This window comes from Labrus mixtus, chromosome 2 (genome assembly GCF_963584025.1).
Source record: "Labrus mixtus chromosome 2, fLabMix1.1, whole genome shotgun sequence".
Taxonomy (NCBI): Eukaryota; Metazoa; Chordata; class Actinopteri; order Labriformes; family Labridae; genus Labrus; species Labrus mixtus.
The window spans coordinates 16,831,643-17,304,498 of NC_083613.1; the positions used below are offsets into that span (position 1 = coordinate 16,831,643).

At 39.9% G+C, this 472,856-nt stretch overlaps 15 protein-coding genes and 1 pseudogene across 18 annotated transcripts; 8 read left to right on the forward strand and 8 right to left on the reverse strand.

Annotated features, from left to right (window-relative positions):
- Positions 1 to 4,100: 4,100 nt before the first annotated feature.
- Positions 4,101 to 37,581, reverse strand: LOC132986914 (complement C3-like). Its single transcript, XM_061053615.1, has 39 exons — positions 37,438 to 37,581; positions 35,680 to 35,875; positions 35,389 to 35,551; positions 34,499 to 34,593; positions 34,010 to 34,098; positions 32,496 to 32,578; positions 32,270 to 32,357; positions 32,003 to 32,105; positions 30,422 to 30,542; positions 30,065 to 30,180; positions 28,642 to 28,788; positions 27,873 to 27,972; positions 25,168 to 25,262; positions 24,889 to 25,080; positions 24,584 to 24,739; positions 24,298 to 24,427; positions 23,748 to 23,816; positions 16,375 to 16,572; positions 16,158 to 16,278; positions 15,955 to 16,043; positions 15,703 to 15,842; positions 15,091 to 15,303; positions 14,440 to 14,503; positions 14,255 to 14,344; positions 13,929 to 14,135; positions 11,570 to 11,645; positions 11,311 to 11,470; positions 11,083 to 11,178; positions 8,594 to 8,744; positions 8,218 to 8,303; positions 7,717 to 7,794; positions 7,451 to 7,606; positions 7,263 to 7,325; positions 6,831 to 6,912; positions 6,673 to 6,721; positions 6,456 to 6,546; positions 6,232 to 6,321; positions 6,039 to 6,141; positions 4,101 to 4,463 (listed from the first exon to the last, which is right to left on the reverse strand). The coding sequence occupies exons 1-39, from the start codon at positions 37,512 to 37,514 to the stop codon at positions 4,351 to 4,353; spliced, it is 4,536 nt and encodes a 1,511-aa protein (XP_060909598.1). The 5' UTR covers positions 37,515 to 37,581; the 3' UTR covers positions 4,101 to 4,350.
- A 4,522-nt stretch (positions 37,582 to 42,103) lies between these two features.
- LOC132954303 (complement C3-like) lies at positions 42,104 to 46,040 on the reverse strand (annotated as a pseudogene).
- Positions 46,041 to 50,401: 4,361 nt separating this feature from the next.
- yju2b (YJU2 splicing factor homolog B) lies at positions 50,402 to 56,349 on the reverse strand. 2 transcript variants are annotated; one of them, XM_061053641.1, is made up of 10 exons: positions 56,279 to 56,349; positions 55,657 to 55,700; positions 55,485 to 55,538; positions 55,309 to 55,391; positions 54,146 to 54,201; positions 53,995 to 54,055; positions 53,478 to 53,620; positions 53,205 to 53,377; positions 52,631 to 52,769; positions 50,402 to 51,734 (listed from the first exon to the last, which is right to left on the reverse strand). In XM_061053641.1, exons 2-10 carry the CDS (start codon positions 55,657 to 55,659, stop codon positions 51,244 to 51,246), a joined length of 1,203 nt encoding a protein of 400 aa, XP_060909624.1. In that variant the 5' UTR covers positions 55,660 to 55,700; positions 56,279 to 56,349; the 3' UTR covers positions 50,402 to 51,243. The 2 variants fall into 2 exon arrangements, with proteins under 2 accessions (XP_060909624.1, XP_060909632.1); XM_061053649.1 differs by lacking the exon at positions 56,279 to 56,349 and adding an exon at positions 55,914 to 55,932.
- Positions 56,350 to 56,748: 399 nt separating this feature from the next.
- On the forward strand, positions 56,749 to 58,689 carry LOC132986934 (transcription factor IIIA-like). The gene has a single exon (XM_061053662.1). The coding sequence runs from the start codon at positions 56,865 to 56,867 to the stop codon at positions 57,936 to 57,938; it is 1,074 nt and encodes a 357-aa protein (XP_060909645.1). The 5' UTR covers positions 56,749 to 56,864; the 3' UTR covers positions 57,939 to 58,689.
- Positions 58,690 to 77,000: 18,311 nt separating this feature from the next.
- On the forward strand, positions 77,001 to 78,376 carry LOC132954314 (persephin). The gene is made up of 2 exons (XM_061026852.1): positions 77,001 to 77,079; positions 77,791 to 78,376. Exons 1-2 carry the CDS (start codon positions 77,001 to 77,003, stop codon positions 78,243 to 78,245), a joined length of 534 nt encoding a protein of 177 aa, XP_060882835.1. The 3' UTR covers positions 78,246 to 78,376.
- Positions 78,377 to 79,093: 717 nt separating this feature from the next.
- On the reverse strand, positions 79,094 to 84,167 carry wdr83 (WD repeat domain containing 83). The gene is made up of 10 exons (XM_061053673.1): positions 84,017 to 84,167; positions 83,566 to 83,676; positions 82,638 to 82,758; positions 82,424 to 82,529; positions 82,245 to 82,293; positions 81,955 to 82,081; positions 81,620 to 81,687; positions 81,294 to 81,402; positions 80,163 to 80,277; positions 79,094 to 79,818 (listed from the first exon to the last, which is right to left on the reverse strand). Exons 2-10 carry the CDS (start codon positions 83,666 to 83,668, stop codon positions 79,654 to 79,656), a joined length of 963 nt encoding a protein of 320 aa, XP_060909656.1. The 5' UTR covers positions 83,669 to 83,676; positions 84,017 to 84,167; the 3' UTR covers positions 79,094 to 79,653.
- A 109-nt stretch (positions 84,168 to 84,276) lies between these two features.
- Positions 84,277 to 89,473, forward strand: wdr83os (WD repeat domain 83 opposite strand). The gene is made up of 4 exons (XM_061053685.1): positions 84,277 to 84,435; positions 84,870 to 84,975; positions 86,114 to 86,211; positions 89,089 to 89,473. The coding sequence occupies exons 1-4, from the start codon at positions 84,386 to 84,388 to the stop codon at positions 89,153 to 89,155; spliced, it is 321 nt and encodes a 106-aa protein (XP_060909668.1). The 5' UTR covers positions 84,277 to 84,385; the 3' UTR covers positions 89,156 to 89,473.
- Positions 89,474 to 142,082: 52,609 nt separating this feature from the next.
- On the forward strand, positions 142,083 to 145,296 carry LOC132987037 (voltage-dependent P/Q-type calcium channel subunit alpha-1A-like). The gene has a single exon (XM_061053812.1). It carries the CDS (start codon positions 144,920 to 144,922, stop codon positions 145,250 to 145,252), a length of 333 nt encoding a protein of 110 aa, XP_060909795.1. The 5' UTR covers positions 142,083 to 144,919; the 3' UTR covers positions 145,253 to 145,296.
- A 31,005-nt stretch (positions 145,297 to 176,301) lies between these two features.
- On the forward strand, positions 176,302 to 276,330 carry cacna1ab (calcium channel, voltage-dependent, P/Q type, alpha 1A subunit, b). The gene is made up of 46 exons (XM_061053765.1): positions 176,302 to 176,402; positions 176,685 to 176,824; positions 199,272 to 199,363; positions 200,102 to 200,254; positions 201,094 to 201,281; positions 204,259 to 204,362; positions 204,961 to 205,076; positions 205,210 to 205,254; positions 205,542 to 205,634; positions 205,978 to 206,175; positions 207,395 to 207,507; positions 208,418 to 208,530; positions 209,126 to 209,257; positions 209,350 to 209,422; positions 211,268 to 211,388; positions 211,681 to 211,748; positions 212,021 to 212,127; positions 213,816 to 213,969; positions 215,503 to 216,098; positions 217,362 to 217,669; positions 218,727 to 218,859; positions 219,040 to 219,169; positions 219,780 to 219,839; positions 220,605 to 220,711; positions 228,852 to 228,951; positions 229,539 to 229,699; positions 230,554 to 230,691; positions 230,824 to 231,025; positions 231,143 to 231,307; positions 231,729 to 231,839; positions 232,129 to 232,212; positions 236,368 to 236,484; positions 237,215 to 237,280; positions 238,198 to 238,295; positions 238,661 to 238,811; positions 239,073 to 239,200; positions 239,828 to 239,924; positions 249,125 to 249,230; positions 249,629 to 249,736; positions 252,283 to 252,386; positions 255,769 to 255,866; positions 256,109 to 256,244; positions 257,821 to 257,934; positions 265,643 to 265,841; positions 267,300 to 267,538; positions 269,302 to 276,330. Exons 1-46 carry the CDS (start codon positions 176,310 to 176,312, stop codon positions 270,019 to 270,021), a joined length of 6,879 nt encoding a protein of 2,292 aa, XP_060909748.1. The 5' UTR covers positions 176,302 to 176,309; the 3' UTR covers positions 270,022 to 276,330.
- Positions 272,061 to 389,098, reverse strand: man2b1 (mannosidase, alpha, class 2B, member 1). The gene is made up of 26 exons (XM_061026873.1): positions 389,067 to 389,098; positions 386,079 to 386,084; positions 382,555 to 382,651; positions 381,851 to 381,953; positions 380,547 to 380,720; positions 380,262 to 380,455; positions 379,782 to 379,914; positions 379,527 to 379,672; positions 378,869 to 379,068; positions 378,649 to 378,769; positions 378,157 to 378,235; positions 377,885 to 377,994; positions 377,470 to 377,577; positions 377,217 to 377,333; positions 375,927 to 376,109; positions 375,362 to 375,459; positions 375,159 to 375,279; positions 374,334 to 374,452; positions 374,037 to 374,138; positions 373,726 to 373,813; positions 373,393 to 373,473; positions 373,078 to 373,302; positions 371,736 to 371,885; positions 371,375 to 371,477; positions 369,799 to 369,963; positions 272,061 to 272,071 (listed from the first exon to the last, which is right to left on the reverse strand). The coding sequence occupies exons 1-25, from the start codon at positions 389,096 to 389,098 to the stop codon at positions 369,860 to 369,862; spliced, it is 2,994 nt and encodes a 997-aa protein (XP_060882856.1). The 3' UTR covers positions 272,061 to 272,071; positions 369,799 to 369,859.
- ier2b (immediate early response 2b) lies at positions 291,717 to 293,229 on the reverse strand. The gene has a single exon (XM_061053697.1). It carries the CDS (start codon positions 293,047 to 293,049, stop codon positions 292,516 to 292,518), a length of 534 nt encoding a protein of 177 aa, XP_060909680.1. The 5' UTR covers positions 293,050 to 293,229; the 3' UTR covers positions 291,717 to 292,515.
- Positions 303,034 to 313,429, forward strand: LOC132986968 (syntaxin-10). The gene is made up of 9 exons (XM_061053711.1): positions 303,034 to 303,163; positions 303,628 to 303,703; positions 304,937 to 305,030; positions 305,449 to 305,543; positions 306,794 to 306,856; positions 308,021 to 308,122; positions 309,996 to 310,102; positions 311,179 to 311,273; positions 311,928 to 313,429. Exons 1-9 carry the CDS (start codon positions 303,129 to 303,131, stop codon positions 312,002 to 312,004), a joined length of 744 nt encoding a protein of 247 aa, XP_060909694.1. The 5' UTR covers positions 303,034 to 303,128; the 3' UTR covers positions 312,005 to 313,429.
- Positions 316,331 to 349,618, reverse strand: nacc1b (nucleus accumbens associated 1, BEN and BTB (POZ) domain containing b). Of its 2 annotated transcripts, none has more exons than XM_061053723.1 (8): positions 349,484 to 349,618; positions 339,199 to 339,349; positions 336,575 to 336,817; positions 334,863 to 335,087; positions 331,070 to 331,541; positions 329,949 to 330,246; positions 329,715 to 329,812; positions 316,331 to 328,566 (listed from the first exon to the last, which is right to left on the reverse strand). In XM_061053723.1, the coding sequence occupies exons 1-8, from the start codon at positions 349,576 to 349,578 to the stop codon at positions 328,229 to 328,231; spliced, it is 1,920 nt and encodes a 639-aa protein (XP_060909706.1). In that variant the 5' UTR covers positions 349,579 to 349,618; the 3' UTR covers positions 316,331 to 328,228. The 2 variants fall into 2 exon arrangements, with proteins under 2 accessions (XP_060909706.1, XP_060909713.1); XM_061053730.1 differs by lacking the exon at positions 349,484 to 349,618 and adding an exon at positions 348,072 to 348,208.
- On the forward strand, positions 353,723 to 369,149 carry trmt1 (tRNA methyltransferase 1). The gene is made up of 15 exons (XM_061053778.1): positions 353,723 to 354,131; positions 354,973 to 355,162; positions 357,654 to 357,841; positions 358,235 to 358,350; positions 358,871 to 358,983; positions 359,854 to 360,002; positions 361,360 to 361,443; positions 361,745 to 361,814; positions 362,418 to 362,552; positions 362,920 to 363,005; positions 363,712 to 363,820; positions 364,719 to 364,795; positions 366,783 to 366,902; positions 367,596 to 367,710; positions 368,804 to 369,149. The coding sequence occupies exons 1-15, from the start codon at positions 353,731 to 353,733 to the stop codon at positions 368,876 to 368,878; spliced, it is 2,028 nt and encodes a 675-aa protein (XP_060909761.1). The 5' UTR covers positions 353,723 to 353,730; the 3' UTR covers positions 368,879 to 369,149.
- On the reverse strand, positions 388,110 to 398,941 carry LOC132986994 (E3 ubiquitin/ISG15 ligase TRIM25-like). Of its 2 annotated transcripts, XM_061053744.1 has the most exons (9): positions 398,187 to 398,941; positions 397,234 to 397,329; positions 395,456 to 395,536; positions 395,210 to 395,362; positions 394,652 to 394,811; positions 393,659 to 393,697; positions 392,444 to 392,512; positions 391,897 to 391,974; positions 388,110 to 390,635 (listed from the first exon to the last, which is right to left on the reverse strand). In XM_061053744.1, the coding sequence occupies exons 1-9, from the start codon at positions 398,787 to 398,789 to the stop codon at positions 390,082 to 390,084; spliced, it is 1,833 nt and encodes a 610-aa protein (XP_060909727.1). In that variant the 5' UTR covers positions 398,790 to 398,941; the 3' UTR covers positions 388,110 to 390,081. The 2 variants fall into 2 exon arrangements, with proteins under 2 accessions (XP_060909727.1, XP_060909736.1); XM_061053753.1 differs by lacking the exon at positions 392,444 to 392,512.
- Positions 398,942 to 403,068: 4,127 nt separating this feature from the next.
- mfng (MFNG O-fucosylpeptide 3-beta-N-acetylglucosaminyltransferase) lies at positions 403,069 to 426,759 on the forward strand. Its single transcript, XM_061053789.1, has 8 exons — positions 403,069 to 403,769; positions 409,253 to 409,298; positions 410,732 to 410,834; positions 415,254 to 415,407; positions 419,367 to 419,452; positions 420,327 to 420,492; positions 420,588 to 420,673; positions 424,042 to 426,759. The coding sequence occupies exons 1-8, from the start codon at positions 403,404 to 403,406 to the stop codon at positions 424,091 to 424,093; spliced, it is 1,059 nt and encodes a 352-aa protein (XP_060909772.1). The 5' UTR covers positions 403,069 to 403,403; the 3' UTR covers positions 424,094 to 426,759.
- The last annotated feature ends 46,097 nt before the right edge of the window (positions 426,760 to 472,856 follow it).

Below are 472,856 nucleotides of genomic sequence, written 5' to 3' on the forward strand. Positions count from 1 at the left end.
GGCCCTAACTGCATGGAAACCCATCAGCTCTCGTATCATCTCAGCAACCTTCAATACCAGCAGCAGGAGAGTGAAAGCCCATATAATCCAGTGCTACGCACCCACCAACGCTGCAGATGAGGAGGTCAAGGACAGGTTTTATGACAGCTTAAACCACCTACTCAGTAGTATTGGAGACAGGGACATCATTATCCTGATGGGGGACTTTAATGCCAAGATTGGAGGCCAAAACGAGGGATATGAGTGACGAAACAGTTCAAGGATATTCTCTCAAGGTCCTGAACAGACAATCACCAACAGAGAGGCCACACATTCCTCAGACCAGGACACCGCTAAACATCAAATGTGACAGACCAACAAAGACTGAAATAAAAGCTGCAATCAAACATCTGAAAACCGGCAAGGCTGCTGGCCCTGACAATATTCCACCTGAAGCCCTTAAAGCTGATATAAACACATCTACAGACATGCTCTACAGCTTCTTTGGGAGAATTTGGGAGGACGAAGAGACACCCAAAGAAGGGTGACCTAAGGAAGTTTAACAACTACCGAGGGATTACCCTACTTTCAGTGCCCAGTAAGGTCTTTAATCGGGTCATTCTCAACCGTCTCCAGGAAGCTGTGGACAAGAGGCTCCGGGACCAGCAAGCAGGATTCAGGAAAGATCGTTCATGCACAGACCACATAGCAACACTAAGCATCATCATTGAACAGTCTATTGAATGGAACACATCCCTGCACATGAACTTCATTGATTTTGAAAAAGCTTTTGACAGCTTAGACCGGACAACACTGTGGCAATTAATGGAACACTATGGAATCCCCACAAAGATCATAAACCTTATCAAGAACTCTTATGAGGTCACCTTGGGTAAAGTCATGCATGCAGGCCAGCTTTCCCAGAGCTTTGAAGTCAAGACAGGCGTTAAACAGGGATGTCTTCTGTCACCATTCCTCTTCCTTCTTGCTATTGACTGGGTCATGAGGGGAAGAGAAATGGAATTCAGTGGACAATGTGGGAGCAGCTGGATGATCTTGAATTTGCGGATGATATAGTTCTCCTTTCCCATACACAGACACAAATGCAAGAGAACACAGACAGACTTTCAGAAACTGCAATAAAACTTGGTCTCACTCCCAATATAACAAAAACTCAAGTGATGAAGATCCAATCCAAAACCAGAAACCCCATCTTCTTGAACAGCACTGCCCTAGAGGAGGTAGAAGCTTTCACCTACCTAGGCAGTGTTGTGGACACCACTGGAGGGACAGAGGCCGACATTAGAAGCAGAATTAACAAGGCTAGAGTGGTGTTTCACATGCTCAGAAAGATCTGGAGCTCAAAAAACATCTCCACAAACACTAAGATACGCATCTTCAACTCCAACGTTAAACAAGTGATGCTGTATGGATCCGAAACATGGAGAACAACAAAACACACAACACACAGGCTGCAAACATCCATCAATTCATCAACACCTGCCTCAGAAGGATATTAAACATCTGGTGGAAAGACAAAGTCAACAATGTGGACCTGTGGACCTGTGGAAAAGAACAAGCCAAGACCCCATAGACTTACAAATCCGAAAGAGAAAGTGGAGTTGGATTGGCCACACCCTCAGAAAACCTGCCACAAACATCACCCGACAAGCCCTGAAATGGAACCCCCAGGGGAAAAGGAAAAGAGGTCGCACCAGGAACAGCTGGAGAAGAAGTGTAGAGGCAGAAATGTCAGAGAGTGGGCTCAACTGGGGAGAGCTTGAGCGAAAAGCCAAAAACAGTGAAATGGAGGATATTCGTCAGCGGCCTATGCACCCAAGAGGAGCAAAAGGCTTAAGTAAGTAAGTAAGCACTTTCTTGGTTTTTGTATAGCACCAACAGAGTTTTTCTGCAGAGTCATATGGGTTTTTTCTTCTTCTTGGTTTATCTTTACCTGACTGAGACTGGCCACATGTGTGGTGAGGTTCTGGAGAGCTTCACAAATGACTTCATTTCCAGCACCAAGCTTCTCAAGTATCGGGTTGGGTTTAGGTGTAGCGCTTCTGTTTTTCTTTAAACCACTAACCTGCTCAACTTCACTATTCTCTTCTTCATGAATCATAGCCACTTTCACTCCTTTTTGATTGGTCATAGATGACAGTTTACTTCTCCTCTCCACTTCCAGACTGTAGGCGGTGCTCAAGCAACACTTCATCTGGTACAGATGGATCCTGCAGGAAAGGCTTGATGTCTACACATACTGCATCATCTTGTAAACCTGTCAACAATGTTTGCAAGAACAGGGTCTGTATGAGTTCTGTGTAATACTTCAGCCCTGCCTTGGCTCTCTCAGATGCGAAGAGCACTTTCTGTCTGAGGTCCATGGTGCGGATGAGAAACTGAACAGGAGTTTCTTTTGGCTCTTGGATAGCACGGGTCAATGAGTGATATAGCTCTGTGGCATCTTTTTCCATGAAGTGCGTCCTAAGGACCTGTCTTAAAGAGTTCAGTGACAGTTGTTGTCTGCTTTCAAGATAGCTTTTTAATTTAACTTCAGGTGCAATGGACGGAATAACTGCTTCAACAATCTCACCTTCCTCATAGCCCTTTTGCAGTCCACGTTCAATTTGTCTTTCAAGGCTGGTGAAATTCAGTTTGTCTGTTTGTCCCACTTCACCAATTTGTCCAGTGATCCTAAAATCTTTCCTGTACATCGGATGCAGCACGGTTCTGACTTGCTCCGACTCCTTTTCTGAACTTAGCAAGCTGCTCAGTCTCTGTGGTGATAAAACAGGTGGAGGTGCAGGATCATGTTGTGCCAGCAGAGGGCGCCCCACAACTGTCTCTGGCTGCCCACTCACCTCCTGAGCTGTCGATCCATCAGCTCCAGTGACATCAGTCTCTTTTGTTAAGTTGTCAATAAAATCATTGGTGGCTAATAGCAGACAATCCATCATCTTCCAAACCAGTTATCTCCTCACCCTCCAGGTAACCCAGGATCAGCCTCCTCAGTAACCGACATGATGAGTCCGCCTCATCACTGGGCTGAAGTCCTAGTTTATCGCATACTGCACTGACTTCAGTGAGTGTTAAAGTTAGAAGCTTCTTCTCAATATCATTCAGTAGCGATTCCCACTCATTATCCATGTCTTTTCAGTCTTTGAGATACTCACAGCTTCTTGAAAAAAATGTTTGTTTTCCATTCCTTTACTGCATTGACAAGCACGTTGTTGTTGCTAGGTCTCGTGACGACAATGCTATGCTAACTGTCGTTGTTCACAGCGGTGCCGTCTTCTCACCTTTTACACTTTTTTTCGGCTGAAAACTTGCTTGAACCAGGTGGAAACACCAAAATTATGTTGCACCCTTGAAATGAACCGGTCAGAACTCGTCCATCTTCCCTTTTAGCAACTTTTATTAAGGAAAAATGCCTACAGCTTCAGACAAGCTTCGTTTTCAGCCTACACACACCTCTGTCTTCTTCACTGCGCCTCTCTTAAAGGGCCAGTGTCTTAATCTTAATCTAAAACACACAGTATTTACTGTTTACTCTTAGAAATTTTAATTAACTTAAATACTTCTGGAAATTAAATTAGTTTAACTAGACACACTGATATAACTAAATGACAGAAAAACATGTGAAAATATGAATAAGCATTTTTAGCGTGTTACACCAGCAATATAGCAATATAGCCGCGAGACGGTTGCTGCCGACAGGCCGGTCTTGAAATACAAAGATTTCCCAACTCAGGGGAAAATGAGGGAGGGATGCACGACCATTCAAAAATACTACCAGGTTTCTAATGATACACAGCTTAATGCAAATGGGTGAAGTATCCCTTTAAGCTTTCCAAGAGGGCAGGAAGTCAGACCGAAGGCAACTTTTACCTCCTGGGTGCGTATCCACTGAAAGTGAATGCCTAGAGCTGCATCGCCCAGCTCCACTGGTCACTAGTTTAATTTAGTTTTCTTCTCAAACTAACCAGCACTCCACAAGGTTTATTCTCTGAGCAGTATATCACTTTTGTCTTTTGTATATATAATTTTGAAATAATGAAGGAGACAAGCTGATATAAATTGGTGCCACCAGCTTTGTTCTTGCTTGTAACAACGTTTAAGCTACTAGCCAATTACAGAATAGGGCGGGTCATGCCTTTACCATCCTAGGGAAAAAAATGGCAACATACCACTAAATGATGTGCAACAGAGGGAGTTTAAGAAATGGTATACACAATGGAGACTGAAATCAATATTCTTGAATTTATCTTTATTTGAATTGACTGGACCTAAATGTTTGTTTACTGCTACATGTTTTAATCTTATTCACAGACTTGTCTTATTTACAAATTTGTCTAATTCAAATATTCCCAATCAGATCATTGTGTTTTGTTTACCTTCAGCACATGTGCATTCATCATTTCTGCAGAGCTGCAGCAGATGTCCAGCTCTCCTCTCTGGGTGGTAAAACTTCACACAACTTGTTTCTGCAGCCAGAGAGACACATTTTTTAGAACATACATTAAATGGCAATTGCATTATGTAAATATGTACAGTAAATACTTGAAAAAAATCCAATAATGCATAATTATTCACTCTGAAATCTTTTGAAAACAAATAAAAGAGGTCCAAGTCCTGGAGGCAGCAGATGTTTCTATCATTGCCTTTTTCACACGTGCTCCTGAAAATGTCAGGACAGACTGTTCCTAAAACTGTACTGATTTGCCTGTAGACAAATGCACCTCACAGTGGGGGACTTTTACTGTCAGATGGGAGGAAGGCGGGTGGTGGGGTCTCATGAGACAAGAAATTACAAAAAAAGGATAGTGTGGAAATGGCAGACTAAACAGAGTCCTTGCTATGATGAAAGTTTTCGCTTTTGTATCAATGCTGTGGGTTCTTCATGTAATCACAGAATTTATACAAGCAAGCAGAAAAGATAATGAAGCTACTATATAACAGTCCCACAGATGGCACCGGTCTCCCACTGGTCATGTGCAATGGGGTGAAAAATGTTGACATTTGGGTTCGCACATGCACCTCAAGTTTTGTCCATGTGTTTAAACAGCTTGTCTTTAAGTGTTAGGGATGATAGGGAACATTAGGTTTCTTCTTCTTAGTCCTTATCTCAGTTTTTAGTTTAGTAAATTCATTTGGAGTGGTTTTCATGGGGGATCTATAGAATGGGTTTGTTGATAATAAGACTCAGGTAAAGTGGCAGCTCAGAGGATCCGTATGGATGCCGACTTGGAAGCTACCGGACTAGACAGCCGACCCACACCCATGAACTTGTTAGAGAGCAGCCCTGTTTCTTCTTTTTGTGATCCAACTACAACAAAAACTGAACTAATAGACAAAGCCTGGGCTCGTCGCTCCAAAGTGGCAACCTCCGGTCTTGGTAAATGAAGCCATTGCGGAAGTACAAAATCCTGCAGTTCGTCGAGTGTCCACTTGAGGCTGGCTCAAGGAACACCAGAAGTTACATACACATACACAGGCAAAAAAGCTGTTTGTACAGCATAAATAAACATGTTTACAGCCTGGTACAAAAAACTAAATTGGTCTGATTAGTTATTGTCCTCATGGGCACACACGGTACAGTGACTTTTTTTTTTTTAAACAACTCCATTTTCATTTTATTCACAATAAGTGTTATTCATAGTTAGGCACGTAGCTGACATGATTGACAGGTGGGCGCGATGTACTGTAGCGGTTTGTCAAGAGGCTTAAAACCTGCCTCAGCTCCAGCTCTCAGTCTGTTAGGTTGATTGAAAGTTAGGCTGAGGCAGCATTTCCAGCATGGCAGCTGCTGCCGATGAGCCTCCCAAGCCCACTGTCGTAACAGATAGCTCACGTCAGTCAGGCTTTGTCTATTTATATTTACAGTCTATGGTCACTCCCCACAACGCCGTCCAGTGCGAGCAAGGCTGACCCAGCCTTATGTTTTCCCTATCGTCAGAACCCGTCCTTTCTGTCACTGTCCCTTCATACTTCAGGTTAGGGATAGCTTTTTGTTTTATGTATATGTCTAGGCAGTGCTATCTCGTAACACTAAGACTTACGGTCGTAGTATTCATAGACAGACACAGCAGCTGGTTGCATGACTCCAACTTTCATCTTCTGATGAACCCTAAATGAAATCTCTTCTGGCCGAGTGTGAGAAACCTGTGGGGAGATTCAGAAGGCAAAGATGAGATCATTAAGAAGAAAGGAAAAAAAGACGAAATAGGACTAAATGCCACAATGATCTCTTGCCTTGTCCAGGTAGATGATGAGAGAGCCTCTTTCCGACAGGACTGTGTTCATCTCATATTTGGCTATTGTGCGGGCACGTCCTTTGGACAACTACACACGCAGACACACACACAGATACATGGTTAGATGATTATTTTTACATTTAAACAAGTTTGTTTCCTCTAGCCATAAACTCTGATATTCTCTTTGCTGCTTTGTATGTGTGTATCTGAAACAGTTCTTACTAAGTCCAAGTCTTGTGTGTTTACAGTGAAGCCAGTTAGCAAGCTAATATCCAGGATTGTCATGGTCGCATCACGCTCTGTGTCTTTGTACCTGTACAAAAAAAGAACAGAACAGGTCAAATATCAACTTAAGGAAGACAGAGATCAGGAAAGAAGAGCCTTTTATGCAGGAAATGGAGGACAGGATAATTTAAAAATGCCTCGTGTTTGTACTTACAAGACCTCTATTATCAGCCTGTATATCTTCTCATCTTCACCCATATCCTCTGCAAGCAGCAAACATGATTGTTTTTGTTTCATGCTGTAACTCAGGTAAGAGAGACAAAATAGACACAAAACAAATAACAAAGCAGTTAAAAAGTAGAGCCAAATTACCTGGGAGGAGCTGCACTGACATGTTATACCTCTGACAGTCACTCGCCTTCTCTGTCGGCAGAGCGTAGTACAGCGACACCATCTGGCGCAAAGAGAAAAGAGCATCTTTGTACAAGAGAAACTAACAGGCATCCATTTAAAGAAAATACAATTCACACAAGTTAGAAAGGAATGTTCTTTGATTCAATAACCAACAAATACAAAAATGGTGACGTTAAATTTAACTTGGAAAAAAAAGAGCCAAAAGTGACCGCTTACCTCCGTGTAGTAGTGGTGTGGTCTCTGAAGCAGTAACAGGCACTTTTGTGTGGGAGAGGTTACTACACGGAGGTAAGCTGCTTGTCCCAGTTACAGCGCACTGTTTACCGAATATGACCTGACTCAAAGTGAGCAGGCCAGCTTCCATTCATTGTTTTCATATATTTTAAATACCTTAACTGTCGCCTCTCCTGTGCCTGTGGCGGACACAGTCACGTTCTGATTGATATCGCTGAACTGCAGGAATTCAAACGTGCACAAACACATTTATTAGGATGAGCAGAAGAAACAAACACACAGAAAATGACAGGAATGATGAAATGAATGAGCCCCTCAGAGCTTGTGTCAGAAAGTATCCTCACTTTGGACGTTCTCGTGGCGTAGCTGTTGTCCCTGTTAAAGTTGTATTTGTCAGGCATTGATCTGCCCGGCAACAAGATGTCCACATTCAGATCATATTCTGGTTCTTTAGCACTGGCCCAGTACTCAGATACAGCCTGGTACACCATAATGGTAGCCTGGTGAGGGGGGAAAAAGGGGGGAGGGTAAAAAAGGAGGACATATTTTATGAGGATCTGGATGATTAAAAAAAGTGAGGTATCAAGATTGAGAGAAGAGTCTGTGTTACCTGAGTTGATCCATAACCTCCGCCCACCTTCTGCTGTTCGTTGAACCATCTGACAACAGGTCTGGCATCTTCAAAGGCCTTTATGAACAAAAGGAACGTGTAAGGGTGAAAAGATCTGCGTTTGACTTTAGGGTGGTATTTATTTTTATTTTTGTTGCTTCTGCTGCCACATCCTTTAACATCTGGTCTTGCCTCATAGAAAGACCCCCCATTCCCTCATCCGACAGTGAAAATCTCTTACCTGTGTGAAAGGGCAACTCTTTGAAACTTTCAGGAGTGCAGTTGTGAAAGAGGCTTACAATTACAATCGATTAATCATTAAAAATGCAAACGTTAAAATGAAGCATACCTTGCCCACCTCTGTTGTGTTTTTTTTCTAAAACAATATTTATGTTATTCCCTCCTTTGTGTTGTACTTTCAGATTCAGAATTCCTGGATTGTCTTTTTTGTGTTTTTCTCTGTAGCATTACTATGTGCTGGAACACTAAAAAAGTGCTCACCTTGATCTTCACAAGCGCGAGGAGAGCGTAAGCTGTGGCCTCCAGTGTGTTTATGTGTCCCTTTGCAGATGGCCAGTGGGACAACTCTGAGGAAGACACAGATACATTTTTGTGAGTCTGCTGTAACAGCAGGATGCTTGATCTTAGTCTTAGTCTTTCTAAATCACTAGTATCAAAAATATGAACTTACAAAAGGGATATGAAAAGATATAACAGATAAGGTACTGACATCGGAGTTAAACATCTATGTTAATGAGTCTCTGATGTAAAATTCAGCATTTAGCGAAAATCTACCCCCCAAAGCTAAGACACTAATGCGTTATTTTATTTTTACAAAATTACTAAAGTGACTTTTTATTGATTTGTGTGACAGCACCTGGGGAAGCAAAGTTGTAAAGGATCTCTTTGTTCAGTTTGTTAGCATTGGCCAGGGCGTATGATGTCATGGCAACTGCATATAGGTTGGTAAGTCTGGGCAGACGATTCTCCAGGTAGGTCAATGCTTTGTCTATGCTGTTTGGCAGACTCTGGATAGAACAAAAAAAAAAGTTAGGATGAAGGGGAATAAAGCGAAGACAGATGAAACGCAGAGATTTCAAACATTCAACATTAAAGAACATTTTTTTGAAAGGAAAATACACAAACAAAAAGTGTGATGAATATTGTGAGAGATTAAAAAGCTTTTGAATACAGTACAATACCATTTGCTGTAGTACTAGATGCAGTTGTAGCTACAACAAGCAATAATCCAAGGCATCAAAGATTAATTAAAGAGTAATGATAAGAAAAGGAATGTGGATGACTTGTTTATTGTGTCAACAATACACAGTAAAATGATCAGTTATAGTTCTTTAAAGAAAGAAAATCTGAAACAACAAAAACAAGAATCAGCAGGTCAGACCTTGAAAAAATCGGGAATCAGAATTAGCCAAAAAAATTGGAATCAATGCTCCTCTAATAGGAGTATTAATAGTTTAAAATGGGGGAGGCTTAGCAAATGGTCATGTTGGTTCAGTTCTACAGAAAGCTGTGTTCTATGAAGTAGTATAAGGGGAAAAAATCTGAGATTTCGTGATTAAAGTCATACATTTACAAGATAAAAGTCGTTATTTTAGTCTATAGTTATATCAGTAGCAGCAGCCGCCTGTATGAAAATGAGGAAAGTGGAGCATCTTGTAAAGTTACACTTCAGTAAAAGTTTCACAAATAAGGAGATACTTCCTTGTGTAGTCTGTAACGAGACTGATTACCTCTGTGGAATGAGCTGCTTTCTGCTTTCTCTTTCTCTCTCTCTCTCTCTCTCTCTCTGTGCATATACAGTACATCATATTACTGCATGTATCTATCTATAAATCTCAGTCACTAACCACTTATTTTCCTAGGAGCTCTTGAGCTGTCTTAGGCTCCTCGAGATCGTTGGTTGACGGCCTGACTGAACAACACCCCAACAACCCCCCTTGCTCCCTATCCCTCTTCCTGCATTTTATCCCATCTCTCCCCCTATCCCTTTCCAAGCCCGGCGCAGTCTAGACCTGTGAAGGTTGTTTCATCATGAGCCGGGGATCTGGCCGAAGATTTCTGCCTTTTAATAAGACAGTTTTTTCTTACCACTGTAACTTTTGCTGCTTTGCTAAAGTGCTCATGATGGATAGGCCGGATCTTTGTAACATAGCAATAAGTAAGGTCTTTTACCTGCTTTTTGTAACATAACGATGAGTATGTTTTTTTTTACCTGCTCTTTTGTAATGTTAAAAAACAAAGAGTAAGATTTTACTTTTATTGATCCGCGTAAGGGGAAATTCTGTTTTTACACTCTGTTAATAATGCAACACACACATAGGCTGAAATATACATATGCACAAACAGGATCCTACGGACATGCACTAAAGGAGAGATGTCAGAGTGAGGGAGCTGCCCACAGCGGGCACTCGTGAGCTGGTGGTGGGGAGGGGGTTTTGGTGCCTTGCTCAAGGGCACCCCATCAGTGCTCAGGAAGCAACTTCCATTTTTGATCCACACCGGGACTTGAACCGGCTACCCTCCGGTTCCCAATAACACAAAACCCAGAATGCACAGCACCGCAGGCCACGCCCACTAAGGTCTGAATCAGAAATACTTTATTAATCCCAGAGGGAAATTCGATCGTTGCAATTTCTCCAAAATATACAATATAGCAGTATAAATATAGTAATAAAAACATTTACAGACATATTTACTTCAACACTTAAGGCCATTTCCTCAACTGATTCCGACCGCAGCAGCCAAAACACAAGACCGGCCTGTCGGCAGCAGCCGTCTCGCCGCTATATTTATATTTTTTTCGCCATTCTCAGCTTTCTCCATAGAGCCGCTTAGCATAGCTTCCAAGCAATATGGCGGACGTTAAGTTTCGATTCAGGGAGTGAGTTCCCACCCACTGATCTGTGATTGGTCTGTAGCTTCAGTGGTCGAAAATATGAGGAACTAGCGTTGTAGTTTCACCCCGCTAACCGCAACAGCTTCCAGCGGGCACTCCTGAGCTGGTGGTGGGGAGGGGGTTTTGGTGCCTTGCTCCAGGGCACCCCATCAGTGCTCAGGAAGCAACTTCCATTTTTGACGCAAAAATCGTCATTTTGCGTCACTGGAAGCTCCTTTTCAGACTTAGAAATACAAAGATTACCCATCTCAGGGGAAAATGAGGGCGGGATGCACGACCATGAAAAAATACTACCAGGTTTCCAATGATACAAAGCCTAATGCAAATGGGTGAAGTATCCCTTTAATACTCTGTCGTGTTCTGCCCATCTCTCCTGAGAAGATAGTAAATGAAGAAATAAAAGGATTCAAAGAAAATTAGAAAACAATGTATGGCTGTGCTGTACTCACTTTAACAGTGTCAGAACACAGTGAACGGGACTCCTGCATGGCGATGAGGCAGAAGGCCGTCATGGAGGCGTCAGAATCCGTGCCACGCACGTCACCCTATATGTGCATACATTCACAAAAACATTTTTAATTCATGTTCAATATCAGTCAGTGACATAAATCCTGATTTTTGTAACTCAGTTTTTTTAGCATCAAGATTAAATAAGGTAAGTTTGTGAATTCACGCACAATCATCTCTACATGGGACACCCTTCCAACTTCTTTAAACATGCCGTCTGGCTGCTGTGCGTTGAGAATCAGAAACTTGATAGCGCCACAGATCGCATAGTTTTCCACCGCCACCAGATTGTTTGCCATGGCAAACACCTTGGCAACATAGGCTGTCAACCTTTCGAAAGGGCAGAAGAGCAACATATTAGTCAGAAGTCGTTCAGAAGAAGTCAGAAGTTAGAGGATGTACAAGTTCATGGATGTTTGAATGCCTCACCAGGTGCTGCTTTGGTGACTGGCCCACACAGCAAAAGAGCCATCAGGTTTACGGTAGGTCAGTTGTTTCTGATAGCCTACACACACGCACACAAAAAAAACCTTCTTGTTCAATGGCTGCTGGTTGGAGAAGTCCTAAAACATGTTTTCCTTTGTAGCATTATATCATTTTTCATATTGCACTGATGGCATAAGTTATTGTAAAGAATCCTGGTTAAAACTGTAAAAAATGGACAGTGAAATATCTGGCCTCAAGTGAAGCTAAAACATGTTAGAGGCCTTATCTATTTAATGTTCTTTCCAAAGTCGACCTGGAAGATAACTTTATTAAATGGATTTGTCTTTGATATGATTCCCCTCAAGCATCAGTTCTTACAAATGGCTGGAAGTCCCCTACATTTCAGGTTGGGCGTGGCACCCGCCAGGGGTGTCCTATCTCCCCGCTTTTGTTTACTCTCGCAATAGAGAGTAGACCATTGGCAGAGGTGATGCGGAGCGATCCTCTGATGACAGGTATTCATATAGGTCCCCATAAGCACAAAATCTCTCTCTACGCCGACAACATTTTGTTATTCTTAAGCAACCCAGAAGTCTCCATTTCTAGAGTTATTGAGATCTCCAAAAATTTCGGGAGGTTCTCAGGCTAATTAATTACGCTATATCAGATGCTATGCCCCTAACTTTTAATACCCTTTGGACATCAGATAACTCTGCCCCTTTCCGATGGTCCCCTTCTGGGTTTGTTTATCTGGGTATATATATATTACTCCAGCCCTATCTGGTCTTTATAAAGCCAACTTTGTGCCTTTAATCCACAGAATTAAAGACGATCTGGCACGCTGGACTTCCCTCCCATTATTTCTTTTGGGTAGAGTAAATCTTTTTTAAATTAACATACTCCCCCGCTGCTTTATGTTTTTCAAATGATCCCAGTTCTATTGACCAGAAAAATCTATCTCTATTCTAAACAGCTCATTATCATCCTTTTTATGGAAAAATAAGCGAGCTAGATTAAAACTACAGAAGCTGCAGCCCCGACTAGAAGAGGGTGGACTGGCTTTGCCCAATATTAGATACTACCAACTGGCTTGCCTTGGCAGGTATCTGTGGGAATGGGTTAGAAATTACCCTAAATCTACATGGCTCAACTTAGAGGCTGCCCATCTGGACAAAATTCCTCTTGTAATATTATGTATATTTAAAAAAAAATGGGTTTCAGAGAAAGTAAGGGGTAATTTCCTCCTCCTGAACACTTTAAAAGTATGGAGAACTATTAGGAAGATAGAGGCTCTGGAAGACTGTCTTTCTACTCTTACCCCCATCGATCTGAATCCAGATTTTCCCCCTCGCCTTGTAGATTGTGCATTCACATTTTGGTCACAAGGGTATTTGCACCATAGCAGATTTAGTGGCTAATGGTATTATTACATCTTTTAACCAGCTCAAGGATCAGTTTAGCCTTACCACTACACACATTTTTAGGTATCTGCAGGTTAGGAGCTTTGTCTCCTCAAAAATAAGGTTACACCCAGGGGGTTCTCTCAATCTTCTGTAAAAAAAAAGTGCAGCAGTATCCCACCCATCGAAAATTAATAACCAGGTTTTATAATGCTCTGTTTCCCCCAGTAGAGGGCGTGAGTCACTTTGGGAGACTGATCTATCTCAGATGATGAATGGGGAAATGTCTGGTCTTGTTCATAGGGGTGTTTGTCCACTAACAAAGTCAAGGTAATGCAATTCAAAATTATTTATAGGCTTCAAATTACACCACTGCTACGGAATAGATTCAACCCTTCTCTTTCAAAGTATTGTAATAAATGTAAGGTTATCGAAGGGACATACTTCCATTGTATTTTTGATTGTCCTTTCATCAAAATGTTTTGGGTACATGTTTGTAAGGAAATTTCTGTAGTGTTTGGTAAAAACTTAGATCTTAAGCGTGTTTCTTGTATTCTCGGTTTATATTCTGCAATTAATCTTAAACCCAACATGCTGAATCTCCTTGATGTTCTTTTGTTTGGTGTTAGAAGGTGCATCTTACTTCAGTGGATCTCTGACAAACCTCCTCAGCTCTCAATGTGGTTACGAAGTATAATAGAACTCATACCCCTGGAGGCCATGACCTACTGGCTCAAGGAGAAACCCTCTTCATTTTATAAAATATGGGACCCCTTCTTAACCTATATTGGAGTAGAGAAAGCACAGACTTTGCAAAGATGGACTATATGGACTTATCTGGACAGATATTCTAAAAGAGGCCCGTAGTCAGAGTTCTTTACTAAAACCCTTCTGCCTAGTCAGGAACTTGCATCTTTTGAATTTCTAGTCTCTGAGCTCATAAAAACATCCGTTCTGCCTACCAAACTTGATGTGTTGGAGAGCTTCGTTGCGTTTCTGAAAACCCACAGTTTCCCACTGGTTGGTTTTGTCCAGGTATGTGGTGGCTATGACGGGCAGGGTCATGTGGATCATGTTCTCTTCTCCGTTGCCCGAGGGCTGGTAGATGAGAGTCCCCATTGAGTTCCCACTAATGGCGTTCTCCACCAGTGCAGCAACTTCTTCTCTTCCTGTTTGCACACACACACACACACACACACACACAGACAAAAACACATAATAATTTAATTTCACAAAAACGCAGATACAGGCACTGTATCACATGTCCAAATACAAGCCTGTACCTTACCTGTCACAGAGATCTGAGAGCTAGTCGGTGCGTTTGGAACCAAATCCTTCTTAGGAATCCCACTGTTCAATATTACTTCCTGTTTGCCATCTAAAGATCAAACAGTGTTGGGTGATCAGTAATCATTTTAAGAAGGCACAGCAGTAAATAACTGCATTATGTAGCTATTCAAATGGTCAACTCACCTACACCTTTAGTAGTTGGATCTAGAGTTACAGTCTGAGGAGATTTGACTAGTACACCTTCAGGCTGGAAAGACAATAATAAGGTCACACATTATACATCATACTGAGTATTTGTAATATACTGTAAGTGACGAACAGCAATGCTGCTCGCCTTTTCAATTATCTCTGGTGGTCTGATTCTCTTTTGTATTTACATTGTTACAATAACAGACACAGATTCTAATGATTTGAATGAGATTGGGCAGATTTTGTTTTCTTATACGTATACCACTGCAGTAAGATAACCAACCTGGATACGGTTCTCTTACCGCCATTTGAGAGTCAGACACTTAGATGGAACATTACTGGACCATTAACCTGGACTTATTTATTTAAACTGGAAACTGTGTGAGTTTGTATAGTGTTTAGTGTTTATATCTTTAAGTCACTGAACTTTGTATACAGCTTATTATTGTAGTCTCACTTGGTTGCTTATTTTATTGCTTATTTTATTATCTCGTTTCTATTTTATTTTTACATTCTTAAATTATTTCTATATTTCCTACCGCTATATTGTGTTTAAGAGCAAAGGTAACAACCAAATTTCCCCCTGGGATTAATAAACTGTTTCTGATTCTGAAAGAGACGCATGGGATGTGATGTGTTTCTTACCACGACACGTAAGTTCTTTATGATTCCATCATTGAGGGACGAGTCTTTCACAGCTGCTTTGACCTCGATCCCGTACAATCCTTCCTTCATGGGAATAATGATGAAGGGTACTGATCGTGTACTCTGAGGATAAACTGTGACCTCCTGACGATACCGTCCGTGTTTGGAGGCTGAACTGCACACATTCTCCTCCTCAATCAGATCCACACGCACCTTTAAAAAAATAATAGACAAAACAGACACAAGACAGAGGTATGAGGGGATTAGAAAAGATCAAGAATCATGTTCTCAGCAATCGTATGGAGACGGTAAATCAAAAGTTTTGCACAAGGTGATTTTAATGAACACGTTTCTGTTCTGACTTGAAGTGTGATTTGATGGACGACATTGCTGATTTACATTAAGTTTAATGTAAAATCCTTGGCCGAAAGAAACCAACAACTTGACGGGTTCTGGGTCAAAGTTGTGCTTTGCTGCACTTTTAGTTCTAATCACTCTGAGGAACATTTTGATCAACATGTGTGCAGCTTTTGTTTTGCATGCTTCTTATAAAAACGTCACAATCTCCTCGGCTCTGTCCTGGATAATTGGAGCTGAGTAACACAGACTTACTGTGGCGATATCTGGGCTGTAGTTGTGGAGTATTGCTTTGACCTCGAGCTGCTCTCCTCGGACGGCAGAATAGGGCAGCCTGAGGTCAATGAAGAAATCTTTCCGTACAATTACTTCCAAAGGCTCGCCGACGCAGATTCCTTAAATATGAGGAGAGGATAAAAGAACATGATGAAAGAGAGACAAAAAGGTGGGTTAGTTTTTGGTCAAAGAGGCACACATAGAAATAAAGACGAGTCACTTAATCCTCACCGTGAGTTCTGGACAGACTGATGCCGGTGAACTGCCAGGTTGTGATTGAATCTCGCAAAGGAAAATTTTTCACAGATGATGTGGTGTCACTGAAAAGAGGAAACATTTTCATACTTTTAAGAGATACGAGGTCACTTCAAAAACTTGGTGATGTTATTAATGACTTCAAGTGTGATTATTGTGTGTAGAGATGTCTGACTCACCAGTTAGGGTTTTGGCTTGGGCAAGCAGGAAGATTGATATCCAACCAAAGCCAACTCTCAGGGAACTTAGTGCGAGACACAATTTCATTGCTATCCATGTAGCTGTTGTCATCCTCCTCACCTATAGAGTGATTAAAGAGTTCAATGAGCGCGATGTTCAGCATGATTATGGTATAAAACACCCCAGGGTGTCCCGTCTATTATCCCTGTCTCTTACTTCGAGCCAGTTGGAGATTTTCTTCCTTCTTCTCTGTCCGCTGGTTTTCCATCTCCCTGCAGCAGTGCAGGAAGGTGTCAACACACGTTTGACCGTCCACAATGTACTCACTGCGCCTCTCACAACTGCATGAAACAGGGAAGTCCGTCAAGCCATCCCGACAACATTGGCTTTGTAGTTCGTCTTTGTATTGGCTCACTGGATAAAAAGGGGAGTAGAGTAGAGTCATGGGTTGAAAGGTCTGGAATACATTGTTAATTTGGCAGCTATAATAGATTCAGTCATAGTCAAGATTAAAATGTTCATCAGTTTTACTCATATTTTAGTCATTTTTTACGGGGGGCTGGTAGCCTGGTGGTTAGTGAGTGCGCCCCATGTAGGGAGGCCATGGACCTCTAAGCAGGCGGCCCGGGGCCAAATCCAACCTGTGGCTACTTTCCCGATGTTATTCCCCACTCTATCTCTATCTCTCCCTATCTCTGACTCTATCCACTGTACTGTCTGTAAATAAAAGCATAAAAATCCCCCAAAAATAAACCATTAAAATTACCCTTAAAGGTTTGAGTCCAGTGTCAGTCGACAAAAACCAAAACATTTGAGCCCAGTTTTAGTCGATAAAATTTACATTTTAAATATTTCTTTTAATCCAAACATTTTCTCTTTTTAAACTTTACAGATTTCAAAAATTGGTATCAGGACGACAGGTCGTATTAGCTGTTTTTCTCTAAACTCGTAAAAAAAACATGAAAAACCTTACACAACTCAAGCAAAAAAAGAAACGCAACTTGCAAAACAAAAGAGCTGTTAGACTAATGTAATCGTTAAACACTAACAGAAAACATAATACTGCACTACTAAAACAATACTTAAACAACTTAAACATTATGGTGATAATATTTATCCACTTTGAATTAACCTATAGTGGAGAACTATCACCGTGTAGTAAGAGTACTTTTAGTACTGCCACTGTTATACATTTGAGTAGAGAAGAGCTTCAGGTTTCAAACAGCTTCTGTGTACATCTCCTTAGAGGTTTGAAAAATATCCTAGGATGCACTGGGACACATCATCAGTGATGTATTCTGAGTTCATCGGTGTTTCGGGTCCCACAACATCAGACACACTCCCTCAGGCGACCCAGCCAGGGTTGATCAGGCCCTGGCTGATGGTGTTGTCTTTGGCTGCGGTTGCTCTCCAGCTTTTACAAAGGTGATGTATCTCTTTGTTCAGACATGCTTGTTATTAGCAACTGCTCTGGAAATGGCTTCTGCCACTGCTTTGAGCACCTGGTCATGCCTCCAGCGGTAGCGACCATCTCCAAGAGCTCTTGGATGTGCGCCAGTGAACCATTGCCAGGGCAAAGAGGACATGCAGGACACTCACTCTTGCCCCAGATATAGAGACTCACTGGGCTAGGCAACACGTCAAACACCGCTTGGGCCATATACTTGATACGCTGTGGTTCAGCCTGCCAGTTGTCATTACAGGTTACCTTCCTCTCCACTCCACTGCAGAGGCCAGAGAACACGTGATAGGATACCACGTTGATAGATCCAAGCCTTGAAACTGCCAGGTAAGCCAGACTTGTCAACTGTGGTGAACCGAGTTTCAAGCTTCTTGCTGGTTGCTTGGACTGAAGATGCATCCCTGAGGCTGCAGTCAAAGACCTTACCAAGGCTTGTGACTGGTTTCTCAGTGATAGATGGTATTGCAACGCCATCCACAAGGAATTTAAACTTGTCCACCACCTTCCCCCTCTTCAACACCATGGATCTGGACTTGGCTGGTCTGAAGCTCATCCTTGCCCATGCTATGATCCTTTTCCAGACCTTGGAGGATCCACCTTCCCCCAGGGACTGATGTAGTGGTGTAGTGATGTCAGGTCATCCATAAAGGCTCTGGTGGGGGGCTGCCAGGTTGCCAGACTTGGACAGTGGGCCTCTGCATTCAGTCTCAGCTGCCTTGACCAACATGTTCATAGCTAGGGCAAAAAGAATAACTGAGATGGTGCACCCAGTTATAATCCCTCTTTCAAGCCTGTGCCAGTCAGATGTTGAGCTCCCAGCAGACAGTCTTAGCCTGAAGTTCCCATAGTAGCCCAGGATGAGGGCCTTGATCCTGCTGGGCGCATGGTGACTCTCCAGGGTGGTCTCAACCAGCTTGTGAGGTATTTAGCCGTACGCATTGGCTAGCTCGAGTCAAAGCACAACCAGGTCCCCCTTCCCTTCACGGGCCTCCCTGATCAACTGAGTGACAACTTCGGTGTGTTCCAGACACCCGGGATCTCCTGGAATGCCACCTTTCTGAACTGAGGTGTCAATGTACTTGTTCTTTATGTAGCAGGATGATGCGTCTCCTCCCTGCTTAATGTGTGAGTTTGTGTTGCCTTTCTTTCAATGGGGTCCTCATTAGCCTATCACCTCCTGGGGGCACTCTATAAAGGGAAGTCATTTCCAACTCCTCTACCCACCTCCGGGTTCCCTCACTTCCTTCCCCTCGCTGCCACCGGTTCAGGTATGTTAGCAGAAGCTGTTTTGGCTGAAAACGTTTATCCTATGCGCTGTTTCATCATACGTTCTAGCTTATATTTAGATGCATTACTTGTGGACCCTCCGCAGGCATGAATGATGCTGCTGGTCTCTACCATTGCATCGCGAGAATTACGTGCTCCTCTCCGTCTTGTTTGTAGCCGGACATGGCCTGATTGGTATGTACGCCTCACGGCAAGTCTTGTAACTCCTTGTGGTTATTTGTTAGTATTAATGGCGTATTTATGTGTGACAGGGACTGCTTGCTGGGCTCGTAACTGCTAACTCTGGTGTGCTGTGACGTTACTGGATTAATTAAGGAATAACTGCTGCAATGCTGGATTGTGCTTTGTGATTTTGATGCTTACAGCAACGGCTGTGGGGCGGATTCTGCTGTATCGCTGGCAGGGCGGATTCTAAGTCCTTAAGTGTGCGGACATAGCTAACAGCTTTTTTGGGACAATTTAAAGGGTACCTGTATTAAATGGGGCATTTAGTACTTTGTTTTTTTTCCTCTTGATTTGCTATTCGTCTTGCATTTTCATTTTGTTTCCTTTAGTTCTATCTAGTAGTGTTGCAAATTAGTTATAGTTTCAGTTTTTTGTTAATTCATTGAGTTAATTAACAGGTGACATTGACATTTGTGTTAGTGCATTTTCATTCTTTTTGTTATTTTTGTTTGATATTTGAGCACATTACAACATAATTTGGCTTAATTAAGTTTGTTTTCTCTGTATGTGTTTCTGGGTTTTGTTTCTCAATTAGCATTCACAAGTTGTTTTGGCAGTATTTATTTAAACTGAGTAACCTGTTAATTGGTGGCTTCCAACCCTATAAACTAAATTGTGTTTTGTTATATTTTTTATTTTTTGCAACCTCACTGTTAGAGCCAGTTGTGTGTTCAGTATGTATGTGTGCTCTGTGGTAGTTCCTCGTGGTCACAGTAGGGGGCATATTCACTTTAGTGTTGGGAAGGTTACAAGTAGAGGAAGTAGAGGAAGGGTTAATCACGGAGGTGAGCAGCCTACCGTGAGAGGCACACAGTTTTTGACTGCTGTTGGAAATGTATCGGGAATGGAACATTTATCCTGGCTTTTGTTTTACATTCAAGTTATAGTGGAATAAGTGTATGTAGACGACCAGAATATGTATTGTAAATGAATGATTCAGATAAACCCGTTTGAGTGTGACAGCACAGAGTTGATTGATTCCGAACACGGAAACAACGTGTCAATTAAGTACGGTAGGCTATCAGCCCCTCAGTGGCTCAAACTTTTGATAGGCAAGATCAAGCCACTACACTCACTAATTCCTCTTCCCTGTCCTTACAGTTGCTGAGAACCAAAGGTGGTGGTACTGGTGTCCTGGGTGGTGGTTCTCCTCTTCTCGTTTGCTGTGTATCCCTGGTCTTGATTTGGTTTCACAAGACGGTGTGTGAGTGACTGCCACGTGTGATTGGGGTGCTTTTTACTTTTAGTTTTCTGGAATCCCTCTCACCCCTCATTGACCCATCTCACCATTGGTAAGCCACAGCACCTGTCAAGGTCTCCCTTTTCTCCTTCCACGTCACTGTGTGTTTGATGTTTTAAACTGCATTTTAATACATTTTGTAACAAAACTTTAAATATTTTTGATGAATTGAACCATGTCTCCTGCCTCTAAGTGAAACGAACCTGAGTGCTTTATAAATTGATACTGTAAAGTTAAAATAATTCCTTGGGTGCAATTCCCAAGGTGGCGTTGTCGTTCATCCATTTTCCTTGGTTGTGTTAAGGTTACCTTAACTAAAAACAAGAGTCAAGATACTTTACAACCACATCTGGATACTGCTCCAGCTTGGTTGAATTTTCTTCCTTAGGAATCCAGACTCCCTCCGCCTGTCTCCACTGTTCTGCCACCATCCCCTTATGCCAAACCACCCGCAACATCTTCCAAAGGATTCTGAGGAGCTCTGGGCAGCACTTGTACACCTTGTAGGGTACCCCACTAGGTCCTGGAGCAGAACTTGCCCTGGCTGCTTTGACCACCTCTTGCACTTCCTTCCAGGTGGGTTCTCTAGTGTTGAACTCTACCAACGGGGTTGGTATTTCCAAAAGGGCTTGCTGGGGTCCAAGCTCTTGCTCTCTGTCTGGGTCGCTCAGAGGAGTGTGTAGGAAGTGATCTACTTCTTCCTTGGAGCAGTCAAGACTGCTACGCTTCTCTCCTAGTAGCTGCTTTGTGAAGCCAAATGGGTCAGTTGTGAATGCAGCTCACTTTCTGGCTCGCTCAAGCCTCCCTCTCCTGTGTCATTCAGCTCTACGCAGGGACATGAGGTTTTTCCTGATGCTGTGAGGGAAGTCTTAGCATTATAAAGTCACTCAGAATAATATATAATATGAATTTGTAAAATGTATTGTCACAATATAAACTGCGGACCCCTGCTATGCTGAAGCTAATGGGGATCCAGATAAAAAAACAAAACAAACTCATTTTATGATGTCATAACTCACTCACTGATTGGGTAGGTTGTCATTAGTTCTCGTTAGCTCTCGTTATTGCATAAGCTCGTGCTCTCTCTGTCGCTCTGCTTCACACACACACACATCTAACATCTCCTCTCTACTGCTTGTATTTTGACGATGCATTCGACGCACAGTGGGGAAAAATATATTGGATTTGCAAAGTTCCTTAGCCCACTGCTTAAATTTTATTAGTTTTGTTTCGTCTCATTAACATAAACAAAAACACATGTCGTCAGTGTTTTTATGATCAAAGATCTATTGCTAGCTTGTAAACATCTCCTATTTATAGAAAAACAGTCATTGACAAAAGTTTGTTGTTTTATATTCAGTTAATGAAATGAACACTGTTGGAATACAGTGCCCCATGATTTTAAACAATATAGAAAGTTAAAACAAAGTCAACTGTGCTCACTTATGTACAGGTACAACATTAAATATCAACAATAAACATAATAAGCAAACACTAATATGTACAAGACTAAATAAGAAACAGTGCAGTGTTGAATATACATTAACAGTGTTGGTTTGTTTCAGAGTTATTGCACAGTGACAGGTGGGGGGGGGAGGGGGGGGGAAGAGGGGCTTCATCAGGGCGACGGGCCTGTAGTCACAGTGTCTACTGTGGACTCTCCCCCCCCCCCCCCCACCATTCTGAACAGCACAGTATCAGTAACTGAGCTCTTTCAGAGATAAAATAAGATCCAGAAGACTCCAGAACCAGACGGTGTGTGTCCCTCCTGCCTGAGAGCCTGTGCTGAGCAGCTGGCCCCCATCTTCATGCTGATCTTCAACACGTCACTGGAGCTGTGTGAAATGCCCTTGTGCTTCAAAAGCTCCAAATATATGGAGCTTTTGCTCCATATATATCTTAACTACATATATGAGTAATATCAGTATGCAGTATATACTGTATACTGCATACTGAGTTCAACAGTAGTATGTAGTATGACTGCCAGTCGTCGGTTATTTTGCAGTATGCTTGGCCCCGGTTAAACTGGTTTTACTCAGCTGTGAATAATTTGTAGTAATAGAGCGAGCGAAGCACCCTGTAATTGCAGCTGCTTGTCCAGCTGTGGCACATGCACTGTACAGTCTACAAATTAGGAAAATCCGAGGTGGTAAGACTTAAATATGAAAAAGTCATATTTGTTATTGGTTCATAATGTGGCAAGATATTCAGTCACCGCCAGCGACGAGTTCAAACAGCTGCGCTCCGGCATTTTGATCTCTGACCTGGCACTTTGCATTGTGGGAAACAGTACGCGAGGTAGACTGGTCCGATGCTGTACAATTTTCCCAAATCAGTATGACATCCTGGTATTTTTGGCACACTGCAGATCTCGCAGTTGTTCACATACTGCATACTGCATTTTGGCCAAATCAGTATGTACTAGTAGTATAGTATGTGGTTTCGAAAACAGCCATAGTCTGGGTGTCGGGGTGGTGTTGATGGGGTGAGTGTGAAAACCTGCAATAGAAGCTGTTCAGGTCTTCAGACATTGTTACCTGCAGGGGGGTGGGTGGGTCTCCTGTAGCTTGTGACCTCTCGCAGGCCTCTCCAAACTGACAAAGTTATTTTTCAGCTTCTCAGCGTAGCTCTTCTTAGCTACCCTGATCTCCCTCGTCAGCTTGTTCCTGGCCTGCTTGAACAGGTCCAGGTCCCCACTCTTGTAGGCTTCCTCCTTGGCCTGACCCGTCCGGGATGTGTTCACTGAGCGAGGTTTCAGTGAAACACAGGGCGGCGGATCTTCAAAAGTACAAGTTTCTTGTGTTTAGGAGCAGCAGCTCATCTATCTTGTTAGCCAGAGAGCGGACATTTACCAGGGGATTTGACGGGAGCACAGTGCGTAATCCCCGCTGCCTCAGTTTAACGAGCGCTCCTGCTCGCCTTCCCCGTCTGCGGCAAAGTGCATAGAGAGATTCAGCTCCTCTGGCAAGAATCTCCGCGAAACTTTCTGGTTCAGTGGAAACCGGTGAAAAAGTTTGGCAGAGGACAGTCTAATGCTAAGTAGTTCTTCTCTGGTATATGAGACCAGAGAAGGGGAGCAGAAAACTATTAAATAAAATAAAAACACGACAAGTACTAGAGAGCACAGAAACCATCCGCGGCGCCATCTCGGCACTTCAGACTATCTGAACAAGCATAGAAACAAACTGTTTTTTAAAAGCCTGTCCCACATGGATATAATACAATGTATCATAGAAATACATTTTAAAAGTAAAAATAGGGTTAGCTCACTTTTGTATAGTATACTAGTATATTTATCACCACAAGATGTTAGAACGGTTTGCTGAGTGTGACTGAATATGGGGCTATGTAGTACTTAAAGGTGTTGATTCTTACCTAAGCTGGTTGTGACATCCGTTATAGAAGTGGCTCTCCTCCTCCTGCTGGGGACGGGACATTTTAATTCTGGAAACACAGCATAGACAATTTCTTAAAAAGGTGCACTATGCATCATTTCAAACATGAATAATAATACTTATATATTATACTTTCAAACAGAAGAAAAGACTCTGTTTGGACTAAAATACTAGAAATAAGAACTGAATTGACTTCGTGCTGCATGTCAGAAGTGAGATATGGACGGGAGGTGGTGCAGTTTTGTTCTGACAGACTGGTGCTGAAGTGAGACTTCTACTGGATCGAAAGTTGCATATTATACTCTAAAACCCAATAAGGTTTTGCCAACTTATTCTTGCATGTTATTAAGGACGTAATACTCTTAAAATCAAATTAAGGTCACTCAGCAAAGTTGGACGCATTGCCCTTCTTGTGCACTTATTGATGATTTCACAACCACTTGTCCTGAGTGGTTTTTCATATGTTCACTTATGTACATAAAATACCAAAGAAGGTACATTGAGTGAAGGGTAGAGCAGAGTCTTGGTACCTTGTCTGTAGGGAGTCCCAGAAGCAGCATTGGACTCAAACAACAGCCCTGCATCAAAGAACACACCCATACCGTCTTTTCCTCCACCTGGTGTGCAGCCTGTGTCAGATTTCTCTACAATGTCCCACACCTGCAGGAGAAGGTGATTCACACACAGCAAAACAAACAGCAAAGGCTCAGATATGTGTCACATGTCTGGCTTACAAAATGAATACTTTCTATGTGTGTAATTTGTATTAACAATTTAACCCCAAACAAACATTTTAAAAGACAAAAGTAAAATTGCCTTCTTCTGGGTGAGGCGGTGCTTGTTGTTCAGGACATAGACGCCTTTGTCCACTGCCACCAGTCCCACTGTGGCCCCTGGGTCTCCTGTTACCTTCAGACCAAACATCCTGCGAGGCTCAAAGGATGGAGCGGGTCTCGATGATTCCAGCCTCAGCTAAACGTGAAGGAGATGTCAGTGAGATCTGAAGTTTCTTATCAGTTTAATGAGTGTCATTCATTTAGAAAATTCCCTAGAAATATGCATTCATGTTAATCAGTTTGTGTGTGGGTTTGCTGTGGCACATTGCTACATGTGGGTCTCACCGAGCCCATGCAGGAGTCCTTGACGTCCACCCAAACAGAGTCGGACACCACTTCATTATCATTTGTGTGGTAGTAGGCTATGATGCGGAACGATGGCAGCATTTCTTTGGTGATAGGGATTATCAGGGAAATCAGCACCTGACCTATTGAATGGAATCGGCCATTTTTCACCAGCTGACCTCTGCTGAGGACCTATTGATTCAAACATAAACAATCAGAATGTGGAAATCAAAAACAACAATAAAACTATCACATGTGCAGGTGTAAAACATCTCTTACCAGGTATGTGATATCACTTTGTGCGTTTTCCTGCCTGTTCAGGTTAAGATTAATTTTCAGATTTTCTCCTACTTCCAGCTCAGCTGCATCCACACCTATAAAAGTGACACACTGATATGACCGACTGTTATGAGTGCCTGACACTGCAAAGATCTGGAGCATTGCTAATGCTTTGTTACTTTCAACACTATCACTAACTGTGCTTAAAGAGCCCATATTATGCCCTTTTTGGGGTTCGTATATTTAATCTATGTACCTACTAAAGTATGTTCTCAATAGCTAAAGTTCGAAAAAAGTGTCTGTTTTCATGTACTGCCGCTCCATGCACCGACTCACTTCTGACTCTCTCTCTAAGGCTCTGAAGTGCCCACGTTCAGAGTCCCCACGTGTGCCAAGTCTGATCTGAGTGGTCGGCCTGTCGGCTCTGCCGTAATTGGTAAGTCGCTCAATGTCCCGCCCCTTTTACCATATTGGGAATGCAGCCACTGGCTCCGTCCGAGGGGAGCAAAAACATTAGCACCTTAGCACTACTGTGCTACCGCAGGCTACAGCATATCGTGGGCGTGCTACAGAAGTTAATGGGCGTGCAACATGAGCTGCTGGGCTTGCCACAACGAGCCAATGGGCTTAGATCAGTGATATCACACTGACAAGATGTCACACTTGCAAATATTTTTCGAGGCGGGCTAGAACCGAGCCTTATATGCAGCTAATGCTGCAGCTAACTGGAGGACGTAGGAGAAGCTGCGTTTACGCAGACTTTGAATTTTTGCAAATAGATGTGCCTAAACATGCACAGGACAACAAAAAAAAAAACACACTAAAAAGCATATAAAACCAGAAAAAGCATAATATGGGCCCTTTAAGTATCTGGGCCCGGTTGTTCAAATGGTTCAATTTGGATATAAATCTGGATCCTTTATTACAGTCTGGATCTCTGTTGGAGGGATGATCCAAAGCGGCAACCTCCGGTTTCAAAAAATGACGCCAATGCAAAAGTAAAAAAACTGCAGTTCGTCGAGTGTCCGCTTGAGGCTGGCTCCAGAAGCACCGGAAGTGCTAGAAGCCCACAGCCAAAAAAGCCAGTTTCACAACAGAAATTAACATGTTTACAGCCTGGTACAAAAAACGAAATATATCTGATAAGTTGATGGCCTCATGTGCTCCAACTGTGTGTGTGTGTGTGGGGGGGGAGTTTGAAAACTCATCGGATTATTTTATTACGTAAAACGGCTATGCCCATATACGGGTTGTGGAGGCCAGGAGGCTAGGTAGCAGCTTGGTCCGTCGGCTTTCTCGTCTTTTTTTCTTCGTTTGGAGAGTTTGTTTAACACATATCTGACAACATATATGGCTTGCTTTGCGGTTAACAGACCATCCAAGAAGTTGAAACAGAGTTTGTGTGATGTCAAAAACTAAAGGTCCACCTCGGTGGTTAACCACAGACTGTAAATATGGTTATCCGACGTTATGATGAATGTTATACTCCACGTAAATGTCGACATTAAAAGACAAACTTTGTGTATAAAGTTCAACATGAATCAGATAATACCCGATGGTTAAACAGGTTATAGACAGGGTTCGTCCAGTAATATTTACAATCTATGGTTGATCCGGGTACTTTATGTCAAAGCTACCCAACTCTCAAAAGTTTTCAAAAATATATGTAGCCCTGGGCAATTTAAAGGCTTTATATGCATGTTTTTGTACCTGGCTAACATGTGATGATTACAGGGTACAACCTACGTTGTTGCATTTTAATGTATGTGATTCATTGTCAATAAGTCATGTCATTTTTTTCTGTTTGGTGATTGGTGGTGGGGCGGGAGTTACCGGTAAGAGTAAATGATGAAGAAAAGAGACGAGAGAGAGAAGTCCGCGGCAGCAGCAGCAGCGTGAAGCAGAATTAAAAGACTGAAAAGTGAGTTTTTACTGTCCAGCTCGGTCAGTTAACAGTTTCCCCGGAGTGTTTCACCTCGAGTGGAGGTGAAATAAGGACTTTGGTAGTGGACTAGGTTAATGTGAGTGTGAGCTGCAGCGGCTAGCTGAGCTCCGACACGACGAGGGAAGAAGAGGATTTTACCTATTCCGATGGTCCTCCGCAGTCAGCCATTAGTTCGCTAGCTTTGTCTTCACCTCCGAGTTGTGTAAGAGACTGTTGCTGTTTGAAGTTTGTAAGACTTTTGTTGATTGTGAGAGCAGCGGCTAGCTGTATACCACTGAGTGAGGAATAAGATTTCTGCCGCTGAGGGTCCGCCACGTTCAGCCTGCCCGCCACCCGCTCGTCATCAGCCCTTCCGCAGTTCGCCATCAGCCCGCCAGTGTATCCTATTAGCTTGATGCTAGTGACTTGAATTCTGTTACTGTGAGTATTCACCTGCTATTACTGCCTGGTCAACGTGAACCAGCTTCAACTGTATTCGGCCGCAACTCTACACCTTCAACCAGGCCTGCAACGGGGGTTTGTTTTATTTTATTTTTTGCCGGTTTGTGAGAGAGTGTGTGTGTGGGCCCACAAGTTTATTTCTAGTTCTTCATAAAAGTGTAGATGCAGGTGCGCTGCCTATTGTAAAGGGTACAGAAAGTGCTACATATATTTTATCCAAATGAAATCCAGGATTGGATTATCTGATATTATTCGTCAAGGTAATCTTTTTCTTCTTTTGAACAACCATGCACTGGTGTTACTTAAGTTTTTTCCTCACCTATGTGGATGTAGTTGTTGCTTTTGGTGGTATACGGTGCAGCCGTCATGGTGGCTGTTGCCTGTCTGTCAGGGGAGATACGTGGATTATTGGTTCTTGCCTGCAATTAAAGACAGAGACAGGTTAGTCTACTTAAATAGTTGAATAAACCTTTATCTTAGGCTAATATTGCCTGAACTGAAACAGTTTAGCCTAGCAATGTAGTGTGCCCTCATGATGAATAAAGAACATAAATCTAAACAATCCAAAGTATTTTCATACAATAAACCACAAAGCACAACTTGGTGTTCACCGCTAAATGCAAAGTCTTTAAGTCTGCATATGATACAATACATTGTCTGTTACCAACACTGCATACAATAATATTGTTTAATTTAGTGAGGTAAAAAGTGAATGTTTGATTTTTATTTATTTGTAGGAGTAATCTGCTTTAAGTTACATCCAATAAACATCAAGTCAAACTAAAACTTAACTGAAATTATGAATGATTTCAGATATGTGCCTGCTGTTTTGGTCTGCTTTATGCCTTTCTATTCATATTATTTAACGCTGTATTATTCTGTATTTGGCCACCAGGGGCAGAAAACTGTCAACACTGCGTTACACACCTGTAAATAGCTATGAAAAATGCATATTATTCGGATAAACTGGCTTTATATTGTTTGTTGTGTGTATGACCAGGTGACAAATGAGTTTCCCCCCTGGGGATCAATAACGTTTTCTAATCTAATCTAATCTAAATTAAGAAGGGGTTTATAAAAACACTTACAGTAATTGACAGTCTGCTGGTCCTGGCCTCTGTATTGATGGTTAGCCGTGCCATGCCATTAGCTACGGTGAAGCCCTGCACCTGACCTGGATTGACCACCACTGAAACACCTCTTGCTGGAGTGCCATCAGGATTCACAACTTCAACCTGGCATTTGAAACACAAACAGTTAAATTATCAGAAAACATTTAAATCCCTGTACACATATATTTGCAGCTGAATGCTCAATCTTAAGGTCAGGTACAAGGCAAGTGTTTCTCTTTGCAGTCCCAGCAGTCCCAAATTTAAAAAAATAACCCAATTAATCAGAATTATTTTTTATTGAAGAAGAACTTGTGCTTTCAGATTGTTTTTCTGCAAACTGTTCATCCCACAGTCTCCTTTCTTTTGACCAAATATTACTGAGTCTAAAAATTGAACTGAGCTCATTTCTATTTCCTTCCACTTGGGGTTTTTGGTTTCACTCATCCATGTCATTATGTGTTTTATCTGAGCAGCATAGAAATACTTACTGAGATCTGGTAATGCCAACCCCCCCAGTGGATTTCAGTTTCTTTAAGTTTTTTTATTTCACTCTCGGTTTTTTGTCATCCCATATGAATTTTCTTAGGGTTTTATCCCATTCCTTAAAGGTTATTGGTGTTATATAAGTTGGTAAGTTTTGAAATAGGAACAAGAATTTTGGAAGTATTGTCATTTTAATTGATTTAATTCTTTCAAAGATAGATAGATTCAATATTTTCCATCTATTCAGATGTTCTTTCACTTGGTCTATCAATTCTGTGTAATTTATTGAAAACCATTCCTCCAGTTTTTTGGGGATTTTAACCCCCAGGTATTATAATTCTTTGCATTCCCATTTAAATTTGTATTCTCTCTTAAGATCATTTTCTATTTCCTCACCTACTGTCATTGCTTCTGTTTTATTAATATTTAATTTATATCCAGAGGCTAAACTATATATATTTATTTCCTCAGGAGGGATGTATTTATATTTGTTACGTAAACTATCACATCATCGGCATAAAGTGCTAATTTATGTTCATTTTCTCCAATTTTAATGCCAGTTATTGTTTTATTTATTGTTATACTTTCAGCTAGTGGTTCCATGCATAAAGCAAATATTTGTGGTGACAGACGATCACCTTGTCTTGTACATCTTTTGAGTAGAAACGTGTCAGACAGTGTCCCATTGACCCTAATTCTTGCATTTTGTTGGTTGTATATTATTTTAAAAATTTGTATGAATTTATGGTCAAATCCAAAAGCTTCAAAAGTATCAAATATAAAATGCCATGACAGTCGGTCAAATGCCTTTTCAGCATCCAGAGTTAACATTAACAGTTGCTTACATGATTTTTCTGAGTAATCTAACACATTCAGGGTACCATCCTTAAGCTGTCAAAAACATTAAAAACTTTACCGAAACATCAAAGGACATCCCTGGTTTGTAAAACTTTGGCATTTTCTTGAAGGTGATGGTGTAAGGTGATGTGACAATCTGGATACTTCTCAGCTCTGCCTCCACCATTTCAACACCTGTGAGTTCATCCAGAATCACATGATCACACAAATTGATAACAAAACTTGCTTTGAACATCCCATTGCTTGCTGCTTGATAAACCGATACAGAAAAATGCATCCTTTACATCTACTGCATCTTAATTAGGAAAATGTAGACATAAATAAAACTTTTTTAGAAACTTAAGAGGCTGAATTAGTAAGAATATCAAATGATCAATCATACAGCACAGGAACAAATACCGTCTCTCTGTCTCACCGCTCTCTGTAAGCACGCTGACTGCTACAAATATGGAGCTTCCCACAAGTTCCATGATGTTGTTGAAGGTCTGTGTGATGTGCTCCCTCCTCAGAGTAACCAATCCATTACCTCTCTGGATCTAATGTGACAAAATACAGGAATGCATCTTTAAATGTAGTACAGTAATGTAGTGAATACTTGGCGGTACTTCACTAAACTTGAAAATGTAATCCATCAGCATGGCTGTTATGATCACGGTGGCTATAGCTCAGTCATTAGGGACTTGGATAAGAACCGGATGGGTCACCAGTTCAAATCCTGTTGCGGACCAAAGTATGGAAGTTGGTGTAGTTGCTTGAGAGATGCCAAGTCACTTCCCGAGTACTGCCGGGGTTTTTTATGATTTCAAGTACTGCATATAACTTTTCAACCAGTTTAAATAAGTCGCAGAGGTCCCCAAAACATGTCTGTGAAGTTTCTTGTTCAAAATGTTTTCTTCCTGTGTTCCGTGTATATGTGTATACCTGTGTACCAACTGTGCAAGGCTGTGACATCAAATTCCCCCCTGAGGGACAATAAAGTATTACATTATATTATAAAATCCACTCTGATCCTGTATTTTATCATGCTTATAAACCCCTCTATTTCAGCCCTGCTCAGAACAGGCTGTTTCTGTGTCTGTAGTTTTAAATGCAAATGAGCTGTGTCTGATCACGCCCCTCTGGAAGTGGATGTGGGACGGCCTTATAGGGCTCAACAGTGTGGTTCCGGATGTAAAATTGCCATTTATTTTCTCCATAGCAGATTTGATTATTAGCCATAATGTCATAACCATCCAAGGTAGACTTACAATGAGCTACCTGAGTGTAGAACGATGGTATATGCTCCTGTAGGAGACACAAGTTTGTATGATATCAACCTCAATTTAAAAAACAAGATTTTTTCGCAACATCGGGGCAAAGAACTACACTACCCACGATCATAGAGTGTTTCTGATTCTTTGAGCCTACTGTTAGAAACCATAGAAATTTTTCCTACCTTTTGCCTTTTTTTCCTTTTTTAATGCCGTTTTGGTGCCGAATTAAATGTACTATAGTCACGAGTATTGGGGTAGCGGGCTGTCTTGGTTCCATGTGCCAATCTCATGATAAAAGGATTTTGTGAAAAATCAAGGGAGGATTTGAAATGTATTTCCGGAACCAGAGGTGCCGAAAAGGTGGGCGGTCACTGTTGAGCTCTATTGTTCACAGTGAGATGGCAGACTCAGAGGACAGAACAAACACCCAGCTGTGGGAGTGTCCTCCACCTGGGGGGGGTTACTTCCCTTTGTGATGTCATGAAGGGAAAATCTCCAGACCGCCTGTTTGAGCACACATTTTCTGAAACGTGGAGCAGTCAAAAGATGTAGAGGACAGACTTTCCTCATAATTGGGGGGTTTGTAGACAGACTAGGGACAACTATCAGTGTTCAAAAAACATGGTAAAGTGTATTTTGTATAATATGTGACCTTTAAAGCCAAGCAGTAAGACCTACAATGAGTGATCAACTATCAAGCTAAAAAAGAGAAATAAAGCAGAGAAGTAAAGCTGTGTGCTCACCGGCACTCTCTGAAGAGAACTTGGAAAGCTCTTCTTTTGACCATCTTGCATAACACCAAACACCACGTAGGCTGTCCCATCCACGTCTTGACCAAACAGGTACCTAAAACAGAGGGGGAAATAGAAAATGTAGTTGACATGCAGACAGGCTAAATCAACAACACAACCTTTAATCTTTGAATTTCCCTCGGGATCAATAAAGTATCTATCTATCTATCTATGTTTTTTTTATTCTCCTCAAATAAATGTACCAAATCTTTTACATACGTAGCTTTGATGTCGACAGTGAAATCTTGGTTGTCCACGTAAAAAAAGGGCCTCACAGGAATCAGTTTGACCTCGAAACTGGGCAGCACTGAAAATGTTTTAACATTTTAACCCTATTTATTAATTTAATTTAATAATTGACAGTATAACTTATACTATAAATAGTGTTAAAAAGTATGTAAAGTTGTATGTTTAACATAACAGAGGAGGTAATTGAAGGGCTCACCATATTCTTTGACCTCAAACTCAGCGGAGTAGCTCTGCTGTGGGTTGTTGTGAAACTTTGCAACCACCTTCCACAGTCCTGGACTACAGCCACCCAAACACAAGAACAAACAGTATATGTCGGTAATCAAGCAAAAACATTCATAACGTGGAGACTAAAGATAAAACCTAGAGTATAATTAGTTGGGTCTACTCTGTTTATTTCAACATTAGGATTTAAGATATAATTAGTTAAAGCACTATTTAAAGGAATAATTAAACCTTAATCACTTTCTGAATAAAAAAAAGGTTAATAGCTTGGATCTGTGGGTTAGCCGTTAAATATATTAAGCCATAAAAAGTTGAACTTGCTACAAATTCTAGAAACAGGAAAATAATTATTAGCCTAAACAAACGACTCCCGAAGCACCTCTCAAATCTACTTGTTAAGGGTTTCCTAATTTTTGTTTAATCTGTTACAACAAAAAGAAAAAAACTATCCAATAGGTGTTAAACTGGGCATTCAATGGGATGACGGCATTTCCCTAAGTCATCAATGGCTGCCAGTCAATGTGTTACTTTCAGAAGAAGCTAGGCTAGCTGTTGCTTCTTTTATGCTAACTGTCCCCTGATGCTATACTTAATGGACAGATATGACTGAAGTAAAAATCTGACCTGCCTTAACTTTTAACAAAGACAACAAGTTACTTAAAAAATATGGCTTTAAATATAAATGAAACCTAAAGGTGGAATTACTAACTAGATTGCTTGTTTCCACATGAGTCAAAAGTGACGCTCTAGCTAAGCTAGTTAGCTACCTTTTAGCAAGCCTTCTTCAACAGCTGTTTTTTGCTAGCTTAGTTTTGGTCTCACAGTGATGTGATGTACAACCCCATTTCATAAAAATGTGGGAAGTGGTGTAAAATATAAATAAAAATAGAGTGTGTTTTACAAAATATTAAAACCCCATGAATAAATGTAACATAGCACAAATACAACATAACAAATGATAAAACTAATATATGTCATTGTTTTTGGAAATGACCTGTCCATTTTTATTTTGATGCTAGCAACAAATCTCAAACAGGTTGGGACATTGTCATGTCACTGTTGCATTAACTTGATTTTATTATCAACACTGTTAGTGTTTTTTTAAACTGAAGAGATACATTTCAGTCATTTTAAAAGTGGAGTATTTTACCTTTCAAATCTAGTAACTCATATTTCATAATTTAGTTGACTTAAATCTGTTTCACAAGTTGAAACTCCAGTCGGCTCAATTCAAAATGTTTCTCCTAATGTAGCCTGCAGTAGCCTACTTGAATATAGATATTTATAGAGGTTTTAGAAACACTGAGTAAGAAACAGAATTTTTTGCACTAACAAAATAAAATGTATTATATTCGGAATTAGTCCAGGTAAGCCTGATTTGTTGTTGTTATTAGTCATAATGAAATGTAGGATAACCACTTCACAACTAAATGTACGACAGTAAAACGTGGGAATTTATCGTATTAATTTAGATATAATACATACCTGACAATTTCTGCCAGCTGGTAATCTCCGGAGTGGATCCCTGATTTCAGAGAGACTGGATCAAGTGGTAAAATGATGCCTTCAGGGGTCTAAAAAATAAACAACATTTGGTAATCATTCATTTGAGACATTTAAATGTACAGATTAATAAATACATCCATGATGTAACATGAAATAATTATTTTGATTTCGATACATTAGCCTGGTTATTAAGGAGATGGCTTCTTTTTCTTTTTTTTAATAATTGCTTAAATTTCTTCCACTGAATGGAGAGGCTGAATGAAGGACAAAACCCCAACCACTAGAGGGGGACATGCAATTATGTTTTACCGTATTTGATTGGTTAAATGTTAAAGTGAGATAGACCCCAAACCTGACAAAGACACAAGGCTGGTTGTTTAGCGTCAGTAACAAAGCTGCCATTTACTGATGATATGATAGGCTACTATTGAATTCAAGTTTATGTTGCCCAAAAATAAAATACCATACCACAAACTCAATGGCAATCGAAGCATCAGTTGCGGTATCTTCATCCCTCTCTAACGGCTCCATTTTGGGCGTCACTGCAAACAGTCTGTAATGAACTAAAAGAGATAGGAAATAAGAGGGTGGGGCGCTGGTGGTGCAGTGGTGCAGTGGTTAGTGCGCACGCCCCATTTATGGAAGCTGTATTCTTCCAAGCGGGCGGCCCAGGTTTGAATCTGACCTGTGGCTCCTTTCTCGCATGTCATTCCCCACTTTTCTCTCCCTGATTTCCAACTCTATCCGCTGTCCTATCTCAGATAAAGGCACATAAAGCCAAAAAATGTATCTAGCATGATTTGAAACTAGAATTCCTTCAGTGCTCCATATGCACTTACCCCCTCCGATCTGTGCTCCCTCAAAAGAAGACCTCAACTCATCGGTTGCATTGTGTACAAACTACGTTGTCTAATTCATTGGTAACTAAACACTACACTTATATACTTATATATCATAATAGATGTTGAAAAAACGTGACTATTTTACTCAGAAGGGCCAACGACAAACTCGTCTAAAAGTATAAACTTCGTCATCGGTGACACGCTTTTAGTGTGGGCTTGGGTAGAGAACTAGCGGGGAGACGGGGAGGCGTGATTGGTTCATCAGATTGGTACCTCGTGGCAGACATTGGTCAAAGTTTTTACAGGCTTACAACTTCTACAGATGACAGATTTTCTTTTCAGAGCACAAGTTATTAATTTCTGTCAGGATCTAAGGACAATTCCAACCAACATCTTAAAAAGTGGATCTGGAGAAAATTACCAAACCTGCCTTTAAGTGACTTATTTTCAGAAAATGATATCTTGTCTTGTTAAAAAAAAAAAAACACTTTCCACAGTGTTTCTAGCAGTGTGTACCTTTACTGTCGGGGGTGTAGAGCGTCTTGTCAGTCTGGATGAAGATGTACCCAGACTGGAATGAAACTAGGACGACTTTCTCCAGCAGGCGGTCAGGGAACTGAGCCTGCAGGTACACATACTGCTTCATGTTTGGATCCCGACTGAAGTCTCCAACAGGGACCTGAAACCAGCAAGAAGACAAACACAATGAATAACCATTATGATGGAATATGTATAGTTGGCTTTCATGGATTCTAGACGTCTTATTTGTTGTCTTGGCAGAAAATTAAGTAATAACATTTAATTTACCGTAATTTGTACAAGCGCCTGAAAGTTATTTCCAGTGTTAAGGATTACAGGTTTGTATGCAAGCATTTTGATTTTAGTCGGATGGTTCATAACGCTGATTTCCACACGAATGTCTGCTCCTGTGCAGTCCTGACACTCCACAAAGATGTTTTCTGCTGTTCCTACACGCAACAGGTTGGGGGCAGACATCACCTGCCTGCAGAGAAGAAGGAAAGATAGACTGTTATGTAGGCCTGGTGCAAAAAGCGCTTCATGCTATGTAATAATAATATTAATGACTTTATCTAATTTGCATGATTATGGAATCATTTTTTATTTATTTATGAAATTTGACTGCTGAAACATACAAGGCCCATGGCAGTGTTTCCAAACCCTTTTTTCCTCTGTGTGTTATCTAGATTATTAGTGAATATGTGCAGGTCTAATATTGACGACCTAAGAGCAAACAGCTTTTAGCAGCTCCCAGGGGGCCCGGACCACAGGTTGGGAATCAATTCCAAAATTTAAAGAATAAAGATTGCAAAAGACAAGTTGACTTAAAAAGGCATTTCTAATATATTTGTGTGTGTGTGTGTGTGTGTGTGTGTGTGTGTGTGCGCGTGTGCGTGTGCGCGTGCGTTCGTGCGTGCGTGTGTGTGTGTGTGTGTGTGTGTGCGCGTGTGCGTGCCTGCGTGTGTGTGTGTGCGTGCGTGTGTGTGTTAGAAATTCCCCTCAGAAGAAGATCAGGCAGGGGTGTTGTTTTCAGGCATCAATTTCAAGGCGTTAGAATCAATGGTTGTATGACTTATATTTTAATATATTTAGTATTTTATTGTAATTCTTTCTGCTTAATGGTGTTTTTAATCTTCTGTTTGGTAACTGTGTAAAGAACTTTGGGTTGCTCTTTATATGAATGGTGCTCTTTAATTAAAATTGCCTTGCGTTGCCAATGCATGTGGCACTTTTGAGTTACAAAGTGCTTCACAATTAAAACTTAGGCAAATAACAAATAAAGATTCATTCATCGTCAGTAAAACAAGGTTAAAAAAGTGCATAAGAGCAAAGGTTTGAGAAAAAGCAGGACTTTAAAAGTGAGTTTTAGGAATAGATTTCAAAGAGGACACTGAGTCTGCCTCCCTGAGATCTTCATGAAGACATGGAGTTCCTTAGCGCAAAGACTGGGTCACCTTTTGTGACCAGTCAAGGTGTAGGATGAACAGATATCTGACAATGCGTGTCATGGTGTTATAAATCCTAACAATAAAGGGACAAAAATCAAACATGAAAGAAGACATGGTCAGACAAGGGTGAGAGCCTCTATCTTGGAGTCTATTAGTTAAAGTTTCGATTCAGCCAAACTGCAGAAAAAATAAATCAAACAAAAGTGGAAGAGCTCCTGCATGGACTTCACAAATAATGAGTAATGTATTAATTATCTTGCTTCAGATCCAACATTGGATCAATACAACATTTCATAAAGTCTGGTGCAATACATCTCTGTGCAAACTCAGACCACAGTTTAACCTTTGTGACACAAAATGCAAACTGGACCATTGCCTCTCATTATGTAAGACATTAGCTTTATGAAATAGACTTTTTAAATTGAATATGGATGAAGCCCCATATAGTGTTAGCTGCTTCCAAACATTTTCATTAAGAGCAAGTTGAACACAAGGAGCAGCGTAAACTAACATACACAACATATACTAGTGCATATCTCATTTCTTCTTCAGTAAGCATTGAGCCCAGGTGGAATTACAAAGGTAAGGTGGTACATACAGTGGAGCTCCATCAGCGAGAGAAGAGAGCGATCCAAAGGCCAGAGAGGCCAGCAGCCACAACATCGTCCTCCTCATCCTCTTACCAGATCCTGATCCCCTGACAAAGTAGAGTGTCACCCTGCAGCACCCTCCTTTTATCCACTCTCTACCCTCTTTCTGCACCCCCACATCACCTCAGTCTCCCCCCAGAGCGTCTCCCTGTACACAAACACACACGATTTCCCAGCAGCAGTTGAGTAATGTTATTTCTGCTCTGATAAAAAAAGATAAACAGAAGAAAATCAATGATGCTTTATAGACTAAGTGACTCCATATGGAAGCGATAAGTGATCAGAATTCAAATGATAAAGCTAATTTGAAAATTCAAATGCATTAACAGAAATGCTTTTTAACTCTCAGAATATGAGTGTATTATTTGACTCAAAAATCAAATGATGATTCATTTATCTAATTTGAATTTTAGTTTTCAGCTTTAAAAATGCACATTCTTTGACTAAATTAAAATGAAGAAAATGACATTTGCTTTATCATTTTCAAAAAATGCCACGCTAAATCTGTATCATAATTCAAATGAAAAAGCTAATTTTAAAATGAAAATACTGTAACAGAAACACGTTTTAATTTTCAGATTATAGGTGCATTATTTGACCTATATTTAAAATAAATATTCAGTCATCCAGTTTGCATTATACTTTTACTCTCTATGTATGTATATTGTATGACATCATTCAAATGAAAACTAAAAGGTCTTTGGCTTTTCGTTTTCAAACTTGCCGTGCTAAAAAGTGATCATAATTCAAACTCGAAAACGAAATGGCAAAGTGGACGACGCAGGAAAGTGACGTCAGACTCCAGCTCCCAGGCAGGTGAACGTAATATTTACAGTCTATGAGGCGAGCGGGCAGAACGCGCAATATGATGGGTGGCGGGGTGAATCTTTAACACTAGGGTTAATTACTCTTCATAGTGGCCATTAAGATATCCCTTATTAGTGCAACAATATGACAAAGTCTGAAGTGATTATGGGATTTAAACTGTCTAAGCCAGACAAACTGCATTATGTAGCAAAAGTGTCGGTCCAGTTACTTTCCCTTTGATGCAGTAAACAAAAGTTGTCAGGAAAAGACAGAGGGCCTTACTCTGAAGTGCAACTCAATATTATTTAATATGGAAACAAAACAAATCCAGGAAAATCCCACAGTTTAAATATTGTTGTAGAAAGATGGACAGAAAGATGGAGGTAATGATAAAGTGTACTTCTTAAATCTATCTTAACTGTTACTTTGTTAGTTGTGATGTTAAAGTGGGGGAAAGCTGAATATTTTTGGAGTCCTCTTAAGTTTCACACATGCTTCAGTCTTGTTTCTATCGCCCTCGGTTACTTTATGATATGAAATGTTATAAGTTACGGTCTGAGAACATCCAGTGTGATGTTTCCTGGTCCAAAATGCTGCAGCTCGTGTACTGACTAGAACTAGAAAAAGAGATTGCATCACTCCTGTATTGGCTTCTCTGCACTGGCTCCCATAAAACCTAGAATATAATTTAAAATCATTCTTCTCACTTACAAAGCTCTTAAAGGAAGAATGTGTTCCATTTTATACATAAATATAGCAGAAATCCAGTATATCCTTTGTAAAGAACAGACCAGCCTTCCCTCCGCATGCAGTATTTATGTGTTAACATGCTTACAAAACTGGGAGTTGCATTTTCTTCTTCCAGTGTAGCCATTTTAGGACATCATTGTATTTGCAGTTGATTGATAAGGATATGATATACAAAGCACCTTGAGCCAAATATGGTTATTTATTTATTTTATTTAACAAGGAAGAAAAATCATCGACAATAACATTTCAATTTCTGCATGCGCTCAGAGCTCATACTGTTGAACCAGCTCCTCAATGCCCAAACAGGTACGTCTGTGTACCTCAGTCTGACACTCTGCTGCTGTGGGCCAGTACTCAATCCAGTGTTCTCCCCAAGTACATACTGATACCTGCAGAGAGCAAAGTGAAAAATACTTGGTCGTTATAGGACACAATCGTGAACTGTTTGATAAAGGGAAAATCATGAGATATATCATGTAAGTAAATTATATCTCTCTGCCTCTACCTATAGCTTCATTGATTTCATAGAAGTTTTTGTGTGCACTTTCTTTGTGACGCTATTGGCAACCATGTGGACAAAGTGGTGTGTGATATCCCTTTATTAACCCGTCCTGCACATGTGTAAGAAGAATGAAGTAAAAAAAAGTCCTCCTGTTCTCTTTTAACTATCAAATGTGTCACTTTCAGGGCTTTCACACTTGCAGAAAACTCCTGATATTAATAATAATAATAATAGTTGTACATGTGAACACAAACAGCCAAATTTTTCGCTCAGACTTCACTCAGAGTTTCTCCGGCCAGACTCCTATTTTTTTTTCCACAGCAAGTCCTAGTGGGCTGATGTGAGACCTCAGCCGGATATTATCCGGAGAAATTTTCTCGAGCCAATGGAAGGGGGGAGTGACGTTTATATATTTGTGTAGACGTTATCAGCAGCCACGTTTTACAACCTCTCTTCCTGCAGGACTCAGGACTGTGGATTAACATCTGGGTTACTTTTTACCAAGAAACAAAGGAACTGATTTAAGTCTCCCTCTCAGACAGGCTCTGGAGGACAGGATATTATAAAGTTTTACAACACCTTGAATAAACAATCTAATGGAAACAGAACACTCTGCTATCTACGAATTGACCCCAAAGACATGAACTATGATCGAAACCAGTCTCTGCAAAGTCGTAAAATTGACCATCTGTTTTAAGGACTGCTGGAAAGCTGATTAAACCACAGCGTTCAATTCTGCATCAAATTAACATTTATGTCTTTCTTCATCTAGATATTTGTAATTGTCACATTGAATGTATTATAATCATCTTTTTAAACTCAAAATCTGATTTTCAGAATAAAACAACTTTTCACGTAATTTGGGGGTTTGTAGACTGTCTATGACACATGAATGTTTGAAAAACAAGTGTATTTTGCATAATATGTGACCTTTAAAACTACAACCTTTTGCCATTACCCCGATCATAGCAGCATAGGAACAGACATGTATTAACTGAAAAGGTACAATATTATTATTATTATTAGTAATATAATTTATTTACAATATTATTTACTTTTCAAAAACTCATACATCAATCTATTTCTCTGATGATTTAAAACCTGATTTTAAAACCAAAAGATGCCAAAAAAACACTGTGTGTTAGGTCTGTCTGTTTACAATCCTGTTTTTAATTATATTTATATTAGACTATTGTTTTTATTAGTGCCATCAAATGTATTACATTACCTTTCTCCTCTCTTTTAAATTTGTCTTTGTGTTTTGTCGTACACTTTGGTCCATCGTTTCTGTGAAAATGTTCTTCAAAAGTACATTTGGATTACCTCTCAAGTAAATGTTGGTGCTGTAACTTCAGGTACAGTCAGGTTTAGATAGATGTGTGTTACAAGAGGCTGCTTTGTCTAATATACCTCTGCTAAGTTCTCTGTCACACCTGTGCAATTCGATCGTTACAGTTTCTCCAAAATATACAATATAGCAGTAGAAATATAGTAATAAAAACATTTACAGACATATTTATTTCAACACATACGGCCATTTCCCCAACTGATTCATAGATTTCTTCCAGAAGGAATTGGTATCTTGGAAATTCCTGGCAGAAAACAGACTCTATGTCTGTGTCCATAGGCAAACAGTGAGAGCACCGACACTACCAGTCCGCCCCAGCTCGAGCCGGCTCAGGCTCCTCGTCCTCACGGCGGCCAGTGTTGCACCCTTGAAATGAACCGGTCAGAACTCGTCCATCTTCACTTTTAGCAACTTTTATTAAAGAATGCCCACAGCTTTACACAAGCTTCGTTTTCAGCCTACACACACCTCTGTCCTCTTCACTGCGCCTCTCTTAAAGGGCCAGTGTCTTAATCTTAAAAGGTAAAACACACAGTATTTACTGTTTACTCTTAGAAATTTAAATTAACTTAAATACTTCTGGAAATTAAATTAGTTTAACTAGACACACTGATATAACAAAATGACAGAAAAACACGTGAAAATATGAATAAGCATTTTCAGTGTGTTACACCAGCAATATAGCAATATAGCCGCGAGACGGTTGCTGCCGACAGGCCGGTCTTGTGTCCCGGCGAGCGGCCAACAGCAGTCCCGGCGAGCGGCCAGCAGCTGCCCCGGCGGTCGGCCAGCAGCTGCCCTTTTCAGACTCAGAAATACAAAGATTTCCCAACTCAGGGGAAAATGAGGGAGGGATGCACGACCATTCAAAAATACTACCAGGTTTCTAATGATACAAAGCTTAATGCAAATGGATGAAGTATCCCTTTAAGCTTTCCAACAGGGCAGGAAGTCAGACCGAAGGCAACTTTTACCTCCTGGGTGCGTATCCACTGAAAGTGAATGCCTAGAGCTGCATCGCCCAGCTCCACTGGTCACTAGTTTAATTTAGTTTTCTTCTCAAACTAACCAGCACTCCACAAGGTTTATTCTCTGAGCAGTATATCACTTTTGTCTTTTGTATATATAATTTTGAAATAATGAAGGAGACAAGCTGATATAAATTGGTGCCACCAGCTTTGTTCTTGCTTGTAACAACGTTTAAGCTACTAGCCAATTACAGAATAGGGCGGGTCATGCCTTTACCATCCTAGGGAAAAAAATGGCAACATACCACTAAATGATGTGCAACAGAGGGAGTTTAAGAAATGGTATACACAATGGAGACTGAAATCAATATTCTTGAATTTATCTTTATTTGAATTGACTGGACCTAAATGTTTGTTTACTGCTACATGTTTTAATCTTATTCACAGACTTGTCTTATTTACAAATTTGTCTAATTCAAATATTCCCAATCAGATCATTGTGTTTTGTTTACCTTCAGCACATGTGCATTCATCATTTCTGCAGAGCCGCAGCAGATGTCCAGCTCTCTTCTCTGGGTGGTAAAACTTCACACAACTTGTTTCTGCAGCCAGAGAGAGACATTTTTTAGAACATACATTAAATGGCAATTGCATTACATTATAATATGTACAGTAAATACTTGAAAAAAATCCAATAATGCATAATTATTCACTCTGAAATCTTTTGAAAACAAATAAAAGAGGTCAAAGTCCTGGAGGCAGCAGATGTTTCTATCATTGCCTTTTTCACACGTGCTCCTGAAAATGTCAGGACAGACTGTTCCTAAAACTGTACTGATTTGCCTGTAGACAAATGCACCTCACAGTGGGGGACTTTTACTGTCAGATGGGAGGAAGGCGGGTGGTGGGGTCTCATGAGACAAGAAATTACAAAAAAGTATAGTGTGGAAATGGCAGACTAAACAGAGTCCTTGCTATGATGAAAGTTTTCGCTTTTGTATCAATGCTGTGGGTTCTTCATGTAATCACAGAATTTATACAAGCAAGCAGAAAAGATAATGAAGCTACTATATAACAGTCCCACAGATGGCACTGGTCTCCCACTGGTCATGTGCAATGGGGTGAAAAATGTTGACATTTGGGTTCGCACATGCACCTCAAGTTTTGTCCATGTGTTTAAACAGCTTGTCTTTAAGTGTTAGGGATGATAGGGAACATTAGGTTTCTTCTTCTTAGTCCTTATCTCAGTTTTTAGTTTAGTAAATTCATTTGGAGTGGTTTTCATGGGGGATCTATAGAATGGGTTTGTTGATAATAAGACTCAGGTAAAGTGGCAGCTTAGAGGATCCGTATGGATGCCGACTTGGAAGCTACCGGACTAGACAGCCGACCCACACCCATGAACTTGTTAGAGAGCAGCCCTGTTTCTTCTTTTTGTGATCCAACTACAACAAAAACTGAACTAATAGACAAAGCCTGGGCTCGTCGCTCCAAAGTGGCCAAGACCTCTGGTCTTGAAAAATGAAGCCATTGCGGAAGTACAAAATCCTGCAGTTCGTCGAGTGTCCGCTTGAGGCTGGCTCAAGGAACACCAGAAGTTACATACACATAACAGGCAAAAAAGCTGTTTTAACAGCATAAATAAACATGTTTACAGCCTGGTACAAAAAACTAAATTGGTCTGATTAGTTATTGTCCTCATGGGCACACACGGTACAGTGATTTTTTTATTTTTTTAAAAATTTTATTCACGATAAGTGTTATTCATAGTTAGGCACGTAGCTGACATGATTGACAGGTGGGCGCGATGTACTGTAGCGGTTGACCCAGCCTTATGTTTTCCCTATTGTCAGAACCCGTCCTTTCTGTCACTGTCCCTTCACACTTCAGGTTAGGGATAGCTTTTTGTTTTATGTGTTACAGGTTTAAGAATGAAGCAATGCTCACTCTCGGTGCAACACATTTATTTCCTGTAAGAAATATGAAAAATACAGTTTTGATCAGAAGCTCTCTCTCTGTATCACATTGAAACTCATTCATCACGTACTGACTACTACTTCTGCTCTATCGGCGTCAGCTACTGTATACTGCTACCTTGCTATTACTTTAATACTTCATAAACAAGGGCTAAACCATACTACATCTTATAATACACATGAACACTTACACACACTGAACATCTACTGTACCATACTCGCTCCTCATTTCACAGGTTACCTAGTCAAAATACCCAGGCTAATTACTCAAATACATATATTAACCATACCTTTACTGGGCATACAGGTAAGTAAGACTAGCTATGGCTACATTGTCAAATTGAATTGTCAAATTACTCCTTCAGTATATTACAGGTAAGTACTGCATGAACATAAATGCTATGAAAACCATGAAAATAAGTGGTTAGTCCACATTAATTCAGAATCAAATGTATGACTGTCTTGTTACTCTCTCTTTTACCTCTGTTTATACTGTTTTTTTAACCTCTATGAATTATGCTTATGAACTAATTCAATGTAACATAACTTGTTTTTAATGCACATATTTCAATACTGAGTCTTGAACACTCTTTTTATCAAACTACACAGAAATGCTCCTTTAAACTTGACCGGGATGAAATAACACTGACTGAGACGACATAACACATGCTGCGGCGCTAGCATATTAGCGGGAATTAGCATGTACATATTAGCTTAGCCTGCTCGACATTACTAACAGCTAATTCACATTCTCAAACCAATTGCTCAGTTTATCATGCTTCACACAGTTTGTTCTCCCTTTTAATGTCTTACCCATATGGCTCTAAACAGTTATTTCATGCTTGTAAAGTTACTAGCTTTGTATTTAGCAACTGGAGTTGTTTCTATCGGCTGCCGCCATCTTAGACACACATTCGTGGCAACACACACTCTTAACCTCGGTCAAATTCCATGTCTCTTAATGTCACAATGACGAACTAAAGCTCTGCTAAAACATACTACTGTTGTCGATCACCAGAGTACTGACTACTACTTCTGCTCTATCGGTGTCAGATACTGATGCTCAATCAAGTATACAGCTTAGAGCGCCCTCTGCTGACGAAGCTGAGTTTAGCAGGAATACCATCACCCATTCAAAGCACATTCACTTAAAATACTCTGTGATAAAATAATAATACAGGTAAGTGGAACAGTAGTTTGCTTAAATGTTTTCAGAGATTAGATTTCAATCAGTTCAAAATTTAAAGGGGGGCAACTATTTAGTCTTTTCAAACACACCGTGCCACATATGTATTTGTGTAGGCAGTGCTATCTCGTAACACTAAGACTTACGGTCGTAGTATTCATAGACAGACACAGCAGCTGGTTGCATGACTCCAACTTTCAACTTCTGATGAATGATGAAATGAAATCTCTTCTGGCCGAGTGTGAGAAACCTGTGGGGAGATTCAGAAGGCAAAGATGAGATCATTAAGAAGAAAGAAAAAAAGACGAAATAGGACTAAATGCCACAATGATCTCTTGCCTTGTCCAGGTAGATGATGAGAGAGCCTCTTTCCGACAGGACTGTGTTCATCTCATATTTGGCTATGGTGCGGGCACGTACTTTGGACAACTACACACGCAGACACACACACCGATACATGGTTAGATGATTATTTTTACATTTAAACAAGTTTGTTTCCTCTAGCCATAAACTCTGATATTCTGTTTGTATGTGTGTATCTGAAACAGTTCTTACTAAGTCCAAGTCTTGTGTGTTTACAGTGAAGCCAGTTAGCAAGCTAATATCCAGGATTGTCATGGTCGCATCACGCTCTGTGTCTTTGTACCTGTACAAAAAAAGAACAGAACAGGTCAAATATCAACTTAAGGAAGACAGAGATCAGGAAAGAAGAGCCTTTTATGCAGGAAATGGAGGACAGGATAATTTTAAAAAGCCTTGTGTTTGTACTTACAAACAACTACTATTATCAGCCTGTATATCTTCTCATCTTCACCCATATCCTCTGCAAGCAGCAAACATGATTGCTTTTGTTTCATGCTGTAACTCAGGTAAGAGAGACAAAATAGACACAAAACAAATAACAAAGCAGTTAAAAAGTAGAGCCAAATTACCTGGGAGGAGCTGCACTGACATGTTATACCTCTGACAGTCACTCGCCTTCTCTGTCGGCAGAGCGTAGTACAGCGACACCATCTGGCACAAAGAGAAAAGAGCATCTTTGTACAAGAGAAACTAACAGGCATCCATTTAAAGAAAATACAATTCACACAAGTTAGAAAGGAATGTTCTTTGATTCAATAACCAATAAATACAAAAATGGTGACGTTAAATTTAACTTGGAAAAAAAAGAGCCAAAAGTGACCGCTTACCTCCGTGTAGTAGTGGTGTGGTCTCTGAAGCAGTAACAGGCACTTTTGTGTGGGAGAGGTTACTACACGGAGGTAAGCTGCTTGTCCCAGTTACAGCGCACTGTTTACCGAATATTACCTGAGCAGTGGCAGTTGGCGTCCGCCTGAGAATAGTGGGCAACCACACAGACAGGTTCTCCTTTCTCTGGGGAGATTATTTGTCATTATTGACGAAAATCTGGTCACATAAAGTCTCGCTGTCCGGCCCTACAAAGAAAGGGGCCCTCCAGAGCAGAAGCCGGTCGTTCTGCTGCGTGCAACGTAATAGGTTCAAACTCAGTTGGAGATCAGGCAGAAACTGTTGATAAAGCAGATATGAAAATGTTTGATGGTTTCATCTCTGATGATACGGTCGCTGTAGATGAGGGCGTAGCTGAGGCTTCTGTTATGGTCCTCAGTCTCTAGTGGTAGAGGGTGCTGTAGATCTACCTGAAACAGCGGCTTTAGGGGTTTATGATCCTGTGAAAGGTTTTGGAGGTGGTTACAGTGCTGTTCCCCTTTACAGGATGTTTGTTCGGACGAACGTTTTGTTGGATATGCTAAGGTGGGAGTGACACCTGAGCTGCCAGTGGAAGGTGTTACTTTTCTGTTGGGAAATGACTTGGCAGGTGATAAGGTGGTATCAACCCCCATCCTGTCTCCAACTCCTTGTTAAGTTGCTGAGACAATGGTTTTAGAGGAGTAGTATCCGGAAGCTTTCCCAGTTTGTGTTGTCACCCGATCACAAATTAAAGTCCTTAGAGATATGACTGCTAAGGTTAAGGAGGACACGGTAGACAAAGCTTTCCCCGTTGACAGATACAGTCTTTGCTAAAAGGTGTGGCGTGGATCAGCTGCCTGTGTTGAACAGAGTGACGTTGGTTACAGAGCAGAAACAGGACCCCACTCTGCCCTCTCTCAGGGAGACAGCTGTATCTTTGGAGGAGAGTGCAAACATGGCGGAGGGATTTTATTTACAAGATGATGTGCTGGTTGCTGAAGATGTCAGTGAGGAAGTGGAAACACAGCCAACACAGTGGAAACAAGTGTTGGGTTCCGTCTGAGAAACTCCTGAGGCTCTTAGGTCGCTTGATGACCAACTTGGGCATCTACCTGCAGAGTGTCAGAGTCAGATGAAAGCTCTGTTGGCCGAGTTCTCCACCCTGTTCCAGGATGTCCCAGGGTGCACGTCTCTAGCGGTGCACGATGTGGATCTGGGCAGTGCGGCTCCAATCAAACAACATCCGTACAGGTTAGCACCATCTAAATTGGAGTGTTTGAGGGAAGAGTTGTCTTATATGTTGAGCATTGGGGTGGTAGAGCATGGGCAGAGTGAGTGGAGTTCTACAGTGGTACTTGTTCCACAATCTGATAATACATCAAGACCTTATATTGACTACAGGAAAGCGAACCAGCAGACTAAAGCTGATGCCTTCCCAATTCCCAGACTTGAAGACTGCATAGACAGGATCGCAGGAGCAGAGGTTGTTTCTAAGTTAGACCTACTGAAAGGCTATTGGCAGATGCCTCTGACTCCACAGGCTAGGGAGATTTCAGCCTTTGTGACACCGGATGTTCTGTATATTTGCAATGTTCTTCTGTTTGGCATGAAAAATGCTCCCGCTACTTTTCAGCAGATGATGAATACCATTACTCAGGGGTTGAGCTCTGTGGTTACTTATATTGATGATGTGGTCGTGTACAGTAGCTTATTTCTCTCGAAAGCTAAACAAACATCAGAAAGCTTATTCAACCATTGAGAAGAAGAAATATTTTGTTTTTCTGAAGGTTGGTTTTTAGAGGGATTGTTTTCAACAATTAATGGCACCTGATTTTAAAATTTCACAAGTGTTTGACATAATTCTGAACTAAAGATCAAGACAGATGACACATTCGAGACATTCACCTTAATCTTTGTTTTTCAGGAAAGCCTTACATTTTCCAAATGTCACATTGGGCAATTTTTTGTCATTTCATAATGACAATCAACAAGGGGGACAAAGCTTGACACAAAATAACTATTTCTAGCATGTTACAATGTTCATTTTTAAGCTTTCTTGTCCATTATTTTATCAGTTTTAGTTGAAATTCATATTAAAAAGGCATATTTTTTACAGTAATGGATAGTTGGAAAGTTGGAAAGTCATAAGATAGAAACATTTAACTTGGATAACATATCGCCTACGTAGAATAAATATTACGCTCATCAGCCTGTTATCATACTTAGCTGTTACTGCTAATACTACACTTACTTTTACCATTATTAGGTGTTTTCAAACCAAAAAGTTCTGGGGACTTTTTAAGAAGAACTATCCACTATGGAGTTCCCTGAGAACTACACATCATGGGGGCTTTTTTTCCTGTCTGCATTCACACTGCCATGGTACCTACTCTGAAGCAGGAGATAAAAATGTTCCTCTAAATGGGGTTCTAGGAACCACAAATAGTTCAGAGTTCCTGTGGTGTAGAATGAATAAAAACAGAGCAGCGTTCCAACGGTTCCTAGAATTATGATAAAGTTCCCATGGTCCGAAAACTCCTATTGACATTGTAGCTATAGATCTATCTCGTACATTGTTGCTGTTGTTGCTCTGTTTGTCTCCATCAATCTCCCTCTATCCCACTTTCCAAGCCCAACACACTTTGGGCAGATGGCTGTCCTTCATGAATTTGCTTCTGCTCGAGGTTTCTGCTTCTCCTTACCTCTGTGACTTTGCTAAATGATGCTTAGTGCTCATGGTGGATTAGTGTTGGGTCTTTGTAGATAATATAACAAAGAGTAAAGTCTTTTACCTGCTCTTTTGTAAAGTGTCTTGAGATATATTTGTCCTGAATTGGCAATATACAATTAAGATTGATTGATGGTTGATAATTTTTGTAGTTGTTAATATTTCACTGTCAAACAAATCGGATCCTGTCATTTATCTTAAAGCTGAAAAGGCTAAACCGAAACAAATTATTTCAATATTCTGAGTTGGGAGCATCTAATTATGTCTCCCTCCTTGGTGGTAGGGATTTTTCTGTCAAGAAACATTAAATAGATATTAGAAGATAGAGAAAAAATAAACACAAAGTTATGGTTTATCAACTACCACTAAGCTCAGTCTAAACATTTCAGAATCAATAGTCAAATGACTTTTCCATCACGGTTAAAGGTGAATTAAACCGTCTGAAGACTTATTTTAAAGTTCCATTGATCTCATGTTGTCTGTTTTCTTTGACTACTTACTGGCGCGCCCAGAATTGGTCAACTGGTTCAAATCTGGGGAGCAGATTCAGAGAAAACAAACACTTACAAGTACAAGAACAATAAAGATATTAACCGTGCATACATACTTTGTGCACAAATACACACAAATACGTCACGCCAAGGCGGTCTGTGAAGAACACACAGAACAGACACAGTACACATAGTAAAAAGTATTTAAGAAAAGATAGAAATTGTCCAAACAATCAGAAATAAAATACCTTCTTATTTGGTCGAATAACTGTCCATTGGCCTTGCAGAGAAGCATGAGGAATAAAATATTATGCAGCTTCCAGCGATCCATGTTGACTGACTGGAAGCCTCAGTGGACTGTGGCCAGATACTATAACAGACCCCCCCCCCCCCCCCCCTTTATCACACAATGTCTAGTCACAGGAGGAGGAGGAGGTGTTTCTGATCAATAATGGTGACTTGATTTAAAAACATGCACAGAGTCCTTGTTGATTAGAAAACTCACACACCTTCTGCCTTCTGGGTTGATGGACGGAGCCTGTTCATGTGTACTTTCAAGTAGTATCTCATTCTTCAGCAGGTCCCATTTTTCTGGAGATTAAAAGAAGGGAGCTACTCAACCAACATACTGGTAGCTTACGCCTCAGCTGTTTAAGTGTGGTTTATGTTGTTTTACACCAATAAGTTTTAAAGCTACTTGAAAAATCTACAACATTTTTACATTTGGTGCTACAAAGTTGGGAAAGCATGGAGTAAATCTAGACTATGTTTCCTAAGACACAGAAGAACAATCGCAGTCACTTCCACACGGAGAGGCAGACACACTCCTAAAGCAGATAAACATGGAGAAACCAGCAAGAGTAAGCTAGATTTTTATGTTTACACCTTATTTAGATGGTCTTGATAATTTGAAACATTTAGGTAAAAACTCAAACAGTGAACATTGCTTAATTCAGAATTCACATTTAATTTAACAAGGAAAAAGAAAATCTAAATCAAAATAACACATTTAAACTCAAAGTGTTTGCAGGAGCGCCTTATTAAAGAGAACTGATGATCAAATTAATTTTTTTTGATGTATTCTGCAGGCCACCAACAGGAAACCCACTTCTTATTTCACACTTCGTTTATGGAAAAAGTACATTTCCTCTGTGAGCACACAAACTGGGTTCTATTAGAAATATAATGATCCCAGCACCACACCAGAACTTTTTTAAAGTGTAAAGATACTAATAGAAGTACTTCATTTGATTCCAATTATGTACGGGGGAAACATTCAACTGTGTAAAATACCCCTACCACTCCCCTTATCCAGATGTTTGTTACATTTACACATTTTGAGTGTATAAACTTTATATTAATTAACCTACACTTCAGTATTTTTTGGTGGCATCTCACCCCACTGAACCATCACATGCACATCACATCACAGACTGTATGAGCTGTAGCTGCTGGCTAGTATGCAAGTCACACATTGCATTAAATCAAAGAACGCTTGCTCTGATTGGCTGCAAGAAGACTTTCTAAATTTGGGGACAAAAAGGTTTAAATGCAGCTAATAAAGATTGACCAAAGATTTGATACATTATATTTGGTCAATATTTAAAGGGATTAGACTATTAATACCCAGCCCAAGTGGGTTTACCGCATCTGTTATTTCAACAACTGGAAAGCAGCAAAAATGATCTCAGATGTTTCACGGTCGATACAAACACCAGGTTGTCTTTAACTCCCACGAAATGAAACTCCAACATCCATTCACTAAAACACAGAAACTGTCCATTCAGCCTCATGGTCCAGGGTCTGAGTCTGAATCGCTGTAGTCTGCAACCAGAGATGTGACTGCTCCTAAATGTGTGTCCCTCTCCTTCTCCTTCCCAGAATCCTTCATGATTATCAGTCCTTTGTCTGCTTCCTGTTTGATATGCGTCTCCCTGGAGCTACAGCCGTTTGTCTCCGTAACCTCCCGTCCCAGGTGTGTGGTTACTGTACCCGGGCCTTCCTTTGAAATCTCTCCATCACATGTGATGATTTGAGGTTGTGACAGTCTGCTGGTGATGGTGGCACAGGGTTCAGATTTGACTACTGGTGCCCCAGAACGTTTGAGGATCAGGGGGCTGGGTGAGGAGCTCAGAGCTTTGGCCACAGAGGCTTCTTTCCCCTGCAGGCCGAGCTTATGGAGCAGACTACCAGCTGCACTTCCAGGTGCAGCCGAGGACGAGTTGAACCACGACCGAGAGGAGATCTCTTTCCGCTTGCTGTGCTGCTTGTCCTCGTAGGCTGATGGAAGAGGGGAGAGTGGAGAAATTAGGAATGAACTAGTATGTGTATCCATGTGATCATAACAGAGTTATATCACAATTATTTCATGTAATTTAATGCATAGCTAGCAAAACAGGTTTTTGATACGCCTGCATTTTTTAAACTGTTTCAGAAAGATGCTTATTTTAATTTATGATACATTTTTAAGCTTTAATTTGATTGTGTTCATTTTACCTCAGCTTTTTAAAGAGTGTATCTTGTGTTTGTACAGCCTGATGGCATCAATGTGTTTGGACTGATTACACTAAATACTGAAGTGTAATGTTGAATGAGAAAACAGGAATAGCATAGACCATGAAGTTGATTACAACGTAATTTCAGGTCCAAAGAGATAGTAGTGTGTTCTCTCTAGTCAGTTTAATTGATCAATTCAATTTGAAAGCTGCTGAGGCCAGCCCGGCCGAATCCAGGTTCATGTGAGTTCAGTAGTTCTTCGTTTAATCATTCAGAGAATTCCCTTTAAAACTCCTGTGAGGTACTTTTCATCTTGTGTTGATTTTTGGCACCCCCCTGTGGACCAAGCAGTGTGTCTTATCCCTTTTCTGATCCTGTACTGTACATGTAGTAGTGGTGTCGTCTGATGAAAATCTCCTCCTGCTGTCTTTCATCAGTCATAGATATCACTCAGTGTGGATCTTTGCTGTGGAAAATGTTCACAAAGGCTGTTTCTTGCTCCTTGTCTGACACCTACCCGGTCACAGCGCTCACACACATTGAAAATAACTTAACAGAAATAATCAATCTTCTTTCTGATGGTCTGGTAAATTTTCGTGGCTAATATAGAGACATCGGAGATCTCTTATAATCTTAATTGATCTGTATGTGTGAAATAAAACACTGTATGTGTTATTTACAGTCAGGTGCCTGGTATGTGAGCAGTGATGCCAGTTTCTTGTCCTCCTCCTTCTCTGGCAGCAGCGGGATGGACAGGTTGGTCCTCATCCTCACTGTGTTGTCCTTCTCCTCCTGCTCAGCCAGAACCTTCTTCTGTGTCTGCATACACAAAGTCAAATAGAGCTTTCAGTCCACAGAAACAATTAAACGTGATCTCAAAGTGTACCAACATTTTAAAACTCAAGAAATGTGAGGATGGCAAAACTGCTTGTTATGTGAAAAGAGGGGATTTACTTGTGACTATAAAGTGTTTTGGAGCTGTTTTTGATTCTCTTTTATGTGTAATGACATTCAGGAATACAATGTTGTTTTTGCATTTTTTCTGCTTACTCCTAGTATACACAGGAAGAGTGAGAAACAGAGCAGTGGATTGTACAGAATTATACACATGCAAAAATATTGTGTTTCTTTTCTTGTTAACACTTGTATTACTTTAGATTGCAGTGATGGTTAAAGAAAGACTAAACACACAAATAGTAAAAAAAATACACTCATAAATGTTGATTAAAAAAACCCAAGGGTTTGACCTCCTACCCTGAACTTCCTGCGGAGGGTACTGTTGAGCTGGAAGTCATTCTTCCAGCCGGCCTGGTAGTCTTGAATCTCGGACAGAGAAGGCAAAGCCTTTTTGAGCTTCTCCTTGTCTTTCCCACCGTGGTCAAGTTTGAACATGGCATCCGTCTCCAGTTTCTCTTTTTCCATCCGCTCTGCACAGGGAGACAGAGGAGAGAGATGATTATGAGGGGGCAAACACAGAAGGATAGTGTATCTTTGTGAGAAATATTATGCCTAAAATGATTGCTATACCTGTGGTGAGGATCTGCTCATTTTCCTCCATGTCCCAGCGTTCCTCCTTCCTGCTTGCGCCGCTGACTATTAAGTAGTCGCAAGTCGCCGGGTCCGTCTGCATCTCAATGTAGTTGACACACAGGTGACACTTCATCTTAAACCTGGAGGAGACACAAACGATGCAAGTTCTCAAGTTGTTCGTTGTGATTTAAGTATTCGGTAGGGCTAAACGACATATCATTTTACTATCGCAACTGCGATGTGCACATATGTAACACAGGACACATCAAAGGACGTGCGTTCTGTCAGTCAAGTGAAAACGCGTTTGGTGCCACTTTTCTGTTGTTTGATGCAAACAAAAATGGACGGTTTTCTCATTTCCCAGTACCAGTAATTTACGATACTAGTCTGTTATCGAACCTGTCTGTTCAGCCAGAGTCTTAAGTTACTTTAAGAAAGAATCACAAGGATATTCTGATGTTTTCTTGTTAAGTGTCACTTGCACCACAGGGGTCAGAGGGTCAAAAGTGTTTACCTGTAGATTGGCGTGGTGTAGTAGGTCCCCACTTTCTTCTTCTCAGCGTTGTAACGGACCCCTGTACCACAGCAGTGTTAGTGCACAGAAAAACACACACAGTGGGAAACTGTTTACCTGACTAAATGGATTATGTTTTTTTCAGACCTACCCATGCCAATGTGATTTTTGCAGCCATCACACCAGATGTTGTAGGGCATCTCAAACCTTGACAGACAAAACCAGTGAATTAGTCCATACACTTAACTTAAATGTCAAAGAACACCAGCAGGATTGTCATTGTTTTTATTTGAAGGGTGAAAACACTCCAAGGCAACTCACAGTAGCTTACAGGATATCTAAACTTAACAGGCTGTTTAACGTTCAGCTGTATTGTTGTCCATATCTCTCAGCCTAAAGAACTTAACAGGCTTTCATTTACTGGAATTATCATTGGTACTTGTTTGTTGATTTTACATCTGTAGTTTCGTAACAAATAGTCTTTGGGTTCAATTTTGGCTAATTAGCAATATTAGAACTGTTTAAAATGTGCACCGTGTCTGAGGGAAAACATAGAGACAGATATAGACTACTTTATGAAGACTGTCACATTCATTCAAACAGTTAATGTGGAAACGAGTTCCCAATTTATCAGAATATTCACTGATAACTGTTCAATATTACTTGTGCAATAACTTTGTAATTCACTGCTTTATAATTGTCTATTTATTTACTCAGTCACTGCACTTTAACTGTCTATTTATTTATTTATTCACTGCACTAAAACTGTTTATTTACTCATCCAGTCACTGCACAATAATAACTGTATATACTCTTTCACTGCACTATAACTTCACTTATTTGCACTATCTCTCTATATATATTTGTTTAATTAATCAGTCACTGCAAAATAACAACTGTATATATTCTTTCAGTCACCACAACTGTCTATTTATTTATTATTATTATCATTCATTCACTGAACAGCAATTGCTCTGGCCACTTTTTGCATATTTCTCTTTCATGTCACCACAAATACATTTTTGTTTTTGTAAATGCTGCTGTTTAGGATGGCTGCTAATGAAGTTTCGTTGTGTCCTTGTATACAATGATAATAAAGCTTCTATCTATCTATCGGTTTGCCATTCTTTGTATTCCCACAACAATAAATAAACAGTTGTAAAATTGTATCACAGTATTTTATTTGCTTGTTTAAATGTGTATTTTGGAGATGGTAACATTTAAAACCCAATGAATTCAACCTTCAATCTGATAACAAGTCAGCAACATGGATTTGAAATAATGATTGTTTGTCATTTCTCTTTGTGTCCTCACCTGATGATGAGGATGCCCTGGGACAGTTTCCTGGCCCTCTCACGCAGAGCATGGGTCTTGTGGTAGCCATTGAGGGATCCATGCTGAAGACACAGAATGTTATAGAAACATATCTTAGCCTTAAAGCACTTAGATTTAAACTAAATCAAGAACACACCCTGTCACCAAATACACACCTTAGCAGGATCAAAATCTGGAGGGTAGTATTTGTTCGTTCCTTTTCTTTCACCCTGTAGAGGAGAACATTGCAGGGCGCTTGGTCAGTACAGAATAGAAAAGTTAAACATGTAATCTTGAGATAATTTGCATGCAGACAGACACAGTTGAATGATAAAGGTCAAAGCTTACCATACTGACGACTGGATCTCCACACTAGTAATGATCGTACGACCCTGTTTTCAAAATGACAAACAATAAACAAAAGCAATGTCACTGACCCCAGGTAGTTTAAATGTTTGTACAGTATATAAACCCCCAAAGAGCCAGTCTAGGTCGAAGTAGGTGGGAGGGCTGAAGGGGTAAAGGATAGGGGTGATTTTATATTTGAGGTGTTTCTGTTGAGTCACTGGAACAGAGGTAAAACTTTGCAATGAACTTCAACATACAATTCAGATTCAAGCAGTTTCCGCATCTCTGGAAAAAAAAATACATCTAAATTAATAAAGCGTCCGACAGATATTTTCTTTTATGTGCTCGTAAAATATGCACTTCTATGTACCTACGTACAACTTAAATCTTAAAGTTAAATGCCTTCATGTGAACTATCTCAGTTTGTCTTTATAAAGCTTCGAGGATAACACCAAGCCAACATTAGCAATAGTTTGCTCGCTGTTTGACGCTTTATGCCGTTTAAATACGAGCAACACGTAGCTACATGACGACAACAACTAAACCCATATTCTAATGTCGGTTCTGAAAAGCTTACTCTTGTTTAAAAGCAAAAAAACCAACAACAACAACAACAACCTACAACGTAATTCTCTTGTAGCTGCTCAGCTGCTCAACCGAACACAAGAGGCTCATGGGTAATTAGACGTATCTGTTGACTTCACGCGCTGTAAGAATAATCGGAAATAAAAGTTCTCAACTGTGATGATGTACTTGAATGACCTGTGAAGTCGAACCAACAACCGGGAACGCCGGAGAAGAAAAACTAGTGTCCTACGGATCACGTTTATTATAAGTAAATGATGGCCAGATTGTCAATAATTCTTTTAAATCGCGTACTGTATATCAGTTTTTGGCACATTTGTAATTTCCGTATAAAAGTCGTGATATTTAGTTTGAATACTCTAGTAAGCTGTTACTAAGTCCTGAAATAAAACACGTATTCTATATGTTGATCATTTTATCACACTGAACCTCGACGAGAGACTTCTTTACCTGGGAACTTCGAGGATCCGAGTGGCATCTAAATGCAGACTGATTTCAGGAGCTAGCGTCACGTTGCAAAGCATTGTGGGTAGTGCCGGTGTCAAGAAGACGGAAAACGTGGCCAGGGCCGGGCAAACATATTTAGAAACTGGTGTTACCTGTCACTCATCAATGCCTCCGAGATGGAAATCAAAACGGAGCCACTTAAACGTTTCATTTGCTCGTTTTCTGACTGCTCGGCCGCTTACAACAAACAGTGGAAACTGGACGCCCACTTGTGTAAGCACACGGGACTCAAACCTTACGCCTGTGTGCACGAAGGCTGCGGTAAGTCGTTCTGTAGCCCGTATCACTTGGCACGGCATGATCTCAGTCACAGCGGCGTGAAACCCTTTCAGTGTGTCGTGGACGGCTGCAGAGAGGCCTTCACCACCAACACAAACCTGACCAGACACATGAACCGCGCTCACACTCAGGAGCAGAAGAAGTACGTTTGCAAATTTGAGGGCTGCGGGCTCGAGTTCAAGAAGAACAAGCAGCTCAAGTCCCACGTGTGTGAGCAGCATACCCAGCTGCCTCCTTACCAGTGCACTCACGAAGGATGCCAAATGCGATTCACCTTCCCCAGCAAGCTGAAGCGACATGAAAAGGTGCACAGAGGCTACCCCTGCCAGGAGGAGGGCTGCAGCTACGCGGGGAAGACGTGGACGGATTACTTGAAGCACAGAAAGGAGCAGCACAGGCTCACTGTGAGGTGCGACCAGTGCAGCAAGGAGTTTAGAGACTCCTGGTTCTTGCAGCAGCATCAGCACGTCCACTCTGATGTCCGGGTGGTCCTCAAGTGCCCCAGAGATGGATGTGGGAGGTCTTTCACCACAGCCTTCAACCTGCAGAGCCACATCACCTCCTTCCACGAGGAGATGCGGCCCTTCGTCTGCACCCAAGCAGGCTGTGGGAAGACCTTCGCTATGAGGCAGTCTCTCCAGCGTCACAGAATCGCTCACGACCCGCTAAGGAAGAAGACTAAAAAGCCCAGACCGAATAGATCTCTTGCATCCAGGTTAAGTGGTTACAGTGAAACAAAGAGAGTGGTGCTCAAAAAGCGTAGGGTGCATCATCATGGGTCTGACACCTTTTCCACACAAAACAAGACTGGTTCTTTTGAGTTGGTGTCTCTCCTGCAGGACACGTCCCTGCTCTGCAGCCCTGCTGTGGACACACTCACTAATCCTCTGACTCCACCTCTGACCGTGTAGAGTCAAATGAAGGCATTCACACCAGACTGAGGATGGATGGCACTTAATAGAGCTTTTCTGATGTCATATAACTTTTTCTAGCAATGTGATGTCATCATCTTAAAGCCTAAAAAGCTCCTTCTTTGGACAAAGGGGTGATTGGTTGTTTTGGGCTGGGACTTGTATATTAATCCATATATCATCGCCAGTTCTGTAGATGAAAACCTGAACGAAGAAATCCCAAGATACAAGAAATCAGCTCAGCTGAAAGATATTTTTCTAAATCCTGTTTTTCCGTCCTCTTGGGTCTTCTCAATATTTTTTTCTTTTTGAAATTATAATTTGTTAATTGGAGAGTATTTTTCTGGAGCCACACAATCCACTGTATTTGTGGTATTTGTATATAAGAAAATATATATATTTTTAAGTTCAATATGAAAATCTTGTCCAACAAAAATGTGCAAAAAAATATATAATTCTGCAGAAAAGTGTTTAAATAAACATATGGATGCCTTGAAATAATTTTGTTGTCTGAATAGTATTAATCACTTGTTGAAATCAGTTCAGCCCAGTATAAAAATGTCATGTAATCACTTTCAAGTGATTTTATGAAAAAAAAAAAAAGTATGTTTTTATAGGATGTGCTCAGCTGTCTAGGAGGTCTGAAGGTTGGGGGTTTGATCCCCAGCTCCTGCAGCCACATGTTGAAGTGTCCTTGGGCGAGACACTGAACCCCAAATTGCCTCCACTGCTGCGCTAGCGTCAGGTGAATGCATGTGAATGAAGTAACTGTTGGACATTTAACAAGTATCTGCTGCCATCAGTGTGTAAATTGATGAATGTGACACATATTTTGAAAGATAGAAATACAAATTTACAAGTCCAAGTGTATCTGTATAAACAAGACACTTTCTCTATTCCCACAACTGAGACATACACTTTCACTGCAAATACTCAAATCCTACCGAGTGGATTTGCCTAATTCTAGTGACAAATATCTCATTACACTTAATACAGTATAGCTCCCAACCTTTTTTGACTCAAGACCCCACTTTGACTTCACAAAACTCTGGCGACCCCAGGCATCCAAAACACACACAACCTTTTGCTTAAATGAATTTGTTCTCAATCATGTTATAGAATTGTCTACTGTGTTGAAAGTAAACATTTATTTTAGACAACATTTAGGCATTTTTCATGTGTGTTATTGTTGAAAGAGGTGAGATATCTGCACAATGCATGGCAGACAGCCAGAGACTCTGCAAGTTTCTTGTTTTGGCATCAGCTATGGCCCAAAGTATAGCCTGTGTTCAATATATTTTAATATAAAATATATTTCTTATTGATCAATAAATGAACATGTCAGGCAACCCCATTTTAATTCCATGGGACAATGTGGGGTCATTACCCCAAGGTTGGCAAAGCCTGACTTAATATATGTTACATTCTCCGAACAAGTCCAGATAAATGTATTTTTTTCAAGAAATTACTTTCAAAATAAAAATCAGTCTGAATTGCTCATGAGGTAAAATAGTTGGTTATATTAACGTTAGGTTCTAAAAATGAGATCTCAAAGAACTTGACAACTAAATTGGATTTGGTGCATTGGCAGCTATTTGTAATCAATACAAGCAGGTCAGGCCTCATTTTTTGCATTTATCATCTTGAAATAAGATGTTAACCTGGACTTGTCAGGTCTCCATCGCCAACTGCACACAGCTATACTGTTTCTGAGACATTCTTTCTGCTATTCTAATAATAGTCTAAAAACACATTTTCATTTGTAGCATGCTGTTGATATGAACAAAATGCAATAGGGGAACAAAATGTTGCTATTGTCAATACTAAATTGAAGATGACATGAACATGAAACACACCATAGCATGTACTATTTTTCATGCTTAAAGACTCTTAAAAAATAAGCAGTTATTAAAACTTAATGGGTGGGATAAAATAAGTGTATTGCTGAAAACGTTAGCTGAAATTGTTGTTTAGGTTCATTTTAGTATTTGTTACTACTTTAGTAATTTATTTAAATACGTTTTATTTTTTTGACGTTTGAGATAAAGATATCAATCAAACAAAACTTGACGCACAAGGAGCAAAACATCAGCCCAGACTAGCACAACTTTAGGAAGTGCTGGATACGCCACTCAAGACGATACTTCCTCTGAAGACTTGCCAGAGAGGGTCCACTTGAGGCTCGCTCCAAAAGACCTGGAAGTCCCATACACACACCACATTAAAATGTAAATTTTGACTGCAGAAATGTAACATTTTTACAGCCTTGTACAAAAAATAATTTAGGTCTGATTAGTAAATGTCTGTATCAGCACACACTGTGTGGGTTGAGACTTAAAAAAAAAAAAATCACTTTCTGATTTAACGAAGGATATGATTTATGCAAAATTAGCAGTGTGACCGATCTAACCGCAAGTGGGCGTGTTGCAGCAGTTTGTCACTTTACCACGCATCCTGGTAGCCCACTGGGGTGACAACACTTTGGTCAAGGTTCATTTCCAACCCTGGTCCTTTGCCAGATGTCATACCATCTCTCTGTACCCCATTTTTTTCTGTCGCTCTTAAGCCTTTACTGCAAAATCTAATATTGTCACAAAAGCGATCAGAAAAAGAAGAAAGAGTGTGTCCCTCTCCGTCTTTTTTTGGGATTTGAGCAAGAATCCCCTTTTTCCAATTAAAAGGGAATCTTTCGCCTACAGCACACAATAATTTGTCATTTTTGGACTAGATCTGTTGTTCTTTCAACGTGATTATGCCACTCTGCACAAAGCCAGGTCCTTAAAGAAATTATTCTCCAAGTTTGCTCTTGAAAAACTTCAACCTTAACCCAATCAAGCAACTTTTGGATGAGCTGGAATGACAACTCTGGCTTCTGAATGACAGCAAATCCCAGCAGATGTTACCAAAATCTGATTTAAGTGTATATCAGGAGAATGAAGGCTGATATATTTTAGTGCCCATGGTTTCAGAATAGAAGTTTAATAATTACATATGGGTCGAATGGTCTTGTCCATAACACTCTTTAGAGTCTGAAGCTGATGTCACTGACCTGCATGTCATTAACCAAAGGATGGATGTGTGTGGAGTAAAATCAAGGAGATACTTGATGACACACAGTGTCTCATCTCTGACCAACAGATTTATGGCATGAACAGAAGCAGCTCTTTGCAAGCTTGAGATTCCTTGTCTAAATCCTCTCTGAATATTTCCCATAACAGGAAGACTGCTCCCTACATTCCTGCCCCGCTCGGCTCAGACGAGCCCTACATGGACTGACTGTCTGACCAGCTCATCCAGAAATTCACAACAGGACTCATCCCATTAGTTTTCACACAAATTGCAACATGTAGTATTTGGTAGTTGTTTCCTCTTTTAAACCTGCCTACATAGTTGGGGCAATAAGACCTAGATGTATCATGTGGAAAAAAAAAAAAAATTCTTCTGAGACACCAACAGCCAACTATGCAATCAAAAATACATAGAAATACATAATAATTACTGTGTTCTTATGCATCTTTTCCATCAACATATCAGTTCAAGGCCTAACTTTGAGATTTTGCCAAAAGTCAACACGTTTTTTTAATACATTTTGGTTAATTTGCCAAATGTAATGGAATATAATATATAACGTATGTTTGTCGCATACAATGCTAACTGTATTTATTTCATCCCAGTTTCTCCAGGCTGTGAACCTCTCCATGTAAATATTTTTTTTTCTATGCTACTCCATAACATTTTTGGCCTGAACTCAGGCTTCATTTAGACCGGTCTGGATTCATGCCCACATCACCAGTCTGGCTGCCTTTGAACGGAAACACTAAGTGTGGGTGCGGTCACACTGGCCATCTGTACCGTGCCCAACCACGCTTCAACGCTAAAGTCAAGTTCGTTTGGCCAGTGTGACCGCTCCGTGCCATGCTCAGGCACTGTATACTTCCTTGGCTTTGGCACACTTCGGAGAGGTGTGCTTCGGCACGGTACACTTCATGCACGAGCACAAGCACGCAGGTACACAACGCTGACAGCCTTCATTATGGAGAAATCCAGAGTTTCATGTCTGTATCTGACTAAAATGACACAATATAAGCCACAAAGTAGCTGTCATGTTCTCTGTGTTGTTCTCAGATGTGCGGCCGCGGACTCACCTGCGGACTCGGCCGCTCGTCTCTTTTATTTTTAAATTAATTTATGGAGGTGTCTGATACAAATAGCTTAAAATAAGCTGCAAAGTCAGTAAAGTAGCTGTCATGCTCTCTGTGTTGTTCTCCGACGTGCAGACGCGGACTCGACTGCGCGTCCCTTTTTTGTTCTCTCTCTCTCTCTCTCTCTCTCTCTCTCGTCCACCTGTTTGTCAACTGAGCACGCTTCATAATAACATAAAGCATGCATGCGTTGTATTACGACGTTATGTACAAGAGGTAATCGTGCTTTTAGGCACGGTTAGTCCTGGCCAGTGTGACCGCGGGCCGTGCCGGCCAGCATGAGAATGGCGCAGCGGGGGGCCAATCGTGCTTGAGTGCGTTACGGATGGCCAGTGTGACCACGCCCTAAGTAAATGGACTTGAGCTTGTATAGCGCTTTTACACTGCAGGTCACACCTACCCATTCACACACTGATGGCAGAGGTTGCTATGTAAAGTGATCATCAGAAGTATCTAATCCCATTCACTCATTCATGCGTTGCCGACAAAGCAATTTACCAACTGAGCCACATCCGGTGCTGAGATTAAAATAGATACTGGTAAAACTTTAAAGGGGACATATTATGAAAAATCGCCTTTTATAGTGTACATATATTTGGGGAACCTGAGTGTCTACTGAGCTACAAAATGTGAAATAAATCCATGCAGTCCTTTGTTTGTAGTATGTATAAGTCTTACAACACAAAGAAAAATGCTCTGTTTCAAATTTGTTCTCCTTGTGATGTCACATTGAGATTCTGGTAACAAAAGTCTGTCTGTTTACACTCAACAAGCTATCAGTAGATATTCAGTTGCATGTCAACAGTGTATCAGTTGATATTCAACAAGACTTGTCAACAGACAAGTTATATACATTCAACTTACTGCCAGTAGACTATAAGGTGCATTTCAAGTTGTTACAACATTTTACAAAAAGTGTCTTCCAACTCTCTTATTTTTTTTAAACAGGTTATTGATTGACATTCAACTAACTATCTGTAGATTGTCAACGTCTTGTAAGTTGACACTCAACTACTCTGAATCAATCTGTCAGGTGAAAGTCAACAGTATGATGTCAACATATTCCCAATGTTTCTCACTCATCAAATGACTGACTCTGTTGATACTCTGTTGGTTGTCAACTACAGATTAGATTAATTGACTATCAATAGATAAGCTATGTTGACTATCTGTTGATTGTCAACATATATAAAGATGACTATCAACAGACTATCAGTTGGCATTCTCGACTAAGCATTTGTAGACCTGTGTTAGGACTATCCAATTAAAGTGAAAAACAGAGACACGTTTGCACAACTGCATATCAGAGAAGGAAAGCTCATTAATTTGAGTTGGTTTTAAACAAAACGAACTCAGTAGGCACACAAAATGACGAATTGTTTTCTGAAAAAGGTTCCATGAGGGAAACCAGAGGCAGCTTGACTTTGTCTTATCTGTGGTAAGCATTTCTTATATCCTTTAGAAGTCTTCCAAGTACACCATGTTTATGTTTTCTTGCTAACCAGTAGGTCCACTCTATGAAGCAGAGCTGTTCTTTTAAGGTCTTCAAACCAATCCGGTTAAAATGAGTGATTGGTCAGGTCTTGAATACACAGACGGATGAATGCACAAAAATGATGAAATGTAGCTCAGCTTGTAGCTGTCTGGCAAGGAGGAAGAGGGAGAGCCGCGATCACTGAAACGGTGTACATCCTCGCTAATCCCCGGGGAAGTTGCACGACAGCAAATCCACCACACGGACGACTCCCAGGTCTTCCCCCACAAGGCTCAAAGAATCTCATCGTCAAGGGTGATCATTGCCCAGTCCCCAGGCAGCACACAACCAGTCGATGTCAAACCAACAAACTCCATTCTTCCTGTCAACACTCTCTACGGTGGTCCAGGTAAGCGTGGGCCAATCAAAAATCATCTTAGAACAGGAGTCAGCGCCACTCAAATCCAGCAATTAAATAATTGCGAAAATTCAACCTTTTTCAAAAAGTGAACAATGCCAAAGTGCTGTGGGACCCTCAAGCAAAACCCAGTGGTCTGCTGGGGGGGTCACTTGAATATCCACAGTTTTGTTCCTAAAAGTGATGAGATAAAACATATTCTAACGGACTCTAACTTGGACTTTTTATGTTTGTCAGAAACTTGGCTGAATAAAAACTCCCCATCCTCAGCCCTACATATTCCTGGCTATAATGCTTTTAGGAAAGATAGAGCTGTTGGCAGAAGTGGGGGGTTACTGTTATACATCAAAGACCATATCATGTAAAGAGGTTCATTGCTCAGTTGAGAATGAGCTTGAGCATATTTGTCTTAATATTAGCCTATCACCACAGATGTCTTTCATTCTCATTGGAGTGTATAGACCTCCATCTGCAAAAGCTATTTTATTTGACAAATTTGAAACTGTGCTAAGGGAATGCAGCTCAGGGCAGGAAATACTAATAATGGGTGACTTCGATGTTAATTGGGAGGACAAAGGCACTAATAAGGCACTGCAACGGGTCTCAAATAAGTTTGATCTCACACAACTAATTAAAGGGCCCACTAGAATAACCTCATCCTCAAAAACTCAAATTGACTTGATATTCACCAACAAACCTGAAAGGGTGACAAAATCCTTCAATATAGTCACTAGTCTGTCTGACCATAACCTTACTCTTATAGCCAGAAAGCTCACTAAATCTCGCTTCCACTTGAAATCCAACACCAAATCTAGCCAATTAAGAATACCTAAGCATGATATTGATGAATTTGACAGCGAAATTAAAAACATTAACTGGAACCAAATCATAGTTGGTGTAGATGTTGATACTGACACAAATGTCCTCGTGTCCACAATCCAAAACATAACAAAACGATTCCTTAGAAAGAAAGGCAAATCTAAAGGGAATAATAGATACACCCTCCCCTGGATTTCTAGTGATATAAGGAAAGTAATGAAGGAGAGAGATAATGCTCTGAAGCACTCTCATAAGTCCAAGTCACTGACTGAAAGGCATATATTTGTGTCCTTAAGAAACAGAGTAACAAAGGAAATCAGAGCAGCTAAATCTAACTTCTTTGTTAATCTCGTACATGACGCTAAGGGAAATCATAAACAAATCTGGGACTGTCTGCAGAAACTAACAGGGAAAGGACATAATAAAGTAACAAAGCAGCTGGAGATCAAAGACAATGGAACCCTGTATAAGGGACCAGCAGAAATAGTGACTGTTTTTAATAGCCATTTTGTCAATTCTGTGAGGCTGACTGTACATAGTCCCCAAAGTGGTCAACTATACTCATCACCGATTGATATTACAAAGCCAGTTTTCGCTCTGACAGAGATTTCTGAATCCAAAGTTCGGCCTATAATTACTTCTATTAACAATTCCAAATCAAAAGACATATTTGGATTGGATTCTATGTTTTTAAAGAAACATGTTGCCTCTTTCACATGGCCAGTAACTAAAATCATTAACACCTCTTTTAAGGAGGGAAAATTCCCAAAGGACTGGAAGTCAGACATTGTTGTTCCAGTCTATAAATCAGGGGACACAACTGATATGAATAACTATAGGCCGATTAGTATTTTACCTGTCATGTCTAAGATCTCTGAAAAATGTGTGGCTGAGCAGTTGACTGAGCGTCTTAACAGTAGTCCTTTTACATTACACCCCATGCAATTTGGCTTTAGAGCCAATCACTCCACTGAGACAGCAAATTGTTTTTTTGTGGAAAACATCAAATCAAAAATGGACAAAGGAGGCATAGTTGGAGCAATTTTCTTAGATCTTAAAGGTCCCATATTATGCTTTTTCTGGTTTTATATGCCCTTTAGTGTGTTTTCCAAGTGTCCTGTGCATGTTTAGGCACATCTATTTGCAAAAATTAAAAGTCTGCGGAAACGCAGCTTCTCTTATGTCCTCCTGTTAGCTGTAGCATTAGCTGCATGTAACGCTGTTCAAACATTTGTCAGTCCGACGTCATTGTCAGTGTGAGATCACTGATCTAGGCCCATTGGCTCGTTGTGGCAAGCCCAGCAGCTCATGTTGCACGCCCGTTAACTTCTGTAGCACGCCCACGATATGCCGTAGCCTGCGGTAGCACAGTAGTGCTAAGATGCTAATGTTTATGCTCCCCTCGGACGGAGCCAGTGGCTGCATTCCCAATATGGTAAAAGAGGCAGGACATTTCCGAGAACCGTGCTGAGCAACTGACCAATAACGACAGAGCGGATCGGCAGACCAATCAGAGCAGACTTGGCCCCGTGGGGCTCTGCACTGGGGGCTCAGCAGAGCGTAGCTGACAGACTCAGAGCGGAGAGGGAGCAAGGAGGAGCAGTACATGAAAACAGACACTTTTTTCAGACTTTAGCTATTGTGAACATACAAAAGTAGGTACATAGATTAAATATACGAACCCCAAAAAGGGCATAATATGGGCTCTTTAAAAAAGCTTTCGACACTGTCAATCATCAAATACTCATTCACAAAATGTCTTATTTTAATTTCTCAATGTAATTGACTGGATGAGATCATATCTGTCAAATAGAGTTCAGTGTGTAAGGGGAAGTGGTGAGACATCACCGCCCCTGAGGAATGAACTGGGTGTACCCCAGGGATCTATAGGGCCCTATTCTGTTCAGCCTTTATATAAATGACCTGCCATCAGTCTGCACTGGATGTGAGGTTCAGATGTATGCTGATGATACAGTAATTTATGTTCATGCAAAAACCAAAGCCCAAGCTGCTGCCAAACTCAGTGATACAATGGTACATGTACATTAATGGCTTGCTCACTCACAGTTGTATCTCAATGTAAAGAAGACAGTCTGTATGTTTTTTAGCAAGGCTAACACTGTCACATCCTTGACACTACTCTATCCTTCAAAAACCAAGTGAGCAAGGTAATGCAAATAACCAAATACAATCTAGCCAACTTTAGATATATAAGGAACTGTTTGACAACACCTGTAGCAAAGCTCTACATGAATGCTATGATCATTCCCCACTTAACATATTGTATGACGAGCTGGACCCAGGTGAATAGCACAACATTAAGGCCTATCTTATCACTTCACAAACAAGCGCTTAAAGTTTTGGACAGAAAACCCAAGCTTTACCACCACTGTTACATCCTTGACAAATATAACTTGCTCAGCTGGGAAAATATTTTAAAACACACTGACGCATGCCTAATTTTCAAGATTATCAATGGCAAGGCTCCCCCACCACTCTGCACTTTTATACAGCAGAACCACAAGGTCTGCCGTAAGAGGGGAATGTGTAGTCCCTCTTAGGTCCAGCTCCTTTGGTCAATTATGTTTCTCTGTGAGAGCCTCTAAATTATGGAACCAATTGCCAGTGGAGATTAGAAATTGCACCTCCCACCATACATTCACCCACTGTCTTAAGGACTGGCTTTTAAGCAATCAAAAATGTGAACACCTTTGATAGTATTTAATCTGAGTGCATGTTTGTCTGTTGCTATGTATTGTTGAAGCTGTGCTGTCTAACCCATGGTGGTTTGTATGAATGGTTGTATGGTTATATGTTTTAATGGAGCCAGTATATTGGCATCATGTTATACTGTTGTTATCTGTTGCTGTGTGTATTCTGTAACATGTTTTTATTTTTTAGCCACCCGGTGCCTAGCTTAACATCCGTCCCGGTCGGTCTTTGAACTAGAGCTCAGTAAAGTGAAGACGCCATTTATTGTGAACTGAGCTACCCTCCTATTGGACGTACAGAGGTGACGTCAGGGAGCACTGCGCTCAAGCAGAAAATGTTTTAACTTCTGCGCAGTGCTCAAGAACGACAAGACCCTTTGCTGCACTCAACTCGGCGGCGAGGAGATACACAACACACAATGAATGGGCTTGACAGCGGTGCAGTGCCCATCGCGTCCTATCTGAAAGGGCCTTTACAGAAGTTGGCAATTTGTAGCACAGACCATAAAAATGTAGCAGGGGCATTAAGTGTTACCGTCTTTAAAATACACCATAATTTTCAAGAGGCATTTGAGCAACAAAACAAAATACATCAATGTTACATATAGGGAACATAAATCTGATGAATATTATCTTTATTAGCTCATAATGATAAAGCAAAGGGATGAAAAACCTCTTGGCGTATTGAGCAGTCCAGAACACCTCAGTACATTTATGTAATCATATTTACAAGGTTAATTATATTAAATTCTCATTGATCATTGTAAAGCTTTTTTGTAACCTGATTAGTCATTGACACTAACAAACATGGACAGGTTGTGTAACATCTAAGAACTAGAATCTAAAAGATTTGTTTTTTATGCAAAAGATTTATAAAACATTTGAAATAATACATTAGCATATTTCTTGTAGGTAATTTGTTGTTTCACCATTTAAATACTTAACCTTATAACCTTACCTTATGCTTGTGTTTACACACATACTTTATCTAGAGATACACGTTTTGCAATTTCTTTGGCCGATTTCAGATTTTTACCTTGTCTGACCTGCCGATACTGATTTTAGTCCGATACCAATTTTCTTTCTTTCACGCCCTATAATTAACAGCAAAAAAAAACGAGTTTTGGAACTTTTCTGTAATAGAAGCACATTTTATGTTCATAAAAACCTTTACTGCTAAGTAATTGTTTGTTATAAACAAATATTTAAAACTGCAGCAGGTTACATGACCATCTCTCATTCTCACTCAAACTAACCTCCACTAGACAGTTTCAGTGTCAAACCTTTTATTGCCTGTATTCTCCTTTATTTTATATGCAATTGTTTATAGTGGAAGTGTCTTCATATATGTAAAGTGAAACAAAAAAGGTATTACATTTTCTCTGAAAATAATACAGGAACCACATTCTCTGCATAAAATGTTCACATTCTAGAAGGATTCAAACAGCCATTATTAACACTCACGGACAGAGTCTTATCTGTCTGCAACTACAAATACCTTTCACCAAGGCAGAGAGAAACTGTCATGATTCAACCTTATTTAGTTTGTGTATTGTCTTTTTCTAAGTTTAAGTTTCCTTGTGGTTATTCATCCTAGTGTTGCTTGTTTCCCTTGTGTGTTTTTGTCTTAATGTTTAGTCTTTAGTGTTTCCTGTTTTATTTTGGAGTTTCTTATCCTTGTGTTTCTTTTTTCTAGTGGTTATGTTATATTCTTGAGTTCTCTATGTATCTTAGTGTTTCTTGATTTATGTTGTAGTTCTAGTCATGGAGCTATTATTGTGGCAAAACTATTTGAATATTTGTACACAGATCCACAAATGCGGAAATAGATCCAGAAATGCGGAAATAGATCCACAAATGCACACAAAGATCCACAAATGTACACACAGATCCACAAATGCGGAAATAGATCCACAAATGCGGAAATAGATCCACAAATGTACACACAGATCCACAAATGCGGAAATAGATCCACAAATGCGGAAATATATCCACAAATGTACACACAGATCCACAAATGTACACACAGATCCACAAATGTACACACAGATCCACAAATGCGTAAAAAGATCCACAAATGCGTAAAAAGATCCACAAATACACACACAGATCCACAAATACGTAAAAAGATCCACAAATGCACACACTAATCCACAAATGCATGTACTTATCTGCAAATATGTAGACCAAATTACGAAATCTTTACTTATTTATTAATGGCAGTGAACTTTTTCAGCTGTAAATCCTGAAAATACACACAAATGATCGCTTACAACTGAGGCAGGCCTCACCATTGGCTGTCATTTTACATGTGACTTTTGCAACACTCCTGCCGTGCAAGATCCACAAATGTGTACACATTCAAATGTGTGTCTGACGATCTGCAAACACATTAGTGGGGTTTGTTGCCCTGAGCACAGGCTCACAGGCTAGGCTGCCAGGCGGCTAAACTTGCCAGGCTGCGTACTGCTTTGCCCACACTGTACAGGAAACAAATTTCAAAAACACAAACTATATTGGACCCTCCATCGTAGCCTCCTAAGTAAAACTGCACCCACGACAGCTATCCAGCTCAGTAATGTCCGTCTTGAAGTCACTGGGTGCTACTGCGGACAGTCAGCCTAGCCTGTTTTGTGTACTGAACCCCCCTCCTGAAAAGTCTGCACTCCATACTGAACTGTTGCTTTTAGGAAAGGGCCCAAATCTACATTCTCTCTTCCTCTTCGACCAAAAAAAAGATCCAATCAAATTCATCCCAAACGTCATATCCTGCCTTCTATCATGTAGTTAGATACTAGTTCGCTATCTTAGGTTATATTTTAGTATAAGGTCTGACATACACTTGGGGGGCCAAAATTATACCTGAGTGGCCTGCCGGTATAATTAAACATAATAGTGTTTTTTTATATGATATAAATATAATATAATTATATAATATAGAAATCAATATTGGGTGGCTGTGATCTTCAGGCCCTCAAATTACAGTTAAAAGCCTAATGCACAGACAAAAATATATATAAACCAAAACCAGTGGTTAACAAGTTTTTTTTTGTTTCTTTTAACCAAAATTTCACAAATGAACTAAAGCTGCCATTCCATCTCTTCAAAGTGTACCAAAGTTGAACTTTGGGCCATTACCCTGCAACTAATATACACCACAACAATCTTTAGGGAGCAATAACCTTTTTTCAAATGAATGTTTTACAGTTGTAATTTGTTTTGTTTTTTTCAGCGTCAACCATCGCCGATGTTTTGAGGCGATATCGGCGTGTCCTCAAACTCATCAAAGGAGGCCTCAAGATGACAAAAGCTTTTGAGAAGGCACGTGTATCTAGAAATGCTGTCAAGGACACAGCAGCAATTGCTGAGATATACATGGTAGACAAAAGTGTACTTGAGCAGTTTAAGGAACAAAAACATACACTTTGTGATACAACTAGCAAAACTTTGTGAAAAAAAGATTGTTGGTGACCTGGCAGAGAAAATAATTGAAATGAAAAGAAAAAAGCAGCTAATCCCCTTTTCTGTCAAAAATGACTGAATGAGTGCACAATTTTTTTTTGTTATTAGCATCAGAGAGTTATATTATTTGTAGATCCATAAGATCCATATTGTGACTTGTCCCTCTGTTGGTGTAGAGTTTGTTTTAGTTTATAGTTCTCCCTACACTGTATCTAAAGAAGTTAGAGAATAACTTAAATTGATTTGTAAAATACCTATGCGCTGCTAGTGCATTTTTTTTGTGCCAGATATTGTGTGCCTGTAGTGGTGGTCCAGCTTTGTGTTGCTTTAACTTGAATTATATTTATAATTATTATATAATTTATATTTTGTATCAACAGAGTCAGTCATTTGATGAGTGAGAAACCTTGGGGATATGGTAAATGGACTTGAGCTTATATAGCGCTTTTCTAGTCTTCCGACTACTCAAAGTGCTTTTACACCACATGTCACACCCTTTCACACACGGATGGTAGTGATCGCTATGTAGTATCATCCATCAGAAGTAACTAATCCCATTCATACACCGCCACTGAAGCAGCGGGAGCAATTCAGGGTTAAGTGTCTTGCCCAAGGACACATTTTGCCCATCTGGGGATGGAGCCCTCGACCTTCCGGTTGAGAGGCGACGACGACTCAATAACCTGTTTAAAAAAATAAGAGAGTTGGAAGACACTTTTTGTAAAATGTTGTAACAACTTGAAATGCACCTTATAGTCTACTGGCAGTAAGTTGAATGTATATAACTTGTCTGTTGACAAGTCTTGTTGAATATCAACTGATACACTGTTGACATGCAACTGAATATCTACTGATAATGCACCTTATAGTCTACTAGTAGTTAATTGAATGTCTGTTACTTGTCAGTTGAAATACTTATGTTGAATATCAACTGATACACTGTTGACAACTCCTCTTGTGGTGCTCGATTCACATTACATTTTGACAAAAGCACAGCACAGATGTTTCATTTAGACCACAGAGGACTGTGGAAAGGTGGAAAAGGGGTTTAATATGTCCTCTTTAAACCTCAACATTAAGAAAAAATGCTAAATTAAGGCTACTGGTAAATAAAATGATTTTATAATGGTTATTTTATTATTAGGTACACCTGGTCTTAAATTGTGTCTTAAAAAGGAAACAGGTTAGTCCTAGTGGGTTAAAGTTGATACTGGAAGGTGGTTTATTTAAATTGCCAAAATCTAAATTTTTCTGTGTATTATAAATATCTCAAAGTAGCGTATCTATTTTCCTTTGCAAATATAATAGGTAGACATGGAGGAAGCAGTGCATCATAACACCATTTTTTTTTTTTTATATGTCGGCTTCATCGGACAATAAAATGAGCGTGCAGGAATGTGTCAAAAGAGACAGAGCACTGGCAGGAGGGAGTCTCCCTTTTAGAGATATATGATTCCACAAAGATTTTAAAGAAGATGAGAAACCAGACAATTGTGACATTTATAGAGACAGCTGAAAGCAGGCCAAAGGTTAGAAAAGTTGCAACGTCACTGCTAGGAAAGCTCAGCAATTGGGGAGAAAGGGGGTTCTCATTTAAGTGAAACTGGCTTAGATAGAGAACAAAAATCTTAGCTGCAACAGTAGATGACTTGTCATTATTGGTTGTAATAATGAATTCAACTGAAAATTATATTATTATTATATTATATTATATTACACTCAATATTCTAAACTTGATTAAAAAAAACAAGGCCATGGTCAACAGTTGAAAACATGCCAGCATGGCAGGTAGGCTGCACACTCATGCAACGCAATGCTAACACCATTGTTACGCCGCTACACAAACCCACAGCTAAATGCTATCCTTGAACCTGACTCTAAGGCCAGTGAGCCCGTTACTTAATGCCTCTCCTTACGTGTTGCGTAAACGTGAAGGTGTATCCTGCCTTACCTGAATGTGTGTGCACCTGTCCTGTCTGTTTGAGGGGTGCACGTAGGTGACTCACCCCATCATGCAAATGTTTTGATGTTTAGCTGTCAAGTTTTAATTCCAAAAAAAGTTCCATCCAATCCCTCTCTCCTGCGCCACAGTTGTTTGACTTTAGGGCTTTCTATCTAGAATTACCTGACTAATTAGTGACTGCTGTTTGTGTCCTCTGGTTAAGTCCAGACTCAGTGGAAGCTGAAACTTTTATCTTTTCCTAAAGCTAACAAACTAGCCTTTTCATCTTAACCTAACCAAACAGCCACTGTTTCATAGCATTTATCTTGTAGCTGATTCAACTTCTAAAACTATTTAATTCTGTTCAGGATACTTTTTTTTTGGGGGGGGGGGGGGGGGGGGGGGGGGGGGTTAAGTAATAAATAGACAATGACATTTGTTTTCATATGAGACACAAACAGCGTTGTTCTGTTTAAATGTCCTGAGATTTAGCTTTTCTAGCCACTCCAGCACAAAACGCCCAAACTAGTCAGAAAGTGACTAGGGAATTTAAAACGTCATTAGCAGGTATAATGTTTTCCATGATCACTTGTTTCTGATCTGAGCATACCATTATCAAACTTGCAAATACACCTTAAAAACAACATATTTCTAAGGCTAATGGAAATCCTTATGAACCAAAGTTATTGCAAATCATCCTGTGGGCCATATAAGTCAACATCATGGTTGTGCTTGAGGATGAGTAAGAGGATAACCTTTATAATTAGGGTTTATCATCTGGGAGCCATTCTAAACTATATATAATGTACAATATATATAGTTTAGAATAGGTAAAGGTGCCACTTTTACCAGACAGGTATCTATTTTTGGAACATCATCTGGCTAGGTTACCACTGTATAAAAATGATCTGTTGAGTTTCCCTTTTAACAGATACTGATTCAACGTTCCTTCCATTCCTGGCTTCTGACAACAGTGAATACCAGACTGCTCCTGCAGGCTGTAATCCAAAGGGATTGCTCTATCTCCACTGTATTTCTCCCACCACCTCCTTCTCTGTCCTCTCGTCTTCTCATCTCCTGCTTGGCCTTCATTACTCCTGTCTCTCTGAGAGGTGGAAGGAATTTTGCGTCAGGCCCCGTGCCCTTTGCTGTTTTCTGTACAAATTACCTGGAGATGGATGCTTTCTGTGAGAATTATTTCTCTTGCTTGAGGACAAGAGAAAGTATTCTCAGACAAACAAGCTCTGATTTTTTTTCAATTTGTGCAGGTTAGCACTATAATGCCATCCAAATGAGACATTTAAGGTCCTAGTCTATAGCTACTGGGTGCAGCTAGGTGTCTTTCTTGATGGCACTTTAAATCTCTTAAAGATTTCTTTATGAGACACTGTCAGTGAACAGACAAACACAGATGATGAGAACAGTGATACAGATGGTTATGACATGTAACATATGCAGCATACAGAGGCACTCTGGTCTCACAATTATGTATGACTATCACCAGAAGGTCTATTGATAGTCCTAAAACCCACCTTGGTTAGTGGTTAAGCCTTTTATATTTTATTCCGCAAGACAAAATACATCTGCTGATGAAGGTATTGACATCCAGCTGATGAAGGTAATGACCGTTTTTAAGGGTATTGCATGTTTTTTCTCTAGAATAAAAATAACTTATGTGAAGTTTTTACAAAGAAGCCTACTGAAATAAAGCGCAGAGAAACACAAGTATTCTGGGTGAAATTTGCCTTAAGTAAGACCCAGACATATTTTATAGACTGTTTTATAACTGAGGAAGAGCACACTGCCATTCTTCATTTTAAACGTCTAATTTAGTGCAGACGGGGAAACCGCATCCCAGAAAGAATTGTTAAAATTCCTGGCAGTAAATTTCATGAACAATCATTAGTTCAAGATTTAGGGAGGGTTCCTTTGTAATTCATATCAGTAGACACATAATACAAGAGAAATAGGTCTGTTAAAGTACAATAAATAAACTAAGAGAGCTCATTGGACACTCACACGTCGTGAAGCCAAGAGTCAGACTTAATTCAACAGAGGTCACGTTCTTGTTGATTTCTGAATTTATCTCTGGCATTGCAGAGAATATTTCACAAAACATGTACAGCTTGACTTTCTCTGTTTTATTTATCTTTAATCTTATTCTTAAGTTTTTCTACCTCTGATTATCCTCTTTATGTAACAACAGTTTTTTCTTGTTTGAATTATATATATGGTTTCTTATATTATGAAAACACACTGGGGTTGTTAGAGTCTGACAGAATTACAGAAAGTATCCAGAAAAAGAAAGACCAATCTGTGAAGGTAAAACTAACATTCTGCATTGACAACACAGAATACCTTCATTGCATGGGAGTTGAAATACTATTGAAAATCGATCCAAATATAGACAATTTGAATCAATGAAACACATCATTTATTGTGTTATTCTTTTTTTAACCAGTAGAGGGCTCTTTTGATTTGGCTCCTCTTGACATAGGCATGAAGCGGTTTGCAACCCAGTTTACCCAAATGAGCATGTTCACAGATCTGAGCTGATGATTAACACAAGAGTTAGTTGTAATGACCCAACTTATCAAAAACCTGAATGAAAACTTGTGTTAGGTGACACAAAGTCAACTGTTGAGAAAATCCAGCGTTGTTGAAAAGGTTTCTGTGCTTCAATGCCAAGAACACAGGCTGCACCTCTGCTTATTTAAGGACATTTTCACTATTTGTGCTTTACATGTTTTCATTTGATTTTGGATTTGTTTAAAATAAAAATTCCAAAGAGGTCTTTGTTAGAAATTATCAGTCACTTTTTATAAGAAAAATTCATTTTTACAAGTAAATATTAACCCTCAAAATTATTCAATAGAAAAACAAGAAGGGCATTTTGCAGTTTTATTGTCAATTAGCTGAAATAAAAGAATTATCAAATTTATACACTGACTCAATCTCATTTCTTTATAAAAGGTGTAAAATAGCAGAAAATTGTGATCAAATAATATCGTGATCCCAGTTTTGTGATACATATCATATTGTAAGTTAACTGTATTGTTACATCCCTAAGGTGTTTAACCTGCACGTGGATAACAGCAGAAAAAGAGTCCACATGTGCACTTTGTAGGAAACTCCAAATTCCATTCACCGCCTGTATGGGCCCTATAACTGTTACATAATGCACATTCTACATATTCTACATGTCAGACACACATTGCTGAAGAAATCCCTCAATTTATGGACCAGCTCAAGGAGATGAGTCGGCCATTGGGGAATGTCTGCTGAAACTGGGCCTGTTGTGTTCTAATAATAACCTGACTTCCCTTCCTTTCTTCTTTGGCGTTTAACCTTTTAAAGTTTCTTTTTCTGCTTTACTGTGTTGATACTCAGGCGTAACGTTAACGATAAAAGAAGGGACGAAAGCAGTGTACAAGAGAGGCCTGTTTTAAGACAGTTATTGATGACTCATCCTGCATTTTTTAACCTTTCAATTTACATTTAACTTTACATTACTTCAAATTTCTTTTGCTTTTTTTGTATTGATAAGAGTACAAATGTATCTCTTTGCCATATCATTGGCTGCCTTTCCACTTCAGTATTCATCTAGCTTCCTGTCTACTTATTCATGTATTACACGTATACTTCTCAGCATAATCATCGTGACACTGCCCATTTTTGAGAAATCCCCCCCCAAAAAAATCAAGAAATCATTTTATAAGGAGCCAACATCCTCTGGAAAACATCTGGGGGAAACGGAACAATAATCCTGTGATTTACACCAATTAGATAATCCCAACAGGACAAATTCTGGGTCAAGTGCCCGTCTGCCCTCCTATGCTCCCAGTCAGGCTCAGGTGAGCGGGATGGTCTGCTGGCGAGTAACGGGTTAGTGTGTGTCTGTCTCATCTCATCCTTTCAACCCCCCTTTATCTCCGGGGGCTATATATTAGGGGTGGTGACTCGGCTACATCTTAAGCATCACTCGCACCCGCAGACACTCGAGCGACATCTTGGTTGAAGAGCAGACTGTAACAATGTGGTTCTTGCTGAAGCTGGTTGTGATTCTTTTCTGCATCAAGAGAGGAGAGGGTCACTGGCTGAGGTCACTAATCGGTAAGTTCTGCCTAAAAGGAGGGCCATGACCTTTGACCTCCAAGATCAAATCTTATTTTGCCCGCTTTGTCATATTGACATATTGAATATTGCTAATAGACATGGATTCTAGGAATGGAATTCACCATTGACAAGACATTAACAAGACTTGAGTCCAATAGGGCATTATTTGAATTTCAACATACAGCATTAGGCTGAGTATTGAGAGAACATATTAAAATGAGTTTTACAACTAATCTTCAACTGCAGATTTTGTTCCTAAAAGGAAAACTTGCTTAATTGGGTTTTATCTAATAAGATACGTTTTTAAGTTGTTTCATCAGAAATAAAACGGTGTCAAATATTGTTTTAAAATTCTTACATCAAAATGAGCTTAGTGATTCAAAGGTTTGTGAACTGGTGTGAGGGCAACCATGTCGTCCTAAATGTCAGTAAGACAGAGTGTGCCATCACTCCTACAATTTCTAGAATAAAAGATTGATACTTGGTTTCCGTGTATCCATACAACACTATTCAGAATGTGTCAGTACAATTGGGATACTATGATGTCTGGTTTTTGGACCCACCCTTATGTGTACCTCTATAACTTTAATTTTTTGGCTCTTTGCATGTTATACATTTTCTCTTCTGACCATTTAAACTGGTGAAGAAACGGGGAAAACATTTTTTTTTTATAAGAAATACACTGATAACTCTTTCTGCTTTTTCCAGATCAGAAACAAGGAACAACCTCTCCACACTTTGTAGTGAATGTGGACAGAAGAAACAGAGATCCAGCTGCAGAAGATGGTCAAACAGAAGCTTCTGGAGTCGGTCCATCCCCTGTTCCCATGGTCCGGTCTCGTCGCTCCACTCTAGACTCGCAGTGCAGCCTGCGCTCCATCCTGCTGCAGGTCCGAGACCTCGGGCTGGGCTACGACTCAGACGAGACCGTCCTCTTCAAGTACTGCAGCGGGATGTGTCCACACGCTCGCTCCAACCACGACCTCACCCTCACCAACCTGCTGATGAGCGGGTTGCTCCCTCAACCGGCACCAGGGGAGCTGTGGCACAACACGCCCTGCTGCAGGCCCACCCACCATGAGGACATGGCCTTCCTGGACAACTCCCACCGCTGGCATAAGGTGGAGAAGCTGTCAGCTGCGGACTGCAGCTGTGTGGGATAGACAGCAGGGTGTAGAGGAGAGGAACTAAGAGGGTGTATGATGGTTTTTGAGGATGATTTTACCGGCAAGTTCTCTTATTATACGCTTAAATTAAGATTTGTATTCTATTCCATTCATTAAGCTAAAATCTATTCTTATCAAGCTATTGATGCCAAGAATGAATAAGCACAAACTAAGAGTTTCTCTCAAACATTTTTGGTGAAAAGTCAATGTGTGCTAATTTAAATGTTTTGACTTTGGTAATCTTAAAGACATCATTAAGTTAGAATTTTAACACCTTTCACATTTGTGAGCTTTAAAAACCTTCACTAAGAGAATTCAGGCTAAAAAAAAACTTTGAGGTGATTGTGGTCGTTTATGAAAAGTTTGCTTAATGGAAATGGGATTTGTTTTTCCTTCTTAAATTGGCCATCGATACATATAGGGCTTAGAAATTACTTCTTTAAATGAAAATATATATTTTTTAAATGAAAGCGTTGCTCAGCTGATTCTGCCCTTAGAATCCAAGAGAGTAAAAGTGAACAGACATACTACAAACCACTTTACCATTTCTGTAAACAAGCTGACATGTATTTATTTTAATTCTTAAGTGCAATTTTGGGGTTAAGTAATAGAAAGAAATATGCGTACGAAGCTGCGTATATATTTATAAACACAGCTGAGTAAGTTCTTCACTATTCAGACAGCAGTTCAGCTTCAGTTCAAACTGTATTTATGTAAGATAAGTTATTTATTTATTTGTTGCCATTATTTTGTCATGTGGATTAACTTATTTTGTACTTTGCCTATCTCTAATTGTTTTGCAAACACAGTTCCTAATAAAGATAAACTTGTACAGGACTCAGCAGTGTTGTGAAGTGTGATTTTATTCCAAAGCAGTTGACCTCAAAAAATGTTTAACACCAAGGACCCTGAAAGTGCCAACAAGGAGACCACAGACTCCCTTTTATCCCAGGCTTTTAAACATGTTAGCACAGTATTGTATGAAACCCCTGCCTAAAATATTTACACATTTTTTATTGGGTTACTTATGAAAGGAATTCAAGTGGGAAAAAATGCTCTCAGGAACCCTCTCAGGGACAACTGGCCCCACATAGCCGCTATTTAAAGAGAGAAATCACATGTGGTCTGTTACTAATAACAGGAATTGTATTCAAGTTTTCTTGTAAAAAGAATCATATGGACAACTATTTGTTTCAGTTATGGACTAAAATAACATTCACCTGCAGATTGTGAACATCTGTCGATCAGATATTTGTTTCTTAATATTTATGTCGGTCCTTATGTTAAGCATTCGCTCCTTTCTACTCTGATAAATCTTTGCTAAGCTAACCGCTATAAAGACCTGAATGGCTGCTTTGCCAACCTCCTAGCATGCCAATATAGCTTCTGACTACATTCACCATCTTTAAGAAGCCATCGTGTCCTCCTCTGTCTTCACCGTCTCCTCTGGCTCCAACCCCCACAACTGAACACGCCCCTCCATGGCTGTGAGGAGGCAGGTCTCTGTTGGGTGGAAGGACAACGACTGGACGACAGCTTTCCCCACCGGCAGTTTCAAGGACAGAGATCCCTGGAGAAAAACAAGAAATGGAAAATATATGGGAAGTTTCCTAATTAAGGATGACCTATTGATTATCAGACATGATTATCCAGGGGAAACAAGAGGTTACAGACTGTTGCTAAGCATAACAGCGAGCAGTTGGAGTGCCAACTGGCTTCCTCTTCAGTTTTGTATAGTGCTTAGAGTAAGACTATAAAGCTTTAAGCATTATTAGTTAGATTTCCAAATACAAAAAAACAAAAACTGAAGGGAAGACGGACCAACTTTAAAAGGTGTGCCCACAAATAATTAGATAAATCATTCTCATTCTGCCACTGACTGAACAATGAACATAAATATAACCTGACACGTACTTCCACCAGGTCCCAGCAGTAGACATGTCCGTCTTCTGAGCAGCTCAGGACATGAGTATCTTTACTGGACAGGCAGCAGTCCAGCTTGTAGCCCTTCATTTTATGTCCTTTATACCTTAGTGAATCAAAGAGACAAAACGTGGCATCAAAAATCCATCATGTCAACATGCTGAGCTGCTTGAAATAGAAATATAGCTCAAACTTCTTTAAACATGTGTCAATGTTGAACATAGATTTTTTTTTTTCAAATGTTGCAATTAAGACCGATACGTGTATAAGGGAAGACATGTCAAAACACTGCTTTAACTCGATTCTTAAAATATTTATGAAGTTCTCAGCAGTGACGATGCATTTCCCAAACAGCTCATACTGTACATGCATCAACACTTTAGTTTTCAAGCAAAAGGCTACAACTCATTCAAGAATAAGAGTATTTAAGTTTACACCATCTGTTATACTGTTTATATATTTTTTTTTTAAGCACCAATTTTTGTCTATTTTGCACAATTATGGTTTATCTTCTCTTTGCTGTTTTTTCCAAGTGTCTTTAAATTGTCGCTTTTATGTGGAACTTTCTTATACAGTATCATTGACAGAAACATTCATTTGAATACATTTACAAATGTGGAATTTATGTCAGCCATGCAGAATTTCTAAATCTGTAGCTGTATACAAGTAGCCTATGTAGAGTTCATACTTCACTTTGTATGACATTACTGGATTTATTTCATTTCTTTTTGATGCATTTTTAATGATAGCAGACAACATGAAAACATCAACATGATCCAGTATGGGATTTAGGTTCAGGTTGAGGTTCAGGTTACTTTATTTGTACCCGTAGGTAGATTTGTTTGCAGCCAGCAAGATCGCCATGCATCATGACACACAGATTACAGGACAAATGCAACAATGAACAACACATAAGAGAGAAGGAGATCTAAACAACTCAAACATGTAACTAAAAAAGTTTACTTCTGTGACTTTATGGTTATGCAGGGAAAAGGTGACCTTATTCTTTTTACTAAAATTTTGATTTTCATTAAAAGATGTCAATTATCATCAGTTAATTATCATCATCATCATCATCATCATCAATATGAACAGCACAGTGTAAAACTGAGCAGTACTCACTCTCCGAGCATTTCCCCTGTGCTCTTGTCCAGTAGTCTGACTGTTGAATCCAGGCTGGAGCTCAGAGTGCACTGACCGTCCTGACTGAAACACACACACGTGATGGGACCTGGAACACAAACGATATACACGTGTTACAAGATAGAGCATTTTCAGTGTTATTTAAGTGTCAATGTTGCATTTCCATAATCCTACATGAAGAAAGAATCACCATCATTACTATAACTACCACTACAACAATCTCTTTATTACTATTTAAACAACTTCAACCCCTTATAGGTAAAGTACATTTTATACTGGTGTTTGTCTGAAAAAAGATTCATTACTGCTGATGAAGTCAACATGCAGCTGTCCCATTCTCAGGTCGTAGCGCCTCACTCTGCCATCCACTGATCTGAAAAGAAGATTTTCTTTTTTAATATGCATCTGTGAAATCTCAACCTTTGATCTTATTCTAACTGGTACAAAGGTATGTGCAGTAATGACAAAACTAGGAGTACATAGTCTTCTCATTTTCTTCAGCTTCAAGAATTCTATTGCAGTTTGAATGGACAGGAGATATCAGACGTTTGCTTTTAATAAAATGTCTAAATCAACTCTAACGTGCAGCTGATCAGCTTTCATGGTATTTAAAACATGTATCGGGGTTGACAGTGCTGACCCTGTAAGAAGCTCATGTTGTACAACTTTCAAGCTGCTGATGCCATCCCGAGCCTCGTCTAAGATCTGAATTGGCTCAAATCTTCTGGACCTCGTGTCCCAGCACCGAACTGTTCCATCTATGGAGCCTGGATGAAAACAAAACGAGAAGGTTACAATCACACATAACTATGAATCCAAAAAAAAACCCAAACCCTAAGAACCTCTGTGCTCAAGTCAAAAAATGATTCCCTTAATACGCCTCAATAATGTAGAAATGCCTTTAAGTATTTCATCTTAATGTAAACTCACCAGACAAGATGACTGTTGCCTCCTCATTGAACTGGACACAGTTGACTTTCTTTGAGTAGAAAAATTGGGTAGGATATAAGATTAAAACAAAGATAGCAATTAAAGTGTCAAGAAGCGTAAAAAAATGACATAGCAAAGTTCTTAACCTCAGAATCAGAGATAGAAACACAAGAACATACCCCAGCATGACCCCTGAGTTTCCGCGTGACTTGGCCTGTGGCGACGTCCCACAGGATCACCGTCTTATCGGAGCTGCAGGAGCAAAGCTGGCTGTTGTCGTAAGAGCTATTGAAAAGCAAAATAGTTTTTTTTTTCTCTTTATTCATTCATATGGATATTTTATTGTAGTTTCCCTCCCTGAGACTCTCTGGGAGACTGTGACAATTCTCTCACCCATCAGCATCCAGGACCTCGTATCCGTGGCCGCTGTATGTCTTCAGCAGAGTCCCCCGGCTCACACTCCACAGCTTTAGAGATTTGTCACTGCCACAGGACAGCGCGTAGTTCCCATCAGCTGAATAAGAAGGGAGACATGAGACAGAGGGAGGAACACACAAATTTTTATTTAATTTATAACTCATAACTATGCCCCCACATAGATCGAAATTTGAGAGCTATACTGATATTGATTTTGCAGAGGACAAAATAACCAATTACAGATACAGCAGCTGATACAGAGCATGTTTTATTTCACACGGATTATTCATCAATGTTGCACAATTATGACTATGAAAAGGTACTTAGAAGGCTGCATTCTCAGATAGCTGTAGGTTGTGTGCTTTGACAAAATATTAAGAACAGTGCATTAACTTGCGCTGTTCACTTAGTTGGAGTACTGTCAGGATATTATATTATTATACTAGTCTATATTATATAACATTTCATTATATTACACTATATTGTTCATATTGCACTATATTATATTATATTATATAACTGCACTCTGCATTACTGTGGTACAACACTGCCTCTCTTCACTGCTGTTTACATTACTTACTGCTATTTATCATACCAAGTCACTTTAATCACTTGTCATTCTCTGCAAATACTGTCTCAATTCTCAATTCCCCCCAGTCTCATTTTGTACTGCATAAACCCCCTGTTTTTATTTTTATTTATCTTATCTATTCTGTTTAATGTGTCTTCTTGAGCTTTCTTGTCTGTGCTGCTGTAACGCCCAAATTTCCCCCCTGGGGATCAATAAAGTATTATCCTATCCTATCCTATATTCTGCTTTAACCAGTTGTTTGCCCTGACAAACAGGCTGGAGGTGTTCCCAAACAAAGGCTCAACAGTATGATAAATGTTTTCAATCTTTTACCATTGAACCGGACAGCCCTGACAGCTCCTTGTTGACAGTCTATGGTGGTGAGAAGATGTTGGGGAAGCTGAGGAGCCTGAGGTCTGGGCTGGGGGAACGCCATCACAAAAACTATGGGGAAAAAAAACACACGTGAGCTACTCTAACAGCCTACCTTGCATTTATTCAGGTTAAGTATGCTGTACTACCCTTTTACATATTCGTTTAGCGAAATACAGCTGCACAAACAAAAAAGACTAAAAGATAGGTTAGCATTGTTTACGACTTCATTAAATCACACGTACCTCATTAGCTTTCAAAAAAGCAACAAATGGTTAGTAAGATGTTTTACACTACATGTGCAGCACTGTATGTAACCATAGTTACTAACAATGATGCAGGTTTTGGGTTTTAAATAGCAAAACTTTCCTACACACAGCGGCCTCTTACAAAGATTATCGTACATACTTACTTATGACACGAACTGTTCAGTCTGTGTTTATATTCAGGGGAGTAAAATGTCATATTCGTGCCGCGACTCGTAGAAATTATATATTTGTTAGTGGCAACATCCTCTCCCATTCACTGTACCCGCCATGTTTGCAAGTACGCGCAATGCACACTGGGATAAAAATACATCTGTCAAAATAAGATTTCAGACCTCTTTCTCCCGGTTTCATCTTCTGCTGCGGATTACTTTATGCTCTTATTTTGAAATCACCGGATGTGACGACACCTCCCCCCTCCCCGACTCATTTAATTCATGACGAGGCCGATCAGCTGTCCTTCTGTCATCGGAGTTTACATTTCTAAGTAATTGTTGACCTTTTTACAATAAAGTATGTCTTCCAACAACATGTCAGACCCGAAGAGGCAAAATAAGATTCTAAGGTGAGCATTTTGTGACCGAAAATAGACGTTTTTTTGACGGAGTCAGGTGACGTATTAGCGTGGTTAACGGTAGCTAGCAGCTAACTAGCTCATCTTTAACACATTTCACGAGTAGAGTTTAAAGGGATTAGGAGTGTAGCTGAGAGGTGTATTAACCACTGAATTAATTACAGATAACTTTAATGCAATATTGTTTTTAGTTGGCAGTGTTTTAAATAGTCAAAAGTTAAGGTTTGTGGCTGATTATCCCTATAAGTGTATCACAGCCAATTGCCCTTCTTTCAATAATTAGTCGGATTAGTCGTCCGTAGAAACTTAAAATAAGACTGCAAAGATCACTGAATTAAACCCTGTTCAATACCCTTAGGATAAACTGGAACACTGTCTATGAATCAGGACAGTTTTCTGATTATTACATGATTGTTTTGTTGCAGGTACAAGCCCCCTAGCACAGAGTCCAATCCCACACTGGAGGATCCCACGCCTGACTATATGAACCTGCTTGGCATGATCTTCAGCATGTGTGGGCTGATGCTCAAGGTGACCCCCACACGCTCACCCTAACCGTTCACTGTCACCTCTACCTCTTTGTGGTTTTGTGTGTGTTCACAATAAAGAAATGAGTGGTAGACCTTGGTCTTTCCCCAGTCGTTCCATTTAGAAGATTAAAGGTAAACTCACCTTTGGATGAAAGGATGAAGGGCAGTTTTTGACCTTGGGGCGTTATGGATACAATAGATGAAACAAAGAGGGGACATCAGCAGGCTCAAGTTGCATCCAAGTGCAATAGCAGATAAAATGTTAAGTTGACTGTCTTTGACTGAAAACAAATCAGAACTTATTCAATCGAATATAAGAGGTTATCAGTGTGGAAACATTCATTCAAATTTCCTTGAAGAATATTATTTGCAGATTGTGTGCAATAAATGACAACAACTACAGACTTCTGTATAAATTCTAAGGCATGCATCTTCTTCAGGGTGTAGTGACAGACTAAGACAAATAGAGTCATTGTGAGTTATTGACTGATCATTACTCTCTTTGTCTCAGAGTGTGTCGATTCACCCTGAAGAAGCAGATACCCGCTGGTGTATTTTAAGTGTTTTAGCCCTATGAATTAAATGCCTTTAATACTTTTCAAACCATCCTGAGTGCCTGGACCTGGATCATTTATATCAATGTTTTTTGGATTTAAGTGTTGTCCTCCACCCTTTTTCCTTTTTTTTAAAGTATTCCCTTTATGTGTATATATATATATATATATATACCATTGGTGCTCCCATGAGTACTGGTTTGAGGGATACCGGAAGTGCTTCTGTTGTCTCTCTTTTTCACCTTCAAAAAAAGTATTAGGGCTGCCATGTTATGCATCAATTTTTGCCTGGGAGCTAAGTTATAAAGAAAACACAAAATTAATGTATATAATATTGTATTTGTGGAATCAGTGCCAATCTGGACACTATCGTGTTGTCAAACTATCTCCTAAGTGGACATCTTTCTTCAGCGTGAACTTCAAATGCTCAGCCTTTTTTTTTTTTTTTTTTCTATGTTCCCAGCACTTGCCTGAGAACTAGCAGAGCATTTGTTGTTCTATTGTACATACTGTATCAGTTTCAGTGTATGGGATTTTTTCAAGCTTCTCCTTATAACGTTGTAACCCTTTGTTTGTTTGTTTCAGCTGAAGTGGTGTGCTTGGATAGCAGTCTACTGCTCTTTCATCAGCTTTGCAAACTCCAGAAGCTCAGAGGACACCAAACAGATGATGAGCAGCTTTATGTGAGTTTACAGCACCTTGTGTTCATACAGAATTTATTCTACTAATGCCTTACCTGAGCATGCTTGGGATATTATTATCCTTCTTAAATCAAAGGGGAATGTAGATATTCTTAAATCTTGGACCACTGAAAGGCACAGGTTGTTATTCATTAATACAGAAAAAGTTAACCTTTTTGTTAAGGTAAAAACATTTTGTCAATTAACGGCCATAACATCTCTCTCTTCAAAGCCACAGAAACTGTAATTTGACCTTGTAAAACACTGTTGCTTGTAAACAGCGCCTGGACTTGGTTGTTTGTTTTGGATTTGGGTTTTGTGTCATTTTCAGAGCATACCCTTAAACACAACAGTGCCATAACAATACAAACTAATGCCGTTTTCACATATGCACTCCGGATAATATCTAGATATTTTCAGGGGGACTTCTCTGGAGATTCTCCCGAACTAACCGTTCACATATGCTCCTCACAGCGGGGGACTTTCCCTGTCAGAGGGGAGGGGGATCGGGGGATTTCCCGACGTAAGACGTGACGTAAATAAACAATGCGGAAGTAGCGGCCGTAGCAACAGAGTCCCCTACACGACGTTATAATGAGAATATTTGCCTTTATATCAATGCTATGTGTAGTCCAATGGAATGACAACATCCACAAAAGAATGGAGAACAACATACTGACGAACAGAAAACATAATGCAGCCGTTTAATTACGTGCACGGAGATCGTAGTGGTCGTGTGCAGACACTTTAGCTGGTCACTGTATATAAACGTCATTCTCTTTTCATTGGCTGAAATTTAAAATCTCTGGAGTATATTCGGCCGCGTTCAGACATCAGCTCTTCCGAATTATCTGCGGAAAAAATACTAGGGGTCTGGCCAGATAAACTCTGGGTAATATCGTAGTAAAAAATTTGGCTGTTGCGTTCACACATACAGCTCCTCCTGGAAATCTCCGGAGTTTTTCAGGAGATTTCCGTATGTGTGAAAAGGGTTTCACTAACCAGCTGAGGTAGCTTAATCCAAAGAGAGATTAGAGAGATTAATCCAAAACTGCCTGTGGCAAAAACAAACCATTTTATAGGGTGTATTTACCAGCCGCTGCTAGAACAAGCAATCTACAGATGCAAATCTAAAACTTTTAGTACCTGTCATCTTGAACAATCTATTAATATTGAAATGTTATTAAATGAATAGCCTTTAAAATACCATACATACACCTACATCTCAGTGTCATTGAAAGGGGACCAGAACAAACAATCTGAAAGGAGTGCTGCTGTCTACTGCTGAAGAGACACTTTAAATATTTGTTTTAGTTTTATTTCAAACCTACAGGTTTGAGACAACACATTATTTTAGATAACTGACTTTCAGTGTGGACTATGAAGGCCCCTTCTATATTTAGCAGAAGAGTATGCTCTCTCTAAAACCTAGATTTAGAGGTTTGAGAATCTAATTGTCTGTTATTACACAAGGGCCCTATTTTCCTTGGCAGCTCTTAAAATGGCCAATGTAGTTACTGTGTTTTTATTTAAGGTCTTATATCATGCAGATTTAAATCTGGAGGTTAGACTCACGTCTATCTGCCACTGAGACTTGAGATTAGCCAACTCTAACGTCCAAAAGCTTTTACCTGTCTGACCCCCAGAGGTGGGACATTTCCATTTGCTTATAAAAGACTCCTACAACAGGGCACTGGTCCAGGCCTCACAGACAGACTCACAATAAGGAGAAACCTTCTGCTCCATCGTCTAGATGAGGTTGCATGACGACAAGCTTGATGCACTTATCGTTTCGTAACGCAAAATGTTTGGCTCAGCATATAATGTTAGACAATAAACTAAATGCTTGAGCCTGGATGCTAGTTCAAGGCCAGTTTTAGGACATTTGTCAACAGCCAAGATATGATGCAAGTATCTCTGTGGTATTCAACAAAGGTGAGTGCTAATGCAGGATAGGGCGACACGATTCTTGCTGAAATGGGTATCACAGTTTTCTCCCTGAGAATTGAGATCATGATTCTCTCACGTACGGTCATTTGTAATATTTTCACTTATAAATGAAAACTCTGGCTCCAACTCCACCACGTAGTGTCTGCCTCCTTCCTGTTCGTCTACATGTGCCATTGTCTACCCCGTTTGTGGTTACTATAGTAACGGTGACTGACAGCGGAGTGCCATAAATGAGGAAGAGAGATGAGAGAGGTGAATGAGTTGTAAGGCTGTGGTTGTCTGTGGCCTAAACAATGACTAAAATGTGTGTATTGCTTAACGCTGTGTGAGAGTGACTGATATAGCAACAGGGATCGTTGTAAATCAAATTAGGCCAATCATACCTGCTGCACAGAATGACGGGGGGTCAAAACCTTTTTATTAGCTTAAGTCATATTTTAATATTAGTTTTATTTATTAACTGTGCTTCATTCTAAAACTTTTTTGTTTGTTTGTGTAACTAAAAATGTGCTCATCTTACTTCCATTCAGCTTCTATTCTGTTCTACACACATACACACCTGCACCTCTTACACACAGCTGCTCAAAGACGCTAAAATAAGATTACTCGTGTTTTTAAAAGTTCTACTCGATATACCATGATCACATCAGGTGGTCAGTGTATGAGGAGGCTTATTGATTACATTCACACCTGTAAATTGTACTTAACTTTTTCTCTTAAATTTGCCCTTTGTCCAGTCATCACAAAATCTACTTTCACACGTCCATATAGGCAACTCCTACAAGTGTCTCTCATTTACAAAACTACACTACGTTTTGAGAGCCACAGTATTGGGATCCGTTGCTTCTTCAGACTGCATAAACCATCAACACTGTATGGACATTCATATAAAACATGGCAAACATTGATGTTAACTCCTGTTCTCTGCAGGCTCTCCATCTCAGCAGTCGTGATGTCCTACCTCCAGAACCCACAGCCAATGTCGCCGCCATGGTAACCAAGGGCCAATCACAGAACAGCAAGGAAGTAAATTTGCGGATGTTAGATTTGATGACGAAACAACTGATAGGCTCCCCCCCGGCCATCATGGAGGGAGCCAGAGACAAACAGAGACACGGAAGCAGATAAAAAGACAGAAAGAGAGGAAACAGACGGACAGTAAGGAGAACACAACGGCAAGACAAAGAGATCGAATGTTCTTAGACTGCACTCTCGTGTTTTCCCTTTTTTAACCTTTTCTATGTTGCTTTGTTGATGAAAATGTGTTTTGCTGATCAGTTGAAGGAGAACGTAAATAAAGTTATACAATTTTAAACTTTTAAAATTTTCTCCTTTTTTTACGGAAGAAAATATTGACACCTGACATTTAAACTTACATTCTTAAAGTTGTTACCTTGAAAATACTGTTTACATCAACCTGGGTAAGCTTCAGTCTTAAAAGCACAAACTGATGCTTTTTCAAGTCAAATCTCACTCAGTTCCCATTTTATTTAATTTTGTTCATGACACAAGCATCATTTATGAAGTTTTGGAATTGCTGCCCTGGGAGTCTACGATACGTAGTTAAAAATGAACAAGAGAGAAAGGCAAAAACAAAGCAGATGGTGTTACAAAATGACAATAATTAAACTTCAGTTGTTTTCCCCTTTTATATTTCAATAAATAAAAGCAGTGGTTTTAGGGAAAAGGTTTTAAGGAAAAGGCTCTTTTGAAGAGGAATGTTTTCAGGTCCTTGTATTTCTTGAATTTGGGGAATAAATATGATCAGGAAATCCTAAGAGGAACATGTTTAACATTAAATTTGAAAGATTTTTGAGAACAAAGTCAGAACCTGGAATTTCAAGTTTAAATCCTGAGTTTCAAGTTGGACTTCTGAGGAGAAAAACAGTCAGATTTCTGAGATTAAAGTAGAAATCATAATTTCAGAATTCTGAGTATAAAATTCAAATACATTCAGTGTGGGATTCACAATGCACAATTTAAGTAATCAGCAAGATTGTCTCTATCTTCATTTGTCAGAATGTGCAAAAACACTTGAGACTAATCTTTGCCTACCTTTTATTTATAATGTGAATGCAGCACGACTTATCTCACCCACTAATAGTAATGACTTTTAAAAGAGATAGTTGTACTCCTGAATAGCAGATATAAAAGAAATATTAGCTCACATGTCATCCACATAGAACTGAAGAAGAATCAGTAGAACTCAGAACATCTGTGAGATGTGTAAACTCAGGTTTTATGTGATTCACATATATATAGCAGTCGACCTTATCCTCTGTTCAGGAGCCGTTAGTACACATACACAGATAAACACACAGACACACACACACACACACACACACACACACACACACACACACACTCAGGTCTATCCCCCTCCGGCCACTCATCTGCTCTTTCTCCTCCACCACACACGCAGACACACACAGCATTAACTACTGGTGTGAGTGCTGATGACAGACAAGAAGCTGGGGAGTCAGCTGCATGTGACACTGATTTAGTGACATGTATAACTCACGTCCCCTCCGGCTCTGCTCTGCTGCAGACACACAGAGCTGCTACTCTGCACTCTGAAGCCACATTTTCAGCAAACTGCTCTGGATTTTCTCCTGATTTTGTACTGACTCACACTGCTTACTCACTCATTTTTTCCTTCCCATTGTTGTTGTTTCTAATCCAAGTTGCCCCGGTTATAATGCAGCATTTGTTGTTGATTGCTATCAGAGGAGAGGATATTGAATTTGTCCTAGTCAGCAGATATCGTGTGAATTGATCAGTGGGCTGCGTAATTTGGATATTACAAACTGTCACAGTTTGTTGAATGTAGATGTGAAGTTCAGTGGTTGACGTGCTGGAGGCGATTTTTTAATTAAATTGAATCACCATATTCTGCTCTGCTGGCTCTTAGTGTACAGAGAGTGATGGGAAACAGGCCTCCTTCTCACTCTGTGACACTAGAGGGCACAGTGGTTTTACAAATGAGTGAGTTCATAATGAATCGTAAGGAAATAATACAAGGCAAGTATCTGTGTTCTCCACTTGGTTTCCTCCTTGATGGTCAGGTGGACAAGCTAAACTGGTACTATCAATATCATATAACTGTTCTTTTGAATGTGTCTTTGCTTTTATAAGTTATGGAGATCCATTGTTTTTGACTTGGATGGTTAGTTTAATATCAATAAGTGATTGTCTTGTGAAAACCAAAAAGTGAAACAAGACTTGACATAAACATTATTTGTTTGAATACTGTCTCTCTTTTTATTAAACCAGGCTTCTTTTTGCCTTCCAAGCTGGCCATAAAAGACATTAATACATGTGTATGAGCTGAGGAGACGGGGAACTTGGGATTGGCTTTGAAAAACTGCTTCTGTGCTTCTTGCTTGAGTCTGACCCTCAAAGACTGTTATCATTATGAAGAACTATTTCATGCAAGTCTTGAATTTTCTGTAAACTTCTATAAATCATAATAATATAATCTTTTAATACTATCATTAAAAGTATGAAGATAGATCTTACGTTCAGGAGTACGTTTCAGGGACAGTAAACATTTTATTAAAACTCTGAACGTGTCAGACATTCAGATTCAGTATGGAGCAGTTATCGAGCTGAAGTGAGTGAAATCTGCTGTGTTTTAAGTGTTTTACCATCTTTGTTTTAGGACAGCTGTTCTTTAGACTGTTGGGACTTACACAATAAGAGACACTGGTTTAAGTCCAGTACAGACCAGTCAGTACAGAGTTTACTCTGGTATAGTTGGCGAGCTTCCTTTAGGACTCCGGGGTCTTGCTGTGGTGTCCTTGAACAGGTCACCTGCCCGGGTAATGATTTTGGCATCTGACTTTGTAGCAGCCAAACGGCAGCTCCACAGCGGAAAATAAAGCCAACGCGTAAGGGCAAAAAAACTGCAGTTCACCGAGTGCCCACCCCATATTACAATGTCCATTTTGAATGCAGACAAAAAGAAAACATCCTGGTACAAAAAGCGATTTTGGGCGGGATAGCTTGCGTCAGGGGGTGACCTTTTTTTTTTTTATAACTCATCTGTTTTGATTTTATGAAGGATAAGAGTAATGTATAGTAAGGAGGTGTGACTGATCTGACTGCAACCGGCCACGCCTCACAAACCAATGATGGCCCTGAACATAACGTGTCACCTTTGTCACCGTGTCTTAAAGAGTTCAGTTTTAAGGCCCCTTTCATTTTTGTTTTAGCATTTGTATCATTATTAGCCGCTTGAAACTCTTGTATTGTTTGAATTGGCGCGTAATTAATTAAGCGATATGTTTGTCTAATAAGGATGCACCAGATGAATTCTTCGTGGCACAGGAAAAGTAGGACACGTTTTTCGGCCGCTGCTGTGAAGCAATCAGTCTTCAAATGCACTCTCACAGCTAGGGTTAGCAAAGGGCTCCTTCAAATCTACATCATCAGCCAGGTCAGCTCAGGTTCAGGGATTTGAACCAGTAACCTTTTATACCTTAAATGCTAGTTTAACCTTACGGCCATGTCCAACCCTGCCTGTTTAAATTATGAGTGTTCACTGTATTAGATTGGATGTGCAGCGTGGCCTTCACACTGCAGCCTCTGTTATTTGTGAGTTTGTGTGTACTTGCGCCGTGTGTGGGGACGTTTTTTTTTTTTGTGTGCATATTTACTGAACTCCATTGAGTCCCTGCAGGAAAACAGCAGGGTCGCTTTCTGTGTCCTCAAATGAGGTTAAACTGAACCTCTGCAATATTTCAATACCCTGTGTGAGTGAGTGTGTGAGAGGTAGAGAGAGTGTATGTTCAGCCAAAGGCTTTCATTTTCAGGTGCAAGGTGTTATTGGGTGTGAACAACGGCACTGTTGGTGGGAAGATGCTGTGTTGGGGATCCTTCTCACTCACACACACACACACACACACACACACACACACACACACGCGCACACACACACACACGCACACACACACACACACTTTTGGTTTACAACACAATACACAATGACTTTGGAGGAGCCATACAGAAATGCCAACACATGCATGCATGCAAATGGAAGTGTGCACACCAGCTCACAGGTAATTTGAGGCAAGTTCAAGCTGCATCACACCTTGATGTTGAATTTTGAAAACAAAAAAGAAAGACGGAATCAAAGTCAGACCACTGTGACATTGGTCCTGCTGCTTTAGACTATATCTTTGAAAATGATCTCAATATTTCTCTTTTCGCAGCTTAATCTTCTTTCTTTCTCTCTTTAAGACAGATTCCTGTGAACAGACAGGTAACACCAGAGAGAGCGAGAGAGAGAGAGAGAGAGAGAGAAAGCTGCATTAAATTGAGAGACAAGGAGAAATCTTAACTACGATACTTTCTATTGTTAACTGCTGATAGCCAAGTTTATTTTCTGATTTTCTGCTGTGGTTTTTATTCCTCTACATATTCTACTTTTATTTACACTAATTATATAGTAAACATGGGAAATAAAGATGATTTTTTAAAATAGGCTACATCTATTACCTCTATTTTGGTAGAATATTATTTCTTTGATTGATTTGTAATTTAATGCTTGTCATCCCTGCCACAGAAGAAGATTTTATGATGGCACGCAGTCCAGATGTGTTTGACTATGATTTCCACGTAAAAGATTAAGAGTGAACCATATGATTGATTATTAACAGTCAGCAGGATGTTTTTTTTAATTTCAGTCCTTCTTATGCATGCACAGCCGTGACGGGGCGGCTGTGGCTCAGTTGGCAGAGTCATCGTCTCTCAACAGGAAGGGGTTCGATCCCCAGCTCCTGCACATGTCTGATGTGTCCTTGGGCAAGACACTTAACCCTGAATTGCTCCCGCTGCTTTGTCGGCGATGTATGAATGCGTATGAATGGATTACTTTTGATGGTGTCACTACATAGCAGCCTCTGCCATCAGTGTGTGAATGGGTTGGTGTGACCTGCAGTGTAAAAGCGCTTTATAAGCTCAAGTCCATGTACCATTTACAGTGCATAAGTCTACAGTACAAGACTATTAAAAATATTATTTAAATATAATATTTAAAAATATTGAAGTTTATTACTCAAGCTTTAACTTTGAAATGGTGCTTCACTTTGCTTCTTATTTTTGGGTTTGTTCATAGACGAGCTTTATCTGCTCACCTTGCTTCCCTTCAATTTCTATGAGCCACACACAAACATGCATCTCTCCCTCTTCACACACAGCTTGTCCCGTTTCACCTCCTCCCTTGTCTCTACTTGTGTACTTGTACGTGTGTGTGTGTGTGTGTGTGTGTGTGCGCGCGTGTGTGTGTGTGTGCGTGTGTGTTTGTGTGTGTGTGAGAGAGAGAGAGAGACAATACTCAGCAGCAATATGATTTATAAAGTTGCCTAAAAAATACAACTTGGGAAATTTACTTGCGAATCCGTTGTGATTTGCACATGATTCTTTCATTCACATACACACAAAACCCCCTGAAATTTTTCGGAGTGAACTGCATGTGTAAACACAAACAGCTTTACCAGGAATTTTTCATCCAGCCCCCTAAATTTTCTGTGTGAAGTAAAGGGTAGCTAATGTGAGAATGTAGTAGTAAATATTCAGTCTGCTAAGTGAATTGTAGAATATTCAAGATAATTCAAAGCAAGGGAGTGAACGGGCAGGGGTGATGACGATATGAGATGAGATGAGATGAGAGTCAACTTTATTGTCATTACACATATACAAGTATAGAGTAACGAAATGAGGTTTGGCATCTCACCAGAAGTGCAATAAGCAGAAAGTGCAAGAATCTGTGCTATGTACAAGTCATTACAAAATTTACAGATGTAGACTAAAAAAAGTGAATTATTGGGTATATATGGATGGCTGGATTAATGGGATGCTATAAATATAAATGAATGCTATAAATATATAGTATTTTCTTAGGATTATAATATACAGATTAAGGTGCAGTGAGCATGCTATACTAGATTACAGATAATATACAGAATATACAGAATATGGACATATTGTACAGGTCGATAACTTATTGAGGTGATATTAACATACTATAATACAATATAATATGACGAACTGGCATGTGACCGGTGCCAACTCTGTGCAAGTAACTTCTTCATTGTTTGCCAGCATGTTCTTCTTTGCTCTCTTGCTGATACTGTGCATACGATGAACAGAGCATTGAAAATGTAAAGGTAAAAATTGCCCTCGTAGGGTCTGACCCTTTTGCTTAGTCTGCCATTTTTGCATCGTTCTTTTTACCTCATGTCCTGCCTCCTAAGAACCCCCGTCCTCCTGTCATACTGGGATAAACTCCCAGCTGTAAGGTGCATATTTGAACAGGCAACTCAAGAAGATTTCAGGGACAGCCGGTCTTACATTTTCAAGTAAATTTCTGGAGAAATGTCCTTGTTTGGATAAAAAATAAAAAATGAAAAAAATTACAGAAACAAGCATATGGCAGTTACATCAACACTGAATGGACAGCTATGGATTTTTAACATCATTTAAAAAATAATGTTTGTAAATTTGTATGAGATGAAACAACATTTTGCACATGTGAACCAGTAACTTTAGAAATGCCCTTCTTTTGTTACTGTTTTTGTCATACCTTTGCATTAATAACCTGCTTGGATCTGAGGTTATGCATGTGCATGTGGGATCATAAGTGTGTAAAATGTTTTTAAGGAGATGTACAGCGTATACTGTTGTTTAATGCAATGATCGTAGATGCACACTGTTCTATCCATAGACAGAATATCAGTAGGAGGACAGTTTATGATATGTAGGGTTATATTAAGCTAAGTAGAACTAAGAAGCAATCAAAAAAGTGCAAATCATGCCAGACCATTCAGAAAGCAGGATTGTGAGGGTGACACTTTCAGAGAGAGCGGAGGGAGGAAAGGGAGACTTAAAGAGGGAGAAAAGGAGAGGGAGGGAGCTCATAGAGAGTCTGATAAGGAGAGTGAGAAAGAGAGAGAGCGAGCGAGAGAGCGAGCAGGTTCAATGAAGAGTGGGGAACAGTCAGCTCACAGTGCCAAACGTCCTTGGATCGGAACATACCTTTTCTCCCCGTTTCTCAGTTTACATCTCGGTGTTCCCAAATATTTTCGGATACTCTCCTCAGCTGACGTCACGTTGACATTCATTGACCGGCGGACCTCACTTTATTCGGGATGTTCTGGGTGTGAACATGGAGTTTTCCTCCCCTCCGGTGGTGGATACGTTACTGTTCCCTCTCCAGGCGCCCATTCATCCCATAACCGCTGACTGGTTTCTAGCCGACACCGCCCAGGTGAGCAGGTCGGGGCAGCCTGAGAGCCGGTGGGCGGGTCTGGAGTCCCAGGTGCCCGCAGGCTTAGTACCCGCTGTACAGCAGAGCACCTGACAGACAGGTAAGGCGTGAGGATGGAGCCTATTGTAGGCACTGTGGATGGTTTATGGAAAAACCTCAAACTAATCAATACATTTTTGTTTTCACAAAAAATAAGCATCCATTTGGTATTCTGTAATTGTGACCAAATAATCAATTATTACAGGCTAATTTTGTTTTTGGGTAATTGCCCAATTCATTAATTGGGTAATTTTACATTTTCAATATGAATAGTCACGGCAATGTATACATTGCTCATCACAAATTTAACATTTTGAATGCGGATGCCTTCTTATGACCCACAAAAAAACAAAAGGATCAGACAAACTGTAGTTTAATTCTATGTAGTTCTTTTATATTCATCAGCCCTGCCATAGGTGTCAGACAAGACACCCTGCAAAAAAGGCTTTTGTTAAATATTTCCAAAACTAATGGAGTGAGTTGCATGTAAGACACCTAATATAAATGAGGATTCTTTTTTGTTGTTGTCAGAAAACACTACCTACACATGTACAGGACAACATCAGAAAGAGAAGATCATCCTGCTTGATCTGCAGGGTGCACCAAAATCAACACAACCTGAAAGTACCTCACAGGACCTTGAAGGTTGAATAAAATGTGTTAAAAGATTTGTGATCGTTCTATATCGGAATTTTGTCCTCCATATCTTATCAATGCCTATAATGATTGGCAGCTCTTACCATAAGTACATAAGCAAACTAATGTTAGACAGTAAAAGGTTCAGAAATCCAGAAATATTTGGTCATATTGCACATTTGATGGCCCTTCCGGTGTAGATGTTTTATATCTTTCAATCGGTGTATTTTCTGAATGGCAGAACATTAAAATAAAGATTTTCAAAAAAAATAAAAATACAACAATACAGCTGCAGTGGTTCAGAGGAAGTCATGACCATGCCTCCAATAAGTCGTGATTTGAAAGGAGGTCATTTGACTTGTGACTGGACATCTGACTGACTGACAAGACTCACACAAACAGAAACGAAGCCTCCGGGCCTTGGAGCATCTTCATCTCAGTGTAATAAGATCTCTGTTTGTCTTTGCTCTGTTACTATAGATAAAGGACCTACAGAGACGCAGCAGCAGGTTATTTGCTGTACACTACAGAGACCTTTGCTTTCCTTATTGGTGCCATGCTCAGTGAATTAACAGAAATTAAGTTACTTCTACCTTTTAAAGTTTATATACAGTCGTTGCTTGAAGTTGTTGCAGAAAGTACCAAAATGTGGATTGCAAATATAAGGGCAGAGATACATCCTGACAGTGATGTTTCAATAGACCAAAAAAAGTGTGATTTTCAAATACTAATTGGCATCTAATACTAATACTAATTAAATGAAAACCTCTGGCTGCTACTTTAGGATGAAATGTTGATAGGGACCAAAGAAGTGGAACTATAAAAAGTAATGATTCCTGACTCAAAACAAAAACAGTTCACAGTCAAATGTTTCTCTAAACCTTGGGGAAATGTTGCATAGCAAATCTCTCTGAATCTGTCATTTTGAGTAACTGTTTGGCATTATACATGTTTGTTTGACACATTTTCATGTTATTTTCTAAAAGTGAAACTTTAGCCTTGAAAAACCCCCAAATGTAAACCTTTTTCTTGTGTGTCTTGAAATGACAGTGAGAGCATTTTAGCGGCCTCATTAAAACAGTACTGTGTCTCAGCCAATCAAATTTAGCCGATACAGTAGTGCAAGAAAACAAAATGCAGTTCCTTGAGTTAACACTTGAGGCTGGCTGAAAAAGCCCAGGAAGCCCCATTAACACCCATATCGAAGTTATAGTTTTAAAGGTAGAAATAAACATGTTTACAGTGTGGTTCAAATAAATCTATTTAGCCTACTAGCTCATGACTTTAGTGGTAGAACTGGCTGGGGGGAGGGGGGTTATAACTCAGGCTATGAATTTGGCTATGACTTAATCATATTAAGTCAAAGACTTATGTATACATACACCTGCATAATTAGGGGCGTGGCTTAGTTGACTGACAGTTATAAACATTGTAGCTGTTTGCCAGGAGGCATAAGGCCCGCCTCAACTCAACTCTTACCTGTTACTTGATTGATTGAAGGTTAGGCGGAAATGGCATTTCTAATATGGCAACTGCATCTTTGGCTTCAAGACATCAATTGGTGACATCGCTGAGCCTAAGTCCATGTTTCATACAATCTATAGTTTTCACAGGCAAAACTTCATTCTGCCTAAAGCATGATGTCCCTACCAAGTCACCAAAACTTCACATCAATCCAAAACCAAAATGACTTCAGACATAAAAAAAAAAAAAAAAGTCTTCTCCTCCCTTCAGATGCAGCTAGAGGAGATAGTTTGCTAAAAAAATGATGTATTGATTTCCAGTAGACTTAAACTTTGGATTAATAGAACAAAAAGGGAAACTTGAACTTGAAAACTCAGTGAACATGCTTGAAGAGTTGTTGGTTTTGTACCTTCAGCTAAAATTAAATACATGTATTTGGATGTAAGAGCTACAAGGTGGGGTCAGGCCAGCACAATGCACTGCAACTTATCACAAACGGCTCTCCTTGCTGAAGAATACAAGGCCCTTATAGATCCCTCCATATCTCCCTCTGAAGATGTGAAGCTCATGATAGACATTCAGGTTTTTCTTTCTTAGGTTATTTTTGTAAATGTTCAGCAGAGTGGCAGAGTGTTGAATGTGCTATTGGATGAGTGAGTTATATAAATTCTCTATGTTAAGGTCTCTCGACTGTACTGCTGTAGCTCTCAGCCAAAAATATTCCCAATACTCTCTGTTGCTTCACTTGTTTGGCCCAAACCTGACATCAATGTAACATCATGGGATCTATTGAATCTTTACGGCGAGCAGATTTCCTCCTGCTTCCACCCCCTCAGAATCATTGCTGTAGAAAGATTTTGAGTTGTTCTGTCAGATGTGTGATTGTGTGTTTGTATTCTTTTTGACTTAAATACTCTCTCACACCTGCACTCTTTTGTTTTCGGGTCATCACTCTTCTGACCCTCGCTCTCTCAGACCTGTGTTTTTCCATCCCTCCTTCTTTTATCCATCAATCCATCTCACTGTTTGTCAGCTACTTGACTTTATAGATTTTTATTGGCCTGAGAGAATGAAGAAAACAAATAGACTGATTGAGAGCGGATATTGTGCAGGAGAACCAACACTGACATGTTGGCCTTTGAAATTAGATAAGCGATGCTCAAATTAATAGTTTAGCAAAGATCGTCTCTTCATACGTCTTAAGTGGCATCAGTGCATATTTTGGATCTGCAAACATCTTCTGACTTATGACATATAAAGCTATTTGTCAGTGAAACATTTAGATGGATTGGTTTTAATCCCATGTTTATAATTTCTTCATTTGAATAGTGGAAATGTGGAGGCTGTGGTTCTCCAGGCGGGCGGCCCGGGCTCGGGTCTGACCTGTGGCCCCTTTCCCGCATGTTGTTCCCCACTCTCTCTCTCCCTGATTTGCAACTCTATCCACTGTCCTATCTCTCCAATAAAGGTATAACAAAAAGCCAAAAATAAATCTTTAAAAAGAAACAAAGAAACATCATAGTTGTAAATGTTTCATGTTCAGCATTATCTTAAAGGCAAATTTTCTTAAAACAATGCTTTTGTCTTTTGTTATACACATCCTAGAATAGAAAAATAATACAATTCAAATTAAAAAGTAAAGTTTGTACGACATTAGAGTTAAGTAAAAGCCTTTATACACAGGGGTGTTATAAAGTTCAGAGTCACATGCACCTTGTATGGATTGAAGTAAATGAGAGTAGTTATTAGGTTTCATACAATAAAGCTGCTTTAATTAAGCTTCTGTTACATATATGTTTATTATATTTGTATAGTAAGTATAGAGTGTACTCAAGCACCTTCTCATTAAATAGCATTAAGTAACCTAACAAAAGTGAAACCATCACCTTCCTGTCCGCTCATAAATCAACATAAAAAAAACATGATTGTATGAAATTAATTGTTACATTTCTGTAAGATATAACCTACACATAATATTTTAAGCATACAAATGTACAACTGCACAAAACATTCTTAAGTGAATGAAATATGTTGAATAAAACATCATCTGTGTCACTTTATGGTCATCGTTCATTTCCGTGAACGGTCGGAATGCGCGACTCGCTTTAAATGTTGCGGCCGCAAGGAATTGTGGGACGTCATATCTCATCTCCTTTGGTAAAGGATGGTCCAGTGTATCCTATGCTAAAGGAGGTCATAAAGGAAGCATTGACCCACCTTTCCTTAACTTTTAGAGAATTCGAACGGCTCTTATCATGGCCGCCACTTAAATACTTCTGGGGTTAAGGTAAAGTGGATAGTGAAAGGAGATAGGAGGGACAATTCGAACGCACCCTGACACACACAAACAACTGCTTCTTCTTCTTTTTTTATTGGCGGTTGGCACCTAGTTTTAAAGGTGTATTATTGCCACCTACTATACTGGAGTGTGGGCCAGAATACCTATGACTCTTTAGAAAAAAAATACAAAATACAAACAAAAAATATGTAATAATAATAATAATAATTAATAAATAAAAATGTACACCCAAAAAATTACAACAACAACAAACAAAAATAAATAAACAAAAGTAAATTAAATAAATTAAATTATCTTAACTAGTCCAGTCTCTTTTAAAAATATAAACAAGGCTTTATGTTTTCCTTCCTCATTATTCAACACATTTTTAAGACTCATTATTTCAACCCCACCTTTTCTCATCTCCCAAAAACAACTCCCAACAATCTTATTGGTATTCCATTTAAGAGGACTGAACCACCAGTGGGGTTTTCTTTGTTCTAACTACATATAATAAGACATAAAAAACAAAAAAATATATATGTATAAATGTCCAGAAGTCCTAATTAAATAATGAGTAAATAAAACATCCGTAGATCAAGCAGCTTTACTTAAACATGAAACATGACAAACTGAAGACATGCCAAGCTCCCCCTCTCCTCAGACATGGTAGAACCAGGAAGTATAAAGACAATTGAAACCCTGGTCACACTCTTTTGCATGTGGACCAGAAAACAGGTGAGTAGCCGTGTAAAATATGTAAAATAATGTTTGAAAGTGTGTTAAATGAAATAGACATTAGGCTATCCCCTTTACAAATACATTCAGTTTTAAGAAGGTGCCAATGTAGTTTCATGTGGGATAAGTAGAGTCTGGTTTACCTGTTGGAAAAAAAAAAGAGCTACTTGCTCATTTACTTCAGGTAAAAGCCAAGCTGGTGTGATTCTTACTTTGTGTAGGACTGACCTTCATTAAGGCCAAAACAACTGCACAATCAAATCTTCCTATGTTGCACAAACTGCATCATTCACAGAGGAAGGAGGATCTTAATTCATCTCTATAAATTGGAGGGAATTTCAGGTCTTCCTGGGATTGTAATCGGTGCTCCAGTTTAGGCTTTGAACACCAATTGTCCATCCATACATGTGCGATTCAATCTCTCCAGGGCTGATTGTTAGCTTTTAATAACTCTGCATTATTTTTTTTACGCATTTGTCTGTTTGTTTGTTATTGCTACGTAGAAGCCAAAGTTCTGTTGATTAATGAGTCAGGATTTTTTTTTTGGTAACTAGAAATATATCTGAAGCCACTGCCAACCTGAGAGGTTTAATCACCAACCACTTATTACATTTCTCTTACAAGTCCTAGCAAAATACCTTTAAGAATATTACATCTTCTTCATTAAAAACTCAACAGTCAGGCTGCTTTCACACATGCACTGGAACTCTAAAATTCCTCAACTTTAGGAGGAATCAACTCACTCTGCAGACTTTTTCCTTCCAGCTCCCTAGTGAGAAGTCTGTGTAAAGCCAGGGTGAGCTCATGTGTGATCGCAGCAGTTAATAACCTGGAAAATTCACTGAGAGTGAGCAGAGGGACTACATCATTCAAGTTGAGGGAGTTTATCTGCTTTATTATCTCTACTGCCTTTCCTAAATGCCAATATTCTCTGTTTTTGTGTTTTTTGATGGAAATTTCCTTTTTACATGTTGTAGTTATATTGACCGGAAAAAACGTCTTAACACTTGAACCAGTTATCCCCCCTCAACCAAACCATACTTAGTTTAGTCAGCAAAGCTTCTTGGAAAATGGCAATTTCCCTCTTTATGGGGCATGTGAAAAGGACAGTCTGGAAAATGTCAAAGCCTGAATGACAGGAAATCGCCAGGAGCTCATGTTTAAGAGAAGCAATAGCATATAACACTGTTTGAACAAAGGACACTTGAATATTAAAATAGTCATTCTTGTCACTAATGGTGTAAAAACTCCCAAATCCTGAGTCCACTTTGTCCAAAAAGGTCATTGTGAACATCTTGCTCATGTCTTTCCTGAGCAGAGTTGAATGCCTGGAGTAGGCTTACTCAAGCCTCTACACCCTGGATGACACATACCTTGGCAAAGATTGTTCCCAACAGCTGGAACTTGTGCTCCACACTCAGCGTGCTTGGCATAGTTATTATATAATCCTATCGAAGGCTGTAAGCAATGGTGTGTCATCTTTATCTGTAGGAATTGATAGAGGCTCTGAATTTACGTACACCTCGAACTGGCGCCCTTGGCCACTGTGCAACATTTCAGGGAAGGGATGCAAGAGCAAAAAACAGTTAGCAAGCCTGAGTCTTAACTGCTCAAATGACATTTTCCATTAATATCCATTTCATCTCTGTCCAATCATTTATCATCATCTCTCTGTAGGCCATCAGCAAACGGCAGATCCTCTTGAAGTCAGCAGGGTTCTTGTGTAGCTACTCTGTCTCTTTTCAAAGCCTCTTTTTCAAATCTGAACTGTTTCATAATAGTTAAAGTATGCTCCTCTTTAAGGAACACTTGGATTTAAAGACCAGTAGTATGTATAATTTTTGCACGCACCTTTCCTAAGTCCCAGTGGGAAGGGGGACAAACCATGGGCAAATACCTAAAAGTGGATCAAGGACATCTGTAATGTAGTGAAGATTTAGCTTTATTGAAAATAAAGTAAAAAGTAAAGTTTAAAATGAATATGAAATAGTCAAATTCTTTGGTTAGGTTTTGGAAAATACAGGTTTATATCCCACGGTTCAAACTTCTCAGTTAATACAATGATAAATAATAAAAGCTGATATTATTGGTGTAAACTGGAATAATAACAGAGTCAAGATTAATAAAAGATGCATTAATCAATAATTGGCTAACACTTTTTATACAAGAAAAGATTTGTGTATGTTGAATACTAAGTCCAACATTTGAGTATAGTGTTAAATTTCATATTCAACTTTAAGCTACCTTTATTTCTTAATTTAAGTGTCTTCCAACAAAGGACTTTTACACTGTAGTGTTTCTACCTTTACCAAAATTGATTATTGGAAAATGCCTTCCATCACTGCTCTTGATTTGGATTTAATTATGTTTTGCCTTTAAACCTTAACTGTCCTCCTCTGTTTACTCCAGACTCCCTGTGATGCATGTTGGTCCTCCCTCTCAGTCTATGACGTAAATGAAAAGTGGTTGTCATGGATGTACCAGGCACGGCCGAGTGAACAACATCCTGTGTTCTGGCTTTTCTGCAGCATAGTTTGAATGAAAGCAGGAGTGAGTCAGTCGGTGTGTCCTTGCACCCTTAGGTGAAACCAAAGGTAAATATGTCCACTGTGAAACCCTGGCAGGGTTCAGAAGAGCAATGATGCCGAGAGAAGTTGTGTGTCTGTTTGTGTTTTTGGTAAAAAGAGATTCCTTGCCATTACATCTAGTTAGTCCGTCTTCGTCATGGCTGTCTGTCTCTGTGTGTCCATCTGTGACTCAGATTTATAACCTCCAGCAATATCTCTGTCTCCTCTGCTGCTCCATAATTTTGACTAACTCTCTCTGAATAATGGTTCTCAGCATGGTGCCAGCTGATTTTATTCATGTCCCCAGCTAGTGCGGTGACTCACTGAGACAGTATACCATTTAAATAAGTTTCCCAAAGCCAAAACCGCTTGATCTCCATTTGCTAATTGGATACTGCTGTTGTTTTTTAAGCAGCACTGTGGTGAGGTTATCTTACATCCTGCTATCATGTACTTGCTTCAAAAATGGGTTGTCACATCACAGGGTCCGACCTCTGGATTTGGCTGTTTGTGGTGGGCGGTTTGTTGGTCTTCCTCATGGTCGTTTAAGTACTTCACCTTTAGGCGAGTAACATACACATAAACACACACACTATAAATGGGCAGTGCTCTTTTCACAGTTCAACGATCCAGGAAAGACACTCTCACACTTCATTTACCTCTGGAGTCCTCAATGTTCCCACCAAGGATGTTTCAGCAGACATGAGATGTGCATTTTGTGGCCTGAATTACATAATCTACCCGCCTGCTGAGGCTCAAATACAGATGTTATATTTAAACACTATTAGGAGGCTATTTCAGGTGTGTGTAAACTGTATGTTAGGTGTGATGATACAGGAAATAAAATGAATCTTAAAGCTGACTTATACAACTCTACAGAAGCTGTAGGATCAAAAGAACGAAGAACGATGGCAAGAATCCAGAGTCGTGCTTCTGAAATAATTTCATTTGGCTCACTTCTTACAACAGAATACTACAGAATGGCATTTTCCAGTATAGCATTCACTGTTTGATAAAGTTGTTTAGCTCTTGTAACTTTGTTTAACTTTAACGAATATCAGCTTGATAGAGGCACATTTTTGCAGGTCCAAAAGATTTTTTTTGTTGGTTCCTAATAGTTTTCTTGTGTTTCAAAAACCCACTGGGGGGAAGGGAAGGGTTACAGGAATGGATGCTGTCATGATGCATGAGAAGCACTATTCCATTGTGTTTGCTATCTGCTCTGGTTTTTAATTTAGCCGAGTCAGCCAATACTTCTAGACCAGGTGCTGAACCTATACCTCCTCTCCTGCCGCCCTGTGTGATTGACTAGAGTTACAGCTGACGGCACAGTCAGCTCTGATCAGGAGAGAATGTATGTTGCTGTATTTCTTCAAATAACCTGGATGCCAACTATATCATGTTTATTTGATCGGTGGAAATCTGAAGTATTAAAATGTGTACTAAAATTTAAAAAAAAATTAAAAAGACTCAGAGGACTGTTCCAACAGTTTTATGTGGGGTTGCTGCCGAAGGTGCGCTCAGCTGAACTATTATGTGACAGAGCAAAGGGTATATGAATATGAGTTTTGTAGTTCAGTCATTTTGAGTTGCTCTGTGCACTGAGTGAAACATTACACCAGAGCAGCATGAAAAGAGTTGGACTTAACCTTTCTACTTGACATCCTAACTGAGCTTGTGGTGTCTGATTGCCCTGACCTCTTTCTGCCTGTTAACCCCCCTGAAACACTCTGACCTCTCAGGTCAGAAGTTTCTGACTACTGCATCCATCACAGAGCAGGTGTATGCTAACATGCCACACTGTTCTGTCCTTTGACATTGGTTACAAAATGAAGCTGACCAGTGCCTTTAAACTTCTCAAATAAAAACTATTGTCAGAATTTTTCACTTTAATGCAGGTGGAGTTCAATATTTTAAATTACTGAGATGAAGCACTAATCACAAGAATTACTTCTGTGTAGGTCACTGGTGGACACAACCATGTATTTACAGGATCGATCACAATGTAGGCTACAACATGCTCTGCTAACATCCTGGATGGTCCAAATCTATCCAACAGAAGCATCTCCCTGTTGGTTGTACTTATTTAAACAAAATCCTCTGTATAAACAAACAATATCAATTGAACTAAATGACCAATATGCTGTAAGTATTTTAAACCACTGACCCTGAATATAAAATCATAGTGCCTCTTTCATCTAGGAAAAACAATAATTTCCAAACAGAGCATTGGCTCGCTCACCTGCCTCAGTGCTAAGTAGCTTTAGCCTAGCTGACTCCTTCCATTTCAGATGCAGAATACAATCTATTGCTTATTTTATCTCACTTCAGATTGAAATTTCTCCACTTTCTATTTTGATGCTCCATCCCTGTTCTCAATATGACCTCTCATATTTCCCTTACCTGTATCATTAGGTTCTTTTGTTTTGTTCACTTTTTCCAGTCAGAAGGCAGGAATTATTTCATATTGGGCTGTTGGATCAGTATTTTAATCGCTGTATATGACATTTTTATGTGCATGTTTAAAATCCCAGTATTTAGCATTTCAAAACATTTTTTTCCCCCACATTAACAATGTAATGTAATTCTTAGGCTGGGTCTTGATTTAGGGTTTGTATTATTTCAATAAGTGCTGCACTGCTACACCAGTGTGTTCTGAAGGTAGGAGAAGGCTTCAAAGTCCTTATTTTGTGAAATAAAGTGTTTTTTTTTCTTACACATTAAGTATGAAATAACTGGCTGACGTCCAATGATGCCCGGTTATTGCAACAGCACTTTCACTTCTCAGGAGTTCCAGTTTAGTGCATAAAGGTCCTGTATGCATTAAAGTGTTATTCCCTGCGACGGTAAGGCTTAGAACTAATAACAACATGGCAACCTGTGGACCTCCCTTAGCGTCTTCCACAAAGTTGACAGACCTGCAGTAAGCTGTCACCAAGTTAGAAAGTGCTGTAGTTAGTTTCTTGGTTTTAGTTTCATCCACAGGTCTGTGGGGATTTGCACACCACAAATGTTTCTCCGCTTGCATAAGTCTGAGAAGCTGCACCCGCATACTTAGCTCGTAGGCGGTAGCTCAAACTTGGAAGTACTAATTTGATATTTTAATTTCTTTTAACACAGGGTGCATAATACTTTTTACTTGTCAACAAGAAGTTTTTGTTAAATAAGCCACTTGAAAGCCTTGTTGATTTATTGCAACACTGCAGCAGCTTATCTATTGTGGGCCGAAATGGACAAAAAAGGAGCGCCTATAGTGTGCAGAAGATGGACAAAATAGCTTGTCATTAATCCAATTTGCAAGATAAATGCGTTAATTTAAACTTAATCACATCCCGATGAAGCGTTATTGTGTCAGCCCTCATTTCATACCATCAATGTGGCTTCGGATTTGTCTTCTTTGTAACAGAAAAAGGGTCTCAACGCTTCAGCTTAGAGTAAGACTTAATGTCAATGTCATTCTCGTTTCGGTGTTTCCACATAAAGAAATGTCATTATGTAATAATGTGAGGAAATATTGTTGCTTAGGAGCTGTACAGTGATATATACAGAAGTGTATTAAGTCTTTTGCAAGATCACTGGAGTCCACCTGAAAGACCTGAGCTTCTAATGGAAGAAATGTGCATTTGAGAAAGCCAAAGGGATTATGATTCAGTTATCTCATGAATATTCTTTAATGCCCTTAGGGTGGCCCTATCCTGCCCCGTCTTCCCCTATTTCTCTCTCTGTCTGCCATTTATTTACTTATCTTTATTTAGTCATCTGTAGTTGTGTTTTTAAATTCTTCGACCTGTCCTATTGCTCCGATTCACGTCCATGTATATGTTGAGGGTGTTTGTCTTGAAGAGACCCCCCCCCCCTTTTTTTATTCATTATGGAACTTGGTAGGCAGAAAAACTGAATTGCCATTCTGGGATCAATAAAGATTGTAGGATCGGAGCCTTAAAATCTGTGGATGCTTGACTGCATGTCATCAGTTAACAAAGCTAATCAGCTAACATATTAAGCTAGCAAACTCACTATCTCACTAATAAATAAACCATAAACTCATCCTTTTTTTAGAAAAAACTGAGATTATGTGTCTGTCAAGAGCCCCATGGGTAAGTTTGAAACCACAATCATCCCTCACTGTTGTTACCAGTTAGTCCTTTACGGTTTGCTGTGATGTTAACTCAACATTTTAAATCGTCTTTAGTTGCTCTTGTACTGTGATTAACTTGAATTTGTACCTTTTTTGTCAAAGAAATCGACTGAATCCATAGTAACTGTATATCCATTATTTTGTTTCAATTAGCACAAAAACATGACTTTTTATGGTGGTCAATTAGTTTTGTCTCTTTGAGTTTTTGGTTTTGAATGCTTTTTTAAAATAGTTTAACATATCTGAGTATCAGTTTTTTTTTGTTATTATTAACGTGTTCCTTTTGAATGTATAAATGGGATGATATGGCCCACTTTTCGTTGTAAATGCACTGTTATGCACTTTGATTTTAAACATCCTCTTTTGCTCCCTGTAAAATAACTTCACCCGTCAGCTACTTCCCTGCTGAATCCCCACTCTGCGCTGTATTGATGAAAAGGTGTTTTTCACAGTAACTTCAGAGAAATGATGGGCCAGGTAGTTGCTTAGAACTGCCTAAAGGGTAGGAAAAGGTTTTACTCCACCACTTTTCCTGGCTATTTATTTTCTCTCAGAGTACTACCCAGGGATTCAGTTCAGTGACCTTTCAATCAAAATCCTGCTTCTGTGACTTTGAGGGTTTTCTCCCTTTTTTTTCCTCATTGTGCCTCTGAAATGCACCAAACCTTTCCTCACTCTGTACTGTTTGTCCAATCTGAAAGCACGGTCTGTTTTTCACACTTACCTTTATGAATGCCTTACGCCATTGTAGTTGCTATCTGTTCCTCAGTCCCACAGTCTAAAAGATGTGATTAGCTTTGGTTGTGGACTATCACTGTCGCTCTGGACTGTTTATTAACGCTATTTACAGTTATAGTAGTTCCCTCTTTGTCCTCTCTGTTGTCAATCCAAGGATAAGAGGCCCTCGTTTTCACGGGAGAAGTCTTCAGTAATGATGACTGTTTCTGGCTTGATATCACTACATGTATAAAGACGCTTCCACAATATAAACACAATAGTAGAAAACTGCGGTGGGCAGTAACAAGAAACTCTGCTCAACGTGAATTACAACGGCGCTCCACCCTCTCGCTCTCCTTGAATGTTCCAGACTATTACTTTCCACGTTCACACATCGACTCACCCTGACTTCAAATGGTCTTTTTACTAGTGGGCTGGCAGGAAAAAGTCGACATAAAATCAGGGTGAATGGATTTGGCCATTTGCATTTTAGGCGTCTGGATAATTTTGGGAATTTCTCTATCTCAGCATTTAATCATTCATCACTCATCTGTCATGTCCCCTAATCTCCCTCATGTTCCCCTCTCATCCCGATGCCTTTTTACTTTTTATTAAAGTGATTTCCCTATAACAACAATCAAGCTCTTGGGTAAATGCTGCATGCATATTGTTTTATTTTCTCAAAAAGTCTTGCTTTTTCTCCCCTCCAGTCCTCTATCTACTCTCTGTAACCCTACTCACCCTCTTCTCCCTTTTCATCTGTCTGTGCACCTCTCTTTTCCCCTTTTTAATCTCTCCCCTCCTCTGAGAGTCCTCTTTGTCCGTGTCACTTCTGTACTTTGCCCTTGCTCTGTTATGTTCATGTCCTGAGTTAGTGTTCTCTGCCACTACCACTAATACAACTAGACCAGTGTTATTCAAGCCCTGCGGCATACACACATACACACACACGCACACGCCTCACACCCTAAATCAACCGACAAAGTCCTTACCATAGCAGTATGTCCCATCATTGTACCTGCATTGAGTGAGCGTAAATCTGTGTGTGTGTGTGTGCCTGTCTCTGTGAATTAGTTTTCGCTTCACACCATGTCAGGGAGAAATAATGTGTAATGCACGCTCAGCAGATAACCGGAGAAGAAAAATGCTGTTTCCCGTAAACGTTTAAGCATGCACACACAGTGCACAAACACACATAAAGATGCACACGTAATGCACCTTTTGGCAATTTCGTGGTAAAAAATTAGAATGCAAGGTTACTCTTTTCTGGTGTTTAATTAAGATAGTTCCACTTTATCTTCATGTCCACACTCTTTTCTCTCCGTACCTTTCATTGTTGTTTGTCCTCTGCACTTTCACTTGAATGTCTGGTTTATTAATGTGCCCCGTCTTCAAGTGGATTATAGTCTAAATCGTTTTCAGACTCTTTTTTTGTTTTTTCTGTGTCAAGGGCAAAAACATTCTCTGTACCCTTTGACTCACACTTGCTTCAAAATGAACAGTTAAGAGTGAAAAGTTGACTCTAAAAAAAAAAAAGGACATTCAAATAACTGCAAACCTATATGACATGCATGAACGCCAACTTGTAAAGTTTTTGGTGTTTGGAATGTTCAGCTTCTCCCCTCACTGAACAGCCTTATCACAAAGCACCTTTTGCTTTGGATGATATTAGTATTCAAATGATTGAAATGTGAATTTCTTCTGATTCCTCCTGTAAATCATTCATGACTTTCTTTGGCTCTTTCTGCCTTTTTTATTCTCCAAATCCTTCACTCAATTGCTCCTCTTCTCTGCTTTTCCCCGGAGCAGTCCCTCCGCGTCCTGTTTCTTTTTTTTTTTCCATTTTAAATTTCTGAACGTATTCCTTCCTGACCAAACTAATCTTTATGACTCTCTCTATCTCAGCCTCCCTCTGATTTTGACTGTCTTTAGTCAACAAAGAAATTCATGTTCATGCAACGTGCAACAGAGCTGTGGCAGGCCCTTCATCACACCACAAAGTCTGCCATTAATGCAACAATAAGTTAACGACTTCACTTTTACGTATAAATGCAACTGGAGGGCTGCAGCTGATTTAATGAAATACTGACTTATTGGTAATGTACACTCTGTCAAACCACATTTCATTTGAGATTGGTTTGACAATAACCATGCCTTGGAGTGGATAAAGGACAGTATATCTACACTTCACAGTTCCAGTCTGTTCATTTTCAAATACCATAAAATCTGATCCAAAATGTTAAATTAATGTAAGTGGTCCCCCCTGTTCCAAATGGCCAAAACCATGGACAGTCGGTAGTGATTTGATCAAACCACTGAGGCCAACCACTGGTTTGTTTACAACAGATTGATGCCTTTAGATTTACACTTCAGAAAATAGCCATCTTCTTTATTTTTAGAGCCACATGTTGTAGAGTGGAGCTTGAGTGGAGCTACATGTTAGCAAATGCTAAGTTATAAGAAAAAGCTATAGTAATAGATTAATATAAGCAAATTTCAGCAGTAATTCACATGAACTGAAAATAAGATGATAATTTTAGCTAGAAAGATATGAAATAAAGGTACTAGTGAATAAAAAATAGCGGACTTCTCATGGTGTCTATTAGTACAAAAAAAAAAAAACTAAATGAGAGAGTTTGTTGCCATAGCAACTTTAATATCACAAGTGTCCTATGCTAGAGCACTGCCTAATTCAGACTGCCAGTTCAAGGCGCTATAATTACGCCCCTGATGTCCTGACTTCAGAAAGTCCCTGGCCCTAAAGACTTAACAGAGTATTAACCTTGTTTTTTACTTTAAGAAACAAAGAAGAATATGAATTATGACAGCTCAGAGTTACTTTATTACCCCTAAAGAGGACAAGAGCACGCAATTGAACTCCAGACGAATTCTTGTGATTCTGGAAACGTTTCTGCTACAGAGAAATAACATGAAAAGTATTTTGGTGGAGTTCTGAAATTGATTTCTGTTGTTGAATCTTTTTCTGCTTCCATGCCCCCCCCCCCCCCCCCCCCCCCCCCCCCCCCCCCCCTTCTTCATCTCCAGCTCCATGCTGTATCAGGACCATGGCGGCTCGGTGGTTTGGCCCCAGACTACCTCCTGCTCCTCCTCTCAGGGCATCCACCGGACGCTACGCTGCCATCCTCCCCCGATCAGCGGGAGCAGCGTGGGCCCCAACCCCACCTACTATCACACTGTGTATGACGTCAGGGTGGAGCAGTACAATGAAGTGCCCTTTATTGGGAACGGGGGTGGATATGGGTTACGCTCAGGCCGGGGGTCTGTGTCCCTGGTGACCAGCAACTCTGACCCCACTGTCCCATTGATCCGACGGAGGGGGGGACTGGTGGACCACCGTGATGTCATCCTGGCTCATCAGGCACACAAGCGACATAACACACCTCAGGCCAAGAGGAAACAATGGGAGTGAGTACACTTCACTTTTCACAGTTAAGATTATGATACAGATATTATGGGAGGAGCTGCATCATCATTTTTTTTTTTATAACTTTCTCCAAATAACAACCATCAGCCATTGATCAAAGTATGTGGCTACTGCTCACTGTAAGTGGTAATCATTACAAATATTCCAAGATTCTGATGATATGTGGAGGGGGTTTCTAATAGAATATTCTTTGGGAGACATTTCTCAGGCTTGAGTTCCAAAGAAAAAGTTATGAAAGATATTTTACAACCCAATTTCCCCAAAAAAGTTGGGAAGTTGTTTCAAATGCAAGTACAAGGCTAATGTGATGATTCTTAAACATTGAATCCCCATATTAACTTTAAAAATGCACAAAATTTAACATATCAAATAGTGAAATTTGGAAATGGTATGCCCATTTAGTATTTGATGCCAGCATCATATTTAAAAAAAAAAAAAAAAAAAAAAAAAAAAAAGACTGGAAAAGTTGTGAATGCTAAAGGAAATGAACTGGTGGAACTCACAAATAATTAGATTAATTAGCAACAGGTAAGTAATATGATTGGATTTTAAAACGGCATATTTGAAACACCTTTGGTATTTTATGCTTTTTTTTCAAGGCCCACATGGAAATGTTTTCTCTACTTTGGCCAGAATTGCTGCATGACATCAAAATACTCATTTCAGTTTCAAGAGTTCAACGAATGTCACTTCTGAAAACACAGACACCTAAATAATTGTTTCACTTCATGCGGTGAAGTGGATTTGGGAAAAGTTGTTTCTTTGGTAAGATAGCACACGGTACACTACTCAGAGAATGTTAGAGATTTCAGTTTAGATGATGAGAGACTGAACCAACACAAAAATACTCTGCTTTTTACATGATATTTTGAAGTGGTTGTTTTGATTTAAGCGTCCTCTTTCCTGTTACGTTAAGTAATTTTACACAGTGTTAATATAAAGATAAAAAGTCATGGGGTGCCATAACCAAATAGTAAACGTTGCTGCTATGGGTCTCAAAATCAAGACAAAAAATATTCCCTGAAGTAGCATGGGATCACATTGTCTTTAATGGTAAACAATCACAATTGCAGATGAAAATCGAAGTCACTGGCTAGGTCTCATAATAATGTTGTAGTTGACATCATGTTTAAGTCTGATAGTTCATGTTAACAAAATAGAAACATGTAACATATTGTAAGTTTGAAAAACTTCGCTGACATATTTCCTCACTCTCTGACATATCTTCTGGTGTTTGCCTTTCTCTCCTGAAAGACTGCCAAAGAAATTAAATGCAAACTTTTTTTTGAATAAAATTACTCTTTCCTCTAGGTTTAAAGATCATAGTGAATACTTTAGATTTAGATTTATGGGTACATATCGTAAAAAAAGAAGTGACGTTATTACAAAAAGTAAATGTAATCCCTTAAACTGCAGTTAAAGTTGTAAACTGGATCTGAAAACAATGTGTTGGAAACACTGATTGGAAACACTGATTGGTATCAGCTAATCAGGTTGTGTCTAAACATCAGGGAGTCTCTATCTGTATTTCCATCCCTCTATCTTCCTCCTCCTCCTCCTGTTCCCCATGGAGACTTAATTCATTATCCTGCATGCCTCATATCTCATATGTACATACTCCTTCAGCTTATCTGTTACCTCCCTCACATACGGCTTTGTGCAGGTTACCTAGAGACAGGGGAAGGGGCCATAAAACATAATTACTATTGTTCAACACTAATAATGCTAATCATACCTGGGATCTATCAGTGCTAACAAGGCCCCAGTTCGCCCCAAACATAATTATCAAAAACAGGGCAACCTCTCGCACAGGAAAAAAACCTTTAAATTAAAAGTGCTGCACAGTAAGGTCACATGAGGTTTCATGGGAGTAGAAGAAAAGCCATTTGATATTCAACAATTAGAGATTTTACACACGCTCCAAACTAACGAAAATGCAGTTACATTGATCAAACCTTGTAATAAGTTAAAAAGAAACTTTCTCTAAAGACTCTGAAAGTGTAGGCCTGTATCAAACAGAAATAGACTATCACAGTTTGAAACCAGCCAAAAAGTATTTCAGTAGATCAACACTGCGAATTAAAATACATGAATATCTTGTGATCAACATTGTGTTTAAGGCTCATACCAGCAGATGTAGACAAGAAATGCAGCTCAATTCAGATGCTACATGGGTGCTTTTTCTCAAGTAAAAGGCCTTTTAAGTAAAGTAAAAAAAAAACAAATAAAACTTGTCAACTAGCTGTTTTGTTGGCCTTCAATTTTGCTTATTTGAGTAACATCTTCCTTCTCTATGGAAACGCTGTTTTTTTCTGAATGAATGATATTCAGGCCAGAGGGCACCTCAGTTGCACTCCATGGGGATCCACTATTATCAGCAATTGTCTGATTGTCTCTTGAGTCACCACGTTGCCGGCCTGAATGCATTTCGGCTGAGTCGGATGCCATATCTGCTCGGCTGATCCTGAACACACACTGCAATGTGAAGCAGATCAGAAAGGTGCCTATGAGCAACGTTGACAAACTAATAACATAATACTATCTATGTTACTTAAAGGCCAGAATGTCTCCCAATTTCCAGTCTGAGCATGTTTGCTTCCTTGAGAGGCCTACAAGAGAGCGTCTGTCGGGAATCTGAGGTACTGGTATCTTGTTCATTCAGAAGAACTGGGAAGATTATTTTTTTTCATAGAAACTTAACTCATAATTCTCTAGTTAATTCAGGCAAAAAGGGGCAGGTTTGTATTTTCTCATGTCAGTGCCTGACACTTCTTTATTTTCCCTTTTAATGCCTCTTTCTTCTTTGACAGCTGATAGTTTGTAGTGTATCCCATATTAAGGTTTGAGATCAGAGTTGAACTTCCCATCAGGGCTTACAGCAGATGGCAGTAAGAATTTAAAGCTGTTAAAGATTGTTGTCAATCAATCTTTATTTGTATAGCGCCAATTAACAACAAGTGTTATCTGCAGACATTTAACAAAGAGCAGGTAAAAGACCTTACTCTTTGTGAGATCAATAAACTATTTCTGTACAGTTTTTTTGGCTTTTACTCCAAATAGATTCAAACCAGTGATACAATCAATAGCTTTGTGTCTTCATTGATTGTACGTCTCTTAAAGAAGTCTTAGTAGGAAAGGGTTTTTTAACACCGCTTTGATAATCACTCAGAGACAGCTGCCGGCTAATAAAGTCAAGTCTAAGAGAAGTGTAAGAATTCAATTCAGTTTCAAATGTCTTTTTTTTATTTTTATGTCTTAGCCCTGTCTTGCAACCTTAATACCCTGAAACCTTTTTTTATTATTGTTTTATGTTTGTTGTAATCTAACCCATTTGTGCTCAATTTTCTTAATGTTTTTATGTACATGATCCTGTTGAGTCCAACATGAACATTTTCTGCATTTATTTACCTGACATATATTTCTCCATTTTGAGCTCTCTTTACAATAAATTTGTATTTGAATGAGGACAACTATTGTTGGTGATGGGCACATGCCATGTATCTATACCACTATTATCATGAATTAGCGACCCCTGTAAAAAAAAAAAGATGACTTTTGTACTGTAGCCTTTTTATGACTGTTAATAATCATTGCTATTGTTCACTCAGAAGCTTTGACTTTTAACATTGTAGTCAAACACGTTTGGTCTGCGTGCTGTAAAATCTTTGTCTGTCACTGATCCTGGGCAGTGATGACAAGCATTAAAATAAAAAAATGTGCATTCACAAAAGAATACGGTTTTTGCTGTTGAGAGGGCTCATGTTTAACACTAACAGAAAAAGTATCCCAACAGAAATAGGCCTACATATAAAAAAACTGCTTTATTTCTCCTGCAAAGCCAGCAGAGTCCATTGACCAAAACAGTCATTGTACCTCCCAGGACTCAGGACTTGCTTATCTGCAGCTTTAAAGATCCATTTGTTCTTTTTTCTTTGTTTTTTTATGTGCATTAGAAAGACTGTGTTGCATCCCAACTAGCATTTTAAATCCCCAAAATCACACAATAATACAAACAAGCTGCTGAAGGCACCAGTAATTCACCAGTTCTTCAATAGAAAAATGAGTTTGTAATCAAAGTCATGCAGTTTTAAAGACTCTGATCTAACTGCTCCTCTGGTTCAAATAAAATGATTGACAGTAACATAGAGGTCTTTATGTTGCGGGTGTGGGAAAACAAGGAGGTGGACCCAAGTGCAGAATAAACTAATAAAACTATTCATTTAAACAAAAAGGCAAAAACTAAAACTTTCTCAGAATGTCCAAACTGAGAAAATCCAAAAATTGACAAGCACTGAGAAACACTAGGAAACACTGACACTCCAACATCTGACAAACAACACTGGCAACTTACAACAATGAACTGACACAGAAGGGATAAAAACACAGAGACTAAATAGACATAGGGTAATCAGACACAGGTGAGGACAATCAGGGCACTCACACTGGGAAACACACAGAGGCAGGAATACAAGAAACACTGAGGACAACTACAAACTAAATCATGAAACACTAAAGACACCCAGAACTCAAGAAGGCAACAAAACACACTAGAACACAGAGATACACGAGGATAATAAATGACAAAATAAAACAGAAAACACTGAAAACAAAACTAGGAAACACACAAGGGAAACAAGCAACACTGAGATAAAACAGGGAAACTCAAATACAAAATCAAATCATGACACTTTATCTTGAGGGTTATTGCTATAAATTTGTCAGACACTTGATGACTCTTCTGCCTTTACAGCCCGTTTCACTGCTGCTGACGGATTCAATCTATTGGAGCAGTTTCAAAACAATTTGTACTTTCATGTCTTTAAAACAGGCAAAGCTTTATAAAAACAGTTATCATTCTTTACCAAGGCACCACCGGAGGAAGTCTATTGCTTTATAGTTTCTGTATGTATTGTTTAGAAGTGGGAAAAAGGTCTTCATGGAAGTTTTGGAATATGCAGGTATTCTCTTGCAATCAAACTCTGCAGCAGCTGATTTGAGCGAGTCACACACCTTCACATAGAGAAGGGGAAGTAATCAGGGGAAGGAAAGTGAGTTTTACTACAAAGATATGGAGACTACTCACTCACTCACTCACTCACTCACTCACAGGCTCCATGATCCCACACGGCTCATGACGCGTCCTTGAGCCTGACGAGTCCTGAGCTGTGTAACAGAGGCAGTGTTGGAGGTGACAGACTTTATATTGCCCTGTTTTATTTTGACAGACAAACAAGCAAGACAGACAGACATGCAAGCATGTAGCCAGCTGCTGACCCAGCTGCAGATCAGACCAGGTGTGTCAGCTATGCCCGGGGGGTAAAAGGTGGTGGGGGGCCTTCATCTCTTTATATATTCTGTAGGGACTTAAACCCTTGCATTTACACTTTCTTATCACCTTTGAATCATTGAATGCAAACAACTCACCTGCTTAGGACTCAGTCTTTTTCTCCTCAGGTTGCTTTCTGAAACAAAATAACAAAAAAGGTATCCGTTAAAGGTGAGTGAAAGGTGATGAGACGGACCTACAGAAGGGAAATTAAGATTTCAACAGTATCAGAAACTGAACAAATCAAATCAAGGTAATAAGAAACTATATTAAGAGGAAAAATATGAATGCAAAAATTAACACTTTCAATTCCAATATCATTAAAGTGCAGATTACCAAAGCCTTTAACGGTCAGTAGATCACCAACACCAACACCCTCTGGGCAGCATGAACATCGTTGAGACATTTTGGTCTCTACAGCTGAGATTCCACCAACAGACTGAAGTTTAAATGTATAAAGCCATCTAGCGCTAAATAACTCTGCTTTAATAAATAGTGTTATGGATCTGTTTAGAATAAAAACAAACAATTGAGGTTAAAAGAAGAAAGAGATAATATTCACTGCTGCATCTCTTTTTTCACTTGTCTGATAGCTTTTTTCTTCTTCTTGTCAGTTTTAGAATGAAAAAGGAGAACAAAAAGGCGACAGGAAAAATAAACGGACCTTTAAATAAGATCAAACTTTTGAACTGAGCCATTCCTATAGTTGCAGGTTGATGTTGGAAGAGAAACCATAACATACGACTTCCTCCCCCTGTCTTTTTACGTATTAGATCCATCCCTGAAAGTCAAAGTGGACACTGTCCTGGTCATGTTTCTTTAACCTCTTAGCTGCCAGCAGCACTGTGTGTGCAGAAGTGTTTTAAGGCTGTGACATTCCTAAAGGTCAGAGTAAGCTGAGAGAGCCTGTGGTTTGGGAAACACGAGGCAGAAATAGGCAAAGGTCGGGTCAGAGGGAAGATTTGACCTCCTCTAGTGTTCACCTGCTGAGACTGAAAGCATGTTAAATCACGGGATTCATTTGTTCTGCACAACAATAACCTCATCTTAAATGAGTGAAACACTGCAATGTTTATTCGGAAAAAAATAAATCAAGCAAATATGCAATTTCATTGTTGATTTCAAAGTAAAAGAACTGAGTCCTTTTTTTAAGGGGGATCATGTGATGTCATCGGAGTGAGACGGACTTCATTTAAAATGTAAAAACTGTTCAGCTAGGATAAACAGGTCCATTTTGGGTTATTATTATTATTAGTATTATATGTGACACAAATATTGCACATACTACCAAAGATTGCCTCCATTTCTTAGTAATGCTAAAGCGTGGCCATTTTGTTTGGGAAACATACAATAATTTTCTGACATTATGGGCAAAAATTTGTCCAATGAAATCATTTCTGATTGGATGTCCATCCTGCATGAAATACAGACCCTGGAAGCCACCAGTTATGGGTTGCCACTGTTTGTGATTTTTGTCTACTGTAGATACCAGTTAGAATTCGCTACAAGTCCCTACCTAACGTCCTGCTTTTTAAGAGGAAAGGGCAATAAGCTAGCTATTTCATTGTAACTTTTATAAATCAGACGGACTTCTCCTTGCCAAGAAGCTTTTAAAGATCCATATTTACATTAATAGTTCAGTTCTCTAGTGTCTGTAGAATTTATAACAGGAGTTAAGGAGGAAGTAGGTTAATAAAGTATAAATACAATGACTTGTGCCCTTTAAGATGTGTTCATAGAAGCCAAAAGGCAACATGAAGTATTTACTTAACATACTCTAGGTATGTACATGACCTCCATTGCTGGCACTCTCTAACAATCACAACACAATGTGTCACAGCACAAAAGCAAAACCTTGTTTTTTCTCCTTTGGTTCTCTTTAACGTTCTTCCACTCCTTCAGTTTCTCATCTTGTGACTTATTTACACTTCTCTTCTTCACTTTCTCCTTCAGGGGATAAAAAAGCCATTTGCAGTGCCCTCACGCCAAAGCTAGAGCTTCTTGCCAAAACCTGTCACCCCAAGGCCACCAATTCTCACCCACAAATCACTTGAGTATGTGTCTTTATACATTTGTGTAATGGGTTCATCAGTTAGAACACTCTTTCTATACACACTTTTTTATTCTTTGGTGATGGACAAAAAGATCCCTAAAAAAACAACAAAGATCCATTTGGTAGAAACGCCCACAGCACAACATATAATTGTGTCTGTTTGAAGCCAACACTCACAGTGATGGTAAGTTCAGTGACTCTTGTGTTTCTTCTTACTGTTCCTACTCCACTCTGCTAATCCAGTGCACAAAGTTCTACAGGAGCAGCATTATGTGAACATAGCTGTCAATCACAATGTTATACACCTAGCATCAAATGAATAATGAACACTAAACTTATCAGATAAAGACTTGGGTATAAATCAGCATTATAAGAAATAACTCTAATGACAGAAAGCATTTTGAGATAAATTATTTGACCTGACCGATGTCCCATCTGTTAACATGGAGGAGGCACATCTTATAAGCTATACTACAAGAAGTCAGTAGGGGGAGCTCCTAATGTTTTAGCTTCACTTTTGGGAGCTGTCTTGTCGTCCATCTGTTTACAGTACACAGTGTGGTTACTGCCATAACAGCCCATTTCTTTGCAACTTGCTGAATTGGTCTAGAGGAGCGATTCCATATATTTTGTACACATTAGTAAATCAGACACCAACATAATTAAAGGGGGCCCAATTTTTAAAACTGCAATAAAAAATGTTGACACTTACACTGCCAAGAGACTACAGATGGAGATTAGCCTATGGCTACAATCTGGCATATTTACACATTTATGTTCATTAATTTGCACTGCCCCTATTCTAAATAAATAAATACACTTTTCCTTCCAGTCCACCGTTCTCTTCTCAGGATATTTTATTTGCATTTTTTTTTTAAACCTTTGTAAAAACTTGGTATAAATGTCATCCTCCACCAATGAATTTCTCTTATCTGATATGTAACAAAAAACAACAATTTACCACTGAGAGACTTTATCTTTCCACAGCCTAATCAGTTGAGGTCCTCCAGGTTTACACCAACAGTCCAGCATGATTACCTCCTCATTTTCTGTAAAAATGTGTCAGTACTGGAGTTGCCATGTTGCCTTTGAATGTTACCCAGGCAGCAACTACTCCACGTTTCCTCTGAAATGTATTTGACAAAACCTTAAAAGTGTTGGTTTTGGTGACAGCATTGTGTGAGTGTCAGTAAGAGACACGTTTAAACACAGGAGGGGAAAGTAAAGCGTCCCTCCTCCTGTCATTCCGCGTCTCTGTCCCTCTGACTGTAGCTGTCTTTCTGTTGGGTTGTATTAGTGCCAGCATCAGTCAGTTTGTTTTGCTGGCTCTGCGACGTCACTCTGCTGCCAGCTGCACTTCTGACTGGAGAGTGCACATCATTCATTTTAATATTTATGCTCCTTCTCCCTCTCTCCCCTCCTCCTCTCCTATCCATTTAACCATGCGTCCTCACCTCCTCTCTCCTCTTTTTTATTTCCCTTCCTTTTTATCTTTTATTCTCTGATCTTTCTTTTTACCTCCAATTCGTCCCTCATTTGTCCTTTCCTTTTTCTGTCTTTTCTCCATAATATTATCTTTGTTACCCCGGCCGTCTCCTTCAACCTCTTCTTTCACATCAGCCTGGGCATTAGCTGGCATTATTACTGATTCACTGACGTACCTGTATGCCTGTCAAGCACAGTGATTCTCCCCAGGGTTATATGGTTTTATGGATAGGAATTTTGTTTTCAAGGCTTAAAAACTCTGGCTCTTCTCACTAAACATGACTTGGTTTAAACAAGGAAAGAACATCCATGTAATCATATCCTGTTTCTTCAACCATTCTGTTCCTATTGACATTTTACACAGGATGCCAACTTTTTGGGAAATTGTTAAAACACCTCAAATGAGAGATTCTCTGCCGTCTGCACTTGTGGCTATCAGTCAAATTCTACCTTATGCTAATTCAGTACAGAAGTTCAAAGTATTACTGGGCCTATATCCTCCTGCATTTTACCACCTGCTATTTCACCTCCGCTCACCTTCTCCAAAAGATGCAAGCCAAAGCTGACGTTTTCTTTTTCAAAAATAAATTGGTCTTCCCACTCCCAACATGCCGGCCTTCACTGACATTGCCCCCACTGGCAGAGCGCTGACCATAAGCACGCGGCCTCTGACATCCCCTCAAAACAGGTTTGACACTATCCTCCTCCAGCTGCATATACAGACAAATAATCAGCAAAACAACAACAACAAAACCATTTTGGAAAAATGTTGTGCCCCATGCTAAAAATGTGTTCCCTAAAGTCTTTTGTAGCTTGTATTTAATGTTTTTCTTTGGTTGAAGTCAATAAGAACCTTTATTTAGGACAAACTCAGATAACATTTTTGAATTGATGTCAGAGAACACAATCCAAGCTGAGTCACTTTTCATAAAAGGTGTCATTTAATGGCACATTTTGTACACTTTACACTATAGAGTTCAAACCAGAAGTGGAAACTAAGATATGATATTAGTAAAACTCAAATGACACTGACACCTTAAAAACTCAAACAATGCCATTAAAATAGAGGAAAAAACCTTGCCATTTCAGTTGTTAAAAGTGTCTTGTAGTTATGTTATTTATGATTGATACCTGTGTCAGTACCAGGGTAGAAAAAAATGAAGTCCTCTAGGCACCCAATTTTTGGTTATTTTTTATTTTTGATGACCAAAAACTGGAGAAAAGTGGAAAACAAGAAAAACAGTCTAAAAAGTTCATCAGGTTAATGATGGTAGGTAATGACCAAAGCTACAACAAGATCAACAATTAATTAAACAAAACAAAGAAGGGGAGTGGTTAAAGCTAAGTTAATAATAAAATTAAAATAAATACTTCAGTTATCAACGGAAAAAGTGAGGTGGTTTTTAAGTGTCTGTTAAAATGAATGTCTTTAATGATCGGCTTCATCTCTCCGTCATTTATCCTTTTCATCCAAATCACCTTCCAAATACACACACGCTCACACATGCACGCTTACACACACACTACCCAGCAGTCAGTTTGATCAAGAGTCTGATGCTTCTTTGACTGACAAACACTAAGAACAACACGCCACACGCACAGATGGTTCAAAAAGAAGTGTGGCAGACAGACTGTGTAAAACTGCTGCCCTCTTGTGGTGATGCCGATAAGTGGCCGTGTTACCTGTGTGTGTTTTATTTTATGAGCCAAAGAGAATAAATCAGATTCTCTCCTTTTCCATTTTGAGTGTGTGTGATTTTTATAACAGCAAGGTTAAACAGGACCAAATGCGTCATGCAGACAGACACTGTGACGCAGGAGGGCTTCATGCTGACACACAGAAACACACACAGGAACACACACACTGCACATGATTTAATGATAAGGAGACCAGTTTCAAGGCTTTGAGGCGTCATCAAAGTGTATTGTCTGTGATGTTGTGAATGTGCTGCTGGGGTTGGGACTCGGTCTGCAGTCAACCTCAAGTCAGCATAATCAGAAGAAAAGGAAAAAATCCCATTATTCCAACTTGAAAATGGTATTCCAAGATGTTTAACTCCACGTTCGACCTTGTCATCGGGCCTACAGGAAGTGTGCCAGGATGTGTAGCTAATTTTAACACTGTGACCACACCCTGTTATCAATTCAGGGCCTGTCACAAGTTGCACATTGGCGTTAATATACTCTTTTTCCTAACTGCTTACACTTTGGAAGACAGGTCCGTAAATCAGAGAACAGTTTTTTAGGTACATTAACTTTTCAGTAGAAACACTTTAGCAGCCTTTTACATTAAGTTTTAGGGATGGCTGTGGCTCAGAGGTAGAGTCGGTGACCCTCCAATTTAGAAGGATGTTGGTTTGACTCCCAGCTCCTCCAGTCAAAGTGTCCCTTGGAAATATCCTGAACCCCATATTTCACCCTGAAGGCATTTACTATGGTGTGTAAATGTGAGTGAATGATAAGCTGATATGTGACCTTGCACTGGACTACATTATTGTTTGAAAGTGTGTGTTAAAAAGTTGACTGTTTTCCCATTGCATTGTTTAGAAGTTCCTTTTGTGAAGTGATTTTTTTTTAGTGTGAAATTCAAAAGGGAGTCTGATGTGAAAATGTTTTTCCAACTATGCTCGTTGTATTCAGTTTGACATTGTTGTGTTGTAAGATTTACAAGTTTTCTACATTTTCTCCTAAACTCTGGTTGTATCTTTATAAGAGCATCTTAATTCATCTTTTAAAACTCTTAAACTCTTACCTAGCTTTTCTCTCTGACACGTACTTGCAGATTTTCAAAGAAACTCAATTTGAAAGAGGATGAATACTTAGAACTTGACCTTCTCTATCTGATACATCTATTATCACATCTGTCACAGGTTACATGTTGGAAGATCACCTTGCCTTTCTCAGAGAGTCTCAGTGAGAGATCAGTTCGTACTCAAGTCTGAACCGCTAGAACCAAATTATTTCTGTAACCAACCCTTTGATTTACATTTTGTACCCGATGTTCACCTCTAAATAAGCCAGTCAAGTCCATCCACACTAAAACAAGGTCTCCTGTTGAATGATATCATGATGCATCACAGTGATTAGAGAAACTCTACAAAAAACTCATCATCAGAAGAGGAACATGAGAGAGAGCAGGGGGTGCAGGACAGGAAAGCGAGGACAGAAAATATAAAGATGAAGCAGTAAAGGACTGGAAAAGGTTTGCTGATAGGGAATTTACATTTAAATAAACAATGAATCACTGCAGGAGTTTACATTTACGCTAGGTGTCAGCAGACACAAACAGATGCAGGTTGGAACTAACCCAGAATAGACTTTAAGGACCAACTGAGTTCAGTTTCAGTATTTTGCATTACAGTTCAACTCATGGTTACTTTGTGTTCATGCAACAAAGAGAGAGGGTTTTTTTGTTAGGTTAGGTTGTTCTTTTTTTTTTTTTTTAAATACAGATTTACAAATCCACATGCAGTTGTAAAAGAAGCACTCAGAAATTGTACTTTTATAAAAGTAGCAGTACTTGAGGAAATATTTTAGTTTTAAACAAATGCTCCAAATCTTTTAGTTTTGGTTTCAGATCATTTCATCATGATGTTTTTGGAAAATGCGATTGTTTACGCAGCATATCATGAGTAAAAGGACTCATTACGCAGAGTGGTCCATTAAAAAATAAAGTATACAATATTGTGGAATTAATATTAGTGTAGTAATGTGTAAGCAAACGTACTGTAATGTTGCAACTGTTGAAGGCAGGTCTTAATTCAATCACTTTTAGGGAGCTGAATTTCCACTCCAGGGATTTATGAAGCCTCATTATGACACATGCTAGTGCATCATATTTATCTGCAATGTTACTAGTTGGTTAGTAAATATGTGAAGTTGAGAAAAAAACTGTAAAATGTGGCACCTTGACTGTCAGTGGAATAGCAGTGAAGACTAACAGAGGTGAAAATAATCAAGTCAAGTAAAATACTTATCTGCAGTACTCAGAGATGACCACAGAGTGTCAGTAGAGGACTGTCTGGATAGCCCTGTCGAACACTATCACATAGACCTCGCCATATGACCACTATAATTATATTCTATAACTATTGTTTTGCATCATGTTATTTGTTTAAATTTAAACTCTGTATTTGCTGGAAGTTAAGATACAATTTGCAAAGCATTTTAGTTTAACAAAATTTTACATTTGACCAAAATACAAAAACACCTTTGTTAGCAGTACCACAACAATAAGAAAAATAGAAATAGAATAGAAAAACAAGGAAATAAAAAGCCAGCATTAAAACCATAAAAATATATAATATAACTTAATTATTTCATTTTCATACAGCACTTTTCTGGACATGGTTTGAAGTCAAAAAGTGCCAAGTCAATCTTTTGTGTAGACCTAAGCTTCCCCTTTTTAGTATTTTCTTTCTAGCAGTTTACCCCTCAACATTTATTAACTGGTAAGATCGCATTATATTTTAAATGTTACAAAGTCATCTAAAAATAAACCTTAATGTTATTTTCAGTGTTTCATCAGTCCAAAGTAAAACAATTAAAAGAGAACCTGTTTTAGAGTAGATTTAAGTGGCAGAGATTTCAGATGTTAATGAATGTGTGTGTTTCAACCTGCAGGAGAGTCTGTACATCAGAAAATGCACGACTGCTCAGCAAGTCTCCTCTTTTTGCTGGATAAATAGGAGAGGTAGAAATCATTGATTCGTGCTTTATTTTTAAGGAGGAGAAATCTGCAGGGATGGTGTCTGTTCTCTCTGAGGAGTGAAGAGTGCTTGAGGCAGCACTATAAACAAATCTCCTTCTCCTAAAGCACGCACAGGGACAGACACGTACTTCATGCACTAATGCACACTTCACAGTCTTATCATATCAAAACACTGAACCTGTACTTTTTCCATTATAGTCTGCATTTACAGTAAATGATGAGACAAACACAGATTATCAAAGGTGGCAAAGATATCCGTACTCTGCTAGTAATACAGATAACGGTGCAGTTAAAACAGAAATGAGAAGAATTGATGGACTTCTTTTCTAAAGTCAAAGACAAAAAAGGACGGGCTTTGATACTTTCTCATGTAAGCAGATGGTCTCCTTCTCGTACATTTTACTGAAAGTTTTTGGGCAAAGCTGCCTCAACCTCATGTCATATTTGGGAAACTATAAAACATAAATAGTTTGAATTAAGTTTCAGAATTGCATGATACATTAAAATAAGGAGCCTGCTCTTTTGTATAAATCAGTTGGATGGATAAATCATCACTGCCAAGTCCGTTTTAAAGAGGTACGAAGGAGAAAGTACAGATTTTTGTCTAAACTATAGGTGATAAAATAACTTATCATAACTAAAGTTATGTAAGTGACAAAGTATTTGTACTTTTAATACTTGCATTTCTGTATATGTACTGTTTGTCTGCAGATAACCCCTACGGTTTATACTTCATTTGTGTCTAAAAGAATAGGTCTGTTTTTTTTTTTTACGTGTCACTGCCTGCTTCATACCTTATAGGTATCTGGTAAAAACTACAGTATGTTTAAAGTGGTGTATAAAAAGCTTTGATCTTCAATTAAATTGGATGGTTTTAAGCAGGGGCCTCAAGGTGGAGGATTTTGTGTTGTAGAGCAGCAGAGGTTGGTGAAAAGAGGTGTTCGACAGCTTTTCTATTAGACCCCATTCACACGTTGTTTTGCAAGATTTGCCAGGTTTGCACTTTCAGCAACTTTTTGTCCTCTGTGCTGGGAGTTTGGATGTTCTTTAACAAAAGTGCAGTACACATTTTTTTTTGTGAGTATATGTGTTTTTCTGCAGAGGGAAATAATTCAATCCTCTTCTTCAAACGGAAACTTAACAAGTTATTTTGTAGGCATCTCTTGGAGACAGACACGAATACTGCAAGAGCAGGCTTCGTTTGTTTTGTTGTGTCAGCCTGGACGGGCGGCCAACACAGCCAGCCTCTCAATTAGCTAATAGTCTTAGTCGCAGTCATCTTCCTGAGATGATGCAGCCATTTCTCTGCTCAGGGAGAAGGTCCTGTTGGATGGTGATTTAGGGTAAGACACAGCATGACACTCCAGTGATGCTGCTTAAATATGATAAATCTTAGAAGTCTGACATCTACTTTCACTGACTCTTATGGAACCAGTAAGAGTTTATTGAAGGGAACAATGAATGAGTGAATCAGGGAGTACTCCTTCCTGATTGGTTCAACGTTGACTGCATCATTTGTGGTAGATGACATCCTGTTTTATTTTTTTTCACCAGCTCTTTGCACTGCTTCTCTCTCTCTCTCTCTCTCTCTCTCTCTCTCTCTCTCCGGCTGTCACTCAGAGTTGCCCCTCTTTGTGATTGGCTGGCTGCCAGCCTTTCCCCATTTAGTGAGGACACTGCCTTACCCTTCACGCCTCTGCTTTTTCTCAATGAAACCTTTACACCAGGGACATTTACAGCACACACATTGGCATTGTTCTTTTGAGATTTATTGACTTGTTAAATGAGTTTAAACTTTCAGTGCCTTTTAAACGCATTAAAGCTGCTCTCAGCAAGATGTTTATGTAGAAATCCACCTGTCCTATTACTTAAAACAAGTTATGGCTGCAGCACAGATTCTGGGGTTGAGGCTCTGTTGGATCAAAAATGTCTGCCAAATAATTCAGCATCACCAGCACGGGGTCAGCATCTTCAACAACTTGAATGGAAAAAAAACAACAAAAAACTGGTGCCTCACAATATGACAAGACCAAGGCCCATAAGGGGGGGAGGGGGAAAGTGTGCAGGTGGCCAGCAGCATCAGGAAGAAACCGTAAACCATCCTAAAATGATCCACCCTAAATTAAAGGAGATAAGGGCATGTGAAGCCAACAATAACTTGTTAAAAAACTTTTTTTCAGTCAGCACCAAAAGGCGATCTGATCACGGCAGAGGAGGAAAATAATAGCCAATAGGCTAGTGCTATAGCTACTGATCCAACACGCACTCTTTCATATTATCAGATGACATCTGCAGAGGGCCCATTCACTCAGACTTTGACAAGAGCTGCAGAGCTTTGTGTAAAAAAACAAGTCCTGAAGTGTGATGGCTTTAAATTTCATTTTTCCTTGTCATGGTTTTTACAATTTACAAGCAATCATGTGGTTTGAGCACAATTAACAGACCAAGTTCCTGGTTCAACTTCATTTTACATTCAGTGTTTAAGAAGGTGCTTTGAAAGCTTAAAAAGTCGGACACTTGTACAGTATCTTAGTACTGCATCCAGCAAGATTACTCAATTAGCCAGAGTTACAAAAAAATGCCACAACTTCTGGTGCCAAAGAGCGCTAAAAATATGTTCATGTTTGTCCCATAGCTTTCTGCATACTATCCTTATGTCTATAACTAGCCAGTCACATTGGCTAATGTAAATGAGGCAGGGGAAAAGTCAGAAGTCATGTGATATGGTATGAAGAGATATAAAGTCAATTTGAATGGTAAAACAAATAAAGGAGTTTTGACAAAGTCCTGTTTGAAACCAAAAGTCAAGGATGACTTATTTTAAGATGTCACATACATAACGTTACAAATGTAATTAGTTAACAAATAAACTGTTATTTTAACCCAACCATCAATTATTCCAAGTTCTACCTTTTGTACATTGCGACGTGCACAGAATCTGAGGACATGTGATGTTGTGCAAAGAAGCGAATGCGTCCTCCATGGCCCGGGATTCTTCTTGGTCTGGGAAAAGTAGAGCGCATTAGTCAGCCAAATCTGAAGAAGCCATTGAAATGAGACAGCCTTTGACGCGCTGCTCTGACGCCATCGGTCTTGGAAAAAGTACCCTTCAAAGGATGCGGTCCCTGATTTGGGACACGGCTATCGTCTTTAGCCATGTTACATAAAGTGTTCTAAGTTTTGAATGTTTTCTAACAGAAAATGTTGGCTAGTTGATTAGTATAAATTTAGATTTCTATCTTATTATCAGGGAACATCCCGTAATGTGTCTTCATCAATTTCACAATTTGAACCCACTGATAGACAGTTTAGTTTGAAACTAGGAGGAATAAGTATAAACCCAGAATAAGGCTGTTAATGCATACCTGTGTATACTTTGATGTGTGTTTTCAGCGTTCTTAGCAAAAAACAAGGATAACAAGCTGTTCTGCCACCCTTCCTCTATGTCTCCTCCTCCTCCTTTTCCCGCTATCTCCCTCACTGTCCCTGCTCTCCTCCTTTTCACCTTCCTCTACCTCCTTATCTCCACCATTCAATCGCACACTCGCTCACTTCTCCTCGCATCGCCTCGCCTCTTTATGTCATTTCACTATCTCTCTTCTCTCACTTCCTATCTGACCTTAATTCCTGCCTCCTCTGAATCTCTCCTCCTCCTCCACCTTACCTTCTCCTCACCTTCCCGTCAGCTGCTTTTCAGCACATTTTTCCCTCCTCACTTTTTTGTTTTGTCCTTTATTGTTCACTTCTCTCCCGAACCCACATTCTTCTCTTATTTCTGTTATGTCTTTTAATTCTTTATTTTCCTCTCTTCTTCTGTTTCTTTCTGTACACTGTCCACTTTCATTTCCTATTTTTTCATTCTCTCTACTTTAACTGAGATTTCCACCTGTTTTTAATTCCTCATCTTCACTTTTTCGTCCTTCTGTCTCTGCGTTTTCAACTTTGAACTCAGTCAGAGGGATTCATAGAAATGTTCGGTTTGGCTGAGAGTTTTATTTATTTCTAGTTTAATTCTCATCCGGGCTTTGCTAAAAAATGCTTGCAACAACTATTAATCAAATTTTCCCCCATTTTTCCCCCTTTTACCGCTCCCTCTGTGCATTCGGTGGAAGGCAGGGAAACCACCTGGTGAGATGAATGTTCAGTCCAACACACAGTTCCAAAAATAGCCAAATGCTCTCCACTCTTCTCTCCAGTCCACCTGGTCTGGTTTTATCTGAACAGACCCAGACTGGGAATTAAACTTCACTTCCTTTTTTTCTGCTACTTGCTTCATGTATCTAACTACCTCTCTAGCATACATCGCTTAACACACAATTCCAATATGGACCGGTGCCAAATATTTAGAAGTCAGATGATTTTCTGCATTTTTGGTATTTCACTTTGTAACCTTTGTCTCAAGAAAGAAGGCAAAAGGTACTATTTATTTAGCATATTATTATTTATCGTCAATGATTTTTGAATTAAGTGATAAATAATAAAAGACGATTCAACTGAGAAAGTTTATTGTGTGATACAATTATTGTATACCTTTCTTGCATCTCAAAAACATATTGTCATATATATTGCCTCTTAAATGTGTACAGAACTAATGGTGCACTGTTATGTCACGATAAGAGAAATGACACAAAAGACTACAGGGATTAACACTGCTTTGCCCTACTTTATGAACAGAACGCTGCAGCTATAGCTAGGAATAAGATGATGTTTACATCGTTATTGGTTAATCACATTTATAGCATAAAGGGTTACTCAGTTACTCTGTGACAGAGTATCAGAATTGTATGAAAATTGATAATTAACTCTTTAGAAAACATTGTATACACATATGTATACATATCTTACATCTATAATATGGGTAGAATACAACTATAAATGATTTATTTCAGAATAGAAAACTTCAACTTCAAGAAGGCCTCATTGAAAAAACAATTCTTTAAGTTATACTCAGATGTTTAGCCTTTGCAACTTCATGTTTTCTAGCTGAGCAGATGTCTCCTGCAGAGCTCATGCTTTGTTAGGCACATGTTTACCTTTGTCAAATGTAATTGTGTAGTTATCGTCTTTTGTACAAACATGTCCTTGGGTCCTGTGGGTAACTCTGAGATGTCAGCAGGAACTTAGGCAGTAACTTAAAATGAGTCTGCTAGCCAGCCTGGTAAGAAGTTGGTGCTGGCTCCGAACAACAAGATGAGTACAACATAAGTTTGTAAACAACTTTATATAATCTCACTGGCCTGATCCAAGAACATTCAACTCACATTGGGGAGGCAAAACCTCGTATTTGGGCCACAGAAGATGAAGTGCCCTCACTAAAAAGTAACATGTCTTCCCTTAAGTAGTCAGTGAAAGTAATTGAGGAACGCATTAAAGACAGACTACCAGCCATAACTTCCTTTAACATGTAAATGGACCTGGACTTGTAAAGTGCTTTTCCAGCTTTCTAACCACTCAAAGTGCTTTTTAGACTGCATGTCACATTCACCCATTCACATACCAGAGGATACCATGATATACCCAACTGCCCATACTTTTGAGACAGTTCCATTCACACACATTCACATGTCGCTGGTGTAGCAGTGGGAACAATTTTGGGTTGAGTGTCTTGCCCAAGGACACTTTGACATCAACCCCTAACCTTCTGGTCAAGAGACGGCAGATTCTACCACTGAGCCACAGCCACAACGTATGTTAGCATTGTTTACAATCCGACTACCAGCCTTTGAACAGTTATTTTGTAGATATTAGATAAAGCTTCATCATTGTTAGGTAACCGCCAACGGTGAGGGAACTGAAATATGGCATGTGCCCCTTTGCTCCCCACAAGGACTGTTTCCCTTCATTCATTAAATGCCTCCCGAAAAGCTTGTATACAATGTTAATCAGACTTATACCAAATAAATTGTTTCTTTCAGAATGTAACAGTCTATTCCATCAAAATGAATCTCCAGGGAGTGGCCTCTTGGATAGAGAGACATAGAGAGGTACACACAGACAGACAACCGTTAGTGTAAATGCTGGCAAAATATCAAAACAGTATTAAGCACACTTGCCCTAAAACCATGAGTAAATTTAAACTAAAAACCCTGACAGGCCGATTCCACATCAGAAATCTTTCAGGAAAAACCCAGAATGCTTGTTTCAATGCGGTATTTGGAAAGCAGCCAGAGTCTGAGGGATGGCCAACGGAAAAGCAAATGAAGCACGTCGAGCCCATATGTCTAAGGATGTATAATACCCACCGAGGGGCTGTGATAACCATCCAGCTGGATAAATGTTAAATTTACAGAAGAATCAACCCGAAGAAGACTGGTTAATGCGCTCTGTTTGGATAGACTTTTACTCTGGGCATGATTTAGCTTATTAGAGATATTACAAACAGGCTAAAACGGATTGACCTTAAATTGAGAGAGGAGTAAAAATCATTTTTAATTAAAAAAAACCTAGTTGAGATCCATCAGTAAGGAGATTTCAGTAAACAGTTCTATATAATTTAAGTATTTTCCTGAAATATCCTCATGTTAAGACTCGCAGTCAGTCAGGAGTTTTCCTACACTTTCTTATACTTATATTAGGGTTACTTTAGATGACGTGTAATATGAGAAACATTATGATTAGTCATTTCAAAGAGGATGTAGAGTGGGAACTGCTGCTCCTGACAGTGAGTGAGTGAGTGAATTATGACTCCTACCTACTCTCGCTGATTAAAGAGCACAGTCAGGATGAGGCTTATCCACAGTTTTTTTTACCCCCCTGGTGCATCTTTTTCTCACTCAAAATCATTTATGTCGATTGGGAGAGATGGAAGGTTGAAAAGGTTAATTTTTTAAAGAAAGTGCTTTATTGGAGATGGGAGGAGAGGAGAGCGTGGCTGCAAAGAAAGAAGGGCATGAGGGAGTCAGTCCAGCTGGACGCTCTGTAGATGTTCTGTAAGAGAAAAAGGTGATGAAGAGAGCAGGAGTCAGGAGAGAGTAGGAAGCAGGAGTGATGAAAAGGTGCATGGCTGTTAGGTAACTAAAGTGGGTCAGCCCAGCGTCCAGCAGCTTTGATAAGCAACTTAACAGAGAATTATCCAACATGTTTGTACAGCCCAGTTTGAGAAGAGACAGAGAGGTTCTACTTTTCTTAACGTCACTATACCAAAAGAAAACTGAAGTTTCTCTTCTATAACACGGACAATGAGGACAGGTTCATTTTTTTTCTTCTTCACAAGACTTGAACTTACACACAGACAGTCAAAAAAGACATCTGAAACAATCGTGACTCTGTTTTTATGCATTGTGGTTTCAGAATTGTGCAGAATTACCACCAGTTCCTGACCCTGCATTACAAAGTGGTGACATGTGAAGTGTGAACAGAAAGTCCATAAGGGTCTGTTTGCCTGGTGGATACATTAACCTTCTTTACATTTAGGTGAAGTATTTTAAAGAGAGACGGGAAAATAGTTTTGGTGTCATCTCAAGTCGAAGTTTATGTTTCATCACATGTTACATAACAAAACTCCAGTCATGCACCAGACAAACTTTTATTTTAGGTTATGATCACGTTTTGACCCTAACCCAAACAATGATCTCCTGCATGTGTAAACGCAAGCTCTATTGCAGCTGCCTCAACTCATTTTTAGATAATTCTTTCAAAAATGTTTGACATCCCAGAGTTTTTTGGTTTTATATTGGTGTGAAGGACCCAGAGTCTCGTTCTGGCCCTCATCCGGATCGCTGAAAATCCAACATGCTTTGTACCTAAGCTTAGTTTTTCATCTGTGCTTGATGTAAAAATTGTGACCAACTTACATCATCATCATCATCATCATGTTCTTTTCAGCCTGGACAGCCAAAGGCTTTCATCTCCTTGTCTCTTTCTAAAAGTGGATCTTGCTCAAGATATTTTAGTTGTCACAAAGTGCTAAACTAAGACCCACTTTGTCAATGTCCGGTGGTTCAAGGTTGTTGTCTTTTGCTGAGCATGAATGACTTTCCGAAAAAAACTTCTTGGCAATTCACTGAATCCTCGTCACCACTTCCTGCTGCTTTGCACAGACAGCTGATGTTTTTATGTTGTTTCATTCAGCTTTTGGCCAGGGTTGTTGGCCTTTCACTCAAGTAGTGACTTTACTCCCTGGTAAAGTGATAGTGATATAATGAAGGTTAACAGCATTTATTATCTTACTACGTTCATGGCTGTAGATTTTCATTTTTATTTAATGTATTTATGTTCCATGATAGATGATCAACCAACCAGCCTCCTTCTTCTTTCGTCTCTTCGTCTCTTCATCTCTGATCTCAGTCCTCATTTTCTTCTTCTGCTGTTCACTCTGTTCTCCCTCCCTCTCTTTCTCCTTCTTTCTATCTGCCCCACAGTGCTGATTCTTTGACTAGAATGCTTACTCCACACACCAGAGCCGGGCCCATTAGCTGAGACCAGCAACACTCCTCCCCCTCCTCCTCCTTCTGCCCTCCTGCATTCCTCCGCTCCACTTCCATTAACCAGCCAATCAATTAATACAGGTTTGAGTCGTTGGAGAAGGAGCCAAAAAAGAGCAATCCTCTAATTAGCTTGGACGCTAGATCAGCTCGCTATATCTTTCTGCCTGTCTGCATAAAACACCCGGTACACCGACACTGCTATTCTCTCTCTCTCTCTCTTACTCACACCACACACCCTACATGCACACACACACACACTCTTTTTACATAATGTTTATGAGCAATGAAAGCAGCCTTTTCCGAGTATAATCAGCACGCATAGGCTCTTATATTTACGGAAACATCAGGTGACCAAATATTAAATTATTGTTCTTTTCTAACATGAATGTGGTATTTGTGTGTGTATGTTTTTGGGTCCAGTACTGGCAGTCTTTTCCGTTGAAAAATAGTTTAATTTAATGTGTCTTTAAATGGGAAAATGGCAGGTCTGCAGTTGCAACCCAAACACGAGATAATGTTCTGTCAAAACGGCTATAGAATCTTTTTAGAAAACTTGATCCTATCCGTTAACGGTATGTAACCGTTTGTAACAACTTAGTCTTTTCTTATCTCTTTTCTTACACACCTACCTCCTGTCAAAATATGATTTCTAGCTAACCATCAAAAATAATAAGACTATTATAGAATCCCTCACTGTACAATGAAGCATCTCTAAAAAAAAAAAAAGGATTGTAAGGATGTATTCTTCACATCACATGTTCATCTATAAAAGCTATAAAATTGGTACAGTAGATTCCAAACATATTTAAGAAAAAAAAAGTACATACAATGTAGCCTTCCGTGTTGTTGAACCTGGACCTTGGACATTATTGCACCCTATGAGAATATTAAAGTAGTATTACAGATCCTGTGAGGAACTTTCAGATAGCCTTCATTTTGGCAACCCTGTGGACAAAGCTATGCGTGTCATGGCTTTGCTCATTTTGTCCTCATCGTCCTGCTTTCTTTTTACATTGAAATGTATCACTCATGGAGAATCTTTGCTCTGGGAAAAAAAAGGCTGTCTCTGCAGCATGCAGTTAATCACTTCATCTGGCACTTACCCAACAACTGCAGATTCTGGCAATAAAAATTACTATATAGAAATAATCAATCTTTATGCTGATGGTCCTGTCTGCTGAATGTCATAAAGAAGCATCCATATTAATTTCAGTCTGTTTCGTATCCAGCCAATAACTCCAAAGGACCTTTAAATATAATACTAAATTAGACTTACTAACTGACAAGGTGTCGGTGACCAAAATGGCATACTCCAGGTATCAAAACAGTATTCCACAAACCAATGGTTGAATTCACTTTTGTGTTACCCATACTTGTATAATCTGTTTCATCATCAGCTTTATTGTATATAAATATATCTTTTATATTACCTTCACACAACTATCCATGTCTAACAATGTACGTTTTAAATGAAGCATTTCATGTAACATCAACTGAGCAGAGCTTGCACTAAAAAGTAGGATACGAAAGCTCCCCAAAAGTGAGGTCATAAGCTTCACAGATTGGATATGGGTCAAACTAGAAAATCAAAATACAAGTCAAACAAATGACAAAACTTGGTTTCTGTTCAAGAGCTATTTCATACCATGCTGATTTATGTCCAAGATTTAATTTTTTAGTAAACTGTAGTCTGAATTGTTGATTTGCTGCCATTAAAATGGGTATAATGCCATGACTGACAGTTCACAAATGCGGCTTCTGCAGTGCTGTGAACATTGGTTTAGCAGAGTAGAACAGAAATGGTGAGAAAAAAACTATTCTGCTGTGGGCTGTACTGACCTGAGAGATCTGTTTTATCAGTACGTTAAATTGGTTGTTTTGGTTTGCTGAAGAGGTGGGATGTCAATACCACAGCTCCACTAGTCAATCTCTTCTGCGCTGTCTCTGGCTCTAAATTATTTTACCAGTGCAATATATCAGCATCTGTTGAAGGGAATTTTTTTTTGGAGGAGGTGGAGAAATGTTGTCTATATCTTAAAATACAGTTCAGAGCTTTCTTTGAAACTGTTTGGGTGTTAGTGTAAATTTTCCCTATACTGAAAAATCCTGAATTTAAGTCACACTAACTAAGTGTTTTTAAGGTTCACTCTGGACATTTTTTGTTTTTGCTTAAATTAGCAGAATCCAACAAAATAAACTCTGCGTTGTAAAAACGGCCAGCCTCAGCGCTGTAACAGTTACAAAAGCGAACTAGCAAACAGATAATCCAGTTCTAGTTAGCATCAGGTGAGAGTTACAGGTCACTTAAAAGGAAGAAAAACTAGATTAGTCACAGTTGTATTTTTGTTCTTCTGTATGGAAATTCAACAGATTACAACATCATCATCAAACAGTTCATTTTATCTAATCCAGATTCATAATCTGTATAAAATGAAAGAGGGTATTTAGTGCTCCACTTGTCTTCTACTCCTCGAGTGGTGTGTATCAGCCTCTTTGTGCTGACTTTGTGTTAAGGCGCCCAGTTGGTTCAGTTGTGTCACTTTAGTTTCCCAGAAAAGGTTCCTTCATTTTCAAACTTTTCTGTATCCAGGGCAGAGTTTTGCTGATCATGCAGACTGTGTTTGTTTTATTTGAGCCTATCTTTTGTTCCCACACGGATTCACACCTGCATGTTTCCAGGCGGAACAACCATAATATTCTCCAACGTTCATTACAGATTACTTATTAATTCAGACATTGGTAGGATGCCTGGAAAGTATAGTCATTTAAAACTATGCAGAACCCCAAAATGACATTACAAATCATCTCTCCATGATGACAAAACAAAATGTTTAAAACATATAATTCTAGCTCTAAACAGTCATGGTTTGATAACTTCTCACAACACTAACTCATCTGTTTAGAAGATATTAATGCTAAGAGTTAAACTTACTGAGAAATGAGGCTGATCTGACTGAGAGGTGGATGTATTTTCACTGTTTGCCAGGAGGCTAAAAGCCCGCCTCAGCTCTACCTCTTGGCTTTTTTCTAGGTTGACCGATAGTTAGCTTGAAACTGCTTTTCGAATATGGTGACTGCCATTGTTGGGCTTCAAAATTCTCTTTCAAAAACCAATGGGTGACATCACTGAGACCACATCCATGTTTTATACATGTTCTCATCCTATCGTGATTCCATTAAGATATAACAACCCGCTCACTATACATTATCCCTTACTGTCTTTTATTACACATGATGTACATGTGCCAGTTTATCTGTACAAAATACAACTGTATAGCTTGTCCCGACAAATGCCCATTATGACCCGTAGTTGGGGCAGGGACTTCTTGCATGTAAGTCAGGTAATATTGTGAGCAATAATGAGTCTCTTTAGAGTAATGGTTAGAGAGGATTTATTTGTGAAACAGACACAAGACGTTTACCTCGTCAACCAGAGTTTAAAAGTGAAACCAAAACCCTTAGTTGCCTTCTTATGAGTTATGAGTGTAACATAACCTACATCACATTATGTAACATATCCCAACAATTATTAAAACTATTCTAAATATTGTGCGTGTTTCTAACTTCTTTATACTGAACTTACACACCTAGATTCAGTGCTTAAATTTAAAACAAACAATGACAGTTTAAAAATCTTAACCAGATGTTATGGCCTATATAGTGTATATTTTTTTACTGACTTAGGACAGTAGCTCAAATTCATTGGTAGCTTAAAGGCAGATGCTTACTGTTATGTTTCTTCACTTACATAAACGTCAATAAATGATGAGTTGAACAACGAGATGCTGTTTCCACATCTTTTACTGTTCAAATGCATATTCAATCACAAAGGTATCACTCCGTTAAGATACACATAACTTATCTTGATGGTATAATGACACATGCGTCATTAACATAAAGTAGTGCCACTTGCCTATGAAATATGAAATATGGCATTATTTTTAAATATAAATGTATTCTTTATCCAAATACATAACACTTACAAAGCCTACAACATATTTTACAATCACACAACACCTCACAGGACTGTCCAGCAGACAGCACACACATGAGTTCTCTAAGAGGCAATAACAAAGTGTGGAAACACAACCTGTGTGGTCATATGGGTTGGAGGTTGTGTTGCTTTATACCCATCAGCCCCCTTGCTGCATAAGCATTATTACCTGTAGAATTTGAAAGTAAAGTTAGTGCTGCTGGGGCTCAGTTAAGCTCAGCAGACAATCTTTTTAAAACTTGGGTGTTGATTTTCAGAGGAATAAACAGTTCTAAGTCTACAGCTCTGTTTTCCTGTTGGATTATTGTGTAATGTGCATCTGAATGTATTTTAAAGCTGGAAATCCATTCCAAAAAGCTTTTTAAGTGTTTTTATTGCATTGTTTTGCTTTTTAAAAATTCCCTTATAATTATGTGTAACATCAGCCATTAGAGAGCCATTTCACAAACTGCAGCTGAAGTAGTCAATGAAGAAAAAAAGCATGTTCTGGAAACGGCACCCTAAAATAAACTCCACTCAGAATTAAGCAGAGAAGACTTTTTCTCCAGACCTAATCATTATGATTCTTCATATCAGTTGGAAGTAATTCCCAGTTACTCTTAGTGTCTGATCATTTAGTAAAGCACACTCTATTTCTGAGGCATGTAGAGACATTTTTCACTACTATTTTTTTTACTCAAAAGTGAATATGACTTTGTAATAAATTCAAAGTTTTGACTCAGTGAGCCATAATGTTCATTAAAAAATGTTTTAGTCAAATTTGAATTTGCCCTTATCCTGCTGTGTTTTCTCTCTGTCTATCCTCTCATCCTCCACCTCTCAGACACACTTTAGCTTCGGCCTGCTGAGTGAGATCAGAGAACAGAAAGGGAGGGGGAAGGAGGAGGAGGAGGGGATGAGGGGAGGGGAGGGGGACAAGGGGGGACTTCGTTTCAAAGGGGAGGTGCCAGGGCTTCCTGCGGGGGTTGCCTGTGTGAACGCTCCCTGAATGACAATGCTGCGCATCAGGGCCTCAGCACGACTCCCCTCAGCAGCAGCACACATACACACATTCACACTCACACACCCACCCACCCACTCACAGTCGCAGGGAAAGAGCCTGAGAAAGCTGCATGAGCATGCAGCACCAGTAGAGACGCTTACAGAGGTATGCAGTGTGTTAAAAAAAAACAAATAGGAAAAGGAGGGAGAGAGCGCAAATGTCACCATCTTTTAGCCACGGCCCGACCATCCTAATGATCTTTTAGTGATTGGGGTGGGGGGCAGCTTGTCATCCTTAGCATCCCACCACACCGCATTTCCCCTCAATAGTGCAAATCACAGGCAGGCTTGTCCACCAGCGTCAGGACCACCCCCTCCCAACCATCTCTTCACCACCCACCCACCTTTTCCCGACACTAACTCTCTCTCTCTCTCTCTCTCTCTGTTGTCAGAGGGGCTTTTATCATGCCTGTTAGTAGCCACTAGTCCACAGAATCAGATGACGAGCAAATCCAATGACGCTCACAAGTTCTGACTTTTAGAACAAATACATTTTAGAAAACAAATGACTTTTTAGTGACAAATACATGAAAATGTTCAAATGCATGTGAATGTCAATCATTTCTGTACCGGGAAAAGTGATCTTCACACTATTTCAGTTCATAAACCAAGACCTTGGCTAGGTTATTATTTTTTGCCTTCCATTAGCAGTAAGACTTCTACATAGGTTCTTCAAGAAGAATTTATACTTTATTGATCCCGCGAGGGGAAATTCGTTTTTTACACTCTGTCTAGTAAACATGCTACACAAACATGAACTGAAATACACACACAGGATCCTGTGGACATGCACTGATGGGGGGGTCTCAGGGTGGGGGGGCTGCCCATGGTGGGTGCTCCTGGGCTTGTGGGGGGGGGGTTGGGTGCCTTGCTCAGGGGCACCTTGGCAGTGCTCAGGAGGTGGCCTGGCACCTCTCCAGCTACCAGACCAATTTCCGGACTTGGTCCGTGCCGGGACTTGAACCGGCGACCTTCCGATTCCCAACCCAAGTCCCTACAGACTGAGTTACTGCCGCCCACAAGGTGGGCTATTTAAGCTATGCATGGTCATGCACCTGATCAATTTAAATGGTACCTCCTATACACTTTGCTGTCTAGACACTATGTATCTCAGTGCTTTAGGTTTTATTCACAATTCATGGCCCCATACAAGTCAATGTGTACTTTCTAAACGGGTTCCCAGGCCTTCATTATGCCTAAGGAGGAGGGGCTTGAACAGATCAATCAAAACTAGATTATGTCTGCTGTTAAATGAAAAAACATTAAATCAGGCCTCTGCTAATTTTACAGTTTTTTTTTAACACAATTTGATCCAGAGTTTAATGAGCAGGAAACATCAGGAGAGTAAAAACGAGTCCATGTTAAGCCACATTAGTGCTGTTGCAACACACATTGGACACAGACAGGTTAACCCCCCTCTTATGAAGTTTTATGCAAGTTTATTGAGTTCTACATAGTCTACCACAGTTTGCATACGGATCCCACCCAAAGCCCACCATATGGCCACATTAAGTATTCCCCCAACTGATTTTTTTTAGAACAGAAATCAGACCTCCAAAAGACGAGCAGTTGTTCCAAAGTAGTTGGTAGGAGAGACAAACAGCGAGCGTAACTCGCAAACACTTCTCAGCGTTTGACAGATGGCTGGAGGTACAGTCACTAACCCACCCTGATGCACGACGAAGGCAGTCGCTTCCAAAGACATGCAGGTGGTGTTCAGAGCTTTCTACTCTTGTTTCAGCACTTTGGACAGCGCCACAAGGCCTTGGAACGAGGTAGGTAGCTGTTTCAGGACCAAGGACAGCTCCAAAATGACCAAACATTCTGCTTTTAATGTACTTTGAATCAATTGTTCTTCTTTTCACAATGTACGGTAAACAAAAATACCTCAGAGACTCAGCTTTTAAAGAGATTATTTGGCTGCTGTAGAATTTTTATTAAGGGTTTCACTAGCCCCCACCCCCGAACCCCCACCCCTTCACGTCTCCACCCAAACCTTCATTTCCCTGCGCTGGAGAGGTGACAGCTTGCTCGGTTTAGCCCAGGCAAACAGCTTGCTGAATTGCATCAAAGACGACTCAGATGCCAGAGCCAGACTGACAGACTGCTTGGAGGAGAACGAAGGGAATGAAGGGAGATAAAACCCTTGTTCAAAGTGTCCTCAAAATAACAGTACGTCCTCAAAAAAACAAACAAACAAACAAACAAACACAAAACTCCAAACTCTTCAAACTCTCCTCCTGGCTGCACACATGGAACTTCATTTATTGGCAGTATCTTTCCTTTCATGCAGTTATCAGTAGATGATATTCCACAAAATACATTACCTTATAAAACACTCCTTGGAGTCCTTAAAATTAAATGACATGGTCAAGCTAAACACAAGGCAGATTTTTCATGTGTGTCCTAGTAAGGGATCCTATTCAAGCTAAATGTCATTGTCTCTCGAGGATTACATAACAGTCTTTACTGGCAGAATGTGGATCAAAGTAGGGACACTGGAACTATTGATCAGAAATGAATCATGTGTATACATTTATTTCACCAACATGTACTTATAAAACATAGATGTCAATTTTGTGGATATGATCCTGAAATCTCCTGCAGACAAAAAATGTACACCCTTATCACATTTTGGACCATTTCACCAGCCTTTTCTCATTTCTTCCCATTATATGGAACCTTCAGTGACCACATCAATCTCACCACACATTCAACAAAATGTTGCTGAAACAAACAAAACAATTGACCGTCAATCAGGAAGATGTACATGTCCCGTGTTAAAGCATTTTGTTAGGCATTTGAATCAATCCCATAGTGTTTTCCCCCCTTTCCCTTTAATGCTACACCCAACCGAACAGTCCGTTTTACTTGAAGCACGTGTTAAGCAGAAAGAAACCAGAAGCTCACTTGTGTATTTTTTTTAAAAACTCTATCCTTGTTGTGGTTCTGTATGGCGTATAACAGACTCTAGCTTTCCCGCCCATGTGAGACACAACAAGGACACTGTGTGCGTCTGTGTATGACACCGTGACAAACTGTTGGTATTAACGACCTGGGAAAAGTACACGTTGCCTCACCATACTGCAGGAGCCTATACCCCCCCCCCCCTCAAAAATACACAGACCGACACACACACACACGCGCGCGCGCACACGCACACACACACACACACACACACACGCACACACACACACACACGCACACACACCAATGTACCACCAACTTCTTCCACCCAAGGCTTCTGTTTGGCTTGGTAGGTTTGAGTAAATTACAGTCTTCGGAGCATTTTTAGATTTCGCTGTTTGTGATTTTGACTCTTGGGAAAATGCCATGATCTGCATCTCCTCATCTCCTGCAAGGGGCCTCAATCCATCAAACCCCTTCAGTTTTTGGAATCTCTTTTATGCATCTATCGTTTCTGGTGACCATGTGAATATAAACCTTATGATAAAAGTAAAGTACTGTCAAAACTATATTATGCTTAATCCCACGATTACTTTCTTACAGGTTACGTTTTGAGACATCAGCCTAGCCTTCAGTTTTGATGTTTTTTCTTTTAACAATAGAAAGTTTAAATGTAGCCGCTGAGCTGCTGCACCGTGCCGTAAACCCATACTGGTACCCATACATCTCCGTCGTGCGCTATGAGGAGTGGGTTGGGAGTGGGGGAGGCACCGGGGAGGCGCCGTGCGTCGTGCGCTGCAAGGCTTGGCCACGGATCTGCGCGCGGCGCTCGGTTCCCGTCAGACTGATCAGATGCTCAGTGCGCGGCTCAACCCCGACGGCTGACTTAACGCAGATGAGCCAGAAAAAGCGCTCCACTCGTCGGGTGTTCTTCGTTTCTAAGGCTGAGCTCCACGGGAATACACAGCCTCAGGACTGTGTTGGCTTACGTCCCCCTGGGGGGTCGAGGGAGAAAAAAACAGTGAGCGGGAGGGAAAGGGAGAGCTAGTAAAATAGAGAGAGAGAGAGCGAGAGAGAAGAGACGCTGGACTTGCTGTAGCTCTGCGGGGCTGGAAGCCTCTCTCTAATTTGGGGAGCCTCGGGGGCGATGCTGCTGGGCGGGGATGGCGCACGGTTTGAAGATGCGAGCCGCTGCTCCAACACACCAGCACCGCCGTCGTCCTATTTTCCCAACAAGTGTTGATGATGGTGATGATGCTGCCTCCCCCAGTGGTCTTTTTCTGCTCCTCCGGATCCTACTCGCCCGGGATTCTTGGTCTTCAAACGCTGGATTATAGATGATTGTTGTGGACATATTTTTTTAATTTAACTTCATCAACTCATCTATTTTATTCCCTGGGGAAGTAGGGAATACATAAATTGTTAGATTGAGGACCGGTGTGTTTTTTCGTCTCCAAGTGCGCGCAATCACGCCCAAAATCAGTGAGCGACGCCTTAGTGAGGAGGTGGGGGAGGAGGAGGAAGAGGAGGGGGGATGCCGCACCGTCCATCACCAAATATCAACAAATGTCACCAGGCTCGGATTTTGGGGAAGCCCCCCCTCGGTTGGCGTTTGCATGTAACCTGAGTTGCGTAGTGGCAGTGAGAGGTGGCAGCAGCTTCAGCAGCAGGGATTTCTGCCGTGCCACAGCAAACATTGCGGATATATGGCACAGGGAAAAATGAATTATTAAAGATTTTACTCTTATCTATTTCTATTCTTATCTCGCAGAAGAAAAGGGACCTGGAGAGGGTGGGGAAAAAAAAGACAACTGCGGATCAAGATGCACTAGGCTGTTGAGAGGGAAAAAAGACGCAGTCTCCAGCCAGGGTAGCCTACTTATAGTGGAGATGTTTGCAATACATCTGTAAACGCACAGCTATGCATTCTTTTTGCGTGTATTTAAGGTGATCGATCGGTTTTCTTATTCAGATGCGAGAACAAGAGAGGTTTTTCCCACAAACAAACAAAAAACAGGATGCCTTGCCTTTTTTCGACCGATAGAAACGCTAAGGCTATGAGATATTCACATGTTTGAGAGTTTTCTCACCTTCCAATAAACCCAATCCTGTTTTTTTTTTATCTTGTCAGCGAACTGACTTGCAAGAAATTACATAAACACATCGCTTCATTTCCCATTCAAATTCCAAACACACGATCAGAGACACCGTGCGCTTTCCTTCTCCCCTCCCCTCCTCTCCCTCTCTTCCCCTCCCCTCTCTCTTCTCTTCATTTTCACCTCCTCCTACTCCCCTCCCTCCCCCTCCACACACAAATGGAGGTATCTTCTTGGCGCTGAAGACCTAGGAAGGAGACACAGATAGATAGCAGGGGGAAGGAGAAAGAGACAGAGCGAGAGACTGAGCAACCATCTCCATTCTGCATGTGTGTTTGGAGCCGAGGCTGATGGAGTGGTGGCATGTGGAGGTGTCACTCTGAAGTCCCCCCAAGGCTCCTTCCTAACCTCTGGCGTTTGGTGTCTGCAGAATGGCGCGTTTTGGAGACGAGGTACCCAACAGGTATGGAGGAGGAGGAGGAGGTGGTGGTGGCGGTGGTGGCGGGGGTGCCGGCGGACAAGGGGGGCCCGGCCGCGGTGGCAGTAGGCAAGGGGGGCCCCCCGGAGCGCAGCGGATGTACAAGCAGTCGATGGCCCAGAGAGCCCGGACCATGGCCCTGTACAACCCCATACCCGTCCGGCAGAGCTGCCTAACGGTCAACCGCTCCCTCTTCCTCTTCAGTGAAGACAACGTGGTGAGGAAGTACGCCAAAAAGATCACAGAATGGCCATATCCTTTCATAAACGGCGAACGAGCAGACTGAGAGGTTTGTACCGAGAGGTGGTGGAGTGTTTGCAGGAGTGCTTGGTGAGGTGTGGCCATGTGAGGTGTGGAGGGTTCGCTTTGGAACCAGCCAACACCTGCAGAATGAAAGTTGTGTTGGATGTGGCAATTAGCAGAGTGGTGTGTTTGTCATTTATTTTCTGTCAGTGTGTGCTACTTTTACTTTCAATGTTTGCAGTGTTGTCAAATGTTACATGCTGTGTTTCAGAGTGTTGGTGTAACATGTATGGCTCTTTGAAGTGTGTTGATGAGTGCCTTGCATATCCATTTGACTTGTCATCATTTTAAAGTGTGTCTAAACTGGAATTCAAATGTCACGTTTCAACCAAAAGCACCCCAACTTTGAGTCCTTTGAATTTCCTTCCTAAGAACTTAAATGCCCCTGCCAATCCATCTAATCTATGTTTTTGTGCGCCTAGTGATTTACATGGACCTTGAGTACAGCTTCCACTAGAACCTGCTAGTGACCAGAGAGAGAGAGAGAGAGAGAGAGAGAGAAAGAGAGAGTGAGCGAGGTTGTGTGTGTGTGTGTGTTGGGGCTCCAGTTGTAGTCAGAACTGAGTGCTGATGTCAGCAATATAAAGGCTTAAGCACCATGCAACCAGAAGGGAGAGGAAATGGCTCTCCCGCTCTAATTACTACTGACCATATATGGGAGTCCTGTGGCTGGCAAACAGGAAAGCAGTGGAAAAAGCTGTAATTGTCAGGACAGGTCGGTCTGATGCTGTTAGAACCTGGACTACTTTGATCTTTGGCCTCAAGTCAGTTTATTTTGGTTAGAAAGGAACAGCTTAACCTTGTGAACACATATGTTTTTAGGCTCCTTTGTATCTTTGGCCTTTGGACATATTTTCACTTTGTTATATTAACAGTTTGAGTGATCAATTAACAGTGTCAGAGATGAACCAGGAGCTTTACATTTGGTGAGGGCCTTACACCTGTGTAGTTCAACTGCTGCGCTCAGCGATGTCACTTCTCGCTTACAGACCATTGCCATGCCAGGACAGCTTTCCTTTCCTTTGTTTTTACTTTTTCTTTTTTCAAATCTCCTTGACTGAAAGCAAATATTTAGCATACAGAGCTATTCAAGTGTGACAATCATGAGGGAAGCGGAAGTGCTTTTGTTACCTAGCAACAGTCATTTTAGCCCTCTAAAATTCAGGTCATGGGTGCTGCCAGCACAAGAAAACGCCATTAGTGGACACAAGGTCTAATGCAGTTAGTCCAACTCGCTTTGAAATTCTTATGTCTGCTGCACAGCATCACATCTGTGTCAACTGTGTAATGTACAATCATTTGTCTACTGGTGTAGAAATACAGATATCATTACTATCCTTTAATACGGATATGTGTTAACGAAAGCAGCCTGAGTACCTTAACGTATTCATGTCGGTGAACAATCCACTCAGAAAAGTCTTTTTAGTATCCAAGCACCAAAACCTCTGTGTATTGGCTCCTGTATCAGGTCATTTGTAATTTTTTACACTTAAATTGGCATTATTCTTAATAACACCATATTGTTTGTCCTTTCTTTTAGTTTACAATTAAATTTATAATTTTATTCTTGCACATGTGACTGCATCTTGATTTTTTAAAAAGACATTATTAATGGAATTAATAATCATTTGTTTGTGCACATTGAAGATTGATGGAAATACAAGCAGTGCGCCATGCCTCACTGAATAATGCTCCTTCAGATTTTGCAAAGTACGTTTGTAAACTATTGTTTACCAGTCAGTCTGTGGTCATTTAAATAAAAGTATCCAATAGCTTTATGTCGTTTCTATGTTGAAACTGCATTTTCCCGCACACACTAGGCCCCTTTCGAAGATCGGGATTCAGAGCTTTTGCATTTAGTAACAAAAAAATAATTTGTGCTGAAAAACTTTATATTCATGAACACATGTCCAATTCACTAAACTGTTTCAAACCAAATGCGGCTTGAACAGGGACAGTTGCTCACTTTTGTTGGCACCTGCTATGTTCTGACATTTGGCAGAATTTGTCACAATGGGAGCTATCTTTGAAGAGGCAGAGTGAGATTTTTTTCTTCACCAATTGTTGCTCCATGAATCTAAAAATCTGGAGCCAGAGGACAAATTGTGCTTTTAGAAAGAACGAGTAACCCTTTTATTCTTGACTAGAAAAACAATTTGACTGATTTCTTGTTCACTGTCTCTGCCTGCATTGCAAACAAATCAATGCAACATCATACTACCAAAAAGTACATGTATGTTTCTTATTGATTTGAATTTGCTGTTAACTCAGTTAGTTGTGAGGTCTGTGTTGCGTGTTAGTGTAAGTTCAGAGAGGGAGAGAAACAGAAGTTTCTGTGTTTGAGTCTTTTAAGGTTATTTGACAGTACTTAAGAGCTCCGGAGTATTCACAATTAAACACAGGCTGACCATACAGTACAGGCACTTTAGTGTAGATGTTACATACCTTTAAAAGTAAAAAAAAAAAAAAAAAAAAAAAAAGATTAAAGTAATGATGAACCAGTTGTTACTTCATAAAAAGGTGGTTTGAGCTGTATAGATGGAGTCGTTGTGAATTAAAAAAAATAGATTTGAAATGGAAGCAAAACAATTAAGCATCATATTCAAACATTTACTCTCAAAAATGAAAAAAAAAACAAATGGTCCTGCTAATGTGCACTTCTTTGTGGCGCATTGAGGAATGTGGGACTGTCTGGGTACTCCCAGCTGCCCTGGGTAGAGTTTTGGTATCCTGGCACTCATCAAGATTTTGCAATTTGAGATGACTTCCTGTAACTTAAACTAATCACAAAGATTGAATCTGCGTTCATGTTTGCAATTTATTCCTATAATTGTTTTAAGCAAATTGATTTGGAGACATAATTCCTTCTTGCATTAAGGTCACTGTCAGGGATGTCCTGCTTTTTTCTTTCATTTCACATTTCATTCAAACTTGCATTTAACAAACTGCATTACAGATCTCTTATATAACTGTGGTTGTAATTGTGAAAACACACCAGGCTGTTATTTGATTCCATCTGAGTTGAAAATATCTCCACCTGGTCGAACAAAACAATGTAGCTCTTCTGTTGTAAAAACAAAACAAAAAACACATCAGCTTTACAGAGTCTGTGCAGTTTTTGTTGAGATGTTTTTTTTTTTTTCAAATGGCAAAAACATTTCCAAATTGAAAGAACATCCACTTCCTGATTTGAAAGCGAGCTGAGCGTATCCCAGCATGCAGCCATCTGTACAGAGCCAGGCTCTGCTGGCTGGCAGGTGCTGTGGCTTCTTCCACCAGAGACCCAGAGGACTTCATTATACCTCCCTCCGTCCTGCACTTCCACATTCTTTCTTCCTCCCTCTCTCTCTCTCTCGCTCTCTCTCTGCTCCTTTCATCTCCTTTCATCCACTCCACATCTCTTCTTCAGTAACTCTGCTCATGTCCTCCTTCCCCCTCTCTCTCTCTCTCTGTCGTCTTCTTTCCTGTTTTGTTTTTAATCTTCTGTTTCTCTTCATCATATAGTGAGTAAATATAAACATATTGTCCATAGTACTTGGAGATGGTAAAACTTAGGAAAAAACACAACATGTTATAAACCCAAAGTTTTAATCCAAATGTGGAACTTCTTTTTAACATAATTTCTCCAAAATCAGCTAAAGTGTTTTCATCCACTACTGTTATCTGAATTTTATATGTTGGGCATACAAAGATGCCAACAGTTGATGGTGCAAATACATAACCAAAGAACGGTGTGTACTCATAAAGGTGCAGTTCAAACCCTTAAATGGCGGAAAACATCTTTAGAAAACAAGCTCAATTCATCAAGTATGTTTGTTTCATAATGTAGAATTAATTCTTAAAAGTTACAGACTTTCATACAAGCCAGCACCAGTCTGTTATCAGAGGCTCCAGTATGCAATGTTGTTCACAAACTTCACTGACTTATTTGTTTCTTGTCCCTTCACTTTTCTGTGTACACGCTGATCACTCACTCGTCCATGCTTGTCCATACTCTCTCTCGCTTAGAAGTTGTTTTAATGTCATTTAAACAATAATGAACTAAACCTCCAAATTCTAGAGAAACAACTCGTAATGTTGCACTGTTTGACAGGATGAACAGACATCTTCAATTTCTTTGATTATGTTGAAAACTTCTCTGAAACACTCGATGGGCACGCAGCGATGGAAAGCTCTGCTCTGCTGTATCACTCTGTAGGATTAATTAAAAACAAGTCAGAGTAAAAAACTAAATGGTATAAAAACCAAACTATCACACATACCAGTGTCCTACAGCTAATATAAATCCAATAAAACCCAGACTTACAACACAAGTTTAAACACTTTTAGAAGCTTATTGTTTTAATTGTGTCTGATTTTAGCTTCAGCACCCTTAATTCCCACACCTATGGTAATAGTATTAAAATGCTTTTTGAATTAAATACTAGAGATGACCACCACATAATTATGAGCTTTTTGCACTAATAAAGCAGGAGGAACTTCATGTAATTTCTTGAATTAGAGCTTTAGTTAAAAATGCACGATTAAGGTAAACTCTAAAATACATTTGAGTTCCTTTCCCTTTCGTCTCTTTACTGAAATCTGTATCTCTTTCCTAATAGCTGAATACTACCTAATAAAGTGACAGTATATATACCATCTCTCTCTCTTTCTCTCCCTCTCTCTCTGACCATCTGTCCACGGCGATTTTTGTCAGTATGGGTTTCACACTCTCCTGGTTGGGTTCTGGACATGCTGCCTGCTATCATGCGAGTAAAAGACAAATGGGGAGATAGAGACGGCATTTGGCAGGAAGAAAAAGAGATAACAGATTAATGACAGACCCCTCCCCAAACCCCTATTTTTAAAACCCCTTTGGGACAATCATAATGTCACCTTGTCTTGGGAACCTACCTGAGTTCAGCCCCCTTTTGGGTTAGTCTGTGGTTAAAATGGAATTTACAGAATTTGGTCAAAATCTTAACCTGAGTTAACTACTAAAAGCTAATGAAGAGAATTTCACTGTCACTGTTGTACGTACACATTCATCAGCTGAGTTGGAGGTCTTACATGAGGCATAAAGATGTTGTTTTCAAGTTTTATTTTGACGTTATGTTGGACCTTTGCACATGCAACATTTGAAGCTGTGGTCCACAGACCAAGCTGCCATATTTGTCAAGCTGGAAGTAACAACAACTTGGTTTGACCCAGCAGTAGAATCTGTCTTCTTTGTCTGCATGAGATGCAAAGTAGAGGAAGAAAACCCTTGAGCAAATTCTAGGATTACCCATAAAAAACTATGTAGGACTTATCGTATGCTGTCATCATAAAAGCCTTTGAATGGCGTCGCTTCCACAGACCTCCTCTAGCCCTCTAGACCTCCTCTCCTCTAGCTATATATAACAATTAGACCTCGTCCGTTGACATGGTTCTTTGGCCTCTCACAGCGTCTTTGCCGGTGTTGTGTGAAGATGTGCTACCTTGTTGTAAAATGCTATAAAAGCGCGATACCATAGCAAACTACTAGGCTGGTAGTTGTAAGTAATCATGTACAAACATGTATGTGGCAATCAAAGCCATATGCATTTACACTTACAGGCATGTGCAAACAAACATATAAAAGATGCACAAAAACACACACGCATCATTCACTGATCAGCTGGTGGCTTGGATTCATCCGTCTGGTGTGGAACAAGCAGATCCGTTCAGATCAGTCACGGCTGACAGCAGCTCTGAAGTGTGTGTGTGTGTGTGTGTGTCTGTGTGGGTAGGTGGGTTGGGACAGGTGATACTGTAACACCTGTTTAGCAGGATCACTTACCTCAGGGGGCTCGGCTGCATCCCAGCACACACACAAACACGTGTACACACAAATGCACAAACACGCACACACAGCCCAGTGGTTGGCAGAAAAAGCACCATTTGGGACCTTAACGCTCCAATGTGCAATCTCTCTTTCTCTCTCTCTCTCTCTCTCTTTCTCTTTCTCTCTCTCTTTCTCTCTCTTTGTCTCTCTCTCTCTATCTCTTTCTCCCTCTCTCTCTCTCTCCCTCTCTCTTTCTCTCTCTATGTCTCTTTCTCTTTGTCTCTCTCTTTCTCTCTCTATGTCTCTCTCTCCCTCTCTCTCTTTCTCTCTCTTTCTCTCTCTCTTTCTCTCTCTATGTCTCTCTCTCCCTCTCTCCCTTTCTCTCTCTCTCCCTCTCTCCCTCTCTATCTCTCTCTCTCTCTCTCTTTCGTTCTCTCTCATTTTCTACAATGAAATCTGGTGACATAATGACACGTTTGGTAATGATGATGCCATGATATAACAGTATCACAATAATGTAACCAGTTAAACACAACAAGCCTTCAAAGTAATTATATGACTTATACAAATCGAATCAATTCTTTGTTTCACATCTCTCACAATTTGAACTATAGATTTTTTGTCTTACTGCTCTCCATCTTTTCAGCAGCTTTACAATTCACCTTTGAAAACAATTCATTATTAATGACTTACTGTTTGTAATTTACTTTAGGACTCACTGTTGTTTTGGGGCTTAATAGCTACAGTAAGAACTGAGACCTTGCAACAATAAATTGACCAACTTTTGCTTCATAGCTGTTTTTACACTTACATTAAAGACATAATCACACACGGATGGACGACAAGTTAAAGGAAATGGCTCAATGTTTGACCTCCACAGTGAGGGGGTACACTGGCATTGTTTTTTGGCACGATTTGCGACCACTTGTTTGCTTTTGTTTTGTTTATTTGGATCTTCATTAGCTTCAGCATAGATGCCAATCTTCCTTGGGGTTGCAATATACATTAAGACAAACATAGTAACACTTGCATTATTAATTATCACAATATGCAAACGTTGCTCAACATACAGCACATCTGCAGTAAATTAAAAATAACAATCGACACAAATTAATTATCAAAAACTAGAAGAAAAAGATACAAAAAAAACCTGTTGACTTAACCTCTAAAAAACTTTAAGATAAACATCATGTTAGCTTAACCCATTGGAACCATCAAACCACAACAAAATTAGTATTTACATTTGGAGGTTCCTCCAAGGTAATGCAGGAGGAAACGTCCCCCTGGTACTCAGAGGCCATAGGAACTGCCTCAGAACTTTCTGACAAATGTTCCTTGTAGGGCTGTCACTGTAAACACGTGAGATTAAGGTCAGAAATGAATGCCTTCATTATGTGACTCTCATTGATAAGTGCTATTCTGCGTTTAGGCACAGATTTCCCAAATTTTAACTCAGTTAAATAGTCTGCAATATTGTTGTATTGTTTTTTTTTTTTCGTTTTTTTTTCTCAAGAACAAAAAGCATAAAAAGCTTAATAATGGAATATCTAAGAAAGGTGCTATTTTTCAATAAAGTTGAGATATTTTTTTTTACAATAAATGGAAAAGAGCATTGAAGCTGTTTTAGCAATTTGGCTCAACACCTTACCAGCATTCTGTATCTTCTTTTTTACCCTTACTAAGTTACCCAACTTCCCATACAAACATTCGGTTTTTGTATACATCTAGGCTATACAAGTTTGCTTCGATACAACATCCTGACAGACGGACGAGTACCACAGTGGTTGTTTTGACAGAACTCTACTTCAGAGTCTACTCTACACAGTCTATTCCCTGTGTGTGTGTGTGTGTGTGTGTGTGTGTGTGTGTGTGTGTGTGTGTGTGTGTGTGTGTGTGTGTGTGTGTGTGTGTGTGTGTGTGTGTGTGTGTGTGTGTGTGTGTGTGTGTGTGTGTGTGTGTGTGTGTGTGCATGTGTGTGTTTTAAGTGTGTTTTAAGTGTGTTTTTGTCTGGATCTCACTGTGGTTGAAATGTGATGCCCCTGCTGTCAGCTCCTCAACTCTGTGTGTGTGGACTGCCACTGCTCTGTGTGTGTGTGTGTGTGTGTGTGTGTTTGTTGTTTGTTTGTGTGTGTGTGTGTGTGTGTGTCTGTTGCACATAATAATAACTAGTTTTTTTTTTAAGAGGTTAAGACAGGTGAAATCATCAGAAAAATGTATGGTGATGTTGCAATCACTTTAACTAGAAATCCTGCACATTTCATTTTGGCATCTTATTCTAATGATTTAACACAGTCTAATGACGCAACCCATTATATAGAGGAGAGTGTCCGAAAGACATCTTCAACTTACGAAGATTTTACCAAGATAACAAAACTGGTTACAGGATCGCCAACGTGGAGGCAGCATCAGAAAGGAGACAAAAACAAGTGGAAGAAAATCAGGTTTAGACAGGAATATAGAGAAATGGACTTAGAAATTATGTAAAACGCAGAGAGAAAAAAAAACAGGAAAAAAAGGGGTTGTGAAAAGATGGAGAAAAGATAGATGGAGCAGACGGGAGATAAAAAGAGATAGAAAGGAGGGGAATCAGAGAGCGATAGAGGTGGAGAACCATAGTGTTTCCCCCCCGTGTTGAGTCACTGATCTACATTCAATCTGCACTATGTGAATTATTGATTGGCCTTTAGACAGCCTGTGTGTGTATGTAAGTGTGTTTTGTGCGTGCGAGTTGGTGCTGAGATGCTTTCGCTGAAAAGCACAGTGGTGGCGTTTTCTCTTTTCTTATTCTATTGATAGAGAGAGATAGAGAGATGGAGAAAATGGAGAATGGTAAAGATTGATGCTTAAACACAAAAAATCACACACGCACACACACACACATATGCAAGTGCACACCCCGTACACACTGTGATTCATGTGCACGTTCATGCACATGCATTCTAGGCTTGCAGATGTCCATAAAACAAACACACATACACACAGAAAAATGCATGCATTAATTTAGCCACAAGCACATTAACATTTTTCCTCTCACAGCATGCGTGCACACTAAAACGCACATAGAATACACACACAAGAATACATGCATGATCTCACACAGACATAAGATGTTTAAAAGGCATGCAGGATTCATTACTAAATGACAAAGAGGAGGGCTTGTACAAACACACTCTCACACACACACACACACACACACACACACACACACACACACACACACAGATTGAGCATATCTCTAAAGCAACACCCCTGTTTTACCAACCTAGATGGTTTCTTCCACCAGGTGTCCTCTCATTATGAACTCACACATTCCCAAAACGGGTAACACTAGATTTGTGATTTTTGGATATCCTGGATGTTCGGATTCAGCGTTTCTTCAGAACACCTGCACAATATCTGTATTTGCACATCAGAAAATAGTTTTCAGTAGGCATTTTTTCTGTATGTGGGTGGCTTTCTATATTCGAACACCGTCTCTCCTCTTGCTCACTTGGCTGCATCTCTGGTGTCCTGAAAATGTCTCAGTCATCTTGGACTGACTCAGAGTGCATTAATATTCATTTTTTATATTTATACTTGAATCTGTGATGGGCAGTTAGACGGGATGGTCATGGTATTGGTTTGGGTAGATCAGCATTTAGAACATGCAAAGCTTTGAGTTATATTCATGTCCTGGATGTTCTGTTCTGGAGGGCGACGAGGAACATGGGAAGAAGGGAGTGTTATTCAAGTTAAGGCAAAAGAACATGATGTCCTTAAATGTTCATTTATGTGCTCCTTGCAAAGGACGAGATCCATTTCTTAAGGATCAGATTGAGTCCATACAAACACAAACTGAAAGTAGCAGTTGTAGAAAAAAATGGATTGGTTAAGGTATTCTTCTTTTAAGAATTTGAGAAAGAATTCTATGAAAAACTAAACAAACTAGTTTCTATATTTAACACTCTAGTATATTGATTGGGATTTGAACCAACGACCTTTATAACCCTGATGGGATGTAAGACATGGGGAAGGGTAATACATTTTGAATGCAAGGGGATGGGGGGGAGGGGTCGTCCTCCCCTCCATCCCTGCCTGTCTGCTCCTAATAGTTATTTTGCCAGATTAATGAACGCTGATGTCGGGGAAATGATCACCTTAATGATCGTAATTATTGTAATTGAGCTGCAATAGAAGATTATTGGAGGTTTCAGACAGATAAGGAGAGGGGTGTTTGTGATGTGAGGGGTTTATGGGGTTGTGTGAGGACACGAGGAGACCACGTAGAGAGCAGGAATGTGACTAAAAATAAATTTAAAAAAAGGCGACTATCAATGCTCACAGCTGCTCATCTTCCTCTCACTTCTTTTTCTCTCCTGCTCTTCCTGACTGAGCCTTTCCACCCTCCCTCGTCTTCCTCTTCACGCACCCCCTCTCAGCTCTCTTCAGTCCCCCCACAAGCACCACCAATTTACTCCGACTGCAGTGTTTGGAGAGCAGATCGAGCAGAGGGAGAGAGATGTATATGCAAAATGGAGTGGGAAGGAGGAGAAATAGGAGAAAGAAAGAGGAGTGAAAGAAAAGTGACAGGCTCAGTGTGTGTTTGATCTGAGCTGGTTTCCTCCCCCCTGCAGCCCTGAGCGCCTCTCCCCACAAACAGGGCCAAGTGCAGGCATCTGAGTGAGTGTGTGTTTGTGTGTATGCTACAATGTGTGTGGGCAACTGTGTGTGTGGTGTGCGTAGGTGTGTTTGCTGCTCCCCCGTGTTCTTCGCATTTGTGTCTGTGTGTGAGTGTAATATATGCGTTTTTGTTCAAGTGTGTTTGTGTGCGTGTGTGAGTATCAAAGCTAATTTGAAGCGTGGTTTTGTTTTGCAGTTGTGTCTCCAGCTGCTATAGGCTATTCTTTCCATTACCCAACATTCATTGCTGCAGCAAAGTAGTAGAAGATCAGTGTGATTGTGTCATCACTAAACCTCCCTTCCTGTCTGTCCGTCTGTAATATATGTAATAGATTAGAAGAAACAAGGGTTAGTCATAATGAGTATATGACCCACATAATTGTGAACCAGTTTGAAGAAGTATTTGGATATTATACTTTACCATCTGAAAGAGGTTTAATCGAGTCGAACAGAACATCAACTATAGTTACAGTTTGTCTCATTTAGCTCAATTTTCAAATGACATTACGCTTAGATCTCTGATTTGATCTCTGTTGTTCACAGCAGACTATAATTTCTCCCTTATTTAAGGAAATGTAATTGTTTTTTTGTGTGCAAAAGACACATGTGTCCCTTGTTTATGGCTAATGGCTTTTTGTATGGCTCACTGATCGAAACTGATCAGTGGATTCTAAGTGAAACGCTTTAAAACTTCTAAACTTACTTTCACTTTCTATCATTTGAGCCATCACGTGCAAAATGATCAATTCCTTTTTCAAAATGGGTCAATGCTACATTGAAATGTAAAGAACTCTCAGCTATTAGCTGAGAAGAGCTATCAGCATGTTGCGACACAATCCCAAATAGCTGACCTTAACCGTAAAACAGAAATTAACCAATCATAGTTTAACTCTTTGGGGTTGCACCAGTCATGGCCAATCAGATTTATAGAGGGGGCTTATACCAATTGAATTGGTTCCTGCCTATGAAGACAAACATTTTCATCCACTCTTATTTGGGGAAGTCAGACTGACACAAATAGCTTTTTGTAGTTTTGGAGGGAGTAGTGCACATGTTTATCTGCACAGGTAGTGAAACTGAGAAAATATCTTGCTTCCTGTGAACCTTAAATCTCGGGAATTTGCAGAGAAAAAAAAAACATGTTTAGCTCTTTGGTCGGGAGTGGGTGTTTGGTCAGCGTTGTTCAGGTGCCAGCTGAGAGGAGAGTCAAGCTGACGGAGGCGCTGCAGATTCAGCAGCCTGCCAATCAGCCTGACAACCAGTCTGCCACCATACTGTGTCACTTGGCCAAGCCAAGGGATTGGCCCTGTCACTCTGAAAAGGCGGGCCCTGAGGTCACTCATGGCTGTCAATCAAGGCGGCCTGGAGGCAGAGATGCTGAGGAGGATGAGTAGATAAGTGAACAGAGGGAGAGTCCTGCTGTGACGGGAGAGGAGAGGAGCAGGCAAGGGGGACAGATGGATAAGTGATATGATGCTTTAATGAGATAAATGCTGTGGAGGCTTTAGAGGGGAAGTTTATGGTGTGTGAGCAGGTTACTTCCAAAAGTGTGTGTGGGGGGAGTGGGACATGCTATAAAGGGTCTTAAATAAAATGTTTTTGTTTGGATGTGTTTCTCTATAAGTCATAGCTGTTGTAGGAAAGGTAAAATAGACATGATTTTAACTCCTTGTTAACTCTGAAACCAAAGAAATATCAAAACATTTAAGATGCTTAAAAGCTATTTAAATGCCAAAAAAGGTGCATTTAGTTTATTTAATTTTTAGTTTAAGATAAAATAGAATGTTTATGGGTATGACACAAAGTTATAGTTAAAGTAATACAAACCAGAACTGCAAGCTTTGACATGATATTAGTACAAATCCAACAATATTGGTACCTTCAGTATCGCTCCCACAACAGCAAACTTCAGGTGTGCTGATTCACAGAAAATGCCTTTAAGTGGATACTGAGTCAAAAGTTAATTTAAATATTTTCATCTTTGTGGTTCCAAAGCTTGAATAGAATAGAAAGTTTATTATAAAGCACATTTCATTCGTAAGCCCAATGTGCTTTACATTGAAGATAAAAAAACAACAACATAGGAATACAAGAGACAACATAGCTGTCTCAACAATCATGAATATGATACAGATATCAAATTAGGAACTAAACAAAACAAAAAACTTACACATACACAAAGAGTAATTATTTGTATGCTTGAGAGAAAAGACAGGTTTTGAGTTTAGCTTTAAAAGTAGAGACAGTTGTGATGGACCTGATTACAAGAATTTCCTTCTTCAGTTATGACATATTTTGTTTTGTTGCTTCTATGCTCAACATGTGTTTTTTCTTGCGGCTATAGCTTTTGTAAACGAATAAAGATTTATCAAGTGTGTAATGGAGATACTGACCCTAAGAAAGATAAATTAAGATTTCAATGTGTAGTTCGAGTGTCCTTTGATGGAGAAACCGCTGTCTTAACACCTGTTCTCAGATAGTGAAATCACTAATAATGAGTATGTCTTTATATGTGACATTTGGGCCCTAGATGTGAATGCAATTGAATCTTTATTTGTCGGGTCGAGATGTAAGAATCAACTTGACACACAAAAAAAGGAGAAGGAGGAGTTGGGGAAATGAGGGTGTTAGTTCAGCACCAGCAGCTGTTTGTCAGCTCCTCCCTCCCTTACCCCCAGTCTGACCTCTGCTGTTGTCCAGTGGGGGAGAGAGAGAGGTCAAACAAATGTCTGTCTGACCTCACCCTCTTCAGCCACAACACAAAACCAGATCTGATTTTCATGCAGGAAAAGATCCATTCTTACTTGTCAGCTCCAAAGAAGACAGATTTGTAGATGTATCAGTATGTTCATTTTATTATACTACCAGTTTTTGAAAACAGTCATTCTTACTCCATGTAAATTTAACTCTTTGTTTCTTTCACACTTAGGATGTGACAAGTCAAAACTGCACAAGATTGCACAAAGTTGTTTGTCAGAATTCTGGGTAAACAAAAAAAGGTCTGGGTGACTAAGAATTGTATTTTTGTTGCCTTGGTATCAAACAGGTATGGATATGATTAGATTTCTATTAGAATCATAGGAAGTTTAAAAATCTGATATTGGACTAGTCTTTTTCACACAATTTCTTATTTTATTTTTCCAGAATATTCCAAGACGATTAGGCCAAAACCTGAAATCATCAGGTGAACATTTCTTAAGAACATTTGGTGAATGAGGCCTATTGACTTTGTCTCACATGGGAATAAAATCTGAGGTTTCAGAGGTGAAGTCCCAATATGTGTTCTATCGCCCCCCAACCGCCAAAACAGCGACCTTTATTGCTATTTATACTACATTGCCTGACCTTCTTGAGGATGTTTGTGTCCACCATCAACGGGTTCTTCTGTGTCTTAGCATTGGCGTTGTTTCGGAGGTGCTTTAAAATCATGTAATTTATTATTATTTATTATCTTTACGTCTCAAAATGCTTAAAATAACCAACAAACTAACACAACCTGCATCGTGAGAAGGACAATTAAGTCTGTTCTAAACCTAAAGGGTTGCTTTTAATGTATCTTTAAAGCAAATACCTGAACATGTTCCATATGGATAAAAGATGTGCGAAGTATTTGTTGTGCGTCTTAATTAAGCTCGTCAGCATCAGTCAGGTGGACGGTAATGACTCCGAGTCTTATCTGAGTCTATCAGCCGGCCTTTTACATTAGCAGAGGTCACAACATCAATACTGCCTCAGATCTCAGGGTCAAAGGTCGAATGTTTGATCTGGGGAGTGCGAGACGTCGAATGTCATTAAGTCTCCAAAGGACTTGTCCAATCACAGAGTTGTTGTGTGTTCTGTGAGTTAGGGTAGAGAGGACAGATATGACAAATACATTTAAAAAAAGTTAGAAGCATACATGATAAAATAATGATAATGATTTCTTAAAATGTATTAGTGGGTTTTCTTTTAAAATTCAACCATAGCCCTTCTGTTACTAGGGATGTTTATATCAAGTTAAATTACTATTCAAATGTCAAAGGCAATTAGCCTATTTTTAATATTCAGGCTAATTATCTCACAGATGACACTCAAACATTTTCTTTTGTTATTTAATGGCAGCTAGCAAACAGCTTTCAAATGTGGTACAGCCACCATCTGACGGTTGTACTACAATAATAGTCATCATAGCGTCTGTTGCTTCGTGCGCCATGTCTTCATTGTTTCTTTGTACGTCATGTGCTGCCCCATGAGACCCGCCATCTCCCGTCCTACAGGAGGGACAGTCTCCCGCTGGGAGGTGCATGTGTGAACAGGCAAGTCAGGACGATTACAGGGGCAGCCTGCCAAAAATAAAACCCGAAATTTCCCAGTGTGCTTGATGTATAAATCAAGTTTTCTCCAAACTTTTTTGTCTTTAATTGTACTGAGGACAACTTTTGAATCTTGCAGACAGCCAACTCTGAAGATGAGCAGTGAAAGCTGCTGAAAGTTGACTCATCACAGTAACACTGAGACCTCGCCTTCTGTTGTGATGTGACTACTTAGAAATCTGGCATCAAGAACTGGAAGAAAACCACAGCTGATATTGACCATGGTGGTCCACTGTGTGTGTGTAGAGGAAATGTGTGTGTATGTAAAAAAAAAAAAATACCATTGGGGGAGTGTGCCGAAAAGGTGGAAAAAGACAGAGGAGAGGACATAATTATAATTACAGTCTTGAATTCTCTGGACACAATCACACTCTTGCACAAACCAAGCAAGTTTTTAATTAACTATTTGGCGACAGGGGATTCTGGTATTGGGCTAATTTGAACTGCACATCCCTGCACTCCTCTTTTCCTTGGAAACACTTCCAGAGAGGGAGACAGGTAGCCTCTCTCTGAGCTCACCTGGTAATTAAAGGTTTTTGCATGTAGATCAGTTCAGACTGAAATCCCTTGAAGCTGAATTCAAAACCATGGGGGACGACAGGCGAGCTAAAGTTAGGCTTCTTTTCTGCTGCAGACTTATCCTCAGTGTAATGCGGATTTAGTGTTAAAGGAGGACAAGGAGGCAGAAAAAACGCCCGTTGTCTCCTTATTAAAGGTTTTTAAGGCTCCCAGACTTTCTCTGCAGACACAGTTTGAACATGGTCAAATCCTGAGAGGGATTCTGTTTGCAGGACGGGCTCACAATAGCAGTACAATTAAAAAAAGAGCACTTCATTATTTATGGTTTGCTGGAGTGTTTGACCTCCCTGAGCTTTTTTTTAAAATTGGAAGCTTAATTAAAAAATAAGACATTGAATACAAATTTGCTTTGAATGGCCTTGAAAATATTATTGAAGACATTGAGTATAAGCTGTAGTCTAAACACATTATCACTGTGTCTGTTTAAGTGTCTGTGGATGATTTTTGACACGTCTGATTGTGGGTTTGCATAAATGTGTGTGAGTGTGTTTGTGTGTGAACATGTGTGTGTGTGTGTCTGTTTGCCGGTGGAAGCAGCAGTCAGGTGCAGTCTGTTTCTAAATCAGATCCTTGTGTGATTCACCGTACTGATGAGTCACCACAGCAGCACGAGCACAACCATCCTTGTCTTCGGTACACCCCCTTAACACGTGAACACACACACACACACACACACGCAGTATGGCAGTGTCTTCCTGTGTTTCAGTTGTACATGTATGTGATGCTTGTTTTCATTCTGTGCATGGAGTGGCTCTCATTTGCAGGTGTGTGTGTGTGTGTGTGTGTGTGTGTGTGTGTGTGTGTGTGTGTGTGTGTGTGTGTGTGTGTGTGTGTGTGTGTGTGTGTGTGTGTGTGTGTGTGTGTGTGTGTGTGTGTGTGTGTGTGTGTGTGTGTGTGTGTGTGTGTGTGTGTACTAAATAATGGGATAGCGCTCTTTCTGCAGAAGTGATTTGGTGACTAATGTAGAAGCTGCTGATGTCATGTGTTTGCTTCTCCTGCTGCTGAACTCCTTATTTCCTGGGCATTCATCATTTATCAGCTAATCACACACGCACGCACACACACACACACACACACACATACACACGTGTACACTCAACACAAGCTTATTTGCAGGCAGTACAATATACAGGATATAAACTTTAGATAATTTGCTCTTATCCAAGGGATGATGAGGAAGGAAGCAGAATACATGGAAAAGATGTGTCATTCAACAAAGCAGCAAACAGGGATGTGACTGTGAATGTGTGAAATTTAACTAGTAACAGTAGAACTACTAGTAACATGTCCTTATGTTTTGAAACCTCCATCTGCCTCAGATAGCTGAGTGTAAGGAATTTGTATTAATAAGATCATCAGACACACGTGGATCTTAAAACAACTGCAACACATGTAGCTGGATTGTATTTTGGATCAAGTCAAGGTGCTTACAGGCAGAATTAGTTTAGAGAAATACAGTACTGTATAAAAGCCAATGCTGCAAAGCAAAGGACCGTCTCATCCCCAAAACTCGCTATTATTGTACTACTACTTCTGTTTACTTGGACTACACCTCATATTCAATATTCAAGTCGTTTTTTCGGACCACTGTCTGTTCAGCTGGGATGTTCTGCATAAAGTGCTTGAAAGACAAGGTGTTGATAACATTTTTAGTTTTTATGTAAGCATTGTTTTCTGCACAATTTCTAGTTAAGTTCCATTCACATTCTCCTGATATGTGCAATATATTACAGCTTGTGTAAATGTCTGAAGCTGACTCATACAAAAAATTTGGTCCAATATCTCCTAGAAGAGTTCAAACCTTTGTCTCAATAGTAAAGCAAACGTTTTACATTATTCTAGATTCTACAAATTACATATATGACCCTTGTGAGATTAAAATAAGGTTCTAAAAAGACATTTAATCCAATGAGTTACAAAACAAAACATTGATATTTGACAATTGTGCAAAACCCAGTTTACAACCACTGACAAAGTTTGTGAATGTTCAGTATTAATCATTAAAGAAGAAGGTTAGGTTACGTTTAAAGCAGGGGTAAAAAAATAAAAATAAAAAAAGAACAAGAACAGCTGTTGTGAGAGGGGATACAAACCTGAGGCAACAGAGGAAAATGTGTTACGCACCCATTCACCATCCAAGCTTTCACACCTCTTTTTTTAACAGATGTTGGCATTGGATGCAAGGTGTGTGGACTGCATTCCTCATGTCTGAAGGGAACATTGTTCTGAATGAGAGTTGTTTTAATGGTAATCTTGTAGTGAGCCTTGGTTAGACTGAGGGGGTAAGACAAGTGAAAGCATCTATGCGTTAGTGTGATGGGCATTACTTTTCTCTGACCTGAAAATGAAACATCTCCTTCTCGTTTCCGTTGAAGCTGCAAAGGACGCTGCATTAAATAACAGCTTAAAACTAAAGCTCTTTGATGTCATCAGCATGAAAATAACTTACTATGTTGACAAAAAGCCTTTTTAAAAGAGTTTTATTGGACGTGTCGTAAAGTTTCCCCCATTTCATCTGTTAACATGGAGGAGGCGGGTTTTATGACCTATCCTGCAGCCAGTCAGCAGGAGAAGCATTAATACTTTTGGCTTCACTTCACTTTTGTGCTCTCCATTTCTTTACACAGTGTATGGTTTCACATGCAAAACAACAATGTAGATGTTGTGTTCTTTGAATCTCTGGAAGTTATTGGCTTAAGTCCTATAGCTACCTCCAATCCCAACAGCCTGATGTACTTTAAGTCAAAGGGAATCGTTTGCATAATGATATGCTTAATATAGCCAGTTTTGCTAACTTGTGTTGTAAAACATTGGTCACTGTCCCTCACAATCAGATTGCGAACAAACGTATAATTGAAGAAAACTCAGATACAATAAATCCACAGTCACAGCTGTGGTTGCAACGTGCAGAGTTTGAATCATTATTAAATCTTAAAGTAAGCATTCCTTAATATTAATGGAGATGGTGGCAGCTACTGTAATTTTTGTCTGAAATCACCTCAAATGGAAGAATTGACCAAAGACCTTTTGCTCATTTTGCAAAAGCATTTGAACACCTTTACATTTGATAAATATTGTTTTCACTACAAATAAGCATCCCTTATCAGTATTTGCAATACCTCTTAATCTGAGACCACTGTTAAAGTGTGTGTGTGTGTGCGTGTGCGTGTGCGTGCATGAAGGCTTTTTGTTCTTTGAGTTGAATATTGGTTGTAAATGAGTCCCGGAGCTTCTCTGTTCTCAGAGTGTATCATCCTCTGCAGCGTTAATGCAAAACATGTGTTTATATGTCAGTGCATTTTTGAGTGTGTACATGAGTGTGTTTAGCTTGAGACAAGCAGGGAGAAGGAGATGTTCAGAGATTTGTGGCTAAAGTGAACGTTGTGTGTGTGCAGGTTTTGTGTGTGTGTGTGTGTGTGTGTGTGTGTGTGTGTGTGTGTGCGCACGTGCGTTTGTGTGTGTGTGTGTGTGTGTGTGTGTGTAAGAAGACAGAATACTCGGTCATCAGTTCTCCTGACAGTTTTACGGCTGCTGAGCTAGCAGGCTGCTGTGGGATGTTAGTTAGCCCACCTCACACATCAGACCTGTGTGTGTGTGTGTTCATGGTGGTTTGTGTGTGTGTGGCTGAGTGTGTAGACTCCACCATGTTGGATGCTGACCTCCGTGGAGCTCCATTGATGTTCCATCGGAACTCATTGACTTTGACTCAGCCTGGGCAACCTGTAGCCTTGAGCATGTTCTATTGTACACTGTGTGTTAGCTGGTGCATCAATAGTGTTTGTTTATGAGGTCATAAAGTGGATTTGACCAGCATCTTAGATTTTTCTTTCAATTTTGACGGAGATGCAAAAGCTACTTCTACCTGTAAGGCTGAAAATGTTATTCTTAATCTATCCCCATCTATATTTAGCCATTATCAATTTGAACTGGGAGGATGTATTTGTCTTTGCTATTGCTGATTTTGATTCTGCATAAACATAAGTGTTGGGCCTAATTCTTTGTTGTTTAATCCCTTTCATGATTATATTTAATGCCTGATTGTAACACAAGCACAACCTGTTATCTCAGGACATTATTTAACATAGAATTTGGATCCCATGAAATTCATACATTCTAAAAAGTACCAATCGTATCCATTAAGGCTAATCAACATTATACTGGTTTTGTTGAAAATGTGTCCTGGCCATAAATAAGCCTCATGAGGCAGACTATTAATGTTTCAGGGCTAACAGTTTATTTGTTATTTAGTTTCCCCTTTTCACTTTAAGTTACTATCTGATAACGGATATGCACTCAAATGATGGAATCTGTTTGTATAAAAAGGAATTGAAGGGCGCTTGGACCAATGTTGCTCTAAATGTGGACTGTTTACCCTCCAACAAAAAAAGCACACTCAAACTGTATTGTTCAATACCGCCACACAACAAAGTGAAACCCGAACCCTTCTTATGTGTCAATTTTCAAGATCATTTTTTGGGGGCTTTTGCCTCTATTTGGATACTTGTTGGCCAATGTATTTTTAATATCTAAACATCCTTTTTGTCTCTTTCTTCTAAAAGACAACTGAATACCTTTTGGAGGGATCCCAATGTAGAATTGAATCGCAGCGACATAGAAGCAGCATTCATCATTCAGCATTCATGTCTGCTCTACATTAAACCTGACCTGTTTTCACAGTGCATTTGATGTGAGCTTCACCAGAGGCTTTGAGGGCAGAAATGTTCAGCTCCTTCAGTTTCTCATGTTGCCATTTAGACAATCCACTTGGTATTTTCATGTTGGAACCAACACTTTAGCTGGTGGCTCACTGAGCATGCTCCAGGCTCTCTCTTATACACACAAACACAGACAGACGCACACACACACACGCAAACACACACACACACACACACACACACACACACACGCACACACACACACACACTGCAGCTGCTTCAGCAGAACTAAAATGGAGATGGTACGTGTAGCTGTGTGTGTTGTAGCCTCTCCTTGTCTGCTGACAGTAACCTACTTTTATGGAGCCCACTCACTCAGAATGATAAAAATACTGCATTCCTCCCTCCTCTTCTTCCTTCTTTCTCTCTGTTTGTCTTCACTTACAACTCCCCTGCTACCAATCTCCTCCTCCCCATATCCTTTCCTTCTCTCCTTTCTTTTCCCCCATCCCTCCCTTCTTCTTTTCCTTTTTAAATCCAATTTTTTTGTCAGACTTTTTCTGCATATTTTCCCCACTCATTCAACCCTCCATCCTGCTTTTTCAGCTTCTTCTATTTCTCCTTTATTTTCTCCTTACATTCACAACTCTCTCCTTCTTCCACTTTCCTTTCAGTTTTCATCTCTATTCTTTTGACATATTCCCTTCATTCTTTTAACTGCCTCTTTTCCCTCATGATACACTCTCCCCTTTTCTTTAAGTGCTCTTCTCAACTTTCCTTACTCCTCTGAGTTTTCTGTATCTTGTTTTCCTCTTGATTTTTTTCAACATTTCCTTCTCTTTCCATGTTTTCACTCCCTTATTCCTCCCCTCTACTTGCTTTTTCTGTTTTCCCTTTCACTTTGCCTCATTTATACCATCCTTTACCCCTTTTGTCTGATCACTTTCATCCATCCTTATTCTTCATCTTGTACCTCTTGAATTCCTATTCCCTGTATTTTTACATCGTTTAACTTCTTTTTTTCTTTTTCTCCTTTGATCCCATCTCTAATCTTCATAACTTCATTTTATACCCCATCTCAATGTCTTTTATTCTTGTTCTTCCCCCTTTTCATTTTTACCTTTTCTAAAATTTGGTAAAATGTATTTTACCCCTTTTTTCGTTTATTCCTTTCAATCCTTTTCTGACTTTCTATCCTGTTGAGGAGATACTGATGCAGCCGTTGGCCACATATTATAAACAGGTTGTATAATGGAAGGAGTGAGCAAAAAGGAAAGGAAAGGGAAGGGAACAGGGGTTGGAAAAAGTATGGTGATAGGGATGGAAAAGAACAGTAGACAAGTATCTCCCGGCACAAGTGGTCCAGATTAAGATGAAAGAGAGAGATGACTTAACTCAGGATAGCATGAGAAAGAGAGGGAGGGCAGATTAAAACAGAAAGAGGACGGACAGAAACAATGCCTTTGGCCTGATAAAAAACATATACATATAGGCTGAAATAAACGGTTACAAACACAGGTTGCTCTCTGTTAGTATAAAAACTGATCCCTGTGTACAGGTGCTACATAAAAATGTAGAATCTGTACTCAGGTGTGTTGATGTTCTGGTTTTTATTTGTTGTCCGTTCATAGTCCAAGTAGTATTGACCAATCATGTACGGCAGGCTTTTGTATATGCAGAAATATCAGTCTGCAAAGACTACAAAAGCAGACACTGTGGGGCGAAAGCTGATTAACCTTAAGATTTCTCCGACTCAGAATGCATCAGAAATGATCGACCTTCATTCAACAAACGAGCACTTTTAAAAATGATTTCCTTCTCCCCTTGAGGACAAACTTGACAAAGCGTGCACTTTTATTTTTAACAAAGCTGCATCATGATGTTATTTTGGCAAACTAAAGACCTGAATTTAAGGTTAATCACAAGAAAATCAAAAAGAATGTCGGGTTCACGCTGTTGAAGTAAGTCCGAGAGAAGCCGCTGTGTAACTTACTATTTACAGTTCAACTGAGACTCACCAGAAACAGCTGAAGCTCCTGATGGGGGTTACAAATACTCTATACTTTTAATAGTACTCTCTAAATAAAATGGGTGTTCAGGTTTATCTAACACTAACTTGTTATTATTATTTTTGATACTTGATTCATGGAGAAGCATTTTGATTTGTAGTGCTGTTAAAATGAAGTTTGCTTCATGGCTAGCTAAAGAGGATAAAAAGTTATGTTTATATGTTTTCCTTTTCGCTGATCCAAAAAAAGATCCAATCTGATCCTTGAGAATTTTGAATCGTTGCACCACTGGCCCAGAGCAGCTAGATTTAAATTCACCAGATTACGTGTAAACAAAGAGAACAACATACAAACGAGCTATTACATTTCCTTTACAAAGTTAATTTGCTGTTAATGATTGGAAGATGGTATATGGTGTTTTATGGTGCCTTTAATGGAGAGATAGGACAGTGGATAGAGTTGGAAATCAGGGAGAGAGAGTAGTGAATGACATGCTAGAAAGGAGCAACAGGCGGGACTCGTACCTGGGCCGCCTGCTTGGAGGACCACCGCCTCCATACATGGGGCGCACGCACTAACCACTGCGCCACCAGCGCCCCGGAGTCGTGCTTCGACCTAACGGGAGCTTGCATTTGAAATGCAAGCATTGACAAGCGAGTGCACGTTCAGCTTCGGAGTGTGTGGTGCTGATGGAACATAGCGCACACGTATCCCGTGGGGTTTGGCAGTAGAGATAGCTTCACACAGATGCTAAAGAGATGCTCCTTTGTGCGTCAGTTAAGACAAACTGAGGCTCTGACAATGTGTTCATATATGACAACCTTAGATGAGAATAAAAATAAATATATTTAAAATATAAATTTATAAAAATATAAACGCATAACGTTTCATTAGATATTATAAGAACTGATGTTTGAGAATACATTGAACCATTACATATTTAAAAGAGAAGGTAATCATAATAGCAAATAATAGTAATGAGTTTTCTTCTTTTTCTTTGTAGGATATCTGGGTGCTGATTAGCCATTTTCCAATGCTTTTTACTCTTAAACAGAGTTTTTGTTACCCATAGCGTTGCCTTTTGTTGGATCTCTTATAGCTCCTTTTTGAATGCGAGATATTTTTGGTGAGTTTCCATCAAACACCAAAACTAAGATCTCAGATAAGTCAAATATGAGAGAAAAAAAAAACACTTCAACTAAAGAGAAAGTCATGATAAGAAAGTAAACTTTTTGTCCTCTGTAGTCAGTTAACTCAGCAACCACCACATTTAATAATTCAGAAGAAGACTAGATTGTTAAAATAGAACAGGACTCCAGATGATGTCTGACCTACAAAGAAGCTGCTCCAGCAGAGTTACCTGCCAGAGACAGAATCAGAAGAACTCTGGTGACTGGTGGTAGATACATCTGTAAATTCAGTACAAAAACTTGCTAATGATTTGATTGCTAACACAGACTTTTTGTCTAGATACCTGCTGTGAATTAAAACTTAAATCCTGAGTTCATTTTATATAAAAAGTTGTATTCTTTAATTTTCTTTACATATTGCATTATTCTTTCTAAACAATGACTTCAGTTATTTGTAGCCATATTTAAGTATTTTAGTCACATTTAAAAGGTTTTTCTAGTTAATCTTTTTTCTACTATATTCTACAAATGACCCCGTTCCAACTGGCCATATAAAATCTAATTTCCACCTTATAAAGCAATAATAAGATCTGATGTGATTTTTGTCCTTGTCCTTGTAATAAGCTGATTAAATTTAGTTAACATGAAGAGAACATTGTTCAAATATATGACTAGAGTGTGTGGAGAATTTAAAGAAAATGCTGCTGAATATCAGTTTTTGATTATTTTAAATACATGAAGCTCAGCTGAATGATGATGATGATGATAGGAGCTGCTTCAGCATGACTGTAGTGTGCGTGTGCGTGCGTGCGTGCGCGTGTGTGTGTATGTGCAGATGTCATCCTCTAGAGATGAGCATCTTACCATGAGTTGCATCATGGAAGATGCTGCAAGATGTTATTACTGTGTGTATGTGTGTTTTCTGTTTGACACATTTGTTTGTGTGCTTATCCATGCATGCATTTATATGTATGTGTGAGAGAGAATTCAAATGGTGTGTCAACAGACATGTATTAGTGTGTGTGGTCCATTAAGTGAAATGGATACAATTGCTCTGCTAAGCCCAGTAAGGAAGGACCAAGTGATGGACTACTTGTGTGTGTGTGTGTGTGTGTGTTTGTGTGTGTGTGCTTTAGCGGCAGAGGGGAAACTATGAATTTCTCATTATCAGCTTGCAAAGTGGTACAGCAGATATTTGAAAAAATAAAAATAAAAAAGCTTCTTCCACAAATCAAAAAGCGCTGGGGTCAGGGGAAAGCAAACAGAGATGCGCCCTTTTATCTTTCTCTATATATAGAGATTCATGGAGGAGAAGAGTGGAGCAGGATAGGAGGGAGGAGGGGGATTTCAAGGTAGAGGAGGCGAGGATGGGAGGAAAGACAAGATGGCTGAATCAGAAGAGGAAAGAGAGAGATGAAAACGAGATTTTGAAGAGGGTCGAATATGCTGAAAGTGAATCTGCAGCTGAATTGGGAGGAAAAAGGGGATGGTCGGATAAAAAAGTGTGGAGATACGAAAAGTGAGAACAGTAAGGAGAGGAGCAGGAAAATACCAAATAGAAATAAATACAAACAGATTACAAAAATACACAAGGAGTATACACTCTATACAAAACACACTTCATAAGAAAGAAAATTAGACACTGTATAGAACAATAAAAAAAAACACTCTTGTCCATATCATTTTGCACATCTATAATGCACTTGAAGAAATGTTTATATTATTTCACGTGAGAAATGTTACACATATAGAATGTGAGAAATTTTGCACACCTATTGCACATGGTAAATTTTGCATGTCAGTAATGGCACTTCATGTTATTCTAGACTACTATTTGTTGCTCATTGTTATTGCTCATCAGTATATTGCACTGTGAGCTAGTTAAAAATACGCTCATGTAATTACTCTTCCCAACTGTGTTCTTTTTTTTGGTGCTTTATGATGTAGATTTAAGTCAAATTATTGTTCTTGTAAGTTTGTAAAGGAGGATTTGTTGAGGGAGACCGTAAGCTTAATGCCTGCTGCTAATGTGCCATGGGCGCTTTGTATTTAAATACCTACAGCGCCTTGCATACTGAAGAGATAGCTTTGTAAAAACTTGAATTTAAAACCAAACAAAACCCAATGTACATTTTCCATCAAGTGAAAAATAACATACTACAGAACAAGAGAGCTGATCCAAATATAAATAAAACAATCACACATTACAATGTAATACAATACAGTTCAAGATTATTTTGAAAAATATGAAGAAAAACTAAGTAAATATCTTGTTGTACTATATGGGTCGCTGTTGGCTTGGTGGCTTGGTCAGTTCAGATAGAGACTGTATGCTCTCTCTCTCTCCTCTTGCTGCTCAATTTCCAACTCTGTCTCTACAATGAAGGCAAAAAAAAAGACCCAAAATGAAAATATTAGATACATGCCTTCATTAAAGAAATATGTTGCCCTTGTCAAAACAAAAAATGTTTTTTAGAATATGACAGATATTATACAAATAGTGCTATTCACAGAAATGAAATAAAATAAAAAGAAGTCTAATTCAAAAAGATTAAATCATAAATCAGACATATTTTACTCCTGTTGTCATAAAGCTCCTGAAGTCATTTGTGTTTTTATCTTGTTGTCCAATCAGATTTTTTAAAAAGATCTGCCCGTTACTGCACAGCAAAATCTGGGTTGAGCTTAGGACAAGTGTGGCTGTCGTTGCCTAGCAACAATGAAAGAATTGGTGAGAGCTGCTCTTTTTTTTTTTTAATATTATGGGCTTCAACAAAAAAAGGCAGCGATGTGCACCTCAGGTTCTGCAGGTTCAATTCTTTGATGAAAGTGTCTTATGGCTTAATGATATAGAATGACTTTTATTATTTAATCAAGACTGTTTTTTTCATATGAATGTAAATCCTGTGTAGATCTGTAACTGAAAATCCAAAATACCTCTACAAAGGTGCTATAAATAACCCTAAGTAGTATCACATGTTGTCACTTACAGATTCACTTATCTGTGTTTTTTCCTGTCCCGTTTGTTTAATTTGTTTAAAGATGTCTACATTTAGTAAGGGGGCTGGACAGTTTCTTACTTGTAAGTACACGAAGAGGGTTCATTGGGTAAGTCCCACAGAAAAGTCTGCAGTAGAGCAAACTCACAGAAAGGGCATAGTTTGGTGTCGTAAAATCCTCATCAGAGTCACCGCTTGATGGTTTGACAGTAGGACAGCACTAAGCAAACAGGAATGTACCTCTAAGTCCTCAAGTCTGGGAGCGTAGAGGTTGGGATCCGGCCGATCTGTCTGACTCAGGTCCTGGTTTAGGTTTTTGAATAAGGTGTGAATCAAGTAAGACCCCTTCTAGTCGCTGCTCGTTTACATTCTGCCATGACTTCTGCCTCTTGTGGTTCTTTGCAATGTTCTCGTTACAGCGAGAAATCAAAAAGCTCAATTTAAATGTTGTCCCCTTTTTTGCTTGTTGTCTCAACAACCAACAGCCATGATGCACCTGACATCAGCTCAAACGTTCATACAGGAAACACAGGAACAGAGACCAGTATGGGTCTGTAGTAAATGTTACCACACACTGACCTTCTTTGCAAACGCGAGAAAGCCCTTTGTCTAGAATGTAAAAAGAAAAAAAAATAAGGATGTTTTGTTGCATATTTACTTGTGTTCTGCACACTCTCATCTCTCTGCATGTTTGTGAGGATGGAGAGAGAGAGAGAGAGAGAGAGAAAGAAAGAGTGAGTGCGCAAGCGAGTTCTTGCGTCACTGCCATAAAGGACCTGACTCTTGCTGAGTCGAGTGCTACACAGTTTCATTTATTTGATAAAGCTTCATTTGGTGTGATTTAAAATCTCCCCCTCATCAGGCTCGGCTCCCCTAAAGCACAGCCTCAGCGCCACGCCAAACTGCCTCATCAGCTCAAACACACAGACACACACACACACACAGACACACACACACACACACACACACACACACACACAAGCTGGCGAACAAGGACATTTTTCACAGGATGACTGAGACGGAGGCATATTTAAAAAGGTGTGGGTAGATTTGTGGAAGCTTGGGCTTGTAGTGTGTAGACAGTGGATGATTTCTAACAGGTACAGTATTTTATTGTCTCCATGAAGGAAATACTTCACCACAGTGGGTAAACTTGTAACATTAAGCTGGGAATGCTGGGCCGGGTTGTCTTGTAAGGGTGCTAGAGAACAGGTTGCATTATGGTAATGAGACAGTTTTGTATCTTGGGAATTAGTTGACGTCATTTTCTTTTTTTGGTACACCAGTAACCAAATGAAGCTGCAATACTGGAAGGACAATTAAAGTATATTAAGGTGAATTCATTCAAATAAATGTAATGACCTTTATGACTCGGAAAATCACAGCAGACAAAGCCAACCCATTTCACTCCCAATTTGTCAGATACGGGACTAACCAAGAAAGCTGGGTGCAATTTGCCTTAAAAAAAAAAAAATATATATATATATATATAGCCTATAGATTATTTGAAAGAGTTACCCAATAATAAGTGAATGTAACATGCATTCATTACATCATTAAAGTTATGAAAATACCCTCTTTAGTGTGCAATATTAGTTTGAAATCCAATACTTCTAATTACGAAATGTTTGAAGTCTGTCCGGATGAAGGGGATTATTTATTGTTGACATGCTTGACCATGTACAGTGCATGCCAAACCGATGCTACAGAAATTCCCAGCATGTGTTATTCTGAAGCAAATAGGCCTGCTGACCAAGCTGATTTATTTAATGAGTTGGGAGTGAGAACACGTCGACTAATCATGAACGCTAACAACACAGTGGCAAGATATCTGGACCTTTCTAAACTCCAACAACTAACTCATCAAACAAGCATGTCTTTGGACTGTGGCATGAAGCCGGAGTTAAGTGTGAACCCATGAATATCGTACACAGAGAAAAACATGCAAACTCCAGACAGAAAGGCCCGTGTCTAGCCAGGGATTTGAACAAGGAACCTTCTTGCTGTGAGCTAACAGTGCTAGCCACTGCACCACTTTGCAGACCCAATCACAATTTATGAAAAGGACCCAACGCTAATTTTCAAAAGTGGTTGCCTGGCTTGCCACCAGACATGAGCTTTGGTTGCGGCAAAAAAAAAAAAAAAAGAAGATCGTTACAATTCTTACTCACCTTATATTCTAAGTAATAAAGTTACTCTGCAGTTAAAGGTCAGTTACACAGACAGTTTCAAAGACAGTCTGTGTAACTGAGATAGTGTAGCTTAGAGAGAGGCTTAGTCTTCAAAAGGATCAGTCCAAAATAAAAACTCTTATTTGCTCACTTTGTCCTTGCTGTTTGCAGCCATTTTGATATTTTGCCTGAAAGATTTTTCTTAAACTTCCACGTCTCTCTCCCTCTGTAGTAAGTTAATACATTTGCTGGCAATATCAGTATGTGTTTGTGTTTGTGTGTGTGTGTGTGTGTGTGTGTGTGTGTGTGTATACACAATATGCAGTAGAGCAACAAAATATTGCTGATGCTGGTTTTCCCTTTCTCCCTGAGTGTGTGTGTATTTGTGTACCATAGTATTACCTGTGCCTATAAATGTGTAAGTCTGTGTCTGCTTCATTGTGTGTGGTTGTGTTCATTCAGTTTGCCTAATGTGTGTGCTTGTGTTTCTGTGTGTGTTCATTTGAGTAATTGTTAGCTTTGTGTAGCCGCCTGCAGTCGAAAGAAGAGATAAAGAGTGAAAGGAGGAGGAGAGACTGTGTGTGTGTGTGTGTGTGTGCGTGTGCGTGTGCGTGTGCGTGAGGTCACTGTATTTGGCAGAGCAGGGCTTGTTTGTGGCCATCAGAAAGCCATTTTAATTAACGGGAGAGGAACACACACTTTTTGCAGTTCTCAACAATATTTCTCTTGCCAAAAATGTTTGCTCTCCAATTGCTTCTGATTCACCCTAATCATTCTTTCTCTTTTAAAACGGAAGCAGAGTTGAAGTGAGAGACTAAAAGAAAGAGCGGAAGATACACTTTGGAGGAGGACAGGAAGAAGGAAGGGGTTAACTGCTACTGAAAGAAGGGATGAAAGGAGTAAAGTAAAAAATTTAAAAAGTATATTGCAACAGAAAAAGAGAGAGAAAGACAAATCCACAAAGCCAGATAGAAAAAAGCAAATAAAGAGTAAGAGATAAAACAGAGAAAGAGCTAAAGATCTGAGACGATATAGAGACTGAAGAGAGGTTAAGAAACGACAGGAAACAAGATGGAAGGACACACACACACACACACACACAGGGAGTGTTACCTCCTGCTTTCAGCACGTTGTTAGGCCGGCAGAGCGTGTGTCTGCTGAATAATAGATAGTGTAGCTAGCATGTAGTCTGAAGACATACACAAACAACATTTGAGGGCTGCTTAAGGTTTGTGTAAAACTGATTTAAAACAAAACGCAGCAAATTGTTCACACTATCAAGACTTAATAACGATAACTTAACATGTTACATGATAAATGTACACGAGACATTCATACTATTGCATATACAGTAAGAAGCACTGTCGATGAACCAAGGATAGCAGCACCTTAGCTTTATGCTAGCAGTGCAGCTGTAGGAGGAATAATACAGTGACAAAAGTGTTGCCTATTATTGTGCATCTTCTCTAACTTCAAGTTAGGGTCTTAAACTGTTTTTTTCTAGAACGAGAGGTACGAGAAAAAAGGGGAGAGAGAGCTATAGACTTTACCATACATTTTCAGCTGCCCTCACCGCGCCATAGTTCTGGGTTTGCAGGCTCCAACTCACTCTTGACAGGTACTCAGATATGTTCTTTTTTTCTTTGCTCTGGCAGCAAGTGTGTGTGTTTTGTAAAAGTGTGTGTGTGTGTGTGTGTGTGTGTGTGTGTGTGTGTGTGTGTGTGTGTGTGTGTGTGTGTGTGTGTGTGTGTGTGTGTGTGTGTGTTGTGTCTGTCAGCCGGCATGTGCAACGTACTTCAGCTTTGTCTTGTTATTGTGAACTCCTCAGACTGACCTGTCTGCTCCCCTCACATCAACCAGCTTCTCATCCAGAACACAGACACACACACACACACACACACACACACACACACACACACACCCATTGCACACACAAACAGTGGCTGTCCTCTGGCCAAAGTGTCAATGTCAATATTGCATTTGGTAAACATGACAACAGACACGTATCCCAACACACACATACACACACACACACACACACACACACACACACACACACACACACTCAAACGGACACACACACATACAGACTAACAGGATAATGACTGGCCAATTAGGCACAGGCTTGATCTGTCTGGATGTATCCAGTCATCTTTGCCCCTGCAGCACACATTACTCAGGCATGGACACACACATACACACACACACACACACACACACCACAACGCATACAAACGCTGGATTGAGTGCTGTGAAAAGCTGGTTGCTCCACCAGGCGACCTCTGAGTCAGCTGTGTGTGTGTGTGTGAATACATGGTAAAGTATTGTAATCACATAGTAGAGTTAAATGGTTTTAATACAGTTTAAACTCGAAGTTAAGGGGTGTGAACGGTATGAGTATTTCCAAATATGTTAAAATAAACAGAGAAGTCACACTGTTCTTTGCGGGATACCTAGAGCTTCAAAATGCATAAACAAATAGTTGAGGATTCCAACTGTGTTCTGTCCTTAAGTGTCATAACAGAGTGTTCAGGGCAATGCCAACGAAAGTTAGAAAGGGGACTGCTCATACTGCAGCAGACTAGTGGCTAGTTTGCAATTTCCCTCTGTTGATGATAGTAGTGTTGATGTTTGTTTGAGCTGTGTGTGCATTTATGATCTTGATGTTGGCCTTAACTCCATCTGTACTCCGTTTGAATGGATGATCCTCACCACCATCATTGCAAACTGCATCGTCTTGGCTTTGGAGCAGCATCTTCCAGATGGAGACAAGACGCCTCTGTCTGAAAGACTGGTAACCACACACACACGCACACGCACACACACACACACACACACACACACACACACACACACACACACACACACATACACACAAACAAATACACACACCAACAAGTCTTTCCAAACATGCACACAAAAAAATGCAATGACAAAAATATTCATAAATGGGGTGCTATCACACATTTATAAATACAATATATAGTCAAACAGGCAAATGAGGATGATTTATCTTGAAAAACCTGCAAATGATGTATCATATCTCCCCCCCCCTCCTCTTTTTCCCACCCTGCAGGAGGACACAGAGCCCTACTTCATAGCCATCTTCTGTTTCGAGTCAGGGATAAAGATCCTTGCTCTGGGTTTTGCGTTACATAAGGGCTCCTACCTCAGGAATGGCTGGAACGTCATGGACTTTGTGGTAGTACTCACAGGGTGAGTCCACAGGAAAACCTTTTTCCCTTACGTTTGTGGGTTTACTGATTTATTTTTGTTATTCAGTTTGACATTTTATTTTTGTGTCTATGTGTTACCGTTGTCCTTCTACATTGCTACTTTCTATGTGACACAAACACAGCAGAAGGTTTGCAACCAGGTGTCTCCTAAAGATTTTAAGTGATGGAGGATCTCATGTTTCTGTGGACATTTCTGGCTTCATGTTTTTGCTAAAGAAAACTTTTATCAAGTTATTTATGTGCATTTAAGCCCCCTGTGTTAAAGGATTACTTATACATTCATTCAACGTTGCAACCTAACAAACCTGCAAGACCAACGCTGGTATGTCTGCTTGATATAGCATGGGCAGTGTGTGTGCGCGCATCTGTCAGAACATTAAGATGCAAAGTTTAAAGCTAAGTTTCTAGCAGGATTAGACAATTTAATTGTAAAACGGACTACTGAGAATCAATTTTTGATGAAAGTATGAATGATGCCCCTATGGTATGGTGGGAAAATGACCCCTTTCAGCTAGTTGCCAATTGTTCTTCTGGTTTGGTATGTCCTTTTCCTATTACATCACATATAAAACAAACAAGTGAGCAAGCTGCAGGCTAGTTGTATGTTGAACGATTTAAACATGGACTAGCCAATCCATGTGGCTACCTATCTAGTTTTCTTCCTGGCTCTCGTCTACACGTTCATGCTGTTTGACTTTGGGGTTAAAGCCCGGCATGGGAACTGTGGAGCGTGCACATAATGTCTAGGCCATGCTTGGGTCTGATTGAGCTGAATGCATGCAAGAGTAAATCTAAAGTAAATCGACTCCCATCCACATTATCTAGGTGTTCTATGTGACTAGGTGTACTGTCTGACATCATTTCAGAAAGATTTCATATAGATCTAAAGACTCCATTGACTAAAACAGTCATTTTAACTTTAACATGTGAGTTTTGGGTGTACAGATTTAAAAATACATGGATTAGCCTTTAATTGTATTTTCAGGTATTAAAATTTGACAGAAATATTTATCTTTCTTTTAAAGAGCTGTACAGATTTCAAATTTTTCCCCTTCTTCCCAGATTTCAAAAATAGTGCACTTGATGCCTTGTTTTACTAAACAAGTGTAAATCAGGTTAGAAAATAAACTATAATGCAAGACAAACAAAGTCACCTTCAGTAAAGGCATTGAGATTGATCTTTTACTTTTCTTTCCATTTTTCCTCATATGCTTTGGCCTTTATACGTTTATTGTCACCTAGGTAAGATTTGGTGGTAAGCGTAAGGTTGATTGTGTATTCTAAGCATGCTCCATAGTGAGAGAGGGGGGATGGGCAGAGATGGTAACAAGACATAGTGTTTGCCAATGGGGAATACATATACATGGAAAACATACGTGCACATACACACACCCACTCACTCAACACACCCACACTCACACACATATGCGGAAACACACACACACACACACACACACACACACACACACACACACACACACACACACACACACACACACACACACACACACACACACACACACACACACACACACACACACAGAGAGAGCCATTAAATTACTTTAAATCCTTTAGATTCTGAAAGTGTTTTATTTTCGATATTGTTGCTTTAAAGCTTGAAGATAACAGATCTTTTTTTACAATTAATCCTCTGAATGTGTATACTCTGTAAGTGTATACATATAGAGTAGCATGACTCCTCCTCCTCTCTCCTGAACTCAAACACACTCACACAGACACAGCAGACTCACAGCAGAGGTCTGTTTTGACAAGGTGTATGTGTGTGATCAGGACCACTCCCCTCCTCAGCCGCCCCCTTCCTTTAATGAGGACACACACACACACACACACACACACACACACACACTCACACACACACACACTCACATACAGAGGCTGGATCAGAGCAGCGCTGCAGGGAGCAGCAACCAGGGCAAAGTGAAATGTCACTTCTGCAAGAGACAGGAAGCCGGTCTGTTATATGGCGAGAGCAGAGAGGTAGAATCCCTATGTTTCTCTCTACATTACATCTCTTTCTCTACCTCTTTCTTTTGTTTTGTCTTTGTCTCAAAATATTGTTTTTAACTCATCTCTTATGAGAAAATCACAGATTTTGCCCCCCTATTTCGTTCCTAACAAAGCTTAAAATCTGTTTTAGGCTTTGTTTCTATTGGGGCAGGAAATTAATTCTTCTTCCTGTTTTACACAAACATCTTTGCTAGATGCTAACTCTTGCAAAAATGAAGTTTAACAACACTGTGAGGCCTTGGGTTTAGTAGATATAATCATATCCTTGACTAAACCAGAGCAAAATAGCAAATTATTCTCAATAAAATACAAGTGCTTATGTCAGCTATTTACCACGGACCGTTAAAACATCACAACGGTCACTCTTTAATCTAACCTTTCAAACCAGTGATAGTCCGGACATTGTCTGGTTGTCTGTGAGTTTTTGCCCATAAATGTGGCAGCTGCTGCCAAGTGCGTGCTGCCAAGTGCGTGCTCATTGGTGGATTAGTGCTGAGTCTCTGTAAATAAAAATTATGGAGAGCGCAGATTAGACCTGCTCTAAAGGTGTAATGAGATTACTTTCTTATTATTTGGCACTCTGTAAATAAACTGGATTGTCTGTCAAGATTATCCTCAGCCTTAGATCGAAGAGGATTCGCACCGAAGAATATGAACTTCAAAATAAAGCGCTAATGTTGCATATAGAGCCCATCATAATTCCAAACCGGACAATTCACTTATTAAGGACTGGGCTATTATTGGGCGGGTATTGTATCGTTCAACCAAGGTATTAGGATATGACTTTTTAGCTGGAACAAGGACCTTTATATCATAACCAGTAATTAAACTAAAAAGAGATAAAAGATGGTAAAAAGATAAAGGATAAAATAAGTTTATTTGCCAATTAGTTCCCACAAAATAAGGTTAAAAACAAACAAAAGCCCCCAGCAACATTGAGGGCCACGAACACGTTGCATCTTTGTGAGTCCCAGATTGCATTAGTTTTCAAAAATAAATCCAAATATTATTTCCAATTGTTACTACTCCGCCTTTTTTTCTGTTAAGAAAGTGTCAATAAAACTCCCTGCATGTACCAATGCCATTCATCAAATCATTTTTTATATTTTTATGTTATAATTTGTGTCATTGTTGTGCTTCTGTGTCGCTGATTTTCAGGCTGCAGGAGTTCTGTGTTTGAGGTAGATTATGAATATCGTAGAGCACCCGATGAATTTATAGCTATATACTCTACATATATGAGTCACACTAATATTTTCTCCCAGGAATATCAAGGATTGAAAAACATTAGATAGATAGAGCGATAGATGAAGAGATATGGTTGCACAGATAAATGTCAAAGAGAGCTCCGTGAGCAAGCAGCAGATTGGAGCTGTACTACTGCAGCCATAGGAGGAAAAGGAGGAGGTGGAAGAAGAGAAGGACACGTGACCATGTCTCTCTGTTCCCCTGGGCTGTGGATAACAGGACAGAGAGAGAGAGAGAGAGAATCCAGGATGGGTTCGGCTGTTAAAGAAGGCATGACAGGGATTGAGAGGAGGAAGACCACAGGAAGAAGGGTGGAGTGATTGGTGGGGTTGGGGGTGTTGAGGTGAGAGTGATGTATATGTGAGAGTGAAAGAGAGAGACGGGAGGGAGGTTTGGAGAAATGGAGAGGAAGAAGGGAAGATGGAGACTGAAAAAGGAGGGAGGAGAAAGAGAGAGAGGAAACACAGAAATGAGCATGCTCGGAGAGAGAATCCTGCATGTGTGTGTGTGTGTGTGTGTGTGTGTGAGTGAGAGAGAGAGAGAGAGAGAGAGCGCTGCAGTAACCTGCTTTTTCCCTGCTCCCTATGATCAATCACTCAGCACAGCCCATATAACACACGCTCTGCTCCTACCTCATACTGCATACGAACTCATACTAACACACTTATGCTGTAACATAGCACACACACACACACACACACACACACACACACACACACACACACACACACACACATAATTAGTATGCATGGCCTATATTGCTGATTACAGTCATATTTCAAATGTTCATTTATATTCATATAAAACATTTTAAATTGAGTGCGAGGTCCTGGTATGAACACATGCTGCAAGAAGCTAGCATATGTTTACCATGTTTCCTCACTGTGTTTGCATAAGAGAGTGATCTTTTATTCCTATCTTTGTGAGGACCACTTTTTGAAATAGAGCATTGTTTCCCAAACTGGGCTCTGCAATGACAGCAACGTATAACTTTTTTTTTCCCGTGTGGTTAATGAGGCCACTCAGCTTTTCATTGCAACAAGTAGGGCAGCTGTGGCTCAGTGGTAGAGTCAGTTGCCACTCTACCAAAAGGTTGCAACAACATGTCCGGTGTATCCTTGGGCAAGACATTTTAAATTGCTCCCGCTGCTTCGTCGGCGGCGTATGAATGTGAATGAAATGGATTAGTTAATACTGATGGTCACTTTACATAGTAGCCTCTAGCATCAGTGTGTGAATGGGTGAGAATGTGTAGGTGTGACCTGTGGTGTAAAAGCGCTTTGAGTAGTCAAAAGACGTCGAGTCCATTTACCATTTACCAGATTGCAGGGGATCCAAGGAAAGAAGGTGGGGAACCACTGACATGGAGGGAAGAATTGTTGACAAACTTCTCCAAAGGATAATTACAGACCTGGGTTTAGTCTCTATCTCTTTTGAATATCAGAAAAACTATTTTTTTTACTATCAATCAATCAATCAATCAATTTCTATTTGCATAGCGTCAACTCATAACAAGTGTTATCTCGAGACACTTTACAAGAAGCAGGTAAAATACCTTAGTCTTTGTCTGTTAACATTACAAAAGAGCAGGTAAAAAGACCTTACTCATTCTTATGTTACAAAAAGCAGGTAAAAGACCTTACTTATTGTTATGTTACAAAGATCCGGCCTATCCATCATGAGCACTTTAGCAAAGCAGCAAAAGTTAGGCAGAAATCTTCGGCTGGATCACTGGCTTATGACGAAACAGCTAGAATTCTAGAATACTAGAATTCATGAATGTTTAGAAATCCCTTTCCATACAGACACTCAGACACTTACAGTAGGTATGTTTTCACAGTGTGCAATAAAAGCTGCATCTTGAACTTCAAGAAGGCACTTATTCATTTCAATTAACCAAAGCATAAACAAATGTTGTAAATGGAAGAAGGAAAAACCAAAGGCACACCTCTTTATGCTGATGGATTTTTCATGGTGCAATGCTAAATGCAAATAAAATGCATGTAAAAACCATGATGAGTATCCCTTCCGGTAAATATAATAGGTTACAAAACATAGAATATACAACATTTGGGTGGTTTGGTTGCCCATTCCGAGCTCAAATTGAAACAATGTCAGACACAATAAAATAGAAGAAAATGTCTCAAATATCTTTTTCTAGTACTACTATTGTCAGCAACTGGGAGCAATGTCAACTTTCCCACCATCATCAAATCTATTAATGCAATTGATGTGCTCCATGTTACATGGACATAATAGTCGCAGAGTTGTTTCCATTTAGTTTTGTAGGTTTCCACTTTGACTTCTGAAATGGAGCTGATCTGTTGCCAGCTATTTTGATGGTCCTGTTTGGAGCTGTAAAGTGGCAATGACACATTGTGCGATGTGGATAATTGCAGCCTTGTTTTTCTCATCTTGTCTTCACAACATTCTTAAATTGCTGTCCCTGCTGCTGTGTTGACCCTGTCATAGCCCCTTAAGTCTCTCTCTACAGCCCCTACCATTCATGTGCATACTGTATCTTTATCCATGTGGCATTGAAAAGACACCAGCTAGCCATCATGCAAACTAATGGTTGAACACAAAGTTTGGACCTGCTCTCCTGCATGATACTTCTGTATTTGGTTGACCTACAGTATTTATCTCTCAGATTTCCGTTGTTGTCTTCATACTTTGTCCATTGCTGCATCAGATTATCAAAACAGTGAGTTGGAGGACAATGTCTCGAAACGAAGCCAGACATGTACCCAAGGTGTCATATTTTACCAAGCGTTGTTAAACTTTAGATTTGGAATTGAGAGCAGGCTGGATCACCTCAAAACTTGAAGGGCTTCAAGAAAGTCTTTATTTTGATTGTTTTGTCCAACATGCAAAAAAGCAGCCTCTCGGAGCAGCTAACAAAGGCTTCAGACTTTTAGCTAAGTTTGATTATTAGTGTGAATAGCGTCAGTCTCTCCCTTTCTCGTCCTTTTTCTTTCCTCTTGCGGTCTCTGGGAGCGTGTGCGTGCCTGTGCAGTGCGAGTCGTGACTGAGAAGTCTTCTGCTACTGGGTCGTGAAGTGTGCGTGCACGTGTCCTGACTTCATTCTTGGCAAACATACTGGAGAGAGAGGGGGAGATACTTGATGAGGATAAGAATAAATGAGAGGGAGAGGACACACACACACACACACACACACACACACACACACACACACATACAGAGTGACTAGTGTATTTAGTATTCAGGGATGACAGTTCATTGATTTTGAGTGCCGTGCTGTGACGTCACACAGCAATCTAATCGTTTACGGTAGACTCTGGGCCAGGCAGTCAATGAGAGGACACCATAGACGTCCCTACGACTCTTTTAATGGATGTTCACGGAGACAGTGTTCCAAAATAAGCCTTCCTCATTTTACATGTACAAAATATTTATTTTTAAACTGCAAAAAGTATTCTGTAATGTATATTTCACAGGACGAGTGTTACTGTAGAATGCACATATGTAGTGTGTAGGAAACAATAAGAAAAGAAAACTTTATGTAGTCCAGAGGACTCTGTTTGGAGCATGGACTGTATAAAGCATGGCCATTGTCTATGTGAGGTCACCCATTGGCTTCTGAAGAGCAGTTTTGAAGCCAAGCAAATGATGGCAGTCGCCATATTGGAAATGCTGCCTCAGGTTAACTGTCTATCAACTTAGTGACAGGCAAAGGACTGCAATGAGGAGGGTCTTAAACCTCCTGGCAAACAGTTACACATGGAGTCAGATCAGCCAGGCTAAAAAATCTTAAAGTCAAAACGGATGAAAATTCAACCCCCATAAAGTCTGTGCCGATGCAGACAATTAACTAATCAGACAAATCATTGTTCTACCAGGCTGAAAACAAGTTAAGGAATCTTAACAGAGGTTTTTATTGGACTTCTTGGGCTTTTGGAGCAAGCCTCAGGAGGACACTCAAGGCGGCTTTGTTTTTTCAGCACCGGATGCTGCTTGGTTTAGACGTATTTGCTTAATTCTCAGAAGTGAATGTGGCAAAAGGGCCTCGAAGGGATCTGCCATGCATTCAACCTTTACAGGCTATTTTGATAATGTCATTGCGCTCAATAAGGTTTTAATGAAGTTAAGGTATACTTTAGTTAGATGGATATGACACTGCAAAAACTAAACAAGTGATGTCTAGCTGAGGGCACATGGATGGACAGAAACAGGCGTACTGCCATCAAACTGTACATCTCACTCTGTTCAGGGTATAAACATGCCGAAGACTGAAACTGTCTTTAATATCCCTTCAAGGAGAGAAGGAACAAACTGTGCAGGTGAGACAGAGAAAAACCCTAAGGGCCAAGAAAAACATTTTGCCTCCTGTCGGGTAAAAAAAGATGTCATACTGAGTCACTCGTGTTTCTGGCAAAGGTTCCAAATGACACCAGAATCCAACACAAGGGGAAACAGGGACCTCTGACTCACTTTGGGGACAAACTGCGGCTGAATTTGCGTCACAAGCCAGACTCACAAGATGAAACAGGTCTTCATAGATATTTATCGAGGTACTTCGTCCAAGACTTTTAGGGTTAAAAGTACTTCACTGTGCATGAATCATCAGCTAACTTTAGTTTGAATCAGGTCTCTATTCAACACTCATTCAAAATTAATACAAAATTGGTATACAGGTGTTATAGTAAGTACAGTACCCCTGTGAGATAATACGAGCACTGAGCGAGTAAATGAAGTCCAGCAGGGAGAGAAAAATGAGGTCACAAAGAGAGTGAGAGGGAGAGCGAGAAGGAGAGTACCTGGCTAAAAATTGTCCCTTTGCCATCACTTCCATTATCATTATTGCTCTGCAGTCATTTACAGGCTCATCACTCTCCTATATGTTCTCCTATACCCTCAAACTCTGTGCCCTGCAGCCTGTCAGCTGCTCTGCTCTAACATAAGGGGTGTAACGTTGCAGCTTTGTAATGTTTGATCATGCTCAATGAGCTGTTCTGATATACCAAAGTATTGGTCAAGGTGGAGGTGAAGATCATGAGAATGTGAAGAGGGCTATTATATATACAGTGTGACGTCAAGCTCACAAAGTGGTCGTTTATGAAAGGAATAAAAGTGGAGAACATGTTTTAGTATTCACCCATTTCATAGTTTAGTTTGTGTTCAGTTAAGTCAAGTTTAGGTGAGGTGTAGGGAGATGGCCGATAGTTAGTGATACAGACTGCAGGCATGCGTGGGCTGCTGGTATCCTCTGATTACCAGAAGTCCTTAAATACTTTTTTAACCAAGTCCCACTTGTAGTTCTGAGATCATAGACATGGCCCCACAGTTTCCACACATGCTGACTGATATCTCCTGTGGCTAATACACTTACTATTGACAAGTACCTCGTACAACCCCTCCTCAAAAAATATGAACTTTAGTTTAAAACAGATGGGAAACATACGCTGCCCTGTATGAGACAAACTGTGACGATGCTTCGGTACATATCCATAGAATTGTTGAAAACGTACAAATTGCACCAGGTTCTTTAAAACAACCTAAGTGGAAGTGTGTAATGCTGATGGATGGGTCGAATTGTACTAAAAACACTGTTTATTTCTGTTTTCCCACTAACAGTCAAAGTCTCTTTAAACATTTATCCCTAAAGTTAACAAGTAGGTTTTAAAACACAACTCGCAAACTTTTCTCTGACACTACAAGTAATTTCTTTATCTCAATCTAAACTTAACTTACCACTGAAACTTTAAGAAACTTGTAAAAATTACAGTCAAAATAGCATATTTTGACAAGAACTTCTGAGTGCTTGTCCAGTGATAGTTATGTGGGGGAAAAAAGGGCACAGCACCAGATTGTTTACCAGCATCTAAATACACCTCAAGCACTTAGAAAAGTGCTTCTATTGGTACAACATGGTATGTTTATTGATAAACTATTTTAACAGCGATGAAGTTCAAACATATCATTGTTGAAAAAATAAATCAAGGGCTCTTTTCACTTATGAATCTAAAGAGTGTATTTATATTTCAGTGACATTTAGATGATGGATAATTGGCTACATATGAAGATTATTATCATACTCAAGAGGCTTTGTTTTCCTGCCAGTGGCTGCTCATCAACTGGACATTTAAATAACAAATTTGAATAGGTAACATAAGATAAGATTAAGATAAGATATACTTTATTCATCCCAGCAGGGAAATGTAGGTGTTCCAGCAGCCAGCATACATACAAACACACAACACAACACATATATACATACATATCCCACCCATACAAAAAAAACATGAGCCCACAATACAGTTTGATATATGATATATGCAGCTCAGGCTAAAGTTTAAAAGTTTAAATGTCTTCTGTCCTTACTTAAACGGGAGTCGTTATAAAGTGCAATTGCAGTAGGTAAAAAAGTATTTTTAAATCTGTCCTTTTTGCAGCTTAGCTGCCGTAGCCTCCCATTAAAAACACTCTTTTGTTCACACACGAGATTGTGTAAGGGATGCATGTTATTGTCCATAATGTTCAACATGTCCCTTTACACAAATATTTTTTGCTGAAAGCCTGCTTCTGTATGTGGCGCTTTGTGAACACCCACACACCCTTGTGAACAGAAATAGAGCCACAGACACAAACACACACCTACAGACACAAACACACACCTACAGACACACTGTGTGAGTGCAGCACAGTGCTAATGCATCTGTTGTGCTGAAGTGTTCTTTAGCAAGACATCTTAACTCCGCTAACATCGCTGGTCTACAGTACCTGAGTCTGACCTCTGGCAGGGAAGACAGAAAAGTCAAACCATGAAAAGGTTTCCTTCTTAAAAGGGAGAATGATGGCCACATGCTGAATGTAACAGAACTAAACATTAAAATTCTCTGCTACTCTGTTTTGGTCTGCATAACCTCACCAAATGTTTGTTTTTTTTTGTAGTAAGGGCGGTGAAATAATAATATCAGACTTTTCACACCATACCTAAATTACAACTAGATATTGGTTATGTTAGCTGCTCTTTAGCGAATGTTTTTGGTAGAGATGCACCTATTGTAAAATCTCTGGCCAACTCTTATTTCATGGTCTGACAAGCCAATTCCTATTTTGGCTGATTCCGATATTCTTTCTTAAAGGAACAAAAATTGAAAGTAAAAAAAAATACAAAATGTTTATTAATTTCATAATAAAGCAGTGACTATTTATTAAAGTTTATTTAAAAAGAAGAACTTCAAAACAGCACCAAGTAGCATGAGCATCTCTCATCCTCATGTAAAGCTAAACCAGTTCAGCTGTATTCTCCCAGACTCCTGAAGGAATTATCAATGACCCATCACATAACTAATTTGTGACTGTCTCATTAGGCTAGCAGACATGCAGACTCCTACCTGCCTGCCTCTGACTGTGCCACTGCCTCGGGGAACAGAATAGTATTTGAAAATGCAAAGAGTTTGAATCTTGTTTATGTGTTTATTATCAATGTGCATTTGTCTACCCTGCAAAGTGATACGTCTCAGGTCAAACTTTTAAATCAGACATTCACGCTGAGGTGTTGTCATTCAAGTGCCCCACTGTGACCTAATACTATTTAGGATATATTAATTAAATAATAGCAAAGGAAAAGCAAACTCTTGTGCTTCAGCCCCTCTACGGGTGTAGGTCGGTGCTCTCAGAAAAGGACCTTAGAAGTTCAAAATATAATCCAATGAACTCCAGGGTTTGACTCTGAGGAAGTCTCAGTGCGCATTGAGATGTTGCACCTTAATAAATTACTATTAGATGATTTCCGTTGCTCCAGTATTTTTCTTGGATTCTGCCTGTGTGAAGGAGTCCATTGGATTAGTTACATAATATCTTAATATTCTAGCGAACTGTACTCAAGCAGAGATATAAAGAGAGAGTGAGCACACACAATGCATGGACAACAAGGATGTTGAACAAAACCTGTAGAGGTACTATCGGGCAAGTAAGATGTCCGTTTATCCTCCAGTAGGTCAACACTTTTTTCCCCTCATCTGATTGGCACCACACCTCCACTCTGCCAATATATAGAGTTTGTATTTTTGTCACTGAGTGCATGGCAGGAAAAGTGCGGCTCATGTTTGTAAATCTGACATTGGCACAGTCTGAGAAATATTTTAGAGGAGCCATTCTAAAAATATAGACTGAAAAATAAAAATAAATCACAGGCCTCACAAATGAGGTCAAACACAATAAACAAAATAATTGAATAACTTAGAATTATTAAAATACAAAATACTGTGGAATATGCAGCCCATAATAAGTGCATAGACATACAAGAAAAATAAAACAATTTACACTCAAACATCAAATTATATGACATGTTGCATGCTTGGAAATACACTTAGAGAGGAAAAACATGCACAAGAAGGACACAAAGTCCATGCGTTTTGTCCTCGTGGGGTCCATGATTCATGCTGGCAGGAGACAGGGGACAGGTGGGACAATGAGCTTGCCCACTCAGAGGGAGAGAGAGAGAACGATAGAGAACGATCTAGGTGCATGGAAAAACTGGGGGAGAATTAAAGAGATGGGAGAGAATGACGTGTGAGAACAGGAAAGGAAAAAGATGAGTGTCCTTATAATTAATAGATCTGGATAGAGAACAGGGCGCAGCATACCTGACAAAATGTACCTTATAATTGTGTTACTGGATTCAAGTTTGACATTAATATGGAAAATCTAGCTTTCTATTACTGCTACTGAGCAACGCAGCTGTTGATGGAGTTGGAACAGTTTGGGGGAAAACATTTAAAGGAGTAAACATCCTCAATAATGTTTTATCTGAATAACCCTGTGAAAGCAGAGGTGTGGTTCGATAATGCCCTTACTTTTCCTAAAGGTGATTTAACGACACAAGGGCTGTTGCAAAATACAGAGGGAGGAGGAGAACATTTTAAAGTGATTGGAAATACAAAATGTACAATTAATAGAGCCTTTGTTCTTTTTGAAACAGAAAGCTAAGCATTCGCTCTTTTGTATCATCAAATTGTACACGTGGAGATGACACCATTATACTGAGTCATACGCAATGTAACATGATGAAAAGGCATAGGAAGCAGGGGCAGCCACCATATGCTGAGACTAAGCGTCCTGATCTGCCACCTCGGCACTCCCTCCACCTGATCATACATGAAGCTCAATTATAATAAGGAGGACAAAGATAAGAGGGGAGAGAGAAAGGCATGAAGGAGAAATAAGGTAGTCTGGTTTGGGGTGGAGGTATAGAGAGAGATAGTCCATCAGCTGAGTGTTAGCACTCTGCTGAGATCAGCAATTATGTGTTCGCGAGAAAATGAAGGGGGGGGGGGGATGAGGATTGAGAATGTGGTCAGAATGAGAGTGCTTCTGCCAATGAAAGCTTCAGCAATCGGGAGACGGAAAGGGAACTAAAAACAGAGGAATGAAAGGAGAGACAAAAGGAGATGTTTGGATGGAAAGAAAACGGTGTCTTTGATGATATAAGCTTGTTTAAGGATTCCTGAAGCCTAGGTTGATGGAGTAAAAAAAACATAGCACAGATTTCCTTTCCTGACAATCCCTCTTTACCAAGAAAATGGACTCTCCCAATAAGCAAAAGTGTTGTACCAGCTTGGTAGCAGGGGTCGGGGCGAGTAGTGACATAACAGTCGTAAAATGCTGCTTAATGCCCCGTGTAGAGAAAAGAGCATGGCTGATGTGAGAGGTTTGGAGAGCAGAATGATTATTTAAGTCTTACCATGATTCTACCATAGAAAGGTTTACTACCCTTACTATGTCCATGCTGCTCTGCACACATTTGTACATAACAGACAAACATGTAGACGTACAGTACAGTACAATGCTGTAATATATCCAGAAAGGCAAGAGAGCCCACCAAATTAACAGTTTTTGGCTTTTTCCCTGAAAAGTGCTGAATGGAAATGAGGGGAAGTAATTCATGACCCTGACATACCATTTGGCTATTAAAGAAAACAAATCTTAAGGAACTGCCTGAGCATAGTTACCTGTCAATGACAGACAGCCAATGCCTGAAGTAAATCCTGACAAGATGACCCTGAAATATTAAAAGAAGTCTTGCAGGGTCATCTTTTGTAACTTTATGCCGGTCGAGGTTATCTCCATCAAGCTCCTGCAGTAAAAATAAACCCCAAAAAAAGAATAACTTTCTCTTGTGTTTGCATTGGTTAGACCTCCTGTCAACATAAGCTAGGCTAGAATTATGACCTCACCACAGCAGGGCACTTTATGTACCAGAGCTAGAAGCTGCTGTCTTAACACTGTCCTTCACGCAAGTGTCTAAATGTGTACTATGAACCCTTTTGCTGCCTCCTGTTTACAATTGTTGAAAGATCACCAATTGATTGCTGGTGGAACACTTATCAGGATGCAACACTAAATAAATGTTACATCTTTAAGCATTAATCAGGTCATAAAGACATTAACTTGAATAGCAGTTATCAGTTAATTCTGTTGATAATTAACTGAAGTTGACGTTAATGTTAACTTATTGCTATTATCAAAAAACAACAAAAACATCAGCTTTTTTCACTGCTAATAGATTTGAGTTCATAAGAGGCCATGATGACTTGGAAAACTCAAAACTAAACAGGCTTTAAACTGTCACTGAATTGTTTTTAGATGTTGACATTTATTTAAAAATAATTTGATTCAAGGCTGGCAAAAGAGAACTTGTGATATACATTTATTTATTTCCCAAACCCTTTACTGGCAGAAACCCCTTCAAAACCAGTTAATATTAGTGAGTCCAATTTCCTTAAGTTATCAACATGCATGATACCATTTGATTATTCCTTTCCCTATGTTCGATTATTGTACAAATTCCTTTACTGTGCACCAGCGTGTCACGCAGGAACACTGTCAGTCACGTCTGTGATTGCGTGTGTGTGTGTGTGTGTGTGTGTGTGTGTGTGTGTGTGTGTGTGTGTGTGTGTGTGTGTGTGTGTGTGTGTGTGTGTGTGTGTGTGTGTGTGTGTGTGTGTGTGTGTGTGCGTGTGTGTGTGTGTGTGTGTGTGTGTGTGTGTGTGTGTGTACATGTGCAAGGAGGATGAGGGCTCAGTGGGAGCCGCTGAGGGGACAGGAGCACACACTGTGATGACACATGGCACTCCCACTCTATTTCCACACAAAACACTCCTAATCCATGCGCATATACGCACACACACACACACACACACACACACACACACACACACACATGAACAGCTCATGTCAGTGTCTGGAACTCATCCCAGTCTTTGCATGATGTGAGTCTGTTACTATTTTAGAGAAAGAAGCCACACTGTGATGGCATGTATTACATATAAACACACTCATAAATATGGGTAACATATTTTGATTTAACTCTATCAATACCTTATTTATAAAAATATGCAAAGATTTAGTTTAGTTAAGGAAAGTTCTGGTATGGGTAAGAAACACACTTGAATTAGCAGCCTATCAGAAAAAAGACTGTTTTGTCCCTAAACCTAATTAAACTCAAACGTTAATGGTGTCACATTGAATAACAGATACTTTCCATTAGTTTTCATGTCTGTACTTGCGAAAGTGTATTATCGTTGGTATAAGGACTTCAACATTTCTTTATAAGAGCAACTACACCAGTGATCAGACAGGTTGAAAAAGTGATTTCTCAGCCTCCATAAGATTTAAAATTGTATTGATATGGGCAATTTTTTATCATCAACCTAAGACTGTCAATGAAATAGTGTTTGGATGTTTGATGTAACAGTGATGGTAGTGTCAAAAGTATTTTGTTTTTGTAGTCTGACTATTTACCAATCACGCTTGAGAAGGATTCTGTTCTAATCAGAAAAGAGTTTCCATTTTGCAGCAAGAGAGGTGGAACACATTGGCTGGAATATAATCCCTGAACCCACTGACTATTGTCCGACAGCACTAATACTTTGTTATTTACATCTATGAACAACTATCTGCATATATGGGAATACAACGAGCCAATCATAAAAGGGACGTATTGCATCTCTTCATTGCTAGTTTAACTGTAAACGAGATCATGAGATTAAAACAAGATTTCTCAGCATATCTTCTTAACTACACTGGTAGCATTGAAAATATAAGATGTTGCCCCAACAAATTTCCCTTAAATCTGACTTTAAAACCCCCCACAAAATATTTTCTTGTTTACAGCATCTAAATACCTTCATTTGTAACTGTTGTATTGTGGTTCATATCATCTTGCTACATTACTGCCAATAAACAGCCCCTATTTTGCAACTACATATATTACATTTTCATTATACAATGGGGTATATAATCCTTATTGTTACCCAGCTACTGTTGCTTTTTGGCAACAGTTGTCCTGAGCTGGCATCATATAGCACTGCACTCCATTTTATACAACCTGAGTCTTATTTTTGTAGTTTTGCCCATCAGGCAGATTGTTCCAAATCCTCTGAGGCCTGATGAATAAAGTAAACTTATTTTAGTCTTCAATCTGAACCTCTGTAAAAACAATTCAGAAATGCAGAAATACTGATGGCCCTTCAGGGGATGAGCAAACCTTGAAATCATCAAAACACACAAGTAACCAGAATAGATCATTCTTAATAGAATGCACAAATACTAACTAATGTATCTGATCTCCGTGTGTCTGTGTGAGGTGAAGTGTCTTTGAACATGTTGTAAAACACAACAATTAATGATGCATATGTATCCCTATTTGTGTTCGCTAAATAATGCAAATCTATTTGATTTGTCTGTGAGTGTGTGTGCACTATTTTTGGTGCAAGTTTATTCATGCTTGTTTACGGTAAAATACTGCACTTTCATTTGTTTGTTGTGTATGTGCACAATATTTTTTGATGTGAGTGTATTCATGTTTGTATGCAGTAAAATGATGTCTCATTTTAATTGTGTGTGCGTGTGTGCATGTGTGCATTTTTGTGTGTGTGTACTGTATGTCTGCACCATGGACAGGAGCTGGTGTAAGAGGAGGGTTTGAGGGGGTAGGTGAGGATAATGTGTATGTGTGGGGGAAGGGCTTAGTTGGTTGTGGGGGGCGGGGGGGTTTGCGGGGGTTAAAAATCAATCGTTAGGAGACACACTTCCCTTTACTTCCCTACTGCTGCAGCAGTGCTAAGATTCCATCAATGAGTGAGGGCTGTGTTGCCTTGGTAACGCTTGCTTATGAATGAGAGCGGGTCGGTAACCGTGGAGACTCGGCGAAGAGAGGAAATGCCGGTTGTCATGGCGACTGCATGGACTGGGGAGAGACTGGGCCAAGGGAAGGTGCGGAGTGGCCCGCTTGGTTTTCATGAGCAGGGCAATCAATCATCAACTTCATTGTCATCGTTATTATCATCATGTGTAGGTTTCCTTATGAAGAGACAGAGATGACAGAACAACATAAACCGCAGTCTTCATCGACATCATACTTTTTCAATTTCTTAGTTTCAGGTTTTAAAATTTGTCTCTATTAATATTTTAAGATTTACAGTTTAGTTTCATATATTACCTTTACATTTTGAGTGATTTGGAGATTTAATGAGAATACTGGGGGCTCTTTTTATAAACATTTGAGTCTATATTTAAAACACAAAGTCTTACTAGGCCAAATTGTTTAAATATAATCATATCTCATTCAAGCTAGATGAATTGGACCAATCATGAAAAGTAACTAGATCCAATCAGGTGATCCAATCGTGGTTTAAAGTCTGGATAAAGTCTCCAGTTTACTTTGTGTTGTTTAAAACTTGTGATTGTCGTGCTCCCAGCAGAGGGCTTCATTAGAAGAACAACATTTTATATAACTTTTAAATGAGTCAAACAAAACAATTTAATATATTTTCCATGCTAACAGCTACATATCTGGAGGGACAAAGACACGTCTAACATTAGGGTTGTGGGGAAAAAAAAGAAAAGGTTTTGTCCCTTTTAAAACCATTCCAACAACCGGGCCCAGAAGAGTTCTAAAGCCCACAGCTGTGATATTGGAAAAAATATTAAAGTAAGCCGCGAACTAATGAATCACAACATCATTACAATACCTACATTTTTCATAATGTCTTAAATAGTACCTATTCAAACTTCACAAGGTCGTGCCTTATCTCTTTAAGTAGTCTTTTTTGTTTTGTTCAGTCAAGTTTTCATTCAAATCCAATGCTATGAATAAATTATTATCATTGCCATCTTTTTAGTTTGTGAGATGCCAAATTATTAAGACTTCATATAATAGTCTGAGAATGGAGTGTTGATAAATATCACTTGACAAAATGTGAAGTGTTTTTCTTTCAGTTCACAAATCAATGTTCTATTCATATCCCTTTTCATATAATTATTACCACAGTGTTAAGTTACACATGGTATAAGCGCTAGATAAGGGTACTTAAGTGTCTTGTCTATTCATTTAGTGTATTAAGAAACCTTGTTGTGCTTTACCTTTAATTCTTAGTTATTATTTTATCAGGAAAATGCACAACATAGTGCTAGAGCTGTAATGTGACTAAGGAAAAGTGAATACCCTGTTTGGATAATGTAACTGTGTGTGTCTCTCTGTTCATATGCACTCTGCAGGTTTGATTGTTAGGTGTTTCCCTATAGTGCAAGCCTCTGTCATCACTATCTAAACACCTCCTCCCTCAGCTGATAAAGCTATCTCTCTTTCTCTCTCTTTCTCCCTAGAGGCTCTCTGTCAGTCTGCCCTCTCTCTCTCTCTCTCTCTCTCCCCCCCTCTCTCTCTCCCTCGCTCCCCCCTCTCTCTCTGTTGCTCTCTCTCTCGCAGTTGAATCTAACACTTTTGACACACAGGACTATCACTCTCTTTCAATCTGCTCGCTCTCTGTCACTTGAGGGATTTTCCGTCTTCTCCCAGTTTGTATGTCTTAAGGGAAATCTAGACTGATAGTGTAATAAGCAGAAACCTCCCTTATGTGTTTGTAAAATTTCAGTCATTTAAAGAAATAGTTTTGTATGTTTTTCTCATACAGTCTGACTTGAGCCATCGTTAATGACAAAGAAAAGAAAGAAGGAAAATCATTGGAAGCGATTTAAGAGAAGGATTAGTATCTAATCTTCAAATATAAGGGAAAAACTCTGAGATAAGTACACAGGACTTTACACACCTGGACTAGTTTAACATTCTCTTACTACATTAGGGTCACATATTATGCAACATACACTTTACTATCTTTTTCTAACACTAGTATGTGTCCCTAGCCTGTCCACAAACCTGCCAATTATGAGAAAAGTCCATCCTCTCCATATACTATCTGCTGCACTTTTCAGAAAATGTGTGCTCAAACAGGCTGTTTGGAGATTTTCCCTTTGTGACATCACAAAGGGTAATAGTCCCTCTCCCAGGTGGGTGACACACCCATAGGTGTTTGTTGAGCCCTCTCTCACTGTAAACAATCCAGCATGTTGCTCGAAAGCTCAAGCCAGCCAAGCCCTTCCAGAGGGGCGTGGTCAGACGCAGCTCATTTGCATCAAGAGCCAAAGCCCACAAAAACAGCCTGTTCTGAGCAAGTGTGAAACAAAGGCGTTTATAAGTATGATCAAATACAGGATCAGAGTGGATTTTTGGCAAGAAACTTCAAAGACATGTTTTGAGCACCTCTGGGAAGTATTTAAACTTTTTGAAAAGGAGTATAATATGTGACCTTTAAAATGACTCCCAACTTGACAGATATTGATGTTGGAGAGTACCAGTGCATAGCACAGAATATCTATCAACCCGAGTTTGGGCACCAAACTAAGTGGGTAGGTTTTATTCATTGGACTTTTTGAGCAAATAACCATATATGTTAACTTAAGCAAATTAAATAAATCTCTAACTTCTATTGAAGGAAACAATCATATAAGAGGAATGCTAACATCAACAAAGCTTAATAAGTTGTTAAGAAATCCCCAGTATTCTAGTTTTTTAATTATATCATCATTTTTTTTTCGAACATTAACATGTCTGCCATAAAGTTTTTCTTTATATTGAAGTGGCATCATTACCTTTAAGAGACAGCATTTCTAGGTTTGCTATAGAAGTGGATTAATACACATTTTGTCACTTTTTACACCTAAAACCATTTTTTAAACCTGATGATTTTTACAACACACAGTTTAACTGTAACTGTACCTTTCAAACAATTTGTTTGTAAAAGCATAAGCTTTGATTAACACTTTAATTTTGTCATTAATTGAAAACTGGTTGGTATCCAAATACTCTTTTTAGATATATGAACAAGTTGTGATTGAATTGAATCAGATTTATAAAATTGAATGATAATAGTCTGAATACTAGTGCCATTTCATTTCCTCTTTTAATCTCTCTTCTGACACTAATTCCTTTTCGTGATTACTCAGTTCAATGTCCCTCTCTTTCAATTAAACTCTTAACTATTCCTCCTTTTACACTCTCGTTGTTTCCTTAATCCGAACAGCCTTCCATGCCCCTCCTTCTCCATTCTATCCCTCCATTTATACTGCTCCCTCTACTGGCCGCCTCTGTGTACTGTGGTTCAGGTTCAGCCGTTGCCAGGGGTGACTGCATCCTGGAGGTTTGGGTTGTCTGGCAGAAACTGCTGGTTTCTGTCTCGCATGGTTGAATACTGAAGCTCTGCATTCACCCTGAAAAAAGGAGCAGTACAATCTGAAAGAAATACATCTAGAGGGAAAAAAGAGAGCGTATGAATTACAGAAAGACAGAAAAAGTGACACTTCAGCTTTTTTTGCATTGTCCATCAATTCATGTGTGCATATGCCTAACTCTTTGACAGTTTACATGTTTCTGATGCTTAGGGATAGTCAATCTTTCGGCTGAATAATATGATCAGAACATTTATAAAAATTAAAAAAGATTTCATGTGACGTTGGCTTAAATTGAAGGGGAAATGCAGTAAATATGTATGTAAACATCAATGTGGGCATATCTGTTATTGTGACATACCAAGGGACTTCAGAAAATAAAATCAAAAGTCACATACAGATTATGATATTTGCCATTATTCACACAGAGACCTTGTCAGATCTCTGCTGGACCTGAGGCAGATTGAGACCCGTTCTGCTGAGGTCCAGTGTTTTGTAGCGCTGCATCATGGTCTTAAGCCGGGGCAGTTAAAAAGCCATTGAGGTAATGAGGAGCTTGGCTGCCTGTATAGTGTCTGCTAATAAATGACCTCTTACTGGAATTAGCAACCAACTTGGAGAGGGTCGAGGCGGAAGGGTGAAAACGAGGGATTATAGAAAAGAGAGAAAGTTTAGGTTCAGTTTAGCCTCACTCACTTTTCTGTTTCCCCACTTGCAATTTTTCCAAGTCTTATGGATCTCTGTCTATTGTTGATTTTCTCAGTTTTTGCAGAATTAATCGATATCAGGAACTATACTGTCACATCAGGCGTACTCGATTTAAGGAGCAGTATTTATTTTTGTTTATTTTTTAGAGGAATGGTGGGGGGGAAGTGTATACGCCCCTGATCAGCCCCTCAGAGATAGATAGGGGGGGACTGTGGCCAAGTGTACCGTTAGAGCTGGTGAGGCAGAAATGCAATATGTGTGTCTAGTGCTCACACGCTGTGCCTCTTGCGCTTCAACAGTGCCTAAATGCAATGTGAATTCACACACTGGGACGCCAATAATACGGCATCACTGTTGCAATGTTTGAGTACAAGGGCGTCACGGCTGCAGAACTTTGTTACGGTTCAGTTCTGGAACCACAATCTCTCATAACTTTCTCAAACTCAACAGCAACAAAACTGAAGTTCTCCTTGTTGGCTCCAAATCCGTTCTGACATTTTTTTCAATAACAATCAACAACTCCACAGTCCCTCCCCCCCGCCCCCAAGTAAAGAGCTTTGGTGTCATCCTCAACAGCACTCTATTCTTTGAAGCTCACATCAATAATATCACTCGGTCAGCATATTTCCACCTGCGCAACATCAACCGTCTCCACCCGTCTCTCACACCTAACAGCACCGCCATCCTTGTCAATGCCCTGGTGACCTCCCTTATCACAACTCTGTCCTCTCTCTGGTCTACCTCTCAAGCTTCTCCATAAACTCCAACTGGTCCAGAACTCAGCTGCCCAAATGATCACTAGAACCCATCAATCCTGTCCTTCAACAACTCCACTGGCTCCCAGTCAATCTCGCATTGACTATAAGATTCTCCTTCTCACTTTCAAGACAAACATCACGTTGAAGTCTGAGTAGTAGAGACAAATCATTTTCTTCAGTTTACTGATTCTAACTGAGAACATTTGGCTGCAACTAAAGTAAAGAAAAAAAAACTTCTGGCAAACCAAGGGCAGCTTTAAAAGAGTAGAAATAATAAAGCCTGCAGAAAATATACATTTTATTTTTATCATCAAAGGCTGTTTAATCTTTAATGGTGTCTGAGTTGAGGTCAGTTCCTCCCCTCTCTCTCTTTCTCTCTCTCCTCCTCCTCAGAGCATCCCCTCTCTTTACGCCCCCACACTCTCCCCACACCCTCCTGTTGGACAGGCCTGTCTTCCGCCCCCGTACAAAACAGAGCATGGAATTTTCCAGCCTGTCTGTGGCTGGCTTTACACCAGGGCTTCACACACTCTATAAGAGAATCAAGGACACGATTCAGTTCTTCCTCTTGAAATTGTCCATTTAACAACAGTTAAAGGCTATACACTGCTTTTTTAGCATTTAAAAATGTCCATTTGAACCCTTTAGGGGGTTGTATTTTCTCATCTGTAAATCTTGTGAACCACTTTCTTTCTGCAAAATATTTTAGATTTGAATTCAAATATATTTACAAATGTCAGTAAAAGTGTATGATTTTTTTGAGGTTTTTAGTGCTGCTGTAGTGTGTAACACCGTAATGTTGCAGCCATAAATTGACCAGTCAGAATGTTTTCGATATATTATGATCTGGTCAAAGACAACCAGGAACACTTGTAGTATGAAGATCATCATCAAGAAACACATCATTTACAAAGGTAAATTATTTTTGCGAGGCCACTAGCCGAAACGTGTCAGTCTAATAACATTAATAAAGTTGTTATTTATTCCACTACTAAGTGTTGCTGGAGCTTTTTGACCTCTTCCAGCCCTTCATTCTCCATGTACCTTGGTAATTGGTGAAGTTATGCCAGACATCTCTACTCTGCTTCTACAGATACATGATGATTTGAAAGACACAGCTCAATAAATTCATCTCTTTTTTTTTTCTCCCTTCAGTATCCTGTCGTCACTTGGGTCTCAGTTTGACCTGAAGACACTACGAGCTGTCAGAGTGCTGCGACCACTGAAACTGGTGTCTGGGATTCCCAGTAAGTGCTGGGCTGTGTGTTTCTTCATGTGTGCACAGTACTCTGTTTACCAATAAGTGCAGTCTCTCAGTGCAGTCCCTCTTTGTCCTCTTCTCTTTATTGAAGTCAAAGAAGGAAGGTACACTTTCTCTGCCTTTTTGCAGCACTTATTTTTCATTTGCAGCACATTTCCGTCAATGAATTTGTTGCCTTTGTCGGCCACGACACTTATTAACCATTTTTAAAAGATTTTAAACCTCAGTTGCAACGTTATAGATGTTTTCAGACCATTTGGTGACCAAAGAGAAGTTTTAGTTATCTATTTAAATAATTATAGATGCTTTATAGATGTTTAACAATGTGTTTAACCTTTACATCATTTGGTAATCATTAATACATATTTAATACTATTTAAAGTTGTTATAATGTGTGAAACAATAACCTGTCAATAAATAGCTGACAAAAGTAAGAAGGTAGCAGCTATAATGCATTACATCATTTATACACTAATCATTTTCTATGACACAAACAAAAAACAACAACATGACTTATAAGTCAACATTTTAAATTTTGCCTTTATTGTTTGTATACAGTAAAACAGCTCTTAACTCAGATTATGGTTTATTGATGATGGTAATATAAAGTGTTACCAAAATGAGAGTGTTCTTTGTTAATGCAGACAAAATCTAACATTCAGATGCAATATTGATCCTTTTTTATTAAATGTTCCTTCTCTGATTGTCTTTCTTTGTCCTCCAGGCCTGCAGGTGGTGCTCAAGTCCATCATGAAGGCTATGATCCCTCTGCTGCAGATTGGCCTACTGTTGTTTGTGGCCATCCTCATGTTTGCCATCATCGGCCTTGAGTTCTACATGGGAGAGTTCCACACAACTTGCTACGATGAATTCACACGTGAGGAAACAATGACAGAATTTACTATTGACATGAACCATTTATCCATGTACTAAATCATATACCAGTATTCTATTACTTGATGCCAGTGTCCAAAAGTCAATCTTTCCACGAGAGGAACACAGGTTTGGTTTTCAACATTGTTGGTAGCTTCATCCTATTTAGGTTTAAAATTAACCATTGAGCCACACCTGTTGGACAGGTGTGCAGGTGCCCACACCCCCTCCCCACCGGATTGTTGATGGACGGTTTGCCTCCCCCCACCCCCTTGCTCTCTATCCCTCTTCCTGCATCTTATCCCATCTCTCCCCCTATCCCTTTCCAAGCCCGGCGCAGTCTAGGCCTGTTTCATCATGAGCCGGGGATCCGGCCGAAGATTTCTGCCTTTTAATAAGACAGTTTTTTCTTACCACTGTAACTTTTGCTGCTTTGCTAAAGTGCTCATGATGGATAGGCCGGATCTTTGTAACATAGCAATAAGTAAGGTCTTTTACCTGCTTTTTGTAACATAACAATGAGTAAGGTCTTTTTACCTGCTCTTTTGTAATGTTAACAGACAAAGAGTAAGGTTTACTTTTTGTAAAGTGTCTCGAGATAACACTTGTTATGAGTTGACGCTATACAAATAAAAATTGATTGATTGATTGACTCCTACTGTATGCCAAACGTATATCTGCACGTGTTGTTAAACAAGTCAAAATACTTGCTGTTTCTTACACTATAAATGTTTTGCATAAGAAAAACCGTATTGTTTTCTTTTTGATCCTAGGTTAACTCGGGTGATATAACTTCAATGTACTCTCTCCTCTCTCTCTCTCTCTCTCTCTCTCTCTGAACAGATGACATTGTGGACGAGATACCGTGTGGAATAGCAGAACCTTCTCGGTTGTGTCCGAACGGCACGGTGTGTAGGGGCGGCTGGCTTGGGCCAAACAACGGCATCACCCAGTTCGACAACATCCTGTTCGCCGTGCTCACCGTCTTCCAGTGCATCACCATGGAGGGATGGACAGATATGCTCTACCATGTATGTTATTCTGTCCCTTTAACTCTGTTTGTAATATTGAATAGTTTCCAGTGACAATTGTTTTCTTTCAACTATTACCACCATTGAAAAGGTGAATGATTTTTAAACGAAGACTTGATAAAACAGCCCTTTTGTGGCCTGGTTTCCAAATCTGCTTCTGTTAAAAAGATTAATCACACATTGACACGAAGGGATTTTCAAGATTCATCTCATATTTACAGGGACTACAATTGTTTTATAAGGGATCAGTGCATCACAGTAACCAATGAAAAACATGCATGCAGGCGTAGACCTTGACCCAAGACCCGAGGTTCCACCCCAAAATCCTGATTGGCTATTTGCCTTGTCAGGCCGGGACATAAATTAAAATCAAATAGAGAGAACATTTTCCATCATAAGCCTCAAAATCTTGTCATACCTCGCACAGTTGTATGTCTGTCTAGTCGTGATAGCAGCAGAGTTCTTTCTGTTCAGCTAATGTGTATCAGGTTTGTACAGTATGTTTTTATAGCACAATGAAGAGCTCTATGGGATGTGTGGGTGCTGATGGTGATTTGCTTGAATTCCATTCAGCTAAATGAGGCATAAAATAGTTTTATAGTTGATTCAAAACACCATTCATTCATCCAAAGGCCATTCTTCATCCTCCCCTTCTCTCTTTTTATCATCCTCTGTTTTACTTTCTTTAGCTCCTCATCTGTCTTTTTCTCGCCGCTCCTTCTCTCTCCGCCTCCTTCTCTCCCCCTCTCTATTCTCGTCCGTCTCGCTCTATATTTAACATCTTTTCTGATGGATAGAGGCTGACTTCCACTCTCACACAGGTTGTCAGGAGGAAACCAATGAAAGTTTAATAGAGAACGGGTTGCTCGCACTCTACCATGCGGTATAAAAACTTAACAAACTCGCTAAGCACTTCAGCAGCAGATAATCATCAGCTGATAGTTCCATTTAGATCTTACAAGGGTCACAGACTCACAATCTCTTCCAGTAACCTGATTTCTCTGATTGTCAGCTGGGTCTGTGGAGTGTGTGTCACTTGCTTTTGACGTCACCGAGTGCAGCGATGTGTTTAGGAAAGCAGAAGATGTTGTCACGTCTCACAGCGCATGCCGTGTGTCTCTGCACGCAAATGCAATGTCGCCGCTTTGAGGTCAGGCTTTTAGATAGAAAATGGGACACTCCTGAGCCTGCATAAAATACTTCAGGTCTCCGTGGTCCTTGAACAGTACGGAGAAAGGTGCCAACTTCTATCAGGCCATCTTTGTGTCTTCAGGTAGTAACAGCTTCTGTTCTCTGGAAGACTTTAAAAAGTCTTTGAAAGGACTTTTGTTCTGCACTCTAACATCCAAGAGATTAAAGTCTGCATACATTGCAGGGTAACTATTTAGACTATCCCGAAACCCATTGTTTAACAACTGACATCAAACATCAATGGCCGACTTCGCAGTCATTTTGGGGTGTCCAGTGGTTAGCTAAAAATGACTTCCATCCAAGACTTCCTTTAGCATGTTCTGCATTATTTACTGTCAAATTAGCTATTGGAGAAGCGTCCATGTATTCAGATAAAAAGAGAAGCAAAAATTAGCCCCTCTGGTTATGTCTGTTCACTCAACTTCAGCAGTATGAGCCGTAAAAAAGAAACATATATTCTCGTGATACATCTGCAATCAACGAGTCTGAGGTTTACTAAAATGACAACATCACGATGCAGATTTGTAAAAAATAAATAAAAATGCAAGCTTCTTCAGGACAGACCTGACAAAGCTGTAGAAGGAAATTACTTGTTTCCAGGAAATGTAAACTCTGATTGGAGTTGGATCTCCCGGCAAGAGCTGAGACAGAATCAAAAGTGAACCACAAAATACACTAAAGCTTAAAGGGGTTGTATGTAACTTTCAAAAACACTGCGTTTGTAGCGACACCGCATGGCCGTTAGGCGAACTGCACAACCTGTTGCTCGATCTCCCTCGCGTGCTCGTCGTACGTGCTCGTATGTACACAAACGAGCATCATCATCGGCCGCGAAACACTCGATATTTACTGACATAATGTTTACAGAGGAGGTAAGTGGTCATACACATGTGAAAGTCTGTGAAGGAGTCTGTGTGTCTGTATTCATTCTCCATCCTACAAACTGAGAGCGGGAGTGTGTGATGAGTTTGTACTGTTGATCTCTGTCAGCAGAGTGAGGAGGACGTTGAGAACATGCATAAAATGTCACTTCCTGGAGCTTTCGCGGAAAATACGACCCGGGGAAACTTGTGTGACCACTAGTAGGGCTGTAGAGCTGTGTTTGTTTTTTGGTGTCGGTCTCTGATATGTTTCAGTTGTTCACCCACAAGGACACATAGACTTAGACAGGAACATAGGTATTGCATTTTATGTCATGCTGATGGTGTCACACTATTCCTTGTGATGGTAATATGCACACACACACACACACACACACACACACACGCACACACACACACACACACACACACACCAAAAAAAACAGTGTAGAAGAAGAAGACTGCCAGTAAACAAACAAGGATTTCAATAATGTATGATTTTAAATATTCAAAGAGTCGTATTTGGAAATGTTTTGACAGGAAGAAAATGCACTCAACACCTTTTTAAGAGCACAAGGATACCCTCGAAGTGTTCAGAAAAACTAGGTAACCATAACCTTACTGTGCACAAGAAAACTTTACATGCCACCATCATAAAAAAAATATATATTTTTTATAATATTAGTAATGACTTTGGTGTTGGAATATGTCTTGGTAAAACAATTCAGAATCAACCCTGGACGAGGCTGTATTTAAGACAGAAATGTACACTATAGTTTTGAAGATCAAACATTGGAATGAAATTGTTGAGGAGCAAATGTGCATTTCAAGTGAAACATGTATTACCTTTCAGGTCATTCATCTGAATCAGAGTAACAGGACATTTTGAAGTTTTTGATTGTAACACATGTGTCTGTCTCTCGCAGAGCAACGATGTGGAGGGCAGCGCCTGGAACTGGATGTACTACATCCCCCTCATCATCATCGGCTCCTTCTTCATGCTCAACCTGGTGCTGGGTGTACTCTCAGGGTAAGTTTCTGTGTGCCTGGGAACACTTTCAGTCATTTCTTCATGGTAAAAATGTTCCATTTCTCTTAATATACATAATATTGTTTTGTAGAAGGTTTTCGGTTTTCATTTCCAATTAGAGAAAATAAAAAAGAGAAACGGTTCTTTTTGTTTGTTTTTTGCATATTGGGAATAAATATTGCAATAGTTGCACCCAGAGCCAAAATAAAGTAAAAAAAATGCAAAGAAAAGCCAAATTGTCACAAAAAAGTCAAACATTAATATAGTTCCAGATTTTAGAAAAATTAAACAAAGGAGGACAATTTATGTGTTTGCATCATGAATTTCAAGTTTGAGAAGCAGGTAGAAATCTTGAGGATTAAGTCAAAATATCAGGAATGCAGTAAAATGTAAACAAAACAAAAAAATATGTTTTATTATTTGTTTTACATTTCCATTAACCCTTGAAACGTACAAAAATAAAATATTTCTCCTTTCCTTTTTGCGTTATGCAATACTTTGCCATACGGTATACTTCTATATTCGTTGTGTGATTAATATTATGTTTGATGGTAAATGAGAAAAACAATTTAAAAATACACATCCAATGTGACCACAGTGAATTTGCCAAAGAGAGGGAGCGAGTGGAGAACAGGAGTGAGTTCCTCAAGCTGAGGCGACAGCAGCAGATTGAGAGAGAGCTCAACGGATACCTGGAGTGGATCTGCAAAGCAGGTCAGCGCACACGGACCTCTCATTACAGATAAACACTGACACACACTGCTTGTTCACATGTATAAACATGTAGAGTGAGGAAACTGAAACAATCCTCATGCAGTGTGCTAACAATGTGTCTTTTTTTGCACAGAAGAAGTGATTTTGGCTGAGGATGACACCACAGGGAACTTTGATGGTAACTTTTTCTCTCTTCTAATATATTTTTTTATTGAACTGTATACATGTTTAATACATTTCTTTGGGGATAAATAATGATACATGACACATTTTTGATACCTAAAATACATGGGCTGGTTTGGTAGTTTGTTTCATCTATGTATCTACAGCATCACTCAGCTTTATGTGTGAATGTGAGGTTGAGCACAATACACCTGCAAGTGACAAACTGTGAGAGAGAGAGAGAGAAAATAAAGTTATCAAGACAGACAGACAGAGGTGTAATCCTTTTTTTCTTCACCTAAGGTACAAGGCGAAGGCCAACCCTCAAAACCAAAAACAACAAGACGGAGCTGCTGAACCCTGAGGAGGGAGAGGACAACATGGGGGATGCAATAGGTAAGAAAACAGAGGGATCCCTGTGATTTCAACGTTGTAATTTGGTTTTCAGGAAGGTTCTGAGCATTTCAGAGGCATTGTAAAGAGGGCAGTGGAAATAAGAAATAAGCATGTGCGGCTCTCGCTACAAGGCAGGAAGTCCCATGGGTGCTTATTTAATTCATGGTTACCAGAAAGAAGAAAGGTAGCCATAGAGATTTTTTAAAATGTATTTTGTGTTATTTTGGCTAATTTAAGGTTCAGCCTCATATTTGATTGGTTAGTTTGGGTAATAATGTTAAAAAAGAAAAAAAAAAGATAAGGAAACCCAAAAATCGTTCCTTTCATTTCGTTTTCCTTGCAGGTTTTGCACGTTCCAGCATAAAGAGTGGTAAGGACGGATCCCATTGCAGTAAAAAGGAGCGGCGGATGCGATTCCTCATCCGGAAAATAGTGAAGACGCAGGCTTTCTATTGGACGGTGCTCTGCCTGGTGGGCCTTAACACCATGTGTGTGGCTGTGGTGCACTATGACCAGCCAGAGCTGCTCTCTGATTTCCTCTGTGAGTAAAAAAACATGAAGCATGAAACATGCAGTCTACCAGTATGCATGATATGAAGTATATGGAAAAACTGTATATCACCAATTAAAGGAACTTATCCAGGAAAACCGAGGACCTTTTAATTGTATGACGTGTTGAAATGCTGTAGTTAAAGATGGAGTCAGTAGCTTATTCCCTAAAAAATCACAGTAAATAAGACTCCACCTACAGTCCCCACTTATCTCTAGTATCGAGAATATGTATATATTTTTCCCTGCTCCCATTGAACAGCTCCTGCCTTACCACAACAGGTCCTGTACATGCAATGTCTATAACTCTGCGAAAAAAACTGTTTTTTTAACCAATGTTTTAGTTTTGGTATTAAGATAAAGAAGCATAATTGAAAACATCACCTCTTGGTGTACCACAAATAGAATATTCTGGCCTATGTCCAGTGTCATTAGCATATGAAGATGTAGCTGCCAATGGAGTCCATTCATCACCACACTGTCATACACCGCTGGGCTCGCACTACTTGACTTCCACTCATCTAACTCTCTCTCTCTCTCTCTCTCTCCCTTCTCTCTCCTCTTCTCTTTTGTTATTCCTTCACTTCACTTGTTCTCCCTCATTTTTTTTCTTTTCACCCACCTTCTCTGTTTCTCTCTTATGCTCTGTATTTACTGCATGTTTCTCTTCCTCTTTCTTTATCTCTCTCTGACCTCACTCACCATCACTTTTAACACACGACCCACTCTACCCACCCCTGCCTTGTCCTTTCTTTTATCCTTCTCACCTTCATCTCCTCCACTCCTTCCTCGCTTTCTGCCTCCTCTCTTTCCTTTCTCCTTTTCATCTCTCTCTCTCCCTTTCTTTCTTCTTTCCTTGCTCACTCCATCCCTTGCTAACTTGGTTCCATCTTTTCTTCCCTGTCTCCTACTCCCACTTGTTTCCTTCTCTTTTCCTCCTACCTTACTCCATTACTTCCTTCTCTCTCTTTCTTTCTCTCTCTGTCCTTTCTCACTCTTCTCATTTTCTCTTTACTTCCTCCCATGTTTCCTTCTCTCATTCATTCTAACCCCTTCCCTTTCACCCTACTTCCCTCCTCCTGTTTCCCCCTTTATCTCCTTGATCAACTTTTCCTCTCGCTCTTTTAACTGTCTTTCTTTTTTCTCCTTCTTTTCTTTCTTTCATTCCTCCTTTGTCCCTCCATTTCTTCTCTCACTCTCCTCCCTCCCAGTCTATGCAGAGTTTATCTTCCTTGGTTTGTTCATGTCTGAGATGCTGATCAAGATGTATGGTCTGGGCGTCCAGCCCTACTTCCACTCTTCATTCAACCGCTTCGACTGTGTGGTGAGCACACACACACACACACACACACACACACACACACACACACACACGCACTCACAATCTCGAATCTGATTTTGGATGACAAACACAACACTCAATTTAATCAACTGATGTGAGAAATACACTTTTCTCATGTTGCTCTGCGACAAATGAACAACAGGCAGATTCAGACTCATCAATACGTCTGCAATAACTGCATTCATTTGCCGTGCTCACATTGTGGCCGAGAGTTATTGGCAGTTTCTCTCGTGTTATATGCTGACATACAGAACATGGGAAAGTGACACCATGTAATGCTGTGTTCAGGTAAATGGAAGCAGATTGCGTTTGAGACTCTAAACTGCTTTGGCCGAGGTGCGTTATCTAGTTTCTTGTTTGTTTGATGGATTCAAACTAATTATCATTCATCAAAAATGTACAAGGTCATATTAACCAGTCCCTCCATATTGTTGCAATCAAGCGGTAACCTCTGTTGAAAATTGAAGCCAATGCATGAGTGCAAAAACCTGCAGTTCGTCAAGAGTCAGCTTGAGGCTTGCTGATGTTTAAGCCAGTAGGGCTCCTTTTAATAAACACCTCTGCTGGTAGTCAAGCATATAAACAAATCACACTGGAAATAAGTTGAGAGATATATAAACTGCTTGACTGCTGTCTCTAACCTACACGATGTTAATATGTAGGGAGGTATGCTGGAAGCTCAACTGGATGTATTTCTGTATGATAAGCAATCATGTAATTTATATACCAGAAATGTTCTTTCAAGGTCAAAAATCCATAAACAGCTTAATTAACACATTGTTTTAAATACAATATTGAAACCAATCTGTCCATTGTTAGTGTTCTTTTTTGTTGTTTGTTGTTGTGAACTAAAACCAGGACTTGTTGATAATTTGATTGTGTGCTCGTGCAGGTCATCGTGGGCAGTATCTTCGAGGTGGTGTGGGCCCTCATCAAACCAGGAACATCATTTGGGATCAGTGTGTTACGAGCTCTGAGACTGCTCCGCATCTTCAAAGTTACCAAGTAAGTCAAACTCATCGGCTCACTCATGCACAACTGAGACAATAGGAAAAATGAGAAGCATGGTAAAAAACTTCTATTGTGGTACAAACATTCCACAGACTGATCAGTTGTCTTTTGTAACACCTAAACAGTTTTGTTTTTTAGATACACTTCTTTAAAGCGCCCTTTAAGAAATCAATTCTAATTGGATTTGGCTTCAATGTTTGTCACAATGCTGCTTATTTGAACAAATATCTGGGGAGTCTTCTGATGAAATGCATGACCTGTTTTCCTGGGATAATAGCCCTCAGGGGTTAACTATGAAAAAAGTTAGAGCTGCTCAGAAAAGTAAGTATTTTTGTTAAATTGCCAATTTCCATGTAACAGTTTTTTTTGTTTTAAGCCACACACGTGAAATTAAAATAACGTCTACTGATTTATAATTGTGGGATTTAATTATACATTTTTTACCTTTTACTGAACATATGCAGATCAAATCTCTTCTATGTTATTTTCCATTTGTCGCCTGTTTCTTCTCTCCGTGTTTCTTTCATCTTTTATTTGTTTTTACTTGCTTTTGGCGCGTCCTTTATCTAACCCCCCTCTTCCTCCTCAGATACTGGGCTCCTCTTCGAAACCTGGTAGTTTCTCTGCTGAACTCCATGAAGTCCATCGTCAGTTTGCTCTTCCTCCTCTTCCTCTTCATCGTGGTCTTTGCCTTGTTGGGGATGCAGCTGTTTGGAGGACAGTCAGTATCAACACACTTTTCTCTATTAACTCTTTATTTGTTGTTTCTGGTTGTGTATGTGATTGTTCACTTCTTCTCTCTCTTCCTCTCAGATTCAACTTTGAGGACGGGACACCGTCGACTAATTTTGACACTTTTGCAGCAGCTATCATGACAGTGTTCCAGGTAAGAAAGAAACACATGAAACTATTTTTACATTAAAGGTAATTAGCCTTCACCTTTTCAACAAATAGCTATAGCTTCTTCTAAATGCACACATTTATAGTATTAAAATCTACTATGACCTCTTTTTACAAACCTAACTAGCACAGCAATATTTTTGACATCAGGCATCAAGACTTGGATCTGATTCTTTGAGTTTCTTTGGGAATTTGTGCTGTTTCAGACAAGAGGGCATTTGTAAGGTCAGGCGTCGATGTTAGACGAGAGGGCCTCTCTCCCTATCTGCCTTCTAAATCCTCCCAAAAGTGTTCAGAGAGTTCGAGGTCAGGCCCCAGTTCACTGTGATCTGTGTTATGTCTTGTTGGCCCCACTTTGTGAGGTCAAAAGGTCTACAACTTTTTGGCTAGGCTGTTTTTGTTCTTATGCGCCTTCACTTGACACTTACAGTTCAGGCAGATCTAGAAAGGCAGACATTTCAAGAACTACATTGTGGTAAAGGCCATTCTTCTTCTGTGTTTTGAAAAAGCATTTTAAATGTTCTTCAGTGGAAGTTTCAAAGATATGTGCAGGATTGTATACGGTTGATCGAAACTGGTGTTGATGAAAGGTTGTCAAAAATGTTGATGTTTGAAACTATAGAATCTCTGTTGATCAAAAGTATTAAAAAGCACAGAAGCTTCAAGAAACGGAACATTTTCAGTATATTATTAACCAAAAGCAAAAAGAGAGACAGAGAGCCCTGTCTACTGTAAATTGCATAAATACGTACAGTATCAAAACATTGCCAAATCATTTGTGCAATATAGACAGTGTGCTTGCAATTTTTGTTAATTAAAAACAAGATATTATCTAATATTTAGTTGCAGTGTATCGAAACATGTATCAACATTGTTAAATTTTAACTAGAATCATATCTAAGTTTAGTATTCTGTTATCGTGAAAATGTGAAACACATGTTCTGAATAACTATTGAGGATGTCCACATTGTTCCTGGGGCGTTGTGTGTGCAAATAAATCTCATTAAAAACAGAAGGTAATACATTCATGGTTATACATAAATAGTGTATATTAATTGATTAACTACCAGGACAAATTATAGTTAATAAACTCTACTTTATTCATTGAAAAACATCAGCATTTTAAACCAGATTGTAATTGGGAATGTAGATAAAACAATCCAAACATATTTAGTTAACATATTTAGCAGTAGGGTTGTCAAATCTGACCTTTTGTAAATGAATTATCTTATTTTCAAACTGTACGTATCCTTGTTCACAGTCATACATGTTCAGAACAGATAAAGCCCTTTTTTTAACATTAACTGATGCAGATGTTTTCATGTCATCAGGCTGTCAGAGCACTTATTCAGATCTAAATGTGTCTGTATTCTGTCCCCTCGGATGGGGACGGCTTTGTAAAGGAATGTTCGTGTTGACATATATTGTGTCTGGCCTGCCGTTACTTGTGATTCTCATGCGTAGTTTTACCTTTGACATTTAAAATTAAATGTGCCTCGTTTTTTACACATAAGAGACATCTGGAGAATCATTTTTTGAAGTTCTTGAAGTAAAAAAAAGTTGCAGAATGAAGCAGTGTTGTCCAACAGTCCACAGATGGTAAAGAAAAAACGAGGGAAATTGCAAACATAATGCTCATTTCTGAATTAATGAATAAAACTAAGAGTTTAAATTACTGCAGACTGAAGACACAAGTTCTAGCTTTCACAGGATGAATACCAATAAATGTCTTATTCTTTATATCTTCACACGTTCTAAATACATCATAGCAGTGCGCTGTTACCCTTGACCTCCTGGACCTGTGTAATAAAATCTCCTTCACCTCCTTTAGATCCTGACAGGAGAGGACTGGAACGCGGTGATGTATGACGGCATCAAGTCCCAGGGAGGAGTCAATGACAAAGGGATGATCTTCTCCATCTTCTTCATCGTCCTCACACTATTTGGCAACTGTATCCTACCCCCAACATTTACAAAATATCAACACAAACATACAATATACATGCATGTGAGTATAAAATATAACACAAGCTCATATACCTATACGCATGGGCCTAACGTTGAACCGTGTCAGATATAGATAATGTCCTTCTAGTTTCCTTTCAGTTATTAAAGTCTCTCTTTTCTTCAATTTTCCTGTACCTGAAACTCAACACCTCTCTTCTTCTCCGCTCTGTTCTCTTGAGAGACCGTCCTTTCTTTTTGTCTTTGCATCAATTTTTCTTCTTAACTTTTGACACCAAGACACACTGCTGAACGTCTTCTTGGCCATCGCTGTCGACAATCTGGCAAACGCTCAGGAGCTCACAAAGGTACCGGATAAAACCAGAAGACATTCGTTCAATAAGCTTTTTTAAGTGACTAACATGAGAACTGTAATGGTAGATTCTGAAATAATCCACAAAACACTGAAATTCCACAAAGGTCAACTTTGATTGTCTTACAGTTTTGTCAACATTTAAGTAGCAGTTTTTGATTTGAAAACTGATAAACACATTTAATATTATGTACTTTTAATATATTAAGTGTGTTGAAATCTTAAACTGAATCATCCAAATGAAATGATTTTCTGCACCTGCAATAGGACGAGGAAGAACAAGAGGAAGCAGCCAATCAGAAAACAGCTATGCAGAAGGCTAAAGAAGTGGCAGAAGTCAGCCCGCTCTCCGCAGCAAACCTGTCTATTGCAGCGTGAGTACACACAATCAGAATTTACACAGGGTACACGGCAAACATACAAAAACATGCAAACACACTCATCTCAAGCATAACTCTATCTAAATGTTGTCTTCTTAGTTTCTTTTATGCTCTCAAAATAATGTTTTAATGTTTTTTGTAAACATCTGTTTTTAAAGGTGCTTTAACAATAAAGTTATTGAACACAGTTAGAAAAAATAAGAACATGTTAACACTGATGTGCAAAATGACATCTTACACACAAACACCTCTTGTTCTTATTCTTTGGTAGAATTCCACACACGGACAATAAACTGTTTCTTTCTCTAATCTGTCTCTGTGAACACTTTTGATTGGCAGGCATTCATATACACGTGACTCACACTCACACACACACACACACACACACACACACACCATCACACTCTCCCTCTTCTCATCCTCTATAGTCTAAACATGATTAAGTGATTGTTCTGAGAGTGAAAGGAACAGATTCAGGGCTTTGTGAAGTGAAAAAGAGCGAGAGGCGGACAGTCTGTAAAATCTGCTCTTGGCAGCAGAAATTCTAACAATAGAACACATCAAAAATGATTCTCTGTTTGAAGTCACTGGACTCTTCCGTCACTGTGCTGAAGTGTTTGGCTAGATTAGAAGTCACTGGTGGGTCTTTTGTGATACTCTAGTTACTTACAGTACAGTTTGATATTATCTTGACAGACATGTACAGTAACAGTGATATGCAACTTTTGTGGTTAAGATATCCTTTATTACTAAAGTGTTCTAGCAAACATTCTTCTATTCAAATGATACCTTAACAGTTGTATTATGTACTAATGAGATTAAAATGGTGATACTCACGAGCCGTGTGGGGGGGCTGTGGCTCAGTTGGTAGAGTTGTAAGGTTGGGGGCTCGATCCCCAGCTCCTGCAGCCACTATATTGTAATATTGCCGGTTATATTTTTAGAAATATTTGCGAGTGCAATGTTGAAATTTTAGTTAAAAAAGGCTAGATTTTGATTAAATAAAACTGAACTTTGAGATAGCTCTATTAACGTGTACACTTGCACTAAACTGTCCACAGACTCAGAAAGCTCAATCAGCTGCTGCCCAACATGTTCACTTTGTCTCACTTCAGTATCAGTGGAAATGATCCCCTCATATGTAGCCTGTATTAAGCGAGATACTGTTGTAAGCTGGTTAATTATAAGAACATAAAATTATTTTTTTAATCATACAATGATGTTCTAGTGACAAGAGTGATGATGACTGTTGCTGCTCGTTATCAGTTTTATTAGAGGGCTCATTCACTTGGAAATCAGAGTGTAAGTGCTGGTCAACTTAAACATACATTAAGTATGTTTATAGTTTAAAAGTGTTGTAATATTAATGTATCAATTTCATAAGGTCATCTGTCATTCTCCTTTAGTTTTTCCCTGACGAGGTAAACAGTGACTTGACACATTGGCTATTGATTGCCATTTTTTACTGTAACCTGTCGGAGCTATACCTGCCCCCTATACCTAGACAAACAGCCATAATGATTATGAAAAACTGTCATCTCTAACAGCTTCTTCCTTCCTCTACATTTCCCCTTTTCTTTCCTCTCTTTGCTTTTTAAAACCTCCTCAATCTCCTTTCTCCACTTGTTGTATTTATGAATCCCCCATTCTCCACCTTCTTATTACAACTCCTCCTGTAACAGTAAGGAGCAGCAGAAGAACCACATCAAGGGCAACATGTCGGTGTGGGAGCAGAGAACGAGTGAGATCCGGCGGCAGAACCTGATGACGAGCCGAGAGGCTCTCTACAACGAGCTGGAGCAGGAAGACTGGAAGGTCGAAGGGGAAGGAGACGAGGTGAGAATTCCTTCCCCCAAAAATGTCACTAATATACACATATATGCAGTTTACTCCTGATAAATATAATGAATGTAACTTATTTTGATTTTCATAATTGTGAGTCTGGTCATCATGACACTTTGAACAAAATAAGAGGAACCTGGTCTGAGATCTTTTCAATGTTTACATTTGACTTTTCCCTCAGGGCCAATGGTTTTTCAAGATCACTGGCCCCACCAGCGTATTTAAAAAAATTGATATATTATACCTGGCACTGAGCCAGTGAAAACACTGCCGGGCCAGCGGAAGTTGCATTCAGCTGGGCTGAGGTCTTTCAACAGTGCGTCCGGGCCAGTTATAATGTCGATCCCTGCTTGTACAAAATATTTATACCTCGCTAGTCCTTCTTCACACACTGTCTCCATTGGTTAGTTTACACACACTTCAACACACATATTTAAAAGAGAAACTTGAAATCAGGTTTCCTGACCTAAAACTTCTCACATTGCTGCAGTAATGCATGAGTGCATTCAAAGTGGTGTAAGAGCACTGCAATGAAGTTTAAACTAGTGGGTCAGTTGAAGTCCGCGTTTCAATGTTGTGTAAAGTAACTTTTTAATGAAATGATATGTATATAGAGTGCAGTGATCGACAGAGGAAACCCTGAACTAACACAAAGGCATAATGTGCTTTTTATCACTGTGTATTCTGGGTCATCCTGCACTTTACTAAGGTTTGTTTTCAGGGTGTAATGTCCCTTTAAGGAAGTGAAAAAGTGATGTTATTGCGCTAGCCACTGCTATATGGGACGGCTTGAAGCTGCGTGCTTGGAGGCAATGCATTATTAAAGTGGGGCATGCAGAGAAATTCAGAGCTGTGTACCCAAAGAAAGCAGTGGACTAAAAACTGGAGCGGGACGAAGTGTAGCACACTTCAAAAACAAGAAGATGATTAAGAGTTGACTGGATATGGCTTGGCAAACTGCAAAAGCACAGCTGGAGACTTTTTGGGGGGATAGAGTCATGGCAATTGTATATAAAATTGCTCACACAGAGTTAAAAAGATGGAATGTTTGCCCAGCTGTGATATCTGTGGCTCAGGGGAGGGGATCTCTTTGGGGAGGTTATGCAAGAATAACAAATTCTGGGTTTATTTTGGGTGAAGTTTGGCATAAACTACCTCAATGAAGGTCAAAGTTGGCCTATAATGTGTTCTTTTTGCCGACTTTGACGCAAACTTCTACTGCAGCAAAAACTGCAGCTTTTAAAATGTCATTTTCTTTAATAAAGGGGTATAAACTAGTTTGATATGCAAAACCAAACAAATGATGTCATATTCAATGTATTGTCCAGTTCTACACCAGTGCTTCTTAAAAACATGTTCCTTTAAAGGCAAACCATTAACATCTCATTTAGGAAATAAAAACAATGTCATATCTTCAAGATATATACAGTACACATGTGGCCTTTTGTGTGTGAAGTCTTTTTTTTGTATCTGAATTCTGAAGCAGCTCGGACTTATCCATTGTGCCCTACTATGATCCGACCCCAGGTACCATATCCACGGAAAGGACGTGGTGATATGAAGACCCACCTGGACAGGCCACTGGTGGTCAACCCGCAGGACAACCGCAACAACAACACCAACAAAACACAGCCAGGTGAGCTGCCTCTGGACCTGGAGTACCAGCGACAGGACATTGACCACGACCGTCGAGCAGCCCACCACTACCACCACCACCGTCATCACCACCAGAGAGCTGCTGGGACGGACGTTGGTGAAGGAGTCCAGGCGGAGACCCACATGGAGCATGGTTTAAGCTGCACGTCTTTAGGTAATGTTGAGAGCCAGCAGGGGGAGGAGAGGCACAGCCATAAGAGCCATCGGGGCCACCGGCACAGAAACCGGGAAGGCCGGGAGACTCGCAGCGTGTCTCCTCACCATCAGAGTGCAGAGGGAGAGTGGAAGCATGAACACAGAAGGTCCAGGCAGCACCGCAGGGCAGCCAGGGAAGGGGAGGAGGGCAGGAGGCACAGATCTAAGGGAACAGAGGGAGAAGGGGAGAAAGGCGAGGAAGGAGAAGGACGGAAGATGAGACGGCATCACCAAAGCAGCCATGACAAGAGCAGAGGGCATCGCAGCAGAAAGTAAGTGAAGGAAGGGTTTATTTTCTGTGTGTGTGTGTGTGTGTGTGTGTGTGTGTCTCAAACTACAACCTTAGTCTCTGTGAATGAATTAGGGAAGAAAAGTAACACTCAGGCAAGGAACTTTCACAGAACATTTGTGCGCAGTCTAGGGCTGTAGTCAAAACCCTTTTAACCAAAGTAAAGACATCAAGACAACGGTGTATCTAGACTGAACCAAGGCAGAGACCAGACCAATCAGACACTACAGGACACTCCTTAGCTCGTAGTTATCCAAGTCAGACTCTGTATCCTCAAATATTGTGCCGGTAACGCAGCCTATTTTAGAAAAAAAGCTAATGATGATGTAACTAATATATATCTTACCTCTATGTGACCTGTCTCATCACTGTGTATTGATTTAAATAAAGATACCAATCAATGCGCAATGATGAGGCAGGCCGCATGGAGGTTATGTATATTCAGCTACATTATCATTAGCTATTGCGGCTCACATTTAAATACTCCTGCTACAGAGGGAGAAGTGTATCACGTCATAGTAATGAAGCTATAACTTAGATAATGCACAGGCAATTTAGGGATATCCCCTCAATGTGGCCTTGACCAGTTTTTGAAATATAATCCTGAGTGCTCATTTACTGAGACTGTCTGAGTAGAAACGGAGAGTTTGAAAAGTTTAAAGACTGCTTCTGAGATGGAGAATGATCTTAAGTACTACAAAACTGGTGCCAACCGAGGGCTCTTTAGCTGCCTTTGGGATTGACTGCTTGGTTGCTCATCAGAAATTGGTTGCACCTAATTCTGGCTGGGATTAGACCACATGGATGGTGCATTCAAATGTTTTCAATAATTTGAGATGCTTACAACCAGATTTTGTTTTTCTATGTGTTATTCATGACGAAATTGCAACACTTCTGTGAACCACAATGCTTAATTGACTTTCATAATCTTTTAGTTTTTGCCGTACAGATTTTACTGATATGAAAGAAATTACATCCTTTTGGCCAAAAATACCAATACAGCCACTCAGACTTATTTCGAAGAGTTCAAAGGGTTCATAATGTAATTCTGTTTGTGTTGGTACCAATGGTAGAGAAAACTGTGCACATCTTGTGACATATGGTGCCACATCTGGTGTTTTTTGAAAGCTAATTCCCTCTATTACTTAACCCATTTCATCCTTATCCATGTGCCATTCCCTCTGCCGCTGATTTCTCCTTTTTCTTTCTGGCCTCTGTTCCTCCTTTGCTTCCCCTCCACCATCAGGGAGCACCGCAGCACCTGTCCCAGCCTCTCCACCACGAGGCCCATACAGCAGTACAATGAGGACCTGGACAACTTCCGCAACAACAGCAAGCTGGCCATCGCCTACGAGCACCCATACACCCTCCCACCGGATCACCCTGACCATCCCGACCACGTCAACAACCTGCTTAACTGTCGTGACGCTGACACCCACACCCTGCTCCACAGCATGGACAGCCTGATCCTGACCAGCATGGCCAAACCCGAGTACACTAAGATAGACATGCCGCCCGTCTACCCATACCCCTCCACCAACGCCATCCTGCAAGGTGAGGGTGTATTGTGTATTGAGACTGTATTTAAGAAGGTGATGCAGTGGATCGGCCATCCACCATTCTTTTTCAGTTTCATGTTTAAAAGATTAAAATGCAAAACAACAAATCCCAGTACTGCTGTATCTAACATGGACATTTTGACCTATAATTTAGCATGAACCTGAAACCAATATTCCTTTGTTCCTAACGGCATTAAAGAGTGGCACCTTACTCCCTTCTTTTGGTAAAAAAGCTAATTAATAAGGTTAGTGAATCACTAAAATATGAAATGTTTGACTGATAAAATGTGATAGCTGAGGAACAACGCCTTCAAAGTAATGTTGACAGCAACGCATTCATTGTTTTTTTTTAAAAATGTTTATTCCCAATGAATCATCTGACTTTCTCACATTATCACAGAGCCTCATTATCCTTAAAAAGATCATTAATGGTGAGAACAGACTGTGATGCAGACTCATTTGACACCTGCACTTATGTTACTGAGTAGCTGAAAACGACCAAGCGGGTCATCAAGGACCAAAGTGATGACATAAAGCCTAATCTTCCTCTGCAGTTCTGTGGACTATCATTGACATGTATGGACTGCTCTTCTGCTATTTTTACAGTAAAAAAAACACACAAATTCCCTTTGCATTATCAAAAACTCGCCGCTCACATCTCCTGACCGAGTTCAAAACATGTGGAGATGTAGTTTAACGGTATAATGAAATCAAACTTGAACTAGCAAAGACCAAGATATCACAACTTATGGTTCCAGGTAATGTCCAAGCTACTGTATGACAAACTGTTACCGTAGACCTTTTACGGCTGTTTTGCACAGTAAGCAGTAATCTCCATGATGAGTTAATTAGCTTATTGACAAAATAGAACATGCAGAACATGGTCTACTGTATTGTCCCCTTGACCACTTATCTTACTCTATGACGTGAATCCGGTTTTATTCAGTTTGCCTGATGAATACATTCAATGTTTTCTTTCTGTCTAGCTTTGCTAATGCTGACCTCTTTCTGTCTGTCTGTTCCTCTTCCTTTGTCATCTTCGTTTTACTCAGTAAACAAGAACGCCAACACTGACCAGAAGAAGAGCGAGGAGAAGAAAGAGGAGGAGGACGAGGGTGGAGATGAAGACGGTCCCAAACCCATGCCTCCTTACAGCTCCTGCTTTATAATGTCTACCACAAACCCGTAAGTATTTATATGTGTGTAAACCTTAACCTTAGTCAAACACTGCTGTTAAACACTTTATTTCTTATTTAGGACTAGTCTATGAATATTTTCTCTTTAGGTCTGAAAAATGCTGAAACAGTTTGGTTTGTCTGCCTTTCTCTGTCAACATTTGTGTGTGTGTCTGTGTGTTTGCGACAGGTTTCGAAAGTGCTGTCACTACATCCTGACTCTGAAGTATTTTGAGTTCAGCATCTTGTCCGTCATCGCTATGAGCAGCATAGCTCTCGCTGCAGAGGACCCTGTCTGGCCTGAATCACCTCGAAACAATGTAAGACATGGCTCTGCATGTACACGTGTGTTTTATGTGTTATCTTCACCTGCAAATGTGTTTGGGTCGACATCTTTTTAAAAAGAAATGACTCCTAAAGATATACAATTAGTTAAATCTTACTGAGTGAAAAGGCCTTGGCTGATTTTCACTAGTATATAAGTATGTGTTAAAGGTTGGTATTAATGATGTATTTGTACTACATGTAAATGCATCATTTAAGTGCTTCCCAATTGATTTTTAGTTAAAACAATATATAAGGCAGTAATGTGTGCTGTCACCTTTTGTCAATGGTGACCATCACATGTATACTGACTCACCAAATGTATCTGTGTAAAATCAAAAGAAACCAGAAACACTTGTGTGTTATAGCACCAGAGTAAGAATCATTTTTTTTATTTTTGTCAAAGAAAACACTGTAGAAGGAAACTGGATTCAGCAACTTAGGATCTGCTCTGGTCTTCTGTGTGCTTGATTATTTTTTTATTTGTCTTTGTTAACCTCTACTGCTGTGTTTCGTAGTTCTTTCTCAATGATTCATCTATCTACTACTCTCTCTCCTACTCTCTATTATAATACCTACATCTCACACTGTCGTGTTGCTCTGCAGGTGCTGCGGTATTTTGACTACGTTTTCACAGGCGTCTTCACATTTGAAATGTTGATCAAGGTAACAAAGTATCACTGTGTGTTTGTGTATGCATACTGACACATGTTTTAGTACCTTTGATTTGCATACTGTACATGTATGACTCTTGTTTAGGTTTTTAAAGCAAATCTAGTATGCTAATAATGTTTGTGTTGGTGTGCCTACTCGTGTATTTTGTGTTTGTCCTGAATGTCTGTTCCCATATCAATGACATCTGTATTGTTAAAGCTTTGATGTGTGTAAGTATGTAAATATATCTCTACCTCAGGATTGCCAACGATCAAAGATTATCCTCATGGAATTTTAGCCCTTAGTTTAAGCAATGAGCAGACAAGTCAATGCACATTTGTTAAATCACTTTATTTAATCAAGTTAATTTGGGGTGTGGGAACATCAGACAGGGATGCATTGGTTTAACAGTACTCGCAGATATTGGGACTGTTGACAAATACCGGTCCATATGCAAATAATGTGGTATGTCAGTAGCTGATCTTTATCTGCTAGTATTCCCATTGGCCCTGATTTTCAGATGTAGAAGATGTAGGAAACTGTTAGAATTGTCCTTTGAGATATGAATTTTACAAATTCACTCACAAAGAGGGGCTACCTGTCAATGTGACTGCTATTGGAAACCCACACACACACCAACAGAGATGTATTTTTTCTGCGACAAACAAACCAATAAGTCTCTTCTTATCTACTAAAAGTTTTGTCTACTACTTGGGCAGCCCTAGACTATTGCATGAATGTATGTTTTTTGTTCTAAAAGTGCTCCATGTCTTCCAGATGGTGGTGCTTGGCTTGTTCCTCCACCAGGGCTCCTACTTTCGCGACTTGTGGAACATTCTGGACTTTATAGTGGTTAGTGGTGCTCTGGTGGCCTTCGCCTTCACGTAAGTGTACCCCCACCCTCTCTCTCTCATCATTTCCATCAACCCACCCACAAACACGAAACACACATTCTTCCATCGGCAGAAAGACCCTCGTCGCCCAGCCTTGTGCGTTGGACACAACAGGCAAAGCTAATCCTTCTCCCCTATTTTCTCAACCTGCTGTACTTCAGAAATCATCACCTCATGTCCTTGTCTTTTTCTACTATTTTCTCTTCCTAGCTTCCTCCTGCTCTGCCCTCTCTTTATCTCCTTTATGTCTTTAAACCTTGTATTCTCTTTAAATGCTTTTTACCTTTCCCTTGCTCTTCTTTGCACTGTTCTTCTTTCTCTCTGCACTCTACTCCTGCCTTGTTCTTCTTGTAGCTATAGTTCTTTTCTGTCCCTCATTTTATTTCCCAAAACTTTCTTCTGTGATCTTGTCATTGTCACTTTCCATCCTCCTGTCGTCTACCCTTTCTCCATTTCAATCTTTGTTCCCACGTTGTTCATCATGACATCAGGCATCGTATCAGCAGGTCTTTCTCTGTTTCATTTGCATCTTCAACTGACATCCTTAACCAAACCATTTTCCCTAATGTTTTTAATGATCATCAACCTCTGACCTACACTCTGAAAAGAAAACAGGCCTTTTGTTGCTTTAATTTCCTAATGATGCAATCTGAAGGGTACCTAAAGGGGTACCAGAGGTACTCCTTCAAAACATTTTTAACAGTACTTTGACTGATGTCCCCGCCTTTTATATGGTGCTTTCACAGTTCCAAGTGTAGGACCCTTGAGGGCTGAAAGTATTTTTTTAGAGTGTAGTTAGTCTCACCCTACTGACCCCACAAATCTCATCCCTTTCCTGAAACAATCACCTCAAACCAGTCCCTCCCCTCATTTCCCTTTATTGTCTGACCGTGTACATGATAAACCCCCACCTGTTACCTTCTCAACATTTTCTTTTCCCAATCTTCCTTGCTCCTGTTTCCCTGTACATCCTACTTACCTATCCATGCCGCTCTGATATTTCCACCAAACAGGCCGTGAGTTATCCCTTCCTCTTTTCTTGATTTAAAAAACTTTGATCCTCCCCAACCCTTTCCCTAACAAAACTCCCCAAGACCTTTCCTGAAACAATTTCCCTTTACTCTCTGACCGTATACATTATAAAGCACCACCAACTTCCTCTCAACATTTTCTTTTCCCAATCTTCCTTGCTTCTGTTTCCCTATGTCCCCTACTTACCAATCCATGCCGCTCTGTTTCCACCAAACAGGCAGTAAGTCATCCTTTCCTATTTTCTTGATTTTAAAGCTCTGACCCCACCTGAAAGCAACTTTGTTGTAAACACTTCGCCAAATCTAGTCTGAGACAGTTTTCTTAAAGCAATATCAACCCTTATTTCCCACTTTTGTCTGACCTTTAACAATAAAAAGCACCACCTGCTTCTTCTCAAACATTTTCTTTTCCCAATCCTCCTTGCTCCTGTTTCCTTATGTGCATTACTTACAATCCATGCCGCTCTGATATTTCCACCAAACAGGCAGTGAGTTACCCCTTCCTCTTTTCTTGCATCTCAAATCCTGATCCCCCCTTAATCTGTGCCTACCGACCCTCCCCACTCTTAAGCTTTGGTTCCAGGAAGCTTTCAACACCCTCATTCATAAGATTCTCTCCTCCTATGTATCATTACTATGTGATACCTGATTTCTGAACTCATCCCTCTTACCCCTCACCTCTTATTCCTAACAAACAGCAAATAGAGAACAAGTGTCTTTCAGTACCTTCAGAGGTCTTAGTCAACTTTTTCCGACCACCTTTTTTCCCCAACCGAAAATGGGCACTGCCAGCACAAAAAAGGGCGGTATTGGAGACAGTCCCCTTATACTCCAACTTGCTTCAGAAAATAAAATTGCAAACTGTGCATGAAAAACCAAACATCATGTTCAGTCCAATTCTTCCTGCCATCTCACAACGCTTCATAAACCCAGAGTATACTTTAGAAAATTAAAACAAATTAATTCAGATCAAAAGAGAAGCCAATGTTGTGTGTTGTTGAATTTTATAGAAAATCCAAAGCAAGACACAAATTAAGACAGAAATTCACAAAACCCAAAGACTTATTAGTCTTGAGATGCTACTGACATTCTTTGATACATCAAAAAGGCACAAACCGAACTTCTTTTTAAAACCAGGAAAAGTTTTGCTAGTCTTGTCCTCCATTGAAATTGACATTCTCACAAGACATACAGGTGCTTTGCTGCTGAAAAATTAAGGGCAAAAGTAAGTTTCCAACTGAGTAATGCTGGCATAATGCCTTGCTAAGTCTGAACTACCGAACAGATCATCAAATAGGGAACTAGTGAACTTCAATTGGCTAGAAGTGGTAGTAAATTAAATACAAACTGTCTGAACACATCTTAAGCAGTCAACAGCCATGCTAGCACTAATATGAGGCTGTACCTACTGTAGGTAAACTAGTATTTTAATATTACTACTAGCTCTAGTATTCTAACTTCTTCACACAAACACAATGTACTATAAAGATAAAATATTCCTAATCCATCATCTTGGTTTAGCTTGTTAGCATGCATTAATTGAATTTACATGCTGTATGTTGGGAACAAGTGTGGCCCATTGCTTCCTAGCTCGCTGTTTCCCCCACCCAACCCCAGCTTCCTTCCTTGTCCAAAATAAACCCCCATATTTTTTTTAGTAATCCCACTGATCCTTCAAAGTCAATCACACACACCTTTCCACCCAATCTCTCCAACAACCATTAAAGCCAACATTCTGCTGTCCAACCTAGCCACACCACTCTCTCCTGCCTCTTCATCTTTTCTCGTCCTTTCTGCTGGAAGTCCCTGCCAGTCAGTCTGTGGGGGTGAGGGCGCCCCAGACACCTTTAACCCTTTAAGTGCCCAGGCTATCAGTTCAACACAGGGAGGAACACCCCCAAGGGTCATCGCCTTGCCCTCCCCTTCCCTCTCCCCTCTCTTTTTTATCCACATACACTCAAACATCTGCACTCACCCATCCTTCCGACTATGTATACGTACCCGGAGGCTCAGGTATTTAACTCTCCTTCCTCTGCACGACCCGGGGAAATCATACTGAGCAAGGGAGGGAAGGAGGGAGGCATGTTGGGGCAGGATGTGGCAGGTGGAGTTATTTGTCTTTATGCTAAGGTAGTATATAGTAAATACATAGTATGTATTCAAAATGTAAGATAAATGATACTGGAAGGACTTATTGTGTGTTTGTAAATGAAAACTGAGAGTGATTGAGAGAGAATTAGAGACACTTGTGTGTGCATCCTCCTTACCTCTGTTGATGTCCAGTTAGGGCTGGGCAATATGAACCAGAACTACTTGTTAATGTTAAGGCAACAAAACGTTGTTACGTTCTGAAAAATATACAGTAGTTAAGATGAAATATGTATACGTTTGTTACTGTGAGTATTTACATAGTTTGTCTTAATTGACCAATCCCTCTTTGAGGATTCTTATGTCCACCACATTAGTCATCCACGTATTGACTTTCAATTGGCATAATTTCATTTGTGCTGACATGTTATTTTAACACATTACATGTACCGACCCCTAAATGTGGTTTCAAGATGTCTTTTGTATTTTTTTTTTAAATACAACAAAATTTCAAATGAAAAGCCTCAAATTATCACCAGTCACAGGTTCTCAAAATGAAAATCATTATTATCCAGCAAAGAAGGACATGTTCAATCAAAGTTAAATATTACTCAACAACTAGTTGTGAATTGATAATCACTCCGCTGCATCCTCCACAGCATGACTCCTCGCCAAAGTAAAGATGCCTCCTCTCCCTCCTCTGCTGGTCTCTTCTCGTCTCTCCTCCTTTCCCTTGCCGTACCTTTGTTTTCTTCTGTTCCCTCCATAACCTGTCTCCCTCTCCTCATCCTATTTCCTCCTTTACCTTTTGGCTCACACCACCTGCTCCGAGGCTGAGCTTTAGTACACATTATGCTCCACAGACTAGTATTTCACTGTGACGCATGATATTGTTCCAAAGCAGGTACATGACGGAACCATTGTCGACAAGGAGTATTAGCATGATCAGAGTGCAATGGCTTCACATTTAAATGGGTTTTAAACACAACAAATAGTGCTTCTTGCTCCCTTTCATCCTCCAGAAAAAAAAAACTCTGAATGAAAAATTGAGAGCTGCATGCCGTTGCAGGACTCTGTGAGAATGCATTTTCATTCTGTCAATGGTGTGTGTGTATGGGATAATACACACAAATCCTGGTTTCTTGAGTCTCCACTCACTATGAATTTCCTGAGTTTATGTCATGTGCTTGAACATGTCAAGAGAACCTGGAACCAGCCTTTTTTTTCCTGCCACTGTGCAGATGTGCATGCAGAAGAGCTTTGATAAAATCCCACTAGATGATTGCACATCTAATGAGGGCAATTTGTGCTGTAGGCCTGTTCTAATTGATCATTATGGTGTGATAAAATATAATCGGTGTAAATGGATGCAGCAATCGAGATTCCTCTTCCAACTGTGAAGGTAATTCTTCATATAGCTGGTATAGCACTGCAGAAGGCTGCCAGGAGGGAAGGAGGGTTTGTACATGCAAAGGAAATGTGGAAGGAAATATTGTAATCAAAGAGTAATGAGTGTACTACAGCAATGTTTAGATTAAATGATGAATTATTTCTACTTTTAATATTATTATGTCTCAGGTTATTGACTTATTTGATCATAGCCCTTTTCAGATTATATATATAATCTTACCATAATATTTAATTCATGTTAAATTGAAGTGACATTTCTTCCATAAATGTACACACATTCACTAGAAAGCTGCTTGCTATGACATTATAATCTACTGTATATGTGAGCCTATACTGGTGAGAAAAACATGTGAAGAACCGAAAGCTTTGTAAATCTGAATAAGCATTTTTATTATTAAAATGCAGCATAAAGGAAATGCAGTTGAAACTTACCTCTTATTCCAACAATTTGGCCTACATAATTCATTTTTTAAAACAATTTTACAGCGTAGAACACAGTTGCTGTTTTTTTCTTTTAGAATATTTGCAACCTGTTCATTAGCATAAAGTATTTATTACAGCTAACATTCTTGAATTAAGTGACAGTGTAGTCTATCCAACCAAAATGATAATACTCAACATTTTTTAATCCATGCAGTTGGACAACCACAAGCCATTATTATGTTATAAAATCAATCCATACAACATTTATAAATAAAGATTGATACACCGTGTAATGTGAAATATGCAATGTGAAGGAAAAAGGCTATATATTATACATAGGTCATAGTATGCAGAACACATATCATTGACTCTAAGTAGACTGGTATGTAGACTTTCCATAAACTGATAATTGAGATGATAGATGGGTGTGGGTGTGGGAGGAGGAAGTAGAATAAGAGGGAGAGATGTGTGTACCAGAATGGGTGTTGGGGATTTCTTAGCAGGTATTTCCATCTTGCTGTCCTTCCTTCTTTGTCTGTCTCTTATATGGATGTACTTTTTCTTTCCTGTTTCTGCCAAACCCCCTCTCTCTCTCTCTTGTGTCTGTCTTTGTGTGTTTCTCTCTCTATCGATGTGTGTCTCTATTTATGTGTGTGTGTGTGTGTGTGTGTGTGTCTGTCTTTCTATCTATGTGTTTTCCCTCCCCTTCCCTCCTTTTTTTCCCCTTCCTCCTCCTTCTCCTTCACTTCCTCTTTGGTCTCTGTCACTGTCTTTCTTTCTGTCGCTGTCACTGACTCTTGCTGTGTCCACCTTCGGTGAAACTCGACAGGAGCAGCACCCGGTAAAGTTCTTCCTCATCCCTCCTCCTACTCCTCCTTCCTCTGCTCTGCCCCCTGCTCTCCACCAACCGGATCAAATTGGCTTCTCTCTCTTTCTTTCTTTGTTCTTCTGATCGTTCGTACTCATTGTCACCACATTGTACCGTCAATCAATCAGCCTATTGTACCGTTCCTTGTACTTTCTGTGCCACAGAAAACCATCCAATTTGATGCCCTACATTTAGTGCTAGAGGTGTCGATTGTTTGATGTTCATTTAAAGAACATTTTAATTTTAAGCTGCAGTGAAGAATGTTTAACAGTAAAAAAAAAACACATCAAACGTGAGACTCAAAGTGTGTGTGGGAGCGTGCATGTGTGAGTTTTTGTGTTTGTGTGTATGCATGTGTAGGGATACTTTGAATTCTTACTGGGCTTTACTCTAATACTCTGCTGCTGCTCCGATAGAGAGACCTCAGTCCTACTCCACTTCTTAGGGGGAAGGCCTATTGATAATCGATCAAGTCTCACTCACACAGACACACACACATACACAAATACACACATACACATAGTACTTCCAAGGCTCAGACTCAATCAATCAGCCTGGAATTGAATTGTCTTACGTTTTCTGCCACGGGAACTGCGTTCATAGTTAAAGAGTGAGCCTTGATGGACAATCTGTGTTCTGCCTAGGTTTGGCAGGCATCAAGGCGCCCCCTTCCTATTTTTAAACAATGCCCATAAACTCACTGTAAAGATCAACTCGACTTTTAACTCCCTTGACACCTCAATTTTTCAATATTGTTCAATGGGCACACAAATCATTAGCACACAAATCATGAGCAGAATGTTCAGTTACGGGTTTGGGTTATGAAACATGGGCATTAAAATTCACTATTGAGGGAGTTTGTCTTTTGGGCCATAATCAATTCCTGCGTTGCTCTCATGGCTCATTTGATGCTATTGGTGCAACTTGTTTGTCGGTGTTGTTTGACATGCGATATCGTGTTCAGAAAACGACATCCCATGTGCCAAGAGTCTCACATAGCCTCTGTTTTCCGTACTTGCCCCGTGCAATTAGGTTTCAGTAGCTGAAAACAGAATCCCTAAAACCCTTTTCTGAAATGAAAGGAAGCTATGTGAAACATTTACTGTTCACCAGATCAACATAATCCTGTCCATGTAATACGTAAAACTTCATGTGATCACATCTAAAACTCTCATTTCTTCCGAAGAACCGATAACAGCGCTACACTGAAAAAGAAAGAAAGAGGTTTGGCTGGGCACTCTGCCGGGAGATGCCTGTCAATATGGAATGAGCAAATGTCTATTGTTTGATGGTGAATGTTATAATTTCAATGCTGCTTGTTGGTGTCCATGAAACCAAACAGTCAGGCTACTGTTCAGTGCTTTACCTCCCACCGGTTTCATGTTTGACGTGCATTCAAATGTTCATTTTCTCTCCAGCATAAGTGACTAAGATTTTTGATGGACCATGTAAATGCAATGTACAATTTCTACAACTCTGACATCTTGTGTTGCTTTAATGACTGTCACTGGAGGGGTTGTTTTTAATTTAACTTACTTGTCTTAACCCTTAAGACAAAACAGTTGATATTAGCAAATAGTTTGGAAGTAGTCCTTTATATTTGTGCCATCTCTTTATTCACCATTTTCCGCAACAGCCATCTTCCACTAATGTCTTGTTAAGGGTGGGAGGCTCAAGTACTGTAATTATGTTGTACTTTCAGGAAAGCAAACTGTAAAAGATTTCTTTTTTTGTTGCTTTTTTTTTTTTAGCTTGTGAAAACATGTTTTTTAAATGGATGGTAGAAATTAAGTGAAAACAACATTTTTATAACCGAGATAGTACAAACAGCTTCCTAGCTAACTTTGTTCTGAGTATGTAGGCCTATATAAAAATGTTATGCACGGTTCAACAAAATCAGTTGTTAGCCTAATGATAGCTGGGAAGTGGTTGAATGCTAACCAACTTTATTTGGTAACACTTATAAAGTCCTGACAGCTCAGTCACAACCGCTAATATTAGAAGAACACTTTCCAGCTAAGCTAGCTGGCTTGACTGTTAGCTAACATAAGCCTTATATCATGAAACCCTTTAGCAGGCTGTTGTCTAGCAGTAGCAATTAAAACTTGAAATATGACTCCATGTCGGGAAGTTGTGACATAATAACAAGACCATTTTAACAACAGAGCAGTAGCCTACAACATTAAAACAGCATCTGAGCTTCCCAGTTGTAACATGACATCAGAAGGAAATGGCTGTCGCGTGAACAAGGTGAATTCCACCATACTGCCCTCTAATTGAATGTTGTTGTTGTGCTTTTGCTGACCTCCAGGGGGAGCAGCAAGGGAAAAGACATTAGTACGATCAAGTCCCTTCGTGTGCTGAGGGTGCTACGTCCTCTTAAGACCATCAAACGACTCCCCAAATTAAAGGTAAGGCTCCTCTGAATTCAGCAAAGACGGATGTGTGTAAACACTTATTAAAGTGTTTTTAACAATTACACTTTGAAATTTTAGTTTTCAATTAAAAAAAAAAGTTATTGGCTCAAAGGATTGAGGTATTTTGGAAAGAAGAATTAGCTGCTCAAATATTTGGACAACAATTTGTCTCTTTGTCTTCAAAGCACTCATTTATTTTTAAGGCTTTTAACATTGATTTTTTTTTACAATTAAAATGGAAAAACAGGCCTGTCATTAACAGATAGTTTAGGGACCAACTTCTTGGTCTTGCTTTTATTGTTTTCTCTTCAACACTGACACCAGCATTTCTCCGTATGTATTTAAAAAGCTTCCATTTATCTTAAATTGCTACATTGACAGGGCACAGTTGGAAACACATAATTCAACATTTTAAATTCATAACATGTTTTGTGCCTGTAAGGGTGGCATGGCCCTTGAAATATGTAAAGGATTATTTTAAGGCTGTATACTGTTCTGAGTCTTCAAAATCAGCTGTGTACATTTCCCAAACAACAGCTAGCCAACAGCTAACATATGTTTTAATTGTCTTCTGCTTGTAGGCTGTGTTTGACTGTGTGGTCAACTCTCTGAAGAATGTGCTGAACATCTTGATCGTGTACATGCTCTTCATGTTCATCTTCGCTGTGGTGGCCGTGCAGCTCTTTAAGGGCAGATTCTTCTACTGCACGGACGAATCCAAAGAGTTTGAGCGCGACTGCAGGTTGGTTTATCCATATTTGGTTTAGTACTGTTAGCGCACTATAAATTCAGAACAATAGTTGTTTTCTTCATATTTAATATGAAGTGACACCCATAACTAAAAGCTTACCAGATCGATCAAAGATTGACCCACAGTTATAAATATTTCACATGAAATTGACATGAAAAGACGTGTGGTACTTTTCATAGTAGTGCTGTAAAAATGTTACTCAAAGATGGTTGAAGATCAAATTGTATTTATACATATATATATATATATATATATATATATATCCATTTAGCAGATGTAGGTCATGTTGTAGCTCCACACTATATTAGTCAACTTTAACAAACTTTATCACAGTGGCTTTAAAATGTGTCCTGACAATTATGCATAATGTTTGTCTTATAATCCATTTTATTTGAATCTACCAGACTGATTGTTTGAAGGAACTGGACTTTTTGAGGGGCTTCAGAAAAAGGGAATAACATTGTTTAATTTAAATGAATAGAAAACTATGTGTCACCAAGGCGTTTACACTCATAGAACTATCCTGTGTAATACTTACAAAGAGCGGTTCTCATTCATTGCAACAGATACTTTGCAAAAGTATTTGTGTGAAAATATAGCAATGTGGGTGTTAACTCCTGTTAAGAGGGAGACATAAATCAAATGGTGTCAGCTGTGCAGATGCTGCCATCTTGAGGAGTTTCTGGAAATTGTATTAAGTCTGTTTTCACTGGAAAAACTGTAGCAAACCGTAAAATCTCATCATGTTCAGCGATAACCAAAATGTTCTGCACATCAATTTCGGAATGTTTTAACCATTTGATACAAATGTGTTTTTCTTCTGAAACTTTGTGTGTTCACTTCAGGGGCGAGTATTTGGATTATGAAAAGGATGAGGTCAAAGCTCTGAAGCGGGAGTGGAAGAAGTACGATTTTCACTACGACAACGTGGCTTGGGCCCTGCTCACCCTCTTCACTGTCTCCACTGGAGAGGGGTGGCCGCAGTGAGTGGATTAACACACACACTATTTCAAACAATTGCTATAATACTTACCAATTCTTGTTCTTATTATAACCATTCCTTAACCATCAACTTTGTTCATTTTTTCAATCATATTTATCTTCTCCTCTTGCAGGGTGTTAAAACACTCAGTGGACTCCACCTATGAGAATCAGGGCCCTAGCCCAGGTTACCGGATGGAAATGTCCATCTTTTACGTGGTGTACTTCGTTGTCTTTCCCTTCTTCTTCGTAAACATCTTTGTGGCGCTCATCATCATCACCTTCCAGGAACAGGGGGATAAAATGATGGAGGACTACAGCTTAGAAAAGAATGAGGTGAAGGAGGAATCAGGGGTCAAATGTTAGAATTGGCAACATTTTCAAAAAGCAAAAGGGAATGAAAATTCAAAAGTAAATATTTTCTCTCTCCTCTCCAATTCTTTCCTCCTACAGAGGGCGTGTATAGATTTCGCCATTAACGCCAGGCCTCTGACTCGCCATATGCCGAAGAATAAACTTAGCTTCCAGTATCGCATGTGGCAGTTTGTGGTGTCCCCCCCCTTTGAGTACAGCATCATGGCTTTAATCGCGCTCAACACCATTGTCCTCATGATGAAGGTACAAGCCTGCTTCCCATCCGTTATTATTGATTAACAGTACATATCTCATGTTTTGAATTATATCTATGAAAAGTGTATTTAGTTTTTGTAATTGCCATTTCCAGAACACATTTTTCCCATTTGATTTTCTACTTTGCTGCTTTGTTTGATTTTTTGACAAGCAAGTTGCTTGTACAACACTCTACGCTAACAGTGCATCACCAAAAGGCAGACAGACAAAATTAGTAAACTACTTGTTAACAGAGAAGAGCCCCAAAAAGCTAATGAGATTGTAAGTTCCCTCCGAACTTAATGTAAACAAAAGAATGAAAAGAAGGTCCATTTTCTTCATCACCATGGATCATCAGATTACCTTTTCCTTCATACCATATCAACATATTTCAACTTTTTTAAAGCAACGCTTGTCCTTGTGCTTCTAGTTTAACGGTGCATCAGATACCTATGATGAAGTCTTGAAGAACCTTAACATCGTGTTTACCACATTCTTCCTCATGGAATCAATCCTGAAGATCATCGCTTTCGGCCCTCTGGTAAGGCTGTAAACGTCATCCCATTATTAATTTATAAAGAGGGTTATTTCAGTAGACAGATCCAGAGCATGTTCTTCCTGTCCCTGAACAACCCTGAGCATATCGTGCCGAATGGCAGACACGCTATCAGCCTCTATCCAGTCTGTCACCACGGTAACCCCACCACCAGTGGCCAGGGGTGTGTAATTGACTGCCCTCCACAGGCTTCAGCTCCACAAGGTTGGGATTGGTTACCTGAACCAGCTCTCTGTCTTTTTTTAATGTATCTTTTTTTTTTCTTTTCCAACAGAATTACTTCAGAGATGCCTGGAACATTTTTGATTTTGTGTCCGTCCTTGGAAGTATCACTGACATTTTAGTGACAGAACTAGGGGTAAGTGCCGAGGAGATTTTGAAAACTGTACTATTTGGTTGCAGCAGAGAGAAGTTTGTGGTTTGTCACATACAACTGGTTCCAAAAATTAAGTCTGTCTTCGATTTAATATCTGTTAACTGACTTTTGATAGATCTTTGTTTTCATCATCGGTTATAACATTTCCTGTTTACTCTTGGTGATAATATGGTAACACAATCATATACATTTTCTGTAGGAGCCTGTTGGACAGTAGATTGACATATATTATAATACATATATCTGATGGATAGAGCACAATATATCTTAAGCATAACTTATCATAGAGCCCAGTTGTTCAAGATTCAAAAAACTTTACTGTATCACATAGTGACAGAAAATTGTTTTGTTCAGTCTTGGACTGGTATTAAGCAATCCTTCAACACTAAACTCCAAATGATTATGAAGTCCAAAGGGTCTACTTGTATCTTTCAATCACTGAAGTGAAGTACAGCTCCAGAAAAGACCTGTAAAGTTTAATGTTGAGGGTAATGTAGGGATTTGTATGAATGACAGATTGTGCCGTTAATGTGATGTTACACAAATTCATATTAACCTTATTTTTGACTGTGATTTATTTGTATGTCAGCATGTTTGTGTATTTTATTGTTATAAATATATAAGTGACCATTTGTGAAATTGAATAGAAAATTTCAGCCCCTCTCTGAAGGCCAGATACGTTAAATAAATGGGCCTTTATGTTTTGCATTAACTTCTACGCCTATTATTTAAGTCTCTCTTTCAGCAGGACGTTGGTGACCTATTGGTTAGATTGCACATGCCATGTAAGGAGGTCATAGACTTTCAAGTGGGCAGGTTTGGAATCTGACCTGTAGTTTCTCCGCATTTGATTCCCTACTCTCTCTATCCCAGATTTCCAACTCTATCCATTGTCCTGTCTCTTAAACAAAGGTTAATAAGCCTGAAAATATATCTTCAAAAAAAGTCTTTCTCTAAGCCACACTGACTCAATTGGAAGTTGTTGAGCTGATTACTGCCCAACAAAACTTTGTTTTCAGATTATTAAAGACACCTTTAATTTACTTCCTCTCTGTCTGAGCAGACTTTAATCGCTGTCTGTCTCTGATCCTGAACTGATCATTTCAGACATCTTATTGATTCCATGCCAGCTTGAAGCATCTAACCCACTGGTTGAGCGGAGCTCTTCTTTCCACAAGCTAGCTAATTAGGTAGAAGCTTCAAGTGATCACAAAGTGATATTGACATGTTGCTTGGTCCAATAGTTCTCTTGTTTGAGCTCTTGAGACTATTTTCTCCCAAAAATTCTTGGACCATATTGTTTGTAAAAAGCCAGTCCCTTTTATTTTATGCTACTGACAGACAAGACAGCCAACAAATCATAGAAGCCCTGCATACAATAAAACAAGGCAAAACTGTTAGGCTCACTTGCTAAAGAACCCCAATAGCTTATAAAGACATACAGATTTATCTTCCAAACTTGGAGAAGTCAATTTACTCAATGCAACTTATTTTGTCTGTTCCAAAATGGAATGAGTTCCTGCTTTGTCCCTTATTCACTCGTCCACCCAGTTTCATTTAGTAGTTTTTATGTAATGCTGCTGAGAAAAAGCCATTACATCATTAGCCATAATTTCCATGGTGAGAATAAGAAGTATGAGTCAGTGAGAGGAATCATTCACTTAAATACATTCATGGTTTAAATTAAAATACATTAACAAAGCAACATGAGATACCTTCATAATTTGGAAGGGGAACAGATCCCTGTCTTTGACCACTTTGAAATAAGTTTATTTCTTATCATTAGTTACATTATGCATTTCCTGTAAATCTGGCATCAAAGAGGGGCTGATCTATTGCATCTGTTGTTGTTTGACTTGAAGTTCACTGCCTTTTTAATGACACCCATAATGATTCCGTCTTCCTCTTCTATCTCTTTACATGCTTTCTTTAAACTTCTCTACTTTGTTGGCGCCCTACACCCACTCCCCTCCTCCTCTGATAAAATCCATCCAATCAAAATGCACTATGAAATCCTTCATTGTGTTCTCCATCCGTGCTGCGCCATGACATGTGGTGGTGGTGCTGTTATGATGATGATGATGATGATTATGGTGGTGGTGGTGATGGTGTGCTTTTGGCCCCATGCCCCTGACCAATAAAACACACGATGACACCCCCCCCCCCCCCCCCTCCCCCTTTCACTCACAACCAAAATATATTTAAAACAACAACACAAAAACCTCCCTCCCCATTCATCTTTCTACATCTTCAAACATGTAGAATCTGGTTGGTTTGTAATATATCTCTCAAAGCTCTCGGCTGCATCCTCATTGGTCATGTGTATCCCAGACCCATTCCTTACCCCCAATCATCCCCTTCCCCACGACCACTTTAAACCTCTGATCTCAGTGCATGCGCTCACTGGATGTTAATCTTTTAAGTTTTGTACCTGTTGACATAGAACAGTGCATTGTTAATGTAATACACTGCTACAGCATAAAAACACTACATAACCTTAGATAACAGTTGTAACGTTTTGTACATTAATTAAGCAATATCAAATGACAGGAAGTGATGTTGTACTTAATGTCAGTGCTGTTGTGTTTCATTCAAAGGCTTGAGGCTTGTTGGGTGATTCTGAAGATCATCACAGCAGTGCTGATGATCAGTACGAGATCACAACCTTGAATGTGATATGACAAATAGTCAAATAGTAGTAAATAGTAGTTCCATAACCTACATGTACCTTGTGGTTAACTTTTGCCAAGCAATTTCCTTTGTTGTTTGTGTCCATGGTAACCACATACCAGCTACTTAGGGTTACATATATTTATTTGTTTCAGTTATTCATAAAACTAATCAAGCAATTAATCCATTTAAAGATGTTTTCTTTTTTCATTGATAGAATGAAATCAAACTATCCTAGTGCAGCTAATTAAATTAAGTACAATTAGTTTATTATTTGCTTGGCGACACTGGCGCAGACTGGTCTGCATGTGGGCCAGATCTTTTTTTCTCAAGTTTGCTGCCGTGCCAAACCATGCCTGCACTGAGGCTGTATGCTAGATCGTCGTCCCTCCTCCTCCCACCTCTCCCACCTCATGCTTCTTTCTTGCCTTGCCTGTTAACCACACAGTGCAAGGATATCACCAGAGAGTCTGGCTGCTGAAATTTACATTATTCTCTCTGTGACTATGTTAAAAACATTTTTAAAAAAATGCAATAAAATCCAGCAATTCATTGGACTGAATCCTTAGAAGTTCCACAGTGAGTGCCAAACCATTAACTAGTTCATGCTGGAACAAAACCATGAAAAAACTATTATCAACAAACCAGTCATGCCTGGTTGTGGAAAGTACACTTTGTGTATTTTTAAAGATAAAGATTTTCAATGCAAAAAGCATGCATTAAGCGAAGACAGTTTGTGATGGACGTAAGACCAGTTTTCTGGGCAGAATGCCCAGAAAACTGGTCTTACAGCCCATACAGTAAAAAAAAGTACGGCCCATACAGTAAAAAAACTGTTTATAGTAAAATAAAAAAATCAAGTGTGAAAATACAAGGTTATCCAAGTCACATATGTGCTGTTAGAGAAGTTAGATGTCACAGCCCCAAGCCACGCTCTTCAGCGTGTGTGTGTGTGTGTGTGTGTGTGTGTGTGTGTGTGTGTGTGTGTGTGTGTGTGTGTGTGTGTGTGTGTGTGTGTGTGTGTGTGTGTGTGTGTGTGTGTGTGTGTGTGTGTGTGTGTGGTTGACAGGCAAAGTGCATCGTGCTTCATCTTATGTGGCCTGCTTGCCCCCCAGAGATCAGTGCATTTGGTTCTCTAAAAAAAAAGCGTTCTGCTGTACCAGATTGGATGATGACCTTTAAACTCTTTGCTCTTTAAAATATTTTCTCTTCCTTATTTCAACTTTCTTTCCTTCTTTTCTTTGACTTTTGACCTTTTATCTATCCTTCTCTCATTTATACTTGTACCTGATACAAGCAATTTTGTTTGCAGTTGGTTATGTTTTGTTGGTTTTGAACACCTTCCCCCAGTTCTCTTTCTTCTGCTGCTAAGTTGTTTTTGTTTTTGTGTTTGGTAGAGGGATGTTGTGCAGGTGTTGTATATTCACGTGCAGTGAAACTGACTGTGTTCTCTCTTCTGTGCTGTAGAATAACTTCATCAACTTGAGCTTCCTGAGGCTGTTCAGAGCAGCTCGCCTCATCAAGCTCCTGAGACAGGGAGAAACCATCCGCATCTTACTGTGGACCTTTGTCCAGTCCTTCAAGGTATTCAGTTATCAAAACCCACATACACAATTTAAATATAGATCAGATAGAATCACAGTGAAGCATGCAAAGGTTAGGGCGCTGTGTAAAATGTAAATAAAAACAGAATGTAATGGTTTTTTAAAACATTGAAACCCATATTTAATTGAAATAATCACAAAGACATAATATTAAATGGTGATACGGAGAAATGTCATTGTTTTTGGAGAATAATATACAAATGTTTAAGTTGTTTTGTGTTATTTTCAATGTTTTGCATTTCATCACATTCCGACTTGGGTTGTTATTAAGCAATAAAAGAAGGCCTTGTATGGAGCCATGTGGAACACCACATTTCATGTGGCTCTGAGATAAGGCAGCTCTATTCCAAATGCCAGCTGAGGAAGATCTCTGATACAGTTTTCAAATTATTATACAGTTTATTCATTTAGATCCTAAAAATATGTAAATGTAGGACCGAGATTTAAAAGGTTTTCTCTTCTTTAAATAAAGCAATGCACTAATACTAATGTTGACTGTTATAAAGACGTCTGTTTTCTCTGAAGTAGCATTCCTATTGATGATTTATTTGGCCTGTTTAATGATTTATATGATTTACACTTGACCTTTAGTGTACTTTAACTTTTAAATTGAATTGAAGAGAGCCCTTACTGTTTAAAAAAAACATTATAAAAGCATTTAAAAAATGGGTAACAGCTAAGTTTTTTCCTCTCTGTATCGTTTTGTGTAGGCCCTGCCATACGTGTGCCTGCTCATTGCCATGCTCTTTTTCATCTATGCCATCATCGGCATGCAGGTGAGTACAAATGAAGCCCATTTCAACTTTTAATTGGACATGTTGTATTCGATTTACAGGTAAAGGGTTAATTGTAGGCTGGGGGTCAGAACATTTTCCTCATGTCATACCATCATGTAAAATCACACACAGTGCTTAATGTCGATGTATGATGTAAAGTCAATAAAAGGAGCCTATAACGGTATGATGAGGATATGATGCTAAAGATTCACACAAAGCTGGTTATTAACCTGATAAGTCAAACCAGGGTTTGTTTTGGCATGTTCGCATGAAAAGGCCAGCATGTGACTAATCACAGACATGTGATAGCAAATATGAAGGGGTAAAACACATAGGCTACTCAGACTAAAATCAAAGGCTTTTTTAATATGTCTCTGCCATCGTTAGTGCACCTCAGATTTGACTATCATAAATCCTATTTGTTCACTTAAATTAATTCCTTGCTTGGATTAATTCTCGGGGTGTGTATGACAGTTTTAGACGTAATATTTCAGCTGCAGCCTTGAGGGTCACAAGCAGAATGGTTCTGCGTTTATAGCCTATAAATATTTACTCAAAAATATAAATCAAAGTCATAAGTACATGTCATTTTACATCTTATAAACACAACTAGGCTCCTGTGCTTTCTCAATTTCTGTTGAAGGATGAATATACTGCCAATGAAAACCAATAAGGGAAAGACAAAATGTAAGCTATTCTTGGTGTCTCTCCCTCCTCCCCTCTCTCGATCAGCTCACTGAGCTCCATAATATTGTCTGATTGGTTGGTGTCTTTGACCAATTGGGCCGTGTTTTTTATAGGATGATCTCTTATCCTAAAAATAACCTGCTCTGGAGTAGGTTAGGTGTTATACGCACAGGTTACAGGGTTGATGGTGGTGGCATTTGCTTTCTTTGTCCCGTTGTTTCTGTCTGTAGTTGTTTGGGAATCTGGCACTGGATGAGGAGAGAAAGACTGCAATCAACGATCTCAACAACTTCAGAACCTTCATCATGGCCCTCATGCTGCTGTTCAGGTGAGTCTTTCAGCTTTCCTTTCATAGTTAAAGAAATAATGTTCACAAAGGCTTCCTTTCTATAATGTCCGTCCGGATTTTTACTTTTCATCGGGTTTTTCCACTCTCATATCAATCATAAAGCAGTGAAAATCATTCAGATTTGTCAGATTTTTTATATTTATATCATTTTTATCACAGCTTTTAAGCATTCCACTAGAGCAGGAATCAAGATGAAAATGGCTGCTATCTGAATTTATTTATTAGAATTTGTTGCTATTTGTTGGATGTGATGTAGAAAATTGACATCTTTAAGTGCCAAATAAATGCTCCAAGATGTGTCCTCACTTTTTCTTGTCACTCTTTGTGTGTTTTCCCTCGTGCAGGAGCGCTACTGGTGAGGCATGGCATGATATCATGTTGGCCTGCCTGGGAGGTAAAAAATGCGACCCAATTACAGGAAACACGGAACCTGAATGTGGCAGCACCTTCGCCTACACCTACTTTGTCTCCTTCATCTTCCTCTGCTCTTTCCTGGTAAGACAGAAAAAAACACAGAATGCCACCTCAATCAGTTCAGAATGGGCATTTGTTAATTTTTAACATAAATCTGGTAATCCCTTTATAATAAAACTACAGTATATATTTTCCTGATATTACTCTATAATGTTTGAAGTGTGGATTTATTACCTTTATAATGAATGCCATGTTACAAGATGGCTAAGACAGTTTGTTACAGTTTAGTCTAATCAATCGCCCAGGCCTGCTATGAGAGTATTTACCTCGTCCTTATTCCAGATGCTGAATCTGTTCGTGGCTGTCATCATGGACAACTTTGAGTACCTGACCAGAGACTCGTCGATCCTGGGGCCGCATCACCTGGATGAGTATGTAAGGATATGGGCCGAGTACGACCCTGCAGCCTGGTAAGTGGTGCACAAATGCTCACACACACAAGGCAATGAAATAACAGAAATATACACTGGGAATAGTGAACACATAGACAGACAAACAGTTTCAAGCAAGATTACACGTTCATTTTTTTTCAATTTAGTACAATTCTAGATAACTCTTAACACAGTAGGGCAGTCTTATCATCATTGTAACACATCTGTTAACCCCTGACTTTCTCTCCCAGCCCTAAATGGGGCAAAGGCTCAGCAGAAGTGTAATAATTAATCAAGATCGACATCAAGCGATGATCGACATCATAGATTAAGTTAAAAGTTGGCCAGTAAAAAGCCAGCCTGTTTAAGCAGAGCTTTTTCTCTTTACTTATTTCTGATATGTTCTGCCTTCTTCTAAAATTGCAGAACTTGTGCACAGTTATGATGAATGTATCCCTCTCTTCTTCCTCTTCTCTCCTCTGTTTGAGTTTGTGTATTCTCAGTGTCAACTTCTTCTTTTCCTTACTCTCCTCTTATTTCATTTTATCTCCTCTTTTTTTCTCGATCCACTTTCTTTATTTCTCTCTCTCTCTCTCTCTCTCTCTCTCTCTCTCTCTGTATTCTGTGTTCCTCACCTAACCTCCCCTCCTTGTATTTTTCTTGCAGTGGGCGCATACATTATAAGGATATGTACAGTTTATTACGAGTTATCTCCCCTCCCCTGGGCCTTGGCAAGAAATGCCCACATAGGGTGGCCTGCAAGGTTTGGACTAAACCCCTAAAGCACAAACTTAAAACGCAACCTGCTCGCCTTAGAGACTGGAATGAATGTCGCTCTTTATTACTTTTAAAACAAATAATTTCCTACTTCAACTTTTTATTTAGTTTGGTTTGATTTTTTTCTTTTTTGGATTGCATTATTCACTTGTTTTATACTCATTCCACCATTGAATCATATTTTGGGGTATGGGTTTCTGTTTTATATGCATTCTGACATGACAATGAGAATGTTTGGGACAATGCAGAAATGCACACACACTCACACACACTCTAGTATGCACTCACACAAACGAACACACGCACCAATAGCGGTGTGTGAAGCATGAAGTGGTGCACTGCACTTGCTATTGTCTTCTGACTGAACGCTGGGAAAATGACACTGATGTTTTCACTTTCAATTCAGTATTATATGTAAACACTAGAGTCTAGACTCCAGTCAGCCATTGTCTTTTATTTCTGCTTGCTGTCTACTTTTTGCCTGGGCAGAAAATGGTTGAGCAATGTGCATTGTTCATGTTTGAGTTAGTGTTGTTTTTTTTATGGTGAGGGGGGGTGGGCTTACTTTAGTACAGAGACATTTGCAGAGAGGGCTTGGTCTGAATACTGTAACCATGCTTCACTACAAAGATGTAAGATAAAGGCCAGTGTTTTCCAGCCACGTGACATCAAGGCTCAATGGTCTGCTATATTTGATAAGGTAACACTTCATAATAACTTAAGGCTAATAAGATAACTCACGAAAGTCTCAGAAATCAGAACAAGGAAACAGACACCACACAGACATAATGTTTTTCTCTTTCTCAGTCGAAACAATATACACTTAAAAAATCAACAGAAACAACCACATCAAAGACCCACACAATCTATCATAAAAAGACAGTTAAAAACTTCTTTTTTTTAATTTCAAAATTCAATGTTCTTTCAACATAGAAAGACACAAACACTGTTTATAGAGCCCCTGGGCTGAATGATGGTCTTACTCTCCAATTGATGGTTTGCTAAGTTCCATTGAAAGTAGCTTCTTTAATATTCTGTGAACAAAGTGAACACACCATAAGGGCAAACACATTATTTATGTATTTATTAATGCTTTATAGCGTGTAGTTATTATGAACTGTTACCTCTGAGTATAGCCCTTCACAGGGTAAATCTCCTGTTAAACACACCCTTCATTATTTTGCCTCCTTTACACATGATTGTAAAACACTGCTAAGCAGTCTGCAATAATTAATTTTACATTTTAAAGCCCCTATGTGTAGATTTTTAAAGGGGTTTTATAATAATAATAATAATAATATGGTATTACAATCGCAGTTAAACAATTAAACACATTGGAAACCCAAATCTACTACTACGACTAGCTTTCTAAGTACTGATTTGGGGCCTCAAGTACATAAAAGTAAGCATTTATACTATAATATGTATAAGTCGTTTTTTTCAATCCAAATTCACAATGATGTTAATTAAATTGATGTAAACTCTCTGTATATGGGTTTTAAATTGGGCGAGGTTATACTCGGATATTAATGCAAAAATTATGCATTTAACAGAGCAAACAAACTATAGTAAATGTCAAACTGCAGTTATTTAGCTGTTTACAGTGCTAGTGTCCTCCACAGGCCAAACATTGATGAAAATTGTTGTTATCGGCCGTTCCTCCAAAGTCTTCAGAGATGGCCTAGGAAAGACGATTTTCTAGTAATAACTGTAATGTTCACTCAAATTTTTGCGAATATTATATGAGACTGAAAACTTTGGTATCATATAGCCTTTTTATATTTACATGGCAAACGTCAAGAGGCTTCCAATATTACCTTTGGTAGACCAAATGTTTTAATTCTACACATGGTGGCCTTAAATATTTCAGGTATCAATACTTTGTCAGGCCTGTTACAAGCTCCACTTAAAAATGCTTACAACAAATTTCTAGGCATCTACACAATAACTAAATATGTTAAAAACTTGTCCAACTTTTGCTTAAATTTGCCACAAAGTCACGCTTCTTAAACTAGCAATAGTAAGCAGCTCTTGTGGCAAAACAAATCGAATAGAAATTATTTTGATTTCCCATGAGGATCTTCTGTTGCTATATTGTCCTAATAATGTCAAACTGAACCTCCCATTCTTCTTTTTGGCCATTTGTATGGTCAACTCTATATTATTAATTTACTCCTATGTGTATGCTGGAAGTTTTGATGACCATGTTTGGATAAGAAGACCTTCAGTGGAGAGTGTAACAGGCCTTATGGTAACACTTTATATTCTCTATTACCTTAAATACTGTATTAAAGAGGCCAAACCTGCTCTGTTTGTGTCTTTGACATATGGGGAAAAAAAGGAAATAGGCAGGGTGTGTGTGTGGTTAGGGTCAGGGACTTTGGAAATAAAAAGCTCTTGTGTCCACCAAGTACCTCTTCATCACTTTCTGTGTCATCAGATGCTCATGGGAATAATCTGTCAACAGTTGATTTACAACTGTCAAGATTATTTAAAAGGTGCTGCTTTGCTTTGACTTCAACTTCCTTCAAATGCTAAAAGCCGTATCACAATACAATTTCTAGGTGCCAAGCTTGTTCTAGATTAGGATCCCTCAGTGTTTATCATCACAGGGTTTTTACCTGTATCTGCAGAAGTCTCTTCCACTTCAAACAAACCGCCCTGGACAAAAAAGTTGAATCACTTAAAAGCAGTTTTAGTTAATAGCCCCTCTTCAGAAACCAATGGGCAGCATCACTACAACTACATTCAGGCTTTTAATAGACTATCACTAAAGGCCTGAACCGTCCAACATGCAGCAGAGTTGCCTCCGCGAAGTCCATTAATTCCTGATTATGGACACCTCAAAGGGCATTAGCCTACCCCGCTTATACTATGGTCACTTGCTAAAGAAAAAAATAAAAGATCATCAATCCATATCCTTGAGATTTGCTGTCAAAATATAACAAACAACTGGTCCTCTCAGCTGATTGAACCCTTCGGCTCAGCTGTTAGCCGTACAGCTAATGTTATGCCAGCAAGATTCTCAATAACATACGTACGGTACGGTGGACAAAGAGTAAATGTTATCGTCCAGTATGTTTAACAACAAGTCTAGCTGGCCAGCCAGCCATGTCATTGTCCCCAAATATATGAAAAAAATGTCACTGAGACAATGACTGATGCTATGTACTATCAGGTGCAGTCTGTAGACGGCCAAAAAGTGAGACAGTCGCTTTATATCAGTCAATGTCACTAACCTTTTTCAAATAAAACTTAGGGCTTTCTCACCTTTTCGTGAGATAACCATCACTGAACATCGGATAGTTTAACCAGCGGACACTTAGTTTGACCACTTTTACTAACATTCCAGCCCTTAGTAAAGGCTACCTCCTGCAGCTTGTGTGTATGAGCGTCATCTGGTGGTGCTCAGAGGAAGACGCATAGAAGGACCACACTCATTGTTGGGATAAGATTTACATGTTTTTTTTATTCAATTATTTCTAAAGTTGCAGAATTTGCGTGCAGCCAGCTGAAGCAAATGCCAGCACAATTTTTAAGGCTAGAAAAGACTTAGGCTAGGTCACCCACGTGCCATCCTTCAGCCAATCAGAATCGGATATTCAACCAGACCATGGTATAAGATTAAATACTGCCCTAGTCCCATTCTGTTTAATGAATGTATGGATAACCATCATTAACTTGGAACTGCTTAAATGCCTTGACTGTATTTGTAAAAGAGTTGTAAATCTATGACCCTGTGCTCATAAAACTTGAAAGTACCAGCAGAGCAGGATAACCCGATAGGCAAGCTACAAGAAGTATTTTTGTGATGAGGTTGAGCAGATCTTCCAACGGCCAAGGCTTTGCTGTTAGCACTGTTGGGATATCACAACTCTTCCAATGAACACCTCGAGGTACAGATGTGAGCAGAGGTTCCTGGTGGACAGGCAGCCTCAGTTAGCGACTGCATTGACTTGCCATTGTGACTCACTTCAATCTCTGCAGCGGTGCTTTTCTTTGCCTGCTAGAAGCCCCGCTGCCAGTTCTATTCGAGCGGCGAAAAATCTCCAATCCCCTTTTCACCTCGCATAGAACGGTATCTCAACGACAACTAACTGAACTAAATAACACCTCCTTCAACCCTCCTCTCCTTCCTCAACCTTTCTCCTTTCTTCCCTTCCTTCCTCTCCTTCCCCTTACTTTATGAAAAACCAGACTAGAATCCATGTAAAACACACTTTCTCTCTCTCTCTCTCTCCCTCACTCTCTCTCTATCTATCTCTTTCTCTAATTTTCTCTCTTTCTTTCACCAAAACAACCACAGATCCAAAGCGATCAAAACAATAACCTCTGTGTATTTGTTTCCCCCCCTCTTCCTTTCCTTTGTTGGTTTCTTTATTTCTTTTTTCTCCTCATGTCTCCTCTTCCTCACACACCTCTGTGCGTCCTCCCTCTCCCTGCCCCTCATTGTTTTTCTTTTGTTCGTTTTCACATTGTCTGTCTTCGTTTGTTCTGTCGTACGTGTGTGCGCGTATGGGTCCAATGTGTGAATGCATGTGTGCATGTGATGTCTGTGTGGTTGTGTTTGTGTGGCCACTCCAGCGGCCGGATCAGTTACACAGACATGTATCAGATGCTAAGACACATGTGTCCGCCGCTAGGCCTCGGGAAGAGGTGTCCTGCCCGGGTCGCCTATAAGGTAGACTCGCCCCCCACCTTACTCCTCCAACTCCCACCCCAAACCACCACCGTCACCTCCTTCTGTACCTCCTTCTCCCACCTTCCACTCCTTCCCTTCTATTTCCCCTCCAGTCTCCGTCCTAAGACCTCCCCATCGCTGGGGGAAGAACCTCTCCTCTGCCATCTCCCTCCACCCCCCGTGTCTTTTCTCCTCCTCCTCCATATCCCTCCTCTTTCCCTCCTCCTAGCGGTGTTCCCCTCATTGTCTGTAAGTGGTGGTTATGGTGGTGGTGAGCGCTGTCCTCTCTTCTTTCTCTCCGACCGCGGGGATGGAGGGATGGGCTTTTGTCGTGAAGTGAAGTGAAGTGATAGTGGAGTGGAAGTCAATTCTCTTTCTTTTATTTCCTCCCGTCAGGCCGCAGGAGTAAGAGAACGGAGGAGGCTTTGCCCGTCCTTCTGCAACCTGCACGGACGCATGCTCGTGCAATACACAGACAGGCTAATAATCCAGTCAGAAAACACTCACAGAGTAGATCTGACAAAGAATTTACATTTTCCAAAACATATCAAGAAATACTGAAAACGTCTTTATGGATTTTAAAAATTGTTATCTCCATTATAATGCTTCCTTTCATCTATAATCAAATATCTGTGTTACTGTATACGTTTTCTCGGAGGCAAAGTTATGAAAGCTTAAGTACAAAATCAATGTGTAAAACATAATCAGGCCTCATTTTCACATTATGTAGATATTATTATTTGGACAATACTTAAAAATAAATCGTCCTGGTAATGCCAAAGGACAAACACTCACTTGTGGTCATTACTGATACTAATTTTTAACTGATAAGTGGAACGGCAAATGCTGAGTAAATCATTTGAGTGCTGTGGAAATCTGTTGTGTAAAGGCCAAGTTATGGACTTAAATGGGATTATATTAACCAGGTATTATCCACATAGTGCAAGTATTTGCTTACGATGCGGGTACAGAAGGACCGGAAAGGTTGTCTGTCTTCTGTCCTCTGCGTCTCTTATTCCTGTGGATGGCACTTCAGTGCTCACATACACATGCCAACATTGCCATACACAACCAAGCTGTGAAGATACAAATGATAAGAATGCATAAAATATTTTCTAGAAAAGTTACGGCCCCTTTTTTTCAAGATACCTTTTTTTTTTTCTTTCTGACACCCAAGGATTCTTCCATTTCTTTGGGTTCTTTTTGTGCCTCAGACCACCAGGGTAAAGATTTGGTCTGAGTTTTTCAGCATCAGCTGTCGTTTTGTCTTGTCCACTCTTTCTCTCCATCACTTTCAACCTCTTTCTTATTAACATCCAGATTCAGCAGTATTGAAAACTTTGTTTCAGCAAAGAGTTAAAACAAATTACCTATTATGTTTAAAGTGCAAATAAGCCGTGCAAAGTTGCACATCAAAGGTAAGTGGCCTGTAAGTTACTGCTAAAAAACGAAGACAACATCTTTGCAGCGTTAAAGCTTCTACAGTATAAATAGAGCTGTCCTTTCCATTTAAGTTTAAATAATAATCAGGTTTTAATCACTGCCTGTGGTCAATATATATTAACAATTGTTTCCCCTTGCTGCAAGCCTTTGCAATAAACCATTACAGCTCCACAAACATCCTGGATTCTCAAGCTCTTAAACTGCTCCAGCAGCTAATGAGACCAATAGACAATTAATTATGAAAAAAAGTATACTGGCATAGTAATATTAACTTTTCTCACTATGACCAAATTTGAGGCTTAAATAAGGACAGAATTGGGGACAAGTAGAAGTTTTCTTGGAACGACATCAATATATATCAAAAGCCTCACAATCAGTCTTCGTGTTTGTTGACTGAACATAACTACTTTGATTAAATTTTGAAATTGTCCACGAAGCAAAACTTTGAATCTGAATGTCACTTTTTCTATCTTCCCTCTCTGTCTTTTTCTTATCACTTTTGTCTTTCTTCAAAATGTTCTTCTTTGTCCTCCTTTTCCTCCCCATTTCTTTCTTCTTTCTTTCTTTTCCCAAGCCTCTTCCCTTTTTGTTCTATCCTATTTCCTACCTGTAAACTTTCTCTCAATCCATCACTCCTCTGTTGTTCAACTTCTGTCCACTCGTCTGTCAGCCATCAGCCGCCATCTTCATTCCTTCATTATCATCCCTCTGTCCATCCCAGCCAGCTCTGTCTCTACCTTTGCCCTTTAGTTCTTTTTTTCTACTTTTTTTCAAGATTGTTTCAAGAAGAATTGGTAATGGCCCCCATCACATACTTCAGTCATCAGAGCCTTTCAGTATTCACTGATACAATTTAACAGAAAACTCAATTTAAGGGCCTTCTGAGATCCGAAGGTCCTTGTGTTTTTTGTCTGAATGGAAAATAGGAATGTTAGTCCCTTTAACCGTTTTATCACTGAGTACCCCAAATGCATAGGAACAGTTTTGGACCTTCCCTTTGATGGACACTATGCCTCATACTCAAGAAATAGTATTTTGATAATTGTGTATTGATACACAACCGTGTTTTATAAACTGAACTCATCTCAGTAAAGTTATGTCTGTTGTTTTTAGTCCTTGTCTTTATCTCGTCTTGTTCTGTAATTTTCGGTCCCTGTCCTCTCTTTCCTTTCTATCCACAAAGAAACAAAGTTTCTTCTCTTAATTAGTTGACCTACAATCTCTTGATGCTTCTTTACTCTTTCAGTGTTTCACCACCCTTCTCTCCCTCCTCATTCTCAGCCCTCCCCTTTTTATCTGTAACTACATCTCATAACCAAGCCTAGAGTTGCCTACTTTAAGTCAACTAACTGATGTCCCTACCATATGCCCCCTTGATAGACACCCCTTCCCTTACCCCCCAGTATTATAAAGTCTGGTTGGTTCAAAACAAAAGAAAGAAACGTCAATCATCTCTTTTTGATCTTCTTTATGATTTTTTTCTTCTTTCAGGGAATGTCACAACTCTAATCCTCTCTAACTCTGATAACCCCTTAAGACACTGCACCCGTTTGGCATTGAGAGAGATCTTGACTTGATATGAATTCTATTATCGCTTAAGAATTTGAGTTGATTAAGGGAACCTTAACGTGAATAGCAAAAAAATATAAGACGTTAATATTAGGATCAATCCAGTTGGATTGAGGATACTCTCTTTGCGCGGATGCACGGCTGCTTGTATTGTGAAAGTGGATTTTAAGGGAAATCCAGGGGTAGTGGGTTGGGTGGATGGGAAAAATTTCGGGTTTAAATGGCAGTGAAGTTAAGGCATGTTGCATGCTCTGTGTGTCCGGGTTTGTGGGTTTTTCTAGGCGGTGTTGTGTGATTTTGCGTCCTTGTACTCTGTCGCATGGCGATGGGCGACCTCGAGCCTACCTGCCTGCCTGTTGCCTGTCGAGCGCTGTGGATGTTGGCCGATGCCCTCCGCCTCTTGCACATCTGGCTTAGGGCATGCCCGACACTCTCACACACTCAGAAACACACAAGCAACCTCACTATCATTGTTATGCTGTGCTTGCCATTGTTAGTGCCCAACGCTCATGTTCGTCGGTAAACTCGATGGATTCAAACTGGTTGGAATAGGAACATCAAGCGGCGCCCGATGGCCCATCTTGTTTCGTTCTATCCAAAGGTTTCTCCATTGGTTTTACCTGGTATAGACATGTTAAGACAGGGAACCTCCTTATGGGTAGGGGGAGCTCTATAGCAGATGCCACAGTAACTTTAAACAACTGCAATCTCCTGAGAAATGGCACAAGTACTCCAGTGATACTGTTATTGTTCTCCAGTGGACCTATTTTGTCTTTCTAATGACTCCAATTAAGCGCCCTTAATTGCAGTCTGCAAATAAATCTGTGTAAGTGGGGACAGGGAGGGATGTGGAGATGGGATTGGGGCGGGTGGTTGGTGTATGTGTACTGTTATTTTTACATCTATATGTGTGTAACAAGAAAGATGTGTAAATGCGCCAATGCATTCACACATTTAGGGAACATGGGCACAGGTTGGGTCGGAGGTCAATCTGGCTCCGATTGTTCTTCCTTGTGGTTCTCAGCTCTCACAGTTGCTTAGCAGCAGATGGCCATCATTGGATAGTTGTGCTGTCTCGTAGAGTATCAGTGGAAAAACAGGAGATGCAGCGACTCGCCTATTCAAGTTTCTATCCCCAAGCAAATGTTCTTGCATGTGTAAATACATGGATAATAGAATTAACTAGCATTGTAAAAATGTAAGTATCTCAAGCTGAAGTTCACTGACTTGACTGATTAGATCTCAGTGACTCAAACATGAAAGAATCATAGAGACACTTCACGTCATTCTTGATTCAACTGTAGTTTGTCTCGGGGAACCTTAAATAAAAACTGAAGAAATACAATCCAACTCTAATTGGCTGTTGTCTATGGAGCTCTCTCAACTCTGTCCACAACCCCTTACCCCAACCCCATTCCTGGAGGTTCAGGCATGCCAGACTTAGCAAGGACATGTACCTTTCTCATCCTCTCATCCTGACTGGCTCTCCACAGAGGCTGCTGCGCATGGATCTACCGGTTGCCGAAGATAACACGGTGCATTTTAACTCTACCCTCATGGCTCTGATCAGGACAGCACTGGATATAAAGATTGCCAAGGGTACGCCCAAAAAGTATTATCATGCTTTACTCCTTCTATTCATCTGAGTTCCTGTGCTGTCTTACATTCTTGGGTATTCCTGGGCATTTCATGGGTTTAACTTTCTCCTCTAAATTGCTCTAGATTTTAATAGAATATGTGACAGAACTCTGTCTCTAATTCTGACGCTAACATATTTCTTTTTTGTTTTGGATGAATGTGTGCATGCTTGAATGGCTAAATCTGTTTCCTCTGGCCTACCTACTGGTCTGTAACTTCTATGCCCTGTGTTAACTCATGTTGGGTGTTTGCATATGTGTGGATGTATGAATTTGGGCTGTCCCAAATGTTTTGTGTGTGTGTGTGTGTGTGTGTGTGTGTGTGTGTGTTCGGGCACTCTGGGTCGCTGGGCTACCCAGGCGGTGCAGACAAGCACCAGATGGATGCAGAGCTCAGAAAGGAGATGATGGCTATTTGGCCGAACTTATCGCAGAAGACACTGGACCTGCTGGTTACACCACACAAGGGTAAGTTGCAGGAAAAATGGGGCATAGTGGTGTTTCTGTGTCCGATCACCAACTCACCAAGAGGACAGCTTCCACCAACCAGTGTCATTCACTGCTTAGCATCTCCTGATCAGGTCACTGCAGCAGAAACACATACAGTACAAACATACAGAAACAAACGCTAATATAGACCTTGCACCTCAAACATCCTTCAACTTCAGTTGTGTAGAACTACTTCCTTGATTCTCATTAATTTGGGCATCAAGATTCTTAGTCTGCCGGAGAGTTTTAACAGATATTGGTGACATCCTTGCCTATCATATTTAATTGTGCCACCGTAGTGATTCATTGTTCACTGACTGACCAATCTGTAGAATTCATCACTGAGACATGATTCCTCACTGGCTTCCCAATCTTAAACAAAATACTGTGCGTGTTTTTGGAAGGCCTCCCAAGTCATGGGTACTAGTACAGCACAGGTTAATTGGTGGATCTACAGAATTAAAATGTCACCAGCCAAGAACAGGCAGTGTAATTACCTTTAGACTCTGTTACACATTAGATTAGTTATTTTATATTTAATTCTCACTTGACACCATTTACAATGGTCAAACGGCATAGCCTGGCAATGTCAGACTAGAACCTTAATGTCAACTTTTGTAACATTATCAATATGCACAAAATCGAAATCGCTCTGGATAGTACAACCAATTTGAGCAATAAAATGTTTGATGGAGCTTCGAGTTGCCTTGATAGGTAGCTAACTCCAACATCCAATTTATATATTATATGTTTATGAGTTCAACATAGCATGCAGCTGACATGACGTAATAAGAGTCCAACCGTTACCACTTGCATTATATGTGAACATCTGTTGTTGAGAACCACACAACAGTGGGTATTTTCCACATAAGCATTATCTGTCTTTGTTGTTTACAAAAAAATGCATCCACAGCACATACAACTTTGCCTGCTCTTAAATGCTTGTGATTAGCCTGATAAAATGATGATGATTGCATTTTGGTACTTGTTGCCTAAAGTAGTCCCTGCATTATTCCATACACTGCATTATTCAACACCACGCATACACTCTAGCTACTACAACACATGTTTACAGGTGCATCAGAATGGGCTTTGTAGCACACACGCATGCAAGGCTGATCGGTCCACCACTTCAGTTAGTCCTGATATCAGGGGATGCCTGCTATAGAAGATCCTCTATAGAAGTCTTTTCACTACAGGAAGAATTGAGCAAATCAACTTGTATCATAGATTTAGGCTTTTGCATTCACATAGGATGATTTTCTGATAAATCTGTGAAGAAAGAAAGTTTTTCAATCATTTTGAGAGTGAACCAGCATTGTGATGCATGTGTATGCAATACTGCCAAGTTGTTTGGCTAAACGCATGGCATCTAGTAAGGTATAAGACATGCATTGACATGTCTTATTCCCCAATGATAAAATAAGACAATAAGATATGTTTTGACATATCTTATCACATGTTGGTATCGGTTTAAATATGCTGAAAAACTTGTTGCCATGCCACTTTGAAAAGGACGCCTCAAATGTAAGAATGCTAAATACGTAGTCAATCAAAACAAAGCTCAGTATTTTTCTGATTTTAAATGTTTAATGTTTTCCATCCAAACTCTGGGGATATATCCAGAGTTTTTAGAAAAAAATTGAGCTCCTGTTTTACTAGAGATCATTTAGTTGAGGTGTCAAATGGTTTCTCAGTGGTGTGGCTACCTCATCCTCTGACGTTTTGATATGGTTAGTTTATAATGAATAGGAGAATGATTTTCTTGATCATGTACAGAAAAAGCATCTGCCTGTGAAAAGACTAATGGCTTTGTTGTGTTAATAGTCTTGTTATATTGTATTTGACTATTGTACACCAGCAAGTGAGCTCAGCACTGTTTCAGTGAGGCTTCATAGGGAATGCTTGGACAGTGGTTACTAATGTTCCTTCAAGACATGAGAGATGAGCATTTGAGTTTATATTAGGCAAGGTACTTCCCAAAAATGTTACTTGTCCTTTAACATTTCAAAGTATGAATGCTTCATTGCAGCTCCCAAATTTGGCCATTCCTACATTTCCTTGGATGCAATCCATCCATACATAGTCAGCAAGCCAACAGACCATTTACACTTATGTATATTATCATTAGTGTATTTAGCTGGTCTTAAAAATTATTTTGTCATATAAGCATATTAGATCTGGTGCCTAGGCATCTTAATGGAATATGTTATACACTGAAAACATGAATTAGTAAATAGAAATAGAGTTTGTGTCTCCAGTTGATCACCTTATTTCAAAGTAAGAATGTTTGCAACCATTGTAATCGACATTGAACATAAAAAGTCCAATGGGGAAGGTTGCTTTAAATTCCAGGTCTTGACTGATGGACATCTGCTGGTGTACTCTGCATGCAAGTTTGAATTTCTCTGTATCAGTGGTTTGTTTTTCAATCTTAGTCTTGTCCCCCACTCCCATCCCCCCCACGGCTCAGGGTCCCATCCCACCCGGGTCTAATCTTGCAGGGTAACTTGTCATTTTTTCAGCAGCCACAGACTTGACAGTGGGCAAAATCTACGCTGCCATGATGATCATGGAATACTACCGCCAGAGCAAGACGAAAAAGATGCAGGCCCTTCGAGAGGAACAGGTAGACTCCATCGCAAAGAAATGTCCTGAATGCCAAAAAGAAATTCTTGTTTCTATTTCCTCTTTCTTCCTCTTCTAGGCCCTCTTTTTTATGTCACACTCTCTTGCGCTTGGACTGAATTTTGCATTTCTTCTGGATTTAAAAGCATAAGAATCATTTCTTATACGATTAAATCCAATATAGACTCCCAGCTACACTTCCAAAAAACGTCCTTCCTCTATCTCAGCCTGCACTGCTCCCTTAATAGCATGCTACGGGAAAATCGTGGTCCTTTCTCTTGTACCTTGTTGCTCCCTCAGCCAGCCTTATACTTTTAACTATGCTTGCCAACAGAGGTGTGTAGCTATCTTTTTTCTCTGGCTAGTTAGCAACCTTTCCTTTTCCTGCATTGGACTTTGCTTTTCCTTTTCACCACGGGCTGTTTGAACGCAGTGATGAGGAGTAATATCACAAAGGTTTACCCGATTGACAGCTTTGATTTTTTGTTCTTGGTATTATTCTGAAAAATTATGATGTTGATGATACCACATGGCCTTACCTTTTGTTCCCCATCAGTGCTCTTTCCCTTCTGTCAGTGAATGCCTTTGAGATGCACTTGCTCCCGCTGTATCTGTATTTTCAGTCCACATGAAGAAACATCTCTCCACTCGTGCAGTACCTCCTTTTCACTCCAGCAGTTGACATCAAATTTAACAAGCTACAAAAAAGTCAAAATTTGCTACCCATTTTTATTGAGACATACTTGCTGTGATTGGATTGTCACATTGCAGAACAAAGGAGTGTATTGATAGATGGAGAGTATGCTAAAAACGTTTTCCATTTAAACAATACACCCTTGCATATACAATATGTGTTGGTATGTTCCTGAATGCAGTCATCCCATTGGAATGAATGGAAAGGTCCATACAGGCTCTCTCAACATCAGCAGTACACAAGGACTTGAACAAGTTCTTTGCCCCGTTTGTTCGTCCCACCATCTCTACTGTGTAATTTCAGAATTCCTCTCCTCCATTTTGACCTTGTTTTTTACATTAAGCCTTCATTTTAAAGGAAGAATCCACCCAAAAATGTCTTACACAAATGATAGTCAATGTCTTTAATTATTTACATTACTGCTACAGATAAGTATCAGAATGTTTCTTGGTTTCTAAAACATCAGACAAGTCTAAATGGTTTACAGCTGGACTTCAATTATAAAGAGAAAAAAAGAAGAAAATAAATATTCTTTTCATTCAAAAATTCCCTCAACAGATTAATATAAACTGCAACAATTACTCACTTCATTTTGCTTTAAGATCGCATAATGGACACACCCTGGTATTCAGGAATTAGAAAGCATTTTTTGCACACATGTCGTTCTTTAAATACACAAATATTTATCATAACTAATGTAACTGTCAACTACATGTAGATGGGACATGGCAGCATTTTTGAAACAGTCAATGAAATGGAGAAAGCAACAGGTTGGCAGGAAAGAAATGCAACAGAATTTTAGCCATTGCCGTAAAGTTTTTGGTTTCAGTAATGGTGATTCATGGACTGTAGTTGGCCAAGAATTGGCAAAGAGTGTGGCAAAGGTTAGCAGGGAATCTACAAATAAATACAAAAATGAATGCAAAACCTTCGCCATGCACACGCAATTGAAGCCTATAAATAAGGCTGATTTTTTTTGTCTTTTTAATTTAAATTTTTAATTCCTAATGGCACGTTCCAAACTGAAGACATAAATGCCAATTTAAGAAAAAATGTGCATAAGGACTGGATCACAAAAAAAGTAAAGAAAATCACAATATAACACGTGACGGGCTAAGGCACCCAGGACTGGATTTTTCTTCTAACTCCTCACATTTGGTGTCTTCTCTTTCTTCTTTGTTTGTTATCCTTCTGTGTGTTCCTCAAGTCTTGTTTTTTGTCCATTGTTCTCCTCAGTGTTTGTTTGATGTGGCTCAGATATTTTTCTGTTGTCTGTCATTCTTTTGTCTCTTCAGTCTGTTGTCTGTATTCCTGTGTTCCTGTCTTATCATGCCGTCTTTTGTCCTTTTGATGATTTCCCTTTTATCCTTCCAGGAAGCGATGAGACCCTGACTCATCAAGCTCTCACTATTTGGTCAATCCAGGTTGATTGTCACCAAGTTGCTCTAACCAAACATCATTCTCTCCCATCTCTGTTCTCAAATCTGTCTGTTTGTCTATCTGCTGTTTGGTTGGCTGTTGGGATGTTGAGTGGAGATTCCTGTGACCAGTGACTTTGTATGTAATCAGTAAATCACAGGACCATTCGTTTGGACATAAGCCACAGCTGAAACATATAAAGCCGCCATCTTTGTTCAATGTTTGGTGTTCACGTTTTCACCGATCTAAACGGTTTTAGTTTCTCAGGAGGCATCACTTAAGCTAGCCAGTGCCAACTGGAGCCATTTACCTAGACAAGGTTTGACAAACTTCCCACAGGCTTTAAAAGGCAGCATTTGTTTACACCTCCTTCTGAAACCAGATAAACTCATGCATAAAGATAAATCTGTCATGTAAGATTTAAAGACTTCAACTTCAAGTGCAACTTCAACATTTCTATTCCCAACTTGCCCAGGTATATAAGCAGTCCTTCTAATGATCAGCTTTTAATTATCCTTGTAGCCAGTCAAGCTTACTGTCCAAAAGTTCATTCTGATGTGTCAGAGGAGATGTGGATGTGTATCTGTTTCTGAACAGGCCTCCATCCATCTGCACTCACTCAGTATTCAGCATTTAGCTTCTAGTCTATGGAGGGACTAAACACCGGCTGTTGCTGTCATGAACCAACCCCTTTTACACAACCCTCGAGAGGACTCCATTACCCAGGATTCCGGGGGGAGAAGCTGTCTGACCTCTGACCCCTTTACTCTACTGGTTCAGGATTAGATGTCTTATTCTCACAAAATGACATATCACTCAAACAATATTCCTACATGAAGATTGTTTGATGATTATTTTGAGTAGAATAATTTTTTGATTATGTGTTTCATGGGTGTGGTAGTTTGGTCTAATACCTGTGATTTAAGACCTAATGCCAAAGGTAGAAGTTCCTCTTTGACACTGATCTGAGATCATCGTTACCTCCCTGAACGTTAACCCAAAAAGATGCCGTGGTCAAATAATTTAAGAGTTCTCTTAAACATGGTCACACCTGTTCAGTGCGGTAAGCCCATCTCAGATCAGTGCTCTAGCAGGGAACCTTACCTTGGATACCCACAGCCATGTGCTTGCCGATGGTGCCCCCGTGTGGGTGCATGCTGCGAGTGCATCCTGTGTTTGTGTCCTGTGTCTGCCCCCTGAGTGTGCCTGATACCAGCCTGCAGGCCATGTCGTGTATCTCACACAGAACCGAACGCCATTAATGTTTCAGCGCATGAAGCCATCCTCTGAGGAAGGGGGCATGGACGGCCAGGGGGGGCAAGGACTGAACGGCCTCCCCAGCACCCAGCCAGACAACCTCAACAGCATGTGAGTAGTCTGCAGCAGTGGACCAGGCACCTACATGAAATGGATTGAAAGATCTGCATTTAGGATGGAAAATCTAAGAACCCATCATTATTACATTAGGATTATTTTGACATTTTCGTTCCAATAAAATCAGGTAGCCTACTTGTTTGTTAAAAGATTTCCAATGCCTATTAGTCAACTAAGAATTTCTTAAGTAGCAGGCCTTGCTTATCTTTGTCCTGACTTGTGTGTTTGTGTGCCAGACCTCCTGAGGGGGGCATGACTGAGAGCCAGTCGTGGGTGACGGCAAAAGCCCAGGAAATGTTCCAAAAGACGGGTAACTGGAGCCCAGATAGACCCTACCCCGAAGATCTCCATGACAACCGTCACAATCCGCAGGTAGTATGAGCACAAACATATATGCTGTCACCTTTGTTACACACAAAAGTCCAGAAGTGGCTGAGCGTAATCCCTAGTCAATGAGGCCAATATGTTGAATCAGCTTGAATTATTAAATACACTGTGAGGAACAGTCCTCGTGATTCCTGCTGTAGCACTGGGGGGGCAAAAAAAAAAAGGTTGAAATTAAGAACTGGGTATTTAAAGTGACGGGGGAAAGGAGAACTCAAATATTCCTTCTCCTTCAGGTAAGTCTTTTGTTTCAAATAATCTTCTCTCATTCACATCTAACCTCAGAAGTGGTTGGATGGGAATCTCAGGTGTAAAAGATGATGACTGGATTCTTTTATCATAAAACACATACGAAATTGGCAGAACTTAATCCACTTTCTTATCACTGATATGAAGTGAAGGGATTGAGAGCTTCGCCTGAATGATCTGTTTGAGTGTCCTTGTTGTGAACAACTTTTACTCCATCGTCGCTCTTACCAAGGTTGTAGCAATCTCCAAAAAAGTAGTTGTGAGGTCCAAATGTGAATCGCTGGATGTTGGTGCTGTTACTTCAGATTTACAAGACTGTAGTATCTCTCTGTCCTATGAGCTCTTTTCTTTTCAAACCCGCTTCTCTGTCCCTTTCACCATCTTCCTGCTTGAAGTCCACATCTCTCGTACTCTTGTGGTCCTTACATCCTCCTCTCTGGTCAAAGGCTTGGATTTGGGAGAAATTGTGTCTCCTACTCACTGCCCCTTCCTTTTCACTTGTCTGTCTGGATACCCCTAGCCCCTCATCTCTCTCTTCAATCCCATGACTAATTATTGAAATTGAACCATGTACTGATAAAAAATAAAAAAGTCAGAGTGAGAAGTCAAATTCGAAGCTGCATTTTACATTAGAGCCTGACCTCCTCTTTTAGTATGGACATGTTTTGCCCCAATATGACTCAGAAAAGTTAACCCAAAGGCTGGTTTCTAATAAAGAACATTTTTATAGAGTGTGTTATAAAATTAAACATTGTAAATTTTAGTGCAGACCTTCTGTGATGCTCCGTTACATTTGCAGTAGACAGTGCAGAGAGGATGGAGTCGGAGCACCCTCTGCTGGACAAGCTACTAGTTCACACAATTTGTAAATCATCCAGATGTTTTCCACCAACAGAACTCATGGAAATTTCCAACTTGACACTGATATGTCTTTGATATGCCCATATCGGCTATACTTTCTAAAGACATATTGGTCTGGCTCCATTATGAACAGTTGAAGTGATAATAGACTATCACACTATGATTTTAAAGATTTAAAACTACTGAACTACTCTTATAAATACGAGTCTCAGAGACTCAAAGGCAATATTTAAACAGAGAAAGGTTGCAACAGTTTATTTAAACATGTTGCTTTTAGGATGAAGGAATTTTAGTCTTATGTGCATGAAAGTAACAAAAACATGATCAGCTTCTTGGAGAGTTTATTTAACCTCACACCTCAGTCAATGCTTCCCATTACTAGTCAACGCCTCCCCCTGTCAGAGCCCCATTCTCAGCTGGCAGTGGTCACGCCCCCTCTCGTTGTGTTTTACAGACGGTAGAGATGAGGGAGATGGGGCGGGACGGGTACTCCGACACTGAGCCCTATCACCCTATGGATGGGCATGGGCGGACCCTCTCCATGCCCCGCCTCTCGGCAGACAACCAAGTGAGCACCTTCATACCACACTCACCATCATCACTATGCCTGTTAGCAAGGACAGCAGAAGCCAATTTGAAAAGTCTCTATTTGCATCCCAAACAGAGAAGTCTGAAATATTTAAATACGCTTCTTGTTTGATACCAAGCAACAATGTAAAAGATATGTTTAAACAAAAACATATCTATTGGTTTTTAGGGGGGGGGGGCATTTCTAGCTGGCTTTTTTGTTGTTTTCTTTTGCATGAGAAACACGTTTGACCTTCTACAAAATGTTTGACAGGATGCAAAGAGGCTGTGAGACTTTTTTTTAGATTCAGCTTCTTCTGTCTGGACTTCCCAGTTTGTCTCCCTTCCTCTCCCTTCCGCCACCATCCCTCCACCTCCTTCACTCTCACCCTGCAGAGCTCCAAGAAAAACTGCATGCCAGCGCTGGAGCAGAGCTGAATAAGTGCACTAGATATGCTTAAAAATTCATATCTAGAAGAACTTGCAGAGTACCTTGTAGCTTTCCACCTTCACCACTCTTTTCCATTTCCATTCAATCCTTGGTGTGTCTGTCCTGTGCTAACTGTGGCCAGAGGTAATATTTGCTTGGATGGAGAATATCCAAAATATTCATATTGTGATGCAAAAAAAAAACATTCTGGATTGATTATTTTCTAAAAATAAAAATACAACCAAATTCCAGTAAAAGGTACAGAAACTGCAGTTTACACATTCATTGTATTTAGTAAGTTTATTTGATAGTATGTTGTGCCCAGCAGCTGCTGTGACATATGTGTTTTTGTGGGTGAGTTAGCAATGAAAAGTTGAATAGCTAATAACGGCACTGGAACTAGCTAACATATCTAGCGTCACGTAATTTATCCTATTATTTTAAAGGACGTTCAGTCATTGAGTCGAGTAAATGAAAAGTCCCTTGTTCCCCATTACTTGTCAAAGTATGATCACTTCTGGCTTCAAAAAACACAATGGCAATGAAGCGCCACTTCAGAATTTGCAACTGATTTATTGGTTCTAAAATTTGCTCCCCATATGATTAAAGAAACCTGGTTTGATTTCAGATTTGTAGCCACTCAAAGTGCTTTCTGTATGTCTCAGTAATACACTCGCACAATTCTTTTGAAAAAACCTGAAAATAGAAAATGTTGAAATTTACAACTAAAATGTTCAAAAACTAATAAGTATGACATGTGAACGTTCCCATGAAGCCCCTGGATACAGTTACACACACATTCACAAACACACACCTCTGCATTAAGTCATACTCAAACATGTCACTGCATTGTGTCATGTGGCTCTCACTTTGGTATGTTGGTAACTCCATGGAGTGTATGAACATTAAGAAGACGAGGTAGAAAGAGTGTGAGACGAGTATAGCAGGTATTAGGACAATAAACGATAGTTTTTTAGTCCTTTAGGTTTCACGTTTATGCAGCAGGTGCTGTTGATAATTGAACATATGGAATATAGTAAACACTATATTGTAAACCAAAGTGGGTTTTTTTTTAAGAGTGGGTAGTTAATGATTTGAAACTTTATTCATTCTCTGATGTTATTTTGACTCATCCACTTAGTTTCATAATCTAAACTCTTAATATACCGTACTATAGGGCTAAAGTTCCATGCCTGTGCTGCTGATTGAAATGCGTTCATGTTCAGGCTAATAGTTATCATTTTACATGAATACTGAAGTGATTGTAGTATTTTAAATTCAATAATCTGTACAATAGAGTCAAATGCTTAACTCTCCACAACTCACATTAGGCTAATATTTACTTTACCCGGTTTGTATGCCTGTCTTTTTAAATGTACAAGGGAACAATCAGTTTTCCCTTTTAATACATGTTGGGAAGGGCTCTGCTTATATTTTTACAAAGTGCTACAGAGAGTTACATAATGTATTAGGCCAACCTGGTGTTTAGAATCACCGTGTCAAGAGAAAGTGGCCTGTGTCCTCTAATGTCGTTTTTTGCGCTGGCGGCACCTACAACCCCAATTTCAGAGCGTTCCTCGCCGGCTTACGTTTACTATATCTTAAAGTTGTCTTGCAGCACTTCTGTTTGCTCACCAGTGACAGTGAGGTCTGTTTTGAATGTTCCAAATGCTTAGTATCGGCTTTCTGTCGAGGAAATGTTAGACAGAAGATGTAAAAGGGAAGGTGTTCTGGCATTGACTCTAGACCTGGAAATTGTACCCTCTAAAAAAATGGGCTGTGTGCAAGAGATAAACCGTGCAAGGTAAAGGATAAGTTTCTAGATATAGCCTAGTTTCTTTGATATTAGTTGATATCTGGAGTCCCACCTCTTCTGGATTTTGATTGGCCGCTGAGGGAGAGGCGACATTGACAAGTGGCAGTGTTCCAAATGTTTTTTTGTTTTTTTGTGAGTGCTGCAAGCGCAGGGACAAAAAAAGGCCATGGGAGTTTTTGCACTTAGGGCACTGAAGATTCTAAAGTTTATTGGTTTTTGTTTAGAAAAGAGTCACTGCCAGCGCAAAAACTGCAGTTTGGTAACACAGACCCTAATCAAGTTTTTTCCATAGGATCTTGGTTAATTGCAGAAAATAATCTATGCGGCATAGAGAAATGTATGTTACTAAAACGTTTTCTTCAGAGGTATAATTTTAACAAATAATGACCACTTTATGGCAGAAGTAAAAAGCAAACTAACATCCATGAGTAAAATTCACATAATAGTGTTTGAGCCTCCCACTGTCAGAGGAAAAGGGCCTACATGAGAACATGTTAAATTGTGTTCAAGAGAAAGGAACACCTATTGCCTGGTGATAAGTGCTAGCTTATCACAAACCGAAGGAAATTAGTCTTTGTTGATTTAAACAAACTATCTGAGCCCCGTTAGGTGCCTGTAGATTTCTCTCTGACTTTTAGGTAAAAGTCTTAGTGTTTATAGAATCAATATAGTTATCTGATACTAAAAACAAGATTTGTTAATGTAGTTAGATAATAACTCCAAATGAGTTTAGAGAATGATCTGGGTGCCTGTGTGTGTGTGTGTGTACGTGTATTTATGTTTTGGGTGTACACTTTATATGTGTGTCGGTACACTGTTACTTACTGCCTTCTAACACTGCTCTGCCTTACAGAGAGCTCATGCTGTTTCGGTAAGTGTGTGTATGAGTGTGTATGGATGCACATGTATCTTAAATTGTCCTCTGTCCTCTCTTGCTCACTGGCACACCCACCTCACTCTTCTGTGTGTGCATTGGCCTCTGAATTAACTCGGTTCTCCCTCTTTCTCCTCTCTCTGTCCTTTTACTACCTCCTTTTCCACCCTGTTCTCCTATGTTTATCCTTCTCTTCATCTTCACTTCCCCTTTTTTTTAATATGTGTCCTTCCTCTATTTCATCTCTGTACTTCTAATCATCTTTTTCTTCTCCTTATTCCTCCTCCTGTCCTCATATCTTCATTCTTTTATTCCCTGGCTCTCTTCCTCTGTCCTCTTCTTGTCCTGGCGGCTATGCTATGTCGGGCCTATGCTCTATGCGTGTGTGTGTGCTACACTGCTCTGCTCTACGTATCATCTCTGTGTTTGCCTGCTCTGCAGCGGAGGAGACACAGGCCTCGCGGAAATAACCTCAGTGTATGTACCTCTCTCTCCCTAGATCTCCTTTCTCTTCCCCTCTTCTATAGATTCCTCTATCACTCTTTCAACTATCTTCAAACTCTGCACCAAAATGTAGTTGACGGTTCTTTCTAACTCGTGTAAGATGCCATGTGGGTGGGTTTGAACATCCATAATACAGCAAGGCAGGTGACAGTTGCTATCTCAGTAGTCATCTTAATTTCTCACGCTCTAAATGCATGGGCGCCACCAGGGAGGTACTAGGGGGCGCTGCAGTAGAAATTAAACCGTTAACTGGCATTAGGAACCCTAAATCTCAGAGCACCCTCTCTGAAAAGTTGAGCAACCCCATAGCACCAGCAAAAAAAAAAAATCTCTGGCACTGCCACTGTCTAAGGGACTATTCAGAATTACCAACACTACTTATTTGGCTTTTAGCACTGATTTTCCAGTTACACCAGCTATGTGTAGGCTCAAACATTAACTAGTTTGAATGTAATTTCTAATTACGTTCAAATTATTAAACTACATTTAAGGTGTTACACAAGCTCAGATAAGAGGTATACGTTGTTATCCTATTGGTTACACCTCAAATCTCCCCCCTAGTAGGTGTAATGTCCTCAGTAAGTTTCTGGTTGTCATGTGACATCAATTTGAAAGGTGAGATCATTTAGGTGGATTAGGAGGAGTTGTTTCTTAACTGACAGCAGTGTTAACGGATGTACCTTATGTAGTGCAACCAAACAATGACACAACTTTAGTGACAAAAGTACTTATTTCAAAGTAAGGTTTAGAGAGGACAATGCACCCTATCGAGAAAGAAGTTATAAATAGCTTCAGGCATCAAATCTTGATTTTATTCTGGGATTCCTCTGAAGCACTTTCTTGATTCAAAACTCAGCCATCCTTTATTCATCTTAAACTGGCCCAATTTGTAATCAATGTAACCTCTGTCCGAAAGAAGCTGTTCTCATTAATGTACCTTTTTGGCCATTCTCCAATTGAGCCTACACTCTTCTAATTGGCTGGCTTTAAGAAGCCTACTGACAGGCAACGGAGCAACTCCCCGCAACAATGGCATCCACAACAACAAGTAAAAGGAAGCTGTTTAGAAGAGTTTAAAAAAATCTTGGTTACCTAGTATTCAGAGCAGGCTTACAGAAAGTTGGATAATCATAAATGATCCTTGTTATAAGATTGAGCTTCAAAGTTTGTGTATGTCATTATATTATCAGTAGGCAATCAATAAATTTCCATCAATTGGGTTAATGGATGTGACAGAACCATTGGGCTCAGGCTTATTGAAAAAAAAGTCAATATAATTCCTGACAAACCTCCCCCATTGCACTTTCTTGAGACACATAATCAGAGTTAGATACATAGATCTTTATTCAACTAAATTCATTTTTGAAACACAAAGGAAACTGGAAATCCAGTGTGTTGACAGTCCTCAAACTAAATATGTAAATACACTGAAAGTAACAAATGCAAAGACATGCTTGGCTAATACAATTTATTCTGATTTCCAAAGAAGAAAGTGAACATGTTTCATTGTTGCAATATTTAAAGCGGGCACATGTCATGTCAATGTTCTCTTTTTTTATATGTGGACATTTGTTTTGAAAGACACGTGAGGCCGATAAATGAAATTCATTTTCTGCAAATCAAAAGAGTAACCATCTGAGAAGAGTTGATGCAGTAAAGCCCACCCACGTGGTACTCCAAGCTCTTCAAAACCAACTGTGACCTAAATTTCACAATTTAAATATACTTTGGTTCCCCTTTTTTCTATCTATCCTATGAGCTCTTTCTCTTTTCCCCCTCTCTATCTGTCTTTCCCTCCCATGTCTGCTCGTGTTGAGGTCCCCTCTGCTTTTCATCGTTTGTTCTTTGTTACGACTTTCCCTTGGAGTTCAGCTGTTTTGCAGCGTGTGTGGAAGTGTGTTTCTATGTTTGTGTTTTAATGTGCATTTCAGTCTGCTGCATTGCCGCAGACCGAGTCAACAGTTTGTGACGAAAAGCATGGACTGGCCTGATGTGCATCTTTTGGCCCGTATGCAGGGTATTGGGCAGCTTCGGCATGTCAATAGTCATGCATGACATGGCAGAGCTGAGTCTTGCCATTGATGTGATCAACAGGAAAGAAACCAAGGGAAACAAGGAAGAGTGCTGCCTTAACAGTGACTTGTGAAATGGGTTGTAAAGTTGGACTGTATGTGTGTGAGTGTGTAACTATAATAAGTGTATGCTTCATGGTAAAATGCTGCCGGCTACCCAGAGGGCATGCATGGCTTGTCTTAAACATTAAAGAGTGTACAGACAGCCGTCTGTGTGTTGTGCAGCTCCTCTCTGGTGAGTGATGTTGTCCAGCCTGCTACTTACAGACAGTAGCGTGCTTTCTCATCAGGGTGATGAGGCCTTTTGTTCTGGGTTTAGACTGTCAGCAGGATCCTATCCTGGTCAGAAGAGCCAAATTATGAACCCAGCAAGAAAATCCAGATCAAATCCAGACTTCCAGTTTCCTTTTCCCCCCTGATTTGCATCTGAACAAATGTCAATGTGTTTGAGATCATCTCAATGATCCTGACTTGAATTTCAAAAGATTTTATCATGAGAACCCCTATGTTTAAACCCTGCATTGAAGGATTGAAGGAGTTTCAAATAATATTCTGCAAGATTTTTCAATTGGGTTCTTGTAGAGCATTTTGACCAGGCTCTTAATTCATGGAACGTAAGTTTACATCATCCACATGGCAGTCATGTTTGATTACTCTACATTCACATGCGTCTTGGATGGTCCAATTTCCTAGTTGGGAGGTCATTATTTGGGCATGATCAAGAGGTTATAAGTCACAAAGAAACAACATGGAAGGTACAAAGTAGCTTTAATGTAGTAGGGCACTCTAAGTGAACAGAAACCCAATAGTTACAACTTAATACCAGATTATAAATGATTGAGAAAAATGATGTATTCAATATGTGAGCAAATAAAAGTTTGTTCAATCTAGCAAGCATTTACTTAGATATGCCATGTATCTGCGTAATATGACATCAAGTCTGTCAATCGGCAACATTTACTCTGGCTCTTAAAGCTGTTGTGTTAGCTTTATGCCGCTTTTTGTGAATTTTCAAACTGTTGTTTGACCAAGACAAGCATTCTTTGGACAAGAATATATGATTATGACATTTTTGTGATTGACAAGATAAGAGATTAAAAAACTTCATTCAAATTCTTAGGAAAAGTCTTTACTGCTATATATTTTTTTTTTTTATCTGTTCAAACTAGCAATTTTTTTTTATCAAACCTTAAATATGAGGGGGGGGGGATAACAGTACTAATGACAGTGTGTTAAACACTCCCTGTTCCAGCTTCACAATGGAAAGAAAATGGCTTTCTGCCCTGAGTGTCACTTAAATTAAATATGGCTGCCATCTGGAAAAGTCAAGTCAACTATTGTGCCTTGTGCATGTGAGGCATGGTTTTTTATAACCGTCCATGCTTGCTCTCTGTCCCTCTGCCTCTTTTCTCCCTCTTTCTGTCGGCTCCCTGTTTACATTTCTCTATCTGCTTTACTCCACCATGTTTTGGTAAAGCAGCATGATATTCAAGCTCTTGTCAACAGCTTAGTAGTTTGGGATTTAAGGTGCTATGGTTCAAGCTACTTGAATTCAAAGACTATAAGTTAAAACACAATTTAAGATGGGTCAAATAGTGCTTAGAAGTCATATAAATGATTTGTTTCAGATCTGATGGGTAAAGGTCACAGGACAAAAGAAGAGCCAAAGTGTTCATTTAAAAAAATAAAAAAGAATTTTCCTAAACAAGAGTTTTCTTTGGTTCTGCTATTTGACCCAAGTCAGATATTGTCATTTAGTCGGCACATATACTCATTGAATACATAATCTGAACCAATATTTGCAGCGTGAACTGAACATGGAACTGAACATAGACTCCAGAAGTCAGGATGCATTCAATCTCACGTTTTTTCTCCTCTGTCTTTCTTTCTCCCTTTCTTTCTTTCTTTCTTTATTTTTCTTTCTTTCTTTACCTCTATTTTTTTCTCTTATCTCCTTTCTCCTCATTTCCCCTTCTGTACTTTCTCTCTTGCTCTTCCCTTCTGTCCTCGCAGACCATTACTGACACAAGTCCAATGCATCGCTCCACCTCCAGCCTGGTCCATGGGCGCACAGGCCGGGGCGTGAGGCTGGACGACTACTCCCTGGAGAGAGTGGTGTCTGAAGAGGGTCGTCACGGAGGACGCAGGCACAGAGATAGGAGTCATCGTGCCTCGCAGCGCTCCCTGACCCGATACACCGATGCAGACACGGGTGAGCCACTTGTGTCATAGTGAACTTATACCACATTTAATGTATATGTAAGTTTTGACATTTAACAGCTGTAGATATCATGATGTGTCACAGATGTTGAACTGTATTATATAATTGTGAGCTCAGCAGCTTCTGGTAGCTTTTTCATAGAAAGTGCATATTTAGCACCATTCAATGGCAAGATTCCATACAACCTAATGGCGGAAACCACCTTTCACTTGCACTTTTTATGTTTCAATTAGCATGTAGAATTACATTATGCAACACTCAAATTTAGTTATATTACTGATCCTGGATAACATGTGCTTTAAACCCCCTGGACTGTGCCCTTAATTGTCTCATGGGTTAATCAATTTGCACAAGTATCAATCAGTCTCTATTGTATAGCACCAACTCCTGACTGGTAGATGATTCCAAAGGACATGGGCCTGATAACTCATGGCTCTACCTCCCATAATACATAGAGACTGTAGGTACCAAAAGCATTCTGGGAGCAGAATGTTCTAGAGGGGTAGTACGGCACTAATAGCTCTTTAAGATAAGATGGTGTCTGACCATTATGAGCTTTGTAAGTGTAATGCCAATTCTTACTTGGCATTACAGGAAGTGCTTTAAGTTAATTTAAGTCCAATTTATCAGATTGTTCTCAGTTAAACATGTGCATGATAAGTTCTCTCTGCACACTAGTTAGCCATGGAGTTCCACCAGGTTCGGTGCTTGGACCAATTCTCTTCACCTTATATATGCTTCCCTTGGGTAATACTATGAGGAAACACTCCATAATTTGTTTTTACATATCCATATCAAGGAAGCCTGATGACACCTTTAAACACCACATAGGCTTTTCCTCATGAGTGGATGGTAATGTTGTATTGTATTTTATGTAAGCCTAAAATGAACATCAATGCAAACTCAAAAACAATTGCTGAGGCATTTATGAATAATCTGTTCACTTATAAAGCTAAGAGAGCATCACAGTATTCAACACATTTTATGTAACTCAAGTCTTGGCACAAAGAAGTCCTTGAAAGGAACATTCTGCCAACAGATAGCCCTCTCCATAACTAATTGTGATTGCAAATTGCATGATTGAGCTGTGTAACTAATGCAACTAAGCTGCCACTGTTAAACTCTAAATCCCCTTTATTATTTGAGAGCCCTCTTATTTGGTTGAGAAGATGCTTGTCTGCCTCCTGGACTCTGAAGTAATGATGGTGTTTTCAATACATTTTCTTTTCTCTATGTTTGACTGCACATATGTAGTAGATTATTTTGTAGATATTTTAATCTAAATCCTTTTTAAATTAACTTTCCCATGTAGAAGAATGGTTTATCCACTACAGAAATCTGTTGGTGATGTTGTAAAGAAGTATGTCTTTAACTCGGGGAGCACACATCCTAACAAAGTAACAAGATGTATTGTGTCTACAAATGTAAACTGAGACATCTCCTTGCTAGGCCTGGGCACAGACCTCAGCACTACTACGCAGTCAGGCGACCTTCCACCTAAGGAGCGCGAGCGGGACCGTGGCCGGACCAAGGATCGTCATCATCACCATCACCACCACCACCATCACAGCTCTGTTGACAAGGAACGCTATGGCCCAGACCGCCACGACTACTCCCATAGGCATCCCCATGATCGCCACTGGTCCAGGTCACCTAGTGAGGGGCCCGATGGACGAGGACACAGACAGGTGGGCTTCAAACTCCACTGAGTTTAAAAAAACATAAAATAGGGGACAGCTTCCTAGGAATGTCCAGTATGCTATTTTCTGTTATTTTCTTGCTATTTCCATAGATGTAGCATTCCTTTTTTACAAAACGTTTCACTTAATTTACCGTATGCACAAAATGGCCTTATTTTGCTGCCATGTCATGCGCAGACTGAGAATATCAAATACTATTATTATATTATTATAATGTCAATGGTCAACAGAGTACCCTGTGCACAATGTCATTCTACTGTGTTGTCTGTGAAGGTTCTCGATCTTCTAAGTCATGGTAACTTCAAAGTTATATTCATAGAGGACTTTTGAAGATGTTTGCCTACAATCCAAAAGGCTTTATCAGTTCTAAAGTGACTGGTAAATGGAGCTGTGTTCCAATTGTATCAGCAATGGGAATCTGGAAAATCTTTGAAGACCCTTTCACACATGAATTCCAGACATTTAGATCCTGAAAGGAAAAAAGTATTAATACGATAAACTCGTCCTTCCTCATATCTGTCACTTCACGTTAAAATGTGGCCAAATAAATTAAAATTTGACAGATTCCCTATAGATTTAAAGACATTAATTCAGCAGTACACAATTTCATCAATATTTGGGTTTTAAAAACCTGAGCATAACTAAGAGGAATGGCCACCATGTGGATACGACGAATAATGCCTCAATAAAAGCTCTATTATCCCAGACCATGTTCTGTACTATCGTTGTGGGTACTTCAGTGCTGGCAATGATAAATTATATCAAAGGTTTTCATATTGTTGGAAAAACACAGGTCCCCCTCCCCCAAAAACTTCTTAGACTCACCTCTTAAACATCTTTTAACATCTATTCTTCATTTTTATCTTTTTAAAACATCTTTGTCTTTTAATAATTATTTTATATCTCAGAGATCTTTCTTTTTTTAAAGTTGTTTGAATGTTGTTTGTCTCTTTTTACTATCTTTATCACCCTCAGTGTAACATTCTCTCACATCAACAATTCAACTGTGGGCTACTTTTACCTTCAATTATTTAACAATTAATGATCCATAGTCCACATTAAAATAAAAATGATGGGCCTTAGTCTACACAGACAGCCAAAAGTGGACAAGTGACACTTCGCTCAAGTCCATAATACTGCTCTACAAGTACAATTTTGTTCCTGTAGCGTTCTATCAAAAAACTCCCATGGCTTGGTCACCAATCTTGGATGATTAATGTCCCCCCCAGGGGAGGTGTGTCTCACCATTTGAAAACTGCTGCTTGATCTCATACCTAGTTCAACAATTCTTAGTATATGAAACACAGTAGAGTAGGTTGTAAACACTCTTATCCAAAATAGTTCTAAGAAACTGGTCAGTTTTCAAAAAGGTGACAACTAATTGATTTTGTGAAGTGAGCCATAACCCTTGACATTTCCATCCTCTAGAGCAACTGTTCCACTGTACCAAGTACAAAATCATACAAATCTAAGCACCAACTTATGGATTTCGATTTCTTTTTTTTCCCTTTTTTTCTTTTATCCTTTTTCCTTTTTTCACTGTTTTTCTCTCTTTTCATTATTCTTCAATGTGACATTTGGCTTCTTGGTGTAAATTTTTTGCCCCATCACTGTCATTTTAAATGATTTTAAATGGTGTTTATCGCTTCTCTATCTTTCTGTCTCTGTCTCTTCACCACCTCTTTACTGTATTCTGGTCTCTGGTGTCGTTGTGGTGCATTTTGATTTTCCTTGTTTACATTTTGCTGTAGGGCAGTAGTTCGGTCAGCGGCAGCCCAGTCCCTTCGACCTCGGGGACCAGCACTCCGAGAAGAGGCCGTCGCCAGCTTCCCCAGACCCCTGCTGTCCCCCGTCCACATGTCACCTACTCCCCTGCCGTCCGCAAACCAAGCTATGGCCCCCCAGGGCCTGGTCGACTGCGCTCTCCCTCCCCCCGACACTTCTCCCCACCAGACCACGACATAGGCTACCACCACAGACCTGCGTCGAGACAGGCTTCTCCACACCACGGGGGTTCCTCATCCCGGCACGGTTCACCACGCTCTCCGAGGCACCAGTCACCCCTCCATGGCTCGCCCAGATCCCCCCACAGAGGCCGGTGGAGTGGGCCTCTGCCAGGAGACAGTATGGAGGGTGATGGGCCCTTCTATGAACGCGACTATGAGTATGAGCGGCACCATGAGCCCCCTGCCTATGAGCAAAGCCTATCCCATGGGAACCCTCACTCACATGGAGGAAATCCTCACCCACACCCACGCTCGCCTAGGACTGCCCGCCACGGGCCCCCTCCACCCCCTCACCCACATTCACGTAGGGTGCCTAATGGCTACCGTTCATCGTCACCTTCCCCACATCGTAGGGGGCCACCTGGGGTGCCTCCCCATCCGCACCACCGCCCTCCCCATGCCCGAGGGCCCCGCAAGGGTCCGCATGAACCTTACAGTGAGACAGACGAGGATGACTGGTGCTAGCAACCACAGGGAGTAAGGGATACGGGCAGGAGAAAAAGAGAAGAATAGCAGCCTCTGGTGCTCTGGCCTTGGTCATGTAGTCTTTAGTAAAGTGAAGTAGGGGGACATTTTTTGGGGGGTAGAACACCCCTCTGACCCTCCAACTTCCCCCTTAAGACTCTTAAACAGAGGAGGGGCAAAGGGGATGGGGGTGACGGTGCTGCAGATTTTGCAGTTTGTGTGTAGGACTCAAATTAGTGACGGAGCAGCACACGGATAAAATGACAAAAGACAAATCCAAGACAACTAAAAGGCGCGGGCTGGGCCCAGTTTGACGCTCCCTCTCCAGGTCTCAAAACTACACGTCGCAGAATACAATGCTTGACCAGCAAGGACGGGCTGCAAGAGGAGGAAGAGAGAGGCGTGGGAACAGCAAAGCGAGGGAGTAGCATGTAAATGCCTAGGGATTATCACAGTTTACGAGGCCTAAAAGCACTTCTCCCAGACTGTTGTGTTGTGGGTTAGTATTTTCAGATGTTTACTGTCTGTAGCTGGCAAGTCTGCAAATTTAAAAGCCTAAAAATGAGCTGGAACATGGAGTCCACTACTTTGACTCTGCTTGTTTGACTGATGTGTTTAAAGAAAAATATAACAAAAGCCAGGAGCCCCCTACCCATACATGCCAAGCTATGCCTCCAGAAAATCAAACTTGAACAGTTAAGAACAACAATGAAACTTTACATGACAAACTATGAAAAGAAAAAAAGGGAGAACAACCACTTTATCTCTAACCTTTTTCCTTTCCAAGGGACAGAACCAGGAAGCTCCGCCTATACTGCAAAAACCAGCCATTCACAGCGCTGGCTGATATTTGATGAGTTTTATCATCTCTGTTTACTGTTAAAGACTCACTCAATGCTGACGGAACTGGTGTGACATCACTTCCTGTCCGGTGTTGGTCGTGGTTGTAGTGGAATGGGGCAGGGCACAGTGTTGTTTCACTTCCTGCTGATTGCGCTATGAACAGGGTGGGCTCAGGTAACTTGAGAAGGGAGTTGGGCACTTTGTCAAACTCCTTCCTTCTCTGTTTCTCCACTCGTCGCAAAACAAGGGATGACCTGACAGGAAATGACATCACACAGGTTGAATGTGGCGGAGGAGAGGAAAGGAGGGATGGGGAAAAGACTAATTTCTTCAGTATTTCTTCTATTGATTACTTCTCCTTCTTGTTCTTCTTGGACATTGGAGCTTGGTTCTTCTGTTGCATTTGCTCAGCCTCCTTTGATCTTTTTGATCTTTGAGTCCAAAATTTGATGGAAACCTGCATGATTGATTAAATACATACTAGAGAGGAAATCTAACCAGTGTGGGTGGGACCTGGGGGCTTTATAGAAAACTTTGAATTTAGGTTTACAAAAGAAGTTCTCTTCTTTCAGACTCTCTCTCTCTCTTACATCTCAAATGGAATTTTGGTTAACTTTTTACCTAAAAGAAGTTCTAACTTTCGGCTATTTTGTCTGTTTTCTGCCAACACGGTTCAAAAGTTTCTATAACTTGTTTAAAAAAAAAAAACCGAAGAACAGTGCAGGACCACATTTAAGTTTCCTGTTGTTCTTGAGAAACACGAGGGAGAATGAGTAAGGAGAGAGACAGACTTCTACCACACTTGATTTATTATTTTTGATGATGATAGTCTTATGAATAATGATATCAATGTCAATGCAAAATGACAATGACAATGATGATGATGAAAATGATGATTGATGATATGTTGCTGTAGATTTGTAGTCATGTTATTTGGGGTTTAAGTATGCTATGTCCATTTTGTTTACATGCATTATATTTTGATCTCCCTCCGTTCAATGACGTTTACCGGGTTCCTGATGCTTTCTTGCAACATTTGGTGCAATTGTGGCATAGGAACAATCGTTAGGGTTGCGTGTTGTAACGCAACTCTTAAGATACACTCTCTATTCAGAAGGTTGGAGGGCAGGGGAGCTTTGGTACTTGACTTGCAAGGATTTATGGGGTCAGTACTCTTGTCAGACCAACCCAAAGATCAAGAATTTAGGCTCAGAGGCAAGGGTAAACCAGAACATTGAGAAGTGGAAGAGTTTTATACTGCAGAGATTTAAATCAAGCCTGTTTTACAAAGGATGAATTCTTCCACTGGCAGCCAAAAAATAACAAATCTCAATGTTTCCCTCTGTCAGGTTCTGTAGCTTTGTAGTGAGATTGATTCCTGACAGCACAGTATTGGTGGTATCGTGTTGGTGTCAGTATTATGTGGTGGTGTTCTCCTATTTAACCCCTGGGGGGCAGTTATCAACACACATTATTCTGCCTGCCTTTCCCCCTCGACAGGACAGCCTCGTGGCCACATCCTGGTTTCTAGACCTGGAGTGAGATCCCTGCTTATAACTATCTCTTACATCATTGGAAGATACATGAAGTCCAGTCCTAGTCAGGAAACTTGGATGTAGCCTTGGAGATGCCATATCTGTCCGATTGTCAGTCCGTCCTTTGTTTGCCTGTCTGTGCCAATGCTGACCCCAAGGCCCCCTCCAGCCCCCTCTCTCAGGTCTGGATAACCAGAGAACAGTCACCAAATCACCAATCCAATCATTCAAGGTTGTAGCCAAACTGAAATCTCCTCTGCCAACAGCCACTTCAGTATCCACAGACCTCTCTTTCCTCATCGATCTTAATTATTTTCTGTCCATTTGCTTTGACATCTGTTATTTCAGCTTGCAAGAGAGTAACACTAAAGGCATTACAGGACAGAAACACTGAGGAATAATTATTTCATCCTTCTTTTTCTGAGGGACAATTATAGAATATTCAATAACTCTAGGACATGAAGATAAAGTATAGATAAATATAGATGATAAACTACATATAAATCTAGGTATAATACAGTAGATTTAGTTATAGATAACAAAGTTTTTAATAATAAGAATTTCAAAGATTTATTTATTTATTTTGCATACCGCTCATGACACAGTAGATACTCTTGGAAACCTTGCACTGTTTTCTTCACAGTCGATCAAGCCAGAAAATGAACCCTTGCCCACGTGTTCTGACTATGCAGACCTCATAAGCGTCCTCATAGTATTCTTTCAGAGGATTAACTGCAACGCTGTAAAAGGGAATAATAATATAGAAGCACTCTGATTTATGAAAATGTGAAGATTGGCACCACGTTTGCACACGTCTCATGACATCACACCCACGACAAAACCTTTTTCATTCAAGTACTTCCAGCTGATCCCCCCCCCCCCCTACACACACACACACACACACATCTTTCTGTCCTGTCCTGAAATGTTTTCCCTCCAGTCCTGCTGTTAAGCATAGTGTAGTAAAGATTTGGAAAGCAGGGGGGTTGTTTTGTTGGTTGTTAATTTGTTCAACAGAAGTCGAGGGGCGCACACCCAAAACCCTTCTGCTCTCCCCTCCCCTCCCCTCAAGAGAGGCTAGGCAGGAACCCCTACAGAGCCACAGTGCCTTCTGTATCAGTCATAGTCATCAGTACGCAAATCTCCTCGCCTCTAGCCGCTCCCGCCTATCGCCCCCCCCCCCCCATGTACACTCTGTAGTTGTTGTGATCAACCAAACTACGCCTTAAAAGTCAAGTCTAACTGCCTCTCATGTTAACATAGAAATATTGCGAGCAGTAATTTGAGGACTGGGCCCTGTGAGGCAACAGCAATGAGGCTAGCCTTGATGTACAAGATTCCTTATCAAATCTGGGCTTAGATTATTCAAAATCCCTTTCAAACAAAAAGATTGTTGTGTTAACCAAAAATAAAGAACCAAGTCAGAGAGAATATTAATTGTTGATACTATTGATGTTGCTAACAAGCTAGGCCTCTTGGCTTTCCCCCCTGTTATACCAATTCTTCACAAAAAGCGATGCGAAAGAGCTAGCAAAAAACCTGATGATTTCAGGTCTTCTCAATGAGAATGTCCTTGACTGCACCACTTGTCAGTGAACAGTCCAGCTGAAGTTTTGCCTGTTTGGCACTCCATCCACCAAAGTTTGAGCACTCGCTGTATGTTATTAAGTAGTGTTAGCTTTTGCATATTGTGTCCATCCAAGACATGTCGTGGGTAACGTTTCAGAAGGTGTAGTATGAGGTTTACAGAGGTGCAAAGCAGTTTGCTTACTTCTCAGGTCCAACTAGAGTTAGGTAGCTAGCTAGTTAGCAAATGTAGAAAAGAATCAGCTATAAAAAAAAAAGCAGGTCACACATTGAGTTATTGTATGGTTTTACCTGGCATGGGGTCAGACAATATGTTGACCCCACCCAGACTCCCTCCTGTCACTAACTCATATTACACACTCTGACCCCTCCACTTCCCCATCAGCAGCCTGCAGACACACCAGCACTTGACGAGGTCAAGTGTGTTGACTGGCAGGAAAAACCCACCTCCATTTTGGCTCCACAACACCACTTGCTTGTCCAGAATTGTAACAGCAGATCCAAACAATGCACAACAATGCCCTTGTGTGAAATCAAGTTGTGTTTTTCGCTTTTCCGAGAACACTACCATTGGGGAGTAGGAGTGGATACAATTCTTTCTTTATCTTAATATTTGTTTGGCAGGGTTTTTTTAATGGGGTTTAGGGGTGTTGCAAGATTTATTCTGTCATGGCTTCTCTCCAAATCTGCTTTCTGTATGTTTACCCATCAGTCTAAACCTCTAACTAATCTGGGTTTCTTTGAATTTCCCTCTATGTTATGGGGTAAAAGAAAAATTAACAAGACAAACCAACCCATCCACTCAGTCGGCTGTGAAATTGTGTCAGTGGGTCAGTCTTGAGGCAATGTGTCGACAAAAACACTATTAAGGGCTCTCTTTAAAAAAAAAAGTACACAGTGGGTTTTAATGTACAGTTGTGCTGCCAAAAGTTGTGCTTATGTAGCTGAAGCCACGCCGTGGTCTCCCCTTTGTACAGCACTAGATGTGTGCATGCGTGTGTGTAGGGAGTTGAGAGCAAGGCAGGGATGGAGGGAGGGAAAGGCGGGTGGGTCAAAAAGCAATGAGAGAGGTTTTGATAATTAGAATGTTCGTTTATGGGATGGACGGGGGGGGGGGGGGGGGGAGGGGGATTGTGGGAGGGAGTGCAGCAGCAGAGGTTGTAGTGATTTAAACACACAATTTCACAATGGCACTGGACCACTTTTCAGGCTCATCCTCATGCTCAGAAGACATTTCATCATTGTCACTCGATCCACACATCACATGGTCACACTTTGAGGGGGGCTGCAACAGGAGAACACTACTGCTTATGTTGTGTGTTTGTGTGTGTCTGGTAGTTTGTCAGTGTACATGTTTGCAAGTGTTCTGAGGTCTGAATGAGCATATTTAGGGCTATAGCTGAATATTTTAACCATTGATTAATCTGGCAAATTATTTTTTTATGTTTAAACACTTAGTCATGTTGTTAATAAAATATCCAAATAGTTTTTAATAAAAGCCAATATTTGTACACTTCATACATTTCCAGTTGTTTTTGGACTTCGCTGGAATACACCCATTTATAATTTAAAAATAAGGCTTTCTCTTAATTCTAAATCCTTTTCTTTTTTTACCAAAAGGGGATTTAAGTTCCCGAAAGGCTCAATATACATTGTACATCTTGTAGTTTGAAATAAGAAAAATAGCAAACCTGACAAATAACCAATTATATCAAGTTGTAAATTATAAATTACAATGGAGGGAGAAGTTACTGTTAGTACCAATTGCAAATTATACAGAGAAAGGTCACAAAATAGATAGTAAACAATTAAAGAGTTTTGTTTTTTAGCACATAATCAAACAGACAAAGACATCATCCTAGAACCAACAAATTATTATTTTAATCAATACATTAAAAAGGATTTGTTTTAAATATTTATTTACAATCCCATTTATAAACATTTTGGTTTGTGTGTGTGTGTGTGTGTGTGTGTGTGTGTCTGTGTTCTTTATATGCGTCTGTGTTCGTATGTGCAAGTGTCCTGACACCATCAGCTACAGTAGGTAACCCGCAGTGCCTTAAACTGTACAGGACACAACAATTTCTCCCTCTGAGATGGTCCCAGTGCACGTAATCAAGATTTTCATGTCCTCATCCCCATCTTCATCCCCTTCCCTCCCTCACTCACTCACTCCTTATCTCCTTCTGGGATCATTCAAAAAAGCCTGGATGGGTGAGGTATTTTTTTAGAGGGTGGGATAGAAAATTCTCTCATTTCTCACACCCATTATCTTCCTTGCGTCTGTTGTATATTTTGACTGTAATTCCTGTGTATATAATCCATAAACTTTCTGAAAAACTCACGGGTTCATCTTCATTAATTCTGTCTCCTCTGGCTGTGTTTTATTTTTTATTTTCAGCATGGTCACATTATGTTCTTTCTGCTCATATTCTTCATGTAATACCATTCATAAACACAAGGTGGTGGGATTTAGCTTTCACCATTATCACTCTTTATGCAAGGTGTACAGCATGTCTCTGTACGCAGCGTAGGTTTAATGAGTCCATGCCAGTATGTGTGGGTGTGTTTTGTCTGAGAACGTCAGTCTGAAATGATGTGGATTTGTCTTTGTCTGCACATTCAGTTCTTTATGAATTCAGCAAATACTAGGGATGATATTTTTGATCATTTCTGCACTTAAATCAGTCTTTCCTCCACCTGATAATATGCTCTCTCAAATAACAGAATGTATTCACAAGACAAAGAAAGCTTGTGTACAAATAGAGAAGGAAAAATACCTAATTCATTATATTTAAAAATAACTAATGGCTAAAGCTACTGCTGGCTGTTAACTAGTCACAAATAATTGCCAAAAACCAGACACAAAAAAAAATAGACATTGACATGGACTTGTGTCTGTCTGTGTCCATGTGACAAATTTATGTCAATTGTTTATGCTACTTTGTTATTTTCGTCTCCAAAGTTGGTACTGTATAGTCTACCTGTTTCATGGGCAGCTAGTTGCTATCTACACTTTCTGCCATTTATGAGTCAATCAATCAATCAATCAATCAATCAATCAATCATTCTTCATTTGCATAGAGCCAATTTATAACAAATGTTATCTCAAGACACGTACAGGTGCTGTTGCTAACTGCACAAAATGTTAACTATAATTTAGTTGCTTAAAATGATAAGTTTTCTCAAATAACCAAAGAAAGCCTGTTTACAAACTAACAATAGAGAAACAAGTAGGTATTGAGACGTGATGGATTAAAGTTTTACCCTGCTAATGGTTAGATACCAATGCTTGACGGCCAAAGTGCTGTTATCTTCTGATGCGTTCAGCAGACACGGAGCAACATGAGCATTCATAGAGGCTTTTAAATAATGTCAAATGCTGATGCTCTCTTCAGCTCTTTTGGTCTACACCTGTTCCCAACAAAAAGTAGCCTACATCTGGTCCCTCTAGTTTCTAACTTCCAAATCGCAAAGAGTTCCACTTTCATGAATTTGTTTGAAGAAGCATCAACTGAGCTAAGCACTAATGTGAGCTAATATGAACTTATTTGATAAACGCACTACCAACTGCAAGGGCTCAGAATATTTTTAAAAAGAAATACAAATATAGTATTGCCTTAAACACTGCTGATTAAGGGGTGCTGGCTTTGCCCTGTTGGTGGAACGAGGTTTGCCTTGTTGCGCTGGATTGGGGTTCAGCCCCCAATCCAGATGCTATTAGGTGCAAGTCATCCACGCTCTCTCCCCACATTTCCTATCACTCTATGCCTTTCCAATCTAAAAATAAAGGCAGAGCACTGAAAAACAATCTTTAAAAAAAAGTGCTGATTACTTGTGCTAGCTAGCTAGCTAACCTAAAGCATAAACTTGCAATGAATTGCTTTCAAGGCATGATAGTTCAAGTGTTTCCAGCTTAAAATTAGCCACTGATGCATGATAGTTAAAGAGTTAAGCAGCTAACTGTTAGCTACTGAGGCATGATAGGGTTATCCAGTTTACTGTTAGCAAACTGACACATGCAGCAGTCATAGAGCACTTGTAGGATTGCTTTGAAGCAGAGCTTGTGTTTGCCTGATGAAATTAAGATCAGGCTCCTAAGCTGCTTTAAATGGTAGCTAGATGATAACTTTGTTCGTCTAGTGCTGGATAGGCAGATACAGAGTGTTTAAACAACTCCTGATGTACATTTTAGAGACGATAAATATGATATATGCACTAATTAAAATTAATTATACCATAAAATAATAGCCTAATTTAGTAATTTTTTGAAACACAGCTGCTAGCTTAAAGCTAACACTCCTTGCTCAGTGATAATGCCATTCATATGGATGCATGACTACAGATTTGGTGCATGTTATCAAAACTTTTATCCCTGATACTTGTTGTGCTCATTACTTCTCTGTGCTGACTTAAAGTAAAACTGATTCCTTAGAGACAAAGGTGATTGTCTCCTGGTGTCGCCACAGCAAACCTCAAGGCCCCTCTCTCCGTTTCCATCAGTCACTGCAATTATTTCTTACTCCTTGACTCAACACTCTGGGTTATATTTCATCACCGTCAACCCAGTAGAAACAAGTTGCTCTCAGAAGTTTTGTCCTTATGTCTTTCTGGTGAACTCACGTCAAAACAACTCAATGTGAAACAAAATCAGGAAATAAGTACGATTTCGATTGTCTTTTTTTGTAACCCTTTGTAGCACTGATTTTACATTTATCTGATCCTAAATACTTTTTTTTTCTTTCACAGTGAAATCAATTGATTCATTAATGTTGCCTGTGATTGGACTGGGTTGGGTTTTGCTAAAGCCACATTTTCTCTAAAACGTCAGCAAGGGGTTAAATATTTCATAAGATCCCCACACGAGGCATCACATTGTTGTCGGTGAAGAAATGCATTTGGGATTACCGCTGAAGCAACTACCAGCCATCCATTCCATCACCAAGCAAATCATCATAAACTCGACCCAGTAGAAACCGAACCAGTGCCACAGTAGAAAAACATACAGGATTCACTCAGCAAGTGAGGGGGGAGAAAAAAATAAAACATACATGGCAATTTAAGATAAAAGAGAAGTATTTAATTACAGATTTGCATGTGCAATGTGCATGCCACTATGTGGGGTAACAAGTCGACTTCAGGAATAAAAAAAATAAATATAAAGAAAAAAGTATATATAGGCTATGTAAAAAATATATATAGATAGATGTTTTTAAGAGCAATGTGTTTCTTTTTTTTCTTCTATTTTTAAAAACAAAAAATGCCAAAAAACTTGACCAAAAAAATATAATAAAAACTTTTAAAAAAAATCATCCTGATAAAAAAATGGAAATGACTTTGGTGATGAATCAAAGAATGTTTGTTTGTTATATTTGCCAGTTATTTCACAGGGGGTAAACTGTGGGGGGACAAGGATAGATAACACTTTAACTAACATTACAAAAGGAAGAAAAAATATTTAAAAAAAGGGGGAGAAGGAATACAAAACTTTTTCCTTGATGAAAAACAATCCCTTTGAGAGTAAAGAGATGCCTGAAACTGAATCTGGTGATGTTATTCCCGTTTATTCCAGCTATGAAATCCCTTCTTTCTCTCTCCCTCTCTCCTTCCCGGACCATCTCTTTCTCCCACTCTGTTTCTTTCTCTATCTTTCTCTGCAGTTTCTACCAGTGCATTTTGTAATTTCAAACAGAACTCTTCCTAAAGAACCAGAATAAACCAGAGGAATGCATTCTACCTGTTTTCCTGTCTGCTTATTATTTGCACCCATTGACACACAGAAACAGTAACACACTGGATTAAACAAATACAAGAAGATCATAATTATTACATTTTTAAATATGTTTAAATCGATCAATCAATATTTATTTGTAAAGTGCCAATTTATTACACATGCAATCTCAAGACACTTTACAAATACAGTAGGTCCAGACACTTCTCTTTGTTATATTATTTACAACGACCCAACATTAACCTATCATGAGCCAAGCACTTGGCACCATTAAGCAAAGTAACAGTGGTGAGGAAAAAATGTTGTTGTTGGAGATTAAGAGCAACAACAACAAATGAAACTGATTTATAGGTCTACAGTATACTCTATTTAGCTAAGATGCCTGAATCAAGATGTGTTTTTTTAAGAAAAGGTTTAATTACAGCTACTTCAAATGACTGTGAATAAAGAAGTGCTAACTAAGGGAAAGACTTCCTGAATCAGCTTAGTTGGAATGGGGTCTAGGAGACAGGTTAGAAGAAAGAATGATTTAGTTCAGCAAAGTAAATTTGTAAAAATAATAGTCAAGGTCAATATGAGGTTTCAGAGCTGTTTGTGCTGTTCAATAATTTGACAATCAAATCAACTTCCATTTTATTTGTCCCTGACGGGCAATTGGTTTTACAGCAAGGCATTAAAGGACAGAAAAATACAAAAGACAAAAAAAAAAGCTAATGAGGAAAAAAAAGGTAAGAGGCACTGAATATAGCAGCCTTAGAGAAACTACAGGGACCCTTGACTGATGCTCTTAGCAGCTTCCATTCATACAGACTAAAGTGCTGAGTCAATATGAAATATTAGTAGCTCACTGATATTTATTACAAGTTAAGATTTGAACAAAGTGATATACAGTACATACTGTACAAAACCACAACCATACCAGCCTACATAAGTGAGCGACTGATGACAATGTTTTCAACACAAACAGACCAAAGTGACACAGCCAAGGTCAGATACAAAGAATCAAAAGTAATTATGTCAAGCAACTGGAATGGCTTCCTTGATTGAAGCTATAGCATTATTAGACTAACCTCTAGTGAATGGGCTGTTGAGTCCAATAATGACAAGAAACCTGTGCTATTCCTATCATTGTCAACGTCCATATAAAAGTTTAAGTCACTTACGATTATTTTATCAGCGCTAAGGACTACATTTTATAAGAACTCAGGACATTATGGAGTCTGACATCGTTAAAGCGAAGAAACATACAAACTCCGCATTAACCTAGAGTAATTTACGGCTGCCATAATTTAGGGTCATTAGTGCATGAATTACAGTCTTGTCAAATTAATGTGTAATATTTGCCAGAAGCTTCAAATTTGACTCAATATCGCCCCCTCTGGCCCAAGGTATACTAAATTATGCCCGCTGACTTCTCTGACTTCACATTTCTGACTATGTAGTCACCAATAATGTGAGTTTTTCTCTCAGCGGGTGTGTCGCTGAGCGAGGGAAATTTATCAACAAAATCAAGTGGTTGATGGGGAACCGTGCTTCTTCGACTTACGGCTATGCTTCCATCAGAGAGTAACCCGTCCACCCTGCCATGGGATAAGCTAAGCTACATGACCCGCACTGGTTGCCTGGGACTGGCTGACTACAGCTGCAAGCTATTGTTTGGTTTCTGTGGTGTGGAGCCACGTCATCAATTGAAGGACCCTGGCCTCAAGCGCTAGAATGAAACTACATTTAATACGAGTACCATTACACGTAAAGGAGGACCAGGGGGAACTTAACATCTGACACACCGGTGCACTCTGAGAACAAGTGTGCCTAATAAATAAACTTTCTACTGTATTCCAATACAGTAGAAAGTTTATTTATTAGGCACACTTCCTCACAGGTGAGCTCAATGTGCTTTAGAGGGAAAAAAAACTGGAAAACAGGAAACAACAGTTATTTCAACAACCATGGAAAACATACAAAAATCAAATCATTAAAACATGCACCCGATGTACATCAGACTCACCACATAGCAATCAAACACCAAAAAGCATACAATAAAATAAAAACCAGAGTAGAAGAGAACAGGAGAGGGAGGTCAGAAAAAGAAGCCATCGCAATATTATATTTTTTACAATATAGAAGATGGGTCACTACAGTACAGAAGAGGATTAGGGCCACTGAAACAAAAATGTTTTGGTTCTGTCTTTTTTTTTTTTTTTTAGAATTCTGAGATTAAATTAAGAATTCTGACTTTTCTCAGAATTCAGACTTTTTTTCAGAGCCAGAATTGAAATCAGAATTCTGAAATTAAAGTCAGAATCCTAAAAAAAAAAGTCAGAACCAAAACAAATGTTTTCAGTAGGCCTAATTCTCTTCCGTGCTATAGGCTACAGTTAGAGAGACAGTTCTTGATGGTCATATGTGTACAACTAAGAGTAGATAAATAACAGCATGTTTAGCATTAAAACAAATGAATTGGGGCGCTGGTGGCGCAGTGGTTTTAAATGAATAACTACTCAATCCTTCCAGCAGGCAAGAACACACGGATCGGAGAGTTAAATGCTCTGAAGCAGCCCAGAGATCAGACTATTCTCAATTCAATACACACAATCTGTGAGAATTTAAAAACTGTTGGAATGAAATGCCTCCTCGTTGAACATCCTCAAACTGCCCCCTCCCCCCCCCCAATCCTCCTCTCTTCTCTTCTCTGTCTACGTCTACCACTACGTCACTGCTGTAGACTATGATACACACACGCAGCAATTTGCTGTTCTCTCCTCATCCCCCTCCCCATGTGGTCATGTTTTATTGACATTCCTCCTTTTTTTCTTTACTCCTTCCGCTCCTCCTGCAGCCCTCCCTCTCCTCACATCTGTCCTTCCTCTTCCTCTCCGTTTGTCGGTCTGTATCCCACCTACTCAAACACACACTGGGTGGCCTTTGTCTGAGCCATAAGGAAGATAAAAACACAATTTAAAAAATCTGTTCTAATTTGATTTTTCTGGGAAAATGCAATTATATGTTGGCTTTAAGGACATTTAAAAGACATAAAGCATCCTTTCCTGTCATACAACTGCATTGTTAACAGTACACACACACACACACACACACACACACAAGGCCAGATGTATCAGAGAGCTCTGTCCTCTTGCAGCTGAGTCTTAAAATAGACTCCACCTACACATTCTGTCGCCCGCCAGAATTGACGCATCACTTCCTGTCTCTGCCAGCTCTGCTGCTGGTGCCAGACACACAGACACACAGACACACATAAACACACACACACACACACACACACACACGCACACACACACACACACACACACACACACACACACACTGAAAATTGCAGGAATTCTCACTATTGGCCAGTCCTTTGCTGCAATCAAACATCTCAGTCAGTCACACCGCCAGCGTTATGAGATGAATTAGATCATGTGTTCGCAGCTTCTTGACATGTGATCATCAAGTGATTACAAATACACACACACACACACACACACACACACACACACACACACACACACACACACACACACACACTCACAAATCACATGATATAAAGCAAATAATAACTTCCTCTTTTCATTTCTAGAGAAACAAATGAGACAGTTTCTCAGCAAATTGCCTTGCAGCATTACTTCCTGTTCACAGAAACAAACGTGCCAGTTTGATCAATATGTTGGAGGCTATATAACTAATAAGAGACACAGCATTACTACAAAGAGATACAGGTTTACTACAAAGTAAGATTGTCAGATGTCTCCCTACCCGTGTTCTTGTGTGGATTTCCCTGTGTTTCTGGAAGAGACTTTTTGTGTTCTTCTCAGGTTGGACTGTTGATTGACTTTTATTTAAACAAAAAGGCAAACAAAAACTTACTAGATGGAAAATCCAAAAAGTGAAAACAAGCAACAGCAGGAAAGAGTGAGAAACACTGAATCAAGAAAAATAAATCTCAACTCTGAAAATACAAAATACACAACTAAACAAGACACATAGTGTTGTCATGACGTAGATTTACACCATGAGATGAATGATCTGAGACCATATTCCCCCCCCCCCCCCCCCCCCCCCCCCCCCCCCCCGCACATCTAAGAATCCCTCCATCTTAATGGACACATTGTGATATCCTCCACCATCACAGCTCTGGTCGATGCTTTACATGCATCCTGTGTGAAGATGTTTCCCCGCGCTGTTCTTTTTTTAGCTGCGAGCTGTTCAGCCGTACGTCATCTGTAACTGTCTGCCCTCTGCTCTCTGCATCTTAATCAGGATAACAACACATTCAATGTGCAGCCATCACACTGCAGGAATCAGCCAGGGAATCCATTACTGAAAACACATCACCTTTTTGTTCAGCTGCTGTAGCAACATTGCATTTGTTTGAATTGGAATATATTTGTTTAGCAGGTCATGTTAGAGATATTTAATTTCACACCGCTCCTCTTAAGGGTTAAGATTTAGATTGGTTTTGTTGTCAGAAATATCGCATTAAAAGACCAAAACCATTGATGAACAAGCATCATAGATATATCTTACTCCTCTGTGCCAAAGAGCCCCATAGTTGTCCATCTTGTGACATGATGTAACAAAGATTATGCAACAGAGCACAACACTTTACAGGGTTTTTTAAAATTTCACTGCTACTTGTTGTTGAATGTATTCACAATTCATGAGTGCTAAAGAACATACTTGCAAGCAGAAAAGAGTATGAAGCACCGTCACTGCATGCATGACAAGTGCACCGGCCTCTCACCAGTAGAGTGATAAACTTCATCGCCCCCACCCACTTGCTCGCATGCTCTGAATATTATCTCCTGCTTTCACACATCAACTCATCCCAACTACACACGGAAATCTTACTAAGTGGCTGGCAGGAAATATTCTGGTTAAAGTCAGTGTGAAAACCTCACTTTAACCCCAAAAATTCCATGGAAGTTTTCAGAAGTGTGCGTGAAACACAACAATATGACTTTATAGCTCTTTATACCTGATTACCTGAGTTCTGCCTTTTCTTCCATAATTACTGTAGCCACAAGAGGATGGCACCTATAGGTGTTAATATGCGTAGTAATATGCTATTGAATTAAGATCTTAAAGGTTTTTAAGTGGACCCAAAAGCAAGACCGGAAAACAGGGTGGTGGGTAAAAGGGGTATTTATTGAGGTGAGGCTGGTGAGGCTTGAATGAGAGGCTGGGTGGTGAGGCGCTGGGGAAAAAAGACGACAAGGGAATAATTAGTGACAGGTATCCAAAGCACAAAAAAGTCTACTGATACTGAAAAGCCGATCTACCACGGTGTAGGCGGAAATAATCTGGCAGTCTGGGAGGGTTGAACCAGGGTATAAATGCTGCAGCCGGTGATTACAGATGACTAACAGGTGAGTGATTGCAGAGAGCTCCAACAGCCAATAAGCCACACCCAGCCTCTGAAAGAAAAAAAACACAAGCACCACACAAGGAAAAATACACAGAAATGTCCAATCACCACAGTACCCCCCCTTCAACGGACGCCTCCTGGCGGCCCACCGGGCTTGTGCAGATGTTCACGACAGAAGTCCTGAATCAGGGAGTGGTCCAGAATGAGTTTTTGTGAGGTCCATGACCGTTCCTCCGGGCCATAACCCTCCCAGTCCACTAAAAAATGGTACCCCCGCCCTCTACCCCGAACATCCAGGATCTTACTCACTGTGAAGCCTGGGTGGTTGTCAGTGGGGGGAGGAGGGGCAATGGTCGGAGGGCTAAGATCACGGGAAGAGACGGGCTTAAGCAGAGACACATGGAAGGTGGGATGTATTTTCAGGGAAGCAGGGAGCTTTAACCTGACAGATACAGGATTGATGATCCTCTCAATCTCAAAAGGTCCAATGTAACGGGGAGCTAGCTTACGTGACTCGATCTGAAGGGGAAGGTCTCGGGAGGAGAGCCACACTCGCTGACCAGGGCGATACTCTGGAGCAGCTGAACGATGCATATCCGCCAGACGTTGGTTTCATTGCGAAGAGCGGTTAAGAGCGGCCCTGACATGTCTCCATATGTCTCTGATTCGCCTCAAATGTTCTTGCACAGAAGGGACTGCCACCTCCTCCTCCTGGGTAGGGAATAAAGGGGGTTGGAAGCCATAGGTGCCATGAAAGGTGACATACCTGTGGCCGAGCAGGTGAGGGAGTTGTGGGCGTATTCAATCCAGGGCAGATGTAAACTCCAGGAGACAGGGTGATGTGCCGTGACACAGCGGAGGGCTGCCTCCAGGTCCTGGTTTGCCCTCTCTGTCTGGCCATTGGTCTGGGGATGAAACCCTGAGGAGAGACTGACTGCTGCACCCAGAGAGTTGCAAAATGCCTTCCAGGAGGAGAACTGGGGGCCACGGTCTGAGACAATGTCAACTGGGATTCCATGGTGTTTGAAAACATGGTTAACAAGAATATTAGCAGCCTTGAGGGCTGAGGGCAACTTGGGTAAAGGCACAAAATGAACACTCTTCGAAAAACGGTCAACAATAGTAAGAATTACCGTTTTACCATCAGAAGAAGGCAATCCGGTCACAAAGTCCACAGCAATGTGAGATCAGGGACGACTGGGGATGGGCAAAGGGTGCAGCAGGCCAGCAGGGGGACGGTGTGAGGCTTTACCCCGGGCACAGACAGAGCAGGCGGCCACAAACTCCCGGGTGTCCTTAGCCATGCTCGGCCACCAGAAGTGTTGTCGCAGGAAGAGGAGTGTTCTGCTAGAACCTGGATGACATGTGAGTTTAGAGGAATGTCCCCACTGGAGGACTTGCGACAGAGCAGCTTCGGGAATAAAAAGGCAATTGGGGGGTCCTGTTCCAGGGTCCGGCTGGGTCCTTTGAGCCTCTCTCACAACAGCCTCAATATCCCAAGTGGCTGCTCCAACAATGCAGGGAGCAGGTATGATGGGTTCCAGTTCTTTAGAGCTTGTGTCGGATGAGTGAAGTCGTGAGAGGGCATCCGGCTTCACATTCAGAGAATCTGGCCGGTAGGAGAGGGTGTAGTTGAACCTACTGAGGAATAGGGACCAGTGGGCTTGACGGGAGTTAAGACGTTTGGCTGAACGCAGGTACGAGAGGTTTTTGTGGTCCGTCCAGATCAAAAAAGGGTCAACGGGGCTCACAGAGATGTCCGGAGTCCATATCCTCAAGCTCACTTGTGGCCTTTCTTCTGGACCTTGCCTCTGGACCTTGCCGTGTCTGCTCCCTATTCCTGTTCTGGCAGAGTGCCGTCTGCCCCCTGTTCCTGTATCAGCAGAGCACCGTCTGCCCCCTGTTCCTGTATCAGCAGAGTGCCGTCTGCCCCCCATTCCGGCCGAGTGCAGTCTGCCCCCTGTTCCGGCAGAGCGCCGTCTGACTCCCGTATCTGCATGGAAGGGTGCTGCCCACTCCCCTGTCTCTGTGGGTGGCCCTGCCCACTCGTATGACTCCTGTGTCTCCGTGGGAGGTTCTGCCCACTCCTGTTTCCTCGTTGGAGGTCCTGCCCACTCCTGCGCCCTCGTCAAAGGCCCTGCTGACTCCTGTGCCCTCGTCTGAGGCCCTGACGACTCCTGCACTCTTGTTTGAAGTCCTGGCGACTCCTGCTCCCTCGTCGGAGGTTCTGGCGACTCCAGTGCCGTCGTCAGAGGATCTGCTGACTCCTGCGTCCTCGTCGGAGATCCTGCTGACTCTGCCCACTCCTGTGTCCTCGTTGGAGGCTAGAACAAAACCTCCTGGCCTCCCCCCTGAACTAGTCTGCCTGTTCGGTCGGCCTCCCGGCCATCCACCAGAACTGTTCCCTGTGTTTGGTCGACCTCCAGGCCGTCCGCCTGACGGTCCGTATGTCAGTCATCAGTGTCAGATGTCAGTTTTCCTCATGCTCTAGTGTTACTTGTGGTTTCCTCGTGGCTAGTTTTCTACTTTAGAAAGTTGTGTGTTTGCCTTTGGCCTTTTTGTTTAAATAAATATTTTTTGTTAAATCTGCATCTGGGTCCTCCTCTTTTTTCTTTGTTTTTCTCGAACCTTGACAGGACAGTTTGTATGATTTACATTTTTGCTCTGGACAGTCACGTTGTGGACCTGTTCAGATTTGTGGTGGTTTGAAGTGAAATGTTTTAACAAGTATTACATAGCGCCATCAACTTCAGGGTAAATTGTAAAAATGTGTTTGGTTCTTTTATTTGAGATAAAGGGCTGTTAATGGGTCATGATGTAGACTAGGAGGGAACTTTGGATGTTACCAAATAGCTAAACTATTGACCATCCATCCGGCCCTAGGTATACAATTTGATTAACATTCAAAGAATACTGCAAGCTTGATTACAATACATGCTTAACATCAGTATGGTAGCTCTAACAATGAAGCCAAAATAAACTATTTTAAAAAACCTTATCCCATAAATATATGCTTAATAGATCAAGGACAGTAACGGTGTAATGCAGCAGAAACAATAAATATGCTTTATTTTCATTTCTGGTAAAGCTATGATATACTGAAAGAAAAGAAATGAAACCAGCAGCTCCCTAGAACAAAAAATCTGCACCTTTCATTCCATTATGGCACCTTTTGTTGACAGTAAGAGCACAAACCCATAAATTGAAACACAAAATAAAAGAACCAAAAGACCAAGTCTGTGTTTTGCAATATCCTCTTAGTATGTAGAAAACATTAGCGAGTAAAAACTATTTTTAATACACTCTGTTTGTTGAACCTACTGTTAGATATGAACATGGATATTTTCTGCACACGGACATGTTGTTCTCTTATTGAAGCAACTGGAACATTATGTACCACTGCTGCTAACAGCGTATGGATCATTTGCAGCTTTCAGACAAACAAGACACTGACGCTCTATGATTTCTACTGAGCCGTGTAGTCGACATGTTATCTTTCCTTATCCTGTGATGCACTTATGTGACACGTCTGAGGCTCACTTGATGTCCTTCAAATTAAAATGTGGCATACTTTAAGGCAATACTTGGAGCACCATTGCTGTGTATTTACAGTGTTTCTTTAGTTTTCTAAAATGCTGTTGCTAAAATGTTATCATGATTTAGATTTGACAAAGACACGGGGCGTTCAGGCAGGGACAAATGAGGCATGATGCAGGAGTGAGAAGAGGGTTGGGCATCAGAAGCTCCAAAGGACATATTTACTAGTTTAACCATTGTGTTTAAAATCTTTTAAAATATGTACAAAATGTATATTTCACATTATTATTCAAATTTAGTGGGGGGTGTTTAATTTACTAAAAAATGAAATGATTTAATTAGTAATATTTGTTTAAAAGGAAAACCATCTTACCTTATTTAACTAAAAACGAAGTAGAACACAAATTTCTTGTAATTGAAGCTCCTCATAGATTATTAATGACTTTATTTCAGTGACTGCAATACCATTGATGCCACTAGGGCACATCCATCCATAGTCTGTTTTTTACCGTCTATCACACGTACAATATCTGAGTTAGATGACATGACGGTTAGCTATACATTATCGCTAGCTATTATGCCATATCATATTGATGAACACTATCAAATGGTTTCAAAAGTGTAAGTGGATGTCTACCAGAAGTCCCAAAAATCAGTTGCATTGTCTGAAAATGTGGTTCGTTTACTAAAACAACAATTGTATTATTCATATTCTACCTATATATAATAATTATATATATATAATATATATAAAAATATATAAATGTTTTTTTAGCAACTGATCAACTGGAATACACTTTTTCTGGCTTTGTCATATCCCCCAGGCGTAGTCTATAGGAGTTCAAATCTCGAAAAATAGGCAGTAAAATATAGGAACATGAGCCCAGCCAGTGGATGAATGGCTGTAATGTTGAATGATATTGATGATTCATATGAAATAGATTTTCTTTAAAACATTACTCACATCCTACTACAAAAATACAATTCTGCTCCTCTGCTTTTATCTCAGGATTCACAGGGGGCCAAGGAAGCTGAGATATCTCAGAGAAATCGCCCCCATCCTGGGTTTCACTTTCTGAGTCTTCTTCACAATTTATTAAAGCTTATAACGATCATCAATTCTTCCAGCACCTAATACACAAATAATTTTACTGAGGTAGTTTGCATATATGTTATACTGTCTGGCATCGTCGTAAACTGAAACTATTGTGCTGTAAAGACACTGCTTGACTAAAGTCCTTGGTTTTAATGGCCATAAAAATAAAAATAAAAACATCCTTGAATCCTCTCCAGTTGAATAATTATTTCTGCTAAAAGACGGATTTATATTTGTTTTTTAAAAATGAAAGAGCCCATATGACCCATATTTTCAAGTTAAGCTTGTGATGTGTCGGGCAGATCAGGGTCACTGTGATAACTCAAATCCTCATCTGTGGGGTTTATGCAGACATTCATATGCTGTGTGGATATTAGGAGGCTTTGCTGCTCTCAGTGTGATAATACAGCTGCTGAGCCTCTGATGGATGAAAACAACATGTGGACCAAAACAAGGAACATCCTAACAACGTTATCAACAGACAGTGGACAGTCAGCTGCCATGAAGACAATATGTTGACGAAGAAAGCTTACTATACAGGCTTCACATCACTTATTCCTACAATCAAATAATTTACCATCACATTTTTTTATATTCTCTGTGTCATCAGCACCCTTTTCTGAGTTCTCTTTCTCAGAGAGAGAAAATGATGATGTTTTCTTCCCTGTGTAGGCTACTCACTTTGATTTGTCATGGAACATTCTGGTGTGATGGGGATTCTTTGCTCAGTGTTGTGTTTGGATTGTCACCCTGTACATCTTTAAATGTGACCATCAGAAGAAAAAAAAACATCAGACATAAAAACTGATGCTTAATAGATGCCAAGTCCAGTTCAAAGTCCCATAAGAAAGATGAGCAATGGTTCAGGTCTACTTTGGGTCTAGGCAAATCGATATTTGTGTCACCCGACCCAAGCCTCCCATACACCCAACAGGTGAACAATGTTTGTTTAAAAGATACCATGACATGGTTCCTTGAACTTCCTGATAAACTGTTTACCTTAAGAGGTGACCTCAGGAAACCGTCTGAGTGAAACTCAAATGTCACACAAGTGAAGTCATCACAGCCTGTTTCAACAACGCTGACTTTCCCGCCTGTCTAACTAACTTTATGCCCAGATCTCATTTTTCAGGAATGCATCAGAATAGTGGATTAAATCGATTGTATTTCACAGAAAATATTGCCGAAACTACACAAATAAGACTCAGGTTTTATAAAACTTAAACTATCCTTTAAGAGGACGGAATCTACAGTACTACTATTATCATGGCAGAAACGATTTAATTTGACCTTTGAGGCATGACATCACCTTCATTCTTCAGATCTTTATCTTACTCTCAGCATTAATAATAATTTTCCCAAAATTCTTCGTCATCACTATTCATAAGTTGATTCAATATTCAGGATACAAGAATAAATAGGGTTGATGATGATCTTACAAGTAAACATTATTGTATTGTCATATGAAAACCGGAGCAACCAGAACTACCTGATCAACATCAATGCTTGTTGAGTTTCAGGGTGTTGTTTTTGCTTCAGGTGATCTGGCTCGAAGTCAGTACTGATGCTTCAGATGATGATGATGATGATAACTATTATGATGAAGAGGCCCTCAGGCTATAAACACCTGCTGCTGTCTATTATTCAGAAGCCCCAGCTGTGTTGCGTAACTCTTTTATTAAAACCCTCTCTGGATTGGTGTCAGGTCATGTTGGGAAGGAAGGATGTGATTCAGAATTCTGTCATAATCCACAGGAAGCGGTCCGACCCTGGAAGCTGCTCCTGTGTGTGTGTGTGTGTGTGTGTGTGTGTGTGTGTGTGTGTGTGTGTTTTTGAATGTGTGTGTTATAAGCTTGAGATTAGCGTTGCAGGCCAGACTGGCGCTGGCTTGTACCAACCTCCTCCCTCTTATAAAAGGATTGACCCTTTGATCTATGGCCTAATAGACCAGTGTGTATACAGGTTTTAACACAATATAGAGAGAACATGACCACAAAGCACTTTCTAAAGTGTTTATTACAAATATGTACACCTTTAATTCCAATATACAAGTGAAAAAGCAGCTTGGAATATGAGGTAATCTTATTTTTCACAGGTAAAACATAAAACAACATAAAAGTGACATAAAAATAGCATACTGTGCCATATGGATAGCCTGTTTTTCATGGCACCATGAACTCAGTATTTAGGACAGTCCACAAGCAGTAGTATTGATCACTCAAAGTCCACAGCAGCAGATGAATGTTTGTAAATGTGTGTGCACTTGTGTGGCTGCCACAATTGTCCTTCCTCTTTCAGTGTTTGAGTCTGATATCCCGGAATACAAAGGCAGGAAATTCCCTGAAGCCTCAGTTTCGGTGTGTATGTGTTTAATGCCTGTGTTCGTGTCTGAGGTCTTCTTTTGACTCACACCATTCTCTGCTGATTCACACATACACACACTTTGAGTCAGCAGCAGTCACTTGTTTGGACTCATTTTAGCTGAAGGTGAATCACAGGGTAACAAAAAAGCAACCCAGTTAGTTCCCCCTCCGGTTCTTCCTCAAAGTTTCCGGCCACCTTTAGCTCTCTTTGGCCCGGTTACTTCTTCTCCTTCTTTATCAGGGCTTTAACATCCCATGCAGGCCGACCGGAGAGGTCGCACCATGGCTCCAGTAATCCCTTTGTCCCGGGACTGGCCGAAATAGGTCAGCACCTCGGTGCGTAAAGGGATCACATCGCCCTCATAGGTTATCGAGGAGTCGAGAATCACTCCGATGTGAAGTTCGATTGGAGGCTATTTCCCCCCTCCATCTGTTCAGAAGGCAGGTATAACCCGATTTAGAGACAAAGCGATCAGGGAGTCCCCGGCCCCGGAGCGACAGCAGCCCGGTGGGGCCGCATACCTCTCCTCCCCGGGCTCCAGCCTCGCCCTCTTGATCGGGAGGAAGTCAGGCGCAGCCGACGCCTTGCCCCGGCGCTTCCTGGACTGTCTCGTCGGGCTCAGGTTCTCTTTGTCCTCTGTAATTTCACACTCTTCATCCGCGCTGTCCGGCTCCTCTTGGGCCGGCTCAGATGAGATTAGTGTGGTCTGGGGCTCGGGCATGCCGGGTTGTTGTTGTCCCTCCTCCGGGTCGGAGCTGGTGTCCATCCGCTCCTCCGATGATTGACACTCGCTCTCCCGAGAGGAGTGGTAGATGTCCCGGGCAGACCTCATGACCAGGGAGAGCAGGAGGCTCCGGTGGAGTCTCAGTCCGCCTCTCTGGGTCCTGGAAGCGTACAGCTTACTTATCGACACGGCCAGGATCCGTCTGGCTTCGGCATTCACTTCCATAGCGGCTATGGCACTCATGTTTTTTTTTTATGCGTAATAGTTATAGCACCCGGTTATTTTGGCACTTTTGGCACCAAAGACAAGCTGTTTCTGTCCCGAGGTAGACTTTACTTTTCACTTTGTATTCTTTCTCAGCTCGGATTTCAGCTGTTCACCAGTTGTTGTGCTCTGAGAAATGACAGAGCGTTAGTGGAAGGGTGGCGTTTTATTTCCCCTTTGACGTAACGTAGACTTCATTCCCCAGTAAGTGAAAAACAGGCGCCGCCCACACCTGCTGTAGCTACACACACACATGCATACACACACACACACACACACATGCATACACACACACACACGCACACGCACACACACACACATGCATATACACGCACACACACACACACACACACACACACACAATGTGTTCCGTCTACATGTCTACCTTTTTTCTCACGGTTGATATGTTTTCTCATTTTTGTCTTTGATATTGCCTAGACTTTCTGCTGCACGTTATTTCACCCGCTGCTCATAATAGCATATAATTAGGCTACAGCATGTTCATAAGTAAAAAAAAGTATTTCTGTCTCTTCCAAAATTTCAGCATTTTTCTTTGGTTAGGTCCTTAAAACTGGTAGACTGCAGGTTTCGAGTTCCCGATCAATGGGTTACATTTGCTTAAACACACTTTTTCACATATGCATACACACTTTTAAATGCATTGTTGCCTTTCTTACTATTATCATTAAAAACGTAATCCATGAATTTAACAAGCAAGTAAGCAGGGAATAAATGTTTTTTTTTTTTTTTTTTGCACACTTTATGTACAGGAGAAAAAGCTGTTGCACAGATGTATAAAAAGAAGCCTAATACAAAACACACAAGTATTATGTTAAGACGACAAATGCAAAGATCCCTAACAACCTTTATGGCTATATGCCTTCATAACATTTCTGCAACAATTCAACCCTATTTTAGGCTCTATCATTTAATATCATTGTGTGTTAATAGAAGAGGAAGTGTTGGAAGTTTTTTGTGAAATGTACAAGGAAGTGTTAGAGTGCGGTATTAAATATTTAAGAAAGGAAACAAACTCAGGAAAAGTAAGATCGAGATGACGTCAGTCACTGTTTACATTCAGGTAAATTCTGGTATCGAAAAAATCACGTGGGAGAAGGAAACGTGTCTACCATTTCTCAGGAGTTTTCTTCTCTCACCCACAGATACATACGCACTACGTCACTCACTCGCATTCTCAGCATCCATATATGGCTTTTCCGGTTGTAAAGCCCAGTGGGGACGAGCAAAGTGGAAAAGCCGTGACGCGAACGCGCAGCCGCAGTTCCCCCCTCCCCCTTCCTCTTTCTCTCAACTCGTCCTCGCTCTGTACTGTGTACCCGCACAGCGGCCATGACGTCACCTCTGCACCATATAAGGAGTTGTCACCGGTGTGAATTAGGTTACTAAGCAGCAGCAGGACTAGGGTCAAACGGCTGGGTGCTGTCAGTATGATCTTATAATAGACAGCCAAACCAAGGTGGATATTCTCCGTTCAGCAAGTGTTTTTTATCAGTCTGAAATTTAAATCGGCCTCCCACATTGACAACAAAGGATTGGTCAGTTGTCAAATTTAAAAAAATAAAATTAAAAAAATCACAGCATACAATAGAATTCTTGGCATTATTTTTTTATTAACAGGAACACGTTTCCTCGGTTTTTATGTTTTTGTATTTTGCTGCTGTATTGCATTTTTCTCTCTTTTTATAAGTAAGCAACAGCACAGAATGCAAAGTGATTGGCAGTTTCAACCCTTAGCTGTCTTTGTTATAAGTGCATGAAAAAAATAGGAAATATACAATCACAATGAACAAAAATCAGATAAATTCCATAATGAAAGGACACACCAATTGTACAAAGCCCTTTAAACCCACATGACTAACTCTGGCTGTCGTCAAGTGTCACTCAGTGTTGGATAGCTGCTCATTCAGAGTGCAAATTACACTCGTTATCAGCAACATTGGCAGTCCTCTCCCCGAGTTGTCAGATGCTGTAAAAACATGCAAGCTGTAACCATGGCAGCCTGTTCCATCACTATTTTTTCTTCCTGCATGACGTGTACTTTGCACTTCAGATACTAACACTATAATGGATACCAAATGTGTTAACACTAAGTTTACCCAGATGTTACAGGCCACAGTGGTGTTTAAAAGTGGAGAAACACAACTTTGACTTAGGACAACTGTTTTGAAAAGCAATCTACTGGTAGTTTAAAATGTCGCTATCTTACATATTTAAATGTTGTAACATATTTCAGCTAAAAAAATCAGATTAGAACCAAGTCGTCCTACCTGTAATTGCACGCTTAAGGCAAAGCAAGCATGTTTTTGAATATATCACAATTCAAATACAGAGGAAATTGCGATGTGTTTGCAAAGACAAGCAGTGAGATAACAATTAAAATCAGTGAAATCCAAACCTTCAATAATATAGAATAATATTATTGTTAAAAATCAGACAAAGTTTGCATATTTCAATGCAGTAGATTTTTTTGTTGACCTCAAAGCAATAAGGAAATAACAATGCTGTGAGGAAAACCATAAAATACAGAACGATATAGCAACAATAGCACTTTCTACTAAAAATGATATTCTCCAAAAAGGACTTTGATCTTAAACCGGACTGTTTTTGCTGTCTTCTGTCCGTCTTGTCTCTTTTGTTATAAGTGTTTCTATTCTGAAGAGAATGTGTGTATAATGGAAGTCACAAATGCAACCTTAAATCTTTTACATAAAGGAACATTTCTGCTCAACCATTATTTTCACATTCACTGCCTGCACCAACTAACCCTATTTTGCATTAAATAAAAATGATGAGATTAAAGCTAATGTATTGTTTCTGACACGTGTTGCAAGTGCTAATCAAACTTTTTTCAAACAACCCAGCGTGCACAGAAAATGCACATTTGGTTCGTAATTCTCTGAGCCGAGTGGTTCTTAAGCAAAGAAAACAACCAAACATGACTACACTTCAGGTCTGTACCCGACTCGTCCCCATGGTGACTGTGTTATGAGTGATTATGCTTACACTGCCTCCACCTCAGGCCAAATGGGCGGTGGAGTAAAGGACTGTGTGTGTGTGTGTGTGTGTGTGTGTGTGTGTGTGTGTGTGTGAGGGTGGGGCCTGTTTCTCCAAAGACCTTCAGTATTTCTAAACACTGGTTGGTAGGACGGGGAAATGACCCAGTTGCCAAGATATGACATGTGTGGTTAGTAAGCATGGAAACTGTTGCCATGAAAAGCATTGCATAATGGTTAATATGATCTCTTTTATTATAAACTTCTGCTGCTGTTACAACCATAATGTTTGGTACTTTATTAAATGTCCTTTAAAGAAGACGAAGAGACAAAGACAAGAAACAAAGTGTATTTAATCTTTTGCTTCTTGAATCAATTAGTTTTCTAGATTTGAAGTAAAGCATTTTTTGAAAGCTCCTGAAATTGAACTGCAGACTCATACATGACTCATCAATCGATCTGTCAATTAATCAATGAATCAATAAACCAATCAAACCAAATCATACACTTGACACAGGAGCAGGTAAAAGACCGTACTCTTTGTGATATGAAATTAAAGTTGAATATAAAATAAAGTTAAAGCTCCTGTGAGGAACTTTTGATTTGTGTTGATTTGTGCGCCCCCTGTGGACATAAGAGTAAGGCTCTTTGTCCACCTAGCGTTTTTTCCAGGCAGAAATGCACTGGCTGTGCGCTGAGGAGTACATGCATGAAGCGCTTGTGCTCTGAAAAGAAGAGCGCTGCACGTCCGTCCTGTCTCTATGACAACAGTCTGTTGACAATGGCCGCTGTATGACAGACACGGCCTTGTTACATGCATGTTTTTTTTAGTTTAGATCATTTATTTCCCGATCAGGCACGGCGCAAAGGGGATGTGGCAAGACATGACCCAAAGGCGGCAAAACTATACAGGGAACATCATACATTTTGAAAAGGGCGCCGGTGACGTCAACAGCGCCTTTCTGAAAAGTTGAAAGATTTTCAACTTCAGCATTCGGAGTGGCCACACAAAATGGGCGGGCCTCTTTTTTGTGCTTTCTGCTGATAACGCTCTCTCCTCAGAATAAAAAACGCTAGGTGGACACGGGGCCTAAGGCTTAGCACTTTGCTGATCCCGCCCTGTATTTGCAAAGTAGTGTTTTCTGATTGTATGACATCGTGCTTTCTTTAGCAGTCAGTCATATCACACACTCTCTTTGTGTAAGTCTTTGTCTTGGAGATGCAAACAAAAGGCTGTATTGGCAGTCGCCTTATCTAACACCTACCCGATGGCAACAGTTACAAGCATTCAAATAACGTCTTAGGAATGATCAATCTTGTTGCTGTTGGTCTCGTTAGCTTTCTTAATTCACATAGAGGTCTCAGTATCAGCTTTGTGCTGTTTCATAACCAGCTACAAACTCCTCAATGCAGCTTTAAGTTCCTAAAGACAAGCTGTTTTGCAGATTAAAGCTTCTCTAATTAATATCTTACTGTTAATAATGAATCACGTGTGATGTGAAAAAAGTATCGCATACTGATGAATCCAAAAGGCGCTATCGCACCTGTGAATATATTTATCATCTTTCAGCTCATGGCTTTGGTTCTAAGCGCCACAGAAAGAAAAAAAGAAGTTGTTTCCAGCTTCATCGAGCAGCTGTTTTAATGGAAAAGCTTTTATGAGTCATCATATTTAATCATGCAACGTCACTGCTTTTGACTTCAAACAGTTTAATGCATCAAGGCTTTTTTTTTAATATGTCTCAAATTTCAAAGTACGGCCAAATTGGAAAAAAAAATAATATAATTTAACACCAGTTTTTATTGGCTTTCAGGTTTAATAATAAAAAAATAATTTAAACCATTAAAAGGTTTTTATATGATATCAAACAACTCCTCAGAAGTAGGTTATTCAGAAGAATTGACAGTTCCTTCTGTTGAAAATGTAGGCTGCTGGATAAAGTGGATGAGCTGGTTCCATCGCTGTTCAGATGCGTGACGCACATCTTGATCTTTGTTGTTGTTTTCAGAAGCATCCTGACATCATTTACAATCAATTATATGTAATGCTTGGAATTTTCTTTTCTTACTTCCTTGTAACTTTGGCATCAACATAACACAACAAAAGAACTGCTGCGTTAAAAACCTCCAAGATTAAAACAAACAAAAAAAGATCATCATCAACTGAATGCACATAGCAGCAGCTGCAGCAAGTTTGTGATTCCAAAGCTGAAAATAGGTCACCCTTACAAGGAGCACTTGAAAGCATTATGAGGGAATGGGTCAGGGAGGGTGTCTATTTTTGGACTTCTCTGAGTGTTTCCTTCAGCTTGTTGACTCTCAGCCAGCTTCTTTTGTTATTCTAGAGCGCTACTGTTCATTTCTGACTTTGTTTTGTTCCAACAGAGATTTTCCTGCTTCATCACCGAGTTTTTTAAAATGAGTCACACTTTCCACTCGTGCAGATCTGCAGTCAGCTGAGCTGGACAGCAAATAAGCTGTACAGATCAATGTTAGTGATGCAACTAATGGAAATGAATAACCCACTATTCTGATTTAGAGAATAACACCTCATTTGTTTTTAGGTTAAACATGTTTCTACAGATCTGGTGAGCCAGTGGCCTAGTGGTTAGTTTGCATGCTCCGTGTAAGGAGGCTGTTGTCCTCGAAGCAGGTGGCACGGGTTCTGTCCCTCCTTTCCTGCATCATGTCATTACTAACTCTCTCTCTCTCTCTCTCTCTCTCTCTCTCTCCCTGATTTCCAACTCTATCCACTTTCCTATTAGAGGCAGAAAAAGCCCAAAAATACCTAATAAAAATAAATGTTGCTAGAGTTTGTTTTATTTCGGGAGATTTTTCTTATCTGAACGGTCATATGATTGACAGATTTAAATGCTTTGATGGAGTATTTGAAATATTAGTAGCTTTATCAATTAAACTGACCATTGGGTTATCATATACTATAGGTTTACTTTTATGCCTTAGGTTATAATAAAGGTTGATACTAAGGTTGATACTAAACTCTTTATGTCTTTCCTAAATTTAATGAAGGGCATCAGTTGGTGATCCTGCAAAAATGTTCTAGCATCTGTATCAACATTTGAATGCTGTTAATATTCTGTATCTTCAAAGTATGCCTGGACTAAAACATCCAAAAGAATAAGAATACGAAAATGAATATATTTAGAATGTATAAATAATTCATGCAAGACTTGAAAATGGGAGTTTAATCCTTAGTTTATGTTTCAGAGAGCATGGAGAGTTATACACTTTTCATTTGTGGAGGAAAACAACACTTTCTATCACTGAATTTCACAATAATTAGAATATATTTTATTACAACTGAAAGTAGCAATTGCATTAATCAACTAAAGGCTGTATTATATAATGGCTAGAATCATCATGCACTGATGTCACTGGTGTGTCATTAAGAAAATTCCCCATAGTAAGTGCCTACGTTATGATGGTGACTGTTCTGTTTTATTTGTTTATTGTTTGGGGAATCACACATGGCAATTCAAAGAGTTCCTGCATCACAAGTAACCTGGATTTAATGCGATGGGAGACCAGGCAATTCTGTAAAGAGCTCCTTTGAAAATAGGTAAAGAAGGTACAGCTTCATGGTTTCAAGACCAACTTTATCCAACATTTTCATTGACTTGACCCTTAATCCATCTCGATAAAAACAGGTTAAATTTGATCAAAATGACGCTGAATGTCGTTCCCTAAACCTGGATAGTATGACTTTTCGTGACTCATTCTGTGCATAGACAATATTTAAACATATTTTAGTTTGGAACAGGTGCTTTAAACATTTGTATACAGAAGCAGTCAAAACTAATGAATGTGACCTTATTGAATTTGTTTATATCCTGTGTCTGGAGTCGGTGCATAAAGTGAATGCACGCGACCACTACGATTTCTGTGCACGTAATTAAACGGCTGCATTATGGTTTCCGTTTGTCTGTAAATTGTTTTCCACTCTTTTGTTGATAGTGTGATTCAGTTGAACTACACATAACAATGATATAAAGGCAATTAAAAAAAAATCCTAGTATCATATTGCAGCCTTTGCTGCTTCCACTACGTCGGCGTCCTTTTTTTTTTTTTACGTCTTTTTACCTCCCGCCCCCCCCCCCCCCCCCCCCATCTGACCGGGTTTGTCTACCGCTGTGAGGCACATACGTGAACAGGCAGGTCAGGAGAATATCCGGAGCAGTCCTCCTGAAATGATCTAGAGATTTTCCAGAGTGCAAACAGCTTAAGACATGTATGGGATAAGATCAGCAAAAAGATAAGAGGCACCACTTTGTCCACAGGGCGCGTCAAAATGCCACCAACCAATAGTTGCTCACAGGAGCTTTAAATGTGTCATCTTCTTATTTGAGATCAATGAGAAAGAAAAAAATGTACTAAAGAAGAAGTACCAAAACTTTTATTTTTTTCAAAAGATGAATAACTTTTTTTTGTAGTTTAGTAATGCACTGTACCAGGCTTTAATCGTCATGCTCCGACTTTAATAATTTCACAAAAAAATACAAGATCAAACAAACTATATCACTGACAAGGGACAGAAGCAAAATTGGTCAAGAGAAAATAGTTATGAGTAAACTTTAAATTCATGTTAAGAGAAATTGTTGATCACACATCTGTCCTGAAAAGGACTGTTAACTTGACCACAGCTATTTTTCAAATAATAAAAACTGTGCAAGCAGTATACCGACCAGAGAGAGAGGATAAAAGCTCTTTTAGTAGAACATTTCTGAGTCTTAGTCTGTGTTTAAGAGTGACATTTATAACGGTGGCTGTGAATTTTCACAGGACAGGGAGAGAGGAAGAGGAGGGCAGGGGGAGCAGAGGAAACAGGATGAGGACAGGAAGGAAGGAGCTGAACAGGACAGGGTGGGATCGTGAGTGAAACCCCCACAGGAACAGAGGCAGATGGGAGGGACAGGAAGCCTAGCTGTAAAAAGAGAACATGCACGTAATACTGAGGTTTTTGCTGAGCCAGCAACACTCTGAATTGATCGACACCTATGTGTATCCTTTACTACTCATCCATTTTTAATCACAGATCCTGGTTGTGCAGAGGATTTTCATTGAATACACTGATAGATGGCTAAAATTGAATTGTGGAGGAGTTCCATGGTCTATTTAGAGAAAGGTTGAAAAAATGTAAATTATTTTTGGAATACGCAAAACTGTCATGAGTTGGATTTCAGGTTTACAGTATTGCCTTTATATTTTCGTAGTGCGTGTCATAAAAAAGTCAGCGCATGTGTGTTTAAGATTTTATTCTTCCTAAAATATAAATTATGTGTTTAGGTTTGAATGCCTAGTTCTAATGTTGCTTATATCTCAAAGCTCTTTGTAAACCCATGTTTTTAAAGGTGCTTTATAAATGACTAACAACAGACCAATGTAGTCTAACTTAGAGCAAAAAAAGACCTGCTGTAATTTAGCTCATCTGTAAAATATGGACAATTTCATCATTTTGATTTTGAAATACAGTTTATAGTAATACTTTTTAGAATCTTTACTAAAAAGGAATACACAAAACCTGTTGTGTTTATTTTTTTCCCTCAAACAAAAAGGCTTACATCTGGCTGAAATTTGGTTGAAATGTGAAGTTCTGCGGTTTCTGACCGCAAATGACCAAGGGGCTGAATTAAATATGTCCTGATAGGCAGTTATGGTTCCTTTTTTTTAAGTAGGGAACATCAACACTATTTTACACGGTATAATTTGTGGGTTAGTCTCCTGATCAGCATAGGCTATTGTAAACAACACATAGCCCATTATTATCATAAAGAACTTTACAATAACAGTGAGGTAATAGAATATTTAGTTTGTAAGGAAAACCCATTGTCAACAATTAGAGGCAAATTAAAAAAATAACATGAAATAGAAAATATATTATTGTACATAAGAGCCTATATGCAAAAGTAATAGGCAAATATGTAAAAAAAAAGAAAAAGAAAAAGAAAAGATGAACAAATAAAGAACTGAAAAAGAAGTAGCCCTAGCCTTTTGGGACACAACTTTATAAACTGATGGCCTGGTGTCCATAATAAAGTTTACCATACCATGGTGTACCATAGTACACACCATATAGTACATACCATGGTGTACCATAGTACATAGTGTACCATAGTAGCCTACATACCATGGTATATAGTATATACCGGTAGTACATACCATGGTATGTAGTATATGCCATGGTACGTACCATGGTATCATAGTAATATGGGATAATATGTACCATTTTACGGTACATGGTATTATGGTATGTACCGTGGTACATACCATAGCACCTCCCATATTACTATGATACCATGGTACGTACCATGGCATATAGCCTAGTACATACCATGGTATGTACTAGGCTATGTACTATATACCTTGGTACATACCATAGTACCATGTAGACCTACCGTAAAATGGTACGTAGGCTACCATGGTACCATACCATAGTACCTTACAAAATATTATGGTATACCATGGTACATACCATAGTACTAGAAAAAAGGGTTGTGTCAATGTTTGGACAACGTGTTCACAAAGAGTTAAAATGAGTCAATTGCTTTTGTCTACAACACTATCCAGCTTAATAACAAACCCAGGCAGTGCTTGCATAGACGTCACCATGGCAACTAATCTAACACAGATGTGGACAGTACTAGTAGCCTATTCTGTTTCAATAAGCCCACTTCTCCAGATGTCAAGACAGTTTCCTCTAGCCATTGTTGCTGAAAGTCTTGCACTAACCATCTACAGCCCACAATTGAAACATAACGAATTTTAGCTTTGCAGGCCTTTCTATGTACATGGCCTTTTTTTTATACACTATCTTAATGGGTTGCATTGGACAGGATGTCATCAGACATCAGATATAGTTAGTGTTAAAACAGTGTGGCCCTTATAAATGACAAGTTGATAATGTGCGTTAGAAAAGCTCAATATGTGTTTTCAACGAAGTGGGAGAAACCGCAGAGTGTCATTGAACACCCTTTGATTATTCCTTCTAAGGGCGCATGCGCTGTGCCTAAAGCGGAAGTAACCATCATGTCGTTAGAAGACCCATTTTTCGTTGTGAAGGGGTAAGAAATTTACGAATATAAGACCTAAAACTTACCCTTTCCTTTAGATAATTTCGGAGGTTAAGTGTTTGAAACCCAATTCGATATATAGTTGTTTCGTTTCCATTAAATAAAAAGTTATATTGCCAAAGTTAGCTCTACGGCTAGCTGCAGCTAACTAGCATCAGCGCTTCCAGCTGCGCCGGGGTAGCCAGGTTGTTGATGTTTGTTTAGGCTTACAAAAGAAAGTCCCTCACTGAGTAATCACTCAGATTTGATTTAGTTCCCTCGGTAGAAACACCTGCTCGGCTTTGGGACTGTCATGTTAGGTAGTTTTGTAGACGCTGGGAAGTTAGAGAAGGATGTGAAATGTAACTTGTGTGTTTGTTTTGGTTATACGGGGAGGGTCGCAGCAGAGTATAGCATGACTAGGTTACACTTTATGTGTTGCTAATGATTTGTGTGCTTCTATGTGTAAATAAAAGGGAGGTGCAGAAGGCCTTGTCTCGTGCTCGGGTCCTTTTTGATAGATGGGAGGAACTGTTGCAGGATGGGACACAGGTGAGAACACCACATGTCATTGCCCCCTACCCCCTGAAATAATGCACCACTGATGGTAGGTGATTATTTAGTCCAAACACACTGTCCTGACTGACTTAACTCTCTAATACAGAACGTTTATTATGATCATAATGAGCAGAGGATCTTAAGTCAACATATACAGTATGGTGGGAAAGGAAGTTCAACACATGTGATTTATCATTAGAAGAAAGCAAAGCAAATGTTTTAAATGGTGTTCAATAAGGAGACACACTCACCAGTTTGACAACATCAATCAATCAAACTTTATTTATATAGCACCTTTCAGACAAATGAAATTGCAGTTCAAAGTGCTTAACAAGAGTGCAGAAAAGTTATTGACGAAAAGTAGTTTATAAACTCATTGAGAGACCAATGCACACCAATAAGAATTAAAAATAAAATATATGTATAAAAATAAAATACAATAAAATACGACACATAAAAGCAACAAGATATTAAAATAAATACATAAGAGGAAGATATTTAAAATTGTAGTAGGATAAAAAGACAATACAGTAATGTTAAGATTTGAATTGATATAAAACACTATATAAAAGCCAGACTGAATAAATGAGTTTTATGTGTCACACACTGCTGAAGTTACATGTGCGGAGCAAAACCAGTGTCTTGGGGACATAATAAACTGGCGAACATCATGAATTCTGATAATAAAATGACTAGTTTGAGTATTTGTTAAGGAAACATTAAACCTTCCATGATTCCAACTTCTTGCGTATTCATATTTTCTGTGTTTGTGACATTTTCACCGTTTCCTGACGTTTGTCAAACCACGCAGCTATTGCATCATCAACAGATTAACAGATTATAAATTCATGTTCTAAACAAAAATTGAAGTTCTGCTCATACAATATTGACATTATACTTTTTGATAAGATACTATTATATGGTAGATTATATGACTCACCTGTTAGCTATTTAAAACACACCAGTCCTGTAGTACAGTGTTACATGCATTCCCAACAAATCCCCTTTCATGTTTTTGTTTTTGCAACACTGTCTTTAAATCTATATATAGTACAAACGTAGTCTTTTTTCTGTCATTGTTGAGTTGAGTCCTGATGACTCACACGTCCCATTACATACCACCATAGCTCCTTCATGTGAAGCAGTTCTGTACACATCAGCAGCTCATTACAATAATCTTAGTAAAGTATATTTAGTAACAGTGTTTTTTGGTTTCTGTGGTCTCAGGTGAGTCGTGATGAACTGGATTGGAGCACCAATGAACTGAGGAACTGTCTGAGGGCCATAGATTGGGACCTGGAGGACCTCAGTGAAACCATCAGTATCCTTTTAACAGAAAAAAAAACCTCTTTCCACTATGGTCATCATGAGAGAGTCCAATAATGTTGACAATCCTGATAATATGAAACAGTTCAGCAGGACTGAAAATATATTTTTTTCAGTTAAATTGAGATTGAAATAGAATATTATTTTTTCTTGCTCCCCTTGACACCCAGTTCTAACTGGATGTGGGTAAAATTGAATAAGAAGACAACAATAAAATACTTTTTAAATAACCATAAGTCAGCTAACATTGTTGAGGTACACATGTTTGTTTCCAGAGTCAACATTAAATTGGTCCTGATGAACTTTCTAACCTGTTAGTCTACTAAAATGTGTGTAAACGATCTCAAATGAAGGCCTTCAAAGTGTTTTGGAAAAGAGGAGGGGGACGAGTTGGTGTCTTTAACCCTGCTCAGATATCGTGGAGTCGAACCCGGGGAAGTTTAAACTGGGAGAAGATGAACTTAAGGAGAGGAGAGACTTTGTGGAGAGAACCAGGTCAGCCGTCCAGGTAAAGCAGAACTACTCTAATGTTTCCTCCTGCGTGGTGTTGTTGTTTCCTGTCATATCACAAATCTTCTTCTGGTCTTTTCATGTGAAAATACTTTGATCACGACTAGTAGAGATACAAGAAATGATTACACTGAAAAATGTTGTATCTTTGCAATTTAAAAAAAACGATACATTTCCAAACACATGAAAAATAAAACCTAATTCAAATGCTCATAATAATTATAGAATCTTATCTCTTAATAAGACCAAATCATACATTTTCTATTTTATTTCTTTATATTTGCACTCAATTATATTTACTAATTTAATCTTACATTTATTTATTTTATTATTTCTCGTGTGTTTTCTTATTCTTTTCATTATTTATCACTTTTAAACACACTCCTATGACTCTGCACAGTACATGTGTTCAAACTGAATTAAAAAAAAAAAAAAGAATACAAACGTCAGCTAATCCGTGGCGTCTAATCATCAGATTTCTAAACATAAGAGCGTTAGTTTTTCACAGGAGCATTTCTACCTTTTATTGTGAAGGAGTTTCTTGTGGTGGCAAGCGGCCACGTTGGAAGAGAGACACAAACATTACCAGGAAGGGCTCTGTTTTGTTTTGGCAACTCGAGTGTTTCTAATAAAGACAAAGTCAAACACTAGTCGAAGCAGCAATTGAAGCTCAGAGGATTTGATTTCTCTGTTTTCACTGTTTGTGTTGTGAGGAGACTTGTTATTGATTATTCATCAGTACCTATCCGTCTGTTTACCTGCCGTCAAGCTGAACTGAAGAAACGGCCACGTTGAAGGCACGGCGGTAAAAATGAGTCAGTTTATAACACACCAGTCAAAGGTAAAATCCTTAAAATAGACCTGAGGAAGATTGATTCATTTGAGCCAAAAGAAGAGCTTCACTGAGACGGAACAAACGACTTTCTGACGTTTCAAAGTCACCCGCCAGCTTTTTTGGAGCAGAAGAAGAGTTTACTTAACAAAGCTGCTCTGAGCCGGGCTGGCACAGAGATCTTCACTGAGATTGAAAAATATCATTTATCTATTTATTTAGCTGAAAAGGGACAGTATACATTAATCAACATTCAGACGGATATAAATGTACCTGAGTTAACCGGAAGGCTAATTTTAATCAACAGTCCCTTTGCCAGATGTTCTTTGGCATCATAGAATGAAATATAAACAATTTACCTGTGTTCATTTGTCATGTCAAGTGAGAATTCTAATTGTGTGTGTCTGTGTGTACAGGAGATGAAGGATCAGTTGTCCAGCCCCTCTGCTGTGGCTCAGGCAGAGAAGAAGAACAGACAGGTCGGTGGAGGTTTAAACAATATCACACATGAAATGATTACAAAGATGAGGTACAAAATACACACACTTTCATTATATAACATCTTGTGTTTTAAAGAGCCCATATTATGCCCTTTTTGGGGTTCGTATATTTAATCTATGTACCTACTTTTGTACGTTCACAATAGCTAAAGTCTGAAAAAAAGTGTCTGTTTTCATGTACTGCTCCTCCTTGCTCCCTCTCCGCTCTGAGTGCGTCAGCTGCACTCTGCTGAGACCCCACTGTTAGACGCCACGTGGGCCAAGTCTGCTCTGATTGGTCTGCCGAGTACGCTTCTCGGAAATTTCAACATGAGCTGCTGGGCTTGCCACAACGGGCCAATGGGCTTAGATCAGTGCTCTCACACTGACAATGACGCCGGACTGACATTTTTTTTTCGAGGGGGGGCTAGAACCGAGCGTTACCTGAAGCTAATGCTACAGCTAACAGAAGGACGTAGGAGAAGCCGTGTTTCCGTGGACTTTGAATTTTTGCACATAGATGTGCCTAAACATGCACAGGACACTTGGAAAACACACTAAAGGGCATATAAAACCAGAAAAAGCATAATATGGGACCTTTAAATAATTTGGTTTGCTTCCACTGTTCAATATTTTTGGAGAGGCTTTGAAAGTGTTTCATAAAAAAAGATGAACTAGTTTTCATTTGAGACTTCTTCAGAGTGTGACAATATGAAATCAGCTCGTAGTTTGTAACAGCTCCACTGATTCAGTCACTGCTCATTTAAACTTCTGTTTCACACTCCTAGCTGCTGTGTTGGCAGCTCGCTCTGACACATTTCTGTCTGATTCACCAAACTATTGATTTCGTCATACTGTGATTTGGAGAGTGTGGTCAGAAGCAGCTGTAAAAGAAACCGTCACACCCACATTGTTCCACTACTTGGTCTACTTTTGTAACATCAAATGTAAACACACACTTTTATTTTCCTCGTGCTAACCTAATGCTCTGTGTGTGTGTGTGTGTGTGTGTGTGTGTGTGTGTGTGTGTGTGTGTGTGTGTGTGTGTGTGTGTGTGTGTGTGTGTGTGTGTGTGTGTGTGTGTGTGTGTGTGTGTGTGTGTGTGTGTGTGTGTGTGTGTGTGTGTGTGTGTGTGTGTGTGTGTGTGTGTGTGTGTGTGTCCAGGCTCTGCTGACCTCAACAGGTCAGGACAGGTCATCGGGACTGGACGCTCATATGGTGTCTGCAAACTCCAGATACATCGAGGAGCAACAAGAGCAACAGCAGGTAAGGGGGGGGGGGGGGGGACTTAAAGCGAGGGGAATTGTGCAGAAGACATAAATATAAAAATAAATGTTATATAAATATCCAAAAGAAGGACAGAGGGACGGATACATATGTTCTCATTTAAATGCAATACCTTGCCGATTAAATCACGAATAGAAGCTTCATCTGCAAAATGAGCAGTAAGGGCTTCAACGTGATTCTTGTGATCAAATGTGCTTCTTCTTTTTGTTGCTGCCGACAGCCTTAAAGTATGAGACTGGTAAAATGATAATGATAATAATAATAAAAATCCCTGTAAAGAGAGACACAAGAAGAAGGAGAAATAAAGAAGGCTTTATTAATCATTTCAGATTAGGTTGTGTGACGTATTATTCAAGAGAGTACTCTCACTATCAGCCGGATGCTCTTTTTAAGGCTTATTCTATTAAGTAATGTCAAAGATTTAGAAACAGATTCAACCTAAAGGTTCACATTGAAGGAATAGAATTGGAGCACAGTGAGAGTTTAGGCTCCCTGCTGTGCTGCAGTGCTTTAATAAAAACAAGTTCTCCATCAACAAGCAGAGAGTCACGCTGTGAACAAAGTGACAGGAGGTTAAACGTAGGTGGAGAGTTGATTTTTGTTCGATGTCAAAGCAAGAACAAGCCGTCCTTGTTTCCTGTGGTTTGAAATGATGAAACCTTGTCTTCACACTTCCTGTGTGAGCTGGCTTTTAGTTCTAATCAAATGGAAACATTTTTCTCGTCTTTGATAGAGAGATGAAAGTGAATATTTCTGGCCCAGGGGGGTTTCAACTCCTCTGTCAAATGAAAATGTGTGTCAGTCTTTTTTTCAAGCAGATAACAAAGTGCCTCGTAATACAATCAGTCTCAGTATTACCAATGTCAAATGTGACCCGTGTTAACACAACGCCTGGACAAATCAGTACACGAGATTTACACTTGAGGACGGTGTTGTGATTTTATTCCAGAACATTTTTTTTATTGAATTCATTAAATATGTCCTCTTCACTTCCTGTCCTTTCCGTTAAAAAAACAAACAGTGTTTGTTCACAGTCCTCGATCTGTAAGTGTGAAGTAACAGTGTGGATCAGACCAAACCACACGGCACAATCTCAGCCAATCACCTCTTCATCACTGCCTACAACCACTAACTCCCCCCCCACACACACACACATTACTTCTTCATTGTACTGTCCTCGTCGTTTTTTGATTTGTTTTATGTTTTTGTCAAAGCAACTTTGAGTTTTTAGAAAAGCGCTACATAAACCCAATGTATTATTATTATTAAGAACTCATAAGCAGCTGAGACATGACATCATTGTGATAAACATGTATCCTGAATTTCAGAACTCTATACTCGACCTGGTCTTGAGCAGACTTGAGCATTGACTGCATTCAGACCTGGAAGACGGAGAGGGGGACTCTAACTTATTATTGTTTATTATTAATGGTAAAGACAGTTTTATTGTATTTGTTGGTATGAGGTCCTAATAGTACATTCAGTTTTGAGCAAAGAGCTGTCAGGCGTGTCCATGTGCCGTGTTGTTCAGTAACAGCTCCTGTCATGATGCCTGAAGAGGCGCCACAAGGTGTGTGTTTTACTTTTCAAAGAGTTAAAGGAAATGCAAGCACGAGCATTGCAACATATCATCGACATGAGAATGAACCTTTGAGGAGAATACGGGGACAAATTCAAATTCTAACAGACAGATCTGTCCAGCATGCACCCAGAAACATTAAGTGAGATGGGACTGGACTCAAGACACAGAAGATTTGGTGACCTGACTACAACTCTGTTACCAGATACATCACCCAGCCAGCCCCAGTTCAAATAAATCTCAACAAACTGTGTGTGTGTGTGTGTATTTCAGCTGATCATGGAGGAGCAGGATGAGCAGCTGGAGTTGGTGTCAGGCAGCATCAGAGTCCTCAAAGACATGTCAGGACGCATAGGGGACGAGCTGGACGAGCAGGCTGTGTGAGTGAACAGACACGCAACATACTGCACACGCATACACCGTGCCACACAAACAGTTCATTTAACATTTTAATGTAAACAGATAATGACAACTGTCCTCTGTTGTTGGTTAGCCTGTTCATTGTTTATCAGCTTTATCTGTCATTTCTGACAGTAAACTGAATATCTTTGGAGTTTGGAGCTAATAAAATAAATATGCCTACATTTAGGCTTCAGGCAGTTATGATTCATTTGAAGGGGGTTAGGGTGGCAATTATTGATTATAAAAACTGTTGATTATGTTTGTAGCAATCCTAGACCCATGTGCATGACTTCATGTTTACCTTTCATTGCCACTCTGAGGTCACCGGAGGTCATCTGAAGGTTATAACCAAAGTCAGTCAGAGTATTAGTCTTTTTACAGCTGACAGATAAGATATTTAATGGCACACACAGTAAGAGACGCCATTGTCCTCTTAAATTATTAATAATAATAGAAAGAGAGAAAAAAGTATAAATATCTATTTATTATAATTTCCTGATAGCTTGTTATGTGGACAGAAGGCTGAGTGTTTGATCAGGTACATGTGTTCAGGAAGTAGGATAAAGAAATATTACTTTGGAATCAGGAAACACTGACTCACCTTAAAGTCACCAACGAGGCACCATAACCCTTGAACTCTCCTCTAGCACCACCTTCAGGACAAACATTGTCACCCTCAGACAGACATGCATCAATAGAAAACATGCCTGTTCATACTTTTCATCCAAAACTCAAATATTGTGGGATGTTGTAAAACACGGTTGCCTTCGATGAAAAGAGAAGTTAGTTTAGACTTTTTGTACGACACTTCTCGGACAACGTTATGTTCTCTCCTCCCTCGATTCCCTGAAGAGTTGTAAATGTCCGCACCTTCTCGGTGTATACTAACACTTGAATCATTTGTGCATTTATTTGATGAATAAATGTTTTAAGTGTGTACATTTTGAGTTGATGTTGAGCGTCGTTAATGAGCATCCACGCCTTTTTATTCTGAGTGTTTTTTCTTGCTGTTAGACTGTTTCAGTGATGGTGTGCTCCTCTTGTTGTTGCTCAGCATGTTGGGGGATTTTGGAGACGAGATGGACCAGACATCATCCCGGATGGATTCAGTACTAAAGAAGCTGGAGAAGGTGTCACACATGACCAGCAGTAAGATAATACACACACGCTTACTTTTTAAACTCCTGAGTACTGAGCCCAAACAGTTTGGAAAAATCTCTTGAGAGTGTGGGTTCACATTTTCTACTAAACTCGCTTTAAAATCTCGAGGCTATATTTGTCGGGGGGGCTGTGAAACATTCAATTTATTTTACCTGTTCGTCTCTAAAATGATCCAACGCAAGGAAAGCACAATATTTATAGATTTGTCCAGATCAAGAAACCAATTATTTCTACATCCACTTGTAGTGGAACAATCGTTTTTTTTTTTTCTTATAACCTGTGGATTATTGTCATGATGGAGCAATGAAATGTTTGAACTATAAAATGTTAAAAATGTGCTGAAATAGTTCACCACTATCTCCCTGAATATGAAGTGATGCCTTCAAATAGCTGGGAATCTTGACAGTTAAGAAGTTAGAAGATGCTGATGTTTAGCTCGGAGAGATCAGTTATTGAAGTTGGTTTCACATTTCTGTGTCGCTGATTGTTGTCAGTGTGAAGACTAGAAAAGAAGAGTTGTTCCTTTAAGATTAGAATTCTTGTCATCCATCTACCTCGTGGAATACATCAGGTTAATACTACTGAATGTTGATTTTAAATGAATAACTCGATGTTTTCTGTCTCCCTTGTTTTGTTGCTCAGGTCGGAGACAGTGGTGCGCTATCGCTGTGCTTGTCGCCGTACTGATTGTTGTCCTCATCCTCTTCTTTGCCCTCTGATACTGGTGACCTCTGACCTCTCGACTACGTTAAGTGTCTCCTCTCTGATGAAGGACGGACAAACGGATGAAAAGAAACAGTATCAAGGGACGTGTCCTCTCCTCTCCCCCCCCCTCCAATCCCTCCCTCCCTTCATCACTCCGAGGAGGAAGAGGTGGCCTGCAGAGATATGAATCCTCCTCCCCTCTGCTTTTAATGATTGTTGTGAACGAAGCTGCTTTTAGTAGAAGGGAAACCCCATGTGGTATTTTCATACTGGTGCATTTCGTAAAAAAAAAAAAAAAAAAGAATGGTACTGAACGAGGGGTGGGCGAGAGCAGGAGTCTGCTGCCGTCAGCTTTAAAACGCAAATCTGCAAATCAAGGCGTATCCAGGATATTTCTTGACCTGTCATTACTAACATGGAAGTTTGAAACTCACATGAATCAAGCGTTTATTGACGGTTAACTTTGTTTTGTTGTTGAAACTGAACAATATTGTAAAACAATGGTTGGTGACCTTAGGAGTTGACTTGTTTTTATAATCTGTACTAACTTTTGAATGATGCTGACGTAAAACTATATTTTAAAAGTGCTTTAAAGGAGTGAAAGTATTTGTTGATATAAAGTTGTTGATATTGAAGAATCACTTTCAGTCACGCTGATCGATATTTTGCAAGAAAATGCAGTTTTTGTGTTTAAGGCCGACAGAAGCAGCAGCGTGGGAGAGAGAAGATTAAGGGAGGGACTGGGTTTTTCAGTGTTGCCTTAAATATATTTTTATAATGTGACTGTGCAGTATGTTAATGTGCCTATATGTCAAAAACGAGAGGGAATGTATCAGCAAGTACTAGAAGAGAGCAGTGATAATTACACAAACATGGCAGCAGCTGATCTCACTAATCAACAGATTGATTTATGGAAGGGTGAAATCAGCTGCTGTGGTCAAATCTAAAGAATAGAAGGCTCTAAAGGAAGATGACACCACGTGCTGATTTTTCCATACCACGCACAGATCAGCGATCTTCTTGCCAGTGGACAGCAGCGGTTCCTTTCATCCCCCCTCTGATCCATCTCTTTGACAGGTGATGTGAGGTCTGCAGCGTGCCGCCTTGGCGCCCTGCAGGCGGGAGAAGCACACGATTGGCTGCAGTTTTGTTCCTCTCACTGGAGCGATGAGAGACAACCTTGGCTCGGAGCGAATGGGTTCGCCTGTTTTATTGAGAAGCTTTTGCTAATGAGAGGACGAACAGTTGCTGGGCAGGATGCCTCTGACAGCAGCCTTCATTTAGACTCACAGCGCCCTCTGCTGGACTCTGCAGGTCATGTATTCTCTTTGTGTCATGTCAGGTAACGCTGCCCACGCTAGGGTGTGTGCAGCACTGTGTAATAGATAAAGGATGATGCTTTGAAGTTGTGTGAATTACATGTTTCCTCTACAGTCGTATGTTTAATCCTGTCTGATTTGTTTCACTTTTGTCCCCAAGTTTCATAAAAAGGTTGTTCATTTAGAAGAAAAATTAAATTTCTACTCGATCTGCACCAAAAAAGTCAGAAGTCAGGCATTGCAGGGTTGCATTCAGATGGCTTTCAGGGATGTTTTTTTTTTCTTCCATAGAGCTCTTGTGTTTAATCTTTCTCCCCCCCCTGTGGTTCGTGTGTGCTTTTAATGTTCTCTTACATATTCAGGGCCTCGTCCCTTAAACGCTTCAGTGAGGAAAATTAACTGGAAAGTGCTGCGAGCATAAATGAAGCACTCGAGTGATTTTGAACTCCAGTCATGAGTCACACCGCAAGACCTCACGCACAGCAGAGGTCTGTGGAGGTAAAGGCATCTGCAGCCACACAAAGCTTTCTCAAACTCTGCTTTAATTCTCCCATAAAGTTAAAGGCTGTCGAGTGCTTTCTGTTGGGATTGAACTTTATAGGACAATCCTGAACTGTCACGTCTGTATCAGTTGTTTCAGCTTGTGTCTTGATCTGGGTCAAAGGACCACCACAGATTTATTTATACAGCATATTCTAAATGAACACTGTGTGAAGGGCTGTGCACAGTCTAAGAAAAGCATCACACTGAGCATCTTAGTCTGTGGCAATTTGGCCTTCGATTCAAAATAAAATGAACTCTATTCTTCCAAAGAAGGGGAAACTGTAAGAAAAGTCACACTGTAATATTTGAGTGCTCACATGATTTTCTTTTTTAACACATTTATAAAATCTTAACTGAACACAGTTTTGACACATCTGAAATAATCTTTCACCTGCCGTCCTTCCTGTGAGATCACGTTCCAGTTAGGTGACTGTCTAGAACATGAAGCAGTACCTTGTTGGTATTGAAGGTGAATTTTGGGACCTTCCTCCTGACGTTACAATTACTGTATTGACTAAAGATATCAGCCCTTTGCTACTCAACCGCTGAAACATGACCCAATTATGTAACAAGTATTTGTACACTTCAAGGTACTTGGAGATATACTCTGCATGATATGAGGGGAATACACTCTTCATTTATTATTTTATAAACATAACAGTACGTCTGTCTGAGTCATCAGATGGGTTTTCCTCAACTCTGTGGTAGGGCTGGGAAATATATTGAGTTTTTAAGATATATCGATATATTTTCAAACAAGATAGAGAGTAAGACAATATCGTTAATATCGATATAGTTTATGTTGCAGTAAAATAACATTATAGAGGTGCCAGTTCACCTTTTTCTCATCTCAATGATGATGACTGTCTGTCCCTCTTAACCCTGCTCCTCCTCTCTCTCTCTTTTATTGTATTTAAGGAACATTTTTATTTTATAATATTACTTTTTAAATTCACAAACAGGTAGTTTATTTTTCCATGTGTTTTCACTGTTAATAAAATACATATCGATATATATCGAGTATCGCCATTCAGCTAAACAATATCGAGATATGAGTTTTGGTCCATATCACCCAGCCCTACTCTGAGTACTTATGCACAATAATGACACTAAACATCGCTGTCAGTGAAAGTGCAGATAACTCTTTAACTGGTCAGGCATCAAACACAAAAAATATTTTTCTTTCTCGAGTGTAACTCAACTTAAACTTTAGTTTATTTTTGCAGATGAAACAGTGAAGTCAATGTCAGAGTATAGAAATGTACAATTTCCCTCCAAAAATGACCTGCATTGGATGTTCTTCAAAGCCACACATTTCTGGAGATGCAATTTGCTGCTCTGCTTTATGAGTTTGTTTTTCCTTTCTCTCTGACCAGAAAGATTCTCGTTAGAGGGAACAGACTGAAGACACAAAAAACGTGCAAAAGTCTCAAACAACTACAGAAACGTGCAGAAACTGGTAGAACTTGTGTGAAACCCACAGACCTTTTTGATAGTGCACCATTTATTGGTTACTTACTTTTCTTGCAGCTTGTCTGCCATCTGCTTTTCGCAGCATGTTCTGTCATTTGCAGCTCTTTTCCGATGTGCATTGGTTTGGGACTTTTTGCCGGTGTTTTTAAGTTTGCATTGTTGTCTGCTGCTGTCTGTTTCTCCTTAAAGAAATCGTGTCAGTCATTGCAGTGCGACTGCCCTTTGCGGCCTGCGTGCTCCCTTCTTTTCTTAAAGTGCTCAGTTGAGTTTTAACGTTCATTAAACTTCAACATGAAGCTACAGAAACTTCAGAGTGTTCCTCTGATTTTCACTCATGTCCCCCCTCTGATTTGTACTTCAGGTGAAAAAGCTTTCATCAAATTGTAGATGTTACCGGAGTGAGCTGTCATTGCTCTTCATATGGAAACATCATCACACATTTTTCTGGCAGCAGACCCATCATGTGACGTTGTGTTTACTTGAGCTGTAAGAGCGGAGCGTGTCCCCGGTGGCTTTATGACTGCAGGGTGAGCTGAGGACGAGCAGGCAGTGGGAAGGAGTCCAACACATGCAGACCTGCCTGGGAATGTGTGCAGCATCAGGGAGATACATCCATCAGTGGTAAAACAAACATTATTTTTTTTAAATAATCTACAAATCCATCTTGTATGAAATGTTACAAACTCTGCAAGATTTATTTGTCTTAATTGTGGGGTGCTGATGGTCAAGCTCATTCAGTCAGGACGACAATATGTTACCTTATCATTTTTTTCCCACCCCTAATGGATACAGTTGTAGTATCGACAATATTTAAGGACCAAGGAAAAAACTTATGGACGATCCAACATGTCATTAATTATTATTTTGGCCAGTGTTCAGAAATAAAAGTGTTGTATTTCATCTTTATAGATGTTTAAAGACACACACACAAAAGAAATGCTGACATATCATCGACTCAAACTGGAACACAACAAGGTAAAATAAAGACGCATTACAGCCAAAGGGTCAGACCTGTTTGTTAAAAACATTTTAATTCAGATATTCAGATTTTTCCTCACTTTGAATCAGTCTGGTTTCTTTTTCTCTTTACAGTAGTTAATGTGCAATTATCTTTATTACTGGGTCACAGTTAGGAATTCACAAAGTTATTGGCACTTGGAACACATGGGGGAAACACTGGCATGTACACAGGGGCGGGGAAGGGGGCGGAGTCAGGGCGATCAGTTGGATGGGCAGGGCTGTGTCACATGGCAGGGTTAAGGTAAAGATCTGGGGGTGTGGGGGGGGCGTATGAATTTTTTGTGTGTGTTTGGCGGGTGAGGTCGGTATCTTCTTTGACATCAGTAGACGCTACTGCATTATTTGTTTTTGTTCATTTTTATAGACTTTTTTTTTCTCAAAAAGCTCTTCTTATCTTACGTCACTTTTTTTCTGGGTTATGAAGAATAATAAAGAATAATACCTCATGCTGCGAGTGCACATCTAACAATCAAACTTTGATAGTGCTTCTATGTCATAATGTACAGTTTATATATTTATATATTTATACTGGAAAAAACGAGTAAAAGAAAAGAGTTCTGCAGAGTTACTTTTCACCCGACTACACCAGAGACAAGGAAGAGAGGGAATAAAAAATAGTCATTCTCGGTTGCTATGATCATATATACGGTATGTAAGCCCCGCCCCCTTCCTGTTCTGTAGCATGATGCTGAGGTAAGACTGTGTTGACATGGAGTCCTGTTTCCTGTAAAAACCCTGCGTTGAATGCATTCAAAATGGTCCGAGACTGCTCTGCTGAGGCTTCCCGGTTTGTTCCTGAAAAACAAACAAAAAAAATGTACCTGCTTTGTAACGGCAGCCACAGCAGTTCAGAAGCTGCTCGCAGCGCTGACATATCTGAGGGGATTAAGGTCTGCTATGGCTGAGAGCTCCCGAGGTAAACTGGTACTTTTTTATTTTAACTGCATCAGTGACACGAAGCCAGGCACACACACGACCTGCAACACGTCCTGAGTGTGCAGGCGTGCCTGCGTGCGAGTTTCTGTATCTCAGAGGTTTGCCTGTTTTGTATTCATTTATACATTTACAGTATATTTACTATTTGTGAGTGTATGAGTTGTCTCTGGTGTGTGGGGATTTTGAGGAAAAAGCGGAATAAATGTCTCTGGATAGAAGACTACAGACCTGCGGAAAGCAGGAAAAAGAGGAGATGAGGGAGAAGGGGGCAAAGGTCAGGGCGTTTGAGGTTGATGAGGTCCAGCCTATGATTTCAAAGATCCACTTCCCTCGCTCCTCTGTTCTCAAGTTTAGCCAGTTTTTTACACACTTAAATTACACCACTTCTTACATTCCTTCAGTCTCTCGGCAGGGTTCCTACTCAAGAAAAATTCACCCTTTGCTTTCACTCTGGTGTAGTTGTTGCATTCAATAAGCCACTTTTTGTTTTTTTAGATTTAACAGAATGCATTTGCTTTGTCTTCTTGCTGCACTGCCTTCTGCTCCACATTACATTTGGGCTTATTGTTTTGTTTTTACAGCCATGCAATCTGACTGTTTTGACCTTTAGTTCCAGTGCTCTATACAGCAAAAAGACAACGTCTGGCACTAGATGGTTAAGGTTTAGAACTATCAATTTTCTTTTGGGAGATGGTGGAGACCAAATCAGAGCTACAAGGACAGTTTTAAACTTTATTTTTGTGGATTTTTTTGTCTTTGCTGGATTTGCATCCAAAGTGTTCAGAACAGTTTGGTGATACAGTTGAGAGTGAGAAATACTACAGCTCTGTGTTCCCTTTGAACCAAAACTTGTGATTTATGACACCAGATTGAGTGTTGGAGGGTGAATGTTTCCTTTAACAGTTTGATAGGGTTCCGAAATGTGTTAAAAAGTGTTAAACAAACAACAACCTGCTCATATATTTTGTAATTCAATGCTGTAAATATTACAGCACAAGTCAAACCCAACAAGCGTTTTGACGAAATCAAGATCTGAAAGGAGATTCAAGTCGTCCATCCAGGCTGCTTTTCATTGATTTTAAAATGAAGGTCTCTTTTTTTAAAGGGACAGTAGTGTGAGGCAGCTGTCAGTAGTAAGATTATTAGTCACAGGAAACGCTAGAGGCTATCTGTACCGCTAACTTGAAGAAAATGCCACCTAAAAATGAATGACATTGTAAGTGTACACTATATTTAGACAATTGTCAGCGCTGAACTTTATTCAGCAAACCAATTTGTTTTAGTCCTCCTCCCACACACCACACAGGTGTGCATCAGCCTGCAGTGCACTACTAGTGACATGTACCTCATACAGCCTGACTTCAAAAACACCAAACTTTCCCTTTAAATGTCAAATGCTTGCTGGGTTCTTGCTGTTATGGTGATTTTTGTTGGATTGTTTTTTTTAAAAAGGGATCAGAATCCCCTTCACATCAGTGCCTGGATCTGTGTAGGAACCCTGTCAGAATCATCTCCAATCTCCATCCTCCACTGGTACCCGTCACCCACCTAAACTCTCCCCGCTTTAACGCCTCCCTCAACCCCATGCAGAGGAGAGTATGCACAGTCTTTGCTCCCACTTCCCACCTGGGGGGGAGACAGGTCGATGGGCACATCATCATCATCATCATCATCATCATCATCATCATTGTCTTTACAGTAAACAACCAAATGTCATTAAAAAAAGAGAAGATAAAACATACAAATTAAAAAAGGGAATAAAAGTACAAAAAGATCAAAACAACAAAAATAAGGAACTTACAAAAAGAACCCTCACATTGAAACTCCATTCCCGTCCCCCTTTAAAATAAAAAAGTAAAGTATCGCTGTTTACACCAGCATCCAAACCACAGACAGGGAGTGACAGAGTGAGCGTGCTCACAAAGGTGCAGAGGGCTTTGGCTCTACTGGACAGTCGAGCACTCGCCCAAAGGTGCTTCTTTTTTTTTTTTTTAAAGATTATTTCACTCTCTCTTTGTCACTTGTGTTCCCCTCTGTGGATCGGCAGCGGAGACGGAGATAAGAAGCAGAAAAACAGACGGATAAAGTCGTGGATGGACGAGTCTTTAGCAAAAAAAAAAAATAAGAAATTGGCTGTGGTGCTCTCTCTTTTTGTTTTCAGGAAGTCATGTCAGCAACTTTCAATCTGCCAACAACTTGATTTTTTGGCATCTTGTCCCACATTTTGGTGGACGTTTCTGCTGGTTATCGTCTTGTGTCGGATTATGTAAAAATGAGCAGCAGAAGCCTCCGGCGGTCTGCTGTTAAGGTGCTCAGGTGAATACAGTGATCAAGACTCTTTAGTTACAATCTTAGCTTGTGTAGGATCACTGCTTCGTGAGATATATCGCCCTCTGGTGAAGCTGGTAGGTACTGCAGTGGATGAGCCCCCCCTCTCTCTCTACGCTGCATTAGCCACTGGGCCACCAGGAGGACATTAAAGAAAAGAAAACATTCAAGCAGCAGTAGCTTATTCTTTGATAAAAGCTGGCATGAGTACCAGGTCAAGTAAGGTTAATTTTGGTCGATTTTTTTTTTTTTTTTGATGGAAGTTCATGCAAACTTTGAGAAGAAATGTGTTGGCATCGTCAAGACAACACGTTTTTCCATGGAGAGATTATTACCAGAGCAGACATTCAGACTTGTAGTCTTAAAATGATGTGAGCCCAACAGTGTTTTAATTTTGTCTTAACCGTCCATCCATCAGTCGATCCATCCATCGAGTTCCCGCAGATCTCGCCTCGACAACAGTAATAACCAAACATGTGGTCCAGCATTAAAAACCCCCTCCTCCCTCCCCCACCTCCCCGCAGCACCTCAGTCATACAATAATGCAAAAATATGTGGTTCTCTTTCTCTAAACTATTTTACAGCTAAACATGTCTCCACCTTCTCTTTTTGTCTTTTTCTCTTTAAACAAACTTGGCAAACTCTACGTACGGGTGTTAATGTTCAAATTGTTAGTACCATCTGTCTTGAAAAATAACTCTCAAAGGGCTACAGTACACTAGCTTCAAATGTAGAAAACAAAAACATAACAGCAACAGAAAAATAAATGTAAAAGGACATCGGAAAAAAAGAAAGTGAAATGTGTACAAAGCTCTTCTAAAAGCACGGCCGAACTCGTCGCTTTATTTTTTATTTTTTTTAAAGAGACACCTGCTCTGGCCCCGCTCAACATTTAAAAAACAAACTGTGCTCAGACGATAGCTGCCCTACAAAGGTAAAGGTCACATGAAGATTCTGTCTCTCTTTTTTGTCATCTCTTTTGCTCTTTGCAGGGCAGTGGAGTGTTCAAGAACTTCTTCATTCTCTTTTCCTCTCAGCAGCATCGGCTCCTAACTGCTAACACTTCCTCCAAATCAAGGAGGAAATAAGACGACAAACAGGCACAGGCCGATATTAAAGATAAATATCAGCGTTCCTGTGCTTTAAAGTACGCCACATTTCTCTAAAAAACAAAACAATTTAAAAACGCCTGTGCAACCTAGTCGACAAGCCGAGGCCCCCGGGAGAACACGGCACGCGTCGACATCCAGCTGAAGACGTGGATTCAGAGCTTGCCGAGTCCTCCTCAAACCTTTCTAATCACAGCGCTGACAATCTTTGCCTTTAAAGTCCACCACAGTGATCAAAGTTACTGATTTATGATTACAAAACTGTTTACCATACTTGAACTACATTCCTATAGCGTGAACGTGTTTTTGTTGACTGGGAACTAAACAGTCATTTAACTCTTTAAGCCTCGCTCGGTGACGGAGCGTGTAGCTTGTGATGGATCGCCTTTAGTCCAGATTTTGTATCGAGCACGTTAGGAAAGGATCCACCGTACTGCTAACAGTTTATCCACGCTACGTCTCATGACCATTTCCTGTTCCATGTTCTGCTTCATTTCTTGACCTTTCTATCCGCTGACGTGAGATGGAGGTGTGCATTTAATATCACACAAACTAACAAAAGAGGCCAAAGAATTCTCGTCGACATTTGAAGAAAACTTCACATTATCGCATTGGCAGTGCTCAAACAGGACAACGGGCTAAAACATCCAGCTAGATGAGCGTCAGAGTATCAGGCCAGGACTTGAGAAGAAGAAACTGGTGGAGAGTTTTTCTTTTGTTTTGCATTCTGATTACGAACTACGAATGTCGAAAGAAAAAAGTCAAAATGTTGAGGATAAAATTAAAGTGATAAAAAAGTCACAGTGTCTCATCAAAGTAGAAGAGTGGATATGTGATGTTTAAGCTGGAAATAAGAATAATTTAGCGAACAATTGTCAACAGTAAAATTCAAAATAAGTTGGAAAAATTCTATATTGCGACAAACAATGCAGTAAAAACTTTTAGTCAAATGATTCAGCATTAGAGCAACGTGAAGACAAACTACGCCAGAAGAGGAGGATATCTTCTTAAACATTTTCAAGAATATAAAATAAACTTGACTTACTCTGGAAGTCCTAATTGACTCTCAACATTTTGACTTTTGTCTTGACATATCTCAAAAGAAAATGTTTCCTCTTAATTTAATTTCTGCTGGTAGGGACCTCATATTCTTCTGCCTAAATGGGTTACTTTACACTTAAGACAATTTTTATATCTTACAGATATTTAGTGCAAATTTTCCTCCCTCAAAAGAGGGACATTAGCTCCTTTTTCTTGATTGTTTGACAAATCTTAATGGAACTTGTCTTGCTCGAGTCAATTTAAGACAAATCTATAGTGGATTCACTTCAGCCCACAACCCCACCCCACTGCGAAAATGCACCCAGGTATTTATTCTGGTGGCACGGGGGCAGAGAGAGTCCATCACCTCCTCCTCCTCCTCCTCCTCCTCCTCCCCTCTCTCCTCTCACTCTTGTCTCTTTGTCTGGATTGTGGCTTCGCTCGTGTGACGGCAGACTGCCGCAATGCCTCATCTGTCCTGGGAGATTCTTAACAAACGTCTCCTCCTTAGGAAGAATGACACCCCTACTCCCTCCTCTTCCTCTCTCTCCTCACTGCTCAAGTCTGGGATGATTGTAATTATTTTTTAACCCCGCTTGGAGCCTTGGTTCAAACAGTCTGGTCATTTATCACGTCATGATTGGCTGCATGTGTGGATGCTCTGATTCGTCGACAGCAGCAGTCTGGGGGAATATAGGGACAGATAGACCTTTCTCTACCGATATTATGATTATTTAAAGGTGCATTACACACAAAAATCACAACACTTTGTCCCGTGAGAGGGGGCTGGGCAGCACGCACACACACACACACACACACACACACACATACACACACACACAGAGACGTACCTACACCCACTTATTTGCATATTTGCATTCAAATATCTCACATGCACACAAACAGACACCAGCAGCGACACATTTGGAAGCTCCGTCTGTTGTTGCACACACTGAACACACACAGACACACACACACACAGACACACACACACACAGACACACACACACACACACACACACACACACACACACACAGAGACTCTCACACACAGAGGGATGCAGATATACGGCTGAGAGTTTGGCGGGGATTTGCATCCCATGAAGAAAATGGAGTCGACACAAACGAAGAAGTGGTGGATGAAAAAAAGAAAAAGATGGTTTACGTAATGAAGTGACGAGGGACCGACACTATTAAGCCCCTTCCTATGTGTATGTGTGCGATTGAGAGAGAGAGAGAGAGAGAGAGAGAGAGAGAGAAGAGAGCGAGAGACAGGGGTGAAGCAAGGGGAAGATATAGTAATGTATACATAGAAAGGAGACGAGGGGGCAGAGAGGTGTAAACAAAATAATAACAAACAGAGAAAGACAAAGAGGAAAGGCAGAGAAGGAAAAATTAGATTTGGGAAAAGGTGGAGGGGGAACATTTCAGTGTCCTGGTCTAAGTTGTGCAGCTGTCCCGAGTAAAACTACGTAGATGGGATGTTTGAGGAGGTAAAAAAAATAAAGAAGGAAAGAAGACATGATTTTGGATTTGTACGATTAAAAAAAAGTAAGTTGCTCATCCAGGAAACAGCTGAGCCATTACAAGAAACATGGCCGACATACGTCTGCAGCTCTGATACAGTACAGATGTATAGACTCTGTGCTGGGGATATATGTCGCTCTGCAGATGTGTGTGTGTGTGTGTGTATAAGGCAGAGGAGGCAGACAAAAACAAACAGCCACTCATCTCAACCTCTGCGCACAAACCACCCACTCACTCACACACACAGACACACAGACACACAGACACACACACACACACACAGACCTTGCAGAGCTGAGCACCCAAACCACCCACACACACAGTGACAGACATGCGCAGTCACAGCATGGAGCCAGACACACACGTATGCAGCACATAGATCGAGACGAAACAGCAGCGGCAGCAGACCCAGCCTGGCATAGGCATGCGCATTACACACACACACACACAAACACACACACACACACACACACACACACACACAGTTGTGCCTCTGTGTGAAGCTCTTTGGAGCGAGGAGGCAGACATTAACATGCCATAAATGGAGATGCAGGGAAGGAAACGGGGCTGCAAACATACATTAATATGCACATACGCAGCACACAGACATTAAAAACACACCCACGTATTATGTACGCCCACACACACACAAAGCCTCTACAAACAGCTCTCAAATAACCCACTCTGCAACAAAAAAGCCACACACAAAACACACACCAGTATGCACGCATGCATTCACACCAAATCATCCAAGCGTCCCAGCCACCCCCCCCCCCTCCTCCCCTACTCATTCATCCCTCCTCTCTAGGGAGGTTCACACTGTCCTCTTCTTCCCTCTATCTTTCCCCGTTTTTTTTTTTATATCTCATTTAAGGCGACGTTTTTTTTTTTAAACAAAGAGTTGGAATAAAAAAGATTGTAAAAAAAAGACAGAAATGTGCAAACTGTCTAAACACTCCTCCTCCCTAATCCCCCCCCCCCACGATCATTTTTAAAAGTCTTTCTTTCTGTATCTCTCTTTCTTCTTGTCTCTGTCCGCAGTTATTGAACTCAGTTAAGTCTCCGCAGACCGTACCATGTGCTTCAGAAAAGAGGGTGGGGAAAAAAAGGGCATTTAAAACAAACACCCCCACATCATCTTACACCCCCCCCCCCAACAGGGCTTCTTTGACTCATAGCCTAAGAATAAAAAAACACGATATAAGATATCATGTAAATATATAAAAAACGTAAACATCTTTCCTCAAAGCCAGGCTGTAAAAATCAGACATTATTTTAATAACACTGTTTTACAAAACTTGAACACTTAAACTTTTGGTTTTTCTACTGGTTCATTTCAATGATTCGATTTTTGTGCCGCGACGATTCTATATCTTGCTTAAGAGACAGTTTGACAACAGGCCCTTCACCTTGACAGTCTGTGTGTGTGTGTGTGTGTGTGTGTGTGTGTGTGTGTGTGTCTACACATCAACAGTTTACAAACAGTGATTCACACTTCATTACAGCAGCTTCTGCCAGGTTCTGATGCCACAGTGGCAATAAGGTGCTTCAAGGTTCTTGTCATTTAAAAGTAAAAACACCCAAACAGGCCAAATATTCTCAAAACGAACATATCGATCAGTGTCAGGAAAACGTTTAGTCTACCATTAAGTCAATTTGTCAAGTGTTGGTCCTCCAGATTATCATAATTTACAAAAAAAACACTCATACTGGGAATACTGTATCCAATTCCAATTTCACAAGACCTTACAGCTATGAAGAGTCAACACACAGGACAGGTACCACTAAAACAGAGCCCTGACCTTATGTGATTTTTGAGACCATAACGAACTAGAGGGTGAAATATTAACGATGACGTGAATGAAATGTTTCAGCTGTGATGCTCCACCGAACGTGAGGTTATGGATAAAGTATGTGACACCGTTACCGAGTGACCTCAACCTTTGTCTTCGGCATTCTTTGTTCTGATTAAAACATTTCATATCAGCACATAATATGAAAGCACAAAAATCGTAAACACCAATAGTCATATATCAGCGGTAAGCCAGTATCAGCCTATAATTTCTTTCAAATGGTATATATGTAGCACTCCACATAAAAACTGGGTTGTATATTGTTGATGAGAACATAACTCCTGGATTCTCTTCAAATCAAACACCGTATACATTCCCCTCTTCAGGAAGGTGAAACCTTTGACTCTTCAGTCAAAAATGCTGCCCTCTACAGATTCTGGTGCATTGCTTTCCAAAAATACCAAATCTGATCCCCAGTGAGCAGAAGTTCTGGCAAATGCAAGGTCAGCCTTAAGGCTGTGGAAATACATCCTTACTCAGGATATGGGTCTGCTGTGTTTTTTCTAAATCCCAAATTTTCACAGGGACAACGTCGGATTCCAATCTCATCATTTTTTGCTGTCACACAGAGAAACTCAACATGTAGGGCTCCAGAGTGAAACTCACCAGATCATCTACCGCCACCAAGAGAAAGCTGTGAGTAGTTGGTCAACTTCCTTATAACTGGTATATTGTGTTGACGGCATCAGAAAACTAATACAGCCTTGGTCTTTAAACATGTGTCGGATTGTATCGTTTTTTACAATTCTGAGACAAAGTGATGGGTAGCATATTAGTTTGAGCTAAAAACCTTTTAAACACATTAGCGGTTGGCAAATTGCTCTTTGCCTTTTCACTCTGATGGCAGAACAAAGATTGACTCTATTGTCTACCTGGGATTGATTCAATAGTTTTAAACCCACAGAGAGAAAGAGATTTTGATAAAAGATTGGAGAATCCATTAGAAGTAGCAAAAAACCATTGAATATCACAAAGTCGCTGTCACTAGATGAAAAAGTTCGCCTGGAGCCCTAATACCGCAGTTCACACCGAACAAAAGAAAGTCGCCCTCTCACGGGTTTAAGTGATCATCGTGTTCAGATGTATTGTGAATTCTGGAGGTCACATTTTCTAGAGGAAGCAGGTTCTGCACTCCAGCTAATTTTCAGCCACACAAGTAAAGTATGAGAGGGGAATATGACTGCAATCTGACATTCAGGGTTGTTTCTATGCCAACATTCTTCTGCGGTTTCCATTATTTAGCAGCTTTCTTTTTTTTTTAATTGCCTCACATAAAGCAAAGAACTTCACTGTCAGAACAGCAAAGACAATTTTCATCCAGTGCAGTAGATGGATTGGAAACTTTTATTTTTGTAATTCATCTACTTTAGCCTCAGAAAACACAAACTGCCATAAGGTGAGTGTTCACGTGTGAGCAGCAGCCTCTCTGCTCTGCTTTGGTGTGATTCCCCTTTAAGTCCCACATCGCTTTAGCGTACTGTAGCTGATGCGTCTGACAGCGCCCAAATGCATATTAGCGTGTATGTGTGCTCACCGCAGTGATGGGTGAATGAATCCACTGAGCATGTGAAAAAAAAAGAACACAGTCTGGCCTCCCCACTCTCCCCCTCTCTCTATCTCTCCCTCTCTCTCTGCTGCGGCACACCATTCAAACACACACCACACCTACACATATACACACAGTGCTGTGCTCCTTTTGCAATGTAGCAATGCCTGAATTAGCACCTTTGTCCATGCCAGGCGAGCATGCAGCCAAGCGGCAGAGCCTGAGGAAACTTGTGCCACTAACTGGCGTTGCTGCTAGTATTCTTAGGGGAAACATTTCAAACATGAGCCGAAAAACAAATGAACACGACCGCCCGACTTCACACACGAACAAACACACACAACTAGTTTCTCACTTTTGGATTATTCATACATTTCTTCAGATTTATAAAAAAAAAAAAATAATAAAAAAAAAACGGGAGATAAACTTGGATATAAATTTGATTTTAGCTTCTATTTTGTCTCTTTTTGTGCATTTTTTCTTTAAATAAAAAACCCTCTCTTCTCTTTCTGATAAAAACGTAGTTCGATTGTACTCATACCGCAGGAAGTAACAGTGCATTACGCGCAAACTCTTTGACAATCATCAGTAACACGTTGGCCTTTGCAAAAATCACACACGAAAAAAGTAAGAATCTTAACACAACTAGTACAACAAAAATGTTCTTTTTAGGATTAAAAAAAGTGGGAGGGAAAGTTTTTAGTCCAGCAACAAATCTTAGTTTTTCCCATCGGTCAATATACTGTCAGTCAAAGACTCACAAACGATTCTTAAAGGGCTGTTAGGTCCATGTCCCAGCATGCCCGGCACTGGGTCAAAGAGCGGAGGTTGGGGAGATCGTCAACCATGCCAATATACATATTTATATTAATTTCAACCCCTCACCTCTTCAACCCCACGCTCTCCAAGATGAAATACAGTGAACTAACAAATAAAAAGGGGCTTCTGTACAAGCTCGCTCGCGGACGCTGCGGTCCAGATGCTTCACCACGCATACATTCAATATAAAAAACAACAGTGTTATCGGAGTTTGAGGAAGGAAATATCACTTTCTCCAAACAGATTCACCCCCCACCCCTCCCCAGGGAATATCTGTGATTGATTATAGTAAGAAAAAGGGCCTTAGTGATAGTACACACTCTTAAAAAAACATAACAAATAAAGGCTGAACAATCAGGTTTTAAAAGGTTGCAGAGGAATGAAGAGATCGGGGGGGGGGGGGGGTCAACCTCCTTCCTCCTTCCTCTGCTACCTTTCACTTTGTCTTTCTATCTCTCTCCGCCTGGAAAGAAAGGAGGAAGACCAGAAGTGAAGCATTCTGGGCTGCAGAGAGAGACAGAAATGTAGAAAGGAAAGCAGAACAGAAAAACAAAATGAGGTGTAGAAGAAGAAACAGATCCCCAAACACATCGTGGCGTCTAAGGGGACGAGCGACGTGTGTCATCGCTTCTACCGTTCGCTACTCATCACCTCAAGGGAAATACCACCCCTCCCTCCATCAATCTGTCCGTCTGTCCATTCATCTATCTGTCCGTTCACTCACTCAAAACAAAGTGCTGCCGTCTCCTCCTGCCGCCTGGAGAGCGTCTGCCTGCGAAGCTCCGCCTCCTGCTTCATTATTATTTGCGGCGGCTGCTGCTGCCGCTGCCGCCACAGCCTCCAGGGAGGCAGGGTCAAAGCCTTGCTCCGCCCCCAGCCCGTCTGCCTCCATCTTCACGCTGTCGGCTAGGAAGGCGGAGTAAGCGTCGCTATCGGCCATCAGCAGTTTGAGCTTGGGGATCCAGCTCTTGCGGACGACGCGGCGGGCATTGGTGCACATGTCGGCCGCGATGGCGTTCATCTCGCTCTCCTTGAAGCTAGGCGCAAAGTTCTGGCAGTAAACTGGTAGGACAGAAAATAAAGAAATTGATGAATTACATAAAAGACAAGCTGGTGAACAGGCTCCAGGGTGTTGAGAACAAAACAAAGGGATTTTTTTTTTGTTCATGGTCATATGTGTTTATTCCAGTTGGTTAAACACAACCTGCAAACATTTGCCTCCCAGATATGTCCAAACACCATCACGTTTGCTTTCATAATCCCCTAGAGGTGCACTTAGGTCTGTTAGTTTAAAAAGCCTTTCCAAGAACTGTGTCCGGATTAACGTAACTTCAAGCGTCTTGAGGCTAAATTGTATCCGGGGTGATGACCTGTAACCTAGACCATGACCCAGCTAAGCTTGGCTGCAGGATTTCTTGCATGGACGCAGCTTTTCAGCCTTCTGTTTCAGCTGTAAAGTGCCTGTCAATCAGTCTCAGATGAGTGGCAGCTTCACTCTTATAAGCAAGAATGACACAGTCTGTAATCTGAATTACTGCAGCAGAATGAACCCAAAACTAAAGAATTCTGAAGTTTATTCACAATTAAGAACTCAAAAGAAGGCTGACATAATTACACTCAGATGCACATTTGTAAAAAGCCTGAATTTGTGCGTACATAGTTTTATCAGTGACATGAGACAAGCAAGCAATGTATTTAATTTAGCACTGTCAATTGATTAATATTGTAATAGAGATTAATCACAGTAGAGGCTGTGATTAATCTCTTCTTAAAGGCGCTGACACCAAGCAGACGGCAAAGAACTAGTGGCACCACATCTTTTGTTTTGGCCAAAAAGTTGCACTAAAACACACCGCAAAGACTACAGCCGACGGTCAACCACCACGTACGTTCTGCGCATGCGTGAGAGGACATAACTCTCCATGCCAGCAGGCGGCGGTAGCCTGTAATCGTCATTCCTAAAAAGGTGTTCTCCCCACACCACAGGATTTCCGATCGTAAATATTGAACACGTTTAATATTTACGATTTCAAATCGGGGCGGCAAGGTTAAAATCACTCCTAACACACCTCACACCATCGGAGAATCTGGCAAGATAATCTTTGGAACATCAGATAGTCGGGCCTTTGCTGACTTTAGTCGGAAGAGGGGAATCGGGCCCAAAATCTTGTAGTGTGTATCCCACTTTAGTGTGGACCTATACAACTCACATTTGACAGCATGCAGCACTCTATTGTCCAGAGGTTTGCGACTGGGGTCATTGGTTGAAGAGCGGATACCGGTTCCACAGCTGTTAGCCAGAGTGCTCCTGAGCAAGGTAAAAAAACACACTTATTACTTTAAACTGTATTACTTACTTAAACAAAAGATGGCACAATATGTGATTCCTAGAACTCCTTTATTTGTTGACGTGGTATCGGATCAAGTATATGTTGAACACTGACCTGTCAAAAAAAGCGGCTAGAAGGCGTCGGAGCAGCACTTTGTGGCGGGTGCCGGCGCTGACGTGGCAGTTCATGAGCTGGGCGCGGGAGATGAACACAGAGGTGCCGCTCACCAGCTCCAGCTTCTCTGCAGGGTCGCCCTCCTCGTACAGCTTCGGGTGGCAGCGGTTGCCTATCTGGCTGATGAGCTCAGCTGGCAGCGATGCCAGGTCCTGCCGGGACCGACTACCTCTGCTCCCCCGACCGCCGCCTGAGTCTGGGGCCAAGTCTGGAAGAGCCTCAACCCGCTCCCCGACCACTGAGGAGGGAGGACGATGGACTGTTAACAACTAAACTTCTCAAATGTTAAAAACGATCACTTTTCATAAAGAAGAGTCGATAAACAGTCTGAAGTTGCTTCTATTTAAGAATAAAGAATAAAATTGGTTAAAATGGAAAAAAAAGAAGCAACTTAATCCAACTTCTTGCGCTCTGTGCCTAGTTTAGCACCCAGATTGTGCGCAGCTAGCAAAAGTTGGCTAGCCAACACAAAACACTTTGTGCCCCGTGCTTTTGAAAGCGTGCTCTATGCCACCAAAATAGGGCCGTTTTTATCATTTGGTCAGGACCCAAAGATTGCAACAACAATAGCTGGTCTCACTGCTGCTAAAAAATCCAGACGAAAATTTCAAATACTTTTTTTACTCGTTAGGATTTCCCCCACAAAAAAAAGAAAAAAACAAAAAGAGAGAAATAATGGAAACTTATTTGCAGATATTGTTCAACTGATTATTTTTGCATATTTCTTATATGTTTTGAATGGAGCTCAGTTTGTTTAACTGTCCTCATTTTGGAAAGCTAAATTAAAAAAACCATCTGATCGTCCCTTTGATAAAATATAAACTATAAACAATTCATAAGCTGAGGGCAGGCTGCTCAACTTTTAGTGGTTTCTGCGCTTTGAACAGTTTATACTCCTCCATGTTCTCTTTTTGGATAACAAAAAACTTTACAAGGCTGGCTCTTCTAAACACAACACAGTCAGAGTTACAGATCAGAAAGCAAAAAAACTTCAGATTCACATGACAACAGAGTGAACTTGAGCTGAACTCTTCTGTGTTTCTTCTGCAGTGAGCGCTTACCTGCTGCTCCAGCGTTCAGCATGCTGTACATGGTGTACATGTTGCAGATCTGTCTGTACTGTTCCTCTGCGCTGTCTTCTGCTATGTCGTCCTCTTCCTCGTCTTCATGGTAGCTTATTGGCGAGTCGCTGGTGTACATGCTCAGTGTGCCCGGGCTGGTGCCTTCAGGAGTCCCGCCGTTGTTGTTGTTATTGTTGTTATGGTTACTGTTGATTACGGCTCCTCCTGCTGAATTGGTGCCGACCATTCCGGCTACGCCCATCATGGCAGCATTGGCTGCTTGTCCGCGCCCAGTGGTATCCTGGGTAGTGTTGATGGAAGAGGAACAAGAAGAAGAGGAAGAGTAGCGTGCATTCTTCCTCATCCCGCCTCCGCCACCCCCTCCAGACCCCCCGCCCCCGTCACGGTTGGACCCCTCCCACAGCCGCTTGGCCACAGGGGTGCAGACCACCGAGTATGGAGAGCCCTCCTGCTGAGAGGAGGAGGAGGAGAATCAACGGTTATTCATCTTTAGCTCTGGATGACTTAAAAAAAATGAATTAAACAAAACATTCGAAAAGCAAAAAGTTATAAAATAAATAAATCTACATTGTTTATGCATCAGCTTCATAATGAAAATTGCAAAAATTATCCTAAATAACCGTGTGTATCTCCTCAAAAAGGTCACATACACTTGCTAATCTTTGGCCTTTAGTCAGATTTGACTGCAATAGTGCAAAACCAAAGCACCAACACAAATACAACATTGACAAGAAATAATGAATGAGGCCTTCTTTAATAAAAACAGGAAGATTTTGGTTTAAATCATGTAGCTGATTAAAACTAATCTAGTAGATGTTTACAATTAAAGTAACATATAAATGACTCTGCTATCATAGTATGTGAATAACTTCTGTTTTTTTGCCATTATATTTACACATATCAGCAAAACTAACCTGCAGACTTCATCAAAAGTTTATTTAAAAAAAACTACTAATACCAAATGTGGTCACAGATGTCATATTTGTCAATAAACAAAATTGCAGATAGATCCGTGAATCTGATGTCTATTTGTGCTTCATGGTTGTCTAAAACTGTGATGATGATGATGATGATGATGATGGTGGTGGTGATGATCACACCACTCTCACAGTGTCGCCTCTATCTCTCAGCAGCAAACACCCTGATATGCAGATTAGCACCTGACATCACAAGAAAACTATTTTTGAGCTGCATACAGATGCTTTTCAGGTTGTTTTCCATCGCCTCATTAAACGTGTATTTTATCTGGCAACACTTGTCTTTATATAAAGACTTTATACCACCTATCAAGGAGTGAAGAAGTCTGAACCTTCACTTTCAATATTAATCTAATATCTGATAATTCATGAGCCAAGACATGCAAGAAGAACAAGACCACAAGTGTGTACAGTGTGCCGGCTGCCAACTGCAGTACTAAAAGTAAGTTGCAGGTATAGGTCTTTGGTTTTGTCTCACATTTTCCCAAAAATGCGACACACACAAATAAATAAAGGACATTAACATAAAGGTGACAAAGATTAAAAAAAGACAAGAAAACAGCAGAAAGCCATTTAAGTGTTTGTGTTAAGAACAGTGTGACATGCATTACCGACATTATCTCCACTGATAATAATAATTTTACAACAGAGGGTTTTAACATGCACACAGATAATGGGGAAACAATGCTAGAGAACAGTTAGTGGTATTTGACTCTCTTGTCCTCCTGCAGCATGTGCAGAACCTCCCTCTCTGTTAAGAAAAGGTACACAAACCAGAACATCAGTGCTCAGTGTATGGAGGCTATACATATCATGTCATGATCTTTTTTTTTATTTTTTGGGGGGATTTTATTTTTTTATTTTATTTTATTTTTTTAACATATGTCATGATCTTGACTGCAGAGACAGCTGATGATCTCTTCGACCGTTTTAACCATAACATTTTGAATGCCATGGACGTTGTTGCATCAGAAAAATATAAATATTGAGCAGACAGAACCCCATTGAGAAACACGTAAATGATATACAAAAACGTTCAAAAGATACCGGTAATGCAGGAACGCTGAGCTAAGTGGAAAGGAACTAAACTCCAAATTCACTATGCCCTCTATAGACAAAGCCTGTGTAGTTTTAACGATGAGTTATGCAAGACTAGATTTTTCTGATATGACTAGCATCAACATCAACAATAGCCATGCTCTATTTGCTGTTGTTGACAATATTACCAACACCCCTCAACAGCTAGCTCTAGAACTCCTGTCCACAGAGAAATGTAAAATAACTATTAGCACCAGCCAGCTAAACATGTCGACACTCTACCATCCAACAAATAGCAAACAGCTGACTGCTATCACTCATTTTCCCAAAGGCACTTAAGACAGTTTCAATAAAAACATGTGCTGAAACATTCCTTATCAAAGTATTAAAATGTTAAAAGGCTGCATACTGATTCAGGGAGAGTTTCACTTTTTGTTTTATTGGAGCATTTGATATTGTAGATTACTGAATGCTGCTGTTGGGAAAACTGGGTTGGACTTACACGGACAGTCCGGGTTTCTTTGTCACAAGGTAGTTATGTTCTTATGGCTATGACGTGCAGGATCTCCCAGGGATCACTTCTTGGACCCCTTCTTTTTAACATTTACATGCTCCCTCTGGATCAAACCCTACAGGAGAGCCATATTGACTATCACAGTTATGCTGATGATACCCAGATATATGTGGCACTCTCGCCTAATGACTGCAGCCCTGTAGACTCAGTTACTGACTTTTTTTTAAAAACTTCGCACTGGCCCCCAGTTAATTGTAGAACAGATTGTAAAGTGGTTTTAATAGTTAAGATGTCACTGAACAGTAAAGGCCCAGAATACATTTTTTTTTTTTTTTTTTTTTAAGATTTATTTTTGGGCTTTCTGTGCCTTTAATGGATAGATAGGACAGTGGATAGAGTCGGAAATCAGGGAGAGAGAGTGGGGAACGACATGCAGGAAGGAGGCCACAGGTGGGATGTGAACCCGGGCCGGCCACTTGAGACGACAGCCTCCATACATGGGGCCCGTGCACTAACCACTGCGCCACCAGCAACCCCCAGAATACATTTCTGACATGTTTGAAATGTTTTAACCGAACAGGAGTCAGTTATTATCTTATTCTCTTTTAGTATGATTGTATTTACCTTTTTATCTTGTAATATTTCAATCTTTAATTTATTAAAGGATGTTGTTTCTATCTTCCCTTGGCTGTGTCTTTTATCTGTGTAAGCACATTGAGTTGCCTTTGTACATGAAGTGCGCTATATAAAAAAGTTGCTTTGCCATTCCTTTTGTCTCCTTCAAAACACCCACAGCTCATTAATATGGATGGTAATATGATAAACACTCAAAGCATACCAGCAGTCACTTTCAGTTTAAGATTCTATAAAGTGGTTCACAGCACACAATTTTTAAAGACCACTGACCTCCAGTATCATCTATTTTAGTTGTGTATATGTATGTAGTGTGTGTATGTAGCTATATTTTAGAAATAACCTTCAGCTTTTGATTTGTTTAAAAATAAGGATGTATGGTGTTTATTAAAGTTATGTAGCTCCTGTTACAATAAAATAATATCTCTATTTTATAGCTGCTGGGAGTGAGTTCTGAGTTTCCCTTGAAAGTTTATCAAAGCCTTTTCAAATCACCAATTCAAAGAGACACCTACACAGATGATGTTAATGATTCTTTCAGACTACTTCACATTTCTCACCCATGATAAAAAGCACTTTGCTTGTTTTAAGGGGATAAGAGGCAGCCTACCTGCTGCTGCTGCTGAGGCGTGGGCTGATGAGTGGAGACTGTCTGTTCTGTCTTCACCTTGGACACCAGGGGGAGGGGCGTCAGAGAGGAGGAGGGGCGTCCGGAAGCTGTGGCGACAACACCGACTCCGCCCCCTCCCACTGTTTGGGTGACAGGGCTCTGAGGCTCGGAGGTTGGGGTCTCCTCGACGTGGAGACCCTGGGAGTCACAGCTTGGTGATGAGACCTGGAGGTGAAGTAATATTTAGACGGACGGTTTCATTCCACCGACACCATTATCTTTTAAAAACTGCTACTCGACAAACTTGTGAAGAATGCTTTTTACAATGAAACATCTGGACTTTGATGTGTCCAAATTATTGGACTTGAGTAAAATGTCACAGATAGGCCTTGCAATGTATGATTTAACCTCAGCAATTTTTGAAACTGTACTTAGTTTAGCTAAAGAATTGTGGAGGATAATAGTTGAATACTTAAAGGTTTCAAGAGAATACAATTTAAGCATGAATGTGGGAGAACACAGTGCTGAGTGTAATAAAGATGTTAAAAAAATACAAAGTTCAGACGTTTAAAAATAAAGCTAAATATGTTTGAGATCTTATAAGATGTTTATGTTAGAGATAATGATATTTGAGATGTTAAAAGATGTTTATGTTATAGATAATGATGTTTGAGATGTTAAAAGATGTTTATGTTAGAGATAATGATGTTTGAGATCTTAAAAGATGTTTATGTCAGAGATAATGATGTTTGAGATCTTAAAAGAATAGTTTTAAAATATTAAAATAAAGCTCTTTGAGATCTTAAAAGATGAAGAGGAACATGTTTTGAAGGGTTCCCCCAAGATTCTCTAGTTATACTTCCAAGACTTTTCAGATCTTTTTAATACCACTTAAAATTTGTAAGGATTTTACAACGTAGAAAAGAACTGTTCCACTTTAAATGAATCTTACCATAAACTAAATTTAGAAGAACACAAATTGAAACACTATTTATTCAGAGTAATGGCTCCATACTCTTGTAAAAAAGAAAATCCTGGAAACTAAATTTGGAATGATATTGACACCTGTACAGATAATCTATCTCTTCTTGTTTTTCATGTGATATAAAGGACACGTTTCCCTTCTTTTGCCCACTAATGCAACAAGATTTTAGTATCTAATTTAAGTTCCTCATAGTTCTTAATAGCTTGCCAAATTGGCTGGTCGAGTAGCTAAAAACACCCCCGTGTCTGATGGCCATTATTTTAAGACTGGAAGAAACCTCACACATCCTACAGTAGTAAATACTCAAATGTGTTTTTTTCTTATCATGCTCTGCGTAAAACATAGCTGGTACCATAATAACGCTGTGTCTGGGGGGGCTAAGGGCAACTCTCGAGGAAAACCAGCTTCTGTCATTAATATGCAGATTTATGCAGCAAGGCACTCCAAATCTAATCACATCATCTGCTTCTATAGAGGGAACCTGTAGTGTCGCCACAATGTCTCAATTACTCTGAGTCAGGAGAACGTGTCTACAAACACAGACAGCCCCATGACAACATCATGCAAAGCCTAATGTCACCAACATGCACACACAACACAGGTGATGTGACGTAGCACGTAAAAAGTAGTTATTATACACAATTCTGCTAATTTTTCCACCATTACAACGATTTAAAAAGTAAAAGCGTTAATCATCTTACAAATACTTTATAATCGGCTGGTTTACCTTGAGGAAAAACTCTGTGCCTTTCTCCATTATCTGTTGGATCTGGAGGAAGCCGGCAGTGTACATGAGCAGGAACTGGTCTCCCACGTTCATGCTGAGGCGTCCCGTGTAGCAGAAGGCAAGGATCTGCTGGAAGCTCTGCGGCTGCACGGCCGGGGGCAGCTCCACCACCGAGCTCTTCCCCCCAGCGTTGAAAAGATCACGGAAGTAGGAGCTGCTGGCTGCCAGCACGGCACGGTGGGCCTGAGGGGTAAACAGAGTCAATGGGGAAGGTAAGCGAGGTGCTGATCAATTAACAGCTGAGAAAGGTAAGCCAGGAATAAAAAAAAAAAAAAACATTGATTCTCATTGAGTTCTCATGTGATTCTCACATGAAATAAAATCTATAAATCAATATAAAAAAAACTAAGCAGAAATGGGATGTCTTTTTGTGGTTTGCTTGAGTGTGCAGTCAAGCAGAAAGTAGAACAAGAAAACAATGTTTTTGTATTTAAATTGCTTCATCTTCTTTTTTATAGCTGCAGTCTTATTGAATCTATAATTAAAAAATGTATTTTCTATAATGATCGTTAATATCAACAGTTACAAACAGCAAAGGAGTAATGTCCCATTGCAGTCTCTTCTGATAGTCAACTAAATCTCTAATTGATTCATTTTCAATGTTGTTGACTGGTTACGGAGCCCAAGAATATTTTCTTTGTGAAATACAGTCAGAGGGAGCTAAACCATTCTAGACACCATTTTATTCAGGTTTTTGACCTGAACTGTACTTTACTGTCTTATTGATTCCGACCAAAGTCTTGTCAATACCGTCTCTGCCGAGCTATTTACACATCTACTTATACTTATACTACTTATCCCACATCTTTAATACTGTTTTTGGCAAATTTATATCCCATTTCCCCTTGGGATGTTCTCAGGGACTAATTTCCCGGTTGATTAACAGAAAAGTTTCGGAAAAGTCAACAAGTCATCTATGAACAAAATCAATGAAATAAGCTTTACAAGGATGCAATTGTTGACTGGGCTTTGATGGACATAAGAACGCACGTTTTCTTATTTTTCAAAACGTACGTTCAACGTCCCATAAAGCTCCATGTCCACCTAGAGTACCTGCGTCTTTTTTCAATTGTTTTCACTGAGTAGAGAGCGTTTGCAGCAGCAGACAGTCGCCTGGAGAAAAGCGCAGCGCCCAGTGTATTTTTCCGAGCACCTTTTTTGTGCGGCCATTTAGAGCTGAATATCTTTCAACTTTTCAGGGAGGCCCTGTTTCACAAGCGCTCTTTTAAAAATATAAAATATTCCCAGTATTTTAGCTGTCTACGGATCGTGACTTGTACCCTCTTTGCTCCTTGTCTGATTGGGGGAAAAACTATTTCAAATATAAAACTCGCAGTAATAAGCAACAGAGTAGTGTCCATGATACAGCATGTTGTCATAGAGGCAGGACGGACATGCAGCGCATAGTGCTTCATGCAAGCGCTGCCGAGCGCACAGCCAGTGATTTTCACCCCGAAAAAATGCTAGGTCTACATTGGACCTTTTAACCAGCAGCTAATTTGAGCATAGCAAACCTGCTGCTGGCATTTCTTTCGTGCACCATCTCAACCTTTTATGTTAGCCAACCCTGACGCAGCGAGGCGGTTGATGTTGGTCCTAGCTCATCTATCGTACTGCTAACATTAGCTAGCTCTCAGCGTCGGAAATGTATGGCTGTGTCTGACATACTAATGTACTGCCTGTACTATCTTTGGAGCCGTAAGACATTCTGCAACATTCGTCTTCATTGAAGGCAAGCATTTGGGCGCTCTGTGGATTCTACAATCCCCTGGGTTTGAGGAATCTTAAACCAACCGTATTCATTATGCAAGATCTACAAAGTTAAAGTGAAGCACGTTGGGAACGATTAAAAGGGCCGGAGCTCACATCATATGCCACCACCCGGCATTGAAAGCAGAAAAAACAACTGCTGACAGACACACACAGCATGACTTTACCGATCTGCCTGCAAATTCTAAACAGGCAACAAAAAAAAAAACAAGATCCATCATCTGTTTCATTTCAAAAGACCTGCAATCCTACAATGCCATCTAAAGTAAAGGCTTTAGATTTATGGTCACGTTGTTTTTTCACTGACAGATAGCCCTCTTATTAATCCCACAAATTGTATTCATGTTAAAGTACTTAGCAAGTTCAGCATCAATAAAGGTTGTCTTTGTTTTCGGTTATCCTCTGTGGATTTACATTATTGCAATCGGCTGATAAAAAACGTTTGTGTGCTTTTTAATGTCAAGATAAACATTCACAGCTTCTTAGTGCTCAGCAGACTGAAGTATATCCGGACCTGACATAAGCAGCCCTCTCTCATATGCAGTGTGTGAACATTTGAAGTTATAGTGAAGAATATCTGTGATAGTCCTCCTTAAGTGCAGGATGCAATCAGAACCCTTCAGTCTGTTAGGATCTTAAAATGTCTTCAGTCTGTGCCCAGCCTTACCCACTACTTAATCCAGTGCACCTGTTTATTATCCAGAGCACTTTGCAGTCACACGGTTCACTTTTTGTAATTCTAGCTGCAAGTTATCAGTCACTCATAGGAAATATTCAATCAAAGTTTTTGGCACCTTGAAGGCATGTCCCTTGACCACGACGGAGACATCACAGTAGAGGCCCTGCAGCCGCTGCTCGTTAAGACACTCCAGGATGTTGTTGCCAAAGTTAGGGATCGCCATCTGCAGCGTCTGAGCCATAACGCTCTGGTCAGCACCACAGGGTCTGCAGGACAACAGAAGAAAGACGTTAGAGAAGGAGAAGGAGGATGAGATGAGGAGAAATAGGAGATGAGGAAACCGAAAGCTGGAAAGTGACGAGACAAGAATAATAAATTGAGGCAAACTTGACAGAAATACGAAGAGAGGACATCAAATAGAAGAATCAGGGTAAGTCAAGTCTATGATGATTAATAAATTAAAGTATTTGGTAAACAACTTGAATTCAAAAGTCTAACTTCCAAATGAAAGAGAATTTTGGGCCACCAGCGACAGTTATATAAGCCATCTTTCTCTTTTTTTTTAACCTTGTTTCATTACATCTAATTCTCAGTTAATAAACTGTTTGGTGGTTTTTGGCCTACTTTGTTATTTTCTCATCGCTTCTTCTCAGTCAAAACACAGCCGCTTACATAACTCTTCTATTGCACTCGTCTTTGTTACAGAGAAACGCGTGATCAGAAGTGAAGGAAACTGTCAAAACTTGTGACGTCTATGAAATCATTTTCCACTCATCTCTTTTCAGTGGACACATTATTTTTGTTTTGAGTGCAAAACTGAAACATAGTCTACTCTAACACCAGGTGAGGTAAAGCAGAAGTAAACAGAGCAATGAAAAGGCAAGTCACTCCCTGATCTACTGATAAAAAAAAAAAACATTGTTTACAAGGTCATGACCTCTGAGTGATTGATGGTGAACAAGCTTAGGGGTCAGGCTAAGTATTGGGCCAGAAGCTGGCTCTAAGTGGATGATGCTGGGCTCTTAGCCTGGCTGCAACCCAACACAAACCACTAATAGGAAACAATATGATAGCGATGATGAGCCTTGCTACCCGCTGGGAGGAAGACTCACAGACGAGACCTGGTAACCTCAACAGCAGGCTGCAACATCACCTCGAGCTCATCTTTTGAACACAGAGTCGAACGCGCTATGATGCAGCAGCCAAAGAGCTAAAGGTTACAGGGAGGGTAGAACATTCTACCCTCCCTGTAACCTTTAGCTCTTCTTGATTTCTACTAGAAATCTCTTCATTTGCTTCCAAACTTTGATCAAACAACATCCACAGAAATTCAAGCATCCCTGATGTTTTGAGGAACTGCAGCATGAGTTCACTATACAAAGTTTAAGTACCATAATATCACAACTCTCCAATTTTTAGGAAGAAATTAAATTGAAGTCAAGTTATTAACAAATATTATTATTTTATTTCAACTCTGAAATATATTCTTCTTCTTTTCATGTATATATTTGAGTTATATATTTTTGTATTTAAGGTTGTACAGTTACTTGTAAATTAAACAAGGTAAAAAACAAATCCCGAATTGAATAAATACATTTATAGCACAAATAATGACATTTAAATAAGCAGTCTGTTTTTGAATAGCTGAAAGCTTTTAAAAGACAATTAATCTGATCAACAAATTACTTTTTAATCACAATTTGAAGTTTACATTGACATTTTTTTGAAAAATTGGGTCATAGCAACCTCTGTGGCTCTTGCACTTATTGTGGTGAGAGGTCTTCAAATCCACTTCCCAGCGTATGTCTTCAATGTTGTTTTGCCTGTCTCGAGCTTTGAAAGCATAATTTACACCCTAGATCATTTTAATTGTGCTAAAATCGATACAGCATTTTATTGCGATATTTTCATGGTGATATTATATCGTCTCATGGCCGGCACCAAGTATCGATATTTTTATTATATTAATAGAAATTATGCTTTTTTCATTTTTAATTGCTGAAGGGGTTGCACAATTCATTTTGAGCAAGTTGCATTGTTAAAAATGACTACAGTTCTACACTCATTCATACATGTTTGTGTTTAGTTCGATTAGACTGAAATACCAACAGTTCAGATGGTGAGGTGCATTGAGCCTTTTACAGGGTTTCACTTTTATCACAGTGTTGCTCAGTCTGTGGGCTTGACTCCCACTGTGAAGAAATAAAAATACTGAAGTGAGATAAAAAAAAGACTGAGAATGATTTCTTATTTGACAAATAAGTCAAAAAAATGTAGTTTATTCTGTGGACATGCAGTTAAAAAAGTTAAATCACAGTACATATCGCAAAATGTTTAAAATTGCAATAACATTGTATTGTGATTCAGGTATGGTGATAATGTGGTATCGTGGGGCCTCTGGTGATGCCCACCCTTACTATCTGTGTAGTTCATCAGTTTTTGTCCTGTCTCTTATGCTCACTTTGCTTCAACATCCTTGAAACAAGAAAGTGCTTTTCAACGGCTCCTGCCTTGTCTGTACTCCTCTATTCTTCACGACTAGAGAATCCAAAGCAGGTAGAGCCCTCAGCTGGTTAAAGACGAGTATCTAAATACTGTTTTTTTTGTCTCATTGATTTAAATTGTCCATATTTCATGACGATATATCATATATTTAATGTCATATCCCTACAAGGGACCATAGAATAAGAAGTGGACTTAAGTCAATGTGATGTCATCATTGTTATGTGTACTGCAACTTTGAAGCCCTGCGTTTAGGCTTTTGACTGCGACCTAGTTGTTTTTGACTATATTTTGCAAGATGTTGGATTTGGGAAGGGGCCATGCTACCTGCTAACTCAAGCTCTGGGTTAATTACATCGGATTGGGGTGCTAATTTTGACTAACTTTGATATGGCTTCAATCAAAAGTAAAACGGTAAATGTCTTTAAGTACAGAGGAACTCTGATTGAAACATGTTGCAGGTCACCATTTGATTTTACTTGTCAATCACAGTTAAGCACAACTGAAAACATACCAGACATTATCATTGAGTGACTATATGTTAAATGGGACAATGATTTACAAAAGGAACATCATGCTGCATGAACTAACTAAAGGAGTTTATTGTAATTACAAACTTTGTGGGAAAATGTTAATTGAGGTAATCTACTAGGTCAGAAGAAGGGTCATTTTTCATAGACTTGTATACTATCTTCTTTTTGCAACCTGTGGAGCCGCTCTGCTGACCAAATAATGCAGGCTTAGAGCAAATCCACATTAAATTCCAAACCATGAAGCTTTGTCCGTAAACAACGCCCGATGCAAGTTTCAAGAATCCAAGACGTTGACAGCAAAAGGTTTATTTTGTCCTGATCAACCATTTAAAGACCAATTCAGCTTAAATTGATTTGAGATGTATAAAAACGTGCGTTAGAGTTTAGAGTTAAATTAAATATTGCTCATTTATCCTTCCCTGAGGGTAGTAATTTTCAGAGTGTGATGCATTGTTCTATGTCTGTCTTAACTTCATGTATTTATTTCAAATGTTAATAAATATTTGTTTAATGTGTTCAGTACAACTTTATCAAACTTGTTATTGAAAGACAGTCGAGTGATTAAAAGACATTTCTGCAGTATGCACCAAATAACTATAGTATTTAATTTATGTGTCACCTTACTTTAGTTTAAGTTTTAGGACACTGGAGAATTCAAAAGAAGTAGGTCACCCTAAAAAAGATGTGAAGCATCATCCATCACCGGAGTGCATGACTAAGCATGTCCAAATACAGCTGTATCCTTCACATCTCATCTCAAGTATTTTAGAAATCCTAAAAAAAATATACCTTATTTAGTAATTGATGTTAATCTCCTTGTCAACAAAAAGTGTTTATTACAAGTCAGATATAAAAAGAAGGCAGATGCTGAGTAAGACGTATTGCTGAATTGCACAGAACTGTTTTGGGTTGTTTAGCCTTAATCCAAGGAAGAGAAGCAGGATGATCAGAGCTTAACATTTTGAATATCTATTCATAGGAAATCGTATAGCAACTTCTTATGCGTGCGATGAAAAAAGTTCACACTTCGGCTAAAAAGCTGAGCGTGGCCGGGTGTTAATTTGGTTTAACCTTACTGATTGGCCTTTATGAATGTCACTCCAAGGAATTGGACAGCTTTTCACAGTGGGCCACATTGCTTGAGGCAGTCACCCTCAGCCCAGCACAGACAAAAAAGATTTTAAAAAAACTGTGTTCAGCACCAACAACAAGGTTCAACTTTAATGTGAGAATGGTTGCCTCCATTGCTAAAAAAAAAAAAAGAAAAAAAAAAAAAAGGAAACACCACTCTCAGCTAAAAAAGGCCTTACATTATATAATATGGAGATTGGGCAATATGGAAAAAAATTTGATTGGAACACTTTTTTTCTACATTGACCAATAATCAAAATTTGTAGCAAAAGACACCAGAAGACACAAGAGTAAGTAAGAGACCCTACAAGTAAAGTTTGGCATGCACTAAAGCTGACTATGACATGTGTCATAAGATAAGATGCAGACTCTCAGATCTTTAAACAGCTACCAAACAGATAACAACATTTAGTCATCAATTTGGGCATACGTGGTCAAAATCAACTGACCAACTAGGCATGACAGATGGGAATGTCTGTTGTTGCCCAATCTGACCTCTAAACCCCACATTCAGGCAGGATTTGACAAAGTGAGATGTAAAAAAACAACTCCTAATACACTAGCTGCCTAAGCTTTGGAAGATGCCTTTTCCTCTTTAGCAAGCCGTTAAAGCTATTGGCGGTACTGTGGAGCTTCCAGGTGTGAATGTGAAGCAGGGGGCTGTAATGTGCATGCTCAGCAAACCTTCCCTGCTTGATAAATAAAGGTTGGTTTGGAAAAAAAAAAAAAAAAAGCCAGCTTAAGCAGTCCTGAGCTCCAGCCTTACGCCTACATAAGGGCACCACTGAGAATTAAAGGGCCATCAGCGTTTCATCATAATTAATTCTAAAGTTTATAGCAACTAATTAATTTTGATAGATTTGGCCATAACAAGTAGGGCAGTGGGCTGAGGGAGAGAGTAAAGCACGTCTATTAACAATCCCAGTGCTGCACTTTGCATAAAAAGGGTTTTAATTTTAAATTCAATGTTTCAAGCTGAAAATGACGGATTAGTTTCTTCAAAATTGAGGGTTTAATTGACAACCCTGGAAATCAGCAACTCTTTGTGAGAAGAGGACACTTAAAATTAGCCACAAGCTAATCTTTTTTGTGTATTCATTTTTTAAACCGTCTCTATAATTTTATTAAGCTGGACTAATTGGGCAGCCAAAACAATTAGATTGCAGAATCATTATTGGATTGGGGAGCAACTTGTACAATTTGATCTTCATAACAGTTCCATCATCTCAGGACCAGATATGGCCTGAGTGTTGGAATTAGCTTTTGCCAATAGCTTCATTTTCTACTACTTATTTTGTTAAAATCTATTAAGTTTTTCACATAACCAAGTCAGTGTTTGCTGTCTATTGTGCCTTCTAGACACATTATCGTGTCTTGACAGTTGGTGTCGATGTGAAGAAATCAATGTGCACTATTTAAATATCATTATTATTCAACTCAAGTGGCGGGGAGTGATATTTTTTCTTGTAGTTTTGGATCTTATCCAGGGTTAATTTACTCCCGCTTTAATTAGTATTCAAGGATCTAAGTGTTAATAATAAGGGCTTCTATCTTATCAAAACAGGTTACAGTACCTGTGTGTTTGCTGACAGAGCAGCAGGATTACGATTAAAAGTGGCTGGTTGTTTTTGACCCCTGGAAAGGCTGGGGAAACCCTTGAGTACTAAAAATGCAGCATCAACACTGCCTCAAGCGTGGAACTGAACAGACAAGTGTCCCGATGGAACTTCTCTGTGATAAATAGTGGATGTCTGTGGGTTTTTTCAAGGTGTAAATATGTGCATCGATAAATTAGAAGTAGGTGGCAGCAATGACAAAGAAGTCTTTCCCACATTAAAAAAAAGGCAAAAACAAAAAGCAGCAAACCAATGATATTTGTGATGATAACACAACTTAAAATAGAGCAGTCTTTTCCATCCACGTAGCTTCATGGACAAGAGGCACTCAGTGAGTCCTGATATAAAGTACAGCAGTCCTGATATAAAGTACAGCAGCAGCACTGGGCAGCACTTTCAACTACGGATAACTCGACTAAAGGTGATCTGAATACCTTTAATTAATGTTACAGTAATTGATCTTTGTCTGGAATAATCAACCTGCTACCCAAGAATCCCAAAAGCCCCCATAGCAACCAACAACAGATTCTTATTTCCCTGGAAACACTATAAATGGAAACATACAGCAAAATAATACAAAATAGGTTGGAATTAGCTCACAGATATAAAAAAAAGTATCAAAAGTGCAGCAAAATGTTTAAGTCTTGCTTGACAACAGTCTCAAGGGGTGTACTATGAAGCAAGATGAATAGCTAAACCAGTAATGTTCAGCATAAAGCCAGAGTTTTTAGTCAGTATGTTTACATACAGTTAAGTGGAGCTACAGTTATAGCACAATTTGGTCATTTAATAGGACTACATTGTCCCAGTATTCAAGCACCAGAGAAGATTATCTTAAATGACAGAAGTACCTCCAACTCAGCTATGCTAAGTGGCCATTTGGCTATTACTATTAGACATTCTCACAGTTGACCTTGCTAACATGTTAGCAAGCTTAAAGCAGGTTGAATCTCAAACGGTGACAACATGGACAAAAGCCCCGCACATGTCGTACTTACTCTATACGCATTACTTCTGGTACAAATGTGATGCATGCAGTGGAGCATGCGCAGAACGCCCAGGCCAGTTTGGGTCTGATTGAGGCCTATACAAACATGCAAGAGAGTAAATTAATCTGCAACAACATTATCTTCAGTGACACATCGACACTTCAAATTTCTTGACGTTGGACTAACACAAGCCCAACTTTGAGAAATTAAATTTAGTACTATGACTAACATGTTAACGTTTATTTTCAGTTTTATGACAAATGCAATGTATCGACTTTTACTAAAATTTAAACATGTACATAAACGCACTAAGTGTCAGAAGCCTTTCCTTAACCAGGCCAGAATGCCATGGCAGCTTATGCAGCACACCTAACCTGGTTGAGAGACGATTATGTTTATAGTTTCTAATTAAATTTGGCTTTTAAATGCCTTCTCTTCACTCTTTATGTTACTGACTATGATTAGTAACAACTTGTTCTAACATGAGGTTTGAAACGTCTCGCTAAACAAGCCAACACCACAAACTTTATACACTGCATTACTTGGATGAGCAACATGCACGCAGGAAATCTGAGCCCTCTCTTCACATTTTGATCAGTTTGCTTCAAATATAAGAAACAATTTCAAACCTCAGATCATTCACACAGGGAAGAATGATGAAGACACAGCATCTACAAACCACTCGGGGTTACATATGATGCTTGGTCAAGATTTCAAGTCCATACTAATATTAGATTTTGAAATCAAATAGGAATATAAAAACTGTAGAGACTTGGGTTGGGAACCGGAGGGTCGCAGGTTCAAGTCCCGGTGCAGACCAAACATGGATGTTGGTCTGGTAGCTGGAGAGGTACCAGATCACTTCCTGAGCACTGCCGAGGTGCCCTTGAGCAAGGCACCAAACCCCCTCCCCACCACCAGCTCAGGATCGCCCGCTGTGGGCAGCCCCCTCACTCTCTCCATTAGTGCAGGTCCATAGAATCCTGTTTGTGCATGTGTGTATATTTCAGCCTATGTGTGTGTTGCATGATTAACAGAGTGTAAAAAAAGAATTTCCCCTTGCGGGGATCAATAAAGTAAATCTTAATCTTCTTAATCTTAATGAAATTGATTTTCAATTGGCCAAACACTTGGTGGTTTTAATGTAATCTTTTATCAAACAGATAGTGACAGTGGTTGACCCAAATAAAGTTCCTGTATAAAGTTTAAATCTTGTCTATCAAGGTGAATAAATGTTATAACTCAATAATTGCTGCTTATTACTGTAAACAAATAAAAGGTGCATGTAGAAATGTTGTACTACAGTCGAGGTTTTACTGTTGTGCATAGCATTAGAGCTGCTTTTCTGATTATCTCCAGGATTGCCTATTCCGTTCTATAACACTTAATTTGGTGTGATATTCAGATTTATAGGTGAAGTGTAAAAAAAGAATAGTTTTTCTCTCTCATAGGCCTGATTTATGTTCGGCACACTGTGGAGCATCGGGATGACATCCAAGTGCATCCTATCCGCCACCTTTCACTCCTCAGGGCAGAGGTCACAACAACTTCCAGGAAACATAAAAGGGGTTTAAATTCACACCACTTGACCCTTGCCCTGCAGGGCCCCATGTGCCCCATTATATGCTCTGACTTAATGCTAAACTGCATGTGCCTCTCTCTCTCTCTCTCTCTCTGTAAGTGTGTGTCTGTGTCTGTGTGTGTGCAATCCACAACTTTTAAAATCCATCTCCACTTGACACAAACTCTAATTTATCTCATGGAGAGACAAACCAAGTGCTCCAGCTAGCACACAAAGTAACTTACTACCCAAAAAATAACTTGATCATTGCAGACAGCTTGCCGTCACATACTCATTCAAAAGCAACTATTTGCATCAATGCTAACACAAGCTTTAGATATCAACATCTGAATCAAGATTCAGTTTCCTGGTTTTGGGAGGTTAAAGGTGGCCTGTTAGCAACTAGCAAGCTAACGCTAAGGCTAGCACTGGCATTGGTAAAACACTTTAACTATGCATATAAGGCTAACATGCCTTTACATCACATTTCATTAATACCAGCCTCGTGTGGCTGTAAGTTCACAAGATATTTGAGGCTTAAAAAAAACACAGTTATAGGCACCAAATTGTGGCTATTGGAGTAGCCTCCCCTGGAGCTCAAACTTCAAAAACGAAATGTTATTAACACACATGAATTATACATTAATTAATCTCACATGGAAGTCTAGCAGAGCCGATGTCTCGCCGGAAGACGCCGACAAATAGAAAGAGCCCGTCAGCAGCGGGACAGCAAAGAAGGCAGTCAGACCGGGCAGCGCTCTCTGTGCCCCGCCGTGTGCCAGCCTCGATGCCCGGCAGGATTTGGGAGTCCTCGGATGGCCCGGGCCGGTGTGTGCGTGCTTTCCGCGAGGGGAGGGAGGGAGGGAAGGAGGGAGGGAAGGAGCGGGGCGGGCAGCAGCGGTAAAGAAACAAAAAAAAAAAAAAAAAAAAAAAACAGCTCTCCTTTTTTATTTTATTTTGTGAGCCAGATTCCCCCCCCTCCTCCAAACACGCACACACGTTTGTCGTCCGAGGAAGACACTGAAATCTGACTGCCACCAAAAATAGTCGAGGAAGATGAAATATTTAGCAATTCAGCGCTCTCCCCCCGTCTCCCCTCTTTCCGTGCCAGCGCGGTGTGTTGTCCGCTTACACCGAGTTCCCTCCTCCTCCTCCTCCTCCTCCTCCTCCTCCAGCGGCTAAATGGCAGCTACCGATACGGGACAAAAAAAAAACACGCGTTGTTGCCCCCTCCAAAATGTCGCTTATGATGATATATCACAGTTAATCAATTATTCAATCCCCAATCAATCCAGGAAGCCACACGTTGCTACAGTCACTTGTCTAAACTCCCGTGTTTTAAATCTTGGAACGGGTGATTTATTTTCCCCACCAGAGTGGAACCGAGTGGCGACACTGGCACCTCCATCTTTACCCGACATCAACAGGTCATCCCGGGACACAAATGCGCTGCAACTGTGGGCGAGACAAGACGGATGGATATGGTATGGCGAGGCGAGGCGAGAAGAGAAGAGAGAGAGAGAGAGAGAGAGAGAGAGAAGAGGAGGGGAAGAGAAAGTAGAGGGGGCTGTCTGTGAAATCTTAACCCCCTTTACGCACGGGACATTTGGCAAATCATTGGCTCCTTAAAGTTTTTAAATGCAGATAGTTGTTTTTTTTCCCCCACGAGAAAGTTCAGGAATTCGGGCGAATGAAGAAGAAGAAGAAGCCGAGGACTCGTTAATTCACTCACCGGGGGGAAAGGGGGGGTAGGGGGGGCAGCCCGCGGCGGAGAGTGAGTGAAGCCGGTGAAGTGGTTAAAGTTTGGTCTGTCCCCATGAGCCCATCCCCCATAGTCGCCAGCACAACTTTACCACCCCATCCCCTTCAAAACAATAAAAAACAAAACAATAGCTACAAGCCCCGCAGACCATACAACACCCATATCCGAATTTAGCAAGGCACCCCGCCACACACACACACACACACACACACACACACACACACACATGCATACATGCAGGCACAGTTGGGGTCTCGGACAACTGGCCGACCCGTTGTCCTCGTTGACCCGCCTCGCTCAACTTACCCCCTCGGCTGTATTCCGCTGGAAAGTGTTTCAATGGAGGACCAGCGTTGAATAAGCGGTCGAGTGTCTCCCTCCGCCTCGCTACAAGCAACCATTCATTGTGACTGGTTGTATGTATGCTGTGTGTGAACCAGCAGCTACAGCACGCACACACACACACACACACACACATGCAAAGCGAGGAGAGGAGATGAGCGCGGAGCTACCGAGGAGGAGGGGGGGGGGGGGGGCGCAGCGATGCCAGAGCGGGGATTTTTTTTTTTTTTTGTTACTCTCCCAGGGGTTGCAGACAGATCGCAGAGCTACCGATCGGCTAGACAGGCAGACAGGTAGACAGACAGATCTTATGTGGGACAGTAAGGTGGCAGCATAGCATCGCCTCAACACTTAAGTTGCCTACTGCAATTTACACTGCACATTATAGGCTCCAGTTAGGCCTACTTCAGAAATATGAAATAAGATGTATGGGTAACTATAGGTCTGCTTTCTTAGGCTATTAAGTCAAAAACATTTTTATTCAAAGCATGCAATGCTGCACATTGTTAGCCTACCTGTTGTGTTTTTGTCCACTGCTATAAATCAAATTTACCTTCCAGGGACAATAAAGGTCTGAACTGAACTGAGAGCTAAAACACTGCAGCCGAAAAACAAATAAAGCAGAACCTTGCTATATATTGGCTAGGTGAATTGTTACATTAACAAAAGTGATTCAGTCAGTAAAGCTAATTCTGAAATATGACTTTAGCCTACATGGTCTTTAAAAAAAAAGCATGATAAAATCCTACTTGTGTCTCCATATCATCCCTGAAGGTAAAATAAGGTCTACAGTAAGCAAATGTTCAAATTGATCAAATTGAGTATTTTCTTATGACTTGGCAAAGGCACAACCAGCTGTATGGTAAATGGCAGAAAAGTTTACTTTTGTGTGCAAGGGGAATTACTAGTTTGTCCAGTCAAACCAATGGGGAGATAACTCAAATTAACCTTCTTTTGTTGTTTTTTTTGTTATTTTTTATTTGTTTAATATAGGTCTTTATTTTCATATTGTTTCGATCTCCCTTTTTTTTTGGCGATGTCTGATGTATAGAGTGGGATAAAAGGCTACATGTAGACTAGTAAAACTGGAAGTAATCAGATTACAAGTGAAGAAGTAACGGGATACTGTTCGATTGAGCCCACGCGCCGCTGCAGGCAGGTAGACAGGCAGCGCGTCCCCAGTCGACCCGTCCGTCTGAGCCCCACCCACTCGACCCACTCTCTCTACTCACCGAAGTGTCTTCTCCCGTGAGTGGCGAACCGACTTTTTTTCTGTAACGACACCCTCACGGTCAGTCTCGAGCCCAGGTGCCTCCGGTGTGATCCCTCTGTGTGAAGCGCGTGATATAGTGCGTCTAGACTCCGGGCAGGTGAGCCCTCCGGGCCCTCAAGGCGCTGCGCAAAGTGAATGCTAAACAGGATGAGACTGCATTCAGGCACGGCACTGCGCTCCCCGCTCCCTCTCCTTGTCATGCCAAATACTATTAACTCTATAATTCTCCTGTGTCAGATGTATAGCGCCACGCTCTCTGGGCATTTATTGTCACAGCGCCCCCATCCAGATGTTCAGGCGTGTGTTAGCCTACAGGCTGCAGGCACTTTCTGTCTCTCCATCCACAGTAATGTCACAAAACAGGATATGACAGCTTGTGTAGTGTATAGGCTATATTGCGTTTCAATGTAGGTCATGCATTTATGACAGATGTATTATTTGTGAGACTTTGACAGAAGTAGAATTCTGCACATAAAGAAGCACCACCATGGAAGTGCTCACACATAATAGGCTATAGCCAGGATTAAGTGGCCCCCAAATACCCACCGTCAAATAATTTTTGACCTTAAAATAGCTCACATTTGATTTTATTTACGTAGCCTATATGTCATGATTGTTTATTACAGAAGTCAAAAAGAGTTAGCTGCTTCATGCCAGTCCTTAAGTCAGCCCAATTTTTTTTGTCACAAAACAAACTCAGCCCAAACATGTCCGGGATCAGTTCACAAGCACAGTTTAAAATGTTTATTTTTCATAGTTCTCAATGGTTGTTGGGACACTGGCTGTAATAGCCCCATAACTATGAGTGTAATAAAAGGTTAGAATCAGGAAAAAGTCCCTTTAAAGAATGCCATACAACAAATTTGAAAAATGGATTTGTTTTTGGAGCCCAATCAGTTTCCTTATTCCTTCCATCCATATGTAACCTAAAGTTTTCCAATATTTCTGGGGCACAGATTCACTGAGTGATAAATTAATTAGGCTAAATTCTTATTAGTTACAAGGATGCAAGGCTTATGCACAAACAGGAGTGTTTTCTATTAATTGACCTCCACGAAAAAAAAAATGCTAAAGCAATCAGCAACCCCTTGTATAAAAGGTTGATTTTTTTTGCAGGAAATTGCTTGTAATGATGAGAATAGACATATACTTTAGGTCAAATAGATCAAATGCTTATGGGGAATATTAGTGTTCATGTGTTTTGCACTTTGACATGTAGGCCTATGTTTAGGTCTATATATTTTTTTGTGGTTATGGCAGTAAGGACAAAGACACCAAAGACACAATCCTGGCCTTTAAACTGGATATTATTCTATTATTTTTTGCAACTTTCTCAAGTTTTTGAGTCTCACGCCTTTTGCAATTTAAACCCCCCACCACCACCACCAACACCACACACACACACATACACACACACACACATAGGCATTAAAAGTGAAAAATAAACACATTACAAACCTTTGCTAAAGATGCACATTAAATAACCTAATTGTATGAGAGTGAGCTAAAAAAAACTTAAACTGAACCACATAAGGACCTATTCACTGTATTTTCCACTTAAGCTGCTCAGCTGTGACCTGCATTGACCCTATTTTCTCTAAGGCATTTTATTTTTTGAACATTTTGGTCCCGGTATTTCTGTTAATCCATAGGCTATGTTTAGCCTTTTCATCAGAATGCATCGCCAACTTCGGGCACGGTGAGATTAAATTAGATTATTCATGGGAGCACACTGATGTGTATTCCAGCCGCCTCACATGTTCACTGTGGGGAAAAGTAGGCCATCAGTGTGTGTGTGCGCGTGTGTGTGTGCATGCAGCGGCTGACTGATCGACCCTCTCCCTCTTGTCCTTACATTGCACCGTTTTCCCTGACAGTACACTCAGTCCTGCCGGAGGGGCGGAGGTTGAGCGAGATTTGCTTTTGCTTTGCATTTGGCCGCACAGGTTTCCGTAGATACGCTTCCAAACATGGCTGCTCCCATGTGTTAACATGAGAGTTAGCTGGACTCAGATGATACACCGACTGCAGCTGTGAGGAGACGGATAGCACACGGTCCACAGTATCGCTTGTAATATTAAACATCAGACTTTGAAGACAATAAGTGTCGACTATTGGTGCAGTCACAGGTGAGTTTGTAAAACGCGTAGCTGTACTAGCAGACAGGCTAATAACTTTGCTGTTGGCTAAGTTAAAACATTTAAGTGATTTATGTGATGTTCACAAGCTAAACTAACTTACTTTTGACTGTTTTGCTCAAGTATCAACCTTTTTTCACTCAACTTTAAAGTAGCTAGGTGTTTACAATTAAACTTAGCATTACTCCATATTAAAAGATGCGAAGCTAGACTGAAGATAAACGAGTTAAACAAGTCTTTATTTCACAAGTCTTGTTACTGAATGATGGTCAAAGAACTAAACACGCAGCATTTGTTTTAGTTTATGTTAAATAAAAGAAGAAGCAATATTTATCGTTATGAAATGTAGGCCGACTGCTTCATTATTTTGTCGGCTTTTTCTTTATATATATATCGCATCTATTTCAGAAATGCTCTATGGGTTTTGTTGTATGGCAGCCTGAGCTCAGTAGCCTGTAGTATATCTGACTTTTGTTATTCAAGCTAGCTCATATTTACAGTCTATTTTGAATTAACTGAGGAGGGGGGGGGGGGGCTGCAGAAAAATGAAAAAGACCACACTGAAAAAACGAGCTTTAATCTGGTTTCACTGTTTTTACATTTGTGTTTGAGTAAAATCATTTTTTAAAACATTACTCCAACCTTCCCAACTTTTTCATTAAACAACATCAGCAGCATTATTTAATCTGCACATCACAGATTAATTCTTTAGACATTTAGACTGTGCATAATAAAGATGTTTTCACTTTGTAGCGTTCAAACCTCTCTGTCTTTTTTGTTCCCCAGACTGTGTGTCTTTTATGTTGGTGAGGACAGCTTGTCTGTTTCCCTGCATCACATCCCGTCGTCTTTATCCTCGCCTCGCCCATTCGGCCACACAGACGTTCCGTGGCAGCTTAGGCAGAGCTGCTGCTGCTGCTGCTGCTGCTGCCAGCAGGGGGCTGAGATCCATGGAGCCCCTTAAAGCTGCTCAGGACCCTGAGATTCCCACCGTCAAACCCCCTCCTCACAGACCTGCTGACTCTTCAGATAAGGTTGAGACTGCTGCTCCCACACACACAGCAGCTGAGACGGACAAGACACTTCCTGAGGGGCTGTTGCCTGGGGAGACGGTGGTCAAGGAGGGCAAGGCGTCCATATTGTTTCCCAGCGCTAACGAGGTGTTTTACAATCCTGTCCAGGAATTTAACAGAGATCTGACGTGAGTTTAAACTCTTGCTGCTTTCACCTTTATCCTGGAGACATGGACTTACTTTGAATGAATTCAAGATAATGTGATTCACCACAAGAAGATACCCTTCAAGAATGTGACAGCATACAGAACATGTTGTGTTTCTTTTTACACATTCAAAAAACATTTTGAAGACATTGTTATATTTTAGAACATGGTTGTTAAACTAAATCGCACATACCTCTAATGATGATGTACAATGGTCTAAATGACTAAATAACTATAGTTTCTATCAATCAGCATGAAACTGTAGTTAAATTGTGAATACTAAATGTAGTTTGACAAGGATAAAAGATAAGATAAGAGATACCAGTCTCACAGCAAGAAGTGTCGTTAGCATGAACTACAGGTCATACCTGACCTCCTTAGCCTGCAGTGGCAAAACTCCTGAGTGCATTGAGACAACCAGTGAAGCAAAAACTGCAGGGTATCTCATTTTATAAAACAGCGAATTAACTAGTGGTTTGCCTTTATTTATATCGCCGTGGTTATGCCTTTTATTTAGAGATAGGACAGTGGATCGAGTCAGATATCGGGGGGGGGGGGGGGGGGGGAGAGTGAGGAATGACATGCGGGAAAAGGGAGCTACAGGTTGGATTCAAACCCGGGCCGCCCTTTTGGGGGGCTATAGCCTCTGTACGTGGGGCGCGCCCACTAATCACTTGTCTACCGGCGCCCCCAGGTTTGAAAGATTAAAGCATAGACAAATGCTTCGAACACAAGAAGCTGAACAAGAATATTGATGTAGTTGTGTTAAGATGGAGGAGAATGCAAAGGAAGCTCTGTTACATGTCCCCTGTTCCCTTCCCAGATGTGCTGTGATCACAGAGTTTGCCAGAGACGTGATGGCTCAGCGCGGGGTGAAGGTGGTGGTGCCTGGAGAGAAGGAGAGGGTGGTAGTCTCTCTGTCAGAGGAGACGAACGAGGCCGAGGTACCGACGGAGCAGAACAACGGCGCAGAGGAGCCAGCTATCACTGCAACAGTCGGGGAGAAATGTGAGGTAGGGTTAAACGATTTTACATACAATTTCAAATTCACAGATTATGACTAGAGACTGCTGGGTTAACTGATTTATGTTGAGAATCTGTGTAAGAATGTGGATGCAGATTAGACAATTTAGGAGGAATCTCATTCTTCTTGTTTAGATCATATTGCATTAATTATTACAGGGTTTTTCCTGGCTCAGAACGGGCCTTGGGGGGGGGGGGGGGGGGGGGGGGGGGGGGGGGGGGGGGGGGGGGGGGGGGGGGGGGGGGGGGGGGGGGTGACTTTACACACTACGAGTCTGTATTACCTTATTTGACATAAATCTGTGCATTTCCTGTTATTTCTGACCATTTTATAAAGAATATTATCATTATGCTTAAGTTACTGAAACCCCAATTAAATCTGGTAAAGAATAGTTTTTTATTGCAACAGTGAAACATGGGAACATCATACGCGGTTTAGTTTTAACATGACTGTTGGGATAAATATTTACCGCCATGAAGAGCATTACTCTTTGAAATTAACTCGCCAAACGGACAATCACCCCGCATTAAGTTTATGTTCTGCTTGTTCATCAGTCGTTTGATGTATAGATATTTTTAACATTCAGAGAGGATTTGATTTGCAATTTGAATCGTCTTTTTTTTCTCTTTTGGCGCTCGTGATTTTCCTTTGGCGCTGGGTAGAACCTCTTCGGGGTGCGCCAAAGAATTCTCTCTGCAGGAAAAGCCCTGTTATTAGTATTATTATTTCATCTTCCTGTTTAATTATTAACACAAAAAACATGAGAAAATTGACTTGGCAACAAAAAAGGAAGAAAATACTTCCTAATTATTAAAACTACATCCTGATTGCATAATTATAAACTACTTGTGTTTTTACTTAGTAGATTCTAGTAAAGAGTTAAAGGGTTAAAACCCACAGAAAGAAAAAATGAGGAATGACAAACATATATGTTTTGAAGCTGCTGCTATTGGTCATACATGAGTCGTAATGTTTGTTATAATAATAACATCATGGATCAAACATGACATACATTATTACATACTCACCCTGATCAGCATTGTTTCCATGAAGCTTTAATAAATGAAACATAGGAAACATTATCTATTACTTATGACTTTCAGAGAAAGTCTCCTTGTGGCTTCAGCCCTCAACCAATCCAACCAGAGCGAGATCAATCCTGGGAAATTTTTCACACCAAACAAGCGTGCTAACACGCTGCGAGGCAGTCTTACTAAGTCTTGACCTGCTCAAAAAGTATACGTTTGTTTGTACTGAACCATCAATGATGTCTTCACAAGTCCCATTATTTACCCACTGTTCTTTGCTATCACCTTGCTAGCTGTATGCTTTGTATCTGTTCATTTGGTTTTGTTGTTTGAGATGTATTCTGTGATTTCTTTAAATGGACCAAGTTAAAAAAAAATATGAAGCCTTTTATGTTGAGATTTAGTATTTATGAGATCTTTAAAGGTTATATATATATACTATATATGACACATTTGGATCAAAATCACGTTACAGCTTACATGGTAGCAGCCGTGGGCAGACAGTCAATATCTGTGACTCTAGTCACATGATACGAACGTCACTCCCCCCTCCTATTGGCTCGAGGTGAATTCTCTGGAGAATATCCTGCTGCGTTCTCACATCAGCTCACTCAGACTCGCTGCAGAAAAAATACTAGGGGGTTGACAGGAGAAACTCCGGGTTTGGCTGTTTGCTTTCACACATACGGCTCCTCTGGCAAATGTCAGGAGTTTTTCAGGAGTTTTCTGCACTTTTGAAAGCCTTACATTACAACTTAATTCTGCTGCTTTCCTGAAAGCTCTGTGGCTTAAGCTCAGTTTACTGATTACTGTTTTCACACATGCACAAAACTCCTGAAAAATGTCCAAAATATTTCAGATGAGCTGCATGTGTCAAGGCAAACGGATACATTTGTAATCCCGACTTTCCCTGGACGGTTTCCTCCCAGCCACCAACTCAAATGTCTGTTTGAAGTCGGGATGAGCTGATGTGTGAACGTGCAGCAGAAAGCCAGCAGAATTCACCACGTGCAAGCAGATGGGGGTCATGACCTTTTAACACGTGACTGCTGTGTGATTGTAGTGCACCTGAAAAAGCGTGCCCCCCCCCCCCCCCCCTTTTTTTTTTTTTACTCGACTTTGGCATCTTTTTTTCTTTCATTTCATGTCGACTGTACCTTTGTTTTGTCTAACTGTGTGTGGCCATGTTGTTGAGGTTTATATTGACTACTGACCTCAGTGATGTGCTAGTTTGTTAATGTACTATGGTCACTTTTTCACTTGGTGTCAGATGAAAAGGTTCTGATAGTTTTATGCTTTAATGTGCATGCTGTTTTTCTTAGGAATGGAAATGAGTGAATCAATTAATTCTAAAATGAGTGAAACACATGAATAGTTTTTTTTCCGGCTGTCCTCAAAGTGAACAAAAATCCCTCCATGCAGCTTGAAGATTGTCTCTCTCTTCTATTCCAGCGTGGTCTGCGTGTGCTGGAGGGTCTCGCGGCGTCGGGTTTGCGCTCGGTGCGTTTCGCTCTGGAAGTCCCCGGCCTGCAGAACGTCACCGCCAACGACTTCTCCACCAAGGCTGCAGCGCTGATCGCCAGGAACGCTCAGTACAACGGAGTCAACCACCTGCTGCAGGCCAGCTGCAGAGACGCTAGGTAACATCCATCTGAGAGTTCAGAGAAGACCACTGATGCTTCACTGGTCTGCTGTCTTCCTCTTGCTTCACCTTTCACCTCTTGCTCCAGTCATCCCTTTGCTCCTCTCCTGTGTCTTTTGCTTTTCTTCTTTTGAGCTTTTGTGTCCTTTTCTTTCTGACTTGACCTTCTTCTTTTCTCTCTTTGCCTTGTCCTCATTTTTCTCTTCATCTTTCATTTCACTTGATTCTCCTCCCTCTTCTCAGAAATGATGCTCTCTTTATTCAACGAACTGTGATACATTTTAATTCTCGTTTCACATTTTATTTTTGTCATTCCTCTTCTTCCAGTCTTCCAGTGATCACGGACGTGCTGATTTTCCTATTATTTCTTTCCCCTCCTTTTTTCCTGCAGTATGCTGATGTATGAGATGCGAGGGAAGAAGGAGCGCTATGATGTCATCGATCTGGATCCCTATGGTAGCCCCTCTGTCTTCTTGGATGCAGCGGTGCAGGCTGTCAGTGAGGGAGGTGGGTAGTTCAGTCTGTCTGTCATTCATGCAGATGTTTTCTCCACCTGTCAGTCCTCAGTCTCTCGGTCTGTTCTGGGGTTTGAAACTGTTTGATCATTTGCTGCCGTTTAGTGGTTGAGGATTAAGAGAGCGGGTTTCAATCACGTCATTATTTTTATTAGAATTAGAAAAGTAAAAATAAGTTTTGGCAGTATAGGATGAATTGTTATTGACATTTGGACTAACTTGAATGTTATCAATACTGTTATTTGAATAATTGATTAAAAAAAAATTCCAACTTTTTTTTTACCAATGTACCAGTCAGGGGTCAACAACAACTACGAACCATATTATTTTCAAAGGTTCAGAAACTATTAAAACAGTAATATTTGTCAGTTTGAAGATTTAATTGTTCTTAAAGATGTCTCCAGATCGTTTTTTTCAAAGTACAAAACAGTAAAACTGTTCAGTAGAGCTGTCCTGGTTTCATGTGCGCTGACATCTCTCTCTCTCTCTCTCTCTTTCCCTCTCTCTCTCAGGTCTGTTGTGTATAACATGCACAGACATGGCTGTGATGGCAGGAAACAGTGGAGAGACGTGCTACAGCAAATACGGCTCAGTCTCCGTCAAAGCCAAATACTGTCATGAGATGGTGAGACCGGAGAACTCTTTTAACAAACCTTGAACCAGGTTCAGAGGTCAGCTTAAAGTTGAGAATAAAGGAGTAACACAAAAATGTCTCGTTGTATATCGTGCCTTTGATAAATGAATAGTCCAGCTTAGCACTGCAGTGACAAAAGAATCCTGATAATCTGCTATCTACTCTTTAAATGAAGTCAAAATTGTAGGCGAGCATAATGTATGGTGGCAGCCTGTATCGAAGGTTTGATGGTAATGTTCATATTCTGTGTTCAGAGCGTGGTTAGGATCGGAGGCGATGCTGTTAGCCAGCCTTAACATGTTCTTATCGTATGCTGATTCATGGAGTCTCTGCATTGGTTGGCCTACAATCTTAGAGCAGATGTTTAACTGTTGGAGCGGTTTAGAATTTAGAGTAGGTGACAGGCACACACACACACACCATATACCAGTTGTTATGAATATGTAACTGTGTTAAGATCTAAAAGAAATGGTACAAGGGATTCCATTGGTGTTTCTGTATCATTTCTCTACGTTTTATTTTTCTGTTTATTTTTGCGTTGTTGTTCAAAACGGACTCTCACATCGGCTGCATGGAAGATATGAATATAAATATCTTCAATGGGATTTTTTGGGTTTGTGTCCAGGCGTTTGATGACACAAATAATCAACATTGGTCATGTGTGAAAAACTCATTAACTTCATTAGGAGTCGCGCTAAAGGAAAAGAAGAACTTCAAAGATTAGGCGATACAAATATTATGCAGGAAATATTATGTTTGGCTCATGTGAACTTTTGAGTTTAAGATCAAAGACACCAGACTTTCTCAGACATGTAACATAAAAGTCTGACTGTGTGTGTCTCTTCTCTGTTCCCTCTGCAGGCTCTCCGTATCATCCTGCACAGTGTGGACCAGAGGGCGGCCGTTTACCAGAGATACATCCAGCCCCTGCTGTCCGTCAGCGTGGACTTTTATATCAGGGTCTTTGTGCGAGTCTTTACAGGACAGGCCAAAGTGAAGAACTCAGCCAGGTACACACAAACACACACACACATACACCTACAGACAAGCAAGCACAAATATATACTGTCCTCTAAAAAAGGCTGATATTTGATGAAAGTTGAATGAACTGAAACTGGGTCATTGCAGCAACAAATGCTGAAAATAATAGCAGCAGCAGACAATCACAAGATAACAAAAACAAATGTCTGAAAAGCAGGGCTGTCAACTTAAATGCATTTATTATTTTTTAGCGCCTTTTTTTTACTTTGCCATTTATTGTTTGACTTTCCTGCTTCATGTGCAAATGAACACAGAGCCCTATTGAAGTATCCCTTAAAAAAACACTGAATTATGATCACCAACCGTGATGCAGACTCTCACCAGAGAAAGGGAGACATGTGAACATGTAACCGAGCTGTAACAAGTAGGGGGTGACTACGGACTGACTTCATATGAAACTTTGTTTAATCATCAGGCCTGGTGTTTGACTTTCATTCTGTGGATTATCATTTAATGTAAGAGTCTCTTTTTACTGTCAAAAACGGACATACGTTTAGTCATTACAGTGGAGCTATCTGACTTCAAAACTGCCACCTGAGAAGATAATATCTATGCCAGTTAGAAAAAGAGGATCCTTCTGATGCGTTAGGTAAGCTATTCATTGTCTTTAGGGCAGTAATGGAAGGTTCATGCACGCTCATGTAGCGAGGTGTGCTGCATTGTCTGGGTTAGATTGTGTAAAGTGCAAATGTATTTTAAGTGGTCTGGTGTTTGCATCTGTAATGTTGCTCAACAGGCGCCTCTTTATGTGTTGTGTGCGTGATGAGCGGGAGGGGCTCCGGTTATTTTGAGTGGGAAGCAGGGGCAGATCCAGGCGGTGGCCAGGGTGGGCCACACAGGGAATCTGATTGGCCACCCCAAGTGCCACACCGAAATCCTATAGCAACTATTTTGGGTTTGTTTAAACAGGCCTTTAGAAGCTTTTTTTTTCATTTCAATATGGCACATTTGTATTATTAAAAAAAAGAGTTGGAAAAAAAGGAAATTCAGATTAATCACAGCATCTACTAAGACTAGTCACAATAATGTATTTTTGAATTGATTGACAGAACTTCAGAAAAGTTAAGAGACTGTTTCGGTGTATTTGTAAGGAAAATAAAGACATACAGTATGAAGCCAAACCGACAGGATGCACACTTATTGTGTCTGTATTTCTGATGTACAGAAGATGTATGCTAACACAGCAACATTTTTTTTAAATTTAATTTTTTTTAATTTTTTATACACATGGATTTCTCACAAATGTCCCACAGTTAAACACAGAAAAGCAACACTGAATTTCATTTTAACAACATGTTTAACATGTGTTTTTGTCTTGTATTGCAGTAAACAGGCTCTTGTGTACAACTGCGTGGGCTGTGGGACTTTTCACTTACAGAGAATGGGCACGAGAAGAGTCGATGGAAAACAGTAAGAGAGTCCACACTGTTCTAACAGCTTACTTTGAAGTTTCTATGTTTGAAATAAAACATGCAGGGTGACTTCAAGCGCTCAAACCTTTTTCTGGACGTTAAAAATTAGCTTTTTTGTGTTGAACCTTCTTTGATTTCTAAATGGGGGCGGCAAATCTGGAAGTTGCTATGGTAGCTGGAGAGGTGCCAGATCACTTCCTGAGCACTGCTGAGGTGCCCTTGAGCAAGGCACCAAACCCCCTCCCCACCAATATTTCGGGGATTAATAAAGTAAAAATCTCTTAATCTCTTAATTTCAGTATTAAGTATTCTGCTGCCGTCGGCCCCCCTGTTGGACCAGAGTGTAAGCACTGTGGGCAGAGACATCAGGTAAGACACACACACACACGTCAAATACAGACAGGATATAAATTTAGAAGTCCTTCATACTAACTGAATAAGCAGAGAGACAATAAACAGCACCATGAAAATATGAGTAAATAGAAGTGAAACAAAAAAAGATATTGTAACTGAAAACATAAGCTGCTTCACTCGTGCACTCTCTAGAAAAATTCTGGACAGTCTTCCCGTGAAGTTTTCCATTTCTGCTTATTCTTGTGTCACTTGTGAATTTTCCTGAATTTTACCTGCTGCGTTCACACATCAGCTCATTCTGACCACACAGACATTTTACATCCATATTGGGTGACTCAAGAAGGCAAGAAGGGGGACAACAGTTCCCAATTTATTGATTAAGTCTTTTATTTGTTTTGCATTACCACCTGTTTTCATATTTTTACTCAGGGTGTCCCATTTTAAAACTTTTGTTTCTTCATTGTCCCAAATATACTCTGTCCTAGTGGATTCTCACATTTCAGCTGCTACTTTCTTTTGTATTGCTAAAGTTTACTAATCTATCTAATGTGTTTGTAGATCTGAGTTTGCCAACATGTTGAATACACACTCTGAAGCCTGTGTCTGTTCCTCCTGTAGCTGGGGGGTCCCATGTGGGCAGGTCCTATCCACGACTTGGCGTTTGTCCAGAAGGTTCTGTCTGCTGTGTCGGGGAACCCATCCAGATTTGGGACGTCCAAACGTATTGAGGGCATGCTCAGCATGGTGACTGAGGTATCCATTTCTCTCTTTAAATCTAGAACTCATGAAGAGGTTCTTTCAGATTTATCTGAACTGTTTAAAAACAGCTGCCAAAGTATAATTGCAAACCATTTTTTTGTTTGTTTTTTCATCTTTCTTTATCCCTATACGCCTTCTAAATTCGATAATCTAAGGGAAAATCTCTGCTTGCCCTCTAACCCTTGAGTTTGTGTTGCGAGTAGTGTTCATTGCTCTGCAGGTCACCAGATGGAATTCACAAGAACTTTTTTTTTGTTCATCTTTTGATGTTGTCTTGTGGATGCAGTTTAACATTAGATAATGAAGTTTGTTTCCTTCTAGAGTGACACATTATGACACTTTGATTGACTGTTTGTTTCAGGAGCTGGAAGACGTTCCTCTTTATTACTCTGTGGGCAGTTTGAGCAGCACAATGCACTGCACCACTCCACCTCTGCTGCAGTTTAGGTAAACACACACACACCTTCACCGCATGTCATTCCACACGCTCTCTTCCTTCTCAGACAATGGATTTCTAACACTATCCATTGTCTTAGCTAATTAAAGGCTTAAAGCACAAAATAATACATAACACTTAAAAAAAAAAAAAGGAAAAAAGGAACTGGAGTTTTTCTGCATCACAGATGTTTTCAGTGAGGAGTAATCCAGAGAATAACATCACAACCGTGTGGTCCCTCTAAAGTGCTCCGATGCCTTTAAGTCGATTTTAACCAAATGTTTTGTTTTGGTTTGTGATTCCATATAGGGTAAAAGGGTCGGCTCCTTTGCTTGAGTTGGTGCCGTTAATCAGAGCTGTTGACTTCAGCCTATTATGCTAATAGGCTAATACAACTTCTTGTGATGACATTTGAATATTTTCAGGGAGTGTCAACTTTTCACATAAACAACTGAACAAAAGTCAACAACTTAAAAAGGAGTAAACTCCCTAACAAACAATAACAACTTTACAAATGTAACAAATATAAACAACTTATCAAACATGAATCACTTGACAAATGTAAGCAAGTTATGTTTTAGTTGACTTATCTTTTAGTCACTAATAAAATACCATCAGTAGTTTAATTAAGTAGATGAGAGTGTAAACAGGTTTTAAATCCTTAATGAATCATCTCCTCCTCTCTCTCTCTCTCTCTCTCTCTCTCTCTCTCTGCAGGTCTGCTCTTCTTCATGCAGGTTACAGGGTTTCCCTCTCTCACGCCTGTCAGAGTGCCATCAAGACAGACGCTCCTCCTGCAGCCATCTGGGACATCATGAGATGCTGGGTAAGTGTGACGGTGTGGCTCCGTCACTGACTGCAGGCAGCACACACACTGATACGCAGACACACACACGAGTCACACACACACACACACACAAGAAAAACTTTTCCCTCCTCGCGTTCCTAATCACTCAGTAAATCATACCATCATCTAACTTTCCCTCTCAGTTTCGTACCACTACCAAGTGTGCACAATGAAGCGCTCCACTTTATCTTACATACATTTTCACAACATTAAAGCGCTCTTACCTCGCGCCCCAGCCACGTCCCGTTTGTGTGCCAAACACAGGCAGCACATTTCTGCATAGGAAATAGAGGGATGTGGCGCGCAGTAAACTCACAAATCTGTGTGTCACTCAATCAAATATTAATGTTTAAGATTTGTGAGTTTAAAAGGTTCAAATTCTTTAGTTGATAAGAAAATAAATACTATAATTCATAACGCCAAGTGGAAGGGGCTTCTGGTTTAAAAGATGGCTGTCGTATGTATTTTCACTTCAGTCTGGATCTGGTAACAGAGGGTAACGGATGCAAACTGCTTTCGTAGTGCTCATATCTTGCTCGTGTCTTGAGTTCATGTGGAACTTTTTTTTGGCATCCTTTGTTTTGTAAATATTGTAAATAGTGTTTTTTTTCTGCTCTGTATTTTCCGTCACTTTGGTAAAAACATTTCACTGCACCAGCACCATATGAGGTCAGATAAAGTCACTTACAGCATCACGACTACGCCTGTGGTTTCTTCTATATTTTTGGTTGTTTGAAAGAGAACCTCGCCACAGTAAACAGAAATGAAAGATGCTCTCAATGAGTCAAAAGTTGCTTCATAACATGCTATGGATGTTCACTTAAACGTTTGATGATGATGCTTCATTTCTCCTTTCTATATTGTTTGTCTGCTGCAGGAGAAGTTAAACCCTGTGAAGAGGGAGAAGCTGTCTCAGACGAGCCCCGCCTTCAAGATCCTCTCCACTGAGCCCAGGTAAGACCTGAGACTGTACGAGAAGTACACACAGCATCTAGTGCAGAATATAGAAAAAGTCTTGTCAACACAATTGTGAAATGTTGTATTGTTTGACCAAGTAATCTTACATGTTACCTGTAATTCCGTGTAAATCCAGACCTCGGCTAGGATCAGGAGCATCCTGTCACTGTGTTTTTTAACCAGTCAACATTTTCAAAATCAGTTTATGGTCTCTATATTTTCAAGGGTTAGGGTCTTCTTTAAAGGGTGATTTAAAGACATGTACAGAGCTATCAATTCAACAATTGCCAAACAGTTTTTTCTAACACCGTGTCCTAACAGCACGCGAGTGTTATATGTGGCGTTCAGTCGCGCAGCAACGGATGCTTGCTGTCCGCACTGCATGCGTTCAATATTGAATTCTATTCCACGCGAGCGTCAGCGTCAAAATCAGCCTAATTCTATTGTTTCCTATTGGAGCATCCTAACTGCCCGCGAGCAACGCATCGGGCCGTTTTTTACCCCGACGCCCCGTTTCTATTTCCCTCTCTGTCGCTCACGTCAACGAACAGGGAACGAGGAAGAAGGGGGCTCTACAAAGCACTGACACTCGGTTTTCTCACTCTACAGAGCTTGGTAGCTCATCTTACAAAGGGGAGATAACGGTGCATTGATAATATCCACATCCGGGATTGAAATGTTGAGCTTTGACTTTTGCCCGTTTACCGACGAGCCTCTGTGTTGTGATTTGAGTCAGCTGCTTGTTAATACAAAGCACCACACATCCGTTTGTCCACCTTCAGTACAAAAGCAGTAGATGTTATTCTCTTTGCGAGGGGCGATACTGAAATTTACAGAGCATAGAATTCAATATTTAACGCATACAGTGTGGACAGCGCGCGTCCGTTGCTGCGCGACAGAATGCAACATTTTATCGCTCGTGTGCTGTTAGGACACGGTGTAACGGAGGGGAAGTCGACATAATCTGGTATGGATTGATAAGACTATCACTGAGGACCGATGTGAAACTTCATTGTGTCATGATGACAGAGAGAGTTAAACCCTGAAACGGAAAACATGTAAATCATTAAGAAAGTTTGAAGAAATCTTTAAAAATGACACATCTAAACTGATATGAAAGAATGGAAGAACAACATGCTGAACCTGGAATCCTTGAATTTGAACCATCTTGCAGAAGCCTTAAGCAGACGAACATCACAGGAAAAAGGAGTAAAATAAAATTTATGGATAAGTAATTTCTGTTGGTTTCCTCGAGTTATCGACTTATTGTTTGTTGTTATCTTGAGATAGCATTGCTGGTTCGTTTCCTCTCTGGGTTTCCGTACCATCTGTTCATTGATGTGTTATATATTTATTTTGTGGTTGCTTTCTGGTTCTTATCTTTTTTGGCTTTGTCTTAATTGATATAGCTTAAGAGAAAAAAGGGATAAGACTAAATATGTGTTTTACTGATTATATGCTGTTATTGTTATTCTTTTGTTTGCCTATATCTGTTATTAGTTATCATTTTAAACTTTGTGATGACTACTATGTCCTCCTTCTGTAAACCAGAAACGGTCACTACTTTGTCCTTTCACAGCTGCTAAACTCCATAGAAAAGTCAGTTATTTGACCTCACATCACACCCGAGTCTTGGTCTACTAACGAATGGATTAGTCTCAGTGTTGTTGTCTGGTGTTTGTGTATCAAGTGCTCAACAACAAAAACAGTAAACAAACAAGTCAGGAGATGAGGACAAAAACATTTGTGCAAGTTAAACGTTTTTGAAAAGTCTGAGTTGTGCAAAGTCATTCTATAAAATGATTGATTTTGACATAGCAGTGTGGTGGCTTTGAGAGGATGCTTTGTTGCTGTTTTGGTTTACAAAAAGAGAATCCTTCCTCTTTGACAAAAAGGTCCATCCCGGCAGGGTTATTTCGGTAATAATCAGAAAAAAGGAAAACATTTTATGTACGTTTGTTTGTTTGTTTGTGTGTGTTTGTAGCCTCGAAGCCTGTTTCACTGTGAGAGAGGACGCCAACCCTCAGTCCCGTAAACGGCACCTGACCCGGTTCCAGGAGAACCCTCAGGCCTTCTGGGGACCCAAAGCTCGCGCCAAAGCTGGGTAACTTACACACCTCTGATCTTTCAGGACGCACACTTAAACACACATACCTAGCAATGAAAGGCTAACACACAATCAAAAAGCAGCCATAGTTGTGAGGATAATCATTGTAGTAATAATCGTTGTGTGTTAGAATTGGACTTTAGGGGTATTTGTGTCTAAAAATGATCAAGGACAACATTTATTTTTATTTTAGCTACTTGGAAGCAATTAAAAGCCCTAATTCATCAACAAAGAGAATTTGAATATGAATTTATAATTTCACCATTAAATTAAGTTTTAGTAAGAGCAAATTAGAAAAAACCTTTTCACATCTACTTTACAAGACAGGTGTGTAGGAGAGCAATGTGTCCATCGAAAACTTAACAGATAAACTCCCCCACACTGTCTAACTGCAAACAAACATTTATTGGCAACGTTTCGGTTCTAGACCTTCATCAGGCAACTGATGTAATAAACCAAGAAAAGACCCCCTGAACTGGTCACTTAAACTACTGGTAATGAACATTTTGTAGAATAAGCTGTTAATGTATTTGTCCACCTTCTTGTTGCTTTTCTCCTTTCACATGTTGCTTCTGGTTTTTTTGTTTTGTTTCTCCTTTATTTCTTTCTTTCTAAACTCTCTCCTCCTTCCTTTTTTCCCCATCCATTTCTAACCTCTCTCTCTCTCTCTCTCTCCTCTCTCTCCTGCAGTGGCAGTATCTCTGCTGACTTGCAGGACAAGAGAAAGAAGTGCCAGAACAAGAGAACGAACCCCATCACAGACCTTTCTCAGCTGAAAGAGTTTCCCTGCAAGAGGTTCAAACGGGTAGGTTTCCCTACAGAGCTCTGCTGCCATCACATAATAATAATAATAATAACATACAATCAGGTTCATTTTGGACAGAGGGCTGTCTGTGAATATTTACTCAGGCTCTCATAAACAGAACTGGTGGACATCTTTGTTGCCTCCTCATATTCTTTTTTTTTTTATTTGCTTACAGACTCCCCTAACATCATCTTATAATGAAACTGATCATCACACACTCTTTTTTCCTTTGATTTTCTCTTGTGTCTTTGTTACATAAGATGCCATTGTTGAGCAAAGACAATTGTCTGAGAAATCATCTACTCTGTATTTTACTTGTGAGAAAAAAAGCTGTGTTCTCCTGGAAATGGAAATATAACAAACAACCTGACTCATTTGTTTCCAAGAACAGCAGCAGAGACTAATTAACAGTTTGTCTAGGACTTTATAGCTGAAATTATTTAAATCACTTCAATGTTGGCAGATTGAATTGTCCTGATGCCTGCGGACTCGCCCTAATGACAACAATTGTTATTAATTATGAATTACTCAGAAGTGCGCGTGCTGAAAACACACAAACTAGAGATCATACCCAGCCACAAAACAAATTCAAATGCATAGTGGCAGAAAGGTTGAAGAGATCCAATTGAAAGCAAATGGTGTCAAGAATCTCAACCTTGACGCTGTGGAGGGGTTTGCATGTCCTGGTGAACCTGGGAGCTGTGTTGTCGGGGGCACCAGCCTCTGGTAGGGTCTCGCAAGGCAAAGTGGTCCGGGGGGAGCGACCAGACTAAGTTCAACAAAACCCCCCAAGAAGCAAAAATGGGAGCCAGTCACCTCAAGGGAGAAATCTGTGAATTTCCACATATTATGAGATGTGTGATGAGCCTTTCAATAGAGTCTGCAACCCATATTTAATCTCAGCCTTTTTATTTTTTTCAATGATGTACAGTCTTTTACAAAATCCCAACATATCGAAAATAAACCACCCACTGAGTAATAAATGTTAAACACAGAAATCATTTCTGATGATGTCGCCAATGGAAGTCTAAAGGGAGACAAACAGTTACTTCTATAAATCCTGAGGTTGTGTTCTTGTGTTTTTTCTTTTAAGGGAACATGCGACCATGGAGACAAATGCTGCTACTCCCATGACCTGAAGAAGACTAATGAGGAGAAAATGGAATAATTCAATCATCTTTTTTTTAAAGTACATTTATTTCTGTTTTATTGGCTTCATGCAGCCTGGATGAGGTGAACATGGCTAATGGCAATCCAATTCTATTTAGCTGGAGAGAGAAACCTAAGAGCAGTTAATCTGCAAGATGTTGCTAAGCAGGAGACTTTTTTTTTTTTTTTTAACTTCTACAGCTCGCTGTTTCAGTCCAATAAAGACCTTGTGCTGACTTTTTCTGTTCTTTACTTATTCTTTTGGAAGTCTCATGAAAGTGGTTGCCTTTGACCTTCGAGTTCAAGAGGTAAAATCGTCTTGAGACTTATTTGATGTGAATACATTTTTGGAGTGAGTCAATGAAAGTCTGCAGGTTCAGAAAAACCCTTGGAAACTTTATTTTACCTAAAGGGTCTTTGGCAACATTTATGGTTCATCAGTATTTGTACAGACATGTCGCTGTAAAAATAAACACACAGTTAGGAATCATTCACTTTATTATCAGCTGCTTGGTGATCAGTATAAAAATCATTTTCAAATATTTACATTTTGGTAACAATACAAAGATTACGGTAATTGCACACGTCAGACAATCAGTTCAAGTTGGCACCAGATTTATTTTTGAAAATATTGAAAAGGATTTGTGTGATTGTGGATGAACTGAGAAAACCTTCAGTTGAAACAATGAACAAAAATGTATTTTGGATGTTTCTGCTGCACAAAAGGCAGCTTCAACAAATCTGTACATAGAAGGAACACTTCTAACACTGTAAATAGTGTTAGACGTTTTGTTAAGGAAGTGGTTGTCTGTTTGTGCTTCCTCGCTCCAAACCAAGCTGTGTGGACTCAGCCTCTCGTTCTTTGTCATCCTTTCACTCGTGTCCTTTACATTCCAGTAGAATTGTCTCTTATTTAATCAGAAACAAGCGGCCACAAGAATTGCATTGCTGACACTAAATCATCCTTCAAAAAAAAAAAACAATGGATGAATGTGGTTGGCTATTTGAGGCTGACTCTGAGCAGGAAGGTCCGGATCTCCATGGGCTTCAAGGTCACCTCCCATGGGGAGGGGTCTTGAAACGTCTTCAGCAGGGGCCTCTCACCTAAAAAAAAAAAAAAATGCATAATACACATATCAAACAAAAGCTTACAAAATGTCTTCACAAAGAATCAGTTTCTCATAATCAATTATTTATTTCTTTTTAAACCTGCGCACTGTTTTTGCGTTATTTAGGTTCTTAATGTCTCGTTTTGGAATCTCTCCTGAATAGCCTACTGCCACAAGATAATCTTAAATGGCTGCTTTATTATCCCTGAAAATAAGTGTCCCAGAATCGTATTTTAAGTGTCTGAAAGTTAGCTTTATCTTTTTTTGTAATCGAAAAACGATCATTGCATCACCCTTTTCGAAACCACCAGACTCATTGAGAAAACCAGTGATTTGACCTCACATCACACAAGAGGGTTTTGGTATATTACCAAATCTCGCATATAAAGCCTTTAAAAAAAATAAAAAAAAAACTACAAGGCAGTGGGTAAAAACAACAACTGTGTTTTGAAAGTAAAACAATAAAGTTATCAATTTTGTCAATGTAGTCTGGGGGCTTTGAAGAAAGCGATGGAACAGCGGTCAAAACCAGCTCTTTTATTTGATGTATATTTGGCAAAAAACGATAAAAGCTCCATTGCAGAATGAAACACCCCACAGTTACTAGTTATAAGCTATGAGCATAAAAATGCATTTATGACTCTTTTTATTCCACTGGCTGCTTGATTAATCCCTGCAGGGAAAAAATCTTTATGAAGTTGTCAGTGATTAAGTTGTCAGTGCTTAGCACCGTGGTAAAATAAAAAAAAAAAAAAAAAAGGATTTGTGGATTTTCATCAAATGTTCAAACTGAACCAGGACTGTCCTGGTTCACTTTGAACATTTGAAGTGAACAAGTGCCAAGTGCGCCATCAGTGACTGGCAGCTGGTAGATAAAACAGACACATTTGGCGGCCTGTTCATTTTTGGTATCAGAGCGCAGATTCTCTTCTGGTGACTCTCCCTCCTCTAACAGGAGGTCAAACTTCCAGGCTCAAAGTATGTTTAATATTCATGATGTGTTTTAAATGAACCCTCTCTGGTCTTTGTTCTAGTGCGACCAAAAGAATAACATTTCACAATCTATACAAAAAAAGGACCGCTGAAGAGAGACAGAAATGTTGAGGGGAGACTGAGAGTAAAGGGCTAGAGTTGGACTTGAACCCACGGCCCCTAAGATGACGATCTGTATATAGGGGGCGGGACATAACTGCTCGGCTGCCCAAAAAAACACAACTTTTTTAAGAATCCCCAAAGATCTTAAGACCTTAATTTGGACACTCCATGTGCCAAGATGACATCTTGGTGTAGTAATGTTAAAGGTCAACAATCATTCATTTGAGTTATTCTCTGTGGTGGAGGAAGTCTTTGAATTGAGCCTTTTTATTTAAGTAATGAAGTCAGTGACAGGTGTAGGTGTTCTGTACCCGACTGTGGTGTCCATTTAAAACGGTTCATCTCGTCTTTCCACTGATTGGCTGAGAGATTGAGTTCGGACACGCCCAACACCTCCAGAGTGGAGAACAGCTTCTACAGGCACAAAGAATTAACAGTTATAGTCATTAAGAATCATCAATCACATCACATATACACCTGTGTTTTTACTTGATTACTTTTGTTTATGAAAATCACATTTTTATAAAATGTCTGAAATGTACAAAGACACAAAATATATATTTTTATAAAACAAGAGATCCCTGGGTTCTATGAAGAATTTGATGTAAAATCTAAAATATTCAGCATCATAACTTTAATTTCATTTTGTCAGAGTTAGATTGAATATCTGACCTGCAGGTTGACAGTGACAGGCTGAGAGTTCACTTTGCTCTCCCAGCTCTGGAACTGATGCTCAAGCCTCAGCAGTACCGAGTCCTTGTCCCACTGAGTGAGTGTTAGCAGGTGGACAGCAGGGGGCAGCGCAGCCTGCAGGCCTGAGAACTACACATAACAGAGGACAGGGAGACAAGAGGAAGGATAGTCAATCTACTCCAGTCATAAAGGCTGCATAACAAAAACATCTAAGAGCCCATTTGTTCATTTATATGCGTCACCAATTATTACTCCCTCTAATAACCTGTCTGCACAACTCCAGCTAAAATCAACAACCAGCTCAGACTACTCTCCTGAGATCGTTGGCGATGAGAACAACTTGTGAAAATGCAAATATGTACAAAGCAGGACAGAAATCAGTAAGAATTAGAAAACAAAGAGCATGGTAGGAATTAAAAAGTCCTGCTTAAATCTCCAATAATGCAAAAACTTTCTAATTTCTTTCATCAGCCAGACTGTTTATTAACACATTGGTTATGTCACATTATTTCTCTCGTCCTTCTTTAATTCTGGTGCCCACAATTTGGATAAAAACAGTAGCACTGATATTCAAATGTCTTGGGATAAAACAGACAGAAAATAATGTTAAAATGTCTGGTTAGAGGACAGACTTTTCATAAGAATACTGTTCAACATCAAGTTTATTTTAAGCATTCTGCTTGTTGATCATATTTATGTCACACAGTCCACAATACAGTAATAAAGTATTGTTTTGTAAACATATATATTTTAAAGTGTCAATTTCAAACGACTGTTCACCATATATATATATATATATATATATATTTATTTTAGTTGCTGTTCATTTAAAGTTATTATTTTATTGTAGTTATTCTTTAAAAAAAAAAAAAAAACTACAAGATGGCACCCAACTTACCTTGAATCTCAAATACCAATCTCTGCCCTGAGCTCTGAACCTCACTTTTCCTCAAACCAATGCATTGCTGGTAATAACAAGTGTTTAATATATTTGTGGTGATATATTTAGGAGAACTAAAGAAGAAAGGGAAATTCTGTGTGGTAGTTTGATTCGATTACAAACACACAACAGACAAAGCATTAACGTTTAGCGATGTCTGGTCATGTAGATTTTGCAGAGGGCAAACAACACCTTCTTATACGTTCGTCACTTTCTTATGGATTATGGACCAGTCCCTCATCAAAGTCTGCAGAAAGAAACTCGTCATCAGAGCCAGGATGCACCCGACACTTTTACACTGTCACAGACCAGAACCCCTTCAAAGACCCTGAGTGTGGAAACAATAAAGTAAACATGTCGCTCTGATCCTCCACCACTCACCTCCAGTTTAGTGTTCGGGTGCAGATCGCCATCGGTGAACGTCAGCAGCGGCTGCAGTACCATCTCCTGGGCCAGGGGGCGGTGTGCGTCAGCTGCGCTTGGCGGGCGGTCGAGGGAGAGAAGGAGGCGACCCCGGACCACCAGCCCGTCAGGGAAGATGTGAGAGGTTTCGTTGAGAGGCTCTCCAACGCCACGGACATCATCGTACAATAGCCGGCGGTGGAGCTGAGAGGACGGAGGAGTGGGGGGGGGGGGAGACTTGATTACTCCTCAACTGCCTGAAAAGGATCAGCCGTGTGTCTGTGTGTGTCTTACCATGATCTCCAGAGAGCCGTTCTGGAGGCTTCCTCCTCCTTGAGAGCGATCGGTCACCACGGTGAGTTGATCCATGTCATCCTGAAAACACAAACACACATACTAACTGAGAATGAATCAAAAGACTAAAGATTGGGGAAGAAAAAACAAAGTTACATTTTGGAAAGACCAAGGAGACAAGAATGAAAATATGAATCCTTTACTGGAAAACATCAAACATCCAAAATCAGCAAAAAAATGCTTCTATTAAAACCTGTTTAGTTTTTAACAAATCAGTCACTACAAGTAGCTTAAAAAGTGGAATTCTTTTAGAGACACCTTTCACACACACACCTTGATAAAGGCACGTGAGTTGATGGGGTAATAGTTTCCAGCGATGGGCTCTGACTGCTTCAGGTTCCAAGTCGGCCTGAAATTTTTCCTTCAGGACAAAACAAGAAACAAAAACACGTATCTACATGTCCCGATGAGACACAGTAAGTCCTGTACCACATTTTATCAGCACCATTCTTATTTACATTCTTCTTTTAAATACATATCTTGCCATCATAGCCTCGACTAACTTCTAAAACTTTGCCAAATGTAAATAGTAGGAGCTTTATTTCTTCATTTAAAAAAAAATAAAAAATAAAAGTTCAGCATACTTTCTCTGCAGCACCTCTCTGCCATTGGAGTCCGTGTAGAAATATTCATCTGTTTGGATGCTGGTGTCGAGGCGAGTGATCACCTCCTTCCCCAGGTCATCACTAATAGATTAAAAAAAAAAGTGTGACAGATGAAGAAATACTTTTTTTTGTCTCCAAAATTAAGTTATACAAAAAAGGAAAACAACAATTAGTTATAGTCAAGAAAATAATATATTGTTATATCAATGTGCCGATATACAATTCGTGCAGAAAACTAGAAACCACTGTCGTGCATATCTGACGATTCACACTCACTCAATGGGCAGCGGTCCGACTGTCCACTCCAGCTCCAGAGCTCTGCTGTCGCTATAGAGACGAACCACCTGAGACACCCAGGGAGAGAACCACTGCCTCACTTCCTGAACAACAGGAGTCTGCAAGAAGGAAACCACACAAATAATCATCTTTTTTTTTTATTTTTTATCAACTTTCTACCATTAACTTTTGCCAATTACTGGAACTTAAACATATCCTGTAACTTTCTACTTAACATAGTCATTGTGACATAGTCCATTTGCTTCAGTACAATTATTTTCAAGCCTTAAGTTTGGCATTTCAGTCGTCACTTTTTTGCTGTTTTGGAGCGAGGAGTGTGGATTCATATTGCCACAATCTCTACAGGTGTGGAGTTGCCCTAAAGCAAACCTAGCTTGTCTATTTACTCTAAATGAGACCATGATAAAATACAATATAAAACTCTGCATTAAAGAAGACTATAAAAAAGTGATTTAGAACATAAGCTCATTAGGAAAATGTTTACTGAGGTAATAAATCATCAGACATAGGTTCATTACTTTTCATGACTGTTTGAGTCTTCAGCTGAATCTCCCCCTGCTGGTAGTTAGAAAGAATGCATTTAAGGCACTACAGTGTTGCATTCGTTTGGAAACCCAGAAGCTATGTCCTGTTCTTTCTTTTTTTTAAATAATGTCTATCATTTAAAATCACACATCCTGACATCTTGAGTGTCCTAGCAGATACAAACAGCAGGCACCCTAACGATTAGGGATGTCATACTACTACTGATGTCAAAAGGATTATTTATGAGTCATTACAAGGTGATGGAGCTGTGCATGTTACCTGAATGCTGTCAGTCTTTGCCGTCTTGCTGATGATGAAAGGTGTTGAGGAGTTGGGTCTGAAGATGTAGGCACCTGAAGGCTGGTTGCTCTCTGCGTTATTACCGTCACTGGCATTGTACCTGCATAAACACATTCTAACAAACATAAGAGCAGTGATCTGCAGGCGAGTTTCTGTGTACTGCTATCGCAGAAGACACTAACCAGTAGAAATTCTGCGTCAGTTTAATACTCTGCTTGGTCTCCAGGTTGCTGAGGCCGCTCAAGAGGCCAGTTTCAGGGTCAAAGGTGGCTTGCAGGAACTGGAACACATGGGACAAAAAAAATCCCTCTGTTTTCAGACTAGAAATCAACCTACTGTTTTTTTCAGGCAAATAAGGATAATAAATGCACACAAATCAGTTTAAAATGTACAAAGTGCACAGGATAAGCTGTTGAGTAAGCACTTATTAACAGTTGTGTTTTTGAAATCCTTGTTTTGTGAATTTATAAGCTGCTTTTACAACACAATAATTACAATCCTGAGGAGTTCATGAAACAATTCCAAAGAGATTGATGCAGTTTTACCAGTAGCCATAAAACAAAAGCATGAAGAGCAACACTTTCACACTATCTCTATCTGTCTTTTGACTTTCAAGTTTCGTTTGTGAATTCTCTGAAATTAAAACCATGTTTTTTTTTCTTATTTTCCTTTCTTGAAGGTGTATATACACTAATATTCTCTATGCTGTAGCATGAAGCAGATGTATCACATTTCTGAGGTAAAAACCTTGTTCTGGATGGTGGTGGGCGGTTGGTGCTGTGTGGAGGCCGCTGGAGGCCCGTCCTGAAGCAGCGACACAGAGTAGATGGTGAAGCCCAGAGGAGGAGCCTGCACCTGGAACAGCAGCTCGTTGACGGCGAAGCCTCGGTTTCTCCTCACAGCCCGCGTGGCTGCAGACACTTGAACCACCTGGAACACAAACACGGGGAGAAGACATCGTGTTCACATTTTAAGTCGGTAAGAAATGTCAGAAAATACTTTATAGTCTTCATATGAAAGGAAACAATATGTGCGTCTGCAGGGCTACTTCTAAAAGGAATGATGTGAAACAAATAGAATCTGGAATATTTGATGAAATCCAGCCGTTCAAATACTACACTGACATCAGATGTTGTCATCAGTCAAAGCTTTGCAAGTCTGATAATGTGAGGAGGATTGCATAATGTAGTACGAGTTTATTATGAATGTTACAGCCACAGAAAACTTCTGTGTAATTTATAATCTCCCCAAACTTGACAAAAACTGTTCATATATAAAGTGTGTATTCCAACGGAAGCCCTGAGGGACAAGTAAACTCAAAACTTTATAATCTTGTGTTCATGATTTATACAACAGAGGATGTATAATTTTTCTAGCTACATTTCTTCGTCTATAAAATCTATTTGAAACAAATCACATACTGTATGAAGAACTTCACACATGTAGAAGTCAGAAAACAAAGCGCTTCAGTCCTCTTTCTGAACATATTGTATTAGTCCACATCACTCTCTTGTTGTCAAAATGAGTATTTCAACAAAAAACGGCCAGATTTGGGGCGCTGGTGGCACAGTGGTTAGTGCACACGCCCCATGTATGGAGGCTGTAGTCCTCCAAGCGGGCGACCCAGGATCAAATCCGACCTGTGGCTCCCTTCCCGCATGTCATTCCCTACTCTCTCCACTGTCCTATCTCTCTAATAAAAAGGCACAAAATGCCCAAAAATAAATCTTAAAAAAAACAAAAAAAAACGTTTTTCAACAGTTACAGAAGTGAAAAACATTTTTAAGGAATTTAAATTATTATCCTCCTGCCCTCAAGTCATAAACACAAGAGGAAAAACTGTTGAATAATGGATCTTTGTTGCTCACTTGCCTTTCAAGTCATAAAAAAATATATATTTTCACCAATTTAAAAGCTGGTTAAGCAGCTCCAGTTAATCACAAAGTCAAATATTCTGATTGCAGATTGGGGACACATGGTGTTACTTACATCGTGTGTCTGATGCTGATGCTAGTGCTGCCAGACACACACACTTACCTGGTAGTCAACAGCTTTGCCGTTGGCATCCAATACAGCATACGCTGTTCCATTGACTGGCAGCCTGACCGACCAAGTGACGGGGTGAGCGAGAGGGTTGTACACATTAACTGAGAACTGAGAGCGAGAGTGATATAGAGAGAAAGGGTTGAGCATCATAATAAGTTTATTTTTACATCTAGTGGAAAAAATAATAAACAAAGGGGTCCCAATAATATGTGTGTGTGTGTGTGTGTGTGTGTGTATGTGTCACCTTTTTGCTGGATTCAGTGAGAGGACACACACTGATGTTGAGGTTGTCACAGTAGACTCGCTCAGCAGACGAGCCGCTCAGAGCAGCCAGACTGTTACTGACCAACACCTGACATGATAAAAAAACAAACAAATTTTCATCCACAATCAGAACTACAATGGAAATATATCAAATTAAAACCGCAAGCGGTGATGAAGGGCCCTCGCACCCATGTGCATGTCGGGGTGTGTCGCGACCACGGGGAGAACGGCATATGCCACTCATATGCGGCATATGCCATAGCATATGAGTGGCATATGCCGTTTAGGTCAACGCATGTGCTGCTGGCACATGGCGCGGCATATGAGGCATAAGCCACACAGGACAAGACCGGCATATGCCCGAAGCTTTAGTTTCTTTGTGAAGATTTAGTTACCTGACAATGCTGCCAGCCTGTAGCGAGCCTCCTGGCGTAGTCGTTGGCAACGTGTTGTTTCTCTGTGCCTGACACAGCATCATGGTGCTGAGCCACAGCCATGGCTTTCTCTGACAGAGAAGAGTTAAAGACATTTCTGGTGAGTTATTCTGCTATTTGTAATATGGCAGAATCTTTTCTCACTCAAGTATAAAAATGACCACTCGATGGAAACTACTTCCCTCCTGACTGGTCAGTGCCATTAGTATGAAGTAAGACAAAAGAAAACTCACTCATGGTCTGGCTGTCTCCGTTACCAAAAGGCCCATTCCTGGAGACTGGACCACCAAGTACCTCCAGCTGGTTACATGTCTGCAAAACATAAATCACAGTCACACTATCTCAAAGAGTCTAAAGACCTTTTTCATCACAGATCAGTGTATTTAGAACTTTCACATCAAATACAGTAACAAATACTTTTTACTCCTAATATACAGTATACCAACTGAAGCCACACTCAGCTAACCGATTTGACATTGTTCACCTGCAGACGCACTGATCCCATGTTTAGCTGTGTTTGATGAATTCTGCTCAATCAGTTTGGGTTTACCGACTTTCAAATAAATTGCGTTAAGTGAAATCTTTACTGATGTGTCCTCTGTTGAAGGTATTTTCACTGCATATCTACTATTCTTTATGCTTTGAATGCACAGGCAGTATTTGGATGTTGGCATTGATAACAATAAATATGCTTTTCAACTGGAGGAGTGGAACTGAAAAACTACCTGCAGGTTGCTGTTGCTGACCCTCTCATAACGTTTGAGTGCCGGTCGGCTGGTAAAGTAGCCGGTCCAGAAGTCATGAGCATCGTCGGCATATGGGAAAAAATCATCCGTCTTCAAAGCCCTGGGTTAAAAAGAGGAAGACGTTATAGCACAATGGGTACAATTCAAAAAGTGTTACTCAAACCAGCACATTTCCCTGTTCATTTAGAGTTCACCGTACCAGCTGAGGTTTGCTCTGTGCAGCTCCTGCAGGTAGCAGGAGGGGGTAGAGTAGAGCACATTGACTTTGATGCCATTCGCCTGCTGGGCGTTAACGTAGTGGATCAGCTTGTCCAGATTTTTGTACCACAGGTTGGCGTTCTCATACTGGAAGTCTGATCCCATGGTCATGATAATGTGATTGGTCTTATACACCTTAGACTGAACGAGAAGAATTCAAAGGTATGATCAAACGTGAGCATGGCCAGGAAGTCAATGTCCCAATCTTACAAATCCAATCATATCGTTAAAGTTAAAAAAAACAAAAACTTTTCTTTACTACATTCCCTTTAAAATAAATGCTAGCTGATATCACACCCGTCAGGATACACTCGTGATCAGGTTCAATTCAAGGGCCTGCTATTGCTAAGGCCCAAGATCACAGGCACGTGTAACAGAATCACTTAACGTGATGTCATCATTTATTACTGACAATTCAATACTCTCACTTTTTATAAATGTTATTGAACCACTGATCATTACACTAATACTGACTCCTGCTCAGAGTTCTTGTGCTGTTGTATTTATTAGGCACAGTTTATTCATGATTGCAGCTTTTACTCATATGATCCCCTATGAGATATAGTGTTGATGTTAAGGTGAGTGGGCGTGTCTCTAACCTGACTGCCAGCGATGGTGAGGAAGCGATTCACCACATCATTGACATTATAGTCCTCCAGGTCAGGGTCGTCTCTGATTGGTGGGTCATCACAGGACTGATCCCAGCAGAAGCCTTCAGGGGGGTTGTATCCATTGGGAAGGATCCCTTACAAAAAAAATAATAAAAAAAAATGAATGACTGCGTTATGCTCCTCTTTCCAACAGTTAATGGAAAGAAAAATTGTTTTTTGGGTTAAGTGCAGGTCTTTTGTTACCAGTAAAGAGGTCTGCCATGGGGGGCGTGAGGCTGTCAGAGGCCCTCCACAGCAGCTCCTGCTCCTTCGCGGTCATCCTGTCAAGCCGATCCTGGTAGTCCAGACGACCAAAGAAGAAGCCGTCATACCCCATCTTGTTCAAAACACACAGGACACGGTCAGGCTGAAGCTCAGACATAAATCAAACAAACTTAGGTGGATTCAAAATTCAAAGGGACCGCTTCTGATTTTGGTAAATATGCAGCTTTGCTTACTTGATGAGAATCAAAGCCGAAGATGAATACCTCTCGCTGGTCTGTACAGCTAAAACATGCTTAGCTTAGCATAATGACTGGAAACAAGGGGGAACTAGCTCACCTCTTTGTGCAGGTAGCAAACTCTGCCCACTAGCACCTTTAATACTAAATTACTTATCATTTTTATTTTGACCAGATACATATCTGATCTAATTTGTTGGACTGCCTCTTTAAGATAAACTACCTGTGCAAACATGGAGGCGTGTTCACGAGCGTGGCCAAAGGGGTCTATGTGCCAGGCGACGCGAGGGCGACCACAAGGACCGAAAGTCTCGTTGAGGAACCTCAGGCCCATCGTCATCTGGTCGATGACAGCGCTGTAGTGAGTGGTGGCCTCGTCGCTCATGCACCAGCCCCCGTTCACAAACTCCAGACGGCCTGAAGGCAAGGAGGAATCAGGTAAAAATGTTTCTCCAGGTTACGGAGGAGAACCCTTGTAGTGGAAATGTAGAGTTTTTGGTTGATGCACCTTCATTAACAAGCTGCTTGACGGTCTGCTGCATGCTGGCGCTCTGCTGTTTCCACCAGCGGTAGAAGAACGCTGTCTCCACATAGATAAACCTCCGGTCCGGGTTCTTTAAGAGCTGATCCACCACGGAGTCCAGGATGTACTGCACTCCTGCATGCTGGATGTCATTACGATCTACACACAGATACAGAGACACACACAGCAGACAAAGGCAAAAGTGTGTCGAAGGTTTGACTGATACCCAAATGTATTTACAATAATATATGCAACATTTCACCTTTTCTGTACAGATGTTTCCATGGCAACATTTCAGAAACACTATGGATGACCTTTTTAAATTATTTTAAGTTTTTTTAACCATAAAACTTAACACTCATTGCATTTTTATACTGGATAACATTACTGGAAAGAAGGATGAAAATCTGCACCCATGCACTTTTCCACAGCAGGTGATCTCTGTTTATAGAACCACTAAAAGGTCAAAAACAGATTGTGGATCTCTATAAAAAGGGAGACATGTGATGCTGAAACAGACAAGCTGGTCACTGAATCACTCTCTCGCATTATAAAGAAGTGTTATCACAGTGTTTGTTAGTGAAGATGGCTGACAGAAGTCATATGACAGGACATTAAAAAGGATTGTGTTCAACCTGCTTTGTTTAGAAAACAAATTGTAAAAATGAAAAATTGTTCTATAAAAGCCATGTAAATATGTAACACTGATTTCCTTTTAGGGTTCTGTGATTGTAGAGATGAAAACATGACACGAGTCTAGGTGCAGTGCTGAATTTAACATGATGTAGTTGCTCTCTCGCTCTCTTATTTAAAAAAGAGCAGCAGAATTTTAAATGATCCGGCAGAAAGTTTACTTTGATCTGTCGCAGAAAAAGCTGCCTCAAGATTCACAGTGGAACTCTGAAAGATGAATGGCAGCAATATCGTGAGCGTCAGCAGCTGTAGAGCAAGATTTTGAAATCGAGGACGCACCACCCTCTCTTAAATCGGCGGTGTGGAAGCATTTTGGCTTCCCCAAGACAGAAAATGAAAGAGGTGAGAAGATAACAGACAAGACAAAAGATGTGTGCAAATATTGCAAGAAGACTCAACTAGTGTAACTTGTGGACAGGTTTAGCTATCACTAGATAACATGTCACAGCTTTTGCAGCCAACGTGTTCACTTCTTAGGCTTTCAGTGTTCAACTACTAAACCAGTGCTGTGAAAGAGTGAACTAAGTACAGGAAACAGAGCCTTGATATCATGCATATTAAATAAGTGCTGAAATGGCTTCTCACATGTTACTCACCTCCATAGTAGTACTGGTCAACAGTCTTGAGCCAGCCGACATCATCGTGTGTGTGAGGGACCAGGTGGACGTTCAGCATGTCTGGCTTGGTGGCATGACATGACTACACACACACACACACACACACACACACACACACACACACACACACACACACACACACACACACACACACACACACACACACACACACACACACACACACACACACACACACACACACACACACACACACACACACACACACACACACACACACACACACACACACACACACACACACACACACACACACACACACACACACACACACACACACACACACACACACACACACACACACACACACACACACACACACACACACACACACACACACACACACACACACACACACACACACACACACACACACACACACACACACACACACACACACACACACACACACACACACACACACACACACACACACACACACACACACACAAACACACACTTAATAGGATAGCTACTGCACCACACAGTCAGTACAAGTAATATAGAGACACACGAGAAGTTTAGTTCCCCAAAACAAAATGACAAAGCAGATCATTCGTATGAAACTGAAAGTATCCCTAGCTGGAAATCAGAAACTTACTTCATCACGTAAAAAAAAAATCTAATAAAAGTAATAACACATAATACATTTAAAATGAGCTGACCTCGTATCCGCAGGTAGAAGTTTGTTGTGTGTCCTGGCCCAGAGGAAAACTTAAAACCCCATAGAAGAAGAAGAGAACAACAGCCAGCTGCTGCTGCCTGGCCACCATGTTGGAAAATGAAAAGTTATCATATGACTTCTGTTTATAGTCGGTGGAGTCACGTGACGGGAGTGTAAGGAGGAGTTTGTGCCCTCATTTCAGACTCTCAGGCAGCAGGGACGAGAAACGAAACCGCGGGCAGAACGATGCTGACGTCAAAGATGTTCTTTTAAGGAAGATGTGTCACTCCATAAGAAGCAATGTAAAGCCAATCTTCAAGTACAGTTACGTTGTTGGTGTCGTCTTTAGTGGGTCCTATTATGAAAAGTTGTTGCAGAAGGCTACTATGTAAATGCTATGAATTGTAGAACATCAAAATTCGAGCTGCAATTAATTAATTCCAATTATTTATTGTTAATGTTTTTATATTTTTGTTGATTATTAGACCTATATTTTACTTGGAAATGTATCAAATTGACGAGTTAATGTTGTTATTTCTTTTAATCCAAAGGAATTTAAAAGAGAAAGGGGGTCTATAGGCTATATTTTTCTATTTTGAGTTGAACTGTGTTTCGAATAGGTGTGATATCTGACTGTTAGGGAAACCAAAAGCTGATTTCTTGAACTGTTTTATTTGGTTTGTCTCCCCATAATAAATCTGCTTTAACTGTTAAACAGTCATGCTACAGCATTCATGCTTTAAATAATAACAATGTTTCCCATAACTTTACCTGACCTATCAACAAAAATTGTAGCAAATCCTTATCAATTTTAGCCCTATTATTGTTATTTTTTTAAATGTGGGGATGTTTTGTGTAGGCCTATTAGTAGTTAGCACAAAAGATACAGTGAACTAAACAGCAGAGAAATACGATTTTTCTAGATTTTTTTCTAGCTGAGAAATTCATTTGAAAATAACAAACTATATATTCAACTCAAAGTAGCTGTGTTACATTTCTATAAATTCATAGATTCTGTGGGACACAGAAAGTAATTATCCCCAGAGACAATGATATGCAGGAAATACTATGACATATAATTTGACCGCTCTTTCTCCCTGAAATGATATCACAACACATCGGATGTCCATTATTAACTTGATAAAGACTTATCCTTCATGAGATCAGTTATTATTTATTAAAAGTAGGCTTACTTTGACAAAGGAAACATTTTCATATTAATGAGGGAGTTTTTAAATTTGTTTTCTCAAGTATATTCTGACAGTTTTTAAGTTAGTCCATCAGCTGCAGCCTGCTGTGGAGCTCCTGTAGGTTTCTCTGCAGTAGATCTTGCTGGTAGAACAGAGGTTTGACCTCTGGCCACAGACTGCCAACAGGCCAGTAAGAGTCCATGAATGGACTGAGTGCAGACTGGAGTCCATGAGTGCACATCATCTTCAGTGAGTTGAGTCTTCTTGTTGTGAGATGAAACTCTGTTAAAGTGTGTGTTCTCTTCTGTGTCATTGTGTTGAGTTCTGTCTCAGCAGTGTGACTGTCCCAGTTTTTATACTCTAACTGGAGGAGCTCCATATTGAACATATTGGGGAAATGTCTCATTAGAAACTGGACACAATGTCCTTTAACAATGAGCACATAGGGAAAGGATAAGGAAATACATTAAAGCAACTGAAAATGCTCATGCAAATAAATAAAAAAATAAGATACACAAAAGGATTTTTTAAATGTTTGCATTCAGGAAACACAGTTGTTCATCATTTAAAACGTGTATAAAACACAATAACTCCACAGAGTAACAACATCATGTAGATGAGTCCATGTTTTCAGGTTAGTCCTGTGTGCTGTTGTGTGTCTCTGTGCTGCTGCCTTCTGTGTGTGAACACACACTCTGCTGTGTTTCCTCTTCCAAGCTCCTCTCGATAGTCAGCTTTCTCTCAGCTCTCTCAACACACGGAGCTTTGGCCTCCTGGATGTGGAGCCTTCCGTCTGGAGCCAGGTAGCAGGTGACGGCTTCAGGGTTCAGGCCTTCAGGCAGATCGAACTCCTGTCTGAACTCCTGGAGTGTGTAGGAGAAGCAGCCTTTCCCCTCCTCCTGCTTCTTCTCTGTCTTCCCGCTGACACTCAGCTTCTTGCCCACCTGCCTGACAGACAGCTCCTCTGGGGAAAAGCCTTCAGTGTCCCGAGTCAGGCCAAAGTGCTCTCCCTCTTTGTCCAGCTGGTAGGAGACTGGTTTTATGGCCACACTGGTTTGGAAAGGCTTTGTCTCCTCCAGGACATTTTGTTGAAGTCTGTCCATCAGCTGCAGCCTGCTGTGGAGCTCCTGTAGGTTTCTCTGCAGTAGATCTTGCAGAGGTTTGACCTCTGGCCACAGACTGCCAACAGGCCAGTAAGAGTCCATGAATGGACTGAGGGCAGACTGGAGTCCATGAGTGCACATCATCTTCAGTGAGTGGAGTCTTCTTGTTGTGAGATGAAACTCTGTGTTATTTGTGTTGCGTTCTGTCTCTGCAGTGGGACTGTCCCAGTTATTATACTCTAACTGGAGGAGCTCCAGAGTGTTCAGGAACTTTCCAGTCATTACCACAGCTTTCCACGAGGAGGAGCTGTTACTCAGAGTTGATGATTTCACTGTTAATTCATCTTTGATCTGGAGGTTTTCCAGTTACATTCGATGCTAAATTTGACAGCTGCAGTCAGACAAACGCTGAACAGAAAAATTTCGTATTGCAAGATATATTTTCAAAACATATATTCTGCTATTGTTTGTCACATTTTAACTCCTATTTTAAAATGTATCATCATTTTACACTTTTATAAAACAAAATAACTCCACAGAGTAACAACATCATGTAAATGAGTCCATGTTTTCAGGTTAGTCCTGTTGTTTGTCTCTGTGCTGAATAGTTCATATATTAAATGTGCCTCAGCACTTTTTATGGATGTCTCTGGGGATTCTTAGCAGCAGATGTTTTAACTTTTAAATGACCCCTCTGTCCCAACAGTCAATCATATGATATTTTGTATCCAATCAATCAATCAATCAATCAATCAATCAATCAATCAATCAATCAATCAATCAATCAATCAATCAATCAATCAATCAATCAATCAATCAATCAATCAATCAAACAATCTTTATTTGTAAAGAACCAATTCATATTCAAATGTTATCTCAATAGACTTTACAAAAGATCAGGTAAAATACCTTACTCTTTAATATATTATATTATAAAAGCATGTATGACAATAAGAGACATGTTTAATTTAACAGAATGACAGTTAAAGGGGGACTCACAGCATGCTTATAACTTTGAAGGTCCATACAGTTATGTAAATGTACAGTACATAACATGACAATATGGAGAGATTGATGAAAAGAACAGCAAACAGAAGCACAAACTCATCAACATTAGAATCCTCAGAGACATCTAGAGTGGAGGCACATTTGATAAATTAAATATTCCGATGTAAAAATGCCTTTTTATGTAAATTGTTGTTAAGTGTTTTATGTCTGAAACACTGTAATTGTGCTGCTGCCTGTCTTGGCCAGGACGCTTTTGTAAATGACATTTTTTTTCCTGGTTAAATAAAGGTTAAATGAAATAAAAATAAATATTATTAAGATTAAAAAAAAGCTGTTTACAAGAATATAGCTGAAGATATTAAATCATAAAAATATAAATGAAATATGCCAAAACATTGTGTCTAATATCATTTATTTTAATAGAATTACTAATATTCCTACTATTATCCTCATATCCGTGTCTGACTACGGGACACTAACGTGTTGAAAATCGGGCCACTAAATTTAAAAGGACCTTTTATTGTTTATTTATTTTTTTAATATGGAGACACAACTTGTGCACCTGTGAACAGGTAAGAAGAAGTCAACATCTACATTTATTTTGTGGGCTACTTGAATTAGAATTATTTTAATAGGCCTATGTCTGTTTGGACCAGGTGATATCATTTGGATAAAACGCGTCCAGGTGAGACCTGACAGTCCGAACAGACATGGTTTTAGAATGGACCACAACATTCTATGGTTGCTATGGTTTGTCTTCAGGTGCATAATTTCTAAATGAATTACATTCAAACTCACAAAATCCCCAAACGCTCAGAAAAGTACATACGGATTTTCTTGCTGCCTCAAAGTGAACAATTTCTTCCAAAAAGAAGCTCAAAAGACGACTTTTCCACCTGCACCTTCACTGACGACCTGCCCTGACCAAACCCCTGTTTTTACATCGACAAAGTAAGATTTGAGCTACTTTTTAAACCCTGCTTTTTGCCCCGAAGAACCCCAAAATTCCCATGTGTAAATATTATTAAAGTAGCCCACATTAGTAAGAACTAAAAAAAGAAAAGAGACATTTATCAGTGATGAAGGTTCCAATGAAAGAAGTATGTGTGTGTGAGTTTGTGTGTGTTAAAAAGTAAGAGTTACAATACAGGGGCGCCAGATAGCGTAGTGGATAGGTCACAGGCCCCATGTACAGAGGCCATAGTCCTATAGTCACAGCGGCTGTGGGCTCAAATCCAACCTCTGCCCCTTGCAGCATGTCAACTTCAACTCTTTTCTCCGAACGTTTCCTGTCTCTCTTAAGCTGTCCTATCCAATAAAGGCAAACATTGCTGAAAAAATATCTTAATGAAAAAAACAATACAAATGTGGGACTTGGATACAAATACAAGTTCTGAAGTGCTAGTTTAGGTATTTTTTAAGAATTAAATTTCAAGTTTTTATCATAAAGAAAATAAATACTGTACCATGAGTTGTTTAATGCAACTTAACTTTCCACAGTTAAGTTGCAGGTCTGGCAAAATTCAAACCAAAGCAGTGGCTCAAAAGGTGCAAAGTTTTCAATGACAGCAGGAAAGTTCACATTTTGTCATTTCTTCTGTTGATGTCAGATCATTTAGGACATAATGGTGATGAATGCTGGTTGGAGAGGCCCCCTGTGAATTGTTTCGCCACTGCCGACAGTAACAACTTCTTCAGTAGTAATCCTCGTTAAAATGTGCTAATATTTATAAAATAGCTTCAGACTGTTGATTTAGATTCCCACAATTATTTTTATTGCAAGTCAAGGTGGAATGACCTCATCTTGGAAAAGAAGCAACACTCAGACAATCACAACATATTTTACAATCACATGAACTAAAGTACAGCGAGTCGACAGGAAGAAAGAAGACACAGGACCAAATATACACACAGACCAGCACGGACCATTCAGTTCATGTTACAAACCCGCAGCTTGAGGAATAATGCACTTCATGTAAGTAAAAAAAAAAGTTTACAAACAATTGATAAAAGCAATGCAATGATCCAAGAACAACTGTGGCAACTGTATGGCATTCAACAGAATGAAGAGAGGTCACTTGCATAACTGCACTTCAATGAGTGAAGTAGATCCTTATCCACTCTGATGCTACAATCAAACTGTTTTAATGTGGAAACAGGTCTCAGGGACACAGTGGCAGACTTATCAAAGTTTTCTGGTATTTATTTTGATATGTTTTATCCTCTACACTCCCATCTTATTTTCTTTTTTCCCCCCCCAATGCTTGATGCTAAAGGGTTGCAGCAAGTCACTTTTTACGACATGGATCTTTTCATCCAAAATATGACTTGATATGTTAAGATATGATAATTGGATAGTGATTTCATGGCTTTGGAAGCATGCATAGTAAATTCCAGTATGTATGTTGTAAATGATCCACCATAGGTTTCCAGGTTATTGTGACGCTTTGATGGCTTGGCTGATGTAGCTTAGAAATGATTATGTGGACATGTGCCCTTTTCATTTACATATTTAAAATATGTAATAAGTTAATTAACTGTTGGTTAGTTATATACTGACACAGATATGATCATAGATGAAAATGTGAAAAGTTTGATGATTTAAGAATGATGTTTTTCTTTATTTTATTTTTCTTGCTGATTCAGCAGATCGATACCACTAGATCAGCGCAAGCAGCTACCTCCCTTAGCTTAGCACAAAGACCTGACAAATATAATTCATACATAAACTTGCCCACATTGAAGACAATAACCGCTTACAGTTACATAAACAACAACGACAGACAAACAAAAAACAGACATCACCCGAAGAAAATCCTTTGCTACATATGGCCTTTGTTTCGTCTAAATCTGAAGCTGAGGTCACGCTTTCATTCAGGGAAACTCAGCTAAGTTTCCTACGTCCCGTGGCAGTGGAAATGATACAAAAAATGATCTTGCTTTAAGTATTCAAGTAGTCGCAGGTTCCTCATGTCCAGCCCATCATTGCATCATAAAAGAAAATCCTTCCTCTGGTACTTCAAACGACTCTCAAAGCAAACAACGTGAAACATGAAGAGGGGAAAATACTTTTTGACCATTTCTCAAGACATATTGTTGTTCAGTCTGTTTCAAGGTAGACACTTTACCTTTTTAAAGTTGAAAAAAGGTGCATACAAATGAGCTCCTTCAGTTTGAGCCTGAAGATATTCTGATTGCTTCGTCTCGCTCACGGTTCACTGGGACGCTTGAACAGGATTGTCATTGTTATAAGAAACGTCTGGGCATTTCCTAATGTAACAATTCTTAGTTTGTCTTGTAAAAAATGCATAGTGTTAAAATGTAACTACAGTGTGCATTATAAAGCTCAGCCTGACAGTGAGGATTTTAAAGACTGATAAAATAGAGACAAAGAAAGTAGACACTTATTGAAAATGAAAAGATTCCTGACTGTTCTGCTACCTTCTGGTATTGTTTCTTCTGCATCAGAAACCTCTGCAGGGATATTTCATACTTATTTGGGCTGCCTTCTATATGTTGACCATCCCTGTCATGAACCCAAATCTCAGTTTGAATCTGCACTTCTGTTTTTAAGCCTTTCTATCACAAAAACAGGCCTTAGGGTTTACAACAAGCTGTAACATCAAACAAAGCAGGTCCACGTTCGTAGAAGTCTAGAGAGGCTGCTAGCTGAGCTGCCGTTGGCTTGTTGGTGCTCTGCCTGATTTTTATGTTCTGAACTCTACAGTGTTGATCACTGATGTTATTATTTGAAGTAAGACACACCCCAGATATATTAAAAAAAAAACACAACCTGGTGTATAAAACTGTTAAAAAAAAAAAATGAAGCAGTTTCATGTCTCTCGGACTCTCTTCATTGAGGCTTTGTGGGCTGCTAGCCGAGCTGCTGCTATCTTTAGCTCTTTAGCTCCCTAGCTGGCTAAATCCTTCACCTTGATTAAATAATGTAAATTAAAATGACAATAAGAAAATCAGTAAGAAAGAAGCAGCTGATAAAATCTGGTAAAATCAAACAAACATGAACTGTACAGGTCAAAGTTGACACCAATGTAGGCTGATAAAAAAGTTTTGTGTGGAAAAGAGCTGATAAATATAGAATGAATAGCCGCTGTTTTAAATTGACCAACAAAATCTGATTCAACTGACCCAGGTGGAGCCCTCAAGTTTATTTTCCTGGGCAGAGACAAAACGGCCTTCTCCTGCCATACTTTAATGACAAGATGAAGGTTAGGCCGGGCTTCCATTGCTTCTGTCATGGGGGCAGATGAGCAGGGTAGTGTCCAGGTCGAGGCGGAAGGCCGGGTAGAGCGGCTGAGAGAACGGGCAACGGAAGGTGTGCAGGAGGACTACTGTGTCTGACACGCTGTAAAAAGACAGAGTTCCTTTCTGCCGTTCCAGGAACACGCCGATCCTCGGGCAGGGCGGTGCAGCCACTGTGGTCTTACGGTTATCGTGCCAGGCAGCGTACCCAGCGTGTGTACACCTCAGCCGCCAAGAGTTCTCGTTTCGCCCCAGCAGGCAGGGTTTCCCGCCACCTTTACGTCCAATACCTTTGTAGGTGACGCCGATGTCCACCCATCCCCCACCCCTCCACTCCACCTCCCAGTAGCTGGCACCGCCAAACTGGCCCTCCCTGCACAGGACCTGAGCCACTGAATCAAAGCGCTGAGGGTGAGGGGGGTATGATTGGGGCTCCTCGCCACAGTGGGCACCCTGAGGCCCCTCCAGAAGAACAAGGGTTGGATGGGCTGTGTCAGGGTCCAAGGAGAGACGACTTGAAACTGGAGGAAAGGAAACCAAAAAGAAAAGTTTGTGATGTTACCAGGGTACCAACGCCTTTAATTAAGCCTTATCCAGAATTATTAAAGGCTTGGACATACTTTACCTAAGTCCTAAGTAACAGACAACTGTGGACTTCAAATTGTCACACTGCACGCGTTTACTTATTAACTAACGTGGTGGCAGCTGCACTCTGTCATTCCACATATGTGCATTTCCTGATCCAAACTTTAATCCAGTTGTTGATGGTAAAAAAGCACAACACTGTTGGAGACCATCCTAAAAGATAATTTAGGCTAAAGCAATGCATCACAAGAGAAAACAGAGGTGAGGAATCCTTCACACTTTTACAAGCCAAACACCAACGCCTGGCAACACTGCAACATGTGCACCCTTTTAAATGACACACTTTAGTTTTGAATACAGCCAATCCTAGGTCCTCAAGTTTCCACTTTTTTGGAAGACAACAACTGAATATCCATTCCTAACTGTAAGTCTGGAGAAACATTCCCTCTCATACAGGCTCAGGATTTAAGCGCTTGTTAGGCATCAGCTGAAGTCTTTGAGGTGTTTTGAAATGCCATTTCTTTGAGCAGACACAGGCGACGCATTTATCAGCTACTTAGGTAAAGAATTAAATATCTCATTTGCTGTTTGATGGATGGTCGTAAAGTTATGTAGACTTATGCACATTCTCCACAGGAAGGATTATTGTATCTTTTTGAACTCCTGATGCCCCAGTGAGCAGCAGCAGACCCAGATCTCTGCAGCTCTATAACTTAGCGTCACAGGAGTTTCCAGCGACGATGTTAAGGAGTCATATGTTTCCGTTGACATTTTGGCAGAGACAGGATGAATAACACATACAGACTTAATCTTCCGCTGACCAAATGAATTATTAAAGCTTGACAAGGTGATTGTATGTTGTCAGCCAGTCAGCTTAGTTGTTTCTGTTGAGACAAAGCACTGGTCTTAACAGACTCGGATGTCATAAACACAGTATGATTACAGTTAATGATTGATGAGCGACCAGACTGGGCTCTCAGATTTCCCACGAGGACTTTGCATGATCTCGTGAACCAGAGGCATTGAAAAAAAAAAGAAAGACCAGGACGGAAAAAGGGCAGAGGAAAAGAGGTCAGAGACAGAGAGAATAAGATGGGGAGTGATATGCAGGTTGATCTTATTGAATGGGTGCATCAGACAGAGAGAGAGAGAGAGAGAGAGAGAGAGAGAGAGAGAGAGCCGAGAAATCGTACTTACACCTGAGGAAAACTGCCCTCATCCTCTGATCAGCCGGCTGCAGAGACAAAGACGACAGAGGGAAAGTCGCCGGAGTTGCTGATAAGGGACACAAAAAGAAAGACAGAGAAACTTTAATACTTTGATTCACATTATGAAAAAGAAACAAATTAACTGAATGGAGGTGGAGGAGCAGGAGAGATAAATAAACGACGAGTTGAAAAATTAATTTGAGAGAAAGTGAGAGAATTAAATGTAGAAAAATAAATGTATGATTGGCTAAACAGCAAGTATAAAGCGAAGTGACAGACAGAGGACCAACATAAAGAGAAGAGCCTGGAGAATAATGAATCCACAAATTACATCCATGCATGCAGCATTAGGAAAAAAGTGCTCTATTCACTCCATATTGATTTGTTTTTGTAAGCAGCCCTATTCAAAGTCTTTTGGGCTATTTTGTGGAGAAGTACACAATCTCAGTGGAAACAAGTTAGTATAGTTCAGTAGTTAGTAGTTTTTGTTAGTTCACCAAAAATGACCATAGAAACCTCCACATGTTCACACTTACCCCCTGAGCTCTGCTGACCCGGTTGCATTTGCTGTGGTTTTGAGTTCTCTGCACCAAGATTTTTGCCACCTTCCCAAATACAATGGATATGAACGGTATTTTGTAGATATTTCAAAAAAATAGATATATTTAAACAAGAAATAATTCATCAATGAAATGTGTCTGGAAAATTCACAGAAACTGCTGTGAACAGTTTTTCATTGAGAAGGGCGAAAAAAAAACAAGATAGACGACGTACAGTAGCAGGAGTCTACAACCATGCTAGCAGGTTTGTGGAGATGTACTTGAGCTAAAAGCTAACGTAGCATGCTAAGTATGGTCACAAAGAAAAAGCTAACATGTTGTAGTTGAACAAGTAGAACGTGAACTATGATCGCCATCTTGTTACGCATGTTAGCGATCTAGCGTTTGCTCATAAGCTCTTAATATAAAAAAAGAGTTGAGGATGAATTGTTGGACATTGCAATCTCCAGATGAACACCACCGAGCTGATAGCTTGGCGATTTGTGGAGGGAGCTTTGTTGGTCCCAGTGTCCTAAGTTTCCCAGCTCAGTGTTGTCTTAAGATTACACGTCAAGGAAACCTTGAACAGATTTGTTTTTGTTTTTCTCATTATTTTAAGACGCCCGACAATGAGCTTATGACCTACTGATACTTCCACTAGAAAATCGCCCTTACCGGCTGTACACTGTTAGTTCAAATCAAGAGAGCAAATGAATCGTGGAAAACGGGGATCCAAGCTAATAGTGTAAGGCAAAGCTGAATAAATCAACCTCAATAGAATACAGCATACAGTTCAGTTTGCATATAACCATTCATTGTAAGTAGCTCTAACCGGATCCTCTGTGTAGAACTAATTTATTGAAACTTTTACACTTGGACTGGACTTGATTGCTTCCAATTAAAGTAAAGTGGACTGAACGGAGCACAGCTGGATATGAGCCAGAGTGTGTTGTAAGAGACGTGGCTCTGACCTCTGCGGCATCAATAATTAACACTCCCCCTGTCTCTTGCAGTGTTAAATGTCATGTCAAAACCTGCAGCCGGGTAAAAATGGGTCACTCCGGACTTGACACTGTCACAGAGGTTGAGTGCTTGTGTGTGTGTGTGTGTGTGTGTGTGTGTGTGTGTGTGTGTGTGTGTGTGTGTGTGTGTGTGTGTGTGTGTGTGTGTGTGTGTGTGTGTGTGTGTGTGCATCATGTTTCTCATGCTTACCTTTTACACACTCTGCACCAGAGACGTAGTTCTCATTAACTGGAAGGAGGAGAAAATCATAGCATGGGACTGATCACACATACAGCTTGTGTGTAAGAGTGTGCCATTTGTTTATTTGGACTTTAATTACAAAGTTCAGATTCCTAAAGTGGGATTGTGTGAGGAACTAATAAATAGGTAATGTATTGCCAACAGAATATGCCAGTCAGCACGGGCCATTGTTTGGAGAAACCTGAAAGAGTGAAGAAACGGACGCTGGACCATGAACCGCTGCTGAAGGGGTTTGGAGCAAAATGCATGTTAGCCATGTAAAAAAAGGTCCAGAGACAGAGTGCCCCCAATGCAATACAAACAAGTGTGTGTGTGTGTGTGTGTGTGTGTGTGTGTGTGTGTGTGTGTGTGTGTGTGTGTGTGTGTGTAGATATAGATATAGCCTGCTTATTGTAAAGTGGTTTTACATAATTACCCCCAAAACGATCTCACGATCTGAAAACACAAAGTTGCTCCAGTGTTTCTAGTGTAGTGTTGATGTTTGTATTCATTGCAGCTAGCTACAGCTGTCTGAGGAACACAGTGACAGTCTGTGACCAGGATGTTACCAGTTGGAACATCCGGAAAGTCATATGCATGCCACATTACTGAAATCCTTGGAAAAGTTGGGTTTAATTTCAGTTCGAGCCGGCAACAAAATGTTTGACACCAAATAGCTAGATTTGCAGCGTATCACGGTGAGTGGAAATACAGAAGTTGTACAGGTGAGGAAAGGTCTCTCTGAACGCAAGGTGAAGTAGTGCAAACAATCATATATGTTGCAAACACTTGGTTTACTTTGTGATGGGACTTTTTTTTGAAAGTTAGAAAATAAAGTTTTTGCTCCAAACTCTTTCAAGAGCCCTTTAAATCTTAGCTTCTGTTACTTCACTCGGCCGGCTTCTCCAAACTGGGCCGTGCCGATCACTGTCTACTGCAGTTCATAAACGGGGGAAATTGTACCTGCACGGCTGATCTTGTCCACCTCCTCCCTGCAGACCTCCTCCATCCTGCTGCGAAGGTGGCACAGCGCTCTCCTGGCGCCGCTGAAGGCCTCCGAGGGCAGGCTGAGGGCTCGGGAGTGCCGACCAGTAGAGAGAGGAACGCATAGCAGAGGAGCCGCCTGGGTCGATAAGAGAGACAGTGGAAAATACAGCCTGGCATCTTTCACAACCTTAATTCCTTACACAATTAAATTTGAAAATAGCTTTTTTTCCGCTCGTCACTGCTGACTCATTCTCTCCTACCATCTACTCGTCCGACTCCATCTTTCATCTGCAGTACTAATCTCTCAAAGCACTTCCTTGTGTGCACTCTGGTGAGTTCTAATGGCCTACAGGATGCATTAGATGTAATGGGTCGATAATTGCTGATGTGCAGTGGTGGAAAAGTACTTAGAATCTTTACACTAATAAGGGTACCAATACCACAATGTAGGAATACTGCATTATGAGCATTTGTCTATCCTCCCTCCTTTGCCATTAGGAGAAGTTATTTTCCCTTTTCCTTATCTGACCTCACCTGTAAGAAGTGGGCGTTGTCCTCAGATTGCAGGAGCTGCGCGATCTCCCCGTCTCTCCTCCTCAGCTCCTCGAGGTCTTTCTCCAGCGTCTCAATGTCTCGATCGGCCCTCCCGACCACCGCTCGCTCCTTCGCCTCCAGCCTCCCTCGAACCTACAACACAAAAGCAGATGTTCTCCATGCAGACCTCAAGCCGCGCGACTACTGTTCAGAGTAACACGGAGAAGTGTCGCCCCCGCTGCTCACCTCTGCCTTGGTCTTCTCCAGGCGAAGAGCCATGTCTGCGAACAGAGCTTCACTGTCCTCCAAGACAGCTGATGCCGACACCTGAAAGCGCACAAACACAAATAAATAAAGGAGTCGTCTGAAGTAGCAACAGAATCTGACAAAGTACGACTGAAAAAGATGTGTACTGTGCAGTTAACTTTATTTTTTCCAGTCTCATAATCAACAGGTTCTTCTGAGCTCTATCACATTACCAACATCTGATGGTGTCACACTTTAGAGAGATTTATTACGACCCCCACACCAACATCTAACAACAGGAATTAGACATTACACATAAACCTGTGTTCTAATAGGCCTACGTGTTGTGTTGTGTTGCGTTTCCTGTGAAATAAAATGTTGTTAAAATGCAAACTTTCCATGAGCTGAGTAAAAGAGCCCTGTTCTAAGCTATGTTACGATACCTTTTCTAAAAATCGAATTAGTTTATTTTGGATGATTTTGCTATTTGAGAAAAGCCCCTTTGAAACGATAAAACCCTCGAGGGAAAAAAACAGGCTTTTATCAAACAGTTTTACAAAGGCTGTACGGATGGAGGATGCTCAGGGGAGAGAGGAGAAAAGGTTTGGAAGACCGAAGAAAGGAGTGGTGGAGAAACTGAAACTTAATTTAGCTTTGCAGTGGAAACTGATACAACAGCTCCTCTGTGTGTGTGTGTGTGTGTGTGTGTGTGTGTGTGTGTGTGTGTGTGTGTGTGTGTGTGTGTGTGTGTGTGTGTGTGAACTGCTTGGACAGTTGTGTAAATGTCAAATGGAGTCTATTTCAGTCTGACTTTATCTCATGGGTTTTACATAGAACATACCATACTACACAACAGTACACTTCATAACATTAGGGCTGCATTAATGTTATTTAGCTCAATCTAATGGACTTTGTTTTTTTAACTCTATAATAACTGCCATCATTTTCAATTTGCCATGACATGAAGAACACATTGTTCCAGTTTGAATCCAGCGTTCCTCTATCCGCCATTATCTACCAAATAGTTTTCAAAAAGCGATATCTGAGTATTTACATGAAAAATAACTATATTTTTGGTCTTCCTGTAAAACTTTCAAATGTCTGACGACGCATCCTGCACTTAGGGGTGTTTATTCATTTTTCAATAAATTAAATCGTTTTTCGAAGCTAACGATCCAATCACAGTCATCCAAAAATATATGTCCCGCCTTCCATCTTCTGATTGGTTATATCCTATCCATCACATTTAAATTGAAAGGAAGTCACAACACTGCATTTATATTCTCTGGAAGTTCCGCTTCATGGGGACTTTAATATCTTTTAATCTTTAATCCTCTGCAAGCGATCTCTTTTTTTATTATTAAAAATGAATGTGAGCAGTCGTCAGCTGTTGAGAAAAACATTCTTATTTGGTTAACTGCACAGCTACACTGACTTAACAACACACAGACATATCACCCAGACTACAGAGTATATTAAATGATATGGTTTGGAGCAATCAAGGTTACTTCAAGTTGAATCTAATACAGAAGTTTGTTTTCTCTTTTATGCTATATTCAAGATGTTTGGTGATGGATAAAAACAACCAGTGTGTTCCAGATGTTTCCACACATTGACCTCACTGTTTCATGGAAATAACTTCATTGATTTAAGAGGTTTTACAACCCGCAGGAGATACTGTGTGCCATCAGTTTCAACTTACGTTATAAAAAATAGAAGTAGAACAAGTGTGTGTGTGTGTGTGCGCGTGTGTTTGTGTGTGTTTGTGTGTGTCTTACCTTTAGTGACTCCAAGCTCTGCTGAAACTCTTCCAGCTCTCTCTCTCCGGTCCTCGTCCTCCCCTGAACTATTCTCTGAGCCTCCTGAAGCTGAAGCTGAAGAACATGCAGGCAATTAAAATGAGACTTAAAATGCACTTTCCTTACACTGTCTGTGGTGTGTTTTTTTTTTTTTTTGTAAAAATGACAAAAGCTCCATCTAGGTTGTTAAAGGTTTAGTTTGACGTTTAAGATTTACTCTTAACAGAAATGTTATCATATTCATTGATTTAAAAAAAAACCATCATTAACTCTATACAGTAAAGGTAACTAATCATCCAAGACTATATTGGTATCAGCTCACATGTTGTTGGATATCATTGATGGATGGATCATTTACAGTTAGAAAGGACATGAAAACGTCCTTCAAGACATGACGCAGTTTCAGTATTGTTTATTGAAGCACCGCAAAACTTTATATTTGGAGTACATTTCAAGCGGATGATCATTAAGTCAGTTTATGACACAAATGTGGTTGAATATGATCGAAGACGGTCTAAAATAAGCATTTCATTTCATTTAGAATAGATTAGATTAAGTTGAATAGATTAAATAACTTTATTGGACACGTCCCTTGGATCAACATGGAAAACGACATAACCTGTTAGGGGTTAGGTTTGTTGTCATAACACCTAGCCTAGGTGATTTTGGTATTTATTAAATCCTCTAATAACTTCGATATTTTTTTAATCGTGTTCAAAGAGTTAAGACTTGGAAAATCTTGTTATAGTTTTCACATGTTCAGGGTTAGGAAACTTTAGCTCCCCCCCACTACAACAACAACTTGTGTTCATTTTTTTTTTTTTTGAGAGAGACATGATGGGTTTGGGAGAAAACCCCGAAGGTAGGCTAACCTTTAATTGAAGCTATTGAGGGTCCTAATGTTGTAGGCTAAACATTGTGTGTGTCTGCACCTGTCTCCTTGCTCTCTGGGCGTCCACATTGTGCACTTCCTCCTGGTCCGCCTCGCACAGCAGGCAGTCCCCGCTCCACTCCATCGGGGCCTCCGCCTCGGAGCCTACCCCCCCCACGGGCTCCAGACCCAGACGGTGCTGAGCACACAACCTCTCCGCCAGACACTCAACAGCGGCCACCATCTTGTGCCGCCGAAGAGTGCCGACCTCCCGGTGCGGAAGGACGTGGAGCTCGCAGAAGCTCGCCAAACAAACCAGGCACGACTTGGCCGCCTTCAGCCTGCTCTCCGCCGGGCAGAAGTCACACGGAACCTCGCCGACTCCCCCCAGGTAGAGCTCCGGCGCCGTGACCATCTCAGTCAGCTTGAGTTTGTCGACGACCTCGGAGAGCACGGTGTTCCTCCGGAGCATCGGCCGAGGGCTGAACGTCTCCCGGCACTGTGGGCAGCTGAACTGACCCGATTCAGCCTGGTCCCAGTAGTTGTTAATGCAGGACATGCAGTAGGTGTGTCCGCACGGGGTGGACACCGGGTTCTTCAGGGTGTCCAGGCAGATGGGACACCTGAACTGGCTCTCCGTCACCGAGATGTTGGCTTGGGCCATCTCCGCCGTGGATCTCCACTGACGTCGGTTGACTTTTGATTCGCCTGTTGATTCCCCTGCTTGTTGATGCTGAAGCTTTTTCCCGACTCCCCGGTGTGTTGTTGTGAAGAGGGAGGGGTGAGGCTACAGGAATAGCTCTTCCGCAATGTCATACAGCCCATAAGGTTCAATGAGGTGTACGCCCTCAACGCTGTCTTACAGGCAGCAGGAGAAATTAAAGGTTAAGTTTTACCAAACAGAGTTTCTCTCTTGTGGTTTCTCGAGCACATAGTTCGAGATTTTTTATAGTACCTATTTAAAAAAAAAAAGGTCTCGTCTCAAATGAATAGAGTAGCCTACTGTTGGAACTTATTTGAATTAACATTTTAATAAATTCTACACAGCTATAGGCCTAACAGCTCATGAGCTTTCCTTTTATTTAATTTTTTACCAACCACTCTGTACGTTTTTTGTAATGCAGTTTAAAGTTGAAACACACGCATGTGTAAAAAAAAAAAAAATCGTTAAATTAGGTGCAAAATTATAGGGAACTAACATCCAAACTAATAAATTCCACAGGTGTCTCAGCAAGTTTAAAATCTGTCCTATTTTGATTCCATTGTCAGCTTTATACACAACAGCCAACTCATACTGTGAATTGTAACCCAAGCTTAAAACTAAAAAAAACTTGCAGTATCTCTGTCTGTCTCTCATCCATTTTTCATGCTCTCACAATTATTTCCTAGCCTTGTTAATACACCTGGCTGTACATCTCTTACACTGAGAAAAATAAAATCCTAATTTTGTGCACAATTCTCTTCCTGGCTTTTGTGTCTCTGTCTACAATTATATAAATGGCATAGCCTTAGTGTGGTCTAAAATTAACGTTTACTTGCAACACAGTAGAAAAAATTATCACATGATTGAAAAAAATAAGCTGTATGTTTTGTATGCCTGAGGCCCCCGGCATTTTGTGAAGTCAAAGAGGGGTCACAAGCCAAAAAAGGTTTGGAACCACTAGTATGTGTTTGTTCTCGGAACCTCTACTAGATTAATTCACATATCTCACTCATGTGTTCTGCAACACTATAATCATTTAAATATGGCAATTCACTGGACAGCTACGGTGATTAACTGTACCAGATTTACACATTTTGTGCAACACAGAAGGATTCAAGTGAGACTTTAGGCTATATAAAAACAGAAGTGAACAAACTCTTGATTGGTGGCAATGGAACAATAATAAAATCATTTTTCAATGATTTTCCAGTTTTGGAACACTGAGGGATTACAACACAATAATTAAAGGCTGGATGAGTCCTGATCAAATGGGCTCTCCACCAATTTACCATCAGAGTGTTAACCTGGAGACAGATCCTGACCACACACTAAGGACAAGGGGTCTAATGAAAGATCAATTGCATTATGGAAAGTTATCTGGTCTGCCTTTTTTAAGTTTGACATCTCAGAATGGTATAAAGGTCAGGATAACTTGGCGTCATTATGATAATATTTATTTGATTATCCAGGAATGTCAACATGTTCTACACATGCAATCACCATATATCCTTTAATCTCTCTTTCTGAATAACAAAGATGAGTATTTACATGATTTGAATATGTCAATTTAAGAATATGTTGTGTGAGTTATAAGTTGTCTCTGATGAGCTCATTTTTCATTTTGTTTCCACTTTAAGAGTTGAATTTCAGCAGCGGCTCAGCAGGAGATCTGTGGTTAAGAGGGGGATTTTCAGGTACTTAAGCTTTGTTCTGACTATGAGCCTTTTACGCCGCCACACACACACACACACACACACACACACACACACACACACACACACACACACACACACACGGGTAGCTTTACCTGTGAAGTTAAATGGTTTTCCTCTGTAAGGTTCAGGTTGTCAGTGAGACCCAGGATTAGAGCTCCATGTCTTCTTAAATACATTGCTGTGTTGTAAAAATGATTCCTGGTACGTGAAACAAGGACAGCTAATAAATAGAACATATACAACCCATTGTCTCCAAGATTGTCCCATTACAAGTATTGTCCCGTTGACCATATTAAAGTCAGGTTTGTCGTTTCCAATGCAGATAAATGACTATTTAACAATAGTTTTCACCTGGTTCTCACTGAAGTATACACATTTAAATACTGCATTACATCTAAACTATGCAACAGGAAAAAAAAAAAATTTCCTCGAAAAGTTTTCTAAAGGTCAAATCTGACTTGGTTCATAGAGTCAAGAAAAGTGAATGTGAACATCATGAGCTGACCAAAGTGCTTTACAGACAAATACAAAAAAATACAAGGTTATAAGAAAAAATGCATTTTGAGATTAACAGACAAAAGTAATCTCCACACACACACACACAAAACTTCTCCAATGTGGTACAAACTGACAATCTTTTGGTTAAAGGCCAGGGGTAATATTCAGAAAAATCATGAGAAGTTCTTGATTATTCCACTTCCCCTCTTGTGTGTCTGTCCTGTTCCTCCAATCCCAGTTCTTGAGTGCGATCCAAGTCTCTGTCTGACAAAGCGGGCAGACAAAGCCCTGAAAGGGGGTCTGGTCCCTTGACTCCCCGGTCTTTTGTTCAAAGTGGGCCTGTGATGTACTCGCTGTTTCAGAAAAGGCCCTTTTTAGCGAGGCTGTAAGGCAATCCTGGGCCTTTCCTAGCCAGGGTGTGCTCTGGGCATCTCTGGTTTACCTGCGGGACCTGGAGGGGTGGGGTTTGGGGTGGGCTGGTTCTTCCTGAGCCAGGTAGTTCAAGTGGAGAGGAAAGAAAGCAGCTGGTCAGTGGTAGAGAAAGTGAGAGAGGGAGAAAGAGGAGGGGAGAGATGGAGGGATGGATGTAAGGCGAGAACGCTGAGAAAGGACAAATAAACAAAGGTGGCAATGAGGGTCTGAGGTGAATTAATTGTATCAAGGTCTTTCTCTCCTTGGTGATGGTCTCCAGAGACAAAGGGCAGAGAATAGCAGAGAGTGGATACAGTATGAGACGTCTAGACCAGCATAGAAAGACCTGTTGTTTTATAAAGGCTTAGTATAGGAGACTTTCACAGCACTTTTTTTTAGACCTAAACAAATACTCTCTTCAGACACACCTCCCTCATCCCTCATCCCTCAACCACTTACCCTCATGCCGAATGTTTGTTGACATTGTGTTCATTCCCAGTGATTCCAAAATGAGTCATCCTTTGTCATTAAACATTGTTTTGTTTCTTGAGAAAATTAGCATTTCAATATATTGACACTAAACTTGAAGATGCCCCAAACAATGAATGTTGCACTTGAGTTTTTTTTGCATGTGACACTGAATTTGACTTTTTGTCCATAGCAGTGCCAGTTTTGCAGTGTGTGTGTGTGTGTGTGTGTGTGTGTGTGTGTGTGTGTGTGTTTTACATAGTTTAAGCTTTTACAAAGCTGTGTAACTGTAAGAGCTGAGGAGGAAGGAAAGAGGCGGTGAGTTTTGCTGTGGTTTGCAGTTTCTGGCAGAGAACAGGTGACACCAGGCTCAGCGGGCTGTGATACATTGTCTGCTGTGTAGTTTATGATTGATTCTCATTTTGAGAATTTTTCCCAGCTCTTCTAATTTATGATAGGTTCTCAATTGGGGCTTGGGACCCTTGAAAATATTCAAGTAAAAATGATTATGAGTTAATAAACAAGAAAATGGTTGTTATATTTGGTTCCTTGACTTTTCTTTCTCTTTCATTTTTTTTAATTCTAGTTTGATCTCGTCAGGGTTAAAGAAAATGCTGATGAAATATGTCAGTTTGCTGAAGTCTGACGTGTCTGACAAGCATAATCATTCAGACACAGTTCTGCCCGGCCTCGTTCAAATCTTTGCATCTTGCACTATCACTGCAGGCGTTAATGGTTTGGTCAGCTATAATGGAAATGCTCAAACTTTCTAGTATTTCAAACAATTATGGAGATTTTGTTCAGCTGAAAAGGTGATCATGGTGAATGGAAAAAGTTGAACTTTCTACAGTTACAACATGACTATAAGAATCCAGAATGAGAAAACATTACATGATAAAGGTTTTGGAACAAGCATGAACATTGACTTTAGGTTAAAGCTGTTGGTCAAGTGTTGATGTGTTTGGCTTTAGTTCGCCTTTTTAGACTCTCCACTAAATCTATATTGCCCCACTCTCAAATAAAAGCCAATTACAACCGGATGCACAGCCTATTTCTCCCTTTCTTTTGTGGTTTATTTTGAAATCAATGCCAGGAAGTGCCATCACTTCGGTCTGTGTAACTTGACACTGGTGACATTCTGTGGGCAGAGCTGAAACTGTGACAACGTCAAATGCAACACAGTGTCACCCGCTTTTTCACAGAAATGAGACATCATTTACTGTCATGCAGCTGTAGCCTTTTCTTAAAGGCATTTTAAAGCGTATTTTTTATTTGCCAGGTTTAATGCAAATTGATTTTGATCATCTTCAATTTAAACCATGAATTGATTGAAATGAAAGCCCGATAGGCTCTACGTTACGAGGAAGGAAGACGGAAGGTGTGATGGAGAAGAGACCCAAACAAGTGAACATGTGGACTTTATATGAAAGAAACATGCCTTTAAGTCTTTGTGGATTTTAATTCTCATAAGCCCCATTCTACCATGCCTAAGAGATGGATACGCCGGAGGTTGCCTGTTTTGATTGTCACCTTCTTCATCATTCTCTACGTGGATTTCCAATTACGCTCCAGCAGCCTCCCCAAACTCAGCGCGGGTCAGCCTCCGTCACCCGGCGCGCTGCTCCACCGCTCCATCCAACAGGCTCCGTCCTCGGCCAACGACGCACAGAGGCCGGCTAGAAACAGCAGCCGAGGGAAGAGGGGGCGCCCTGCCTCTGATGGTGCACAAGTTAACCAGCAAAAAGTGAAGTTAGAGGACATCTTCATCGCTGTGAAGACCACAGGGAGATTCCACAAGACTCGTCTCTCGCTGCTTTTGGATACGTGGATTTCCAGGACCAAGGCGCATGTGAGTTTTTACTGTTTTTTTTTTTTTTTTGTGTGCTTTAGAGGGCTGCACGTTGGTCACATACGGTCATAACAGCGAAATCATGAAGCAGAGAAGTGAATAAGAATCATTGTTTGGATTTTGTCAATTCAACATTCGCCATTATCTAACAAAAACTGAGTAGTGAAGTTACACTTCAGAAGCCATCTGATCATGTTGCCAGAGGTTCAAGATGGAAAAATCTAAATGTTATTATTCATTTACTAAGTTGAAGGAAGCATGACAACAGGCTTGTAAGGAGAAATGTTCTGTTAGCCTCAAGCTGAAATGAAAACAATCACTTTCTCTCTGTTTTCGAAGCTGCAGGGCAAATAATTGGCTCGGTAGATTAACTCTAAAGTTCAGTTGAAGCAAAATAAATCAGTCGATTTTTACAGCAACTGATGTTGAGATTATGAAGCACTCAGATTAAAACTTTGAAACCACAATTTACCAAGAGAAACATTCAGTGTTAGTTGATGCCTTGCTCTTTGTTATCTTGTCTCCTTCAAAGAGGATTGTCTTTGTCATCTACAACTATTAAGGGATTGTATGAATGTTGTCAGTTTTAAAAAAACTCTCAAATGTACACTCACTACTACTGTTTAAGGCTTTAGTTCTGTTTATAGCCTCCAGTGTAGTTGAGTTTGGCAGCCAGTTTTTTTTAAGTGAGAGCTTTCACCATGCTTTAAGTCATTTATCGTTGTTCAGTGCATCAGTCCAGTTTAAAAGCTTTCATTACACACTCTTATCATTGGATCATGCAAGAGTTCTTGTACTGACTGCTGAATGTAAGGCAACAGATTCTCTGTCAGACGTGTTGTTGTTGAATTCAAAGGTGATAAATTGGTGTGAAAGACAAAATCCGTGTCTGTCAACAAGGAAGTCAAATGAAGAAGTTACAGTCTGATCAGATTGATAGCGTGTCGCTGTCTGTCTGTCTGCTCTCTCCTGTTCATACACACACACACACACACCCACACCCCCCCACACACACACACACACTTAAAGCTAGCTGGCATTTCACTTGTCTTCTCAGTGAAGCTTTGCCAACTCTCGCTGTATCTATGGCTGATAAGTGGCTTGTCAAAACAACACAGTGCTCTTACCAGGAACATTTTTTATGTCAGAGTCCAGCAGCTCTACTTTGAAGAGACTCTATTTGTCCAATCTGGCTGGTAAAATAACAATGCATGCAAAACAGGACAGCACAGGGATCATTGTGTAAGCAAGATTGAAAGGTTTCACTGGAAATCGCATTAACTTGTTTTCGTTTTAGTTTATGTTTGGTTAATACATTTAGATGTACTGCAAAATGTGCATTTTGTGACGAAAATGACTATAAAATCTGAATTAGGAACATACTTTAATTTATACAGTCATGAAACAGCTTGTTTCCTTTTTTGAAACAAGTGAAACACATGAGTGAATCTTTATAGAGGAAGTGTTGCTTCATGTAGTTTCTCTATTTTGGTCTCACAATGCAGAAAAATGTGTCAAAGAGTGCTGACATAGTCAAGTAGAGTCAAACATTTCTCTAAAACACATTTTAAACAGTTAAAGACAACAGAAAACAAAGCGCAAAACTTAAACATATCTATACAGGAAAAGATCAATTGGGAATACTAATGTTAATGTACTAACATTTTTTTTTGTAGATTTGTAGATCTATGTGTGTAAATGATCCTTAATTTAAAAGGTAAATATATACAAAAATACAAGCATAGTAACACACACACACACACACAGAGGAAGCTGTGCAGGCAGGTTGTCTGGGCCAGGGGGAAGTTGCCGACATGTTAGGACTCTGTTAACAATACCGAAACGGAAACTCGTCAGAGAACAGGAAGAGCAAAACACACACACGCACACACACACACACACACACACACACACACACACACACACACACACACACACACCACATGATTTTTTTCATCATTCAAGGTTAAAAGTCGGTTCTAGCCCGTATGAGCGCTACTGTCACTCAGTAGCTAATCTGCTAGCGCCGGAAACAGAAGTGTTTCATCGGAAATTTCACTTCCTGTACCTCTCTGAACTCCTGCACATCAACACACCAACCCGCGCTCTCAGGTCTTCTTCCACTCAACTCACCACACCACCCGCCCGCCTGTCCACCATGGGGTCCAGAGCCTTCAGCCGCTCTGACCCCCGCCTCTGGAACTCCTTCCCTCCAGACATCTGTAATATTGCCACTCATATTTTTAAATCTCAGCTCAAAACACATCTTTTTAATCTGGCATATTCTGTTCGATCATTATCCATCCTGTCTCACCAATCCTCTTCACAATGATTTATACTCTGTAAATTTGTCTATTTAGTGTAAATTTTATCGATAGGTTTTTTACTTGTTTTGTCTCTGCTTTGTAAAATGACCTTGAGTGCTTTGAAAGGCGCCCTTAAATACAATGGATTATTATTATATTAACTTGAACAGACAGAGAACTGCAGGAATGACACATATTTGGCAAACTATAGGCAAAATGAAATAGGCATCACCATTGAAAAAAGACAGAAGTATTTAACTAACTCTAAAACTACTGTGTCTCAAGGTCCAATTCACACAGCATACTGACTAAAAATATCAAAACGCAAACACGCCCATAAAAGTCTTCTTGGTCATGCAGTTTGCTCTTATTTTGCATCTTTTTGTGGGGATGAGCTGTCCACATTTTCACTCCCTGCTGTGCACAGCTGCGTTTTCATCATGACTGAGCTCATCTTTCCAAATATACTGTAGATGATGACCTGGGACGGTAGGGCACCCGTTTATTGGGAGTCCAAATTTAACAAATGTGATTTGAGTCACATAAAGTATTAACTAGAAACGAGCCAGCGAGGGCATTTCTTCAAGATAGAAAAACAACAACACTCATTCCCGTAATTCATATCGGCTCCATCGTCTCCACACGTTTGGATTGAGTGTGCCGGGGTTAACCGCCGCAGATTGATTTTGCATAGCGCTGCACTGATTGCAGCGTTATAGACTATTTCCATTCTTTGCCAACAGAAAATGTATTTCTATGTCATCCAGAGGTCGAACTTTTTTCATGATCACAATTTTGCGGGTGACATTCCCCATGCATCAAAACCAACCACCCATCAAATATCAACAGATGGATATATTTTCACGCCAACTGTGTGTCCATTAGCTTAGCTGTTTGTAATTTAGATGCGTTTGCATATGAGATTCATTTGCACAGAAAGAGGCCAATGCATCACCGGAGCATAGGGATGCTAATGGCTTTGCATCTCAGTAAGCGGAGCGTTTGAATGTCTGTGTTTTTTAGACTGTTTTTATTTGAGTCATTAATACCAGTTAAGCAGTGTCCATGAACAAGCATGCAAAGATTATCTCTGGAGAAACGCTCAAAGCAGGGGATCTGTATCAGCTATATTTATGGGTTTTGCGGTTTGTGTGAGTTGATGTAGTAGCCTTATTCTTGCTATTGCATCACTCTGCCTCTGTGCTATTCATACATTTTCCTTTTTTGTGTGAACCTTAAAGTTCAAACTCTATGCATGTTGGATTTAGGGCTCATTCGTGCAGCACTCTGAATGCTACTGCTTCAAATATGCATCACACTAGATCCCTAAATCACTCTTTACACTTACCCTCAAAGTAAAACATCCTTAAAGTAACACACACACTTACAATAAAATACATTCTAACTCGGCCTTATAACCAGGTCTAATAGTCTTTTGAACAAGTGAGTTCTTACCAAAATGTCCTCATTAAGTTCCACGCTGTCAGATTCTAAAACACAAGATCTCACACAGGTAAACAAGATCTAACAAAAACAACCCCACACACACTTACATCTGGGTAAATCTCTAGCTCTGTCGCCCTCTACTGGATGTCTGAAGAATAGTTTCCATTCACAATTTCTCTTCTTTGGCTCTCTGCCCTTTTTATGATTATTCCAGCCATCAAAACATAAAAAAAACCCATCTGAAATATAACTGTCATATATCCTCAGTAGGTGTCACCATATGTTTAACATTTGAGTGTGTTATTGATGATGACTGTTATTAGCAGGAGGCATGTGTGGAAATCTAAATAAATCTAAATACTAATTGTCTCTTATTCATGCTGACTGTGCATACAAACACACACGCTGTTATGCATATCATGCATTCAGTGTCTCTCTATGGAGGGAAAATGTGGGCTTTCTCTTCAACATTCTCTGTGATCATACATTTTGAACTTGAACTTTTTCCAGTCATACAACATTGACCATGTCGGTAATCTGTAAATTGTTTAATTCGTTTGCAATTATATAATTGTAAACTAACTGTATAACACTTAAACTGAAGACATTTCTCAAATTCAACATAACATCAACATTTTAATATGTTATTTATGACAGTCACTTGAAAACATACAATATTAGGCCTAATGAAGTCGAACAAAGTTAATATAAATAATATAGATCATTTTATATCTACATCTTCTATTAAGGAAGTTGATTCTATTGATACAGAAAGTCTTTCTCTTCATATGCTCCTATATTATGAAAAATGCTCATCAGCTGTGTGAAACTAAAGAATAAAAGCACAAAAAACATGAACTTATCTGTATTAACTTTAGAATCTTTACAGCCAGAGGCGGCAGAGGTCATATGTAAGTTATATTTCTTATCACCCTCTTGCTCCATTATTTAACTTGTCCTAAAGTATTTACTATGGTGAGCACAACATACAGGCTCAAAGAAATGCTCAAAGAAATAATCTGGAGACATTTTATTATTCGTACCTGTGTTCAGTGAGACACAGCAATACATTTCCCAGACTTGAATAAAACATGAGTTATGGTTTGTGTTTATCTCATTTAACAGGTGATTTGTCCCAGTCTGAGTTTATTTAGTGCCTGCCTGGAAAAGAAAGTCGAACCCGCCGCTCGGTTCAGCCTGAGGGGCTGTGCAGATGGAGTGTGACGAAAGGGTTGCCAGTTCAAATCCCTCGATACAAAACTCCCCAGCCTTAGTAACTCTTAGTTTATTCAGATTTTTTATATTTTGTCAGCCAGGTAGATAAATCCGGCACAGGATTACAACTGTTTGAGGACTTTCTTATACTGATACGTTTGAAATCAATCTTTTAAAATGTTGCACGACACAAAGAGCGGAACATATGGGACATGTTTTTCAAAGGGAATCTGCAAAAGGATAAATTACTGAAATCTGCTGGATAGTGTGCCTTGATCTGTAATTGATTTTTACCACCAGAGGTCAGTGTTGTACTACAGATGATCTATCTATCTATCTATCTATCTATCTATCTAAAATGGGACCATTTAACTTCACAGGCCGGTAAACCTTGTTTCTGTCACACTGAATTTGCATTCCAAACAGTATTAGTCCTGTGTGGTGACAATGAGTGTGTTTGTGTTCATCCGTTACTAAAGGTGTTTTAATTTTATTTGCTCTTTGATTTTTGTCTAGACTTTCATTTTCACGGACACAGAAGATGCGGATTTGCTTTTGGAAGGTAAGAATCAATCTTGAATCAAATTGAACAAAGTCTAAAACCCTATTATGTTGAGCAGCACCTTTATTATAGACACAGTTAGTCTATATAGGTCATATTAAATCTGAATGCTACGCCATATAATATTTAAAAAATGACTGTATGTTGTGGTGGGACTTCAACTCACACTGTTTGAGTGAATCGTTTACAACCGAACGCTGTCAAAAACACTCTGACCCTCGCACGCACGCACCAAAAACAAGTTAAAACCTGAAGTTTTGGAATTGGCTCGTAGCTCTGCTCTCAACCTGTGAGATTATTCAGTCATACGATAAATTCTTAAACAAGCCAGAAATTCATCCAACCAGTCAGGAGCAGCTGAGGCGCTGGTACCCCCTGTACACTGTTGGCAAAAATCATCCCAACTGTTAAATCAGACATTTGACTCAAAAATCAGGTCAGAAATGTTCTGAATTTGCACAGTGTATGCTTAAAATGTAAATCTACTTAAGTAGATATAGCCCATCTACTTTTATCTAATAGTCTCAGATACACCTTGACGTCTGAAAGCCATTCTCTTCTTTATTTCTATCACCACAATGGTCCAGTTACAATGGTCGTGTTCACAGCCGCCTTTAAAAAAAGGAAAAAGAAAACAGGAGTTGTAAATCTGCTTTTGATGTTGACATCTGCCTAAGACTGAGGCATAAGCTATCTGTATGTCTAAAATGATGTTCCCAAATCTTAGCATCCCTACCACCTGAAGAGCCCAGTCAAACATAAACTATGTGCACAAAGACAGAGGCTTGTTCTTGTAATGTAGTTGAGAGCAACTGTAGCCAATCCTGTTTGCAGTTGAATCCCTTCTTTACACTTTTCTTGTGTGTTTGAGGTTTTTGGAAAAGGTTAAAAAAACACCACTTTAATACTTTGCAGGGCTTCTTTCATTTCATGTTTTTCTTGTACGTACTCTCCTACCTTTATTTTTTGTCTCACCGTCTTTCTCTTCCTCTTTCACTGAGTTTGCTCCTGTTTTGTGTTTCTGTCATTCACTCGCTCGCTCCTTTAAGTTCCCCCTTTTTTGTGTCTGTTAATTGCAAGCAAACTGCAGCACACTGTTTAACTTTCAACAATGGGCTGGAGTTTGCCTAAAAAATGTGATGGACTCATTCTCCTCTCCTACGCACCAGGTCCTGTCCCATAAAGTAGATTTTTGACATATTCTTCAACCTTGTCTCTGTTCTTCCTCCCATCCCTCCCCCACTCTTTCCATCATATCTGTGTTTTTAGATATTGTCTTTCCCCCTCCTCCATCACTTAAAGTAAAGCCATTGAACACATTCAGAATATTATGAGCCAGTTAAGTATTTGGTCAATAAATGAGCATTGCAAAAGTACATACTCATCAATATATGAAAACTGTTTTTATCTGTCTGCCCCCCCCCCCCCTTTAGGTTATAACATGGTGGTGACAGGCTGCCAGTCAGACCACAGCCAGCAGGCTCTGTCCTGCAAGATGTCTGCCGAGTACGACGGCTTCATGGCCTCAGACAAGAGGTGAGACAGCTTAAGGTCCGCCTACCATTATGTCCACACAGGATTTAAAGATCAGACTAGGTTAAAAAAGCAGCTGATAGTGAAAGAAGAAATCAAAGAAGAAAAACAACCTTGCAGGGTTACAGGCTCATAAACAGAAAAATGTACTAGTTGGTTGTTATTTCGCCAACATCTTCATTGATTTATTGAGTTTCAGCATGCTATGAGCTTCTCAGAGGTCAACTGTCAATCAAGTCTATGCAAGTTCAAAAATCAATGTCTTCCACGGCTCCAAAAAAAAATCTTCAGTTTATTTTAAGCAAATAGATGTATCTTTTCTGGAGAGATTACAGAGCACGTGTCCCTGTGTGGTCAGCACATGGAGATATGAATCTTTTTTGGAAGGTGGTAACTAAATGTATATTGACTTAATTGTTATCAGTTAAAATGGTACTCCAACCTATTAATGTTTTATCTAAGCATGAATCAGTGACTGTATATAAAGATGGACTAAGTTTCTCCACCTCCTTGTAGTTTAGAATTTTTTTTTTTTTACAATTTTTTACAATTCACTTAGCAGACGCTTTTATCCAAAGCGACGTACATCAGGGAGTAAGTACAACACAAGCAAGGATCTAGAAAAAAGGGATCAATGTCAGTAAGAGCAAACGATCAGCTTTGAGTCCCATTGGACACACAGGTGCTGACAGGCATTGCAAAGAGGCAAAGCACAACATTGACGGCAGCTCTTGAGAGCTCGAATCAGTATAGAAACCGTCTTAAAAGTCGTCGTTATCAAAAAAAAACCAATCGTCATTACCATCATCATCATCATCATCATCATCAATAATATGGAGACCATCATCATTAAGTTAGTAGGTATTCATGAAAGAGCTGGGTCTTTAGCTTTTTCTTAAAGATGCAGAGGGACTCTGCAGATCGAATGGAGTTTGGAAGTACATTCCACCACCGGGGGGCGACAGAGGAGAAGAGTCTAGTAATCGTCTTAGGACCCTGTTGTGAAGGTTGGATCAGACGGCTTTCACTGGCAGAGCGTAGTGGGCGGGAGGGAGTGTAGACCTGGATGAGAGCGTTAAAGTAAGGAGGAGGGTTTAGAGATATCAGCAAGGCATGACGAGATTCTTGCTGAGACTGTAACATCGTCTGGCGGGAATGACAAGAAGAGCTGGGTATCGTCAGCATAGAAAAATGAAGCCCAAATGATGCTGCTATCTTGTATTAGTGATGTCATTTTGGGGCCAGAGTCTGCGCAGTATAGATCAGCTGTTCGAGCCACAGTATGGACATCCCACCTCGTCCACTAACTAAAGCATTTAACTCACTGACAATATAAAATATAATGTGGAGATAGAATAAAGGTAAATACCTGCTTCCCTAAATGCAGTTAATGATGTTTATCTAGTTAGCATGTATTTATATGAGTTTGTATGTGAAACAGTCATTTACATGGTTAAATGATTTAAAGGGATTTGGAAAAAGGTATTTACATAGTTGACAGTATTAACAGATTGATTGTAATAATTAGAAGTAAAATCAAGTTTAAATAATTTAAAATATTTGTTTTTTGTAACTGTTCATATTCACAGTAGCACCTGCAAAACAACAGTTTTCTTTCTTCACTGTTACTTTAATGCCATAGGTCATATTTTACACTTTATTATCATAGGGGTGGTTTTCAATGTTCCACTGTTATTCATCATTTTATTCACCACTCAGTGTTAATTTCCTCTGGGGAGGAACTTGGAAACTATCGACTTTGACAAGGAGCACCCAAAGGCATCATTACGTTTGGCTTCAGAGGTCTCCGTTTGACCATTGGCCTTTAATCATGTCAAAGTTATAATTGGTGTCTCGTTCCAAACTGGAAAATAGTTTTATCTTTTCACTTGAAGAATGGGGTATTCCAAGCTAAAGTCAATACATAGATATACATATACATTTAATGGTTTTAAACAGTAACTCCCCACTACCTGACAGATCAAGATAGCAATTACTAAGTGGACATACTTAGGTGTCAATAACAGAGCTTAAAAGAGGGTAAATATTTGACAAGCACAAGTTCTTCAGCTGAATTAAACCAAGATGTGCAACACAAGTGGAATAGGGCCATACGGTTTGATGTATGTAACTGATGGGATAACCTTATTGTTGTTTACAACCACATTTTTTTATAAAAAAAAATTAAATCATTAGCATTTACTTTTTGCCACACAGCTTTTTTTTCTCCTTGCACACATCCACGACCCAAAACAGCTCCGCAACCCATGTTTGGTTCTCAACCCACCAGATCTCTTTCTTAATAAAAGCACCCCCCACCCCTTGTATCTCCAGGACATGTAGATAGGCAACTATAGGCAACAAGTTCACTAGCTTATTCTGGAACGTGATAATATGTCTTTATTGGTTTGTTAGCTTGTCCCCCCCTCCGGTGGCCAATAATCAGTAATTACCCTTCTCTTTACTTTGATCATTTGAATAGAAATCATTGAAACTTGCAAGTAGAAGAAAGCGGTATTTCTGGATGCCAAATCAATTATTAAACGAAACACAGTGATTTAGAATTGTTTGGCTTGGTTTAACTCATGACCTAGCTTCATGCAGCCATACAATAAATCAGATGATTTGTCGTCAGTATTCTGTCACATATTTGATTTTTGAAAATGCAATAAGACTCAACAGATTGTGTTTGCTGTGTGACTAAATGGTTGACTGCCACGGTGTTGTAAAGATGGCAGAGAAAATGAAGGAGCGTTTCAGTTTGGCTGCAGGGCTCACTTTATTTGTATGGTGGAGGGATGTGAGGCTGTTTGGTTTGGAATGAGCCACTTGTCTGGCAGCCATTAGGGTGGCAGAGGAAACACAACAACACGATGTACCAGCAGCTTTGTTATTTGGACTCTGATGCTGCAGTAAGAGTCTGTAGAGTTTGGATTGAAGATTGGATTTAAGATGTCCAGTCATTAAGGTGGCAAGAAGAAGAAATCAAGCCTGATTTCTCACGGAGGACAACTGTGAAATTCTTGTTAGAAGAGAGACAGAAATTTCAGCCAGACAGAAGTAGATGTTGTTTTCTCTGTGTTTTTCCCGAAAACTTTTTTAAAAAGACTAACAATGCAACTCTGTTACGGTCTGATAGGGTCAATATCCATGGGATAAACTCCAAGGGCTATGATCTCCAACCATACAAATAAAGTTTCAGAGACTGTCCACAGCAAAAATATGACCTCTTCTAGGTTGTTTGTGCGACAGCAAATTCCAACCCAAATTGAACTTTGTAAAATCTAGCAGATGGAGTATTGGGGCAATGGATGAGTCAAACGAAAAAGGGGACTTTTATCCAGGAGGAAAAAGTTATTATTTTATTTAACATTAGCACTGACTGTTTAGAACTCTTTAAAACAAAATACCAGAAATGGTGCCATATTAACATTTCATAACATCAACTAGTTTAAACTTAACTTCTCTGAAAAGTCAATAACATAAATTAGCATGATAAGAACAAACTATAATGAAAGAAACCATGTTTGAGAAAAACATTTGGGACATGTTTTTTGTGTATTTAATAGTCTGAATGTTTTGGCTTCAACCTTTAGGGGATCTAACATAACGTCCATATTTATATACAGTTATCATTAGCTTAATGTTTGTAATATTTGCAATTTAGGTAAATAAGGAGCCCCCGCCCCAGGACAACGGTTCTGGTATAAGAACATGTTTGGGCTCCAATTTAGAAAATACTGTTGTTAATTGTTATATTGATGGCACACTGGCAGGTAGTAAGTAGGAAACATCAGAATTTTTAAATGAATTAAAATGTCTGTTTTTGTACAATAATTTTAAATGTCTGCATTGTGAAAACAAACATATACTGTAAACATCTCAACTTTATTGCATATTAAGTCTTCACAAATACAACATTTTGATGATATTTAACTCTTTATGATTTTGTAGAAAAAATGAAAATCATTCATGAACGTTCCCCATGGGTGTGAAAAATAAATTAATTTCACCAATCTTTGGTGTCAGTAAATCTGGATTTAATGATTGTCATTATTGATCATGGCAACAGTTTGTGTTTGAGGATTTATTTCCAATTTGTGAACTACATAACTTCCTGTGAGCACAAGATTATTTCTTGTAACAAAATGGATGAAGTGATGTAAAATTAACAACTTCACAAAGTGATAAACCAAAAACTTTCGGCTTCCTAATAGCAATGTAATGCACCATCTGCTGTCGTTCAGGCAATTTTCATTTTTTAAATTATAAATGGAAAAAAGACTGAAACCAGCAATTAGGAAAATAATTTTTTGAGTCAGCAGACACAAACAGGAGGAATGGAGAAAAGTGAAGAAACCAAACTCCAGTGTTATATTTTACCTTCGTATATCATCCGTATTTCCCTCTGTGGCTCCTCAGGTGGTTTTGTCACGTGGACGATGATAACTACGTGAACCCCGACGCTCTCCTCACCCTGCTCTCGGCTTTCCCTCAAGATGGAGATATCTATGTGGGCAAACCAAGCCTGGACAAGCCCATCACTGCTCATGAACTGCTGGAGGGCAATGCAACGGTACCATTACATTACAGTGTTTCATTAAAGGGGAATTCCTGTATTTAAAAATGACTAACAGGTATACACAGTTTTGGATCTGCTCCAACGGGTCACTTTAGTGGGAGGGGATTATAATGGCTGCAATATTCTTTCAGTGTAATTGTGCTTGATTAAAGTAGGCTCAGTTTTTTACAACATTACAGAAAGGACTGCCCAAACAACAGACCTTTTGTCAATGTAAAATATTTTGTATAGAACAGAACAAAGAATAAATCACTCTGGACAGGTGTTGTAAATTCGCATTTTGCTAAAAAAAGCCGTGCAACTGGGACTTGTGCTTAGTTAAATGTTGCAGCACCAATTTTACTGTATGCCCATGTCAAATAAACAAATAAATAAATAATCCAGCAGACTACACTGACAAAAACAGAAATGTAACCTTACAAAATAAAATAATTACTGGTCTACCTTATTTTGATTGATTAGTTTGTTTAATTTTTGACTTGTGTTAACCTAAACCAATAAAACACCATAATCTGACAAAAAAAACACAATAACCTTACCATTCAAAGAAGTGGCAGACATGCAACTCACATGTTCTGCAAAGTAGAATATTTTTGTGAATAGAGTTTGGCGACTAGAAGATGAAGATGTAAAGTTCCAAACATTTTTTGACCTTAATGTCATATACGGCTTTCACCCGTAGTTTCTCCTGCCAGACCCCTAGTATTTGTTCGGCAGCAAGTCTGAGTGGGCTGATATGAGAACACAGCAGGATGTTTTCTGGAGAATTCACCTCGAGCCAATGGGAGAGGGGAGTGACGTTTAAATACTGTGACTGCTGCACGGCGCATAGAGTGTATGCATGCATACACGATCTCCGTGCACGATTCTGTTGAACTACGTCTAGCATTGATATAAAGGCAAATATTCTCATTATAGCATCGTATAGCGGACTCTGTTCATTTATCCGCTACTTCCACGTCGTTTTATTTTACGACATGTCTTACCTCAGGAGAGCCCCCCCCTCCTGTCTGACAGGGATAGTCTCCCATTGTGAGGTGCACATTTGAACAGCCAGGTCAGGAGAATATCCAGAGCAGTCCTCCTGAAGTTATCTAGACTTTCAGGAGTGCATATGTGAAAAAGGCTATAGTCACAAATATGTCAAATGGAGCCTGGGTTTAAATATACCAGAATTCATCTTTAGATTGGCCTGAACGGAAGCCTTTTTCTAAACTTTTCTTGGCATGTTACAATTTATGAGACTGTAGATTGGCATATCTAGCTGTGTGCTCTGTTTCTAATGAATCGTGGCTTCATTCAACATTTTACTTGAATCTTTAAAGACAAGGTTTTGACGAGTTACTCTTACTAAAAACAATTTCCCTTCAATACTCAACAAACATGTTGATTTTCATGTATTCAAAGTACACAAGTCTTCCCTGAGGATTTTCTCTTGGCAGGATTGGAAAAGCCTTTTAAACAGCATTTACGCCCCAGACCACTTCATCTCCATTGAAACCTGACTGAATTTAATTCATCTGCACTGATTACTCCTTAAGGCAGGGTGACCCCTCTGTGATGCATTACCTTATTTGCCTCATTTTCCCAGCTTGAGCACCTTTGCTTCTTCTCCAATCCCACCATGTTTCTCTACTCAACTTTATTTCCATTCTTTTCCAAATGTGCTTATTTGTATTATTCCTTATTTCTGTTGCATTCTCTCTCTCTCTCTCTCTCTCTCTCTTTCTTTTAACTACTGGACACTCGTAATCACACATTCCAGTGTTTTGATTTTCTAACTCTTTAAACTTGTTCCTCCTGAAAGCCAAAATTCTGAAACCGTGGATGAATTTTCATAGGCACACAATCGAAAACAAAAATCTACCTTTTTTAGTCACAAGTAGAAACAATATATTTAAATATGAAGAAATAAATAAAAACAATTAAAAGGAACAGTTTAGTAGTTCAGATGTAAGAATTAAATATGTTTTTTTTTATCTGTAACTGACCCTCGCTCTAGCTTCATTATTCATTTCATTAGTACTTTATTTCAACTCCTTTCTTTAATTTTTTTCATTATTTTTGACCTGACCACAGACGTCAGATGGACAGGGTTGATACAGGAGCAGAGCAGAAAGCATGTATGGATGTATGGAAGAACATGCGACATGTAGCTTTCGTGTGAATGTGAAGGCTATTCTGTCTCACGTGGATCAATGAATGATTATCGCCTTGCTAGAGTAGAGTAATGGCTGGAGGTGAAACACTCAAACGTCGATAACGGCTTCTTTTGGGGGACTGGGAGGTTGTCAGACTATGGCGGTAGTTGATGGAATACACATGCAGATGTTCCCATTTGTGTTTGTATGTTTTACAGTAGAATAAATGTTTTTATTGAGGTGAAATGCATCCTGATTTCAGCAAGCCCTATATAACCTGTCACCCCCCCCCACCCCCCATACAGTCTTGTTCCTTCATTTCACCCCGCCCTTTTCAACCTCCCTCGCTCAGTCTTGAAATAACTCCCTTGTGGTACTTTCTCCTCTCTGATTGCTGCCATTTACACTGAAAGTAGACATTTATTTATCTGTGCTTCCTCTCTCGATCTTCTGTTTCCGTTTCTATTTCACTTGCTTCTTTTTCTTCCCATTTTTCCTCCTCTCCGTCCCTGGCTGACGATGGATTGGCGGGGAAGAAAACACAAACGAATGTCAAGCTCCTCTCTGTCTCCCAATCTCATTTTCTTACATCTCGCTGCCTATCTTTTTTTCGATTTCCTGTCACTGTTTCCAAGCTGCCACGAGAAGGAGAGAAGGAAGGGGGAGTAGAAAGAGAAGGAATGGAGAGAGAGAGAGAGAGGGATGGATTGGAAAGGAAAGTATTTTACACTAAAATGAAAGAGGGAATGACAGGCAAAGAGCCAGAGGAATCATTTAAAGTAAATGCAAAGAAAGAGAGGGAAGTGCAAACAATGAGGCAGGAAATTGGTGAAATATAAAGAAGAGGAAATTATGAAAACAAAAACGGGACAAGAAAGGAAATCACTGCAAAGGATAGAGAAAAGAGAGAGCAAAGAAACAAAAAACGAAGTTAAGACAAAAAAATTAAAAATAAATATTTGAATGAAGGGGGAGGACATTAAGGAATGAGACAGTCAGCAGAGCAAAAAGAAAGGAAACAGTAATTTTGCTCTACAATCACAACCTACTCTGACCTGACTTACATGATAAATATCACCTCAACACTTCATACTTCAGGCTTTGAGCAATCCCACCATGCAGTATCACATCTGCTTGAGAATTGGCGGAAAATTGCAGATTAATAAGAATAATTTATAGCAGGCTGGTTTGAAGACCAAACAATCAAGACAAGACTAAAAGAAACCAGAGAAGGAAAGAAAGACACAAGTGCTTAATATTAAGGTATAAATTGTTCTTTATTTGAGACGAAGAAACATTTTAGAAGTCCTATTGACTGAGTATCGATAAAGCAACTGGTTACTTTGGAGAACTAAATTTGGAATGAAAGTGGAAATGCATTAAAATGAACTGAGCCACAGTGTTTCACTAATATAACTACCAGACTATACAGAGAGCTGTCTTTTAATGTCACATGTGATGCTCTGCTACAGACAATCACATACCTCCTAGTGTTTCAGGGGTTCATGTGACTTCAATACATTATTCCAAAAATATTTTGTTTTTGTTCTCAACAAATCCACAGAAAGTCAGTTGTGTAAACTAAAAATTGAAGTTGAAGCTCTCCTCTCTTCAGCTGCGTGCTGTCGTTGTGATGAAGAAGGCAGATGTTCCTTTTTTTATGTCGTGCATATCGTAGGTGGAGGACTTTAATGTAATTGTCAAAAAGAGGGATGGAAATATTATCCAAAAACAACGTGTGTGTGTGTGTGTGTGTGTGTGTGTGTGTGTGTGTGTGTGTGTGTGTGTGTGTGTGTGTGTTTTGCCCCTCAGAGAGAAGTGCGGTTCTGGTTCGCTACAGGGGGAGCAGGATTCTGTCTGAGTCGACGGCTGGCTAGGAAGATGGCGCCGTGGGCCAGGTATTAAGGAGATGATACTCTATGCACATGTTAACAGGGACTTGACTAGGTGGAGATTTTGCATTTATGTAAACAGAAAGGTGCAGATTTCATTGTCTTAATGACCTCATGTATTATCTGAAAAGTCCTTTAAATATTTGTGCTGTTGTGAATCCTTCAACTGAAAAGTTCAGACACTCCTTGGTTTCCTTAAAGTTGGACCAACTATACCTTGGTATAAATGTAAAGTCAAAGTTTCTGGAGGTTATTCATGATAAACCAAACTTGCTTCTTAGAAAATCCATCATTTGATATGTGAGAGCCTGAAAAACAAACCCCAAATACAAACTAACAAATAAGTGAACTAACATGTCATACAAAAAACTGATTTTAATCATAGTTTCTGTTTGTTTGCAAACGCTCTTGTTCCACAAGAGAGAGTTTCTCTTCCTTCAACTGCATTTAACAGCAGCCTAACTTTGACAAAAATAAATAGATGAATAAATTAAGCCGGCGTTAAGTCCCCAGTGATGAATCACCAAACTAAAGGAAGTTTATGTTTACACTGCTGTCAAACAACTGAGACTAATGTCTACCCCGGGCTAGAATGTAGAGAATCAATTAGAAAATGTATGGTCCTCTTTGGAAAAGGTCAGCAGTAAGGTCCATGAAGAAAGTAGTTAATGCAGCAAAATATGCAAAATCACCTATTTTGTCCATTCAGGGTGTTATTTAAACAGTTTTATGGCTTGACTAAGATATCTTATTTCTTAACCATAATATAACACAAAGGCTCAATCCATGTTATATCTAAAAGGCATCTTAATAATGTCACAAGTATATTTGCACGAACCAATGTGTTTGTGTGTGGTCTTTGGTTTCATGTATATTTAAGTGGCTCACGATTCGAGGAGACGTCGGCGAAGATCCGTCTCCCCGATGACTGTACGGTGGGCTTCATCGTGGAGAAGAGGCTGGGCATCTCCATGGTCCACTGTCCTTTATTCCACTCACACCTGGAGAATCTGCTGCTCATCAGCCACAGAGGCATTCCACAACAGGTACACAAGTACACAAACACACCAACAAAAAAAGCATACAAATATACGTTTTTATACCTATTTGTGTGTGTGTGTGTGTGTTTCATTTGTTGCAGGTGACTCTGAGTTATGGGATCTTTGAGAACAAAATGAACAGCATCGAGGTGAAAGGGAGCTTCTCAAAGGAGGAAGACCCCTCCAGGTTTGTCTCAGCTTGAATTAATTAGCCCTATTTTCAGGAGATTTGAGAAACTTATCTATTGTTTTCTGAGAATTATAAATGTTTAGACCTACTTTCAGTGAGTTGTTAAAATGTTACACCTGAGTGTGAAAAATGTGTTTTCCTGTTGTTAAAAGGTCACAAATCCTCTGATTTCAAATCTATCAAAATCCATGTGCAACATAGAAGATTCAGTAAATGATCTGCCTACAACACACTAAAAAGGCCGGGAAACTCTCCAGCTCCCAGATGCTCAAGTTACGCTCAAAGTTAACTTTCTGAAAAACGCTGCATAATTTCAAATCTTAACCATGTGTAATTGTCAGAAATTAGATATAATGTCCTACTCCAAGACAATTAAGAAGTACATTTAGCTTGAAGCACTAGAAGCCATTTTTTGCTCATGAAAAGCAATCAGGTTTTATTGCTTGCTTATTATATCTTGAAAAAAGACGTTTGTCTGGACTTGTTAAGTAAATGTGGCTTATATTAAGTGTAATTAGATATGTTTGCCTGGAAATTAGACTAAAACACTTGCAAAGATATGTGGTGGGAGAACTCGTTCTTTTGTGAGTGGAAAGTTTAACTCATATGCTTTAAAACCGCAGACCATATAAAGTACGAGAAGTGGGTGTATTATGAAAATAATTGCAATAGTGAGCACGATTTGTGAAAATTGCATTCACCTGCAGTCATTTTCTTTTTAGTGAACACAGACTGCCACCACCTGCTGGAGAGTCGTTTCTGCAGAATGTCCTTAATGTTACAGGTCAAAGAGCAGGTGAAGGGATTTTAAGATGATGGGAAAGCCACAGAAACCCTCAGGATTCAGCAAAACAAAAATTATTCCAGTCTATTTTCACAGATGGGCTGTAGTTATTTCTCCCTGGTCTGAAGTGATGGAGAGGTTGAAGAGGACATACAAATCCTTTCTTGTGCACTAAAATTAGATGCAACTTAAATCTCTAAATATGAAAAATAAGCTCAAAACATGTAATCAAGTCATCAAATATTAAGCAAAAGTGCATCCTATTAATATTTCAGCCTTTGAACTTCCTCGGCACTCAGTTTTAGTCCTCAGCTGATCCGAACTGAAGACGTGACACCTCTGCAGCTCCTCCCTTATCTTGTTCTCTGTTCACTCAGAGATAAAAGCAATTTGATGTAACACCACAGAACAACAGATGTGTTTGTCTTTCTCAGTCCGCTCCAACACCAGCTGTAAGAACGTATCACCACCAATGCTCCACGGGGAGCTCTTTCCATTTGTTTCCTTCCGCTGGTGTCCCAGCGAGTTAGGTTCTACATTGCTGCAACCTTAAAGGTGCAGCTCAAGTTGTTCATGAGTATAGAAAGTTTTCTTTATTAAAAGAGGCCTTCTGATATACCTCATTGTTCTTTGTTTACCCTGGTTAGTACGAAGAAAGACCCCAGGGTAGACCTAGAGCTCGTAAGAGAGCTATTATTTATCCCATCTAGCCTATGAACGCCTCAGATTCCACCAGGATTTCTAGGGTGAGGGATGTCTGGGTCAACTTGCTCAGCCTGCTCCCACTGCGGATTGATGGATGGATGGATGGATGGATGGATGGATGGGAAACAGTCAGATCTGAGGTTACATGAAAAATAAAGTTATTTTGATCACAGCACGTCACATAAAAACTCTTGGTTTACGTCATGTTCCTCATTAATTGGTTGAATACCATATTAAACCAATTAATGAAGAACATGACGTCAGAAATTTCCATTCAATTTTAAGCATTCACCTTTCACACACGCAGTTCAAAAGCAATCTGCTCTACCTTCGAGCCAGAGCAACTGTCATCAGCCCTTTTCTGACTGCGTTTCCACAAAAGTGCCATAACTAAGCTCAGCCTTCATTACTTCTTTGTACATTCATATTGAATCTGCAATGGCGTAATAACCTTGTGCCAGTCTGTGAATTTACATGGTGTTTCGTCTTTGCGGAAGCAACAGCACAGCGGGAGCTCCACATACACAGTCAGACATGCACCAACACACAGCTCTCCCGCACCAACACTCCCGCTGGCTCAACTGATCCAGTCCAGCCCCTGTAATGCCTCTGTTACTACCTCTGAAGACGGGTGGGGGGGAGCTCTTCGTCCCCCCCTATTATGTGACGGTGATTGAAGGCGAAACATCACTGGGACGTAAATATCACGCCTTGAAATGGCAGTCTGAATAGGGCTATCGGTGCAACTACTTACACACCTCAGGTGTGAAAATGAAAAACTGCCTCTATTTGATAATGCCAACAAGTATAACACTGGGCTGTGTGCTGTTTCACGCTGTAAGGTGTAAGATTGGGGCCTCAGTAGTATCAGGTTAAAACTAGGATATTACAAACAATAATAGGGATTATGAAAGCAACTTGATGACAAAAATAAATATATGTTTCTCACAATATTAAGACACCATTTAAAACTACAACAAAACTATGCCCAAAACAATTTCTGCAACAAGTTCTGCAAAAATCCGTAAGTAACCCTCTCTCTCAGGGCTAAAAACGTAGAAAAAAGATCGTGTTACTCTTTGGTGCATGGCCTTCTTTGCTCTTATTCTCATTTTAAAAAACCTTTTACAAGTTTTGACATTCCAGGCAAACAAGTCGGAGCAAAGTGAGACACCATCTCCTTGCTGCAGGTGGAAAATCACAAAGAAGCATAAATTATATTATTGGACATACGACATCTTCATTAGATGCTTCTGCTGGGCTATTTTTAGCTGCTTAAGCTTTCTTTTTTTAGCAGTAGCAGATCATCAGTATCAGTGCTGTCGCAGTCTCTACAGGCTGCTGATAGAGGACAATGCAAAGTCACTGATAACTTAATGTCCCCTCTGATACCCGCAAACTTTCAGAACCCACAGTACCGGTTTTATATTTCTTTACATATGGACAGCAGCGCTATGCCTTCTTGTTAGGCATATTTTAATTTCATTCCAATATATATGTTCTTATATTATTATATTATCAGACTGTCCTGTAAAGCTGCTCTGACAGTGAGTAGGCATAATTACCAGTGTCAAGTACTGTATATGTAAGGACTTTTTTTTTTTTTTTACATATATCTCTGATAAGTCACCATTCTATACATTTTATCAAGGCATTTTACCATTTAAATACAGTTGCCCATATCTACAGTGTGTCTAAAAAATCCATTTAATAGCAATGTCCTTTGTTTGACTGTTCAGGCTACCGCCAGATCTAATTTCTCTGTGCTCACATCTTGTCACCTCTTCACTGTCTCAAAATAAAAAAAGATAAAAATGCAGTTTTTGAAAATAAAGCATGCGTCTGAATTATTAATCCTCTCTTCTGTTGTCAACAGGTTTAAGACTGTACACTGCATGCTGTATCCTTTCACCAGCTGGTGTCCTTGAACTCGTCATACAGAGAGACTGCAACATCCCAGAAAAACACATACACATGTGATCAGACTGGTAATTTCTGCTGGAGGAAGAGCTTTTTCCTGAGTTTTTTTTACCAAAAGAAAACTAATGGATTCATTTGAGACACAGACATCAGGACTTGACGATCAGAAAGCGAAGCGAAGAGCTTGGACAATAGAGGAAGCATGTAACTGGAAAAAAAATGGTGTCTAACAATTGCTAACTGTTAGGCCTTCATTTCCTGCACAAAGAAGTACAAAGGCGCAATGACGGCAGTGCTTTGTTACGGCGCTGTTGTGTACTTGCAAGGAAAAAAGATGTCTGAGTTTCTGTGTGTGAATTTTTTTCAAATGATTAAGGTTTAGGATGATTTAATCAGAGTTTGAGGTCCTGGTTTTTGAATTAATTTCCTCTTTATGATGAAATATGTAATGGACTTTTATGAAGGGTGTCCTTAAAGACTGCACACATAAACCATTGTGAACTCCTTATCCAAACATACTGCCCTCCCTCACTCCTTCTTCTCACTTGCTCCCCTTTTCTTACCTCCCATCTATTTACTTAGTCTTGTCCAGAATCGCTCCTTGCTCCTCCAATGCCATGGCTGAAATTAGAAGTCATTGCCTCCTCATCTACGGGCATCAGCTGTATTTGAACATACATGTAGATATCTTTTACCTAAAACTTCAACAACACAAAGCATGAAGAAGATCTGAATTCATGCATTTGACACTTAGCCACCACTGGGGCCTGAAAAACTTGCTCTCACCTGCAGGGAAATCCTATCCACTTGGACAAATCAGGTTCAAAACCAGACTACTAATCTCACGATGACTTGCACACGATCTACAGTTGGCGTAGGAGCCGGAGGCGGTGTGCAGGGAGACGAGAGTGTGCTGCCGGCTGCCCGCAGGTTGCTTGTTTGCTGTGAATGGAGATGTGATGAATACAGATACTGACCCTTTGAGAAGTGGATAGAAAAATATTGAAAATGTGCAAGACGAGACTGTGTGGCTCTGATGTGTCTACACAAGGACACCAGGATCCATCATGTGAGGTATGCAAGACGAAGTGTTTTGACTGTGAGCTGTAAGTTAACTGAATGAAAATCAACTAACTGCTTTGGTAAAAGAGGCCCTCAATTTTTTACATCCATCTTTTTCAATGTATTCCTGCTTAAATAAATGTAAAGTAAGAAGATAAACAGTACACCAATTGTTTGGCTTTTATTCAATATATATTTGAATTTCATTTTTATTTTATTTCTTTAACTGATAGTTTTTTTTTTTTTTAACATGATTTGTGCAAAAGTTGTGACTGCAATGCTTGATATTTAGAAAAAGCTCCCTTCCATTAGTCATTGTAAAAAGTAGTACCACTGAACGTTTCTCCTTAATGGTCTCTCTCAAAGCTAAGGCTTGCAAATGTGCAATATAGATTTTTTTTTTTATTACTTATTTTTCTGCCACTAGGGGCAGAAAACTGCACAACAAAATGATCAAAAACGTAAAGTTTTTAACATGTTATCTATTATCTGTTTCACACATCGACATGAGTTAAGGTTATTGTTGGGTTGTACAACTTGTATTACTGATTCTGCAACCCTTGAGACATTGTTGCACCATCTTTTCTCATCTGCCAGTTTTATAAACTTTTAATTATTAGCCATGTGTGGGACAGATGGTGTAGCATTATTGGGGCTTGTATTTCTGGCTGTTTGCCATGTGAAGGCCTAGAGGTGTATAGGACTCACAGCATCCAGCAGAAGTAGTGTATCAAGTAACATGGTTCTACTTTCACTCTGCTGCTTTGTCCCCCTCTTTGACCAAAGTAAGTCTCTTTTACATAAAAAAGACCTTTTCCAAGACAGGAACAGGAAACAAGTAAGAGCAGGACACAGTTTCCAAAAGAGCCATGCCACAGTCTTTACAACAGTCTTACATTAAGACAGAGTTATCAGCTTCTTCTATTTATTCTCTAAAGCTGTTGAAGCAAGAGGAGGCCATCGATATCAATGTTTTAGAACAAGCTCTGATTTGAAAACTAGGAAGGTTCCGGTCAGCTTAGGTGGGTGAAGCAAAACTTACTTTGAGTAGAGTAGAATGATAGTGGGTCTTTGTCAGTATTGGTTTGGGCTGAGCACTTAAGTTTCATTGTGAATGTTGTGCTTTGCCTCTGTGCCATCGCCTGTCAGCACCTGTGTGTCCGATCGGACTTAAAGCTGTTCGTTTGCGCTTACTGTTGTAGTTTCCTCATTTCTAGATCCTTGATTGTGTTGTACTTGATGTTTGTCACTTTCTGCTAAATGAATTGTAGAATTCAGAGGGCTGATACAAGTATGAAGGCCTTGGAATCCAACAGTTGCTCATACTTTTTAAAGCATCTTTTGCAGTGGTCAAAACAAAAAAATGTTATGTTGTCTTTTTCAAAACAGTCCTTGAGTTTTATGCAATTATATATGTGTGTAATGGTGTGTTTAGGATTTCAGGACCACCTTACTCTTAACTGTAGATTCCAAATTAATACCATTGTAATTTAAGACAAATCAATTCCTGTGATAAAAACAACAACAATGGCAGCATTGATTTGTTTTTCATTTCTTTCTGAATTGATCATTTTCTGTATTTTATTTAATTATAATTGGATGTGCTAACCAATAGTTTTCGTGTCGTCTTTACATAATAGACTTTATTTGGCATGGACATCACAGATACATTGGACGAACCAGATGCATTGTTTAAGTGTTTTAGCAAGCATGCTAGTTCTCAACACCTGTCCACGGGAGGCTTTTGAAAGGAAAACAATTAAGATAGGGAGAAAAGCGATAAAACAGAAAACAATAAGGAGAGAATGAATAAATACACTTAAACTGTAGAGCAAAGGCAGCATGATCAAACAATAAACCAGTCAGAAGCTGATCATGTGAGCACTGTTGTTTTGATTTTAGCCATTGTTTGCGTCCTCTGTTAAAAGCATTACTGTTGCTCTCTAATTTTATGCCAGTGGAAGCATATCGGCTGAAATCATCTCTACGTTAAAAAAACGGTCTTGTTTGTTGTTTTCCTTAATTGTTTATTCATTAGAAGGTAGGATGTGAGTTCAATTTGAATACAGATGAATTAATCTTCAAAAGGAAAAAGCTGCAAGCTGCAGATTTTCTGGAGAAGCAGATTTCAATGGCGTACATGCTGGAAGAGGCTGGAGGTGTTGTCAGCACTTCTCTTGCACGTTGACATGAAGTTATGTAAAATCTCATAATGAACCCTGTGATAATTTATGGGTATTCATCAAGCAAAAAGTGCAATCTTCCACACTGCTCCTTTAATGACTGCAAGAATCTGTGATTTACAGTGCGTGTGAAGATCCTGCATATTATGCATTAGCACAGACAGGGAGGTTTGCTTGTTCAAGTGTGTGAAAATGATACACCTGCACCTCCCTCCCCTCTGTTTATCTGTGTCCCCTCTACGGTGGATTTATGACCTCTGCTGTCTGTAAACAGGAGTAACTGTGGGAGCAGAGGACAGGGTCAATATGAGGCAAAGTGTAACAGCTGTCAGAGGAACGCTCTGTCTCATCTCCTCTGTACATCCCGTTAAACGGACAGAGCCTTGTAAAGCACAGAGGGGTTTAAAAGGATGTCCGGTGAGAATAAAATGATGGGGGAGGCAGAGGTGGGGGTAGAAGTGTGAGAGACAGGTAGATTTAGGTCCAGAATAAATAAAACAATGATGGAATTTGCAAACAATTCTAGGAAAAAGATTAGCACAAGGAATTGTTTGATATTAGATGAACATACCTTCTCCGAGCAACTGTCATTAGCTGAACAGCAACATAAAGCTGAACCTTTTACCACTTACTGTTTCACATGTTGGACACCATGTGGCACGATTTGTAACTTCAGCTGACTGCTGATTATGTAAAACAAAAAGTACTTCTTGATAAGGTTTGTACCGACAGCTGATGTGGAACGTATTACATACAAAGTTAATTAAATTCCAAAATAATTGTAAAAGTTATTTGCCTATCTCAATCTCAATTAGGCAAGACCAGCAGGTGAACCTGAGTCTGTTGGGAAGATAAGACTCTGTAAGGTGTGCAGAGCAGATAACATCAGCATTACAAATTTTAGGTAATTTATATATCTTTTATTTCAATTTTTTTTTTTTTACATTAATGTCATATTTCTGTATTTCTCTTGGATCTTTTTTTTCTTTTCTTAAAAAATATGTCCATGTGTTATACTGTAGTCTAAGTTCAGAACACTTACAAGAGTTGTCAACAGTATTAATGTTATTTAGGTCAGGGTTTGTGAACAGATCAAAATAAATTCAATCTTAGTGTCACAGCATACAAAAATATTTCGCGAAATTTGCAGCAAAGCTATGGAAAAGGCTTTTTTCCTGTTGCTTGCAGGGACAGGATGCACAAAGCCAGGTCTCTGAACTTTTTCCAATTTGTTTGGAAGAATTTATTCTGCCTGCACAGAGCCATGGCCTCAACGCTGTCCCACATTTCTGGGATGAACTGAAGCTTTAACTGCAAGCCAGACATTGGCACCCGATCAGGAGGGTTGGACTCTGTGATGCTCCCTGTGCCTGAATCAGAACAAATCCCTGCAGCCAGGTTCCAAAATCTTGTTGGAACCCCCCACCCCCCCGAAGAGTGAGGTATGCGATAACATCTGTCACTGCCTGTTTCTCCCCTTCCAGAAACATTCTTAATTCCCCAGGCCCTTTCTTTGCCATTTTCCTTTTGCCCTCCAGGTGTCCTTGGCCTTTCCCTCCCTTACTCTGCAACCAACAACCTCACGCATCTTAATACCTAGTTCCACTTCCAACATCTGCTATGCAGTTTTTTTTTTGCCTCCTCAACTGCATCTAATTCCCTCATCAGTAAAACCTGACATCTCTCAGAACAGCTCCAAACGACCCTCGCCAGTTAATGAAAGTTTGTTTCTCTTTGCTTTCAAGCCTATTTCACACTGAATAATAATACTCTGTCTAGATTCAGGTCCTTAGCACGTCTGTATGTTTACTCAGGGACGTGCAGAGGATTTTAGAGGGACAGGGGTCCAAATTCACAATGAAGCGATTTTTTCTTAAAACGGTATTAAATAAATGCTCGGAGTACATGATACATAACAGTTCATCAATATTACATGCAAAGAACATAGGGGTGGTTTCTGGAGTTAAAGTGTGTAAAATGTGTCTCTTAAGGTGTGAGCTTTGTACTATGGGTCATTACCAAGAGATGAATCTGGGAATAAAACAGATGTTGATGATCCACCATTACTGCGGTGGCATCTTCCTTCAACAGCTATGGGTTTAAATGCAAGCTGTCTTGATGAGTCAACATTTTTTCTACTTCTATCACTTTCTATGTAACTTTACTTTTTAAAACAATTTAAAAGACATCAGGAAGATTGCACAAGAGTATGAGAGCGGACACTCATACTGTACATACAATCATTTGCCTTGCAGATGACTCAAATATATTCTTCAGTGATCGATCAAGACAAGAATCTAATGATTATTAGTTATTTTCCCTCTCTGAGTTACATGAAGATGTTTTTAGTTGTCCATCACCGGCGATTAATAAAATGATCTTGTGTAACGTTCCTGTATTAGCAGGACTAATCAGGTAAGAGCTACATGTCATCATTTGAGAACAGCATCGTTAGCAAAACAAAACCTGCTTAATGAATATCTAACGAAAATAATTCCACAATGCATCCAGTCTGTTTTGTTAAAATGCAGTAATTGATTAAAGGAACTAGTTTGTAGAATAACGTTATACAGCAATTCATCACTTAATATGTGACGAGTGGTAGAGTATTATTTCTTATTATGTAATCAGGTTGCTGCTGTAAATGTTGTCCATGTAAAATATAAATAAACATATGATCCCCTGATTAAGGTACTAAAGGTACTAAAACTAATGTTTTTAATCAACTATGAATGCTGCTATCACAGTTAGTAAGCAGTAGAAGACGCTGAGATGCCACCACAGTAGTGGTGGTTCATCTATACAGGTAGAAAGCTTCTCTTAGAAGGTAGGTAAGGAGCACAACTAGGGATTTAACTGCAACCTGAGGCCACAACACATCAGGTGTGCACTCTAGTTATATTTGAGAAATGTTGGGACTTTCTTTACAGTCAGCAATATAAAGGCAAGCATGTCATCTATTAGCCTGCCAACACAGCCCCTCAGTGGCTTCAAGGTTAGTCTTAGCCAACAGGTGTAACGTATTTCAATTAACTCTCCTTACATTTGAACCATTCCAACTCTCAGTAATACCTACTGTATGACACCTAACTTGCAGAAGGTCAGCTACATTCTGCTGTCAAAGAGGCACTTTCTCGCTCTCCTCTCACCTCAATATTCATTTCATAAAACCGCTCAACAGAAGGTTGATCTACTTCAGTAGTGACAGGCAAAATAAAGATATTAATTCTATCTGGTTAGGTCATAAATACTATGAGGCAAGAAATGAGTTTAATATAATAACATGTATTAATGACATGTATGATAGTTGTTTATGTGATTAATGTGACAATCTGTTATAACACATGATCTTTTTAGTGCTCTGGTGTTTATAGGTCTGTGTGTTTGAATGCTAGTATGTTTGATTGTTGAGCATTTGGTCACCTTTGTTCACCTTTGTTGATTTTAGATGTCCTTTATACCTTTTTTTGGATTGGGCTGGAATCTAAACACAGTGAATCATGTTGGCCTGAAGGCTGAAATCACTACTTCCGAAAGCAACAATGATGTTAACACTTTTGATAAAAGATTAGTCTGTCTTCATGTTAACGTAAGAGAATCCTTTATTCATCTCACAACAGAGAAATTTACATTACTTGTAGATGTGTTTATGAGCTGTTAATTTGCCCTGCTACCTGAATCCGTTTTTTAGTCCAATGCAGGGCAGCTTTTGTTGTGCTCTATACGACAGATATTCCTTATAGCCCCTCAATCCATATTTTTATTACCTAATCTTCACTCATCATAAAACGGACAGTATCACAATGATGCAATACAAGTAGAATATGGCTGTAAAACCATAGTACTGCAGCCATTAAAATGTACTGGTGTGAATTCCTCACATTAAAGATGTGGATAATATTATATTCACACCCAAATTGCAGTGAGTTGCTGTGTTTGCTTCTGCAACAGGTCATCCCTCGGTCACTGATTAAAAATTAACCAAAAGATTCTGCCTATATCCATACATCTAAGGTTGTAAGCTCATATGATTTACCATATCTGTGAACCTGCCCCATACAAACTAGTGTAACACTTCCACACATATTTTGAATTATAGATGATTGTGAAATGGAAAAAATACAATCTCCAGAGAAAATGTATGAAAAATAACTACAGCAGGAGCCAGACACATACAGTCCACCACTCAGAAAAAACCCCACAAATAATGCAAGGGAAAAAAAAACAATTGAAAACCCACCATTTGCCCACCCTATTGCGCACATGGAAATTCCACTTTGACATGAAGAAGAAAGAGAATGGAGTAATGTAGCACGAGAGAAAGGAAAGGGAGATCAAAAGAGATTTCTGTTCGGGTTCTGTGTCCCAATTCAAGGTCCGGGACTTTTTGAAGTCAATATGTCTAGAATAAATAAGTCATAGTGGGTCAGGAAGGCCTGTCCTATTTCCTCTGCCTGAATATCAATGACCCAAGTGCTGTTTATTCTCCAGCCTTTGTTGTAACAGAATGCACTGTGCCTCGATAATTAATTCTGTATTATTAAATATGACTAATGAAAGCCACTAAGATGCACAAGACCTGCTAAACATTCCCATGTTAGTATTGTAATAACGAGCATGGTAGCACACATTAATGGTTACCTACAGAGCTACCATTAACTTAATTTGTTTCTATTAAAGAAAAGTCTGAAAGACAATTTGATAGATCCGGGGGGGAACACTTCAAAACATTTTTAAAGAACATACTTGTGACACAAAAGACATGCTCATGTAGCTAAAGAAATAAAGTATACACTCCCTCATGAATGGAATCTGTTTCTGTGGGTTGTGCTGTGCTGTATAAGTCATCATCATTGTTCTTTACACAACATACCTGTAAATATGGAACATGTTTTATAATTAAGATTTGAAATCAGTGTGGCTACGGTATTCTTCCATGGCAGATTGGAGGAAGAAAAAAAATCACTTATTACACCTCACACCACAGGAAAATCTGTCAGGAATTTATTAAAACCATCAAAATATCGAGACTTTGTTTACGTTTGTCAGGAAGGGGAAAGTCAGATTGATTATCTTGTAGTGTGTACCCTGCTTCACTGATATTGATAAAGACGCAATTTGAAACTAATGCCTCTATATGAATTTTGACTGTAGCAAAATAGCTTTTAAAAAAAATGGATGTCACTTTTAAAACCAGATCTGATGATACGATTTGACTAAAGGCTGGACCCAAGTGCAACACAACAAATACTGGAGCTGGTTTTAAGGGGGTTTATTCTCCAAAAAGAAGCAGTATGGCTGGTAATCCGGCAGGATAGGTGTTGGCAGGCGGGCAGACTAAAACACTCGGGGGGGAAAAAAGACAAAAGCGTTAAACTATAGAAAAACTCTTCAAGAAAATACCAAACAAACCTTTCTATCCAAAATGGCCGACTCCAACTACAATTGTTGGTGAGCAGATGATGTGGCAAAGAGTGGATGAAAGACCAATGTTTTTAAACACTGTAGCCTTAATGCTGGATGGGAAACGGGTGTGCAGCATGGAGGAAGAGGTGGAGAGGCTTTATCAGGTGAAGAAGGCAGGACTGGAGAGTGATTAGTCACGCCTGCCACACAGAAAAACCATAGACTGTATATTTACATTCTATGAGACAAACACAGACAGACAGGGAGGAACGGACAGACACAAGGGGGATGGGGAAACACAGGGATATCGAAATGTTACTTAGGCAAAAAGAACTTATCCTGATTACCACTGGTGCATAGACTTAGACCCCATAGATAGAAATACAACAGAACACCATTCCACCATGAACCTTTTAGGGGTCGGTGTGCTTCAAGTTAACTTGTTTGTACAAAATGTGGTCCAAAGACACACCTAACAGACCAGATTTTGCACGTCTCCCGGACATGGTGACACACGAAAAAGAAATGAAATGCACAACGCTGTGAATTGTTCAGATCAGGATAACGATGCCCAAGTTCAAATAAATTACTTTCCCCTCGAGGCATGTTTTTTACAAGAGAAAAAAAGCCAGCAGTTTTGAGTAGACTGAAAAAGAAGGTCAAACAAACACTGAGCCATGTTTCACTTTCGGCAAACCTTCCCTGTCGCCTTGGGCTGCATCTGAATCAAAAACATTCTAATTTTTGGATACAGCAGCCCAATTTCTGGGCAACACACAATGTTTGAGGATCTAGAAGAACTCATTTTGAAGCACTCTGACGCCTTTGTCTTTGGTGTCTGGGAGAAGACACTGATTTATTTCATACGGAAACAAGGTTGATCCTACTAAGAAATGGGACACAGCCTTTTAAAAAGGCGTAACGCTAAGATTGCACACCAACTCTCAAGATTTCTCCATCGAATTAAGATGTGAAATAAAAGTGCTTAACCTTGGAGCTTTGCCTTGGCTTGTTAAAAAGGAAGACAGGTAAGCTGTTTGAGGCCCTTCACAGCTCGATGATAATTGATTAGAAACAAAGCAACACCTGAGAGGAGGTTGAAAAGAAAGATGAAAATATTTGGAGTAGGGGTAGAAGCAGGGAAATGCAGCAAAGTCCCTGAGACAGATGGCGAGGGGCGCTTGGGAGGAATTTTCCCCGTTATGAAAACTCCACAAAGCACTACAATCCAGCTGTGAATGGCACTAAGCGTACCACCAGCAACCACCAAGAGGCAGCAGCCTGCCAACAAATACCCACTAATGAATAGAAATGCATCAGAGGCACTCTGAATGAGGATGGGAGCAGCGCGGCCTTGTTCTGGTGCATGAAAGAGGCTCGCACACGCTCCTCTGCATTACCAAACGGTCACGGCGAGTTTCTGTGTGATTCACGGACTAGATAGATTCAAAGGCTGATCACCGGTGACGGGTGGGAAATGGAAAGAGGGGATTTCTACAGATTTCTCTAGAGGCTCGGGTGAAAATGAAGGAGGGGAGGGGAGACAACAAGGCGGAGAGTGACAGAGATGGGAGTCATGCAGTAAAATGGAAAAATACCACAAGGGTAGAAATCATAAGGCTGGAAATGGAAGAAGAGAGAAGTGTACATGGGGAGGTAGAAAAAGAGCAAAGGGTCGATGTTGGAAAAGAGAAGAGAGAGAAATACTCAGAAAGAAAAAGGTTGAGCCCTGAAAGGTCATTTTATCATCATTCAAAAATACAATGAGTTGAACTGTACTGGTCAGTGGGATCTCTGCTCTTTGCTTTGGTAAATGTATGGAGAGAAATGTATTATGGACCTCTAGGTTTAAGTGACTGTTTCTGTCCTTGTTCAGGTGCAGTCTCTGACGTCACCTGTGTCTTTGGAGGAGTTCTGCGTCTCAGAGGATGCACTCTCTGTTTTGAACCTGTTGTAATAACCTGCTATGTATGAAAGAGAGATGTATGTCCTATTGAATGATCCTTACATACTTTTTTTCACAATAATTCTGCTTCCTGTATTTATACCTGTTTACTTATATGATGCTCTAATTTGGTATCTCAAATTTGCAAATGAGGTCACTTGGCTAAGTATTCTCCCTTACTTACATTCTAACTACATATTTATATACATTTATCAAGGTAAAATCGTCATCAATGAACATATGTACTTTAAGCTAATACAGAAGAATCTACCAAATATGGCACACAAAATCAACTTCACTGGATCAAAGTATTTGGGAGCTTCTAAGGGGTAGTATATAGTGAGCAGGTTGTTATTACTGATTGGAACCCTGACTGTGTGAGCAGAACTTCTCCCTCTGAACGAGTTCCACTGCAATAACAACCTGCTCACTTTACATTATCCCACTTATTGTACGACTACTTGCATGCAAAAATAACGTTATTAAACAAAATATTGATGAGGAAATTATTTTGTTGAAAAAAATGTCAGATGGAATGTTATAGCTTCACCCATAAGAGTAACAGCAATGGTTTAGCTGTATCGCTTTAAATGAGCTTGACTAGCAGTTGTTACAAACAATAAAGGGAACGTACAACTAATGTCCACATCCATATTAATCAGTGCAGATGATTACTGAGTATTTGTGCTAGGTCAATGTTGGAGTCTAATGACATTTTCTTTTCCATTCTGCAGTCTTTTAACACACCACCCACCATACCCAGGTCCATCCTCTCTTAAGTTATTGTACATTATCCATTGCAATATAAGAAAGCTCTTTGGAAATCTGACTATAAACTTGTACCTTAATATCTGATGTCCTTAAATTGTTTAATCTAAATTGACTGACAAGTTTCTGCATTGGATTCAGGCATAAAAAAAGATAGAGGGAAAAGGAGCAAACAGAGAAAATGATTCCATCTACCACTGATGGTGCCAATTTGTTCCAAGTATCTTCAATTTTACAGCGGGTTCCCTTTTCTCTAATCCAATTATGGTTTGCAAGTTGTGTCATTCTAGCCTCTTTTTTCCATAAATAGACCACAGGTCAAGCTGTGTTTGGATTTGTGTGTGTGTGTGTGTGTGTGTGTGTGTGTGTGTTTGTTTGTTTGTACTTGTTCCTACAGTACAGCATTCATGTCCTCTCCCTACCCTTTCTAGCATTGAGAGGCAGCCCAGTATTCAACGACCAAGCCAATTTCAGATTCCATTTCAGCTCAAATTAATCCAGGAGCAGGAGAGACCAATAAAAAAACCACAGTACTCAGATTGTGCTGGATTTTGAAGGATTAGCCTCTCCGCTCATGATTTTACTCTGACAGCTTCTACCTGAGTGGTGCTCAACCAGGAGAGCTAAAGATACTCTGTAATGCTGGCCACAGCTCTTACTTAGGATGAAATGGGCCAGTACCAATACGTTTCCAATCTATTTTTGCTATTTAGACAGTGTGCAGGAGTTTTCCTGGAATCTTTGTTCATTTTAAACTAGAAAGTAATCATTATTGGGTGCCTGGCACTTTTAAACATAGCACAAAAAGTAAGGAAATTTGTGTTTGGTAGATTATTTCTTTGTTGTAACAATGCTTCTTGGCAATAAACGTATACCGTTAAAAAGCCTGTTTATTTCCCTTTTAAATGGTGCCACATTTGTAAGGAACATGTAATAGTGGGATGAGCAGCAGAGCTGAGTATGTGGGTTGTGCCCATTAAAAACTTGCCAAATCTTCTCTGACAATACCAAACAGCTTACTTTGCACTATTATACAATTATTAATGAAAGTTACCTGGTATAACCAAATGTTTGAGTAAGTTTAACAAAGTTCTTGATATCTTGAATTACTTCTTCACTATGTCCTACAATAGAAACAAGTACTGTGAGGAAAAATACACTTGTAATCATTTTTCATGATTAATGATTATCACCTATGCTAAGCAACAAAAGGCCTTGATTTCCTTTGAGTGGATCACAAAAAAGTCAACCCTGTTTAATGGCAGGTTAATCACATTTTTATGTGCAGCTACAGCAGCAACAGCCGCAGGAAATCCTGTATTCATAAACAGGCATTCAATAAAGCTCAGAAACACCTGGAAGGAGTACATTAAAATTAAATTACAACTGATTACACGCCCCATCTCCTTCATAGACTATGGGGAATCTTATTCCTAAATTAATTTACAATTTGTCCTGAACATACATTATAGGTTCCACACTATGTACTATAAAAATTAAAATTATTATAGCCAACTAAGGTTAATTCATGCTGAGTGTTTTTAGCTGCAAGGTTCTGCAGGAGTGAACACAAAAGTTAAGAGGACTTTTATAGGATGGTTTATCAGGGTATAATTATGCACTAGTTGCCCTTGCTTGCTCCATTTCGAGAGGAAGCAAACTCACATTACATTTTAAGTTTGGCATCAAAATGAACACTGAAAAAGTTTCCCCTCCCCTCCTAGCTCATCATCTTTATGTGGACAGATGGCATGAGATTGCAACAAGTAAAGATGCAGAAGTGCAAACTGCACAGACAGAAAAACATTTTGGCCAAATTTGTGCTTGAATGTTCTTAGTGCTAGCGGCTACACGTTTAAGAAAACATCAATATATATTAAATATAATTAAATTACTTAAACAGCAGAGACTAAAACCAGATTCAGTTCAAAAGTCTGATTAACTGGAAAAAATAGATGTTTGCAGAGGTACACATGTTAACTTTGGATTCCATGTAATGAGTTGGAATGACTCCAGATCATGCGGCAACCTCTGGTCTTGAAAAATGAACCCAATGCGGAAGTGTGAAATCCTGTAGTCCGCCTGAGGCCGGCTCCAGGAACCCCACAGCTAAAAAAGCCAGTTATGACAGCATAAATTAATTAATTAATGTTTACAGCCTGGTACAAAAAAACAAAATAGATCTGATTAGTAATCATCATCATGGGCACACACTGCCCGGGTGTGATTTTTTTTTAAACAGCTCCAGGTTAGGTAGACTGAAAGTTAGAGACAGGATTTCCAGCATGGTGGCTGCCGACGATGAGCCTCTGAGCCCCCTGCCGTAACAGATGGCTGAAGTCACTCTGGCTCTGTCCATTAATGTTGCAGACTGTTGTCATACAGATTAAGGGTCAGGTCATTAACAGAAGATCCTTAAAATGATGTCAAAAACATTTGCTGATGCAACATGCTCCAATAGTGCGTCAGAAAGTCAGTGAGGCTTCCCATCCTAGACCCTGAGATCTGATCTGAGACCACTCCAACTATAAAAGAAGCTCCAGGATTCTGAGAACAAGCCCTAACTTACAGAAGAAGAGTACAATTTGATGACGTTTTTTCCCCCATTAAATTTCACAATGCTGTTTCTGAAAACTTGTTTGTCTTGTTCTTAAAAAGTAAGTTGAAAGTGTTTATCTTGAGTGGTCAAAGGTCTAAAACTGCAACTGATTAATGGCTAAATAAAATATAATATAATAAAATCACACAATAAAATGACAGAAACTGTTTCAATAGAAACAAGCTGCGTATTTGTGAAGTTTTCAAAAAGTAACCTTTTTTATCTTAAAAAAAGTAACACTAAAATCTATCTCTGTAAGGGCACACTCGCTGGCTTCTCACTGGGGTTGCTGAATGAATCACCTAAGTGCAGAGTCAGGTGTGTTTGTGGCTGATTGGCCTTCATTAAAACCAGGTGTGGGGAGCTTCTATATACTCCTGGAGATCAGTGCTCTGTGCTGACTCATTATCTCACCTTCAGAGGAAGTGAGAGGTTCTCCCTGTGTTGTCGCTTGTTGTCTGTGTGTTCATAAATACCAACAAATAACTTGCTAGAATAACTTGGGGTGCTGGGAAGTTGATATACCCCAGCCTTTTGTGTTGAGTTTAAAGGCCTCCCTGGCAGCCTTTACTTTCGTGAATTGTTTTCTGGGTCTCCCGGACGATTTAGTTTTGAGTCACCTGCTTGGCAGCAATGGTTTAGTTAATCATTTTCGGTGCATTAGTTAGAAGGGTGTTTTGGCTCTATATATACTATACTATTTAATTTTTTCTTTATTGGTTGCATATTGATTTTAAGGCAAAGAGTTATGCATAATTAGAGATGTGGCTGGTCTAACTGACCAAAAGATAGGTTTCAGACAGCATTTCCAATATGGCATCCTCCATTGTTGGGCTTCAAAACTCTGCTTCAGAAAATAATGGGTGATGTAACTGAAACTATGTCCATGTTTTATACTGTCTTTTGTTAAAATACAGAAGAGACAGTTAAATGGGCCCAAAAGCATGCAATAACTGATAAGGCAAACAGCAAGTCCAGTCCAGTCTCTAAAAATTATCTGCAGACAAATCTGCGTGGTACATGTAAGGGCTAAGAATGGCTGTAAAGGTGCTTTCAACAACTCTCATTTGGATTGTTTAATATGTACATACAACTCTGTGTGGGGCATGGCTTCTTTCTCTTAAAGCTAAGTAACTGTTACTGTTCGTTGCCTGGAGATGAACAGAACTGCAGACAGACAGCTGTGTACTGACTGAACAAATTAGATCTGGTGGAGCTATTAGGGCAGGACAGTTTACTTAACTTCAAACATTGATTTCTCCACATCTCTAAAGATTTCTCCCTTTTAAACACATTTGAAAAGTCTATTTTTTTTCTTGCAATGTAAACTGGAAAGAGGTCCTCTTTATCTGTTACAACATTAATGATCAAAGAGGCTGGGAACATAGGAGCAACCATAGCCATGTCAAAATGTTTTAAAATAGAAATGAAGCAATAGAAATCAGATGATAGGTCTGTTATTCTTAATATTTGATGAATTGAAAACTGTGTATGGTGGGATGGGGTGGTGGTCTTCATTCCAAGGCACTACTCTGGAATAAAATGAACCTTGGAGACATGACTTGAAAGGATATGACCAGCACTGATATGAAGATGCATGAGCACACATCTGCTTGCAAACGATGGCAGGTGACTGAACAGCCAGTCTGTGAAGTGTGGGGAAACACACATAAACACACCCTCCTCCTCCAACCACAACCAATCTAATCGCTGTTGACATATTTTCATTTTCCCACGGGCATACGCTCCATTCCAGCCTCGCAGATGCCAACGTCATCCCGGCTATGCGGCTCTTTTTGTCTGCAGTTTGCTCACATTCTTGTTGCCAGGTTGCTGATGCGTCTGACTTCGCTATTTGAACTTCTGTGGGAAAAAGGTTCCACAGAATCAGACCGATATGACTAATAGAGTTTAGGGTCAGGCAGGTCTGCAGCCACCCCGCCTGTTGTCCAACGTGTAAGAGACACTCTATTAAATGGTCACCCCGTTTCAATAGATGAAGAAATCTTATTCCATGGGACACATGCCACAAATATAGTTAGGAAAATACAATATACAACTGTCCGGGGGAGTGTGGGCAATAAGGTCACACCCACCACAGCTTACAATAAAAAAACTGTATTTGAAGGTTAATCTGTTTTTTTAAGACAGTGGTTAAAATAACTCTACAGACTAAACTTTCCATGGATCTAAACCCCCTACCAGACTCTCTTTCAAAACATCAGTTGATGTTATGTCAAACTCATGAAAGTTTTTTTTTTAATTACATTTGAAACGTAAACTTTTCCACTCACTTTAAAACTAATATTTTAATTAAGAATACAGAGTGACAGACCTACATACGTCTCCCAGGATGATATACACATGCCTTTCAAACCAGCCACCCTGGAGCCTTCAACAATGTCCCCAGAGTTTCACACCAGACTTCCTCATTCCTTTGCTCACATTTCTCGCTTCAATCACGGAATCACCTCCTGTTGTCCGCCATTTCGTACACACCGCCAGGCCCCTGAGTGACCCGCATCAGTGGTCTGCCTGTCCTACACCTTTCCCTGACTGCAACTTTCTACTGCAATGGGCAATCCTGACTTCCAGTCAAACGCCTCCATTTCTCCTATCACTTGTCTACTTGTCATCACTCCTGTCAAGCATTCCTGTCCTCAGCCCTCAGATAAACTGTGTTGTCATTGTCTTACAACTCCTAATGCTGGCCTCCAGAGCAGCACTGAAGCTGCTGGCCTTTTCACTACCGTTTCAGCTGCCTGCCTTTGGTGCCATTCCCCAGGAACTGGCCTTTAGTCTCCAAAGTCATTTGCCGTATGCTTGTCCAGCTGTCTGTCAGGGTCTCTAGCCTCCTTGTCTCAGGCCTGGTTCTACCTGTTTATCTTGCCTTTTAACCAATTCCAGGAGCTGTTCAATAACTTTGGTGACCTTCAGAGCAGTCCTGTCTGACTTGTTGTAAACCTGTACATTGATGTTGACATTGATTGGCCTTGAACCTGTGTGATTGTCCCAATCTGGTCTATCTTGGTTCTCTGGCTGAGGCTCTGTGCCTTTATAGGTGTCTGATGAGGTTGAGGGTCTGTTAGATGACATCAACGAGTTGTAGGGAGAAGAGGGGCTAGATGAATGTCTGAGTCTCAGAAGAGATGATAAGGTTTATTTTTTTAAGCTTTAATATCAAATGTTTCAGGAAGGCAAGTCAAGATGGATTTAATACATTTAATGGACAGTTACCTAGGCCCTACGGGCAGATTTACAGACAGGAAGCAAACAAAGCCAAGGAAACACAACAATAGGACAAAATACTGACACAGGAGATCAGTTAACAACAGCTAGAGGCAACGGATGAGTTACAGCAGCACAGGCAGCCTTCACAATCTAAAAAAAACCCCAAAACAAATCATGGAAACTGCCATTAAGAAAGGCCTGAATGTGCAATAAGTTAACGGAGAGCAGCTGTATAGGCAGGTTTTTGATTTGAATACTCCAATCAGCTTTTATCAACTTAGTTTCTTTATGAGAGATAATTTTCTCACGTCAGCCAAGCGTATAAAACAACCCAAAAAGAAATCCAGAGCTCTATTCTGCAAAATCTGCATTCCATGACTAAATACAAGATTCAAGATATTCTCCTATGACTTACTGACTACATTCTCCCTAAAGCAAACATTACGGGCACTGAGGAGGGTCAAACCACAGAGGTCTTCTTAGCTGACATATATCCAAACAATCATAAATAATGGATCTAAAAAAGAGATGGATACATAACAGAAACAGGGGCTAAAGGAGAAATTCACAATGATAAGGCTCTAGCTTCTAATCATCACACTACAATTCTCTCCTACAGAGCTCTGCTGCTGTTGCACATTTTAAGTTTGCAGTGTAATTTGTTACGGTGTAAGGGGACATTTTTATGACGCTCACATTCATTTCCGTTGAAGAGCTTTCTGCTTAGTTCATGCTGGAGTTCATTTCAGGCAGCATGTGATGCATTTCTGCTGGCACCAATATGGTAAAAAGTTTTTTTTATCTTTTCATTTTTAAGCCACTCAGTCATTGTGATTCATGGCCCATAATGTGCTGAGCTTTGCTTTTACAGAGCTGAAACATGGAGGCTGGAGAAGGTTGCATGCTGAGATAACGCTAGCTAGCATGAATAACATCTGTGTGTAAATTAATGTAAGCAGAAACAACAAAGTTAAAGCACAAGAAATGGCAGGTCTTTGATTTTGAAATTATACTTTGAAAATGATTTGGACACAACCTGAACCTTTTGGACAACTTATGTTTTTTTTTTGTATCAAAAAGAATTAGATGATGACTTTTGAATTTTATTCATAAATCAATCTAAGAAAAACCTTTTTCATAGTTTCACAATACTATGATACATTTATCATTCTAAAAATTGAGCACCAAAGAGCCATTCTCCCCCAGTGAGAACAGACCTGCCTCACAGCTCACACAGCTATTAAACTATCCGAGTTGTTGGTCAGTCTGAAAAATATGTGCTCTACCCTCAGACAGGCTGCTTCCAAACCCCTCAGACAGCGCACTGGGCCCATCCAGCCTACTCCAGTTTAGCAATTTATTTCTTCTGCTCTTCCAGATTGCCAGCTTGGAACTTGCAAAAAATTAAATGTATTAAACCAGAGTATGCATTTTCTTGTGAGTATATTTTGGTCCAAAGACAAAGAGGGAACCATAAAAAACCTCTCCCAAACCATCCACTCCTGCAGCATTTTAAAAAGGCCATGCCAATCGGGGACAAGACATCACTAAGTGATCCGAATTCCTTTTCAGTGAATAAAATGGACAGTCCTCCCCAGTGCTTGGGTCGAGGTGAGCCTTGTGTCTGTTTGTAGCTATTGCTCCATATATACAGTAATCCTCCATTGGATGTCAGCCATCCTTTTCTCAACAGGAGGCTTTTACAGGACCCACCAGCTGCCATTAGGGGAAAAGTCAGCCACAAAACTTCAGTCCATCTTTATTTTCTGACTTCTGTTCAAAAGTGGAGGCTCAGTACCTTCATACAGCTGGACTACAGTTGTTTACCTTTACAGGAGCTGAATGTTCCTATAGTGCGGGAATCTCAAGGGATAATAGTAAGCCCCTCTCCTCTCTCCACTTCCCGCCCTCAGGACTCACATGCAAGTGCAGAGAAGACATATTCAAAGACATCTAGGCTGGCAATCATTTCTATTTAGACAACCTGGCTTGTACCTTCCAAGTACTCCCTCTGCGTTCTCTACCTCTATTTCCTTAATCCCAAAATAAACTACTAGGACCTTTTAAAAATCTGTTTTTCCACCTAAGGTTGCTACAGTAGGAAGACTGCATGGGTTCCCTACACTCCACTGACCTACCAAACATGCCTCTCTCTTCTCCAAATTAACCCCGACTGAGACAGCTTTCTCATATAAGACCAGACTGTCTTTTAACTCAAACTGTAACTGGCATGATGGGGCAGCCTTGCCTGAACCATCTGCTTATTGTTACAGGACTCCTCAGCCCTCCACCACCTTTGCAAAACAACATGAACTACTGTACAACAACTTCATCCAGGTCAAAAGACTACTGTGGCCCTTTCCTAGCTCCCAACACTGACTCAATGAGGGAGAAGAGTCTTTCCTGTACCTCCAGTTAGCCCAAAATCATGTAGAAGTTTAACTTTAAAATGCCAAAAGGAGTAGAAGATAAAACAAAATCTAAAAAAAATAAAATGATGGTCTGTAACCAACAGGGTGTATTTTACAGTTAGCTGCCCGAGTGGTAAAAGAAGCAGAAAAGTCTGTCCAACGTGGCTGCACTAACCCTGCTATCTGATATTTTTACTCAAGTGAATTGTTAAAGTGTTTCATCCTCCAAACATCCACTAAATTTGGCTCCTTCACCAACTGAGACAGAAAAGAGGACCACTGAGGATGGAGTTCCTCAGGATACTCTTGTATTTCTACCATCATCATCCAAAATCTGCCTTCCATGATCTCTGTTCTGGATAAAATGTTCACATTTAGAGTGGGAGAAAATAAAAAGGCAAGTCCAGCACTAAGGTTAGTGTGTATACGGATCCCCCTACAGTGCCATATTCCCCAGTCTGTCTTATTCAGGCTATCACTGTGCATCTCTGCAAAAACGTCAAATTTTTTTCAGTTTAATAACCTCTGACACCAAAGCTCTTGTCTGTGCACTTCTACCCCCATTAATATTTAAAGAGGCAAACATCAAGGCCTGCATATGAGGACAGTAGAAACAGAGGAACTAAACAGACAGGTAGACAGAGCAGAGATGAAACCCTGCTGTCTGCTGTGTGGTGTGTGTGTGTGTGTGTGTGTGTGTGTGTGTGTGTACCATAGACTGTAAATATGAATGGACGAAGCCTGAGTGACGTCAGCCATCTGTTACGGCAGGGGGCACCGGAGGCTCATCGGCAGCCGCCGCCATGCTGGGAATCCTGTCTCAGCCTAACTTTCAGTCAACCTAACAACAGGCTGAGAGCCGGAGCTGAGGCGGGTTTAAAGCCTCTTGACGAACCATAACATCGTGCCCACCTGTCAATCATGTCAGCTACGCACCTAACTGGATAACTCGATTCGTTATCAAAACAGAGCACTGATGATAGCTGAAACTTTTCAGCTATGATTCCAGTGCTTCATTCAGAATGAAACTAATTAATCTACAGTTAATCAACTCTTGATGGGTACAGTTACAAATCACTTATATTTGAAAAACACCACCAGCTATTTATTCACGCGCGAAGCACAAGAGATGTTTCCGTAGCCTACCTGATCTCCAACAGCCATCAACACCCGCTCCATGTTGGAGCTGTGTGGCGGCACCAGCCTCACTCCATTTCTCAGAGACACGGTGGACGCTATTCTCGCCATGAGACCAAATAATGTCTACGCTACAAAACAACACTAACAGGACTTAAACAATAAACAAAGATTATAAACAATGATCATACAATAAACACACAGTCAGAAAAGAAAAAAGATAAATAGTTTGAAAATCCTCTTCGCATTACAACAAATCTCAACATAGAGGGGCTGAGAATGAGAGAGCGAGTCTGTCTGTCTGTCGCTCGTCTCGCCTCACTGCTGTTACCATGACAACGGGCCAAAACCCAGGAGCAGAGCTCTTGAGAGTCTTCTAATATTCCTCCTCTCTCTCTCTCTCCCTCTGTCTCTAGTGCTCATATTAACGTTCTCCAATGTGTCACTCCCCTTGATCCACTCCCCCCTTTATTGCACCCCCTGCTGAGCTCTCCCCTGGTTTTGCCATTCTTTTCAACCATCCAATACCATCCCTTTTTTCCCAATAAATTTGTTAAATTTAAATGAGTGCATCTTGGACAAAATAATGCAACAACAAATATAAAATATTTTCTCCAATACAACAAGGCATTCAAGCTTAGAAAGAAAATTGATCCAGGAATCCCTCTCTTTACTGGAGATCATTTTCAGGACATTTTCAGTCACAAATCATCTGGTATGACAGGAATGCATCATGCACACACACCACATTTGTTTCTGTGGAGGTCGGATTCAAAAGATACGCAGTCTATGGCTATAATCCTGAACTCTTACATGATTATAAACTATGAGGAATTGATAATAGAAGAATGTAAATGCGCCTGCAGAGGTATATCAGTTAATTTTATTAATATTGAAATAATAATAATAATCAGGTAACACGTCACGTCATGATACGGTCCCTTTTAAGTTGAACTTTTTTAAGAGTGCAGCACAGTGTTTGAGAAGATACTATGCTAGCAAAAAAGAAATAGTACAGTTGGACAGTATACAACTGCGTTTGACTCGCTCATGGTTTGGCTGCAATCATAGTTTTAACCACGGCGCCCAGTTCATTCATTCAAACTCTCCCAACATTAGCAAACACCCATATGAAACCAACGCTCCGTGCCAGAGTTTAATTACAAACCTTTGGATGCCAAACAAGCTAGCTAGCAGGGGAACTTTAGCTGAAATTAGAAGAATTATTCAAAAATATTCCAGGACATCACAAGAATTTCCAGGACATTTAGCTTTTTCTTTCATTTTCCATGACTAGAAAATTGGTCAACCATTTCCAGGTTTTTCAGGACGCGTGGGAACTCTGTTGATCACATCACTCCCTCCCATTATTATGTACATGACCATCTTGTTGTCTGACATTTTTGGCAGGGGGACATAGTTTGTAGAACCTATAAAAACCACTAAAAAGAAAAACATGAATATTGGCTATATCATGGTGAGGGTTTGGTTAAAAAATTAAGCCTATCAAGATAGGATCTAAGTAAATCATAGACTTTGTAGAAAATCAGATAATAATACATTATGTCAAAGGTCACTCTGTTCAAAATTTGTGGATTTTAATGTGGTCTCTTGAGAGTGCGGTATTACATTTAATTGCAAAGAACAACCAACCAATCATAGGAATGTAAAACTTTCCTCTCTCTCCATTATTTTTTATTTCCCAGCCTATTCTCATTTTCCCTTTTTCCAATCTCCTCCTTTCCCCTCACTCCCTCTCTCAGTTCATTATAATCCAGCCTTAGGGTCACCCTCCTCTCATGGCCCATATGTTCTCCTTTGGTCCTTCCATCACATTTTTACCCCTCACTCTTACTTTCCCTGCTCAATTTCCACCTTTTTTCCCCCTACTTTTTGTCCCTCTAGCAGTCTACAAATTAAAGCAAATTACATCCACAGAGGAATCTACAATGACCCAATAAACTGCAGGGCTTTCCTGATTCCTCTAACACTCACACAGATACTGTCTGTATGTGGGTGGGTGGATGTGTGTAACATAATATTAAAACAGCAAGCCCCTGGGTTATACAAGTTCCCATTCCAACACTAAATATGACAATTAAAACTTGCAACTGTTCTTTATTCTTCTGACCTATGCATCCCTTTCTGTTTCCCTCACTGCCTCTCTTTTTCTACAGTTTCTTTCTTTGTCTCTCACTCCCCTTTCTCCATCCATTCTCTATTTTGTCTAAAAGAAAGGGTGAATCCTGCAGAAAACTGCTGTATCTGACACTCAAACCCTCTTCCTGCTGTTCTCTTTTTACTTTTGTTGTTGATTCCTTCCATCCTTGTTTTACCCAGCATTTCAGTTCTATCAAATGTATTACTTCTCTCTTCTTTACTCATTTTCATACACCCCTACGTCCCCGTCCCCCCTCCCCCAAGCTTTGAGATTTCTAGCAGTTGTGAGCCTGAAGAAAACCTGGAGTTGCTGTGTGCTTTTGAAATATTTCGTCATTTGTATCAGAGCTGTGATTTTTCTCCTTGATGATGAAAAGTTTCCTGGTGTTAAACCTCTCAGGGTGATCTTGTTCATGTTATCATTAGGCTATATTGTGTTTGTTTTACTGATGGAAAATGACGTGCCTTCTTCTCCTTTTGATCCTTATGATTCAATAATTGCAAGGCTAGCTTGCTCTTTAATCCAGCTTTCGTCTCGCCATCCGGCTTGCTTATGAGTACAGCTGTGCATGCATCGCCTAAATCACGTTGTGGGTTGCAGTTGAGATTTTAATTGTGGAATGTCTAGGGCTATGCGTACCGTGATTCATAGTTGATCTGGCAACTTTGGCATTGTCAGACAAACAAACAAAACATGTGTAAGAAAAGTTGTAGAACAGAGAATATCCCATGAGTTTTTTGTGAAAAATAACAGCAGGGGAAATGGCCTTAAAATATGGTAGAAACCCTGAAAAAAAACCTTTTACAGAATGGGATTAGATGATTTTTGTTTCACAACATGACAGGAACTCTTATTTCCCTAGTGAAAGTCTTACTGGCAGTTTCCACAGAATCAGGCCATCTCTAGTCATTGCTTGTGTTTCGACTGCACGTGCTGCCTTCCGTCTCTGGCGTGTGCCAGTAGCTCCACTCCGCTTAAAATACATGCCCAGTATCGATGGCGCTCACTCCAGCTGAACAGAGCAGATTGACCCAGACAGGAAGTCAGACAAGGGAACACGAAGAGAGTGTCTGGTCAATTTGAAAAGAAAACACAATGTACAGACTCTTGAATGTAGGCTATATCCCATCAATATATTGACATAACATCGAAACAGGCACCAAATGAAGTAACCAGTTTCTTATATGTTGTTCTCTTAATTCTTCCTGATCTTGGAGTTCTTCAATGATCTTGTGATCCCATGAATTCAACTGGCTATGGCTGCATGGTGCTTACAAAAATAAAATGCTTCTGATACAATAACCCATACCAAATAAAAACTAGGTTGAACATTTCTTTTAAAGGTCCCATATTATGCTTTTTCTGGTTTTATATGCTCTTTAGTGTGTTTTCCAAGTGTCCTGTGCATGTTTAGGCACATCAATGTGGAAAAATTCAAAGTCCGCGGAAACGCGGCTTCTCCTACGTCCTCCTGTTAGCTGTAGCATTAGCCGCATGTAACGCTGTTCAAAAATTTGTCAGTCTGACGTCATTGTCAGTGTGAAATCACTGATCTCAGCCCATTGGCTCATTGTGGCAAGCCCAGCAGCTCATGTTGCAGGCCCATTAACTTCTGTAGCACGCCCACGATATGCCGTAGCCTGCGGTAGCACAGTAGTGCTAAGGTGCTAATGTTTATGCTCCCCTCGGACGGAGCCAGTGGCTGCATTCCCAATATGGTAAAAGAGGCGCGTGCTGAGCGACTGACCAATAACGACAGAGCGGATCGGCAGACCAATCAGAGCAGACTTGGCCCACGTGGGGCTCTGCACTGGGGGCTCAGCAGAGCGTAGCTAACGGACTCAGAGCGGAGAGGGAGCAAGGAGGAGCAGTACATGAAAACAGACACTTTTTTCGGACTTTAGCTATTGTGAACATACAAAAGTAGGAACATAGATTACATATACGAGCCCCAAAAAGGACATAATATGGGCTCTTTAAAACCCAAAAAGATTCAGTTTAAATAGATTACTGCTTCCTGTCTTCCTCTCGGGATGCGTTTGGAAATAACCTCTGAACGTAGGACAGCCTTTTGACTGAGTGACAAATATCCAGAGCTAAAAGGTTTGGCTAAGTACTCCGTAATATTTGAAGATAATTTGTCTGTATACAATCAGATTTTAGAAACCCTAGAATATTTAAAAATCCTCCAACCCAGTAAAGTCACTACTAACACCAACCTGACTATTCATCACATTAATAATACAGCTTTGGGTTATAAAAAGTGTCAAAGCTGTCGTTCTAATAATCTGTAAAAGCTGTAACTCACTCATCCCACTTCACATCAGACATCTCAGCCTCTTGCTCTACATGCTTTCTATGTCTTCTCATTAGTGGCCCTTCTTACTTCCTGGCATTCAGCGCTGACTGTTAATGTCACCGCAGCCTTGCTTAATAGAAGTAAAGGTGAAAAGAAGAAAAGAAATGGGTGGAATTGCTCAGTCAACTTTTCCAGTCTAATCCATCAGCAAGGCTGTTAAACTCCTTTCAGACCATCAGAAAGACCTGAGATAAACTTTTATTTTCTGACACTAAGTGGATGAACATACGCCTCACTCTGACAGGGGTCAGTACATCATCCCACTCCCACTGACTGACTGCCAACACAAAGGAACTTTCTGAGTCCACACGCTGTCTGCTTGATTAAAAGTGAGCCATGTCCGGCTCTACCACTTCACAAAGGGAAAAGGTGGTGTGATTCAAATTTGACCTTTTCATAACAATCTTTTATTTGCTATTACTGCTCCTCACCTTGTCTTGAGCTGGCGTGCATGGGGAAGAGATATTTGGCTTGTTTTAGTTTGCTGCCAACAAACCAACAGTAAAGTAAAACAGATCAGTGCTATACTATTGTCTTGAACTAGAATTACTCAAAAATAACCATCAAATAGCAGATTTAAAAATACATTCCCTCACAGCCCCAACGAAGACTTGTAGAAATATTTGCAATGAATGCACTTATTTCTTAATGTGAGTCGTCAGTTATGTAGTCCTGAAAATTTCTAGAAAACTGTCCCTGAAATCCTCCTGATCTGGACCCCCTCGAAAACGAGATGGTTCATCTCAAGGGGCTATCCATCAATAAACAGAATTTTCTATTTTTGACACTTCCAAGATTCCTGTCTGATGGATGGGAATTGTGTCACATGTCGCCTCATGTCGCCTTTGACTTGGCCAAAAAGTTGCACTTCAACACACCGCAAAGACTACAGCCAATGTCCAATCACGTACAAAACGTTCAGTATAATGCTAGTGGGAATAAGCTAATGGTCTAGACAAAAATCGTGTTTACAATACAGTGATCATCACAAAACGATGACCACAATTTACCAAATGGTGCCCATGGATTTCTACGGAAGAGGATTACGACCACTGAAAAAAAACCCTTTTGGTTCTGACTTTTTTTTTTTTTAGGATTCTGACATTTTTCTGGCTCCGAAAAATAAGTGAGAATTCTACAGAATTCTGCCCTTTTTCTCTGAATTCTGAGATTGAAGTTAGAATTAAAAAAAAAAAAAAAAAGTCAGAACCAAAACATTTTTTTTTTAGTGGCCCTAATCCACTTCCGTAAACTGCAAACCAGTGGGCAGACATTTTGAATCTGTGGGCGGAGTTGCCACAGTGTCGTTATGAATAAATACAGCTATGCAAAAGTTTTCAGGTTGATGTGCCTATACCTAACATACTGTTATCTGCATCCTGTGGAAGAAAGTAAAGTAAAGAAAGTAGTTAATTTTTTTGGCTTAACAAAACATTTCAGTTTGAGGTTTAGTGTCTAGGTTGCAGATTCAAAAACATTTCACTTAAAAAGTCAAATTGGAACACAGTAACATATAATTTATGATATTGCTGCATACTGTAAGAACACAGTATGTTCTTCCAGGAGATGGGTTAGAGGTAATTTTGAAATAATAATAATGCAGTTTTGAAGACAGAGCTTTAAAAAGGATGCAGAAATGTGAGTGAAACTGTTGCTTAAAAGATGCCAACTTGGGTTTGTATAATGAGAGGTACTTTCATGATCAGGAAAAATAAAACATCGGACATTTATAGGATTACTTACAGAGAACTTTGCATCAATTTCATCTTATTCTATCAACGTTGTGAAAAGATTACATTGACACATTTTATATTCAAGCTGACACTCGTCCCTGATGTGTTAATTTATACTATTACGATCATTTTAAGTGAAAGTGTTTTTCAGTCAGGCAGTTGCTGAAATGACAGTGGTTCTTAGATTTAAATGTCACTCAGGCAGAGTCAAAAAAGAGCTAATTGAACTGTAGTGGACGTGTGTGTGTGTGTGTGTGTGTGTTTGTGTGCGCGCGCGCATGGACAAAGGCTTAAAACTTAATTTTCCTGCCAATCACATGATAGAAATGAATGTCATCTGTAATAATAGAGAGACATATATTACCATAATTCTCTGGCAGCATAAAGACATATAATTAGGGATTTAATTACTTTGCTCTCTCCCACTATTTCCTTTTACAAATGCACAACCTTACTCTGACACACACACACACACACACACACACACACAGACATACACACACACACACACACACACACACACGCGCATCAGAGCTTGTGGTGAGCCATTAGACATCAACCGTCTGGCACTCAAAATGTGTTGAGCTACTCGCCCAGTGGTGGATGTTAAATGCATATCAATACACAGTGTGTAAGTGAGTGCAGGGCAGGGAGGCCCTCAGCAGGGACAAAGCTTTATGTTAAATAAAGAAAGCTTCAGAGCAGACTATAGCAGCTCAGCGTCATTCACTGCCGGTTCGAGTGTGTGTCAGAGTCTTGACATTATGCAGAAGCTCTGAAGGCCACAGGATTGAATTCCTGTGCAACGACACCACGTCAGCTTTAATGGGCCCTGAGAGCACTTGATATTACAGCAACTATGAAAGCAGATAAAACATTTCACACTCAAGTAAGCAGTAGAATGAGGACGTATCCAACTTTGAAGTGCCATATATAAATAACCAGAGGATCTTAATCTTGGTGTTTGATGACTTTATAAGAATCTTTTTTTCCTATTTTTGTTAATAAAAGCTTCAATAGGTAACTATATATGTATCACCTAAATATAGATATTACAAGATTTTCACTTTTGACTTTCAATAATGTAGCCGATATTAGCAGCCAGGTTTCACAACCTCTCTTTCTGCAGGACTCAGGAATGTGGATTAACATCTTGGTTACATTTTACCAAGAAACAAAGGAAATGATCAATGATTGAAGTCTCCTTCTCAGACAGGCTCTGGAAGACAGGATATTATAAACTTTTACAACGCCTTGAGTAAACAACCAAGCGGAAACAGAACACTCTGCTACGTACGAATTGATCCCAAAGACATGAACTGTGACCGAAACCAGTTTCTGCAAAGTTGTAAAAAATTGATCATCTGTGGAAGTACTGCTGAAGAACTGATTAAACCACAGCATTCAATTCTGCATCAAATGAACATTTATGTCTTTCTTCATTTAGATATTTGTAATTGTCAAATTGAATGTATTGTAATCATCTTTTTAAACTCAAAATCTAATGCTTAGAATACAAATAAGAGTTATTATAGTTTTAATAGGAATTTGAGGTGGAGCGATATTGCCATCTAGTGTTAGAATTTCCATGAATACGTAACCTTTATAATTATACATTTAGATGTGTTATAAAGCATACTCTTTGATGTTAGCTGTAGAAGGTGTTATTTAAAGACACCAATTTATTTTCCTACTTTATTAATATGTCTTATTAAGAATGTTGACTGTATAACATGGTTTTGTTCACCTACAGGCTGGGATTAATTGAGGATGTTCCCAGGTGGTGTGATTTTCATCTCAACATGAATCTGATAGAAATGTTTGTCTAAATATATGACGTGAACCTACATCAACGTGAATCTGATAGAAATAATATTGAAATGAATGTATGGTGACGTATATATGTTTAGATTCTTATTCTTAATCCTATTGAGTAAACTCGGTTTAATTTAAACAATTGTCCTCCGGTCAGAGTGGGAGTCACCCTTGGGCCGCCCCCTTTCTTGCAGCTGATAAAAATTCAGACTCAGCTCAGATCTCTGGTTCTTGCTTCTTGCTCTTGCTCGCTTCTCTTTAGACTTCAGTTCGAATCACCTTAAGACTTCTAAGTTTGCGCCGTAGAGAGACGAATCTCTGCTGAACTTTTATTTTCAACGCACATTTTTGAAACATCAATTATTTTGGCTCAAACAAGGCTTTAGAACTTTCTTCTCCAAAGTCTTTGCTCTTCAATTTTGAACGCCAATTTCTTAATTTGGATTCATCGAGATGGCCATCAGGTTAATCTGAATTGGAAATCGGCATATCAAAAGACTCTTTAATATTTTTCCCATTGGATCCACTTGGAGCTGATGAAGACAGAACCACGACGGCCGAGCTGCCATTCCACCTCCATCCACTACATAGTCCGACCCAGCTGCTGCGGCAACTAATCTGGCCCGTGGACCCCTCTGGTAGCCCTGGAAGGGACGACTTGTCGGAGACTGAAATGGGACCAGTCGGCCGAGTTCAATCGAACACACCTCACAGTAAGAGTGTTGGTTTCGCAGTGGGTGTTGAGAGATTAGGTCGTGAGTCGTGTCTATTCAGAGCCCCCCTTTAAATCGAAATAGAATCCCAAAATTTATTTCTCAACTTTTTCACCTTCGATAATTTGCTGAGCAAGTCATTCAAACAATACTGCGTCTTATCTCGTTACTAAATATATAATGTCACCATACGTTATAATTGCATTTTCCAGATCGTAAGAATCATGTTCTTTATCTGTTTCATCTATACCTTATTGTTTACCATTTCTATATTAAATTTTACACATAAAATCCTGAACTTTGTCTGTGTGTTTTCTGGTTTAACATTTCTAGAACTTACTTCTTTCAAGATATGAAACTGACTGATTAATTAATTACTACAAGTAATATTAATTTCCTTACTTTGTAAGGTGGTGCCCCTCTCTGAATCTGAGGTTAAATAGAAATAGAATAGCTTAATAAATTAATTACGCTACAATAACTATATACAGTCCAAGTCTTGGGGGTTACCTTCCAGGGTAAGTTGTGATGAAACTGTCAAGAGAACAACTACTGACCTTAAATGACTGGAAGCTTTGTTTCCCATTGTTGAAAAACATTAGGTGTTAGGGACTCAAAACTGGTTTCCATCACTACTGGCTATGTGCTTCTGGTGCAAGAGTAAACAGTTCCTGTTTTGCAGTATGATAACACCAAGCTCAATAGCTCAAAAGTATGGAAGACATGGGTTGTACTGTAGTTTACTCAGGGTAGCCGGAGGATCACTGCTGCTTTGTATGGAGTCAGTTATCAGTTTGCTTTAGTGACTGGAGACCCTCACGTTAGAGAGATGGAACTAAGGCAATAAAAGGAAACTATTATATAATATTTTTATTATTATTATATTTTTTATTTTATGATATACATAATATACCAACCCAAGATGCAGAATTGAGAGGTATTATAGAGCACCAGTCTTATTAGTTCAGACTAATGTACTACCTCAATGAGTGAGCAATCTCAAGGTTAAGGACAATGATATTAAATTATTTGCATATTAACAGTGGGTCAAACATGCTATGTATTATGTCACTTGTACTGAAAAGCAAACAGAAAGGAAAGGATTTCAGAACAATATAAAACATTGGTTATGTTCCATTATGACAAACAGGGTTTATTAATGAGATTTAAAGACACTTACATACAAAGTGTTTTTGTCTACTTTTGGGTTATTGGCCTGTATGAGTTTTTTTTAGTTACGGGTAATTTTCTGTCAGCAAGACCCAAGCAATATTTGGACAGCCCCTGGCCTGTACTGATTGGTTGATTCATGGCTTTGGGAGCTGGTAATTGGATGATGACAGTGGGGTGGAACACAAGAGAGCGATGATTGATGGCTGGTGCTGCCTCGGCTTGCTGTAGCTAAGATGCATGTTTGTGATATTGTTTTTGTGTGTATGTTGGGGATTGAAATATTGCAAGCTATGGCTTCCCAAGAAGAAGGAGTATATGTTAAGTTCCCTTGAGGGAACAGGGTGTGTTTGTGTGTCCTTTTCACACCTGAATGCTTTGTCTAAATGCTCTGTGCCTCTATATTTACTCATAACTATGCCTGAGTGAGAGTGTGAAGGTTTAACTTCAGGAGGCCAACATGAAATGCATTTCTACCCCAGGTATGCAGCCTCAGCTTTGATTTGATTGACCGACCATGTCAGACATGTGCCCAACACATGCCTCCCTTAACAGATACTTCATTACCAAGAAGGAAACAAGTCACAGGTGGGCATTAGTGAAGCAAATGCAGAAGTGTGAAAAAAATGCAGTTCCTTGAGAATATGTGTATTTTTCTTTATCTTTTTTGATAATTGGATTTGGTTAAATCTGGGGGGTGTTTGGGTCTTCAAGCTGGTTTGGTCCAATTTGGGGGGTCTTATGGTTTGGCCGTATTCGTGTGTTGTTGTGGTTTCAAGGCTTTATTAAATGTGTCCAAGAGGTGGATGGATAGTTCAGGAAGTAGTTTGAGGATTTTCTATCTTATTTTGCAACACTTTCACAAGCTAATTTTAGCTGGGAAGTTCTTAAATTCTAATGTTAGTTGTTGCCTGCGGCTGTAGCTAATGGGTTATCAAATATGGGTTCACGGCTTGATGTCCCAACAGATATCACTGTTGACTTTTGAGTTGCAGATCAATCTAGAGGTTTTTAAATGATATGTCAGAATCCATGACAACCAGAAAACACCCTGAGCGTAATTGCACTGGAAAATGATTGCTGTCTTAATATTGTGAACAGGGTCAGAAAACTAAAATGGCAGTGCTTCTAGACATCTGATCCCCCAAAAATACAAGTAACTGTGTATTTGGTCCTGTGTGTTTGAAGCTCAGAGTGTTTTGATAAGAGAAACCTGAGCTCATCCATCAACCATGATGTCCTTAACAGACAAGCAGCCTGAGGAACAACAAAGAGCCATGATGGAGGCCTCGACCCAGCAGCCAAACAGATATGTTCGGTGGGTGATATGAAATGTCTGCCCCCTAACAGCTGAGGGAATATTGAGAGATTGGTTTCTCTGACAAAATCACCATTAGTTTGCCTAACCCAACTAAACCTTTTATAATACATGTTTTGTTTCCTCATTTGTTGTACTGTCTTGTAAATAAAGCTATATTTCGGTTCTCAAATAGTTCTTAAAATGTTACTCAAAGTATCACACAACTAACTCTCATCTCAGTTATTATATACCAGATAATTGAGCCCATAAAGACATACCAGAAGCTGTGTCTCAATTCAGCCGTTGTCATTCAACTCAACTGCGCCCAAGTTCATAAATCTAAGGCTGAACATGTTATCAAAACAGATGAGTTTTGGCTATAAATGTGTATATACAGTTGCAAGAAAAAGTATGTGAACCCTTTGGAATTACCTAGTTTTCTGCATAAATTGGCCATAAAATGTGTTCTGATCTTCATCTAAGTCTCAACAATAGACAAACACAGTCTGCTTAAACTAATACCACACAAACAATTATATGTTTCATGTTTTTGTTGAACACAACATGTAAACATTCACAGTGCAGGGTGGATAAAGTATGTGAACCCTTGGATTTAAAAACTGGTTGACCCTCCTTTGGCAGCAATAACCTCAACCAAACGTTTTCTGTAGTTGCAGATCAGACCTGCACAACAGTCAGGAGGAATTTTGGACCATTCCTCTTTACAAAACTTTTTCAGTTCAGCAATATTCTTGGGATGTCTGGTGTGAATCACTCTCTTGAGGTCATGCCACAGCATCTCTATCGGGTTGAGGTCAGGACTCTGACTGGGCCACTCCAGAAGGTGTATTTTCTTCTGTTGATGCCATTCTGTTGTTGATTTACTTCTGTGCTTTGGGTTGTTGTCCTGTTGCATCACCCATCTTCTGTTGAGCTTCAATTGGTGGACAGATGGCCTTAAGTTTTCCTGCAAAATGTCTTGATAAACTTGGGAATTCATTTTTCCGTCGATGATAGCAATCTGTCCAGGCCCTGATGCAGCAAAGCAGCCCCAAACCATGATGCCCCCTCCACCATACTTCACAGTTGGGATGAGGTTTTGATGTTGGTGTGCTGTGCCTTTTTTTCTCCACACATAGTGTTGTGTGTTCCTTCCAAAGAACTCACCTTTGGTTTCATCTGTCCACAGGATGTTTTGCCAGTAGTGCTGTGAAACATCCAGGTGCTCTTTTGCAAACTTCAAACGTGCAGCAATGTTTTTTTTGGACAGCAGTGGCTTTCTCCGTGGTGTCCTCCCATGAACTCCATTCTTGTTTAGTGTTTTACGTATCATAGATTCGTCAACAGAGATGTGCCAGAGATTTGTGTAAGTCTTTAGCTGACACTCTAGGATTCTTCTTCACCTCATTGAGCATTCTGCGCTGTGCTCTTGCAGTCATCTTTACAGGACGGCCACTTCTAGGGAGAGTAGCAACAGTGCTGAACTTTCTCCATTTATAGACAATTTTTCTTACTGTGGACTGATGAACATCGAGGCTTTTAGAGATACTTTTGTAACCCTTTCCAGCTTTATGCAAGTCAACAATTCTTAATCGTAGGTCTTCTGAGAGCTCTTTTGTGCAACTGTATATATATATATATATATATATATAATGCTTACATGCAACGCACCAACCTGCCAGTCAAATCAGTTACATCCTTAATTGTGGATAATTATTAACACTTATATGATTAAAAATTAGTTGTCTCTTCTTCCTTTCTGTTGTCTTCAGCTCTTCCCAGGTGAAGCTACAGATCGCGATGAGGTGCACCTTGCCTTAGTGCTTTAAAGCCCAGCGCTGAGTTCAGGAGGAGAGAGGCTTTTGGAGTTGGGACTGCTGTGTGGTGACTCTCAGTCAGGGATTGTATGTTGTCTTGTTGATTTAGTCATTTGTTGACTCTTGTAACATTTTGGTTATTTTTGACTTAAATGTCCCAATATTTGAAATTACACTGCGCTGAAGTTAAATGTGATTATATGATAGTTCTAGTGAATGCAGGGTTTTTGTTGTTGAAGCAGTCTCTTTGGAAATGTCATGTGTCATGAGCCCTCTTTTCCTGTTCATTTGTATTCCCCTGATTGAAGCACTGATACTAGGGGTGTCAATCTGTCCTCTACAAGATTATTCAACACAAATCTCGATTCATAGGCTACATTTTGATTCAGGCAAAGGTCATAAAAACAAAGCACGATTTGGTATAATTCTATTCAATGGTTGAATTTGATTAGATGAAAATATACATTGATATAATTTCAAAATAGCATGTCCTTGTGATTGTTATACAAGAAAAGAACCAAAGACTTTGCCTCGTTGAGACCGGGGGAAAGTGTTTGCTGCTTGGGCCTTCTTGTGATGCTGCTTGCTAGTGTTAGCATCTAAGCTAAACTCTAGCCCTGCCGACTCACTTGGCCAGATATGTCTTGCTGTCATTGCACTAGCTAAATCGCTTTCTTGAAAACAAACTGATGAGCAGATATTTGAAAAGTTTTTCTTCCTTCATATTATGTACACATGACTTGATTTCTATTTTAGGTGGTAAATTGTCAATCGTGTCCTTGATTCAGGGGGTTGGTTGTCCATGTTACAAATCTGGCCAACTAGGGAGCCACCTAGCGTTATTCTCATGATAAGGTAGACCTAAGAGTCTCACAAGATAGAAGACGCTGAGCACATAGCAGAACAAGCTATAAAAGAAGAGTTTCAGTGAAAAGGGTTTATAGTTTGTTAGTTAGTTTGCAGGTTTGAATTGGTTTATCTTTACACCCCTATCCAATACAAAGGTGAAAGATTTAAGTATTATGTAGTGTTTGTATTAATGCAGTTATTTTAATATAGCAAGTCAACAAATCAATACAAATGAGTAACAATGGCTTTTTTAAAGATTTTTATTTTGGGCTTTTTGTGCCTTTTAATTGAGCTATAGGACAGTGGATAGAGTTGGAAATCAGGGAGAGAGAGAGGGGAATGACATGCGGGAAAGGAGCCACAGGCTGGATTTGAACCCGGGCCGCCTGCCCGGAAGACCACAGCCTCCACACACGGGGTGCGCGCACCAACCGCCGCGCCACCAGCGCCCCATAACAATGGCTTGTTGATTTATGATCTAGATATGCACAATAGAGGAGCAAATGTATCACATTGTTTAAGTTAACTCAGTTTTCCCTTTGATCAAAGATTCTTGTCTATGTAATTGATTATCTTGATTATCTATCTAAGTTTCTCAGCCCTCAGTGTCCTCCCTCTTACAGAGCCAGCAACGCCATTTAATTTCCTCATTCTTTCATTCAGTCAATATCCAAGCAGTTAGTGGAGACTCCCTGTTTGTCTGAATTAAAGTCAATGTTTTTTTAATATTGTTTGTTAGGCATTACCGTACGCCTAAAAAAGGCTTTTTTTTTGTTGAAAATGCATTTTCTTTACTTGAGGAGCCTTGAGATGAAGGGCAGCATTATTACTCCACAGGGAGTTACATTTATGTTGGGAGATGTGAATTTAATTAGGCCAAATTAATGAACTAAAAACAGGATATACGTGAGAGGAAAATGTATGTGTGTGAAATCAGCATTTGGTTGGGATAAAGCTAATGCACATTGGAATAGCCACCCAATAGCCTTTAAAGTAAGGTCCCACCCATGAGACTAGTTTGTTCTAATATTTCATTTTAAGCTGCTTCCTAGTCCCCCCGGATTATACCTAAATGAAAATAAATGTTAGGTTCCACACCATTCCACCAGTTTTTACCTGTAATATTTTAAGTGTGATTAAACAGCCTATAAAGTAGACTACATTCAAACTTGCACGCTGACTCAAGCAACAATTTTCTCCCACACCACTTTTCTCTCCTTTGCTGCTGCAGCAGTGTTACTGTTCAGACTTGCTGTATGTCAGCATGAGATAGTATAGTTAGAGGGGGAAAAAGTAATAGGGCCTCTTCTTTCTTTTGTCACCTGTTATGGATAATTGTTTGTATTGAGGCTCCATCAATGTTGGCTTTTTATAGCCGTGGTGCACCAATGAACACAGAGAGAATTGATTTAACGAACTCAAAACAACTGTTCTGGAATCGGAAACTGTGAGTTTTTCATTTGAGGGTAAATCAACTCAGAGCTCACAGTGTGACTGATAGTTTGTTGAAACCTTCTTTCTGAAACGAGCCTAGCTAACTGATGGGAATTGAGGCTCTGTCTCAATTTAGGGACTGCCTCTATCTAAGGGAGCATTTGAAGGCCGATAGCATCACAGCGTTGCCTCGAAGACAAATGTCGCCAACAATTGCATATGATTGCATCATACATTTCCCAACATATCCTGAGATTCATTGTGCCAATTCCAACAAGATGGCAGACTTTCAAGGTGGCGACGGTTCGACTTTTAAATGTAAGTAATTGGTTTTAACTCAATCAAAAATTTGAAACTGGATACTATCTATAAAATAATCAGTTTAATTAGGTGATAGCTAGTTCAAGTGCAGTTATTGAGATTGCTGGGCGACAGGAGCAGTGCTTTTAATGAATGGGTAAGGATGGGAACAATTGGGGATGGAAACAGGAGAGCCTCTGTAGATCAGACCACATCCGACAAAGACTTTGTAGTCCCCACATCCTACAAAGACTGGGTCCTTCAAAGAATTCAACCCCTGAATTGGGACCCAGCTAATTATTGTCAAATAACTGTCTAGTGCCTCCATAGGTCTTTGGTAGGCATTACACATAATAACCCCTAGTATTAAGGACAATTATATATTGATGTATTATCATTTGATAAAGTTAAGATATCATTTATATGATGTCAATACAAACACTACACAGAGATCAATCTTGAGTGAAAAGATGTCTGAAAAGAAAAGTATTTTTATGGGATGGATGAAAAGGAAATGAAGGATTGGCTAAAGCCTTGGACTGATTCAAATGGTTTGATGATATTTTTTCTCCCAGTCCAATGTGTACCTTACTTTGAGGGTAACACTGACTCTTACACTTGAAATAACAGTTTTCAAAAGACTGCAAAAGTAATAAACGTGATTTACAGAGAGCGGAACAAGGATGCAAACTCATAATTACATATATTATGAGGAACTGGCAGACTGATTGGACCAATTCATATCCCTCTATTTGCTTCATTTTTTTCAGGTCTTATCTCCTTTTTCTTTACTGCAGAGGATTTTCCAAGACATACACTTTAGAGGTCGTGTGAAAGCCAGATATACCCTATGACAACCTCATGTTGTAATTGTTGAGTAATTGACATTGAATGTAGACTCTTTCAACCCCATAAAAACAAGCTTTTTCACGAATGAGTAGTTAGCTAGTCAGGATGATGAAATGCTATCACTTTAAATAACATATTGCAATACAAAATGATGGCCATCAGGTAATTACATCATCAGAACCTACAGCAAAATCGATAAAGGGCTGTTTTTGAAACTAACACCTCCAGTGTCTGAACACCTGCTCAGTTTCACCTTGATCAGTGTTTTCTCTAATGGGCTCAGAAGACAAATTGAGTCCCCTTGAACGCTGTATCGAGCCACAATCGCAGCACACACGTGTGGTTTCAATTTCCCCAGCCTCTATGCTCCAATAGCTCAGTGCAGGGACGGCTGAGACAAATAACATTGGGAAGCTGCCACAGATGTGACTCTAGAGAAATGATGATGGTGCTGACCAGAGCATGATAATTGGGTGCTGCTATCTGTGACTGGGCAGCTATTGACTACATTAGCAGATGGATTAGCGATACAACTTTTGAAATAATGAGACTTCTTACACCCTGATTTAGAATGAGTATCATGTATGGGAAAGTAATGACATGCATTCATACAAAAACACTCCCATAAAGAAATATACTATTTCGAGGCATGTCTTTAAGTCTGTATTTCTAAAAGTCCTAAGTTTTTGATGGCCTCGTGCTTTCCTTCGAAGGTGTTTTGAGGTGCATGATGGACAAAAGGGGGAAAACCACAGGGCAAACACCCCAAGGATCCAGAACCCCTGGAGGGATCAAATCCCCCAGCCTGGCTGCAAGTCCTCAGGGATCCAGAGATGAGGAAACAGCCTGGAAAGGGAAATCTCGGCTCCAAGATATCACCCTGCTGCTGCTGTTGCTTTGCTTATCTGGATTAGTGCAGAGGAAATTAATGGATGGATCGATGGAAATTAAACTTAGTAAACAAGCACTCATTCTTCAGCCTGGTGGACTGGCTCTATGGTAATGTAAACAACAACTGGATGCACTGATGACTGAATAGAATTTCAGATGGACATTATGGCTCCCAACAGTACAAAGCCAGCTGACTTAAATGAACCTATGAATTTATCCAGTGCAACCAGAAGGTTTGTTTAGGGTCTCTTAGTCAGCAACTTTTTTATTTTGTTTTACTTTCTATTTGATCCATTATCACAATTGTATTCAGATTTAAAAATGATATCACTTCCTTCAAACTTTTTAAAAAGCCTCACTTCTTATTACTGAAAAGTTTGTTTGCATCTTTATGTACCTGGGTGTCATTATTCTCTTCCAAATCCTCTTAAAGGTTCTTCTGTAGGCAGGCATTAATATCTCCTGTGTTGTTTGAAACTTTGCTGTATTATCTGCTTCATCCCCTCTATTTTATAAGAAGTAGGCTACTTTGTTACTTGAGAAGCACCCTCTTTATCTCTGCTGATTTTTTCCTATTCCTATTATAGTATTGTTTTCTGACAAAGATCTCATTGTGCTTTCTTTTAACATTCAAATGTATCACTTACTCAATATTTGCTGTAGGAAATGTAAACAAAAGCTGTTTCTTCAGTGTGCTGTGATTCAATTTGCCTGACACCTACTCTGTGACAGTAAATTATGATATGGAAATGATCTATCTTGTTACTCATGGGTCTTGTCTTCTTCTGTATGTCATACAGAAGCATCATTATTTCAGTATTTTTTTAACAAAAACGACAAACACCAGCTTTGATAAAAGTTACTACATGACATTTGGGGATTTTTAGTTCATTGTCTCGACAACGATTGGATGGTTTGTCATAAAATATTCATGGTCTCTTAAGGACATTCTTCAACCCTTCTTAATACATAATGCAACATCTTAAAATGTTACAGTATTTTAGAACTGTGTTTTATGAATAATACCTTAAGTTATAAAAACTTCAGTTATGACATTTTCAACAACCTAAGCTAGGCTGCGTGCATGGTATATGTTATAATGCTAGCACAGGAGGCCAAGATCATAGCAAATGTTACACTGTAAACACACCATGTAAACAAGTCAGGATTCTGATATTAGCATTTTGCTCACATCTTCTCTGTGCCAAAGTTCAGCCTCACTGGGCTGCGTGCATGGCTGTAGACTGTTGTGTTTTGCTCTGTATGAAATTAAACAGCACTTAAAGATGATTGATGATGATGCTTACCACAGATTATCATTGGTGGTTTTAAAGTAGTTGCAGGGACACTGTCTACATGCATACCAATACAGTATCACTCTATAATTTTTTTTTTTTACCTTAACCCTTATTTGTACTTTAATATTAAAAGTTGAAGGATTCAGCTTTTTAGCTCTATAGCTGAGTTAGCTATAAATGCATGAATTTATGTTTATTTTCTATTATATTTCTGATGTTTTGGGTCTCTGGAGCTTTAAAACAAAATACTTAGAATTTAATCAGCTTTTGAAGCTGATGTAAAAACTACTTTCTTTTGAACTTTGTAGTTTTTGTAGTGTGGTTGAAAGAATGCTGAAAGGCAGAATATTTGATGTACTACATTTTGTCTAGCTTTATCCACTGATCAATTACCATCTACTTACTGTGTTTTAGGGCCTCCTCTGATCAGCAGCTGTTTGATTTGGCATCACTAGGCTGGTCTTTATTTGTCCTTCTGACTGTTTGCTGTCATTTTGACTGCTGGATAAATTGAGACATTCCTTCCTGGAAATTAGAAACCAGGTTATGCCTGATTAACATGTCTCAACAGGGGACGGTTTGTTTGCTCAAAAATGATCATGCTTTTCATAAAACAGGTGTCACATGGATTCATCAGGAGGAAGATGACAGCTAGGGGGAGATTGGCAGCCGTTAAGGACGCAGACAAGCCAATTATCATCAATCAGTGGGGCTGTTTGCAGCTTTCAGTCAAAGAGACAGGGACAGAGCCGAGTGGGGTGCAAATGGATCATTTACGGATACCATTTAACATGCAAGCAGTTCTGACAGTAAGGTAAATAAAAAAACACATGGTAATTAGATCAATTACTTTTAATGTCATTTTATTGAATTTTAAACTCATGAGTTAGTGCTTAACTCATCAGTGTCCTTAGATGCACATTGACATTGTGGTAATATAGGGCTATCTAGAGCACAAAACAGTGATCGGAAGCTCCCCTTTTTAAGTCCTCATTATTATTATTAAAATAAAATAAGATTTATTTATTTTTGAAGATTTTGGACTTTATTGGATAGGACAGCTGACGAGAGACAGGAAATGTTGGAAGGAGAGAGTGGGTGATGACATGTAGCAAAGGGCAGAGGCCGAATTTGAACCCACAGCCGCTGCAACAAGGAACAGCCTCTGTACATGGGGCCTGTGTCATAACCGCTAGGCAATCTGTCACCCAAAATTATAATTATTTAACAAACATTTTTTTTCTGTTCATGTGATCAATATTTTTAACACTTTTTTTTAACACAGAAATTACACTTCACCCTGTCTGAGGTCATGTTTGACTGAAACAGTTTTAGATTTAGAAGAGGACTCTGTGAAACATGAAGCACAAGCTCCATCATGACATGACAGTGTTTTATCAAGTGGTAGTTTGTATCCTGTATAGTTCAATCTGTGTGATTCTATAGTTTGTTCTCCATTTTTGTTGTTGATTTTTTGTTTGTTAAGGTCCATCTAGGGACGGGCATTGCATATGAGCTTGGGCTTCAATGCAGTGTGTGAAAACTGTTTATTTTCTTCAATACTTGCCCCTGTACAAGTAAACCTTAAATGAATAATAAAAGTAAACATAATATAGATTTACCTTCCAAAGACAATAATGGCTGACTCCTGATCCTGACGCTATTTGGTGCATGTCTTCCCCCACTCTCTCTCTCTCCCCATATTTCCTACAGCTGTCCTGTCCCAATAAAGACAGAAGCTAAAAAAATAATCTTTAAGATAAAAGTCGAGCTGACTCACCTGACTAACATACCAGCAGAGTGTTGCTTAAAATAATGCTCATAATGCACAATTCTGAACCTCTTAAGTTTACTTTGAAACCAATGATTTGAATCATAGAATGTAAACATTGGTGTCTGGTGAGAAAGACTTTTTTAAATCTGTTTTTTTTTCCTGTGTTTTTTTAAATCTACGGTTTATATGATTAATAATATGCAGAAATCGACCAACTAAAACCTTCAAATATTAACATTTTTGAATGAAAACGTATCTTTCAGTTGTACCATGTAGAAAGCATTAGGGGAGTCTTTGGCTCGGGGTTTTGAATCTACTCATTGGAAAATTGGCCGTTTGATGCCCAGCTTTGCCAGCCAACATGTTGAAGTGTCCTTGGGCAAAATATTGAACTCAAATTGTTCCCAAAGGCTGTGCCATCAGTGTGCAAAATGAGCATTAGAATCTCTCCTGATGTGCAGGTTGGCACCTTGCTTGGCAGTCCTTGCCATCAGTGTATGAATATGTGTGAATGTGGTGAACGGTATTAAAAGCACTGAGTGGTTTAAAAAAAGAAGCTATCAAAGCGCAATCCATTTAGCCAAACGGGTGCTTTGTTTATTTTTACACTTCATAATGCTTCAACCATTTCATTGGGTGACAGGTTGGGACTGCAGGAAGGCTACTCTATCACCTGGACTCTTTAACCTCGAAGCCATGCAGTTGTAAAAACGTGTAGATAGTAGTTTAGTTTGGCGTTGTCTTGCTAACACGAGTAAGGCCTTTCCTCGTATAAATGTCTATTTGTATCAAATTATATGGTTCAGCATCAATGGTGCATTCACAATTGTGCAGGTTACCCAAGCCATGTGCCCTAGTGACGCTGGCTTTTGAATTTAGCTCTGATAACAAGCCAGATGGTCCCTCTCCTCTTTCATCTTCAGTCAACCATTAAAGAGCTCTGTTCCAGAAGAAGGTGGTTACGTTTTTTGATCTGGTTTATATATTACCTCTTTGCATGGTAGAGTTTTGGCATTTGTAAATGCAGCAACTGACTGTGCTGACAGACTGTGGTTTTTGTTAGTCTTTCTGAGATGTTGTCCACTACAGAACTGTGTCTGTTTTTAATGCAGGGATGTCTGAAGGCCCACAGACTAATGGCCATCAAATATTGTTTTTGGCTTTGTGCTGTAAGCAGAGAATTCTTCAGATTCTCTAAAGTGGTATAGCCGACCCCATATTTACACCAGAAAGACTAATTTTATTCCAAATCATATTACTTACCTGTTGCCAGTTTACCCTATTGTCTCTAAAATGTTCCATCTGGGTTTAAAAAAAAAAAAAGCATTTCAAAACATTTCCAGTCTTTGTTGGCATTGTCCAAACTTTTTGAAAACATTTTATGGTGATATAATGGTTTAAAAAGAGACATAGCAGGTTATTACATAAGGGAGATTTTCATAAACTGAAGCAGCTCATTACCCTGTTGAAAACGTGTTGTAATTGCCCTCAGAAGATTCCTATGCCTTATTGAAATAAGTCTGACTGTATCTGTAGTAATGTGCAAAAGCTACACAGCACCGGGCTTAATTGAGTCGTATTCATGACATTTTAATTTGAAGTGTAGGTTGGCTTGATTTTTTGAATTCAATCCTTGGCTACATTTCCTTCCAAGGCTTTGTAGGGCGAGGGTAAGGACAAGTGGAATTGCTGATGTAACTCAGCTAAAAGTCCAAATGTGTATCTCCTCTTCAAACTGGAGCCCATTATGCATCTGGGTGGTTGTGACTGGTATGATATTAACATTAATGATTTTCTTGCATAGCACATCCCCCTAATGCATTCTAGTGTAGAATCCACTTTCATCCTTGCCTCCAAACCCTGAATAGAACTAAACAGAGAATTCCCAGACACCTTAGCGTAATTGTTTTTCTTGTAAATGCAGCCTGAGTGTTTTTAATAAATCTCTACTCTCTACTACTTCATCTGTTTACTTGCTGCCTTATAGATTGCAAAATTCGCATCCTAGTTAGCTAGATGAATATCGGCTAAAGCTCTAAATAATGCAGCACACTTACTGAATTCAAATTAAAACTGTGTTTTTGTGTTTTCTGTGCTGCAGTTTAGTGGTGATAATGTGTCAGGATTGAGGAAAGAACATTACATTTGATTTCCCGATAATACAAAAATGTCTAACAGTAAAAGGTGTTATTACTGCCTAGAAACAGAAGCCAATTAAACGTTTTAGACTGTTCATCCACTCTGAAGTTCAGTACCAAATGCAGTTATTCTTAAGGGAGAGATTCTTGCTCATTTGTAGCTGCTTGGTGAATAAATCTGGAAGCAGTCATTCCACTTCATTCCAGCAGGTTGATAGTGTTGCATGAGGCTACTAACTGCCATGAAGATATAACTTATGTCAGGTGAGGTTTTCAATTGATAGTTAAGCTGCATGCCAGAAACATGCTCAGTTCAGGGTTAGATCAAAGAAAAAATGAAAAACAGAATTATAATTGCCCTACAGGAGACAGACACAGACAGCAATTTCAACATTTAGAAGCATTAAAGATCAACAGAAATACTTAAGTTGTTATCATGAAAGCAAACTGAAACACTTGAGCAGAGACACCATTAGCACAATTTAGTTTTAAATGAAACACTCTGACAAACATTAGGAAGTTATTGACCATGGATATCAATAATAGATAACATTTCCAGTTGCACTTTAATTCTGGTGATATGCTTTTATACATCAGCCCATGTTAAACTTACTTTCCTTCACAGTAGCTCAGAGAACATGAGGTTACTTTGTGAATAAAACATCCTACACAACTATGGAGTAATGGTTTATTTTTTCTTCAATTAAACCGCTTATGGAATGTCATTAGCACAAACCCACACTCATTTTTACCCAGTTATACTTTACACATGAACAAAGCTGAAAATGCTTTGTGTAATACACTCCATGCTTACTGTCCTGAGCCTTAGTAGTAGATGATATTAAAGTGTTTTCATTAAGACATTGTCTTTGTTTCCTGTTTTAAAAAATGTTACCTGTTTTTATTTTTAAGCCAGCTTGGAAGTGTGACGGAGTTCAAGCTCAAAGCAGCTGCTGCTATATTATCTATTTTGCAATACTTCTCAGTTTAGAACATATAACGTAAAGTTCCACTAGTTCCACTAGTCCCAGTGTTGTCACTCGTCACCCATTGGTTTCTGAAGAGGCGTTATGGAGCCTAATGATGGTGTTCACCATAAAGGAAATGCCTGCTCTAACTTTTTGTCTCAGACAAAAAGATGGATTTGAGAAGGATTTTTAGTGTCCTGGCAAACAGCTACAATGCAGAAAGTACTTCTTCTGACTTCAGAAAGTAGTATGAAAAAGATTGGATAATGTACATTAAGCGTGTTTTTTACAGTTCAGTTTATTGCCATTTGCAGTATGAAGCCACATTGGAAAATATGTGCAAGAGGTAAACAATACAACTGGTAAAAAAAGACACAGGACAGTTTATAAAAATAAAAAGGCAATGTAGTCATCCCTTCTGTGTGAGTCGAGACCCTGAAAGCAACCTGCTCACCCTGTTGGGGTTCCAATCAGCGTTAACAACCCTTTACTTGTTAGGCAGCTGAATGCTGCTGGGACAAAAATTGAGATTCCTCTTTTATTCCCTGAAAACCAAACCCAGCTTGATCCTTAACAAAGAGTGAACAGTTCACACTTTGAACTACATGTTTGTCTTTTGGAAAAGTTTGGGTATGAAGACCTGTTTCCTGTCATTGATAGGGGTGAATTTGAGTTACATCTCAAACACACAAATATATATTTCGCAGATCACCTTCCAGTCATGCAAATGCTTGGCTGCATGATGCATCAATGGTATTTAGGACCATTACAAAATGTATTTGAAATGGCACACTGCATTTATATTTTGACTCTTTCTATGTCTCCAGCTGATTTTCAAGCTGAGGACTCTGCTCACCTTTATGTTATTTGGTGCAGTATGAAGTGGAAGCGAGAAGTATGTCAATAACAGAGCAGGTTTTTTTCTGTCTGCCTTTTCTACCCAACAGGACAACTTCTGGTTTGGAGAACTTCCAAAAGCACACCCTTATGTATACAGAAAAGCAGTTTGGTCACAGCCCACCTGTATACAGAACACTGACCTTGCTTGCAGCTTTTGATTATAACCACCAGAACCCCCGACTTCCTGCTCGAAACCGTGATGGACACAAGATGTAAATATTTAGTAGTACAGTTGTCTAACATACAAATGTATTGTTGCTGTTACCTTAACAGTTTTTAAAATATGAAACCACTCTAATACAAAATAATATTATTTTCCAAGCTCCTGAAGTTGCTGCAATAAAAATCAAAGAGCTGGAGTGTGAACGCCTTGAAAGAGACGAGACTACGGCCAGTGATGCAAAAGAGAATTTGAAGATGAACGGGCCTTCCTACAAAACAGAGTCTAGTGCTGATGATCAGCAGGCATCACCCACAGCTGAACTTTACTCACATTTCACATGTCTGCCTGTATCTACAGCTGTGCATCATCAGAGCTCAGGTCCATCATAACAAAGTTCCAGGATAGTGTAGACCCCCCCCCCCCCCCCCCAAGCAGCTGAATGTGTAAATAAGTGCCTAAATGTGCTTTAGATTGTATTTGTATAGAAAATCAATGTTTGTCTAATAAATAACTATTTTATCTTGATCTCTTTAGCTTTTGCTTCTTATTATATTATCCTATTTCATTATTACCTTTGTTGTTGTTGTTGTTCTGCCCAATGGTGATCGCTCGAATCTTGAAACCTTGATAATGTTTTTGTTATTTGGTAAATATAAAGAAGAAGATAGAACTAAAAAAATCTGTGGGCAATGCACACAATTACTAATTGTTATAACCATTACCAGTACAGGTCAATTACAGGTACTAAATGCAATCACAACAATAGAGTAGAAGGAGAGGATATCTGTTTTATCATGTAAACTGGTCAAAACAAAAGACTTCAAGGAACCCAACATACAAACTCAACTTGTAATGGAACAAAAACACTGAACAAAGCCACAACAGGTATGTATGTACAAGTCTGTAAGACACATTTTTACACAAGGCAACACACCCTGTAGCCAGGTTATTGTACTTGGGAAAGCATCTCTGATTTTCCAGACGCAGCAGCTTTGATTCATAACTCTGTTCCCCTCTCCCAAGCAGCCATGCTATCATAACACACATTGTCTACATGCTGCAGGCCTGTGATGCTGCTCCACTCGGGGCTCCTGCTCATCACTGATGGTGAGTTGAAGTTTCGGTTGAATCCTGGAAAAAAAGGAAATCTGATGTTGAAAAACAAAAACCTCATACACTTATTACATATACATGGTCGCAGACTAGATATAATATTGCCCAAACAAGTCGGTATTATGATCCTTCTCACGTCTAATGGGAAAGCAACTATAAGATGACAGAATGAACATCCTTGCAGATTATGTATAACAGATTTAGACATGACGTGAGGCTGCATCGTTTCCGGTGTCATCGTTGTCTCACGTTGTCTCAGCTTTACCGGGAGCAGAAAGTCAACACAAGTTATGTCTCCAGTTTGCAAACAAATAGATAAATATATCCATCTTAAGTTGTCTCCAAAAAGTTTATAACCTTACAAACAGATAACTAGCATGTATACATATAGCTATTTATCTACGGCCTATAGATATCATGGTACCAGTTGAATACTACTAATAGGTTTTATCAAAATCTGGTAATATTACTGTACCTTTTGAGTCGACATGGTTCTTTATCTTCTCACGGCGTCTGTGTCGGCTTCCTCACCCTCTGCTTGTCAACAAATGCACGTTGGTTCAGACGGGAAGCGTAACCGTTTTACGACAGTGCAGTTGCAGTCAGAGACCTGCTGTTGGCGCCGAAGCGCACCAAAACTGAAAAGTTACATATTGGGGCTTTAAAGCAATATCAAGACAGAGTATTAGTGCATATATCCCGGCCAGACACAATTTCAACCTCCAAAGCCTTTTTCTGTATGAATGAGTTTGAGTTCAGGGGCCAAGTTGTCTTTCTTATCTCTCCTTCCTAACTCCAGTTTTCAGTACTTACTCAAGTGCCTCTTGGCTGAGCCTGCATCTTTGTCACCTCTGTGTAGGCCAGCCGACTTCTGCCTCCTCACTCGTCTGCCTCCTCACCTCCCTGCCTGCACATCATGCTGGGTTTAAGAGTTTAAAAGCCACTTCAGTGACTCCCACCTACTCTCCCCCTGAGCAGGCGAGGAGATTGTCTGTAGTTCTATCAGCCGGGCACAAATCGGGCAAACTGTGACGAGGCATAATAAGAGAATTATCTCTCGCTGGCATTTGTGCAAGGTGGATATGGAGGATGTGGGCAGCAGACTGCAAAATGTGTGATCAGTGGTCAACTGGTGCAAGGTGCTTGGCTTGTGTATGTGTAACTTTCATTCATCCTGGGGGATACAAGCTCAAAGTCTTCGCTCTCTACCTAGTGCTCTTTTTTTTGATATTCATACAGTCATACATAAGAGATGAGTCCATCTTTGGGGTTCAACTCCTTTGAAGACTGCTTTTCATAACCAAATAGATCTCAACCTTTTGACAAGAAAGTCTCCTCTATACAGCACATGCTTCTCTGTGTACCATGACTGGACTGTATCAGGAATAGGAAGCATGTGGCAGTGCTTTATACTCGCAATTAGGAGTTGTGTTATTTGACTTCATGACTTTATAACATGCATTGCTGATGAATCGTCAACAATGCAGACACATACAGGCAAAGATAAAGAGACAGGTGGGGCAGGACAATCTGCTGTGTGAGAGGTACAGGCTAAATGTGTGTTTTTTTAAAAGGGAACTAAAGGAAAGCAAGCTGAGCAGATTAAAGTTGTTTGTGAACAACATGCGTTATAAATGCATAAACTATAAATGCACATTTAGCATGATATATAACTTAATTTAAAGAACCTAATGTAATTGTTGAAATTGTTTCAAGAGCAGCCACTCAGTGTTTGGGGCAGAGAATGCCATTTAAATGTCCATAAATTGTGATTCTCGGATCATGGGATTGCCAAAATAATGATCTTGATTATATTCGATGAATTGTTCAGCCATACTCAAAATCCTTCAAATGGCCGGGCAGTATGTGACTCCACTAGCTGTAAAAAAGGAGTCTCTTTGCATGAAAGTCATCCAGAGAATGAGCCTATACTTCTCATTTGGTTTTTCTGGCTTTATCTGCTGGGCAAAAAATGATGCGTTAATAGTTTCCCAATGATTTTTTTGTCTTAATCACTTATTCGTAGTCTTCTTCAAAAAAGCTTGGTGTAATTTTAAAAATTCTGTCACACAACCCAGTCCGCCCCAATTATAATAATTATTATTATTTTTTAACCCAAACATGTTTATTTCTGCTATTAAGTTGGTATTTTGAAATGGACCCTAATATAGATTCCTTAGATTTTTCAGCCAACATCAAATGGACAATAGGGAACTACGGGTTTTTTTTTCACTTTGTATTGACTTACTTTTTTAACACTGGAAGCTGCTGCTTGATCCAAATT

Coding starts and splice junctions, on each gene's coding strand:
- LOC132986914 (XM_061053615.1), bottom strand. CDS start 37,514: ATGAGGAGGACGATGTTGTGGCTGCTGGCCTCTCTGGCCTTTGGATCG. Junction 27,973..28,641: donor CCAGCAGACTGTCAATTACT/GTAAGTGTTTTT, acceptor CTTTAATTGCAG/GCAAGAACCAATAATCCACG. Junction 14,345..14,439: donor TCCAACTACTAAAGGTGTAG/GTGAGTTGACCA, acceptor TTTGATCTTTAG/ATGGCAAACAGGAAGTAATA.
- yju2b (XM_061053641.1), bottom strand. Junction 53,378..53,477: donor TGAGCAGATCCTCACCACAG/GTATAGCAATCA, acceptor CTCCCTGTGCAG/AGCGGATGGAAAAAGAGAAA. Junction 51,735..52,630: donor CACATACCAGGCACCTGACT/GTAAATAACACA, acceptor CTCTTCCATCAG/CCTACGAGGACAAGCAGCAC.
- LOC132986934 (XM_061053662.1), top strand. CDS start 56,865: ATGGAAATCAAAACGGAGCCACTTAAACGTTTCATTTGCTCGTTTTCT.
- LOC132954314 (XM_061026852.1), top strand. CDS start 77,001: ATGTGGTTCTTGCTGAAGCTGGTTGTGATTCTTTTCTGCATCAAGAGA. Junction 77,080..77,790: donor CTGGCTGAGGTCACTAATCG/GTAAGTTCTGCC, acceptor TGCTTTTTCCAG/ATCAGAAACAAGGAACAACC.
- wdr83 (XM_061053673.1), bottom strand. CDS start 83,668: ATGGCGTTCCCCCAGCCCAGACCTCAGGCTCCTCAGCTTCCCCAACAT. Junction 81,688..81,954: donor CAACATGAGCTTCTTACAGG/GTCAGCACTGTC, acceptor TCTTCTTTTCAG/ATCAGTGGATGGCAGAGTGA. Junction 79,819..80,162: donor ACTGCTGGGACCTGGTGGAA/GTACGTGTCAGG, acceptor GTTTTTCTCCAG/GGATCTCTGTCCTTGAAACT.
- wdr83os (XM_061053685.1), top strand. CDS start 84,386: ATGTCTTCCAACAACATGTCAGACCCGAAGAGGCAAAATAAGATTCTA. Junction 84,976..86,113: donor TGTGTGGGCTGATGCTCAAG/GTGACCCCCACA, acceptor TGTTTGTTTCAG/CTGAAGTGGTGTGCTTGGAT. Junction 86,212..89,088: donor CAGATGATGAGCAGCTTTAT/GTGAGTTTACAG, acceptor TGTTCTCTGCAG/GCTCTCCATCTCAGCAGTCG.
- LOC132987037 (XM_061053812.1), top strand. CDS start 144,920: ATGGCGCGTTTTGGAGACGAGGTACCCAACAGGTATGGAGGAGGAGGA.
- cacna1ab (XM_061053765.1), top strand. CDS start 176,310: ATGATCCTCACCACCATCATTGCAAACTGCATCGTCTTGGCTTTGGAG. Junction 228,952..229,538: donor AACGACTCCCCAAATTAAAG/GTAAGGCTCCTC, acceptor TTCTGCTTGTAG/GCTGTGTTTGACTGTGTGGT. Junction 229,700..230,553: donor GAGTTTGAGCGCGACTGCAG/GTTGGTTTATCC, acceptor TGTTCACTTCAG/GGGCGAGTATTTGGATTATG.
- ier2b (XM_061053697.1), bottom strand. CDS start 293,049: ATGAGTGCCATAGCCGCTATGGAAGTGAATGCCGAAGCCAGACGGATC.
- LOC132986968 (XM_061053711.1), top strand. CDS start 303,129: ATGTCGTTAGAAGACCCATTTTTCGTTGTGAAGGG. Junction 303,164..303,627: donor CCATTTTTCGTTGTGAAGGG/GTAAGAAATTTA, acceptor TGTAAATAAAAG/GGAGGTGCAGAAGGCCTTGT. Junction 306,857..308,020: donor CAGAGAAGAAGAACAGACAG/GTCGGTGGAGGT, acceptor GTGTGTGTCCAG/GCTCTGCTGACCTCAACAGG.
- nacc1b (XM_061053723.1), bottom strand. CDS start 349,578: ATGGTTGCTTGTAGCGAGGCGGAGGGAGACACTCGACCGCTTATTCAA. Junction 336,818..339,198: donor TCAAGGGACATGCCTTCAAG/GTGCCAAAAACT, acceptor TTTACCCCTCAG/GCCCACCGTGCCGTGCTGGC. Junction 331,542..334,862: donor CGCCTCAGCAGCAGCAGCAG/GTAGGCTGCCTC, acceptor TCCTCCTCTCAG/CAGGAGGGCTCTCCATACTC.
- trmt1 (XM_061053778.1), top strand. CDS start 353,731: ATGTTGGTGAGGACAGCTTGTCTGTTTCCCTGCATCACATCCCGTCGT. Junction 358,351..358,870: donor GCAGGCTGTCAGTGAGGGAG/GTGGGTAGTTCA, acceptor TCTCTCTCTCAG/GTCTGTTGTGTATAACATGC. Junction 358,984..359,853: donor CCAAATACTGTCATGAGATG/GTGAGACCGGAG, acceptor TTCCCTCTGCAG/GCTCTCCGTATCATCCTGCA.
- man2b1 (XM_061026873.1), bottom strand. CDS start 389,098: ATGACAATCCTGTTCAAGCGTCCCAGTGAACC. Junction 377,578..377,884: donor CAGGCTGGCAGCATTGTCAG/GTAACTAAATCT, acceptor TTATCATGTCAG/GTGTTGGTCAGTAACAGTCT. Junction 369,964..371,374: donor TAAATGGACACCACAGTCGG/GTACAGAACACC, acceptor TTTTTTTTTTAG/GTGAGAGGCCCCTGCTGAAG.
- LOC132986994 (XM_061053744.1), bottom strand. CDS start 398,789: ATGGCCCAAGCCAACATCTCGGTGACGGAGAGCCAGTTCAGGTGTCCC. Junction 397,330..398,186: donor CCCAGAGAGCAAGGAGACAG/GTGCAGACACAC, acceptor CATGTTCTTCAG/CTTCAGCTTCAGGAGGCTCA. Junction 392,513..393,658: donor TGGTGCAGAGTGTGTAAAAG/GTAAGCATGAGA, acceptor GTATTTGGGAAG/GTGGCAAAAATCTTGGTGCA.
- mfng (XM_061053789.1), top strand. CDS start 403,404: ATGCCTAAGAGATGGATACGCCGGAGGTTGCCTGTTTTGATTGTCACC. Junction 409,299..410,731: donor TGCGGATTTGCTTTTGGAAG/GTAAGAATCAAT, acceptor CCCCCCCTTTAG/GTTATAACATGGTGGTGACA. Junction 415,408..419,366: donor TGCTGGAGGGCAATGCAACG/GTACCATTACAT, acceptor TTTGCCCCTCAG/AGAGAAGTGCGGTTCTGGTT.